Source organism: Podarcis pityusensis (genome assembly GCF_964106645.2).
Source record: "Podarcis pityusensis genome assembly, chromosome: 15".
In the NCBI taxonomy this organism is placed as follows: domain Eukaryota; kingdom Metazoa; phylum Chordata; class Lepidosauria; order Squamata; family Lacertidae; genus Podarcis; species Podarcis pityusensis.
In genome coordinates, this window is record NC_138040.1 from 4,339,315 (window position 1) to 4,910,301 (window position 570,987).

At 45.8% G+C, this 570,987-nt stretch overlaps 10 protein-coding genes and 5 long non-coding RNA genes across 38 annotated transcripts; 9 read left to right on the forward strand and 6 right to left on the reverse strand.

Annotated features, from left to right (window-relative positions):
- Positions 1 to 2,444: 2,444 nt before the first annotated feature.
- Positions 2,445 to 62,128, forward strand: YPEL2 (yippee like 2). Of its 2 annotated transcripts, none has more exons than XM_080983299.1 (5): positions 2,445 to 2,570; positions 39,435 to 39,749; positions 51,706 to 51,749; positions 52,109 to 52,217; positions 54,365 to 62,128. In XM_080983299.1, the coding sequence occupies exons 2-5, from the start codon at positions 39,633 to 39,635 to the stop codon at positions 54,452 to 54,454; spliced, it is 360 nt and encodes a 119-aa protein (XP_080839425.1). In that variant the 5' UTR covers positions 2,445 to 2,570; positions 39,435 to 39,632; the 3' UTR covers positions 54,455 to 62,128. The 2 variants fall into 2 exon arrangements, with proteins under 2 accessions (XP_080839425.1, XP_080839426.1); XM_080983300.1 differs by lacking the exon at positions 2,445 to 2,570 and adding an exon at positions 34,019 to 34,159.
- A 40,177-nt stretch (positions 62,129 to 102,305) lies between these two features.
- DHX40 (DEAH-box helicase 40) lies at positions 102,306 to 127,157 on the forward strand. Of its 3 annotated transcripts, XM_080982944.1 has the most exons (18): positions 102,306 to 102,415; positions 103,421 to 103,622; positions 103,923 to 104,068; positions 104,570 to 104,689; positions 105,771 to 106,001; positions 108,373 to 108,439; positions 109,630 to 109,761; positions 109,992 to 110,091; positions 111,160 to 111,246; positions 112,894 to 113,076; positions 113,216 to 113,296; positions 115,049 to 115,206; positions 117,246 to 117,360; positions 118,606 to 118,714; positions 120,619 to 120,713; positions 122,097 to 122,166; positions 124,187 to 124,415; positions 126,083 to 127,157. In XM_080982944.1, the coding sequence occupies exons 2-18, from the start codon at positions 103,439 to 103,441 to the stop codon at positions 126,217 to 126,219; spliced, it is 2,244 nt and encodes a 747-aa protein (XP_080839070.1). In that variant the 5' UTR covers positions 102,306 to 102,415; positions 103,421 to 103,438; the 3' UTR covers positions 126,220 to 127,157. The 3 variants fall into 3 exon arrangements, with proteins under 3 accessions (XP_080839070.1, XP_080839071.1, XP_080839072.1); XM_080982945.1 differs by lacking the exon at positions 104,570 to 104,689; XM_080982946.1 differs by lacking the exon at positions 124,187 to 124,415 and having other exon boundaries at positions 126,083 to 126,215.
- Positions 127,158 to 130,131: 2,974 nt separating this feature from the next.
- On the forward strand, positions 130,132 to 204,522 carry CLTC (clathrin heavy chain). 2 transcript variants are annotated; one of them, XM_080982753.1, is made up of 33 exons: positions 130,132 to 130,575; positions 155,539 to 155,746; positions 160,533 to 160,801; positions 162,698 to 162,859; positions 163,646 to 163,759; positions 164,644 to 164,817; positions 170,896 to 171,093; positions 172,365 to 172,565; positions 173,411 to 173,563; positions 175,280 to 175,402; positions 176,247 to 176,384; positions 177,207 to 177,371; positions 177,544 to 177,724; positions 178,819 to 178,982; positions 181,582 to 181,707; positions 182,629 to 182,771; positions 182,937 to 183,171; positions 183,853 to 183,975; positions 184,100 to 184,245; positions 184,872 to 185,055; positions 185,497 to 185,689; positions 188,480 to 188,637; positions 189,891 to 190,055; positions 190,730 to 190,837; positions 190,959 to 191,126; positions 193,821 to 193,970; positions 194,237 to 194,368; positions 194,571 to 194,681; positions 194,888 to 195,058; positions 196,068 to 196,289; positions 198,165 to 198,185; positions 201,666 to 201,741; positions 202,851 to 204,522. In XM_080982753.1, the coding sequence occupies exons 1-33, from the start codon at positions 130,534 to 130,536 to the stop codon at positions 202,973 to 202,975; spliced, it is 5,049 nt and encodes a 1,682-aa protein (XP_080838879.1). In that variant the 5' UTR covers positions 130,132 to 130,533; the 3' UTR covers positions 202,976 to 204,522. The 2 variants fall into 2 exon arrangements, with proteins under 2 accessions (XP_080838879.1, XP_080838880.1); XM_080982754.1 differs by lacking the exon at positions 198,165 to 198,185 and having other exon boundaries at positions 130,136 to 130,575.
- On the reverse strand, positions 203,204 to 210,828 carry PTRH2 (peptidyl-tRNA hydrolase 2). Of its 3 annotated transcripts, XM_080983265.1 has the most exons (3): positions 210,576 to 210,782; positions 209,937 to 210,024; positions 203,204 to 209,783 (listed from the first exon to the last, which is right to left on the reverse strand). In XM_080983265.1, exons 2-3 carry the CDS (start codon positions 209,984 to 209,986, stop codon positions 209,258 to 209,260), a joined length of 576 nt encoding a protein of 191 aa, XP_080839391.1. In that variant the 5' UTR covers positions 209,987 to 210,024; positions 210,576 to 210,782; the 3' UTR covers positions 203,204 to 209,257. The 3 variants fall into 3 exon arrangements, with proteins under 3 accessions (XP_080839391.1, XP_080839393.1, XP_080839392.1); XM_080983267.1 differs by lacking the exons at positions 209,937 to 210,024; positions 210,576 to 210,782 and adding an exon at positions 210,809 to 210,828; XM_080983266.1 differs by lacking the exon at positions 209,937 to 210,024 and having other exon boundaries at positions 210,576 to 210,781.
- Positions 210,829 to 211,262: 434 nt separating this feature from the next.
- Positions 211,263 to 314,567, forward strand: VMP1 (vacuole membrane protein 1). 5 transcript variants are annotated; one of them, XM_080983141.1, is made up of 12 exons: positions 211,263 to 211,412; positions 227,859 to 227,958; positions 229,398 to 229,533; positions 230,198 to 230,288; positions 231,597 to 231,707; positions 247,568 to 247,735; positions 257,298 to 257,429; positions 277,652 to 277,732; positions 287,933 to 288,049; positions 291,907 to 291,968; positions 310,563 to 310,662; positions 313,136 to 314,567. In XM_080983141.1, exons 2-12 carry the CDS (start codon positions 227,889 to 227,891, stop codon positions 313,274 to 313,276), a joined length of 1,209 nt encoding a protein of 402 aa, XP_080839267.1. In that variant the 5' UTR covers positions 211,263 to 211,412; positions 227,859 to 227,888; the 3' UTR covers positions 313,277 to 314,567. The 5 variants fall into 5 exon arrangements, with proteins under 5 accessions (XP_080839267.1, XP_080839270.1, XP_080839269.1 ...); XM_080983144.1 differs by lacking the exon at positions 211,263 to 211,412 and adding an exon at positions 211,929 to 211,947; XM_080983143.1 differs by lacking the exon at positions 211,263 to 211,412 and adding an exon at positions 219,543 to 219,756.
- LOC308464144 lies at positions 295,478 to 313,093 on the reverse strand. Of its 2 annotated transcripts, XR_013979882.1 has the most exons (3): positions 311,549 to 313,093; positions 307,791 to 307,895; positions 295,478 to 296,898 (listed from the first exon to the last, which is right to left on the reverse strand). It is a non-coding gene; the product is annotated as an uncharacterized lncRNA (long non-coding RNA). The 2 variants fall into 2 exon arrangements; XR_013979883.1 differs by lacking the exon at positions 295,478 to 296,898 and having other exon boundaries at positions 305,643 to 307,982.
- A 5,402-nt stretch (positions 314,568 to 319,969) lies between the features above and the next one.
- LOC308464149 lies at positions 319,970 to 385,661 on the forward strand. Of its 2 annotated transcripts, XR_013979890.1 has the most exons (4): positions 319,970 to 323,263; positions 323,355 to 323,534; positions 330,623 to 332,361; positions 384,675 to 385,661. It is a non-coding gene; the product is annotated as an uncharacterized lncRNA (long non-coding RNA). The 2 variants fall into 2 exon arrangements; XR_013979889.1 differs by having other exon boundaries at positions 319,970 to 323,534.
- On the reverse strand, positions 320,732 to 330,632 carry LOC308464150. The gene is made up of 2 exons (XR_013979891.1): positions 329,989 to 330,632; positions 320,732 to 324,408 (listed from the first exon to the last, which is right to left on the reverse strand). It is a non-coding gene; the product is annotated as an uncharacterized lncRNA (long non-coding RNA).
- TUBD1 (tubulin delta 1) lies at positions 333,435 to 340,321 on the reverse strand. 2 transcript variants are annotated; one of them, XM_080983120.1, is made up of 9 exons: positions 340,108 to 340,321; positions 338,601 to 338,795; positions 337,224 to 337,371; positions 336,884 to 337,100; positions 335,697 to 335,928; positions 335,246 to 335,410; positions 334,784 to 334,924; positions 334,377 to 334,560; positions 333,435 to 333,866 (listed from the first exon to the last, which is right to left on the reverse strand). In XM_080983120.1, the coding sequence occupies exons 2-9, from the start codon at positions 338,770 to 338,772 to the stop codon at positions 333,764 to 333,766; spliced, it is 1,362 nt and encodes a 453-aa protein (XP_080839246.1). In that variant the 5' UTR covers positions 338,773 to 338,795; positions 340,108 to 340,321; the 3' UTR covers positions 333,435 to 333,763. The 2 variants fall into 2 exon arrangements, with proteins under 2 accessions (XP_080839246.1, XP_080839247.1); XM_080983121.1 differs by lacking the exons at positions 336,884 to 337,100; positions 337,224 to 337,371 and having other exon boundaries at positions 340,108 to 340,318.
- On the forward strand, positions 340,705 to 366,282 carry RPS6KB1 (ribosomal protein S6 kinase B1). Its single transcript, XM_080983108.1, has 15 exons — positions 340,705 to 340,932; positions 346,899 to 346,948; positions 348,139 to 348,259; positions 348,502 to 348,570; positions 350,323 to 350,470; positions 350,623 to 350,680; positions 351,742 to 351,842; positions 353,035 to 353,125; positions 354,332 to 354,422; positions 355,769 to 355,876; positions 356,776 to 356,838; positions 357,406 to 357,483; positions 358,143 to 358,250; positions 359,311 to 359,423; positions 360,130 to 366,282. Exons 1-15 carry the CDS (start codon positions 340,861 to 340,863, stop codon positions 360,365 to 360,367), a joined length of 1,509 nt encoding a protein of 502 aa, XP_080839234.1. The 5' UTR covers positions 340,705 to 340,860; the 3' UTR covers positions 360,368 to 366,282.
- On the reverse strand, positions 367,041 to 389,237 carry RNFT1 (ring finger protein, transmembrane 1). Its single transcript, XM_080983135.1, has 9 exons — positions 389,100 to 389,237; positions 383,867 to 384,300; positions 381,037 to 381,113; positions 378,789 to 378,889; positions 377,716 to 377,869; positions 370,449 to 370,607; positions 369,220 to 369,285; positions 368,664 to 368,765; positions 367,041 to 368,018 (listed from the first exon to the last, which is right to left on the reverse strand). Exons 1-9 carry the CDS (start codon positions 389,126 to 389,128, stop codon positions 367,884 to 367,886), a joined length of 1,257 nt encoding a protein of 418 aa, XP_080839261.1. The 5' UTR covers positions 389,129 to 389,237; the 3' UTR covers positions 367,041 to 367,883.
- LOC308463941 (uncharacterized protein) lies at positions 388,474 to 450,421 on the forward strand. 11 transcript variants are annotated; one of them, XM_080982798.1, is made up of 30 exons: positions 388,474 to 388,783; positions 390,810 to 391,034; positions 392,190 to 392,336; positions 394,192 to 394,306; positions 398,341 to 398,453; positions 400,451 to 400,625; positions 403,102 to 403,330; positions 404,821 to 404,944; positions 406,220 to 406,388; positions 407,403 to 407,581; positions 408,493 to 408,636; positions 409,960 to 410,121; positions 412,561 to 412,676; positions 413,754 to 413,797; positions 414,863 to 414,966; positions 415,884 to 416,043; positions 418,778 to 418,879; positions 419,837 to 419,998; positions 422,200 to 422,293; positions 424,554 to 424,698; positions 425,432 to 425,636; positions 428,451 to 428,629; positions 429,015 to 429,180; positions 429,884 to 430,045; positions 431,340 to 431,503; positions 434,882 to 435,063; positions 442,373 to 442,430; positions 445,143 to 445,295; positions 447,883 to 448,083; positions 449,910 to 450,421. In XM_080982798.1, the coding sequence occupies exons 2-30, from the start codon at positions 390,903 to 390,905 to the stop codon at positions 449,946 to 449,948; spliced, it is 4,125 nt and encodes a 1,374-aa protein (XP_080838924.1). In that variant the 5' UTR covers positions 388,474 to 388,783; positions 390,810 to 390,902; the 3' UTR covers positions 449,949 to 450,421. The 11 variants fall into 11 exon arrangements, with proteins under 11 accessions (XP_080838924.1, XP_080838918.1, XP_080838927.1 ...); XM_080982792.1 differs by lacking the exon at positions 388,474 to 388,783 and adding an exon at positions 389,255 to 389,406; XM_080982799.1 differs by lacking the exon at positions 388,474 to 388,783 and adding an exon at positions 389,274 to 389,406 and having other exon boundaries at positions 418,811 to 418,879.
- LOC308464152 lies at positions 450,291 to 452,158 on the reverse strand. The gene is made up of 2 exons (XR_013979893.1): positions 452,036 to 452,158; positions 450,291 to 450,556 (listed from the first exon to the last, which is right to left on the reverse strand). It is a non-coding gene; the product is annotated as an uncharacterized lncRNA (long non-coding RNA).
- Positions 452,159 to 461,908: 9,750 nt separating this feature from the next.
- On the forward strand, positions 461,909 to 567,715 carry MED13 (mediator complex subunit 13). Its single transcript, XM_080982744.1, has 30 exons — positions 461,909 to 464,614; positions 466,515 to 466,749; positions 491,423 to 491,591; positions 515,981 to 516,126; positions 518,920 to 519,117; positions 521,813 to 521,995; positions 523,547 to 523,709; positions 526,287 to 526,397; positions 527,678 to 528,361; positions 535,351 to 535,558; positions 536,441 to 536,507; positions 537,036 to 537,163; positions 538,185 to 538,275; positions 539,597 to 539,811; positions 545,849 to 546,045; positions 546,324 to 547,237; positions 548,715 to 548,882; positions 550,258 to 550,481; positions 553,084 to 553,273; positions 554,461 to 554,911; positions 556,034 to 556,250; positions 556,754 to 556,945; positions 557,181 to 557,404; positions 557,840 to 557,982; positions 558,697 to 558,855; positions 558,948 to 559,136; positions 559,904 to 560,055; positions 560,758 to 560,931; positions 562,335 to 562,435; positions 564,493 to 567,715. Exons 1-30 carry the CDS (start codon positions 464,549 to 464,551, stop codon positions 564,623 to 564,625), a joined length of 6,492 nt encoding a protein of 2,163 aa, XP_080838870.1. The 5' UTR covers positions 461,909 to 464,548; the 3' UTR covers positions 564,626 to 567,715.
- LOC308464166 lies at positions 562,592 to 563,956 on the forward strand. Its single transcript, XR_013979911.1, has 2 exons — positions 562,592 to 562,699; positions 563,533 to 563,956. It is a non-coding gene; the product is annotated as an uncharacterized lncRNA (long non-coding RNA).
- Positions 567,716 to 570,987: the final 3,272 nt, after the last annotated feature.

The window sequence follows — 570,987 nt, forward strand, 5'->3', positions numbered from 1 at the left end:
CCCACACCCTTAACAAGTAAATTTAAATGATGCAATTCAAATTGTTCTAGGATTGGGGTTGGGCTGGGGGTCTCTTCCAATCCTGTGGTTTTTACAGCTGTGTAAGGTTTGAGTCTGCAGAAGAGGATAGTTTTACTTTATTATTTTATGGTCAAGCTAGTGTCTCACGTCAAACAGATAGTTTGGCACACAGATAGTCTGGGACATTCTCTTTTGTTTGAACCTTTGCATAACTAAAGAGTTGCTGGGCACAAGTGATTTGTTGCCATAGGAGCTAATAGCTGGAGACTCTTCTGGAAGGTGAGCTAGAGAGGGCCTGTTTTTCTTCCTTCCCTCTGCCCTGGAGGTGATGTTATTGCTGTGTGTGAAAGAGAACAGGGAGCCCAGAAATATAGGAAACTGCCTTCTCCTGAGTCAAACAACTGGTCCACAGAACTCAGTATTGTCTACACTGACTGGCAGCAGCTCTGCAGTGTTTCAGGCAGGGGGCATTCCCAGTCCTACCTGAAGGTGCCAGGGACTGAACTAGGCACTCTGCCCACCTGGGATTGCCAACAACTGGTCATAACCTGCATCAGCCCCAGTCAGCATGGCCAATGGTCAAGAATGATGGAGGCTGTAAGCCACAACATATGGAAGGTTTGGGAAAGCTGTCCTAAGCAAAAGAATAAAAGGACACAAATCTGACCTCAGAAATGGCAGCATTCAGAAAGGAGTAGGAGCACATTTCAAGGTGTCAGGGCATTCCCCACTGATGTTAGAATTGCCAGACTTGAAGGATGGAATTTAAAAGGAAGGCTCACGAGTGAAGCTGCTACACTGCAAATACTGGAGACATCCAATGCAATTCATTTGGGACTTAATAGAGACAATGGTTTGCAGTTGTAAATTCACTCAGCACTACCAAGTCGGTTTGTTTCATAGCCTATCAACTGCTTCCCTAAAGAGTCTCTGTGCTTATCCTGCCTGCATTGTAGCTCTAATCTGAATGGTCACTACCTGCGTTTCTGGCATTTCTGTTTTCCTCTGACCCCAATGCATACATCTCTCCTTCTACTGCTATGAACATGTGAGTGTGAGCGTGTGTATACACCCCTGTAACTGAGAATCACCGCCATATATGGGGATGAAGTAGACTCTAGTTCAGCACACCTTGGCCCGGAATAACAAATGTGTGCTCCTTCAATGTGCCACAAGACTCTTTGGGGTTTGTTGTTCTTGTTTTGCAGTAAACAACCGGCAAGCGGAATTCTCCTGATTCTTATCTTCTGGCCAAGCCTACAATCCTAAACCCAATTAACTGGGGTGGTGGTGGTGGTGGAAATAAGCACCATTTAATCCAATGCAATTTACTTCTGAGTAATAGACATCGCCTTGCCAACAAAGGTCCCTATAGTTAAAGCTATGGTCTTCCCAGTAGTGATGTATGGATGTGAGAGCTGGACCATAAAGAAGGCTGATTGCCAAAGAATGGATGCTTTTGAATTATGGTGCTGGAGGAGATTCTTGAGAGTCCCATGGACTGCAAGAAGATCAAACCTCTCCATTCTGAAGGAAATCAGCCCTGAGTGCTCACTGGAAGGACAGATCCTGAAGCTGAGACTCCAAGACTTTGGCCACCTCATGAGAAGAAAAGACTCCCTGGCAAAGACCCTGATGTTGGGAAAGATGGAGGGCACAAGGAGAAGGGGACAGCAGAGGACGAGATGGTTGGACAGTGTTCTCGAAGCTACCAGCATGAGTTTGACCAAACTGCGGGAGGCAGTGGAAGACAGGAGTGCCTGTCGTGCTCTGGTCCATGGAGTCATGAAGAGTCGGACACGACTAACGACTCAACAACAACAAATCCAATGCAATTTACTTCTGAGTAATAGCCATAGGGGTCCATGGGGTCACGAAGAGTCGGACACGACTAAACAACAATAGCCATAGGACTGCAGATCGGCAACTTGGGACACCCGCGCCTCGCACGATTCCAAGCCGTTACCTGGGAGCAAGCCCCATAGAGGTGAACGGGGCTTGCTCTCGAGGAAGCCCATTCCCCGTTCCTCCGCCTTGGCTCGGGATGCTGCACCTCGCGGCCCCTTTAAGGCGCGCTGCGTTCGGTTTGTTATCTTCCCTCCCACCTCCCATGCTGGCGGGGCCTCCGCGCTTGCCATTGGCTGCCTGGCCGCCCAGCTGTTGTCTGCGCCTCTCAGCTCCCTCTTCCTCCGAGCTGGGGGGGGGGGACAGCCCCGGGAATCCAACCCGCCGCCGCTTCCCATTGGCCCCTCGGAAAAAAGGGGGCTGCGGCCGCCGGCAGCCAACCGGCTGGGTGTTGCTAGGTGCCAGGGCGCGTCTATTGGCTGGCTGGGGTGGCCATCAGAGGAGCAGGGGGAGGGCCCTCTCCTGCCCTTTATAAAGGGGAGGGGGGTTCGCCGGCGGGGGTTGGAAATCAGGGGCGCCTTCGGGGAAAGGGGAGGGAGCTGCAGAGCTGGAGGAGGCTGGATCTCTCCAGGGGGGCCCTGCTCCTTCTGCGCGCCGCTTGCGTTGCGGGAGGCTGGAGAGGCTCCAGCGCCGGGCAGGTGCGGGTGAGTGCAGAATTGGTCCTGATCGATCTGTGTGCTGCTGCTTTTTTTTTTTATAAAATGTGTTTTTTTAAAAATATGTTGCGGGGATCCAACCTCCAGAAAGCGGGTTGATCTGGGAGTGGAGGCGCGCCAAGCACTTGGAAATCTAGGGATCCCGGAGTTCTTCGTTACGCACGCTGCGGGGCGCAGAAGGAAAACAACCGCCGCCGTGCGTAATGAAGAACAACTCCGGGATCCCGGGATTATTTTGGGAAAGCGGGTGGGGAGGGCGATCCTTCTGGCCAGATCCGACTCTTTCCCGCCGCCGCCGTCCTCCCCCCCCCCCCACTCCGCCACTCAGTCCAGGAGGGAGATCGGGGGCTGGATCGGCGCCCAGAGGCCAAATCGCCTGGGAAGCCGGGGATGGCGCGCGCCGAGCGAACCGCAGGAGACGTGACGGCCCTGTCTGGAGCTGTGTTCCAGCCTCGCCAGGGGTCACTACTTAATACCCGGCGTTATTACGCTTTTAATCTCCTGCCGCTCTCCTCCTCCTCCTCCTCCTCCTCCTCCTCCTCCTCCTCCTCCTCCTCCTCCTCTCTCTCTCTCTTTCTCTGTCCCGGCTCTCCCCCCCAAAAAGAGCATCTCTAGGGTTCCCTGGATTCCTGGCCATTTCTGATTGTTTTCATTTATTTCCTCTCCTGCCCACTTTTTGAATTGGGAAGCTGGGTTGGGGGGAAAATAACCTCCATTCTGTGGGCACAATGCAATGGCAGGCAAGCCTACTCGGAAGTAAGCCCCCCTGGACGCCGGTGGGGCTTGCACTCCCTTCGGTTGTGCCCCGCCTCAGGCGTACTGGGATGGACCCATTGAAATAAAACGAGCGTGGCTCTTAGACCTATTAACTCCAACGGGTCTACTCTCGAGTAGAACTTCGCTGGCTGCCATTCCTAGTAACTGCGTCTTGCAGCCAGTACTGGATCTGCTCAGAGTAGGTCCACTGACTACAATGGTCCGCGGCTGAACCTCTTCCGCTTGAGGCGCATGTGTTTGAGACCCAACTTATTTACGTGATAATAAGTTGCTGCAAACTGATTTTAGCGTTGTGCTTCGATTGGTGTAAAGACCTTTAGGGTGAAGGGTATAAACGGCCCCATTAATTTAAATAGGTCTACTCTGAGTAAAAGGTAGCTGACTGCAACCCTGTGTTTAGAGGTACAGCATTTTTACTGAAGGAAGCCTAGATCTAGCAGCCCCCCCCTCATTTTTTCCAGGTTTTGAAATGGTTTATTTGCTGCTGTTGAAGCTTTTCCACAGGTCAACGTGGAATCAATGCGGAGCCTGGGTAGAGGGCTGCCTTTCTCTGTTTTGATTCCGGTTTGCGTCAAACCCCAGGGCTTGATTTATCAATGGTACTGTGCAATTCAAAAAGGATTTGGAGAGGGTGTGATTGGGTGCCCCTTTTCACAGTATACCAGAGTCCTGAGGACCTTGAGTGAGGCTGCTTTTGAGAAAGTCTCTTTCTTTCTCTCTCTCTCTGTAGCTTGTGGGGTGAGCTGTTCACAATTATGTCTGGGTACCTATTTCCCCATTTATAATTTCCACAATTACAAAACTGTCTAGGGAATGCGTTTAGGGCGGAATAATCCATCGCAGCGTTAAGCCGCAACAGTGTTTTAAATACGTTTCCATCTCTGCAACATCTTGCAACATTTCGGCCCTTGCTTCCTTTCTCCTTTTGCCACAGACCCATCAAGTACATATCAGGTTGCTCTTATGCCCATTTTACACATGTGGAAGACTGAGCAGGGGAGCCAGTGTGTGGCGTGGCCAGTTTGGCCAGAACTCTCAGCTGTTTCCCAGATCCAAAAGCCTGGAACAGATCTCTGTGTTTGGATCAAAGTTTCTTGGCGGTGGATCGGCACCTGGTTTGTGTGTGTTTGGTTTCCGGAAGGACAGAGGTGCCTTTTGCAAGACGTGTGTCCTAATGTGTGGGGGCAGGAACTGACTGAAGACTTATTTACTTGGCAGGGCACTCTGCACAGACACAAAGGCACTACATTTCAGGGAAAGCCTCTTTTCAAGCTTGACCAGCATTGTAACCCTAGCATGCATTAAATAATAAAAGTGAGACTGTGACTGTATTGCAAATAGCCCACTCACCTGTGGCGAGTGAACGTTAGCTCAAGGTAACCAAGCTAGGAACATGGTTGGGGCAGGAGTCAGTACTTTTCCCCCTGCCCCCCAGGGACTGATGTACAGTGGTACCTCGGGTTAAGTACTTAATTTGTTCCGGAGGTCCGTTCTTAACCTGAAACTGTTCTTAACCTGAGGTACCACTTTAGCTAATGGGCCCTCCCGCACGATTTCTGTTCTCATCCTAAGGTAAAGTTCTTAACCTGAAGCACTATTTCTGGGTTAGTGGAGTCTGTAACCTGAAGCGTATGTAACCCGAGGTACCACTGTACTGCAAATGAATAACTTTGACCTGTGGGGGCAAAACAGGCCACTAAATGGATTTTGTGGAACAGAAACATTGTTTGTGAACTTTGCAAGGCTGAGATTGAAGTAGCAGTAAATTGTATCCACCCCCACCCCCACCTTGCATCTTCTCTCTCTCTCTCTCTCTCTCTCTCTCTCTGTGTGTGTGTGGATCTACTTGGATCACATGGGACTTAATAGCTCAGGATGAGATTTTCCTCCATGTAAGGCCAAGAAAAGCAATCAAGCCTTCAAGACTTTCTGCAATTCAGGAAAGTCTACCCAGGGATTTAGATGGAAGCTGTGGGGTGGGGTATTTAGCATCCTTCCTCACTGTGTAGTTCATGGGTAGGCAAACTAAGGCCTGGGGGCTGGATCTGGCCCAATCGCCTTCTAAATCCGGCCTGCAGACTGTCCGGGAATCAGCATGTATTTACATGAGTAGAATGTGTGCTTTTATTTAAAATGTATCTCTGGGTTATTTGTGGGGCATAGGAATTCGTTCATCACCCCCCCCCCAAATATAGTCCGGCCCCCCACAAGGTCTGAGGAACAATGGACCGGCCCCCTGCTGAAAAAGTTTGCTGACCCCTGTTGTTCACACCCTGCAGAAGTTAAGCTGCTAACTTCTGTCCTCCTCTCTTCCTCCTCTCCCCATCCGCACACCCACGTGATTCTGTTTCTATTTATTTACCAACGTTGCTGCTGCTGTTGCTCTCTGGTCTGGTGCTGCAAAGGGCTTAAGGGTGCTACGCAAAAGAGGGAGGTGCTATTTTTAAGTACAAAATTTCGTCTGCTGTGCAAGGAAAGGGGGATGTTCCCATGTTTTAACAGAATGGTGCCTTTCCTCTTGTGCATCTTGTCCTTAAAACAAGAGGGGGAAACACACACACCCCAATTTCACCCTGCAGAGGAGATAAGGATATAGGAAGCTGCCTTATATATCAGATCAGCCCTTTGCTCCATCTAGATCAGATGCTCATCCACTGAGCCCCAGCTCTTTCCCTAAAAATTAAAAATAAAAACCAAGATCCTAGCCCTCATGGCTTTGAATTCAGAACCGATTCAAATAGGAACATAGGAAGTTGCTTTGTACTGAGTCAGGTCTCTGATCCATCTCAGTATTGTCAACAGTGGGTGGCAAGGAGTCTCTCCCACCCAGGCTTGCCTGGCGAAGCAAAGGAATGAACCTGGGACCTTCTGCATGCAGGGCAGATGTTCTTCCACATAGTTATGGCCACTTCCATGCCTTGACCACAGTCTTCCAGTCCAAGGGGCAGGAGGAGAGAGGACCCCATTTTTATCAGAGCTGGGTATGAAGAGATCCTGCTCTTATAAAGACAAATGCTGTTCTTTCGGATTCAAATGTATGCCAAAAGTAGGGGGCAAAGGTGAGATGGGGGAAAATCAGAACCTTATGCCAAAAGAAGCTGGGTTTTTCAATGTCTGTACACCATACAACTTTTTCTTTTCATCATTCATTTTGCAGTGTTTGTTTTTTTGCATGCTTTTCCTTCTGTCCATCATGGGGGGGGGGCAGTGGGTTCCCCCTCCCCTTAGAAACTCTACTCTGCCATCGCTAGCTCCTGAGACTCCACCTACCGATCTGCTTCCAAGCATCCCTTTCCATGAGGACAATAAACTCACTTAAAAGTTCACAATTTTTAATCTTTTAAAAAAAATGTTATTGCCATAAAAGTTTGCTTCTCTTTGCCCTGTACTGCAAATAAATCCCCTTTGGCACAGAATCACAACAGTCATGTGCCCCCGCCCTCATTTCAGACTCTGCTTCCAGCAGGGCAGATGAAATTAAGAGCCTGCTGAAGCCCTAGGGATTTTATTTTATTTTTTAAAACATGCAGATGCAGTCGCTGGCTTTATCTCCCCCGTGGGGGCCGAGGGAGACAGCAAATGTTCTGTCTCTGAGTGCATGTCTTGAAGGCAGTGGTTTCTGAGATACAGACAGAAGGGGGAAATCCTCAGGCGGTGAAATAAAACAGCCAACAAACTCCTCTGATTTGCCGTCGGAAACAGGCCTTGCTGCAGTGACAAAGAGGATGGTTGCTTGATCATGCACTTTCATACATACAGTGCAACCACAGAAGGAGGCTTGGTTAGTGGAAACTCTGCTAGGATAAAAATAGCACCCTGATGGGGGTGGATTTGACTGGAGGGGCCCAGGTTCAAATTGTGTTGGGCAAGTTGCTGCATCTCCGCCTAGCCTACCTTGAAGGGTGGTTGTGAGTTTTGAACAAGCCTAAGTGTGCTACCAGGGACGCGGGTGGCGCTGTGGGTTAAACCACAGAGCCTAGGGCTTGCTGATCAGAAGGTCGGCAGTTCGAATCCCCGCGACGGGGTGAGCTCCCGTTGCTCGGTCCCTGCTCCTGCCAACCTAGCAGTTCGAAAGCACGTCAAAGTGCAAGTAGATAAATAGGTACCGCTCCGGCGGGAAGGTAAACGGCGTTTCCGTGCGCTGCTCTGGTTCGCCAGAAGCGGCTTAGTCATGCTGGCCACATGACCCAGAAGCTGTACGGCGGCTCCCTTGGCCAATAAAGCGTGATGAGCGCGGCTCCCCTAGACTCGGTCACAACTGGACCTAATGGTCAGGGGTCCCTTTACCTTTACCTTTTAAAGTGTGCTACCATAGCTTCTGTTTAAAGCAGCCTTTCTCAACCTGTTGGTCCCCAGATGTTGTTGAACTACAACTCCCATCACCCCTAGCTAGCAAGGCCAGAGCTCAGGGATGATGGGAGTTGTAGTCCAACAACATCTGAGGACCCACAGGTTGAGAACCGCTCGTTTAAAGCTATTTCTTTTTTAACGTAACAGCTTGCTCTGTTTAAAAAAACATCTTTTTTTTTTTTTTTTAGAATCTCAATGTGGTAATCAAACTGCACATCAAGGATCTGGGGCTCTTGGGGTTTGGAGCTCAAATACTAGGTTACTATTATAGAACGTTTTACATCAAGTTTGGGCTTACAGAAGCAGCAGGATGAAGTGGTGGCATCTGGAAGAGGAGTAGCTAATGAGACGCCCTGCAGAACCTTGTTGGACTACAACTCTCATCAGTCCCAGCTGGCTCGGCCAATGGTCAGGGATGATGGGAGTTGTAGTCCAGCAATTTCTGGACTGCATTGGAGGTCACTGCATTGGCTGCCCCTCATATGGACTGTACCACTTCAGACTTGGTGGGGGATTTGGTTTTTAAATAGGGAGTGGGGAAGCTTCTACAGTGGTACCTCGGGTTAAGTACTTAATTCGTTCCGGAGGTCCATTCTTAACCTGAAACTGTTCTTAACCTGAAGCACCACTTTAGCTAATGGGGCCTCCTGCTGCCGCCGCACCGCCGGAGCACGATTTCTGTTCTCATCCTGAAGCAAAGTTCTTAACCTGAAGCACTATTTCTGGGTTAGCAGAGTCTGTAACCTGAAGCGTATGTAACCTGAGGTACCACTGTATCTTGTGAACCTGAGATCTTGTGATGAAGGGTGGAAGAGTATATAATTTGTTGTTGTTGTAGTTGTTCCAGTTGATGGGCAGGGCCGAATTTGGAAGTGGATAAGGCCACACACAGACACACACTGTACCTTTGAAGCACATTCAAAGCACATTTCTCTCTCCCCTCAAAGAATTCTGGGCAATGTAGTTTGTCAAGGGGTACCCAGAATTCTTTGAGGGGAAAGAAAGTGCTTTTCAGGTATTGTGGCCCTAGACACACAGAGTCATGTTAGGGGTCCTCCACACTCTGCATTTAATGCATGTGGCTCCCCCCCCCCAATAATCCCGGGAACTGAAGATGCTGGGAATTATAGACCCATAATGAGGGATCTAAATTTCCCAGGATCCTCTGGGGGAAGCAGTGTCCTTCAAATAGATGTGCCCAGAGATACACGCAGGTGTCACAATACATAGAGGGTAGAGTTACCTCTTTCTAACTGCAACACCCCCACCCCGCCCCCTAGAACAGCTCCCTGCCTCCTGAAGTTAGGCTTGAGAACAAGTTCCTGTTTGTTTCACCGGAAGGTTTTTCCCAAGACTGGTTAGAGCCTAGGGGTGAAGAGGGGGGAGTCTGTGAGCCACATCTGGCCTGTGGGCTGGCATCTACTGGCCTCTGATTTAAATGATCCCGTGTGCAAAACCCCCCCAAATTATCATTGCAAGAAGTGAGGTGAGGGAACATCTCCTTAATGTTCAAGACCTGCCATTTCAAGATACTGCCACCTCCTCCTTGCTAATCTTCGGTAGTAGTAGTAATAATAATTTATTATTTATACCCCGCCCATCTGGCTGGGTTTCCCCAGCCACTCTGTGCGGCTTCCAGCAGAACACTAAAATACAATAAACTATTAAACATTAAAAGCTTCCCTAAACAGGGCTGCCTTCAGATGTCTTCTAAAAGTTTGGTAGTTATTTTTCTCTTTAACATCTGGTGGGAGGGTGTTCTACAGGGTGGGTGCCACTACCGAGAAGGCCCTCTGCCTGGTTCCCTGTAACTTGGCTTCTCGCAGTGAGGGAACTGCCAGAAGGCCCTCGGAGCTGGACCTCAGTGTCCGGGCAGAACGATGGAGGTGGAGACGCTCCTTCAGGACCGAGGACATTTAGGGCTTTAAAGGTCAGTACCAACACTTTGAATTGTGCTCGGAAACGTACTGGTAGGCCCGTGGTCACTGTTCTGAAGATTGTGGGGTGAGTGGTCTGGGCTTGCGGGAAAGATGTGCCTTGCCTCAGTCCCCCTAGTGCATTGGGGGCCTGACATGTGCTCTTGGGGGGGGGGGTGAGCTTCCTGGCTTGCAGTCTGGACTTGCAGGCAGGGGTGACATTTTTTTCCATACCCTGCATGTGATCTCTCGGGTAGCCTTGAGCTGTCCTCCGTTGGAAGCAGATTGCTGGGCTAGGTAGATTTAAAATCCTGACCTGACGCCGCCATTCTTACTTTCTTAAAAGAACAAAAGCCACGCTTGGAGAATCTCCCAGGCCTCTCTTTCTGGTTTTTGGCACCCTCGCCAGCCCCACAGCCCTCACCACCATTTGCTCCACGCCCCTTACGAGTGTCTCTGGCAGTCTGTCGTCTGTCCCTGACGTGTAATATTTAGTGATGCTCCACCTTTTGTCTGATGGAACTCAAGGCAGCTCTATGCTTATTGCATTTATATCTCACCTTCCCTACAGTTAGCTCAAGGTGGCTTACATGGTTCTCCCCCCTCCACCAGATTTGGTCCTCACAACAACCCTTTGAGGTAGATTTGGACTAGCTCAATGTCTTCTTCATATCTGAAGCTGGAATTTGAACCCTGGTTCTCCTAGGTCCTAGTCTGACACACTTATTACACACCAGATGTTGTCTTTCTTGCCTGAATGGCAATGTAGAATGTGGCCCCCAGAATATTAGATTGTGGCCCTCTGGCTGAAAACGATGGCCCACCCCTGGCTGAAAGTATCTTTCCTGTTCCTTATCCAGGTGTCATGTGTGCGAATCACTGTGCTCCTGAGTCTCTGTCAAGGTGGAGGTGTGTGTGTGTGTGTGTGTGTGTGTGGAATTAACTTGTCTAACAACCCCAGGGCAGCACTGGAGACGCTGGCTAGGGGCTGGGTTCCTCTTGCGTTGAGGCTGAGGCAGCAGTCTTCCTACCTGCAGATTCTGCGTCTCTCTTGGCTCCAGATTACTTTGCTCGCCATCCCTGGCAACCCATTTAATTAATTAGCTCATCAGGCTGATGAGGATCCTGGCCCAGGGTGGGTGGCGTCAGCAGCAGAAAAGGGATGGCAGCTGGTGGGAGGTTGACCCTGCAATCTTGTCATGTTTTGCACCCAAGACCCGGCAGCAGGGCGTCTTGCTTTGAGCCAGCGTACTGGCTAAACCACAGAGCCTAGGGCTTGCCGATCAGAAGGTCAGTGGTTCGAATCCCCACAACGGGGTGAGCTCCTGTTGCTCGGTCCCTTCTCCTGCCAACCTAGCAGTTCGAAAGCATATCAAGTGCAAGTAGATAAATAGGTACCGCTCCCGCAGGAAGGTAAACGGCGTTTCCGTGCGCTGCTCTGGTTCGCCAGAAGCGGCTTAGTCATGCTGGCCACATGACCCGGAAAAACTGTCTGCGGAAGCGGACAAACGCTGGTTCCCTTGGCCTTGTAGAAGAGTAACAAGAGCACATGCAAAGTGTTTTGTCACTTCATCCTAGCCTCATATATTTGGGGCTGGGGTTGACTGTGGGGTTTTGAGTCTCACTTGACATCCCCCCACGCCAGAAGTTTTCCATTTTAGAAAGTTAACGTCTGGTGGGATCTTATTCCGCGATATGATCTTATTTCTCTTAACTCTTTCTATAAAAAGCTCAGAAAAGTTTGCATTGGGGTTGGTCAGCGTCTCCCCGCCCCCCACCGCTGGAGGGTCTCCATTTCCTGGTGGGAGGTGAACTTTTTGGTAAAGGTAAAGGGACCTCTGACTCTGGGGTTGCGGCGCTCATCTCGCTTTATTGGCCGAGGGAGCCGGCGTACAGCTTCTGGGTCATGTGGCCAGCATGACTAAGCCGCTTCTGGCGAACCAGAGCAGCGCACGGAAACGCCGTTTACCTTCCCGCCGGAGCAGTACCTATTTATCTACTTGCACTTTGACGTGCTTTCAAATTGCTAGGTTGGCAGGAGCAGGGACCGAGCAACGGGAGCTCACCCTGTTGTGGGGATTCGAACCGCCGACCTTATGATTGGCAAGTCCTAGGCTCTGTGGACAGCGCCACCCGCGTCCCTGATCAGTATAATTTGACTTAATTCGACTTTTATGGCGGTGATTTCACTCTCCATTAAATCGCTTTCAAAGTATGATCTCCTCGTGACAAACGTTTCCCCCTGCCCCACGTGGTGTTAATGTTACGGTTCTTCCCCAAACCACCACAACCACCCTTCCTCCTGGCATATCTAGGATCAGGGAGTTCCACAGGTCAACGGCATCTATGCCAGCTGCGACTCAATGAATGATATACGACAGTGATTCTGCAGTGAGCGCAGAGATAAAAACTTGGTTGTGCTGCAGCCACGGGGGTGGGGTGGCCGGGAGAGGGAGGGAACCACCAGGCCCTGATCACTGTGATCACTTGATTTTAATCGGGATCTCTGCTGCAGAGGCTTAGTGAGCTATATGGGCTAATGAGGTTACAGTGTGGTTTACGTGTAATGCAGTCTGTCCCACTAACAGTGCATCGAAAAGTAATTTCGTCTCTTCCACACAAGCACCCTTTTTTTTGTTCTCTCATTCAGTAGTACTGTGGGTCTCCTACCCTCCCCCTCACAACCATTGCTGTGATTTGGGAGTTGCTAATAGCTGGTAAGTGGAATCATATAACTGCAGGGACCCACAATGGTCATCTAGTTCAACCCCCTGCAGGAAAGTTATGGATCAGAGTTGATATTCCCTTTTCTTGTTGTTTAGTCGTGTCTGACTCTTCGTGACCCCATGGACCAGAGCACGCCAGGCCCTCCTGTCTTCCACTGCCTCCCGCAGTTTGGTCAAACTCATGTTCGTAGCTTCGAGAACACTGTCCCACCATCTCGTCCTCCGTCGTCCCCTTCTCCTTGCGCCCTCCATCTTTCCCAACATCAGGGTCTTTTCCAGGGAGTCTTCTCTTCTCATGAGGTGGCCAAAGTCTTGGAGCCTCAGCTTCAGGATCTGTCCTTCCAGTGAGCACTCAGGGCTGATTTCCTTCAGAATGGAGAGGTTTGATTTTCTTGCAGTCCATGGGACTCTCAGCACCAGAATTCAAAAGCATCAATTCTTCGGAGATCAGCCTTCTTTATGGTCCAGCTCTCACTTCCATACATCACTACTGGGAAAACCATAGCTTTAACTATAGGGACCTTTGTTGGCAAGGTGATGTCTCTGCTTTTTAAGATGCTGTCTATATTCCCTTATTCTCACAAATAAAAGATTGGGTATGTTATCCAGTTCCTGGGCTGATCCATTCCAGATAGTAGATAAGGAATGGCAGCATTAAATGTTTCCTCCTCCCGGTCAATTAAAAAATAATCCCTGCACTTAGAAAGCTAGCATGTTGGAGAGAAGAGTTCTAGACACTGATGATTATTTCATGAATGATTGCTAAGGGTGGAGTTATTCTCCTTTTTGGGGGAGAATGCACACCCAGCAGCTTGCAAAGCTTGGAATGCGCAGTAAAACAGGAACCATAAAATATAAACACTTGATACAAAATGCTTGTAAAATAGCAGTGAAAGTTAAGTGGTTTTAAAGAGCACCCAGCATTAAAATCAGGGAACCGCAGGCTGGTAAATCCTAAAATCAAGCATATGTTAATAGATAGGTATTCATTCAGCAGCTGGCTGGAGACTAAAATAAAAGGGGCTTGGCGGATCTCCCTGGATAAGATAGCTCTGTGGTCTTGGTGCCAACACTAAGAAGGTCATGCCTTGGTCACCAACCTGTCTGATCTTGTGTAGGGGTACCAGGGCCTTTGATACTGATCTCAACCGGCAGACAGATTCATATTTTTATTTACTTCACAAAATGCTTACGACTGCTAAATTTGCTTAAGTGAGCTTGATGGCTGTTTTGTTGCAAGGGCTTTGCAAGCGTTTGTTATCTTGGTCTCTCCTCCTGGAAGCCCCTTCTTTACTTCTGAGTATCTGTGTATCAGTAACGTAATATCAGTAATACACAGCCTGTGACAGACTTGAATGGATTGAGCAGGTATCTGGAAAGTCCCGGTGATTGTGGGGTTCAGGTAACTGAAAGACTTAAATTTATCAGCCCTCTTAAGTTCATTATTATGCAGACAGTCTGCATAATAAGTAGCAAGGCATCCAGAATATTTTATATTGAACTTGACGCTGAACAGACTTGCTCTGTCTTTCTCTTTCCTGACAAAGTGATCTGCTTCAACTTGTGTTTTCTTTGGGGAGGGAGAATTCATGGTGCAGAAAGACTCCAGAATTTAAGTCTGCACAGAGACTGGGATTTTGAGCTCTTGCCTTCCCCCCCCCAAACCCCACCCCCCAAGCTGTTGAATTATTCTGTGGCAAGCAGGAAGTATTTTGTACATGCTCAGAGGTGTTTATGCTATGCTCTGTGCTGGGGCGTAGGGGTCAAATAAGGTGAATTATGTGGCCTCTGTGGATCATAGGAGCAAATTAGTTTAATTTGCATATGTGACTGTTCTTCCTAATGTGTTCTTTTGCCAGTCAAGGTGGAAAACTGTCTGTTTATCCCACCCCAGATCCTGCTCTGAATTCTGACAATCTTGAAAGTGCGTGGCTTACCTTGAAACCCCTTTGTCTATAGTCGCCACTGGTGAGAAGAGTTACGTGCAAGCGAGTGGAAAGAAAAATACCCCTTTTCTGTATATTGGACGAGAGTTGGCTTTCCTTTGCCCTTTCATGAAGTCAGTCACAAATGACCCGACAGCTTGTTGTATATGGCTAGGGTACTTTTAGGAAAACAGGATAACAAGAGCTATTACCTGACAGAAAGAAATCTTACCGTAGCAGATAAGGCATGTGAGTTTTCATTGATGGATCCACCAATTAAAATTTATGTATGGAGGGGGCGAAGGATAGCTATCAAGCAAGCAGAATAACTTGTTAGGTGTGTCTGTTTCTTCAAGTAGGCAGGGTTTTAGAGCAGGGGTTCCCAAAGTTTGGTCCACGGACTACCAATGGACCACAAGTTTCATTCAGCTGGTCCTCAGTGGATCTGCATTCAATATTAATATTTATTTTTTAAAAAAAATTGTGTTTGTCTAGTACTACAATTTGAATTCTGTGAACTTCAGAATCGTAATACTGTACAATGAAATGCAATATGTAAGAAGCAAGAAATAATGCAATTTTAAAAAACGTACAGCATCTAGCACAGTGTCTTACGATTGCTGCAACAGGCAGAAACATTACGTGGACTGTCTGTGATTTTCAAGTGGTCTGTAGAGAGGAAAGAAGCCCTAGGACCTAGAGGGATTTTCTTGAGCGAGAGTAAAGATATAATACTTTCTTTAAAAAAGTTTGTGCTTCCCATCCATCCTAAGTTTCTATATAGACATGCTCAAGAGGATGCCACCTACATTACTTTCCCCCCAGCAGTCAGGAGGACTAGACACTTTGCAACTTGTTTTTTCTTCTTCTTTTAACGGAGACAGGATTACTTTACCATTGACCCAGCGTTTAATACGTGAAAATATGTATTTTGAATCTGATGCTCAGATTAGTCAGGGGAACGGCTTGTACCAATCGGCTGACTTGCTTGAATACTGGAACCATATGATTAACCTCTGCAGACTTAACCTGTTAGGCTGCCTCCAAGGCCAGAAACCTGCTGTAAAAAAACAACAAAGCAGAATGATAGGTTCTGAGCCTGCATGTTGCCAATGCATAATATATCATGGATAATTATTGTTCTTTATATCATCATTTATTACTGGGGGGTGGGGGGGAATGTATGCACAGCACTTCCTAGGATAAACCCTGATTATACAGCCTTTTCCTGGGATCAGGCGTTCTGCACGCCAGCTATCCCAAACATAATTCTGGTGTTTTGTAAGTGGAAAGGAAAGGGCAGGTGTAACCTTGGCTGCCGTGTCACCAAAGCAGACAGGAAACAGGATGGTAATGATAATATTTAGCTCACCCACACCTTCCGCATGACAGTGTCCAAAGTCATTTAGCAAGCCTTAATTAGTCTCCTTTTTCCCATCCCAACTAAATTTGTGACTGCCGTTCTAGGCTCAACAAGTGGGCGATGTGTTTGTGTGTCCAAAACACCAGGACTTTGGGTGCACATTGGAGCACGCTGGATCAATGGTAAAGTAATCCTGTTAAAAGAATGAAAAGCAAGTTGCAAAGTGTCTAGTCCTCATGACTTTAGGGGGGAAAGTAATGCAGGTGGCATCCTCTTGAGCATGAAATCAAAGACGTTGAGTCAGCAGAGCTTCTTGAGGGCAAGGTTTGAAGAAAGAGGATAGAGGAGTTTCCTGGCAAGGCATCTTCCGATGTTATACAGGTGGGAAAAGGTTGCTAGACTAGACGATCCTTTGGTTCGGCCCATAACTTTCATCTATGTTGTTGATCAAAATATTGTACACTGCCATCCGTTATGAAAAAGTTGTTTATAACATTCATCCATGCCATACGCACTATAAAAACTGGGTAAAAAAATTAAAGCCAGAGGTCAACTAACCTACTGCAGAAAGGTAATAATGGTTACTTAGAGAAGGATCTGAAATATTTTCCTTGAAGCTTGAATTCGTTTTATTCCGGATTGTTTTATTTGATGTTTTAAAGTGTTGTCAACTGCTCTGAGATTTTTTTCTCTAAAATATAAAGCAGTATAGAAATGTAATGAATACTACTACTACATAAATTTCACTGGGGTGGGGGGAGGGAGGGCACCTAGACCTTCCATCATGGCAACTGCAACCTGGGTTTAAGGTACCGTTTGGCAATTAGCTTATACAGTGGCAGTGGCGTAGCGTGGGGGGTGCCAGGGGTGCCGGCCGCACCGGGCGCAACTTCTGGGGGGGCGCGCTCGCTGCCTCCGGAATCGCCCAGAGCCCCATGGCAGCGGCTCTCAGCGCTCGCTGCGGAAGGCGCGCCAGGCAGCCCCTCCTCACCGACGGGCAGCGTTCGCCTGCGGGGCTCGGCCAGCGCGCAGGGCTGGCCGCATGGAGTTGCCGGGGAGCCGCCGCCGCCTGCCATGCCGCCCTGGCTGCTTCAGCCGCGTCCGACAGCCGGCTCGAGGCTCCTTCCGGCCAGGTCTCCCGATGGGGTGCTGCGGGCAGAGGCTTCGGCACCAAGCGCCACGCCGCCCACCCGCCCCGACGGGGCCCGCCCACCCGCGCCGGAGGCTGGCCAACCCACTGGCCCCAGAGGCGCCCCCTCCCCGCGCCAGAAAGAAGCCGCGTCAGGGCTAGCCGGGCCGGGGAGGGAGACCGAGAAGGCTGCGCCGCAACGCCCAAAGACGCGCGTCTTGGCGCAAAGGGGCCCACGGCACCCAGACGCGGAAGGGACCCTCTCCCCCTGACCCGCCACTGAACTGCAATTCCCAGCTCCCTTGGCAAATCCCAGTGCCCAATCCCCATGCTTTATTTGAGGCAGGGGTCCTTTAATTGCAAAAACACCACCACGGAGGGCAGTAGTCACTACGAAATTTGCCCCAGAGTAGAGCCGTCAGTATTAATGACCATGGTTAGGGGTTAGGGGGCGCAAATTACTTGCCTTGCCCCGGGTTAGGGGGCGCAAATTACTTGCCTTGCCCCGGGTGCTGACTACCCACGCTACGCCGCTGTACAGTGGTACCTTGGTTTTCGAACGTAATCCGTTCCAGAAGACCGTTTGACTTCTGAAATGTTCGAAAACCCCGAGGTGCAAAGGGTGGTCTGCAAATTTACAGAGAAAGTTGAGAAAAATACAGTGGTACATCAGTGGATGCTGATCGACTTCTGAGGTGATTTCGAAAACGGAAGCATTTACTTCTGGGTTTATGGTGTTCGAGTTCCAAAACATTCGTCAATGGAGACGTTTGACAGCCGAGGTACCACTGTATATCTGAGTTTCTAACAATGACATTCAATTGATAGGTGATTTTTCTGCTCCCACCCCCGGCCTGCACTCCCAATGGAGGCCGGTTTCACCAACCTCTGGGTAAGACTCTGCTAACCCAGAAATAGTACCTTGGGTTAAGAACTTTGCTTCAGGATGAGAACAGAAATCGCGCGGCGGCAGTGGGAGGCCCCATTAGCTAAAGTGGTACCTCAGATTAAGAACAATTTCAGGTTAAGAACAGACCTCCAGAACGAATTAAGTACTTAACCCGAGGTACCACTGTAGTTTTGTCTCCATCCTGAGTTCTGCAGGGACAACACTGAGATTCAGGAGGAAGAGGAAGGGGGTCCAGAAGGTGCCCTGTGAACTGGTTGCAAGGCAGACAGGGACAGGCTGAAGTTGGTGGGTCCTTAATGTACCAGCTTTGCCAGGTATCAAACTCATCTTTCTAAGAACAGCAGAAGCAGCCACCTCCTTTCCTGGTTCTGGCATCCCAGGCAGGCGAGCAGAAAAATAAAAGCAAATCTGTGCTCCCAATGACACCAGAGCAGGGCAGCTGCCTCAGGTAGGCAGGTCAGTTTCCTGGCTCCTGGGCCCCCCACCGATCAGATAATGGTTGCAGACAGATGCAGACAGATACTGGAGTTGGGATGCCAGACTGGCAGGGCAGAGGTGGGGGAGTGGGAAACTGAGCAGGCAGGCAGGCAGGAAAATATAAACCAACCAGTGATTTGGTCTGCAGGGTGAGAAAAGAGAGAGAGGGAAAATTGCAAGCTGAACTGATTTAGAAGACAAAAGGGGATCTGTTTTCTCTTTACATTTAAATGAGGCGGGTGGGGGTGGAAAACGAGCTCAGCAGTCTCGGTTGGTAACATGATATGCCAAGCCTTAAACTGAATGGGCTAAATATATATCAAGCTCTCGTAGGGCAAAACATAAATTGGAAATGGAGTTGGAAATACAGAGTTGGTTCCCTGCGTATTCACCCCCCCCCACGCCCAATCCTAGGAAAGGTGATGTTTCACCTGTCTTTACAGGTGTCTGAAGGATGAAGGTCAATATCCTTCCATTTTTATATTTGGAGATCTGTTAAAGATCGCTGTCCTATTGTTGTTTATCTGAATCATAGGGGGCATTGCACCACCAACCTTGGCCTCCCTCCAGGGCTCTCTTAAGCATATGCGGTGCCGGGGTGCAAAGATCTGTCCGGCGGCCCCCCCCCCGGTGCCCTGTCCCAGGTGTGCAGGAGGGCGGAGCCAGCGGGCCGCCTCAGTGTCTCACTGGCTCGGTCGCCCCCGCGACACAGAGCCGCCTGCAGCAGAAGAGCCTGTTGTGGCGCTCCAACCGACGGGCGGGCTCTTCCCCGGACTCAACTCTCGGGTCCCAGACTCTTGGCCTGGCGCCCCTGAGAGCCCGGTGCCCAGGTGCCCCGCACCCCTAGCGCCTATGGGTAAGATGGCCCTGCCTCCCCCCCCCCAAAAAAAAACACTTGTTGGGTCTTAGTCATTGGCTCTGGCGCCACCTGCTGTTGGCCTCCTTGCCTTCTACCCTGCAAGTCCCAATAGGCACCAGGCACTGCTGCCAAGATGGTTGGGTTCCTCAGTTAAACACATGATCTACACACCTAGCTGAATTCTCTCTCTCTCTCTCTCTCTCTCTCTCTCTCTCTCTCTCTCCCCAATCTGAATGGGGATAGTCTGGCTTCAGTGGCCAATGCTCTGGTAACCTTGAGTTCACCTAGTCTTCCACCTCCTTGAGGCTGTCTGTTCCACTGTCACACAGCTTGTACCATTGGGAAGCTTCTCCTGATGCTTAGTCAGAATTGGAGAACAAGTCCCTCTTCTGTGTTACAGCCCGTCAGACATTTGAATACTGATTTGGTGCATTTATTTCAACTGTCTCTTCTCTGCAGGCCTCCAGCTCTGCCTAACATCTTCTGCCACTGCTATTCTGAGGTTTGCTTAACAAACCATGAGTTGTCCCACAGACAGTCCGACAAACCATGGCTTGTTTGCCATCTTTGTAATTTGGGGAGCATCTGGGCTGCTCCAAACAAACCATGGTTAAGGACGGGGTGGTGGGGTTCACAGAAAACTGCAAACCAGGGTTCATAAGCCAACAACAAACCCATGGTTCAGTCCCAGTGGGGCTTTTGAGAGTTGTAGGCCGAAACCTCTGGAGGTTGCCATGTTGGGGCAGGCTGTATTAGGAGTAAACAGAGGAGGTCCTCTGGTTGGTGGTTGAATAACAATTTGCTTTTCGTGGCTGTAAATGGATATATGCCACACCTCAGTGACTGCTTTTAAAACACTGTCAAGTAACTTTACAACCTTGTGTTAGACCTGTCTTTTGGTGACGTAATTTACTAGATGTGTGTGCGTATTTCAATATACATTGATCTAAGCTCTTGCAATTCACGTCGCCTTGTTTTTGTTTTTAAAAAGACAGGTTAATGAAGTAGTAATCAATTGTTAATCTCTACCAGATCAACAGGTTCTGAGCCTCTGTGGTTATAGACAACCTGCTCCTTGTAGCTGAAGGTTTACGGCCTACCTCAAAGAGTGACCTTCATTTAAAGAGTGGCCTCTTTAATCACTTAAGGTTGCCTTTCTTTGGATAGATAATGCAGTCCAAGTTTTTATGGCCAGCATATGTTGGATCAAAGCAAAAAGAGCTTTGAGAAATGCGAACCGTCAGGTTTAAGGGAAGGGAAATGGACTGTCTGTTCAATGGTGCAGAAAAGAGGCAGGGCGCACTTCTTCCTGGACTGATCCTTGGACTGCCACTTTGCCAGAGCAAAACCCTCCAGAGCAGCAGCAGCAGCAGCAGCCCAAACTAGCAAATTGCAGCTTTTCACAACACAGGATCATCTGCTGATGGGGGCTGTTAAAGTAGGGTTGCCATATATATTTTTTAGGGAACCCCCAAATTTGTGGGGCGTTTTTCTTAAGGAAACCTGGAAAACAAGTTGCAGAGTATCTTTTTTCAGACAAACCCCAAAAACCTAAAAAAAAACAACCCAAACACCCCATGATTTTTCAATTGACTTGCCTAAGATCTAGGACATGGGTAGGCAAACTAAGGCCCGGGGGCCGGATCTGGCCCAATCTCCTTCTCAATCCAGCCCACGGACGGTCCGGGAATCAGTGTGCTTTGACAGGAGTAGAATGTGTGCTTTTATTTAAAATGCATTTCTGGGTTATTTGTGGGGCATAGGAATTCGTTCATTTCCCCCCCTTCAAAATATAGTCCTGCCCCCCCCCCCCCCAACGTCTGAGGAGCAGTGGACTGGCCCCCTGCTGAAAAAGTTTGCTGACTCCTGATATAGGACAAACTGCTGTCTTTCGAAAATTCCCCCCATATATCACTTCCGTCAATACCAGGAAAATATGGGCGTATGGCATAGAAGCAGAAACAGTTTAAAAAGGTGGCAAAGCTTAACTGTACCAATGCCAGATTAGGGGTTGTGTATGTTATAATACTGGAACCCAATAGGCCCATCCAAGTTGACAGCCATCCCTACATCTTTGGGGGAGCAAACTATAATAAATAACAAATACATAATAAAACATTAAACATTAAAAAAGAGCCAATTATAATAAATAATAAATACATAATAAAAAATTAAACACTAAAAAAACACCTTACATATACAGTGGTGCCTCGCAAGACGAAATTAATTCGTTCCGCGAGTTTTGTCGTCTTGCGATTTTTTTCGTCTTGCGAAGCACGGTGTCGGGAAAGTTTTGGAAAAGCTTCAAAAATCACCAAAGTCTTTAAAAACCTCAAAAAAGGCTACCACACCGCGTTCTATGAGTTGCTCCTCGAAGTCAAGTCGCAACTGTATTAACGGTGTTAAGAAAAAGGAAACAAACTTGCAAGACGTTTCCGTCTTGCGAAGCAAGCCCATAGGGAAAATCGTCTTGCGAAGCAGCTCAAAAAAACAAAAAACCCTTTCGTCTAGCGAGTTTTTTTGTCTTGCGAGGCATTCGTCTTGCGAGGTACCACTGTACAGTGCTTCCTTTAGATGTATTCTAAAGGTTGTATAGTTACTTATCTCCTTGGCTCAGGGGTCGCATAATTCCATACCTTTTTCTGATGAAAATAGGGACGTCCTAAAGAAAACTGGGGACATTCTGGGATCAAATCAGAAACCATGATGGTTTCTGTGAATCCGGGACAGTCCCTGGAAAATAGGGACGCTTGGAGGGTCTTGTTACTACCTCCAAACGTGGAGGCAGAGCAATCATGGCTAGTACCCATTGATAGCCTTTCTCCTCCATGAACTTGTCCAATCCGCTTTTAAGGTGGTGGCCATCACTGGCTCCTGCAGGAATGAGTTCCACAGTTTAACTGTTCGTTGAGCACTTCCTTTTGTTCGTCCTCAACCTTCAAACATGCATCTCCATTGGATGGTCCTGTTTGGGTTCTAGTGTTTTTTGAGGGAGAGATTTCCCCCAGAACTTGTTGGGTTCCCAACTCCCATCAGCCCCCAGCCACCTCTGCCCAACGATCAGGAATGTAATGTAGTTAAGCAAAAACGGGGGGTCACCAGGTTGACGATCGTAGAATTAAAGACGGCCTTGTGAAATGGATAGATGTTTATTCTGATAAACGTCTCTGCGCGCAAAGCATCTATTTTGCCCTGCTGAGGAGCGTGATTAATCGCAAGGATTTCCTTTTTTTGTATTGATGAGTTCTTGGCAGAATAATGATCACTCGTCGTATTTCTCTGTGATTTGCCAGGGGATGACTTGGGACAACAGCAGGTACATATAATATACCTCGGTGCATTGGCTTGCCTCGATGCCTTTAATTGCTACTTCCCCAAATCCTGCAAAGCCAGCCAATGGTGCAAGCTCTCTCTTTCATTACGTGGAACACTCATTGGTTTGAACATATTTTATCGTATCTTTTTTTTTTAAGCGTTTATCATGTGGGAAAGAGAGAGAAATTGCTGTTATTGGCCATAGACACTCAACGCCTCTGGTGTAGGAGGCTATCCAAATCACGCCATGTCCTGGGAGGGTTGCACTGTGCTAATCACCATTTGGCTATTAGCTCTTATATCTGAGTTTCTGAGACTGCTAAACCTGTGCTTGGCTCAGCTGTTGTTGAACTTGATACCGGTCCCTGCCAGGGATCAGGGGTGGCGGGGATTGCATTTTGGCAACCTCTGGGGAACTGCGAGTCAGCCACCCCTTTAAGGGTCAACCTTTGGCCATCGGGTGCTCTTCCAGGTGTTTTGGAATAATAATAATAATAATAATAATAATAATAATTATTATTATTATTATTTATATCCCGCCCTCCCCAGCCAAAGCCGGGCTCAGAGTGGCTAACAACAATAAAAATAACACAATTTACATAAAATCACAATCAATTAATTGAAATGCATTCTAAAATCAATTCATGTTAAAATCAGTTCTAATTCAACCTGGTTGAATTGGCTGGGGAAGATGGGACTTATAGGTCAAGCTGCTGAAGGCTGCAGTCAACCTACACCTTTAGCAGTCCAAGACCTGCACACATCTCCATTTAAAAAAATAAAATAATAATTTTGGAATAGTTTTGGAAAGGTCTGGTCACCAGTCCAGAGGGTGAAGATGCGCACAAACATGTTCTGGAGATGCTGTGTTCTTGCGTTGCTGACCAGCTAAGCTCCAATTAGCTGTTTGAACTTGATCGTTTGGAAGAGAAGCACTGTGGCGGGGGGGGGGGGGGAGAGCAAGAGAATATATTTGTTCGAGCTGCTCTTGGCCGGCTGCCAAAATGTGCTCAGCAAAACATCTGTTGCTCCACATGGAGCAATGCCAGGAGGTGGCGATTATGTGGCACGATCCAGAAAAAGCAAGGGCAAATGGACATTTATTTTTATATGCATAGCACTGTAGGCTTGGAAGGGGCCCAAGGGGGGTCATCTAGTCCAGCCCCTCTGCAATGCAGGGGTAAGAAATAAATATCTCTCCTTTCGGAAAGGCACTCACTACTCTCTCAGTTCTGCGGGCTTGAGGGCCCCCCTGCCCTCTGCTTTGCCACCGTGGGATGGGTGCCAATCCTGATGGTGGGTGGGGAAGCTGGTTGCCACCCAAGACTGAAACTGCTGTTTGGCGAAGCAGGGAGAGAGATCCAGCCTGAAGCGGGTGGGTGGGGAATCTGATGGATCCGGCCAACTTTCGGGCACCATCTGCACCTTACATTTGAAGCAGTATTATACCACTTTATAAACAGTCAAGTATTCCTTCCCCCGCAAAAAGAAGAAGAGAGAATCTTGGGAACTCTAGTTTGTTAAGGGTGCTGAAAGGCATTAGGAGACACCTCACAGAGCTACAATTTCCAGAGCAATGAGTCCCGCTTCCCAGGGAAGCTACAGTTCCCAAGGTACTTTGGAGGAAACCATGACAGTTTGAAGTGGTATGTGGCTGCTTTAAAGTGTAAAGGTAAAGGGACCCCTGACCATTAGGTCCAGTCGTGACCGACTCTGGGGTTGTGGCGCTCATCTCGCTTTATTGGCTGAGGGAGCCGGCATACAGCTTATGGGTCATGTGGCCAGCATGACTAAGCCGCTTCCGGCGAACCAGAGCAGCGCACGGAAACGCCGTTTACCTTCCCACCGGAGCGTTACCTATTTATCTACTTGCACTTTGACGTGCTTTTGAACTGGTAGGTTGGCAGGAGCAGGGACCAAGCAACGGGAGCTCAGCCCGTCACGGGGATTCGAACCGCCGACCTTCTGATCGGCAAGTCCTAGGCTCTGTGGTTTAACCCACAGCGCCACCTGCGTCCCTGTCGCTTTAAAGTGTAGTTGGAACCTAAAAGTTGCTTTGCTACCCAGGAAATGGCAGGATAGAGTCTCAAAGTGGTGCTCTCCCAAGCCCACATTCCCAGCATGTTTGCAGTCCTGTCTCAGGGACGTCTACACTGGCTCGGTCATGTTCGCAGAATGGAAGATAGCAGGATCCCCAAGGACATGGTTCAGGCGCCAGGCCTGTTGGCAGACTAACTGAGCTACAAAAATGTCTGCAAACGTGGCATGAAGATTGGCAATATCAACCTTGCTGTGTGGGAATGGCTTCTGAGAGGAGCCTCAGCACAGTGCTTGAAGGATGGATAGTTAGTTTGTGCATCCAAAACAGTGACCAGAGGAGGGGTGCCCTCTGGGAGGAGCGCAGAGAGAAGAAACACCATAGTGTATCTGCTGCAGCAGCACAACTGGACGTCTTCCTCTGCCCCAACTGCAACAAAACATGTCTCTCCCATATCAGTCTCTACAGCCACAGCAGGCGCTGTAACTCTCCAACGGTTTGTCTTGCAAGAGAGATAGATGCCAACATCTAGGCAAACATGGGATTGTGGGTTCAATCTCTTACCTGGTTGTGTTACGGCAGGGCTCAGCCGGTGGGACAAATGCGGACCCCAAGCTTCTCTGTGTGGTCCTCTGGACTCTCACCAGCCCAGTTCTACACCTTCATTGTTTACCCCCGGCTGGAGTGCGTCTGTTCATTCTGATAATGCCCAAATATGTGACTAGCCAAAATTCACACCCGCCCACTTTTGCCTTTGGCCCCGCCCACCTGTGGCATGTGGCCCTTAGAAGGTTGCCCATCACTGAGCTGAAGAAATTTCCCAAGTACAGTGGTACCTCGGGTTAAGAACTTAATTCGTTCTGGAGTTCTGTTCTTAACCTGAAACTGTTCTTAACCTGAAGCACCACTCTAGCTAATGGGGCCTCCAGCTGCCGTCGCGCCGCAGAGCACAATTTCTGTTCTCATCCTGAAGCAAAGTTCTTAACCCGAGGTAATATTTCTGGGTTAGCAGAGTCTGTAACCTGAAGCGTATGTAACCCAAGGTACCACTGTATATGTCTCCAGCTTTCAAAAAGAGAAAAGTTGTGATGGCCTGGGATTCCGATTCGGAGGATGAAACAGAGGAATCCCAGCCTGCACAGGAGTCCCCGCCTCCAGGGCCGGCTGAACTGGGGCAAGGCCTAGATGCTGAAGAGCCTGCACCTGTGGCAGTGCATCAGGAGCTGGCCCCAGGTGAAGCCCTTCTGGCCCCAGAGGGGCTTGATGACTCAGTGGCCACAGGTGAGCCTCCTCCAGGGCCCAGTAACCCTTCGGCCTCTCCTGATCTGCAGAGGCTTAGGGCAGAGAGGCGAAGGGAACTGGTTGCCCCCAGGAGGAGTGCTCGCCTTAAGGCCAGAGGAGGCGGGGCTCCTGGGGACCGGGACCGCCCCTGGCCTTAGAAGAGGATAAAAGCCCAGTCAGCCCGGCCCCAGGTTGCGGGAGCAACGTCGTTGTTGGCTTCGGACCTTCCTGATCCCTGCTCGGCTTCCTGTTCCTGACTATCCGGTACTCCTGTTCCCTGCTCGGCCTTCTGTTCCAGCGTTCCTGTTCCCCGCCCGGCTCTCTGCATCGGACCTCACCCCTCTTCGTGTGGACTCTGCTACACTCACGGTACCTTACCCCCGGGACCAGCACAGTTTGCTCCCGCCACACCCGCACTCCCCCTTCGTAGGGGTGCGTTCGGGAAGAGCCAGAGGCCATGGCTGACCAGGCGGCTACACTGGTGGCTTTGGCCCAGGAGAACCAGGCCTTGACTCACACCGTGCAGCAGCTCAGTGACGCGGTTGTGGCACTTCAGCAACGCTTGGAAGCCCTACCGGCTCCTGGGGCCGACGCCCCGGCTCCTGGCAAGTACCCAGTGGCTTTGCCTGAGAAATTTGATGGAGCCCCGGCCAGCTTTCCCATGTTCCTGGCCCAGGCCAAGCTGTATATTCAGGGGCGAGCCCGGAACTTTCCTGACGACCGCACCAAGGTGCACTTTTTGATTAGTTTGTTAAAGGACCAGGCGGCCAAGTGGGCGTTGCCGCTACTCAGGCAAGACTCCCCCTTGCTGGCAGACTATACGGGGTTTTGCAATCGTTTGGAGGCCGCGTTCGGCAACCCCCAGAAAGGGAGTCAAGCCAACCGGGCGATTCGGCGTTTGAAACAGGGCAAGTCCACGGTGGCCGCATATACCACGGAGTTTCGGCTGTTGGCACAGGACTTGACCTGGAATGATTCGGCACTGCGGGACCAGTATCTCGAAGGGCTTTCGGACGAGGTACTGGACCAGTTGGCCACAATGGAACGCCCCACCACGCTAGACACTCTCATTCAACGGAGTCTACAAATAGACGACCGGTTGGAGGATCGTCGTCAGGCCCGGGGTCGCCGACACTTCCAGTTCACGGCACCAGCTTTTTCCGGCAGCCCCACGGTCACAACTGATTTAACGGAGGAGCCTATGCAGCTCGGGGCAGTGCGGCCACGCCTTTCCCCCGCAGAGAAGGCGCGGCGTCGGGAGGGAAATCTCTGTCTTTACTGTGGCGGAAGTGGACACTTCGCTCGGTCTTGCCCTGAGAAACGCCAGCCGCAGGGAAACCGCCAACCCCAGTAGCTGATGGCCCTAGCTACCGGGGGTCCCAAACCGCGCAGAATGGGCCTGCATCAATGGACTTGCAACATCTTATGGTCTCGGTACGTTTATACCCTCCAGGTGGGCCCTGGATCCTCACCCATGCTTTGGTAGATTCAGGGGCAACCCGCTCTTATATGGACGCTGCTTTTGCCGCCCATCATCAGGTGCCACTTCGGAACAAGCCAGTACCGGTCCAGGTGGAAGCGATTGACGGACGACTTCTGTGTTCAGGTGCCGTTACTCAGGAGACCCAGCCCCTGGTCCTGTGTTTCCAGCAGCACCGGGAGTTGCGAACTTTGGACATTGCCTCTATGCCCCGCTTCCCCCTGGTGCTCGGGATGGACTGGCTGGAAGCCCACAACGTTCAGATTCACTGGGTCAAACGGACCGTGCACTTCCCAGACCCATGTTCCCATGCTCAATCCGGGACGCTGGCGGCCGCGCCCTCAGAGGAGGCAGCACCCACGCTCCCAGCTGTGTATCAGGACTACCAGGACGTGTTCGAGGAACGGGGGGCAGACCAGCTGCCGCCGCATCGGCCTTTTGACTGCGGCATAGACCTCCAACCCGGAGCGCCTTTACCAGTGAGTCGCTTATATTCTCTAACAGAGCCAGAGCGCAAGGCTTTGCAGGACTTCTTGCGCAAGAACCTGGAGCGTGGGTTCATTAGGCCTTCCACCTCGCCTACCGCGGCACCAGTGCTTTTCGTTAAGAAGAAATGTGGGGAACTCCGCCCTTGCCATGATTACCGAGCCCTGAACAAAATTACCGTCCCAGACCGATACCCCTTGCCCCTTATCTCGGAGCTGCTGGAGCGGGTGCAAGGGGCACAGGTGTTCACCAAGCTGGACCTCCGGGGGGCCTACAACTTGATTCGGATCCGAGCCGGGGATGAGTGGAAGACAGCGTTTGGGACCCGGTACGGGCAGTTCGAATATTTGGTTATGCCTTTCGGGTTGTGCAACGCGCCTGCTGTGTTCCAACGCTACATCAACCACGTGTTTCAGGACTTGTTAGACAAGTACGTGGTGGTGTATTTGGATGACATACTGATTTACTCCCGTGACCCGGCTCGCCATGAGGGACATGTCCGGACCGTGCTGCAGCGCTTGCGTGAGCACCGTTTGTACGCAAAGCTCAGCAAGTGCGAGTTCCATCAGCGGACTGTGGACTTCCTTGGTCACCGGCTCTCTCCGGATGGGGTGCAAATGGACCCGGGGAAGGTGACAGCGGTTCAAGAATGGGCGGCACCCCGGAACCGCAAGGACCTACAACGTTTCCTGGGGTTCGCCAATTACTACCGGACCTTCATCGCTGATTATGCTCATCGCACCACCCCGTTGACCCGGCTACTGCGCCCAAAGACGCCGTTTTCCTGGGACAAGGAGGCAGAGGAGGCGTTTCAGGGGTTGAAGGCCTGTTTCCAGAGGGCACCAATCTTACAACATCCTGACCCCTCTCGACCCTTTGTGGTGGAGACCGACGCCTCCAGTACGGCTCTCGGTGCCGTCTTGTCTCAACAGATTGGTCCTGAAGCGCCACTCTTACCCTGTGCCTTCTATTCCCGCCAGCTCCTGCCAGCGGAGCGTAACTATACTGTGTGGGAGCGGGAACTACTGGCCATCAAGGTAGCCTTTGAGGTCTGGCGCCACCATCTTGAGGGGGCACGACATCCGGTGGAGGTGAGAACCGACCACCGGAACCTGGAGTACCTCCAGACCACCCGCAAGCTGAACCAAAGACAGATCCGGTGGGCGTTGTTCTTTTCCCGGTTCCAGTTTCGGATCCGCTACATCCCTAGCTCTCAGAATCTGAAGGCGGATGCCCTGTCCCGGAAACCTGAAGACAACGCAGACACGGTACAGCAAGCAGAACCCACCACGATCCTACCTCCGGCCGCATTCCTGGCCACCCAGGAGGCGCAGCCACTGCAGGTTCGGGTGCGGGAACAGCAGCGGGTCGACGCTTGGGCCCAGGAACGACTCCGGGAGCTGGCTGAAGGGTCCAGCCCACAGTATCCGGGGCTGGTCCTGCATCAGGGCCCCCTGCTGCACCACGGTCGTCTGTACATCCCGCCAGGGCCACTGCGGCTGGAGGTTCTCCGGATGGCCCATGATGCCCCAGCAGCGGGGCACTTTGGACGGTATCGGACCACCCATCTGGTCAGTCGTGAGTTTTGGTGGCCCCGCCTGAAGGCTGACGTGGCTCGCTACGTTGCTGGTTGTGATGTCTGCCGGCGCGCCAAGGGACCTACCGGGCGACCCCCCGGCCTACTTCAGCCATTGCCAGTTCCACCGCGCCCTTGGCACACAGTTTCGTTGGACTTTGTAGTGGACTTACCCTCGTCTCGTGGCTGTACCTGCCTTCTGGTTTTCTCCGACCATTTCACCAAGATGGTGCACTGCGCTCCCTGTCCATCTGTACCCACAGCCAAGGAAACTGCTCAGCTGTACCTTCAGCATGTCTTCCGCCTGCATGGACTACCTGAGCGCGTGGTGTCCGACCGGGGCGTTCAGTTCACATCCCGGTTCTGGCGAGCATTACACCAGACCCTCGGGACAGAGGTCTGCCTCTCGTCAGCCTACCACCCACAGACCGATGGCCAGACGGAACGGGCGAACGCGGTGCTGGAGCAGTACCTCCGGTGTTACTGCAGCTACCAGCAGGATGACTGGGTCGACCACCTGGCATTGGCGGAGTTCGCCTATAACAACGCGGTGAATGCGTCCACCCAGCAGACCCCGTTCCAGGCCAGTTATGGTTATCATCCACGGCTGTTTCCAGAGGTGCTGCCGGCATCCGCGGTCCCGGCGGTGACGGAGTGGCTTCAAGAGCTCCAGTCCCAGCAACAGCTTTTGGTGGAGCAACTGCACCAGGCCAAGGAAGCGTACAAAGCCCAGGCCGACCGCCACCGCCAGGTGGGGCCGGAACTTCGCGTCGGTGACCTGGTTTGGCTCTCCACTCGCCACCTCCACCCCTCTCGACCTTCGCGGAAGTTGGACGCCCGCTTCACCGGCCCGTTCCCTATCGTAGACCAAATCTCTCCTGTGGCATTCCGTCTCCGGTTACCCGCAACCCTGAAGGTTCACCCGGTCTTCCACAGGTCCCTTTTGAGTCCGGTGGCCCCACCCGACGAGTTCCACCCGAACCGTCCCCGACTGCAGCCAGTGTTGGTTCGGGGAGAGCCTGAGTACGAGGTGGAACGCATCCTGGACTCCCGATACCGCAGGGGAAAGCTGCAGTATCTCATTGACTGGAAGGGGTACGGACCGGAGGACCGTTCCTGGGAACCAGCGGCCAATGTCCACGCACCTGCCTGCCTCCGAGAGTTCCATGCGACGTACCCCGGCAAGCCGGGTCCGGACCCTCGGTTGAGGGGGGGGCCTGGGAGGGGGGATGGTGTGATGGCCTGGGATTCCGATTCGGAGGATGAAACAGAGGAATCCCAGCCTGCACAGGAGTCCCCGCCTCCAGGGCCGGCTGAACTGGGGCAAGGCCTAGATGCTGAAGAGCCTGCACCTGTGGCAGTGCATCAGGAGCTGGCCCCAGGTGAAGCCCTTCTGGCCCCAGAGGGGCTTGATGACTCAGTGGCCACAGGTGAGCCTCCTCCAGGGCCCAGTAACCCTTCGGCCTCTCCTGATCTGCAGAGGCTTAGGGCAGAGAGGCGAAGGGAACTGGTTGCCCCCAGGAGGAGTGCTCGCCTTAAGGCCAGAGGAGGCGGGGCTCCTGGGGACCGGGACCGCCCCTGGCCTTAGAAGAGGATAAAAGCCCAGTCAGCCCGGCCCCAGGTTGCGGGAGCAACGTCGTTGTTGGCTTCGGACCTTCCTGTGTTCCTGATCCCTGCTCGGCTTCCTGTTCCTGACTATCCGGTACTCCTGTTCCCTGCTCGGCCTTCTGTTCCAGCGTTCCTGTTCCCCGCCCGGCTCTCTGCATCGGACCTCACCCCTCTTCGTGTGGACTCTGCTACACTCACGGTACCTTACCCCCGGGACCAGCACAAAAGTGTTCTTATCAGCATCACTTCAGTTCTGGACTTCCAGTTTAAAGGATCTCTTATCTATTCCGTGGCCACGACTGAAGTTGAAGTTCTGTCGCTTATTTGGCGCATGGCTGCCCGACCATGCTGAAATAGAAAAATAAAGTTTATGTGTCCCTGCAACCCCAAATAATGTGATGCTTCCTAACCTACAACATGCTCTCCTTTCCAAAGCCCTAGCTTGGGTGTATGTGTGTAGAACATCTGCTTTGCATCTAGAAGGCCCAAGGTCCAATGTCAATGTCATCTCCTGGTAGGGCTGTGAAATACCCGCTTCCTGAAAATCTGGAGTGATGCTGTTGGTCAGTGTCAATGATACTGAGCTTGATGGACAGATGGGGTGACTCAGCATAAGGCAGCCTTCTGTGTTTGTGGAATATATATATTTTTAATGGGAAAGTAGGATACAGCTTCTGTCTCACCATAAAAAGGCACAGCAGAGTGATGTGCGACACTGGCGTGAGTCACGATTCTGCCAGTTTCTCTCACTGGGGTCCCTCGATGCACAAATGTGTGAAAAGTGTCTCATTTCTTCAAGAGAGGGGCTGGCAAAATGAAAACTGCAGTGAGGAAGCTCGGTGGAAGAGGTTTGTGGGATGTTAATTTTTTCTTCTAAGGACTGGGATTTTTAAATTCTGCTTTAGCAAGACTAGAACAGGGGCAGGGAACTTTTCTGCCCAGGAGGCTAGGTCCTTCCCTGCCCACCTGCCCTCACTGTGACTGCGCTTTGTAGCCCTGACTGTCAGGACGTCAAAGAGCAGCATGGGCCTGTTTGAAAGCCCTTTTGCAAAAAGTCCAGTGCTGTTTTTTAAAACCTCTGGGAAACTTGAGTTTTGAAGAGCAGCCCGGGGCTGGGTGGAAAGCAGCTTTCAGACAGCAGCGTGCTGCGTGCATCTGTTCTGCAGGTAGCACAGGATACAACCCTGAACCTGTATCCAGTAGCTGATGTGGCCCCCATCAGAGCGATGCCAGCTGAGTGGAAGGTGGATATGGGTTTTGAAACAACATCTTGCGGGCCTCGATTGGTCTGCAAGCCAGAGACTGCTCTTTGCCTGCCCACCCGCCCTCCATTGAGAGGTTGCTAACCCCCCACCCCCGGTCAAGTCTGGGTCAGGTACAGACAGCCGCTCCCTCTGAAAGTGGGGTAGGGGCTGCTGGCATTACCAAGCTGCTCATATCAAGGGAGAGAGGAGGACCTAGCAGGAAATGCAGGGAAAAAATAAGATCAAAAATAATTCTAAACAGGAAAAAAATGCATTGTTCTGCTCTGGCCTCCCTGCCAGACCTCAGGAGTACCAGTTTGGCCCTGTGCCCATGGCTGCCCTGGGTACCATGCAGTGTGCATGGCCCTGGCACAGAAATTTGTGGGTGCCCAGCCCTTTCATGGGGAATTTTGTGGGTGCTCAGACACCCAGGGCCCCAGGGAGTTGGCGCCTATGTCAGACCTTGTGAGATGAGTGTAGTCTAGATGTTTAAAATGCACATCAAGCAGTAGTAAGAGAGGAATTTGCCCCTGAGCATACGCAGAGTGCAGAATGTCCAACAAGAAGGCATAGCCGCTCCATACTTGGAAAAGAGTTGTGTATATATGGGGAAGAGACCATTGCTCAGTGAATAGAACATATGCTTTGCCTCAAATTTCATCTCCAGTTTGAAAGGACCCTAGGTAGCTGGCAAGGGATGCTGCCAGCCAGAGCAGACAATATTGGGCTAAGTGGGCAAATGATCTGGCCTATGATTTGTAGATTCTTACAGGATAAGGTAAGGTGGGGAAGTGTTTTCTGTTCAAGGGCCACGCTCCTTTCTGTTTGTGAATTTTGTGGCTTTTTCATACAGTAGGTAGGGTTGCCATAGCTGGGATTCTGTCATCATAAACAGCGTCCGGGCGGGAATCGCTGAAACGTCCAGGGAAATCCAGGCATATCAAAGCTCATGTCGGAAGTGTAGCTCCAACAACTTTGTTGTGTCCAGATTTTCACTTTTTGACAGGAGGCTACACACGCACTCACGCAAGCCTCTCTCCTCATCTAGACAAGCGAGAGACACTTATCAGAGTTCAAGGACACATTCCAGCTGGTCGCAATCATTCACACTTGTCAGCAAGTTTACACTTATCTACAGCTCAGTAGGGTTTGCCAACTGATCTCATACTGGCTGGCTCTTCTGCCCATAATAGCCAGCTGATTGGCCGAGAGTGGCAGGGGAAGCCTTTTCATGGGGGGGTGTGTGAGAGAATGAGAGGGAAAGGGCATGTGGGGCAGAGCAGACCTTGCCACCCAGGCAAAGGCTCCCTCAAAAAAAACCACAACTCATTCCCAACAAAGAGAGGGCGCAGCTTTAAACCGCTGGAGGGGGCGTTGATTTGAGGGAAGCCCCTATTTAAGGAGCAGGGAGTGGAAGTCAAACACTCCCTAATCTTGAAATACTCCAGCAGGAATGGAAACAGAAGGCTCTGGGCTTTAAATAGCTCGAAAAGGCCTTTTCCATCCAGCCAGAAGCTGGTCGAAGCATAAAAGAAGGGGCCGTGGGAGGCTGCAACTGGTTTTATTTATATATTTTTATGCGATCAACAATGGCTATGTGTGGGCATAGTCAAACCGGCTCTTTACACAGCTGGAAGCTGGATTAGGATCTGCAGGTTGGCAGCCCATTTTCTCTGGAAGTTACCTTAATCCTGAGTCAGGCTCTTGGCCCATCAAGTTCAATATTGCCTACACCATGGGTAGGCAAACTAAGGCCTGGGGGCCGCATCCAGCCCAATTGCCTTCTAAATCTGGCCCGCGGACGGTCCGGGAATCAGCATGTTTTTACACGAGTAGAATGTGTGCTTTTATTTAAAATTCATCTCTGGGTTATTTGTGGAGCATAAGAATTCATTCATATTTTCTTTTCAAAATCTAGTCCGGCCCCCCACAAGGTCTGAGGGAGAGTGGACTGGCCCCCTGCGAAAAAAGTTTGCTGACCCCTGGCTTACACTGACTGGCAGCAGCTCTCCAGCCAAGCCGGTCTTTGTCCACCCTGCTTGGATCTGCTGGGGCAAAGCTGAGGCTCTTCCACTGAAACGCAACAATCTCCCAGTCCTCACGATTCTGGATTAAGGGTCGGTTTCATTAGAACCCCTTGCTGATTTGGAGGTCTCTGAAGATAGCATCGCCCAATGTGTCACGAGGGTCCCTGAGGTGGAGGAAGCAGTCTTCATCTGTGTTTGGAAACCAGACACCATGTTGAATCAAGATGGCGGACCAGTGAACCTGAACCTTAATTGGACATTAGCACACAGGCACAAATGGATTTGGGGCTGGGTCAGGCAGGAGCCCTGGGTTGGTTGTGCCCTAGAACTCACAAAGGCACTATCAGTATAAAAAACACAATGTTTTTGGGTTTCCTTGGTGGTGCCGGGAACTCCCCGCTAGTAAACAAATAGACCAGATGCCCCAATACAAGGCCCAAAAAGCAGGACCTGAGCGCCACAAAAACGCTCCCTCCACTTCTGAGTGGAGGCTGAATTCGGCCATTGTGGCTGGTAGCCCACCTGCGTTCCAAGCCTGCCTCACCTTCCGTAATCCGGAATCAGAGAGGTTTGGCAAGCGGCAGGCAACCTCAGAGCATCTTGAGGGCTTCCCTCCCTTTTTCCCCCTGCTGAAAAGCCGATCTGCTCACTTGGCAGTTCTGCAAAGTGTTGCGTTCCCTTTCTCTCTCTTTTTTTAGGCTTAAAAGCGCTGAGTTTACTGTGATGGCAGAGGGCCCTTGCTCAGCAGTTTACGAGACAAGTGAGGCGTTCGTGCCTGTCATTGCCCTCCTGGGGCAGAGCGGAACAGGGATCCACGGTGGCTGGCTGGGGAGAAAACCTTCAGCTAGGGACATTTTGGAGCGTCTGACGTTAGAATCGCAAAGATGGCAGGGACTCCAAGGGTCATCTAGTTCAATCCCCCCCCACAACACTGGCCTTATGGTAAAGGTAAAGGTAAAGGGACCCCTGACCATTAGGTCCAGTCGTGGCCGACTCTGAGGTTGCGGTGCTCATCTCACTTTATTGGCCGAGGGAGCCAGCGTACAGCTTCCGGGTCATGTGGCCAGCATGACTAAGCCACTTCTAGCGAACCAGAGCAGTGCACGGAAACGTCGTTTACCTTCCCGCCAGAGCGGTACCTATTTATCTACTTGCACTTTGATGTGCTTTCAAACTGCTAGGTGGGCAGGAGCTGGGACCGAGCAACGGGAGCTCACACCGTTGCGGGGATTCAAACCACCGACTTTCTGATCAGCAAGTCCTAGGCTCTGTGGTTTAACCCACAGCGCCACCCGCGTCCCTGGCCTTATAGTAGCTGTGAGCTATTTCACTTAATACTCCACCTTCCCAGGGAACTCTGGGAATTGTAGCTCTGTGACGGGAATAGGGGCCTCCTCGCCACTCTCAGCACCCTGAACAAACTACAGCTCCCAGAATTCCTTGGTTTGATCCCACTTTTAATGTATGGTGCATATGGGGCCTGGGACCTTCTCATCCTGTGGGGCGATGGTACCCCATACCCTCCCAACATTTCTCCGATGAAAATAGCGATGTCCCATTCCACAATGATAATTTTACTCTTTATCCCACACAGATCTTACTGGGTTGCCCCAGCCACTCTGGGCAGCTTCCAACATATATGAAAACATAATAAAACATATATATTTTTAAAAAACACTTCCCTATACAGGATTGCCTTCAGACGGCTCAGGGGTCAGATAGCTCCATACCCTCCAATATTCCTCCAATGAAAATAGGGACATCCTAAGGGAAAACGCTGTGGTCTAGACCACTGAGCCTAGGGATTGCCGATCAGAAGATTGGCGGTTTGAATCCCCGTGACGGGGTGAGCTCCTGTTGCTCGGTCCCTGCTCCTGCCAACCTAGCAGTTCGAAAGCACATCAAAGTGCAAGTAGATAAATAGGTACCACTCCGGCGGGAAGGTAAACGGCGTTTCCGTGCGCTGCTCTGGTTCGCCAGAAGCGGCTTAGTCATGCTGGCCGCATGACCCAGAAGCTGTACGCCGGCTCCCTCGGCCAATAAAGCGAGATGAGCTCCGCAACCCCAGAGTTGGCTATGACTGGACCTAATGGTCAGGGGTCCCTTTACCTTTACCTTTAAGGAAAAGTGGGACTTTCTGGGATCAAATCAGAAACTGGGATGGCTTCTCTAAATCAGGGACGTCCATGGAAAATAGACACTTGTAGGGTTTGGTACCCCAGCACACAGTTTGGGGGTCTTTCTGCTTCACATCCTCTCAACGCCCCGGGGGTTTCTGTGGGGGACAAAGTCTGTGGTTGAAACTTCGCTTCTGTCTAGTGAGCCAGGCGGCTGGATCGATTGGGATCTCTTCTGCTCTCCTACTGCCTCCATCCACTGCAGTATCTCTCAAATCCCCCTGTGAGTGATCAGCAGTGCTGCCTCTGCCGAGCTGGGGGCATGGCGTTGTGTTGAGATTTGTGGTTTGGGGTCTTTTTGTTAGGGAGATGGTTTTCAGCCGGACAGAAATAGTTGCAGGTCACCTTTTGGGAGATCAGTTCTTCTGCTTTTGGCAAGTTACTTCAGCCAGCTTAGAGAAAACTTTTTCTGCTTTCCCCCTTTCATTTTGTCTGCTGGGGAGTTTCCCCCTCCAAGTTAACCAGATAATAAAGTGATGAAAACAAACAAACCTAGGTAATACAATGAATGCGGGAAGTGTTTTTACATCAAAAAGAATGAATACCTTATGGTTTTAGCAGAAAGGCTTTGTTACGCCATATATAGGTGAAATGTTTAATATGTGGAAGGATGTTTAAACTGGCCACTTCTAAATTGGAGGAAGAACAGCTGGGGCCATAATGCAGATCAGGGATTGTCCAGCAACAATGCTATCCATGTGCTTTTTGGCTCCCAAAGATGCTCTTTTCCAAAAACTTTTATCTTCAGCTGCCGGAGAGAGATGATTTTAGCAAGGGCCTGGTGTGTGGACCCCAATCTCGATCGGGGCACATTCTTAACCAAATGGGGGCTGCTGCTTTTTATCTCTTCAGAATAAAAACAGCCAGTTTCTGTGTATGAAAAATATTCTGTGTCATTTGGTCCTCAGTTGATCGATTGCCTGAATTTTTAATATATTTGAAACCTGCATCAAATCAGCATATGCCCCAAACTATATATCTATATCTATATGAAAATGGTGCATCTTGCTGCTTGAAGCTTATTTTTTTTAAAAAGGTACCTGTATATATATATTAAAGAATCTGCCGTGCCTAATGATAAGCACCGTTTAAGTCAATAAAAATAGCCCAATAACAGCACACCGTTGCTAAGTAGGTCCCGTAGAACACAGTAGGATTAACTTCCTACTTCTGAGTAAACATGCAAAGGATCTATTTCGTTCAATATTTTTTCAGCTGCTACCACCCCTAATTGCTGTCAGTATAGGGTTGTAAACCATAAACCCATGTTGACCAGCCTTGCACCTTCTAGATGTTTGGAACTACAATTCCCAGCAGCCCCAGGCAACTCTGGTGGGAGTTCTAGCCCCACAAATATATGGCAATTTATTCAATAAGTAAAAACAGTTCCTTGACAATTACCCCTTCCGTTGACAATCTCTATAAGTAAAAGGACTAGAGACATGATCAGGCTTCTCCAAACTCGGCTCTCCATACTACAACTCCCATCATCCCTAGCTAACAGGACCAGTGGTCAGGCATGATGGGAATTGTAGTCCCAGAACATCTGGAGGGCTGAGTTTGGGGATGCCTAGACATGATGATGAATATATTTTGAATTAGGGGAGGGCCTGTGACCCTAAGATAGGAACCTGTGACACCCCTCCCAATCATTATTTCTCAACTAGGAGGGTATGCCTCTCCCTGGGGGGTGCTTATGAAGATATGGGGAGGGGCGGTGATAAAATAATCAGGCGAGCCATGTTTGAAGTGTAGGATTTTTAGCTAAAAGGGGAGCTAAAAACGTTGAGAAACTCTGTCCCAGATGTTGTTGGATTCCCATCAACCCTGACCATGCTGCCTGAGGCTGGTGGGAGTTCACCAACATCTGGAAAACAACATCTGGAAAGCTGGAAAGTTCCCACCTGCCTGCCTGCCCTGGGTAAAGGAATATAGGCCTGTCTGGGAGGTGACCTGGGTCTCTATTGAGAACATAGGAACCAGCCTTCTACTGAATCAGACCTTTGGTCCATTTAGCCCAGTATTGTCTGCACTGACTGGCAGCCTCCAAGGTTTCAGGCAGGCGTGCCTCCCAGCCCTACCTGGAGATGCCAGAGATTAAACCCTGCGACCTTCTGCATGCAGAGCAAGTGCTCTCCTTGAGCTGCAGGCAGCCCTTCCTCATACTTGAAATACTTAGGTGCTAAAACTACAAATCCTGCAGACACTTTCCTGGGATTTAAGTCCCATTGAGCTTAATGGAGCTTATTTCTGAGTCAACATATAGATAAGATTGCACTGTAGAAACTGGCAGTTTTTAGCCCCACAAATGCACCCCTGGAGGCTTCGTTTTGTTGTTTTAAAAATAAAGAGACAGAGGGCTAGAAACTTGAAAACTGGTCAGGAAGCAAACAGGCCGAACCTGTTTTGTATTCTGTGTTGTGAAAGCACAACTGTGTTTCTGGAGAAGCTCTTTTCTCCACCCCTATTTTTTATCTCTTTTTTTAAAAAAGGAAATTTCTAGTGTTCACATCTCCACCGAAGACACCTTTCGAGAGATCTGGTGTTGGAGACGTCGGCATGCTTGCTAAATTTTTCATTGGCTTTGCCCGGACTAACTTCTGAGTAAACCCACCTAAGGTTGTGCTGTAAGGAAAGCCGTTTCTAGGAGCTGAGGGGAAAAACCCGGGCATATTTCAAATTGCATTTTCTTCTCGGCAAATAATTGGGGACTGGGAGTTGACAGATTCCAGGTGTGTGTTGATGTGTGAACCGGGACAGGTTTTTAATTTATTTGTTTCCCCATTGCAAAATGATTGGGGCTGCTCATGCAAGAAACAGACTTGAGAGGTTTTAGGTGTGTGTGCATCTGCAAACACAAGTTCGTCATTCACAACTGGAACTTGAGCTATTATAGATGTTTCTGTGTGTGTGTGTGTGTGTGTGTGTGTGCATTTTTGTGTGCGTGCGAAAGCATAGGCTTAAATTCAATTTTCTTACTGGAAAACCTGGTGTTTCTCATTTAGAACGGGAACTTTAGAGATTTCAGGGGTGTCTGCATGCAAATTCAACTTTCTGCTTGGAAAAATATCAGGGTTACTCCTTCAGAACTGGAACCTGGGAAATTTCAGGTGTCTGCCTGTGCGGCTTTTTATCTGTTTAAACCCTTTGTTTCACTTCCTTGTTTTTCCTTCTTCTGCCCTCCGCAGGTCCGAGCAGGTCGTCGACCGGCCCCTGCGCCAGGTTCTCTTCCCCCGAAGCCGTCGCCAGCGTGTGGAGCCTGCCCCACACCTGCCCCCTGCCAAGCCACGGCCTTCACCTGCGTGTTCCAGTGTTTCCCCTGCGACCCGTCTTGTGGGAGCGCCTCGTGGGCCACCCCAGAGTTCACCCAGCGCTCCGTGGCTCCAATGGTGAAGATGACACGGTCCAAGACGTTCCAAGCTTACCTGCCTTCCTGCCACAGAACCTACAGCTGCATCCATTGCAGAGCCCACCTGGCAAACCACGACGAACTCATTTCCAAGGTACGCCTTGGGAGCGCCGGACCCCAGGGCTTGCGAGCGGGGAGAAGGGGCAGTTGCCTCCCCGTCCCGCTTGTGGGCTTCCCAGAAGCCTCGGGGTTGGCCCCGGGATGCTGGGCTGAATCGGCCTTGGGCTTGTTCCAACAGAGCCCTTCTGCGCTGTTCCTGCGTGGACCGGGCATCTCTTATGGGGATTTTGGAACGCCTCGTTGCCTTGGATAATAAGGACCCATGTGGAAAGCTTTAGGCCGAGGAGCCGCCACCAGGTTTTATGGAATCGTGTTGCCCCCTCCTCCAAAGGCATATAAGGTTCTTCTTAGGTAAAGGTAAAGGGACCCCTGACCGTTAGGTCCAGTTGTGGCCGACTCTGGGGTTGCGGCGCTCATCTCGCTTTATTGGCCGAGGGAGCCGGCGTACAGCTTCCGGGTCATGTGGCCAGCATGACTAAGCCGCTTCTGGCAAACCAGAGCAGCACACAGAAATGCCGTTTACCTTCCTGCTGGAGCAGTACCTATTTATCTGCTTGCACTGGTGTGCTTTCGAACTGCTAGGTTGACAGGAAAGGTTCTTCTTAATCCTCACTAATAACCCTGCGAGGTAGGCAAGGCTGGAAGAGGCTGGCCCAGGGTCACCCAGCGAGCTTCATGGCTGAATGGAGATGTGGGAACTGTGGCTTCTTTCCTGCCCTCCCCCGCCACTGCCCTCCTAGTCTGAAACCTTAACCACTGCACCACACTGCCTCTTGGTTCCTATTCCTGTAGAATCATAGAATTGTAGAGTTGGAAGGGACCCCGAGGCCCATCTAGTCCAGCCCCCTCACCGCCCGCAATGCAGGACTCTCTGCTAAAGCAGCGATGACAGATGGCCATACAATCTTTTTTATATTTATTTATTCCTTTTCATTCATTACGTACATCTCAAATTCTTAGCATTTACTATATATTCCTCCCTCCCTCCCCTCCAACAATTCTCACAACTTGCGTTTCTGGTTTGTTTCTATTTTCACCCGCTTTGCTATCTCTCAACAGGAAAAGTTATTAATAACGTAACATAACATCAAACCTTAAAAACATAAAAATAAAATTAAAGACATCATCTTATTTCACTAGCTTCCAAACATTTTCTGATGCTAATAATGGGGATGTTTATTTAAATCCTGCCATCAAGTCTATTGTCTTTCTTTGTTTCTGCAAATATAATAGGAATGGTTCCCAGTCTTTTTCAAAGTCTCTGTTGTCTTTTTCTCTTAGACAGATGGCCAGATAATCTTAAAAACCTCCAAGGAAGGAGAGCGCACAACCTTCTGAGGGAGACCTTTCCACTTCCCAAACAGCTCTTGCTGTCAGAAAGTTCTTCTTGATGTTTAGCTGGACTCTCCTGTACGAAAGCACTGATGTAGTTTGCCTCTTTTACACTCCTTCGGAGAGGCATTCCTCATCTGCCTCCTTGACTTTTCAGATGACTGCAGGGTTAAGCTTGCGATCAAATGCAGTGCATTTATTTATCCCCTATCTATCTCCCTTCTTCTGTGTAGGTTTCCGCCACCCCTAGTTTTATCCTACCGACAAGCCTGCGGGGTAGGCCAGGCTGAGATACGTTTACAGTGGTACCTTGGGTTAAGTACTTAATTTGTTCCGGAGCTTAACCTGAAGCACCACTTTAGCTAATGGGGCCTCCTGCTGCTGCCGCGCTGCCGGAGCACGATTTCTGTTCTCATCCTGAAGCAAAGTTCTTAACCTGAAGCACTATTTCTGGGTTAGCGGAGTCTGTAACCTGAAGCGTATGTAACCTGAAGCGTATGTAACCTGAGGTACCACTGTATTGGCCTTCAAAGCGGCAGGGAAAGGACCATTCTCAGGAACCTGCCTTGAGCTCTTTTGCCAACTGCAGGCTTCTTGAAAAGTCACTTTGGCTGCCCAGAGAGGCTGGCTGTGGGTCAGAGAAGGGCACAGCTTTTCCTCTGACCATCCTTCCAAGGACCACATACTGTTGGTGGGCAGGACCAGAGGAAAAAGTGGGTGGATCAACGAATTAGCATTTTACCTTTGGACAGGAAGTTCATTTCTATAACCACTCTCGGCCCTCCATGCAGCCAAGCAAGAGGCATTATCAGAGTCCAAGAACACATTTCTGCCAGGCAAAACCATTCAAGGAGGTTGTGCAAGGAGTGAGGCTGGAGGAGGGGGTGTGGCCTGGGGGGAGTCCCGAGGGCCAGGTGGAGAGGTGCAAAGGGCCCATAAATGGCCCTCGGTCTGGAAGCCCCCCACCCTTTCCTTTCACTTTTTCCATTTCCACTTTTTATTTGTGTTCCACCTTTCTATATTACGCCATACACAAGGCTGTTTACAGACTGAAGAAACAACAAAATAGACAAATCACACGCCTAATAACAATCTGACCCCATACAAAAAAGTCACAATAAAAACATTACTTTACAACTAACAACATATTGAATAAAGCAACAGTCAGTAATCCGTTAGAACGTAATAGCAAAGCGTAAAATTAAATGTCATCAAATAATAATTAAACTGTTTAGTAATTATTTATTGTAATTCTTAAGTGTAAACGATAATCAATGAAAATAATGGAAAGTCACAATGCATAAAATACCACAAAACGTACAAACCCATGTAAAAGGATCAAATTGAAAAACAAGAACACTATGACCCTTTCTCTTGCCCCCCACCAAATCTCTCTCTTTCTCTCTCGGAAACTTTTCAACACATAGACGTGTTGCTTTCCAAAGGAAAATGTGGTCCTTAATCAGCAGATTCTATTTGGGGAGGCACATTGATCAACCAATGCTTTTAAGCAGGCCCCTTAAATCCATTCTGGGAAGTGAGCATATGGAAACTCATTTTTTGCTTTCTCATTGGGTGGTTTGGTGGTGTTCCCCCCCCCCCCCGCTGTCTTTGGCAGGTGTGATGGTGAAAGGGTTTTGTTTCAGCTGCATTGTATCTCATCTGTAAGAAGAGCTACATGGTGGCTTTGTAGTCCGGCCAAGAAAGTTCTTAGGAGGTTTAAGCGAAAGCAGAGTGGCGACGGGCAGATGCAGCTCGGTTTATTTCTGTGGATTCTTGTATCCCACTTGCTTTCACAAATGTCTTAACGTTGTGGGTGTGGTCAGTGGGTCTGGCAGCAACTAACTGCACCTTTGCCCTGCCCAGTGGGTTTCAGAACCCACAGCCTCCCGGCCTTTGGGCTGACTCAAAACAAAGCCACAGAGTATTTTTCCAGGTTTTGACCGTGCACGTATGCGCAGAAGTGGTCCTCTGGTTGCGAATTCCTCAGGATGTGCCTGGACCTCCGGAACGGATCTCGTTCGCACCCGGAAGTTTGCACTTAGTTGTTTATTTCCTTGACGACTGATGGGAGGGCGTTTCACAGGGTAGGTGCCACCACTAAGAAGGCCCTCTGCCTGGTTCCCTGAAACCTTACTTATCACAGGGAAGGAACCTCCAGAAGGCCCTCAGAGCTGGACCTCAGTGTCCAGGCTGAATGATGGGGGTGGAGACACTCCTTCAGGTATACTGGGCCATGTAGCGCTTGAAAGGTCAGCACCAACACTTTGAATTGTGCTCAGAAACGTACTGGGAGCCAATGTAGGTCTTTCAGGACCGGTGTTCTATGGCCTTTCTCCCACAATGACACCTAGAAACTTGGGTTGTCTCATATGAAAAGGAAAACAGGTGCTACTGAGGCAGCTCAGTTTGGGGCACTTTGGCGTGGCTGTAGCTGCGCAAGATTAAGTCCCCTTCCTTTGAGCCATGGAGTGGCTGTTTTTGTGTATAGCGTGGAAATTCAGGCAACTTTAGCGAGTCACTTTTTTCATCAGCTTTATCCTCAGAGCTGGCGCCAGGGGTATTCCTTGTCAGGCTCCTGCTAAAGCCCAGGCCCCACTGCTGTCAGTGGGGGCTGATCTGCCCCACCAACCTCTGATTCCTCCTTCTGGCGCTCTCCCTGTGGAGCGGGCCCAGAGAAAGAAAATGCAAGTGAATGGGTCTGAGGAAGGGCAGTGGTGGGGAAATTAACTCTTTATTTGACTACACCAAAACAGTGCAAGCCTAGTGATCCCAGCAGTGATACCTAGTAGGTCTTGCCCCCAATGAGGCAGTTGCAAGAACTGAAATTCCCCACCTTCCCACAGCTGCATAAATCCCTCTCCTCTGACCAAGCAATCAGAGACTATGTCTGCAGGCAACCCACCTCTGCTCTGCTCTTTTCATTTCTCTGCGTGTTCTGGGAGATCAGGGAGGAGGAAGATCAGGGGAAGATTCCCTGATCGTGGCCTCTCCCCCCCCCCAGCCTCCACTTCTGCCCCTGATTCTGGACTGCTCTCTGCCACAGCTTCTCCCTGCTCACTAAAGCCCGTTGCCACTTCCATCTTCCAGCATCTCCTCCTCCCAGGCCGCTCCCTCTTCTCCCTCTGACCTCTCATTGTCGTCCCACCACCACATCCTGGGCTCTGAGCGTTCATCTGTTGGGGGTTTCACAACTGGTGCCTCTGCGTCCAGTCAGTCCATGACAGAGAACAACTTCTGCATTTAGAAGCTACCACCGTTGGCTTCCAGTGCCCTCAGCCAGGGACACGGAACCTTTTCCTGCTAGAGGGCCACGTTCTCTTCTAAGCAGCCTTCCAAGGTCCACATGGTAGGTGGAGCCAGAGGCGAAGCTGGGTGGAGAAACAACAACAAAAACAACAACAACAACAACAATTTATTTGTACCCCACCCATCTTACTGGGTTTCCCCAGCCACTCTGGGCGGCTTCCACAAAGACCTCCCCAGCTACTCTGGGCGGCTTCCACAAAGACCAAAAATACACTAAGATGTCACACATTAAAAACTTCCCTGAACAGGACTGCCTCCAGATGTCTTCTGAATGTCTGGTAGTTGTTGTTCTCTTTGACATCTGATGGGAGGGCGTTCCACAGGGCGGGTGCCACCACCGAGAAGGCCCTCTGCCTGGTTCCCTGTAACCTCACTTCTCGCAGTGAGGGAACCGCCAGAAGGCCCTCAGCGCTGGACCTCAGTGTCCGGGTAGAACAATGGGGGTGGAGACGCTCCTTCAGGTCTACTGGGCTGAGGCCGTTTAGGGCTTTAAAGATCAGCACCAACACTTTGAATTGTGCTCGGAAACATACTGGGAGCCAGTGTAGGTCTTTCAAGACCGGTGTTATATGGTCTCGGCGGCCACCCCCACTCACCAGTCTAGCTGCCGCATTCTGGATTAGTTGTAGTTTCCGGGTCACCTTCAAAGGTAGCCCCACATAGAGCGCATTTCAGTAGTCCAAGCTGTACATAACTAGAGCATGCACCACTCTGGCAAGACAGTCCACAGGCAGGTAGGGTCTCAGCCTGCGTACCAGGTGGAGTTGGTAGACAGCTGCCCTGGATACAGAATTGATCTGTGCCTCCATGGGCAGCCGTGAGTTCAAAATGACTCCCAGGCTGCGCACAGTTACCCCATTCAGGATCAGGGAGTCCTCCACACCAGCCCACCCCCTGTCCCCCAAGAAACAAAGGTAAATGTACTGCAGGCTAATTTCTGCACCCACTCACGCAGGCCCCTCTGCCTGTCCTCCGTCCTGGCAAGCAAGGGGCATGAGCAGAGATCAAAAACACCTTTCAGCTAAGCCCAAACACCCTCACTTTGGATGTGCAGCAAGTCCAGTGAAGGGCGCGGCCTGGGGAAACAGGGTGTGGCCTCAAGAGAGTTCCAAGGGCCAGAGAGAGAGGCCTGGGGGCCACATCTGGCCCCCCGACTTGAGATTCTACCCAAGCCTGCCCTAAATGAGGGGAATTTGGCGTTTTTTGTGACACATTGTTGCTCTCTCAAACACATGCATGCTGTCCTAACAATAGGTTGCTTTTTCTGACTTGGATGCCTCCATCTGTCTCTCTTTTTTTAAAAAAAGGAGGAGAAATAACCCAACAGTGATGTCCTTGATTATGGAAATATGTAGGGAATGCTTTGCCGGCCTTCCCACACCTCCTTTTCCCTCCTTCTCTTCAAATGGGCTCTCCCAGTCCAAGTACTCAGACTGCTCTCTGGGAGACGTCTGCAGGGCTTTGAGCTGCCCTTTCAATAATTCCACCCCCCACCCCACCCATAAATCTCTTCCCTTTTAAGAATCCTTTTCTGGGCACAGCTGCAAACCTCCTGGAGGGAAATCAAAGCAAATTAAAAAAAAACAACACAGGACAGTAAAGCCCAAACTGTGTGGCATGGCCTGAGATTGCCTGCAGAGGAGGGTGCCCGGTGGGTCTCTGTGTGATCCATAGCTCTATCCTCTGAGCACTTTCCAGTTGGACTCCTTGCGGGGAAGCAAGTAATTCCGATTGAGTCATTCAATCCTTTCTGTGACCGAGACACATTCAGGTGGTTTGTGTTTTACTTGCCTGTAAAAATGCAATTGAAAACCATACAGCACCTAGCACAGCACGTTACAGTTCCTACGAAAGGAATAATAATAATAATAATAATAATAATAATAATAATAATAATAATTTTTTAAAAATGTAATTATACCTCATCCCTCTGGCTGGGTTTCCCCAGCCACTCTGGGTGGCTTCCAGCACATAATAAAACATCAAATATTACAAACTTCGCAATACAGGGCTGCCTTCAGATGTCTTCTAAAAGTTGTACAGTGGTACCTCAGGTTAAGTACTTAATTCGTTCTGGAGGTCCGTACTTAACCTGAAACTGTTCTTAACTTGAAGCACCACTTTAGCTAATGGGGCCTCCTGCTGCTGCCGCACCGCCGGAGCCCGATTTCTGTTCTCATCCTGAAGCAAAGTTCTTAACCTGAAGCACTATTTCTGAGTTAGGGGAGTCTGTAACCTGAAGCGTATGTAACCTGAGGTACCACTGTATAGTTATTTATCTCCTTGACATCTGATGGGAGGGCGTTCCGTTAAGTGGTCCACCAAGACCCTCAGCAGTTTTCAAATGGTCTGAGGTAGAGGGAGAAGTTGGAGGACCATTGCTCTACATTGTCTCTTTGCCCCTTCCCCTAATCCTCCCCTCACTCGGAGACAATATACTGGGAACCAGAAGTGTTTCTCTCAGTTCCTGCTTTCAGGCTTCCCATAAGCGTCTGGTTTGCCCCTGTGAGATCATGGCGCTGAACTGGTTTAGCCTGAACTAGCAGGTTATTCTTCCTGTTCCTGCCTCCAGGCTAAACATATTCTGCCTTTCCCAAACACGGCTTGGTCTCCAACCCCCCTCACCATTTTTATCTCCTTGCCCCGGGGAACATTCCAGAACATTGCCATTTCTTCTCATTATTTGGTCACTTCGCTTTTTTGTTTCTTTGTTATTGATGCTGCCTAGAATTGCATTAGCGCTTTTAGACGCTGCGTCACGCTTCCGGCTCATGTTTTCCTCGCACCCGCATTTCCGTTCATTTTCAGATTAATGTTTCAGATAAAAACCACACAGATCCCGTTTGTCATCTCATAATTCATGTCAGGGCCGTGAATCCTCTGGGCTTTTTATTGGGCCAAGACAGTCTACTTGATTAAATTATTACTTTTTCCCCCAGTAGTAAATCTGGATGATTTAACTTGTTGGGTTTGGGTTTCTCCACGACCTGTCAGTCTTGAGGGAATAAATTGCTGTTCTCCTGTTTTCTGATCGTTCAGAAGTAGGATTCTTTTGTTTGTAAGGCTGTTTCCCAACGAGATAAGAGAGAACTGTAAGGGTAGTATTATGTAAAAAGAATTAGCATTTATATAGAGCTCCGGATGTTCAGTGTTCCTTGTGAATATTAACACCGCAGTCTTCCCAAAAGGTATGTGAAAGAAAGCTGCGTTATTCTCTCCACATTGCATTATGGGTGGCTGCATGTTTACGTCGTACAGCAGCTGCATTAAGACGTTTGAGCAAGTACCGCAACTGCCAACACCTCCAGTGACATCTTTTCCCCCCTCCATCAAATCAGTCCCTCTCTTGACACCCAGGAAGACAAATCTGGGCAAAAATTGAGTCCAGCAGAATTAGTACATACAAGCACATACAGTCATACCTTGGAGTGCCAAACGCCTTGCGAGTCAAATGTGCTGGCTCCTGAACTCTGCAAACTTGGAATAATTAATAATTATTAATAATAGTAATAATAATTTATTATTTATACCACGCCCATCTGGCTGAGTTTCCCCAGCCACTCTGGGCGGCTCCCAATCGAGTGTTAAAAACAATACAGCATTAAATATTAAAAACTTCCCTGAACAGGGCTGCCTTCAGATGTCTTTTAAAAATAAGATAGCTGCTTATTTCCTTGACATCTGATGGGAGGGCGTTCCAAAGGGCGGGCGCCACCACCGAGAAGGCCCTTTGTCTGGTTCCCTGTAACCTCACTTCTCGCAATGAGGGAACCGCCAGAAGGCCCTCGGCACTGGATCTCAGTGTTCTGGTTTGTGAACGTTCTTTGGAACCTGAACGTCCGACACGGCTTCCGATTGGATGCATGTTATCAGCTTTGTATCTTCCAGAGGGAGCCTAGGATTCCTGAGGGGCAGATGAACTTACGCCCTGCCATAGCAGGACAGCCGGGGGGGGGGATGCACATATTTATATGCTAATCCAGTGCCCAATTTAGGGCTGTCCCCCCCCCAAAAAAGGGGGCACAAAATTGAGAAGATCCATTTGGGAGTGCCAGATTTGGGCCTTGCACAGGGCTCCGTAGTACGAAAGATCACCAAAGTCCGCCCCTATACTAATGTGTGTTAATCATAATTTGGGGGGACCAAAGTTACCTTTCCTCTTGATTAAAGGTAAAGGGTAAAGGGACCCCTACAATTAAGTCCAGTCACAAACGACTCTGGGGTTGCGGCACTCACCTCTCTTTAAAGGCCGGCGTTTGTCCGCTTCCGCAGACAGTTTTCCCGGGTCATGTGGCCAGTATGACTAAGCCGCTTCTGGCGAAACCAGAGCAGTGCACGGAAACGCCGTTTACCTTCCCGCCGTAGCGGTACCTATTTATCTAGTTGCACTGGCGTGCTTTCGAACTGCTAGGTTGGCAGGAGCAGGGACCAAGCAACGGGAGCTCACTCTGTCGCGGGGATTCGAACCGCTGACCTTTCGATCGGCAAGCCCAAGCAGCACGGTGGTTTAACCCACAGCGCCACCCGCGTCCTTTCCTCTTGATTTTGTTGTTGTTTAGTCGTGTCCGACTCTTTGTGACCCCCTGGACCAGAGCACGCCAGGCACTCCTGTCTTCCACTGCCGCCTGCAGTTTGGTCAAACTCATGCTGGTAGCTTTGAGAACACTGTCCAACCACCTCGTCCTCTGTCGTCCCCTTCTCCTTGTGCCCTCCATCTTTCCCAACATCTTCTCATGAGGTGGCCAAAGTATTGGAGCCTCAGCTTCAGGATCTGTCCTTCCAGTGAGCACTCAGGGCTGATTTCCTTCAGAATGGAGAGGTTTGTTCTGCTTGCAGTCCATGGGACTCTCAAGAGTCTCCTCCAGCACCATAATTCAAAAGCATCAATTCTTTGGCGATCGACCTTCTTTATGGTCCAGCTCTCACTTCCATACATCACTACTGGGAAAACCATGGCTTTAACTATACGGACCTTTGTTGGCAAGGTGATGTCTTTGCTTCCTCTTGATTACCTATCCCCATAGAAAGCTGCCGTATACAGAGTCAGACCATTGGTCCATATAGCTCAGTATTGTCCACAGTCCTCCAGGATTTCAGGTAAGGGAATCTTTTCCCAGCCTCTACCTAGAGATGCCATTGGGGCGTTCTGCACTTCAAGCAGATGTCCTACCACTCAGTTACGGCTCCTTCCCACTCTGTGGTTTGGCCTCCTTTCCCCCCTTCAACTAATTTAAAGTCCACCCCCCACTATCTGCCCCCTTACAAGATACAGAGGTATCTTGTGGCCTGCTTCTTTGGGGTATGTGTGAGGTGCTTTGTTTATTTTATTTTTAAGCCTCTGGTGGAGATTTCTGAACTGGTGGGCTGGAAGGGAAATGGAGTGGGTGTAGGAGCTGCGACTGCTGATTAAAAATAGATCTGAATCATTCCATCTGACCTGAGGGGGATCAACAGCTTCGGCGTTGACCTTTCGGATCTGAAATCTGCTAAGTGTTTCTATGGTAATTGGGTCCCTCTCTGGGGCTAATCAAAGATTTTTTTTAAGCCGGATGAAAACCCTGCAGAGAATGTGTGTGAGAGAAAGAATGAATTATTCCTGCAGTCCCTTGTTTACGATTCCTAATGTCTCTAGTGCAGAGACCTGAGCAAGGACCTTGTGTGAAGCAGCCATGAAATCAGGTGGATTTGGTTGAAAGACTGGGGTCAGTAGCTTTCAAATTAATTCATACCTATCTTGTGCATCTGGGTGGCTAAACAGTTCCAGTTTTATGCTAGGTAGCTCAGCCTTGCAGTTCTGGGGGAGGTGATTTATGCTTAGTCTCCTGTGGCGAGTCAGAGTTTTCCTCTAGGCGATCAGGCAGTCAAGGTTTCTTCTTCAAATCAGAGAGTAGTTGTTTCTTTTTTTTCGCCCTTGGCCGTGAAACAGCTCACCCATCCCTAGTTTATTAGAAATTCTGTCTGGGCAGGCAGGGTAGCAGGAATGTCTGTGGGCCAGAAACTTTGGTTGCTGCAAGGCAGAAGTAATATGCTGATGTGTCTTTCACTAGGCTTTGAAGAAAACAACTGTTCTGTTGGAAGATGAGAGTGTCTGCCTTACAGTTAGCAGTGCAGGAACTATTCTTGGCTGGTTTTGATGAGAAACTCAAAAACCAACCCTACCTATTTCTTTGACACACACACACACACACACACACAGAGTTTTTGTTTTGTTTTCCATAGTCTGGCTTACTGTGTTCTCTGTTATTCACAAAGGGTGTGTGGCTCTTTGAAACCTTTGCATGAGATGGAAAAGTTTCCTTGCCACATATTTAATTCAAACCAAATGGTGTTGTGTTTTTTGTTGTTGTGTGTGTGTTTTTTTGCAAACATCCCAAGAGGTTGGAGGGGAGGGGAAACAGTCTGTGTTCCACTCTGCAGAACTCAGATGGGGAGATGGGGTGGGGGGTAGCCCTTTAAATGGAGGTAGAGTCTGTTTATTCTTCTTGTGGGCAGGCCATTTCATGTGACTGAGCCAGTCTTCAGGGGACCAATCAAAAGGTGTCTGGTACATTTGTGTGTTTCAAGGGTGGGATGAAGCCAGAGGAGAGCTGGTTGCTAATGTCACTTGAGGACACTGAGTCAGAGGTGCCATAAACCTCTGGCTGGAGTGGGGAGGGGGCGGTCCTGCAATCTGGAGATCCGGCATTTGGTATGTCAACAGAGGACCCTGGGATCAGAAGGTCTGGGGTTTGTTATGCCAATTAACTATGTTCCAAAGTCTGAAAATATTGCAAGCCTTTTTTTTTTTTTTTTTGTAATCTAGATGCATTTTTGTAATCTAGATGCAATCCAGATTACATCTAGATGTAATCTGAAAGACCATTTCACTCTCTTAAAACAAGAACCTGAGCTTCTCTCTCTCTCCCTCTCCCCAGCCTACAACGTACACTATTCTCTCATCCTCTTAAACATCTCCTCCTACACTGTTAACTTTTCTGACCTGCAGACTGCAAGAATCCACCTTTCCTTGAACAGACACTTCTGGGTCTTTTCTTTCTCCCCATAACTGCTCCAGAGGGTGGTGTGGTCAGGGATTTGCACCAACAACCCACAGCAGGCTGTAGAGTTCGGGTGTTGTTATTTTTTGCTTTGCAGAGAGGATCCACAAGGATGGAGCGAATTAATCTCCACCAGCCTCTTCTGGGTTAAAGGGATGCTGTCTCCCCCACCCACCCAGGTGCAAAATTGTGCTGCTGCAACTGAGATCACTGCTAATAATTCATCAGGGACTGATTTTTATTTTTATTTTTTGGTTGTTGACAGGGTGTGACTTTCATCATGACAAACACTATTTTTATTTTGCCTTACAGTCTTTTCAAGGAAGCCAGGGCCGGGCCTATCTCTTCAATTCAGTGTAAGTGTCTGGGATCCACCCCCCACCCCCCTCTCCGTTGTCACTGTTGTCGTCAGAAAGGGAGAGGCGGAACCTTCCGCCCTCCAGATGTTGCTGGAATACAACACCCATCATCCCTTTGCGTTGGCCCATGCTGGTTGAGGATGATGGGAGTCCGAGTCCAGTAGTGTCTAGAGAGCCATGGGTTTCCCCATCCCTGCCCTTTCTGGTTAACAAGCCAATGACTGCTTGAAGTGGCATGATCCTGATTTATGCAAATAAGAGCAGAGGTGTGCTTAGTGAGGAGCACAGCTGCTGCAGCAAAATGGAACTGGATCTGCAAATCAAAACTTCTCTCTTCCTTCTTCCCACATTTGCAGAGTTAATGTGGGCTGTGGCCCTGCAGAAGAACGGGTTTTGCTAACAGGACTGCATGCGGTTGCTGACATTTACTGTGAAAACTGCAAAACCACGCTGGGCTGGAAATACGTGAGTGTTGTTGTTTCTTAAAATCTTGTCCCCTTTGGCCCTTCGCTCAATGCGCTCTACTGCAGTGCGCTCTGTGTGGGGCTACCTTTGAAGGTGACCCGGAAACTACAACTAATCCTGAATGCGGCAGCTAGACTGGCGACTGGGAGCCGCCGCCGAGACCACATAACACCGGTCTTGAAAGACCTACACTGGCTCCCAGTACGTTTCCGAGCACAATTCAAAGTGACGGTGCTGACCTTGAAAGCCCTAAACGGCGAGTAGACCTGAAGGAGCATCTCCACCTCCATCGTTCGGCCCAGACACTTGAGGTCCAGCGCCGAGGGCCTTCTGGTGGTTCCCTCGCTGCGAGAAGCCAAGTTACAGGGAACCAGGCAGAGGGCCTTCTCAGTAGTGGCACCGCCCTGTGGAACGCCCTCCCACCAGATGTCAAAGAGAAAAATAACTACCAGACTTTTAGAAGCCATCTAAAGGCAGCCCTGTTTAGGGAAGCTTTTAATGTTTAATAAAGGTAAAGGTAAAGGGACCCCTGACCATTAGGTCCAGTCGTGGCCGACTCTGGGGTTGCAGCGCTCATCTCGCTTTACTGGCCAAGGGAGCCGGCGTACAGCTTCCGGGTCATGTGGCCAGCATGACTAAGCCGCTTCTGGCGAACCAGAGCAGCGCACGGAAACGCCATTTACCTTCCCGCCGGAGCGGTACCTATTTATCTACTTGCACTTTGATGTGCTTTCGAACTGCTAGGTTGGCAGGAGCAGGGACCGAGCAACGGGAGCTCACCCTCTCGCGGGGATTCGAACCGCCGAGCTTCTGATCAGCAAGTCCTAGGCTCTGTGGTTTAACCCACAGCGCCACCCACATCCCTTTTAATGTTTAATAGGTTATTGTATTTTAGTGTTTTTTGTTGGAAGCCGCCCAGAGTGGCTGGGGAAACCCAGCCAGATGGGCAGGGTATAAATAAATTATTATTATTATTATTATTATTATTATTATTATGATAACTGGAATCTCCTTTTATTTTTAGAGGGCGAGCTGTAGCTCAGTGGCAAAGCCCTTGCTTTGTATACAGGAAAGTTCAATTCCCTGGCATCTCCAGATAGGGCTGGGAATGTCCCCTTCTTGCCCGAAACCTAGGGGAGAGCTGCTGCCGGCCAGTGTAGACAGTACTGAACTAGATGCACCAACGTTCTGATTCTGCATAAAACACATGCTTTATTCCTGAGACAAGGTCTTTTTCTGAATACCAGCTAGCTGATCCTTCTGGCAGTGTGGCGAAGCCTGCTCTGGCTTTGAGCTGTGCAAAAGACCCGAGAGAGGTGCACTCTTCCTCAGCGAGGCTGGAGTTGGGGTTGGCTGCTGAGCAGCCGGGGAAGTTAGCAACATTTCAGCCTCTGGGATAAATCCGTGAACTTGATCCTGTTGCAAAAGGGACCTTGGGAGTTCACGCCAGCCAGGCGCTAAAACCCTCAGTCCTTTGAACAATCGGATTATGTTTCCAAAACACGGTTGGGCAGTTCAGGAACAAAAAAGAAAAAGTGAGCCTCTGTAAATTTCCTTCCAAACCTCTGCTAATACACAATGTTTAGAAAAGACCCACAACTTTTGAACACTGGGTTTTCCATTTCGCACTGGAGCTGTACTGTCAGATGATGATCACAGTTACCATAGTAATGCAAGAGGGGTGGGAAATCTCCTGGGCCCACCTGACCTCCTTCCCTAACCTGGTGCTGTCCAGATTCCTTACTGAAGAGCTGTAGCTCAGTAGAGTTTGAGTTTGGACTTGATATCCCGCCTTTCACTACTCTTTAAGGAGTCTCAAAGCGGCTAACAATCTCCTTTTCCCTTCCTCCCCCACAACAAACACTCTGTGATGTGAGTGGGGCTGAGAGACTTCAGAGAAGTGTGACTAGCCCAAGGTCACCCAGCAGCTGCATGTGGAGGAGCGGGGAATCGAACCCAGTTCACCAGATTACGAGTCCACCGCTCTTAACCACTATACCACACTGGCTCTCAGTGTGTAGTACAGTATCTTCTTTGCATGCGGAAGGTATTCGATTCGGTTTCCGGACACCGCAGTCCCTGGACTGAGACCCAGGAGGAACTTCGTTCCTTTTCCTTGTTTTGATTCTGTCTCTTTCCCTTTCCAGGAACACGCTTTTGAAAGCAGTCAAAAGTATAAGGAAGGCAAATACATCATTGAATTAGCTCACATGATCAAGGACAATGGCTGGGATTGAATGGCGAGGAGACGCACGCCGAACACGGGCGAGAGAGAGAGGGAGTTTGTCATCCTACCAAACATTTTATCTCTCGGAAAACCCCACACATATATATATGAGCGAGTGACTGACAACCGTTTGGTTCCATGCGTTTGGGGGCTTGTCGTCGTCATCGTCGTGTTGAGATGCTTTCTCACAGAACCCTTCCTGCCATCCTTAGCGGTGACCGGCCTCGATAACTTCTGTCTCTCTTTGCTTTTGTCTCTTGTTTGTGAGTTGACTTCTGGTCCCCTTCCTCCTCCCCCACTCCCCTGCCCAGCTCCCTTACTCCTCTGTGTTCTGGCATTGGGGGTGCGTATAGATGTAAGGAGGACTCGAACTCGGTGCCCCTCAAAACCGTTTCCTAAGTGACATTGTCTCAGTACAAACTGAAGGTTGGTTTTGGGGTGGTGTGTGTGTGTGTGTTTTTTAATCCAAGGGTCCCGGCACGAGGGAAGGAGTGCTGGGTCTTCAGACGTCGGGCGCACGGGAGAGTTGCATCGCCCCTACCCCTTTCCCCGCTTGGCCTTTTAAAAAAATTCCTGGTCAACCATGGCTTGAAACTTGTGGACCGCAGAAAAAAAAATATATACCTCATGGCTGTATCCTGTCTGCATCTCAAAGACTGTAGCCTAAAAACTCGTCGCTAGTGGCATCCCCAGACTGGTCTGTGTTCCTCGTTTGATTGCTTGTTTCTTTTTAAGTGATCTCTTTGGATTTTTTGTCTTTTTTGTACTAATGTGTGATTTGAGAGGAGGGGGGTGTAAACACAGGTCGCGGGCCTAGCCCTCCCTGGCCTCCTGTTCCCCAGTGAGCAAGCCCACCCAAACACTGCGGTGCTGATGTTGGGAGATCGGAGACCCTTCGCCATTTTCTTCCTACGACGTTGACCCTTCAAGTGCAGGAAGCATGTCCCGCTTCAAAATTGAATGGAGCGAATACATTTAAGGCGGGCGGGGGAGCAAGGAGGTGGTGATCTATATCCTTAACAAAATTGCTGGCAGTTTTGCAGCCTCCTGACTGCTTGATTTTTTTTGCACGGAGGGGGATGACTGGTCTCACTAGGATGATGGAAACAAGCCTGGATCGCTTCTGCAGATGATAAGTTGGACGACCTGCACTTGTGCTGTTAAGTGTGACTCTTAAAACGAACAAAAACACAACAGGGGTGATGGACTCGAGCAGTAACAAATGTTTCAGAGCCTAAGTGTGTGTTAAGTTCTGGTTCAGCAGTTGGGGGGGGGGGTTCTGTGAGTGTTTTGAACAGAAGCAGCTCCGAAAGAAGCAGAGGCACTCTTAAAAACCTCCAGGTGGAGAACCCTGCAGCCTCCCCAGGTGTCGTTGGACTCCAGTTCCCAGCAGCCAGCATGGCCCAAGGGTCAAGGATGATGGGAGTTGTAGTCTAGTAGCATATGGAGGGCCACAGTTTTCCCCTACTCTGTTAAGTAGTGTTCTCGGTGCGAAAGATAGAGGAACGGCTCTGTATAGAAGAGGGGAGAGTTCACAAACGATGGTGGGCCATTTTAGCCTGCCCAAATCTGGGGCTACTGCCAAAATTGCCCTTCCCACTTGGGAAGGAGTGATGCTGTCTTACTCCTGATGTTGCACCAAGGTTCAGTGGCCATCAGAAAGCAGCCGGGCCTCAGTTTCCCAATGCAAGGCCTGTGAGAATCCTTGTCTGCCTCTCCCTACCCACTATACTAGAAGAAATTGCTGTCTCCATTGGATCTGGCTAAACGTGTTAACTGTCTGTTAAGATTTGCAGGGTGTGTGTGGAATATTACTTGCCAATGTTCTATGTCAGGCCAGGGTGGTGCATGGCAGAGGGGTAGCCTTCTTTTGAATCACTCCTGTTTTGCTTCAAGGCCTCCCTCTGGTCACGTTAAGGGGTCTTTTTTGTGGAGGGGACACAGGGGGGCCGCAAGGGGAATGCTTTGAGAGCCCCCCGTTTTTTGCATTTCAATGCATTGTCAATGACACTGTGAATTTGCATTCTGCATCAAAGCGACTCCGGTGTCTGACAAGTGAAGTCAGGCTGAATTTGTACACATCTAAATGAATTCCTTTCCATCCTCCCCCCCCCCCCCGGCCCTCGCTGCCTCTCTCTTTTTCTCATTCGCCCCCCCCCTTGCTTTATTGGTGGAAATCTTCTCATGTAGGTTAATCTGCTCTGCAAATCTGTCGCAATCTGCTAGCAAGAAAGAGATCTAGTATAGCCCATGGTGTGGATTTTTGTTTTTGTTTGTTTTGGTCAGGGCAAGCGTTGAGAACCATCCGGTTTTCATGGCCTTCTGTTGGGATTCCTTTTTCTGCGGCAGAAACTCAGGTTATCAGCAGGGGGGGGGGATGCCCGCTTGAGAGTGGTAAGCAAAGAGAAGATTTGGGGTGAGGAGGAGGGAATTAGGTTCAATCACTAATGTTTGCCGATTAATTGGCTCTGATGGTGCAAGAGAATCACCCCCATAATCTTTGTAGCAAAACGCTGCATTTCAGGGTACAGATCTGTCTGTAGGGCAAGATCCACGAATTGCTGACTTTGCAGATGAAAGGATAAGCAGGAGTCTTGATACATCTCCACACCACCTGTTTACATGCTAGTCCTAATAACAGTGCAATACCCAGTTTGGACTTGGGAAGTCCAGTCTCTCAAAATCCAAGCCTGTTCCACTACAAGCGTCTGTTGTTTACCTGACAGGACACCCCATTCTTATTAAGTGTGGCTGCAGCCCATGCCCCTCTCTAAACCATTTGATATTGGAAGCACCCTTTGGGCTGTCCCTTCTGAGATCTAGTTTCAGTCTTCCTGCTCTGCTAAAACATTAACCTCAAGTGCTTCTTAACGTTTGCTAGATTTTGCTGCTAAATCACCCATCACCTGCTCGTAGAGTACAGACTCGTGTGGCAGCGTTTTGTGTTTGGTAATGGAAGAGGGAAGCAAAAGTAGATGCCCAAAACTACTTGTGGGGAAACTGAGGCCTTCTTGGACGTTGTTGGACTCCCATCGTCCCTCACCATTGGCCATGCTGGCCGCTGGGGCTGCTGGGAGTTGGAAGCCCATCAGCATCCAGATGCCCTCCCCCCGGTGATTTTGAGTTTATGCTCAAAAACACTGTGTTCTGAATCAATGGCTTTTGGAAATCTGATTTCTCTCTCTTTACAGCATGACCAAAGAACTTGGCTATTTTTTTTTGTCCCCAAGTTAGTTGATAGGTACCATCCTTTCCTGATGGGTAACAGACTGCAGAGGTCAGCCGTTGTCTCCTGGGGGACGGGGATTAAAAACGAGCATTAAGCAATGAGAGTCGAAGTTATCTCCTGATCATGAGGACCAGGGCCATTTCCCCCCTGAATCCTACAGGTTGTAGGTGGAAACACCGTCCCTGTCTCATAGTGAGTTCCCCTTGGCTGATGGAAAGAATAGATCTTGCATTATATCCCTCTGACTTGCAGAATTTGATAGGGTTATTCCTCCCCTTGCCCATTCCACTTTGTTCTTCCTTTGGGTTCCTGGATCATATAAAAATGACACCCTGATAATAATATCTACATACCATACAAGGCAGTAGCATATGTACTTTTTATGTTAATAATGTTGAATTTAAAAAATAATATATATATGTGGTGCTTTTACACCCCTCCGGCCCCCCCACCAAACCACTTTTGCGTGTTACAGTTTTGAATTTTTCTAAACTTTTATTCTCTCTCCGTCTTGCAAACTATTATTTAAAGGGAAATAATGCGGATGTTAGGCAGATGTTTGTTAGCAGGGAGTTGCATTCAAATCAAACAAGACCTTAAGAAATGCAGGGCAGGGAAGAAACTAAAATACAGCCAGTTTCATGGTTAATGAGAAGCCCACTGGAACGTCTGGAGGCAAGGATTCATTTTTAAGTATATAAATAAATTCAGGGACGCGCGGTAATTCACACTCTTGAATGTAGACAGAGACAGATGTTGAAATAATTCCTTGTCTTGGGACTTCCATTTGAGTGTATATAGGTTGCTCCTGATAATCTCAGTGAGTGCCGTTCAATGGCTTACGCTATGCTGCTAACTTTTGCATGATGTTGTTTTAAATCTTGTGCCTTTTCGTCTTTCAAAGTCTCTGTCTTTGGAGCACCCTCATCGTTGTCCCAGAGAGAAGTGTGGAAAACATGTTTGTACGATGTAGCAATTGGCGTGTTCAGATTTGAATCTAGGGAACATGTTTTCAAATCAGACACTCGAGTGTCAAAAGAGCTCCCTGAATATCTTCAGGAAAGGCCATCTTTCAGTGCTGTTGTTAGGATAAAATGGGAGCAGACCCTCATATATATTTGTCAAGGCAGGGCCAAACGAGGTGTCAAAAGAAAGAGATTGAAGATATAATTCTAACTCCATTAACATAAGCTGGACTTTCATTGATTTCAGTTGGGATGTGACTTGTACCTACATCTGAAGGGGCAGGCATTTGTCACGGCTAAAGCGCAAGGTAGGCAAAAACAGATGTTGAGCTATACTTAGAAGCAAGGAAGTTTAGGTTGTGGTTTGGAAGGATTTAAATAGCACCAGGCTGTCTAGTCTTTTGTGTCCAGGGTTGATAACGGTGGGGTGTTAGAGGGAAGCCTCGGTTTGGGAAATCTCTCAAGACTCACTGGGATTGTCTGCTTCCTTAAAGTAGATTCCTGAGCCACTCTATGACTGCTTTCTAGTTTCTGAGCTGCCTGATCTTCTTGTCAAGGGACACCCTAGGAGCACCTCAGCCCCTGCAAACCTGTGGCCCGGGCCTTAGGCCATATCTGCACCATACATTTAAAGCTCTATGGTACCACTTGAGGCAGTCATGGCTTCCCCCAAAGAATTCTGGGAGCCTTAGTTTGTCATGGGTACTGAGAGCAGTTAGGAGACCCCCTATTCCCCACTCAGAACTACAGTTCCCAGAGTTCCCTGGGAAGAGGGATTGGTTGCCATATTTCAAAAGGTAAAATTCCTGACACCCGCAAAGTTGTCAGCTTTTTTTTGGGGGGGGGAACAAAAATCGCACAGCACATGTTTTGGGCAGCGCGTGAAATCGCAACCCCCCAAAAAACACATTTTACGGGAGAAATCATGCCGCGAGATCACAGCAACCCAAATGGCCACTGTTCTCTTGCGATAAGAAACAGGGAGTCCCTTCCTCCCCCCCCCCCGGGACACTTGAGGGGTATGTTAAAATGTTATAACACTGCTTTTAAATGCTGGGTGCGGATGTGGCCTTGGCCTAGCTGAGACCCTCATCTGGACCTGGGAAGAGTTCTTGAAAGACACTGTCTTCTTTCCTCCTTTCTGGCGTTGTAGGCTAACATGGACAGTTCTCTATCCAAAAAGGAGTGGATTACGGTAGTCTGTCATTCCCTTCGGCCTGACTGACAGCCTAGGGAACATCAATGGCTCTCTGGACACGGCTAGTGGTGTTGGGGGTGAAGGGAGTTTTTGTCCATCAACATCTCTCTCCCCTCTATCCCTGCCATCAGTGGGAGCAGCCACAACCAGTGAAACCACCCTCTCCACTGCCCCAGAGAAGCCCATCTCTTGTGTGTCTCTGCATGAGTCCGCGTTCAGCATGTGCCTCCCCTACTGCAAGAGAGGTGCAACAGGCACCCCAGTCATTGGACTCGCCGGGTCTTAATTTCTCGCACCGCCCCAGACTTTCCCTCTGGACGCATTAGCTAGGTTCCGCTGCACGATGCAGGAATGATTTCGTATCGAAACTTGTCTATGATTTATTTATTTCGTTATATGTTTACCGTGGAGGGGCGGGAGGGAGGTACCATGTAGATTTTCTTGCCTTAGGCACCACCAAATGTATTGGGCCACCTCTGTCTATATGTCTGTATGTAGAGACTTCCTCTGAACCAGACCAAAGAATCAATTTCAGAGCTTGTTCATTGCCTCCGGAGTCACTATAGCACTAGCAATGGCCGTGCTCTGTTCACAACAAGAAGTAGCTCATGAATCTCTGCTGCCGGATTTCCATAAATCTCTGTTTTACCAGGTGAACCATCTAATTCTGTAAGGCGAATACTATGGAAACTGTCTTCTAGAATGAGGCTTCAAGTGGCAGCCAGCATAGCAAGGCAAGTGAGTTGGCAACATAGATTGTCCTTTTTTAAAATAATAATATCTCCAAACAGCACAAGCTGCTTCCTGTCCTGTTCTTTAGTCACCGGTCTCTGTATTGTAAGCAGGCCTCCTGTTTTAGGTTTTTGGGGTGTGCGGCAGCAGATATTGTCTAGAGTTGCCACCTTTTTTTAACAGCACCCTCACACACACACACAAGTTTGCAAGCAGAGCAAAATTTCTCAGCATGGGGAGGAACTAGTGGGGGGGGGTCTTTTTCCTCCCCTCATGTGACATCTCAGTGGCTCTATTTAGCTGTCATTTAAAGGCACGGGAGCAGGGTCAGAAAGAAAAGGTGGCAACCTCTGATTCTATCCCTTTAGGCTCTCCAGCTGTTTTGGGACTACAACTCCCATCATCCCTAGCTAACAGGACCAGTGGTCAGGGATGATGGGAATTGTAGTCCCAAAACAGCTGGAGGGCCACGTTTGGCCATCACTGTTCTAGATTCTGGCGACATGTTTACATCTCTGGCGTTAATGGGTCTTTATTTTTTTCCGTCGCTGTTAAGTCTTTCCTTTTACCCCAGTTTTGATTGCTCTATAAATCTCCCAAGTGGACCAACAGCACAAATGATTGGATTGCGCTTTGGCAATATGACTCTTTGGCAGTATGCTTGATCAATGCTGCGTGTGCTTCATTTCTCCCCACGTCCTGCCCCTTCCCATAAAACTTTCTGGTGCACACCCATTTTAAATGACAAAACAAGCAGGTGAAATCTCTTGTTCCTCGTGTTCGCATATTGGTTTGTTTGTTTTTTATTCCTGTGTGTATGTCTGTGTTTTCGGACTGAGATAATTATGTATTAAATATACATTTCATGGTATCATTTCAAGGATGAGGAAGAATCGCACTTCCCACCACACATAAACCCCAGCTTTGCGTTGCTCATGATGAAAGAAATGAATGAGTAGCTGAAGAAATGCTTTACCTGTCTGAGAGAAAACCGGGGAGTGAAATGTTCTGGAATATTTGTTTGTGTGTTGACTTTCAGGAATCTTTTTTTAAAAGAAAAAAGAAAAAGGAAGTTGAATGCTGGAAAACGGTTGAAGGAGAAAACAAATGGTTTTTAACTTTAAATTTAAAAAAAAACCTGCACACTTAACTGTGAGCAGAATAGCATTATGGGTAAGATACAATGGGCACCTTAATGCTTTCTTCAAATGAAGCAAATATATTTCCAATACCAGCCTGTCGTGTTGACGCCCTTGTGTTTACAAACTGTGTACATATTTCTTGGGTTTTTGTTTTATTTGTATTTTATTTTTATTGTTTGGCATATTCTTCAGGTCGTTTTTTTGCTTCAGTAATAAATGTTTTTAATTGTTTTGGGGTTTTCTTTTTTGGTTTTTTTTTGGGGGGGGGTCTTCACCTCGTCATGTCCTTTGTATAATTGTACATAGTACTTCAGTATTAGAAGGAAGGAAGCATTTGTTGACCTATTTACGATATGTGTTGGTGCTCATTTGGAAGAGAAAAAAAATAAAATAAAAGTTTTCCAATATTAAAAAGCCACAGCTCTGTTGTAGTGGTGATTTTCAGCCTCCCTCTTATTTGTTGCTTAAAAAAAACAACACACCCTACAGTTTCTGAACGTATGCATTAAATCAAATGTCTCAAAGGGGGGGGGGGGAATCAAAAGAGATTCTAAGAAAGCATACCTGAGATTTGTAATGCTGATTGCTCCACCCATTTTTACTTCTGGCCCCGCCTACTCCCGGCATGTGGCTCCCAGAAAGTTACCTAGAAGTGAACATGGCCCTTGGTGAAAAATCCCTGCCCCTGAATTAGGAGGTGGTGATCTCTGTCTCCTTTGTGACAGGCATACGCACAGGTCCAGGACCTTTTTGAGCTCACCTGGCCAACCTCCCAAGTTCATAGCTGTCAACGTTTCCCCTTTTTTAAGGGAAATTCCCTTATTCCGAATAGGATTCCTCGCAAGAAAAGGTAAAAGTTGACAGCTATGCCCAGGTTCCAGGTTTTAAGGCTTGAAGAGGTGCCAGCCCTTCGTGGACCACAGGCTTAACATGAGTCCAGTGCATGACGCAGCAGCAAAAAAAGGTAATGCTATTCTAGGCTGCATCAACAGAAGTCTAGTGTCCAGATCAAGGGAAGGAATGGTACCGCTCTGAATCTGCTTTGGTCAGACCACACTTGGAAGACTGTGTCCAGTTCTGGGCACCCCAATTTAAGAAGGATGTTGACAAGCTGGAAGGTGTGCAGAGGAGGGGAGACCAAGATGATCAAGGGGTGGGAAACAAAGCCTTATGAGGAGTGGTTGAAGGAGCTGGGACTTGGCTGGCTTTGAATAAACATTCACAAACCTTTTTATTGATAATAATCAGCTAAATAGTTTGAGGATCTATACAACTGTGTAACATGCAGAAAACAGCAATTTTAGAGAAATCAAAGACGAACTGAGGGCAGTCGGGGGTGGGGGTGGGTGGGTTCTGTGGGGGGAGGGAGGAAAAATGGGGGATAAGGATGATATGTTTCTGGATAATAAGTTTTGTTTTAATTTTGAATAAAAAAGTTATTTAAAAAAAAGGAGCTAGGTATGTTTAGCCTGGAAAAGAGGAGACTAATAGGAGATATGATAGTCATCTTCAAATATCTGAAGGGCTGTCTCGTGGAAGATGGAGCAAGCTTGTTTTCGCCTGCTCTGGGGAGGGGGGGTTAGGACCCGAACCAATGGCTTCAAGTTACAAAAAAGGGGATTCCGAGACAACTTCAGGAAGACGGTAAGAGCTGTTTGACAGTGGAACGGTCTCCCTCAGGAAGTTGCGGACCTGCCTTCATTGCAGGTTTTCAAGCAGGGGTTGGTTGGCTGTTTGTCATGGATGCTTTAGTTGATATTCCTGCATCGTTGTGATTCTATGGTTCTATGATTCTACCTTTGCACAAAGTGAGGCAGGTGGAGGAGCATGTCATTAAAACAAGACTGAACAGCTGTTGGTGTCTACATCTCGTCATCGCCCTCACACAACAAAGTCCCTTTGGGCCTGGCTTATTTTGAAGTGGCCAGAAGTTATATCCCAAATCCAGACAGCTTGACCTTCCCCCCCACCTCTTTTATTCCTGCAGAGAATCTTCCTTCTCACTCATCCTGCTCTGTAGCTTTGTGTTTCCATGACAGCGGCATGGAGGAGCCCACTGTTTCCATGGTGACAGATGATACCCTGGTACTGGGTTTCACCTCCGCTAGCCTCTTGGTGTTGTGTTGCCGAAATGTGAAGATGGGTTTGGGCGGGTGGCAAAGAGAGCGCTCAAACGCTCCATTGTAACGTGAGCTGCTGCGTGGCTGAATGGAGATTTGAACCCGGGTCTTTCTCAGTCTTACTCCAAAATGAATGGCTACATCAGCTTTTAAATGTGTCCTCCATGCTACAACATCTACTTTTCAAGCAGATAGAGTAAGGCCCTTACTGAAGAGCTGCTGTAAGTCAGTGCGGGCAATACTAGCCTAGGTAGAATAACGATCTTCCTCAGTATTTGAAGGCAGCTCCCGCAGTTTCCAATTAAATTGCCCTTAATTCAGAACCATGAGCACTGGAATCTTGCTTCATTTTTAGGGGGAGGCCTCAGGCTCAATCCCCACCCTCTCCAGGCAGGGCTGGAAGAGTCATTGCTTGGCCGAGACCCTGAAAAGCTGCTGCCAACGTAGAAAATACTGAACTGAATGGACATATGGCAAGACACCATATAAGGCAAAACATAGCCTTTTGTTGCTGTCCTCCCCCTGGGCGATTTGCAACGGTCCTTCCGTGGGATTGTTGTGATCAGGGAGCAGATTTGCAGATAAAACACCCACCCTGTCTCTGAATCACCATTTCGTTTGCATCTTGGAACAGAAGCTCGGCTAATAGTCCGTAATGGCCGCATGGAACCGAGAGCAAGGCTTGGCATCTGTTCGTCTTGTCACAGCCAAGCTGCTAGCCGGGTCATTAAGGATGGGGGTGTTAATTGTTTTCTTCTGTGTATGAAACTGCTTGATACCGAATCAGACCCAGTTCTGGCTTACTCTGTCTGGCCACTGCTCTCCGGGCTATTATACGGCAGAGAGAAGAGGCTCTTTTCCCCATCCTTTGCTCTGCCTAATATCCTTTTAACAGGATGTAGCAATGGGAGAGAAATCAGGTTCAGCTCACATGAAAAGGTACAAGCCCGCCTAATCCTAGCCGAAACACGCCCGTCTTTTTCTGGATTTTGTAGGGCACTTACCCAGCCAAGTAATGGGTACAAAACAAATGCATACACTGGGGTAAAGTGTACATAAAAGTGCATATAATTGTGAAAATGACCTGCAAAAGTGCATTATAATATATTGTTACATTAACCGGTATATCCCACCTTTTGTCCAGGGAGCTCCAGGTGGCATGCATAGGTTCTCATCCTGTTTTACCCTCCTCACAACCCTGTGAGGTAGGCGGAGAGGCTGTGACTGGCCCGAGGCAACCCAGTGGACTGGCCAAGAGAGGATTTGAACCCTGCTGTCTCCCTAGTCCTAGTACATGACTCTAACCACTACACCATTATAGTAAGGGAAATTGCTTTGCAAGAGTTCCTATTAGGCAAAATTGCTTAGAGAAAAGTGTCTATTGCAGCATTAAAAATTTGATGAATTTTCGAGCAAATTTGCAAACTGACGTGGCAAGCCAAACTAAACGTATTGAATATGAACTAGGGGCCTTCTGCATTCCAAGCAGGTGTCCTGACCCTGAGCTTGTGGGGCCTTGTGGTTCTGGGAACCTCGATGACTGCTGAGTGGAGTGGTGCTTGTTTTCTTTGCTTCATCCCTGCCTGTGACATATTTAGGTAGCATTGTGGATGGTGTAGGTTTTCTGCTTCTGGTGACAGCAGATTTTCTAATGGGCCCTGAAGCTGGAGGGTGCGTTCTGACGCCCGGGGGGCTATTTCTGTTCAAGATGTACGCTTTGGGGTATAAATAGCACAGTGGGTTATTCTTTTCCTGGGACAGGGCATAGCTAGATTAAATGCCTTGCAGAAAGCAGCTGCAAGGCGGGGGAGAGAGGTCACCTAGAGGTCATCATCTCCCGCTGTTCACAGGATTGGTGCCAAAAGATCTCTAAGGAAATGGAGGAGGTTTGGCCACCGTTTTCAAGCACCTATCTGCTTCCTCTGCCTCCTCCCACATCACTCCAAATTCTGCACCAAGGTGCCTGGAGCTATGCATTTGTGAAGATGCCTACACCCTTTAATATTATTATTATTATTATTATTATTATTATTATTATTATTATTTATACCCCGCCCATCTGGCTGGGTCTCCCCAGCCACCCTGGGCGGCTTCCAACAAAGTATTAAAATAAAGTGGTCTGTTAAACATTAAAAGCTTCCCTAAACAGGGCTGCCTTCAGATGTCGTCTAAAAGTCTGGTAGTTGTTGTTCTCTTTGACATCTGGTGGGAGGGCGTTCCACAGGGCGGGTGCCACCACCGAGAAGGCCCTCTGCCTGGTTCCCTGTAACTTGGCTTCTCGCCCTACATTTCAAACTGATGGCAGGTCAGTTTCTAATTGTTGTTAAGGGTCAGAGCAGTAACTTGGGGTTCGGGGGAACCAGTGCAGACCCTCTAAGTGTCCCTATTTACAGAAGTCATTCCGGTTTCTGATTTGATCCTGGAATGTCCCGCTGTTCCTTAGGGTGTTCCTATTTTCATCAGATAAATGTTGGAGGGTATGGAGTTATCCGACCCCCAAGCCACCTGAAAATAGCCCTGTACAGTGGTATCTCAGGTTAAGTACTTAATTCGTTCTGGAGGTCCGTACTTAACCTGAAACTGTTCTTAACCTGAAGCACCACTTTAGCTAATGGGGCCTCCCGCTGCTGCCATGCCGCTGGAGCACGATTTCTGTTCTCATCCTGAAGCAAAGTTCTTAACCTGAGGTAATATTTCTGGGTTAGCGGAGTCTGTAACCTGAAGCGTATGTAACCTGAAGCACGTGTAACCTGAGGTACCACTGTATAAGGAGGTATTTTTTTTAATGCTTAATGTTTTCTTATTTTTAAAAATCTGCTGGAAGCTGCATGATAATAGTAAAACTGTTGTTGTTGTTGTTTATGGATGAAGATGTCCCTGTTTTCATTGGATAAATGTTGGAGAGTCTGCCAGTGGAGGTGTGTTTATTAGGGCAAATGGGGCACTGCCTCATCAACCTCTGTCTGCCCTCTCAGCCAGCCCCTACTCGCCTGTCCTTCTTACTTACAACCAGTTCAGGGCTTGTCCCTGCTGGCCTTCTCCTTGTTCCTTCTCCTCTTCATAAAGGTAAAGGGACCCCTGACCATTAGGTCCATTCGTGACTCTGGGGTTGCGGTGCTCATCTCGCTTTATTGGCCAAGGGAGCCAGGATACAGCTTCCGGGTCGTGGCTAGCATGACTAAGCTGCTTCTGGTGAACCAGAGCAGTGCACGAAAACGCCGTTTACCTTCCCGCCAGAGTGGTACCTATTTATCTACTTGCACTTTGACGTGCCTTCAAACTGCTAGGTTGGCAGGAGCAGGGACCAAACAACGGGAGCTCACCCCGTCATGGGGATTCAAACTGCTGACCTTCTGATCAGCAAGTCCTAGGCTCTGTGATTTAACCCACAGCGCCACCCGCATCCCTTCTTCTCTTCATAGTCCCAGCAGAATTTAGCAGAATCTGCCTCTCATTGACTCTGGCCTCCCCTACTGTTGGGCTCTCTTGCCTCCCAGTCACCACCAGCTTAGAGCAGCTGCTTTGCATGCAGAAGGTGACAGATGGAGGTCCTTGCATCCTCAGGTAGGCCTGGAGAAGACATCTGTTGGAAACAAAGTTTCCCAAACTTGGGTCTCCAGCTGTTTTCAGACCACAACTCCCACCATCCCTAGCTAGCAAGACCAGTGGTCAGTGATGATGCTCTGAAGGAGCGGCTCCACCCCCATCGTTCTGCCCGGACACTGAGGTCCAGTGCCGAGGGCCTTCTGGCAGTTCCCTCCCTGCGAGAAGCCAAGTTACAGGGAACCAGGCAGAGGGACTTCTCGGTGGTGGCACCCGCCCTGTGGAACGCCCCCCCACCAGATGTCAAAGAGAACAACAACTGCAGTGGTACCTTGGGTTAAGTACTCAATTCGTTCCGGAGGTCCATTCTTAACCTGAAACTGTTCTTAACCTGAAGCACCACTTTAGCTAATGGGGCCTCCTGCTGCCGCTGCGCTACCACTACACAATTTCTGTTCTCATCCTGAAGCAAAGTTCTTAACCCAAGGTACTATTTCAGGGTTAGCGGAGTCTGTAACCTGAAGCGTATGTAACCTGAAACGTATGTAACCCGAGGTACCACTGTACCAGACTTTTAGAAGACATCTGAAGACAGCCCTGGTTAAGGGAAGCTTTTAATGTTTGATGCATTACTGTATTTTAATATTTTGTTGGAAGCTGCCCAGAGTGGCTGGGGAAGCCCAGCCAGATGGGTGGGGTATAAATAAATTATTATTATTATTATTATTATTATATTTTATTATTTTATTATTATAGTTCAAAAGCAGCTAGAGCTCACCAAGTCAGCTTCATAGCCCAGAGGGGAATTGAACCCCGCTGTCTCTCAGTTCCTAGGCCAACACTCTAACCACTACACCACACTGCCTCCCCCCATGGGTGATAAATTAGCAGAGTATAGCTGAAGAACACTATTATTGCGACTTAGCTGTTGAAAACGGTCGCTACGCTTAACCTTTCATGCATTTCAGTTTTGCATCTTGTCTTTGACGACCTTTTTTTATTATCATTTTTATTAAATGTTCTGCTTTACAATTTTGAATACTCATTTAAACATCCTTAAAATATCAATGATTTCCCTTCTTCTCTTTACATGGTTCATTTTGCATACCATAAATGCCTGCATATTTTACATAAACTCAACCATTCAGTATTCCATTATTACATCCATCAAAACTTATTTACGCTGTTGAATTTATCTTAATGCTGCCAACGTTTTCAAGTGTACACAATTTCCCCCCATATATTCAATAAACATTTTCCAATCTTCTCTAAACATATGTTCTTCTTGTTCTCTTATTCTATATGTTAGGTCTGCAAGCTGCGCATATTCCATCAGTTTAACTGACCATTCTTCTTTAGCTGGGACCTCGCTCGTTTTCCATTTTCGGCTAACGAAACACGGGCCACAGTACAGTAGTTTGGATCTGCTCTTCATGCCTGACAAAGTGAAGCTGAGTCCACGAAAGCTTGTGCCCGCACTAAATCTGTTAGTCTTTAAAATGCCGCAAGTTTTTTTATTGAAGCAAGAGGCTTTTAAAAAATTAAGACATATACTTCTCTTCCTGTCAAGCAAATCTTCCTTGACACATGACCCTCTTCTTCCCAAAGAGCTGTGTATGACCCACGAGCAGCTTAGCCGGTCAATTTCTTGCACCTGTTCCAGTCACAAGGTGCTATTTCAGATCCAAAAGGGAGATAGTTTCCCATTCAGTGGCCCCGCTTCCCCAAAGGCTTTGCACAGGCTGTTGGCGCATTTTGAACCCTGCGTAGATTAGTACATATTTCCAAGAGCCTAAGTCCTCGGATCCTGTTACAGGCCCCTGCTGGCAGGAAGTTTATATTTTGGGGTCTGGCAGTCAGTGCAATCCTATATGCCTCCATTCAGAAGTAAGTCTCATTCAGTTCAACAAGACTCGCTCCTAGGCTATTTTACAGTCATGGGGGAAAGAAAGTGCACTGCCTTTGAATCATGTGGTTTTACATATCAGGACATAATAGCAATCATTTGTTCCTTAAAGGTAAAGGTAAAGGGACCCCTGACCATTAGGTCCAGTCGTGGCCGACTCTGGGGTTGCGGCGCTCATCTCGCTTTATTGGCCAAGGGAGCCGGCGTACAGCTTCCGGGTCACGTGGCCAGCATGACTAAGCCGCTTCTGGCAAACCAGAGCAGCGCACGGAAACGGCGTTTACCTTCCCGCCGGAGCGGTGCCTGTTTATCTACTTGCACTTTGACGTGCTTTCGAACTGCTAGGTGGGCAGGAGCAGAGACCGAGCAACGGGAACTCACCCCGTTGCGGGGGTTCGAACCGCCGACCTTCTGATCAGCAAGTCCTAGGCTCTGTGGTTTAACCCACAGCACCACCTGCGTCCCATTTGTTCCTTAGCAGGTCTTAAAATGAAGTACGTAAATGCAATCTCAGATGAACAACACATGACATATGACTCTGTGTCATGATTTATTTAACAGAAATAAAGACAGGATGGAGTAATCATGTGTGAAAAACTAAGTACACCTTAGGATTCAATAGCTTGTAGCAATCCCATGATAACACCCATACCGCTTCCACAGGAATTAAGAGGCTAAGTAACAGACAAGCAGTGCAAATCAAATCATCAGCAAGTATGCCTATCTCTAGAAAAGCCAAAGATTTAGCAGTTTGCTGGTCTGGAGCATTTGGGTGTGCTTTAACACAATGCCAAGGAGGAAGGTAAAGGTAAAGGACCCCTGGACGGTTAAGTCCAGTCAAAGGTGACTATGGGGTTGCGGCGCTCATCTTGCTTCCAGGCCAAGGGAGCCAGCATTTGTCCACAGACAGCTTTCCGGGTCATGTGACCAACATGACTAAACTGCTTCTGGCACAATGGGACACTGTGATGGGAACCAGAGCACACGGAAATGCTATTTACCTTCCTGCTGCAGTGGTACATATTTATCTACTTGCACTGGTGTGCTTTCGAACTGCTAGGTTGGCAGAAGGTTGGACAGAGCAATGGGAGCTCACTCCATCGCAGGGATTTGAACCGCCGACCTTCTGATCGGCAAGGCCAAGAGGCTCAGTGGTTTAGACCACAGCGCCACCCGCGTCCCTCAGTGAGGAAAGACGACACAATGCTCTCAGAGAAGCAAGTGCTGCTGCCTATGAAACTGGGAGGGGTTCTAAGGCCATCTCCAACCAATTTTAAGTCCATCATTCTACAGTGAGAAAGATTATTCAAAAGTGGAAAACATGCAAGACAGTTGCCAGTCTTCTCGGGAGTGGACGTCCCAGCAAATTCACCCCAAGTCAGACCGTGCAATGCTCACAAGAAATTGTAGGAAACCCAAGAGTTACATCTCAGGCTCTAGAGGCCTCAGTTAGCAGGTTAAATGTTAAAATTCATGACAGTATGATTAGAAAAAGACTAAACGAGTATGGTTTGTTCGGAAGGGTTTCCAGGAGAAAGCCTTGCCTCTCTAAAAAGAACATGGTAGCACGGTTTTGGTTTGAAGAGTTGCATCTGACCAAACCATGAGATTTCTGGAACAATGTCCTTTGGACAGATGAGACCAAAGTGGAGATGTTTGCCATAGTTTAGCAAAAACCCAACACAGCATATCAGCACAAGCACCTCATACTAACCGTCAAGCACAGTGGTGGAGGGGTGATGATTTGGGCTTGTTTTGCAGATGCAGGGCCTGGGGACCTTGCAGTCATTGAGTGGACCATGAACTCCTCTATATACCAAAATATTCTACAGTCAAATGTGTGGCCATATGCCCAGCAGCTCAAGTTTGGCTGAAATTGGGTCATGTTTAGGGAAGCTTTTAATGTTTAACAGACTATTGTATTTTAATATTTTGTTGAAAGCCGCCCAGAGTGGCTGGGGAAACCCAGCCAGATGGGCGGGGTATAAATAATAAATCATTATTATCATTATTATTATTATCATTATTATCATGCAACAGGAGAAGGATCCCAGGCACACCAGCAAATCTGCAACAGAATGCCTGGAAAAAAAGAACAGAATCAAGAGGTTGCAATGGCCCAGTCGAAATCCAGACGTCAGCCCAGTTGAAATGCCATGCGGGACCTTAAGAGAGCTGTTCATCAACAAATGCCAGCAAACCTCCAAGACCTGAAGGAACCTTGTAAAGAAGAATGGGCTAAAATTCTTCCACAACTGAGAGACTGATATCCTGCAGAAAACAATTGGTTCATGTTATTGCTGCCAAAGGTGGTTCTACAAGCTACTGTATCCTAAGGTGTGCTGTACTTAGTTTTTCACACACAGCTTTTCCATTTTGGCTTTAGTGTCATGATTGTTGTTCATCTGAGGTTGTATTTACCTAATTTGAAGACCTGCTAAGGAACAGATGATTATCATTATGTCTTCATATGCAAAACCACAGAATTCAAATTTATTTTCCCCATGACTGGATTTCATTTCATTATATATATCTCTACTGCTTGTTTCTTTCTTTCTTTGTTTTTCAAACCACACACAATCAAAGCTATTTGTTTTTGGCATCCGTCTGTCTTGAGAGACAATGGAGTGTGTCTCCAGGGGTGAAGTCAAACTGCATCAAAGTGAGCTCCCTGGGGCACAAGCCTGGGCAGTGTGTCGGGAGGTCCTGCGCTGCCGAGATAACAAGACACACACACACACCTTGGCCTCACTGATGTGGTCCAAAGGAAAGCAGAGCAAGACATTTGGCACCAGCTGGGCTGCAGGAGTTGCTGGAAGGAGGTGCACCAGGTGCCATCCAAATACCTTAGGGACTCCATTCCAGATTTGTGTAGGGTTTACTCTTTAGCGTTTTCTTCTGAAGATATCCTGCAGGGCAGAGGAGGTTTAGGACCAGAGTTTTTCTTCTAGATGAGCTACGTTCTCAGGTGGATTAGCCCCACCTGCCCCTCACAGCATGCGCAAAAACTCTCTTTCTTGACCCTTTGGATACACAATTAGTCTCATCTGTTCAATCCACCAGAGCCTATCTTTGCATGCAGGGGAAGTTTCCAAAGCTGTTTCCAAAACGATAACGTTAGAGGTTAAAAAGCAGTTAAAAACAGCTACTTAAAACATTTATTATTATTATTATTATTATTATTTATTACCTTCGTTCCGGAGGTCCGTTCTTAACCTGAAACTGTTCTTAACCTGAAGCACCATTTTAGCTAATGAGGCCGCCGCGCCGACGGAGCATGATTTCTGTTCTCATCCTGAAGCAAAGTTCTTAACCCGAGGTAATATTTCTGGGTTAGTAGAGTTTGTAACCTGAAGCACCTGTAACATGAAGTGTATGTAACCCGAGGTACCACTGTATTATTATTATTTAGTGATCACTTGTAGCCAAGTAAGATTGTCTTCCATAAACACGGTTTTAACAATGAGTCCGTAAGTGACTGTGGAGGCCAATTCTGGATCCACACGTCCTTCCACAGTGGGGATATTCGTTTCCAGGCGAGAGTTGATCATGGTGTGGATTTTGCCAAGCGTGCCTTCCTCTTAGCACGTTTCTCCCTTGCGTCCCGAGTTTGAGTGTCTTCAAAGCCCAACACACCTTTGGTAAAGGCTGTTCTTTACCAGTGTGGTGTAGTGGTTAAGAGCGGTAGTCTCGTAATCTGGGAAACCGGGTTCGCGTCTCCGCTCCTCCACATGCAGCTGCTGGGTGACCTTGGGCTAGTCACACTTCTCTGAAATCTCTCAGCCCCACTCACCTCACAGAGTGTTTGTTGTGGGGGAGGAAGGGAAAGGAGAATGTTAGCCGCTTTGAGACTCCTGAAGGGGAGTGAAAGGCGGGATATCAAATCCAAACTCTTCTTCTTCTTCTTCTTCTTCTCCAGTTGGAGCGCTCGCAGGCAAGTGTTTCCCAATTGTTGGCGTTTATACTACATGTTTTTAAATTTGCCTTGAGACAGTCTTTAAGCCTCTTTTCTTGACCACCAGCATTACGCTTCCCATTTTTAAGTTTGGAATAGAGTAGTTTCTTTGGAAGACGATAATGGGGCATCCGCACGACATGACCAGTCCAATGAAGTTGATGTTGACTAATCATTGCTTCGACACTGGTGATCTTTGCTTCTTCCAGTACACCAGTATTAAATAACCAATAAGCAAAAAGCCAGGTTAAAATGCATGCCAACATTTTACTTACCTGGATAAAGGTAAAGGTAAAGGGACCCCTGACTGTTAGGTCCCGTCGTGACCGACTCTGGGGTTGCGGCGCTCATCTTGCTTTATTGGCCGAGGGAGCCGGCATACAGCTGCCAGGTCATGTGGCCAGCAAGACTAAGCCACTTCTGGCGAACCAGAGCAGCGCACGGAAACGCCGTTTACCTTCCCACCGGAGTGGTACCTATTTATCTACTTGCACTTTGACGTGCTTTCGAACTGCTAGGTTGGCAGGAGCTGGGACCGAGCAATGGGAGCTCACCCCGTCGTGGGGATTTGAACCACCGACCTTCTGATCGGCAAGTCCTAGGCTCTGTGGTTTAACCCACAGTGCCACCCGCGTCCCACTTACCTGGATAGGTTTGCCTAAATAAAAATGTTTTTTAGCAGGCACAGAAAAGAAAAGACACCTCCCTGGTGTCAAGTGGCAGGGAGTTCCAAAGTGTAGGTGCTGCCACACTTAAATGTTAATACATAAAGCAGGGATAGGGGATAATGTGTGGCCTTCCCCAGGTTGCTGGACTACAGCTTCCATCATCTCTGGTTCTTGGTTTTTCTGGTGGGGGCTGATGGGAGATAGAGTCCAAGAGTATCTACAGGGCCAGAAATTTCATTCATTCATTAATTCATTCATTCAGAGCATGTGTACGCTGCTCTGAATGAATGAAAGGCTTCCAGTGTGGTGGATATACAGTGTTAAGCACTTCCTTTTGTCTGTTCTGAATCCTGCAACATGGGGTGCCCATGGAGTTCTACTGCTTTGGGAGAGGGAAGGGAACTTTTCTCTGCATGATTCTTGTTGCCTCTCGGTCGCCAGAGATAGCAAGAATGCCAAGTCGTTTTGAAAGAAGGATTGTCGCATCGAGGCTGGATCTGTGAAACAGCCAAACGCAGCAGACACAAACATCACCTGGGAGAAGAACAGCAAGTGAAGAGCCCCGAGGGATGCACAGGGCGGTTCTTTTGGGAGCAGAGCGCAGAGGTGAGCAGATGGAGTCCGTTTCTTGGTGCCTGTTCTCTGGTCTGAGCAGATGTCATTTCTTTTCTGTCTAGAAAGCGGGCCAGGACTGGCTAATGCTTTGCTGAGCTACTGGTGCATAAAGTGAGCTCTGGAGAGAAGATTGAATTGTGTATTTGTGCATATGTGTGTTTTCCTCCAGGGTTTCAGACAGAGTGTCTTTCGCAGCCCTACTTGGATATTTATTTATTTTTTATTTATTAAATTTGTGTACCGCCCTATACTTGTAGATCTTAGGGCAGTTCACAACATAAAATCACAATATTTATGGGACTGCCTTTCCTGGTACACCCCACAGAGGACCTTAAGGTCCATGAATAATCATAGTTTAGAGGTCCTGGGCCCTAAGGAAATCAGATTAGCCTCCACCAGGGCCAGGGCCTTCTCAGTGATGGCTCCAACCTGGTGGAATGCTCTGTTCACATGAGACCATGGCCCTGCATGATTTAACTTCCTTACGCAGGGCCTGTAAGACAGAGCTATTCTGACTGGCTTTCAATCTGAACTTAGCCTGATCTTTTATTACCTTTCCTTCCCTCCTTCTCCCCTTTTTATGAAGATTATGCACTCTGGGATCCCACAGTTAATTCTCCCCTGGTCTCCACGCTGGCCAAATAGGACTAATTTAGCCAGCTAGCCCTGGTGATCATCCAATGTTTATCGGATGGATTTCCCCCTTAAATTGATTTTTGAATTCTGAATTTATTGTTATTCATGTTTTATACTGTATTTTATGCTTTTTTTTGTTGCATCAATTAAATGTTTTAAATTTGTTGTTAGCCGCCCTGAGCCCGGTTTTCTGAACCGGGAAGGGCAGGGTATAAATAATAATTTTTTATTATTATTATTATTATTATTTATTTAATATAAAATGCCAGAGACTGGATCTGCGAGCTTCTACAATCCAAGGCAAGGCTGCTTTCCTACAAATATACCGAAGCTCCAGTCCTCATGATACTTAATTTAGGCTACAATGACTACTAGCCATGAAGGCTGTTCTCTGCCTCCAGAGTTAGAGGCAGTAATGTTTCTGAATACAGTGGTGCCCCGCAAGACGAATGCCTCGCAAGACGAAAAACTCGCTAGACGAAAGGGTTTTTCGTTTTTTGAGCTGCTTCGCAAGACGATTTTCCCTATGGGCTTGCTTCACAAGACGGAAACGTCTTGCAAGTTTGTTTCCTTTTTCTTAACACCGTTAATACAGTTGCGACTTGACTTCGAGGAGCAACTCATAGAACGCGGTGTGGTAGCCTTTTTTGAGGTTTTTAAAGACTTTGGTGATTTTTGAAGCTTTTCCAAAACTTTCCCGACACCGTGCTTCGCAAGACGAAAAAAATCTCAAGACGACAAAACTCGCGGAACGAATTAATTTCGTCTTGCGAGGCACCACTGTACCAGTTGTTGGTTATTGTGGGAGGGGAGAGTGCTCTTGGGTTCGAATCCTGCTTCCAGGTTTCCCACAGTCATCTGGGCAGCCAGTGTGAGACTGGGATGTTGGACTAGAGGAGCTATGGGCCTGATCCTAATTCCCAGAGTTCCTTAGGAAGAGGGATTAACTAATAAACCAACCTGGGAATTGTAGTTCTTTGAGGAGAACAAGTGCCTCGTAACTACTCCAGCGCAGCTACATTTCCCAGAATTCCCTGAGAAGAGGGACGGACTGTTAAACTACTCTGGGAATTGCAGCTTTGGGAAGAGAACCAGGTCTCCTCTAACAACAATCAGACCCTTTTGTTGTTGTTGTTGAGTCGTTTAGTCGTGTCCGACTCTTGGTGACCCCTTGGACCAAAGCACGCCAGGCACTCCTGTCTTCCACTGCCTCCCGCAGTTTGGTCAAACTCATGCTGGTAGCTTCAAGAATACTGTCCCACCATCTCGTCCTCTGTCGTCCCCTTCTCCTTGCGCCCTCCATCTTCCCCAACATCAGGGTCTTTTCCAGGGAGTCTTCTCTACTCATGAGGTGGCCAAAGTATTGGAGCCTCAGCTTCAGGATCTGTCCTTCCAGTGAGCACTCAGGGCTGATTTCCTTCAGAATGGATCGGTTGGATCTTCTTGCAGTCCATGGGACTCTCAAGAGTCTCCTCCAGCACCAGAATTCAAAAGCATCAATTCTTCGGCGATCAACCTTCTTGATGGTCCAGCTCTCACTTCCATACATCACTACTGGGAAAACCATGGCTTTAACTATACGGAGCTACATTTCCCATGGTTCTTGGGGCGGGGGGGAGGGAAGCCATGGCTGTTAAAAGTGGCACGATAGTGCTTTAAATATATAGTGAAGACGGGTCATTTGTTTCAGCTGAGACAAAGCTTGGCGTTTTTTGCAACCTTTGCTTTGCTGCCCCAACGGAAAATGTACACAGCACATCCTCTCGCCAGACTGTTCCATGCGGAGTCTTGAACCCTTTTCAAAAATAATACAATATAGGAGTGTGCGCGGCTGTGTATGTTTGAACAGCATTCCATGCTTCCTTTGGAAAGTTAGACTGATGTTTTCTTTTCCACTGGGTGACGGGAGTCGGGGGGGGGGGTTCTTTCCCCATCATGGAGCTATTTTTATTCAGCCTTTGTAAGTAAAACAGCAAATGCTTACAGTCAGGGAAGAAAGAGCCTTGGATTTATGGGCCTGCAAAGGGAGGTTTGAAGAGGATGGTGTTCCTTTTTAAAAAAAAAAAAAGTCTGTCATTCGCTGGGGCAGTAGCCAGCGCAGACAGAGAATCATAGACTGATGAGTTAAGCGCTGATAGAGCCAGATTTTTGCTGGATCAGAGTCCCAGACGGAATGCTGGCAGGAAACTTAGCAGAATGAGATACACTCTGAGAGAGAGAGAGAGAGAGAGAGAGAGAGAGAGAGAGAGTGTAAAATGCAATGCAAATCTGCTTCAATGCAGTGATGAGAGAAGTCTGACCTGTTGGATTTCTGCCGTCCAGGCAGCTACTCAAGCCAAAGAGCCCCTACCCTAGAGGGAACTACAATGACATGTTTATTGTGCATAAATGCTAGAACCTGTGGCCATGAAGCTGAATGCTGGACAGTTCAGGGCAGTCAAAAGGAAGTAAGTACCGTATTTTCTGGCATATAAGACGACTGGGCGTATAAGACGACCCCCAACTTTTCCAGTTAAAATATAGAGTTTGGGATATACTCGCCGTATAAGACCACCCCTCTTCCAACGCACACCAAATAAAAATTTAAAAAACCAGTCAAGCCGACCTGAGCCTATTCCATGGTGGCTAGCACTCCAAGAGAGCAGGTGATTGTGGGGGCTTCTGGGGCCAATTTTCAAGCGTATTTCTGCTTCATCTAGAGAGCTCGGTGTCCTCTGATTTAATTTGCTGTCGTTTTGTCCTTTGGTGGGGAGTTGCTGCAGGAGCTGCCGCTGTAGCCGATGTATAAGTCGACCCCCAATTTTTGAGAAGATTTCCCTGGGTTAAAAAGTAGTCTTATACGCCAGAAAATACAGTACTTCTCCACACATACAGCACATCGCTAAAACTTTGGAACTCCCTCCCACGAGAAAAGGGATGGCCACCAATTTGGACAACTTTAAGAGAGAATTAGTCAATTTGGCCACTGTGAGAGCAGGATACTGCCCTAGATGGGTCCCCCTCTAGCCTCATCCAGCAGCCAGGCTCTCATGTTCTTAAGAACATGTGTCCTGATTCATTTGCACAGAGTTTCCAGGAAGATATGACGTTAGCTGTTTAATGAGCATGTCTTTTGATTTGTCTGTGGGTCATTATGCGAGGTTGCGTCAAGCCATGGTGACGTTCCCCCACTTCCTGGGATGTTTTCCTGGCACTTTTCTCACTGCAGAGAGTGTCTGATTTGTGTGTGCAGAGGCGTGTTGGTTGCGCCGGGGCGGCAAAAGGCACTTTAGTTGTGCAAACCTAAATTTGTGCCGTTGTGCAATCGACTCCCTAGACACAGAGTAGCAGCGGCGTAGGAGCTCCCTGACTTTCAAAGCTTCTTGACCTATTTCCCCCGGGGCGGGGAGGGCGGACGGACAGATGAGGGAGTAACATTTAAGCTCTACATCCGTACTGAGAACATCTTTCAAAGGAGGTGTGTGTAAAAATAAATCTCAGCAGCTGGCCAGCAGAGGAGATGTTTCGCGCCACTTACAGCTGTGTTCTGTTGGGTGAGGAGGCGGAATTACAGTTTGACACACCAGACTCCTGAGCTGCCTTCTGCAACAATTCCTTCTGCTCCGAACAACTTCAGACCGTGTGGCTGAAAGCAGACTGGGGCCCTCTCCAGCTGTGCTCCAAAACATCAGGCCAGATTCACACAATAGCACTACCTTTAAGGCGCCAGGGGTGCCCAAACGTTTTCAAAGAGGGCCAGATTTGATGAACATGCATGAGGTTGAAGTCGCTGAGCTTTCTTTAGAATTTCCCCCCAGGACATATACTGCCACGGGGGCCGGATTAAATCGACTGGTGGGCCGGATTAGGCCCCCAAAATGGACTTTTGACATGCCTGGATTAAGCAGTCAGGGCTTCCCCTCCCAAAAAATTCTGGGAGATGTAGTTCATTAAGGGCGCTGAGGCATAGCTGTCAAGTTTCAGATTTGAAAATAAGGGATCAGCAGCCTCAAAAATAAGGGATCAGCAGTCTCACCTGTCCCGGGGACAGTCTACGGGATATCTAACAATCCGGGATAGCAGTGGGAAGCAGCAGGAAAAAGCACTGGAATAAGGAAATTTACCACAAAAAAAGTGAAGGTTGGCAGCTATGTGCTGAGGACTGCTAGGAGACCCCTAGGGACAGTCCTGGATTTACAAAAGCCATCCCAGTTTCTCCTTTGATCCCAGAATGCCCCTCTTTTCCTTAGGATGTCCCTATTTCCATCAGAGGGTATGGAGTTATATGACCCCTGAACTAAGGAGATAAGTAATTCTATAACCTTTAGAAGACAACATCTGAAAGCATCCCTGTTTAGGGAAGTTTAATGTTTTCTTATGTATTTATATATGTTGGAAGCTGCCTTGAGTGGCTAGGGCAACCCAGTCAGATGAGTGGGGTATAAATAATAATAATAATAATAATAATAATAATAATAATAATAGACTTCCCTACTTTCATCAGATAAACGTTGGAGGGGTGGTGGCGGGAACCAATGGCTAAGGCTCCCACAGGGCCAAGTTATGTGCTGCTGCAAATTCGAATCCTGGCCTGCTCCTGCCCTACTTCAAACTTCCAACGTCACCTCTCTCCCCTGCCCCCCACCCCCATTCTGAGAGCTTTGGGGTCATATCCCTCCTCTGTGGGAAATATATATAATGACATCAGTGTTCAAAATCCTGGCTTGAAGGTCTGGGGCCTTTACGATGCTTCGGGGAGCAGTAGTACTTCCACTCAAGTTGCATAAAGGTCGTCGAGCTCGCCTCCCCCCCCCCCGCCCCTCTTGCGGAGCTGAAAGGCACTCAGTTCAGGCGAAACAGAACAAGCCCACACAGATGGAATGATCCAGGGGGCGGGAGGGGGGGAACCAAAGCGGTTTGGCCGAGAGCATGGAAATGGATAATACGCTACAGAAAAGGCCTCTGTGCTTTCCCGATAGGGATGTAGATGGGGTGGGCAAGTGGCAAGGACTTTGCCCGCCCCCATCCTACCCTACATTTTCCCCAGCCTCCCCTGAATGCTTAGCTTTATATGTTAAAGTATTCTAAACGCTTCCGTAAAATATCCATATCTCATTTCTCTGGCTACACACACCCACACATCGATACATTCAATGCACATGTCTTCCCCCAAAGGGTTGTGGGAACTGTAGCTTGCTCCTCAAAGTGCTACAATTCCCAGCACCCCTAACACACTACAGTTTCCAGGATTCATTGGGGAAGCCATGTGTTTTAAATGTGTGGTGTGTGTGCAGCCCCTCTTTCTCTCTTTTGCTGTCTATATATCTGTTGAGATCGGATATAGATATATTGATTGACTGATTGATTGATTGATTGATTGACTGAGTGAACAATCCACACACATACTTGTGCATCATAGTTTCCATTTGATCTCCTCTTGTGTCTTTAAAATCAGCCTGGAACTTTTCCACCAGTGTGACCTAGTAGCTATTAGAACATCAGGCTAGGACTTGGGAGATCTGGGTTCGAATCCCTGCTCAGGCATGAGACCTACTGGGTGACCCTAGACCAATTACCATCTCTCTGTCTCTGTCTCTCTCTCTCTCTCTCTCTCTCAGCCTAACCTACCTCTCAGGGTTGTTGTGAGGCTGAAACAGGAAGGAGAGAACTTTATAAAACTTTATTAAAATCTTCTTCCATAGTTTCCTGGAGTATGCTAATATCTCCCCCGTTTGGTTTCTTAGTGGCCCTTTTGGTTTTTGTCCCAGTCAGCACCCACCATCTGAGTTCGCTATGAGCGCATAAGAGAGACGATCATCAACGCCGCGATTCTTTGCCGCATTTCTATCACACCTTTCCTTCCAGGAGCTCAAAACAAAGATATTAGCATACTCAAGGAAACTGGAAGAAGAGTTTTGAATAAAAAAATATACAGGGTGGGACAGTAAATGCTTAAGAATACACACAGATAGCCCATATGAGCATTAGGGGGGAAATAGCAAAGAAATAGAAAGTTGGGATAAAGGATGGAATGGAGTACTGAGAGGCCGAGCAAGGTTGGCTGGCTGGCATTCTGAACAGGAACAAGTATGTGCATGTTTGGTTGTCAATTTCCCCCTTATCTCTTTGTCTGTTATCTTAATAGTACATGTAGTCACATAGCCTGAACATAAGCTAGCAGGCGTCCGATCAGCCTCACGACATTTCTTCCGCTGTTTAAATTACGCAACTGGATATGTTGATGCTGCTCTTGAGAGACAATCCAACAGACCTTTCCCCCCCCCCAATATCTCCTAATTTCTCCAACGAACTTGCACTTTTTTCTCCAAGCTTAGTCAGATGTGTCAATTTTGACAGTGCTATGATCGTCCAGAGATTTTGTTTGACCGTGAGTCGCATTTCGGTAAGCTTCACTGATTCCATTTGGGAACCACTTTTAAAGAAAAGTACAGTGGTACCTCGGGTTACAAACACTTCGGGTTAAGAACTTTACCTCAGGATGAGAACAGAAATCGTGCGGCAGTGGTGGCGGGAGACCCCATTAGCTAAAGTGGTACCTTGGGTTAAGAACAGTTTCAGGTTAAGAACGGACCTCCGGAACGAATAAAGTGGGGTGCCTCAGGGTTCCGTCCTTTCCCCCATGCTTTTAAATATCTACATGAAGCCGCTGGGAGAGATCATCAGGGGGTTTGGGCTGGGTGTCCATCAATATGCAGATGATACCCAGCTCTACCTCTCTTTCAAATCAGAACCAGTGAAGGCAGTGAAGGTCCTGGAGGCCTGGAGGCGGTTGGAGGATGGATGGCGGCTAACAGATTGAGGTTGAATCCTGACAAGACAGAAGTACTGTTTTTGGGGGACAGGGGGCGGGTGGGTGTGGGGGGACTCCCTGGTCCTGAATGGGGTAACTGTGCCCCTGAAGGACCAGGTGTGCAGCCTGGGAGTCATTTTGGACTCGCAGCTGTCCACGGAGGCGCAGGTTAATTCTGTGTCCAGGGTGGCTGTCTACGATCTCCACCTGGTACGCAGGCTGAGACCCTCCCTGCCCATGGACTGTCTCGCCAGAGTGGTGCATGTTCTGGTTATCTCCCGCTTGGACTACTGCAATGCGCTCTACATGGGGCTACCTTTGAAGGTGACCCGGAAACTGAAATTAATCCAGAATGCGGCAGCTACACTGGTGACTGGGAGAGGCCGCCGAAACCACATAACACCGGTCCTGAGAGATCTGCATTGGCTCCCAGTACGTTTCCAAGCACAATTCAAAGTGTTGGTGCTGACCTTTAAAACGGCCTCGGTCCAGTATATCTGAAGGAGCGTCTCCACCCCCATCGTTCAGCCCGGACACTGAGATCCAGTGCCGAGGGCCTTCTGGTGGTTCCCTCATTGCGAGAAGTGAGGCTACAGGGAACCAGACAGAGGGCCTTCTCGGTAGTGGTGCCCACCCTGTGGAACACCCCCCTTTCAGATGTGAAGGAAATAAGCATCTATCTTATTTTTAAAAGACATCTGAAGGCAGCCCTGCTTAGGGAAGTTTTTAATATTTAATGCTGTATTGTTTTTAACACTTGATTGGGAGCCACCCAGAGTTGCTGGGGAATCTCAGCCAGAGGGGTGGGGTATAAATAATAAATTATTATTATTATTATTATTATTATTATTATTATTATTATTACCAGAGGTACAACTGTACACAGAAGAAGTGCACTATGCAAATCTGCAGCCATGGCTTTAAGCAGCCATGGCTTCCCCCAAAGAATTCTGGGAGCTGTAGTTTGTTAAGGGTACGGAGAGCTGTTACCAGGCACTCTATTCCCCTCCCAGAACTACAACCCCCAGCGCTCTCCAGGAAGAGGGACTGATTGCAAAACCACTCTGGAAATTGTAGTTCTGTGAGGGAACAGGGGTCTCTTACCAAGAGTTTCAGCACCCTTGACAAACTACAGCTCCCAGAATTCTTTGGGGAAGCCATGGCTGTTTAAAGTGGTATGATAGAGAGAGAGAATAAGTCCACTCAGTCCAGAGACTAAAATTACCTAACTGTTGGTGGTGCCAGCTTTTAGATAGAGCTGGGCCCTATGTGGGGGGCTGGAAGGGTTCCAGGCCCCCTACCCACTTCTGGAGAACACAGCTGGTTCTTGAGAATAGAGGAGTGAGCCATCCACAGTTAGCGCTTCCAGCCAAACATCGCCCCATCTCCCCTTCACCCCCCACTCCAGCCTCTTCTGTTTTCTTAAGGAACTGCTAAAATAATGTATTGATAAAGACAGCTGAACTTTGCTCCTCAGCTGAGTAAATATTAGGAAGGAGGAAATTCGGTCCTGTCTAGTTTCTTTTGCGAGGAGCTGAGAGGTAAACACAATATAAATTTCCTTTTGGGTAAAAAATAATATTGACTTACCTCTCTGGTCCCTCTTGGCCCTGAAAGCATCTCAAACAGTATTTGGCTTTGACTGGGCAAAAGTGGATTTTTAGGAAGGCAACTTTTTATTTATTTTTGCAAGGAACTATCTAGCAGAAGAAGACCACAGAAAGTCTTGGACTAACACATTTTATTTATTTATTGCATTCATATCCCCCCTTTTTCCCTCCTAGGAGCTCAAGGTAGCTTACATGGTTTTCCTTACTGAATCCCCACAACAACCCTGTGAGGTAAGTTAGGCCGAAAGGCGGAGACTGGCCCAAGGTCACCCACTGAGCTTCATGGCCGAGTGTTGATTTGAACCCTGCCATTGCAAATTTGGAAGAAGAGTGGATTTTGAAACTGTATTTCAGTTTATGGATTGTTTCACAAAGTGTGAATCTGGTAGGCTCACCTATACAGTACAGTCATACCTCATGTTACGTTTGCTTCAGGTTGTGTTCCATGCGACTCAGAAGTACTGGAAAGGGTTACTTCCGGGTTTCGCCGCTCGCGCATGCACAGACACGCAAAAATGATGTCATGCGCATGCGCAGAAGCGGCGAGTTGCCACCTGCGCATACGTGGGTTGCGTTCCTTTCAGGTTGTGAACAGGCCTCCGGAACGGATCCCGTTCACAACCAGAAGTACCACTGTAAAGGCAAAGGGAATCAAATTAATCCCTCATTGGCATCTGTCTATCACGGGAGACCATGGAGGAGTGAAGCCTTTGGGGGTGAAATCAGACCATTGGAGAGTTACAGCACCTGCTGTGGCTGTAGAGACTGATGTGGGAGAGACATGTTTTGCTGCAGCCGGAGCAGAGGAAGGCGTCCGGTTGTGCTGATGCAGATGCGCCATGGCATTTCTCCTCTCTGCGCTCCTCCCAGAGGTAAGTCCTCCTCTGGTCACTGCTGTGGATACACAACCTGACTGTCTGTCTGCAGGCAAGGCAGTCGTCTGCAAGGGATTCCCACACAGCAGGGTTGACGTTGCCAGCCTTCGTGTCACGTTTGCAGACACACTTGTATAGAATCATTGAACTGTAGAGTTGGCAGGGGCCCAACGCGCCTGGCGCCTGAAGCCAGCTCCCCATAGAGCACATCCTTGGGGATCCTGCCATCTTCCATCTACCAAGCCAGCGCAGATGTCCTTGAGACGGGACTGCAGCCATGCTGGGAATGTGTGTTTTAAGTTAACACAGCAGGGCAGGGAGTATTTCCCAGCCTTGCTCACAGAAGCTGGGGAAGGAGACCTTTTTCATGCAAGGCAGATGTTCTATCACTGAGCTACAGTCCTCCACTTAAAAACAAAGCAAGATTCTAGTCCTCATGGGTTCTCCATGCCCATGATAGCAGCGGTGTGTCTCAGAAGAAGTGGAGGACTGTGTCTTTTGGGGTGAAGGGCTGATTGAATAGGAACTCAGGAAGTTGCCTTATTTGGAGGCAGACAATTTGTGCATTTAGCTTAGTATTGTTTACAGTACACTGACAGACAGCAGCTCTCCAGGGCTTTACGCTGGGAAATTTCCCCCCTTCCTACCTGGAGATACCAGGGACTGCACCTATGACCTTTTCACATAAAAACTATGTGTTGCACCACTAGGCTACGTAGCCCATGCAAAACATGTTTTAAAAACAAAAATCCAGCCTGCTTTGTGTCATTCTTGCCCCGTGGGTCTGAACAAAGTGAGCTATAAGCAACTTCTTTCCTCCCCCACTTCCAGATTTAGATTCCAGGCTGCCTCTATGAAAAACGAAACTAAAGCTGATTCCTCAGCAGCCGGTGTCTGCCCTGGGAATTGAGCAGAGTTTATTTAAGGCCTTCTGGAAAAAGAAAAGAAAAAGAAAAGAAGAAAACCTTAAGGCTGCCTGCACACGACTGCAATCGAGTAAATGTTTTTGCAATAATTCTCCCGGGGAACCGAAAACTCACCCTCCTGACTCAGGCTATGGAAATAGCAACATGGAAAAAGTAGCTATGGAAATAGCAATAGCATACGGACATTCATTTTGTGCCTATGTTTATGGGCAGTGCTGTGGGGGACATCCAAGGAAGTCACATTCAGGGAGGGAACAATGGCCCAATTCAACATATGGTGGGCGTCCGTTTTGTGGTGCGTTCATGGTGATTGGTGCTCATTACATAGTGGAAGGCTCAGTTGGTTAGAGCGTGGCGCTGATAACGCCAAGGTTGCAGGTTCGATTCCCGTATGGGGCAGCAGCATATTCCTGCATCGCAGGGGGTTGGACTGGATGATCCTCAGGGTCCCTACGATTCTATGATGGATATTTATAAGGGGGAAATCCTATGGCAAGACCTGCCAGGGTGAGCAGCTTAGGATTCAGTGGGTCTCCAGCTCAGCTGGCCTTAAGTCCCCAACCCCGGTTCTGCCAAAGATCCATTGTCATAACTTTATTTATATATTTATTGAGTTTGAGTTTGTGTCTCGCCTTTCCCCCCACCAAAGAGCTCAAGGTGGTGTATATAGTTCTCCCCCTCCTCATTTAATGTCCACAGCAACCCTGTGAGGTACATTAGGCTCTGAGCTGAGGCTGATTTAAGTCCCCCAAAATGGGGCGTTTTGGGGGCAGGGGTACCAACTTGGATAAAATATTGGGGGGGGGGGAGAGGCTTACACATATAATTGATCACATGGCACAGTGCATGCACACCATTTGAATGGGAATGCCCATCAACTTTGGAGGTCCCGGCCTCCTCAAATATTTTATTGGGGGGCCAAAGCCCCCTTGGTCTTAGGCCTTGACTCCTATGTCTGGGCGCTGGGAAGGAGGGTGTGCTGGAAAGAAAATGAATTGATGTTGATTTACAGTGGTACCTCAGGTTACATACGCTTGAGGTTACATATGCTTCAGGTTACAGACTCCGCTAACCCAGAAATAGTACCTTGGGTTAAGAACTTTGCTTCAGGATGAGAATAGAAATTGTGCAGTGGCGACAGCGGGAGGCCCCATTAGCTAAAGTGGTACCTCAGGTTAAGAACGGTTTCAGGTTAAGAATGGACCTCCAGAACAAATTAAGTTCTTAACCTGAGGTACCACTGTATATATATGTATGTTAGTAACTCTGTATTAATGTAACATTTTAATATGTAACTGTGTATTGCCGCAATGTTTTGTTTAAGCTGGCACTATGAACTTGCTTCGAGCTGCTTTTATAGCATCACTTGTGATATATTGTTGAGGACCGACATGTCTTATTGCTGTTGCTTATTTCCTTTATGAATCATTTCCGATCAAGCATATCAAAGTGATTTCACAGTACAATATTGGATGCAAACTGCTATTAGCTATAGATAGATAGCAGATAGATAGCTGGATAGATGGAAAGAGTGGTATATAAATAAGTTAACTTTGACAATGATAATATATTTGCTAATTCAACCATGGCCAATAAATGACCTTTAGACAATCCCTCCTGCAAAATGTCTCCAGCCAATTCTGCCTGTTCCAGCACTGAATATTGCAAGAGCTCAGTCATCATTCTCCCTTGGCTGCCTTCGGACCAATAAATGAAACAACGGATGAAGCGCTATATTTAAAAAAGGGAAAGGGGGGGGGGGACCACTTAAAAGAAACAAAATCAATTTAAGGCAACCCCTCTCACGGATTCATAAATAATTTTATTTTAAATATGATTCCCGACTTTTGGAAGATCAAAGAGGATGGGAAATGGAATACTTCACAGTTGGTAAGATCAAAGGAGGAAATACTTTGCTTACTTAATGTAATTATACCACAATACTGTAGGAGTCAAATATTTGTGTGCCTACTGATGACCTACTTTCATCTTGCTTAGGATAGCGGCCTTTATATACAAACTACCTCAGTCGAGTAAAATGAGGGGGTGCAGGAACTCTCCTCCAAAACGGAGGCTCTCTTGGCAAGACAAAAATAATAACTTCATTTACGAATCACTTCCTGTGAAGCATATCAAACTGATTTCACAACAGAATTGAAAACACATGGAACATTTGCATGCACAACAATTCCCATGCAACCATTTTAACTGTTTATATGATTACTGGTAATGAAGGCAGTTAAACAATTGCACACCTAATTTTATTTATCTAATTTATACTCTGCTCTTCCTCGCCACAAGGAGCCCAGGGCAGCAAAGAGATATATAATGTAAAAAACCCCAAAACAAAGCAAAAACATTTTAAAACAGATTTAAACAGCCTCAAAGCAATTACAATGAAAAACGACTGAAAGCAGTTAAAAAGATTATTCCACTCAATGATCGTGGGGTTGCCAGGAATAGTGTCCTTCGGCCACCAAATGCCTGGGTAAGCAGCAATGTTTTCAAATTCCTCCTGAAAGTTAATAATGATCCAGACAGGTGCACTCACTAGGTAGGGCATTCCACAGCTGCGGAGCCACCACTAGAAAGGCCCTGGCGTGAGTCAGCACAACCGGGGCAACCACCAACAAGACCTCTCAACTGCTGATTGTCGAGTCTCAGACCTGACACACCAGCTTCTCCAGACGATTGAGGGGGTCTGATGTGATGTCCTGACGTCATGCACGCAACGTCGAGAGGAGCCGGGGGGGCAGAGCCAAATGCCCTCTGAACAATGAGGGGTCCTGGCCCCTAAAAAAGCAACAACAGGGATTGGGGGGCAAAGTGCCTTGGCTTCCAGGAGCCCGTCCAAGATGGTTAGCATTGAGGAAGGCGCACTTTAGAAAGCCATTTCAAATCCAATACATATACTAAATGGGATTTGTTTTTGTTTTTTTATCTCCACTTTGAATACTTGTTGAAAGAGGAAAGTCCAACAGGTGATGGAAAGACATTAGTAGCATGGCAGGTAGTGAATTCTATAAAGTAATAATATAACAGTCCTAGTTGTTGTTGTTTAGTTGTTTAGTCGTGTCCGACTCTTCATGACCCCCTGGACCAGAGCACGCCAGGCACTCCTGTCTTCCACTGCCTCCTGCAGTTTGGTCAAACTCATGCTGGTAGCTTCGAGAACACTGTCCAACCATCTCGTCCTCTGTCGTCCCCTTCTCCTTGTGCCCTCCATCTTTCCCAGCATCAGGGTCTTTTCCAGGGAGATTTCTCTTCTCATAAGGTGGCCAAAGTATTGGAGCCTCAGCTTCAGGATATGTCCTTCCAGTGAGCACTCAGGGCTGATTTCCTTCAGAATGGAGAGGTTTGATCTTCTTGCAGTCCATGGGACTTAAGAGTCTCCTCCAGCACCATAATTCAAAAGCATCAATTCTTCGGTGATCAGCCTTCTTTATGGTCCAGCTCTCACTTCCACACATCACTACTGGGAAAACCATAGCTTTAACTATAGGGACCTTTGTTGGCAAGGTGATGTCTCTGCTTTTTAAGATGCTGTATAGGTTTGCCATTGCCTTTCTCCCAAGAAGCAGGGGTCTTTTAATTTTGTGGCTGCTGTCACCATCTGCAGTGATAATGGAGCCCAAGAAAGTAAAATCTCTCACTGCCTCCATTTCTTCCCCTTCTATTTGCCAGGAGGTGATGGGCCCAGTGGCCATGATCTTCGTTTTTTTGATGTTGAGCTTCAGAACATATTTTGCACTCTCCTCTTTCACCCTCAATAAAAGGTTCTTTAATTCCTCCTCACTTGCTGCCATCAAGGTTGTGTCATCTGCATATCTGAGGTTGTTGATATTTCAGTCCTAGTAAAAACGGTCAAATGATTCCAGTGGAAAACCATCAGACCAGTGGCCATAGCCTCTGCTACTCCTTCTTTCTACAGAGCAGGTGTGGGGTAGCTTTGTCCCTCCAGATGTTGCTGTACTACAACTCCCATCCTCAGCTTTTGGTCACGCTTGCAACATCCTGGGGACCAACGGATCCCAACACGAACTATAGGGAGGCAGTGAGGTGTAGTTCAGTGGCAGATCACCTGTTTTGGGTGCAGAAGGCCTCATGTTACAGTGTCAGGGTTGGACCGGGGAGATCTGGGTTCAAATCCCCCACTCAGCTATGCAGCTCTCACTAGGTCAGTGATGGCCAAACTTGGCCCTCCAGCTGTTTTGGGACTACAATTCCCATCATCCCTGACCACTGGTCCTGCTAGCTAGGGATGATGGGAGTTGTAATCCCGAAACAGCTGGAGGGCCACGTTTGGCCATCACTGCACTAGGTGATTGTGAGCCAGATGTTCTCTCTCAGCCTAGCCTACCTCACAGGGTCATTGTGAGAAGATGGGAGGAGGGGAAGATGTCACATCAGCACCATACATTTAAAGCACACCCCCCCCCGAATTATGGGAACTGTAGTTTGTTAGGAGTGCCTTGTAAATACACGAGGGGGAAACTACAGTTCCCAGTAATTTTGTGGGGGCAGGGGAGCAAGGTAGTTTAAACGTGACCTGAGTCATGTCTGCTACCTTGAGCTCCTAGGGTGAGATATAAATAAAATAAAATGGATATATTTGGCCTCTTAACAGCAGCTGGCTGGGGAACAAATAACAAGCAAACCTCTCCCTTCCCTTCTCTCTCCCGACTTTTGATTTAAATGCTTTTAACAGGGTTTTCTAAAGCAGGAACAAAAAGCAAAGGTTAATATTTAATTAGGCGGCTTTTTAATACATATATATTTCCTGCCTGCTTTCTTTGCCTGAGAGAAAACCTGACAAGGAGGTTGTTCTAAAAGCAGATCAGAGAGAGATATTTATACATCCCGGCGTGTCGAGTCAGGGAGGCTTCAGCTTTTTGTAGTCGTTGTGACAGATGAACACAGAGAGAGTGCTTTTGTGTTGTGTACAAGGTTGTAAGTGTGTCAATCCTTCACACGCACACACACACACCCTGTCAGAAAAGGGGCATCGCTCACTGACAGAACATCTGCTCTGGGTTCAATTACCTGGTAGGCCTGGCAAAGGCTCAGTGTAGGGCAGAGACTCTCAGGATCAGGGGCCTGATTTACATCTTTGTCTGGCCCTCAGGACTCTCTCCTTGCCATATCCTTCCTCTCCCCAAGTCACACCCCTCACCTGTCCTGCTCAGTACCCTGAACATAGCATTAAACTCTTGCTCCCCAGGATGCAGGAATCGGAGGATGTGTGAAGGCAGCCCTGTATAGGGACATTTTAAATGTTCAGTGTTTTACTGTGGTTTTATCCATTGTTGGAAGCGGTCCAGCGTGGCTGGGGCAACCTAGGAAGATGGACAGCATATTATTATTATTATTATTATTATTATTATTATTATTATTATTCCTGCTGCACAAAGGTGACATTTACTTATTTTGCTCTGGCATGTTTGACCCTGGAAGGGAACATGACCCCCCAGGCTACAAAAGGTCCCCCTTCCTAGGCAGGGTTCCCAGACCTCCAGGTGATCTCTGAAATCTTGCCTGGCCCCCTCCTGGTGGCAGGTTTGGGCCCGAGTCTGCAGGCAAGTGAGAGTGCCTTGAATAATAAAAATAAAAATATTAAGACTGTACAGTGGTACCTCATATTAACAACTGATTCGTTCTGGAGGTCCATTCTTAACCTGAAACTGTTCTTAACCTGAGGTACCACTTTAGCTAATGCGACCTCCCGCTGCTGCCGCCGTGCGATTTCTGTTCTCATCCTGAAGCAAAGTTCTTAACCAGAGGTACTATTTCTGGGTTAGCAGAGTCTGTAACCTGAAGCGTCTGTAACCCGAGGTACCACTATATATGCAGCTGGCAAGCTTTAGCCCAGCAGGAGCTAGCTGGAAATTACAGCATAAGACATTCTGCAGTGTCTGTCCTCCTGTGCTCTCCTCTCCCAATTAACCTCCATCTCCAGGGCTCAGCCGTCCCCATGGCATCACCAGAGGCAGCCCCTAGGTCTCAGCTTTGGACCCTGAAATTGCAGGGTGCTCCTGGTCTGGCAACACTATTCCCAAAGGTAGACAACACCAATCTGCATGGGCTGAGAATCTGACTCAGATCAAGGCATCTTCCTATGGACCATATTAGGGGAGGGGCTGTAGTTCATTGGTAGAGCACCCAATTTGCACGCAGAAGGTCCCCAGCATCTCACAAGTGGGGCTGGAGAAGATTTCCTCTCCGAAACCCTGAAGAGTCACTGCCACTCAGCACAGAAGACTATACTGAGCTAGGTGATACAATAGCCTGACTGCTATAAGCCAGCTTCTTGTGTTCCTGTTAAAACCAGCCCTTAATTCAAAGCTAGCATCCTGCTTTGCTTGTAGGGAAAGGGCCATTGCTCAGCAGCAGAGCACCTGGTTTGCATGCAGATGTCCCAGGCTCAATCCCTGGTTTTCCCAGGTAGGGCTGCAATGGGCCATCTGAAACACAGGACAGTCTCTGCCGGTCAGTGTAGACAGTATGGACTTAGTGTAAGTCAGCTTCTGAAGTATTCTAATTCCATGTTTGTTGCTGACGCAGGACCTCAGCCCTGCCCCTCTCACAAATTCAAGGTGGGCCTTCAAGACAACTAAGACTTTAGAGAAAACATTATGAAAATGATGTATAGGTGGTACATGACCCCAGTCAAGCTTGCAAAAATTTATCATTTGCCCAATAACAAATGTTGGAAATGTAATGAGTCTGAAGGTACTTTTTATCACCTTTGGTGGACCTGCCCGAGGATAAAAGCTTTTTGGGAAATGATCTATAATGAAATTAAGAAGGTTCTTAAATGGACCTTCCCTAAAAAACCTGAGGCTTTTCTCCTGGGCATCGTCGGCCAATTGGTGAGAAGGAAGGACAGGACGTTTTTTATGTATGCGACCACAGCAGCAAGGATTCTTCTAGCAAAGTATTGGAAGACACAACAACTACCCACACTGGAAGAATGGCAGACGAAGGTGATCGACTACATGGGACTGGCGGAGTTGACTGGCAGAATCCGTGACCAGGGGAAAGAGACAGTGGAAGAAGATTGGAAGAAATTCAAAGTTTATCTTAGAACTTGTTGTAAAATTCAGGAATGTTAAAATGTCAAGGGGTTGGGAAACAGAGAATTGCAGCTGTAATTAACAATATTAGAAGAACTTAAAAGAAATTGAATTGAATATTTAGTTGTGAGGAGTTGCTGAAGAAATATAAAACAAGGATGCAGAAAAGGGGAGGTATGGGGAAGTCCGGAAAGTAAGGTTTATGAAAAAATGGCTATGAAATTATACATGTTTATATGTTTGTATGTTGGTGTATTGTGTATTGTTTGTTTGTTTTTTTTATTTTGTGTTTGGAAAATTAATAAAAATTTATTTAAAAAAAAAACTAAAAAAAAAAAACTAAGACTTTAGTAGGTGTTTTAGGACATACAGCTCCATATCTCAGCTTCCTGTTCCTTGCTCCCTTTTTGAAACAAGCCCTCTGCCCAAATGTGGTTGCTGACTAGGATTTCATGAGTTTAAAAGCAAATACAGGAACAGCTGTGAATGGAAGACGGGAATGACTTCGTGCCAACTCCAGTAACTTCTCAGACGGGTTCCCCACCCTCCTGGGCCCCAGCACGGTATTTTGATTAAACTCTTAATGGGCACGGTAATTAAGAAAATCCATTAGAGTTAAGGAAAGTCATTTGGAAACCGTTAATTGAACTTGTTGGTTGGGAGGGTTTGGATCCGCCGGCGAGCAAAACGAGAACGACTGTGTCAGCTGCTTCTAAATTGCGGCTAGTTGGTTTGTTTGTTCTCAGCAGATCCTTGATCAGAGAGTTGGAGGGGGCACCTCAGAGGCCATCTAGTGCAACCCGCTGCTTGATGCGGGAAGAGGGGTGGCCAGTGGGTAGAGCTGCCCAGGAAAGCACCTGGCCTCCTGTCAGCCATGTTGCTATGCTTACTGGGAGGTGGAGAGGTGGGGTGGCAGTGCTGGTGTCAGCGTGGTGCAGACAGTGATGGAAGCATCGCTGCACTGACATCCTCATTGCTTCACTCCTCCCTCTCTTGGAGAGAACATAGGAATGGCCGGCTGGATCAGGCCAGAAGGGGCCCATCTAGTCCAGCATCCTGTTCTCACAGTGGCCAGCCAGATGGCCCCATAGAAAAGCCCTCAAGCACAACAACTCTCCTCACTTGTGATTCCCAGCAATTGGGATTCGGAGGCATTTCCTGCCTGTGACAGTGGAGGGAGAACACATCCCCTGTGGCTAGTAGCCTGGTCCTTTGTGAATGTGTCTAATCCTCTTTTAAGGCCATCCAAGTTTGTGTCTACCGCTGCCTCTTTTGGTATCGCATTTTGTTGTTTAACCATGTGCTGTCAGGAATGTCCAGAGGGGAGGAATCAACATTATTAAAAGTACACTTACAAGTTACGAAAAGGCATGTCCATCAGTCCTTTTTTTAAAATATTTTTTTTAATTAGTTTTTCAACATATCATTTTCAACAATAATAAAACATACTTTCATATCTTATACCATTTTTTTTACTTCCATCAATCACATCTGAAAATTTTCCAATCTATTCACTAAATATACATTTCTTACTTCCACAATTACATTTAACTCATAACTAATATCTCTATTCTTTCTCTACTTTGCAATGCTTCATACATTTCTCCATCAGTCCTACGTCTCTCAGCTACCTCGATGAGGCAGTTGCCGCAACAAAGCCTCCAAACTCAGCTTATGTATCTCCCCCACCCGAGCTGCAGACGAAGACTACGCCTATGTAGTCTGCTTCTGCTCCTCCCTCTTCGGCCCTCTTCTGGTCCTGGGAGACAGTGGAGCAGGAGAGGTGGGGGCAGGAGGAGGTGGAAGCCCTTGACTCTCCACCAGCTTGACCCATCTCTCTCCCTCTTCCTGCCCCTGTTCTTCCCTCTCCAATCCTGTACCTTCTCCTGACTCTCATCTCCCAGCTATTACTAGCTCCCCCAGATCCCCTTCTTCCATGTCAGTCCCCAACCCTCTTTCTTCCGGTGCCCCCTCATCTGTATTCAGGCAGTCCCTGACCTCTGCATAGCTAGCTGTAAACCAGAAGCAGCCAACATGGCTCCCTCCAGATGACATGGACTACAACTTCCCTTGGTTATGATGGCTGGAGCTGATGGGAATTGTAGTCCAAAACATCTAGAAGGCATTGTGTTGGAAATCCCTGCTGTAAGCAGAGGGCCAAAAACACCATGAAATGAACAGCAGATTCATCTGCATTACTCCCTATCCTGTTCTCATTAACTCATTTATAAGAATGGCAGTCAAAATGACCAAGGAAACATTCATGTAGGTCAGCCTACAATACGACCCATTGTTTACTCTAAAGTGCCCGTTGTGGGATGAGGGCGGTGCTGTGGGTTAAACCACAGTGCCTAGGGCTTGCCGATCAGAAGGTCGGCGGTTCGAATCCCCATGATGGTGTGAGCTCCCGTTACTTGGTCCCTGCTCCTGCCAACCTAGCAGTTCGAAAGCACATCAAAGTGCAAGTAGATAAATAGGTACCGCTCCGGCAGGAAGGTAAACGGTGTTTCCGTGCGCTGCTCTGGTTCGCCAGAAGCGGCTTAGTCATGCTGGCCACATGACCCGGAAGCTGTACACCGGCTCCTTCGGCCAATAAAGCGAGATGAGCGCCGCAACCCCAGAGTCGTCCGCAACGGAACCTAATGGTCAGGGGTCCCTTTACCTTAAGTGCCCGTTGAGTAAATGAGACCATAACATTTGGCTTCTTTATATATATATATATATATATATATATATATATATATTATTTGCTTTCTGAGTCTGAGCAATGAGGCCTAGTAGCATGTTTTCTGTTCCTCGACCAAAACGGAGCTTTCCCCATTTTTATTCAAAATACCCGGGGATGACGCAGAATGAGTCACAGGTGGACAGAAGGCTGCCCAATTTGTTCTGATTTGTAATAGTGAGGCACTGAAGAGAGGCAATTGCTCATCTTCGCCACTTCAAATCTCCTCCATCTCTTTGACTAGCCCACATATTATCGAACACAGGAATGATTCATGAGCACATCGCACACTCTTTGCAAACATGTTTGTGAACCTCCTGTTGCTTCCACCTATTGCTTCCGCCTACAGTTGGAAGGCAAACACAATAAAAAGTCTTACAGCACCTTAGAAACAGAGACCTCTATCTGCACTGTATGTTTAAAGCAGTATGATAACACTTTTACTGCTACAATTTCTCCCAAAGTATCCTGGGAGCTGTTCTTTGTTACGGCGACTGAGAGTGGTTAGAAGATCCCTATCACCTTGCCAACAAAGGTCCGTATAGTTAAAGCTCTGGTTTTCCCAGTAGTGATGTATGGAAGTGAGAGCTGGACCATCAAGAAGGCTGATCACCGAAGAATTGATGTTTTTGAATTCTGGTGCTGGAGGAGACTCTTGAGAGTCCCATGGACTGCAAGAAGATCAAACCTCTCCATTCTGAAGGAAATCAGCCCTGAGTGCTCACTGGAAGGACAGATCCTGAAGCTGAGGCTCCAATACTTTGGCCACCTCATGAGAAGAGAAGACTCTCTGGAAAAGACCCTGATGTTGGGAAAGACTGAGGGCACAAGGAGAAGGGGACAACAGAGGACAAGATGGTTGGACAGTGTTCTCGAAGCTACCAGCATGAGTTTGACCAAATTGCGAGAGGCAGTGGAAGACAGGAGTGCCTGGCGTGCTCTGGTCCAGGGGGTCACGAAGAGGCGGACACGACTAAACAACAACATTCCCTTCCCTGAGCTACAATTCTCAGTGGCTTTAACAATCGATACTTCTTCCCAGGGAACTCTGGGAAATGTAGTTCTGGGAGGCGAACAGGGGCCTGTTTCCGAAGAACTCTCAGCAAACCCAGAGCCTCAGCTCCCAAGATTCTTTGGAGGAATCCCAGTGCATCCCGGCGCTCTAAATGTTTGGTGCTGATGCAGCTTAATACATTCATCACGGGAAAATTTAGTAAACTAACGAGCCTGCTTCATCAGATGCATTAAGTCTCTCGGGCAGCATAGCCTAGTGGTTAGAGCACACACATGCAAAACACTCCTGGCTTGACCCCCAACATCTCCAAGCAGGGCTGGGATACAAGCCTGTCTGAAACCTTGGAGAGCCACTGCGAGTCAATATTAAACAGGGATAGTCAAGGCGGTGGACTCGTCATGCTGCTCCAACTCCCATCATTAGGACATCAGGCAGCTCACCTAAAATCAGAATCACAGGAAATGCCTGCATTCACCTTTCAGAGTTGCAATTATTATTATTTCAGGTGCCAGCCGGCATGAGTTATCTGGGCTTCGATCCCACTGGTTTTTTTTTTTTAGCAAGATAAAAGCCCCACATAACCATGCTGAATAGCAGCCTTGATTCATCCACATCTTGCAAAGAATAGCTAATTGTACGAGTTTATTTTCATGTGATAATTAAACTCCCACAGCAGATGCTCCCGTTCAGGCTTCAGGTTATTTCTCCAGTGTGTTTGTGCCACCTTAAAATATGCATGATTTGATGAATCTGGGCATTAAACAATTTCGTCTAATTAATGAGAGAATCAGACGCGCAGCTGTTTCCAAAGCCCTCCTGTGCAAAAGGAACCAGGTGCAAACTGCGAAGGGAAAGGTCGCTGGGTGGCAATGTGGACTCAGCTTTTTCCTGCCTCTGCCTGCGCCTCTCTCCCTTCTGCTAAAACTGCAGAATTCTAGTGGGAAGTTCTGGTGATTTGGTACAGATGATTAAACACACACACCCATACATATGTCACAGAGGTGGAGTTTGAAACCCAAGAGCCTTCTGGAACAGGCCAATGGCCTATCTATTCGAGCATCCTTTTCTCACAGAGACCAACCAGGTGATTGTAGGAAACCCACCACAAATGCACTATTATTGTATCAGCGAGTTGTTGCAGAATCCATACACCAAAAAGTCTCCGAAAGGGCCCTATTTGTCAAATGCCATGCAGACATTGCCACCAGGGGTTTTTTCTACCTGCCTGGGCCTGTAACCACAGCAAGCACCCAGAGATTTGGGCAGGCTACACTACCGCAGATCCTGATGTTGTGCAGCCCCGAGATGAGTTCACCAATTCAGTGAGGACTAGGGACCTGGATCTTCTTGCTAAAACCCAGTCCTATGATCTCAGGCAGAGATGTTATGTATTCCCAAGTGCCCACATTTACTAAGGACCCTGGATTAGAAGACATACAGGTATATAAACACACACACATGTGAGAGGCAGTGTGGTGCAGTGGTTAGTGTGTTGGACCAGGACCTGCGAGACCAGGGTTCAAATCCCCCACTCAGCTACAAAGCTCACTGGGTGACCTTGGGCCAGTCACTGCATCTCAGCAAAACCTGTTCAGGGAAGTTTTTAATATTTAACGCTGTACTGTTTTTAACACTTGATTGGGAGCCGCCCAGAGTGGCTGGGGAAACTCAGCCAGATGGGCGGGGTATAAATAATAAATTATTATTATTATTATAAACCTGTCTTGCAGGGTTGTTGTGAGGATAAAATGGGAAGGAGGAGAACCTTATCGCATTTATAAATTTTAAATTTATTGTTGTACATTGTTTTAATGGTTTGTTTTCCTTCTGGGACTGTACCCCCAAGCGTGTTTTATAAGCTGGTCTCCGACCGTAATAAATTATCTATCTATCTATCTATATCTATCTATCTATCTATCTATCTATCTATCTATCTATCTATTTACATCCGTGATACATTGGTACCTCGGGTTAAGTACTTAATTCGTTCCGGAGGTCCGTTCTTAACCTGAAACTGTTCTTAACCTGAAGCACCACTTTAGCTAATGGGGCCTCCCGCTGCCACCGCGCCGCCGGAGCACGATTTCTGTTCTCATGCAGAAGCAAAGTTCTTAACCCGAGGTACTATTTCTGGGTTAGCGGAGTCTGTAACCTGAAGTGTATGTAACCTGAAGCGTCTGTAACCAGAGGTACCACTGTATATATATTTGTGGCAGCACAAATGAGACAACATGCATTTTGGTGGTGCTCCTCCCCACCCCTGTGTGTGTGTGTGTGGCTTATGTTATTCTGCAAAAGACCCCATATGCCGACAGAGCTTTGAACAAGCCCTTCTTTTCCCTGCCACCGAAGCCACTGTGTTTTCTGGCATGCCATCCTCTGCTTCCTAAACTGGCTTGACAGCTCAGATTGTGCTGATGTTAACGGGGCCCTCTGTCAACTTCATGCTTCCCTGCTCGGGGCTCTCTGTATTTTATTGAGACAGAAAACATCCTTCTCCTTTAGGCCTTCTCAAAATAGCAGCAGCAGCAGTCTAGGGAGGCAACGATTTGTGAAGCAAAGTGCTCTTGTTTTCTTTCTTTTTTAGGGGGGGGGAGGGTTTATGTTGTTTTTGTTCTCTCCGAGTTGAGTTGAAAACCACCCCTCCTTCAATCTGGTCCTCCAAGGTATGGCCCACGGATCTCCTGTGCCTTTAAGATCAGCTTGATAAACATAAATCTTCCGCAGGTGGAGGGTAAACGAGGACCTGCTCCTGCTAACATCTGCAGACCAAGGACGCCTCCAGAACATCTGCGCTCTGAAGGAGTGATTCAGCCGCAGACCTGAACGTCAGCTTTGCCTGCTTACAGTGCATTAAGGCCTAGGGTGCCCTTAGACACCCACCTTGGCACCCTCCAAGGCCTAGTAGTTTTTTATTTTAAATTTTCATACAACCAGAGAATTGTACAGTTGGAAGGAATCACCAGGGTCATCTATTCCAACCCCCTGTAATGCAGGAATCTTTTGCCCAGCCCAGGTTTCAAACCCATGACCCCGAGATTAAGTCTCATGCTTTGCCAACTGAGTTATCCCATCAATATCTGAGCTTTGCCAGTTTTCCTCTTGTGTGATGGGCATTTTGTGTGGTGCCAACAATACTTTCTTAGATTTCCCAAATGTGCCCCTGGGCCCAAGGAGGTTGGAATTCCTTGATCTAATCCAGTGTTATGCTCAATGTAGGATCACAGGATAGAAAGTAACTACAGGCTCCCTGATAGGTGGCTCTCCGGCTTCTAGGATCATTGGAAGCTGCCTTAAACTGAGTCCCACCATTGGTCCATCTAGTTCAGTATTCTCTACACTGAGTGGCCGCAGCAGCAGCTGTGCAGAGTTTCAAGCAGGGTTCTCTCCCAGCGGCCAGGGATTAAACCTGGGACCTTCTGCACGCGAAGCAGGTGCTCTGCTGCTGAGCTATCGCTGTTCCCCTAAGAATAAAGCAAGATTCCAGTCCTCATGGTTTGGATTTAAACAAGAACAGAAGATGCACCTTCCTCTTTCGTTCGAACGAGCCTGCCCAGTCCTGACCTAAAGGAGTGAGATCTGTTAGGGGCAGGGGTGGCTCCTGGGGAGAGGTCCCACTGCGCACCTGAGGATCCCCCTTCAGCTATGTGACTGCGCTTACCTTTGTGCTTTACAGACACAAAAAAGTGGGGGGTGGGGTAGGGCGTGCACTGCTTAACAGCGTGCATAGTTAAACTACATCCATCGTTCTGCCTGGACACTGAGGTCCAGTGCCGAGGGCCTTCTGGTGGTTCCCTCGCTACGAGAAGCCAAGTTGCAGGGAACCAGGCAGAGGGGCTTCTTGGTGGTGGCACCCGCCCTGTGGAACGCCCTCCCTCCAGATGTCAAAGAGAAAAACAACTACAGTGGTACCTCAGGTTACATATGCTTCAGGTTACATACGCTTCAGGTTACAGACTCTGCTAACCCAGAAATATTACCTCGGGTTAAGTACTTTGCTTCAGAATGAGAACAGAAATTGTGCTCCAGCGGCACGGCAGCAGCAGGAGGCCCCATTAGCTAAAGTGGTGCTTCAGGTTAAGAACAGTTTCAGGTTAAGTACAGACCTCTGGAACGAATTAAGTACTTAACCTGAGGTACCACTGTACCAGACTTTTAGAAGACATCTGAAGGCAGCCCTGTTTTGCTGTTGTTGTTGTTTAGTCGTTTAGTCGTGTCCTCCTCTTTGTGACCCCCTGGAGCAGAGCACGCCAGGCACTTCTGTCTTCCACTGCCTCCCGCAGTTTAGTCAAGCCCTTTTTAGGGAAGCTTTTAATGTTTAATAGGTTATTGTATTTTGGTGTTCTGTTGGAAGCCACCCAGAGTGGCTGGGGAAACCCAGCCAGATTTGCGGGGTATAAATAATAAATTATTATTATTATTATTACTACTACTACAGAACTCATCCCCAAAGGAGGCAATGATGGCTACCAAGTTAGCAGGCTTTAAAAGAGGATTAAACAAATTCATGGAGTTGCTGGGAACTTCAATTGGGGCGAGTGCTGTTTTGGGCTTCCCAACGTGGCACCTGGTGGGCTATTGCGGGCAGAGGACGCTGTGCTAATTGGGTCACAGGCCTGATCCAGCTGCAGGTCTCTTGTGATGCTCTGTCCTGTTACCTCACCCCCCTCTGTGTTTCATATTGTTAGTCTGCCACCTTCGGGTAATCCCTGGAATCGCTGCACAGCAATAACTGCATGGCAATCTCCTACCTGCAGGTGCTGGGATTGATCCCAGGACCTTCTGCATACAAAAGGCTGCACACTTCCTCTCCCTTAGAAATAAAAGAGGGTTCCAGTCTTTATAGGATCATAGTATTTAAGGGGCCACAAAGGTCGTCTAGACCAAACCCCTTCAAATGCAGGAATCTGTTGCCCAACGGTGGGGCTCGAAACCACAACCCTGAAATTCAGAGTCTCATGCTCTACCGACTGAGTGGTTCTGCATTAAAAGCTGATTTAAACAGGAACACAGGAAGCTACTTTAAACCGAGTTACATCATCATTACATCTGTCTAGCTCAATATTAGACAATATTGACACATTAATGTAGACACATTAGCTGGCAGCACCTCTCTCCAGGCAGCCCAGGATTAAGGCAGCTTGGAGACCTTGGGAGGACCAAATTTAATAGCATCATAATAAGTAAGACCTCGTCCTCATCTTTACCTATTCAACGGAAGTAGAACCTCGCTGAAATTTTAGCATTGATGAAAATATTGTTGATAAATTTACAACTTTTAATAAGTTTACAAAAGTAAACAGAGCATTCAGAGGGGAATAATAATATGGAAGTGAGAGCTGGACCGTAAAGAAGGCTGATCGCCGAAGAATTGATGCTTTTGAATTCTGGTGCTGGAGGAGACTCTTGAGAGTCCCATGGGCTGCAAGAAAATCAAACCTCTCCATTCTGAAGGAAATCAGCCCTGAGTGCTCACTGGAAGGACAGATTCTGAAGCTGAGGCTCCAATACTTTGGCCACCTCATGAGAAGAGAAGACTCCCTGGAGAAAACCCTTATGTTGGGAAAGATGGAAGGCACAAGGAGAAGGGGACGACAGAGGACGAGATGGTGGGACAGTGTTCTCGAAGCTACCAGCATGAGTTTGACCAAACTGCGGGAGGCAGTGGAAGACAGGAGTGCCTGGCGTGCTCTGGTCCATGGGGTCACGAAGAGTCGGACACGACTAAATGACTAAACAACAACAACAACAAAATAGTCTGTTTTCTAAAAAATAATAATTTGGCAAGAGATTATAATGAGGCCCTGGGATGCAGCCCACTCGGGCCGTATGTAAATCCGGCACAGTCTCCAGATTGTTGGCATCCCAATGATGATGCCGGTGGGGTTGAACCGGGCATCTTCTGCGTGCAAAGCAGATCCTAGTAAGGGCAGAGGATTTTCAAAATCCCAATAGGATATTATGGGTTGCCTGGCCATTCTTGCAAAGCAAGTGCAATTGCCGAGCACGCAAGAGCCGCTGCATCGCTAATGTCCCAGCAGCAAGATCCAAGAAAATGAAGTGGTGGGCGTGGCTTGGTGCGGTGGGCGTGGCTTGTGAAGGGAGGCCGCCAACGTCATAGGCGCGCGCCGCTTCCCTGCTGCTTTTGAGTTGGGAGAGTTGAGCTGAGATTCCTGCATCGGAGGGGGTTGGACTAGGGGGGGAAGAGTCGCCTCCAGCCGGGCCACGTGGTTTTCTACCTGCAGAAGGTGTGTGTGCTCAGGGAGGGAGAAGGTGGGGGGGCTCCTGTTTCGCCCCCCTTTAATGGTATGGGAAGGGGGGCTTTTGCTAAATATAGAACACTGGAGGTGTTCTGTATTTAGGAGCCACCTTTTGTGATTTAAAAGTGTTGTCAATATTGTGTAATCCGCCCTGGGACCTTAGGGTGAAGGGCGGGTTATTGCAATTATGAAAAGTCCCAGGTTCAATATTTGGCTTTTTAAAAAATCGGATCAGGTCGGACGTGGCTGGGACAGACTTTCTCGATCTGAGACTCTTAAGGCAACGGCTGCCAGTCAGAGCAGGCGTGAGGAAGCTGCGGTGCTCCAGGTGTTGCTGGACTCCAGCTCCCATCAGCCTCAGCCAGCATGGTCAGTGGCCGAGGGGAAAAGGAATTGTAGCCCAGTAAGATCTGGAGGGTTGTCAGTTCCTCATTGCTTCTGGTGAACTATTTGTATCAGGCCAGTTCCTGCTAGAGGTTGTGTGTAGGGCTGCCTCCCTTTTTTCTTTTTTACTGAGCTGATTCTGAGCTTGTTGACAAACACATCTAGCAGGTGCCACTTCCCCACTCAGCATGCTTGAGCTCTGTGGAGGACAGGTGGGATATAAATGTAATAAACAACAAACAAACAGCTCTCAGTACTCCTGTGCTCAATGGAACTTACTCCCAAATAAGTCTACAGTGGTACCTCAGGTTACATATGCTTCAGGTTACATACGCTTCAGGTTACAGACTCCACTAACCCAGAAATATTACCTCGGGTTCAGAACTTTGCTTCAGGATGAGAACAGAAATCATGCTCCAGTGGCGTGGCGGCAGCAGGAGGCCCCATTAGCTAAAGTGGTGCTTCAGGTTAAGAACAGTTTCAGGTTAAGAACAGACCTCCAGAACGAATTTTCTTAACCCAAGGTACCACTGTGTTTAGAATTGTGGCCTTCAGATGACATCTGGAGTTGCATCATTGATCATGGCGTGTTTATATCTCTCTCTTTAGCCCTGCTGTGTTGTACAGATGAAACGAAAATCCAAATTGCACCAACGAGAAAGGAGAGATGATCTGGGCTTTGCCTCTCTGCCAATCTGCAGATACCGGAAGAAATTAGTTGAGGCTGTTCGAGATAACTCATTTATTGTAGTGACGGGCGAAACAGGCAGTGGTAAAACCACCCAGCTTCCAAAATACTTATTTGAAGAAGGTAACCATATATTTTTCTATATGGTAAAAGCAGTGTCTATATTTTCCTTTATTGCATTTTGGAATATGAATCCCATTAGCCCCAGGCAGCATGGCTCTGCCTCCTGGAACCAACGGGAGTTATAGAGCAAAATATATGGATTACACATGTCTCTCTGTCCAGAGGGGTCTGTGTCCTTTATCCTGACAATTCCACATAAATAATGAATTGCTGCTTTTTCTTTTTTTAAGGGTTGTTAGTCCAGTCAGTCTCTTTCCTCTTCCTGTGCAACTTCACAAGTCCTTCTGCTCCCTTTTGTAGGTTTTGCCAAGCACGGGACGATTGGCGTGACACAACCACGGCGAGTGGCTGCCACGTCCGTGGCTCAGAGGGTGGCGGAGGAGATGGACTGCCCTTTAGGGAGCATCGTGGGGTATCAGGTTCGCTTTGATGAATGTGTCTCGGAGGTACGAGTCGGAATCAGTCTTATCAAACTTTATCTTGTATCCCCCGCCGCCTCTGAGTCAAAGGGGGAGGGGAGCTCAAGGCAGAGGGATCAGGAAGCTGTTGTGAAGCTGTCGCAGCGTCTGTCCACTTCTTCAGATTCTGAGCTCCAAGTGTGTCCCTCTGCACCCTGTCTTGTCCTTGGAGGACTCCCTGTGTCTGGCTCTTCTTCAAGCCTTCTGTGTCTTCCACCCCCCAGTTTTCTCCCTCTTCTGATCTTTCTTCTGTGTCCCACCACCAATCTTCTGGGTCCAAGCCTTCTTCCTCTGCGGCTTCGCTAGGGGATCCCTATGCTTCGGCATCCAGCCAGCCCTGACAACCGTGTACATTTGTTGCTCCACCCACTTTTGCCTCTGGCCCTGCCCTCCACTGGCATGCGGTGCCCCGGAAGGGATGCGGCTCTCGGGTTGAGAAAGGTTCTCCACATGTGCGCTAACCAAATGCCTGATCTTGAAACCACACAGGATACTTCTATCCGATACATGACGGACGGCTGCTTCTTACGGCAGATACTGGCAGATCCACACCTCACCAAATACAGCATCGTCATTCTTGACGAAGCTCACGAGCGGAGTCTGAGCACGGTGGGTAACTAAGCCAGAATGGGCTTATAAAGAGATGCTCGCTTGGTTGCCTAGAAATCGCCTGCAGGAGACTAGGCAGGGGAAGCAAGTGTACAGTTTGGGACACTGTGTACAGTTCTGGATGCTTCACCTCCAAAAAAAGGACGTTGTAGAGTTGGGAAAGGGCCTGAAAATGGCACCCAAAATGATCCAAGGGTGGGAGCAACTCCCCTAGGGAGAAAGGTGAAAGCATTTGGGGCTTTTTAGATTGGGGAAAAGGCGAGCATGATAGGCGTTTGCAAAATTATGCATGGAGAGTGTGGCTAGAGAAAAGTTTTTCTCCCTAACAGTAGTAGTAGTAGTAGTAATAATAATAATAATAATAATAATAATAATAATAATAATTTATTATTCCCCAGCCACTCTGGGCGGCTTCCAACAAAATATTAAAATACAGTAATGCATCAGACATTTAAAGCTTCCCTAAACAGGGCTGTCTTCAGATGTCTTCTAAAAGTCTGGTAGTTGTTGTTCTCGTTGACATCTGGTGGGAGGGCGTTCCACAGGGAGGGCGCCACCACCGAGAAGGCCCTCTGCCTGGTTCCCTGTAGAACTCGTGGACATCCAATGCAGATGAAAGATTCAGGATAGAGGAAAATAAATTGCTTCTTCATGTAGTGCCCAGTTAAACTGTGGAACTTGCTTACCCAGGAGACGGTGATGTCCACCAACTTGGATGGTTTTAAAGGACGACTGGACAAATTCACAGAGGCAAAAGCTATCGGTGGCTACTAGCCACAATAGCTATGTTCTGCCTCTACGGCAGGAGGCAGCAGTGCTTCCAAATGCCGCTTACTGGAGCCCACAGGAAGGGAGAGAGTGCTGTTGTGCTCGAATCATTCTTGAGGGTTCCCTGTGGGCAAATGGTTGGCCACTGTGAGAACAGGATGGTGGACTAGATGGGCCATTGGCCTGATGTGCAGCAGGCTGTGGGTTTTTTGTGTGTGTGTCCGGGTGGAAGGCTTGTAAGAGTGAAGACCCTCTTATTTTATCCCTGGGAATTTAACGATGACTAGATGCTTGGATCCCCTCCCGCTTCCAGGATATCCTGTTTGGCCTGTTGAAGCAAATGTTTCAAGGGAAGAAGCCGCCGGAGAGAAAAAGGCCCTTGAAAGTGGTGGTGATGTCGGCCACTCTGGACACGGACAAGTTCTCTGAATTCTTCAATCACTGCCCGGTGGTGGACATCCCTGGAAGGAACTATCCGGTGGAGGAGAGGTTCTGTGGTCTGGTGGGCCCGAGGGATGCTGACGGCTCTGCGTATGTTACAGAGGTAACGTATTTTTCGCTTTATAGGACGCACCTGACCATAGGACGCACCTTGTTTTAGAGGGGGAGAACAAGAAAAAAAATTCTCCCCCTCTCTGCTCAGCCCCCCTTCAGCGAAGCAGCAGGAGAAACAGAGCCCCTTCCATTTCTCCTTTCGCTTTGCTGAAGGGGCGATGCAGTTCTCCCTCTCTGCTGAAGCCAGGAGAGTCTTGCTCTCCCGGCTTCAGTAAAAGGAACCCGAAGCCTTTGGAGCGCAGCGCGAGGTCCCGCTGCGCTCCAAAGGCTTCAGGCAGCTATCCCTGAAGCCTGGAGAGCGAGAGGGGTTGGTGCGCACCGACCCCTCTCACTCTCCAGGCTTCAGCGAAAGCAACGCTTAGCCTCCGGAGCGCGGAGGGAGCGCTCCCTCTGCGCTTTGGAGGCTTCGCGTTGCTATCGCTGAAGGCAAGGAGCCTGCATTCGCTCCATAGGACGGACACACATTTCCCCTTAATTTTTGGAGGGGGAAAGGTTCGTCCTATAGAGCGAAAAATACGGTACTTGCTGGTAGCATTGGGAAGGGCTGTGGCTTAGCGGTAAGCAACGCCGGCCTCACTTGCAGAAAGGTCCCAAGTTCAACCCCAGCATCTCCAGGTAGGGGCTGGGAACGTCCTGCTGTCTGAAAGCCTGGAGGGCTGCTGGCAGGCAGTGTAGACAACCTTGAGCAAAATGGAGAAGTTTTCCGACCTGGTCCGGCTGTTTCCTGTGTTCTGTTCTGGTGAGGAAAGCACCTTTCCAATGCCTTAACAACCTCTGGCTGTTCCCACCTTGCCTGTTAATCTTTTCTGGAAGTGGATTAAAATCACATCTAATCATCATTTCTTCATTATGGGCCTCTGGACTTTCCAGCCAAGGTGGCGTCGAGAAAGGTCGTTCTTGGCTGAGCTCCGCAGGCTCTTTTAATGGTTTGACTGGGGTTTGTTTGTTTTTCTTTCTGTGTGATAGTGGTGGTATTGGTTCAGCAGCTATCTAATTTATCAGGGGGCAAGGCCCTTTTTAGTGTTGTTTTATTCTCTGGGGACCCAAGAATTGTAAATCAGTTTCAAAGGGAACTCAACAGCCGTTCTCAGTGTTTACCTATACAGGTTTTAATCTTTATGCTAAGGATTTTTAAAACCTTCTTTTTAACCTTTTAAACTTTTCAGTGCTTTACCACTGCATTATGGTCCTCCACGGGGTCACCAAGGAAAATGGCTAGACCTACAAAGGCTTTTTGCCATTTCCTGCACTGTCTTGGTATATCTAAAACACTATGATACCACTTTAAAGAGTCATGGCTTCTCCTAAAGAATTCTGGGAGCTGTAGTTTGCTAAGGGTGCTGGGAGTTGTTAGGAGGTTCTTTATGCCCCTCACAGAGCTACAATTCTCAGACTTCTTGTGAAGAGGGATTGGTTGTTAAACCACCCTGGGAACTTAATAAATAATGATAATAAATAAAATTGTAGCTCTATGCGGGGAATAGGGGTTTCCTAACAACTTTCAGCACCCTTAACAAATTACAGCTCCCAAAATTATTTGGGGCAAGCTATGACGCTTGGGACACAGGTGGTGCTGTGAGTTAAACCACTGAGCCTTGGGCTTGCCAATCGGAAGTTCGGCAGTTCGAATCCCCACGATGGGGTGAGCTCCCGTTGCTCCTGCCAACCTAGCAGTTCGAAAGCACGTTAAAGTGGAAGTAGATAAATAGGTACCGCTCCGGTGGGAAGGTAAACGGCGTTTCCGTGCGCTGCTCTGGTTCACCAGAAGTGGCTTAGTCATGCTGGCCACATGACCCGGAAGCTGTACGCCGGCTCCCTCAACCAGTAAAGCGAGATGAGCGCCGCAACCCCAGAGTCGTCTGCGACTGGACCTAACAATCAGGGGTCCCTTTACCTTGACCTTTTTAAAGTGATACTATAGAGCTGTAGATGTGTGAATGTGGCCTTGGTGAATGCAGTATGCATCCCAGGACTTCTGAAGTGTCAATGAATGCATTATTTCTCCTCTTCTAAGTTATGATGGGCTGTGGCTGAAAAATAGAATTTGGGGGTGGGGCTATGCAGATCAAGGGGTGGAGCTTATATGGCTAGGAACAGGTTTTGAATTCTCAGCAGCTCCTGTTGGGTCTGTGGGCTCCCCCAGGCTGCTGGAGAGCATTTCTGAGCCTGTGAAGGAAGCGTGGGTTGCCCACAGCCCAAAGCCTCAGGTGGCAAAGTGTAGCTTTCCCCACATTGGTTTTTACAGCAGAGGAAGGCCGTGAGTACATGTGTGTGTGAAGGGAAACGGCTTCCAACGCTTTGCATGAAAAGGGGGATCTATTTTCAGCCAGTCCTAATCTTATTAATGTTGCTTGTTTCAGACTGTAAAAGTCACCTTGGATATCCACTTGAGCGGCTCAGCCGGAGACATCCTGGTTTTTCTAACAGGTGAGAATTTCCCATGCAAAATAACCACTTTTGATGGTGAAATTACAATATTAATAAAAACTCACCTGGGTGCTAGCAGGCTCTCGTCAGACGATGAGTGTGTTGGATTCTCTTGAGTGACCTGGGTTTTGCACTGTGCAGCAGAGTATTATAATTTTATTATTTATATTATTGCGTTGTAGCCGACTAATTTTTTCTCGGAGTAGACTCATGGAAGCAGATTTTCCTCCATTAGTCAATTGATTTCAATGGGTCTCCTCTTGAGATTGATTAGTGTGGAATACAGCTCATTATTTATTAACATGCACAGCTTAATGCAAATAAAGACTAAAAATAAGCAGCTTGCAACATGCAAAAAAACCCCCAAACAAACCCCATTACACAGGCATTCATATATAAACATCCATATTTAAAATACACAATAAAATTATCCTGTAAAAAACAGTGCAGCAATTAAAACAGGTGACTCCAGGTTAGGGGATCAAGGGGAGTGTCTGCTTAAACAAGTGCATCTTCAGAAGCCGGTGGGGTGTCAATGCATATGGAGCCCCTTGCGTTTCAGCAGTGAGTGTATATAATAGTAATAATAATAATTTATTTATACCCCATCCATCTGGCTGGGTTTTCCCAGCCACTCTGGGTAGCTCCCAATCAAATATTAAAAACACAATACGGAATTAAACATTAAAAACTTCCCTAAACAGGGCTGCTTTCAGATGTATTTTAAAAGTAGGATACAGTGTTACCTCGGGTTACATACGCTTCAGGTTACAGACGCTTCAGGCTACAGACTCCGTTAACCCAGAAATAGTGCCTTGGGTTAAGAACTTTGCTTCAGGATAAGAACAGAAATCGTGCTCCGGCGGCACGGCAGCAGCGGGAGGCCCCATTAGCTAAAGTGGTACCTCAGGTTAAGAACAGTTTCCGGTTAAGAACAGACCTCCGGAACGAATTAAGTACTTAACCCGAGGTACTACTGTAGTTGCTTATTTCCTTGACATCTGACAGGGCGTTCCACAGGGCGGGCACCACTACCGAGAAGGCCCTCTGCCTGGTTCCCTGTAGTTCCAAATGCAGAGCAGAATCTGGCTAAAGCTAGACATTTTTTTAAAAAAACAGGCTTGCAATTTGGGAGCCTTCCCTCTGCCCCCCCCCATAAAAGACCTCCTTGTTTCTCTTTTTGTTTTTAGGCCAGTCCGAGATTGAGAAAACCTGCGAGTTGCTTTTCCAAAAAGCAGAGTCTATCGATTACCAATTCGATGTAAGGGATCGCTCTGTTGAAGGCTTGCTCATATTGCCATTATATGGCTCCATGCCAACAGGTGAGTCTGAGTTCTGCTTTGTGAGAACCTCAACTTTCATTACAAACCAGCCAGCCAACCAACCAAGTTGCTAGTCCTTAGGACTCGGAGCTGTCCAGGCAGTGCCTTTCTGAAACTCAGGTGACTGGGCAAAAAGGTACAGCCTCATTTCTCCTCCCCATGACCCCATTTGAAGAACCAATGACAGACATCTGTTTCAAGGTCTCTCCAACTCTTTTTTAACCCCCCAGATCAACAAAGGAGAATATTCCTCCCTCCTCCTCCAGGAATCCGAAAGTGTGTGGTGGCCACAAATATTGCCGCAACTTCTCTGACAATTGATGGAATCAGGTTAGCTGTTTGGGGTATTTTTTGACCAGGAGAATGAGGCAGAGGCCTGAAAACAGCGGGATGGGTAACTTGGATGGCAGGCCAAAATTGATACCGCCCCCTTACGAGCTCACATGATTCTTCCTTCACCATTTTATTCGCATAACAACCCTGTGAGGTAGATTATGTTGAGAGACCATGACTGGCCCAAGTTCTCTCAGTGAACTTCATGGCTAAGTGGGGATTCAGACCCCTAGCCCAATACTCTTAACAACTGTACCACACTGGCTGTCGCATTTTACGAAAGCATGGGTTATAAATTTAAAGGTAAAGGTAAAGGAACCCCTGACCATTAGGTCCAGTTGTGACCGACTCTGGGGTTGCAGTACTCATCTCGCTTTACTGGCCAAGGGAGCCGGCGTACAGCTTCCGGGTCATGTGGCCAGCATGACTAAGCCGCTTCTGGCGAACCAGAGCAGCGCACGGAAATGCCGTTTACCTTCCCACCGGAGCGATACCTATTTATCTACTTGCACTTTGACGTGCTTTCGAACTGCTAGGTTGGCAGGAGCAGGGACCGAGCAACGGGAGCTCACCCCGTTGTGGGGTTTCGAACTGCCGACCTTCTGGTATGCAAGTCCTAGGCTCTGTGGTTTAACCCACAGCACCACCCATGTCCCTGGTTATAAATTTGCAAGTAAATAAATAAAGAGTTCCCAGGGAAGAGGGATTGATTGTTAAACCACCCTGGGATGGGGTCTCCTAACAATTCTTGATGCCCTCAACAAACTACAGCTCCCAGGATTCTTTGGGGGAAGAAGCCATGGCAGTTTAAAGTGGCAGGATACCGCTTTAGATGTATATGGTACAGATAGGTCCCTGCCGCACAGAATTAAGAGTCGCTTCTGTTTCTCCGCTCACCTCTGACCCCACCCACTAGTGACATGTGGCTCCACCCCCAAAAGCAGGCCCACGGAATGCGGGCTTCAGGCAGCAAAAGGTGCCCCACTGCTGGTTTAAGGGGCCGATGTGAAATTAGGCCTGCTGTGATGGTTGAATGCATGGATCACATTTGAGCTTCTCTTTAAGGTACGTGGTGGACAGCGGGTTTGTGAAGCAGTTAAACCACAACCCGAGAGTGGGCTTGGACACACTGGAAGTTGTCCCCATTTCCAAGTAAGTTTGAGGTACTGTGGGGTTTGTTTCTCACCATTTTAGAGGAAACAGCCTTTCTTATGGAACCTGTAATTTCTCCACAGGCTGCTGCAGCTAATTTATTTGTTATAATTCTGCTCCTCAGCCAAAAGGAAGGCACCCAGAGCCATCTTTTTTAAGATCGCCCCTGCCAGCAGGCTTACAATCTAAAAAGGCACAACACAAAAGGAAAATGGGCTGGGAGGGCGGAGGAAATAAGCAAATTCAGGTTCAGGTTTTTGGTTGGTAGTAACTATTATTATTATTACAAATATTATTATATATTTGTGTCTGTTATATATTTTGGAAAGTTGTGGGTCTGCTAAATATGCATTTAGACACACCTCTTAAGGTACCATGATCAAAATTTTCATGCGGCGGTAAAACTGCCAGCACGGTTGCAAAGCTAAGCAGGGGGCACGTGGTTTCAAACTGGATGGGAACCTCTTGAAACCGTGCTGATCTTAACCCCTGATTTTACAACTGCCTTGATTTTTTAAAATGAGTTTTTTAGACTTCTCGAGCAATGCTGGATACGTTGCTTCTAGTTACTAATATAACATCACACATATAACTCTGTTCATTTGACTGCATTCCATTTTATCCTGGCCTTGTAGAATTTCGGAAGGAATCTCAGAGGTCATGCAATCCAACCCTCTGGTCAGTGGCAGGAATCTTGCAACTGCTGAGCCCCTCTCAGACAGCTGCCCACCCTTTGCTTAAAACCCCCAGCCAAGGAGAGGACCCTTTTGTTTTACACCAAGGGTCAGCAAACTTTTTCAGCAGGGGGCTGGTCCACTGTCCCTCAGACCTTGTGGGGGTCCGGACTATATATATTTTTTTGGGGGGGGGAGAATGAACGGATTCCTATGCCCACAAATAACCCAGAGACGCATTCTAAATAAAAGCACACATTCTACTCATGTAAAAACATTCTGATTCCTGGACGTCCGTGGGCCGGATTTAGAAGGCGATTGGGCAGGATCTGGCCCCGGGGCCTTATTTTGCCTACCCATGTTTTACACGGAAAGGGAACGCTGTTGTTTTCTCTCTTTCCAAATTCTGTTCTTTGAAGTAGTGTGGAGCTGTGCATTAAAGGTAAAGGGACCCCTGACCATTTGGTCCAGTCGTGGCCGACTCTGGGGTTGCGGCGCTCATCTCCCTTTATTGGCCGAGGGAGCTGGCATACAGCTTCCAGGTCATGTGGCCAGCATGACTAAGCTGCTTCTGGCGAACCAGAGCAGCGCATGGAAACGCCTTTTACCTTCCCGCCAGAGCGGTACCTATTTATCTACTTGCACTTTGAGGTGCTTTCGAACTGCTAGGTTGGCAGGAGCAGGGACCGAGCAATGGGAGCTCACCCCGTTGCGGGGATTCAAACTGCCAACCTTCTGATCGGCTAGTCCTAGGCTCTGTGGTTTAACCCACAGCACCACCCGTGTCCCTCGGCTGTGCGTTAACTGTAGTCGAAACAATAATTTTCTGTTGCTCCCAAGAGGCCCCCTCTGCTGAGCTTAACACTTGAGAGGGCCTGTGGGGAAGGAGGCAGTCTTTCACATATTTGAAGCCTAAGTTATTTAGTTATCCGCCGATATACTGATAATCATTAGTTAATGATCCTCTTTTCAGGAGCGAAGCATTGCAGCGAGCTGGCCGAGCCGGACGGACATCTTCTGGGAAGTGCTACCGGGTGTACAGCAAGGAATTCTGGGAGCAGTGTATGCCCGACCACATGGTTCCAGAGATCAGGCGAACCAGCTTGACGTCTGTCATCCTGACCTTGAAGTGCCTTGCTATCCACGATGTCATCAGGTAGCCCATCCTGCCCAACGAGCTGAACGGGGAGTCGCGGGGGTGGGGAAGGGAAGAGGATTGGCGATCTTGTTGCTTCACTTCTTTTTAAGGAATCCCACAACCTTTGGTGACTCGATTCCCCCCATTTTCTGTTTAGGTTTCCTTATTTGGATCGCCCAGAAGAGAGACGTATTCTGGAAGCTCTCAAGGAGCTTTATCAATGCAGTGCTATTGACCGGTAAGTTTAAGCACCTGTGTACACACTGTACATTTATTTTCCCTGTAATTTTCTTAAATTATGTTTACCTCCCATGCACAAGATATTGTCGTTTTTCACTCTCCATTGACACATGGAACTTTTACTGGAACATCTCATATTACAGCTATCTGCTGATATTTTCTTCTTTTTGAAAAAAACTACTAAGCTCTTATTCCCTGTGTTGCTTGAAATTAAAAATCAATAAAAATATTTATCTGTTGGGAGCTGCCCAGAGTGGCTGGGGAAACCCAGCCAGATAGGTGGGGTATAAATAATAAATTATTATTATTATTATTATTATTATTATTATTATTATTATTTTATAGAAACAACAATAGCAGATTAAAATAGAGCATATTTTGTACAGGGGCCACCTGGATGGTGCAATAGCACCTGTGAAGTCTTCCTCTGCCACCCAGGAAGCCTCTGGGCACCCCCACCCTGCTCAGGTGTCCCTTTAGTTGTGGGGTGGTGAGTGTGGTTACTTTTCTCTCTCTCTTGAATAGTTCATAGAGCTGAAGGAGGAAGTTGAAGAGTGACTCTCTTTCCCACTTCCTCTTTCAGCTCCAATGCACTTTTCACAGCTCGGTTTCATTTTGCTGAATCTGACTGTTACCCAGATCTCTCGGTGAAGCAAATTGTGTGTGTGTTGGGATGCGGGTGGGTTGTGTGTGGATTGGGATTGGGATCTGGAGGAGTGGGGGGCGGGTGAGAAATGACCAGAGGGAGTGGTGCACTTGCTCAAAAATGTTGGGAATCATTCTCCATAGAAGCAGTAAATATGTTTGTACCTTTAAGAACTGTTTATGGGAGCTTTGGGCAGATTGGTTGCAGCTGGTCCTTACTACAAAAGGAGAAAAGCTGCAGTTTGAACTCTGCCTGCAGAAAAAACACCCACAAGCTTTGCTGTTTTTGGACGCGGGTGGCGCTGTGGGTTAAACCACAGAGCCTAGGACTTGCCAATCAGAAGGTTGGTGGTTCAAATCCCCGCGACGGGGTGAGCTCCCGTTGCTCGGTCCCAGCTCCTGCCAACCTAGCAGTTCGAAAGCACGTCAAAGTGCAAGTAGATAAATAGGTACCGCTCTGGCAGGAAGGTAAACGGTGTTTCCGTGCACTGCTCTGGTTCGCCAGAAGCGGCTTAGTCCTGCTGGCCACATGACCCGGAAGCTGTACGCTGGCTCTCTCAGCCAATAAAGCGAGATGAGCGCTGCAACCCCAGAGTCGGCCACGACTGGACCTAATAGTCAGGGGTCCCTTTACCTTTACCTTAATAAACCTTTTTTTAATTTGGTTTTACACCGGTCTCATGGTGTCACAGTCTCTGTTATCTGCCACCAGTGGAAATTCCCCCTCTTAACAAAAAATACAAATGTGCTGTCAGGCGTAAAAAGGTAGGAGGCCCCGATATACAGTATGTGTCTGCTTCCAGACTTAAAAGTTCTTTCTGCTACTAATTTTTTCTGCTCCCAAGAATATGGTGGGAGGGGGTTGCAACTCATTAGTAGAGTAAATAAATAAAATTACGATTGGGGCAGAAGTGGGCGGAGCCTTGACTTCTCTGATGTCATTTTGCTACTTTATGCAGTGGGTCACGTGACGCCTCTGATGTCACTTTGTGGAATGGGATCACATGCCTAGGGCTTAATGTTTGGCTAACGGAAGGATAATTTCCAGATTAACCCTCATTCCTTTTCCCCCGCCACCCATCTTCTCTCTCTTCCCAAAATTTAGGAGAGGCTACGTGACCAAACTGGGGGAGTTCATGGTGCGGTTCCCCCTGCCTCCGAACCTGACTTGTGCTGTCATAAAGGCTGCCTCTCTAGGCTGCGAAGACTTGATGCTTCCAATCGCAGCCATGCTGTCAGTGGAAAAAGTGTTCATTCGACCAGGTAGGATGAGAGAAAGGGTGGCCGCTGTTGGCAGCTGTGGAGCCAGAGAACACACATTTCCTCCCCTGAAGACTGTCCTTTTAGGGTAGGATCATTCCTTGCGGAGGCCTTAGCCGAGGTTGTTATACTCTGGATCATGATGATAATGATAAGTTTGTGCATCTAGGTAGCCCACATTTTTTGCATCAAGAAAACGTGACTTCTGTCTAGCCTTGCAAATTAAAAAATTTAAAAAGGCACCCTCCTAATAGCGAACTTGTGTGTTGAGTGCCAACAGCAGCTGAGAGCAAGAGGGTTTCTCAAGAGAACATATAGCACTGGTCCTGAAAGACCTACATTGGATCCCAATACGTTTCTGAACACAAGTGTTGGTGCTGGCCTCTGAAGCCCTAAACGACCTCGGCTCAGTATACCTGAAGGAGCGTCTCCTCCCCCCATCGTCCAGCCCGGACACTGAGGTCCAGCTCCGAGGGCCTTCTGGCGGTTCCCTCACTGCGAGAAGTGAAGCCACAGGGAACCAAGCAGAGGGCCTTCTCAGTGGTGGCGCCTGCCCTGTGGAATGCCCTCCCATCAGATGTCAAGGAAATAAACAACTATCTGACTTTTAGAAGACACCTGAAGGCAGCCCTGTTTAGGAAAGCTTTTAATGTTTGATGTTTGATTGCTTTAGTATTATTATTATTATTATTATTATTATTAATTATCATCATTAATATTCTGTTGGGAGCCACTCAGATGGCTGGGGTATAAATAAATTATTATTTAACTAATAATAGTGTGCTCAGGGAAATTCTTGGGATTATGGAAGTCCAAAAGGCTATTATTAAAACAAAAGACAAGGAGCCCACACCCCACCCCAAAATCCCAGCCCAATCTGAGTATGTTTAGTAGGCATGGAATGTTAAGTATCAGATGGAGAAAGAAAACAGAAAAGGGCTGTGTCTGTGAGAGTGGAAGGTCCTACTTGAGTCAACAACACCTGATAGCTCAAGGTGGCATCCGTGTTTCCCTACTTATTTAGTCCCCACAACAACCCTGCGAGGTAGGTTAGACTGAGAAGCACTGAGGGAAATATCTGTTTTCTGTGCTATGGCAGAGGCCTGTAACGGCTGTGGAAACGAAAAAAATAGGCAAAGGGCTGGGCTGGGGAGTGATGCTTGAATAGGAATGATTGTTGTTAGAGGACAAAGGTCCTTTGATGGTCCTCCCCACATTCGCTGGTGGTGCCGGGTAATCTCTGTAACACATTAACTTTGGGTTTCTTTGGCTCAGCAGTCAAAAGCAGTGCATGCTAGCGGTGCCTTTGAAAGGGAGCTGCTGCGGGTGGGGGGCTACTTAATCATTTATCTGTGCCCACTTTAAAAAACCAAACTTGAAAACCTGCCCTGTGCCTCCACAGCTAGCCCCTTTCCCTTGCCACAAGCTGGGCTGTAGCAACTGAACAGTGACTGGGAAAACACTCTGCCTATGCCCAGAGGCACAGTTTTCCCCACTGCTAATTCTCGTGACAGGTTCTGCTAAGCTTTTGTCTCGGACTTTTTAAGGATGTCTAATAATAATAATAATAATACTATATACAGTGGTACCTCAGGTTACATACGCTTCAGGTTACAGACTCTGCTAACCCAGAAATATTACCTCGGGTTAAGAACTTTGCTCCAGGATGAGAACAGAAATCGTGCTCCGGCGGAGCACGGAGGAGGCCCCATTAGCTAAAGTGGTGCTTCAGGTTAAGAACAGTTTCAGGTTAAGTACGGACCTCCAGAACGAATTAAGTACTTAACCTGAAAATTTGGAATAAAAGGAATTGATGCCCAACTTCATCCAACTTCTCAAATTCCCAAAGCTTTATTGGCATATAAACAAGATTACAATAAGGTTCTGCATGAAATCACTCAGCAAAATCTGCATCTAACACTCGTGTAACACTCAGGAATCCTCACTGCGTGCTGCAGAAACCTGGCTACTATCTCCATCTTATTCCCATCCTGGATAAACATAAGAAAGACTACCTTACATTCATCACCGTATTTCCTTAGGTGATCCTGAGGCTCAGAAAGAAGCTGAGCTCCGACACCAAGAGCTGTCTTTGCAAGCGGGAGGATGCAACGACTTTGCGACACTCCTGAATGTCTTCGAACAGTGCAAAGCAAGGTACCCAGTGCTGTAAACAAAAAATTGCCCTTTCCCCTTATGGGGTATCCAAAAGCCCATATAGAGTCCTTCCATAGGTTCCCTATTGGTAGGAGAAAATAACAGAGGCCAACCAGAGAATACTGAGAAGCAAAGCAGCTCGTAAGCTTGATCTTTATTGATCTGTTGCAACAGGGTGCTCCCCTCACCCGCAGGAGAGGAGGAGGAACCCAGAACAATGGTGCGCAAGGCCTTATAAAGACTTTTGAATTTGCCACCCTGTAGATCAAGACCACCCCAAGAAACATCATACATACATCACAGAGGGGTGTAACCTAAGACCACCCCTCAGATACATCACACCTACATCACAGAAAAGGCGGTCTAAAACAGAAATTTGAATATTGTTTTTCTCCTGTTCTTTATCTCCTGTCTGGCAGGTTACTTGATTGGATTGCCTGGGGAGCCCGGCCATTCTTTTGTAGTGATAAATACTTAGTTCCTGGGCCAGGTCACAGGCTCACACCCTGTTCAAACACAGACATACCCTCAAGACAGGATTTGTGAGGAAAGAGACAATGGGAGAGTTCCCACTTTGACCTTGCAGAGAAAACATTGGCTCAGTTTAGGAATCAAAATGGTTCCAGGTTGGTCTTCCTGTGCTGATCTGTGTACGTGCGGTTATGAACATTACCATATATCTAAGACCTCAAAATTCCTATCACACCTTCCAGGTGTTGTCAGACTACAACTCCCATCAGCCCCTGTCAGTGCAACTATTGGGTCCAGGACGATGGGTGTTGTAGTCCAGCAATATCCGGAAGAATTGACCTCTTGTGCTTCAGTGCCAGAATAGCAGATGGTCAGAGGGTTGTAAGTAGGGTTGAATTCAAGGTTTTGGGGGGTAGATATTAGGGGTGCGGGGCCTTTGCCCAACCTGGGGGCCACATTCCCTTCTGGGCAACATTGCAGGGGCCAGATGTCAGCAGTGGGCAGGGCCAGAAGGAAAAGAGGGTGAAGGAACACATGTCAATTTCCTCGCACTTGTTACTACATCTTCTATCCAGGAAAACATCCTGGCACCTGGTAGGGAAGAGGCTGCCAGTCAGTGTAGACAGTACTGAGCTAGATAAACTTTGTGTAAGGTGGCTTCCTTTCTTATTAAACCAGCCTTTAAATCAGAACCTTGAGGACTAGAATCTTGCTTCGCATGTTCCATTTAAAACAGCAGCTTTTGTTGATCTCGCTTATTTCCCTCTGGCTTAGCAAGTCCCCATCTGCTTGGTGCCGGGATAACTGGGTCCACTGGAGAGCACTGAAGCTGGCGTTCAGTGTGGAAGGGCAGCTCTGGGAGATCACCAGCAAGTTGAAGCAGGTGGGTCTACCTTGGGCGGTGGGGGGTCTTGGGATGGGGGGGCAGTGTCACGCAGGGGTCCTTGGGAGGTTTCCCCAAGGAGCTGTGCACAGTTAGCCCTGTGGAAGTCGCTCCCACAATAGGCAGCGATGGCCCCCAACTTGGATGGCTTTAAGAGGGTTAGACGAATTCATGGAAGCTCTCAGCGGCCACTGTCAGGATTCCTGCTTGCAGATTTCCCCTTGGCACAGTGAGAAGAGTGCGTTGGACAAGATGGGCATTTGGCCTGATCCTGCAAGACTCTTACGCTTCTTAAAGCATTAATAAATGAAAATCTGCCCTTATTCCCTTATGGGGGACACAAGAGTCCTTATGGGGGACACAAGGTTCTCCATCGGTCGGAGATAAGAACAGAGGCCAACCAGAGAATATTGAGAAGCAAAGCAGCTAGTAAGCCTGATCTTTATTGAACTGTTGCAACAGGGTGCCCCCTTCGCATGCAGGAGAAGGAGGAGGACCCCGAACCAAGGTGTGCCCGCCCTTATATAGACATTTTAAATTGCCCGCCCTGGAGTCCAAGACCACCCCCAGAAACATCATACCTATATCACAGAAAGGGTGGTCTGCAACAGAAATCTGAGCGCATTCTTTACCTCCTGTCTGGCAGGGTACTTGTTAATGCTTACTTGATTGGATACCCTGGGGAGCCTGGCCAGTCTTTTGTAATGATAAATAGTTAGTTCCTGAGCCAGGTCACAGACTCACCCTATTCATACACAGACATACCCTTAAGACAGGATTTGTGAAGGAAAAGACAATGGGGAGGTTTTTCCATTTTCCTTGACCTTGCAGAGAAATCATTTGGTCAGTTTGGGAGTCAAAATGGTTTCAGGGCTGTTTTCCTGTGCTGCTTCAGACATGTGGTATATATATTTATGTACGTGTTTGCTTGGTACATTTATGAACGTTTTATATATATATATATATATTTATATGACCTTAAATTTTTTATTTCAAAGCTCATGCTTGGCACCCTTCCCTGACATAATAAACTCCTGATTGCCTTTGGTTTTGCCTGCTAAAACAGTCATTCCAAAATACAAATTTAGTGTTTCACACACCAGAGATTTCACAGCTGTTGTTTAGGTTCCCCGCTCCTGAATTTTCAAGAGCTGCTAATGCAAGCCTCATTGAACTTAGACCTTTTTTTTTATTATTTTACTATCTCTTGCACTCTTTACTTACTGTCAAAATTGGCCCGTGGAGAGCAGACTGAGGAATCTGGCTGGCACTAGCTTGCAGTTACCTGGTTTGGGTATACTAAGCCCTGCACAGCTTGAGGTCAGGATACCTGCAAGATTGTCTTGTCCCCTTATATGCCCAGTCGATGACTGCGCTCCGCAGGTGAGGGCCTCCTGAAAATACCATCCCATCAGGAGATTCACTCTGCACAAAATATGAAGCAGGCCTTTGGTGTTCTTTTAGAGTTTCCTCCCCTTTAAATATTAGACAGACGCCATCTCTGTTGTCTTTTTGGTGCCAGCTGAAGACTTTCCTCTTCCAACACGGCTTTTAAGCAGAGATCTTTCCCAGTCTGCATGTGCCTAGGAATTGTTTGGGGGATGTTTTAAAGATGGCTTAGCTTTCTTGTGGGTTTGCCACCTGGGATGCTTTTGGGTGGAAGGGGGGGGGAATATAAACTTCATAAATAAATAAAAATAAATAATAGAGGATTGACCTGGAACAAGCGTAGCAAACATGGCACCCTCTAGCTGCTGATGGACTACAGCTCCCATGATCCCTGGTGGTTGACCAGGCTGGCTGGGGCTGATGGGAGTTGGAGGACTCATGTTGACTCACCATGGAGTAGAAAGACCTTCCATCAGATTGAGTAAGGCAGTTTTTGGTTCTCTCTCTCTCTTTAGCTGCCAGACTTTCCAAGAGAGCATTTTGACGGCTCCAGGAATGAGATCCTGAGAAGATGTCTCTGTGCAGGTTATTTTGCCAATATTGCCAGGAGGTAAGGAATTCAACAATCAATCTCCTTATTACGGTCAATTACCAATATCCAGAAATAAATTATGTATAATTGCAGAAAATAATGGCAAGCAGAACTATAGCCATAAAATTACTAATAACTGTATAGTACTATAGGACGCCAGGCATGGAAAACGAGATTTTAAGTTTGCTGAAATTAGTTGAATTTTGCTCGCAGCTGCACAATGTTTCACTCCCCCTGGGTACGTTCTTATCCGAAAGGAGCAAAAATGTAGAAAATGCTCATGATGATCCTGGGAATTTCCATAAAAGGATTTTCAGTAAAAATCTTACCTGTGTCATGGTAAAAAGAACGACACACAAGGACATGAGTTACCATTTCTACTTCTCTAGATTCACAAGGACATTTACATTAATGGGGAAAAGGAGTGGTGCTGTGGTCTAAACCACTGAGCCTCTTGGGCTTGCCGATCAGAAGGTCGGCATTTTGAATCCGTGCAATGGGGTGAATTCCTGTTGCTTTGTCCCAGCTCCTGAAGTTCGAAAGCATACCAGCGTAGGTAGATAAATAGGTGTCGCTGCGGCAGGAAGGTAAACGGCATTTCTGTGTGCTCTGGCACTCCTCACGGTGTTCCATGCGCCAGAAGTGGTTTCGTCATGCTGGCCACACGACTCATAAAAGCTGTCTGTCAGCGGAGATGAGCGCTGCACCCCATAGTCAAACTCAACTGGACTTTAACCGTCTAGGGGTCCTTTACTTTTACCTTTACCTTACGTTGACGACAGGGAAGTTCTTTTGGAACCTCCCCTCCAGAACTGCTGATGGAAGGACATTTAAACATACCAGAGTAAAGGCTCTCTGATGTTTTTGAGTGGAGACTGTGTAAAGGGAGTTCACTGGCTTATAGGGCTGCGGTACTCTGCCAATAAGCATGTTATTGGAGGTTAAGACTATAAGCTCATAGAGTCGTAGAATTGTAGAGTTGGAAGGGACGATTCTATGAGCTTATAGAATATGCCGCTGTCCCATACGGGGATCAAACCGGCAACCTTGGCATTATCAGCACCACGCTCTAACCAGCTGAGCATTGCAGGGGTTGGACTAGATGATCCTCAGGGTCCCTTCCAACTCTGTGATTCATTTTGTAGTGTAAATAAAACAGATAGGACAATTATAACAGCAGATGGAAAATTAAAAGAGGGGGAAACAAAGCTACATAAAACTTGTAGAATGAGTACAGTTGCGCAGGGGTTAAAATGACCAGAGTCCCAAGTCAAAGACTATCGGTGTTATCGGATTGTCAAATAGTCAAGGAAATGCGGTCGTCCCTTTCAGTGGGTGGTGCGGTACGGGCTGGTTTTTGGAAAGTCTGCGTCAACCTCTTCTTGTGTTTTTTGCCCTTAGATCCATAGGCAAGTCGTTCTGTACCATGGACGGCCACGGGAGCACCGTCTACATTCACCCTTCGTCCACCGTAAGATCCCCCCTTCTGTTAATAATTGCTGGGGAGTGGGGGGATGGAATGGTTGAACCTTTCTTTAGATAAAGAAGAAAGCCCAGCCAAGCAGATTCTCTGCATTCCTGGCTTTACTTGATGGTATAGGTAAATAGTCTTTTTAAGAAAAAGGTCCAGGTTCAGTCCCCAATTGCATCCCTGGGCAGGGCTGGGAATGTTTTCCTGCCTGAAACCCCTGGAGAGCCATTGCCAGTCAAGGGAGACAATGCTGAGCCGGGTGGAACAGTGGTCTGATGTGGCACGAGGCAACTTACACCTTATAACCTGTATTTTAAATTGGGTTTTTTTTCCTTTTTCTTTTCCCCTATTATGTTTTTACTGTAATTTTACTGTTGTTAGCTGCCCTGAGCCTGGCTCTGGCCGGGGAGGGCGGGGTATAAATAAATTTATTATTATTATTATTATTATTATTATTAAGCTTTCCACTGAGTCAGACCTGACCGGCAGCAAACTCTCCAGGATTTCAGACAAGGGGTCTCTTGCCCACCTAGCTTGGGGGCACCAGGGATTGAACCTGGCACCTTCTGCAGGCAAAGCAGGTGTTCTTCCACTGAGCTATGGCAGTGTCGTTCATCATGCAGGCCGGGGTCCTGTAGCCAGACACACAGGGGTTACTTGATAGCTAGATGGATATAACAAGGATTTCCCTTAAGACAGGAAGTCGGGAAGCTGCCAGTGCAGTACATGCTTCTCTGCAGTTTTTACCGGGGTGTACCTTTCTTTAAAGAGGGACGTGGGTGGCGCTGTGGGTTAAACCACGGAGCCTAGGACTTGCCGATCAGAAGGTCGGTGGTTTCAATCCCCGCAACGGGGTGAACTCCCGTTGCTCGGTTCCTGCTCCTGCCAACCTAGCAGTTTGAAAGCACCAAGTGCAAGTAGATAAATAGGTACTGCTCCGGCGGGAAGGTAAACTGTGTTTCCGTGTGCTGCTCTGGTTTGCCAGAAGCGGCTTAGTCATGCTGGCCACATGACCCGGAAGCTGTACGCCGGCTCCCTCGGTCTATAGAGCGAGATGAGCGCTGCAACCCCAGAGTCGGCCACGATTGGACCTAATGGTCAGGGGTCCCTTTACCTTTACCTTTCTTTAAGAACATGAGATGAGCCTGCAGGATCAGGCCAGTGGCCTATCTGTGCCAGCATCCTGTTCTCACAGTGGCCAACCAGATGCCTTTGGGAAGGCCACAGGCAGGATCTGAGCAAAAGAGCAACTCTAACCCTCCTGCTTTTTCCATTGATAGCCTTGTCCTCGATGAATTTGTACAATCCTCTTCTAAAGCCATCCAAATCGGTGCCATCCCTGCCCTCCTGCGGGAGCCAATTCTACTGTTTTAGTTTAATAATAATAATAATAATAATAATAATAATTTATTATTTATATCCTGCCCATCTGGCTGGGTTTCCCCAGCCACTCTGGGTGGCTCTCAACAAAATATTAAAATACAGTAGTCCATCAAACATTAAAAGCTTCCCTAAACAGGGCCGCCTTCAGATGTCTTCCAAAAGTCTGGTAGTAGTTGTTCTCTTTGACATCTGACGGGAAGGCGTTCCACAGGGCGGGTGCCACTACCAAGAAGGCCCTCTGCCTGTTCCCTGTAACTTGGCTTCTCGCCAGAAGGCCCTCGGCGCTGGACCTCAGTGTCCAGGTAGAACGATGGGGGTGGAGACGCTCCTTCAGGTATGTGAAGAACTGCTTCCTTTTGCCTTCCTGAAACTTCAGGAATTCAGATGGCCCTGTTTGGGTTCTGTTATTTTGAGAGGGGGAGAAAGGCTTCCCCCAGAACTTGCTGCATTCCAGCTCCCATCAGCCCCAGCCAGCTGCGTCAGGGATCAGGAATGACGGACAATGTAGCTCAGGAATAACTGGAGGCAGAGCATAGCCATCATAGCTAGTGGCCATCGATAGCTGTCTCCTTCCTGAAAGGAAGCTAATCTTTTACGAAGCATTTCTGATAACTTGCAAAGCACACGTCTCCCACAGCTCCGTGATCAGGAAGCCCAGCTGGAATGGATCCTCTTCCATGATGTCCTCGTGACCTCCAAGGTTTACGTCAGGATGGTGTGTCCGGTCCGCTACGAGTGGGTTCAAGACCTGCTGCCCCGGCTGCACAAGATCGACGCTTACGAGCTGAGCAGCATGGCCCGGGAGGAGGTGACGGAGGAGGAGATGGCCAAATGGAGGAACAAGGAGGACCTCCAGAAGAGGAAGGGTGAGCTGAAACAAGGCCTCCTCTGTGGTGGCCCCAGCTGGTGGAGTGGAATGGCATCCTCTCCAAAGTTGCATCTGGTGCAATCGGTATCAGAGTATCTGGATTGCAAGCAGAAGGCATGAGGTGGGGCCAGGGAGAGGCCTCTGATTGAAACTGCAGAGAGCAACTGCTAGTCAGTGTAGACATTAATGAGCTGGATGGACCAGGGTCTGACTCGGTATAAGTTCGCTTCTTGTTTTCCTGTGCCTTTGGTTATCTCCTCCTTGGACTACTGCAACGCGCTCTACGTGGGGCTACCTTTGAAGGTGACCCGGAAACTGCAATTAATCCAGAATGCGGCAGCTAGACTGGTGACTGGGAGTGGCCGCCGGGACCACATAACACTGGTCCTGAGAGATCTGCATTGGCTCCCAGTACGTTTCTGAGCACAATTCAAAGTGTTGGTGCTGACCTTTAAAGCCCTGAACGGCCTCGGTCCTGTATACCTGAAGGAGCGTCTCAACCCCCATCGTCCAGCCCCAGACACGGAGGTCCAGCACAGAGGGCCTTCTGGCAGTTCCCTCATTGAGGTTATTGGGAACCAGACAGAGGGCCTTCTCAGTAGTGGCGCCCACCCTTTGGAGCACCCTCCCTTCAGATGTAAAGGAAATAAGCAGCTATCCTATCTTTAAAAGACATCTGAAGGCAGCCCTGTTTAGGGAAGTTTTTAATATTTAATGCTGTATTGTTTTTAACACTCAATTGGGAGCTGCCCAGAGTGGCTGGGGAAACTCAGCCAGATGGGAGGGGTATAAATAAATTATTATTATTATTATTATTATTATTATTATTATTATTATTATTATATTGGTTACAATGCACCCCTTTAGCCTGACGTTTGGCTGAGTGGCTATTCTCCCTCCCGTTGCAATGATGTTCTGTGCTGATGTTAATCTTATTGACTACTTCATATATTTATTAGATAAATACCCCTTCCTTCCAAAGGAGCCCAGGGCTGGCATTTTGGATTTTGAAACCGGACTGGATAAACAATCTTTCATCTGTGCCTGTAGTTTGTTGCATGGTTCACGGTAACCAAAGCTGGAGAGAAAGTTGTCCCCAGGCAGAAATAACCAATCACCCCTTTGAGTTGGTAGTTTTATTTTATGATTTTAATTTGGGAAAGGCTGAAGTGCATGGGCAGAGCATCTCCCAAAAGGGAATGTGCCTCTTGGGCTGAGAAATGTTCTCTATCCCTGTTAGTTTTGCCTTGGCCTTATGATTATCAGCTTGTAGTAACAGAGAGGCGTTTCCCCCCCCCCCCCAACCAGTGTTGTGAAATGCCCACCCTGCTGGAATATGAGTGGCCCTATCATTATTGGCATTCCGCCGGATCCTCAAAACACACCTGTTTAAGTGAGCTGGTGATTTTGTTGTTTTCATTTTTACTTTTTTTTAACATATACAGTGAAAAGAATCGTTTTTTAATTCAGGATGTTTTAATGTTATTGTGCAGTTTAATTATGGATTGAGTTTATAGTGGTAAACAGCACAAAAGCCATATTGGCACATAATCAGTATATAAATTTATAAATGATAGTAGTAGTAGCAATAATAATAATAATAATAGAAACCCTGCATTTTGCAATATTGATTTCTAGTGTGTGGTTTCCCCCTTTCTCTTTTAGAAAAAGTGACAGACAAGTCTGCAAAGAACATGGTGAAGAGGAATGATAACCAATCCATAAGTGATGCTCGGGCACGGTTCTTAGAAAGGAAGCAGCAGAGAATGCAGGAATTAAATACTTCTTCCAAGGAAACTTGAACCGGCAGCACTCCTCCATCCCTGCCACCCACAATGTACACTTGTTTTACCTGAATTTACACAGCTAGAGCTGGGGGAATGGAGATGGTGGGAAGGAAGGACCCAGGGGAGCCCAAGCTGTCACCTGATACCTCGGGTGGGTGGAGCTACATCACTGTACTGTGTATATAAGGACCAGCTGCAAAGGGACAGCTCTAGTTAGAGAGTCCCAGTGAGTTTCCTTGGAGGCTGAGAGGTTGCCATGTCTGCTCGTAGCTCAGAAATACTTGCAAACGCCTGCAAGTGTGCTGTGGTGGTTGCCGTGTCATGGGCGAGACCCCTCTGAAGGTGTTGAGGCCAAATCAGTTATCTTTTAAGGAGGCAACTACATTACAAGCTACACTTCAAACAAGCCCCCGACTTCTCTTGTCTCTCCTACACCACACACAAACCTTCCTCTCTCATACAGAGACTCTCACACTTCCCTCTCTCATATGCCCTCCTCCTCTTTGTCTCTTTTGCAAGGACTTTCCCCCTGCAAAAGCTGCTTTACAGTTTTCCATGTCAAAATTGATCAAACTGTTGGCGTTGTTTTGCGATCAGAAGAGAAAGCCACTTGACAAAACCCTGGCGGGGAGCCACCTTTTAAAAACGAGTGCATTAGAAATATTTATGGTTCTTACCTATGCTGCTTCCAAGCACTGTTCATCTATTGGTATTTGGCTTGGAAAGTGGCCTATGACATTGCAACCTTTTCCTAAAAACGCACACTCACATTGGGTGAACTGTTCAAGCAAGAAGTTATAAAGCTTTTATTAAGCCTTTTAAAGAATATATTCATTGCGATATTGTATATACTGGTGTATGTGTGTATTCTTGGTTGTAAAATATCCACCCCTTTTGTTGAGTAAGAAAGGTTTTTTGTACCTTTGTTATAAAGCTCTGACAGCTTAAACTGAGCTTTTTGAGTGTATGTGTGTGTGCAATGAATCTTCAGAGTGGATATCAATCTTGGATGGATCTGCTATTCCTCTTTTTGGAGATGAGACCTTCAATATGAGTTAAAGATACTGGTCTCCATTGTCTTCAATTTTTCTGCAGGATTACCTATAGCAAGGGTGTGTGTTTGTGCGACCCACCATTGTGGTTAGTCTGTGCCATTCCTTTGTGTGGCCTTTTTAAGAACATAAGGAGAGGCTCTGCTGGATGAGCCCAGCAGCCTTGGGGAAATGACGGGCTGTATTCCTTGCTGCACCATCTTCCGAGGGCCAGATGCCATGGTTCTGCAGGGCCAGAAGCAAAAGTGGGTGGAGCAACAAATGCAAACTTTTGTACAATAGCAGGCCAGTTTCTTCAATCCTCCAGGCAAGCAAGAGCCATTGTCACAGTTCAGAAACATTCTAGCCAGGCAAGAACACTCAAGGAGGATGAAAAGCAGGGACTGGCCAGGAATGTGGCTTGGGGAGTCTCCCAAGGGCCAGAAAGAGAGATGTGGAGGACCACATTTGGCCCCCAGGCCCAGGGTTCTTCATCCCTGCTGCTCTATACTACCGTATATACGATGCACTAGGACGCGGGTGGTGCTGTGGGTTAAACCACAGAGCCTAGGGCTTGCTGATCAGAAGGTCGGCGGTTCGAATCCCCGCAACGGGGTGAGCTCCTGTTGCTCGGTCCCTGCTCCTGCCCACCTAGCAGTTCGAAAGCACGTCAAAGTGCAAGTAGATAAATAGGTACCACTCCGGCGGGAAGGTAAACGGCGTTTCCGTGTGCTGCTCTGGTCCGCCAGAAGTGGCTTCGTCATGCTGGCCACATGACCTGGAAGCTGTACGCCGGCTCCCTCGGCCAATAAAGCGAGATGAGCGCCGCAACCTCAGAGTTGGTCATGACTGGACCTAATGGTCAGGGGTCCCTTTACCTTTACCTTTATGGACTAGGCTCCTGCAGGGGGCGGGGTGTGTGCGTGCTGCATTGGATAGGAGGGATTTGCAGAAATCAACACTGACCTCCTTTGCACCTGCAGAGCAGCTTCCATTAGCCCAAAGCTACCATTGGACAAACACACCTGGAGGAGACTGGTTCATAAAGCTGCTGCCCAAATAAATTTATTTTTAAAAAATCCAGGCTGTAATGTTATTTATTTACTGAATTTGTACCTGCTGCCTAGCTCTGGCATGTTCTCATTCAGTAGGAAACGTCAGATGGGGGAGCCTTGAACCAAAGTGCCCCACATTGCAGCAGTTTGTTACAGCACAGGTCCACACTTGTAATGCTTAAACATTTGCAGCTTAGTAGTCGTGGTTCAATGTATCTATCTAATTACACCCCCCCCCAAAAAAATCCCTGGTAAGTTCTTTGAAGGGGTTCATACAGTTTAGGAGATCTATGCTGACTTTGCGCGGGGGGGGGGGGGGCGAGAACAGAGCAATTCCACCTCCTGGTTAATCTATTTTCATCCAGAGTTTTCTATTTTTACAATGGCATGCCATTGGATTAAAGTAGATAAGGCTATCATGGAAGTCTTTTGAGAAATGGCTCCCCTCTCACATTGCTTGTTTAGGAGCAATTCCTTGGAAGGCAACAGGCAGCCTCAAAAACATCCTAGGCCCAACCATGGGTGGGCAAAACCTTGAGGATTGCAATAGTCATTTCCTGATTGCCTGGAGTCAAGGTGTATCTCTTTCAGCTAATTGGGTGGCTGACATTTACAAAATGGGACAAATCCTAGGGAAGGGAGAAATTTGTTTGCTTCACACTGTAACACCTACCCACCTGATTTCCATTCCCTGAACCAAAGACGTGAACAGGAATGTGTGTTTACTTCTAGATCCCCTCTTCTTTGAATTTTGCAATTCATTTTTGTCCAAATCCTACATATATTAGGGGGAAAGTGCACCCTCAAATGCTTCATGTTGGTGAAAAAACTCCCTAAAATGCATTATATTAGGGAAAATTCATTGCAAAGTAATGTATGTAGTAGGGGTTTTTTCCGCAAGTTTAAGAAGAATACAGCCCAAAGTGGGATAGCAATGGGGTGAACTTAATTCACAGCTGGAAAAATTTGAAAAACCGAAAGTAAAATTGGTAGAACTTCGAGGTGCAGGTAGGTCAGAGCTTGTGTAGGATACATATACAAAAAGGTCAATTTGCATTTGTTGCTCCACCCATTAGTGCCATGTGGCCCCCACAAGAAAATGTGGCCCTCAGGGTGAATATTCTCCCTTTGTTTCATACATGATATATTTACTTACATTGTTCATTTTTTTTAAGATTAATTTTTATTTACATTTTTACAACGTAGCCTGCCAAAGAGACCTATTCTGATATAGCTGACAGTTGATTTTATTAAGTATTTGCACAGCCTCAAGCCTCTTTCTCCCGCTCTCTATGCATTAACCTGTGGAACAAGGTTACCAGTCCAAGGTCATCTCACTCTGCGTGCCAAGGCCGGGATTCGAACTCGCGGAAAACCGTAAGCAGCTCTTGTCCGCGCAGGCGCCGTAACCACCTACTCCATGGAGCGTTCTGAGCATCTCCTCTCACCAGGGACTATTTTAATACCCGAGAAAGAGAACGCGGTGGGGAACAAGGTGAACTTCCTCCTCCTCCTCCTCTGCCTAGAAAGTCTACCGAGAGAGAGAGAGAGAAGCACCTTCCTCCCCCCAATCATGTGATCACGGGGCAAGAATCCCAGGTGGTAATGACTGTGGGGCGCGAGAACGGAAGTGACGTCACCCCTCCGCCCAGGTCGCATGATGTGGCAAAAAAAGGGGGGAGAGACGTAGCGCCGAAGTAGGCGGGGCTCAGGAGAGAGCGAGAGGGGAGGGGGGGCGAAAGCTTGGCTAGAGAAAGACACATCGAGAGAGAGGGGAAGAAAAAAGTCCCTTCCGGTTTCTCGTATCCTTCCGCGCTTCTCATTGATTCCTTTGCGTGGGCGGCGTTCTGATCCTTCCGCCGCTGCGCTAATTGGCGGCAGGTGAGGAGGAGGATAAGGCGGAGGGAGCCGCCGCCGCCGCCGTGACTGTTCCTGCGCCGCCCGGCCGTTGCTCTCCCTTCCCTTGAGGAGGAAAGTGGTGTGTCCTTCCGCCGAGCGAGCGGCGGCTGTTTCCGGATCGCTCAGGGCGGCCTCCCACCGTCTTCTCCCTCTCTGCTTTCCCCGCCATTGAGAGCCGCCCTTGCCCCCTTCCCGGGTCCTTGGCTCGCCTCGCCGTCGGCTTCTTTTTTCTCACCCCCCTCCTCCTCCTCCTCCCGTGTTTCTCTTTTTTCCTGTGGAGAGACTAGGTCCCCCGCCCAAACGCCGGGCTGGAGCCCCAAAACCCCAACAACGCCTCGGGCGCCATGGCTCAAATCCTGCCCATCCGCTTCCAGGAGCACCTGCAGGTGAGTCTCAAGAAAAAACCCCCGTGGGGGGGGTGCGGAAGGGGGTCGTGTCTGTGGGGAATGGCTGAGGGAGGGTCAGGAAGGCCTGGGGTTGGAAGCGGGGCCGAGAGAGAGAGAGAGGAGGGGGCTGTCCGTGTGTGACAGTTTTAGGCCTTGGGGGGCAGGGGAAAGGGGGCAGCTGGAGGAATGGGGGCGAAGGGAGGTGCGTCCTGGGTTATGAGCTGGGGCAGGTGGGAAAGGGGTCAGGTGGAGGACTTGGGGAAAGGGAGGGAGCTCCTGGGCTTGAGGAGAAGGGGGGGGGGAGAGAAGAGAGATTTGTGCGTTTGATTATTTAATTTCTATACAGCTTAACATATTAAAAACGCCTCTTAAGTGGGGCGCAGAAACTGGAAGCAACATCAGGCAACTTGAACAAAATATTACAAAAATGCACAGTTGCATATTTTTAAAAAACGCTACATTAATGCAGCGTTAACTGGTATGTGTAAATCAACATGCTTCCAAATACCAGTTGAGAGAGAGAGAGAGACAGGGCTGCTGGGAGGTGAGTGTGGGGGAAGTTAGGATTAAAGGACATTTCTGGAAGGGGTGGTGAGATAGTTGTTTGTATTATATATGTAATTCATTTATATATATATATGGGGGAGGCGTCTGTGTGATAGTGGAAGGGGGTGGAAGTGGGGGTGAAGCTAGAGTTAAAGGGGGTTCATTGGAGCCATGGGGAGGGGAGACAAGAGTCTTTTTGTGTGTCTGATATGAATGAAGGCTGGTCTTTGGTATAAAGGTAGGGAGAGGTAGCTGAGGAAATAGGTCTAAAGGAAGTTCATTGAAGGTATTTGGGGTGGGTGTAAAGCAGGAGTTGTACTGGCAAGGTGTGTTTATGTATGAAGGAGGGAGGGGACATCTGTCTGATAGCTGAGAGGGAGGACTGGTAGGAGGAGGCAGGAGAAGCTATGGTTAAACTGGGTTTCCTGGATAATGGCTGGGTGGAGGGGCAGAGGCCAGAGCTGCCTGATTGTCTGAGATAAATATGAAGGGGGGATATGAAGGGGGGAGTCGTCTGTGATGGTTGAGAGAGGGCTGGTAGAAGTAGGCAGGGGAAACTATGGTTAAAGGGGTTCCTTGGGGGAGGGGAGGCATGTGTGTACATAATACATGTATGAAGGAAGGTTTTAACTCTTCCCTCTCTAGAGTACCCATCTGTGTGATAGCTGAGATGAGTGGAAGGGAGGCCCTGACTGAGATTAAAAGGGAGTATTTGAAGAATTTGAGGGAAAGCAAGTGAGGTGGGTGTTACACTGAAGGTCAGGATCATCAATAGGGGAAAGAATATGTGTGTGAAAGGGCTGCTGGAAGTGGGGAGGGGCTGAGATTAAAGGGGGTATTTGGAAGAGTGGAGGAAATACGTGTGAGTTTGTGCAATGTATGCACACATGTGTGTTGTAGGGTCTTAGGTCTTGGGGACTCTGATGCTAGGAAGCCACCTGGCAGGCTGCTGGGAGTGAGGAGCTGAGAAGGCAGGTGACTGAGCATTAGAGGAGGGGTGGAAGCAAGAGGGGTTTGTGCCTAACTTTGCACAGGGAAGGAAGGTCATGGGGTTATCTGGAAGTGTGTGTAGGAAGCAATTTGTGTGGTAGTTTCGTCCTGTAAAGGGGGGGGTGTGCTGAGAGTGAGGCAGTGGTAAAATGGCTCGGTTTAAAAGGATAGGGGTGCTCCAGAGAAGGTTAGGGAAAAACAAGTGTCAATATGTAGAGAGTAAGGAAAAGAGGAAGCGATTCTGTGATCTTCCAGGAGGAGGAGGAGGGAGGGATGCCATCTGTATGACAGTGTGGGGTAGGAAGTGTTGGGAGTGATTCCTTTGGGAGAGGAGGAAAGCCAGTTCTGCTAAATGAATGAAGGGAGTGAGTGAGGAGTTGAGGTGGTGAATGAGACCGAGATGGGGGCAGGGGCTTTATAGGAGCTGGGAGGCAGGATGGGGGCCTGAGGCATTTAAGTGGAGAACTGGAAGTGACTGGGAGTTTAGAGGTTTGCAGGTAGGGAGGAGAGAAGGCGGTCCTCAGATAATGAAGGTTTGTACCCAACAGGAGAGAGGGAAATGAGTGAAGGTGGCTGGGGCTGTTTGTGCAGCATTTGGAGGAATTGTGGGGTGGGACAAAACCTTTTGGAGTAACAGGTGTTTCTGTATGGCGTGGCAGGAAGGAAGATGATCCTGGAGTAACTTTGAAAGGGAGGGGAGGCCTGACTGTGAGTGGGATTATAAAGGCATTCTAGGTAATGTGGAGGAGATGGGGCTCCAGAGTAGCAACAGTAAGGTTTAAATAATGGAGGAGAAAAGAAGTAAAGGTGATTGAGATTAAAGTGTTTGTGTGTGGAGAGGGGCAGTCCTGTTTGGAGACTAAGAGGGTGGGGTGGGTGAAACTTAGGGAGGTTCTTCAAAGTGGCTGGCATTAATGTTTGGGCATATAGTGTGGGTGGAAGTAGCCCTGGACTAATTTGAAGGGGTAGATGCACCTGTGTGAGAGGGAGGTGGCTGTTTCTCCATGTGATGGATTTGGCAGGGTTAGAAAAAAGAAAAAGCCAAGAGGAATTATTCTGATGCTTAATTGGGTGTGGTATACTTGCCTTAATATAGATTAACTTGTTAGGCTAATGCAGGGGCTTGATGGGAGCAAGAACCTGACCTGTAGTGGTAGGTCAGGGGGTTGATTGGTTTCTGGTTAATGATTTGTGTGACTGCTGACTGCAGAGTTGTTCTGGAAGAATTATGTGACTAGAGCTAGACAGGAGATGATGGGAGTGATTGATGTAGATTTCAGGGGGAGAGAGATCTGTATAGTGGGTCAAGATTTGGTAATGTTGCAAATAACTCTGCAGGGGAAGCCCAAAAGGAATGTTGGGTATGCATGGACAGTTGAAGTGAGAGTGAGCCGATAATTCAACTGGCACATGTTTCTTACGTTTTTCAAGCTCTATCCCGTGTTTCCCTTAGGGATCATGTCCCAGCTGATAGTGAGAAACTGTAAGGAGTTTAAAACAGGAGGGAGCAGGAAGAAATGATGTGATGTTGTTCTAGGGAGGTCAAATAACATCAGTGCTAGGGCAGTTGGGTTTGGTTGACTTCCGGGGGTGGGTGTTAAGTTAGGCTGAACTTAATGACAAAGTATTTGGAACTAAAGGAATTCTGTGGTATAATGTGATGGGTAATCCAAGGTCAGAGGTCATAGTGGAACCAGGTGTGCAATATCCAGTCACTTTGAGGTGTGCATAAAAGGTAGAGACAAATGTTGGTGCGGCTTGTGGCAGGTATATAGAGTGCAGGAGTGGAATCCAGGCGATTGGAGCTAAATCGGTCAGATGCATTTGAGGATTCCTTCTCTTTGTGATGAAGGTTGAGAAAGGCAGTACTCATCTTTCTGTGGGTGGAGCTGAAGGTTGTAGTAGTGACTGTGCAGGTATCTGCCTACAAAGTACACCCCAGTCACCCCAGGAAATGGCCCTTTGAGTTCCTGAAGTGGAAGGAACAAACACACACACTGCTACTCTTGAATCACAGCTTTCCTAACTGTTGAAATAGCATTGCCTGTTAGGGGAAAGGTTATCCACTTCTACAGCAACATTCCCTAGCTTTACTCAAGGAATCTGCTGCCTTCAGTTTCTGTAGAGAAGTTGGGTGTGTGTGAGCAAGTAAGAGTTGCATTCCCTTGATGTGTAGATGCTGTCGTCCTACACATTCTTACATGTGCAAAGATGGCTCAGTGATGGTGAATTTTCCCCTGTACCTTGGTCGTTCACTTCCCTCCAAGCAGGCACTTCAAATTGCTTGAGCTCAATGCTCAATTATCTTAAAATCAGAACTTCCTGTATTCACACTATTGCTTTATTGGGCTGGTTTCCCTCTGCCTTCTTGCCTGCCATTCAGATGTCAGCCTGACCCAGGATCTGACACATGCAAACTTTGCATTGTGAAGGGGGAGCTTAGCTAAGTGGTTTCTGCTGCAGTTCCTACTGTTGCCACTTCACAAGAATAATATAATCCTTATTGTGTGGGCGGCACTGGATCTCTGCCTCCAGTAGTGCCTACTGGGAAGTATGTGTGGCTTTGTAGGAGGGGGGGTGAGAGGGAGGAAGGTGTTTCTGCCATGCTTTGTTCCTTGTTTGCCTGCAAATAATTTGGTTGAACAAAATGGGGTGGGGGGGGGAATCACCTTGAAAAAGAAAGAAAATAAGAAAAGAAATTTGACAAGTGTTACTCATAGTACAGTGGTACCTTGGTTCTCAGACTTAATCCGTTCTGGAAGTCTGTTCCAAAACCAAAGTGTTCCTAAACCAAGGCACACTTTCCCATAGAAAGTACTGTAATGCAAAATGGATTAATCCGTTCCAGACTTTTAAAAACAACATCTAAAACAGCAATTTAACATGAATTTTACTATCTAACGAGACTATTGATCCATAAAATGAAAGCAATAATCAATGTACTGTACTATAAAATAAATAGTATTGTAGATGATAAAAATTAAATTTTCTTTTCTTACCTGCACTGATGATAGTCATTGTTTGAATGGGGGGCTTTTATCCATCGCCACAGTCACACAATCAGTCAATCAGTCAGTTGCTGAACTGAGATCCACAAAGTCACAAAAACAAATTAACTGAAAAAGCCTCAAAACAGGAAACACAGGGGGACTCAAAACGGAGCACGTTTGGCTTCTGAAAAAAAGTTCGAAAACCAGAACACCTACTTCCGGTTTTGCAGTGTTCAGGTTCCAAGTTGTTCGTGAACTAAGCTGTTCGAAAACCGAGGTACCACTGTACTTGCAACTGGTTTTCAGATGTTGCATGTCTATTGAGAACATGTCTCTGAACTTAGTGGCAGCAAGAACAGATCTCTGATGTGAGTAGCTGTTCTGTAAAAAGAAAAAATCCTAATCCTGCTTCCTGCTTCCTGTTGAGCATTGGCTTCTAGCCTCTTGTGTCAGGAAGAACCAGGCAAAGAAGCGATCGCAAGTCACGCTCCTGCGGGCTTCCTTGCTGCACAGACTTTTGGCAGCACAACCTCGGAGAGAGCCTTTGCACTGTTCCTCTTTGGATTTTTTGCCGAAAATGTGCACACTGCAGATTTCTGTGACTCTTGCTTATATTGTACTGATAGATTGCTTGATTTGCAATTTGGCATCTTTAGAAAATCTGCGCTTGCAGCACAGGGCAGAATAGACTCTTGGGCATTCTCCCAAGAATATTCATCCGGCCTCTATGCAAGTTTCCCAGTATTTTCTGTCCCGCTGTGATGGGATCCTGAAACGAGCTGCTGTGCAGCAGAGGAGAGTAATTCTTAATGGGTGGCACAACACCAGAGGCAACCTTCGTCTCACCTCTTTACTGTTCTCCTGTACATAAATGGTTACCATCCACTCCTTTGGGGAAAAGATAGAAGTATGACACTTAAAGAGAAGGATGCAGCAAGGGCAAAACCTGCCTTCCTGCATCATTTTTGATCATGCTAGTGCTTTCTGATTGGGATCCTGCCAGGTTCCTTGTCATTTACTTTGCAGGCATTCCTTCTGTCATAATGAGGAGCTCTTGGTACTCTTGGGGGCTAGACCACCCTGGTCCCCGATGAATTTTGGAGACCTGGTTGAAAACTCCCTTGGTTTGACCTGGAGTTTGTACATAAAAGTTTTGCCTGAAAATTCACCTTGTTGATAGGCTTTAAGCTGCAGTGCTTTGATGCCATCATGGCTGTGGGAGAAAGCCGCTGGGTATTTCTCTCTTCAGGGCTGCCTCCTTTTGAACCTGGCCGGTCGTAGTTAATGTATGCAAGCAACTGTTTCTGGAAAATGCTTTTTGTGTGGTGCCAAAGTTCTTGCCAAGGAGACTGCATAGGATGATAAGGCAAAATGTAGATGAAGTTGGCGAGAGGCAGTGCTCTTGCTCTGCTCAAAGTTATCGCACCTGTTTTCTTTTGTTTGGAGGCCCTTCAGAAACCTGAGGTGGGGTTCCCCTTCAGGGGGATTTCCCTGAAATAGGGTGTAACTTTGCTTCAATCCTTTGAATGCTAAAAAGATGATAGAGAAGGAAGCTTGGTATATGCCCTCCTTTTTCCCCAAGACTTCAACTTGTAATAATTTAATTTGTTTGGCATTGACAAAAAAGTGGAGGGGCGCAATTTTTCAACCATTTCTTTAGGAGTGGTCAAAAGGGTGTAAAATGTTATTGGGGCACCACATACTGTGGAGGCTCCTTTGCTTGTACAGTGGTACCTCGGGTTACATACGCTTCAGGTTACATACGCTTCAGGATACAGACTCCGCTAACCCAGAAATATTGCTTCAGGTTAAGAACTTTGCTTCAGGATGAGAACAGAAATTGTTCTCCGGCGGCAGCAGGAGGCCCCATTAGCTAAAGTGGTGCTTCAGGTTAAGAACCGTTTCAGGTTAAGAACGGACCTCCAGAACGAATTAAGTACTTAACCCGAGGTACCACTGTACTGCATGCCTCTTGCTATGCTGAGCTTGATGCAGCACAACAAACTGGTATGGTTTTATTCCTCCATTTCCACCCCACTTTTCTTCCAAGGAACTCCTAGATGGGGTGCATGGTGTTTTAGGGTGCATGGTCTTCCCATCCAGGCATTGCCTAGAATGGACTTGGTTGGCTAAAACAATGCTGCCTTGTCTTCCATCAACCATGCAATGGGGAAGTGTTCTTCTCCCTCACCTGTTCAGAGTGGGGCAAAGTGGTTGGTTATGCGTGCTGTGATGTCACATCCACTATGTGATCTCTGATAGGCTGGGAGCTAAAATAGAAAGTGACACTGAAACAGCAGCAAAGAAGGGGAAACATGGATGTTCAGACACTTCCGAACATCCATGAAAAAGAGATGTGATTCAAGGGCTTTGTGTTGCTTTGCACGTTTGGAAGGCATTTCTGATGAAATTAAACTTTATGGCACAGAATTTAGGCTTAGTTCCTAGTATGTGGAAATGCTAACTTGGAAGGATGATGGGGTTTGAGGAAAAGGAATAGAAGCCGTCAAGTAACATTTAGTGTCCTTAGGTGGGTGGAAATTTGCATTAATGGTTGTTTTTTTTAAAAAAATACATTACACGACAACTCAGTGCAAGTTCATTAGTTGAACCTCAAGAAAAACAATGATGGCTCTGAATTCTTAACATGCTAAGATTTCAGTTCTGTTCACACTTACCTGGAAGTAGATCTCAAGTAAGTTGAGCTTCATTTTGAATAGATTTCCATAGAAGTGCACTATAATTTTAGCATGTCCAAAGCTCTGTGCATTAAATACATAGGCATTGCCTAAGTTTAATAATATTGGGGGGGGGGGATTGCACACCACAGCTTCTAAAACTACCCAGTTTTATAGGATGTTCATTGTTGTTAATGTGGAATGATTCATTTTTGGAAATAAAACATTTCTACTGGAAAACATAGGTTGGAAATCTTTCTGCCCCACGTCACTGAACAGCACTGGTATCTGGCAGTAACACAGTTTAGCTCAGCTTGGTGTATGATCTCGAACTTATTAGCTTAGTGGAAGCCTTTGAGCACCAGTTTGTTTGCTGAGATTGTACAGCATGTCTTCTGCGGAACACCCATAGGCTGCAGAGGATTCTGGGCCATATTCTAGCTATGCACTTGGTTTGTATTGGCCAGTCTTGTTGAGCCTCACTGTTGCTCTGTATGGAAGGGGTGGGAAAAACTGTGGCCCTCTGGATATGTTGTACTAAAATTCCCATTGGACCTGACCAGTCTGCTCCAGCAAAGGCCGCAGGTTCCCCAACCCTCTTGTACAGGCTGCAAGCCCTCCAAACACTTATTTGTTGTTACACATTGCAGAAGAAAGCTACAGTGGTACCTCGGGTTACAAACACCTTGGGTTACAAACTCCGCTAACCCGGAAGTAGTACCTCGGGTTCTGAGCTTTGCCCCAGGATGAGTGGCGGCAGCGGGAGGCCCCATTAGCGAAAGCACACCTCAGGTTAAGAATGGTTTCAGGTTAAGAACGGACCTCCGGAACGAATTAAATTCTTAACCTGAGGTACCACTGTAGTTTGTTGTGAATCTTGTCCACCATCATTAATCTTTTCCCAGAAGAATCCCGGGAATATTGGAGTTCTCTGGAAACAAAAATACTTCTTCATGTGGGAGAGCAGTCCGTAAACCCCTCTGTATTTAAATTCTGCCCTCTGTTGTTTTGAATTAAATGTTTTTGGATTCCCACAGACAGAGATGCCAGCATTGGTATCTGGGTTATTTCAAGCAAGGTATTGTCAGGTGCTGCAGGTAGGGTCTCCTCCATTTGCTGGATATCTTGGCCTCCGTTAGCCGACTGGTGATGCATTATTCAAGATGCAGGCTATGCGTGTCTGCCTCCTTTGAGCCTCAAAGTGACAAATGAAACCTGCATCCCTGCTCACTTTCAGCATGGGCAGTTGGCTTTGGTAACCGTCTGTTGCTCTGGCAATGAAACGGTCTGTGTAAAAGAAAACTGGCCTCTTTTCCGCAGTGTACCTGCTGTGGAAAAACCTCTCCATCTGCATGTATACTTGGTACCTTCCTGTACATCTGCCTCCTTGTGTGGAGGAATATGTTGTTCCATGTTCTGTAGAGTCTGTCCAGAATGGTTGTAGAAGTGGTTTGGAGATTATCGTGTTGAACTTTAAGCTGTTTTCACTTTGCAACTAGAAATCTGAGAAGACAAGCTATTTATCTGGTTGCCTCTGACAAATTACCCCAAAAAACCTACCCACAGGTGGATCAGGCAGAAAGCTCTTTTAATTTGTTTCCAGAGGATCCAATAAAATATTATAATGTTCCATCCAAGTCTCAGTCCAGTAGTAGCCTCTTTTTAGCCACATTCATTACATAATTTCTCACACATCAAGTTATGAGGTAGAAAATTGTCTCTAAATGGGAAGAGGGTTTTATGCTCACAGACTTCCTGTGTGCTGCAAATGACTGACACTGACATGTGCAAGCAGGTAAACTAGATAAAAATTTAGTAGTTCAGTAGGTGACTGAATACTGTAACCTTAACTGAGTTGGTTTATGCAGCAGGGAGCTTTAGGCTTATGTTAATACACTGGAGAGTTAATAATGACTCTTGAAACATAAGCAGTTATGGATTAAAGATATAAAAAACTAGGCTTCTAGAATGTATTTTTGTTTTCAGCATATGCAAACAACTCTGCACATCAGCAGAACAAAACATAACATATCAAGGAAAACAATATCCAGGGTTAATATTTGAGTTAATGATGAGTTAATATTTGAACTTCTATTCTTTGACAGTCTTGCAAGGCTGTTATGAGTAAAGAATCATGACAATGTCTAAATGTCCAGTCAAATATAAAACACATTACCGCTCTTGATCCATTTCCCAAGACTTGAAGTCCTTTTCTTTGGTGTGAGTCTTTAAGAACACTGCCTACCTTTGCCCTCTCCCAAAGCCTTTGAAAGGCGGGTTCAAGTACCATGTCCAATCTAGGCTCTTTGAAGCCATGGGAGGGGAAAGCTAAAATACCTGCAGTACTTCATTAAACTGTGTTGTTTTAAATTGTTTAAATATTTTATATTGTCCTTTGGTAAATACTCTGAGGGGGCCTTAGATGTATTTCATGCTTCAAGAACATGAAATACAACTTACTGTTTATTATTTTTATGCAAACCATATGTCAAACCAAATACACCCAGTACTGGAAGGAAAGCTACCAGTTCCTGCCCCCTTTAGATTCCAAATTATAGCCACTTAGAATTTTGTTTACTATTTTTATATTTATATACTGGCATTAAGCAGTATATAAATAACTAATATAGTGATACCTCGGGTTACATACACTTCAGGTTACAGACTCTGCTAACCCAGAAATACTACCTCGGGTTAAGAACTTTGCTTCAGGATGAGAACAGAAATCGTTCAGCAGCGGCCACAGGAGGCCCCATTAGCTAAAGTGGTGCTTCAGGTTTAAGAACAGTTTCAGGTTAAGAACGGACCTCCAAAATGAATTAAGTTCTTAACCCGAGGTACCACTGTAATGGCTTTGCAGTAGTGTGAATTTATTGTAACAATATTTTTAAAACAATACTTCTAACATAACTGTGATTATTCTAAAACTTCATGAGTTTTTGTCTGTTTTACAAGCCCTCACCCTTTCCCCATTCATCCCTCAGTAAAAACCAGGGTTCGAAATTAGCGGGCACCCTTCGCAATTTGCAACTGGCAACCAGCCTTTTGTAACTGGTGGAGATATCCAGGCACCACTTGCCTGGCTGGGTCATTCAGGGGGGTCTTCAGGGTAGTGCAACAGCAAAATACCCAGGTCCCAGGAATCACATGGCTCCTGGCATTCCTATCCCAGTTTCTGACACTGGTGAAAACCTCCCACCCCATGGATTTTTCCAGTTTTCCTTCCCATATTTCTTAAAATATGGGCTTATGTGCAGCAGATTGCAACCTAGCTGTTCCAGAACCTGTCTTTAAAATGTGGGTGAAGTCTTGTCTGTGGAACTATTTGGGGTCAAAGGCTTTATGGGTCGCAGCCTTTATATTACAGAGGAGGGCTGTTGGATGGTCTTACCCTAGCTAGCCAAGGCCATTCTTGACAGTATAGAGACAAATCTCTATTCTGTCACTTGGCACAGAAAAGTTCACATTTTATTCACTTGATCTCGTCGTTCATCCCCCAAGTAATTCACAATGACATATGTCTTATTTTATGAGATCCTTTTATCCAAAAAGGCGCTCGCAAGAAGAGCTATGGAAAGTGAAAGGTACTAGCAGCAGGATCATCTGCCATCTAAGATTGCTGGCTGTGCTCTTCATGCCACCCACTTGTTGTGTGGTGGAACACATACAGGCATGTTCAGCGCCTTTTTTACTTCTGGAGATCATCTAAACTCTTCCTGACTATTCTCTTACCTTCATATTATGACTCCCTATATTAATGACAGTCTTGTGGCACCTTAAATGACCAACAGATACTGTAGTATAAGCCTCCCTGGTCTACTTCATCAGATGCATCACTTAACATCCTCTATTGGTGGGAATGAAAATATACACGTATGGGCATAAAGTGCAGAGATGTTATTCATCTGAAGTGAGTTTCAGTACAGGAAAGCTTATTTTACATAAAGTGTGTCCTCTAGAGCCACATTTCCTAACTTGGGATGGCCTTTAGATGCTGTTGGACTACAACAGCCTTTTCCAACCTACTGTTATCCAGATATTTTGGACTCCAACTCTCATCAGCCGCAGCCAGCATGCTGTGCTGACTGAGGCGGATGGGAGTTGGGAGTACAAAATATCTGGAGGGTAGCAGGTGGACAGAGGCTGGACTTTCAGCTCTCACCTGCCCTGATCATTGGAGGTTATGGGAGTCCACCAACTTCTGGAGATTTCCAGGTTGGGGAAGGGTGGCTTGCAGAATTAGGGCTACGAAGTGAATTAAGTAAACCTTGTTAGCTTCCAAAATGCTGCAGCACTCTTTGTATCTGCTCTTCCAATAGCTATCTCTGCAGAAGCTATCAACTACAGTGGACGCTTGGGTTGCGAACGTGATCCCTGCGGGAGGCACGTTTGCAATCCACAGTGTTCGCAACCCACAGTGGCGCATCAGCATTCGCGACCCGCATCTGCACATGTGAGGGTTGCGATTTGGCGCTTCTGTGCACGCGCAAAGTGCGATTTAGTGCTTCTGCACATGTGCAAGCACCGAAACCTGAAAGTAACCCGTTCCAGGACTTCCGGGTTTCGGTGCATCTGTAACCCGAAAACGCGCAACCTGAAGCGTCTGTAACCCAAGGTATGACTGTATATTAATGGTGCAAGTTGTTCACTGGGTCCAGTAATGCTCTTCTGAAGGCAAGTTGCTGGAAGCTACAGGAGAGGAGTGTGCTCTTGCGCTTGGGTCCTGTTTGCAAGCTGGTGGCCCCTGTGAGAACAGGATCCTGGACTGGATGGGCCATTGGCCTGATCCAGCAAGCGCTTCTGGTGTTCTTATGCAAGCTACAGAAGTTAACAGTTACACGAAGCCAAAACGCATGTTGAGCTTTCCTAACGAAACAGAAGGTGAAGAGGAAGTGTGAAGTCAGGTGAGACCTGAACGCAGGCCAAAGTGGGGGCAGGCAGAACAGCAGGTGTGCAGAAAGGAGCAGAAGCAGGAATGAGAATGGGCAAAGAGAGAGGTTCAGAAAGAGACTCTTTTGAAAGGCAAGGAAGGTAGGAGCCCTTGTATGGTTTGGAAATCTATACCTTTGCCTGCAGAAGGTGAATTGAGTATTAAAAGAACTATGTAGGCAGTGCCATCCTCTTTCAGGAGGAAGTTAAAATGCATTTGTTGCAGCTTACACACAGAAGGGAATACAGGAATGCTTACACAATGTACCTTATATGGCGCAGTGTCAAACAAACAAACAAAAAATCCCTGCTCCACCTCTCTGACAGCGGCCAAGAGGAGGGTGGGGCATTGATGGGGCCCGTCCTGCAGTTAGGAGGTTCCTGCTTGTTCTGAGAATGGAGTTAAAAAATCTGGATTTTAACTGCTTTGTTCTCATCCAGGAAGAAAGTGCCCCAGGTTCCAAAAGTATGGAACATAGTAGGTTAGGGGAAACTTTCAGCGTGCAAAAAAATGTGTCTACTGTGCAGTCTTTGGAAGATAAACATGTGGCAGGAGGACGGGGCCCAGTTTTCTCTCCAGTAACAGAACAATGGCCAGCATCCGGTTGTGTGCTATGAAATCTGGCAAAAATGCTGAGAATGCAGCACTGTCACTTCCTCCTGGAAGGTGACAGCTCAGAGGCTCTTCTAGCAAAATATGCCAACTTTTCTCCTGGAAGAAACCCAGTGGCTTGCTGTTGTCAGCATCTTTTGTTCCTTAATTGTCATCTGCGGGGGTTAATTGATAGAAATGCCTTCCTTACACATTGGTCTTCATAATTCACTCTTGCCACAGCACTTCTAATGGCGTTTGAGGGAAATGGTCCTGGGCTTTTCAGCTTACATTATAGCAGGTAAAAAGCTTGGTGCTCCCAGGCTGGTTACGTAGTGTTAAGCAAGGTGTTGCTCAAGAGTAAAGGTAAATGGAATGTAATTATCCAAATAGCAGAGTAGGTACAAAATGGCCTCCTGGGAGGTTAGGGAAACCTTTCTGGCTTTTAATGCATACTTACAGCAAAACAAGCGAGCGTGTGTGTGTGTGTGTGTGTATCACACACATTTGTACAGAACTTGCATCCTTCACCTTCTATAAAATACATATCCACAAGCATTAAGAACAAAAACCTTGATGCATCACTAGAATGAAGAACCATAAAATCATTTTTGTTACATAGTGAACACTAAACACATTTTGGCCATGCTGCCTGCCATAACAGAACTATAGGACAGATCCACACCATAAATTTAGACCACAGGGCTTTCTCCTAAATAATCCTAGGAACGGTAGTTTGTTCAGGGTGCTGGGAATTATAGCTTTGTAAGGAGAAAATGTAATTTCCGGGATTCTTTTGGAGGGGGAGGCATGTGGTTTAAATGTACATGTATGGTATAGACCTGCCCATGGTATGGAAGTGGTGTCACCACTTGAAAGCCTGACACTTGAGTGCTGGTGGAATGCTGTCTTTGTTATCTTCTAGCATGGGACTGTCGTCATACAAATACCTCTATTTTTGCCCTCTATATGAATATGGTAATACCAGGCTTAAGTGATGACAGCCACTGATTCACCAGGCGGAATAGGCTTATTCTTATTCTACTTCTGTGGGAAGTAGTAATTGTGATAAAGGTAAAGGACCCATGATAGTTAAGTCCAGTCGCAGATGACTCTGGGGTTGCAGCACTCATCTCGCTTTACAGGCCGAGGCAGCTGGCGTTTGTCTGCAGACAATTTTTCAGCGCACTGAAACGTTGTTTACCTTCCCACCGGAGCGTTACCTATTTATCTACTTGCACTTTGATGTGCTTTTGAACTGCTAGGTTGGCAGGAGCAGGGACCGAGCAATGGGAGCTCACCCCATCACGGGGATTCAAACTGCCGACCTCCTGATCAGCAAGCCGAAGAGGCTCAGTGGTTTAGACCGCAGCTAAAGACAAATTCATGGTCACAACCTGTTTGGTGTATGTTAATGTGCAAAATACCATGTTTTTTTAAAAAAAAAGTATATTAAGGAACAAGGTAGCCAGATTGGTATTAGCCTGCAGTTTGTAATTACGGGTGCAGTTAATAGCATTTTTCAAAAACACTTTATGGTTAAAAGAAATAAATGGTTTGAGATTTTCAGGGAGCTGAAGAGACAGATGAGGAAAATGCTTGGGTGCTGTAATAATAGCAGCTGTCCTTCAGTTCCCCTTTGTTATGAGATGTGTGGAGGGGGGTGGGGACAGTACAGTACAGTGGTACCTTGGTTCCCGAATGGCTTGGCTCCTGAACAAATGGGCTCCTGAATGCTGCAATCCCAGAAATGAGTGTTCTGGTTTGCAAACGTTCTTCGGAAGCCATATGTCCGACATGGCTTCCGCGGTTTCCGACTGAGTGCAGGAAGCTTCTGCAGCCAATCGGAAGCTGCCATTTATGTTTTTGAACCGTTTTGGGAGTCGAATGCATTAAGTTCAAGAACCAAGGTACCACTGTACTGAGCTAGATGGACCAGCATGATTTGGTATAAAGCAGTATCCTATGTTCCTAAAAGGAAAAAAAGAACCAGGGAGCATTTGGGACATAGTCTCTTAAGATGGTGAGATCAGCAGCTGCTCTTGATAGACATACTGCTGTGACCAAATGAGAAAGCCATGAGGCATATAGTCAGTTATCTTGATCACCAAGGATATTGTTTCCCTGGCTTGGGACCCATGATTCTTAAGATATGCTTGTGCAGAGCTTGCGGGCATTTGATAGAATCCTGAGCATTTTTTGTTTCTCACCCTTAATTTGGAGGAAAAGTGTTTTTATTGATGGAACTTCAGCTTGCTCAGCTCACCTGTGTGATGGATTGCAGTCACTGCCTGCAGCTGTTTGTCCCAACACCATTGACCAAGGGTGTTTCTTGACATTGGTTCTGCAAAAAAATGACAGGATTGTTTATTCTAGCAGATGGCTATAATTAAGGTAAATCTGCCTTGCTTTGTTGCTTAAGTGCTGTGGCTAAGCGAGGTCTTTGCTCAGATAACTGTTACCATCTGCCACACTTTGGCCTGTTATAAGTAGCCAATGAGATTAATAAAACATGGATTTCCATAAATTTGTGTAGCCAGTTCAGCCTTTAAAAGGCTGGGAAAGAGAATAGAAGAAATGGGAGACAGGTGCAGATGAGATCTCTTTAATAATGTGATTTGTATTCCACACTTGCAACAAACCCCAGATAAATTGACTTGTGTGAAGCTAACAAAGTGGATACACCAAACTTTTTTTAAAAAAGGTGGTGCAGGAATCATACTCTTTTCCTTCAGAACAAGTACAGGGAACATTTATCCTTCTAGATGTTGCTGAACTACAACTCCCATCATTCCTGTCCATTGATTGTGCCCTGTTAGGGCTGATGGGAGTTAAAGTTCAGCAACCTCTGGGAAGACCAAATGCTCCCCACACACCTGTTTCAGCCTAAAGAACTATTGTGTGCATCTAAAGAAAGAAGTACTCCTGGCAGATATTGTACCCCGCCCTGTGAGCCAAAATGGCTCTTAGAGCAGTTTACAAAAAAGAAAAAAACAAAACAGTTCTGAGATGGTCCCTGTCCTAAGGTCTCAGGCACACAAGGAAAAAAGGAACAGGAGGGAGAAGGGAAAAGCAAGTTCAGGCAACAGTTCAAGTTACATTCACAGCCTGTGTGAGTGGCGGTTCTGGCTGCTTTGCCCTTGTAAAGAGCAGTCCTACACCAGAAGCACTTCTGCCACCAGACTAGATTCAGCAGCAGATCTGATGAACCCCAGGACAGGGCAGTTTCTGCAACACAGTACTTTCCTCAGACAAGTCCTTGGCCAAGTGGAGTCAGTCAGTCAATGAAGCACGTTGAAAGTATGAGCGAGAATATAAAAAAGCGAAAGACGGTTAAGGCAGTGTTGCATTTCAAGGCAGCATATTTCATTTGAGCCCGGATAGCAATGCTGGTTTGGCACAGTCGATTTAGCGAAGGGAGTGGTGCATTACTAATAGCTTGTGAATGGTTACTCGCAGAGGTGTGGCTTTACAACAGAACTTGACGGCGCAGTTGTAGACAAGACGCTTGTGGGGAGCTGAAATGGAAGATAAGGCGTAGCAGTGCATGAATTAGTTTCCCTTCTCTCTGTGTTATATCAAAGTGGGCAGCCTACCCTACTACTCCTGAGGCATGATCTTTGAGGCTGCTCTCAGATTCTTAAGAAGCCTAGCTTTAAAAAAAAATAAAAATCAACATGCTTCTAGTTCAGGGGTAGGCAACCTAAGGCCCATGGGCCACAAGCGGCCCACAGGGATTGTTTAACCAGCCCACGAGCCGTCCCCAAAATGAGCCGCCTGCTTGGTGAGTCCCTGCGTGCTGTGCTAAAGTGGCGCAGTGCAGTGCTGGGACTCGCTTCCATGGCGCTGAAAATCGTGTCTGTGCATGTGCGGACGCCAGAAATCGTGTCAACGCAAATGCCGGAAATCGCGTGTGTACACACACGCACTCACACTCCAGCCCACGGAGGGAATCTCCGCTGGAGTGAACCGGCCCAGGCGAGGTAAACCCTGTGGACCTCTGTTCTAGTTGATGTGGTGATGTCGTGACTCGTATTGGCTCTGCTTAGGTCCGGTAGACCCATGTTTGAGCTGGTGCAAGACTATGTATGAAGTTCACTGATGTGGCCCTCCAGGGCTGGCAAGGATAAAACTAATTCTCAGCGGAATAGAAAGTATAATTGTTTAGCCTTTTAGCTACTGTAGTGTCTGACAATGTGGTGGTGTTTTATTAAACACTTAATCTTTCAGTTGGTTTTATTATTGTTTTGCAGTCAGCTTTTGTTTGTTTGTGAATCCACCTCAGTATATATATATTCTTGAAGTGAAAGGCGGTGTATAAATTGCTGTAATAACAGAACAATCTAAACCTCTAAACCGGTTTACATAAAGACGTGAAAGGAGCAATCTGAATGAAACTGTGTTTAAAATGTCTTAATTTGGGGGCTTACGAGAATTGCTGCGTGAACTGAGGAAAAGGTGGTGTAGAGTTAGAGGCTGGGAAGGAGTCTTCTGGTTGGGCGTTGGACTGGGGGCACGGAAAACCTGGGAGGCTCACTGGATGGCTTGGTGTCTTCTGTCTGTCAGCCTCGCCTACCTTACAGGTTGTGAGACTTGGCTGGAGGGAGACACACCATGTGTGCTGCCTTGACCATGGGAGACGAACACTATATCAATGCAGTAAATCTGCCCTTCATCTTTCAACCTGGCAGATCCAAAACCACAGCAAATGTGGCATGTAAGTCGCATTCACTTTGACCTTCCCTCTCACTCGGATGTGTTTTCTGATGCAGCTTTTAGCGCCTGCCCCTGCTATAGGTGACCTGCTTCAGAGATATGGTGCTCCTGCGGAAACACCCCGACTATTAAAAAGCTGATAATGGGCTTGATATCCTTGAAGCACAGCAGATGATTATCCCTGTGATGCAGATCCGAGATGGGTTTGTCTTATCATTGCCGTATATTTGCTCCCCCCCCCCCCCGACGATAGTCCTTGTTCTATATAAAAACCATACTTCCACGCCAGAGGCAATGAATGTTCTTGAATTTCTCCCCCAGATAGCAGAACAAATACAGCTCTTGTTTTGTTAAACAGCTATTTGTACTGCAGTATAAACCCATCAGAGTTTTATGTGGTGTAGCTTTGAATAGAACAGTCACCATTGGACAGAATTGAGCTATTGCCATTTCTGTGCTAGGGTTTACCCACTTACATCTAGGGAGAAATTTCAACCCAGTAAGCCTTAGAAATGTGTGCATTGTGGTAGAGCAGAGGTTGGGGGACCTTTTACAGTTTGGGGGCCCCAATTCTCCTTAGAAAATCTTCTAAAGGGTAGAAGTGGCACTGGAGACAAAATGGATGGCGCTAGAAGTAATTGGGGCTCTTACCTTTGCACAGTGGGTAACATTCCAGCTAGGCAAAAGCCAGAGATGTTGACACCCCCTACACACAGACGCACACTGCTCCCTGTCCTCCATACAGGCAAGCAGGAAGCATTGCCACAGTTCAAGGACACATTCAAGCCACAGAACTGTAGTCATCCTAGAGGATGCCGATGCAGAGTACGACTGGGGTGGTGTTGGCCTGATGAGGGGATGTGACATAGGGAGAGTCCTTGAGGGCCACATAGAGAAGCATAGAGGGCCAAATTCGGCCCCCTGGCCCTGAGGTTCCCTGTATCTGTTGTAAGGAGGAAAGTAACAGGACGGCTTTGTGGGGTGTGGGGATCTTCGGTGTGTAGCCTCGCATGGGACTCCTACGGCTCCACAACGTAACTCTGCAGCCATTACAGAAGAGAAGCACAGGAGTGGCACACCCTGTCTTTATCGGAGGCTACAAGGAAGGACACAGTTGAATTGGGAAGGTGGAGCCTTTATTGTGGCGGATGAAATGCCACTGATAATAAGGGAGGGCGGCACACAAGGAATTCACACCCTCTTGATGTTCCATGAGGTTTTCACAGGAACGATTGTGAAAAGCATCTGCTCCCCCCCCCCCGCCCCCAAGAGCTAACCTTAAGGAGCAGAATAGAGAACTTTTATACTTCTGAAGGTGTCTGTGAAAATGGCTGGCTCTTGCAAAACTCTTGCTTCCAGTCTTTGCCCCCCCTTATCTGGCTTGTGAATGAATCATTCTTTCTTGGTAGTTTACTACACTGTTGCACAAGTGAGGAACTGAAAGTGCACAGAGTCCTTGGGAAGAGCTCTGCAGAAGAGCTGTCCTTTCAAAAAAAAAAGAGGAGCTAACCGTTCTAGGCTCTCTTGCTGGTTAAACATGGCTGTCTCTCATTTCCCCCCAAGGAGCTCAGAATGGTCTTCATTCGCTTTTGCCATACCCAGCTGCACTCCAGCTGCTGTAGGGCTCCTCCAGCTCTTGTCACCCCTGATCATTGGCCATGCTGGCTGGAGCTTATGAGAGTTGAAGTCCAACAGCACCTAGAGGACATCAGGCTGGGGCAGTCTGATCCACTGCTCAAGAGCTAGCCTGCTGTAGTGTCTAAGACTGAAGTACAAATCTGGTTTGAATTACCGCCTCTACCATAGGGTAGGTACCTAGGCAGAAATTGAGATATGAATGCTAGGAGCTGTTGCACCTTAACCTAGGTTATGGGTGCAACAAGAATACATAGCTGAAAATGAACCAACTGCAGCTAAAATATTATGTTCCTTTTTCACATGGTCTAGTCCCTAGCCCTAATATTCTTAAGAGGGTCTCGTCTCTTCAGTCTTCAGAGAGTAGCTGGAAGTGGGGAGGCAGAAAAAGGTCCTCCTTTCCTTCCACTCTACAGTTTTAATCTGAAATCTTAGGTGCAGTACTGCGCCCAGAGCTCAGAAACCGTTCACGCTAATGAAATTCCCTGTCGCAAAATGCGCCTATAACAATGGGAGTTTCAAACGCTGTACCTAGGTGGCCTTAGCGCAGGTGTGTGGATCCTTTGGCCCATCAGAAGTTGCTGGGCTGCAGCTCCCATCATTCCTGGCCACTGGCCATGCTTGTGAGGGCTGATAGGAGTAGAAGTTCAGCAGCATCTGGAGGACCAAGAGTTCCCCATTCCTGCCTTCAGGGCTCTGAGGCCAAGAGTATGGCTTCCTGTCTAAGAACATAAGAGCCTTCTGGATCAAGCCAAAAGCAATCTCATCCACCACCCCGGTCTCACAGTGGTCAGATAGGTGCCCTAATGAGAAGTGCACAAGCTTGTGTTTCCCAGCAGCTGGCATTCAGAGGGGTTGCACATCTGTATTGGGATAATACTAACTTACCTTGCAGGGCTCTTGAAGCATTTTTAATTCTTTGGATCCTTGTGAGTGCTATACAAATGTTAAGCATATATGCATCCTCTCTAGAACTCCTGAGGTGGAGAGGGCAGAGAGTGACTTGCGCAGGGTTACCCATGAGCTTCCCAGCTGGTTAAACAGGGATTTGACTCAGTCCCTCCATTATAAGACATAACAGTGCGACTCAAACATGTTGCTTTTGAAAACGAAGCGTAGTTGTGTGTGACACACACACAGCCTCCTTAAATTTCCCTGTAACACTCTGCAGAAGTGAAAATCAAGTTGAAACAGGAAAATGCGGTTTGCTTAGTAATTGCTGCTTAAATGGCTTTGCTTGAGCTCTGCCCATCCCTTGTGCAATGTTGTTAGTGTTAACTTGGTCTCTTCAGCTTGGAGTAGTGGTTAGAGTGCTGGACCAGGACTTGGGAAACCAGGGTTCAAATGCCCACTCAGCCATAGAACTGAGTGGATGGCCATGGGCCAGTCACTCCCTCTCAACTAACATACCTCAAAGAATTGTTGTGAGGATTAAATGAGGAGAACCATGTATGTCACTTTGAGCTCCTTGGAGAAAAAGTTGGGGTATAAATGCATTCCTACTTTCAGGGGAGGGACACGGGTGGCGCTGTGGGTTAAACTGCAGAGCCTAGGACTTGCCGATCAGAAGGTCGGCGATTCAAATCCCCGTGACGGGGTGAGCTCCTGTTGCTCGGTCCCTGCTCCTGCCAACCTAGCAGTTCGAAAGCATGTCAGAGTGCAAGTAGATAAATAGGTACCACTCCGGCGGGAAGGTAAACGGCGTTTCCGTGCACTGCTCTGGTTCGCCAGAAGCGGCTTAGTCATGCTGGCCACATGACCTGGAAGCTGTACGCTGGCTCCCTTGGCCAATAAAGCGAGATGAGCGCCGCAACCCCAGAGTTGGTCACGGCTGGACCTAATGGTCAGGGGCCCCTTTACCTTTACCTTTACTTTCAGGGGACCATTTCCACATGGACTTACCTGTTGGGGAAGCAGTCCATGTTAGAGAGTATGTGTTTGTGTTAGGTTACACATTCATTGTATGCAGTGGGAAAACTTGTTTTTATTGTCTGGGAGTGGCCGCCGATACCATATAACACTGGTCCTGAAAGATCTTCATTGGCTCCCAGTACATTTCCGAGCACAATTCATAGTGTTAGTGCTGACCTTTAAAGCCCTAAACGGCCTCAGTCCTGTATACCTGAAGGAGCGTCTCCACCCCCATCGTCCAGCCTGGACACTGAGGTCCAGCACCCAGGGCCTTCTGGCAGTTCCCTCGCTGCGAGAAGTGAGCTTACAGGGAACCAGGCAGAGGGCCTTCTCGGTCGTGGCGCCTGCCCTGTGGAATGCCCTCCCAGCAGATGTCAAGGCAATAAGCAACTATTTTACTTTTAAAAGACAACTGAAGGCGGTTCTGTTTAGGGAAGTTTTTAATGTTTGATGCTGTATTGTTTTTAATATTCAGTTGGAAGCCACCCAGAGTGGCTGGGGAAACCCAGCCAGATGGGCGGGGTATAAAAATTATTATTATCATTATTATTATCCAGAGTTTAAGGGTGGCATTCGACTAAGTTTTGCCCATTGAAATTAATGCACGTGACCAAGAGTCAGTGTGGCATAGTGGATAGAATGTTGGATTAGGACCTGGGAGCCCGGGGTTCAAATCCCTGCTCCGCCATAAAACTCACTGGGTGACCTTGGGCTAATCACAGCCTCTCAGCCTAACCCACATCTCAGAATTGTTGTGAGAAGAAAATGGGGAGGAAGAGAACCATGTATGCCCTCTTAAGCTCCTCGAAGGAAAGGTGAGATAAATGCAATAAGTAATATGCAAGTTAGTTATATTGATTTTAGTAATCACCCGAAGCCTTTGTGCTTAGTTCCTGTTGTTGCAGAGGCGATTTAATTACGTTTGAATAACATTGTGTCAGTGCTGCCACTTTTTACACCCTGGAGCAGAAGGCCTTTTGGGACTCGCCATTTACTTTCCCAGGTACCTTGGGCTCTCAACACTCTGCAAACAGGACCAGCAATTATATTTCCTATCCTGGTTTTGTTCCACAGCAACCATGCTTCACTGAATGATTGTGCCCCATCCCCCAATTCCAAAACCATGCAGGAGAAACATTTACCCGCAGGAATGAAAAACTAGGAAGGAAGCTTCTGTAGAACTTTCTTTTGCAATCTTGCTGGCCTTGAACTACAACACATTTATTGGGCTCCAAGACTTTTTTTTTAAAAAAAGATTCCTACAGTTCAGTGCTGACCTTGAAACTTGTTCACGTGCATAATGCTCTGTTTCTCTATCTAATTGGAGACCCTGGATTCTTTGTAGATGGGACCTGGGCAAATAAAAAGCAACAAACTATTTGGCCAGGGTGGTTGCCCAGTTTGCATTAGGCACATGAGGCTTCTGTTGCGCAACCCTTTTTAGCTCTCCCTGCAAATCCCACTTGCCAGTTGCTGGTGCAACACACTAGTGCAAACATCATGGCCAAATGCATCCCTCAAAGAATCGGTTAGTACATGCTGAAGAAGAGGCCTTAGTGTCGTAACCCCTGCAGCGTTTCCTTCGGCTGTTCAACAAGTGTTGCTGCAATGCCCACTTCTGCATCCAGCCTTCTCTTAAAACCCTTCCATGTTGGCCTAGCTTTCTAGGCACTAATTTGCATGCTTTGTTCATGCCTTTGAAGAAAAACTGGCTTGCTGTCATCTTAAGACCTTGGGACCTGGCAGCTGTTTTCATGAGCTGAATAGAAATGGCTATTTGGTCATATTCTGGTGTGTGGAAGTGGAGCACTATGGTCTAGACCAGGCATAGGCAGATGTTTTGGACTACAGTTTCCATCATCCCTGACCACTGGTCCTGTTAGCTAAGGATCATGGGAGTTGTAGGCCAAAACATCTGGAGGGCCGAAGGTTGTCTATGCCTGGTCTAGACCAGCCTTCTCCCAACCTGGTGCCTTCCTAATGCTGTTGGTTTCCAACAACTCCCATCAGCCCCAGCCAGCAACGGCCCGTACTCAGGGAGGATGAGAGTTTGAAGTTCAAAACATCTGGGCAGCACTAGGGCTGGGAGGAAACTGTTTTAGATGCCGTTGCACTATAAAACCCTCTTCATCTTCGTGTTCATTGGAGGTTGCTCCTGACCAGGTGTGCACTGGATTACAGGTTTACCTGCACAGTACATCAGGGATGCAATTTGAACTGGGGAATGTGCCCTGGAGCACAGCAAAGCCTCTTTTGTGGCTGTGTATTTAGAAGGGGAGATAGGATTATTTTATTTTTAGTGTTGCTTATTAAATTTGTATCCAGCCCTACCTCCAAAGGGGCCATGGGCAGATTAGATTTATATTCTGCCTAGTGATGTGGGCTTTCTGGGAATTCCCCCCCCCCCCCCGCTCCATCCCCAGTGTCCTAGATCTGGGGTGTGTTTGACCACCTTAGGGTGATGCACATTAAAAACACAAATAAGCAGCAGATACATTAAAACTAAAACAAAACAAAATAAACTCTCATGGCAAAGACCCTTTTATCCAGCTGGGAAAGCGTGCTGGAATATCTGTTTCTGGAAAGTGCAGCATTGGGCACCTTGGATCTTGAAAGGAATGCTATTCTGCATAACAGGAGCAGACAGTCTAAGAGTTACTACATAGTGGGCTTCTGAGATTTTTGGAACTTACCAGAGACTACAGCATCTTCCATGGGGATTAGGTTCTTGGCTGTCACACGCTATAAGCAAATTTGTGTAAAGCCAGGAACTCCCTGGAACTGCCCCCTCCAAAAATGGAGAGCTGCTTGTCCAGCTTCAAGAAGGAGGTGCAAGGACTCTGACAGGGTCCTAGAGTTCTCCTTCCTCCTTTACAAAACCAGGCAAGCACATGGTGCGGGTGGGAAATAAATGGAGAGTGGGTTTCCTGTGCTCTTTATTTATTTATTTATTTATTCATTCATTCATTCATTCATTCATTCCTGCCTGCCTGCCTGCCTGCGCAAAGCAGTAATCACAGAAGTTAAAAGTGCTTAAGTTTCGAGTTACCTGTACAGAAATCTACTGGGTGCATAAGCAATAAGGTGGTCTCTTAAGTAGCTTGGTCTTCAGCTGTAAAATAGGGACTTACCGTATTTTTTGCACCATAACACTCACTTTTTTCCCCCTAGAAAGTAAGGGGAAATGTCTGTGCGTGTTATGGAGGGAATGCCTACGGGTGGCATGCCTACGGATTTTCCTCCTCTAAAAACTACGTGCGTGTTATGGTCGGGTGCGTGTTACAGAGCGAAAAATACGGTAATATGTTTGTATCCCTGATCTGTAATAGGGACTTATACGTTAGTACCAACATAGCTGAATTTGCAGATGGCAGCCAGTGAAATCCTGCAAGCAGGGTGTTTCTTATATGCTGGTGGTAGTCAGCCTCTGGAAGCGACCTGGTATCTTCATTCTGTGGGTGATGCAAATTGTGGTCCAGCATCTTGCAGGTACCGTACTGGCTACCCCTGCAGTAGCTTGTGCTTGTTTTGACCAAAGCTCCTTTTGATAGAAACAGGTGTACAGTGTAGTAAGCAAAAGAGTTAGGGAGTGGTACCCATGACTTTAACTTAAATTGTGAGTTCCATTGATGGCTTTAGGTTTTATAGTGTTGAGGCATTTCTGTGCCTGCATACTGGGACGGGTGGCAATTGGATTAACAATGGAATGCTGTCTGAAAGAGCCCTACGTATTGCTATGGACTATTCATTGCCATAGGTGGCTTTGTGGTACATTCCATAAATGTCTGAAGTTCTTGCCAACATCTGAAGGGAATACAGGATGGAGCTCTTAGTGGCTCCCTGTAATGGGCCAAATGGAAGTGCTTGGAATCTAATCCCAGAGCATTATAAACCCTATTGAGTTTTTATGAGATGTTGGCTATGGGACTATGAATAATTGAATGACTTTGAACTCTCTTGTGTGTTTGCCTTCCAGCTCCAGAACCTGGGCATTAACCCGGCTAACATTGGCTTCAGCACTCTGACCATGGAGTCTGACAAGTTCATCTGCATACGAGAGAAAGTTGGAGAGCAGGCCCAGGTGGTCATCATTGACATGAATGACCCCAGCAATCCCATTCGCCGGCCGATTTCAGCTGACAGTGCAATCATGAACCCCGCCAGCAAGGTCATTGCCCTGAAAGGTACAGGAAATCTTTCTCAACGTATTTCTCAATTGGAGTTGAGCTTTTTAGAAATGTGTTTTAAGTTTCAAAAGGTGTACTGATTTTTGTTGCCCTTACTATTTTGTCATTACTACTTTTTCTATTCTTACAACTATGAGAAGCTGTGGGTTACCAAACATACACAGTATTTATTGAAAGCTAGCAGGGTTGATGAGCTAGTGAAATCCTTGATGGCTTTTTCCAATATAAGGCTGGTTTGTGGTATGGCTTCCATCAAAAGCTCTGTTTAAAGTAAATGAGCCTTGTTACTAAGCCCCCAAAGTTTCTAGCCAATAAAAAAGGGAAAAAAAGAGTTGCATGCTTCTTAGTTTACTTGGTTTACTTAGCTTGCTTTTTAACAAAAAAAGGGCTCCCAGAACAACTTAGAGAGATAAGTAATAGAACAGCCCTGGAACTCATTTATGATTTAAACAACAGTGGCTAACCCATGGGCTGTACCCAGCTCCCTGAAAGTTTTTTGTTTGATTCATGAACCCCCCCAGTTTGTCATTAAAAAAAGAGGGTTTAAATTACTGCCACTTCTGCAGTTCCCCTGCTAAGCTGCCATTGTTCCAAAAGGGTTTTAAGCCCCCCCTTAAACTTTTTTTTTTAAATGCTGAGTTGAATAATGAACTTATAAAATTTAAAATTGAGTAGAATAGCTAGTGGGTAGTCTTTTGGAAGGCAGCCTTGAGAGCTGCATTTCTCACCACACCTTTGATCGCACCTAATTGGAGGTATGGCTGCCAGAAGGTCCACCATGGGTCAGTGTTGGGGAAAGGGGCTTCACTTACAGCCAGAATAGACACTGGGAAGGTTAACAAAGGGAGGAACAGACTGCCGTTTGCTCCAGCCTGCTCATTCTCCTGGAAAGGAATTTCATGTGCTCGCCTGTCTGGAATTCCTGATCTCCCATGGTGCCTATGCTAGTGGTCATGTGGAAAACTGGCATGATCGGTGCTTGTGTTCATTTCCAGAGCACTGGAAGACCAAAGTTTTGAAGAGAGCTTATAATAATTAGCAACTGGGAAATAAGAGAGAAGAGAATAGCATAGTTAAACTGCATCCCACCTCATTATCGGTGGTGATTACCCCTGTGATTTCATCCAGGGTCCAGTTGTTACCATCACTGACTTGGCTTGCATGACACGGTAAGCCAGACTACCGCTCACCAGGAATGTGCAGATGTGAGCTCCTGGAGAGGAGCTCGCAGCTGATTTGCGCTTCCTTGGCCCATTTGATCTTGTGATGGGCAGATCTAAGCCAAGGTTTGGCTTAGTGTGTCTTTCAAACCAGGAGTCACTATCACTTTTTATTTTTTAAAGAAAACCTTGCTATCATTAAAAAAAAAAAATCAGAGTAAGAATATTAGCAATATCATAATTGGCAAAGGGACCCCATTTGTTCTCTTAAGCAAGTTAATAAGGAACATAGGAAGCTACCTTCTGTCAAGTCAGACCATTGGTCTGTCTAGGTCAGTATCCTCAATGCTGACTTACTGCCAGTTTTCCAAGGTTTCAGGCAGAGAGCCTTTTCCAGCCTAGCTGTAGATGCTGGGGATAAAGCCTGGGACCTTCTGCAGGCAAAGCTGATGACTTACCACTCAGCTGTGGCCCTTCACCTCCTCCTTCTAACGGGGTGCACCAATTTCCTTGCCCTTTTTCCACGTTCCATCTCTCCTGAGGCATAGTTTTCAAAGACAGGGCAAAACAATGTTATAGTATCCCCCTTGTTACACAAGAAATTGATAAATAAAACTTACCTAGGTTTACAAGTCCCAACTTGAACAAGCCTTTGTGCCGGATGCGAACTGCCTAGTCACCTTTGCTCAAAACGGTCAAAGTTTTTTTAATTTTATTTTTAAAAAGCACTGCTCATCTGCCCTCCCCAAAAGACAGCATATTGCCTCATTTCTTTTATTTGCTGGAGAAACGTAAGCTCTCAACTGTCTCATTACAATAGCTTCCTCTTTCTTTCTTCTGATGGCTTTAATGTTGTATCACTATTTTTGTCACACTTTCTAATGCTTTCTTGTGTGTGCAGATGGTGAGTTACCTCCGTTTCAGATTGTATTTGTGTTTGTCCTGTTTTATGAAAAGAGAATGCAAAAGGCTTACCAGCTTAAAGGCTTAACGGGGGCACATCTCTGAATAATTAAGGTGGAGGAGTAGACAAGGACCTATATATTCTGTCTGCTGTGGAGTCTTGTTCTCAAAGCTCCTCTTTCTTTCTTTGAAAAAACCAAAAAAACAAAACCCTATTCCCGAAATGCTTGTACCTGCAGCATCTTTACTTGGAGCTGTAGAGATGCACTTGCTTGGAAGCAGTAAACTTGGATATGCATAAAGCTTTTTATAAACAGGACTGAGACTCTTACAATTCCATATCTGGCTGTATTATTTTTTGCTTTTCATGTGCTCCGTGTGGGGCGAAACTGAAGCCGTAGCCTGGCTGTCAAATAGATGTTATCTTGGATTACCAACCCCAGCCTCTAAATCCAAGTTTGCATAGTGAAAGGAATACTGATTGAACTAGTCCTCTTTCTGTCCCCTCACCCATCCTTGCCACTTTTTTTTTTTTACCCCGAGGAAACAAACCTAACCTGTTGTCTTGAAGACTAACCATCAACCCAAGCCCAGCTCAGAGCAGATGGGTGACCCTTGGTGGATGGTTGACTCATATCCTTCAGCCCCGAAACGTAGTTCTTTAATGGCTTTGAAAGTCTGGCCTGCATAGCTTCTGTGCTTTTGTATTCATCTGGATTGTGTAAAAAAAACAAACCACACACAACCGTAGGAGGGAAATACACACAGCTTTCTCCCCATGCTGTTTAAATGGAATAACGCCCCCCTCCAATGTCTTTGCTTCTAATGACACCCATGAATCTTTTCTGCCTGTGCAATTCTAGTTCTCAGAGCGGGAGGTGCAGAGTTGTCATGGCTGGGCTGGGAGATAATGCTACACTAGCTTCTCCTCTCTACTTCCCAACCTTGGTCAACGTCTTGATAGTAAGCTGTACTCCTGGCAGTGGTTAGTATCCAAAGGAAAGTTGTATTGGCTTCCTTCCACAGTGTCCCACAGGCTTCTTGGCTTGGCCCTCTCTAGAGCTTGCTCTGTGGCTCTTTGCCTGCTCTCCTCCCCTTTCCTGACACATTAGGGACGTAGGAAGCTGCCTCCTACCAAGGCAGCCCATTGGTCAGTTTTTTGTCCAACACTAACTGGCAGTGGCTCTCCAGGGTTTCAGGCAGGAGTCTCTCCCAACCCTACCTAGAGATTCCAAGGATTGAACCTGGGACCTTTTGACATGCAATGTGGGTGTTCTATCCCTAAGCTGTTGGACATTTACAACAGCACTAGTCTGAGAGCCACATGTATGGAAGCTATTCCATGGTATACTGCTTATTTTTATGCACAGTACAAAAGTATTTATATGCCACCTGTTTCAAGCCATCTCAGAACTTGGGACAGGTCCATTTCATACAACCAGTGTGCCTGGGAAACCCAGCCACTTGGGCGGAGTATAAATAATAAAATTATTATTATTAACCAGTAAAACCACTTGCTGTAAATAACTGCAACCGATAACCCAAAGGGCACAGTTAAGAATTAACATTAAAACACCAGAAAGGCCCAGGTATGTCAAGTGTGCCAAAAGCATCATGGGCACTGTGCGCTTTCCAGAGCTCTTAGGGGAGGCAATTCCATAGGGAAGGTGCCGCCACAGAGAAGGCCCTTCCCCCTTGGTTTCCACTACCTGAGGTTGCAGCTAAGTGTGTTGCTGGGAACTGAAGGCATTGCTGCTTCATTCCCATCCGCCCCAAGGAACTCAGGCCAGTGTCCATGTGGTAGTTCCCAATGTTGCCCTCCCAACAGCCTTGCGAGGAGGGTGTGGGAAAGACCACGCAGAGAGCTTGGTGGCCTAAGCCGCCTTGCTCCAGATTACCAGCACTTAAGTCAGCTGTGCCGCACTGATTCCTTACTCGTGGTAAGAATGCCGGAGGTGGTGGCATGATCCAGCGTTGACATGTGAACATTCACCCCCCTTTTCCACTCCTCCTGAGACTTGAAGCACCCCCTCCGCCAAAGCCTGCCTGGTTGTCATTGTGTGAGCTCATCTTCTCCCACCCACCCCTGTGTGTAGTGCACGTATCTTCCCCCATACCCAAATAATCTGCAGTACACAACAGTAAAGAAACTTTGTTAAGGGTTTTGGTTCGGTCAAAACCAAACTTGCAGCTGACCTAACAAAGTGTCCGCTTTGTGACTGCCTATTCACGTGGAAAACCTGTCTTGTGTTCCTCCTGTACTTGTCCTCGATGCGGACATAAATGTGTGTGTAGCACTGCCCGTTGTATGCCGTGGTGTACTTCTATCTCTCAAGTGAGAAGTCTTTTTTAAAAATCCGCCTCTTGGGTTAAGGATGAGTTTAACCTAGCATGAGAATCAAAACATCTCGACTTCGGTATGAACGAGACTCATGTTTGCAATACCCGGCTGTGAAGCCATAACCAATTAATTCAACAATTGGTTCTGTAATAATAACTTGTGTGTAAGAGTAGTAGATGTGGCTTTAGAAATGTTGGTGTCTGTTTTTTATTTTAAAAAGCAGCAGCCCACGGAGAATTATTATTATTTTTCACAACTAAATGCAGTGCATGAAACTTCCTGATGGGTCAGGTGGTGTGTGCAGACGTTTTAAGCTCTCACCTTGGCCCTCCAGCTCTGCTTCTGCTTCAGCTAATTTCCCTGTAAATTGTGTCCCTAGCTGGGAAGACCCTCCAGATCTTTAATATTGAAATGAAAAGCAAAATGAAAGCTCACACCATGACGGACGACGTCACCTTTTGGAAGTGGATTTCTCTGAACACGGTTGCGCTGGTCACCGACAGCGCTGTGTACCACTGGAGCATGGAAGGGGAGTCTCAGCCGGTCAAGATGTTTGATCGCCATTCTAGCCTCGCCGGCTGCCAGATCATCAACTACCGTACAGATGCAAAGCAGAAATGGTTGCTTTTGACTGGTATATCTGCACAGGTAATGCATCGGTATAAGTGGATGTATGCATATCCAAATATGTGGAAATTGTGGCTTTAGCTAGAATCTGTGCTAAACTGCATGGGCAGAGTGGTTCCCGCACTCTAGGGAACATCAGAAGAGTCCTGTTGGATCAGGACAAATGCCCATCTAGTCCTGTGCTCTGTTCTCACAGTGGCCATCCAGATGTTCATGGGAAGCCCGCAGGTACGACCTGAGCGCAACAGCAGTGCTCTCCCTACCTGCAATACCCAACAGCTGGTATACAGAGGCATTGCCTCAACCACAGGTTGCCACCCTCTCCATTTTACTAATGGGCAAGCACACGACCTTTGAATTTTTTCATGGCTATACGGGGACTCTGTGTGTCTGCATTCTGTGGAGAGCTTGCACCCTTTCCTTCCACCCCCAATGCATACCACGTCGATATTCTGGTCATTGTCCCAGCATAAAGTCACAGCATTTAATCTACCCCGATGAAATAGTGTGACTAGATGCCACTCTGCAGAGACGTATTGATAAAATGTGACAAAATCCAGACCACAAGCCTGAACCCTGACGAGAGCCAATGAGATGAGGGGAGTATTCCTAATGGCTGTAGCATACTGCATTCTCATTAAAAATAACCTTGGTGTTCCTGGGTTTTGTTTTTTGTAAGCTATTGTCCCTTTCAGTGGTGCCTGTAGAGTTTGTTAAATAGAAACTTGTTATAATGCAGTTCAGCTGAAGTCTGTTATCCTGTGGCTAAAATAATACTTCAGCTTTTCCTGGGCAAATTCTTGCCTCCATAGCCTGGTGAAAAGGAGGCTGTGGGTGACAGTGACTTGTAGGAGTGTAATGAAGGGGGTGGGAGATTCATCACTGCTGCTCAAGTATTGGGCTTGCCAGGCCTCCCCTTTTGGCCTGCTGTTTTGACTAGGCACACCCACCTGCTCTGCGTCTGACTTCATATGTCAGGTGTAAGGCAGGTAAAGATGCCACAGGGCTAAAAGGGGGTGTGTAGGCACTGTTGAACTGATAGATGACACCTACCAAATTTCTTGCACAGTGCTCTGCAAACCCCAGCGATCAGCAAAGGGCAGTCTTTTTATCTTCAAATTGTGTGTGCAGAAATAGGTCACCTGATGTCAGGTAATTGACAGGTTGGCACTCCACCCACCTGCCAAATATTGCCAGTGGGAGGTGGAGGAAATCAGGGTCCAGCCCTCCAGCCAGATCCAATTCTTCATCCCCATGCTACAGGAGGAAACTAGAGGAGCCAAATGCAAGTTTTCATTTTGTTTAACTCAGTGCCCCTTTTCTACCAAAGCAACCTGGGCAATTTGCAGTTTAGAATAATGCCTTAGATAGAAAGCATTTTACAAAAAGGGGGGGGGGGAGAAGCAAATCTAGGTCCTGGATACCAGCTCTTCTCATACTGTTGAGTAGTGGGCAGTTAGAATGATCACTGCAGGAAACAGTTCTTCAGAGAAAAGGGTTTAACTGCAGTTCATTCCATTCAGACCAACGGCCTCACTTTCTCCTCTCAAGCTGGTCAGGTGGAGTGAGAGTTCTGTGAAGTCACCAGTGGGCAACCTGTAGCCCTCCTGATGTTGCTGGCCTGCAACTCCTGTCATCCCTGACATTTGGCCTGGATGTTGCAAGTGTAACAGAATCCAAGGGACCACCACTACCCCTGCTGTAGATTATACCGTCAACCAAACTTTTAAACCAGACTTTCTGCCCCTCTACAAATGTACAAGTAAAAAAACTTCCTGTGTCTATAAAGGCTATGCATAGGCTTGCATAAATATGCCTAGCTGGTGTGTTAAGCCAGTTAATTAGAGTTTATGGTTATCGTAATGTTAGAGTTGAATATTCATGTGTGTGCTCTTCTCTTTTCTTTTTTTAATAAAGCAAAACCGTGTAGTAGGAGCTATGCAGCTTTATTCCGTAGATAGGAAAGTGTCACAGCCCATTGAGGGTCACGCGGCCAGCTTTGCGCAGTTCAAGATGGAAGGCAATGCGGAAGAATCCACCCTTTTCTGTTTTGCAGTGAGAGGACAAGCAGGAGGCAAGGTAAAAGGGAGGGGACACAAATACAGGGTTCTGGGTATGGCGTGTAATGAGCCTAATTGGCAGATATGAGAAAAAGGGAAGCAATAGTGGAACAGTAGGGAGCCTCAGGCCTTGAGGCTGTGGCCCTCCAGACTTCCCTATCTGGCCCTCAGGTCTCTTCCTAGGTTACAGCTCATGCTCAGTCCAGCCCTAAACCCATCTTGATTGTATTTCCCTGGCTGAAATGTTTCTTTCAACTGCGATGGTGCCTCTTGCTTCCTTGGGGGGAGGGGGTAGTGTAGAAACCTCTTGACATTTGCACAACCAGGGTGTAGCTACTGTGCATACTTAAGAGTTGCATTCCTTTCCATTCCTACTTTTGCCTCTGGACCTGATATGCGGCCCCTGCAAGATTACTCACAAGAGAAAATGTGGCCTGAAAAATTTCCTGTTGCCTGCTGCAGTCATTTTCAGAAGGACACTTCCAGAGAACATTGGATGGACGCTGGAGCAAGGAGACTTCCAGCAAAAGACACACACCACATTGGCCTTGCTGTAACAAGCATATCTTGGCTGATCTTTCGCACAGTTCAGTGGCCTCAGTCTAGTGTCAACGGGGCTATAGCCTGGTCCCTTTTAAATTAGAGTGTTCACCCTTTATTTGATAAAGGAAGAGAGTATTGAAAAGTATTTGCGCCCACCGTGGCTGCTGCCATGTAAGATAGCAGGCCTGAATGGTGAAAATGCTTGAGGAACTTTCCAAGGAAGCTTGGAGATGCAATTCAATCCTCTTTCTCTCCCGTGCAGTTGCATATCATTGAAGTTGGCACCCCTCCCACAGGAAACCAGCCTTTCCCCAAGAAAGCTGTGGATGTCTTCTTCCCACCTGAAGCACAGAATGACTTCCCAGTAGCAATGCAGGTATTACCAAGGGACAATTTTTGCTTTCTTACTCCTCATACCTTTTTTTTGGGGGGGGGGGGGGAAATCATCTGTAAATAAGTCATTTCAAAATGCTGATGAATGGCGAAGCTTAATACTGCCAACTTCCAAGCCTTGGATTTAACTGTGTAAGCTGCCTTTAATTGCTGCTTAGCCTTGCCTTTTATAGAACGAAAGTTCAGGTATTTTTGGCTTTTGTAAGTGCCTGTCAGGCAGCTCGTTACTTAGCGAAGCTCGCTCTGCTCTTTGGCACTTGGACAGTTCATACTTGATGGATTCAACTTATTTCGTAGCCAGTACTAAACTACAGCCAGGTCTGTGTTTGTGTACCATGGATATGTGGGAGAACAATATGGGTGAATATGGCTGCAGAGTTCAGTATCCCGAGAATCTCAGCTTTCAGGAAAAAGTATGGAGTAGACCAGGAGTAGACCCATTGAAATTAATTGACATGACTAACTTAGACTTAACCTTGACATATAACTTAGTTGAATACAAGCCTAATCTTACAGTCTATATTGCTGCAAAGAAGCACTTGAACCCCTCTAGGCAATTCCTGCTAAAATCTGGGAAACCAGAGGGTGGGTGAATATATCTCATTGTTGGGCTAGAGGACATTGTGTATCTGCTCTCACCACGACTAGTGGAAGGCTTTGAATTCTATGCAAAAGGGGTCAGTTTGCTAACTTGCTCAATTTGCATTATGTATATCTTCAAATTCCCTTATCACATAGCTTTAATTTCGCTTCCTACTGAAGCTCTGTGCCTTGGTGGAGAGTGTATACAATTGATCAAAACACATGGTGGAGCACCTTAAAAGGACTGTCTCTGTTCATTTTTGCCCCCCACCTTTCTCCCTGTAGATAAGCGAAAAGCACGATGTGGTTTTCTTGATCACAAAATACGGCTACATCCATCTGTATGACCTCGAAACGGGCACCTGCATCTACATGAACAGAATCAGTGGGGAGACCATCTTTGTCACCGCACCCCATGAAGCTACCGCTGGAATCATTGGCGTCAACAGAAAAGGACAAGTAATGAAATCTTAATTCTCTTTATTTATTTGTATTGTGTTCACATCCTGCCCTTCCTCTAAAAAGGAGCTCAGGTCAGACTCAGGTTGTAGGGATAAGGAGAACCTGCAGCCCTTCAGATGCTGTTGGATTTCAACTCCCACCAACCAGGGATGATGGGCGTTGTAGTCCGTGAACATCTGGATGACCATGGTTTTCATTAAGCCCATTGCACAGACTTTGAAGCTGGCTTTACTATGAGGTTAAGGCCAGGTGGGTAAATGTAATGTGGATGCTGTGCTTGCTTCTCTCTCTCTCTCTCTCTCTTTCTCTCTTTCTTTCTCTCTCTCTCCAACCTTCATATGCTCTTCAATGTCTGAGTCTTGGTGCAGTATTCTGAATGTGTGCAGGCATTCAAAACTCCCACCTGCCATCCCTTCCATAAAGCAGGTCAAAGTGTTGCATTTGAGCGTTAGTAGGTGAAAGTTCAGAGTTTGCCGCCTGAGCAGTCTCTTGGAAACGTTTAACGCTGCTGACCTTAAAGATCTTTGGCATACCACTGATATTTGCTTTGAGTTCCCTACGTGCTGTCTGCAGCGGGATGTCACTTTTCAGCCAGCAACCGTGACTTCCCAGTCAGTCCTATATCAGGTGCTTGAGGATCTAGTGCAGGGAGAATTGACCCCCCCCCAGGTCAAGCATGGGAGGACCAGTGACCCTCCAGATGTTATTGGACCACATCTCCCATCATCCCTGACCATTGACCATGCTGGCTGGGACTGATGGGAGTCTGGAGGTCCACAGATTTCCCACCTCTGGCCCTGGACTTAAAGGGTCTTGTCCCACTAAAGACCTGCTGAAATGAATGGGGACCAAGTCAGTTGCGCCCATTATTTTGAATGGCTTTTCTCTGAGTAGGACTAGCATTTGCTACAAACCAAAGAAGTGTAGCCTGGGGCTCCACACCCCTCTGATCCAGAAGCCACACCTTTTCCTCTGGTTGTCCTTCTGGAAGCGCGTGCACACACACACCGGCATTCTCTTTGTTGTGTTAATCTGTTGCCACTCTGTGATTGTAATGGCGGAGGCAGGCTACCCTACCCTAGCATTCCTCGGCTTCATTTCGATGGCAAACCTTGTGATCAGGGTACAGACCCCATTTTTAAGCAGCCAGGAGTTAATAAAAGCACAGGGAAGCAAGAGATCTGGGCGTCCTTTGGGAACTCCATTGATTGTACTCCTGCAAGGGATCTGGGAGGACTTCAAAGTGCTAAAATGTGAACGGTACTATCTTACGTATCGTTGTTCCTCTTTTCCTCCCGTTCCCATGCTTCTCTGCCTTTTAATTCTGCTTCTTAACCCAATAGAGGGTTCCAGTCTTTAATTGCCCTAGACGGATTAGCCTACCCAAGTTTTAATTGGGCTTTGAACAAATGGGACACTGTAGGAGCCGCATGACTTCTGGGGTGTTCATGTAGTAGTCATCCATCTCCACTTTCATTCCCTTACAATGAGTGGTAGACCTTCTTTGCTGAAATGCCGTGGTTTCTCTGAAGATAATCCTACACACAGCTTTTTGGCACCGCGCAAATTCTAAATGGATTGGGAAGCCACATCGCAATCCTCTACCTAATTGGACGGCTCTGTCGAAAGCTCTAAAGTGTGGCCACCCTGCTAGCTCTTGGCCCACCAACACAGTTCTGGTTTGAAAGTATGGAGAGCAAAAGGAACGTAGGAAGCTGCCTTGTGCTGAGTCAGACCATTGGTCCACCTGGCTCAGTGTTGTCTACACTGACTGGCAGTGGCTGTCCAGGATTTCAGACAGGGGAACATTCCCAGCCTTACCTGGAGATGCCATTGAGGATTGAACCAGGGACCTTCCGCATGCAAGGCAGGTGCTCTACTACTGCCCTTTATTTAAAACTTAATTCCTTTTATCTCTAGAGCCTCTGCTGGTTTTTTGGTTTCTCTCTCCCTGTCTTCCCCTCCTCCCCTCTCTCTTCTCCTCCCCCCTCTCCGGAAATTAAACTGCTTGCCTTTTGGCCTAGGTAGCAGTGAGCTGTCCTTCAGCCTTCTCCCCTCTTTTGTCTTTAATAGTCAAGTCTATCTGGCTTGAATCATTTCTTGCAACCTTGGGGAAGGTTGTGGCTAGTGGGGAGCCAGGGTGTGCGGTAGTAGCAATTAATAAATGCAAGTAGATGGCACTTAACACAAGGATTTGTTCATGCATTTAACGCTTTCTTGAAAAAAACAACACCCCTCCATATATGTACCAAATGACAGTGTTAAGGTGAAACTCGTCTTAAGTTCCTTCTTGGGTATGGTTCGAATGGCAAAGGCTACTTGGACTGGTTTGCTGTCGGGGTTGCTTTAATCTTAGAATTCCAGCAGCTTTCTCAAAGAGCTAGCATCCCCCTTCTCCTCGGATTGCGTTAATCTGCCACTAAGCTGCTATGGCCCTGAAAAAGCCTTTCCCTGGCAGCTGGGAAGCAGCAGCTTTGCCATTTCCTCTGTGTATTAGATCCTGAGTTGCATCGGAATCTGCCTTCCACTGGGCTACGTGCCCATCCCCCTCAGTATTCCCCCACTGACTGGCAGTGGCTCTCTAGGGCAGAATCCTACCTGTCACCAGCCACTGATTGTCCTGGTGCCAGGAATTCAAACTGGGGCCACCTGCCTGCAGCGCAGGACTTCTGTTGTTGGACTATGGGCCCTGTTAAGTTGATTCAGGTAATGTTAAGTTTCCCGGCTTCTTAACTGTGCGCTCTCTGTCTCTCTCTCACACACACATAACCTAGACCAGGATGTAAAGGACCACCCAGCTAGTTCAGCACATGTAACGAAAACAGCAGTTTGCCATGCCAAAATGCTGCTTTGAAGCAGAAGATACTTGTCCAAAGCAGCCTGATGGGGTTCTGCTGTCTAGCCACCCCACTTGGGAGTTCTTGAGCTGTTGTATTAAGTATTAAGGGTCCTCACAAATTGTGCCTTGGTGGTTAAAAACTTGTGAACTAAGTCTAGGGGCCCTTCTCTCGCTTGGGGGATGTTGGTTCCAGCCCCTCTGTGGGGAGGAGAGCAAGTAGATGGTGAGGAACCGTGGCTCCCACCAACTTCTCCTTTTCTCCCAGTTGGGCTGGGCCCTTTCTGGGAATTTTTGAGAATTTTTCAAATCCAGCTGCCCTGTGAGGAAGAGGAACTGGACAACTTGCTCTGGTGCTGATGGTTTTGGCTTGGCTCCTGTGAGCCTCCCTGCCTGGGCAGGAGGGACAGGTTCCAGCTAGGCCCTGCCTTGTAAGGTCAACAGATACTGGTTGCATTGCAGCCACTTTAGGAAGGTTGGGTTGCCAGGCTATCTCTAAGGGGCCACCGCTTCCTGTTTTTCTAACTGAACAGCCTTTTTTCATCCAAATGGGTTGTTGTAAGAACTTAGTAACATTGAGATTTTAGTTCCTAGTTTAGTTCTAGTTTGCTCCCTACCCCCACTTCCTCCCCATTCCCCTTTCCTTTTGTGTTGCTTCTTTGTAAGCCATAGGGCAGGGACTGTCTTTATTAAAAAAAATAAAGCTGTAAGCTGCTCTGGGAGTTTTTTGGCTGAAAAGTGAGGTATAAATGTTTCAGGCAAATGACGAAATCTAGTCTGGGGATGTTCCTGGTACACTGTCCCTTGGAAGCAAGTTCTGAAAGATCAGTGTTTTTTCAGTGGTGGCACTTTTCTATCTTAACTAAAGTGAACGGGTAGTCAGCAAGGCTGCATCCCCATACCTTTTCTTTTAAAAAAAAGAATCTTGCAGGGAGATGCCAGACCTAGGCTCTAGGGGCTATGCACTCCTGAGTCTTTCTGCTTGTTTTTCTCCGTGAGGGTGGGCGGGGGACGGCCCTTAGGAAGCTTGTCGGAATTCAAATCTTAAAATACGAGGTTTCCCAAGTTGGTTGAAATTAAAGGTTGATTCAACCCAGTGCTCATTCTCCCACAGCAAAGGGATATACCTGCAGGAACTTCATGAAATTTTCCTGTATCGTCTCTTCGGTGGGATACTAAATGCAATCCCCATATTTGACTGCTGTGGCTAAGTAGCTATTGATGGAGAAATTTGGAAACAATCTGTATTTTTTAAATGGCAATCCCCATACCAGCTTGCATAACATTAGCAAACTGTGCTGCCTGTGCACTGGCTCTGGGGGCAGCCGGGAGTGCTGAGTTGCAGCCCTGACCAGCTGTCACATTGTGAATGCTGTAGTCTGCAGAGTGCGTTTTTTGCATGCTTACTGAGGTTTGGAAGGCTATGCAAATCTGATCTGACCCGGATGTCAGGCCTCCATCTGGGATCCCAATGCCCCTTGGTAAACCATGTAAATAAATGCATGTATATATATATAAATAATGGCGTCCAGATTTGTGGCATGATGTCCTTCTGAGCTGACTGGGAGTATATGATTCATTGCTGTTGGCAGAAGAGTCTTTGCTCTTCTCTTCTTCCCTTTGGGCCTCGAAAGCCTAAAAGGCCAGTGACTCATTCCCTTCACACAGGGGAAGAAGGAGCCCTTCCCCAACTCAGAGCAGCTCTATATATATGCACAGAAGAAGCAGTGCAATTCTGAACTGCACCATTTCAGAGAGCAAGTGAAGAAGGCATTGGTTTGAATGCTTCCTGTATGAAGTGAAATACCTATCAGGGAGAGAGATTCTTCTCCCCACCCTTGCCTCTCCTTTCTGCTAGCTTTCTGGGCTTGCCGATCAGAAGGTCGGCAGTTCGAATCCACGTGACGGGGTGAGCTCCCATTGCTCTGTCCCAGCTTCTGCCAACCTAGCAGTTCAAAAGCATAGCAGTGCAAGTAGATAAATAGGTACCCCTGTGACAGGAAGGTAAACAGTGTTTCCATGCGCTCTGGCTTCCTTCATGGTGTCCTGTTATGCCAGAAGTGGCTTAGTCATGTTGGCCGCATGACCTGGAAAGCTGTCTGCGGACAAACACCAGCTCCCTTGGCTTGAAGCGAGATGAGCTCCGCACCCCATAGTCACCTTTGACTTAACCGTCCAGAGGTCCTTTACCTTTACCTTTTACCATGTTAAAGGGTCTAGAAATCAAGTAGTTGAGGGAGCTGGGAATGTTTAGCCTAGAGAAGAGGGAACTCAGAGGGGGTAAGAGAGCCATCTTCAAATACCTTAAATGCTGCAACATGGAAGATTGAGCAAGGGTGTTATCTCCTGCTCCGGAGGGTAGGACCTGAAACAATGACTTCAAGTTCCAAGAAAGGAGATGGTGGAATAACTTCCAGGCGGCAGTTGGATAGTGGAACAGACTTCCTTGGAAGATGGTGGGATCTTCTTTATTGGAAGTTTTTAAGCACGTGTTGGATGGCTACCTGTCAGGGATTCTTTAGCTGCAATTCCTGCATTGCTTGTCAATATCCTACTTAAAATTGGTGCCCAGAACTGGACACAGTACCCCAGGTATGCTCTAACCAAGGCAGAATGGAGTGGTTCTATTACTTCCCTTGATCCGGACGCTATACTTCTGTTGATGCAGCCTAGAATAGCATTAACTTTTTTTGCTGCTGCATCACACTGTTGACTCGTGCTAAGCTTGTGGTCTGTTAAGACCCTCATATACCTTTTGCATGTAGCTGTCAATCCTGGTGTCCCATATCTTATATTTGTGCAGCTGGTTATTCTTGCCTATGTGTAGGACCTTAACATTTGTCCATATTGAAATTAATTTTGTTAGTTTGGGCCCAGTTCTCCAAAAGGTGGTCTTGAATCCTGATTCTGTCTTCTGAAGTATTAGCTACCCTTTCCAGTTTGGTGCCATCTGCAAATTTGATGAGCATCCCCTCAATTCCTTCATCAAAGTCATTTTTAAAGATGTTTAACAACAGTGGGTCCAGGACAGAACCCTGTGGCACCACACTTGTCACTTTTCCCCCCTGGATAAGAAACCGTTAGTGAGCACTCTTTGGGCTTGGTCAGTCAACCAGCTACAAACTCACCTAGCAGTAACATCCTCCAGCCCATATTTTACCAGCTTCTGTGCGAAATTGTCATGGGGGACTTTGTCGAAAGCCTTACTGAAATCTCTCTATCTTATATTTCCAACGCAGGTTCTGTCTGTGTGCGTGGAAGAAGAGAACATCATCCCGTATATCACCAACGTGCTGCAGAACCCTGACCTGGCTCTCCGAATGGCCGTTCGTAACAACCTTGCTGGTGCTGAAGAGCTCTTTGCCCGGAAATTCAATGCGCTTTTTGCCCAGGGGAGCTACTCAGAAGCAGCGAAGGTGGCGGCAAACGCCCCAAAGGTATAGAGAAATGGCTTTTAAGCCACCCAGGCTTTGGTGCCCCTTGAGCACAGAAACACACACACACAGGGTGTGATGCTGCGGTCACTGCTGGCTGCATGCTTGCTTCACATTGGCTTGTCTCCCAACCCATGGAGGTGCTCTATTAGATATCAGCTTGAGTTATTCCGGGCTGCCGCTTGGGGATTTAGGATGACAGACTACACCCTTTCTATTATACACCAGCAGGTAGGAGTCACACTCCTCTAGCAATTGGGGCTAAATGTGTGCAGCTGAATGAAGTTGCAGAGGAACATGGGTAGCCCATCCTAAACAGAATCACAATAGTCCAGATGTCTTCAGTTTACAACTCCCATCATGCATCTCTGTTGGCAGATGCAGGGGCTGATGGGAGTTGAGGTCCAGCAAAATCCAAAAAAAACCTGTCTACAACCTTGGGCTACTGAGTCCACCTGCATGAATGCCACCTCTTCCTTTGCTCTTGAAAGCCCACCTTTTCTGTGAATCCTTTGGCAAAACTCTCCCATTCACTTGCTGTACTGTAACCTGAAGCAACCACACACAGCATTCCTGTCCCCACTGTCTCCACACCCTTCCCCATCCTCTTGTTTCCCTAGTGGATGCTCTTCGGGGCAGAGATCTGTCCTCTTGTTCTTTTAAAAGTGCTGTGAAAATAGTAACTTTTTAAAAAAAACAAAAACCTTATGTACTCTGCCTATTTTTCAGAAGAAATTAAAGGTGGAGAACAATCAAAAGCAGTAAACAATATTTTTTGTAAAAAACAAAACAAAAACCCAACCACAGTTCATCTGAACCATAAATGGAAAGTTACTATAAACAGATGTGTGTTTTTTCCTTTTTGTTCTAACTGGAGAAAGTTATAAGCATGGGGTCTGCTCAATCTGTAAAGAGCTAGCTATATAACTACCTTTGTGTTCATAATCTAAATGCCCAGTTGGGGGAACTGGGACTGAGGTAGTATGAATTTGTGTGGCAATAACTCACTGTTTGTGGGATTTTATGAACAGCGCGTTTTCTGGGAACGATTCCCATTTACCATTGCAAAAACCCAAAATGAAAAGTTAGCTGGAATAGCAAGTTCCACTAACTTGATTGTACCTGGTTCACCAGAGCAGTTCTGTGTCTGCTGATAGGTGGGAAAATGAGGGCACATGTGCATAACTTTAATCTTAAGGTCGGGTAAAATAGTGAAAAATTACGCCCCCTAAAGGACAGGTGATGTATCTTATTTACCCCTCTCTCTTCCAAAGGGGATCTTGCGTACCCCAGACACCATCCGCCGCTTCCAGAGTGTCCCAGCACAGGCAGGTCAGACCTCTCCGCTGCTCCAGTATTTTGGTATCCTGCTAGACCAAGGCCAGCTGAACAAGTACGAGTCGCTCGAACTCTGCCGGCCGGTGCTCCAGCAAGGACGCAAGCAGCTCCTGGAGAAATGGCTGAAGGAAGACAAGGTAAATCACGTCTTTTTGAAGGGCTTTGTGGGGGGCGGTGTGACTTAGGAGGTTACCAGTCACCAAATCCATCATTTCTGCAGACTGAATTCAGTGGCTCTGTTGTGCATTGAGCCCAAATAGCAGCTGTCCGCAAACAAGGGCGTTGAGGTTGCTCTTAAGGGGCTGGTGAGCTACAGATACATGCTATGGCAAATATCAAAATTAAAAGTGCCACCTTGCATATAAAGCAACCTTGTCTTCAGATTGCTGGTTACAGAAAACAGTGTTCATTTGCCAGGACCGTCCCAGATAAACTCAGGGCACTGGATTCTCTACCTGTTCATTTCCCCAATGCCTTCTGGATCTGTGCCCTATAGAACTGTTTGACCTCTGCCAGCTCTGTTGTCTCTAGTTATAAGCTGTGCATTTTGGTTTGCCTCCTTTAGAAGGAGGTGTGGAGCCTGCTTCGCTCATTATTTTAAATACTTATAAACTGCTTACTAAAAAAAAATATCCTGTTAATATCTAGTTGTTTTGATTTATTACCTGCCCTTCACCCTAAGTTCCCCAGGCAGGCCACAACAATTTAAAATGCGATATCCTTTTCTCACAATTGTAATTTGGAGTCGGGAACCCCAATTGGTCCCACTCTACCCTTTACCCACCCCTGTTTGGTATGACACACAGGACCCAAGGTGGCTGGCAGGCAGTGGGGTGTGTGTGTGGTCATAGGTGCGCAAGAGACCCTCTGAATTTCTTCACCGGCCATTCCATCTTGCACATTTCGCAGCTCTGCCCTTGTCATTTTGCTTCTCTTTTCTAATCTGTTTAAATCTTCGTTTTTGTTTCTGCGGGGGAAACAGCTGGAATGCTCCGAAGAACTGGGGGATCTGGTGAAATCTGTGGACCCAACATTGGCTCTGAGCGTCTACCTCAGGGCTAACGTTCCCAGCAAAGTGATCCAGTGTTTTGCCGAAACGGGACAAGTTCAGAAGATTGTGCTGTATGCAAAGAAGGTGATTTGCTGTTGGGCTGGAGCAGGGGGGCACTGGAGTTCATGTTGGGGCGCTTGCTTTGCCAACCCTGCTTGGGCTCTGCTGACTGGCAGCAGCAACCGAAGGGATGAGGTTCCCTGGTGATGTCCTTTGGCCATTCCCTGCACCCTCAGAGCTTAGGTGGATTTCCACCTTGGATAGGACTACTTCAGTGTCGCCCCAGTAATAGGATGCTGTCCTCAGGGTGGCCTATCTAGCAGAGAAATTATTTATCCTTGCCCCAGGCAGTTTAGTCTTGTGAGCCTTTTATTTCAACACCTCTTTATTTTATGGCATGGTGCTGCTGGTTAATTTTGTATTTCAACTACCGTGAACTGCTTCAAAGCGTCTGTGTCCATTTTTTAATAGCTAAAAACTGAATAACTTTTATTGCCTTGGAAAGAGAGAAGGGGTGGGTTCTGATACAGTGGGGGTGCCCAAACATTTTTCCAACAGGGCCAGATTTGATTAAGTGAACATTCATGAGAGCTTTTTTTAGGGCTTAACCCAAAAGTTGTTGAACTTTTTACCCCAGGACATATACTTCTGACTTTGGACATACCTGTGATACAGCATGCACGAGAGATCAGAAGCTAGCTATGGAAGTCAGAAGCACAGGATGAACTGGCAACACCAGCAGAGCTTGCCTGTTTGGGTGGCTGTAGTGATTTAAGCGGGTGGTTTAACCCACAGCGGGTGGCGCTGTGGGTTAAAGCACAGAGCCTAGGGCTTGCCGATCAGAAGGCGGTTCGAATCCCCATGACTGGGTGCGCTCCCGTTGCTCGGTCCCTGCTCCTGCCACCCTAGCAGTTCAAAAGCACGTCAAAGTACAAGTAGATAAATAGGTACCACTCTGGCGGGAAGGTAAACGGCGTTTCCGTGTGCTGTTCTGGTTCGCCAGAAGCGGCTTAGTCCTGCTGGCCACATGACCCGGAAGCTGTACACCGGCTCCCTCGGCCAATAAAGCGAGGTGAGCACCGCAACCCCAGAGTCGGCCACAACTGGACCTAATGGTCAGGGGTCCCTTTACCTTTACCTAGTGATTTAATAGAGGAGGCTACCTTATACCAAATCAGATTACTGGTCCAGCTAATTCAGTATTGTCTATGCTGACTTGGCAGTGGCTCTCCAGGGTTTCAGGCAGAGTACCGGGAGAGGCCACTGGGGTTTGAGCCCAGGGATCTACTGCATGTAGAGCACCCCTGAGCTACGGACCTTCCCCGTGGAACTTGGCTGAAGCCCTTTCCAGGAGGTGCCCCAGAGGAGATGAGCCCTTCTGATGTAGAAGCTTAGGCTGAGTGGCTTGCTTTCTAGTTTATGTATCAAATATATTAGGCCATTTCCTCTCTTTTGGAAAAAAGCAGAAAACACATCTTGCAAAAAAGAAAGAAGCAAACAGTAATGAACAAAGCAGCATGCGGAATCAACAAGACCTTTAAAGCCTAAAATGGGATTGGTGAGATTCCTATAAAAGACCAACTGTGCCGGAAATAGTCCTTGGCAAATCAGAAAATAGCAGTAGGAAGCTGGTCTAGAGAGTCTTCCCTGCACCTCTGAGGCTCAGTTTTGGGGTAGCATTTCAGGGGTATGTAATAGTACTTGAGCTTCCAGCAACAGATCTTAAGAACTGGTTGGAAGTTGCCAGGATAGCTGGCTCTTTAAAAAGTTCACGAAATACCTCTCTGTACATGTGTGTAGGTTGGCTACACTCCTGACTGGATCTTCCTCCTGAGGAATGTGATGCGCATTAGCCCAGACCAAGGACAGCAGTTTGCCCAAATGCTGGTTCAGGATGAGGAACCTCTTGCAGATATCACCCAAGTAAGTAAAACTTGAACACGAATTAAAAAGGAGATGCCTTTTTTTTTTTTTTTTTTTTTTTTGCTTCTGGAGACCTGAAAATACTGATTGCCCCTCCGGAAAGGTGATTGTGTCAATTTTCAAATGAAAGGTATTGGAGTAAGAAATTCAAGGAATAACTTGGTTTGTCATTTTAAGAAGTGATTCTATGGCCAAAGCTTGTTTTCCACAAGCATAATTCTAGTTAAATCAAGGCTGTTGCGAAGATACCAAAGGCTGCATCTACAAATGAACACTGGAAACTGGGTGGTTCTCCAGGACTGATTGCAGCAATAGTTTATATACTTGGTGCAATAGTGTATATTAGCTCTTGTGGGAAAGTGGTCTTTAAACATGCGAAAGGTTAAAAAAAATTGAACAAGTTCCTCAGTCCCTCCGGAACATTTTTTTTTTTTTTTTTTTTTTTGCAATGACTTTAAGAGGCGGTATTTGTGGTTTCTAGGATCAGGTAAGAGACCTTGCCACAACCTATGTGGCTTTCCCAATGCTGCTGGCCTTCAAACCCCATCATGCCCAGCCAGCATGGTTGATGGTCAGGGATGATGGGAATTGTAGTCCCAACAGCTGGAGAACCACTCATTCCATCCCACCCTTTGCAAGTGAGTAAGAGCAGATTTGTGCTACATCAGTGTTAATGAAGCAGCTCCTTGAGAGCCTTGGGATATGGACGGCTTCTTCTGATTGAGATAACTCAAATAGTTAGCTAGGATTTTGCGGGGAACAAATTGTACGGTGCTTTATTCCCTACCTCAGGGCAGTTTTAAGTAGTGTGAGCTCTACAGCGAACCTTCTCTTTCCCCTCCAGATAGTGGATGTGTTCATGGAGTACAACCTGATTCAGCAGTGCACAGCCTTTTTATTGGATGCCCTGAAAAACAACCGCCCATCTGAGGGACCTTTGCAAACCCGCTTGCTTGAAATGAACCTCATGCATGCCCCTCAGGTAGGTACTTTTTTTTGGGTATGGAAACTTTTCAACCAGGTGGGTGTTCTGGACAAAAGCTCAGTAGCTCTGGGACCTACACCCTTGATTCCGTGATTATATTCCCCATGTTGCGATTCTGAAATCAGCAGGAACAACCCAAACGGGGATTGAACTTGCACTTTATCCAGTAGTTGGTGGGTTGCTTCAAAGCAACCACACCGTCTAGATCAGGTGGGGGGAACTGTAGAGCCTCTGAGTGTTCCTGAACTACAACTCCCAACAGCAAGCATGGTCAGTGGCAAGGGATGAAGAGAGTTAAGGCTCCAGAAACCTTGTCTAAATACTCATCCCTTTCTTGATTTGTGGAATGAATATTTCTGCACCATGTATACCATTCTTGAGCCTCAACATGTGTTAACAGTAGAAACTCAAAACAGTTCTTCAGTCCGGGGCTCTGATTTGTAAACAAAACATTAAGAAATATCAGAGGTGGCTGCATCAGTCTGGTAAGACACAAAACAAAGAGTCCTCTGAAAATGGGGGCTGTGGTTGTGGTGTTGTTCTAAAGCTGTGAATGGGCAGCCCTGGTGAGCCTTCTTAAGTAAGAAATTCAGAGCAGGCGCCACATAGAAATGCCTGGGATATCCCTACTTCTCCAAGCAGGCTGCTTTTACGCCTGACGATGGATGCTCTGAGCACATGGGAGGAAATATATTTGAGGCTTGCCGTACCACGTCACTGGCTTTCTTTATAGCCTCTTAAAAGTTTACACCTGGTGGCAAAGCCGTAGGCGTAGAATGAAGCCTCCCTTTTGACTGCCAAATCTCCCTTTCCTTCCAGGTTGCTGATGCTATCCTAGGAAACCAGATGTTCACCCACTACGACCGTGCCCACATTGCCCAGCTGTGCGAGAAAGCTGGCCTCCTCCAGAGAGCCCTGGAACACTTCACCGACTTGTATGACATCAAGCGGGCTGTCGTCCACACTCACCTTCTCAACCCCGAGGTACTGTGTCCCAAACCAGCTGTATTTTGAAATGTGTCTTTCCATCACTGATTCCTAATTCCTCCAGTTCAAGTCCTCTGCTTTGGGTGCTTGCTGTGTGCAAATGGGACTTAGAACATCACCATGGGTTAGATTTTTTTTTTTTTTTTGACTGCCTGCTTTTAACCTTCAGTGGTTGGTGAACTACTTTGGCTCCCTCTCGGTGGAAGACTCCCTCGAATGCCTCCGGGCGATGCTCTCGGCCAACATCCGCCAGAACTTGCAGATATGCGTCCAGGTTGCTTCAAAGTACCACGAGCAGCTTTCGACCCAGTCCCTCATTGAACTCTTCGAATCTTTCAAGAGTTTTGAAGGTAAGGCAACTGGGCCACCTCAGGCTCTTCAACCACAGGGATGAGGAACCTGTTTCAGCCTGGGGGGCTGCATCCCCTCCTGGGGGGCCACTTGCTTAGTGGTGTCCAGGGCCAGAGGCAAAAGTGCATGGAGGAATGAATGTAAAGGTTTCCTTTAGTACAGTAAGGTGTGCCAATGTGGTGCTGTGATCGGGGTGTCTGACTAGGACCTGGGAGAGGAGGCTTCGTGTCCCTGCTCAGCCATGAAACTCACCAGGCGATGGGCCAGTCACTCCATCTCACCCTAACTAACTTCCCTCACAGGGTTGTTATGAGCATAAAATTGGGAGAAAGAGAATCGGGTATACCACCTTGAGCTGCTTGGAGGAAAAGTTGGGATATGAATGTAATAAATAAAACAAAACAACACATACACGCACCTCTATCCTCCAACTGACTGAATAATAATAATAATAAAAATTATTTATACCCCGCCCTCCCCAGCCAAGACCGAGCTCAGGGCGTGTTGAGAAGGCCCTGCTCTGGTTGAGGCTAATCTGACTTCCTTAGGGCCCGGGACCTCTAGTGTGTTGCTATTTATGGACCTTAAGGTCCTCCGTGGGGCATACTGTGAGAGGCGGTCCTGTAGGTACGAGGGTCCTAGGCCATGAAGGGCTTTATAGGTCAAAACCAGCACCAGTAAGAGGCACTATCAGAGTTCAAGGGCAGGCTAAATTCACTTGAGGAGGGTGCAAAGCAGAGCTGGTGCAGAATGTGAGGGGGTGTGGCTGGAGTGAAATGGGGCTTGGAGCCTAAGGACAGACGGGGCGTGTGGGTCTGCAGAAATGAGCCTAGTGCACAAAGGTAAAACTTAAGATGCTTGCTCTGCCCACCCCTGGCATGTGGCCCAGATGAGAATGTGGTGCTCAGTCTGAAAGGTTCCTTCTCTCTTACCCTACACGGAAGTCTGCAAGAACTTTCCTTGTACACAGAGACTAGTCTTCCCACAGTCCTGCAAGAACTTGTATTACACAGACTGGTCGTACAATTGCTCCACTTGATTCCCAGGTATTGACATTTAATTTTAAAGTGTCTTCTTCACTTCCCCCACTTAGGTCTCTTTTATTTCCTGGGCTCCATCGTCAACTTCAGCCAGGACCCAGACGTGCACTTCAAATACATCCAGGCTGCTTGCAAGACAGGCCAGATTAAAGAGGTGGAAAGAATTTGCAGGGAAAGCAACTGCTATGACCCAGAGCGGGTGAAGAACTTCCTCAAGGTAAAAAAAGGATAGGAGAATCCTCTGCGCTCCCACCTCAGCTCCCCATAGCAAGGCCAGCTTATCATCGGCTTGTGGTTTTTAATTCTAATTTTGGTGGTGGAGGCCATTGGAAATAACAGCACAGCTCAGGCCATTGATAAATCTCTTGGAATATAAGCGGTCTTTGATTCCTTAAATGAACATGTGCATTTTGTTAAAAACATTCCTGCATTGCAGGGGGTTGGACTGGGTAACCCTCGGGGGTCCCTTCTAGCCACAGTTCTGTGATTCTACGATATTGCCACCACCTGAAGGTACAGCTAAGTATTGATTTTGGCAATTTGGCAGAGCAAAGGGCTAAATCACAGGCGAAGGAGCTGTTGAACAGTGGAACAGTCTCAGGAGGTTGTGGACTCCCTCCTTGAAGGTTTTTAAGCAGAGCTTGGCTGGCCATCTGTCAGATACTTGAGTTCATTGCAGCGGGTTGGACTAGATGACACTTGGGGTCCCTTCCAGCTCTGCAATTCTGTGGTTCCATGACCTGTGGCCCTCCAGTTGTTGCTGGTGCAGAACTCCCATCAGCTCCTGCCAGTAGGGTCATTGATCCAGGGTGATGGGAGTTGGGAGCCCAGTAACACCTGGAGGGCCAGAGGTTCCCCGCTCCTGGCCCTGAACCAAAGTTGCTCAACACTTTTGGCAGCTCTGGTTAGCCATATCCATCCGCTTCAATAGGTCTCCTGTGAATAGAGCTAACATGGGGGACAGCCCTTAGGGAGGAATAGATCTTGTTAGTGGGGATGGTGTGGGGAGCTAGAGCAAAGCAAGAGGCTTTGGGACCCTTGTAATCTAGCAGTTGTCTTTGGAGTCAGCTTATAAGCAGCGGTTTTGAGTTGCGTGTATGTGTTTGTGAGTCAACCATTTCCTGATCAGTCTGTTGTCTTTTGTGCTGATCCTTGTGTCTGTGGGATGTTCAGGACATGTACCAGGTAAACCTTCCAGTATAGAAGTCTCCCCGATCTGTTAACTCCTTCAGTGTCCACTTTTAGTGTAGAGGCTTGTATCCTGGGATTAGCAGCCTTGGAAAAACTGTGTGTGTGGTGGCTTAATTTTCCTTTTAGAACACAATCCTTTCTTGTGCGTGCGTGTGTGACCTTGACACCTTGCTTTCAAATGTCATTCACAGAGAAGAACGCTACCTATCATTTCATTACTAGGAGTCAGAGAGTTGGATTCAACGAAATCCTGCACAGGGTGGACCCATTGAAATTAACGAATCAAGCTAGTCATTCCTATTAATGTCAGTGGGTCTACTCCCATGATTTCCAATGTGGGGCATACGGCCCACAGGGGGGCAATTTAATTTTTAAGGGGGGCATTTTAGAAGCTTGTTTAGACCAAGTTAATGGCCTTTTAGGCTTCCTCCACGTGAATAGGAGTTCACTTTTTGAATAATAAGAATTATATGTCACTGGGTGGGGGGGGGTGGCAATCAGGATTTTAGAGATGCTTAGGTGAGGCATGGCCAAAAAAAAAAAAAAGGTTGGGAACCACTGGTCTACTCTGAGGAGGGGTAGCATTTCATACCCACACATAACAAATTGCAACAGCTGCGTAGGGTTTCTTGAGCTGGGGCGATAGCGACTCTTGTAAGTTGGCCACTTTTTCCAAGTTGCTTCTGCTGTGTATTTGGGTTGCATGTTGTCCTTGGATTGCTTCCCTCATCCTCAGCTGGGGAAGAGTTGCTAAGGTCCCCACAATGGGTCTAGTTCAAGAGGATTGTTGCCCTTGTAAAACTTGGCAAGGAAGAGGATGGGGACAAAACTAGAACGAGGTGGCTGTTGTTGGCTCTGGCGCCACCTGCTGTTAGTCTTCCCACCAGTCCCAATGGGCACCAACCAGCTCTGTAAGCAGATCCTGTTTTAAGAGACTGGATTAGAAGACACTGCATTCAGATCAAGGTGTTCTTGCAATACATGCTGATGGCCCCAAACAGGAGGATGGCGGCAAGAATGAATCCAGTCTCTCCAATTTGCAAGAGCTTCCTCCATTTGGCTACCCGGAAATTGTTCACTTGCCTGAGGGGATCAGGCAGGCATGACTAGGAAGTGCAAGGTGAAAGTGCTCAAGTACTCTCAGCACGCCACCCTTCGGTATTAACGCAAGCCTCAATCTGTATTAGCAGCCGCAATCTCAGAGTTGATCCTGCACACTGTGTAACTTGTAGCAGTTGGCAAATGCTGAGGCCTAGTCTAGGCTTGTAATCCTTTTGGCGTCTTGTGCTTTTTGTAAAACTGTGCAAAGCGTGAAGCTGTGGCTGTAAATTTGATGACTGATTTTTTTAAAAAAAACAAAACAATAAACCACAAAAATAATAAATAGGGAGCTTGGAACAGGATAAGACCTTGGGACATGCATGGTTGTAAAGAAGAACCAAGTCTGCAAATAAGCTCATTAGATTAAATTTGGATAGAAACTGTCTGTCCCTAGGGTGTATAGACGCCTTCATCTCGCCAAACTTGCTTTTCACAGCACAGTTACAGCCCTCTTCAGGAAAGCAGTGGGGAAAGGAGTTGATTTAAACCTTGATTTCTCTCCCATCCACCCCCTTTTTTTGCAGGAAGCAAAACTGACAGACCAGCTCCCACTGATCATCGTTTGCGACCGCTTTGACTTTGTGCACGATCTAGTTCTGTACTTGTACAGGAACAACCTCCAAAAATACATTGAGATCTATGTGCAGAAGGTAAGAAGCAGGTGGTTATAAGTCCTGAAGAGGGGAACCATCAGACCTTCCGTGATAAGCCAGCTTATCCCCGATTTGATGAGGCTCATCTGATTAAAAACAAGAAATGGAGCCTTTAGTGTCATCAGCGCAGTTCTATGGAATACTATGCCAATAGAAATTCAACAGGCGCATTCTCTGATTCTTTCAGCTTCTAAGCACCTGCTGAAAACTTTCCCATCCAACCACACATATGCAGACAATTAAGAATATTATTTATTTCATTCATTACATTGATACCCCACTTTTCCTCCGAAGAGCTCAAGGTGGCATGCGTAGTTCTCCCCCGCCCCATTTTATCCCCCCAGCAACCAGGCCATAGTCCAGATGATAACCATGCCAGTGCATGCATCTTTCCAGAATAATTAACTGATGTCTTAAAACGGCTTTTATTGTGTGTTTTTAATGTATCATTGCCATAGGCCGCTTTGATACATATTTTTTAAACGAAATAACAGTATATATTTCTTTAAATAAATAAACAGCACTCTGGCTTTAAATCTCATTGGGCTGCTGTCTTGGATTTCTAGTCTGTACAGAATCTAACCTTGAAAACGTGTAGTTAACTGGCTTCAAACCCCTCTTATATAGCGACCCGCATTGTCAAAAGTGGTTGGGGGTATCTCAAAGGTTGGGGGTGGTCTCCCTGTTGGCTTCGTACACTGATAGAGCCAAATCACCCCAGAACAAGGGGGCACCTTCTGGCAGGGTCTGGGGGGATGGTTGCTTAACTGCCCTTCAGGGTTGCAGCCTTCACTGTCCCGCTACAGGAGCTGAAGCTTGTTTTGGCCAGTAATGTGACGGTGGAGTGTGAGGTTTGGAGCCTGTTGTGTCTAATTGCGGTTTTGCTGCTTTAATGACATCTTGGTGCTGCTGCTGCAGGTGAACCCGAGTCGCCTCCCTGTGGTCATCGGGGGCTTGCTTGACGTGGACTGCTCCGAAGACGTCATAAAGAGCCTGATCCTGGTTGTGAGAGGGCAGTTCTCCACGGATGAGCTTGTTGCTGAAGTAGAAAAAAGAAATAGGTAAACCTCACGCGGCTTGTGGGAATAGTGTTCTCTTTTGTGGGGGCATCAACATTCCCTGGAATTGCTAACCAGGAATGTTGAACCTGTTTTTTGAGTTGTGGCTCTGTTCTGTTGTGTTGTTAGTTTATTACCAATTGACTTTTTTCCCCTTCCTTTTTAAAGGTTGAAACTCCTCCTGCCCTGGCTGGAAGCCCGAATTCATGAGGGCTGCGAGGAACCAGCCACTCACAACGCACTGGCTAAAATCTACATTGACAGTAACAACAACCCCGAGAGGTTCCTTCGCGAGAACCCCTACTATGACAGCCGGGTGGTGGGGAAGTATTGCGAGAAGAGAGACCCGCATCTGGCCTGCGTCGCTTACGAGCGTGGGCAGTGCGACCAGGAGCTCATTAATGTGAGTATCCAACCCACTGAGTCTCTCTTCGCTAGAAAGATGCTCTTGTAGTGTCTTTCAGAGTCAGGAAATGATGCTGGATATGATTTTAATGAAAAAGTAGGTTGCTTGGCTTAGTTCTGATCAACAGGACACGTATCAAAGCAGTTCTCAAGATTGTATTACTCAGAAGCAGCAGAACTTAAATTGGCTGGCTAATTGGAAAAATGGAACACTTGATTTGAAGAGACTGTTAAAATTCCTACATCCCAGGGGGTTTGTCTCCATGACCCTTGGAGACCCTTTCAACTCTCTGATTCTGTTATTCCTCCATCCACCCATGGAGACCTACGGAGAGACTGCTTAAGTTAATCTACCAAACTTCACAGTGAACACTATTGCAGCTGATATGATGCTTGTTGTTTGTATGTTCAGAAATCCATTCAATAAAAACACACGAACAAAAAAAGAGTAAAGAGTGGTAGCCAGAAACTGACATCCCCAGGCAGGACTGCTCTGTTCCAACCCATGTTCTACTCCAGACCCTCCCAAATGACTAAAGGCTGTGCACTGGCTGAACTTTTTACCTCTGTAAAATCCAGGCTCAGAACGCTTGACGCTTTCTCTCTCTTCCTCTACCACCTCCTCACAAAAGAACACCTCGGTTTCCCTGCCTGAATATATTCTTCTCTCGCATTCCAGGTTTGCAACGAGAACTCCCTCTTCAAGAGCCTTTCGCGTTACTTGGTTCGCCGCAAGGACCCTGAGCTGTGGGCCAGTGTGCTGCTGGAGAGCAACCCTTACCGGAGACCCCTGATTGACCAGGTACTTTGCACTCCCCTCTGTTCCCCTTTGCTTGTGCTTTGTGTACACTTAAGAAAGTGAGCAGTAGGCAAGCAAGTTGCCAGCTGTGGGTACCCATCACTCAGATCCCTCCCTCTCTCATCAGGTCGTCCAGACAGCTCTCTCTGAAACTCAGGACCCTGAAGAAGTATCTGTCACAGTCAAGGCTTTCATGACCGCCGACCTCCCCAATGAACTCATTGAGTTGCTGGAGAAAATTGTTCTTGATAATTCTGTGTTCAGTGAACACAGGTCAGTACTCCTGTGTTTGTCTGTCTTACATCTTACCCTCACTCTTCAAATAATATTTGGGGGAGATGCTTGGAAATTTGTGAGTAAAACCTCAAAAATGCAGGCAGCTTGCTGGATAAGATTTTTAGCAGTTGTAAGGGGTTTGTTTAGCAGGTGCCAGAATAGAGTACGTTGAAGACATCTGCCTAATCTCAATGGACAGGGAGTTCCAGAGTGGAAGACTTGATTCCTTATAATTGCTGAATGAATATTAAGTGGCACTTCATTTTTATACCAAGTCACACTATTTGTCTATGTAGCCCAGGTTTGGAAGCCTTTGTGCTCCCAGATGATGCAGAACTACAACTCCCACCAGCCCTAGCAAGCATGACCAGAGATGATGGGAGTTGTAGTTCAGCAACATCTGGAGGCGCAAAGGCTCCTCACACCTGCTTGAGCCCCTTACTGTTAGCAACTGCTAAAGACATTTCTAAGGTCCTCAGCAGAGGGCCAAAAACCCTTCTCAGCTACAGAGATCTGGGACTGAACCTCTGAACTCACTCTAAACCTTTATTATGTCGTTTTGAATGATGGCTGCTGATGCCTTAATTCCTTGCCTTTACTATTGCTTGCTTTTTCCTGTAAAGGAATCTGCAGAACCTCCTCATTCTGACGGCTATCAAGGCCGACCGGACCCGAGTCATGGAATACATCAACCGCCTGGACAACTATGATGCTCCCGATATTGCCAACATCGCGATCAGCAACGAACTCTTTGAAGAGGCCTTCTCCATCTTCAGGAAGTTTGATGTCAACACCTCTGCTGTGCAGGTAATGCTGGGTGTCCATGTATCTGAATTCTGAGTATGGTTCTCTTCACGGAGCCGAGTGTTGGTCTGTATCCCCAAACTGCTCCATGTATTTGTGCTGAAGACTCCGCTTCCGTGTCAAGGGAATCCAGCCCAAGTTTCAAGTGTTCCAGTTCACCACAGTCTGCATGGGTTTTAGCCCAGGTTTTACATACAGCTCAGGTGCCCTAGATACTAATTAGACCCTTGGGGGGAAACTACAAAGATTTATAGTGGGCTTTTCTCATGTTTAGAGTTCCTGATAAAGTGGCTTGGTCATCCTTTGTGTGAAGGCTTTTGGAGGCCTAACTAGGCACATGCTAGGTTTAATTCTGGCCAAACTACTCTTGCACTGGCAAATTCCTACCACAAGCACGCTATTAGTTTTCGTTTTTTAAATGGCAGCCATCTCCCCACTTTCTAGGTTTTGATCGAACACATTGGCAACTTGGACCGTGCCTACGAGTTCGCTGAGCGCTGCAATGAGCCAGCCGTGTGGAGCCAGCTTGCCAAAGCTCAGCTTCAGAAAGGGATGGTTAAGGAAGCGATAGACTCCTACATCAAAGCGGATGATCCTTCTTCATACATGGAAGTGGTTCAGGCTGCGAATGCCAGCGGTAAGGCTTGGGAACCCCCATATAAAGTTTTGTTTTCAGTAGCCTGGGAGCTTTCAGAACAGGCAGCACCCAGGTGGGATTGCAGTAACTTAAGCTCTTCTGTGGCTGTAAAAAGCTTGACGCATCCCGGAAGTCGTAATTTAAATGCATTGGGTGACCTTCCTTTCTTCCAAGAATTCATTCATTCCTTCTGCTTCTCATCTCACATTCTCAGTCCAGCATTGCTCTTAACGTGGCTTGCAGTAAACACAGTTATAATTATGGAAGCTGGAAGAAAACGGACAAGGATGGCAGTGCCATGATGGGAAAACTGTGGCTCCCATCACCGCTTTGGCCTGCTGGCTGGGACTAGTGGGAACTGGAATCCAACACCTAGAGGGCTACCGGTTCCTCAACCTTGTTGCAAAATGTTGCCAAGGTTTGATTCCCTCTTCCCTTTCAAATCAACTCTCCACTGCTCCTGCTCCAACACAGGGTGGGGAGCCTCTGACCTGTGGGCCTAATTAAGTCTGCCACACCATTTTGGCTTAGTCAAGCCCTTTTGCCCTATACCCAGTACTACTTTTTCTAGGAAAAGAGGTGCCAGAACTCACCATGAACGCCTTCCTTTTTCTCTCATAATGACAATGGTGCCCGCCTGAGAGGTGCTGGAACTGAGTTCCAGTAAGTTCCAGCTGGAAAAGAAAGCCCTGCCCATACCTCATCTCACCTCACAATGTCAGATGAGGGGCAGGTAAAGCTGCAGCTGGGCCCAGAAGAGGTCTACAGGCACATCCAGTCAGCTGACAGTTGGTGGCTACAAGACGCTTTGAAGTCCCATCAGCTGGTTGTTGGGGCTTCAAAGCGCAGGGCAGGTCTCTGCAGGCACAGTCCTTAAAGAGAGCCCTGCATTGCCAAAGTCCCGCCACTCGGCTGGTATTGACTGCCTTAGGGAGTTCCACTTTTGGAACTCCCTAGCTCAGCTCAGTGGGCTGGAGGAAGCCACTTGGGTTCAATGCACTTTGAATACAAACTGCTTGCTCAGGACAGGGGGAGCACTTCCTTAACTGAAGCATTTTTTTTCTCTTTCCAAAGGAAGCAGCTTATCTCTAACAAAGCTTTACTCAAGAGTTGAAATAAATGGACCCAAGTTAGTCATGTCCATTATTTTCATTGGTTCTATTCTGAGTAGCATTGGCTACAACACTTTGCATTCAAAGCACTGAAAGAAGCGCTTTAAATGCAATCAGTTTTCTGGATGGAGGGGAAATGCTCTTTTTCTTTTTTTAAAAAAGGAGTGCTTCTCCCTCCAGACTTGAAAGGGGCTCCCTGTGACAAATTCTCAGCTGGTTGTCCCAGGGGGAGCCTCTTTGAAGGGGCACCCCCAGCCTTCAGAGGAGGCTGCTGTAACCACTGATCCTCTGGTGGTTACCAAAACCTCCTTTGGGCTTTGACAGGTTTCAGTCACCTGCCACATGCGGTCCTTCCCACATGCAGAGTCACCCTGTGGGTAGTTAGAAGATCAAGACCTGTCCTGGCAGCTATATCTGGTTCCACACACCCTGCTCCACCATGACAACCCAGAAACACAAGAGAGTGATTAAAGAGGTGGCTATTGCACATGGGAATCTGATCTGACTATTTCACTTTGTTCCACAGCATAGGGCCCTTGAGAGACGGGTCTGTTTTTGCTTTCCTTCAAGTTTCTCTAGAATGGCAGGATCAGGCAGGGTTTCCATTGCAGCCAGTCGCACATGAAACTTTCCCTCTCAGCCCTCCTCTTCCTTTCTGAAAATTATTTTAAGCTGAACTTTATTGGATGAGGAATTCCTAGTTATGAGGCAGTGGCCTTGGCTCATACATCACGTTACACCAATTTCTTTGCCTTTTTATTTTTTGAGTTTTAAAGATTTTTGACAATTTAACTTCAAATTTAAAATAATTATAAGGTGCCTTCCTCCTGGGTGTTCCCATTCCCAACCCCTCTGGCTGCATTAAGCCTCCCTCTTCCTTGTTGCAGGAAGCTGCTATTTGAAGCATAGTTGTCCTGCAACACTGACTTCCTTTTTGTTAAAGGAGCCTCTTTGCTTTCTTCTTTCTGTTCCCCAGTTTTTGTCACCTTCCTTCAGGGTGACCAGGCCGAGGGGTAAAAGAGCCCCTCTCCAGGATTCTAGCAATCACACGAAGACTTCTTTGTACCAACATAACAATTGGTTGTCCCCCATTTGACTCCCCTCCCATAACTGCAAAAGGGGTCTATTCCCCCCACCCTTTCGGGTCCCACTTTTTGAAACCCGTAGCAGAGGAAAAGATGAGGATCTGCCTCCCTCCCTAATGGCAAGATACCCAAGTGGTTGGCAAAGTACATTTATCCTCTACCAGATGCGTTGAACAGACTTGCTCAGTATAAGGGGCGGATGACAAAGAAGTGGATTGTTTGGCTGACCCGATTTTTTTTTTCCTCCCCTCTTCCCTAGTTTTGGGAAGCTTGTGTTCTGTCCAGCAAGAATGAGCGACTGTGTTTTGCTCTAATAGCTCAGCACGCAGCTCAAGTCTAAGTACGAATTAATCAGTGTTCTGGGGGGGCTCATCCTGTTTTTGCTTTTTGCCAGTGTCGCACATGCCGTGATGTTGTCCACCCCTCCCTTTCCTAAAAAGTGACGTTCCTCGTCGAGTGAGACTGTGCGGTCGAGTAATAAGTACGGAGTGAAGGATCTCTGTCTTTCAGCCTAACTGGGCAACGCTGCCGATTGTCAGCATGATGTGACCTTGAACTTTTCTTTCTTTCTCTCCCTCCGCCCCCCAACCTAGGAAACTGGGAGGAGCTGGTGAAATACTTGCAGATGGCCCGCAGGAAGGCCCGGGAATCCTATGTGGAGACGGAACTCATTTTCGCACTTGCTAAAACAAACCGTTTGGCCGAGCTGGAAGAATTCATCAACGGGCCAAACAATGCCCACATTCAACAAGTGAGTCCTTCCGTCAGCCTTTTAAATGCGAATTTCAAGTGTGGGGTGTTTTGTTTTAGTTTGGTTAGTTCAGCTCCTCCTGTCTCTTTGCAAGGTTTGGGTGGGCCTTTTGGAGGTTTCTTTTCCCCCCACACATACCCCCCAAAATATTCTTTACAACTTTAGATACAAAGATTTTGGGGGGGAGGGGATCTCAGGTATCAAAATGATTTTTATATGGGATCTGAGAAGTTTTCTTTGGAGTGGTTAGCGTGTTGAAGGCTGGGAGGACCTGGTTTGAATCCCCACGCAGCCCTAAAACTGCCCTGGGGTGGCCTTAAGACAGTCACCACCTCTCAGCCCGCCCTACTTCAAAGGGCATAGCTGTCAACGTTTCCGTTTTTTTAAGGGAAATTCCATTATTCCAAACAGGATTCTTTGCAAGAAGAGGGAAAAGTTGACAGCTATGTCAAAGGGCTGTTGTGGGGATAAAGCATGTAGGAGCCATGTAAACTGCTCTGAGCCCCTTTGGAGAAAGAATGGAACAAAAACAGAACAAATGGGCTTCTTAAATAACGGAACTAAACTTGTGCATGTGCTTTTGTAAAAAGAAAGCCAGGCTTTTTGGTTAAACTGGTCCAGTAGCGGGGTTTTTTTGCTTTGTTATTATACAGTTTTATTGGCGTTAAGTCACAAATGAACAAAAGTGTACAATGACCTATGTGTGGAGCAGTGAAAGCTTATACAGGCAATCACGAGTTTCCAAATTTCCAGAACTCGTGAAATGTAATTCAAACTGTGATATGTGTGAGGGCATATCACTGCGATCAAGCCAGTGAGAATGTAGCTGTGCCATACCATTGTGTGGGTCAAATCTCTATTCCCATTCACAAAACTGGCACTGCACTTTGTCAAATTGATCAGTCCAGCACTCATATTTCATTGGAACTGTTCATTCCACTCAGAAAGCTTAGATAAATGCTTTCGTATGGTCAAATGATTCAGATAGTTTAGCCTTGTCTTGTCATTGCTTTGCGGGGTCAGGCGGGGAGGACGGATGGTGCCTAAATAATGAGAAGTTGAAAATAAACAGAGAAAATTGAGTCATTTCATGGGGGGGGGGGTGTAATCAGAGAAAAGGTATTCAGATAATTGAAAACAAGTAGTAAGGGGAAATGTGACCTCAATTTTAAGAGAGGACGCTTGAGTACGGAATGAGCATGGTTGGATGGATGAAATCAAGCACTTTTTCTCTTCACCATCTTCTTCTCTAGGTTGGCGACCGTTGCTATGATGAGAAGATGTATGACGCAGCCAAGCTTCTCTATAACAATGTCTCCAACTTTGGGCGCTTGGCTTCCACGTTGGTCCACCTCGGCGAATATCAGGCAGCCGTGGACGGGGCCCGGAAAGCAAACAGCACTCGGACTTGGAAGGAGGTGAGCCCTTTACTTCATGCAATATGCAGAGCTTGTTCCTGCTGGCTTTGATAGGTAGCTTTAAAAGAGGGCGGGGGCGAGTAGAGAGATTCATGGAAGAGGAGAGGCCTGATCAGACGTGATAGTGTCAGGGAAGAGACCCCAGCTCCAATCCCTGGCATCTCCAGGTAGGGCTGGGAATGTCCTCTGTCTGAAACACTGGCGAACTGCTGCCAGTCAGTGTAGGCAGTACTGAACTAGATGGACCAATGCTCAGGTTCTGTATAAAGCAGCTTCCTCTGTTCCTGTTTAAATCAGCCTTTGATTCAGAACCATGAGGACTGGAACCTTGCTTTGGTTTTAAAGGAAGAGCTGTAGCTCAGTAGTAGAGCACCTGCTTTGCATACAGAAAGGTTCAAGTCTTGCTATCTCCAGGTAGGACTGGGAAGGCCTGAAAAAGGCCTGGAGAGCTGCTGCCAGTCAATACAGTCAGTGTTGAGCTAGATGGGTCCATCATCCTTGGCCTTGCCAGCTTGAGCTAATGGGAATTCGAGTCTAGCATCATCTAGAGAACGATGCTGGCTCAGTGCAACAGTGGAGAAAGGGGTTCCTAGAGGAGGACTTTGCTGCTCCCCCCAGTTCCTCTGAGAGAGAAGGTAACTGAAGCTCGGTCTTTGACGTTTTCCCCCCTCCAGGTCTGCTTTGCGTGCGTAGATGGGAAAGAGTTCCGCCTGGCCCAGATGTGCGGCCTTCACATTGTTGTGCATGCGGATGAACTGGAGGAGCTCATCAACTATTACCAGGTAATGGGGAGGTGGGGAAGAAAAAGCAGTGCTGATGGGGCTGCAGAGCTTTGCCTCCGTAAAGGGGTGCTCAAGGAGGCGGCCGTTGCTGAGCATTAACTCGTTACTCTTTCACCCCCAGGACCGTGGCTACTTTGAGGAGCTGATCACCATGTTGGAATCTGCTCTGGGGCTGGAGCGGGCCCATATGGGAATGTTCACGGAGCTGGCCATCCTCTACTCCAAATTCAAGCCACAGAAAATGAGGGAACACCTGGAGCTCTTTTGGTCGCGAGTCAACATTCCTAAGGTAACTCCGTCCCTAAGATTGCAAATTATATGAGGAATAGAAAACAGGTGGGGGTGGCCGTGTAAGAGGAAGAACACTGGTTAAAAGCAAAAACCCAGAACCTTGCAGAACCTGAGCATTTTGGTGAGTTAATAATAATAATTTTTTTTTTATTTATACCACACCCTTCCTGGTTTAAAAACTGGGCTCAGCGCGGCTAACAGCAAATATAAAACATTGATTAAAATGCAACTTAAAAACAGCAAAAAACAGCATAAAATGCAGCATCAATATCAATAAAATTCAAAAATTCAGGGGTCATTTTTTGGGGGGGCGGAACTATGTTAAACTAGGAACAGGGAGGCCCTGGCTCCAATTTGGGGAGGGACCCCTCCTTGCTTAGAGCCCATGGGGAGCGGCTACAAATTGAGCAAAAGATCTTGTCTGAAGCGGTGGTAGTGCAGCTTCGTAATATGTCCCCATTCAGCCATAAGGTGGCCCCCCACAGGGTGGCCTTGGGCCAGTTGCTGCCTGCTAGACTAACCTACCTCACGGGCATCAAGGTGGAGGATAATCCGCTCATACGCTTCCTCTTTCTAAGGAGGATTTGGGTGGCACTGCAGCATGTGGTCAAGGAGCAAATGCTGCCACCGTTGTGACTCAGACAATGGAGTTCAGTAGCACCAGAGGCAACAGTGGCTCCAACAGTGCACACTTGTGGCAGGACAGTGCTCTCCATGGTTTTTTCGGTTTCCGTCCTGGTTTTGGGACCGAGACGGCTCTGGTTGCCCTAACAGATGATCTCCGTAGACAACTGAATCGAGGCGGTCAGGGCTGCTGATCCTTTTAGATTTGTCAGCAGCCTTTGACATGGTCGATCATGATCTTCTGGACCACCGCCTCGCAGACATGGGGATACAGGGCATAGCCCGTAACTGGTTGTGCTCTTTTATCTCTGGTCGGGGACAGAGGGTGGCACTAGGGAGGGAAATGTTGTCGCGCCATTCCTTGGTGTGTGGAGTGCCGCAGGGCGCAATTCTCTCCCCGATGCTTTTTAACATCTTTATGCGCCCCCTTGCCCAGATTATCCGGAGCTTTGGGCTGGGTTGTCACCAATATGCTGATGACACTCAGCTCTATCTGCTGATGGATGGCCACACCGACTCGGCCCCGAACACACTGACCAGATGCTTGGAAGCTGTGGCTGGATGGTTTCGTGGGAGCCGATTGAAACTAAATCCTTTGAAGACAGAGGTCCTATGGCTGGGTCGGGATGGCATGGGGATGAGGGACCAACTCCCTTCTCTTGCGGGGGCCCAATTAGTGCCATTGCCTTCCGTTAAGAGTTTGGGTGTAATCCTTGACGCCTCCCTTTCCATGGAGGCGCAAGTTACAGCAACAGCCAAGGCGACATTTTTCCACCTTCGCCTCATCAAGCAGTTGGTCCCTTACCTTTCCCGCCCCGACCTGGCCACAGTGATCCATGCGACGGTCATCTCCAGGCTTGACTACTGTAATTCGCTCTACGCGGGGCTGCCCTTGAAGCTGACCCAGAAACTCCAGAGGGTGCAGAATACTGCAGCGAGGCTCCTCACGGGGTCTCTGCCATGGGAGCATATTCACCCAGTGCTTTTCAAACTGCACTGGCTCCCAGTGGAGTACAGGGTCAGATTTAAGGTGCTGCTTTTGACCTTTAAAGCCCTTCACGGCCTAGGACCCTCGTACCTACGGGACCGCCTCTCCCGGTATGCCCCACGGAGAGCCTCAAGGTACATAAATAGCAACACCCTAGTGGTCCCGGTCCCTAAGGAAGTTAGATTGGCTTCAACCAGAGCCAGGGCCTTTTCAACTCTGGCTCCGGCCTGGTGGAACGCTCTGCCTCATGAGACCAGGGCCCTGAAGGATCTGATTTCTTTCTGCAGGGCCTGTAAGACAGAGTTGTTCTGCCTGGCCTTTGGCTTGCAGCCAATTTGATTCCCTCCATCTCTTTCTTTTTTCCTTTCCTTCTCCTCATGCGATGAGGCTACATTTTAATATTTTAATGTTTCAATATTTTAATGTTGTATTTTAATGTTGTTTTTAAGTTGTAATCATTCAACTTGTTTTTATTATTGCTTGTAAGCCACTCTGAGCCCGGCCTTGGCTGGGGAGGGCGGGGTATAAATAAAAAATTATTATTATTATTATTATTATTATTATTATTTATTATGGGCCTGTCAGACAAACTGAGTGGGCGGTAGACCTGTTGATGGCTATTAGACATGATAATGGCCAAGTAGCTCTGGGCATTGGGAGGCGGGGTTTGCTTTCCTGTGAATTCCCATTGGTCAGTACCAACTGAGGAAGGCTGCCATTGGAGCTTCCCAGAGGCATCTGGTTGGTTATTGTTGAACACAGATGCTGTGCTAGTCTAAGCTAGGAAGGCTCTCAGTCTGTACTAGACTGGTTCTAATACTCTAAACCAGTGGTCCACCCTCCATGGATCACCTGAAAGTTGTTCAGGGTCCTGGTGGACCACTTAATGATTTTTCTGCCTTTTGTAGCAATTGTGATGCACTGCTCTAGATGCTGTGTGATTTCTAGATTGTATTACAATTAGAATTCCATACAATTCAAGGCTCTAAGTGTTCTTCACAGACGCTGCGGTTGACCTTAGAGACTCCTGCAGACCATAGTTTGTGAGCACCTATTCTAAACCATTTTCATTTCTTGAAGGTGTTGAGGGCAGCTGAACAAGCCCATCTTTGGGCCGAGTTAGTCTTCCTGTACGACAAATACGAAGAATACGATAACGCCATCATTACCATGATGAACCACCCGACAGATGCTTGGAAGGAAGGGCAGTTCAAAGACATCATCACTAAGGTACTGTCCTGTTTCTGAGTGAATTCCCCTTGGTAGGTTTTATATCTGTGTTGGTGTTTTGATTTGGCCGTTGGAACAGGAAGCGCCTGCATGATCCTGCACCACTGATGCGGTGGATGAGCAAGTGGCTTTCTGTTGGGAACTGTGCCAAAACGAAGGAGGGGTTGTGCCGGGGATAGCCAGAATTGCGCCTTCGTTCCCTTAAGCTTTCCCTGCCACCCTTGCAAATGTTTGGGAGCCAGTTAACCCGCCTTTTCTTCCCTCAGGTGGCCAATGTGGAGCTGTATTACAAAGCGATCCAGTTTTACTTGGAGTTCAAACCTCTGCTGCTCAACGACTTGCTGATGGTTCTGTCTCCCCGACTGGACCACACGCGTGCGGTCACCTTCTTCAGCAAGGTAGGGTCATCCCTCTCTGGAGGAAACTTCCATCTGCATCCCCTCCTTAATTTGGAAGTGGCCTTGCCACAGATCAGAGCACAGCCACTTGTGTATTGGCCAAGATCCCCCCCCCCCCAACTTTAAGGCAGTTAAAAAAATGATTAAATAGCCCCTGGCTGCTTGGTTGGGTCGTGCAGTAACCTCCTATCCCTGTTCACAGGTTAAACAGCTTCCACTGGTGAAGCCCTACTTGCGCTCCGTTCAGAACCACAATAACAAATCGGTGAACGAATCTCTGAACAACCTCTTCATTATAGAAGAAGACTATCAGGTAGGAATGGTTTCAGGGTGTCACATGTTCTCAGGATGCTAAAACTCATCTTCCATTCTGTCTCTGTGCATCAGAAATTCCATACCATCTTTGCTTAGAAACCACACCCTCTGTTTCTCTGAGATATTATTTTATTATATTTATGCCTATACCCTGCCTTCATTGGCCCGAAAGCGCCATTTAAAAACCTTCTCCCCCCCGTCCAGGCTCTCAGGACCTCGATAGATGCCTATGACAACTTTGACAACATCTCCCTTGCTCAGCGCCTGGAGAAGCATGAGCTGATTGAGTTCAGGAGAATCGCTGCGTATCTCTTCAAAGGCAACAACCGCTGGAAACAGAGTGTGGAGCTGTGCAAGAAAGACAGGCTATACAAGGTGACAGGGCTGGTGGGGTGAGCGCTGCCTGTCTGTATTGGGAGGGTGCCCAGCATGGTACCCAGGAGGCAGTGATGAGGGCAAAGCAGCTTTGCTTGCAGAAGAGCTTTTGAGGCCCTTCGATCTGTGCTTGCAACCCTCCATGCCATGGTGTTTGTCCTCTTCTTCTTGCCTTTGAGATTGTATGGTTTATTCAGATTCAGCTGTTGGAAAACAAGTGTTCTTAAAGAAGCAGACTACACATCCATGTGAAATACGTCTGTTCAAGCGCTTTATACACTACCCTTCACCAATAGGCTCCAGAGCAGCTTCACGTCATTAAACATCTAAATTGGACACAATAGAGTTAAGATATGATAGGTTCCGCAACTGCAATGCGCGAAGAAACGGGGCATCATCAAACAACACATCAGTCCCATATTCATGTAAAAGTAGCTCAAGTTTGGAATACATAAAGCTGATAGCCGTCTAAAACCGCATGTAACATGAAACAAATGTAGGCTTCTGAACCTCTCTGGGAAATCACAGCATTCTACTTTGGGGTAGGAATAAAAAAAAAGCGCTTCCTGTCCTTAACATTTAAAAAGGCATTTTTCATAAACGTGGATATATTTAAAAAGAGCCCGAGTAAAAGAAAAGTGTGAAGAACATTCTGAAGATCCCTAGTAACATCATTCCTTTTGAAAATGTTGCCCTGGTAGCAGCTACTGCAGATGGAAAACACACAGTGGAGAGGCCAGCCTTTCCCCAACTCTGATATTTTGGATTACAGCTCCCATCAGATGTAGCCAACACAGCTGATGGGATTTGTAGTCCCAAACATTGCTGGGGCTGATAGGATTTGTAGTCCCAAACATGAAGTTGGGGTAGGTGGGCAACAGCTAGGCCGCTCTTGAGCAGTAGCGCAGTTACACATCTTTGCTTCACACATTCTTCTCTTTCCCCCCCCCTTTTTTTTTTTTGGCACATTTTCTGACACCCCCCCCCCCCCGCCTGCTTCCCCTCCCAGGATGCCATGCAGTACGCTTCGGAGTCCAAAGACACTGAGCTGGCGGAAGAGTTGTTGCAGTGGTTCCTGCAGGAGGGCAAGAGGGAGTGTTTTGGGGCCTGCCTCTTCACCTGCTATGACCTCCTCCGGCCAGATGTTGTCCTGGAGACAGCCTGGAGGCACAATATCATGGATTTTGCCATGCCTTACTTCATCCAGGTCATGAAGGAGTATTTGAGCAAGGTAAGGAGGGCCTCAGAGCCCGCCCACCCCAATAAATCAGAGGCCTCCCTGCTGGTTGCTTGCCGTGCTGTTTCCCCATGAACACAATCAGTTGTGTGTTATGTGTGCGACTAACCCCTGCGTTGTGCTTCTTGGAGCGTCAGTCTCTGTCCTCGTTGGCACTTGTTCTTCTTGAGACTTTTCCCCCCGATCAGTAAGACATGGCACAAGAGGAAAAGGGAATGGGAGGGAGGAGGGGAAAGCAAGCTCGAGCACAAGTTTTTCAAGTCACCCTTTTCATAACATAGTTAAATAGGTTCTGCCTGTCTTGATAAAGAGCAGTCCCTTCCAGGAAGCAGCCCCAGATCAGGTCCAGGACCAGAGCAGGTGATACGGTGTAATCAGCCACAACTTCTACCATTGCTTAGCTTGGAGGATGGGCCTGGAATTGGAGCCCCCTGATCAGTCTAGCATTGGTCTCGCAAGACCAATTCCTGCAGGTTGGAAGCCACTTTTGGGGGTAATCAAGAGTAGTTCATCCGTAAGACTTCAATCCACGAAGGATTGAACGCCGTGTTTCCCGCATATGCTGGCATTTGCAATTACTGTGATGCAACCAGATCTTTGCAATTCCTCCTTACACGAGCTGACATCCCAGTGCAGAAGTATGTACCAAGCCAGAAAGGGTCTGTTTCTATCATCCACTGTGAAGCTTCTTCAGGGGTGGTCGGAAGCTTTGCCCACTCGGGAACAAATCTGTCCAGCAACCAGTTCTGCAGTCCCTGCTAGGTGATTTGCTCTTTGCCATACTGACCACCTCCCTTGTTGGTCAAGCTATGAAAAGGGGTTTCTGGTCTCCTCGACTGAGCCCAAGTGATGCTTTCAAAGAGGTATCTCTTGAGCGGCTGGCTTTCCACTTGCTTGTTGCAGCACCAGCTTAAAACTTGAGTGTTTCAGGGGTTCCAAAAGGTTTTGGGCGATCTCAGCAATCCTTTCGCTGAAAGAATGGTGCCTTGATGACCCCAGCCAGCTCATGTTCCCAGCAGTTGCCCTTCCTAGTTCTAGGCAGTCTGCATTCTCTCTCCATCCCCCAACCCCCCAAGCAGCCCTCCTGTGTTTATGGAAAGGTGCATTTGAGTGATCGCTCTGCACAAAAGATTTATCCAGAAGCTTGTAGTGCTTGCCGCAATAGCTCTCGATAAAAACAGCGAAAGTTGCTCAGTAGCTGTATAATCATTTAAATGGGAGTATTTTATTTTAGTTATTGATTTTATATCCCACACTTTCCTCCAAAGGAGTCCAGGGCGGCAAATGTATCAATGCTATAAAAATAAACCTCTTTAAAAACGGTTTAGAATAACCTTCTGAAAACAGTCAAAACTCCTAAAAGCATACTCCTGCTGCTCCTGAAAGTGTGAGAAAACTGGGTGACCAAGGCTGAGATTAGGTGGTTCTGTGTATGCTAGGATGTGAACTATTTAGACTGGCTCCCAGCTCTACCCCACAAGGATCTGTTCCTTTCAGAAACACAGGGTCACAGGTCAAAAAAGGACTTGAACCCAGCATGCATGACTTAAGGAAGAAATAATTTTGGTGGCGGCAGCAGTAACCTTGTTCCTTTAACCTGGGGGCAGCGATCTCAGCATAGCGACATCCTAGTCCTGCACTCAGTTGCATTATGTACATTGTGTATAACCTGGCCTGGCCTTGGAATCGGAAGCCCGACTTGGCTTTCAGCAGCAGATAACTTCCAATATGTTTTTGGGGTTTTTTAAGGTTTTAACTCCCCCCCCCCTTCTTTGCTCTTTGCTTAATCTACCTTTAAAAGAAAAAGAAATGCTCTATTATGGAGTGAGTTTTTTTCCTCTAAGCTGCACCTTCTGAATTCCTTTGCAGGTTGATACAATAAAGGAAAAGGTGAAAGTTGATTCTTTTCAATCTTTAAGTCTGGAGGCCTGAGTCTAAGGATATATATCTGCATGAGTTTTCCCCCTCTTCCCCTCCTTCCTACCTTTACTACACTGCTGCTACTGCTTTCTGCCCGCCAGCCCCTTGAACAGAAATCTCACTAAAGCCTCTGCAAATTAAAACCATAGTCATTAGCTGTAGGACCAACCAGTAGACACTAATTGGCTAATAGACTCTCCCAGGAAGGTTGGATGCAATCAGTTGGATCACAGTTTGAAGAGAAACCACAAGGCCCTGGGAACCTGGTCCCCTAGAAACATTTTAAAATAAATTGCCCTGCAGGTGGCTGCAAATCATTTTAGTGGTGCCACCCCCACCCCCACCCCCCGGAGAGTCTCAGGGTGGCAATCTGGGTTCCTCTCCCTCATTTAATGCAGTATCTTTTTTGCCTCCTTGGAAAGGACTGTGATCCAACACCTGATCCTCGAGTCTTACTAATGTGTCTCGCTGAAAGTAGGCAAAACCAAAGAATGCTCCAGCTAGCTGCTTAAAGACTGGGTTTTTTTTTTCTCACCTCCAACTCAGCGTCCAGTTTTCCCACTTCCAGCAGGCTCTCCTTCCAGCCCAAGGCTCGTTCCCTGAGCCAAAGCCCTCTTGGTTTAAACCCTTCTCACCTTTACAAAAATAAAAACCCCTCCCAGATGTTCTCAGCATTTCCTTTAAACCAGAATTGATGCTCAAAGAACTTCCTTTCCCAGAAGTTAAACCCCTTTCTGTTTGGCTGGTGGGTTCTAGGGGATGCTAAAAAGCCATCTTCCAAAAAGTCTGCAAATCGGACGTTGATTTAAAGCTGCCGCCTCTTCCTTTTTTGATCGCCCCCCCCTGCGGCAGCTTCTGGAACCTGTTGCAGATCTGTGCCTTAGAACGCTCTCCCTAAAAGTCCTTCAGCAGCTAGCAAGTTGAGTCGGTTGAAAAAAAAGAAAAGAAAAGTGTGGTGTGAAAAAAGGTTAATGAACTGCAGTGTTTTGCTTTCTTGAACTGAGCATGTTCAACAGTCATTGTGATGTTACATCTCACTTTCCCCTGAAGCTGCAAAGCGCATTGCTGTGGGTGATGGGGAGGGGCGGGGTGGGGTGCTGCGTGCCGTGAACTTTTTTGGGGAGGTGGGGGTGGGAAAGGGAGCCTTGTCTGGCCGCCATCTTTCCAACCTCACTCCCCTGCTTCAGTTCTTTTGCCTTTTTTCCATGATCACACACATGGCACCAAAAATATATAGATAAATATATATATACATATATATAAAACATTGACCGCATGTGATTTCTTTTTTTATTTTTTACTCTTTCTCCCCCCTCTGCAGCTTTATCGCAGTCTCCGTGGAAAAGCCTTTCTTTTTTAAAAAAATGCAGTTCTGTGCACTTAACGAAATCTATCAGCAGGGAGTGTCCAATAGTTTGGTTTTTGTGTAAAGAGCAGCTTCTCTCCCCCTTCCCTCTTTTTTTAACAAGCTTGCAGAATATATTCTAAACACTTGTGTTTAGTAAGAGCCACCTGAGTAGAGTTTAAAATTTATTTTTAATAGACAGGTTTTTTTGTGTTGTTGTTTTTTTAATGGTCTGGTCCGGAAACTGACCTGGGCCCTGTGGAGACTCTGCCTCTTCTGCTTAGCTTGCATTTCTCTGTCTGGATCTTTGCTTCGGTAACCTCACACAATCCCAAGCTTATTCTGGTTCTTCCTCATCGCCGCAGGCTTCCCAGCAGGAGCAGTGTTGACTTTTGTAGGGGTAACACGATCCGCCCAGAGAGCAGGCTATGAAGCTTGAGAAAGGTTGACTGGATGCTCTCGTTTGCCTCTCTTCCCCCCCCCCTCCACATTTGTTCCCCCCGCCCCCTTGTGTGTTCTCCTAATCTCCCTTGTGTTTCGTGGGGAAGCCAACCAGGGGGTGTGGGGGAAACTGCATACCTGACCCTATTACTCTAGAGATGGATTCCAGCCCAGTGATAGTGGCTCTGCTCTGCCTCCACGGCTGGAGGTAGCCGTGCTTCTGAATATCACTTGCTGGGAACCGCAGGATGGTAGAGGGCTCTTGTGCTTGAATCCTGCTTGCAGCTTTCCCACTGGCATCTGGTCGGCCGCAGTGAGAACAAGATGCTGGACTAGGTGGGCCATTAACTTGACCCAGTAGGGCCTAAGTTCTTAGCAGTCTTACTAAACAGTAAGGAGAGAGCCGTAGCTCAGTAGCAAATCACTTGCTTGGCATGTAGAACCTGTTCCCAGCATTCCCCGTTAAAAAGGGAAACCAGAAAGGATCAGGTAGTGACAGGTGAGGATAAGCTCTCTCCGGCTAAGGCCTTCGAAAGCGTCTGCCAGTCAGAGGAGGCAGTGTGTGCTCAGATGGACATTCAGTTTGACCTGACAGAAGGCATCTTCCTCAGGTCCAAGAGTAACTTCCAGATCATAGAAGTTAGTCTTGTAATTTGTGGCATTGGAGTTAGGACTCACCCGTTATCATCCTTCTGCGATCCACCTATAACACACCGATTAGTGGGAGGTTCTGCTGTGATCCTTTGGATGCTGAACAAAAAATGTCTCCATCCTGGGCACCTCATTCAGACTGGGGTGAGGTGGGAGGGCGCTGAACCATCCTCCAACCTGGCACAGTTCCAGTGCTCTGCTGCGTCTCCCCCCACACTTCATAAAGGTTGTTTTCTCCTGTATATGATCAGCCTCTGCCAACCTGAGTGTCCACCAGGTGTTTTGAACTCCAACTCGCATCCTGCTGGCCGGGGCTGGTAGGAGTTGTAGTCCCTTAGAACCCAAGGGGCATCAGGTTGTCAAAGGCAGCCATAGGTTATGGAGAAGCAAGAAGCTTGGGTGGCAGATGGACTTTTGCTTTTTAACAAATGGTTGCAACCCTGTTCTTTTTAAAGAGACGCGCCTGTGCTCCTCAGGTCACCCAAACCTGTGTCTCAGTAGTAGAGTCCAGGTGGGGCCTGTAGAGGCTCAATAGACAGGTATTGCAGGTCACGTTGCAAGCTGGGGATGTGGCAAATCGGTTGGATGGCAGTGTGACAAATTGCCTAGAAACCTATTACTGGATGTGGTCATTTGATCCCCCAAGTGCAGCCTCTAGAGACAATGAGCCTGACAGGTCCAGGCTAGGCTTGGGGAATGAATAACTGGAAAAACCACTTGGCGGTAGGTGTCAGGCTTTCCCCTCCATTCTGAAGGTTTATCGGCAGAACCTCCTTGACGTCTTTTCTCCAAACGGCTGTCCAATGTAGTTGAGGCGGTCTTTGTAACAGTCCCAACGTTAACTCCACGCCCCCCCAGCCCCCGAAACCTCATTTTGGGAGCGACCTCGTTTCTCTGACTGCGTTCCACGCCCCTTGAAGGCTTTTCCACTTCTCTGCCAGAAAACAAAACGGGAGTTGAGATTCTGCAGCGCAGCCTTGCCTGATTTCTTTGGGGTTCTTCTGTCTTCCTAGGTGGACAAGCTGGACGCCTCAGAGTCTCTGAGGAAAGAGGAAGAGCAGGCAACGGAAACACAGCCCATTGTTTATGGTAACGACCTGTGGCTTAATGTGCAGTTGGGTGGATGAAATGGGCACACTTTGCAGCAGCTAGTTCTAAAACGGGACTTAAGGAAGTTCGGCAGCTGGCAGCCAGAGACCATATTTTTTTGGCCCCTGGGCCTGAGGTTCCCTGCCCTGGTACAGTGCGCTTCTGGAAGATACCTAGAGCTGCCATGTTGCGTTTATTCTAATCAAATAAACTTATTTGTAGGGTACTGAGCAGATTTAAATTTAAAACTTTGCTATTAATGAAGCAGTCTTACAAGATTGCAGGAAAGAGGAGCAATTTTCAGGAGACACATTTCCTCTCTGAAGGTGCTAGGGCTGGGCGATACTTGGTTTTCAACACTGTGATACATCAGCAGCTAAATACCGGTACAGTGGTACCTCGGTTTTTGAATGCAATCCGTTCCAGAAGACGGTTCGACTTCCAAAACTTTCAAAAACCAAGGCACAAAGGGTGGTTTGCCAATTCAGTAGAGAAAATTGTGAAAAACAACATATACACACAGCGGAAGCCGTTCCAACTTCCGAGGTGTGTTTGAAAACGGAAGCATTTATTCCTGGGTTTCCGCCGTTCGAAAACTGAAGCGTTCAGCAACGGAGACGTCCGAAAGCCAAGGTTTCACTGTATATGCTGATAATTCACAATAGCTGGAATTGATGGCAGTTTCCTTGAAGGGCTGCCTTGCCCCAAATATGCCCACTCAGCCCTTTCACAAGCGCCACTTTGAGCGCTTTCCACACTTGTGAGAGAAAAACCCCTTTCCGTCTGGCAGCATCTCTGTTGTGGAACTCCTTGCCTGTCTACATTAGGCAAGACGCCCTCACTAGGCATAATACACAATACTGTATATAAAGCCTTCTATTTCAGCAAGTCTACACAGACATATAATTTAGAAGCCAGGAATGCTGCTTCTTCATAACAGTGCTTGCTTGCTTTTTGTAAACTGTTTTGAGTTGGTAGTTCTGATTAAACAAATGAAATAAAAATTAATTGTAGGGGTTCTCATGCTGTCCCTTTATGAACATGGATTGAATGGAGCGCCGACTCCTTCACTAACCGTTCTTCCTCTTCCCGCTTCCTTTCCCCCCTAGGTCAGCCCCAGCTGATGTTGACGGCTGGGCCCAGCGTCGCAGTCCCCCCACAAGCACCTTTTGGCTACGGCTACACTGCCCCTCCCTATGGGCAGCCTCAGCCCGGTTTCGGATACACCATGTAAGAAAAGCAAGTCTGTTTGGAGCTAGCATCGATTTGCTGTTGAAACTCCACCGTCCCACTTCAGCTCGACAGGGAAAAAGCTTTGTGCCCCTTATAACCTTTACTTTATGAAGGACTGTATTTTTGTTTCTCTCCCCGTCCCCAGCACAAACCTTTTCAGTCCCACTTAAGCATAATCCTTCTTTTTTCCACATTCCATGTCACTTAGAAAGGACTTTTTTTTCTTCCCCCAAATGGGAATATTTGAGTGGGCTCCCCCCCCCCCTTTTTGGTTTCTTTTTTTTTGCAAGACTTGCTTCTTGACATTAAACCCCGGTCTCTTTGTGACTCTTCCAATTTGCACTCTGTAAACGTTTAAACTCTACTATCGAATCTCAAGTTCAGTGTATGTGAGCAGCTTTACAAATATGTACCGTCTTATCTAAGGAAAAAAAATGCATTTAAAAGTCTCGTCGTATATTCTGAAGAGGGGGGGTGGCGGCAGAAAAAGCTTAAACCAAGAGAAGGATTTGTATTTGGGAGTTGGAACACTAAACCGGCATCTCCTACCCCGCTTGGATTGCTTAGCTCTTTAAAAATAAAAGACATGAGTACAGACAACCTTTCCTGAATTTAAAAAACAGCGGCAAACCTAGTAGAGTTCCCCCCCTTTTTAACCTATGCAGGTTTCCAGTTTAGTCTTAGAGAAAATGCTAGTGTGTGTTCACTCCATACGTAAACGGATGATGACCCTTCTGTCGTGCTACTGTATACCCTGTGCTTTTCTTGTGGGGACCATTTTTTTATTATTTTCCATTGAGGAACAAGGAGGGAGCACCATGAATCCAAGTGTGCGTGTACTTGACCTAACCCTGCCCTGCGGTTCGTGTATGTTGGATATTGTGGTGTTCAAGATCAATATTTTTTTCCTGAGTGTACAGAAGAGAGAAGGGGGGAAAAGAGAGAGAGAATTCAAACAGAAGAGCAGGAGGGGGGAAAAGAAAACCAATTGCTGTTCAATTTTTTTGTTTGTGCAATTTAAAAATGACTCGAATTGGAAAAATAATAATAAATTACTGGACTGTGGACATGCTCTATGGTAGTTTTTCAGTATGCATCTCTCTTCAAGCTCCTTTTTACAATGTATGTGCTCGGTTGAAAAGCAAAACACGGAAAGGTTGGTGCTTTTCAAGGTCAGACGGGAGAGGGGACCAGCAACTTAGCAAAAATACCAAATTGTTACTATGGAGACCAGACTATATTGGCAGGTGACTTTGCACTGAAGAGATTATGTGTGAGAGAGAGACAGAGATGTGTGTGAGGCAGATGTTTGGGGACTATATACTGGAATAAGGGGAGAGATGATAGCACTTTTCAACAGGTGGCTGCAGCTGGGCCAACGACAGCGTCTTTTAACCAGGTGATGAAAACCTCTTTAGGGTTGTAGTTTTTGAGTGTTTCCAGTTAAATCTGACAAAAAATTAAAAAAAATAAAAAGATCATGTTATAGGTATGTTAAGTTGCCTTAATATATTTAGCTTCAAAATAAAATTGACTTCAATGTTCAAACACTCTTCGAATTACTGTCATGTTTGCATGTACAAAATGATGAACCTAGCCGCTGGAGGAAGACCAGACTTGCTTGGCAAGGCTGGCTGGCTTGGAAGAGTCCAGTTTCTGCCTGCACATGGTGGGGTGGTGCATGTGACCAAACCACCTAGCAACTCGCTGGGCTGTCCTGGATTGGGTCTTCGTTAGGTCCTGGAGCAGATATTTAGGAGGAGTGGGTGCTGACGAGAATCAAAGCAACACGTGTCTTGGTTTACTGCAATATAGGTAACGATCTGGCTTTTGCCATTTTAAAGGCGGCAAGAGTAAATAAAGCCTGATATAGCCACTTACAAAATGCCTACAGGGTTCTCAGTGCAGAGGCTACAAGAACAGACTACGAAAAATAAGCTGCCTGTATCACATATTTTCCCTGCAACAAATCCATTTTGGTGGTCTTAACCAGTATCAGTCCACCCAAACTCCTGTCTGTACCAGAGCTGCAAGCCTGCCTTTTTGTTGTAAAGGTCACTTGAGTGTGCCTTGATTACTCTTCAAAAACACCACCTTGCCATAGGTATGTTTTCAAATAAGTTCTCAGACCCATTAAAGTTAACAGGCATGGTTAACTTCCCTCCATTACTTTCTATGGCTCTACTCAGCAGAACTTAAGGCAGATGCAACTGGCCATATCCATTTCCTCACCCTGCTCTACTCAAAAGTAGACATATCTTAAGATTATTTGCTGGTTGGCAACTGTGCTACACAACAACCATGTTGCTGTTGTCATTTTAATACAGCTTCCCTCCAAGAAGTGGCTGAAGTAGACAATCCTTTGCACGCACACACACTGCAATTCTCAGGTTCTCCAGCAAGCAAAGATTAAGTCAGTCTCTGTTCTGTATGAATAGAACCACACATAATTTTTGGAAGCATGTTTTGCTGAGCGTCTCCTATATTAAAATGTACAATACAAAGCAGCAACGTCCCCCCTCAAAAGAACAATTGCCCACCACCTTGAAATCCACCATAAACAATACGAATCCATCATATCCTTAATAGATTTTATGCTTAAAATAAGACACTTCTCCCATACTGTGCCATAAGAGTGGTGTCTGAGCTTCCCCAGAGCCTCACTTGAAGCTTTGAGTGTGCCTTGGCTGATTTAAGTATTAAGACTAGCAGTTTTTGGACTCTAGGTCCCATTAACCCGAACTAGAGTGACCAATGGTTAGAAAAAGTGGGAGTTGAGAATCCAACATCTGGTGAACCACAAGTTCCCCACCTCTGCTAGACCAGTGATGGTAGGAATCTACCATCTTTGTCTATCTCTGCTTTAAGCAACCCACATAAAATATGCATCAGATAGCACTAAAAACAGACATAAAATTATGAAAATATATTTGACATAACATAACAGTTGCACATAATTATGCAACTTGCATACCGCTCTGCAAATAAAGTATGCTGGGGTATTTTTAACAAGGAATGAAATTAAAATTCTGCAACACACACAAACAGTTGTTTTGGGCTGTTGGATGAAATGTCCACCAGAGGGCAGCACCTGCTCAGGTTTCTCCATCATTTTATAAACGGGCATTGATCACAGGCTGCGAAGGTGCAATCACAACATGCCACTTACATGCTGTTGCATCACTTGCGCTCTTGCATAGATATTTCAAGGAGCGGCAGTTGCTAACAGAACAGCTCTTTGTTTTTGAAGTTGATCTGCTTATTCCCCCATGTGCACCTGAAAGGCTGCAACCTAGAAGCATGTAAATGCAGGTAGTCTATATCACAGACCTGCGGCCTTTCCCTTAGAAACAAAGCAAGATTCTAGTCCTCATGGTACCATATAAAAAGGCTTGAATTCTGAACCTGCGTCAGATCATTGGCCCTCTAGCCATGGATGTCCACGAGAGAGCAGGGGTGGAGAAGGGGGCTGTGTCCGCTCCCCAAGCATAGACCACAATCCCAAGATTTCCAGCTTTTTCTTTAAAAAAGCAAGTTTATAGCATTTGTAGAACTTGAGATATGAGGCAAAATGTATAGACACTATTCTCATTTGGGAATGGAGAAGGGTTAGGGTTAGAAGCTACCCTCTCCATCCTTCCAGGGCTCTACTTTATACACACACACATATACGGGGGGAAAGTTCTGTGACACACACACACATGGCAGTACTGTCTAGTATGCTGAGATGTAGTGACTCTCCATGATTTCAAACTGATTGATGGTGAAACTGTCTACCCTCGAGCTGCTGCCATCCAATGGAAGTGGCAAGATGGAATAATTAAGAGTTTGACTTTTGTGGGTACTTTTTAAATCAAAGGCTAACAAACTTATTTTGGCTCAAATTTCATCATGGACTAAATCCCATTTTGGCAGAGGCATGAAGTGAAATCTCAGTTGGAAGGTATTATAAAAGGGGGCAATTGTAAGGTGGAACTTCAGTAGCAACAAAACGCAAACATTGCAGTTAGTGATAATCAGAGCTAAGTGTACGTGAAATTGGTGCAGCGTTCTTACACCAGCACATTGATCTTGTACTCAGCACTGCTGAGATGGTGTTTTGTTTTGTTTTAAAAAAGGAGAACTTTAATTGATTTCCAATAATACAATGAGGCAGAGTCACTTGCAAGAAACTATCATAGCAAAGTTATCCTGGCCTTTGTGGCTAATTAACTCGTTAGGGTGTCCCTGGAGATAATACAGATAGTTTTGGATTCATAGTCACAGTATTAGTATTTTCCCAAGTAACAGCTGTACATTTAACTGCGGGGGGGGGGGGGGGAGTTGCACTGCTACATCCTACCCTACTGCCAGTTCAAAGCCTAACTCCACCCTTGATTCAGCTCTTTGCCTGCATGGTTGAATAAATCCTCTTTCATGCCAAAAAGCAACTTGCTTTTCTGGCTTGAGCACATGAGCCAGGCAAGTGCAGTGACTTAATGTGCTTTATGTGTTAACTCTTAATGTTCCTCTTCTGGGCATAGATTAGCAGAGATGTGTCTGACAAGGCCTTTTCTAGAGTGACACCCCATATCTGAAACACTGTTTCCCACTAATTCTAGCTGACACTATATTAGCCATTGAAAACCTGCCTGTTTGTCCATATGTTTGCGTGTTCCTGCTTGATCTCTGTATTTATATATATATAAATTTTGGTTTTAGGTTAAGATGGTTTTTACTGTATTGTATACCAGATAGTGATTGCTTGGGTGTCAGAGAAAGAACTAAGCTGAAATCCCCTTGTGGGAAAGCATGTGGCCCCTAGGCTGGAAAAGCCCCCACCACCATTGCCTTAGAGCTGCCAGTTCCCAAATCATGCCACAATGGGATCAGCCAGGCCTTGAAAACTTATTCCACCATGTTGTTTGGGTCTACTGCTCTGGCAGAGTACACACTATGGATTTAAAGTACACAGCTTCCTCCAAAGAATCTTGGGAACTGTAGCTTACCCCTCTCAGAGCTACAGTTCCCAGCATCATCAACAGTCCCCAGGATTTGGAGGTAGGCCCAGCTGGGCATCATTGAGGTTTCTTCCATGAAAATATGCAAAGGTTTGCTCTGTTACTATATGAAGAGCCCGCAGCTGTGGAGGAGGAAGTGTGCTTCATTTCTTCCAGGAGAAGATGAAGACAAGTGTAGAAATGACTGTAGAAATGTGCCTCCGGTTTACTTCCAGGGAAATTAGGGCCCTCCTAGCAGTCGGGGAACAACAGTCCTGGCCTATGGCTCTGGTTGCTCTTCATGCTCTGTTGCTAAAGATCCACTCACAAGTCACTTAACACAGCATCACTGCTAAGCCCCCAAAGGTTAAGAACCTGCAGTTTTTCCTTGCCTGCATTTTACTAATTCAGAGGGCTGTTCTAATGGGTGATAAAAGGCAAGTTAAAAATCTTGTCCGGCTACAAGCAGCAGAGGTGCTGCTACTGCTTCATTGCTGCCCTAGTCATTGAAATCGAAGACTGAGCTAACAGATGGATTTTGTTTTGTCATGAAGGCAAGATACGCTGCTGCAAATATCAGGATGCTGCTGCTAGACAGCAACAATAAATGCGGCCCTTCAGGGCTCTCCATCTGACCCTTGGAACTCTCCCCAGGCCACAGACAAAGTCTTTGCTCGGCTGGAATATCCTTTAACTCTTTTCAGATCATACTTAGGCATATGTGAATGACAACTAAAGAACTCTGTAGGATGGCCACCTTCTACATTCCTCACCTCAGATTTGAGTCTTTAAAACAAGGGTGGTCTGGCTAACTGTGGCTGACCAGAGGCTACAACTCCCATCATCCCAAACCACTGGTTGTGCTGGATGAGGCAGATGGGAGTTTGAGTCCAGAAAAACCTAAGGAGTGACAAGTTCCTCATCCCAGGAACAATGTCCATATTCATAAGAACTGTCCCTTCAGACCGACCATTTTCAAAGAGCCAATTCTCTATTTAAAAAATAAATAAATCCACAGACTGCCCCAGAGAAGCAGGTTTCACCCTGTACTTACTATACATGTCCTTAATTTTTTTCCTCCTATCAACAATTTCCTGGGACAGTAAGTTCAAGGATCATGTTTAACCAGCTGACAAGAAAGAAGCAGAGCGTGGACAGATAACCTGTTGCATTTTTATGTATTCCAAATACTGAAAGGCAATGAAAAATAAACCATGATCCTGCTCAATAATCATTGTTTTTAAGGGGTTGTTTGCTTTAAATCTATAGTTGATATCATTATCTCTGGGCTAGATGCTCCGTATTCAGTAAAGTTTTAAATGGCCAGAGACTTTGTCCACAACCTCCACTGGTCCCGGTCCGATGCCGAGGACAGTCCGGGAACCCGGGGCTATCTGCGTACGGCCCGCATCTTGGATTAAGCTCACTGTCAGGCCCAGCGTTTTGGCCTCGCCCAGGAGCTGAAGCAGCGTTTCCTCGTCAGGGGCTTTGAGGACCACCTTGGGCTGTCCGCAATACTCCCACTGCTTCAGGAGTTCAGGGTTTCGGCGCTGGATTTGTTTGTAGGCTGAGACAGCTGCATGGGAGCACTGGGCTGCCACTTTGCCCTTCTGCATCTTCAGGTCGTTCCGGACGACAATCACCATCTTGAATTCGCCGCTTTCGCCCATGACAGTGGCTTCATTGCCCAGTTCATTGGCAAGCTGGGTCATTCTGGCTTTGGATGGTCGCAAGAACCGGGCTCGAATGCTCCAGCCCAGGCATACCCCACAGGCAACACCAGCAATTATACTGAAGAGACCGGGCTTGGAAAGGTAATCCATAGTACATCTAGCGATCAAAGACAAGAGGAATGTTAGGAGTGCTCAGGAAAATAGAAATTGCAGCCTTCACGACAACAAAGCCATGCAGAAGGTACCAAGTTCAAAGCAGTTGCATCTGGGAAAGACTGAAAGCTTAGGGAGTAAACCAGCCTTCACCTACCTGGTGCCTTTTAGATGATGCAAGCTCCCACTGCCACCATCCCTTGCCATGGGTCAGGTGGGGTGCTGGGAGTTGTAGTCCAAAGCATCTGGAGCACAGAATATTTTCAGGCGGGGGGTGGGGAGGCGATGGGTTTGTAGGCCAAGGGTCCTCAACTCATATAGGTTAACTCTTATATGAAGTATTGATATCGTGCCAAATGATACTTAATTCTGTATTTTTGTGTTGTTGTGAACTACCCTGGCACCTTATAGGGGACAAAGGGGTGGAAGAAATCAAATGGGTTGTACCTAACTAGGAGGCTGAACCCACTGAAATGAATGGATCCAAGTTAATAATTTCCATTCCTTTACAATGGGTCTGCGTTTTCATTTGTTCCTATGAATCCGCAACCTGATTGGCCTACAGGAGAATCCCGGAATTAGCCAATTACTTGGGGCCCATTGTGTAAATAATGTATATAAAGCAGACATTCTGGGGGAACTTCCATTCCTCCTCCCCACTATGAGCTGAATAAAGAGCATGAAATCCACTCTCGACTCTGAGTATATTTCAGTTGTAAACCGCCCTTTTGTCTTTGGGTGAAGGGCGATATAGAAAATTAATTAAAAATAGTAAAAATGAGACTAATAAATATACCATCGGCTAGAGTTTTCATTCAAGGACCCCATCTTTCTCGGTCAGCATCAAAGTAAATTTGCAGATGCAAATGAGTTTTCTTTTTTTTAAGTCGGAGAGGCCTAGCAGTCCCAACTGACTTCTTTGGCTTCCCCACTCTATTTGCATAAATCTCCACCTGAGTCACAGGCGCGCTCCTTGGGACCCTCCCCGCCCTTTCTCTCCCCCTTCCCGCCGCCTCCGCGTCTCCTCACCAGCCACTCGCGCCGCCGACCAGCCTCAGAGCAGGAGCCACGATGCGGGCCGGCAGTCGACGTCACAAACACGGCTAGCCAATCGCAACACCGCGCGTGCCTTTATCGAAGGCTGCCCCGCCCCCTCTTCCCAACGGCCTGTGGGCGACGTCAAAAGACAGCCGGCCAATCGCTTCGCCCCTTTGCGTGACGCCACACATACACCGACCAATCGGAAAGCGCGCTTGCCAACTGAAATAGATGTATATATTTCTCTCTTCCCAGCCCCCTCCCGTCTTTTTTTTTAAAAAATCTTTCCTTTCCCTGTAATGAAGCTGAGAAGAGAAAGACGAGATCCGAAAAAGGAAGGCGCGTGAGGAGACGCCGCCAACCGGCGCCGCGCAGGAAATGACGTCACCGCGCCCGGAAGCGACGGGGAAGAGACCGGCTTTCCGGCCGGTGGGCGGGGCCGAGCGGAGAGCCCTCCCCCGACTTCCGGGTTGGCCCGAAGCCCGGAGGTAACATCAAGAGCGGCAGGAGGAGGAGGAGGCGGAGACGGAGGAGGAGAGGAAGAAGCCGGACGGAGCTGGGGCTGCCGCGCGCCTGTGGGAAGAGAGCGAGCGAAGTAAGCGGCGGGGGTCTGAGGGGGGGCGGCCTACGCTGCCTACGGGTCCCCCGGAGGGACACGGGGCAGGCAAGGCGAGCGCGGAGTCTCTCCCCCCCCCCCGCCCCCGTTCCTGCGCTTTTATTATCCTGTCAGGAAAGGCAGGGAGAGACCCCGGCGGTGGTCTCGGGGTGGGGAGGTTGCCCCTCGCAAACGGTTCTCCTTCAGTTTCAGAGCTGCCTGTGGGCTGTGCCTAACCCAAGTTCTCCTCAGAGTAGACCCATTGGAACCAGCAGGGTCTCAGCCCGCCCTCTCCCCTTGATTTCAATGGGTCTACCCTGAGAAAGGTCAGCGCCGGATACAACCCAATGGACCTGAGTTAGTGATAGAATTGTGTAGTTGGAAGGGACCACCAGGGTCATCTAGTCCAACCCCCTGCAAGGCAGGGCTCTTTGTCCCAAAGCGAGGCTCGAACCCACGACCCTGAGATTAAGAGCCTCATGCTCGACCGACTGAGCTAGTCGTGTCCTTTGATTTCAGTGGGTCTTCTCTGAAGGTAGGTGGGAGCTGGGCAGCGTCTGTTGTTTGTGGAGTGGGCTTCTCTTTCTTCATCTAGCTCTCTTCTTCAGTTTGAGGCAAGGACCCTTCTTGTGGCTCCAGTGTGGAGGGCACTGGTTGGGTGGTTGGGTGAGAGAAAGAAATAAAGAGCTGGGTTCAAATTCTGCCTTGAAACCCAACTAGCTCTGTCTGTTAGTTGTGCTCAGAGTAGACACAGTGAAATGAAAGGATGCACGTTAGGCATGTCCATTGATCTCAGTGTGCTTGATCCAAGCATGGCTAAGATTGGATGCAGTCTTCTTATATAAATAAATATAAATAAAGACCAGCTTTCTATTAACTTGTCTTTGAAATCTGAGTAACTACTTAGGCTTGTATCTGACTTAAGTCTGCAATCTTATACACACTTGGCAGCAAGTCTCATTGAGGACAGTGGAACTTCTTAGTGTACAGGCATAGATTTGTACTGCAAGTCATCTCCTTGAAAACGAATGGGTCTGTCCTGGGTATGATTCATAGTACAAACCTATGCCTGCTTACTCAGGAGTATGTCCTATAGAGTTGAGTGGGACTTACTCCTGGGTAGCCGAGTCTCTACTCAGTTAAAGCATCAGTTTTTTCTTTAATTTGGTTTATTTCATATACATTTGATTATCTTCTCAATGTCCATGGGCTCTTCATAGAAGCTCTTATTTATTTAATCTTCTGTATTTTGCAGTATGTAGATATTTTAAAGGGGACGGGTCTTTGCCCCAAGGAGCTTACAGACTATACATTGAGAATGTTAGAGACACATTAACAGCAGGGAATGAAATATTGGCACATGTGTTTGTGTATACTGAGACATAGTTTCTGTTTGGTATGAAGAATTGAGTGTGGAGCGGGAAGGATTTCAATTATTGATTACTTAACGGAAATGAATGTTTTGGACTTGCGTGTTAGTAGGGCAGCCAAACCCAGTTGCAGTTGTCACCTAACACTTGGTAAGAGGAGCTTTTCGTTGATGCAACTTGTGTCAGGGTGTCATCAAGGAGAGAACAGCCTTTCCAATTATTAAAGATCTAAAAATTTGGACAACTGGTTTTCTTGTATGCTGAAAGTATGAATGCACTTTGGGAGACAATTCCACTTATTTTCCCATCACACCGGGGGGGGGGGAGCCACAAGGCCATGGGGTGCTAGTGGGACAAGAGGGGCAGCAATCCTCCTTCCATGAACCAGGCTCGCTGCTTTCATTTCTATCCCCAGGCTCACCACTTTCTTTAAAAAAGAGTAAGCTTCTGGCATTCATAGAACCTGAGATGCAAGGCAAAATATACAGATACCGTGTGTAGGAGAGGCTAGCCCGCTCCCTGGGTTTCAGTGTTTTACTCCCCACAACCTCCAAAAATTCCTGCAGACACTCGTACATAGGCTGTGGGTCATGAGGCACAGGGAGAGAGCAGCTGGATAGCTGCTGTGTTGTTATTTTTAAGTAAGTATTTCTGCTGCCTTGGCTTGTCATGCCACAATACTGTAAGGATTAGAAAATGTGCACCTGCTGAAATTCCCTCTTTTGGCCATCTGAGATCTCTTGTGAAGTTGAAACATGGTAATGGCAGTCTCCTCTTAGGAGTCTTACAAAGGTGAATCGTAGAATTGTAGAGTTGGATGGGACCAATAGGGTCATTTGGCTAACCCCCTGAAATGCAGGAATCCTGGGTGGGCTCAAACCAGCAACCTTCTGGATAACAGCTAGATGGGATAGTGATGATGCTACTACCCTCTCTATCTTCTTCTTTGCCCCCAGTTTACAGTGGTACCTCGGGTTACATACGCTTCAGGTTACACACACTCCACTAACCTAGAAATAGTGCTTCAGGTTAAGAACTTTGCTTCAGGATGAGAACAGAAATCAGGCTCTGGCGGTGCGGCAGCAGCAGGAGGCCCCTTTATCTAAAGTGGTGCTTCAGGTTAAGAACAGTTTCAGGTTAAGTACGGACCTCCGGAACGAATTAAGTACTTAACCCGAGGTACCACTGTACTGAACAAAATATTCAACTTGTTTCTGGGGTGTGTCACACACATGCTCGCACGCACACATTCCCATTGCCACAACATTCCCACAGGAATGTTGATTTCCTCACTTCACTGAGGTGGCAACAGCTTATTGCCCTGTTAAGAGCAGCCAGGCTAATGCCCCTTCTACCCACTCACCTTAGATAATACTTTGGGTGCCTCCTCATGACCTCATGTCATTTTGACTTGCTTGCAGGGAGGCTAGACAATGTTGTTTCAAAGCAAGCATTACCCCCACCCTTTCCCATCACTTTCCTTATTGCAAAAAGCCCCGTATTTTTGGGAAGCGGATTTGTTGCTCAAGACCTCCCGGTCGCCTTCAGTTGCGCAACCTGGACTTGCCTGTTTGCACTTGAACCCCAACCAAAAATAGCAACAGGCCAGAAGTGCCCTTCAGACTCAGTTTCTGGTAGTAATAAAAGAGATCAGTTTTCTTTCTGGCTTTCCCCTGATCCCAGCCCTGGCTGACAGTGTTTGGGTAGTGTCTCGCAAGCTAGCAGTGAAACTTTAGAACAAGGAAATCGGTGGTTAGATTCTTTTTTTATTGTTGTTTTCAAATTGAGGCTCGACTGCAGCCCAAAAGGTCAGTTTGAGGTAGAATCTCTCTTCAAGACCTTCACACCAGAACAGCCCCTCTCCTCGTTCCTGTTGCTCCCTCTGGTGTCTGAATCTAGCATCGTTCTCATCTAGCCTCTGGATTTAGCCTGCTTTCGAAGAAAGGAGTCCTGTGAACTTAACACAGTTAAGATCAGGCTGTAATGCTGATTTATGGAAGATGTTTCTGATGGGTATTGTAGAGGCAGGAAGCTGGCACACTTTCGCAGAAAAGCTGTGAGGGTTTTGGCATTGATGATTGAGCAACTTAGCATTCGTGTATAGGTTCAGTCAAGATGCTAGCTGGGCTCATCCTATATCAGCCAACCTGGTCCCTTCCAGATGCTTTGGACTACAACTCCCATCAGCCCCAGCCAGCACATGGAGTTGTCGTCCAAAATTGGCGAAGTCTGTCTTATACAGTGGTACCTCGGGTTAAGTACTTAATTCGTTCCGGAGGTCCGTACTTAACCTGAAACTGTTCTTAACCTGAAGCACCACTTTAGCTAATGGGGCCTCCTGCTGCTGCCGCGCCGCCGGAGCATGATTTCTGTTCTCATCCTGAAGCAAAGTTCTTAACCCGAGGTACTATTTCTGGGTTAGCAGAGTCTGTAACCTGAAATGTATGTAACCTGAAGCGTATGTATCCCGAGGTACCACTGTACTGTAATTTTTTTAGGTATAATATCCAAGTTTATCTCAGTGCTTTCTCTACACTTGGGAAACTGAGATGAACTCTGTTATTGATTGTCAGGCTCCAACCCTGAAGTCACAGAAAATATAGCCGAGTTCCTCACTTTAGCCATCAAAACAGGGTCAAAATTATTGAAAGGAAGATAAGTTCAAAGTCAAAATCTCCTGTATTTTTAAACTGTTTCCAGCTGTTTAATTTGTTTCACAAGATTTATATGCAGCTTAACTGTAATAAAGCCTCAAAGCGGTTTACAAAATGAAGAAAGCAATAAAATTATCAGTATAAAGCAGTTAAAACCTACGTTATTTAAATTATTTTAAAAGTAATTAAAACAAACTGTAACCTGATTAACACACACACCAACATTCCATATGTCTGGAAAGGCTTGCCTAATCAGAAATATTTTTGTAGACACTAGAAGAAGTACAGTGAAGTCTGCCTGTTTCAATAGGCAAGGAATTCCAAGATCACTTTCTGTTTATGAGTTTTGTTGTCTATTTATTTTAAAAGGTACAATTTGTGGGTGTATACCCTGTTTCCAGACCCCCTGCTGCAGTTGTCTCAATATCCCTGTAGTGCCATTATTTCAGTCTTTGATCAGTTTGTAAAATCTAAAAAGCAGCCCTGAAAGTTAGTTAGCTTTCTTCTTCCCAGTATGTGGATGAAGAATTGGAGCTGAGAGTGTTCTGTTAGTCACCTGGCAAAGGCAAGATTTGAATGGGACAGACCTCTGCTTTTGTGGCTATGTGCTTCTGTCCACAACATTGACCTCTTAATGCTTTGCACATTATACTTCTGTGAATGTGTGTATAAGTGGAAAAACGCTTTGGGAGTTTTGCCAGGAAGTGGCGTTTAAAAATGTGAGAAATCGACTATAAGCCACTGCTTACGTTTGTGTGTGCTGTGGATCTCTCTCATTGATCTTGTTATCTTTGTTAATTGACAGGCTGGCTTTGTCCATCTGAAATACACTGCCACCGGTGAGAGGATATAATTGTAAAAAGCAATTGCTCAAAGTTGGTACAAAGTCTCTCTCAAGACAGAGTCCAAAAGGCTTACTATTGGATCTTTGTGTGGTTTTTCACAGAGAACAAGGTTCACTTTGAATCCTTTAAGACTCAAAGGTTTCAAAGATAACCTGGTTCTGTCTGTTCTTTCTCGACAACTAGGCCTTTGGCTGAGTGAATATTCTGTGGCCTTTTAAATGTGTTTGTGGGTAGGTGAGGATTATTGCTTTTATTGTTATTATTATTAATTTTGTGTTCTCGTTTGATATTTTTATGCTGTGAGCTTCAGATGAAATGTGGTATGCAAGTTTAATTAATACCACTACTACTAATGATGTATCTTGCTATCTGTTAACTCCTTCATCCTTGCCATTTCCCTCCTGCGCGCTTTCTGTGTTTATTAAAAATATTGTAGTGATGGGTGTGAGCTAAGAGCCGGTTCAGATCTCTCCTCAGGTAGGAACTTGCCAATGTCACCAAGAGCTGATTCACACTGTATAGTCAAAGCACATTCAACACACATTTAAAGCATGTGACTTCAACAAAAGTATACTGGGAGCTGTAGTAGGTGAAGGGTGCTGGGAATTGTAGTTTGTGAGGTGGAGCTGCATTTTCCACAATTCTTTGGAGGAAGTAATGTGCTTTAAACGTGCGTTGGGTGTGCTTTAAATATATGATGTGGATCTGTTCTGGGTGTTTTGGGGCAAGGGAGCCTCTATGTTCCTGCACTTTCACTATAAGTGTGTGTTGTCCGGAGGCTAACAAATCACTTACAGAACAGTAATCCTGCTCCAGTAGGCCTCTTATGTTATTCTTCCTGCTTTTTGTAAGATTCGGAAATGGTGTCCCAAACTTTGTCATTTATACTCTTTTTAATAATAATTTTTATTAAATTTTCTACTTTACAATTTCAAATAAATATTTTGCAAACTTTAAAATATCCAGTGACTTCTTCTCTTTCCGTGGTTCATTTTACCATGGTTCATCCCTGCATATTTTACAATAGCCAGTCAAATCAATTTTCCACTATTACATTCATCAAGAGTTATTTACTCTGCTGAATGTTGAATTTATCTTAATGCTGCCAGCATTTTCAGCTGTACAGTTATTTTCCATATACTCAATAAACATTTTCCATTCTTCTTTAAAGACATGTTCTTCTTGCTCTCTTATTCTATATGTCAACTTGAGTTGCCAATTCTCTTTAGTTGGGACCTTGCTCACTTTCCATTTTTGGGCTAACAAAACATGGGCCGCAGTTGTTGCATACATGAATAACCTTTTCTGATACCTGGGGATTTCAGTCTGGGTTATCCCCAGCAGAAAGGACTATGGGTTTTTTGGGGGGAAAGTAATTTAAACATTTTTTTCAGTTCATTATAAATCATTTCCCAATACTCTTACCTTTTTGCATGTCCACCATATGTGAAAGAACATTCCCTCCACATCTTTACACTTCCAACACTTACCGTATTTTTCGCCCTATAGGACGCACCTTTTCCCCTCCAAAAATGAAGGGGAAATGTGTGTGCGTCCTATGGGGCGAATGCAGGTTTTCGCTGAAGCCTGGAGAGTGAGAGGAGTCGGTGTGCACCGACCCCTCTCACTCTCCAGGCTTCAGGAAGCTATCCGCAAGCCTTCCCGCCTTGCTCCCAAGGCTTGTGGACAGCAGCCTGCAGCCCGAAACCCGGGGAGCGCAGCGGAGTGCACCCCGGGCTTCGGGCAGCTCTCCGCAAGCCTGGGAAGACCGGCGGGAGTTGCCGTCGGACTCCCCAGGCTTGCAGTTAGCAGCCTGCATCCCGAAGCCTGGGGCGCGCTGAGTAACGCGCCCTGGGCTTCGGGCAGAGTTCCCGCCGGGCTCCCAAGGCTTGCAGATGGCAGCCTGTTCTGGGGGCTGGGGTCGGGGGAAGCTCGGGCTTCCCCCGCCCCAGCCCCGCTCCTGGGGGGGGAAATAATTTTTTTTCTTTATTCCCCCCCCCAAAAAAAAAACTAGGTGTGCCCTATAGGGTGAAAAATACGGTATCTGATTCTGTCTTGTAAATCTTAGCCAACCTACTCAGAATTAAATACCATCTATGAATCATTTTCAAATAGTTCCCTTTCAAAGAATAACATGCTATAAATTTCAAGTCGCTTTTCCAAAGTTCCTCCCAGAGGTTAAGATCTATATTGTGTCCTATATCTATTCCCCAGTGCGTCACTGAAGCTTTAACTAGGTCGTCTTTTGTTTCCCATTCTAATAATATCTTTGTCATTTATACACTTATTCCAGTTCCTCCCACCCCCAAACACCCCCCCCCCAATCCATTCATAATAAGGGGAAAGCTTATTCAGTCAGTCTTTAAAGTTGATTGATGTAGTGAGGATTTCTCCACTTCATTTCAAACTCATTTATGAGAGTGAGAATCAAAGCTGGAGGAGACCTTGCATTTCCTAACACTGGTTGGTGTGTGTGTGTGTGTGTGTGTGTGTGTTCTTTCTCCCTTTGCTGAGGCACCATGTTCATTCATGAGCAGCTGTGTTGCCATAGGATTGGCGGGGAGAATTGCTGGGGGTTGAAGAAGGGGAAAGTGTGATGGATTTTAAAGCTTCTGACTTGCGAGGAGCAGAATTCGTGATCTAAATATAGCCTCCTCTGAGTTGGAGGGTTAGAGATGAAGCGAGAGACTAGCCCCTTGGTTTTGAAGCTGGGTTTCACTGGCTTTCGATCGCTGAGGCCCTCATTTTTCCTTCTGTGGTTTAAAACTGGGGGCTGCGTTTAGAGTATTGATTGGAAAGAGTTAAGCACAAAACAGTGAGATCTTGGGTGCATTTGCACCTTGCGCTAAGCCACGGTTAATGGCTTCCTCTGAACGTGCTGATCAATTCTACATCGCTTCCCCTTCCTCCCCTTACAACATGAGAGCAGCAAACCAAAATCCTCGGCCTCACATTAGGTCCAAACCATGAGTTGTGGTTTCTTTTACAAACCACCATTGGTAAGCCATGACTTTTCGTCCTAGTTTGGAGCAAAGCAAATCAGATTTGATGTCATGCTGGACTAAGGATTCTAAGAATTGGGGTTTGTTGCTCTGAGTCACTAGCAAGGAGGAGCAGAACAGAAGCAATTGGCACGTTCCCAGTAAATCATTAGCCATAGCTTTCATAACCCACAACTGTAGCAGATAGGGATAACAGCAGGCATTCTCTTCAGGGTTGGCTATATTTCTCTATCAGAAGTGATTGAATGATCTGATCACAGGCAGTGCAGGGGCAGAATGGAATTGGGCAGCACCCTCACCCCAGTTGAGTCCAATTGCTCATGCATTGCCTCCTTCCCATGACTCATGCAGAGACACAATGGACAGCCTCCTGCTCACGGCTGGCAGTTCTGCAGCCCTTCTGCATTGAGAACAGTTGTCAAATCCAGTTGATGTAGAGATGGTGCAGAATTTTCCACTACGAATGGAAGGAGGTAAGGCCAGGGCAGAAAGTCATTTGGAGCTTAGCGATATCTTGGTGCGTGCTTGTGAGTCCTGGGACATGATTTAAGTGTGACTCATTTGGACCATGGCCCCATCAGGTGGACATCTCAGCATGGAAAAGAGCCATTCTTACTGATAGATCATCTGCTTGCATATAGTAGGTCTCGAATCCAGTTTCTGGCGTTTCCAAAGAGGGGGTTGGGAAAATATTTCTGCCTGAAACCCTGCCTGCCAACCAGTCATACCTAGGAATAGAGGAAGTTGCCTTAGACACATTTGTCCATCGAGCCCAGTATTGTCCACATGGGCTGGCAGTCTCTCTCAGCCTTATGTGGAAGTGCCAAAAGACCTAGGCGTGTAGAGCAGTGCTGCTTCATGACTTCCTTGAGTGTTTTTCTTTGGCTAGAATGTGTCTGTGATCCTTCCTCTTGCTTGCCTGGAAAGGAGTGTGTGTGCTGAAACTAGCTTACTGGACAAAAGGTAAAGCTTATGCTTCTGGCATGTGGCCCCGAGGAGGTTCCCCAGAAAGGAATGTGGCCCTTGGCCTGAAGAAGGTTCTCTACCCCCCTGGGGTAGACAGTGTTGAGCTAGGTGGAACAATGGTCTGACTACAAATGATGCATCACTGGCTGTTGAATGAAGCATTTGCTGTGTAATCTTCTAACAGCCTCTGGAACGGAGGAATCTCACCACTATTGAGTCTGGAAGGGAAAATAAATCCATGAAAGAGAGTGTCTCTGCTTTAGCCGTCACTGATAATGATACAGCAGGCCATTATTTTTTCACCCCTTGTTAGTTTTCCAGGTCATTCTTGTTCAGCCAAGTAAGGACAGAGTATAATAGTCAGGCCGGTAGTGTCCCTGGTTTCATATTCTATTTTTTGACAGCAGCTGGTTCCAAACTGGGATTTCCCAAAGCTTGGGAGTGGAGGCGGGGAAAGAAGGGGAGGGGGAACAGGTTGGGAGGATTGATGGGACGGCTTGGCAACCCCCCAAGCCCACGGGGGGGGGGGGAGAGAGACGTATCTGTTGACCCTTTGCTAAGTCATAGGAGGCTTGTCAATGGGCAGCCAGGCAGCTGGGAAGGGGCATCGTAGCTGTGCTATGCTATGCATGCAGAAGAGCCTTGGCATTTCCAGCTGAAAGGAGCTCAGGAGGAAGTGGAACCTGGAAATAAGTTCTTCCTGGGACCTTAAGGAGACTCTGCCACAGAGAATAGACAGGCGTCCCCACCCCCACATGCTTTGAACCAGGCATCCCCCAACTCGGCCCTCCAGTTCTTTTGGGACTACAACTCCCATCATCCCTAGCTAACCAGAGCAGTAGTCAGGGATGATGGGAATTGTAATTTTTTTGGGGGGGGATTTTTTCCCCCTAAAAAGCTGGAGGGCCGTTTGGGGATGCCTGCTTTGGACTATGTCAGCTTTGGCTAGCATGCCCAGCAAGCAGGGATGATGGGAGTTGTATTTCCAGCAACACTTGTGGAGGGCATCAGATTGGGTGTGAAAGACTGGACAAGGTGAACTTTCGGTCTGATCTGGCTGAGCTTTTCAACACAATCCTGAAAGCTAAGCTGAGAGCCAGTGTTTTTTAAAAAAAGGAGTTAGACCAGGTGTGGGCATGAATCCGCCCTTGAGGCCGTTTCTCCGTTGTCTCCGTCTCCAGCCTGATGCCATGTGCAGTGTTAGATGGGGGGGCATGTAAGTTGTTCCTTTGCAAGCAGGGCTTGCTGATTGGCGCAGAAGGCGAGCCCTTCTCAGATCAGCTGCACCAGTGGAGCTGGGGCAGCTCGCTGTCAGCACGGACCAGCTGATCGGCTTTATCATCCCTTTTGAAGGTGTGTGAGCCCTGCTTTGCCCACTCACAGGTCCAGTCTGAACCCAAACCGCACCTGCAAACAAACATCCAAGGAGCTAACTGCTTGGTGGCTTTGGCAAACAGCTTTGGAATTGTCACCTGATGTCGTAATGATGCCTGATTTGGCCCACGGGAAGTTGGTCAAGGGTAGGATCTGGTCAGCCTTGTGGATCTGGGTCATAATGCTTGGGGGGTTATGTCCATCAACAGGTGTGTTACATGACAGCTCAATGGACTTCCCATAAGCATCTTTCTGGCCACTGTAGGAACTACAAGGCCCGTTGGCCTAATCTGGAAAGATCTTCTCGAGGTCTTAAACATGGTTTCTTGAGAGAACTGGGGAAAGTGAACTTCTGAGTTGGAGATGAGCTGAAGAAAACCATCTGTGACACCAACAACCTGAAGAATAATGTGAGGTCAAAGGGTCTGTCAAATCTAACATGTTGTTCCTTTGCCAGGCTTAAAGTTATATCCCGTTTCCCTGAGACAGGGGACGTGTCGTCCTCCAGTTGACTATAACTCCTCTCATTCCTGATAGTTGGCCTTGTGGGGAATGGAATGGAATATCTTGGGAAAGGGTGTGACTGGCTTGCTGGAAGGCCGAACAGGAGCACTCCATGGCACAACATTTTGTTTGGGTTCATCTTTAAAGTCCAGTTCAAGTTTCCTAGCCTGCCAGTCCCCATATATCTACGTAACATTGGTCACAGCAAAAGGCCCAAAGTGGGAAGGAAGCGGCCCTCTTCAGTTTTACAAAAGCTTGCTTACCTGGTCACCTGAGGTGAACTTTATTTCATCCCAGGCGAATAGCTTTTGCCGAATCCCTTTGGAAACAAACTAACCTTTCCTTCTCTTTCTGACCTCCTTGTCTCCTGCCAGAGCTGGATCCCATTCTCTCAGCCCCACCCATGCAACCGCCAGCTTCAGACCTGATAAAAAACAAAAACAAAAATTAGGACACCCCATTTGGGCCAGATTAAGCAGGCGCCGCCCAGGGAATGTGTCCTGTTGTGCAATCGGTGTTTGTACAATGAGCTAATGATTGTGGGTCCTCCTGCTTTTCCAGTAACTAAAATGTAATGTTTAAACTATGTTGCCGTGTCTCTTGGTTGTGTTACAGTTCGGGGGGGAAATGAACATAGCAGGACATGAGCCCGTCAGTTGCTAAACATCTCTGCCAGTTGATCTTGGGCCCAGACGACCACCTGTTCTCTCTCCCTAAAGGTCCCCTAAGGACTTCTGACATCCCTGAGGCCCTTTCAAAGTGTTACTTAGCATAAGGGGATTGGATTTTACATTCTTCAAGGGAGATGGCTCTGTCACTATTTTCAAGAGGACTCTCTGGGTGTTCGGGGAGAATTCCTCCCCCCTTCTCTCTCCCCCCAGACCTGCCTTAAGGAAGCGCATAGACTTGTTTACAGCAGGGGGCATTAACCTCTGGCGTTTCTGGGACTACCAGAAGACCCACGTCACACACTTAAAAGCACAGCCTGGATAGCTCGGCTGGTTAGAGCGCGGTGCCGATGAAGGCAATATTGCAGGTTCGATCCCTGTGTGGGACAGCTGCATAGTCCTGCTATTGCAGGGGGTTGGACTAGATGATCCCCGGGGTCCCTTCCAACTCTACAGTTGTGTGATCCAGTGCACATTCAAAGCACATAGCTTCTCCCCTCCCCCCAAAAAAACCCAAGAATACTGGGAACTGTAATTTGTTCAGGATGCTGGGAATTGCATTCTATGAGGGGGAATCCCAGAATTCTTCGAGGGGTGTCACACACTTTAAATGGGGATTGTATGTGCTTTAAGTACATGGTGCGGCTCCTTGACCATTGGGCTGATGGGATTTGGAGTCCAAAATCATCTGAGAAGCATTACAATTCTCACTTTTGTTCGATGGGTTCAGCCATTCAGCCATACCTGAGAGAGAGAGAGAGAGAGCCCTTCCGCTCCCTTTGCTGCCAAAGTAACTTCTTTGTTAAGTTGTGCTGTGCCAATTTTTGGATGCCTTTCAAGGATGTCCTAATTTTTTGTCCCAATTTTTTTGTTCTAATTGAATGTTTCCTTTTGGGTGTTCATAGTGCTAAAAATATACAAGGATTTTTAAAAAATAAATTAAAAAAAACCTTTCCACACCACCCTAATAGTTTGTCTGAAGAAACTTATTGTCTCAACCTTGTAAAACTGGTGTTCATTCTACACTGCGTCCTGGGTGGGCTCTCGTTTCCCTCTCTGGAACTCGTAGAACTTTCCTTCAGCACTTAACAGACCCTGGGCTGTTGCGTTCCTTTGAGAGCAAGGCGGCAAAGGCACAAAGAGGTATATTAAAGCTCAGTTGGGAAAATTGGTTTATTCGGTTTTGGGTTGAATTTATCTGGTGTTATATTTATAATGCAGCAATTATATTTTTAAAAAGTCTGCCTGTTTACTCCAGGGCAGAAAGGATGGGAGGAGATCCCAATTGCCTGGTCAGCCAAGCACCTAAAAACATGCCTAGGAATTTTAAGGGTTAGGGCTCGATCTGCTTGGGTCTTGCCGCTGAAAGTGCTGAAATGTTCCTCCGGTTTGCTGGGAGTGTGGGGGAGAAGGGAGTACGTTGTTGGGGTGTTGGTGGTTTGTTTGTTTGTTTGTTTGCTTGCTTGCTTGGTTTGTTTGGTTTGTTTCTCTTAATAAACTTGTATTTCAGCTTGTTTTAAAGTGTGGCTTTGGTGATAAACATGGATTTAGTGATAAGACGGTTTGTTTCCTAAGAAAATCCTGCTTTTTAAGTTGCTATAAACCACTTGTTTCTTTCAACTTTGCTTTGATAAGCTTGCTATAAAAGAAGATCAATGTTGGTGGAACAGATGGCATGGGAGATAACGTGCTTGCTGGTGGTGGTCTGTGCAGAGCCAAAGGGAAGAACTAGTGGAGCCTGTTCTACTCCTGGGAGGGGGGACCTGTGGACTCCATTAGCCCCAGCCAGCAGGCATGATGGGAGTTGTAGTCCAGCAACATCTGGAGGACCACAGGTCCCCCACACCTCCCCTGGAATTTCCCCTGTAACCCCCTGCAGTGTGGAAAACTGGTGGATCTCATCCCTGGTGGATGAGTCCATGCATATTCCCTGAAAGACAGGGCATTAATTTTTTTAAAAAAAATGCTATAGAATTAAATACAGACGGTCATTTACCCTCGCTAGATTCAACGTGCTGCCATCTGCCTTATTGCAGGGCAGATTCGAGAGTAAACCATACGTGGAACGAGTCTGCCCCTGTGGCTTGATGGAGGTAGAAACTGTCTCTCATGTCTTGTTACGCTGCTGTTTCTACGCAGCAGTATTTATCACTCCTGTTATACAAAAATCTCCAAATGGGTCCGAATTTCAATGTCTAAAACTCATGGTAGAGGACAAGGATCTAGAGATCACGTTAAGGGTGGCCAAATTCTGTGCGACTGCCATAAAACTTAGGGAACAAGCTGTACTACCAAAATCATTAAGGTTTTAAATGATAATTTCAGGTTATATTTTGCCGCTATATCTGAATTGTCTCTGTTATACCCAATTGCAATTCAATGTATTCCTGTTGTGTTTTATGATTTTCCTGATATTGTAAGTGAGCCGGAACTGGTCTGTGACTGTAATAATAAAATTCTATTCTATGCTATAGAATTATGCTTACAAGTAAGGTTCCCCCCGCCCCGAGTCTTTGCCCTGAATATGGGTTACTCATGGAAAGCTATTCTCCTCTTGCCGCTCTCTGTTTTTAGTGGTTTCCGTTGGTAGCAAGTAACTCTCGAAGCACCAGAAGGGATTTGGAAGGCAAAGCTGAAAAGTCAGGAGATGTTTGATGCAGAAAGGGATTCATGTTTGCCTGTCGTTGAGGTCAGGAAATGAGACTCTCCTCTGGGTGTCCTCATCACCCGAGAAACTCTTTCAGGGCAGCCTCGTTTGTGGAACTACCCACCACCACCCAACAGGTCCACGGTGGGGATTTCAACCTGGGATTCCCTGCACATCTTGGCTGTTGAATAAAGCCAGCTGTCCGTGTACCAGAAAGTTGCACGGCAATTGGCACCCGCAAAATTAGGACTTTGATTTAGAGAGTCCTGAGGTCGTGGTTGGAGTAAGACGTTCGATTTGGGAAGTTTGATCCGGAGGTGTTTTCTGGTGTATATGATCAGATTTTGCAGAAAGTAGTTGGTTCGTGTGACTTTCTGCTCTCAGCCTTAGTTCAGCCTCCACCAGCTTCTGCACTCCTTCGGGTGCAACTCCCATCAGAGTGCATGAGCTGGGGAATTTGAAGTTTAGACCAGGGGTCAGCAACCTTTTTCAGCCATGGGCCAGTCCACAATCCCTCAGACCATGTGGTGGGCCGGACTATATATTTTTTTTGGGGGGGGGGGGTGAATGAATTCCTATGCCCCACAAATAACCCAGAGATGCATTTTAAATAAAAGGACACATTCTACTCATGTCAAAACACACTGATTCCCGGATCGTCTGTGGGCCGGATTGAGAAGTCGATTGGGCCAGATCCGGCCCCCAGGCCTTAGTTTGCCTACCCATGTATTAGATCTTAGGCAATCAATAGAAAAATCATGGGGTGTTTGGGGGGGGTTGCGTTTTTGGAGTTTGTCTGAAAAAAGATACTCTGCAACTTGTTTTCTGGGTTTCCCTAAGAAAAACGCTCCACAATTTTGGGGGATCTCTAAAAAGAATACAGTGGTGCCCCGCAAGACGAATGCCTCGCAAGACGAAAAACTCGCTAGACGAAAGGGTTTTGCGGTTTTTGAGCTGCTTCGCAAGACGAATTTCCCTATGGGCTTGCTTCACAAGACGAAAACGTCTTGCGTTTTTTGCAAGTTTGTTTCCTTTTTCTTAACACCATTAATACAGTTGCGACTTGACTTCGAGGAGCAACTCGTAGAACGCGGTGTGGTAGCCTTTTTTGAGGTTTTTGGTGATTTTTGAAGCTTTTCCAAAACTTTTCCAACACCGTGCTTCGCAAGATGAAAAATTCGCTAGACGAAAAAACTCGCGGAACGAATTAATTTCGTCTTGCGAGGCACCACTGTACATGGCAACCCTACTTTAAGAGCCCCCATCAGCAAATGATTCTGTTTTGTGAAAAGCTGCAGTTTGCTAGTTTGGAACACTCTGTCACAAGAGACCAGGGCCCTGCGGGACTTGACATCTTTCCGCAGGGCCTGCAAGACAGAGCTGTTCCACCAGGCCTTTGGCCAGGGCACGGCCTGACTCCCTCCCTCGGCAATCTTCGCGGAGCTCTGGCCCAATGGTTGCCAGTGGCCTGAATTAATTAATTTTATAATGAATGATTTTAGAGTGTTGTTTATGCTATACTTTTATACTGTTTTATTGTTGTTAGCCGCCCTGAGCCCGGCTTTGGCTGGGGAGGGCGGGATATAAATAAAATTTATTATCATTATTATTATTATTGGGCTGCTGCTGCTGCTGCTGCTGCTGCTGCTGCTGCTGCTGCTGCTCTGGAGGGTTTTGCTCTGGCAAAGTGGCAGTCCAAGGATCAGTCCAGGAAGAAATGCACCCTGCCTCTTTTCTGCACCATTGAACAGACAGTCCATTTCCCTTCCCTTAAACCTGACGGTTCGCATTTCTCAAAGCTCTTTTTGCTTTGATCCAACCTAAACCAGGTTGCCTACCCCTGGTTTAGACACTGCATGAGTTGGGGAAACATAGTGAACTTTGGCCTTACATTTACTTCTCCAGGTGGCCTTGTGCTGTCATGAGGACTAGTGTATCTCACCTTTACACTGACCCTTTTTAGATGAGACTTGGGATATTTGATCATACAATATATGGATAAGGGCTCCCTCTGGTGGTTACCATGTATAACATGTAGCCCAATTGAACTTGCAGAAGATGCTGGTCCTCATGGATCTGAATTAAGGGCTGATTTAAATCAGAACATAGGAAGTCATCTTATACAGGCCACTGATCCACCGACCCCAGTATTGTCTACACTGACTGGCAGTGTCTCTCCAGGGTTTCAAGCTGGGGAAATTCCCGGTCCTGTATGGAGATTTTGGATATTGAATCAGAGACCTTTTGAACGCAGTGCAAATGCTCCCCCACTGAGCTACATTCCTTGCTCTGGAGAGGGTGTCAAGTGGAAATGTGGACTCCTGGCCGAATCATCTCACGCTAGAGTCTTGTTTTTGCTGTCGGGCAACTTTTGGCTTAACAGCTTTGTGAGTTTTGCGTCTTGTCTCTTTTGAAGGTAGGTCCCCATAAGTGACTGATCTATGAAATGGCAGAGAATGGAACAGACCTGAGGCGCATGGCAATGAGCAAAGAGCAGCACAATGGAAACTTCACAGGTGAGACAGTGAACTGGGATAATGCCTCTTGCTTGCTTGCTTGCTTGCTTGCTTGCATGTATATTGAGGGATGGGGTATAGAAACCATAGTTTAGTTTTGTTTTTGCATGGTTGGATTGTAGCCTACTGTGCAAATATAAGAGTCTCATCTGCTGTTCTGCCCTGGTTTTGTTTTGTTTTGTTTGTTTTGCTTCTGGCCCCACCCACCACGGTCATGACACTAAAGGAAATTGGGATGTGGCAGGAGGAGGAAATTTCTCAGATCTTAAACTTCAGTAAATATCTGTATTAGCTTCGATACTTTTAGTTGAGAGGATCTGAACACTATTGAGGTGACAGTTGAGTTACTTCATTCTGATTGCTTGTGTTAGACCTACTTTTACTTATTTAGGTAATTGATGTACTGCTTAACTATAAAGATGCAAGAAATCAGTTAAAACTATAAAATCAAACTTCAGGTAGATTCCCCACCCCTGATTTATCTCAGCACTGTCCTGCTGTACTTGATAGCAGTTTTTGGGGTCTTTGATGCTATCTCATCCTCTGAGGCTGATGTGAGCTGGAGTCCAGCAACATGGCAAACTGACTGACACAGATTCAGGCCATTGGGTTGATTCTAGCTCAGTTCTGTCAACACTGGCTGGCAGTGGCTCTCCCAAGATGTCAAGCAGAGGTCTTTCCAGCCCTACCTGGAGATGCCGGCAATTGAACCTGCATGCAAAGCAGATGCTCCTCCACTGAGCTAAAGCGCCCCCCCTTCCTTACCCATTTTGCAATAAAATGCAAATCGAGCCACAAGCCCATTTTGAAAACGCATTTGAAAAGGCTTTCAGGACCAGGCTGTGTCTACTTGGTGCTACAGGCTATGAAGTCACATAACACTTTGTGCCCAAAAAAGCTGAACACTGCAACCTGTTTTCATTATATAAGCTGAAGAAGTGCTGCTTAGCCAGTCTTATTTTGCGCAATGCGTTCTCTTCTTGCTTTTCTATACCCACCTGCTCCCACAAACACCTCTCTCTGTGGCCCATGCTATGCAGGCAGACAAGAAGCATGATCAGAGTCCAAGGGCACATTCCAGCCAGGCAAAAACATTCAAGGAGGGCTGAGAGCAAGACCATTTGGGGGTGTGCTTTTGAGAGAGTTCCAAGGGGCCAGGCAGAATGATCTGGAGGTTAGCATTTGACCCCCAAGACCTGCACTTCTCCGCCCCTGTATTAGCCCTTTTGCTTTTTGGAACAAGCAACCAGCTGAGCAACCATCTGGTGGGTGATGAAGCCCCCAGGGCTGTCGATGGCCTCACATTGGGTTCATACCCAGAAGGGAATTTCCTCGTTTCACTCGGAGGGTGAAATCTTTCACAGGGCTGACAATGCTTGCCGTTTCTCATAGCTCTTCCCTCTCCCCTTTTCCTCCACCCCCCTCCTTCCTCTTTGCAGAGCCTTCTCCGTCAAGCGAACAGAAGAAGAGAGAACGAGAAGAGCGCCTGGATATCGTCCTCTGGAAGAAGCCACTCATTACCTTGCAGTATTTTTTCCTGGAAACATTATTAAACTTGAAAGAATTGACCATAAAGTAAAGGCCTACTTCTCCTTAACTTTTTACTCTTGAACCACGGGGTCCCAAAATCGGGTCTCTCCTCCCCTCCCAAATGGGGCTGGGTCCAGTTGAAAGGCACTCACTAGCCCCCCCCCCAGCTCCCCTCCCCTCTGCCTCTACTTCCTTTATCAAAGCCTAGATTTTATTGTGTCAAGATTTAGTCCAAGAGGTGGGAGATTTTTTTCTCTCCCTTCCCCTGATGCTAGAATGTGGTGCACCTAATGGAATGGGGTAGGATCTGACCCACGGCAAAGGAACTGCACCTTTGCCATGGTACATAATTATTGGGGGGGGGGTGTCTCCTGCAAATTCCAAAGATCTCAGGAGCCTGTTCTGGAATCTTGTGTTACAATTCTTAGGAAGAGCTTGTCTGGATCAATACAAGGCCGCTTCCTATATTCCTATGGGCTCGCTAGAGCGGGGGGGGGGTTATCTGGTTCAGCCGCCCAGAGTGGCTGGGGCAACCCAGTCAGATGGATGGAGTATTAATAATAATAATAATAAATAATAATTGTTGTTGTTGTTGTGGCTGAAATATGAATGTGAATGGGGCAAGGAGGGAGGTACCAGTGCGTGTCAGTGTGGTCCTTCTCTGGATTTTTGATTCTAACAGCAGTTTATTTATTTTCCCCCTCCCAAGATTGTGGCATCGCCGAAGGATCGTGGTGTCTCTCTTACTGCTGCTGGCACTGCTTACATCCGCGTATTATATCGAAGGTGCACATCAACAGGTAACGCTACATATCAAACAGGGCCTAGCGCTTTCAGGACGTGCAGAGGGCTTGCATGCGTTCTCTCGGTAGGGCAGCAGGCTAAAAAAAGAAAGAAAAAATGCCCGAAATTGAACGGCGGGCATCAGTGGAAGAGACGGTCGCTTCGTACCCTCCAGATGAGGAATTTCTTCTCTTTCTGAGTGATGGTGCTCACAGTTAAAGCTATGGAATCTGCTCCCACCAAATTCACAATGGCTGTGTTCTACTTCTCCCAAAGGCCACTTTCTAGGAATCACGAGTAGGGAGAAGGTTGTTGGGCTCAAGTCCTGTTTGCGGGTTTCCCTTAGGCATGGCTGGCCACTGTGAGAGCAGGATTCTGGACTAGGTAGTTGACTGGCCTGATCCAGCAGCCAGACTCCTGACAATAACAATAATTTTATTATTTATACCCTGCTCATCTGACTGGGTTTCCCCAGCCATTCTGGGTGGCTTCCAACACCTATGAAAACATAATAAAACATCAAACTTTGAAAAACGTCCCATCAGGGTCTTAGATAAGTGACAGTTGCATTCTGTTTATATGTATGCTGAAATGGAAACCTGTTGGGCAATTGGAATTTTTGATACAGAAATAAGGTAAAATAATTGCTTTTCCAAGCACCCATGTGAGGTTCACCTCTCTGTGTGCTGGTCTTTGGCTTTTTGGTTCTTCCTCCAGATCTGGCTTTCTAGGAGCAGATGTCAACACCTGAAATGGGGGTTAGGGGAACTGTGGCTCTCCAGATGTCACCAGACTGCAATCTCTATCATCCCTGACCTTTCGCCACATTGGGAATGATGGGAATTGGAGCCAACAATGTCTGGAGGGGGCCCCCACCCCTCCCCACCCCTGCCTTAAGAGGTTCTCCGCCCAGGCAGGACTCAAATTCTGCATCAGCACCAAATGGCAAAACATTGTGCACTGCAGGTTTTTAAATTTGCCGCTGCCCTCCTTTTCTCTGAACTGCACTGATTTCTGTTTTATTTTTGATGTGTGCTATTGTCTCACAATAAGAGCTCCCCATCCCCTTTAAGGTGTGCTCTCCCCAGGGAGACCCACCTAGCACCAACCTTTTGGCGCCATGGAAATGGTTGTCTTTCTCAGGTGTTCAGGCATCACCAGTCATATGACACACCCTTAAAACTGGTTTTAAAGTAATTTTTCGAAACGTCTGTGTGTTTTTACTTGCTTTTCAGTGGCATGCTGTAGAAGGATTTGATAAGCATTGCACCTTCTTGTGAAAGTGTAACCTTTTATTCTCTCTCCCCCACCCTCTTTTATCTTAGTATGTGCATTATTTGGAGAAGAAGCTCTTATGGTGTGCCTACTGGGTAGGCTTAGGCATTCTGTCCTCAGTGGGACTTGGAACGGGTCTTCACACCTTTCTGCTCTACTTGGTAAGCGAGAGAGAGAGAGAGAGAGAGAGAGAGAACACGTGTGACGTATGAGTGACTCCATGGGTGGGTATAGTAGTAGTAATAATAATAATAATAATAATAATAATAATAATAATTTATTATATATACCCCGCCCATCTGGCTGAGTTTCCCCAGCCACTCTGGGCAGCTCCCAATCGAGTGTTAAAAACAATACAGCATTAAATATTAAAAGCTTCCCTAAACAGGGCTGCCTTCAGATGTCTTTTAAAAATAAGATAGCTGCTAATTTCCTTGACATCTGATGGGAGGGCATTCTACAGGGCGGGTGCCACTACCGAGAAGGCCCTCCGTCTGGTTCCCTGTAACTTCACTTCTCGCAGTGAGGGAACCGCCAGAAGACCCTCGGCGCTGGATCTCAGTGTCTGGGCTGAACAATGGGGGTGGAGACGCTCCTTCAGGTATACAGGACCGAGGCTGTTTAGGGCTTTCAAGGTCAGCACCAACACTTTGAATTGTGCTCGGAAACGTACTGGGAGCCAATGCAGATCTCTCAGGACCGGTGTTATGTGGTCCCGGCAGCCACTCCCAGTGTACTCTCAGGTTTGTTTTTATCTCTATGTCAGTGATTTTCAACCAGTGTGCCATGGCACTCTGGGGTGCCTTGAATGATGGTCAGGGGTTCTGCAAGCAGCCCTGGCCTCTGTCCCTCTTTCCTCCCCTCCCTCCTCGGATGCCCTCTCACATCTCTGCCTCCTCAGGGCTTGTGAAGCTGTTTGCCTCACGTTCACCTTTGGCCAGTCTCCATTGGGCCACCAAGGCTGGGGGCATCCTCTTCCCAGGCCGCTGTGGGGTGACCTGAGGAGGCACCTCTCTTTGGAGCAGGGGGGAGCAGTTCAGAGACCGGTGGCGGCAGCTACCCAGAGAACTCCCAAGGAGAAGGGGAGAGGAGGCTGAGGGATCACTCCACAAGGGAGGGCATTTGAAAAAGGATGAGGGGCTGTCAGCTCTGCAGGCAAGGAGGGACATAACTCGGCTCCTGAGCCCCACAGGGGTGCCGCAGAAAGAATGTAGTTGGTCAAGGGACTCAAAAGGGTTGCAAACCTCTGCTGCATGTAATAAAAATGTAAGAATGTCACCGCACGGCCATTGGAGGATTTGTAGTGCCTCATCTCGGTGGTAGATATGGATGAAGTCAGGGCAGGATAAGGGAGCAAAAGTGAAGATTTATTGCACAATAGCAGGGCTGTGGCATGGAAGCGAGAAGAGAAGGGCAGACACTGAGGGAGGGAGGGCAGTGGTTTGAAACAAAAGTTTGAGCAAAGATGCAAAAAAGTGAAGGGGAAATGGTGGTTTTAAACAACAACAGAAGTTTGACTGAAATACTAGGGAATAGTTGAGGACTCCACGTCCTTTGGAATATTTGAGAGCTCTGCACCTCTCTCACATGAGGCAGCCGAGGAATGGAAAAGTAAGAGTATATTAAGAAGGGGGAGACACTGAAGGGGGGAAAGTTTGAGTAAAACAGGGATGGAGAGAGAGTGAGAGGGAAAAGGAGGCTGTTTGAAACAGCAGCAGAGGTTTGAATAAAGCCGGGATGGAGAAACAGGCTGAGATCAGACAGGCCTCCACCTCTGCGTTGAACTTTGTTTTCTCCCCCACAGAAGGCATATTAAGTCATATTGTGCCTATTTTGTTTTTTACGTGTGGTTTTTATTGTTTTACATATCATGTTATTGGACTGATGGAATGGTTTTGTTGACAGTTCTGTCAACAGCTTTGGGACCCATTTATGCTGAACAGCGGTCTTAGGAATAAATGAAATAAATAAATTCTGCAACTGCAGTTAGGCTCATCGAAATCAACAGACCTCTTATCCATGCCTGGCTGGGCTGAGCGATGTCTGGTTTTCAACATCATGATATATCGCCTTCTAAACCTCGCGATATACCAATATATCACGATGTCTAAAATAAGGCTGGAACTATGTAGAGGCGAATGGCTTAATGTTCCGGGAACTGCTACTACTTAGGGGTCTAAAACTTACAAGATTTTATTTACCTTTAACATACTGTTACAACTGTTATTTTGTAGTACAGAGCAACAGGGGCGGCAGGAATCATGAGAGAAGCAATGACTGGCTTCACAGTTTCCCCCACAAATCTCGATATTTTTTTTACATAGCACACACGAACACATTGTGATTTGCGATATATTGCCATGTCAAATACTATGAAACCATTAGCACAATGTGGACTTCAAAGCGATTTTGGACGATGTCTTGATACATTGTCCTACCCTAATGCCAAGTGATTACAATGGGTCTTCTCTGAGTGTATCTTGTATCAAGTCAACACATTGGTCCACATAGTACATTGCTGTCTGCACTGACTTGCAGTAGCTCTCCAGGGTCCCAGCCCTCCTTGGAAATGCTGAGGATTATACAAGGGACCTTCTGCCTGCAGAGCCTGTGGCCTTCCCCTAAGCTACGGAATCCTTATTCCATAATAGTTGCTAGATACTACATGTGGAAGAAAATCCAGCATTCACATTGTGATTAAAGTAAAGGTCTGTCCAATACTCTGCTTATTAAGGCAAGGCAATGGCACTGGAAAAGACCCCATCAACCAGAACCTGTTCTGAACTGATCAACGTGGTGTTCCAATTATACATGGCGCTAGCAGCTTTTTATTGCGATCAGGAAGTTGTTGCAACCTGGTTAATAAGAAACCACAAGGAAGTGACTGCACAGGAGAAAACACGGTAAAAGCAACATTGCTGAAATCAAAACCTCCAACATTCCATGCTCCCTTAATTCTTCCACCTTCCTACTAGCTTTATTTTTTACGCTCTAAGAGAGACGTGGCCTTATGAATAAACTCAGGTCTGCTGTAGGCTGAGGTCCTTACAGGTCCCAAATTCTGCTTCCATGTACAGTGGTACCACGGGTTAAGAACTTAATTCGTTCCGGAGGTCCGTTCGTAACCTGAAACTGTTCTTAACCTGAAGCACCACTTTAGCTAATGGGGCCTCCTGCTGCCACCACGCCGCCGGAGCACGATTTCTGTTCGTATCCTGAAGCAAAGTTCTTAACCTGAAGCACTATTTCTGGGTTAGCAGAGTCTGTAACCTGAAGCATATGTAACCCGAGGTACCACTGTACAGGAGACAAAGTGGCTTTGTGGGCTGCTAGCTGTTCATCCCCCACCCTGAAGTTTCACGTCGCCTTTCATTCTTGCTGTTCCACTTAACAGAGATGGTTTTCTGGGATAGCTCAGTCGGTAAAGCATGAGACTCTTAATCTCAGAGTTTCAGAGTTGTGGGTTCAAGCCCTAATGGGGGGGGGGATTCCTGCATTGCAAGGTGTTGGGCTAGCTGACCCTCATGGTCCCTGCCAACTTTGACTTTCAAATACAGGGATGTCCCCCCAGTTTGCAATCAAATTTCCTGCGTTTTTTCTGAACATCATCTCTTTATTTTGTATACCACCCTTCATCTGTAGATCTCGGGGCCCTTCACAACATAAGAATACAAGTCCTTCTCTACTCCCAGGAACTGAATTATCAAAATGAGGTGAAACAATAACCTCCTTTGGGGCTTCTCTTTTGGGTGGAAGTGGACTGCTAGCTTCAGACACGTAGGGGGGGAAATGGTTGGAAATGAAGAGTTCTGTGTTGGGCAAAAAATACCCAAACCAGCTGCTTACTGATTGTGGTTCAGTAAAACCGCTCCTCTTAGCCTGTTAGTTGCTTTCGTGGCTTTTGGTTCTGCATGGAAGAGTTCTGCCCAAATCCACCGCTTGGGGGCTCTGTGAGCACACCAAGATTTGAAAGAGTCGTCCTTTAAAAGAAAAAAAAACCATATGAAGTTGGATTACAATTTTCCAACAAATTTTTGTTCTTGCTGTGTTGTTTAAAGCAGACACTAGATGGCACCGTTGTCCTGGTCATTGGTGACAAAAAACCCTCACGCTTTGCTCTCGTAGTTTTGCTTTTGATTTGCTTCTTAGCATACGAACTCCGCAAGCAACATGTTGAATCATAGACTCATGGAAGTTGATTTTCCCTGAAACGGACAACTCATGGCCTGTGAACGAGGAAGGCGAGACTTGCCTCTTTCCCCTGGTATGTGGGGGGGGGGCACTGTTCACACTTAACGGTGCTGGAAGTGCACTCTGCATGTGCTCAGGGGCACTTTCACCTTCTCTTGCTTCTAGAGAGGAGGCCCAGACATTGAAAACATAAGAACAAAGGAAGCTGCTTTATACTGAACCAGAACACTGGTCCATCTAGCTCAATATTGTCCATGCAGACTTGCAGCGAGTTTCCAGATATTCAGACAGGGGCTTCTTCAGTCCCACCTGGTGATACAGGGGATTGTACCTGGAGCCTTTTGCATGCAAAGCAGGCGCTCTATGGCTGATCCAGGTCTCTTGCTCAGCCTTGGTCCGCTCACCCACATTTCGGGTTTAATACTTCTGTGCCTTAACATGACTGGGCTAGTGTAAGGAATTACTGAGATGAACTATGAGAAATATTCCAAGTCAATAGTACTGTACTGAACTGCTGAATGGGATTTTATGCATCATTATAATATATAACAAGCGCTCCTGCATTTCCCTTTGCGGCCTGCTTTTGTTGGCTTGGAGTAAGAGGCTACAGCAATCACAAAAAACCCTCCAGCTTTATGCCAGCCTCCTTTGTACCACGAGCCCCTTTCGTATCACATTCCCTGTTTGAAACGTGCGGGGGAGCCCTCCGTTTCCTGCCTGTTCCAGGTGGCTTCCGGCATATCAAAAACCAAAAAAAGTAGCAGCTTTCTGGAGAGCATGCTTTTTAAGATGCACATCTGCAACTGTGCGTCTTGGCTGTGACAACCAACAGCACAGATTGTGCCTGCCCTAATACCACGCTGGTAAATCCCCACGTCTTAGCAGCTGCAGCCCAGCAGAATCAAACCTCGCCTTTGCCAAATTCGTGACACCCGGGCCTCCGTCACGGGCGCCATCCTCGAGTGATCACCAGCTCCACCCCTTGGCTGCCCAACTCCCCAGCCTTGCCCAGAAGCCTCTTGCGAGAGATTCTGCTGGCATTGCAACCATTTGAAATCAGATTGCCTGGCTGAATTAAGCTGTGGCTTTGCTACTTTTCCTAGAGTTCGGTCTTCTTGATGTGTTTATTTTTAGTTTTTGGTCGTGATGTGCAGCAGCACTGGCCGAGGGAGGTAGGCTCCCGAGCCACTGCTAATTCACAACTGATATGACCGCTGAGCCATTGTGGTACCCAGATGATTTTAATAATAATAATAATAATAATAATAATAATTTATTATTTATACCCTGCCCATCTGGCTAGGTCCCCCCAGCCACTCTGGGCGGCTTCCAACAAAACACTAAAATAAATAACCTAAAATAAATAACCTATTAAACATTAAAAGCTTCCCTAAACAAGGCTGCCTTTAGATGTCTTCTAAAAGTTTGGTAGTTATTTTTCTCTTTGACATCTGGTGGGAGGGCGTTCCACAGAGCGGGCGCCACTACCGAGAAGGCCCTCTGCCTGGTTCCCAGGGTGCAAGCAGAGCTGCCACTGCCTTGTTTTTAGAAATCAAAGTACTTCAGAGCTAGGGACAACTGAACATGTGCAGAGGGACATTCCCTAGGAGTAACAATGGGGAGACAGTATGATTGTTGGTTTTTTTAAAAAAAGGTCCATGTGCAAAGTGCTTTTCTCATCTTGGAGTCAAAAGTAGAGGTGATGAGTTTCTGATGGGGACAGGGATGTAGCTCAGTGGTAAAGAGCAAGACATGCCTCTTTCCCTTGGTATGTGCAGGCCAAAGGTCCCAGGTTCAATCCCCAGCATCTCCACGTAGGGCTGGGATTGTCCCCTGCCTGAAACCCTGGAGAGACACTGCCAGTCAGTGTAGACAGTACTGAGCTAGATGGACCAATAGCCTGACTCGGTAGAAGGCAGGTTCTTGTGTGTTGGATAGGGTCCCCCGTCAAAGCGCACCAGCCCGTTTCATGCTCTGTATTCTGCCAAACTTCTTTCAGGGTTTGTGCCAATCGAGTTGCGCAATTGTTTTGCGGGCCGTTTCCTCTTTTCTCAGGAATCGGTTTTGCTTTCCTAATTCTTTGGAAGAGGAGTCAGGAGGGGCGGCAGAAAGCCCCGGAGGACACGGTGACCTTGGGAGTGCTGCTCTTGGTTTCGTGAAACAATGTGCTTCTCTCTTCCAAGTGTCCCATCGCACCTTACTGAACCTACTATAAAATTCCCTACTGTAAAAAATAAAAATAAATCTCGAAGCAAAGCAGGTGCAATCCATAGCATTGTTGTTGTTTTTAAAAAAATAAGGATGTGGCTTGCACCCAATAACAAAAAAATATAAAGTGTAACAAAACGTAATTCTAAAAGCTGAGGTTGTGTGTTTACCAGACATCTGCATTGAGTTGCACGTCTGTGCCTCTATCGTGGGTGTTGCCTGCACCTCCTAAAGCATTCCTCCTGTTAATAAGGGCTAGGAGAAGGGCCAGGGCAGCGCCCCAAAATATCATGTGGAAGAGCACAGCTGTGAGGGTGTAACACCAATTCCTCCCCTCTTAAAAAATAATAATAATAATAGAATAAACCCCATAATGTTCTGTCAGCTGAGTGGGAAATCTAGAGGAGTTGGATTGAATTATTTTGCTAACCTATTTAACAAAATGCTTAGGAAGAGAACGTGGCTAACTCAGATCTGTCCATTTCAAAGGGTTGACTCTGGGTAAAAATTAGGTAAAGGTAAAGGGACCCCTGACCATTAGGTCTAGTCGTGGCCGACTCTGGGGTTGCGGCGCTCATCTCGGAGTACAGCTTCCGGGTCATGGGGCCAGCATGACTAAGCCGCTTCTGGCGAACCAGAGCAGCGCACGGAAATGCCGTTTACCTTCCCGCCGGAGCGGTACCTATTTATCTACTTGCACTTTGACGTGCTTTCGAACTGCTAGGTTGGCAGGAGCAGGGACCGAGCAACGGGAGCTCACCCCGTCGCGGGGATTCGAACCGCCGACCTTCTGATCGGCAAGCACTACAATTCTAAGCTTTAGCCCGTATTAAGCATTAGGGACACATCTTTCATTCTCGCTGTCTCTCTGTGTGTGCTTTTCCTCTCTTTTCTCAAGCAAGTTCTGCAGTGACTTAGAGTTACTCTCCTGCATGCCGGATCTTGTTCTTAACTTCGCACATCTGCGTTGCAAAACTGGCTTGTGCTAATCGCTGGCGTTGTCCGTTGCTGAGGTCGGGTTACTGACGAGAGGGGTTGGAGTGAGAATGGCTTGGACTGAGAGAGAGGATCCGGAACATGATTTAAAAGTCTTGAAACCTAGCCTGTCCCCCTCTCCCTCTCTCTCTCTCTCTCTCTCTCTCTCTCGGTATGTGAATTGTTTTTGCGACTTCCATCTGTCTCGTGGGCTTCCTCCGTGATTTTTCAGCCACTTCCTCTCTCTAGTTGTCGCGCTGTTCACAATAGGCTGAGGCTTCCTGGAGCGCTCCACGCCGGCATGGAAAGCTCGGAAATCACTTCCGCCCCGTCTGTGATAGTGACCTAGTGCCCGCGGGGTCTCTTGTTCCCAGAAGTGCTGGCGGTGCTTAGACGGAACCTCTGGGGGCTGTGCAAACAGGAACTCTGGGGAGGCGCTGAATTCAGCCAGATTTTGCTCCAGGGAGATCTCTGCAGAAGCCGAAATATTGTGCCAATTATTATTATTATTATTTAATGCATGTTTGCTTTCGTCCCATAAGTCATTCCGACTTTTTACCCAAGCAATCATGCACATCTGCTTCCCGTGCATAATTTTAAATACAGTGGTACCTCGGGTTACATACGCTTCAGGTTACAGACTCTGCTAACCCAGAAATAGTACCTCGGGTTAAGAACTTTGCTTCAGGATAAGAACAGAAATTGCGTGGCAGCAGCAGGAGACCCCATTAACTAAAGTGGTGCTTCAGGTTAAGAACAGTTTCAGCTTAAGAACGGAACTCCGGAACGAATTAAGTACGTAACCAGAGGTACCACTGTAGTCAGGATAAATGATCCAAAGATAACAAACATGCAAAAATTTCGAGGGGGAAGTAATTCTGCTGTCCAGGGGAGAAAGATGGTGTCACTATCATTAATATCACAGTTATAATTACAATGGCAAGTTATTAATAATTAGCCATAACGATAGCCAAGAGTCCCCACACCCTCAGTAGCTCTACCAGTGGCAGCCTGAGAGAGGGAACTCTCTGGGGCAGCCCCTAAGTTGTGGAATTTCCTACCCACCAAGGTCCCTCTGGCACCTTCATTGGGATGTTTCCATCATACAATGGCAGAAGCACCTCTTTCCCCTGGTCTTTGACACCTGAGAGAGATGTTTTTAAGACCCACCCTAGCCTTTCCGCTGTCGTTTCTTTTAAACCGAGTTTCATGCTGTGTACAGTGGTACCTTGGGTTACATACGCTTCAGGTTACCTATGCTTCAGGTTAAGAACTTTGCTTCAGGATAAGAACAGAAATCGTGCTCTGGCGGTGCGGCAGCAGCAGGAGGCCCCATTAGCTAAACTGGTGCTTCAGGTTAAGAACAGTTTCAGGTTAAGAACGGACCTCCGGAACGAATTAAGTACTTAACCCGAGGTACCACTGTATTTAAACAGCTGCAACCTGCCCCAAGCAGCTAAGAACATCAGAAGAGGCCGGCTTAGACCAGTGGTCCACCTAATTCAGCATCCTGTTCTTACAGGTGCCCCTAGGTGAAGCCCGCAAGCTGGACCTGAGCACATGAGCAACTCTCCCCACTTGGGGTTTCTAGCAACTGGCATTCAGAGGCTTACTTTTACTATTTTAGTGTATTTTTTGTGTTTGTTGGAAGCCGCCCAGAGTGGCTGGGGAAACTCAGCCAGATGGGCGGGGTACAAATAATAATAATAATAATAATAATAATAATAATTATTATTATTATTATTATTATTATTACTTCCACCAGGTAGAACATAGCCGCTTGGGCTAGTAGCCATGGGCAGTTTTGTCCTCTAATCTTGACCTGCTAATTTTGACCTGCTAATTGGCAGCCACTGAGGTTACATTGGTTCGGTGAGGCCTGCCTCTGAGAAATTTCGGCTTAGGCCTGCAGGGTGTGGGTGGGCAGTGTGACAGGATCCGATCCGCACCCCCCCTTTCCTCACATCTCAACAGTTGCCTGTGTGTCGACTCCTTGCCCATCCTATATTTAAAATGCTCCGTCACGGTCTCGGTCGGCTTTTGAGTAAGGACGGTGATGAGCAAGGGGGACGGGATGAGTCGCTGTTTGTGGTGAGGCAAGCAGGCCGATTTTCCCATGAGAAAATAGCTCTTGTTTCTCTTCATCAAAATGGAATGACACATTCTCTCCCCCCCCCCCCCCGGCCCCGAGAACTTGTACTGAAAGTTTTAAAATCCCACATTGCTGAAAGGAAACACCATATTTCAAGAATGCTTGATGGCAAGCAGAGAGGAGGGATCTTTTTTCTCCCATCGCCACCATCACACTTGTCTCCAGCTGCTTCGCTTTTCCATCCTCTTGGTATTTGAAATCTTTTTTAGAAACTGCATAACCATTTTTGAATCCCCTGTTACGGTAACTCGTCAGAATGGGGGGGAGGGAGGAAACCTTAACGAGCAAAGGAATGTTGCCCTTCGATTAACACCACCCAGGCCAGAATTTTGCCCCTCCCCACCCAGATTAAATTCTGGGTTAAATGAACTCATTCTTTAGCCAATTCTTTGGATGATTGATCTTGTGGTTGAACCGATTAAAACTTAAAAGAGACCATTTCAATCTTGGGCACCTTTTATTTTTTCCTGTCTGCCTCTTAGGAAACTAGTATTCAAATATTTTAATGTTGTTAGTCAGCACTTTTGAGAGCTCGCTCCCACTAACTCTGTCCAAGGGATGCAGACTCACAATAAAGTTGGAAAGAGTGGTGTGTGGGTTCCTCTCCCCCATCTTTTTGAAATGAAAAAAAGCTTTGCCAAAGCCTTTGAATGAACCTCATTCGAAAGCTTTAACCCATCAGAGTTTTGATTTATTTTTTTTAAAGATAGCATGTTCCTTTAAGTTTAAGATACATTAAAAAAAACCCCACAACAGGTCTTTCGTAGAGAGAGGGGTTACCATATTACCTCTTTAAAAAATGGCTGAGGGGAAATTGGGATGTGGGGTGAACGGGGGGGCAAGAAACTTCATCTTCTGATGACCAGCCTCTCATGTCATTTTGATTTATCGTTCACCCTCCGATTCCCAACAACTTGAATTCCAGTCCCTAACCACAGGCTCCTGAGGGTCCCTCTGTCAAAATTGTGTGGCAGCCAAATGCTTTGCACCCAAGTCATCAAAGGAGATTCCTAATAGGGTTTTTCTCCCCTCTCCCTCTCTTGTCGGAACCCGCCCTGGCAATTAATAACACACACACACACACACCCAAGTTAGCTGAGGCGGGGAGAAAAATTAATGATTAGGCTGTGGCTCATCTCTTAAGCACCTTTTCAACCCTCCTCCTACAATTCCCTTCTTGCTGTTTGTCTTCCCTGAACGTACAAAGGAATTATCTGTACAAAGGAATTGACTGTGAATCCAGGGCAGCGTCCAAAATCTTATCTTTCATCTTAATCCTTAAACTTTTTTATACTTTTTTTTAAGTTCCTCCTCCTTATGGTCACATCTCATTTATCTGTTTTTTGTTATTTAAACTCTGCCAATGGCAATAAATGATCAGGGCCACTTCCACAGTTCAGAACGCCGTTAGCAGTTAGGGTGTGTGACTTGAAAGTTTGAGAGGCAGAAGCTGGACGAAATTTCCAGTGCAGGATTTTAGTGTCATGCTTTGCTCCCTCCCTCCCGCCTCTGGCCAAAATAAATGGCAAAACCAAAGTCATCGCAAATATTCTGATTATTAGCAGTGATAACTCTATGGTGCTCCCACTTATAGAGGTAGGATCAATCATTCCCCCCCCCCCCCGACACTCAGTTTGTGAAGCTTAGCTACATATCTCAGGGTGAACCCAAGGGCATTTGGGGAAGGGTAATAAAATTTAAAAAGAAGAAACTCCAGGTGTGCAGGAAAGAACCAGACCAAGGTCTAAGAATGGAAAACTGACATATTCTGTTGAAGGGGCCACCAGCCTTTTTTGAACCCGTGGGACCGTTGGATTTTTAGAGTGTGGAGGGGGCGGGGTGCCCATCGCAAAACAGCTGAGGAGGTGGAAAATAGCACAGAATGGCAGTCATGGGGAGGAAGGCCTGGCACAAAAGCCACCCCCAACAAACTAGAGTCATAGACCGGTACGGTGGAAATCAAAAGTCATTTGATTCAACCCCCTGCAATGCAGGAATCACATCTAAAGAATACCTGACAAAGGAGAGTTCTTATGCTTGCCATGCAAAGGCAGCGATGTCCTGCTTCTCCTGATTGTGGAGATCATACAATATTGATTTTATACACGTGCACAGGGAGTGAGGGAGAGATGCTGTAATGGCCTAATAGCACCAGGCAGCTATTCCTCAGGACCAGGAAAAACATGCAAGATGGCCACACCACATTCATTCTCATTTCACAAAAGTTGCTCAGTTACTTGCACATTTTGTCCCGTAGCTTCCTAGGAGGACTAAGAGACTTTTTCCTTCTAGGGTTGCCATGTGCCCTCTTTTTCCAGGACACGTCCTCTCTTTCAGGGGTAAAATTTCTGTCGGGGTGGATTTTTTAAAATGTGCCATAGTGTATCTCACTATGCTTTCTGGAAGAGACGTAGAAATAACTGGTGGCCGAAGACTTGCTTTCCTCTTCTTTTCTCCTGCCCCCCTCAGCAATATATCAGCTTCTATAGCTGACAGATTGTAGAGGTGTTTAAGATGAGAGTCATTAAAGCGCTCTCTCTTTTTTTTGCTCTTTGAAATATGGCAACCCTAAAAAAGCTCAGAACCTGGGTACCTGCCCAGAGGCAGCACTGAAGACTTTGCAACCGCCAGGCTGGTACTCCCTGCTCTATGGGGTTTTTAACCATAGAGATACATCTAGCCCTGAGTTGTCCCATTTAGGGAGCCCTACCTGTGCATTATAGTTCTGCATACTTTAATGTGCATGCAGTTGCCCACAGTGGAATATTTTTGGACCTGGATAATTGTTAATCTTCTTTGCTTCAGAGCACACGAGCCCCAAGGTTTGGTCACGTTAACACCGAGCCCATTGTTTGGGGGCTGCGTCTGAACCAAAAAGTATATTTATACTTTTTGAACCACTGGAATATCAAAGAGGGGACTGTCCACTAGGTACCATGGAAATAGTCACGGCAGCCTAATTTCCCATTGCCTGTGCATATAACATGAACATCATAAATTTGAGCTCACAGAGGAATCTTGTGCGCTTGGGCCAAACCATGATCCAGGGCCCAGTTGTCTTTGGAAGAGATCGATCCATAAGAGAGAAGGATGCAGACCCCAGATTCCTTCCCTCTGAGCACTCCATACTTCAATTATCTTTATAAATGCCCTTTTTACATCTTACTTTTCATTCCCATCACCGTGTGGTTTCTGTGGGTTCCCGAGCGCCAGCCTTCCCCCAAATTCCCATTATAAAATTGTTTGTATTTCAGGCTAACAGCGTTCCTAAATAGAGCCAGTCTTCAGGTGCGTTGACGGATATTTACAGCAGCTCAGTGCATTGCGACCTTGTTTCCTCCCTCCTTGTTAGAAGGTTCAGAGGGAATGGCAGTGGGACAACAATGAGTTGTCAGAGGGAGAAGAGAGAACAGACTGGGAGGAGAAAGTGTCGGAAGCTGAAGAGGGTTAGTGAGCAGGAAGAAGCTGTGGCCGAGAGAAGCCCAGAATCAGAGGCAGAAGTGGAGGGTGGAGAGGAGGGGGCCAAGACACAGAGTGGAGGCAGGCTTCTGAAGAAGGCAGGGGGTCTCCCCCTCCTGCTGTGACCAGCTCCCCTGTCCCCTGGTCTCCCAGGACCAGAAGAGGTAGGAAGAGGGCGGAGCAATGAGAGGCAAGAAGGAGCCTTAGGCTGCTGGGAAGGAACAGGGGGGAAAGAACCTTAGAGAGTGGTGGGAAGGCGGGGACCTTCAGTCCTCACAACTGCCTCATTGGGGCAAGAGCTACTGGGAAGAGTTGCTGTGATCCCAAGGCCTGCCTTGTTCTGTCAGGGAACTGCCATCAGTTCAGAGACGAGAGATGGAAGGGCAGTTGTGTTATTGGGAGCCTCCGAAAATCTTGCAAAGCAGTTACTCTTCCGGTGAGGAGGAAAGCCCCACCTCCAGTGGAGAAGAAGCGCAGGGGCAAGGGGATGCTAGGGAGAGCCTTAAGACTGAGCCTGAGCAAGCCAGAGAGGCAGGAAGTGCGTCCTTGCCAGTGCCCATTCGGTGCAGTAGTCTTCGGCGCAGGGAGGGGTGGAAAAGGCTGGGGGCGACTTTTATGCTGGGGGAGGTACAAAAACCGACCGCTCCCAGATTCTGCTAGCAATTGAGACAGACATGAACCTACGACGCTCTTCACTGTAAATAGTTTGCATCAAGAATAAAGCCTGTAAAAGACAGGTCGGAGTCCTGCCTGGTTTCTCTCGAGCAACCACCACAGCCATCTGACAAGTTCCTTTGAATAAAGAGTTAACCCCAGTGACACCGGGTGGCCTGACTCCTGCTGCTAACACCCACTGACAGCCCATCCTCTCTGGAGCTGGGCACCCAGTCTGGATCAGAATCTTGAAGGCATCCTTGCTCACCCTCTACCAAGAGTCCATATGGCAAACAAAGTTTGAAACAGAGGGTCCTTTTAAGAAGTCTTGGAGAAGGAGGATGTGGGAGCCTGTTCTCTGGAAGAGGAAGTCGTTACTTGGAGCTGCGCTTCCTTGGCTTGAATATTTTCACTGGCGCTAACGGCGACAATCCGTTAGCAGTTCTGTTTGATGCGCTAATCAGTTCCACATACAGCCCTTTCTTTGGCGTTTGGTTTTGTCTGCGTTCTCCTGTGTGCACGCCAACGAATAGATCTGGTGTGGAGGGGCCATGGCTTCCCAGATATTGCCAGGCTCTCAGCGGCCCCTGCTGGCAGCATGGCCCGGGGGGCTAGGTGCTGGGGCCCAGCACCCCCACGCTTGAAAGCTGTGGAATTCCCCGTCCACGGTCAGCCTTGGCCACCAACTTGGGTGGTTTTAAAAGAGGACGTGACAAATTCATGGAGGATATATGGCTGCCAGTGGCTACTAGCAATGATGGCGAGGCTCAGTGCTGGGAAGTTGGCTACTGTGAGAACAAGATGCTGGGAAAGATGGGTCTCTGGCCTGATCCAGCATAGGCCCTTCTTACATTCCTAGTGTATAGTTTTCATCGTATGCTGACAACACGCCCCCTTTACCCTGGCCTTTGGACACCTGAAATTTATTTTTTAGGTCTCACCCTTGGGGCTGTGTGGCCCCCAACACATTACTCTTGTGGCTATGTGGCCCTTGGTGGAAGAAAAGGCTTTCTCACCATTGGTCCCCCTAGCTTGGCACCATCTACACCAGTCGTCTGACTTGCTGTAAGGCAAACTTCCTTGCCCAGAAAGCTGGAGGTGTGAGTCACTCAGCTCCTTTATCTTCCGACCCTTTCTCCATACAGAAGGCCTTGGCTTTGGCCATTTGCCAGGACCCCCTGCTGTCCATGAATCATTCTCAAGGGAGACCGGGGAGTTGCGGGTGGGGAGGAAACATCACTGTGAAAATTTGTTCTCCAGAGGTAATGACCGAATTGCACATTGATAACTGAGGGGTGGAGCTGCAAAATCTGTCATTCTGCGCTGTGGTCGGGATCCAGCAAATTCTGCCTTTGCATATGGCTTTGGTTTCTTAGCTAGTTGCTCCCCACACCGCACTACTGCTCTTGAAACCGAAAATGGTCTCAGAAGCAGTCTCTTTCCTTTGAAGGGTAAAAATTCCAGAGGAAATGGTGATAGGGGTGTTTGAGCCCACAGCCCCCCCCCCCCAAATTTACAATTGCTGTATTACACCACGCTGGCCAGATTCATTCGTAGACTCAAAGAATTGGAAGGGACTGTGGGGGTCATTTGGTCCAACCCCTTGCGATTCAGGAATCTTTTGCCCCATGTGGGACTCAGACTCACGACCCTGAGATTAAGGGCCTCATGCTCTACTGTCTGAGCTATTCAGACACACTGTTAGCTGGGTTGCAGCCGTTTCATGTGTACACGCTGCCAGTCAGTGCAGACAGCACTGAGCTAGATGGACTAACGGCCTGACTTGGCATGGCAGCTTACTGTGTCCTTCCCCCTACTCTTGCTACACTCCTGGTTAGCTTCTCCCAGCTTCTTCTCCTTGCAGAGGTGCTTTCCTTGCCTCTTTGATTAACTATAATGGGGGCTGACATGGGTCAACAAATGGGACTTCCTTCCTGGTCATAGAGCGCCTGTGTCCGGAATTCTTGAGGGGCCCAAAGGTAAATACTGGAATATAAAATAAGCCAACAAATGTTGTACAGTCATACCTCGGATCCCAAATGCCTTGCAAGTCGAACATTTTGGCTCCTGAATGCCCCAAACCCGGAAGTGAGTGTTCCGGTTTGCGAACATTCTTTTGGAACCGGAATGTCCGTCGCGGGTTCCGTGGTTTCTGATTGGTTGCCGGATCTTCCTGCAGCCAATCGGAAGCCGTGCCTTGGTTTCCGGACATTTTGGAAGTCGAATGGACTTCCGGAACGGATTCCCTTCGACTTCTAGGGTACGACTGTATTAGAATCATGACCCTGTTTTGTTTCGGAAGCATCATCACATGCTGATTATTCACTGCAGTCCTTGCATATTTGCCGCCACCACTAACCTGCTTCTCTTTCCCCTCTCCAGGGTCCACACATAGCATCGGTGACGCTTGCTGCTTACGAATGTAACTCTGTCAATTTCCCTGAGCCGCCCTATCCTGACCAGATTATCTGCCCTGATGTAGAAGGGGTTGAAGGATCAATTTCTTTATGGACCATCATCTCAAAAGTCAGGCTGGAGGCCTGCATGTGGGTAAGAAACTGATCAAGCCTAGCAATATATGTTTTTCAAAATTTAGTAGGTTAGAGAGCAGCCTTGTAAATAAAGCTCAAAACAGATACTAATCACAAGTTTTTAGCAGCTCACCCAAGCCAAAAGTAGGCAGGACACCCCCTTTCTCTCTTTCTGCCACCTCTCTCTCTCTCTCTCTCTCTCTCTCTCTCTCTCTCCTTCTTGCTTGCAGTGATTTGCACCCCCTCTAGAAATTTTGATTTTATATGCAAGCGTGTGCAGATTAAGATGTTTAAAAAATCAGTTCAGGTCTCCTTTGTATCAGCGCACTGATGTCCTGCTAACTTGCCTTATTTACAATTCTAAAGTGTATTCCTTGTTGTTGTTTTATTCTTCTTTATAGAGATAATCCACCTGCATTACACATAACAGCTTTGACAGTTCCCTGCCCCAGTGTGCTTCCTTGCAGTTTTAAAATAGGCACAGGGAAAGAAAAGAAAATGGGAAATAGTGAAATTATTTCACCCACATCTAGGATTGACTTAGTGACAATAAAGCAGCCTTCCCCAGGCAGGTACTTTCCAGAGGCTGACGGCCTCTCAGCTCCCCTCAGCCCCAGGCAGGATGGCCAGGGGTCAGGTTTATGAGGGGAGCTGAGAAGGCTGCAGTAAGAGCATGTGTTTATATGTGTGTGTAGCATAACAATGAACAAGAATTAGATGGGAGAGTGAGTGTGTGGCACGATGTTTGAAACAGGAGTCTCGGGCAGAACCAAGAGCCCACGCACGTTGCTAATTCAATTTCCTTTATGAATCACTTTCTACGTTGCATCTTGAAGGAATCTAACAACAGAAACATCAGCTGGAAAAACACATGTAGAACAACTTAGTATGTAAAACCAATTAAAAGGATTCCCCGCCCCCCCATATATATATTTATACAGTTTCAAATCCATTGGCAGATAAATAACTGGACATCAGGCCTGTCAAGTTGGTTGGTGGTGTTTATGGTCTTGAAAAACCAAAAAGAAAGAAAGAAAGAGAATAATCCAGCGCAGATACAGACTGGGTTAAGACCTCCACTTGTTGAGAACAGGAGGTCTTCATAGGTCTTCATTAGAGACGGGGACCTGTTTTGGTACATAATGGGAGGAGGTCCACAGGGTGAATACTGCCACACTCAAGGCCCAATTCATCACATGGAACAGATCTCCTAATGAGAGATTACGCAGGAGGCCCTTTCCTGCAGAGCACAGTGATCCCGTTGGGTAGATAAGGGGTGAGCCAGTTGTCTCGTAGCGACAGGAAGAGCCACAGACACATTAAACCAGAGAAAGGGCACTGCTTTACTGATAGAGAGCCACTGCCATGATGGGTGTGATGCCTGTAACAGCTGACATGCTTTGCGGCATCCTTGCCTGCATCCTCTTCCAAGGCCTCCTGGCTAAAGGATGCTCCCGAGAAAAAGCGGCTGCAGGGTGTCCTGGCAGTTGTTGCTGCTGCTGCTGCCGACGACGCAGGGTGTCGTGTGACTTTTTGTCTTCCCCTGAAGGGGAGGCTTGCTGTTAGCTGATTTCACAAGTTTTCCCCTCCCCTTGCCCTCGCTTGCGTGAGTGTGCAGGCACTGCCTTTTGATTTCCTGTAAACTAAATGATGCTGGCAGCTGTATGTGTGTATGGGCATCTCAAAATGCACCCCTCCTTTGTCCCAATTGGAAGGAGGACCAGAGCAGAGGCCAGCAGGCACGTGCTCACAGAGTGCAGCGGCTTCTGTTTCTTTCCGATCGCTAAGTCAGACTGTACCTGCTCTTCCCGTAACACATTGCTGGTTAATGCTTCCACGTGTTTTTATAACAAGAGTGGGGGGAATTGGGGAAGGTCTGAACTCTCACTGTCACCTAACACTACCCGCCCGTCTCCCATCTCCCACTGTTAAGAACCCCTTCCTTTAAAACAGTCAGTCCCCCCAATCCTGCCTGAATAAAACAGCTTTCACCTACCAAAGGAAAGGCAACAAGGAGGGAGGGAGTCTAGCCTCTCAGGAAGGAAGTTCCAGAACCTGGGAGCCACCACCAAGAAGGCCGTGCCCTGCATCCCTGCCAAATGTGACTTTGAGGGTGGCAGGGCTGAGAGAAGGGCCTCCCCTCAAGATCTCAGAGCCTGGGCAGGTTCATAAGGGAGAATACAGTCCTTCAGATAGATAGCCTGGGCCGAAGCCCTATAAAGCCCTGAGAATCATGCCCAGAAAGAGACCAGTAGCCAGTGAGCTGTTGTAAGAAGGGTGCTATATGCTCCTTATAACCAGCCCTGGTCAACAGTGAAGAAACCAGCACAGCTGAGGTGCAACCCCAAAGGAGACTTGGGATTGTGATGAGGGAGGTGCCCTGCTTCAAGTTGTGGGTTTGGGGAGAAGAGAGTTACGAAGAGTCCCTCGTGTGGGTTGAGGGGCACTCCTTGGTGAGAGGTAGGTGCGCCGGGGTGGGAGACAGCAATCCCAATTGCAGTCAGGAACCGTGTATCTGTGTGATTGATGGGTGACCATTCGTTCTGGTATTTTTATGCGGCTCTGTCAGCGAATGGCCTCCTTTTGTCGCAGAGGGGAGGGAGTGATGGCTGACGCATTTGGAGATGGAGAAGGGATATGTTGGAGTGGCTGAGGGGATAATATGTGTGCGTTCGTGCGTTTGTGGATGTGTGGGAGGTGTGGGAGTAGAATGGGATGGGCGATATTGGATGAGTAGTAGAAAGCGCTTGATTTATGTACATGTAAGACAGAATTTTGGTGTGATGCATACGTTTTAGTGGGACGAAGGTTGCCTGTTGTGTGTCAGGCTCTGCCTTGGCAAGAGGCAAGAGGGAAGGAGCTCCTGACTCTAGAGCTGTTTTCAAAATATGCTCCTGCATATTTGATTTTGTGTGGTGGGAGGATTTTATTATTTTGTATTTTATTTTACTTTTTTCCTAGTTTTTCAGTTTCACTGTTCAGTGGTACCTTGGGTTAAGTACTTAATTCGTTCCGGAGGTCCGTTCTTAACCTGAAACTGTTCTTAACCTGAAGCACCACTTTAGCTAATGGGGTTTCCTGCTGCCGCTGCACCTCCAGAGCACAATTTCTGTTCTCATCCTGAAGCAAAGTTCTTAACCCGAGGTTCTATTTCTGGGTTAGTGGAGTCTGTAACGTGAAGTGCATGTAACCTGAAGCGTATGTAACCCGAGGTACCACTGTATTTATTTTGTAAATCACTTATTATTATTATTATTATTATTATTATTATTATTATTTATTGCATTTATATCACTCCTTCTCCTCCAAGGAGCTCAAAGTGGTGTATATATTTCTCCCCCTCATTTAATCCCCTCTGTGAGGTAGGTTAGGCCGAGAGGCAGCGACTGGTCACCCAGCGAGAGCTTCATGGCTGAGTGAGGACTGGAACCCTGGTCTCCCGGGCCAGCACCACTTAGAGAATGTCCTAGTATTAAGCAGTATAGAAACAGATAAAAGAATAAAATAAAGAAATGAACTATAAGGAAAAATAAAGCGATAATGCCCCCACCCTGGAAAAAAACCAAACCCATCCTCTTTTCTTCCATTGAGAAACACAAATCAACCCACTGACTTCTCAGTAGAGACTGTTAGGATTGCACCGTAAGGCCGGTGCTATTTTGCTTTTGTGAAATTCCTGGGATTCTTTTTTAATATTTGCCCACATGCCCAGAACAGAAGGAGATAGCAGAGGGCAGAAGAAGAGAGATGGGGACAGACAGAAACATCCCTGAGATCTGTCCCATCAATCTCTGCCCACTGGCGTGGACGTCAAGGGACAGAACATCATTGAGCACCCATGTCTAGAAAAAATAAAATAAGGGAAGGTGTAGAAGCCAGTGTGCCAGACCTGCACAATCTGGCCTTTATGATCCGTTTGCGATATACTGTACAACCCCTTTCTGGAAGCACTCTCTGCATGAGTTTCTTAGAAAGTTTCTCGTGAAACGGTTGGGATTGAGGCCAGGTCTAAAAATGTAGCGGAAGTAAGTAAAAACAAAATCCGCTTGCAAGCAGAATATTAGCACATTATATTCCCCCATAGAGCTGAAGGAGGAAGTGGGAAAGAGTGTCACTCTTCCCACTTCCTCCATCGTCTTTTTGAAGGAGAAGAAGGGAAGTCACTTTCGCCACCTTGTGGTGATGGCGGCAGCGAGTGAAGGACTCGTGGTTCCTGGACACCCATTTGGCAACCCCTCGATTAGGGTTTCAGGGTGCCAGTTTTAACAAATGGTTTGATCTTACAGATATTTTTGTCTACCGCCTTGGAGGCACTGAAACTCAAAAGACAAGTTAGCAATCTTTTAACTAGAATAATAAAAAATAATTGACATTGGAGAGGCATAACACTATGCACCCCTCAGTCCTTCCACCTCATTCTGCTGCTTTTTGCAGAAACAGATGAAATTTCCAAGTAAACAGGCTTTCGGTCAGGATGTTTGGTGTAAGAGGGGAAAGCTGGCATGGGGAATAGATATACAAGGGCAGCCATTCCCATGGACCATGGAGGAGGCTGCCCACTGCATCTCTGCGTGAGTCCATGCTCTTGGCATCCCAATCAGCCTCTGGGAACAAGCAATTTGCTCCTATGTTTCTTCCACGGGGAGTGACTGGACTGCGCAGATTGCAGAGATGCAACAGAGATGCCTATCCTCCAGGGGCCAGAGTGGTTATTTGTACAGGTGGGTTCGGGGGGGGGGCTCACTCTTAAAAGTAGGAGTGAGAAGGGTCTTCAGTTTAAGATGGGGAGGGAGTGCTTAAGCTCTCAGAAGTTTGGGAAATGCTGTAATAGGGGGATCTGTTCTATGGGCTCATATGATCGCTGTGCTCATCTGAGTTGTTTTGCAACTCTCGGCATGTGACCCAGCTAATTCAGGGAAAGTTCACTTCCAGTACGTGCAAGGCAATCTTTTTTTTATTATTCCCCCCCCCCCTTTCGGTTAGCAACACAAAGCCCAAACAAAGTGGCATGCTTTCTTTCTTTTTCAGTGGAGCAACATGGTTTATATTTTTTATTTTTTGCCGTTTGCATCATCACCCCGAGAGAATTTAAAAAACTTTTTTCCCAAACGGATTGTTTGGATGGGGAGGGAGTGGAAATAGCTGCCACTTGTTTTCAGGCTCACGCTTTGATTCGGCAGCAGCGAACTGGAAGATTACAGCATTGTCCACAGCGAACCCGTTTAACGGCTCCTTTTGTTCTCCCCAAAGGGCGGAATGAAAAGTTATTCTTCCCACTCGGGAACAGCTCTTTCCTCTCTCTGTGGGCACACTTCCCCGGGGTGTGGGGATGCGATAAATAAGAAGGTGTGTAAGGGGGGTTGTGGGGCACAGGGCTGCAGGTTTTGATAGTAGCCTTCTGTAATTTGCATTGTCCAGATCTGTAGTTAGAGAGAGGAGTTAAATAGAGGAAGCCGTTAGGATGGTGTTTATAATTTTCTTTGCACAGTTAAAGCTGCATGCCTGTCTGTTCTCAGTTGGAGTTTTCACTAGGGCTCACCCCACCCTGGCAGCTGAGTATTATTCCATCTGCATCGGTTACTGATTTACAAACACTGGAAGCTGCCTCTATGTCTGTTCTAGGATTGGGGAACCTCAGGCCCTCCAGACCTCTCTCTTTGGGCCTCAGAACTTTCCCCAAGCCACAAGCCTCACTGGTTCTGCTTGACCCCCCCCCCCCGTGGTTTCCCCCTCCCTTACCTTTGCTTCTGGTCCACCCACTCGTGGCATGTGGCCCTCAGAAGGTTGAGCAGAAGGAAATGTGGCCCTCGGGCTGGAAAAAGGTTCCTCTCCCCTGATCTAGTGAAGAGTATGTGCATGCCTAGGCTAGTATTGTTTACTCTGACTGGCAGAGGATAGCGGTTTTTATTTTGGCTCAACAGGTCCAAACTACCATCATATAGGCACCTCTGAAGATACTGTTGCCCCATTGAGAAGAACGTTGCCCAATTTGGCACAATGGATCCGACCTGTGCCATTTTAGATGCCTCTCAAGATACTGCCCCCAAACTTGGAACAAGGTTTCCTGAGGCGGAGGCAGCAGTCTTCGTCTACATTTGGACACCGGGCGCCATTTTGAATCAGTGGCAGACCGAATTAACCCTAATTAAACATTAGCTGCCCCCTCATAAAAACTGATTTGGGACCAGGTCATGTCAGAGCCCTGGGTTTTGTGCCGCCCCAAAACTCGCAATTACACTGTCCATTCAAACATCACAAATTTGGGGTGTTTCTTTGAATTTCCAGGCATTCCTAGGCACTCCATGCTAGCTTATTTTATATAAATATTTATATACTGCTATACTTTATATATATATATATATATATATATATATATATATATATATATATTGGAGTAGTTTACTGCAGTTATCTGGGCGGAATAACCCCCCCCCTTGTGAAAGTGGTGGGTCATTTTGTGTGTGTGTGTGTGTGTGTGTGTGTGTGTGTGTGTTAGTGTTGGTTTCTCTTTTGTCACCTCCTTGGTGTGTAACCTGGCTGGCTGGCTTTGAGTCATTTGCAGCCAGCTTCCTCTAAGGTGGGGAGCTGGGGGTTTTCTGTGGTTCATCTGCTCCCTGCCTGTGGGTTGTGTGGCTGAACCTAAGAAGGTCTCCTTGAACAAATAGTGTTGCGTTTGGAGGCAGGTGGTGTTTTGCCCCTCCCTTGATCTCTTAATTCATGTAGATTGTGAGTATGTAATCTGTACTTCCCATACACATTTCTTGTGCAAGGTTTTATTTAGAAATTCATTTAGGGCTGGTTCACACATTGCCCAGTTATCAGAGTCATGTCAACACCTCTCACTTCCTCATTCAAAGGATGATGGTGATGTTTGGCCTAAGGTCCAAATCCGACCCTCCAGAACTTTCTATCTGGCCCTTGAAATTCTCTTCAGCCACCTGGCCCAGCCCCACTTTGCAACCTGAGTTCTTTTTTTTCCTGACTAGACTGTGCCTTTCAACTCTGATAACACCTCATGCTGGTCTGGATAGAGCATAGAAAGGGATCTGTAAGAAACTAACCAACAGAAATCCACATTCATTTCTCTGGATTCATTTCTCATTGCATAACCTCCAACACTTTGAAGGCAGTATCCAGGACTCCATCTTCCTGGATGCCATCTTCTCATTTTTTTAATTGTGAGAGAATGGCGGCCATTTTGGTTACCATGATCTCATGCAATTTCATGCTGCAATTTCCTCCCCACAAAAGCAGGGGTGTTTTCCAGGCGCTGTGCCAAAGTGGGTGCCATTTTCTAGCGGTAAAAAACGGGGTGTCCCAGTTTTTCGGGACATTTGTGGCCTATGTCATTTCCCTTTTGCTTCTAGCTCCACTCACTTTTAGCATGTGGCCCTTGGAAGATTGCCCTGAATAGAAGGTGGCCCTTTGGTTGTAACAAAATTCCCGTTTCTGATATTCATCCCATATTTATGGGAATGAATACACACAAACACACGTATGAATGAATCATGGATTATATGGTTCAAGAGTGTACATGTTGACCACATTGCTTGCTACGTATATATTCTGATGAGGGTCCCTCACCCCTAAAAAAAACCCATTGCGGGATCATCAGCTAGTAGGCAATCTAGAACCATTCTCCTCGGCATGTATAGTGTCCAAAATTAACCCCGAAACCCTGTCCTGCGGGCCTAAGAGACAGATTGGAATATCGGACGGCCCACGAAACCTGCTCCCCTCCGCTCTGCCCGCAATGCAAATGATCTGCATCTGGATAATAATGGGGAAATTAAAATAAAACAAACCAAACCACAAGAGCCATGTGGGTGGGTGGGTGGTGTATTGCTTTGTGTGTGTTTTCCTTCCTTAACAGGACACAGGCTTTAGACTTAACTGCCAAGGTTTTAAAAAGTAGAATTCTTTTTTGAAAATGTTTTTCTTTCAAACCAACCTGATGATATTTTGCTAAGGGTACACAAAGCAGCTGCGACTCAGTCTCTGTGTCCCCACCACCACCGCCACCAGCAGCAGCAGCAGCTGCCTGTGGGAGGGGAACAAAGGAGGCCAAACAACTATAGAGTTTTGCTTGAAAAGGAGCCCTATAAAAGCGTTTGTCACTCAGCGGCGGCTCCGAGCAGAGACATCTGCCTCTGTGGCCGAGGCGGACCCCTCCTCCCGCCAGCTGTCCAATTCTTCTCCTCCCTACCTTCCCTGCCTTTCTGAGCCACTGCTTGAATCGGATCCAAGCTTCCTCTTCCGTTAACCTTTGATTAGCCAGATGGCCCGTGAGGGGCTCTTGTGTGCGTGGAAACCCACCTCTCCCCCCCCAACACACACACACACACACAAACACAACCACAAAGAGAGAGAGGTGTGCTTTTTAACCGCCAGGGTGAAGCAATCTGTTTGCTGTTGGGTGCTTTTGTCCTGAGAAAACAAATTACCTGCTTCTCCTTTGTGGCAGAACTTTTAAAAAGTCAGCCGTGGTTATTTCCTGTTAATGGCTGCGAGGACAATAAAATGTGTGTGCGGTGGGAGATGTAAAGTCTTGAGGGATTCTCCAGTTCATTGGATGGTGTGCTTCTGGCCTTCCATTCGTTGTTGGACTACAACTCCCATCAGCCCCTGCCAGCTTGCCCCAATGGTCAGAATGATGGGAGTTGTAGTTATAGAATCATGGAATTGTAGAGTTGGAAAGTACCCTCAACTAGCCTCCCGTCCACACATCCCACCAAATGGAGTGCTTGTCATGTGTACTTTTGTGCATGGAGAAAGTAGACAGATATAAGTTTTCCTCCCTCTGTCGTAACGCTAGAACTCACAGGTCTCCAGTGAAGCTGAATGTTAGACCGGGAAAGGAAAATCCACCACCCAGAGCATAGTTAACCTATGGAACTCACTCCCTCAGGAGGAAGTGATGGCCACAAACTTTCACGGGTTTAAAAGACAACTGGATGAATTCACGGAGGATGAGGCTGTCAGTGGTTACTAACTGTGGTGGCTCTGCTCTGCCTCCATGGTCAGGAACAGTAATGTTCCTGAAAACCAGCTGCTGGAAAACGCGGGAGGGGAGAGGGCTCTTGTGCTCAGGTGCTGCTTGCAGGTTTGCCACAGTCACCTGGGTGGCCGATGTGGGAACAGGATGCTGGACTAGCTGAACCTAATCCATCAGGCTTGTCTTACGTTCTTATATTCTTTTGTGTGTGTTGCATTTGATGGTGGAATGGAGAATGTGCAATGGCCCCATTGTTTTGGGACTTTGGGGCAGAAGCCTAGGGTACCACTCAGCAGAATGCACAAGCCCTCTCCCTTAAGACAAGTGTTGTTGTTGTTAATATCCTGCCCATCTAAAGAGAGTCCCCCATAAATCCATTAAAGCCAGAGTCTAAAGTGACTTAACGGCACCACTGAGGATGTGCTGAAATAGGAAGATACAGGGTTGGGTTCCCCATGAAATCTGCTGGATGGCATTGTACAAATTGTGCCACCTTCCAGCATAATTTGCTTGAGTGGAGGGAAATGCTCATTCCTTTGTTGCTGTTGTTTTCTCCCCCTCCTCCATCCCCCCCCCCCCAATCCAGGGTGCCGGCACAGCCATTGGGGAGCTGCCTCCGTACTTCATGGCCAGAGCGGCCCGTCTCTCTGGAGAGGAGCCTGACGATGAGGAGTATCAGGAATTTGAGGAGATGCTGGAACATGCTCAGACCGCACAGGTAGGGTCAGGGGCGGAGAGAAAGACAACCCAGCTTGCGTCTAAAGGTGAACCTACCTAATTCACATGCTCCAAAAACGGTAACAGGAACCAAAGCACAGCCACCTTTGGAAATTTGCCCTTCTCTGACCTTTTCACGGAAGCTGTCCAGTCAAGTGATGTTTGCAAGAATGCATATACTGGGGTAAAGGGTGCATTTAAAAGGCATATGTCAGTAAAAATAACATACAAAACTGCATTGGGTTGGGGAAAATTGCTTTGCAAAAAGTTCCATATTGGGCAAAATCGCAGACAAATGTGTCTGTTAGGATAAATTTGTACTAAAGTGCTGGTGCTGGGCGCATTTTTATTATCACCAACTGATGTAGAAGACTTAATATTGGAAAAATGAGAAACTGCTAAAGACCAAAACGGGCAGGTACACACACAGGTAAAGGCACACAAGAGCATCATTTTGCCACAGGCAAGGTGTTGCAACTGTCTTAAGTCCTACTCACAGTAGACCCACTGAAGTCATCACTAACTAAAGCTGGATGCAGGTAGGTAGCCGTGTTGGTCTGACACAGTTGAAATAAAAATAAAAATAAACTGTCCAGTAGCGCCTTATAGATCAACTAAGTTTGTTCTGGTATAAGCTTTCATGTGCATGCACACTTCTGGATGCGGGATGCTGACTGTTAACTTCTTTGCATAAGGTGAGAAGCATGGGGCACACACTCAAGTGTACAGTCTAGAAATGGCTGTCTTTAGAGAAGTTACTGTGGAACAAAGAGGTAGGCCAAGGCTACCTCCAGGGGTTGTTGGACTCCCATCAGCCACAGCCAGTCAGGGGATGATGGGATCAGGAGTCCAGCGATGTCTACAAAGCCGCAGGTTTTCCCCATCCCTGATCTTAGCGCCAGCATTTCCTGCCTCTTGCATTTGAGAGATGGAAGAATGCCTCTGTTTAGAAGACACATCCCACCTGAGAGAGGCAAACACTGCTCCTTAGATCAGTGGTGGGGAACCAGATGCTGCTAGGCTCCAGTTCTCAGCAGCCCCAGCACGGCCAGCAGTCAGGGATGATAGGAGTTGTAGTCCAGCAACACCCAATCCTTGACGTAGAAGAATGGAGGAAGAGTCATAGAATCATAGATTTGGAAGAGGAGGTGTTGGCATTGATTTAGCAGGATGAGTTGAGATGTGAGGACTGGAGTGAGGGGAGAGAGAGAGAGAAGGGTAGTTTAATTTGCTTGTCTGGGTTGCTAGTGTAGAAATGTGTTCACAAGGTAACTTTGGAACAGACCAGGCCAATGTGCTTTTTAGGCCCGAATCACTGAAAAATTGTTACTTTCTCCCCTCCCACCTCCAATTTTTACAATGGTGCATTAGTGGAATGAGAATGAGGCGCAATGGAGCAGGAGGAAGAGCCTAGGAAGATTCGTGCTGGCTGAAGGCCGGCCAACACAGGTTGGAAGGCCCCACCAGACCTTCAGGGTCCTTAGCTCTAAAACCTGTCCATCCTCAGGAAGTTCATGTTCTGCATCTCAATCCCTGACCTCAATCCCTCGCATGCCCATTTAAAACCTGGTGATGTGAACGGGTCCTTATCTCCTTGATAGTCAGGGAGAGCCGCTGCCATTCAGAGTAGACAACACAGGGCTGGGTGGACAAATAGTCCAACATGATATGAGGTCAGCCTGTTTTCCATGTGGCCCCATGTCCCTGTGACTTCATAGCAGAAGCAGTCGCTGGACTCCCCTCATATCCTGACTGATGCTGGATGAGATCAGCCTTCAGTCTAATCCACTTAGGGCAGCAGTGAGCTTTCTTCCTTTGCCCCTGCGAGCTACACACACAGTATCACAAGACATCGTAAGAACAGCAGAAGGGCGCCTGCTGGATCAGGCCAAAGGCCTGGATCTAGCCCCTCATCCTGTTCTCACAGTGACCAAGCAGATGCCCCATGAGAAGGCTGCAGGCAGGACCTGAGCGCAGCAGCTCTCCTCTCCCTGCTTGGCATTCAGAGACATGCTGCCTCTAACAATGGAGGGAAGATCACAGCCATCATGGCTGGTAACCATAGATAGCCTTGTCCTACAGGAATTTGTCTTTTAAGGCCATCCAGATTATTTGTACCCAACTAGGTTTTACCCAGTGGGACGCAGGTGGCGCTGTGGGTTAAACCACAGAGCCTAGGGCTTGCCAATCAGAAGGTCAGCAGTTTGAATCCCCGCGACGGGGTGAGCTCCCATTGCTCGGTCCCAGCTCCTGCCAACCTAGCAGTTCAAAAGCACGTCAGAGTGCAAGTAGATAAATAGGTACCGCTCCGGCGGGAGGGTAAACGGCGTTTCCGTGTGCTGCTCTGGTTCGCCAGAAGCGGCTTAGTCATGCTGGCCACATGACCCGGAAGCTGTACGCCGGCTCCCTTGGCCAATAAAGCGAGATGAGCGCCGCAACCCCAGAGTCGGTCACGACTGGACCTAATGGTCAGGGGTCCCTTTACCTTAAGTTTTACCCAGAGTCAATCCTTTGAAATGGACAGATCTGAGTTAGCCATGTCCATCTCTGAGTAAGACTTAATGCTGGATACAAACAATGCATTTATTTATTTATTGAATAGGATTATTCCTTTGTCACCTCTGGGCAACCCTGCACCTACCTGGCTGCCTCAAGGGGGCTTGGGAACGAAAATGATCTTGGCACCCGCCTTGCGCCTGACAGGTCTGTTAGGCAACCAGCCCACATGCCTTAAATCACCCATTCACTGAACAAGCTTTTGCTTATCTGCTCGGGTTTTTGATGCATACAAAAAGCTCGCAGCTCTTTCCTCGAGGCTGCAAAACGTAGCGTGAGAAGCCACCCCAGAGTGACCGAGTAGCTTTTGGGCTTGCCAGTTACGCACGCAGCCGTTCCAGCTCTTCCTCCTGTTCCATTTACTGCCTCCCATCCCGTAAAATTAAAAAAAAATTGGCAGTTGCCTTGTGCTACTATCAGTGGCCTGCTGTTTTGTTTACTCTCCCCAACCCCTTTTTCCCTCTCTCTCTCTCTCTCTCTCTCTCTCAATAACAAACTTAAGAGAGGGATTTTGGCAACATAAACCTCAGAGAGTTTAAGGCAGGGCTGGGTGGTTAGGGATTATGGAGTGTCAGTTGTTACTAGGACTCAGGGCTGAGTTTTTCTTTTCTTTTTTTCCCTTTTCTTCCTTTGACTCCTCTGAACCTTTTGCTGGTTGTGGTTTGTCTGGCCCATCACATGATTTCTCAGCAAATTCCCCCTCCCCTCCATTTCCAGTAAACTGTTTGAGCAGGGATGAGTCAGGGTGAAACCAGTTTCCCTGTAACCACAGGACTTGTTTAAAGAATTTGTCAACGTGGACTCCAGAGGGCTGGGGTGGGGGGGGTATCTCTTTCATTTTATTTTTCGTGCTTAGGTTTGTCACTCTTTGGGTTAATGTTGCGTCACGAGTCTCCCACCCCGGGACGGGCGACTTCCTGTCCTGGGGGGAACGAGATGGACTGAGCCTTTGCAAGGAGTTAAAAATGATGAACTCGGGAGCTCAGTAGGACCATCATGGAGGCCCTCCCTTCTAAGCTCTCGAAGCATTTGTTAGAGCTCCTGTGGGAACTGGCTTCCCTCCTCCATCTTTCTGCGGGGAGTTCCTCTTCTCCTCTTTGTTTCCTGCGACAGAAAGTACAAAGTGCGCTTGCCTCGCCCTTGCACCTTCGCTTTTGAGAACTTGGAAGGGTGCAGTAGGTGAACGGGCACAAAGGTATTTTATAATTGCCTATCAGCAGGTGTAGCTGAAGCAGACTTAGTTTTCTGGCTACCTTGTTTATGAATTTGCTTTTAAAAAAAAAGTTCCATTCATTAGATCTTAGCAGTGTCAATAGCAAACCCCCAACACAGCTTATGATTTGTTCATTCATTGCATTCATGTCCAGCCTTTTCCTCCAGGGAGCTCAGGGCCAGTGTGTCCATGGTTCTCTCCTTTTCGTCTCCCACAACAACCCTGTGAGGTAGGTGAGGCTGGGAGGCCGTGATTGGCCCACGGTCACCCAATGAAGAGCTTCGCAGCTAGGTTGGGGTTTGAACCCTGGTTATCCCAGCCTGACCCTCCAGCCACTGCACCACACTAGCTTATAGCCATGAGGTTCATTGGGAGACCACAGTCCAATCACCGTCTTTCTCAGCCTAACCTACCTCGCAGGGATGTTGTGGGGATAAAATGGAAAGGGAGAGAACCACGTATGCTGTTCTGAGCACTTTGGAGGACAAGGCGGGGTTTAAATAACAAATGAATGAATAATAGTGGGAAAAGGAAAGTTAGGTTAAGGCTTTCCCTTTTCCAGCACACTTTCTGACGTCCCTAGAAGGCACTCGCTTCCTCTGAGACTGGGACCAAGGAGCTAGTTAGAATAGTCTTTTGCATATACTCAGATTCTTTCTTTCTTTCTTTCTTTCAAACTTCTGTTTTCTTTGCAGAGTTAAAGTTCCCATCCTGCGCTGCTTCGCAAACCGCCTTGGAAACTCCCTTTGGTTTCCAAAGTGGTTTACTGTGTAGCTTTGCGTGTGTGTATCTGTGTACTGTTCAACAAAATACACATTCAGAGCCCACAAAACTAGTAACATGATTTTTGAATCTTGGCTCGAGAATTTCCTTGTCTCTACTCCCCCCCCCCCCAAAAAAAAAATGCTGGCCGTTTCTCTTGCTCTACGTAATTTCACCCCGTAGCCAAGCTTCTGTTTATTAGCTAGCATACGAGTCTGCTCCAGTTGGCTTCTGAATTCTGTTCTCTCCCTCTTTCTTAAAAGGATCCTCCAGTTGCCAGACAAGGATGACTGTCGCTGCGACTTCTTCATTATCGCCCAGCAAATGGGCATGCTTAAAAATAGTTCATGAGCTGGTTTCACAAAAGAGGGAATTTGGGAAGACGATGGGAGGCTACCATGTTTGAGACAGAGGAAATATTGATCCCCCCCCCCCCCCGCTTCTGTTCCTCCAGGGGTTTGGATCCAACTCCAAAAGCCAGCCCTTTTCTGCCTCTTGGATCTTTCCCATCAGCCCTCTTTCCCACCCTCCTCCTCAAATCAGCTTCCTTCCTTTATTAATTGTTCTTTTGCATCTGGCCTGTATTTCCTCAATGGGTGGCCACCGCGAGATCTGTCTGTGTGTTGCACATTCCAGGACCTTGAGGCATTCGTTTTGCTAAGGCACGCAGGAGTGGGTCTGTCTTAACCCTTTTCGCCCTTTGGGCCAAAGCTCTGCACGAGACAAGCAGGCCTAACTCTTGCTCAGCGCCTCACATTCAAAGCCCACTTGCCCCTTTAGACATGTTCAATCTTACTGGGGTGGCGTCTCATGCGCCTGCTTTTCATGTATCAAGTACCAACAACTTGAGGAGTTTTTGGGGTCTACTCCAGGACCAGCCAGGGGCTGGTCCACTGTCCCTCAGACCTTGTGGGGGGCCGGACTATATATTTTTTGGGGGGAGAGAAATGAACGAATTCCTATTCCCCACAAATAACCCAGAGATGCATTTTAAATAAAAGCACACATTCTACTCATGTAAAAACACCAGGCAGGCCCCACAAATAACCCAGAGATGCATTTTAAATAAAAGGATACGTTCCACTCATGTAAAAACATGCTGATTCTTGGACCTTCCACGGGCCGGATTGAGAAGGTGATTGGGCCAGATCCGGCCCCCGGACCTTAGTTTGCCTACCCATGGTCTACTCCCAGTCTCCAAAACACCTTGCTGTTGGCATTCTGAGCACCACCATCACCTTCCAGAAACGATGCAAAATGATTTTTATTTCTGCAGGAGCATAGGGGCTAAGCATATATAATGTTGCTTTTGCTAGGGAAGAGTTTTGGCTTGCTGGTTCCCCCACCCCCTACATATTTGCCTCCTCCACCCCCTCACTGGTTAACTTAACGCACTTCACTTTGAACCCACCTTGAGCTACTTGCTCTGTGAATCACTAGTATTGGAAAGTTGGCGTGAAACACATCTTAAAGCCACTGTTTTAATAATCGACTCCTTCCCTCAAACTGAAGGATAGGATGTTGTGGGAGGTGACCTCCTGTGGGGCGGCTGGCAGGGGAGGGGGGCTTGAAGACTTTGTGGAGCAGGAAGGTCAGTGCAGTGGCAGAATATGATGAATACAAGGCAGGGAAGAAAGAAGATCGTGATTGAAATGGCCGGACTGTTGGCCACATTCACACTGTACATTTAAAGCACTGTGATGCCACTTTAAACAGTCATGGTTTCTCCCTAAAAAATCCCAGGAGCCGTAGTTTACAAAGGTTGCTGACAGGAGACAAGGCCCAGGGCCTTCTTGGTAGTGACACCCGCCCTGTGGAACACCCTCCCATCAAATGTCAGGGAGATAAGTAACTATCCATCCTTTAGAAGACATCTGAAGGCAGCCGTGTATTGGGAAGTTTTTAATGTTTTATTATGTTTTTGTATATGTTAGCAGCCACCCAGAGTGACTGGGGAAAACCAGTCAAGTGGGCAGGGTAGAATAATAATAATAATAATAATAATAATAATAATAATAATAATAGCTTTAAAAGTATATAGCAGAGGGGGCCTAAGTCAGAACAGGCCTGAAGTTGGAAAGTTATAGCCATGTGCTCAAGTCTTAGGGAGTGGAGAGGGAGAGAGAGAGAGAGAGAGAGAGAGAGAAATGCAGATGGCAATTAAAAGTTAAGAAAACCCATCATGTGCTCAGCAAGGATTTTCCACGTCATTCTTTTTTTATAAATATATTTAAAAAAAACCCAGCCCAACAAAGGTAACCTAACACCAGCTGGCCGTTTTATCTTTCCTTTCTCTCGCTCAAGACTGGTCAACAGGTGTGCGAGAGTTAACTGAACACGACCAGCTCAGGAACACTCCGTTCTTTTGCAGATTAGCCAAAGGAGTCTAGGAAGGAAAGGGGGGAAGGGGGGGTTACACACTCATTACTCAGCAGTTCTGCCGACAGCCGTCTCGCCTGTTAACTCGTCACTTGCCTGTTTAAACTTGGGAGAGCAGGGTAGGGTGGGTTGGGTGGGTGGGGGAAACAGCTGCTAGCGTCTAAATGCGACTCATCCACAAAAAATAATAAATCAAGGTCACAGCCTCGCACCTCCTAAAATGGCCCTTTCAAAACGGAAAAAAAGGAATGAAGATGTGAGTGGGGGGGTGTTTCAAGAGCAAAATGAGAACTAGTTTAGGGTAGTGGCAACAGAGAATTTTGAGTAGTTGAGCCGTGAAGTCCATGCATGGAATCTCATGCTTCCCACTACCCCGGCCACTGCCCATGCGAACGCTCAGTAAGGCAAGGCAGCTAATGGTGGTCCGATAAGTTTAGGAAAAGAAGAAGCTGCCTTAGATCTAGACTCAGATCAACAAGTCCACCTCACTCTGTATTTTTTAAACCTGTGTTTCTCAAACTTTTAAAACCATTGCATCTTTTTAACTAACATGGAAATCGTACGCATCCCTTCAAACCCTGATTATTTGAATTTTCAAACGGATTGAAATTTCGTGACCTTGAATTATATTGCACATATTTTTTGGAAACACTCAACCCCAGCCGCACCCCTGTTGAGAAACACTGATTGGCCACAGCTCTCCAGGTTTGTAGACAGTGGCTATCTCCCAGCCCTGCCTGGAGAGGCCAGGGATTGAACCTGGGTCTGCAAAGCAAGCTTCCTATCATAGCAGAGGTCTGGTTTAAATATTCAGATCTAATGGGACCTTTGTTGCCACATTGCACCAGATCTCACCAGCTGCCTGTTACCTGGTGGCGTTGCCTGCATACTGACTGGCCGATGTGTTCTATGCTGTGGCAAGTATCTTAAAGAACCAGGTGCCTCACTCCTTCCACCCAGGGTGGCCTGAAGTTTGTGCTTTGCAACCAGCAGCCTCTATTTGATACTGGGCGAGTAGAGCTCCAAGAGCAATTCTTAGCAAGGAGGTGGTGGGATAGCTTACTGTCTAATTTCCAGGAATGAGAGCGGGAGTCTGTCCATATATGCCAGTCCTTGGGCATAGCCAAAGTCACTCTTTGGTTGCACATGCCAGTTTTAAGCAGGGAGGGCGCACAGGACCTGAACCAGGGGGTGGCAGAGAGCTGGAAAATGTGGGGTGGGATAGTCACACCCACAGATGCAGCCCCGATAAAAAGGCTGGGTCCAGAAAACCCTTTTCCTCTCTCCTTTGCCCCACGCTTCCTTTCATTGTCTCTCAGTTTGGTCTGCGTGAGTCGTAATTTTTGTCAATCAAACCCTTTTTTTGACTCGCCTCGAGTGCCAGGCCTTGTGGCCCTGGGCGGGACGGGGCACCAGGCAGGCATCAGTTGAAGGGGGAGTGGGCGTTGCTTGTTGGTTCCATCGTTTTTTGAGGAGTTGAGGGGAAGCTCCTTTTTGACTCTGGCCATCACTGCTGCAATTGCTGCCGTAGGAACATAGGAATCTGCTAACTAATCCTGGGTCAGACTGTTCACCCCTTTAGCTCAGTATTTGCCTGCACGGACTGGCAGCTGCCCTCCTGGGTTTCAAGCAGGGCTCTCTCCTTACTTGGCAATGCTGGGGATTGAACCCGGGACCTTCTGCACTCAAAGCAGGTGCTCTGCCATTGAGCCACAGTCCTTCCCCATCAGACACCCCCATCAGCTGCCTTTTTCTCCATCTCTAGTGCTTCCCTGGAAAGCCCACCCCCCATGCATAGTTGAAATAATATTTTCACAGTCTTTCTTTCTTTCTTTCTTTCTTTCTTTCTTTCTTTCTTTCTTATTCCCTACTTCTATCCTTGAATCTGTTTTGGTGGAACCGTTTCCAAAATAAAAAGATCCAATGAGGGAGGAATCGTGCTTGGAAAATTTAAACAGACTTTTATTACACCCCTTTATTCATACGTTGGGAATTGACATTTCTGTTTGAAATACTGTAACCCATTCATTATAATCCTCATTGCAATCTAAGAGCCAGTTTATACAATGGGGGCACAATGACACCCATAGCAGGGGATGGGAGCTGAGAACTATATTGGGTTGTTTCCCTGCCCTTAAAGGAAAGAGAACGAGATTGCAATCCTCTGTTAGCCTTACTTGGGAGTAAGCCTCACTGAAATCAGAGGAGGGGTTACTTCTGGAGAAGGCGTGTATGTGACACAGCACACATACATATGAAACAGCTGTAAACCAGCGTGTCCAAATAGCTCAGTTGGTAAAGCATTAGACCCTTAATCTCAAGGTCGTGAGTTCGAGCCCCACGTGGGGCAAAAGGTTCCTGCATCTTAAATTCTATGATTCGAGACAATGCCCAACTGCGTTTCTCACCATGTGGATGGAGAGATTTAGATGGCTTTGAGTGGACAAATTCAGGGAGGAGAAGGCTATCCGCGGCCGCCAGCCATACTGCCTGCGTTCTCCACTGCCTCTGAATGGCGTCTGCTGGGAATTGCATGTGGGGAGAGCGCTGTTGCGCTCAAGTCGCGCTTGCAGGCTTCTGACAGGCATCCAGGTGTCTATTGTGAGGCCAGGATGCTGGACTAGACGGGCCGTTAGCTCGATCCATCAGGCTGTTCTTACATTCCTGTCCTAGAGCCATGTGATTCAGGTATTCGTGGGTAAAACCAGAAGATGCTTCTTCGGCTGGGTCAATCATGGAGCATCCTTTTGTTATTTCCATTATCACAATCATCACCGTGCAGAGGGGTTCTTCTTGTTCTTTTAATGAAGCAACATGTTCTGTTTATAGAGTTGGGCTGGGTGTGTTAACTCTGTGGGCAAAACATTTGCCAGCAGCTGCTGCCTTCGCCTCCCAATCTATGCCCACATGAACGGGCTTGCCTTGAATGGCAGGCCTGTTTGCACCCGGTCCAGGTGATATAGCTGGGGGGTGCGAAGGCAGACAGGAAGTCAAAAGCAAACCTTTAAAATGCTGCCACTGGAAAGTTGGGTGTTGTGCAGAGCATGTTACATAAGGGATCAGGATCCAGTCCCTAGCATGGCTGCCGTGGAACTCCTGTCCGTACGGTCGGTTCACATGGGCTGGGCTACTGGATTGGCTGTGTGTGCCCCATAATGTCCCCCACCCACCTCAAGTTCCACTGCCGATTTCACGAAAAGCACAGGTTGCAGGAAGGCAAAGCTCTCTCTTTGGCGGAAAGAGGACATTGTTCAGCGGGAGACCACCTGCTTTTCATTCAGACGGGTTCCCCTGTTGGATCACTGGCTTCCCCAGTTTAAAAGGATCAGAAAAACAAGGTCCTTCTTTATCTGCACATTAACGGGGTAGGCTGGATCCTTGGCTCAACTTGGCACAAAATAACTCCTATGCTCCTGGTTTTTGTTGGGCGGGGGTCTTTATAAGCCACTCTTCCTCCGAAGGAATTCCAGGTTATGTACAACAAACATCCAAACATTCTAACACAAACACCATAGCTCAGGGAGTAGAGCATGTGCTTTGTGTGTAGAAGGTCCCGGGTTTAATCCCTAATGGCATTTCCAGGCGGGGCTGGGAATGTCCTTCTGAATCCCTGGGGAGCTGCTGCCAGGGATGGACCAATGGTGTAACTCGGAGTAAAGGCAACTTCGTATGTCGTCTTATTGAGAAATCCCCTGGTAAGGTTCTGAGGAGCACCAGTTTTTTCATAGAACACCATTCAGAGATCCCCAACTCAGCTCTTTGCAGGGTAAGCAAGCTGGTATGTTTAGCAGCACGCCCCTCTTTTCCCCTATTTGTTCAAAGCACCTTAACAGGTGGGGGGGGGGTTTAAGGCTTCAAATACTCACTAAATAAATGGAAACACAACATAATCATTTCACGCTGATTTTTGTTTTTTTAAGACCACATTTCGAGAACCACGATGCGGAGGAGAAAATGCATCACTGTGGTTCTGTGAAGTCTTGCTCAAGAGCTAGCAGAGGAGCTCTTGTTGTCTACGCAGGAACGAAAAGTGGTGAATAAGAAAAAATACAGGCTGTAGCATATAAATTCCACTCGGCTGTGCAAAGGTCTTAAGGGGGGGGGCTTGTGGGAATGGAAGAACCTTCTCTGGCTGGCGGGAGGGTGGGGTGTCGTTTTTCTTGCATGACGCTCTTGTCAGTCGGCAGCACCCGCACCTGTGAACAAAAAGCTTCTTGCATAGCAGCACTGCTGACTCTGACCCCCATAGTACACAGTGCCCAGGTAGAAGTAAGAACTGGGACTCCTGAATCCAGACTCAGTAGCTCCTTCTCCTGCAAATCTGCTTCCACCTATTCTTCTCTCCAACTCTGCCACTCTTTTACTCATACCCAGCTTTTTCCTCAACTGTCCGGGATGGGGAGCCTATAGCCCTCCAGATGTTGTTGGACTACAACTCCCATTATCCCTGAGCATTGTCCGTGCTGGCTAGAGCTGATAGGATTGGGAGTCCCTATGTCATATGGCCAGCATGGTGTAGTGGTTAAGAGCGGTGGACTCGTAATCTGGGGAACCGGGTTCGCTTCCCCGCTCCTCCACCTGCAGCTGCTGGGTGACCTTGGGCCAGTCACACTTCTCTGAAGTCTCTCAGCCCCACTCACCTCACAGAGTGTTTGTTGTTGGGGAGGAAGGGAAAGGAGATTGTTAGCCGCGTTGAGACTCCTTAGGGTAGTGATAAAGCGGGATATCAAGTCCAAACTCTTCTTGTTGTTCTTCTTCCACTTCTTTTTTCCCCTTTTGAGATAGATCAGGCATCCCCAAACTCTGCCCTCCATATGTTTTTAGACTACAGTTCCCATCATCCCTGACCACTGGTCCTGTTAGCTAGGGATGATGAGAGTTGTAGTCCCAAAACATCTGGAGGGCCAAGTTTGGGGATGCTTGAGATAGATAGATAGATAGATAGATAGGCAGTGTTGAGCTCCGTGGACCTGATGGTCTGACTTAATTTAAGCCAGCATCCTTTATTCCTACCGAAGGATCCTTCCTCCTCTTCAAAGACAGCACTTTTAGAAACTACATTTTGTTAAGGAATTAATGTGATTGTTCCACCACAGTCCCCGATTTTTGAGCACTTGATGATTTAGTTTTGATCCCGCTAATTCAAAGCCTTCATGTGGGAAACAGCTAGACTAGGGAAGAAGAGAAGCTTTTCATACATTGTAAATGTGAGCTTGTGAATCGGTCCTTATTTCAACATCCTATTTTTTTTTTTTATTTTGAGGGTGCCTATTCCCAGCACAGCTCTTGTGATCTGATGATTAATCCAATGAAGTAATAACTAATCATTTAACTATTCCCGGCCGGTTCATGCTTAGTGGCAGGAAGCCCTTTTCTAAGCCGACGAACAGTCATCCTTTTGCTAGGAATAAGGTTGAGCAAATAAGTTTATTTTTAAAAAATCATTACAATAGAGAAAATTAATCGCAGTAATCAGGAGGAAAGGAGAAGAAAGTCTAAATTCTTTAAAATGGGGGAAATAATGTTTTGCCCGTAAGTAACTTTAAAATCTCATATATAGATATATTTATGTCTCTTAAAATCTGTCAGGGATTACTAAAGTGTTACTGGATTGTTGCTTTCTTAAAAAAAAAAAACTTTCCCAAAGTGAATCTTCTTTTAACCTCTTTGCCTTTTTTTGAAAATGGGATAAAAGTTGTGAAACTGACTGTTTATAGCATCTGAGAAATGAAACTGTGAAAGCTCTTTTTGATTACTGCAGGTGGGATTTTGGCTTGTGTCTTTAAGCCAAGTAAAATTTTCTCATTAAGGAAATCAAAGCTAGAAAATCCAAAAAAAACAATGTTCCAAATAATTTCAAAAGGTCTTTACTTCTGAAGCTCTATTTATTCACCTAATGTTTTCTACTCTAGTACTAATTAGAATCTCTGAATATTCAGACCATAACATGTTAGTAGTACTGCAGTATTCTTCTTTGATTATATATATGTTTAAAGTTCATAAACAAAAAAATGCAGAATGAAATAGAGACAATCTCTGAGTGTTTGATAAATGAAATAATTACTATTAATGCATAACCATTTGATTTATTTGATTTTAGCCCACTTGTTCACAGACTTTAAAAACTCCTAGCTGTTGCTTAGAATTTGATATAGGTTATGTACTCTTCCTAGAATATCTGAAAACTTTAAAGAAGTAATACTAACGAAACAAAACATAGAAAACAGTTTAAATTTTGCTAAGAACTGGTGTTCAGATTCACTAGGGCAAACTTGATTTTCTTTTTAACCAAGCGTTTTTGATCCCTTTTATAAATGAGGAACTTGGAAATAAAACTCATGTGCCCCTTTAATTCACTCTTTGATGTATAGATAGCTGTCCATTACCTTTATCTTGAACATGTTTCTGTGGGGCTAATTCACCTTAAAATCCATGGTTCTTAGCACCTTAGAGAATGCTTTTAGGATTGAGGTACCCTTTATCATAGGCTTTTCTCCAAATGTGGAAAACTTAGAAGTGCAGTTCTTCTTTTTTAAACAATCTCCTTTCTTTTGCACATCCTCAGACTATTTTTTTTTTTAGGTCTTTTCAGTGTTGTTCCCCAAATTGCTTTCTCCTCTTTGCCAAAAAGGTTATAACATGAGTTGTGTGGAAGTCAAACAGAAATCCAGCCTGATTTTACTGCACTGTAGCTCATACCTATTTGGGTTTAATATCCAATAAATGTGGCGTTTTACTGTACAACCAAACTGGGGGGAAACTCTTCAGAAACCACCTCCCCTCAAAAAAATTATTATTATTTTGCAAATGTTTCAGTAACGCAGTGTGCTTTGTGCAATCGTTGGGGCGAAATGGGAACTGAAAACTTAATGCTCAGATCTACCATGGTAGCAACAAACAGAATAGGGAGACTTCTTATGAAATCGCAGTGCAGATGGACATACTCTTCTTAGTTCACTTCTCCTTTCTTTTCTTTTTTTTTTCCTTCCCCCACCCCACCTCCCCTTCCTTTATATATATATAAATATATATGTTTCCAAGTCAGCAAAGGGGTAATAATACGCATGGAAGCCCCTCTCTCCCCAGTCGCACATAACCTGTGTGTGAAAAGAAAGACAAACTGCAGTTTCCCACATCTAGCAGCTATGGTGGTGGCCCGAATCCAGAAGATTCAGATCTCCTAAATGCAGAAATATTCCACCTTCCAGCTAGGAAGGGGCTTTCCCTGTCTTCGTTCCCAGCGATTTAATAATGGGGAGCTGTGTCTGCTGCTATGTGCCTTAATTATAAACTGGGGTTTAAAACATATTTTTTTTAGAGGGCACCAAATAGAGTATCTCCCTTTGAATCATGGATCTCTACCCGTCCCCAAAACTGGCATTTTTTGGGCAATAAGTGGCTTTCCCTCTCCCAAGACACACTCTGGATCTTTGCTTCCCCCAGCTAATTTATATATTATCAATTAATCACTCTCAGCAATGGCTGTTTGAGTGGTCCCTTCTAAATGGTACCAAGCTTTTGCCAAAAGGAGTTGCATATTCTCCTCTTTTTTGGGATACGTAAACACTCACACACCTTATAATTTTTAGCCAGAAGGGCAGAACACGTAATTAAACTTCGTTGTTGCTGCTGCTGCTCAAAATAATTCATAACTTCGAGCTAAATTTGGTTGACAGCTAATTCTTTTAAAGCATGCAATTAATTTCCCCCTTCTTTAGCTCGTTTTCACAATGCGTTATGAAATCAACAAATCATCTCCCCACCCCCACCCCTTGAAAATTTCTTGCCAGCAAAATCTAGCCGTTGAAAACCATTAATATAAATGCACAACTTGAGGGATGAATGCACCATTCATGCACAAAATGCTAAAAGTCTTTGTCCTCAGATTGCACCGATGCAAGTATATTCCATATTGGCATCTGTAGATAATAGACACTGAAAATGCCTTCCTGGAACAAACCGGAATTTTATCAGCACCCAGGTCTTTTCTGTTAAAAAATAATAAATTAAAATGTACTGTGTAATAAAACTGCTAATTCCTGAAAGTTTTCCAGCTGTTTTGGGGGAAGAGTGATTTGCTGACAAGGCTGTCTTTCAAACCTAATAAACACATTTTATTTTATTTTATTTTATAATACTTGCCCTTATCTATATCTTTATATCTAGGACCCTCAAAATTTCTGTGAATTTAAGTTGTTTTACACAGTTTTCATATTGGGTTTTAATTGTTGTAACCATGGGATCTTAGGATGAAGGGCAGATAATAAATTATAATCACTATATATCTATAATCTTAAACCAAGCACTCACAAAGACTAGGTAAGTTGAAGCAAGATTTACATCTATGGTTCATTTAATAAGAAATTCCCATATTTTAGAGTCAACTTACAACGAACGTATGACAGCTGGTTTATCTTCAATCTAAAGCTGATGGAAATGGTAGTATGTATATGTAACATATTCCCTTTAGTTCTAGTGAGCTGTAAATAAGCTTTGAATAGGCAGAAATGTTTGAGCTTTGTGCAAAAACTCCTTTTTCTTTTTATTAGGACCTATTTTTGCTTTTGAATTTTTATGTTAAAAAATCCAGGCATTTGAACTGCACTGAATTATATATGAAACAGGGGAAAGGCTGTTGTTTTCTGTATATATTATTTTTCTTATTTATTCACTGTATTTACAATAATATTTATAAACTGCCAACTCATATTTTTTATGTTCAGAATAATCATTAAATTATAATTCATAAAATAGATCTCAGTATGGGTGAATATATATATTTTTAAGGAGTTAAATGTGTTCTCATAATTACCTTCCTTATAAAGTTTGTCTTATCAGGCCTTTAAAAAAATAATTAAAAAGTCTTTAAATTAGCAGGCAAAACCTCTTTTTTAAACCATTTTAGAGAATGCATTTTAAATGTCGCCTAAAAGTAATAATTTAAACTGCTGTTTAATTAGCTAAAAAACCTGCAATCTAATATTTTTTATATTGCATTTTTCAAGCCAAGGTGAAACTTTGAAACTGGTTTTTGTCCAACCGACTTTCTAATCAGAGTCAAATGATGTGTATATTTTCTGGGACGAGTGCATTTTGTAAAAGCAGTTTTGCCACCCTAGAGTATAACATCTGTGGAAAATCTTTATTACCAGATTTATTTAAAAGAAGACTCACTCATAATTTTTATATTTGCACCAGCCTTTAACATAAAATATTGTATTATAACTATCTTTGTTCGAAACTAACATGATCCATTCAGACTCATTTTCATACTTTGTCATATTTCTGTACCTCTATATAAAATTCATATGTTTGGGAATGTCCATACTTTTAACGTAAGATGGTTTGGAAAATTTTGCCACAGGACATTTCCATGAACGTGCTCCTTTCTTTTGCATTGTATACAATATATTATTGTATTGCAGTACTAGATATTTGTAAGAATATAGTTGGGAACTTGGGGTGGGGGTGTAGGTTAAAAAATAAATAAAGTAAAACATGAGTCCTGTAACCATTGGTTGCTTCAGAAGTTCCCCAAAGCTCAGCTTCTATAAAGGCAAATGAGATGTAGGATCGCTGAGTGGCATGCCTTTTGTAACTCGGATAGAAGGTTTAAGGGCTGCTGCCTTATTAATTGGTCAGCAGATAGATAAATCTTCCCATAACCTGAATTTAAAGTCCGGTCCTACTCTTGGGATTAAGCTACTTTAGGTTTCCATTTAGCAGAGGTCACCAACCTTCCTGAACCAATGGGCACGTCAGGAATTTTGAGAGGATGCTGTGGTCTCCATTCACAAAATGGCTGCTTTGGGTGGCATATCACAAAACGGCCGCCGTCAGAGCATGGCGCGACGCAATATGGCTCCCACCCCAGAACGAGCAGAGAAAAAGGCAGGATCACAAAACGATCGTCCAACCCAACGATGGGAGAAACAGCACCTCCGTCTGCGACTGCCATGTTGGCTTTGCAGAGAGACCCCTTTTGCACCTCTCCTCTGTTCAGCATGGATGGAGTAAGGTGTCCAGTCTTGGCACCCATTGAAAAGCAGGCGTGAGGGTGGGTTCAGTGTTAGAAGAGGCTGAATCCTGTGCAAACAGGAACTGAGCAGGAATGGCAGTCATTGGGGCACGCCGGATTTTGGGGAGGTGGCTGCTGAGAGCTTTTGCAGGCTCCATAGACATTGTATTGGCAACCATACTGGTGGGCGCCATACGCATTGTATGGGCAACCCATGCCATATACCTTAGAAGCTGCCTCTTTTTTGATGTCCCAACACCCATTTGAGGATGTTTTCCTCCTCTTGCGATCAGTGTTCCATCTCTGAACAGCAAGGGTGTTCCTGGTACAGGTTTTGCTACTCTGAAGTGCTCAGCCTTTTGGGGTAAGCTCTCCCCATCAAGGATAACGTCCATCGCTTAAGGAGTTGGAGGGCTGATGATGACCTGATGACATCCGGTGGCTAAACATGCCTTTCACTAGCTTAGATTGCCTTAACAAATGGTGGTTCCCTGGCCATCCTGAGACCAGGTCTGCCCTTGGGTCTGGCTCAGGAGCGTCATTGGGTGGGGACATCCGGCCGGCAACATGTGGCGCCATTGTTAAAACATCTGCCCTGGCTCCCCACCCGTGACTGAGTCAGACTCTGAAAGTGCTTGTATAAATCTACAAAGCCCCTGAACAACTTGGGCCCAGGGTACCTCAGGGACCAGCTGAGCCCTTATATCTCAGCTTGATCACTGAGAGCCTCTGCAGGCGTGTCATTGGCTGTCCCCAGAGCTGACGTGTAGCTCATTTGACATCAGCATGAAATAGAGATTTTGGTATCATCGACCCAGGCCTGCCAACAGAGACTCAGCAGGTGCCTTCTGTTTCAGCTATGAAATGCCTACTGAAAACTTTCCTATTCTGCCAGGCTTATTCAGGAAATTAAGAGTACAGTGGTACCTCGGGTTAAGTACTTAATTTGTTCCGGAGGTCCGTACTTAACCTGAAACTGTTCTTAACCTGAAGCACCACTTTAGCTAATGGGGCCGCCTGCTGCTGCCGCGCCACCGGAGCACAATTTCTGTTCTCATCCTGAAGCAAAGTTCTTAACCTGAAGCAATATTTCTGGGTTAACGGAGTGTGTAACCTGAAGCGTATGTAACCTGAAGTGTATGTAACCCGAGGTACCACTGTACATCTTTCCATAATTGTAAACCTGGGTTGCGAATACAGTGGATACTTGGGTTGCGAATGTGATCCATGCGGGAGACACGCGCGGGTTGTGATTTGGCGCTTCTGTGCATGCGCGACCGCCGAAACCTGGAAGTAACCCATTCCGGTACTTCTGGGTTTCGGCACGTCCATAACCCGAAAAAATGCAACCTGAAGCGTCTGTAACCCAAGGTATGACTGTACATACACACACACGCATAATATATATATATATATATATATATATATATATATATATATACACACACACACACAGTAAAGGAGTGTGCGTTAACATGGCTTTCTTGGCTATGCTCCCTCTTCTAAGGAATTACCTCCCCGGTGAAGCCCCTCAGGCTGACTCTTTCCTCATTGAAAAATGAGTTTAAACCTCTTTCTGTATCACCAGTCGTTAGTTACCCTTCTGCTGCTGTGTTGCTGGCTGGTTGTAGTTTTTAGTGGGTTTTATTTGCTTGTTTAAACATGAAGTTGTTTTATCCAAATTTATGACCGTTCTAATTGCTTTTAGTGACTTGATGACTTTAAGCGACTTGCGCTCTTGTCAGCTGCCCTTCCATTGGTTATAAATACAATAACATAAGTTACACATTTGCATCTTCCAGAGGCCATGTTTAAAAAAAAATGTTCTGTTTGGGATTAATAAGGGTTTCTTTTTATCCCACATTTGTTAAAAATTGTGTGTGTGTGTTACATATTTATTTAATATCATGGCAAAAATACAGCTTACATAAGTTCTTTTTTATTGTCATGTCATTTGCAGTAATGTGATGTCTTCAGCCCAGATCTTGAGCCCTTTTATTTGAATCAGGTGGCGTTTCTTTCTTGCTCTGTTAAATCTGCCAACATGAGATTCCACGTTCCGCGTTTGTAAGAAATCAGTCTTTTAGTGTGGCAGCCCCAACACTGTGGAACTCACTGCCTATTGACATCAGGCAGGATCTCATCTTCACCTTCTAAAAACAGTAACCTATCCAGACATGTAGGCACATGTTTCAATCTCGTGGTTAGCTTATCGTTGATTTAAATTATTTTAGTTACATGTAGGTAGCCGTGTGGGTCTGCCATAGTCGAAACAAAATAAAAAAATCTTTCCAGTAGCACCTTAGAGACCAGTTACCGTAAGTTTGTTAAAGCTCATACCAATAACAAACTTAGTTGGTCTCTAAGGTGCTACTGGAAGGATTTTTTTTATTATTTTGTTTAAATTATTTTGTGTGTGCTTTAAATAGCTGTGTTTAACTTTTTCCCTGATGGTTGCATTGTTTTATTCTTTCTGTAAACTGCTTCAAGGTTTTGTTTACCATTAAATGGTATATACATTTTATGATTATTATTTTTTAAAGGGTGGGGGGAAACCAGCTCATTGCTATTTCCTCTGACAATGGCTCCCCAATATTTTGGGCAGGTCCATTTTTTTCCTGTCCTTGGTACTTAACATTCCTTTAACCAGAAAGTGCCAAGGCTGGTCCTTTCTGCGTGCCAAGCATATGTCCTGCCACCAAACCACAGCCAGGAGCTATTCGCATTTTGAGTGGGGCTCAATGCCTACGGTGGGGCTGTGGAGGGCTTTTTTATGGAAAAACCCTAGCTTGTAACCCTTCCCTTCCGGAAAAGAAAGCCATGTTCACACCTTTGCTAATTGCAGTTAATTGTGTTTTTATGATTCTCTAAAGACTTAATGGCAGTGATGCCAACTCCAGCTCAGGTGTGGGGGAGAGAGAGATCCCGAGGGAGGTGTCCCCCCCCCTTGAGTGATGAACGTTACCTGTCTGTGTCACAAAAGTTCGAAAGGGTCACTCTAGCAGGAAGAGCTGCAAATGAGCATCTGGGATTGTTCAGCGTTTTCAATCTGAATCAGCCCGCCGGATGTCTGGTTCACCAGTGTGTCAGTTTTATGTCCTCTTTCTCGCTTCATAAAGGCTTTTTTTTTTTTAATTATTAAACACACTTGCACAATGCAGGGTGGGAAGGGAGATGTGAGAAAGGCTGTGCAATCCTGTGGGCTTGGAAAAATAAACTCCCCAGCCCTGGTTGATTATTTCCTCCCTCTTTCCCCATCTCTAGTTAATTAATTTGTTCTTTTCTTCGTTCACAGGACTTTGCCTCCCGTGCTAAGCTGGCAGTCCAGAACCTTGTGCAGAAAGTTGGCTTTTTTGGAATCCTGGCATGTGCTTCAGTAAGTCCTTATTCCTTCTATCCAATAAATGTATGGATGGGTTTAAATTGTCCCGTTCCACCTTCCACGCCCAGCTTTCACTACCCGTTCCACCTTTCCCAGCAAGGAACTCACAGCTGTCTTATGTGCTTTTCTTTGATATTCATCACATCATCATATTCTAATCCTTCTTTTCAGACAAAGATTGCCCTTCAAAGTGGGTCTTAACAATTTTAAAAAATCAAAATAAGGAGATGAAGGGCAGAATCTGAGATTTTAAAACTTAATAAAAAGAGAACACACACTTACGAGGAGTGAAGGATCAAGGCAGAGAAGGGTGGTTGGTTTGATGATGCCCAAGCAATAGGCCAAGCTGAAAGCAAGCATTTTATATTAAACCCCTGAGGTTGCACAGGGATGTGCAGGCAGTGGATAAAGACCATGGGCTTGAAAGGACTTGCAGATGGAAAATGTGCTTACAAGGTGGAAAAAAAAATAATTAGGAAATATGAGCCTCAGTAATAATGAGCATGTACAGAGTGCACCTCCCCTGCCAGTGAGGAACTGCTGTATTTAATGAGATGTTATTTTTACATTTTATACTTCCTGGTCATGGTGATTGATGGGGAATAAATGTTGGTTACATTTTGATATTTCTTGACTCTTGTTTTCATTTACGTTCCAAAGAGTTTGGATTGGGGTCGATGACAGCTCATGGAGGGACCAGTGAACTCGGGAGTTTGGGGAACCCTGAGTTAAGGCCATTGCTGGTGCGTCTTAGACAGAGGTGTTGCAATGGGCCCTGAAGCCCTTGTCCCTCAGCCAGGCGTCAAAGGCTAGATTGTGCCTCCCTTCCTTTCCTTTCCAGAGCCTGGTGGCAATTGCTAGTTGGAATCAGAGCATCCTTTTTCCCTGGGAAGGGCCTCCTCTATTTCTTTTCGACAATTATTCCCTTTTCTCATAGGCTATCATTGGCTGCTTACCACAACGGCTATATTCTGCCTCTTCGGTTGGAAGCAACCTACTGCTGAGAGTCACAAATGGGAATAAATGTCACAGCCTGCAAGCTTCTCTGAAGAAGCATTTGGTTGGCCACCGTGAGAACAGGAAGCGAGACTAGATGGGCCACCTGACCTGGTCCAGCAGCCAGAACATATTCTGATGTTCTTACATTTTTCATGCTCTAGCAGGTTGCTCCTGGGGGCCAGTCTGGCCTTGTTAGCCAAGGCTTCCCTTCCCCGCTTTGTTGGGTCGGGTACCGCAATCAAGGAATGCCCCGTGTGATTTGTTTAGTTGCGAGTTTTGGTCCAAGTCCGAACAGACGTGTTGTGTTGTCGGACTTGACTGTGAACAGCCAGTAGATTTTGTGGTGGTCTGGACTGACAGTGCGGAGAAAGTTATGAAAGTCCTGGTGGGACGTCACGTCCTGTCTAGGAGTCCAGATGAAAAAGAGGTGTCAACAGTGTTATCTCAGATAAAAAGAGAAGCTTTTGGGAAGCGTTGTAGTTGAGAAAGCTTCATTCTAAGTGAGCCATGATGATGTTGGCATAATTTGCAGCCCATAGCAGTACACCGATCTGAACGTCCATGCTCTTCCCCAAAACTAAAGTAATTGTGGTTAGTTTTGAGGTTCTTATATTAATTTACTAGGTGCTGAACAGCTTGAGTCCAGGATAACTTAAGGATTGCTTATATCCCTGCCCAGTCACTGGGGTCTTCAGGGAAGTGACTGTTAGTGGTCTCTTGCGGCTCAGAAAACACGTTTCATATTTGCTGTTGTTGTTACTCAGACACACATTTCTGTTTATTTATATTGAATGTGTATACGGCCCAGCTGAGATCAGATGTTAAGTAGTTTTCTCAGAACTTCTGTGGTGTCCTGTAGGTAACTTGGTTTGGGAAATGGAGTCTATATAGCCAAATGTGTTAAAAACAATACCTCATACCTTCACACAGCAGACAATGCCGTTAAATTAGAAGTAAAATGGCACCACCCATGCTTAGTATTTTGTCAAAAGAACCAGAGTTATTTGTCCTTAATTGCTCTATTCCCAAGATGGTCTTTAGAGTGGTTTACAGCTTTCTTGGTTATGGATACATACGGTATCATGTTAACCGAATTAGTTGCAAAGTTTGTGTTCCGAGCTATAAAAGAGACATAAGCAACTTTTACAGAATTGTTAAAAGTGTACTGGTTTTGATTTTGTCCTAACCGTGTTTAAATTCTTAACAATTAAGCCTGTACTGTTGGTGAACTGCCTTGTATTTCTGAATTTCTTTCCCCAACATTGTTTGGAGTTACATATTTATTTAATTTTTTTGAAAAAATTGGGATGCCTGTGGATTGTCAATAAGCAAGGACTTCATCTCGGTCCCGGTCCTGAAATCATCCCCAAAGGGCACAGTCTTGCAGGTCCAGTTGGCAATTGCTTGCTGTGTGTATATCTTGTTAGCGCACTGCATTGCAACATCTACCCAACCAGAAGGTTTTTTGTTTTTTTTATGACAGCCTTACGTTACAGAAGTGCATGAAACGACCAGTGGTGAGGAATAATAATAATAATAATAATAATAATAATAATAATAGTAATAATTTTTTATTTATACCCTGCCCATCTGGCTGGGCTTCCCCAGCCACTCTGGGCGGCTTCCAAAAAAATATTAAAATACTGAAATACATCAAACATTAAAAGCTTCCCTAAACAGGGCTGCTTTCAGATGTATTCTAAAAGTCTGGTAGTTGTTGTTCTCTTTGACATCTGGTGGGAGGGTGTTCCACAGGGAGGGCGCCACTACCGAGAAGGCCCTCTGCCTGGTTCCCTGTAACTTGACTTCTCGCAGTGAGGGAACCGCCAGAAGGCTCTCGGTGCTGGACCTCAGTGTCCGGGCAGAATGATGGGGGTGGAGGCACTCCTTCAGATATACTGGATACTTCAGATATACTGGATACTTCAGATATCTGGATACAGATATACTGGAACTTGTGTCTCTCTAGATGTTACTAAACTATGACTCCCATCATCCCTGACCATGGGCCATTCTTGCTAGGGCTGGGGGGAGTTGCAGTTCTGCAACCCTCTAAAGGACCAAAGCTCCCCCAAAAAAACCCTGACTTAAATAAACTTGTCCCAAGACATAGAGGACTTTGTATATCATTAGTAACACCTTGAATCAGTACACCCCGAGCGTAAATTCTTGATTTCCTAATAAAACAGCAGTATGAGGAAGTCGATTCATTTGTAAATTAACCTTACGACTTTTTATAACATTGGGTTGTGATAGAATAATCTCTGTTCAGGGTTATGATAGAAATAGTTGGAGGGCAAAAAATAGAAACCTTTCTGTGCTTGTTTTGGTCTTTCAGCTGGCTAAACCCGTTTTATTTTGATTTTACTTAATTTATGTTTCTGTGTTTTCTGTTTCGTTTTAAGATCTCTTTGTTTTATTTTTGGGGAACCGTGCCATTCAGATTCCCAGGATGACACCGACTTAACAGCATTTTGGAGCAGATTTGGAAGCATACACATTAAAGCCTACAGAAATGTACTTTAGAAAGCTTTTCGGCCTGATCCATGTCTAGCAGCTCATTTGAGTCACTCAGTTCAAGCCTTCATTGCATTAGAGATGCTGGATCTGACTCACCAGCTTTCAGTCACCCTCACATGAGGCATCTTTGAATAAGCTGACTTGAGCTGAAGTAAGCTCAATATAACTGGAAATCATGGGGTGGGAGGGAGAGAAAGAGATTTAAACTGCCCTTGTCTGCCTCCATTTTTACTTTTTTTCTGTGTGCTTGTTAAATTATCTGCTAACTCATGGCCTGCTTTGGTAAAAAATTTCCCCCCTTCATTATGACATTATGTTGCCCCTGTGGGCTTTTAAAAGTTTAATGTGCCGTAAGATGTTTTATAGGAAGCTATTAATAGTTGGAACGAAATAAATAAATGTAGTAATTAAGCAGCAGCCATTTTCTCCCTCTTTTTTTGTGAGATGCCTTTGGTGTGGAAGGGCACCTAAGCAGCTCAGTTGTGTTGTTTTGCTTTTTTGTGAACGAAAGTGCGTCAGACTTTGCGCTTTCGTGAAGTTCTCATTTTCAAAATATTATTATTTCTCATTATTGTTATTGCTGCGTTAGTTTATATCCCCTTCTTCCTCTGAGGGCCTCAGCGGTAGCCTTCTCTCTCTCCTCATCATTTTATCCTAACAGCAACCCTGTGAGGTAGGTTAGTCTGAAAGATAGCTGTGGGCATAAGTTCACCCAGAGAGACAAGAGTGGGGATTTATTTAATTGTGCATTTGAAATAAACATTCTTCATCTGTTTCAAAGCAAATGCAGCGTAAAACACTGGTTCTAGCAAAATTTAGTTAATTTCCATCGAGGCGACTTATATGGGGGTTTCTGGCCTGGATCCCGTTAAAACTCTGGGCAGGCCTCAGCTTCATCAAGCAAGTTCACTAGATGTGCCCTCAGACCAGCAAATATCAAAAATGTTACAATTTAGGGCAAAACTATAATAACATTTTTAAAATGCATGCTTTCTCATACTCTTGTCCTCATTGTAAGCAATCACGCATTAATAAACTTGAACTGAACAGGGAACAAAATTAAAACAGATGTAGGTGAGGGGGAAAATTATGACGTCCCCCATCACACATAGGCCCAGACCACATCCACATTGTACGGTTAAAGCACTCTTATTTCACTTTTAAAATCATGGCTCCCTAAATGCTCGAGGAAACCCGGGAACTGCAGTTTGTTAAGGGTCTCCTGATGCCGCTTAGCTCTTTTAACAAACTACAGTTCCCAGGATGCTTTGCGTGTAATCCATGACTCTAAAAGTGGAAAAGGAGTGCTTTAAATGTACTGCCCACTCAGAGCTTTAACCAGCTCACCTGAAATTTGGCAGTCGGGTAAAGTTGAGCCCAGGTTAGCTCTAGGCTCACCCCTCTCCAGCTATAGGGTGAAGTTTTCCGTTCATGACGACCGCTCTGCAAGGCGGGACCGAGGTTTACCTGGAAAAGGATGCACACCATTTCTGGTGAATGTGATGGGTTTTCCCCCTCCCCCTTCGTAGGTTGTGCAATGTTGGTGCACGTTTTAATTTGGAAAAATGTGATTTGTCTTTTGAATCCGCCTTCCTCCTTACTCTGTACATTACGACATCCACAGCTTAATCTCCAGAACATTTTGTCCTCTTTTTCTTACCGAGACAAGTAAACACATCTCCTCTGGGTTCTGCTCGTAGTAGCAGTGAATCAGTCACCAGATTCTTCCCTGCCAGTGGCACCAGGGCCATTGCGTTAATCGCACAGATAAATAGAAGGAAATCGGATATTTAAAGGGTTCTGAAAGGGACGACGTCTTCCCCAGGGTCTCAAGAGTTTTAATTGGTTTACTCTGCAACACTCTTCTATAGCCAAACTTAACTCTGCCTTTGGTAACAAGTTTATATGATACACCGCCGTGCTGAGGACCGCAGGAGGGTTGGAACCAGAACTCCAGCAAAACGAACACAGAAACATTTGTTCTTATAACTCAATATGGGGATAGCCAACATGGTTTCCCCTCCCCCTGTCGTTTTGGACTACAACTCCCATCACCCCCAGCCAACGACCAGGGATAATAGGAGTTGTAGTCCAACTCACCTGTAGGGTGCCACGTTGGCTAACTTTGGCCTGGATTGCCTGACCCCAGCTGTCTGGGACCTTATTAGGGACTGGGGATTGTATTGGCTATTTAAAATGTTTTCATTTTATTCTCATTTTAACACATACAGCGCCTTTATTGATTTTGAAAGACAAGTATAATATATCCCAAAGGAAAAGTTGCAACCCACCCACCCTGTTTCACTGTCCAGTTTGCAAGACAAAAGTAGAGAGATACATTTGCCAACTTTGAAAAAACTGCATTGTTATAATTTATTATTATTATTATTATTATTGAAATTATATCTGTTGTGATCTCACTGTGAGTGCAATAATTGCAGAAAAGAAGGATAAATGAACCAGACTCGAGTTTTCTTATTTGCTCATACCCCTCTCTCCTTTTAAAAAAGGGAGTGGGAGGGAGGAAGCCCCTTTTAGCCAGAGTAGGTACTGACAGGACTCTGGATGAATTTATCTTCTTCAAGGAGAGCTGTGTTAATCTGGGCCAAATCCAGACTGTTGCATTTCTCTTGCATACCTTGTCTAGACTGGGGATAAAGAGTCACATTTTAAATGTGCTGTATAATGCGTCTGAACACTTAGCACATCAGCGTGGCAGGTCGGATATTTTTACGATCCTTTTAAGCAAAGGTTGACCATTTAGCTGGGGCAATAACAGCAATAATACTTAGAATGAGCATTTTAGATGGCTCAAAGCTATCACAGGTACATTCTCTCTCAGTAGGCCTTACGCTACAACAACCTAGTAAGGTAGTCCATTGCTCTTATTTCCATGTTTGGACATCCATCACGGGGGTTGGGTGGAGACATTTAGGCCTCCAGGTACATTTGCTGGACTATTTTTTATTCATTATACTTATTGAACTAAGCTCCTATACTTCTTGATTGTAGTAAGTAAAACTTCTAAGTGGTCTAAGTGGTTGACAAATATTAAAACTACCAATAAAAGCCAGCTAGGTTTTTTTTAATAATTAAAATTAACAGTAAAAAAAGAGATTAAAACACAGCAGCAGCTACGTGTCTGGGTAGGGTTGCCCAAACTACCTGTTTCAAGCAGTTGCTTAAATAAGCACTGCCTGATGTCAATAAGCAGGGAGTTCCAAAGGGCAGATGCTGCCACATCCATAAGATTGATTTCTTACAACTGTGGAGCAGGTATTTTGTGGAACCTGTAACAATGCCAGTGGTTGGACTACAGCTCCCATCATCCCTTGCCCTTGTCCATGCTGATTGGGGCTGATGAGGGTTGGGAGTCCTGCAACATCTGGAGGGCCACAGGTTTGTCAGCCCTGATACATCACCTCCCACCCCAGCAACCTTCAAATGGACAAGGCCCTGTTCCGTGTTTAAACTATGCGTGAGGTGCTGTACTATTATGGGCTGCCACAGCAATTGTCCCGAAGCTGTGGAATGTCCGCGACTGCCCCCCCAAAAAATACACAGTACCCCTCTGCAGGGGCGATTGCAAAGACGCAAGATCAGGGCAATAGATTTTTCAGAGACTAGCAGGAAGCCTGCGATGTAGATTTTGGCACGTTGGGTTTCTTTACTCACTTACTCCACAGAATCAGTGAGCCTTGCCCAGGAACCATGCATGGTGGGGGTTTTGTGCACCCGAGGGATTTGTGGGGTTTTCCTGAAGGAGCATCTCCACCCCCATCATTCACTGGGGTCCAGCTCTGAGGAGGGCCTTCTGGCGGTTCCCTCCCTGCAAGAAGTGAAGTTATAGGGAACCAGGCAGAGGGCCTTTTCGGTGGTGGCGCCCGTCCTGTGGAACACCCTCCCACCAGATGTCAAGGAAATAAACAGCTACCTGACTTTTAAAAGACATCTGAAGGCAGCCCTGTTTAGGGAAGTTTTTTAATGTCTGATGTTTTATTGTGCTTTTAATTTTGTCGGGAGCTGCCCAGAGCGGCTGGGGAAACCCAGCCAGATGGGCAGGGTATAAATAATAAATTCTTCTTCTTCTTCTTCTTCTTCTTCTAAGAAGTTACAGGGAACCAGGCAGAGGGCCTTCTTGGTAGTGGCACCCTCCCTGTGGAATGCCCTCCCACCAGATGTCAAAGAGAACAGCAACTACCAGACTTTTAAAAGACATCTGAAGGCAGCCCTGTTTAGGGAAGCTTTTAATGTTTGATGTATTACAGTATTTTAATATTTTTTGGCAGCCGCCCAGAGTGGCTGGGGAAGCCTGGCCAGATGGGCGGGGTATAAATTATAAATTATTTTTATATTATTATTATTATTACCATGCATGCATAAGGTTCCTGGTATCTCCAGGTAGGACTGGGAATATATCCTGCCTGAAGCGTGACTGCTAGTCAGTGTAGACAGTGCCAAGCAAAATGGACCAGTAGGTCCAACTCCATATCAGCCTGTGTCCCTGACACAAATAGAAATTAATAAAAAATCCCAAGAGGGTGGTGTGCACCCGGCGCTGCTAGCAAAATGTTACAATCATTTACAGTTGCATGATAGGCTTCCTATCCTAACCTACCACACAGGGTTGTTGTGGGGATAAAATGGAGAAACAGAAGCCTGGAGCTCTGTGGAAGAAAGATGGCGTGTACAATAATAATATACCCCACAAGCGTCCCAGGGAAAAATGAGACATCCTGTTTTCTTGCACAAGAGCACGGCGGCCATTTTGGGCGCCATGATTTCCCCCCAAATCTCACCCTGAAAAAGCTCTTCCTATACCCCGAAAAGCACTTTTGGGGGGCCGCAATCTCACGCAGCACCCCAAAAAGCGTGTGCAAGCATGGCCCCCAAAATTACACGTATTTGGGGCTCTGTGATCTCATGCAGATCACATGATTAATGTAGGAGCAAGGCGAGAAGACGCACATTCCGGTTTTGGTGGAACAAACCTTTTTTTGGCTTCATCTTTCTCTCAGCAGCACACACGCACAGCAGTAAATACCAAGGTTGATTTTATTTTGTTTTTCCTCCTTCTGTCTTTTGTTTCAGATGCAATTCATGAGGGATCAGTCTCAGAGACTGACTCACCGGGCCAAGTACACTTGTTTGGGGGGTGGGGGCTGATAGGGGAGCCTTCTTTTTAATGTATGGCTTTAAAATGGCTGGCTGTGGTTTTGTGCATTTCTTACGAAAGACGTCTGCAAGCTGTTTCTAATCTGGGGCTAGCAAGAGAGAATCGGGGCAGGGTCTGTTGTTTGTCTGGGACATTGTCTAGCTGAGGTCTCCCCAGTTTTTTGGAAATTTATGTGCTGTAACACTAACATTCTTGGGCACGAGCCTTTTTTAAATTAGGAGAAAATGAGAGTTCGCATATTTTGTGTTTTTTTTCCAAAGGATTAAGGACTTCATAAGAAGACGTGAGGCTCATCTACTGCAGTAGTCTTCAAGCTTTCCAGGCCCTGGACCCACCATTAACTCAAACATGCATTTAAAGGCTTTTAGGGTGGTGGTGCTGTGTTTACAACCCACCTTGGTCTCCTAGTGGGTCGTGACCAACCACTGGAAGATGAAGGATCCAGTTCAGCCTTCCTCAACATGGTATCTTCCAGATATTATTGGAGTGCAGCTCCCATCACCCTCAGCCATTGGTCAAGCTGGCTGGGGGTTGATGGGAATTGGAGGCTAAAACATCTGGAGGGCCCCAGGTAACAGAAGGTTGATCTAAAACCCAACATCCCTGTTTTCCACAGTGGCTATCCACATACCACTGGGAACATAGGAGCCTTCTGGATTAGGCCACTGGCCTGTCTAGTCCAGAGTCTTGTTCTTCTCATGGTGGACTCCCAGAAGCCCACAAGCACAGCATCACAGCAAAAACCCTCCTCCACTATCCCCCCCCCAAACCGTCAGCAACTAATCTTCCTAATACTGTTTGCTGTATTTTCTTCCCTTTGTTGCTTGGTTTTTAACTGATCTTCGGCTGCTTTCTAGTTTGAGTAGTTTAAGTTGCTTTGAGGTACTTTTTGTAGAACATGGCGAATAAATGCCAAAGTTAATGATGATGAAAGATGTATAGACTGCCCCGAAACATGGAGGTTCTGTTTACGGCTGAGAACTGTTGCTAGGCCTGTGATTCTCCATGGACATGTCCAGTTTCCCAGTGGCTGTTTGGCATTACAGTGGCACCTCGGGTTAAGTACTTAATTCGTTCCAGAGGTCCGTTTCATATGCAGTACACAGCTTCCATCTTCCCTTAAGTCACAGGGATATATTGAAAGATACTTTGGGATGAACAATCTGAATCTCCTTTAAAGCGATATCCTTGTACAGTGATACCTCAGGTTAAGAACTTAATTCGTTCCGGAGGTCCGTTCTTAACCTGAAACTGTTCTTAACCTGAAGCACCACTTTAGCTTATGGGGCCTCCCGCTGCCGCCGTGCCGCCGGAGCACAATTTCTGTTCTCATCCTGAAGCAAAGTTCTTAACCCGAGGTAATATTTCTGGGTTAGTGGAGTCTGTAACCTGAAGCGTGTGTAACCTGAAGCTTATGTAACCCGAGGTACCACTGTAATCAAGTTATGGGGAAATTCTCCCTCTTATCTTACTCCTTTTCCTCTCTCTTAACTTTACAGATTCCAAACCCTCTTTTCGACCTGGCCGGGATAACGTGTGGACATTTCCTCGTTCCCTTTTGGACGTTCTTCGGCGCCACCCTGATTGGAAAAGCAATAATCAAGATGCACATTCAGGTAATGGCGCTGGCCTCTCTTGCAGAAACACTGTGCTTCCATCCGGGCCTTTTCACGCACTTCCATTCTCAATCGTAATTGCTGTTTCCAGGCAGTCTCTGACACTGGCTGTGTTAATGTTGAGTACTGATTGGAATGTGCCAGTGACGTCACTATCAGACCTACCGTTATTCTCTTCCCACCCACCACCCACCCCTCCTCCTGGGGCAGCCTAACGACTGAAAGCACAAAATATGTGAACCTGCTTTGCATTTTGCATCAGCCGTGAAAGCATTAAGTGGCTCAACCTTCTTCTCACCACCCCACTTCCCCATCTGCAATAAAGGAAACAATAATATTAGTCATAGTCAGTTTATTTATATGCCACATTTTCCACAAATACCTTGTGCCCTGAATGGTTTGCAGAAAACGAACAATTGAAAGTCTAATAATTAGCACAGCACCCATAGCTTTTAATAAAAAGTATTAAGTCCTGTGGACCTGTGTCTTGTAGGGAGACAGTCCTCTCTTTACTACATGCAGTACATATAAATATTGATTGTAAATTGGAGTAAAACATGAGTCCCCTAATTTGTAGTACTGGCTGGCCAAAGTTTGGGATATAGCCTGTAGGGTTAAACTGACTAATATAATCCAGGTCAGAGAGGGTAGGCAAAATGATAACCTTTGAAAAATAACCTTTTGAAAATCATGTTCTGGTATAACAAGGTACAAGAAAATTTGAATGCTTATCATCTATTGAGATTACTTTAAGACCTTTAATTATGTACTCCGTGAATATTAGCTGCTGTTTTTTCGCTTAATTAAAAGAAACATGATTTGATAACATTTAGCTGCCGTATGCATGTTGCATCCTGTTAAAGGAAAAGTTCATATTGGGGGATTATAATATCTCTACAATGATAGTTCAACCCTTTCATAACATCAAAAGTGTGAAAATGACAGAGGTGGCCAACATCTTGCCTTCCAGATGTTAGGCTACATGTGCCATCAATCCCGGCCCACACTGCCCAGACATTCGGGGAGAATGAGTTCACTATTAGTCAGTAGGATAACTAAACATCTATAGGCTTCCCTGAGGATAAATAGTCTGGGAGCTGGGGGGGAAAACCTTGCTCTGGTGAGATAAGTTTTAGAGGACGTGCTGTTCCATAGTTGTTGTTTCAGAATGTCATTTATAATGATCTACACCCACATGTGGTTTTGGGGTGATGGCGTGAGTGGATTTCCCAGACTATTCAACATTGGGTAAACCCTGCATCTGTCATAAAAGTGTGTGATCTCCCCCTCCTTGCTCCCAGCTTTCAGCCAGCGTGGAACTATTATCTCGTTGTGTCTGTTTATCCACACGCATTGTGGTACAGAGCCCTAAACCTTTCTTGTGTGTGTGTTTATTTTTTTCTGATGTAGCTGAGGATTTTAGGAAATGTCGCTGTCACAGAAGATTTACGGTGTAATCCCCTGCCCTCCATGCCAAACAGGAAGCTTCTGGGCTCGGCCCAGCAGCTCGTTTTACTGTTGCGTTTAATTGGCCTTTAAATCCGCACCGCAAAATCGAGTATACTAATGGTGAGCTGATTCTCAGAGTGCGGGTCCTTTATGGGGCCAAATTGGATCCCCTCACATGCGTGAGGCAGGTGGCTCAGGGATGCCAAAAGGTTTGGAGAGCCAGCGGCCTTTGCGGTTTTGATGGGCTCCCATTAGCCCTATCTAGCGAGGCCGATGGGACAGGAGTAACAAAATATGTGGAGAGGGCCACATTTAATGGATGCTTTGCACCTGAACGGGCTTTGAACTTAAACTTGTGACTTGTGAGACCCTCCTAATTTCTTGACTTTTAGCCACACCGCTCTCCTTATGGGGCGTGGACTACGCCCAAGTATGTGTGCATACAAGTGATCTGTAGTAGAAAGAGCCACTCACCCCCAATTTAGTGAAAGGGAGGCAGGGGTGGGGAGATCTGGAGGTGGCCCAAACCACAAAATGCTCCCTTCATCCTTGATTTATGGAGTCTAGTGCCCTTGCGGTTGTATCTGTCACTGACACACAATTTCCCCATTATTTTGTTTTATTTTTAAAGTTGTTTTTCTCTGAATTCCTTGAGCAAACAATCCGTTTAGAAACAAAACAAAACTTGGATACCTATTTTAAGAGGACAGATACCTCGTCAAGTGATAAGCTTGCTTCTGGATGGCACCAGTCCTGTCTGCTAGTTGGGTTAAAGTATTTTAAATTCTCCATTTTGGGGGGGAAATATACTCTGCACTTTAAAAGAAACACACGCACAAATTCCTTGTCTTTATGGATTTGTTATTGATATGTAGGGATAATTTTCCCACAGTCGCTTTCCCATGGTCTGATATGGTACAGTCCAAGCATACTTTTACCACGTAATGAGCTTTTAGTGCAAAGAGCATCTTATTTTCCTGACCATGGCAGATTTTGATCCGTCCAATGGCCAATAAATTAAAGGCTTTAAAGCATGAAAGGGAACAACCTGTGACCCTGCAGGTGTGTGTTTTGACGCCAGCTCTGTTCAGGCCCAGCCAGCATGATGATCCGGTCAGGAATGATGAGAGTTGTGGTCCTGATATATTACAGGTTCCCCATCCCTGCTTGAAAAGCTGCTTACATTTCATTCGCACAGTCTTGAATTTTCCTTCTATATTTTGCAAAACAGCGGTTTTTGCATCCTTTGCCATTGGCCATGCTGGCTGAAGCTGATAGTAGTTCAGCAACATTGGGGGGGGGGGTCATAGGTTAGCAACTCCTTGTACAAGAGGGGGCAGCGTTGGAAATACTTCACAGTCTCCCGGTGGCCCATTTCACACACTACGCAGGCCTGAGGGATACGCACAGTAAAAGTCACAGCCATTTTGCTTCTCCCTTGGTCATCCTGCTGCTGCACTAACCCATGGTTTGGCTTAGCACTGAGTTCATGGTTTGTATCAAGCAAGGCAAAGCACAAAGGGTAGCCAAGGTTTGTTCTTAGATTACTGCTTGGGGTTTGTCTGGAGATAAGGCAAACCTTGGACCCCCCAGGTTCAGACGTAATGCTAAACCAAATCATCATTTAAAAGGTAAAGGGACCCCTGACCATTAGGTCCAGTCGTGACCGACTCTGGGGTTGCGGCGCTCATCTTGCTTTATTGGACGAGGGAGCCAGTGTACAGCTTCCGGGTCATGTGGCCAGCATGACTAAGCCGCTTCTGGCGAACCAGAGCAGCGCACGGAAACGCCGTTTACCTTCCTGCCAGAGCAGTATCTATTTATCTACTTGCACTTTGATGTGCTTTCGAACTGCTAGGTTGGCAGGAGCAGGGACCGAGCAATGGGAGCTCACCCCGTCGCGGGGATTCGAACCGCCGACCTTCTGATCGAAAACTCCTAGGCTCTGTGGTTTAACCCACAGAGCCACCCACGTCCCTCCAAATCATCATTTAGCTGCAGGTATTTAGCTCCAGGTATGTAGCAGCCGTGACTTTTACTGTGTGTACCTGCCCACTTTCTCCTTTGTGCTTGGCTACGGTTTGGCTTAGCATTGCCTATCAACCAGGCCATTGTGTAACAAATGTATCTGGTCCCCACTTTATAGTGATGAGGACATTGAGACACAATGGGTAAAACATTATGGGATCTGGGGAGAAGAGAGACACAAAGCTGCCTTTTCCAGCCAAAGTTGTGTGCCTAGTTTAATGCTTAGATGACCTTCACACTGGAAGAAATGTCAAGGCAAATGGGTAACAAAATAACAGGAGAGGATGATTAATTGCACTGGAAGACGGGCTGTAATCTTGAATTGTTTTGGCTTCCCCTTCAGTTGAATATGCCTCTGACGGATGTTTTCCCTCTTTCAGAAACTTTTTGTCATTATCACATTCAGCAAACATATAGTGGAACAGATGGTGGCCTTAATTGGGTGAGTAACTTTATAGCTGCCTACTGCCTCACCTTGTTGGGAAGTATTGCTGTTTTGAACCCTTTACAGCCTTGGGGACAGACATCAGGTTGCCCTCTCAGATGAGGTTTGGCTACGCCATTGCCCATGCTGGCCGCAAGGGCTGATGGGAGTTGGAGTCTGGCAACAGATGGAGGGCGCCTTATGGACTTAACCCCTGCTCTGCTGCCCAAGAAGGAACAGAGGAGGGAGTCTGGGAAGAGAACGGAATTACTGCTCTTGGTTTGTTAACATTATATCCTGGGCAATGACGAACCTAAGTTAGTTGTGTCCGTTAATTTCCATAGGTCTTCTCTAAGCAGGAAAAGCATTGGAGAGAATTTACAGCCCAGTTTAGGACTGTAGCCATAGTCTGCTTGTTTCGTTGTCCAGTTGTGGGGCCCTCCAGATGTTGCTGGACTACAACTCCCATTACCCCTGATAATTGGCTATGTTGTGTGGGGCTCATTGGAGTCGGAGTCCTGGCATGCCTGGTCCAGCTCAACAAGATGCTTTTCATGTGTCCTGGGTACTTTATCAGCCTAAATGCCTGGCAGTGTGCTTGGTTGTATTGATATATATATATATATGCTAAATACACACCCACACCGCTTAACACCTTAGATTCTGAGTGGTGTACGATAAGGTTAAAAATGATACAATAAAGAGAGAACCAACCATAAAATCAGTAAGCTTACTTAAAGTGCTTGCAAAAATGAGGATATTCAACAACCTTCAATGTAAACAGTATATTTCTGAAGTACAAAGCTCCTCTTCAGAAGTGCCTTGGTACTAGAATGTGGAGTATGTTTCGAAATGTCAAAGGAGAAAACAATGATTCTGGGGGTATTAGCAGCATGTTGTTTCATTAGAAAAGCTTGCTCACTTTTCACAGACAAGCTATTCCTATTTTAGAAAATACATGAATTCCCTATGTTTCCACACACCCCTTCCCAAATGAGTGTCCATCTGTCTTAGGAAGTGATTCAGACTTGTTTTAAAACGAAGAATTTATTGACTCTTATGGGCAGGAAATAGAGCAAGGCTGCAGATAACAAGCATGCAATTATTTTATATTTTTAAATATCTGTTGGCTTGTATCCTGTCTGCCCTGTCCCTGTGTTAAAAGGGACAATAGCAGAGTTTTTAAAAAGAAAAAAATGAATGCCCATTTATAAAGGCATTGACGAATTGATGTTGTGCCCATTCCCTTCCTTGCTGTTCCACATAACCAGCAACTGCTGAATAAATTTGGTATTGCACACATTTTTAATACAGATTCCACAAATACATGCAAAGGTATTGAAATCTCCACTCCCCGTGAATGCAATTTGCAGAAATCACTTGAAAGTCACACAGAAATTGAGTTAACCCTGGTACAGAATCCTGATGTCTTGTTTTTTTGTGTGTGGGGTTTTTTTGGAAGCTACAGAGAATACCCAGTGCGCGCGCGCGCTCTCTCTCTCTCTATATATATATACGGTATGTAAAAAAAGGTAAAGGACCCCCCGGACAATTATAGTCTGTGCCCCATCTCCCCAATTTTATTGGCCAATTGTCAGGGCACAGTTGTAGTTCAGAATATCTGGTGGGCATCTGGTTGAGGAAAGCTTATTATACTTGGTCTTCAGCCTTTTCATTTTGGGGCCCAGCATTAACCCCCCCCCCCCATGCTATGTGGGACCCACTTTTATTTTGTACTGTTTTCTTTCTTTCTTTCTTTCTTTCTTTCTTTCTTTCTTTCTTTCTTTCTTTGCTTTCTCTCCCTCCTCGCATTTCCTCCTGATTTCACGATATCTCTACCCCTTCCCCATCCTAGGTTGAGATTTGACCCATGTGTGTGTGTGTGTTGTGTTGTGTTGTGTTGTGTTGTGTTGTGTGTACAGTTGATAGAGCTAATATCCATAATCCTTAGTATTTTCTTGCGTGTATTTTGCTGGGTGTGTGTGGATTTGTCTTGAAGATACTTTTCAGAATCGCAATGTCTTGAAGTAATTGCTCTGGAAGTATGTAAACTAGACATGGGTAGCATTATGCAGAGGGGCTGGAGCATCCAAAGTTACATTCTTGAAGAATTCAGTGCTGGAACAAATCTGTTTTTTATAACTTCCGGAGCTTCCAAATGCATTGTCGTTGTTTACAAAATAAGTCTATTAGTGCACATTTATCATTGTAATGACCATTCTCAAAGGCAATCTGAAAGGTGGTGCAGTACAAATTTTCACTGTGAATTAGGATTCCCCCCCCCCCCAATCTCCTAAACTACTGGAACACTTAATCATACAAAGAGATTCAGGGAAGATCTGTATGCTAGTTCAGTTATTATTGTAAGCCACTTTGTGAAAGCTTTTTGCCTTGAAAAACAGGGTATAAATAGCTTTTTAAGAAACCTGCTCTGCATGCAGACAGATCCAGGTTTTTATTATTATTTATTACATGTACCGTATATTTCCATTATAAAAAGACACCCCCATGTATAAGACGCCCCCTACTTTTGGGGACCCCAAATTTAGAAAATGGGCATATGCACTATCCGTGTATAAGACGCCCCCAGATTTTTAACGTTATTTTAAAGAAAAGAAACCTAATCTTATACATGGAAAAGTACGGTATACAGTATGAAAGCTGATGTTCTGAAGTGAGGTCTCTTCAAAAACACCCATAAATCTTCAGACCAAAACTAGTAGCGTTTTTCGTCCTCGCTCATCAACTTTCAAGAGAGTTTCTATCTCTTTCCCCCTTACATTGCTTAATATCTTTGCAAAAGCTTCTATCAGATTCCGAACTTTGTTGGGTGGTTCACCTCAGACTTCAAAAATGTTCTCTGTAGATGGGAAGACTTCTGGAATGTCCTGATATCGTTTGGCTTTTACTATTATTATTATTTCTATCTCTCAAACATGACCTCATCTGTGTCTCCCCAGAGTAGCGTATATAAAACCATGTGCAAAAACCACGGGAGGAACCAGAATTTCTTAATCATTATCGGACGCAAAGTGTAGCTCACCCTTTTGCGGTGCACAATGTAAACTTGCTAGGCATGTTCTTCTTCCTGGTGGATTTAATTGAAGACAGCCGGAGTCAAATCTAGGCTGCAGATTTTGTTACACCGTTACCTGGGAGCAAATCCCATCTGAACCAGCGAGGTTTGCTTTCTATGTAAACAGATCCCATTGGGCTTCTTGAATATCCCCACCCACTTCCAGGCATGGGCTGCAAAAATTTCCTATTATCGCCAGACGCTGTGCTTGTGGCAACCTATATTTATAAAATCAAATGCATGCACACAATATTTTTCTTTATATTTTGGGCAGGGGTGTGTGCAGTGAGAGATTTCCATAGCCGTTGTGTGCTGTATATATTCTTTGAAAGATACACAGTCAAGTGTATTTATTTCCAGCCACTTAAAAACTAAATGTTGCAACCTTCCTTGTTTTCTGGCTGCCTTCCCTACCCCACCCACTCGAAGTAAGAAGAACTCTGTCACACGATTATGATGTATAGCATATTTATTTATTTGCTCTGTGGTGTTTTTCTTTTATCCAAGCAGATTTAATTAATTTCACTGCAAGGAATATTATTTTTGTTTGGGGGTTTTTTGGTATCTTTTTCTTGCTTTTTCTTTTTGAGACTGTCAGCTAAATGAGTATGTATGAAATCATAAAGACCCTTTCAGTGTGGGTTGAGGGATTCCCAGCCATTTATTTCTTTTAAGAGCTGTTTCTGCAAACTGAACGTGGGACTAAGGTTTGGCAGACCATACCCCTGTCAAAGGAAGCCAGCCCCCATCCTCCTTTTCACTCCCTCCTGCCATTTAATAAATTGCTTTGCTATCAAGAGGGAGAGCACTCCCCTCTTTGCAGCCGTTTTAAGCTGCCCGATGGGGAATTTCCAAGCCGTTCCCAACTTCTGCAAAGTGTTACGTGACGCTAGGCAGGAGAGCGGGGTAGTGCCACAGAAAGTAGCTCTGCACTGGAACGTTAAAAATAAAAATAAATTACGACAATGCTTTGCGGTGCATTTCTGTGTAGTTGTCATGGATACGGGCAAGCATGACCCACCTGTCCCCAAAGCAGACCACAAAAGTACTGGCCTCCTCATGAACAGCAGACGACTAGAAATTCATCAATAAAACCATTTGGTAAAGCTGCAGGTACGAAACCTGAAACCGGGTTGCCAGATGGGTCTGTAGGTACCTTTATATATTTCCCTACTGAACACGATGCTGTTTAATCCGAGTATCCAATGTGCTTCAGCTTAAACAGCATTGCACCAGTGGGTCAAAATTGCGGGGTGGGGGGGGAGAGCATGTGGCCCTCCAAATGTCACTGGACTCCAACTCCCATCATCCCCACCCCAGCCGTGGGCTGATGGGAGCTGGAGTCCTGCAACAAGCCTTGCAAGTTCAGAACTTTCCCCATCTGCTTGTGTATTGGAATTGCCTTTCCATATGTTTTCAGTCGCTTGCCGTTTGCTGCCCCGGGCTCCTTCTGGGATGTAAATTGAATGAATGAAAAGCAAATAAACACCTTGAGGGCCACAGGCTCCCCACCACCACCTCTGCTGCGGCTTTTCTGAAGCTTTTGTGGCAACCAACTGGACACAGAGAACATCCAAACCCCTCCTCCAGGTGGGAAGAACCCAAGCTCAGTATCTAATAAGGAACAAGTCGGAGTTTCCAAGCTCTTCAAAGCAAAGAAATCGAAGAGTTGCACTGGCTTTGTCTTAATGCTTTTGGTTAGGAAAAGATGCTGAAGCCAAGAAGATGTGTAACTGTCTCGGAAGTTTGTCAGTCATGGCATTGGGATCTCTCGTTTTCTCTGCGTGTGCTGTAAGCGACCTCTTCCAACCAAATTCATCCAATTGGGTTGAAAACATTCTTTACTCAGCCCAGTACACAAGTTGGTCAACTCTGAAACAGAAGGGGGAAGGGAGAAAGTTCCATTTATTATTTTGAAAAGGAGGCACAGATGTGAAGGAAATTCTAGACACGTAAGGTCTTTAAACCCTTTTTAAATGGATCGCAGCAGCAGCACAGTAATTGTGGGGTTGAGAGGAGGGTGTGTGTGTGTGTGTGTGTGTGTGTGTGTGTGTGTGTGAAAAAAGAGCTACAGGGATTTAACCCAGCAGCCGAAAGACAGTTAAGTGTGCGATCAGGAGCTGTGGTCAGTAGGATTGTATTCGAATCTGCAAAGGTCATTGGCCCCAGCCAGCCAGGATTTCTCCTGCAGTGAAATGAATGCAGCGCCTACTGAGAAAAAAGCTCTCACCTGCAGCTATTAATCAAAATATACGCCCAGCAGATGTGCACAAAAACACATGCCCTCGCACACGTTTTCAGGAACCAGTGTGGTGTAGTGGATCAGATTAAGATCTGGGAGACCAAGGTTCCAATCCACGCATGGTCATGAAGCTCACTCGGTGAGTGATTTAGGGCCAGTTGCGGTCTGAGCCTATCCCCACCTCGCAGGGTTGTTGTGAGAATAAAATGGGGCTAGGGAAGAACCACATAACTCACCTCAAGCTCCTTGGAGGAAAACGTGTCGTGCTGGTGGTGCTTAATGGAGTAACAATAAGCAACAGGCCCCTGCCCCAAAGAGATTACTATCTGTGTTTTATGAGCGCCTAGGGAAAGAGGCAGAGCAAATTGTACTATCTGGTCCTGGGTTTTCTTTCAGTCCAGGGCAATGAACGCAAGAGTATTCGAAAACGGTGATTTGGGCCTCCGGGTATACCATACTAAAACCTGGAATTATTGGGGAAGGAAGGTATTAAGATGACATATGAATGTTCACCATGAATGGAAAGAGGAAGAGTGGGTTTCAGCCCTTAACATCCTTCCCGTTCACTCAGAGGGAAGGTCCACTGTGGGACTTATCCCCGAATAAGTATGTGTAGGATTGGAGGCTTAAAACTAATATAAAGCCAACAAGATCTGCTTGAACTGAACTTCAGAAATCTCATCACTTCCTTTTGCCAGTGCTGCTGGCAACTATATATACAAGTATGTGTGTGTGTGTGTGTGTGTGTGTGTGTACACACACACACACACACACATATACATATATATATATACGCACACACTTTTTAATGCTGAAATGAAAGCATATCTCCAGAAAGCAGACTCTCCAAGTCTGTTTGTAAGCGACCTTGGTTTGGAGTGGCAAGCTCCCTTCTGGAGCTGATCCAGAATTTCTGCTGCAGTGTGATCTTTTACAACTGAGTCAAGCTCCTCGAAGTTCTGGGTTTGTTCTGAATCGCCTTGCATCTTGCCTTGGTATTGGCTGAGCGTGGGGGAAAACGGATGGCTTTTTTTTTTTTTTAAAGGCTGTGAGAACCTTTTATCATTACAGGAAATGACAAATCATTAAAAAAAATATCTAACCGTTAAAAGCCGTTTATATCACCGTCTGGAGGTGGGGGAGTGTCTGTGTGTGGAATTAAATGAGCCATTTCAAGGTTCAGATAAACCAGGTGGAAGGAGTCTGGGTGCGGCAGGGAGCGGGGAATGAGATGCGGATCTTGGAGAACGGATTAGCCACCCCTGCAACAGAGAATGCTTTACCAGGGTCTCCTATTCCCCCCCCCCCAAAAAAAAAATCCTCTTTTGCTTCTCTGCATTTACATAAGCATCTTGTCCCAGATTATTTTTCTTCTTTAAAACGGGAACTTAGCAAGGTTCCTTACGGATCCTTGCCCACCCCCCCCAGTTCAGTACTGTCTGCACTGACAGGCAGCAGCTCTTCAAGATTGCAGGAGGGAGAGGTTCTTCTTGTAGCCCTGCCTGAAGATGCCAAAGGAGGGGTTAAACTAGAACCCTTCTGCATGAAAAGTAGGTGCTCTAAAACTGGAACTACAGCCTTCCATTTCATATTAAGAGTTGGGAACACAGGAAGCTGCCATAAAGGTAAAGGGACCCCTGACTGTTAGGTCCAGTCGGGACAACTCTGGGGTTGCGGCGCTCATCTCGCTTTATTGGCCGAGGGAGCCGGCGTACAGCTTCCGGGTCATGTGGCCAGCATGACAAAGCCGCTTCTGGCAAACCAGAGCAGCACACGCAAACGCCGTTTACCCTCCCACCGGAGCGGTACCTATTTATCTACTTGCACTTTGACGTGCTTTCGAACTGCTAGGTTGGCAGGAGCAGGGCAGAGCAACAGGAGCTCACCCTGTCACAGGGATTCGAACCAACGACCTTCTGATCAGCAAGTCCTAGGCTCTGTGGTTTAACCCACAGCGCCACCCGCGTCCCAGGAAGCTGCCTTAGGCTGCATCAAACCATTGGCATGTCTAGCTCAGTATTGCCTGCACTGTCTAGATGCTTCGGTTGAGCATCCTGCATTGCAGGGGGGTTGGACTAGATGACCCTGGGGTCCTTTGCGACTCTCTGAGTCTGTGACTAGCAGCAGCTCTCCAGGGATTCAGGCTGGGGTCTCTCCTAAAAGATGCTCTTCTACTGAGCAACGGCCCTTGCCTAAAAAACGAGTGCCAAAGGTTCTTGCGTGGCAATTTGGTGGCAAGGGGTGATCTGCAGACTCTTCCACGGGAGGGAATTACCTATGGTAAAGAGAAGCAGTGTGGTATAACAGTGCTTAGAGTGTTGGGCTCGGACATGAGAGACCAGGGTTCGAATCCCGACTCAGGACTCAGCCATGAAGCCCACTGGGTGACCTTGGGCCAGTCGCTACCTCTCAGCCTGGCCTACCTCACAGGGGTTGTCATGAGGAGAAGATGTGGAAGGGCGGGAAACCGTGTACACTACTTTGAGCTTCTGGGTGGAAAGTTGAGCTATATAACTGCAACACATAATAAACAAACAGCTCCTCTTTTTTAAAAATAAAAACTCCAGCCACCACTCCCCCAAGAAAGTACAAAGCCACAAAGAAATGTTGTTCAGCGGTTCGGCCTTGAACAGCTGTTTTTATTCCGGACCCTCCTCTTTCTTTTTTTTAATAGAGTCTGGTGCAGAGTTATTAAAACAGTACCCGTACAGTCATTTGGAACAACTTTGGCCCCAAACATAGAGACCCTGGAAACTTTTAAGCAAAACGTTAGGCTCTGTTTCCTATGATGCAAGTTGGGCTGGAAGCAGAAGTTACGGCAGGCGCGAGGTTGCCGCCCCAAAATCACCCCTGTGCGTGTCTCTCCCTCCCTCTCTCCATCGTCATGTCCTAGCGATCTCAGAGTACAGTGGTACCTCAGGTTAAGTACTTAATTTGTTCCGGAGGTCTGTTCTTAACCTGAAACTGTTCTTAACCTGAAGCACCACTTTAGCTAATGGGGCCTCCTGCTGCCGCCGCACCGCCGGAGCCCGATTTCTGTTCTTATCCTGAAGCAAAGTTCTTAACCTTAAGCACTATTTCTGGGTTAGCAGAGTCTGTAACCTGAAGCATATGTAACCTGAAGCATATGTAACCCAAGGTACCACTGTAACTGCATTGAGCATGGGCAGTGGAGGCTGGGCCATTTAGGGCAAATGGGGCACTGACCTACCAGCCTCAGCCAGCCCCTTCTGCATGCTGTCCTACTTGGGTGGGGTATGGATGGTCGCTGCTTCCCCTATGGGGGGGGGCAGCGGCAGCAGAAAATGCCAGTTTTGGGATCACCACCCTAAGACATTCTGCAGGGTGCTGCTCCCCAAGCATAATTTCTCCAGGCGAGCCAAGTGATCTTTGCAGAGCCAGATTATGTGGCCCCATGGGGAAGTAGAAAGCTTTCCAATCAACTCCTTAGTTTTTAACTGGAGGTGCCGGGGATTGAACCGGGGTCCTTCTGCGTTGCAATGCAGGTGCTCTGCACCGAGCTGCGTTCCGTCCCCTAAAAATAAATTGTGATTCTAGTCCTCATGGTTCTAAGTGAAAAGGTGGAACATGCCTTCAGCCGAGTCAGGTCATTGGTCCATCCAGCTCATTTATCATTTACAGTGGGTGGGGAAACCTGTGAGCCTGATGCAGCCAATGGGTCTCCCCCCCCCCCCCCCCCGCACAGTCTCACTTACAGGCGACAGATTTCTGGGATCAGTCAGAGAGTCTTTCCTACTCTTACCTGAAGATACTAGGGATTGGATCTTCCGCTTGCAAAACAGGCTTGCCATTTTCAGCGAGAATGTCCCCTCCGGCATTCCCATCACGGTGAATCTAAGCAAAGGATGTGTACCCACCATATGCTTAAAACCCATGGCTTTCCCCCACCAAAAAATAACACTGGGAACTGTAGTGTAAGGGTGCTTGGAATCGTAGCTCTGTAAGGCGTGAACTACGGTTCCCAGGAAGCCATGTACCAATTGCTGGAAACCACAGGAGGGGAGAGTGCACTTGTGGTCGAATCCTGCTTGCTGATTTCCCACAGGCATCCGGCTGACTAATGTGAGATCAAGATGCTGGACTAGATGCTTTAAATGTAGATGTAAATGTACACAGCCAAGAGCATCACTAGGGCATTTAGCAAGCCTGCACAGACAACCCCTTCTTACTCCTCACGTCTTTGTTTCTCCTTCCAGAGCAGGGTTGTGAGATGAGATGGAGATGTGACTCATTCTTAAGTCACCCATCAATGTGCATCTTGCTGCGTATAGTTTGCATGATGTACATCACCTTACGGCGCCTTCCTTCCTTCCTTCGAGGTAACATGTTTCAACGATCTGCTTCTGCGATACAATTTCAAAGGGAGCAGAGTCAGTTGGCCACATCTGACGCCTGCAGTCCTGACTCACTCAGCTTGTCAAAGGGAGAGCCAGGAAGAAGCCTCAGGGTTGCGAGGTCAAATTCCGCGGCACCACCATGGCAAAAACTAATAGGCCTGGGGCCGGGAATATGATACCTGCTTTCTGCTGCCCACTGGCACTCAGGTTTCTAGTCCTCGTGGTTTTGCAGAATTAAGTGGGGAACTGCTGGCTAAAAGAGGTATTGGGAGGAATGGCAGAGCTGGGTGTTGACTACATATCGTATTTTTCATTCTATAAGATGCACCAGACCACAAGACGCACCTAGTTTTTGGAGGAGAAAAACAAGAAAAAAAATATTCTGAATCTCAGAAGCCAGAACAGCAAGAGGGATCGCTGCGCAGTGAAAGCAGCAATCCTTCTTGCTGTTCTGGCTTCTAGGATAGCTGCGCAGCCTGCATTCGCTCCATAAGACGCACACAATTTCCCCTTAGTTTTTAGGAGGGAAAAAGTGAGTCTTATAGAGCAAAAAATATGGTACTTTGTATGCATATCTTCAGGCAATCTTTAAAAGTACCTCATTGGATGAGACCAAGGTCTAGGGGTGAGGAACCTGTGGAGGTCTGAGCCCAGGGTCTTTTGCAGTGTGCCCCCAATCATCTTCCTCTCTTTATTTTAAAAAATAGCTTGCAGGCACCTTTTCCCTTTGGTTCCCTAAATTTGCATTGATGCACATGCAAACCATATGCAAACGTGTGCCTTGAAAGACCCTGCCTGGGAGTAAAAAACACTGCCAAGTAGAGTCGGCTGTTCCGTGCCCGATGGGCCAGCGGTCTGCTTAAGAGTGAGGTATTTCCTTTTGTATCAGAAACAAAGGGGCAAGCAAAGAGCCAAGATGCCAATCTAACTCCCTTTCACACACACCTCCCTTCTCTGTGGTTGTATGGGAGGAGGGTGATAATCCATTTGTGGCTGATGTGCTGCTAGATTTCATGCTTTCACCCATCTCTAGCCTCGCCACTGCCCTGACCTGTCCAGGTAAGCTGGTTTCAGGAGGGTGGCTTTGCAGCTCTGCCTTATCACATCAGCCACTACTGGAAAGGAGACCCTTCATTCATCATCTCCAGCCCCTGCCATCATTCTGTTCACTTTCAAAACTGTTCTGTGTGAACAGAGGGGAAAGCAGGTACAGTAGTACCTCGGGTTAAGTACTTAATTCGTTCCAGAGGTCCGTTCTTAACCTGAAACTGTTCTTAACCTGAAGCACCACTTTAGCTAACGGGGCCTCCTGCTGCCGCCGTGCCGCTGGAGCACAATTTCTGTTTTCATCCTGAAGCAAGATTCTTAACCTGAAGCACTATTTCTGGGTTAGCGGAGTCTGTAACCTGAAGCGTATGTAACCTGAAGCGTATGTAACCCGAGGTACCACTGTACTAATCACCTACTTAACTCCCCTAGTTAAAATCTTCTAGCACCTCTTTCCCAATGGATATGGGGACAGGGGCTCAATATTTGACTGCTGTAGGTTAGTTACCTTCTTTTAAAACTTTCAGAATTGGTAGATGAACTGTTGTTTGAACAGAATGCTTTTCAGTGCACACTTTTGTCAGTGGTTTTAGGAACTGTGAACCACGGCTGATGGAGAAGGAGAGGAGACTAGAGAGTGTTAGGTTGATGGATAGAGGCAGCCAAGGTGAGGGAGAGGGGAGGATGGAACAGAGAGGAGAAAATGGAGAGAAATTGTCAGAACAGGAGAGGAAACAATAGACAGAAGAGAGAGGGAGAGAGTCAGTCCTGTGTTGCTGCGTGGAGTTTAAAAAACTGATCCAGAGTCTGCAGAAGTTGACAACCACTGCTTTAGAGCATGAGAATTTTCTGAAGTAGGAGCGCAAGGGCTTGCGGTGCCCGAGACAGAATGCCACAGAAAAATCCCACCCAATTACTGGAATGGCAAACCAACCACTGCTTTTTACTCTGAGGCTTTCAAATATGCCATCGCCATCTCCTTAAGCTTTCCGTCCTCATGAGGGCTAGTTACTTTCCCTTTTTTAAAACAACAACCAAAAACAACAGCAACCTGCAGCTCTCAGAAGTGCATTTGGCCGGCTGCTTGAAGGATGTTCAGCATCCTTAAATGCAACATGTGCTTCCTTGTCGGTGAAAGCTGGCAAGAAATGTCCAGAAGCGTTAGTCCGGAGTACAATGAATTCTGGACAGGACAGGCCATCTGGCTTGTAAAAGAAAAGACCGAGGAGCTTAACTATATTTAGCACTTAGGACTGCGCTATTAAACAATTTGGAACCGGTTTCTGTCTGTTGCTTATTAAGAAAAGGGACACCGGGCAATGTAAGATCGTTGACCCATTTGGCTGTTAGAATAAAGAACAGGGTCCAATTTCTAGCCAAACAGTGACCAGTTCCAAATTCTTAATAGAGAAGCGTTCGTTGTTCCCAAAGAACAGCAGAGATTTGTAATCCACATAATTGGCTGTTTAAAAGTTACCTTGTGTACTTCTGCAGTTGAAATTTTGATGATGCTTCCATATTCCTGCAATACCGTGTACTATGCAAACTTTAAGGGACGCAGATGGCGCTGTGGTCTAAACCACAGAGCCTAGGGCTTGCCGATCGGAAGGTCAGTGTTTCGAATCGCAACGATGGGGTGAGCTCCCGTTGCTCGGTCCCTGCTCCTGCCAACCTAGCAGTTCGAAAGCACTTCAAAGTGCAAGTAGATGAATAGGTACCGCTCCTAGGAAGGTAAACGGCGTTTCCATTTGCTGCTCTGGTTTCGCCAGAAGTGGCTTAGTCATGCTGGCCACATGACCCGGAAGCTGTGGACAAACGCCGGCTCCCTCGGCCTATAAAGCGAGATGAGCTCGCAACCCCAGAGTCGTCCACGACTGGACCTAACGGTCAGGGATCCCTTTACCTTTTTGCAAACTTTGGAACTTGGGGCACAGGGTTCCCCAAAGCAGATGGGATTTTGATTTTATAAGTGCAAGGGGAGAAATGGCCAGAGGGGATTGCCTTGGGACGTTGTCAAAATTTGGAATATCGAGCCAGCAAGCAAAGGGGTGTTGATCCCACTGGGGTGGGGTGTCAGTTGTAATAGTGCTTCATTCGTTCAGACGAGGGTTTGATGGAAGGGCACATTTCACTGTACAGTGTGTGGCTAGAAACCTGGGCTGTGGGATATCTGGATTAGGATCTCTGCTCAGCCATGAAGTTTCTGTGCCACTGCCAGAGTGACTCTCTCAGCCTAACCTACCTTGCAGGGTTATTGTGAGATTAATGAAGAGATGATGTATGCTTTCTTGAGCTCCTTGGGAGAAGGGTGGATATCAATGTAATAAAGGCAATAATGATTATGGCATGATTCCGCCAAGTTTCAATCCCACTGATTTTAATGGAATAAAGCATGTTTTTAACTGTCACACTGAAATCCATGCATCATGCAAAATGTTCAACTTTCAGCATAGTGGCTTTTTAGTTTTAATGTCTGTGAAGGTGATATTAACAAATCGTCTTCAAAGAGTGGAGACTATAAATAATATTTTTCCACTTCTGATCTGCCCAGCTATTTATGAAACTGTTTTAATTGCATGCAAAATTAGATACTTAGTGCCAAAAGGCAGTACAGTATAAGCAATTCCAAATAAAATTTGTTGCAATGACGGACAAAACAGTTTTTAGATACTAAATACACTACCAATGTTTTCAGCCTTTTTGATAGAAATGTATCCTTTTGTTCAGATGACAGTAATCAGAACAGATTCCCCCCCCCCTCAAAGGGCACATTTTGGGTGATGGTAGCTATCCTGAAAACAGATTATAATTTAAAATCATAACCACCATCACTGGCACATTGTTATGTTTCACAATATGAAATGTTTTGTAAGCCAAAATATACATTTCCCATTTTTTTTATTTGGTCATTTAACTGGATTTAGTACTTGTAGTAGCCTTGAAACACAAACACAAAAAAGTACAAGAAATTAAACTGCAAATTGTATTTTATTTATATTCCCATATGTCTTCATAAAATCAGGGTCGCTAAAGGTATTTTTAAAATCTAGGTTTTATTAAGCCTTTAGCAAACAGTGGCCATGATCCAGTACCTTCAGACATGCCAATTGATTTCAGAGGTTTCGGCATTGAGTGGTGACTAGGTATCTCGTATCACTTGAGTGTAACAGAAATAAATTAAGCTGAGGTACAATCCAGTTAAGTTCCATCAAATTAAAAGGTAAAATTAGGGTTGCCCACTCTGTTCCGTGGGGATCAGAAGTACTTAGATGAATCACACACTCTTGGTTTTCTTAGAAAAAGGAAATCGAGGCTGTAATCCTTAACTTCCTTTTTCTAAGAAAGTGTTGCATGTAGAATTAGTCCCGTTGGCCTCAATTTACGTACAGGATTGCATTGTAAAACAGTTAACAGTCATTGTAGTACTTCATTTAATTGCATAAATTTTATTCCAATTCATCATTCAAAATTAAAAAAAAGTCCAGTGAGGAGCATACTTTACAAACACTTATTGTAGTAAAGAAGAATACTTTTTTAAAAATCTACTATAGGAATACCTTACACATTTATAGCCAGTTGTCACTCAGTTTCTTCTAAAGTGAAATTTAAGGTGAGTTTGGAACATCCTTCTCAAGGAACACCATAATTTTTACTTCCTTTTTTTCTCCTTTTTGCTTTTTAGAGATAATTTTGCCTTTGTTGTTAGTAGCTGACCTGGGTCATTCTTTATATATAAATCCAGTAACTGACTGCTACCTAATTCATTAATAATTCTAGGGATGTTTAAAATTTTGATCATAAGAATTTCTCAGGGCTTGTGGCTGTTCATATCCACCATCAGGGTTGTAATAACACATCAGCTTCTCTGACAGTATGACCTTACTACTCAGAAATAAGTCCCATTGAATTAAATCGGGCTCATTCCCAGGGAAGTAGGTATAGGATTGGCACTTCAGTAACCTATATGGACAACACCCCCCAATTTTTATTTTTATTTTGCTTTTAAGATAAGCTACTATTTTAAAAGTAAAATCTGTAGAAGTTGAGATTTATTTATTTTTACACTGCATGGATAGTAGCCCTGGGTAGTAAGCCTTGCTGTACAGTATTTATTTTTATTTTTATCTTTTGAATCTAGAAAGCCAGAACTATGTTACTACTCTGCAGTTTTGCCCAACGAAAGGCACTGTGTAGTAACACATTGACACTGCTGCGGTCATTGTCTGTGCCAGGCAAAGGCAGATTTCTTGAAATAATACCTGAAATATCTGCCACTGACTGAAGCAGTAGCTGAAGCAAGGACCTATGTTCTTCCACTCTATAAAGCGTAATGCACATGGATGGTGGAATAATGGTAATAATAGTAAGGGCATCAGTTTGACATATATATTGGTCAAATGCACATTTTGGAGGACACATCTTTCAGATCCTCTGTTGACTGACTTTAATAAAACCCATGCCATCTAGAAAGTTTTTACTCAAATTCCATAATGTGTTGTTTTGTTCCCTTTTAATTGGATAATGGGAAAATCATTTCAGCTGTTCTCAGTTTCGGTTTCTAACCCTTTTGGCATTCTGAAAGAGTCTTACGTAAATGAAGAATAAGTATGCAAAATGCTAATTAATAAACCAAACTTAATTGCTGAGTTTTTTTTTAAATCAAACTGAGTGAGCAGAAGCTACAGCCTTTTGACATTTAAAATAAATAAAAATTCTCCTGTATTAAAAACGCATGGTGTACATTTCCTGGACAAGCTGTAAATTTTCAGTAGATAACACTCAGTTGTGTAATTTCATAAACAGCTCCCGAAAGACCACAGAATAACTTAATAAAATTTATACTGTGCAATGGATTTACAAGGTTGTCATTCTGCACCGTTTTCTGTTACGGGAAAAGGGATATAAAAAAGAGAGAGAATAAAACTGAGCATCAGGAAGAAAATGTACCCACCCAATCCTGAACAATGCGAACTTTGTTCAGCAATTAACTTTTGATGGCAAATGGATATCGGCTCTTGCAATTAAAAAGACCTGAATAATTTCTTTTGTCAGTCATTCAACTCTCACCATCTAAGTATTTCCTACCTAATGCAGGTTTGTTCAAGCAAAAGCATTACCTTTTCAAAAGCTCTTTTCTCTGTTGGACTTCTGTGTCATCTGAAATCTTAACCCGAGTGTGATTTTTGAGAATACGGTGACTCGTTTTTGCTGGACGAGTCATTCTGCACAATCGTAGTGGGGAGATGAGTCTTCACTTTGGTTTTGCAAACTTTCCTAAGCTGACATAATTTTTACCTTAATCACATTACCTTGGGTAGAAAATGTTTTTTAATTATAAAGGAAAATATACCACTACCAAACCTGGTTCCCAATTTGAACTGTGTTCACTGTCCAATCCTTGAAAATATATATATATATTTAAACCAAGTACTTTACTGTATGGTAAAATTTAAAAATCATAGGTTGCATCCAATTTTGCTTTGAATGTGATTAACATGGACATAGCCATAGCTAGATTTTTAAGGACTGATGAAGAATGCAGTATAAATTCAGGGGAACAGAAGCTTTGGCAAGGATAATTTTTATTTAAAACACATTTAACCCCTAAAGGAAATACATCTATGTGCATTAAGATAAGAGTTGCTTGAAACTTTCCAAAAGGATCAGTAGATCCAAACTGGAGAAATGTACATAAATTATATAGGTGATATCAAATTATGTCAGAATACATCAGTTGAAATTAATGGAACTTGAGATGCTGTTAGATCTACCGAGTATGACTAGCATAGTCTTATCGCTTTTCATATTTCCCGTGAAAAGATCAATGAAAAAAAATTAAAATTTTAGTTGGCTTTTAAAAGGGGCTTTTTTCCTTTGATTTTTTTTGGGTTTCGCTTTTCAAGAGTGGGGGGAGATTGCTTTAGCATGGCCAGTGAGACACAGTGAGGAATGTGGGAGGGAGGCAGCTGTGCCCCCACAACTAGACTTCTGCCCTCAGCTATGATGGAGCATGCTATCCTGTGGCCAGTGTTGAAGCAAGTTTTAACTACTAGCCCAGCTGGCTTTTGTATGCGGAGTTATGGTCATTGTGCCTAATGGCAGAGCCAGCCCTCTTAAAGCACTGTGCTGCCTTTAGTGTCTTAATTGCATTCAAAAGAGCAAAGCGACAGAGCTTCTCCTTTCATTTCCTGATTACATTTTTACATCCTGCCACTTTTCCAGGAGGCTCAGTTAGTTGCCTGGGTGCAGGGGCTCCTGCCTTCTGCTCCCCCCTCGGTTTCATCCTCCTCGACAGCCCTATGAGGTAGGATAAGCTTGAGAGACTGAGCATTGCGGCCGAGTCAGGATTTGAACCTGCCTCCCCCCCCCCCCCCGCCTAAACCCACCTGCTCTCAGCTGGGATCTTAGCATCCTAATCCTAAACAACACATGCAAGCCCTTCTGATTTCAGTGGCACATACAGTACTTGCGGGGGGGGGGGGAGAGGCTGGAGAATTTATCTAATCATATGGAACTTATCAGCCTCTGAGGGCATCTCCTTCTTCTGGCAAAACTGTCCTTGGCTGACTTCCTTTCTCCCCACCTTTCAAGCTATTCTTTATCACTCTCTACTCATGTGATGGAGGGACACCTTTCCCCTCCATTCACACGTATATCCCTGTAAACATATTGCCTCGATGGTCTTCAGTTGCCACTTTCAGAAGCAAAAAGCCATTTCTGCGCTGAGAGCTAGGCTTTCCACCACGCCGTACCCTGTTGGGAAACCAGAGATATCTGGGAAAGCGCGTGTTTTTTTAATCAGTTTTCCTTATTCCTCCCAAGGTAAGGTGTGTTCCGTAACTATCATTTGCCTGCAGAGTCAGTGGCCATAAAGTATGAAATGATTCAGAAGAAGGAAAAGTTCACAGCTTTTCCTTTGTTCCTTGTTAATCAGCCACTTTTTTTTTCTTCTCCTTTTATTGCCTGGCTTCTTTCTCTCCCCCCCCCCCTTTTTTTTTTTTTTTTGGTGGGAGGTGCCTTTTGGAATTGGCTAATACATTTATTTTATTTTTTTGGACCAGGGAGTGTGTGACGGGGGGTGGAGTAAGTGGGGGGAGAGAATGGATGGATAGATGGATGGATGACGCAGGAATTGTCCTAATAAGGACTTGGTTGGAGCAAAGGCCCGCCTCCTTTTGAGCCGATGGGGGCAAGTCACAGAGGTGGGAGGAGGGGGGGCGGGCAGTTTCTTTTTTAAACTGGGGCGAATGACACAAGCCCAAGTCATTTCCTTGCTAATCGGTTCAAACCAGTTCTTACAGGAACCCTTGGTGATAAATGGTTGGGACTTCTCAGAAGTCACTCCATTTGAACTCCTGGCACTTCGCTGATGCATTGAGCTCGCTCTCAGGCTTGGCTTTCAGGAAGAACAGTTAGCAATATAACCTCAGACCTCCTGCTTCTCTCTGCTGCCTCCGATCTAGCTAACCGGCATTTGGCTACCAAAAAACATTTGCTATTTGGGCTTTTTTCCCTTCCTCTTTCCTTTCTCTTTCTCTGTCTCTTCCTTCCTCTCTCTATCTTTAATTTTATTTTTTTTGCGAGGGGAGAGTTTTCTATGCTTCCAAACCATCAGGAAAGCCGATAACCACGTGCTATTTCTTTTATAAAAAAACCCCAAAAGACCCGTGGTTCTTCCACGTGCCTCCGGTTTGATCGCCCCCACTTCCTTAAGCTGTGATTTTGAATTTTGGCGGTAAGTTTTTCCCCACCCCAGCTAAATAATATTTTTTTCTTCCTCTTGTGCTCTTTTCTTCCATCCTCTCTTTCCCACCCCCACCCCCCTAAACCCGGCTTTACCCTTTCCGAATGTTCTGCCTGAATTGCTCTTTTTGGGGTACCCGACCTAGCGCCGTCCCCAGCGTAGGCCCTTCTCTCCAAAAGCCCTTTCAGCAATATTTGGAAACTCAGCGGCTGAAGCTTCACCACAAAGCGGAAGGAGCACCCCAGGTAAGAAATCTCCAGCCTTGTTATTTCTGTTTTCCTGACTTCACCCCCCCCACACACACACCTTCTCCCGGGCCCGCTTCCTGTATTCTGGGATTAGCTTCAGGGTTTGAATTTAAAGATCCTCTTAGGGACAGCAGCCTAGTCTGTCACATTGCAGCTTAAAAAAAAAAATCGCCTGAATGATGGGTCTTAGCACTGTTGAGGAGAGTTGCTGTAGCAGTCAGGTCCTGGGGGGGCGGCTTCCCACTGGAGCGCCTGGGTGTCCCCTGTGATGACCAGATCCAGTTCTTTTGATGTTCTTACAATTGGCTTTTAAAAAGAGAGAGGGTGGGGTGAAGAGCTGGTCAGCAGTCCTTAAAACTGAACCTTTTTAAATGATGGTTAGAATGACTGTCGCAGAGGTCTGTTTTAGGAAGCAAGCCAAGCCCGAGGAGGGAGGGAGCACTATTATATGACCTTAAATGAGTTGTCGCCAACTCATTTTGACTCAGGGTAGACCCATTAAAGCGAATGAGTCTCTTTTTTTGTCATGTGCATGGTTTTCAGTGGGTCTACTCTTGAGCCAGGACTACCACGGGTTAATTTTGTGCCCTTCCGTGTTGGAATACTCCAAAAGCAAACAAACGTAGGAGGGCTATGATCCGGCAAGATCAAGATTCCTCCCAACAGGAATACCTTGATGATTAGTATTTTCTCTGCCGGAACCTAAAACGAGCCTGGGGGCTGCAACTCCCCATCAGCCCCAGGTAGTGCTGCCCAATGGTCGGAGGTGATGGGAGCAGTGGCCCAACAACGCTGGTCTGGCGGGGGGCGGGGAGGTTGCCACAAGCTCGCCATCCCTCCCCTAACCCTAAACCGAGTGTGTCACAGAGCATCCAGCACTCACGGGCATCCGGAGTCTTGTCCCACCTGGGAAAGTCAGGCAGCCTTCAGGTACCAGGAAGCCGACATCAGGGGGAATTATGTGAATGACCCATTCTGAAAATGCTGCTGCTCGCTGCTGCCCTCTCTTGACCCCGAAGGGGAACGCCCAGGCTTCTCCCCTCTCCAGCCCTCTTTCCGGCAAATGTTTTAATAGCAGTTCTTTTCTGCTGCGTCAGTCGCGGGTTGCACAACCCCGATGCCAACCGGAACAGGCTGCAAACAAAACAGAAGCGAGGGGTGGCCTTTCGCGGAACTCCGCTGCCAGCCAATGGCTGCACTGCGCACGGGGCGCGGCGGATTCTTTCTATTTCTTTATTGTCCCGAGTGTGAACTCTCGGGATCCAGGCAGGGAGAGGGGCGGGGGACGCGCCAGGAGGGCAGATCGCCCTTAGTTAACCCCTTGGAGGCGCCTGCGCTCGAGCACCCAAAAAGCAGGGGCAAAGAGCAGCCGGGGAGGTCCGTAGCTCTGTGCGGTAGGCGATCTGCCTTGCATGCAGAAGAGATCCCAGGTTCCAAGTACCCCTCCCCAAACCCCAGAGAGCTGCTGCCGGTCAGTGTAGCCAATCCTGAGCTTAGATGGGCCATTGGTCTGTTTTGATGGAAGGTTGCCCTGGGTGGTTTTGCATTAGCTTCTGTTACAGCTTGTTTCTCATTCATTGTGCCAGTAGCTTTCGAACAGACTTGGCATTTGCATGCAGTAAAGTCCAGGGTCCCCACCCAATTCAAAGCATGGAGTGATGGGCAATGCGATTGCCTTCCCCCTGCAGACAATGCTCAGCTAGATAGATTAAAAATCGTCTGAGCCAGCATCGGGCTGCTTTAAACCAGAGTTGGATCTTTGTTCCACCTAGCTCAGTATTATCTACACTGGCCCACAACAGCGACTCACTAGAGGCTTTCAGGCAGGAGTGTTTCTGAGCCTTACCTGGAGGCACCAGGAATTGAATCTGGGTCCTTCTGTGTGCAAAGCAGATTCTCTGCCCTGGAGCCCTTCCTCAGAAGCTCTTTGGGCCTTCTTCAGTTAGCTTTCCCTGAAGGACTCACTCCTTTTGCTGATCTACCCCTGCATTGTGGGACTCAAGTCTTGTAGGGAACTTAGGAAGCAGCCTTGGACCAGGTCAGGCTTTTTAACTACCCTACCTGGCAGTGACTTGCCCTCCTTCCCTGAGCCCTTTTGACCAGAGATGCAGAGAATTTGAAACTTCTACTGGCAAAACAGGTCCTCCGCCCCTGAGCTATATAGGGCCATTTCTGGATTTCCCCTGGGGCAATAGAGAAGGCCCAGCAAATTTGGCCTATGTCTGCATGTAGTATCCCCCAGAACTCTTCTCGGGCTCTATGGCAAATAAGTCAGAAACTTGAAAGCCCTTAAGTGAGCTAGGTGGGCATTTTTGGAAGTAGGGGAGAAGTTAACCATTCCCTGTCAGTCCAAGCAAATTTTTTATCTGTGTATTCTAACCTGGATTCTCTCCTGCCTTTCTCTCTCTCTCTCTCTCTCTCTCTCTCTCTCTCTCTCTCTCTCCCTCTCTCCTTTTTTCTTCATCTGCAGAGCGAAAACTGGCTGTCGTGGATGTTTGAAAAGTTGGTTATCGTCATGGTGTGCTATTTCATCCTGTCCATTATAAACTCGATGGCTCAGAGCTATGCTAAGCGTCTCCAGCAGATGTCCTCTGAGGAGAAAACCAAATGAGCTCCGGGGAAGAGGGAGACGGACCCCAAATTTAATTGGGACGACCAGCCTCGCATTTAAAAAAAAATAAAATCAAAATCGGCATTTGAAATTGGAGGGTGGGTGAGAGGGTTGTGGGGTGTTTTTTATTATTATTTTTCAAAGTAACTCTGCCGATTAGTAAACATTTCTCATTGATTGCCATTTGTAAAGGTAATGTACATGCTTCTGTTTATTTCATCCAAGTTGGAATATAAGGGGAGAACATTGCCTCCTATTTTAAATTTATATTTCCAGTGGATTATATCTAACATTCATCCTCAGAGTAGACCCACTGGGTGGTATTCCATCCTAGTCCTACTCAGACTCAGTGAAACTAATGACCAGGACTTTGGACTTGGTTGAATACAGTCCATTGAACTTATTAACATGGATCCATTAACCTTCAATGGACCTAACTGAGTAAAAATTCCTTGAATACAGCCCAATATCACAGATTTTTCTTTTTTTAACAGGCAGCACAACTCCGGACTGTAACTTATAGACCCAGCTTGCCACTACGTTTTTTCTAAAAAAAATATTAAAAAGTCCAAAGTTGGTAGCTCCATCTTCTCCCCTGAGATGGTCACATGTCCATCCCAGTCTTAACATTGAATAAATAGTCTTAGATTGGCTAGCAGACTTGCATGACCCTCGTGCTAACATCTGGGTTCTTCAAAGGTTCTCCATTACATGTTGGGTGGGGTGGGTGGAATCTCAGATTTTTTTAACTTCATAATGGTTCTGAGCAGAGACACTGGTGCCATCTGCTGCTGGAGTTCTCTTTTCTTTTTTCCATTAAAAAGAAAAAAAATCTGTATATTTAGAATGACGTTAAGATGATAACAGAAGAAATATATATAAAATCACCTTGGATCATTCCAGACCTTCTTGTCTTGGTCTTTTAAAGCTATTCCTCCCCCTCCTCCTCCTCTTTACCCTTTTGTATTCCTGTTTTCACCTTCATTTTATTTTGCAAAGTTTTATCTCCCTCCAGAGTCTCTCTGATCCTCTGGAGCTCTTTGTTCTTTGATTTCTCCCCTCCCGCAAGAACTTCTCACTCAAGGAAATAGAAAAGTGTTGGGACCTTGACACGGTTTGGTTAATTTTATTTATTTAACTGACAAGTAGCCCGTTGTGTTGGGTTTGTTTGTGTTTCTTTTTTAAAAACGGTTAACTTGCGATGTTTTGCATAGCATCGTTAGGAAATGCACAGGAGGGTGTCTTGCAAGGTGCAAGAAGGGTGACTGGAATAAACAACCATTCAAATATCTTTTTAAATGCCTTTTTCTTAAACAGAAGTTACAAGTGTGTATATTGTGTTTTGCTTTTGCTTTAACGCCTGCAGAAAATGCAACACTTTTTGCCACAACCCAATAAATCGCCTCTGCTCCCTTTGCGTAAGTAGGCACTGTTGCTTAGAGGCTGAGTACATCATCTCCAGCTAGCACTTGGGAAAAGCCCTTGCCTGAATATCCTGGGGAGCTCCTGCCAATCTGCATGGACAAGGGAACTTGTGACTCTCCATAAGTTATTGGACTCCAGCTCCCATCGTCCCCAGCCAACATGGCTCAAGGGTCAGGAATGATGGGAGTTGCTAGTTCAGCAGAATCTGGAGGGCCACAGGTCTCCTGTCCCCGTTTTAGACAGTCCTAAGCTAGGTGGGCCAAGGGTCTTGGGCAATATCAGGCAGCTTCCTCAGTTTCCTATAAAGCAGGAGACATTGATAGTTCCCCTAAATATCAGGTAGGGCCCCTTAAAGAGGTACCCCCCTCCTAGATGACTGCCCACCCTATTTTGGCTTGCATGCAGAGGTAATTCTGCGCCTCCCCTTTCCCAACATTGCAAGGCAGAGACAGGCCTCTGATTGTTCCATGTGCCTTCAGTTTCGTTTATTTTTCAAGCTTCCCCAGGGCCCTTAATTCACACATTTTCTCTTCTCTTGGAGGAAGGACCATATAGCTCCGTGGTAGAACATGCTTTTGGCATGCAGAAGGCCCTGGGTTCAATCCCTGGCATTTCCAGGAGGAAAATATCCATGTAAAATGCTGGAGAACCAGTAGACAATACGACTCTAAATTGACCCAATGGTCTAGCTCGGTAGAAAGCAGCTTCCTGAATTCCTGTGATGTAGAATAAGACAGAAAAGCCTATCACTGGTTTGCCTTAACAATTAAGAGGGTTTTCTGGGACAAAATATAAGACCTTGTACGTTATTTCTCAAACCATGCCAGGAAACCTGTTTTCCCTTTTCAGGGTGTCATCGCTAGGTTTCAGAGTGACTGTCCTATTATGGTTGACTTTAGTTGGCTCTCTTTGGGACAAAGGCCGTACCTGTGCAATCACCTTTGAATACCAGCTCGTTCTTCTTGCACATCTGCGTTTAACCGTTTTTGTCAAGGTGTGGATTGTGCTTGGTGTATGTGTGTCATGTGTCGTGATCACTCCCGCTCGTCTGCCTACCGTCGTGATACCTCCATGGCCTTGTACCTTTCTGTTGGATAGCTTATCAGACTGATGTTGACTGTTGGATGTCATGGCAACAACAGTCGGTAGGCTGTCTGACATTTTGGTATCTTTCATCTTGACTGTATTCATCCATCTCCAAGCTCTTTGTCAAACAAATACCCACCGGTGTCTTTTTGTCTTTCCTTATTGAAGTGTCTGAGGTTTTCTAAAGGATAGGTTTAAATGAAAGGTGTACTTTGAATCTGCCAAATGTTTTGGAGAGTACTTTGTTCACTCTGCATTTGGATCCCTCTTAAGATACTGTGAACAAATTTTACATGATGGTTCCTAAGATCAAGGAGCAGGTTTTTGTGTGCTTTGATACAACTGAACACCATTTTGAATCAAGGTGGCAGGCTGAACCTTTCTAAACTTCACTGATGTTAACCACTGGTTTCAAAACTTCACTGGGTTTTTGTTTTTTTGCTTTCGTCAAGTTCCCAAGCAACACCAAGCTTCTAGTAATGAATAAAAACCTTCCTCCTTCAAGGTAGTCACCGGTATCCTGGGACATGTTTGGGACAAGGTGGGTTTTTTGCAGGTATGTTTTCAGAGTAGTCAAAGAGCTGGGATGACTGGAGGGTGTGGTACGATTTCCCAAAGGCTTTTTAGCAAAGTGGGAGGGAGGGAAAGAAACCCTTTCTCCGCTCAAAGGCATGGGAGGCATTTCATGCTCAATTGAATTCAGCCAGAAGGCTTACCGACCTGACTTCCGCTTCGTGAATGAAATGGAGCTCTGCTAACATAACAAGATCCCTCCTCAGGAATTGTAAATATTGTTTAAGTAAACATGTGAGATTGAGGCAGTGGATATCACGCTAGCTCTCCTCCACGTCACTGTTCTTTTTGCCTTCCAACTCCTTGGAGAGCTAACTTCTGAAGCAAGGAACCTCCCAAACTTGAAGAGCCATTCAGAAATCAAAATGTTAAAAAGCACAGGAGCCTCTGATGAGTAAAGGAGGCTCCATTCCCTCCAAAATAAAGAGGTTGCATGTTTGCTTAATTAATATTTAGAATGCTTGAAGAGGGCTCAGGACTCCCCCCCCCCCAATTGTCTTCCCAATTACAGTCCCACCACACTCCCTGAAAAATGCAGACATGAGGATCCAGAACAGATCATGACATGGGGAAGTGTGCATTTCTGCGTGCCACCACATTTTGGATCTAAGCCGCTGGTTTTAAGGTTTGTTTGCAAAGAGATGCAGCTCTCTGTATCCCTCTGGGGGGTTGGCTGTTGAGAACTATGCAATCAGTGCTGCAGAAATGGCATTGGCTACAAGGATGGCCTCATCTACCACCAGGCTCATGAGGAAACACTCTGGCTTTCCACCTTGTCTTGGTCGAAATGCCACCCAGCCTCCCCCCTGTTCTAAGACCACCAACCAAAATCCAGCAGTCATTTTCTTTAAGAAACACCATTCAATCCATTTGGCCTATGTTCAACGTGCTAGTAATAGTTAACAGCATGTAGCGATATTATTTTCATACCATGCCTATTTTGAAGGAAATCTTAATATGGTAATTTTGATGTGTTGGTTTTTATCTGTCTTATTTCATGCCTTGGTTCTTTCAATAAACCAGACTTTAAAACCAAAACAAAAGGACAATGAATACCTTTTAACGCCTCGTTGCTTTAATGCATTTTGTTTTACGTCTTTGGTACTTTTGAGGCCAGAACTAGATGTTATGCCAAAACACACAGAATCTCAGCCTCATATATGCCAAATAACAGCAGGGGGAAAGCGATAGATTTAAAGCTTCCTAGAGCACACACACACACCAGTCTGATTTCTGCCCACCTCAGGGAGGGAAAAGGCCTGGGTAGGAGGAATTTGCATGAGAGGAAAACAGCTAACAGCAGATACATGAATCTTGTCCCTTCCTGCTCTGCTGCCAATCCAGAGATTGGGGTCCTGTGACCCTACAGACATTGCTGGACTTCAGCTTCCAGCAGACAGCATGGTTCTGGGGTCAGGAATGATGGGAGATGTAGTCTCCCACATGGAGGGCCACAGACTCTCCCCATCTGTGCCATTGTTCAGGAAGACATTGTTTGCTTGGTATAAATTGCCATTCTGGCCTGGGTCAGGAAATCACAGCGGGTTGAATAGTTTTTACGTGGTCATTTTACACCATCTTGCATTTCCCACATGTCCTATTCTCAGGTTTGCTTACTCTTTGAGTTTATTATACCTGGATTGCCTTGAGCTGTCAGTTTTGATCACGTAGCAGGATTTCCCCCCCCTTATTTAAAGAGTGAAACCACATGTAGCTCAGGAATCACATAGGATCAGCTAACTCTAGAGGAGGAACAGCACCTTGGCTCATGGTCTCATGAAGCAGGGGTTGATGGCACAGAACAAAGCAGTGAAATCATGGGACTAAGATAATTAACTCAGATAAGCCATTTCAAATTTAAGGCTTCACTTACATTGTTAGCAACAATAAATACCTTCCCTTCCCCTTTTACAGCTCATAATATAGCAAGCCTCCAGGAAGATTCTTGTATACCATTCTTTATCGAAGCTCTTTAGAGTCCAGCACCTTCTAGAATAGTCAGTATAACATTTGTATATTTGTGTGCAGATAAGATAGATAGTTCTGCTAGATTCTGCAAAATGTTTAGATCTTATTTGATGCTATATTGGGTTATTGTGCCTCTTTCTGATTGAGGGTTGGGTGGGCGAAGGATGCTTCTCTGATACTTAATGACCAAGTAAAAAGATGAAAGATTTTCAAAACTTCTTAAATGCAAATAAATGCTTTGCTGGTTGGTCAAATAAAAAAAGAGAGAAAATTAATTTTTGGTGGTAAGATTGATTCATTTCAAGCACATTTAGATTGTGGCTCTGTAAATTGAGAATCTTTGTGTGTCTGCCTTATGCTTGTTTATTCAGGCTGCTACCCAACACTTACTACATTTATAGCATATCCCTATCCTAGGTGGTCAAGGGGTAAGAATGTATGAATACCAAATTAGTGTGTGTGTGTATGAGAGAGTGATCTGCTTTTTGTGCATAAATTGAGGGTTCCAGGTAATTGTGAATCATAAGGAAACTTGTATTTGGCACCAGCTTGACTTTTACTAGATAATACGTTGAAATCCACAAGACTCAAAGCTAGTGTAACGTGGATTGGATTGAACTGTGTGACTGGTTGTTTTTTTAAGCAATTACCATTTTGTTCAAGGCTTATATCGGGGTAGGCAACCTAAGGCCTGTGGGCCATATGTGATCCAATCGCCTTCTCAATCCGGCCCGTGGACTGTCCGGGAATCAGCGTGTTTTTACATGAGTAGATTGTGTCCTTTTATTTAAAATGCATCTCTGAGTTATTTATAGGGCCTGCCTGGTGTTTTTACACGAGTAGAATGTGTGCTTTTATTTTAAATGTATCTCTGGGTTATTTGTGGGGCATAGGAATTCGTTCATTTTTATTTATTTTTTTCCAAAATATAGTCCGGCCCAGTACATGGTCTGAGGGACGGTGGACCGGCCCACAGCTGATAAAGGTTGCTGCCCCCTGGCTTAAATGGTACCACAATGGCAAAGCTTATTCCTGAAACTATGTGGAATTTTAGAAGATAATGAAAATGCTCCAGGGCATGTCAAAAATACATTTCCTTCACTGTGTAAGTGCAGATTGCCATCCTCCATGACTGGGGTCTAAGGGCTTCCAAAGGAAATGTAAAGCACCCCATTTTTAACAGCTCACTCTGGTACAATATGAACCTGTGGGGTAAGCTGAAATTGATTCAAACAACTGATGGTCCCACACCTGAGGTTTCTCCTGCAGACACTTGTGTCCCCTCCTACAAGAGCCCTGAAGGCAATAGCTGTGTTCAGTCTGTCCTAATTTATTTTCTTGGTCACATTTCCCTCTTTATATGCTGGCAGGGGCTTGCTTCCAGATATATATAGGTATATTTCCAGATATAGGTTTAAGGCTATCTGGGCAGATATTATGAGCTTTAAAACAGCAAAATTAAGCAGCAGAGATAAAGTCCTCATCCTAGGTCCACCATACTGTGGAAGATGACTCCAGTTGGATATCTGCATCCATGTGCATGTGATTTTTTATTTCAAGAAAGAAAGAAAGAAAGAAAGAAATATATATATATATAATGTTTGTATGTGGAGCATTGCAGAATTTGTTTTGCCCCAACAAGCAATCAAAAAATCCATGTATTGAACAGACGGGTAGGTCCCTGTCTGCAAGCAGCTTACAATCTAAATCGGGGCAGCAGAAGAAAGGGTAAAAGAGAAATAATTGAATTAAGCAAGACTTAAATCTGAGTAAATACATGCAGGTTTGCACTGCTAGTCAGAAGTTGGTGATTGAGTTTTTGAGGATTCTAGAAGGGAAGGGCTTTTCTTCAGACTGTTTTGAAACCGCTACTGATAAGAACTAGAAGCACAGTTTTACCTCAGAAATTTCCCCTCCTGCTGGCTAAATTTCCCTCCATCTATGAATGTGTTTAGGACTTGGTCACCTGTGGGCTTGAGAAAGACATCATTATCGCCTGCATTTACGCTCATTTGTGGCAAACCATGTGGCTTATGTCTAGAAAAGTTCACATTTTGGTGCTGGTCTTTCGAACTGCTTGAATGTGTGTGAAATATATCCCATATTTTCTCCTCAACAAGGGTCATAAAGTGACTCCTGCCCCCCACCAGAATCCCTTGCGAGCCATGAAGCCAGTGTGGCCTTTGTGTTAGCACATAAAATCACCTCAGATTTCCTTCTTATAAAAGTTCTGTGGTGAAAAGAAGCACCATGGTGTACAAACTGATGTGCTCAGTTCTGGAGTAAAGGCATATATTTCTTTAAACACAAATGTTCATTAATTTATCCATTTATAACATTTACATGCACTTTCCTCTGAGGAACTTAAAGTCATATCTGAAGGGTGTGTTTTTAAAAAATAAATAAGCAGGTTGTAAATGATTTTAAAAAGATAGACAGGTACCTTTTCCACACACTCAGATATAGATAAGGTTTAAAAAAACCCAAGGTGCCGGTCCTCATATTTTACTCAAAAGTGTCATGGGTTCCAGAACAAAATGGCTGCCATTGACTACTCCATATTGGCGAGTATGGTCACACAAAAAGCACTGTATATACATAAAGTACATACACACATTTTATCCTCAGAGCAATCTTTTGTGTGTGGATTTTGCTTTTCCCAAACCTTTTTTAAAAATGAGAATGGAGTTAGATATTGATGGAAACAAGGGCCCTCATTCAAGATCTCGTAACCTTACAGTACCCAACTTTATAGATATTTACTGTTATAAGGACTGTCAAGAGACCACTCCTCAATTTGAAGATCTGTGGATTCGAATGAGTAGATGTACTTAAAAAAAAAAAAAAATCCTCTCCACACTTGACTGACAACTTTCAACTGAGGCAAAAAAAAATTAATGATGCTGTGGCAGGAGGAGAATGTTGTTTCCAATAGGCACACACTTGCACAACATTCCCCTTCGGTCGTAGCTGACATTGCCTGGTGGTCACTGTTTTTGGAGCTCTCTGGGGCACCAAACACATGTATAAACTGGGAATGCTCCCAAACACTTGAACACAAGGGGTTTGGTGAGAGGGTGGGCTAACAGTGTAAGCAAATTTGTAGGGATCGAGATAACAAAAACGGTCAGGCAGGCCATGTCTTTCAACGCAAACAGTGACCTTTGCACGAATCGATGGCCCATTTCTAAATGCCTTGAGTTACGTTCTTTGCTCTGCTCCAAAGGTCACCATCCCTCTTCCGATAACGTCACTTTCCCGCCCTGTTTAGACGTTAAGAGCCCGTTCCCTTGCGTAAGAGATCTGGCTTTTCTCGCTCTCCCTCCCCCCCGCCCCCAATCTCTTGAGGAATATAAATGTGTGCTTTCCCCCCTCTTTCCCCAACAACCCACTATCTCTAGGGTGATAAACTGAGAATGCTCCCTTTGGGGCTGAAAGGAGACAAAGGTGAAACTTGTTCACTACATGATGCTTTCGTAATTGCCCTCAGGAGACACACCTCAGAGTTGGGGAATTGTCAGGTGAGAAGGAATTTTTTATGCCGCCCCAGGGCGTTGCTGAAAGAACAGGCTTTGATCACAAAATATAGGGCCTGGCATCAATTAAAGTGTTGCACCCAGCACGCCTAATTTCTAAGCAACAAAAGCCTGAACTCTATGACCTGTATAATTCAAGCAAATTTGCGTCAATTTTCTTATTTTTCCAATAATTTTGCCTGTTTGGTTGTTTTTAAAGCAATTTGCTTGCCATTTATTATTATTTTTTCCGATTACTTTGGAGCCTGGGAGCAATTATATCATGGAGAAGAGGCAACTACTTGAACCTCTGTTGCACTTAATCTGTGCGGATCTTGTTTAGCCACCTTTCTGGCTTTTGATATATTGAGCGATAACGGGCATGTCGTGTCCCATACATTTCCAAGCATATCTTTGCAGCCAATGAAGACTTCGGAACTTGCTGTTGTAAAGTTGGGAAATATTCAGAAAATGGCAACCAACATTATCGTGAGTATGGAGCAACTCCACAATGAGGAAAGCTTCAAGCAACTGGGATCTTTTTAGTTTAAGAAAAGGCACGTAAGAGGTGATCTGATAGAAGTTTATAAAATTATGCATGGCGTGCCATGGAGAGGGTAGAGAAAAGCTCTCCCTCTCCAAGGCTCAGTTCCAGCACCTCTCAGCTGGGCGCCATTGCCATTGTAAGAGAAGGAGGGAGGTGTTCCTGGTGAGTTCTGGCACCTCTTTTTCTAGAAAAATAGCACTGTCTCTCATAACACTCATGAAAATCCAATGGAGCTGAAGATTTAGGACAGTTAAAAGAAAGTCTTCATGCTTGATGGCATCCATCTTTCTCTGAAGACAATGGATGAGTGTTCCTTTGGAGGTGAAGAAAATAATTGGAGAGTTACAGCGCCTGCTGTGGCTGTAGCGACTGATACGGGAACACATGCGCTCCACCAGGAAGTTTTTGGGTATCACATGGCAGGACAGAGTCTCAAACAAATATGCGCCCTCCCAAACTCACATACCCAGCATGGACTGTGCAGTTCCGTCTCCGACATCTGCACTGCCTTGGAGATGTCTACGTGTATTGGCAGACCAACTCTGTGTTACAAGGAAGTTTGCAAATGTGACTCAAAGGCTGGTGCCATTGACCCTTACGGGAATCCCTTGCAGATGACTGCAGTGCCTGGAGACCATCAAACAGGTTGCATATCCACAGCTGTGACCAGAGGAGGAAGAGCTGCTGGGAGGAGAGCAGAAAGAGGAAACGTGCATAGTTAAACAATGGAAGTCACTTCTGCAGAAGGATTGGACAAATTCGTGGAGGATAAGCTCTCAGTGCCTACCAGCCAAGATGGTCATGCTCTGCCTCTATGGTCAGAGGCAGTGAGGCATCTGGTTGCTCACTGTGAGAAACAGGATGCTGGACTAGGTGAGCCATTGACCCAATCACTTCTTATGCATCCTTGGTTGTTTGCATATGAACCAGTTTCTCTCTCTCTCTCTCTCTCTTCTTCCTTTAGCTTCCTTCATCAGCCCAGGCCTGTGCCCCCCTCATGTAGAAAGAACTGGGGAGAGGCAGCCATGAGCAGGAGAAACTCTAGGTGGGGAATGAGTCACAGGAAGAGATAATTCACAGAGAGAAAACAGAGGCCGGTTTTTATGCAAATTTCTGAGCAATAAAAAAAGCAACAAAACTCCAGGTCAGTGCTAATCTGAGGCAAGGCTGTTTTTTCCCTTTTGAGTAACAGGTGCTGATTTGGAATGGTTCACAGTGACCTTGCAGGTGTTTTTATAGGCCTCTCTAGTGACAACAGGAGTATTGCTTGAGGCAGAAAAGTGGCCTACCAGCTTAAATTTTTCGTGTGGGTGGGCATGCAGGTTTCCTGCACCCACCTGCCATGGGGCAGGTGGGTGTTAAACGGGGGTAGCTTTTTATGGCCTTGCAGTTAAGATAAATATTTTTTTAAAAAAATTGTGGCTGTTTAAAAACCGTTAATCTGTGGAGTCTTGATTGTTTTTACTGCTAGTTTAAATTGTTGGATTTCAACGTGTTTTATTTGTTTAATGGCAGGAGGGGTATACCCCCTCAAAAGGTAGGCTAGGAGTCCATTAAATAAATAAAAATGTGTGGCTTTATGGAGCTGCAGTATAACTATAATCAGCTACATGAGGAGGGCCGCAGGTACCCCATCCATGCCTGGGATGAAGGGCTGTAGCTCGGTGGTAGAGCATCTGCTTTGCATGCAGAAGGTCCCAGGTTCCATCCCATGCATCTCCTGGAGAGCCACTGCCATTGTTGACCAGGTGTGGGGAACCTTTGGCCCTCCCAATATACAGAATCATAGAATTCTAGAGTTGGGAGGGACCCCAGGGGTCATCTAGTCCAACCACCTGCTTGGTGTGCAGAACATCTCATTTTCAATCCCTAGTATAACCAAGTAGGGCTGGGAGTGTCCCCTGCCTTGAAACCCTGAAAAGCCACATTGCATCTCAGTGTAAATAGTAATGAATTAGATGCCCCAAGAGTCTGACTCAGTAAAAGGGTCACTGCATGGTTCTGTGGAGCTCACATATCTTCCCTGTGATGTGTATGGGTTGCTCGTGCGTAAGTTGCCGCCTCTCCAGGCTTTGTTGCCTTGCTAAACCTTTCTGTCTGGGCAGCCCTTCACTTCGTGGCTGCCTCAGTCGCTAGCAGAATCCGTCAGTGGGCGTTTCTTAAATCTTTTCCAACATAAAAGTTGTTTGACACCCAGTCTCCTCCTACTCTCTCTGCGCGGAAGTCTTCTGCGCAGGGTGGGCGTGGGTAGCGGGGGACCCGTGCTCTCCCCGCTGGTGTCCGGTGAAGAGTCCTGGAGCCCTCTCGCCGATTCCCCCATCAGCCCCTCCTTATCCCTGGTGTAGCGCTGATTTGCTTCCCCATCTTCGGAGCTGCCTCTCTCCTTGCTGGGCCCTTCTCCAGCATCATTTGAGAGCCTTCCCTCCGCCTCTAGCTCCGATGTCAGTTCCCTGACATCCACCTCCCCCCCAGGACCCCCTCCACCCCCGGCCCGACCTGTTGACCCAACTTCGTCCCTTTCTTCGGCCGACGATGCGGGGAACCCCCGGAAGGAGCTGTCGCCATCATCTGAGGATTCAAAACCCGCTTCCCACCCGTTCTGATCCCTTCCCGCGGGGTGGGCCTCCCAGTCTGATTCTTCGTCCTCCGAAGCCTCTTCTCCCTCCCCTTCGGAGACAGAAAAACCCACAAAATCCTCTTCATCGTCTGTGGTTCCAAATTGCTTCTCCCAGAATCTCGCTAGTGGTTTGGGTTTGTCCGGGAACAGGCGGTGGAATTCCTCCACCAGATACCCGTCAGTGATTGCCTCCGCGGGAACCCACGTGTTTTCCGACCCGGGTTCTCCCTCCCAAGCCACCAAGTACTCTACCTGGCGCCCTCGCCACCTTGAATCAAGTATTTCCGTGGCCAAGTTGTGGTGCTCCCTCTCTTCTACCTGCGGGTGTGTGGTGACTTCTCCCTCTCGCCCCGGGAATCCCCTTCCTTCCCTGTACGGTGAGAGTAGGGACCTATGGAACACCGGGTGTATCTTCATGCTGTCAGGCAATTTGAGCTTGAATGCCATGGGGTTCACCTGCTGTGTTACCTCAAACGGTCCCCACCGCCTGGGTTGCAACTTCTTGCATCCCCCCTTAAAAGGTAACCCTTGGGTTGACAACCACACCCGATCTCCCACCCGTATGGTCTCCCCTTCCCTACGGCGCTTGTCTGCCTGCCTCTTGTAAATTTCCTTGGCCCGCTCCAAGTTCATCTTGAGTTGCTGGTGCAGGGCTTCCATTTCTTCCACAAACTGCTCTGCTGCCTGTACACTCCAACCTTCCTCCCCACTCCCCGGGAAGGCCCTGGGGTGACACCCATAATTGGCCATGAACGGGCTCATTCCCGTTGACACACGTTCAGCGTTATTGTACGCAAATTCAGCCAGCGCTGAATTTTTTCTACCCAATCGTTCTGCCTCTCGCTGACGTAGCAGCGTAGGTATTGCTGGAGAATACTGTTCGCTCTTTCTGCTTGCCCGTTGGTTTCTGGGTGTCTCGCCGTTGAGAAGCCCACTTCGACCTGCAGCAAGCTCATGAGCTTCCTCCAGAAACGGGAAGTAAATTGTTTCCCGCGGTCGGAGATGACCCTCGAAGGAGCTCCATGCAACCGGAAGATGTGATCTACAAACAACCTAGCTGTTTCCTCTGCCGTGACCGCATGTGAGCAAGCTATAAAATGGCACATTTTTGTTAGTAGGTCGACCACTACCATGACCGCTGTCTTCCCCCGGGGCTTGGGCAAATCGGTCATAAAATCAATGGATACCACCTCCCAAGGTTTCCCCGGCGTGGGTAAGGGTTCCAGTAATCCTGCGGGGGCAGCCCGCTCCCCCTTTGCCCTTTGGCAGCGGTCACAACCCCGTACATATTCCCGTACATCCTCCCTCACCCTGGGCCACCAGAACTGCCTGGTGACGAGCATCATGGTTTTGTGCTGTCCAAAGTGCCCCGCTGTGGGGTTGTCGTGGAGTTGTTTGAGTACCTTTCCCCGTAGGGTCTCCCCCGGTACATACAGCGCCCCCTTATAGTACAGCACCCCTTCCTTCTCCTCAAACCCTCCTTGGGTTTCTCTTCCGTCTCAGTGTTCCCGGATTTTAGTTTGTGCGAACACGTCATTTCTAGTAAGTCCAGCCAGTTTTCGTTGCCCCACCAATGTTCCCCCCCACACCCATCGGTCCTCGGGGATCATGTGTCGTATCTCCGGTGGCCCCTCTCCTTCCAAGTACTCCGGTTTCCGGGAGAGAGCATCTGCTCTCACGTTTTCCTCTCCTGGCACATATCGGATTTTGAAGGAAAACTTGGAGAACTCCTGTGCCCATCGAGTCTGTCTCTGGTTGAGCACTCATGCGGTCCTCCAGTATTCCAAGTTCTTGTGATCTGTACAAACCTGGATCTTGTGCTGCACCCCTATTAGTAGATGTCGCCATCGACGAAACGCCGCATAGATCGCAAGCAGTTCGCGGTCATACACCATATAGTTTTGCTCCGACTTGTTCAGCTTTCTTGAGAAGAAGGCACACGGTCTCCATTCCTGCTTGCTCCTCCCTGGCTGCAAAAGAACCGCCCCAATGGCTCTGTCGGACGCGTCGGTCTCTAGCCTCATGGGTTTCTCCAGATCCACGTGCAGGAGCTGCTCTTCCGATGCGAACGCTTTCTTCAGTTTTTCAAAGGATTGTTGGGCCTCCTCTGTCCAGGCGAACTTCCTTTTGCTACTGAGACAGTCTGTGATGGGTGCTGTCAAGTGGGCGAAGTTCTTGATGAACTTCCTGTAGAAGTTGCTGAACCCTAGGAACCTCTGCACGTCCTTCCGGGTTGTGGGAGTCTTCCACTCCAGCACTGCCTGCACCTTGCTTGGGTCCATCGCTAAGCCTTTGTCTGACAGCTTGTACCCCCAAAACTCGACTTCTCTGGCGTGAAACTGACATTTCTCCAGCTTGACCCACAACTGGTGCTTCTGCAGTCTCTTCAGCACTTCCCTGACGTCTCTGACATGTTGCTTCTCGTTGTCCGAATAGATTAAGACGTCGTCCAAGAAGGCTACGCAGTTCTTGTACGGCAGGGACCCCAACACGTGGTGCATGAAAGCTTGAAAACAGGCGGAGCCTGACTGTAATCCAAAGGGCATAACTAAGTACTCAAAGGCCCCCAAGGGGGTGAAAATTGTGGTCTTCCATTCGTCCCCTTCCCTCATCCTAATCAAATTGTAGGCTCCCCTGAGGTCCAGCTTGGTAAAAATCTTTCCCTGCCTCACCCGTGTTAAAATGTCGTCAATCCTGGGCATTGGGAAGGTCACAGGTTCTGATACCAAATTTAACGCCCTGAAATCTACGACCAATCTGGGCTGGTTAGTCCCTTTTTTGTCCACAAAGAACTGCCCCCCACACCTTTGATTCCCTTATGAACCCCCTCTTCAGGTTCTTGTCAATAAACTCCCGCAACTCCTTCATCTCCCTGTCCGACATGGCATACAGTTTACCCACCGGTAGCTGCGCCCCAGGGAGCAAGTTGATTTGGCAGTCAAAGGGCCTATGTGGGGGTAGTCTATCTGCCTCCTTCTCGCTGAAGACTTCCTGCAGGTCAGCATATTGTGGTGGCACCTCCCCTTTCGGCTCCACAGCTATCCCAGCCACCCTGGCCACGGTCATCCTTGGGGTTTCTCCCCCTAGACAGTGTTCCAAGCAGTAAGCGGACCCAAAGGTGACCGTTCTCTGATGCCATGCCACCACTGGATCATGTTGTGCTAGCCAGCTCATCCCTAATATTATTGGGGGCCCTGCCAGTGAGGCTACGTGAAAGGCGATAGTCTCCGTGTGCCTGGAAGCCCTCATTCTCATTGGTGGGGTCTGGTGCGTCACTTCCCCTCCCAGAAGCTCCCTGCCATCAATGGTGGTTACTTGCAAGGGGAAATCCAGGGGCAGCAGGTGGAGCTGGTGCTCTAGTGCAAAGTCCTTGCTGAAGAAATTGCAGGAACTGCCTGAATCCAACAGCCCTTTCACCTTGACTGGGTGCCCATTTGGGAGTTCTAGCACCACTTCTATGGCTATAGCCGCCCTGGGGGGGTCTGGTTTGGGCACTTCTATTGGTTGCTGGCCTGGCTGCTGTGCCCGCTGAGTGGCAGCCAAGCTTTGGCATTTCCCTGCTCCTGTACCATCTCCTCCTCACCCCCTGCAGCTCCCACCATCCCTTGCCAGGCCTTTCTTTGCGGGCAGACCCTGGCAAAATGTCCTGGCCGCTGGCAGAGAAAACACTTCTTGGTGGTTTTCCCATCCTTTCCCTCTCTCTTGCGACCTTCACTGGAGTTTGAAATCTCCTGCGCGCGCGCCCCATCTATTTCCATGGGCTCCACCGGCGGGGAAGGCTGCCTTGGTATTTCAGGAATGCGGTAGTCATGGTAATGTTGCTCTCTCCCTTCCCGCTTCTCCTGGGCCCGCGCTTCCTGCCTTACACCAATCGCAAGCACAGCCTTGGTCAGCTGATCCATCGACTGCGGGCGGAGTGCGCGGGAAAGCTCGTCCTTCACCGTTGGGGACAACCCCTCCTCGAACAGCATTTGAATAGGTTCAGAGTCCAAATCCCACCCGAGCCGGTGGACTAACATGGCAAAGCGTGACCAGTAGTCTCTAACTGACTGGTTCCCCTGTTTGCAACCCATCAGTTCCCGCCGAGTCACACTTTGCTGCACATCACTGGAAGACATCGCATCCATCGCCTGGAAGAATTTCCTCAGGTCTTTCAAGGCGGCATTCTGCGTTGCCATTAGGGGCCTGATCCAATCTCTGGCCCCATCCTGCAGATGTCCGACAATATAGGCAACCCTTTTCCCATCGTCTGCAAAATCATTCTGTTGCAGTTCCAAAGCGTACTCTATTTCCGTTCGGAACGCACTGTAGTCCTGGGGTTTCCCTCCAAACTTGTGTACCAGTCCCGGTACCTTCCTTGCTACGGGGGTGGGTCTGACCTGAGCATCCTGAGACCGCCTTTCGTCCAGCCGCGCCATCAGCAGAGCCACATGCTGTTCCAAATCTCGGTTCCTCTCCACCAGATTTTGCCCTCCAGCTGCTACCTCCGTGGCGCCAGCTTCTCCGGTTTTGCTCATGATGCTGCCTGCCAGTCGCCGTGCACGAGCGACGTCAGGGACTGACGGATTGCTGTGATGTGTATGGGTTGCTCGTGCGTAAGTTGCTGCCTCTCCAGGCTTTGTTGCCTTGCTAAACCTTTCTGTCTGGGCAGCCCTTCACTTCGTGGCTGCCTCAGTCGCTAGCAGAATCCATCAGTGGGCGTTTCTTAAATCTTTTCCAACATAAAAGTTGTTTGACACCCAGTCTCCTCCTACTCTCTCTGCGCGGAAGTGGGTAGCGGGGGACCCGTGCTCTCCCCGCTGGTTTCCGGTGAAGAGTCCTGGAGCCCTCTCGCCGATTCCCCCATCAGCCCCTCCTTATCCCTGGTGTAGCGCTGATTTGCTTCCCCATCTGCGGAGCTGCCTCTCTCCCTGCTGGGCCCTTCTCCTGCATCATTTGAGAGCCTTCCCTCCGCCTCTAGCTCCGATGTCAGTTCCCTGACATTCCCTATAGTGATTCCACCATGCTATCCCAAAGGCTCTGTGTCACAGTTCCACCAAAGATGTTACTATCTTGCATTCATCTCTTAAGAGATTTTTGCTTCCCATCCCATATTTTTTGCTTTAAATTCAGGTACTGCTGCCTATCCAGCTCCCCTCCCTTCCTCCCTCAGGTCATTTTCCTAATGGCATAATAAGTTCGTCATTTGGATCTGTGACTCAGCAGAATGGAGGTACCCTTTCCCCCAGAAGAGTAAACAGCTGCTCCCAGGGCGCGGCTTTCATCAGTCAAAGTGCCAGGCTACTTGGAAAAGAGACGGAAGAGAACACGAAACAGCGGTTCTTAACCACACACACTTTTACCCCTTGGTCGCTGTCCTGTGTAGATTGGAAGTAGATTGGGATGGTCTACCAATACATCTCTGGGTGCTTTGGGGGCAGATCCACACCCTACATTTAAAGTGCATTCAATGCATGTTTAACTCATATGGCTTCCCCAAAGACTCCTGGAAGCTGTAGTCCCCACTATAGGGCTTCTACTCCAAACTACAGTTCCCAGGGTTGTTTGGGAGAAGCCATGTGCTTTCAATGTGTGTTGAACAATAGCCACAACATTATTTTTCCCACCTAATTTAGGCTACTGAAATGAAGAGAGAGGACTTTTCGTTGCGTGAAAAAATCTGGAGGACTTCCACCATTTAAACAAACGAAAAAGGTCTGGTCTTTCCTGATGTATACACAACTATAGCAGTGGTGAGGAACTTGTGGACCTCCAGACTACAACTCTCACCATCCCTCAGCATTAGCAATGTTGGCTGAGGCTGCTGGGAGTTGGAGTTCAACAGCACCTGGAGGGCCACAGGACACCCCTCCCCAAGCTCTGTAGCCACATTGAAGTATACAGATGGTTGATTCCCTTTAAGAAATGTTTAAAATCCTTAAAGTGCTAAATGATCTTTAGGTTTGTTCGCAAGGATAATTAACTGGAGGTGAGAACAGAACTACAAAGTTATTTTCCTAAAGCAAGCACAAAACTTCATTCCTTAGCTGTAAGGTAAAGGGGCCCCTGACCATTAGGTCCAGTCGTGACCGACTCTGGGGTTGCGGTGCTCATCTCGCATTATTGGCCGAGGGAGCCGGGGTACAGCTTCCGAATCATGTGGCCAGCATGACTAAGCCGCTTCTGGTGAAGCAGAGCAGCGCACGGAAACGCTGTTTACCTTCCTGCCGGAGCGGTACCTATTTATCTACTTGCACTTTGATGTGCTTTCGAACTGCTAGGTTGGCAGGAGCAGGAGCCGAGCAATATGAGCTCACCCCGTCGCGGGGATCTGAACTACCGACCTTCTGATCGGCAAGTCCTAGTTAAACCACAGAGCCACCCACGTCCCCTATACATTTAAAGTGCTATGTTTCAACTTGGAACGTTGTAGCTCAAATGAAGATGCACAATTTTCAGAGTTCCCTGTGAAGGACTGATTCTTAAACAGCTCTGGGGGTGAATAAAAATCTCCTAACAACTCTCAGCACCCTTAAGAAACTGCAGCTCCCAGAATTCTTTGGGGGAAGCCATGGCAGTTTAAGGTGGTATCATAGTTCTTTAAAAATATGGTGTGTTAATGTGGCCTAAGACCCACCTCTTCCTTCAAATCCCTCCTAAAAATCCTTATTTTTCCCAAAGCTTTCACCTTAAGTCCTCAGTCCACCCACCACTCCCCATTAACACCCAACTGCATTTGTGCACATTAACACCCTTTTCCGCCAGCCTTTTTTCTTCTTGCACCCTCCTGCTGCCTTTACCTCCTCCTGATTGAAATGTGTATTGTAAACTCCTCAGGGCAAGGACCTTTTACAAGGCATTGCTCTTCAAAGTGCCAGAAAAATACTGATGGGTATGTACTGTATCAGCATTCAGCAACATCTGGAGGGCACCAGGTTGGCAAACTACCACTCCCGTCAGCGTGGTCAATGATCAGGGATGATTTGGAGTTGCAGTCCAGAACACCTGGAGCACCGCATAGTAGAGAAGGCGCTGCTGTGCAAATATTTAGCAGGCACCAAATGTAGCATCAGGGTGGAATCACTTCCTTCAGCGGCCAGGAACCTGCAACCCGTCAGATACTGCAGGACACCACTACAGAGGCTGATGGGAGTTGTAGTCCTGACAGCACCTGGAGGACCAATTTCCCCACCCAGACTTCTAGGGTTGCCATGTGTCCTCTTTTTCCAGGATACGCCCTTTTTCATGGGTTTGTAAAATGAGTGTTGTCATAGTGATCCATAGTTAAAAGTAGAAGTTGGCAAATGTGTCCTCTTTTTTTGCTCTTCAAAATATGACAACCCTAACTTGCACCGTTGGAGGATACTCTTGAGAAGTCCCATGGACTGCAAGAAGATCAAACCTATCCATTCTGAAGGAAATCAGCCCTGACTGCTCACTGGAAGGACAGATCCTGAAGCTGAGGCTCCAATACTTTGGCCACCTCATGAGAAGACTCCCTGGAAAAGACCCTGATGTTAGGAAAGATGGAGGGTACAAGGAGAAGGGGACAACAGAGGACGAGATGGTTGGATAGTGTTCTCGAAGCTACCAGCATGAGTTTGACCAAACTGCGGGAGGCAGTGGAAGACAGGAGTGCCTGGCGTGCTCTGGTCCATGGGGTCACTAAGAGTCGGACACGACTAAACAACAACAAACTTGCACCATGTAATTCGGGGTGGGCAAGTTCTGACCCTTCAGGTGTTGGCCTTCCAAGTCCCATCAGCCTAAGTCAGTAGGCCAACGGTTACCCAAGATGGGAGTTGGGACTCCAATGTCACCTGGACAGCCACAGCTTGCTTGCTTCCTGTATGAGTTGGGAAATGTGGAGATTCCTTGGTGTCAGGTAGACCCAGCCTGGTGTCAGGCTGAACAACAGCACCATCTTGTGGTTTATTTTTAAACGCATAGCCTACAAACTTTTCTGCATACAGATGAGTTATTGCACACTTCTGATCAGGTAAGGACAAGGTAATTAATGTACCACTGTGGACACCACTTGTAGTGCTGTGTGTTCAAATGTTGCAAACTCTTTAAAGAGTGCATGTGTGAAAACATCCACAAGTGTGTATGAAGGTCCTTTTAACCGCAGAAGTCAGCAGGATCTCCTTATCCCCAACCTGTCTCTCTATCAGAACTAGTAACTTAAACAAACAGACGCACAAACCAAAATCTGGCCCTCGCACATCTTGAGATCTAATGCGGGTGTAGTGGAGGTGTTAAAACTTGCACAGGGGACAAGCGTTAAGATTCCAACTTCAGCCACAAAGCAAGGTCAGTCATCATCTCTCAACCTAACCTACCCCATGTGGCTGCTGGAGGGATAAAATGACACAGCCTCTTGTAAGGTGCCAGAGCAACTTACAGAATGTGAGGTACAAAGAATGAGTACATGACATATAGACAATATCATCAGAAAATAAAATTACTTTATATACAAAACACATGCAATTTAGATTGTACAAAGTCTTTATGCTGGTAAAGGGATGAAATGAATGTGCGTTATCAATCTACATCCCCCACTGAATGCTAGAACTCCCTCAGAAGCAACTGTTTACATGGAAAGCTCCCTTCTTTGAAAGATGGCTGGAGTGATGCACTTGCCTGGGACGGCATGTAAAGAGTCCTCCTGCTACATTCAATTCTTCACAAGATTTCCCAGTTTTAAGGGCTCTTGCCAGGATTTTAGATCCGCACAGCTAATGCTGTCCCCTCCTGGCCAAGGATGAATTTGAAAATCAAAGGTTGGTGTAGCTAGCAATGACTTGTTCCAGAGTTGTGAAACAGTCCATAAAGTCTTCCTCTTCAATCCCAAACTTTGTGTACTGGTGCACGTAAGCCCTGTGTGTGGAATGAACAAGAGGTTTTGGTGAGCAAGGGGACCAATTCAGCTTAAATCAGCTGCGACAAAATTGCACTGAAAGCAGAAGATGTTCAGTTAGTCAAGACTAACTTTGCTCCACAGATTTCAATTATCTATAGCATTTTTACCAAACTCTTCAGCCGAATGTACACCTAGAGCAGCATATGAATCACTTAAAAAGTAATTACAAATCAATAAAAAAGTACTTACTTTAAGCTTACTATCTAAAAAACTTAACACAAAAGGAAAAAAGAGAAGGAGAGGGAAGAGAAAAACAAGAACTTTCCAAGTTCTTATAATGGCCAGTTGGGATGGAAACAGTTCAGGGAGAGAAGGAACCAAAATAAGTTCCTTTCTCAAACAGAACTGAAGGAGGAAGTACTCCTGCTTCCCATCTCTCCCTCTGGTTTAGTTTATTTACTTCCACTTACTCCATGCCCTGTGCACACGGCAAAGTCTGAGATGACAACCTGTCTTCTCCCACTTACTTTGAAGCAAACATTTTCCAGGCCTTCCCCACTACGCTGTCCACAGGCTTCAGCAAAAACTGGCTGTTGCTGACCAAAGAAGCAGACTTCTCGTATTTATTAAAAGCTCTTGGTGTCTTCCAGATGGTCAAGGCATCTTGAGCGTTTAGCCAGGAAGTATACAAGGCAGGCTCTTGGAATCCTCCTACAATAATCAACAAGGTGTTAAAAAAAAAATCAGTCACTAACTTATTCCACTTCTGTCCCATCCCAGTCAAGAAGCTCAAGAGCAGTGATGCACTATACACTGTGCATTCAGGCAAGTGTAAGAGATAGGACATTCTTTGTGGTTATCGTAAAACTCCCTCCCAGTGTCATTACCTAAAAGAGGAATCTTCTATTGCAGCCATCCTGCAACTATTTCTCACCTAGATCCGTGCTTTGTACGTCTTTTCCTCGCAAGGTAACCAGGTTGGCGATGGAGGTGTTAAAATGAGCTGTCCTGTTTAGAGAGAGTTTTTCTGATGCAGGGAGTCCAGGCACTGGAGGCCTCACTTGCCAATCAATCCCTGCAAACAGAAAAGTGAACAGGAATGTCTCAACACTTGGGAGTCCAGCCAGACGGCACACAGCAGGGCTGATGAGGAATGTGCCCTGTGCAAAGGAGTACGATCCTGCAGTCCTGAGATTTCCTACTCCAGTTTATAGCAGGGGAGGCAATTTTAGGCCAGAACCCCCCCCCCCAAAAAAAACCCCAATTCTATTTAATTCCTGGCAGCCCTACTGAATTTTAGTCAAGACCTGGTCTTAAGGACCACCTCCTGCCCATATGCGACTCTGGGTATACATTGTTTAACCTGCTTCAGCTGCAGTTCACCTGCAGTTCTTACCTTCCTCCATTTTGGCATTTGCAATGAGCATCTGCCTCAGGTGCTTCAGAAGCCCGGGCCACGCAAAGGTGCTGTAGGCAAGGGAGTTTTCGGACATCTGAGGAATGTTCCGGAGACCTAGCATCTTGAACTCAGGGTGGGGGACTAGAGCTTCCATTAGATCTCCTGAGGAGAAGACAAGACAGAAATGAAGGTTTAACGTGTGTCTGAGAGAGAACTGCATTTGCTCATGTTGAACATCTACTTTGTTTTTCTCTGGAAAGATAAGGTCTCTGGTCTGATGAGTTTACAAAATGGCCTTTTCATTTATCTTAGCATGTATACATGGATGGATACTTGACAGACTAATGAGAATGTTTGTAGGCTAGTAACTTATATGGACTACTTTGCAATCCAGTGAAAACCTCAAGAGCAGGAGGACAGCTCTAGAACTTCAGTTAACACCAGATACCTAGGGGGCTTCTGCTGTAGTGAGCGGCACTTTCAGAGGAGTAAGCCGGCTGGAAGACGCTCCCCAGCTGATGGGCGATGACTCGATTTACATCCTGAAAAGATATCTGCTTTATGTTCATTAGCTGAGCACAGATCTTGTGGATGGCATCGTTCTCATGAACCAGGAGGGCATCCGAAGACTGATACAAGTGTGAGAGGGTCAGGACAGAGTTGTAGTTTTGAACAATAACCTGGAAATGCAGGGGAAAAACAGGGCGTGGATGTTACAGTTTTCCACATGGAGATGATCTCACCAGAGGGGATTTGCTGTCCGTGGGGCAACTGAGGTTGGTCTATTACGGCAAATGGGGCGCTGCCCCACAAACCTGAGTCTGAACTCAGCCAGTTCCCACCTGCTTGCCTTCTTACTTGCCTCCAGCCCAGGAAGTGGCACTGGCTGCCATCTTCCTCCTCCCTAGTCTCATTATTGCCTTTGTAGAGCTCAGCAGTGAAGTCAAAACTAGAGTGGAAACTTGGTTCTCGAACGCTTTGGTACTCGAACATTTTGGCTCCCAAATGCCGAAAACCCAGAAGTGTTCCAGTTTTTAAATGCTTTTCAGAAGCCGAACATCCGATGCGGCTGTGGGCTATTGTTTCTGGGGCACCTGCATCAATTGGAAGCTGCACCTTGGTTTTCAAACATTTTGGAAGTCAAACGGACTTCCAGAACAGATTATGTTCGAGAACCAAGGTACCACTGTAGTTGGCATTGGCTCTGGCTCCATCTACTGTTGGCTTCTCTGCCTTTTGCCCTACCAGTCCAATGGGCACCAACCACCACTGCTTTGTGGAGGGTAAGCAGAGCGCATGACATGCATACAGGAGGTTGCAGAAAACTGCAGTGAATAGTGCTCCTAGGATGCCAACACCCTACTTTCCTCTTCATCAACAGTTTCTCCATCTATATAGCTCAATGGTAGAGCAATTGATTTGCATTAAGATGGTCGCAAGTTCAATCTCCAGCACCATTCTACAGGAAGGAATGGGAGAGGCCCCTTATTTGAAACCTTAGGGAGCTGCTGCCAGTCAATGCACACAATACTGAGCCAGATGACACAGCATAAGGCAGCATCTGATATTCCTATGAAAGAGCACATGCTTCAAATCCAGGTTCAACCCCCACCATCACAGAGTTACGGCATTCACCTCTCCAGTTCTGTAGGGCCAGATAACGTGGTTTAACAGGAATGAGGTGGGATAGGTGTCTTTCAGGCTTTCTGTCACAAACGTCCCCAGACCCGATCCTGTCCCACCCGCCATGCTCATAACCGTCAGGAATCCACTTAGCCGGTCACATTTCTCAGCTTCCTTCTGTACCAAGTTCATGATTGTTTCTTTGTGCTTGGGCCCATGAACGCAGTAGCTGTGGCACAAATTGGGGTGGGGAAGAGAACAAAAAGGAGCTTGGAGCGTTTTGTAGCTGGATTATAAATGTTAGCAATCCAGAGATACATTTCTTTGGCACCACTGATAAAACCAAACATACCCATTTGCCCAGTTGTTTCCCGACCCTTGCTTTTGACAAAAGTGGGACCGATGGTCATAGTTCCAGGTACCAGACCTTGAAGCCGTTGATAAAGTCTGACCAATCACTTTAGGTTCCATGTCAACCAGGACAGCCCGGGCAGCCAGCACTAATAAGGAATAAAATAAAAGTCAAATGATGTAGACTTGGGATCCATCAAGGTGGCACCCAAATAATGTACCCATTGTTATTGATGGAAGGCGGCTGTGTGAATGCCACTGACACCTACTGGACAACTTCAGCGATGCCAAGGACAAGCAGCACAATTCCTCAGGTGCTAATTTGTGACTTAAAAAAAAGAACACAGGAAGCTGCCTTTTATCAAATCAGAATGCTGGTCCATCTTGTTCAGTATTGCCTACACTTACTGGCAACAGTTCTCTAGGTTTTCAGGCTAGGGTCTCTCCCTGCCAGAAGAAGCCAGGGATTCAACCTGACTCTTTCCACAATCAAAGCTGTTGCTCTGCTATTAAGCTATGGCCCTTCCCAATGTTATTCATTTTTGCAATACAGTGGTAGCTCTGGATACGCACACCTCTGGTTGCGTATCCTTCGGGTTACGCACGCGGCAAACCTGGAAGTATTTTTCTGGGTTTTGCTGCATGTGCAGAAGCGCTCTACCGCACCACGCAGACCAGGCACCTCCAGTTGTGAATTCCTCAGGATCCGACCGGAGCTCCAGAACGGATCCTGTGCACAACCAGAGGTACCACTGTAGTACAGAGGCTAGCTTTTGCCCCTGTTGGTCCACCCTTTACCAAAATTGCTTTTCCAGGCTTCTTCGTTTTTTGTTTTAAGTGTGGAATGGCAACAAGGGTGCAACCTTTCACCTGGAGCAACACCCTGAGATATTACAATATCCAATCATATGCAGAATTCCACACACCCAAAGTGGGTGCATTTCTGGTTGTTGATTTGCCCTCTTGATTGGTGTGGGGCGAGAAGGATTTGCATATTCTCGGTGTCAAACAGTCTTGGCTGAGAGTCCTGGAAGACCTGCTCCCTACCTTGAAGGCCTTTTCCACCTGGCCTGGGAGGGTGGGGCCCGGACTGACTCCAGCTACAAAAAAAGCTGAGGTTGCTGAACAGACTCTTGGGCTAGGGCTTTTTGCTGGTGTGGAAAGTTGTTGCTGTTGATTTTTGTATCTTTATTTCAGACACTTGGACATTTATGTGGAAACTGTTCAGTTTGGTTGTGTATTTTTTAATGTTTTGTTTTATTGTTTATGACTATTTCTGCTATGTTGTGGTTATGTATTATTTTCATGCTGTAAGCTGCCTTGAACATTGTTTGAACATACAAATAAAGTTACGTATGTATGTATGTATGTGTCATACCACTGGGTTTCTCCTCGCTGAAGAACCGCTCTTTGCAGGCTGCCTGGAAGGACTCATTTTCCTTTTTGGAGCACAAGCCATGTGTACTGCGGAAGTCTGTGCAGATGGTATCAAACACCTCGCGACCGATCTGGTTGCCGCACTGACCAAGTTGTATTGTGATGATAGACATTCTCCTCTAGTTTAGCCTCAATCCTACAAACAAATCATGTCCAGCTGTTAAGACTGTGATCCTATGTTCACGTCCCTGGGAGGAAGCCCCATTAAACTCAGTAGGACTGACATTTGAGTAGCCATGTTTGGAAGTGCACTGCTAGGCTGCAATTCAATGTACACTCGCTCGTGCGTTAACTCCCACTGAAATCAAGGATGCGCAGCACAAGAGTAGCCTTGCCATAAGTCTACCAAAGTTAAAAAGTATTCAAATATTGTAGCCTATTATCGAAGGCTGCATACACAACCATACATGTAAAGAACAGCTTCTCCAAAAGAATACTAGGGACTATAGTATGTTAATAATGCTGAAATTTATTGCTCTGTGGGGGTGCAGAACTAGTTTCCATGATTTGTTGGGGAAAGCCATATGCTTGAAAGGCATGGTGTATACCAGGGGTCTGCAACCTTTAAGACAAAAAGAGCCACTTGGACCCGTTTCCGAAGAAAAAAAAACCTGGGAGCCACAAAACCATTGCGACATTTAAAACAAATATATCTCCGGAGCTGTGATCTGACAGCGGGCGGGAAGGTGACGTTGGGACGGTGCGTGACTAACACACGCACCGCCCCCATGCGACGTCACAGCCAGTACAGCGCCCGCCACAGTGGGGAGTGTCGGGGCGCACAATGCGCCTCCTCCCCTCGCTAGTATCCGCCCCGGAGCCGCGGCAAAGGTGTAAAAGAGCCACATGCGGCTCCAGAGCCGCAGGTTGCAGACCCCTGGTGTATACCATGCAAATATTAAGGCTGCAATCCTAAAGATACCTACAATAGGGAATGCCCTGCTGCAGGCATAGGCAAACTCGGCCCTTCAAATGTTTTGAGGCTACAACTCCCATGATCCCTAGCTAACAGGACCAGTGGTCAGGGATGATGGGAGTTGTAGTCCCAAAACATCTATGCCTCCCTTACTGAGTTCAGTGGCACCTACTTCTGAGTAAAGATGCGTCAGATTGTGCTGTGCCACATAGAGGCTAAATATTGAAACTAGTAATATTAATAGATCAAGGTACTGCTATATTAAAAACACCTTCAGGATGTTTCATAGGGACAGATTAATAATAAATAAAACTAAAAATATATAATATTTTTAAAACAGCGAATTAATGAACATGGTTTTATACATATGTAGTTACAGGCAAATACACACAAGCATTATTATTTTTTTTAAAAAACCTATAAATTAAATCTGTGTGCGCGTTTCACCTCATAATTTCCCGCCTTTCCCCATTTATCCCCCTCCCCCATTTAACACCCTTCTCTCCCTCAAGGCGCACGCGCGTAGCCTCACCCTTCCACAGCTGCACCTCTTCCATTGACCACCTGTACCAACTGTCACAGCACCTTCGACCCCGTCCTGCCAGCATTTCTGCGCATGCTCCCCTTCCGTCGCTGGCTTAGGCGGGAAAATTGGTGGTGAAAAGGGGACAACCGGTAAAGGAGGGCACAGCAGCTGCGCCAGCGCGCGTGCGCCGGCTGCCGGACCGTACGCATGCGCGGCGTCCGCGTGGTGTGGAGCACGACGTGCTGTGCGCATGCTCGCTACAAAGAAAAAAGGGGGGGGAAATAGCAACGACGTAGAGAACTGTCGAGATATATCTAGCCTGAGAATAGAAGTAAAATTTCTACCACGGCGCGTGCGGGCCGACAGATGGCGCTACGCCGCTTGCGCCGTTTTACGTGTGGCGAGTGACGTCAGCGCGCGCGCGAGAGAGCAACGGCCCCTTTCGGAAAGCGCCGCCGCGTGCTCTTTGCGCTTGCGCACTAGCCCCGCGGGCCCAGGTGCCCCTGGCCGCCCACCTCCCCGGCGCCGCCCCACGCTTGCGCAGTCCCTCCGGAGGGGAAGAGCCGCGCAGGCGCGCTGAGCGGGCGGGGGAAGGTCTCCGGCTAGCCTGGGCGATGGCGGCCGTCATGGCGGCGCTCGGGGTTGCCGCTGCGGGCCCATGAGGCGGCCCTCCGGCCCTCACCCGCGCGCTCTCGCCACTAGGCAGCGAAGGGCGGCTCCGGCTGTGCCGCCGCCGCCGCCGCTCGCGTTTCCCAGGCCATGGCGGGCGTCTTCGACATCGACCTGGACCAGCCTGAAGAGGCGGCCTCGGACGAGGAGCTGGAGGAGGGGGTGAGGCAGGCCCGGCCCATGTGCGGCCCGGCCGGGAGGAGGCGCCTCGGGGGAGCCCAGCTCAGGCCTCGGGGGCGGGGAGGGCGAGGCGGCGGAGCCCCGGTCGGAGGGAGGGAGGGAGGCGGGCCGGGCGAGGCCGCCTTCGGGGAAGGACGTGGCCGAGGGTGGGAGGCGGACGGGCGGCTCTTGGGGGCTGCGAGGATGGTTCCGTTATAACTGACTTGCTATTCCTGCATTGTACTAAGGGCGTTTGCTGCTGTTATTACGGCCTTCCCGCATTGTGCCTTTGGCATGAGCAGTAGAAAGAATAGCGAGAGTAGTAATAAATGCATACAAATCCGTGGTCGTGTTTTTGCATTGGGTTTGACACGTGTTCTTACTATTTTTTAGGTTCCTGCATTGTGCATTTTATTGTGATTATTATTACTACACTTAAGATCTAGTAATAATACAATATTAAATGATTGTTTCTGCATTGCGTCCGACAGGTTATTATTATTATTATTATTATTATTATTATTATTATTTTTAAATTCAGGATTATGATGATCCAGAGGTAATAAATTAATGATTATGTCACAGGTTATTCTCATTATTATTAGGCAGTTACTGAGCTAGGTGAACCAACAGCTTGACTCGGTATAGGACAGCTTCCTATGTTCCTGGTGGCCATTAATACATTTTGTGGTAGCAAAAGACACTGATTCCCTGTCTTTTTTTACAGAAAGTGCAAAAGCAGCTTGCATTAAGAACTCAGTAGTGATAAAGGTCCTGTGGCACCTTTCAAAACTTAACTGGTTTATTGCAGCATCCACTTTGGTGGGGCTGCAGCTCACTTTGTCAGGTAATAGTTGCATTTCAATGAATCTGAGTGAGATGTAGTGGGCACAATTCCATGAAAGCTGATGCTGCAATAAATCTGATGCAGTTCGATCTTTTCCACATCTCCTCAGAAGAAAGTCCTTTTGAGGTCAGTGGGGTTTACTCTTAGATAGGCTAAAATCCTATAAGCACTTTATGGCACCATCCTAATCATGTCTATTCAGAAGTAAGTTCTGCTGAATTTAATGGGGCTTATTCCCAGGTAGGTGTGGTTAGAATTGTAGCCTTGGTCTTTAAAGTATCACAAGACTTTCTACTGTTCTTGCTGCAACAACACATCTTCTCCTGTGGAATTTATTACTAATGATAACAGTGCTTTAATAAGTGAACTAGTGCACTTATTGTTAATGACCCAGTTAATCTTAATAGATGCTGCTTAGTCATGGGAGTGAGGAAATACGGGTTGGTATTCAGCTAAGTTATTCCGAGTAGACTTATTTAAATTAATGAATGTGACTAAGCTAGGGTCATTAATTTCAGTTGGTCTGGTAGTTGACTACCCATTATTTTGCCTTTTGCTTATAATCATTTTTGTGGAGTGAATTTTCAGAAACTGCTCTATTTTGACTTAATGTATTAAGGGGAGGCAAAAGATAGTATGTGGTGATAAGAACATGCAGATACTGCTATATGCGGGGAAAGGGTTGTTTAGGAAATGAATGTGGCTCTGCCTGATTAGAGCAGCCTTGTAACTTTTGAGGGGCACACTTAATATCTTGTAATAATTTTACCCGTAAGAGGGATTGTTGAAGACAAGCAGAGCACTGCCTGCCCCTCTTTTATGAGTTAAAAGCAGGTAAGTAAAAACATTTTGCAGGCTAGAAATCAGTGTTCCTTGTGCCTCTTCTTCTTAGCCTGTTTGGTTGTACAGGAAGAAACTTTGTCTCCTGTTCATCCAGTGAGGCAGTGCAGCGGATTGGCAGTGGAGGGATGAAGTTATATATGCTGCCAGCTCACATGGTTTCTATGCTGGAGTAATAGAATGGGGCTTCCTGTGTGTCAACTCAGCAGGCTTGTGACAGAGACCTATATCCCTTTGCAGTGTTTCTCTGTTAGGCACACAGGAGCTAAAGTTCTGTCATGCACATCCAGCATAGAAAGGAAGTGGTGAGTGGCAGAAAGCATGTCTTGATCTGTCCATTGCCCATCAGCATACAGTGGTACCTCGGGTTACATATGCTTCAGGTTACATACTCCACTAACCCAGAAATAGTACCTCGGGTTAAGAACTTTGCTTCAGGATGAGAACAGAAATCGCGTGGTGGCGGCGCAGCAGCAGCGGGAGGCCCCATTAGCTAAAGTGGTCTTCAGGTTAAGAACAGTTTCAGGTTAAGAACGGACCTCTGGAACGAATTAAGTACTTAACCCAAGGTACCACTGTACTGGGTTGGTGTGCTGAATGTGCTAAAGGTTGACCTGCTGCTTGTCTACCGTAGATACATAGCTGGCTGACAGCAAGAGGGAAGGAGAGCTTTGTCATTCGTCTTCTTGGTTACTATGCTGAATGCATTAGAAGGCACATCACCTCTTGCACGTACAGTATGGAAATGCTTGAGGAGTGACAAAGCACTCTTAAGCTTCCACAGCCTGCTTGGTTTCAGCACTGGGCAGGAAGGAAGCAAAAGTGCTCTGGAAAGGAGGCGGAGCCCAGGTTAGCATTCCTTGTTGCCTGTGGTAAGCCAAGTGAGTGGGTTACAAGCAAGGCTGGGCTTGGGGGTCCCCTTGCTCCAACGGGGCTACTGATTTTGTGTTTGATAACTGGGTGCTGAAGCACAAGCGAGCACAAAATAATATTCAGGTGTATTCGTTCCCTGCAATACACTCTGGATAAGGGCAAAGAATACTTGCTATGTCCCATTTGGGTTTTTAAAAACTTTTTCTTTTAAATTTTAAGCCTTAAAGAACAAAAAAGTTGTCCCGCTAAAAGCTTACAAGTCATTAAAAGAATACAAAGGATTACAAAAGCACAAATCACAAAAAATGCCAGAAATTTCAACCTAGTCTCTCCAGAGTCCTCCATGTGTTTGGGGTTAAATGGGTCCAATTTCTCTTAGCAGCACATAGTTGACACATCAGTTTTTCTGCTAGTGCAACTGCCTAAACATGAGTGTGCCAAGAGACAGACTCCCTCCAGAATGCCAGTTTATTAGATAATTCTGTTATTTGCCAAGTCTTGTTTAGAGTGCTTGGGACTGTAGTCTAATGCATACATACATTGGGGATATGTTCCATTGGACTTAGTTCTGCATAAACGTGCCTAGGATCAGGCGGTGAGTGTTCTAGGCCTGTGGAATGGTGTTGCTGCTAGTTTGCTGGCTGCAAGTAGTTGTCTTAGGAGACTTGTTGAGCCAGTGCATGAGTACTGGCTGTAGTTGAGGACAGCTTCCCTGGTAAAGATCCAGCTTCCTTGAAACCTGACAAATATTGCAAGTTCCTAGAGTTAGGAGAAGGCTGTAGCTCATTGGCAGAGCATTGGCATCTCCAGGTAGGGCTGGAAGAGGGACTCATCTGAAATCCCAAACAGCTGCTATCTATTCATGTAGAGTAGAGCTAGACAGAGGTCTACTCTAGACAGAACAGTGGTGTGATCCAGTACAGTGGTACTTCGAGTTAAGAACTTAATTTGTTCTGGAGGTCCGTTCTTAACCTGAAACTGTTCTTATCCTGAGGTACCACTTTAGCTAATGGAGCCTCCTGCTGCCACCGCATGATTTCTGTTCTCATCCTGAAGCAAAGTTCTTAACCCAAGGTAATATTTCTGGGTTAGCGGAGTCTGTAACCTGAAGCGTCTGTATCCTGAGGTACCACTGTATAAGGTAGCTTCCAGTTTTTCTAGGGTTATTCTGCAGAAGAAAACTGCATCAATACAGTGAGGGGTGACCTCATTTAACCTTCTTGTGAAGGTCTGCAAATATTGATGCTGTTTTGTGGTGCTGCAAGCTAGCGTCCAAATTGAAGGTAAATGTTCTTCAAAAGAAAATGCTTATATAACACATCTTATATAAAGGCATGTATACACACACACACACACTGACTAGGCTTTTAATTAGTGTTTTACCTGAAAATAAAGAATATCTGCTGTTACTTGTGCCACTATACACTCAAAATGGTATTTTAAAGCTTTTAAGTAGCGTTTTGATTTTGTAGATCAAAACCCATGTGCTCTGAGGTTGCTTTTGATCCTGCCATTGTTGCATGACAGGTGGTTTTATGCTCAGCCTGTCCCATTTTTGTGTGTGTGTGTGTGTGCACGCTATTGTAGAATCATCTGTTCTGTCTGTGCATGGTGGTATATCTTTTCAAACTTGCCTGGATGAAATAGTCTTTTCATCTCCTAGGTCTTCATATCCACAACCAGTTTGTTATTATGCCACCAATGCTGTACACAAGTAATTTATTCCTATCTGGGGTGGATACAGGACCAATGTTCTACTTACTAACAGTAGTCTTAGGTGCAAATTGTATTGCAAAACATTGGGCCCAGCAAGGTTTTGCTAGAAACCTGCTTCCTGACCCCTCCCTTTATCCAGGAGTCGATCACCAGTCCACACACACCCTCCCTTAAGTGCTTGGATTTTTGTACTCCTGACATTAGTTGTAACTGCTGGTGATAAGGCAGTAGAATGATGCGAAGAAAGACAGTCGTACCCTGGTTCTCGAACAGAATCTGTTCCGGAAGTCAGTTCAACTTTCGAAAACCACGGTGTGGCTTCTGATTGGCTGCAGGAGCTTCCTGCACTCAATTGGAAGCCGCATCGGACGTTCGGCTTCCAAAAAAAGTTCGCAAACTGAAGCACTCACTTTCAGGTTTGCAGCTTTCGGGAGCCAAAACGTTCAAGTCACAAGGCGTTCAAAACCAAGGTACGACTGTATTTTAATTTTTGAGAGGACTGGAAACAGTCCTGTTACCCTTGGTGAAGTGGTGGTGATGTCTAGCTTCAGACTCTGTAAATGAATAAAATCAATCCCATGTGAGCTACGCCAAGCATGGATTGTGGTGGTGGTGGGCAAATAATATTAGTAGCTTTTTAAGGCTAACTTTTCCTATGGTCTGTCCTTCATATGTGACACAGGTTTAGTTTTCACAAACCGCAGATTATAAACTTGTTTGGAGTATAGAACGTCAGGCTGAAAAGATGCTTCTCCATGCAGTTTAAAAGAAAAATAGGCTGCAGTCATAGAAACAGAGAATTGTATAGTTGCAAAGGATCCTGAGGGTCATTTAGTCCAACCCCTGCTATGTGGGGATCTCAGCAAAAGCATCCATAACAGATGGCCTTCCAACCTCTGCTTAAAATCCTCTAATGAAGGCCAGCCCACCACCGTACAAGGGAGTCTGTTCCACTGTTGAACTGCTCTTACCATCAGGATCCAGTTCATCCTGATGTATAGTTGGAACCTCCTTCCTTGTAACTTGAAGCCATTGGTTTGGGTCCTACCCTCTGGGGCCAGAGAAAATAAGTATGCTCCATCCTCCATGCAATATTTCTATAAACTCTCTAAGCTGAGCTTCAGGGAGCCGAACAAGTGGAAGTTTTGAGGGGAGAGGGCTGCAGTGGGGATGAGACGGCAGTTGCCTGGTTAGAGTTCTGTTTGCATAACTCTGGCTCCAACCCATTAAGTCTCCAGCAGACCAGGTGTCGGGGACCTAGGTGTTGTCTTCATTTTGTATAGTAAAGCAGATCCTGCTTTTCCCCAATGCAGTAAGTTCTCAGTGGTAAAAACAGTTCTGATCTGTAGTGTCCAGAAAAGACCCATGTTTTAAGAGCTAAATTAGTGACTGTCAGGGTTGTACGAAATTGGGTAGCAGTGTAATTGGGTAAAGAGTGCTGAGTCCCTGTGCTGTGCTTCGGAGGATTTGGCAGCGCTCCTGTCGAACTCTGTGGATGTTCCACAAAAACCCAGCATAGGAATTACCATACCCTGCTGCTGACTGTGCTTATGTAAGAGCTGAATGCAGTCTTGCAGTGCTGTCAGTCCTAAATCCTGGGTTAATGTTTAAGCAAAAATTCATAGTTCTTTCTAAACATACACTGTTTACTTTTCTGATTCTCTCTCTCTCCTCCCCGCTTATCTTGTTTTAGGGTCACTTAAGTGAAAGCATGGACCATGGGGGAGTCGTCCCATATGAGCTGTAAGTTTTTAACTGGAAATGGATCCTTGTCAATGGAAGAGTTGGGGAGGAAACAGTCCTGTCCTAAGTCAGTGCTAGAGTCCAGGTAGCAATGCCATCATGTTTAATTAGCTGTTCCTGCCTATGAAATTGCTCCTTGTGCAGGCAGGCAGCTCGAGAGTGAACCATGCAATATTCTGAGGGGCCTTGAAACAGCTTTTGGTCTCAGTCTGCTTGTTTCTGTGCCTATATTCGGTTTCAACAGTTATATCTCCCAGCTGGTAACTACCTCTGTGTTCGGATTGCTTGTTGGAAGGAGATCTCCCCCTCCAAGAGACAGAATGAGAAAAAGCACACACACACACAGATTTTCCAAGGAATCTGGTTAAAAGTTGAACCCGGTAGTATTAAACTAAACCTTGAAAAAGGAAGTTGGAAAGAGTGTCATTCTGTCAATTTCCTCCTTCAGCTCTATTTACTTTTTAAGAGAGCAAATGTTGCCCACTCTCACTACTTAATGATCAGGGAGACTCAAAGGCTTTGTGGGCACAGGGGAAGACCTTAGGGCTGCCTTGCAGCCACAGACACCACATTGTCAATCCCTGGAGTAGGCTGTAAACCTAAACAGGCCAGTATCAATAATTTATTGTCTTAATCCAGCAAGAGCTGTTTCAGATGCAAAAAGAGGTTTCCTGTATTGTGTCCTACTTGCCGCAATTGCAATGAGGAAACAACCTTTGTGGGCAGGGGGCTGTGGGGGTCTCCCTTCCCTTGTATATGAAGGTATTCTATCCTCTGCAGTTGGCATTGGCCTCTAGTAGTTTGCTTCTCTCTCCCCTTTAAAACTAGTGCTTTCAGAGCACTATGCTTAGGTCCATGTATGCATCCTGTTCAAGCATATAAGGAAGTCTGGATTGATGCACATGTGTTAGAATGGTTTCATTTGCCTGACTTCAGAAACGTTTCATGTTGTTTTTAAAAAAAATTTACTGTGCTTTGAAAAAATGTATTTCTTAAATTAAACATTTCAAATTATTTAGAACTCATATTTGCAGTAGTCAGAGTTTGTATTCCAGTTTGTATTCTAAATAATACTTTCTCCCCCATCCCTTCCTGGTCACCTCACAGGGAGGCTTTTAGTTATATACAGAATAGTTAATGTACTTAGTATTGTTTTGAAGGTTACCCTAATTAACTTTTTTGTTTGTTAGTGGCATGGAGCATTGTGAAAAATTTGAGATTTCGGAAACTAGTGTGAACAGAGGCCCTGAAAAGATCCGCCCAGAGTGCTTTGAGCTGCTACGTGTCCTTGGAAAAGGTGGCTATGGAAAGGTAAGAAGTATGAGATGCGTGAGCTTGGTGAGAGATGCTGTAAATATTGGAAAAAATAACAAATAAATATATGCATGTTATCTATAAGATGATCTAAAACAGAAGTTTTCTGGCTGGTTTGAAGTCAAAAGACTTCTCTCTACCGCTCCCTGGTAGTGGAAGAGCTTCAAACAGCAGACCTTGCAGTGTCTGCTAACTCTCTTTTAAAAAGGCATCTAATTAATCTCCATTGTCTTGGACAGGTTTTCCAAGTTCGAAAAGTAACGGGAGCCAATACTGGTAAGATATTTGCCATGAAGGTGCTTAAAAAGGTGAGTTGGCTTTTGACATTTAGCTATTAAATAAGAGGGGCTGTCTTGAGGGGAAGAGATCATAGTTCAGCAACAAGAGCTCATGTCACTGGCAGAGAGTTCTGGTTTTAATCCCTGGCATCTCCAGGTTTTGTTCTGTTTTTCTTTTTTAAAAAAAACAGACCAGAGAGAGGCTGATGAGATGGAAGAAGAGCCTGCTGGACCAGGCCAGTGGCCCTTCTAGTCCAGCATCCTGTTCTCACTTAATGCCTGTGGGAAACCCACAAGGAGGACCTGACCACAAGAGCACTCTCCCCTCCTGTGGTTTCCAGCAACTGTTATTCACAAGCATTGCTGCCTCAGTGTGGAGGCAGAGCATAGCCGTTCTTTCTTAGTCCGAAATTCTGAGACCAGAGAGCCTCCACTGGTCAGAGTAGACAATATCAACAACTAGTCCGAAATGGTGTAAGGCAGCTTCCTATAATCAAAACTGCTGCACTCGCTTCTAGAATAGAAACCAGTAACTAGTGTGCCAGTTCCTGGGAACTGCAGGGGTGTGGGGAGTTCTTTTGTTCTCAGGTCACGCTTGTGGGAACATGGACCACTGTGAGAAGAGGATGTTGGCCATGTCCTGATCCAGCAGGCTCTTCTTATGTTCTTACTTGTTAATGCCAAGGTTGGCAAAATGGTGCGTCTGGGTATCTACCTGTCTATTTTTGCTGGCCAACAATTCCCATCATTCCTGACTATTGGCCATATTGTTTGGGAATGATGGCAGTTGTAGTCCAAAATGTCTCGAGGCCACCACATTGGCTACCACTTGTTTTATGAATTGGAATCGACTGTTTCTTTAATGACTCCGAAATTCTTAAAAGGTTTGCGCATAAACTTTTGGAACTCTGTTTTGTTTTGAGAGCAAGTTATGCAGGGGGAGGTCTGTTTTGCAAGCCAGTATTCTTATTTATGGCTTATCACAGTATATTGGCATAGCATACTTTGCAGAGCCCTTTGACTTACATTTTTTAAAAGGTTGCCGAGTGCATATTGGTCTGTTGAAACCTAAATTACTCTGGACATGATCCAACTGAGGCATACCACTTAGTCCCATTTATTTGACATAGAAGAAATTCAGATGCACTTTTAACTGTGTGAGGAATCATTGATCTCTTCACAACATGTTTCTTGTAACAGTGAATGCAAAGTCCAGCTAAATGAGAGAACAATTGGAAGAGCAAGAAGAGGTGTCCAGTGTGTTGTCAAGTACCAGTGAGAAGACTCTAGAACTTTTTATTAAGAGCTGACATTGACTTGCTGGTGGCAACCCTTGGCCCAGAAGTTTACTCTCTTGGCTCAACTCAAGCGTTATACCCAAGCCAAGACTCCTGATGACACACTTGCATTTATTTGTATAAGTCTACGGTTTACTGTTAACCCCATGTAAACAAGAACCGGAAACCCACTTCAAACCATGATTTGAAGGCACATTTGTTAGTGCTTATGGTAGCTTGCTTGATTGGTTTGAATATAGTGGGAAACTTCGGCTTGTAGTGAAGCAGGGATTGAATCAAAGCCAGGGGGCAGGGGCAGAGTGTGTGAGCCCAAGGCTTGCTCTCCCCTCTTCAAACCATGGTTTGAGAGTTATGTGTGAATAAGTCCTTCATGTTCCATCATGATGCCAGCAATCGGTGGCTGTGTATCATGGGATTGCTGACAGTTGGTTTCTGGTGTAGTCTTTAGAACATTGTCTTTACTGTTGAAGTCTCTGTTCTCTAGGCAATGATTGTGCGAAATGCAAAAGATACAGCTCACACGAAAGCAGAGCGGAACATCTTGGAGGAAGTCAAGCATTCGTTCATTGTAGACTTGATTTATGCCTTTCAGACTGGTGGAAAACTCTACCTCATCCTTGAGTATCTTAGTGGTAAGGATGCAACTGATGGTCAGAATGTGAATTCTGGTATTGTAGCCAGCCAGCAGTGTGGGATGGAAGCTTTTTCACGTACCGTATATAGCAGAAAGATGACTTATTGTTTCTTACCTTTCTCCCTCCACCCCATGCCCATTTCATTGCAGGAGGAGAACTGTTCATGCAGTTGGAGAGAGAGGGGATATTTATGGAAGACACAGCTTGGTAAGACAAACAAGTTCCAATTTCCAAGCCTCAACAACCAGGCAGCTTCCTGTGTTCCTGCATAAGGAAGTTTCTGGGAAAGTGTTAACCTTTTCAGAGTTGAGTAATTGTTGCCCATTTTGAACAAACTGGCAAGTTTGGGTATTTTATATGAACCTATGTTCCTGTGGAAAATACCCAGATTTAACAAAACAGTGCATGGATCCCCTGTTTGGAACTGTGGAATAGTAAGTATCGTATTTTTCACGCTATAAGATGCACCAGACCATAAGACACACCTAGTTTTTGGAGGAGGAAAACAAGAAAAAAGATATTCTGAATCCCAGAAGCCAGAACAGCAAGAGGGATCGCTGCGCAGTGAAAGCAGCAATCCCTCTTGCTGTTCTGGCTTCTGGGATAGCTGTGCAGCCTGCATTCGCTCCATAAGACGCACACACATTTCCCCTTACTTTTTAGGAGGGGAAAGGTGTGTTTTATAGAGCAAAAAATGCGGTATTTTCTGTGTACACTCTGGGATGCTGAGAGAATCTGCCAGAATGCACTTGATTCGGCCAGGAGGGAAGTGAAGTAAAGAGATTCAATTCTTCAGCTTAGTAGCTTGAGTACTCACCCTCCAGCTCCTGAGGAGCAGAACTAACTTACACTGGCAGTGAAATTGCAGGCTTATCTCAAAACTATGGTTTGGTGTGACGTCTGAATTGAAAAACCATTGTTTGTCACATCTGACAAGGCAGAACTGGAAATGGTGTTTGAATCGAGTGTGCAGGCTGTGGTTTGTACTGAGTGTGATTTGGTGTGATGTCTGAATTGACGAACCATATGGCTGTTTCTCCCCCTCTGAAGGCTGTCCCACCTAGGGCCTGGGGTAGGAAGTGGATGGAGAAATAAACCATTTAGGTATCTTGGCTAGCCTGATCTTGGATTGGTTCACATTCTAAAATTATTATTAGTGCAAACCACAGTTTGGTGCGGTATCTTAATATTCAGCCACAGAATTTTTGTAATCAGATATGACGTGTTGCTATTGGCATTTATTTGTTAATGAAATTCTTGCATTTCAGCTTCTACTTGGCTGAAATTTCAATGGCTTTGGGGCACCTGCATCAGAAGGGGATCATCTATCGAGATCTAAAGCCAGAAAACATCATGCTCAACCACCAAGGTTAGTGGTACGACAGTGAGCTCGTGTGTTGGCTCGTGCCATAGCTTTATAGTTCTGAAAGAAGGGTGGGAAACCCTCAGGCCCAGTGGCCAAACGCTGGTCTCTCTGCCTGGCCTTTGGGATTCTCCCCCATCATACACCTTTCCCAGCCACATCCCTCCCTGGCCCTCCTCTGCAGCCTCACTGAGTGTTTTTGGCAGGCTGGGGTGTGTCCTTGAACTTTTATAATGCCTCTTGGTTGCCTGAATCAAGGATAGAGAGGGGTCACAATTGGTGCTCTGCCCACTTTTGCCTACCAAAGGCATGTGACCCTCAAAGGTTGCCGCCTTTCCCCATCAGCCCTAGCTAGGCTGGCAGTTGCAGTCCAAAATCATCTGAAGGGTGGCAGGTTGGTGAGGATGATTTAAAGCATTTCTCTCCAGCCAGAAAAAGCTTGCATCTCTGCGCTAAGACCGTTCCTGCCTCCAGGCTTCAAATCTTAAAAAAAACCGCAGAAGAGAAATGGAAAAGGGATTGGGTGTCTTTGACGCGCTTCTCTTGTTTGAGCTGTCCCTCCCTGCCCCATTTTCTTAGACTGAATCCAGCCATTTGTGAAGTCTGTTTTGTTTATTTAGAACATGTTACCCTGCTGCTCAGCCAGAAAGGCTCCCAGAGTGGCTTAATGCTTCCCCTATGTTCTCCTGAGGCAGTCGGAAATCTAGATTATCTGTTAGGGCAAAAAAGGACACTGCTCTTCACGCCACCCTCAAGATACTGCATGGTTATATATGTTATTTCAATTTTTTGAAAGCAAGCTGTATGCCACCAAGCATTTGAAGTCTCCAGAGTAATACCCTGTTAAGTCTTTCTCTGAGAAAGTCTGCTGATTTCAGTGGTCTTAACATTTCTTAGTCCATTGATTTTAGTGAGTACGTTTTGTGTTATGACTAACATTGGATCTCAACCTGTGGGGCATATGGAGTGGGGCTTGTGTGTTTTTCCTGTTGGGAATCAGTATAGTTCTAAGGTTACAGCTTTTTAGTTGACTTACTTTATCTGCCTTGAGGGGCTTTTGCTGAAAAACAGTTTATAAATTAAGTACTGTATGTTAAAATTTAAAAATGCCCAAGTTGGGGTTTTGGTCTTAGATACGACTTGTTAGAATGACACGTTAGTGTTTCATTCCCACTTTTCCCCCCCTGTTTCCTTTTAGGTCATGTTAAGCTGACAGATTTTGGACTGTGTAAAGAATCCATTCATGATGGAACTGTCACGCATACATTCTGTGGAACAATAGAATACATGTGAGCCCGCATGATGAAACAGAAAAGTATTTCTCTGGTCTGGGGGTAATGGCTAAATTTTACCTTTTAAAAACTTAGCTCAATATATGATGGGCTTTTCTTGGGTGAGGGGCAAGGAGCTAGGCTGTCTATAGAGCTCAGGACTACTTCCATAAATATTTGAGACACTGTATGTAGAGAAGTCTCCCTGCCAGCCTGCAGTCCCCTTCATCCCTGACGAGTGAATTTTGTTGGTGTGGCTGATGGGAGCTGGAGTCCAGTAGCATGCAGAGGGACACAGGTTCCCCACCACAGCCAAAGGCTTTACCTAACCACGTATATTTGAAAGGAGCTAGATTTTATACGTAACTTTGTAAATCAAACTAAAACTTTTTTGCCCTTAAAACTCGTTTCTAGCTTAGCCACCTGCATATTCTTAAGTTAATAAAATTATGCTGCTTTGGTGGTGTGATAACTTGCAGCTGAGCTCAGATCATTGACAGTTGCTTGTTAGGAATCATGAATTTTGGAATCTGGAATCGCTGGGGATTCATGTACCATTGTAAGGTTGTACCATTGTAAGGCTGAACCAGGTTTATGAGCATTACACTCTTCATGCCCAGTGGAGCAAAAGATGGCTGATAAACATTTTATGACCCACAGAACAAAGCTCCGCATATTTTAGAAACTTCCCTTGATCTGATTTTGTGATATGAGGTACGTACATCCCACTATACTACACAGCCATGCTGTAACAGCTATCTTTTAATTTATGGGGCACAAAGCATGTAGCAGCTATGTGCTGATCCACGTCATGAAATTCATCTATCTGCTACAAGCTTACAATGATAGGGTGACTCCAAATCCCTAGATTCAAGCCAAGTACCTGATTTTCATTTCCTTGAAGTCAGTTGCAGGTTATTTTAGCAACAGGTCAGTTCTATATTGTAGGAGAGGCTTGTAGTAAATGTGGATCCATACACAGCAGTGAAAAAGAACTTTCTTGTCTGGTTGCCTGGAGGCTGTTTTTACTCACCACAGGTGAGTGGCTATTTACAAGCCTTTCTGGATAGGGTTTGGGGAGGCAGGGTGTGTAAGAATTGTACAGCAATACAACTTAAGCCATATATGGGGCATCTTTGCATCTTCATTATGTTTCTTTGAGGGCAGGCTAGTGCTATCTGCCTGCTCAAAACTTTTTTGCTTTGATTTTTCTTGTCTTTCTAGGGCTCCTGAAATCTTGATGCGGAGTGGGCACAACCGTGCTGTGGACTGGTGGAGTTTGGGGGCATTAATGTATGACATGCTGACTGGAGCAGTAGGTGCACATTTATAAACTGCATGCATTTTTTTCATTTCATAGAGCAGGGTTTTCCAAACCTCTGAGTTCACTAGCCTCTCTTGATGAGCTTATAAGCAGCATTTATCAATCACCGTTGCTAAGAATCAGAAAACGTAAAGAAAGAAGTAATGCAAATGAAAACAATGATACCATCTCTAATGAGTTGGATGGGCTTTTAAGTGTTCATAGAATTGTAGAATTGTAAAACTGGAAGGGATCCCAAGGATCATCTAGTCCAATGCAGGAATCGCAGTGTTGCATGGTGGAATCATCGTATTAAATACAGAGGTTCTTCACTCACTGGCAATGCTTTTATGTCTGAAACTCCCACTGAGCAATGATGCTGTCACATCTTTGCAGGATGGAATGATGGGTCAATTTATGCTTGGATTTGGAGGCAAGCAGGCCCATTGCTCACTTGTGGTATCTCATAAAAGTGATGGAAGTGGCAAGAGGAAAAGGGAAGGCCGTATAGCTCAATGACCGAACATTGCAGAGGGTGCCAGGTTCAGACCCCAGTGGCATCTCCTGGGAGAGGCTGCCTTCCTGAAACCCAGGAGTGCCACTGCTGCCAAGTCAGCTAGATGGACTAGGGGCTGGCCAGCTTCCTTACGGGCTGTATCCAGCCCTAGTCATACTCGGAATAGACCCGCTGACATTAGCAAACATTAATTAGGTCCATTAATTCAGTGGGGCTGCTCTGAGTAGGACTTACTTGGATATGGCCTTGTGTTCCTATGATAATCTTTTTATTCGCTGGGAGGGGGTTGGACTGTAGATCTTTCACTTTTACAGCCTTATAAAAATTCCAGAGCTAGCTTTAATAGTGAGGTTAGATCTTTAGTGGTTATTTGCTTGCAAACTGCTTCATGCCCTCCTTACTGAATACTTCAGCCCGGTGTGTGTTGTCTGCTCATCCCAGCCATTTTGTTAAATAGCATATGTGACATCATCACTCCTGGTTCTCCCCTGCCCCAATTCCCCTTCATTGGCTGCTTCACCTTGACATGTAAATGATCCACCCAGAGCTACCATTTAGCCTTGGGTTGCCTATGTTAAAAACCAAACCCAGTGCTCTTCCCATTGTTTTTGCAGTCCAGGAATTGGGACTGGTTTTCTTGCTGTACTTCCAAAGCTTTCTTCAGAATAGCATTGTGTGGAAATGGCTTTAATTGGGACTGTGTGTTTGCTTTTCAAAATAAAAATATGTTAAAGCAGGAGTATCTATTTTTATATGAAATTGCATAATTGTGGTGCATAGTTCCTTATGGCCTCCTCTCTCTCTTTTCTACCTCCTCTCCTCTGTCTCCCACATTCCATAGCCCCCATTCACTGGCGAGAATCGAAAGAAAACCATTGACAAGATTCTCAAGTGTAAACTCAACTTGCCTCCCTACCTCACGCAAGAAGCCAGAGATCTGCTTAAAAAGGTGGGGATCTTAATAGGGAAATTTGGGGTTTTTATCTTAAAGCGAGTCACAGACCAGCGCTTCCCCAATTAAATGACTTTGGGTTGCGTCCAGCTAAAACCTTACTTAAGTAGACCCATTGCAATTAATGGCTCTAAGTTAGTCATGTACTTGTGAATACAGAGGGCCTGCCACTTACGCGAGGATTTGGTTCTGAGGGTCTGCGTGCAAAGCCAGGAACCCCTGGAACCACACCCTGCAAGGCAGAGGGCTGCTTACCTGCATCTGGGAACATTGCAGGAGGGCCATGGGCAACCTTCCCAGACCCTGATAAGCGAAGCACTAAGAAGAAGCACTTTCTTTACTGGCTTCTGGGATGCTCCCAGAACCCTCACACCTTATCAGGAAGGAAGGCGTCACCATACCTGCTGCGCCTCCTTCCCAAAGCTAGTCACCTTGGTTACCTGGCCATGTGAGGCTTCTGGGACGCTGTCAGAGCCCTCCCACTCCCTCCTCAAAGCCCTGTAAGTGAGGTGGGGGTAAATAAATGGAGAGTGGAAAGCAGTGCGTTTCCTTGGCTTTCCATTTATCTGCTTATTTTACTCCCACCCACGTAAGGTTGCAATCAGGTAAAGCAAACACAAGTTGTGGTTTTCCTGTATGACTAACCCTGGATGCTGCTCGTTGCATTTAAGTCACAATTCCTTTAAAAGAAAGGGTAGCTGAAGGAAATGCTTGCAGTCTATTTTCTTAGGAAGGAGGTACTTCAGTAAGGAGCTGGAATGTTGCGGGTGAGTTTGGTCCGTAGATGATCCAATGTTCTGCCTTTGGCATCTTTAGTTCCAGCAGTCTGCTTCAGTATGCAACCCAGGCTTTCAGGGTCCCTCATTTTTTCTTAAACATATTTCCCCTTTCCTAAGCTGCTAAAGAGAAATGCTGCCTCACGTCTAGGAGCTGGTCCTGGAGATGCTGGAGAAGTTCAGGTAATTTTTGCTTAATGCTTTTGCTCAACTGGAACACAAGGCTAGACTTTCTCCTGGTTTCTTTCTTTTTTTCTTTCTTTCTTTCTTTTTTGAAGGACATCTGTGTTGTGATCTGGAGCATGTTCCATAGAGACAGTGTTTGTATACTTTTTGAAAGAAACGGTGGGCATCTCTTACTTTTTAAATTACAATCCAAATTGTTTTGAACTGGTTTGCCATCCTGGCTTCCTTCAAGGAGTTTGGGAAACTAGTGGTTTAGGGCTATGTGTGAGAGGGGGAGAGGGAGAAAATGCTGGCTGCCTCTCAGAGCAATTCAAGGGTCAGTGGGATGTATAACAGCTAAAGAGAGCCCTATTATTTCATTACCAGTTGTAAGCATGACTTGAATCCAAACTGAGGAAAGAAACGAACATGGCTTTCCTCCTTGCCTGTATTCATTCTCATCACCTTCAGCACACCAGACAAGTTGTCCCCTTTTAGGTTTGTGTATAGCTTAGGAAGCTTCCACTTTGAGATCTTTTTCTCTTCCGGGTTGGATTCTGACTGTTGTCTAATAATGGTCCTTAGGCTCATCCTTTCTTCAGACACATCAACTGGGAAGAGCTATTGGCTCGGAAGGTGGAACCCCCATTTAAACCGTTATTGGTATGTATTGGTAATGTTTCCTTTGGTGCTGGATAATATTTCACATATAAACTTAGTATTTGCTTTGTGGATCCCAAAGTGCCCAGGCTTTCCCCCTAAATAATTGTTCGGAGGCACACCCCATTTCTCCTCTAAGTATTTATACCTAGCTCTTCATTGAATATTTCAAGAGCAGGGAATGGTGACATAAAAATAAAATGAAAAATGCACAGGGGGAAAGTATAGTATACAAAAAATTCAGACTCAGTAGAAACGAGTCTGGAAAAAAAAAAGGGCCATCACTAATCAAAGCAAAGGTAAGCTGTAGTGAGCACAACAATTATAATTTCCATTTAAACCAAATTCCTGGGTAAAGAAAACAGGACACATGACAACTGAAACAACCAAATGGTCTAGCAGCAGTTCCCACTCCATCTCTCCCCTGGGGCTGCTCACTCCAGGCCTTTGGAGACACTGAAGTAGTGACCCCAAAGGGGTGAAAAGAGTGCTGTCAATGGACTGCCCCAAAAGGGGTGACCTCTTCAAACAGTGATTTGTCATCAGGGAGTTTTCCTGCAGATTCTTTTATCTGCCATTCTGACGATTTCAGTCATCTGCTATTAAAGGAGTTTTGCTTGATAATCTGTTGACCTTCATCCATATATATATATTTTGCAAAGCAATCCGAAGAGGATGTGAGCCAGTTTGATGCAAAATTTACCCGTCAGACTCCTGTCGATAGCCCCGACGACTCGACTCTCAGTGAAAGTGCCAACCAGGTCTTTGTGGTAAGTAGGAGTGGGGCTAAGTACTGAATTGTTGAAAACCAGCAGAATCCTGGTCTTCAGGCTGCAGGGAATGTCAGAAGGCCTGCTGAGGGTGCAGACATTCTGGAAGATGCTCTCTGCCACTGCCAGGCCTCCTTTCTGAAGCTTGGGCACGCTCTGCATCTCCCTTGACTACTTAGTAGGCTCAGTTTCCCAATATCCATTGCTTCTTGTACCTTATTCTGGTCTGCAGCTGGTTTTATGTAGTGGCATAGGCCAGGGATAAGGAGCCTGTTGATGGTGTTGGACTCCTTCCATCATTCTTGACCATTGGCCATGTTGGCTGCAGGAGCTGATGGGAGTTGAAATTAATACAGGGATTTGGGCAACAGCTGTCTGAGAGCTTCTGAAAGTACACATAGGCACAATGGAGCAAATTCAGAGTTTATAGCCAGGGCTGCTGCAATAAACAGCTGTGCAAGCCTTTGGGAGGCAGAGACATGAGAGAGCATCAGAGAAGGGAGGGAGGGAAGGAAAGAGGGACAGAGACCAGTGTTGCCCATGGCACCCCTGAGCATCCTTCAAGGCACCTCTGGGGGCCATGGCACACTGGTTGAAAACTGCTCTGACCAAAGGCAGTTTTGATGTTCATGCATGTTCCTGTTAACAACCCACATATTGGCTCTATCTAGATGGCTAGGTCCTGCCAACCTAGCAGTTCAAAAGCACGTCAAAGTGCAAGTAGACAAATAGGTACCGCTCTGGTGGGAAGGTAAACGGCGTTTCCGTGCACTGCTCTGGTTCGCCAGAAGCGGCTTAGTCATGCTGGCCACATGACCCGGAAGCTGTACGCCGGCTCCCTCAGCCAATAAAGCGAGATGAGCGCCGCAACCCCAGAGTCGGCCACGACTGGACCTAATGGTCAGGGGTCCATTTACCTTTACCTTTAGATGGCTAGGATTTTTTGTGTGTCGGGGGGGGGGTACTGGTTCTTTCACGTTCTGCTCCTGTCATAACACAACATTCATTCAAATTCTTTGGGGGGGGGTGTACTTGGCAACAATTATTTCTCACCATCTAGGGTTTCACATACGTGGCTCCATCTGTACTTGAAAGTGTGAAGGAGAAGTTTTCCTTTGAACCAAAAATCCGATCACCTCGCAGATTCATTGGCAGCCCACGGACACCAGTCAGGTATTTCTCTTTCCCTTCCCCCACCCCTAGTTTTGGTGAGTAGCAGCAAGAGGGTCATTGAGGTGTTGAGGGTCTGGGCCTTTCCAGGGTGGTGAGAGAGAATATAAATGGTTAATTTTACCATTTATAGTGCTCTGTCTCACTAGGGAAGGGGCATAGCTCAGTGGCAGAGCTTTTGTTTTGCATGCAGAAGGTCCAGAATTCAGTTTTCGATGCCTCCATGTAAGGGTTGGAAAGGTTCCCTGCCTGGAACCCAGGAGAGCTGCTGCCAAACGGCTAAAATGGTGCCCTCTAGATGTTGTGGACTGCATTTCTCTCTGAGAATTGGCTGTGCAGCTCATGGCTCTCTTCTGCCGCCACTGTCGGAGGCCTCTGAATGCCCGTTGCTGAGAATAGCAAGTGTGGTGGGTGCTGTTGCATTCTGGTTCTCGCTGGCTTCCTAGGGGCACCTACCTCTGAGAACAGGATGCTTTCTTGGCCTTTGTCCTGACCCAGCAGGGTTCTCGCATGATCTGAAAGGCACAAGGCTCGGAAATCCCTTGAAGTTTCCTGGATGTTGCTGTGGAGTTCCAAAGTCAGAAACAGTAGCCCAATTAAACCTGTTGAATCAGGTGCTTCTGCTAGGTGTAGTGCAACAGCTAGCATGTTTCTGTGTGTTTTTTCCGCAAAACTTCTTTCAACCAACGTTTCTTCTCTCTCTTTAAAGCCCTATCAAGTTCTCTCCTGGGGACTACTGGGGGCGAGGTACTTCCTCTGGCGTGGGAAACGCTCAGGCGCCCGTGGAGTACCCAATGCAGACGGGTGGGATAGAGCAAATGGACGTGTCGGTCTGTGGGGAGGCCTCAGCTCCACTCCCTATCCGACAGCCAAACACCGGGCCCTACAAGAAACAAGCCTTCCCTATGATCTCCAAGCGGCCAGAGCACTTGCGCATGAATCTATGATGAAATCAGCGGCAATCATTTCCAAAAACTTGCTTCTGGGTAGCAGCAACCGAACGCGAAGGATGAACCTCCTGCTCCTCCTCCTCTGAGGGGCGTCCGCTCTCATCACGCTGTAAACGAGGGCTCCTGCGGCTTCTTTCTCAGCGACAGTATCAAAGTCAGCCATCGCACGGAATGAACTGGGAAAGAAGAGGGCAAAAAAACCCGTGGATCCTTCTCTCCTCCTCCTCCTCCTCGCCCCCTTTTGCCTCTCCTCCGAATCAATGGTGCATTAAGAGAGGACTTGAGCAAAATAGTATTGTGTGACTCTTAAAGCACAGCCGTGCAGCGTGTCCTGTGGGCACGTGCCATTCTTTCAGCTCTCTTATCAAGGATTTTTCAGGTCGATAGCTTCAGGCCGGACAGTATTGAGGGTAGGGTGTGGCTTCTGCGCCATACAGTCTGAAGGGTTAGCCTGGGTCACTGAGCCAAACGTGTGCAGAGTGTCACCTCTCGGGCTTGACCTCCCTCCCCGCCCCCACGGATTTGTTCGCCTGTAGGCGTATTTCATGTGGCTTCCTGCGGTTGTGTGAAATTGGGGATCCGAAGCAAATTCCAACCCTTGGTCGTTCCATCTGCAAAAAAACAAACTTTTTTTTAAAAGTATAAATATATATATATATATTTTTCAAATAGAGTCCCTCCCCCACTTTTTTTTCCAAGATGGTTCATTATGGAAAGTATCCCGGACTTTGAATTATATGCAGAATTATTGGTTAGATGGAGCTGAAGTCGGAGGGGGAAGAAGGCTTAAGAATTTGTTTGCTCTCCTAGTGAAATAATGGAACTGGTTTGGGGTTTTTTTTATATAAAAAAGATGAAATTGAAATCACTGTTGTTATTGGAATGGGGTGGGTGAGAGAGTTCACCCTGCCTTGTCTTATTTAAAATGCCTCTTTCTACAGGATCAGATCAGGTGTCGCCCCCCCCCCCCGCGTAAAACCCTAGCGGGCATGGAAGGCGTGACCTCCAACTCAGCCCCTCCGTTTGCATTGGGTTGTCTCCAGTGCTAAGCCTACCCTAGAGTAGCTTCATTGACATTAAAGGGCGTGACAGACTTGGGTCTCTTCGTTTCAGTGGTTCTGCTCTTAACTGAATTTAGTTTGGTACAACCCATACAGCTCCAAGCAAGTGTGGAGGGGGGGGGTCTCTCCCTGCCAGTACAGAGAGCTCTACACATCCATCAAAGTTGTCACCCACCCACCCCCTTCTTTGCCGTGGGTTTATAGTACTGTCCTCCATCATTCTAAGCAGGAACCTGCTGGCTAAAGTTTCACCTCTATAATTTGTTTTAAGAGATACCAGGAATATGTTAAGATCGTTTAAGCCATCAAAAAAAGAGAGAAAAGTAAAGGATGTTAGAAAGGAATACAACCACAGTATCTTTTTATTTTTTTTATTTTTTTACAATTTACATTTATGCTGGTCTTGCAGCTTAAGTGGTAATGCTTTGGAGAGATGGTTTTCTGCCATCTTTGCTCCATTTCTATTATGAATTACAAAAAAAACCCTTGTTTTTTTTCCTTTGTGCTGAGGCGATCTATCTACTGATTGTATTGAAGAAAACCACACACAGACACAAAGCAAAACACAACAAGTATTATTAAGATGGCCTTCAACGAATGTCTTCCAGAGAACTTTTGCAACTTAATTTTAGGAAACGTTCAAAAGGTTTACTATTTATGTTTTCTGCAATTGTTGTTGAAAAAATAAAATCTGTACAAAAGTGACTTTACAGGTACAAAGAATTAAATAAAGGTATCTTCACCTTAACTTAATACTTCCTGCCTTAAATAAAACATTTCCATGTACGTAGCTGGCGAAAGGGGGTGAATAATGGTCTGCAGAGCTTTACGCTAGTGTAGAGAGTGGGTGGGTATGCGTGAGTAGGTGTGTGTGGATCTTTGTGTAATGGTGCGGTTTCTAACTCTTTCTGTGCAAATTCTGCCATTGTAGGAAATAGATCTCTCTTTTTTGCTTTATTTTGATTCTTCTCTTGAGCCATAGGATCCAAGCCATAACTCTTCCAAAAAAGAAAAATAACTGAATCCGGTCAGAGGATCCACCTTTTGCAGTACAGTATAGCATGGAGCGAAACAATGGCTGCTCCTAAGCCCTAGTGGATTAGATCCTGCTTTGGATCTCCACCATCTGTGGATTCCGCACACCCTGCCAGCTTACAGCCCCTGCTCTCTCTCTCCGGTGCTATTCCAGAGGGTCCTCCGATGGTTTCACAGGGTGCAGGATACATGTGGCTGCAATGGGAACAGCGGGGGAAGTCTGTGTGTGGGTGCTGCCTGCAGTTGTCTGGCTTCAAGCCATCACCAGTGGTGGGGTATTGGTGGCCCTCTGGACATTGCTCCCATGAGCCCCTACAGCCAACATGGCAGTGGTCAGGAATGTTGGGGGCTGTAGTCCCTGTTCTTTGGAGCAGCAAAATTCAAGTAGTAGAGTAGCATTGAACAGTGGTTTAAAAACCCCTACTAATTTCAGTGGGACTTTGGGGGGGGAGAGACGGACAAATTAAGTCTTGAGGGGCGTAGCATCCTCCCAGGGCCCAGAGTCACTCCATTCCACTAAATGTTCACATCTCTGAAGCATGGAGGTGGGGAGATGGAATTGCTTTGGGTTGAGCCCACTGCCTTTCCACTCCTGGACACACTTTTAACTCCATGTCTTGCGGAAGTACAGGTATTAACTTCAAAGCAGAGTTGAGCCCGGCTTAAGGTTAGACGACATTTTTCTGTGGTGAATGCAGGTTGCCCAGGAAACGCATGATTCTAGCAACGCCATGCTGCCAGAAGTGCGAGAGCTTCGGTTATGTAATCTTCGTATCGGGGAAACTAATTGCACGTTTGAGAGCGGTAGCGGGGAGGGTCCTATGTGGTGCCTGCGTCACAGGTAACTGGTGGAAGGTGGGAAGTGCTTGGCTTTTTGTCAAGACGTTCTCTACCTGCATAAATGTCTCAACCAGGCCTTGGGCACGACTTGGCAGTTCCTGGGTGCTTTTGCTGGCTTTGAAGAGCTATTAGGGCTGACCTGTTTTTCCACATTTTGGTTTTACAAGGGCAATCCGGCTAAGGCAGGGGGTGGTGGCCCTCCAGTTGTTTTTGGATTCCCAACTTCCATCAGCCAAAGCCAGCGTGGCCAGTCAGGGATGATGGGAGTTGGAGTGTAGACTCTGAAGGGCCAGAGTTGCCCCACTTCTGCGTCAAGGCAACTTCCGTGACTCTATAGCCAACCGAATGTTTATCGCTTCTCTAGTATGCAGTAAAGCTGACTTTGCCGTTCACTCACGTTTTATGTATTGGAGGCAGTATAGTTGTGGATGATGGCTTGTGCTTTGTGAAAGCCAGAAATCAGTTGTGCTAGAATCCCGTGTGCCATTGCCTCAGGGTATGTCCTGTTAACTCATTGGACTTACTTCTGAGTAGTAGGAGTGTTCTGTTAGGCACAATTCCCTGGGGTGTGACAGATTATGTTGAGTAGCCAAACATGGTTCCACCCAGATGTTGTGTACCATAGCTTTCATTGCCCTTTGGCCATTCTGGCTTAAGGCTGATGGAAATTTAGCCCCACAACATCTGGAAACCATGACATTGGCAGGCCCCACGGAAATGGCCAGGAGTCATACGAGAGCCGAATTTAGAATGAGCCCCATTTGGTAGTGGGTTAGCCCTACCTCTTCTCTAAAATGAGAGATCTCTGGTGATCTTGTGTGTGGTCCTGCTCTGGGTAAATATAACCATCGGGTTGGCTAATAGGGTCAGCAGAAGGTGGCAAAAGTGTTTTGAATCTGTTTTCCAGTTTAATCATTTCACTTCCTAAACTGTGTTCATCATCTTTGAACTGTGAAACTCTTGAATCTTGACTTGGGACAGCAAGCACACACTATGCAATATGGGGTTATCCTGTATTTATTTGTATAAATAGATATCCAAACCTTGATTTCTCTCTCTGTCTCTCTCTTTGTATATAGCTGTTATAGTATCAATATTATATTAGTCACAAGACTTTGAAAAGGAGTGGGATTCTTACTCCTGTATGACTTCAGAAAGAATGCTAGTGTGTGAAATGCCGTGACTGTCAGAGAACTTAAGTGCTTTCTTTTTTAAAAAAAAGTCTTAAAAGTTTTCATTGAGGTATAGGAATTAAGATTTATTTTGTACAAGATGTGCTTTTTTAATTATAATCTTGGGATTTTGCTATAATTTGATTTTTATAGATTTTTGTACCATTATATTATTAAAAAAAATGGGATTAATAACTGCTGAGGCTAACCACATATTTAAGCATTAAACTTGAACCATGTATTATTTCCACTAGAGATCCATGATAGTGAAATGTAAGCAGTGCTCGTTGTATTCCACTGTTCACTTTGAGGAACAGAGAAGTGAATAGGTCAGCTGGCCTGAGAGCCCTCCCATCCCAAGAGATCTATGGGTGGGTGTGTTAAAATCTCAACTATTGCCATTCCCTGTTGAATACGTGGTGCATTTGAATTTTTGCAACCCATGGGAATTTGGGGTGAGATTAGACAGCATTCGAGTGTTTGACTCTCATTACAACCCCTGTGCTCTAACCTACTTGATGGAAGGACATCTTTTCTAGAGCCTGTGTGGGTAACCTTTAGCTCTCCAGGTGTTGCTGGACTACAACTCCCATCAGCCTTAGCAAACACAGCCAAAGGCCAAGCATGATGCAACTTGTGGCGCAGCAACATCTGGAGGGCCAACAGTTGCCCACACCGGATCTACAGTGTTGCTGTGTCCAGTGGAGCCACCCCTTCCCATTTACTGCTCTTGTTCTTGTTTATGAAAGTGAAGGTTCCCAGAATTGCCAAGAAATAGTAGCTAGTTGGGATCCGTATGCCGTTTAATGGGCAACAGGGTTTGCATTCTCCTAATTGCATAAGGCCCGCATTGATAACACTCAGCCGGCCAAAGTGGGCTTGTGTGGCTTATCACCTCCCCCCCCCCCATCACGTAGATGGTCTGGGTGCTATGCACCGTCAGCCCAATTTTATGTGTAGCTCCTATTATCACGGAAGGGAAGTGTGTTAAGAATCCTTGCCCAGGTTTATGCATGAACTGGTTCCTCTTTTCGTCCTGTTTTGGGAGTCTTAAGACAGGGTTGGCGACACTTGTGGCTCTCCACATGCTGGCTGAGATTGCTGGGAGACCAGCAGCCTTTGGAGTGCCACTGCTTCCCCACTCTTGGGTATGTATATCGGAAGAGGAAAGGTGGTCTGAACCTGGAAGGGAAAAAGAGAACCCCAGCTGCCATATTATTACCTTGTCCTCTCTGGCAAGAGGATGCTAATCAACCCACCAAACATTGCTGAGCCACACACATCTGCTCAGCAAACCCTTCTGAGCCCTACTGATATGAATCAAATCTGGGCAGCAGCAGTGCTAGAGTGATCCCTGGTCTCTTCTCAAAGACAGCTTAGTATATTTGAGGGTGTGAGCAGCTGTCCCTAAGCTCTTGGAAGAGGAGCAAATGGGGATCTAGGTTTCATCACCTCTGGTGTCTCGAACTGTGCAGGCATCTTCAGAAATTAACATGTTTACATCATGGTGTCTATGAGCCTTTGGGGAAGGAAAGGAAGCGGGAGAAAGCTGCATAAGGGCTTCAAGGTTTGGTGGTTTTGAATTTTCATCTGTATGCTTTAAGGAAGTGTTCATTCTGCTAGACGTTAGCTGGCTTTGTAAACCATCTGTTAAGAATCAGATTCTACAGCTGCCTTACTAAGAATGGTATGAGGGGTCGAACCTCCCTCCCTGCATTTCATTCTGTATTATTTACTGTAATAATATATACTTTATTTCAAAACAAATGGATGTAAATAGCAATTAAATGCAACTTTGAATGAATGTATGAATATTGATTATTTATTTATTGTGCACCCTCTTTGAGAATCTCGGCTTGCAGTTCCTGTTGCTACGAAGTTTGCAGATCAAGGGGCAGTTGATGGGCTTTTCAAACCAAATGTAGACTTAATTTGGAGTTTGGTTTTTTAAAAGAAACAACATACACACCGCTTCTACAGCATAACTTCACTATACAGTGAAATTAACTGCTCAATGACACAGAAGTCAGTCACAACTCTTCAATCAACAGGGATAGTCATGACTTGGATCTAGTTCCAAGTTAACAGACTTGTTTTTCAGAAAACATGTATTGATGTGCTGTCCAGCCAAGTGTTGTGCTTATACCTTAATTTCTTAACTTAAGATAGATGGGCAACTTGTGGCCTGCTAGTGGCTGAGAATGATGACAGTTGGGAATCCAGCATCTAGTGCCATGTTTCCACCTTGGCTTGTAGGCCTTTATGTTATAGACACGGTGACCATTTTGCACACATCCAATTGATGTGTGACCACTGACGCACTGGTCCTTTTGGACCCGGACAAGGGCAGAATGGGGGTGGAATGTGCTTCTGCAGACTCCGCAGATGCATGTGGGGGCCAGGAACAGAACCCCCGGGCAAAATGGTCACCGTCTGAGAAATGAAGTGGGTTTTTTTTTAATTTTTGCAAGCTTTACTGGTTACTTTTATAAGCCGTTTTACTGATGATATGTTGGAAAACGTATACGTGCAGAAGAGGTAGTAAGAGAAATCCCAGACCAATAGATTAAAACTGCTTTTATTCTCACCAATCTTTAGGTATACCACAGGTTGTTGTCTTAAGTATCACTAAAATAGATCTCTTCCCCTTTGTAATAAAATGTAGTTGTTTATGACAAAATATAGTATAAGATTTTGCTTTTTAAAAATCCAGGCTTACAAAAGTAGAAAAATTATGTGTGCATAATTGAAGCAAAAAATTCATTCCTGACTTTCTTGCATGAATATAAGTAGCTACTGCTGTAATGGCAGGAGGGATAAGGAACCAGCAGCTTCTACAGGAGCCAAGTGGCATAAAAGTGGTAACTCTCATAGAATCTCAAGATTTGTGCAAACTGGATTTTTAGCATATCACGTGCAATACTGATCCTATTCGTGCTCTGGTAACAGGCTGGTTTAGACATCTGCATGGAACTGAATTTGAGGCTATTGCTCCTACAGCATTGCCAAAAGTTTTGAGCACGTCTCAACCAATGTTATTCAGCCTTGGTTCCCCTCATGAAATTGGACTACAAGACTACAACTCTCAGCAGCCCCTGCCAGTAATGGTCAGGGATGATGGGCGTTCTGGTGCAACAGCACCAGGGGGAACCAAGGTTGAAGAACAGAGCTCTGGCGTGTTTTACACACAACCAGCAACTGAAGGGTGACTTCAACATGAAAAAGCAGCTTTCAAGCAAGTTGCTTTGTGTCTGAATGGACTCAAGTCCTGCAGCAGCTGAGAGATGGACGTATGTAGACTTAACCCCCTGAGTACCCTTTTCTTCTAACACCTCCTTTCCACCCAACCCCCTTAAACGGTAAAGACCAGCATTCAAACTGTAGTTCTTGTGTCCGACAGGGTTTTTAATAGACCTGTAGTTGTGCGGAAGTTGCCCCATCTTTCCACTTGTTGATGTGGTCCGAGATGATGGTTCTGCACAGGGGGCACGTTCTCTCTCTGTTGAACCACAGAGCTATGCATTCTTCACAAAATATGTGCTGAAACAAGAAAGGCTGCTTTGAGCACAATGGGGTGCAAAGGAGCTCAGCAACTCAATAACATTCAGCATACTTTTAAATCCCTTAACTGGTGTAGGGCTCGGCTCAAGGGCAGCAATCCCTCTCTTGTGCTTTTATTCTGTATTTTTATCTTGTGAACCACTCTGAGATCTTCAGATGAAGGGCGGTATATAAATTTAATAATAATAATGAGGCCAGAGGCAAAAGTGGGTGGAGCAACGAATGTAAAGTACACCTTTGCACACAAACACACCCCTCCATCCTGGATCCAGGCAAGCTAAAGGCATGATCAGAGTTTAAGGATGCATCCCAGCAAGGCAAAAACACTCAAGCGCCAAGCAGGGCTGGTGAGGGGTGTCCGAAGGGTCAAACAGTTTTGGAGGGTTCCATTTGACCTCCAGACCTGAAACTCCCCATCCCTGGTGGAGGGCAATGAGTTGCAGACTTTCTTCACTCCAGGAAAGAGCAGCGAAGGTGGGTGGTAGGTTGGCTTGTCAAAGAACCTTGTCCACCATTGATTGCTGAACATATGCACTGAGGAACTCTGGGTAAGCGTCTAAGGAATTCTTTGGCTGTTCAGAACAATGTTGGGACAGCGGGAGGAGAATAACACTGGTGAGTTACCTGGCAGATGAGAAGAACAGGCTTCTGAAATTCAGCTTGGCAGATGGAGCAAATGTCTTCCGCTTCCGCACACTGCCTCTTGCTGGCTGCGACGCCGAAGTTCTGCAAAGAGAGAGAAGGTACAGAACAGGCTCAAATACTTGGTTTCTAGCAAGGAAGGTAGTGGCACCAGATACACAGGTATGTACAATTTAAATAATCATTGCAGCAGTCCCCTCTGGTAGAGTAGTAGTGTTATCCATATATTGCAGACAAGGTGTCTGGTGTATTTATGACACCGGTGTGGACTTCCTGGTTCACAGGCTGCTTCTATATGAAAGTACATCAGCCTTCACCCTAGTGTTCTCCAGATGTCCAACTACAGCTCCTGCCATCCCTCACCATTGGCCATGCCAGCTGTGACTGATGGGAGCTGTAGTCCAACTACAGCAGCATGGCCAGACCTTTGCCTCCCGTTTTGTTTTTTAAACCACAGCTCCAAATTTGAATGTCACAGGGAACTGTGGTTTGTTTAAACAGAAAAGACAAATGTTCTTAAGAGGGTACAAATACTCACTGGTCGTGCATAAAATATCCGCAAGACTCGTCTGAAATTTTTCAGATGTCCAAAGAAGCTCAAAAGCTGAAAAGTTAAGATAACATGAGAGGAAATAGATGTAAACTAGCTTTTAACAGTAAAGTAGCTTGAGCGCGGCAACCCCAGAGTTGGCCACGACTGGACCTAATGGTCAGTGGTCCCTTTACCTTTACTTTAGCTTTAAAAAAACAACACTGAAGGGGTCTTAAGTGTCATGTAACAACAATTAAAAGTTGTGGGCTTTTTCCTATAAGCCTAGAGCAGATAGAATGGAGCTAAAGTCAAAATAAGAGATGCTCACAAAAAAGACAAAAAGTTAAAACACTAGAGGCTGAGAAAACAAATCCCAAAAGACTGCTGCTATCCTAAGCATGCTTACTCAGAAGTAAGCCTTCCTGAAATTCAGTGAGGCTTCCTCTCAGCCAAGTGAGGTTAGAACTGCAAGCTAACACAATCAAGACTTGTTTTATTTCAAAAGATTTCTACCCTGATTTTCTGTCAAGGGGTAGTCAGGTCAGTTTACAGTAAATACAATGTATTAAGACAGACACAACAGCATACCACCCACCATATATCTAGGGGGTGATGGGGCAGAGAGGAGGGTCTCCCTTGAATAACAATCTTGGAAATTTGATAGGTTCTTAAGGTGTGCTGGTCCCAGAATTGCCATCTTGTTCAGTGATTTACAACCTATATCTTAGTCAAAGGCTGTTCTTGCTCTGTGTGCCGGCCAGCTATGCCCCCCACATCCTGGCTTTTCATTCATCTTTTCCAAGTTACACTCAGCATTCAACAGCTACTAAGCTGGATGTGGGTATGTGGGTGGGTGTGCGCGCACACACACAAACAAAACGGTTCCCCAGAGCATGCCAACACTCCTGCTTGGCGGCTCCACACTGGCTGTTTGTCACGACTTACCATCCACATTCTCTATTAGAGGGAGAGATGGGAGGTTCCCGTGCAGGGAAAACTGATATTAAGGAACCCAGCTGGGCACCTTGCCCCAGCCAAGCATGGCTCTAGCTGCTCAAGGTTAACACAGAAAAATAGTTTTTGCCATTTGTTAGCTGAAGAAACCGAGGCCTAGAAAGACAAGGTGCATGCAATCTCACACACACAGCAATGTGTTGCTGCTGTGTTTACACCTAGGCTGCCTCTTGCCACGCTGTTTTTAAGAAAAGAGGGTTTAGCAGCAGATCAGAGTTTACCTTTAGGATGAGGTAGAGCAGGGCCATCAAGACTCCGAGACTCCACCCCAATGCGCTGTCCAGCTCCCTCAAGCCAACAAAGTACCGGAACCAGACTGGCACAGGGACGATCTTGCGGTAAAACTGGCAGAGCTCTTCCAAGAGCATGTACCAATAACCCTGGTTTACAACATACAAAGAAGATCGTTGTTACTTATTTCTTACCCGCCCATCACTGCAAGCTTCCATAAACTGCTACCATGCCATTCTCCAAGGAGCTTGTGATGGCATACATGAATTCATCCCTCCTCAATCCCCCATTTTATCCTCACAACAGCCCTTTGAGGTAGGCTAGGTAGTGACTACACCAAGGTCACCCAGTGAGCTTTGTTTTCATTCTCACTGGGGTTCTTACCCATGCCAAAAGCAAGTCCTATTTTGGGCAGAGAAGCCATGTCTTTAACCTGCCACCTGATGTCAGGGGCAGGGCGGGTAGGCATGGCTCGTGAGCCAAATGGGGTAGGGCCCGGCAGCTCAGATTAAACCCGGGGTCCAGAGCTTCCCCACTGTTGCTCTTGCAGATCATGCTTAATGCCAGAAGCCTGGACCAAATATAAGGTTGTAGCCAGCTAAGTTCTACTCAAGAGTGGACCCACTGAAATCAACAGACCTATGTAAATCATATCCATTTATTTCCATGGGCCTACACTGAGCATGACTAACACTGGACACAACCCATGGGGTTAACAGCTGTTGAAGCCCGTGAAGAGGTATATCTATTTTTTTGTAATTAAAAAAAAAACCATCATACAAATGGACACAGGCAGCTCTTAGGAGTTCAGCTTTCTAGCATAATAAATAAAATTGCAGCAGTGCCAGGAATCTCTGCTTGGCAAAGCTTCCCAGACATTCTTTTTACCAAATTAATAACTCAGATCTCTGCTGAACTGGCAGGATTTTCATTATTCACCTCTAACAAGATAATATTTAATGATTTATTTTTGTCCAGTTGCCCATGTCTGAAAGCAAACCAGATTTTATTCAGTCATTAAGCCCTTCTCCTCTCACCTAAACAGTTTAAGCCAGATGAAGGGCCCGCTGTTCTTTCATCGTACATCAATGTGTTACGAGAAGTCAGCATTAATGTTGAGACATCATTACTTTGTCAAGTACCTTCCACCACTAATTACTATATATATATATGCATCTTAGGGTGTGCATTTTTCTTTTTAAAGGGTAACGCTTAACTTCTTGCTAGTGACAGTTCAAGACCACTTCGGCCATTGCAAGCTGCCATTCATTAATCAGATAGGTGTTAGCCCCACTTCACTTCAATGTTTTTATTCTCATGCTATGAAAACTATTTAAGCAGAGCTGACTCAAGACTTCTTCACCCTACATTCCTTCGTGGCTGTTCACAGCCACTGCTTTCCCCACCTCTGCTGATGGCTCAAACTTCACTCCCCTTGAGTGATCCCAGTCGGATTTGGCTATGTGCTAAGGGCACTAAGGGAAAAGGAAGCCTCTCTAGCACAAGTGGAACGGCTTGCTGAACTAGTCACATAGGCGCTTAAGCAATCGGGGACCTCTATTTTTTTTTTTTTTACGCAATTGGGGACCTCTAAACACCCAACACTTTTTGCAGCAATCCCTGAAATGTGTGAAAAAGGAGGCGTTTTTTCCTGACCCTGCCCTGTGGAAACTTTCCTGACCCTCCACCCCGGAAACTTGACTATGGAACTCACTGCCACAGGAGCCAGTGATGGCTGCCAACCTGGATGGCTTTAAAAGAGGATTAAGCTTACCCTCCATGAATTTGCCCATCAGTGGTTACTAGCCAGGATAGCTAAGCTCCGCCTCCACAATTGGAGGCAGGGTTGCTTCTGAATACTAGTTACTGGAAGCCACAGGAGGGGAGAGGGCTATTGTGTCTTACGGGTTTCCCACATGTTGGTTTCTGCTTTCCTTCACTGTGCAGCGAAAGGGCTTGTCACGAGACAGGTGTTTACATTCCACAGTCTGTACTGTTGGAGTTTCTCACGGGAAAGGGAGGCTGGATGTGACGTACACTGGTTTCCTGTTTTTCACTGTGTGATTCTCTCCGAGCTGTCGAGGAGAGAGGATGCATTTTCTGCTCCGGCAGAGGCAAGATGTCTTTCTGTAATATACCAGCTTTGAACTGTAAATAAAGCAATATAGAGTATGCAGCACGTACTCCTCATCCTTCCGCTGGGCACGAGACTCTGCTTTAAATCAACACGTGGTTATGGGCCCAGAAGTCGAATCGGAGTGCCGGCAAAGGATCGGAATGCAGAGGGACAGATCGGAACGGAATCTGCTCTGCGCGTAAAAGTGATTGATGAGGTATGTGCTACTGCTCCGGGCAGCCTGCCAGCTTCTAGTTAATGGCTTTATGGCTGGACTTTGAACTTTTAAAGCCGTTTTGCCGGGAATAGGCAAAAGGCTCCCAGGCACAAGTTACTATGCTGGGGAAATCGAAAGTAACTTTTAAGTGCGCTTTTGGAATAAGGCAGCTGCAGCAGTGACGCAGCAAGATTTAAAGCAGCATATATGACGCTGAAGGCTAATGCCAGAGTCATGATGGCCCTTCAGGATGCTTGTGGGATTCCTAAGCTCAACAAGAAAAATTATGCCAACTGGGTTCTGTATGCAGAGGCAATTCTGCGGAAAGAGGGTTTGTTTGAGGTGATTACAGAAACCCCCCCAGCTCCAGTTACAGATGCATGGGAAGCTAAGGATTCCAAAGCAAGGGGAACTCTTACATTGATAGTATCCCCAGAAGAGCTCTGTCTATTGCGTGATAAGACCTCAACCAGAGAAATTTGGGACGCTTTGAGAGAAGCTCACTTAAGGACAGAAGCTGGGTCCACTATGTTTTACTTTAACAAGCTGCATAATATGGCTCTTGCTGAAGGTGGAGATGTGCGTTTACATCTGATGGAGATGCAAAATCTGAGACATGAGCTGCAACAGAGAGGACTCAACTTTCCAGAGGCTGTGTATTCTTTCATGATACTACAATCTTTGGGTTCAGGTTGGGAGTCTGTTGCAACCCAGATTGCTGTGCAACCAACCGCTCAGCTAACAGTGGACTATGTAACTGCCGTGATTTTAAATGAAGCAGATCGCCGGGGTGCTAGCTGCATGGGCAAGGGGGAGTCTTCACAGACGTCGTCCCATAGTGCAGTGGAACCACCAGATGGCGCCAAAGCTTTGAAGGCAGTGAAATGCTACTCGTGTGGACGTCTAGGCCATATGAAGAGGGAATGCAGATATCCCAGGGCCAAGACAGAACAGCGCAGCGAAAGCTCATCGCGCGGAAAAGGCCGAGGCAAAGGCAAAGGTCCGGTGTCTAGGACAACGCAGCACAAGGCTATGGTTTCACGCTTCACTCCAAAGGTTGCAGAGGTCCAGAAGACGTCTAGATCTTTCTTCGTTGTTGATTCAGCGGCGACCCACCACATGTGCAATGATAAGAGACTGTTTGTGTCTTTTACACCGCAGGAAGGTGCGATTCACCAGGCGGATGACCACACTATTCCCAGTAAAGGCTACGGAACTGTTGTTCTTCACAGTTTGGACTTATCGATACAGAATGTGCTTTACGTGCCAGACGCCAAACATAATCTACTCAGCGTTGGACAGCTGAATGAGCGGAACATTGACGTTTCCTTCAAGAACAAGAAGTGCATCATCACAAAGAAAAATGATTATGTATTGCATGCTGAATATGTTGATCGTTTGTTTGTTTTGTATTATGATGATGTTGAAAAGGATGACACTTGTTGCATTGCAGGTTCTAACAAAAGTTTGCATGCAGAATGTATTCATGATTTTCACCGAAAATTTGGTCATTTGCATTTTGAGGCAGTATCTAAAATGCCTGCCTTGGTTGAAGGTATGACTATTAAACCCTGCAGGTACCACATGAAGTGCAAAGCATGCGCAGCAAACAAGGTGAAAATGGCTGCGAAAGGTAAGGTGTCTAGTAGGCAAGCTACAGAACCATACCAGGTTGTTCATGCTGATTTGGTTGGACCACTAGCGCCCTCTTTGGGTGGCAATAGGTACTTCATGGTTCTCATTGATGCATTTTCCAGGTATATTTATGTGTATAATCTCAAGCAGAAATCAGAGGCTTTTCCTAGGTTCAAGGAATTCTGTGCTTGGTTGGAAAATGTGCACGGTAAGAAGATAAAGACTCTTTTCACTGATCGCGGGGGAGAATTCACTTCTCAGCAGTTTGAAACTTTTCTGACTGAGAAAGGAATTCAACACGATTTGTCTAGTCCTCGCTCGCCATGGCAGAATGGACTTGCGGAACGGGCAAATCAGACATTGCTTCAAGGGTTAAAAACCTTGCTGCATGATGCCAATCTTCCAGAGAGTTATTGGGCCGAATCTCTCTCGTGTTTTGTTTACAGTTACAATCGCAGGTTATCTTCAGCGATTGGTTGTACCCCCTATGAGAAGATGTTTGGCAAGAAGCCATACATCAAACACATGAAGATTTTTGGTTCTGACATGTGGATTCGCTCACCACAAAATTCCAAGTTAGACAAGCGTGGATTGCATGGTATCTTTCTAGGTTATCAGAAAGGGTCTTACAGAATAATGATGACTGACTCTAAGACAATTAAGCTCACGAGAAGTGTTGAGTACAATGCAAAGTGGGGGGAGAATGTGGGAATTTTCCAATGTTATCCTGATGACGGTGATGAGACTGAGGATAGTCAAAAGCAACCACAACAACCCACACCCACTGATGAAGGTTCTGAGTCTGAATCTGAAACTGAATCGGGTGATTCAGAGGATTTCAAGAGTGCGAAAGCCTCTATGCGACCCTCTGAAAGCTCTGATCAAGAATTGGAGGAACCATTGTTCACAGTAGGTCGTTTTTCTCCTAAGAAGGAAGAGGAGAGTGTTGAAGACTTAAGGCTAATTCGTAGGTCACAGAGAGCCACAAAAGGCAGACCTCCAAAGAGATTTGCTGATGAGTTTGCTACGATAGCAGTAACAGCTGTTAAAAGCTCCAAGAAGGTATTTGAACCTTCAAGTTTCCAAGAAATCCAGGGTTTGGATTCAAAGGAAGCTGAGCCATGGTTAAATGCCATGAAGGCTGAGCTTGATTCCTTAGAAAGGAACAAAACATGGGAGCTAGTTCCAGTAGTTCCAGGAATGAAACTGCTTGGAAGCAAATGGGTCTTCAAAGCGAAGACAGATCAAAATGGCAAGGTAGTCAGACACAAAGCCAGATTGGTAGCCAGAGGTTTTGCACAGGTACCAGGTGAAGACTATCACGAGACCTATTCACCGACAGTGAGATATGAAAGCATTAGGCTTATGCTCAAGCTAGCTGCAGAAGAAAATCTACACATTAGTCACCATGATATTAATACAGCTTTTCTGTACGGATCTCTAGATGAATCACTTTATATGCTTCCACCTGATGGCGTACAGGTAAAACAGGGATTTGTTTGTGCTCTGAAGAAATCCCTTTATGGTCTCAAACAAAGTGCACGGTGTTGGCACACAAAACTCACTGAAGTATTGTTTTCTCTAGGTTTTCAGCAAGGGAAAGCTGATCCATGTGTATTTGTCAAAGAGGAGGGGCAAAAGAAACTGTACTGTTTGTTTTATGTTGATGATTTATTATTCTTTTGGAAAGATGTCGCAATGTACAATAACGCCCTAGCTCAACTGAAAGAGCACTTTGACATGAAAGATCTTGGTGAGGTAAACAACTACCTATCTCTGGAAATAGAGAGAGATCAAGATGGTAACATTCTAGTACACCAGTCACGGAAAATTGCTGATGTGTTAAGCAAACTAAATCTGATGGATGCTAACCCTGTAGACACACCGATGACAACAGGTTATCAGGTAGATGACACTGAAGAAGCATTTTCTGACACTACACTGTACAGAAGTGTGCTAGGCAAGCTAAACTTCATTGCCAGATGTTCAAGACCAGACATTGCTGTTAGCTGTAATTTGCTAAGCAGACAAGTCAACAATCCTAGTGTCAAGGATTGGAAAGCTCTGAAACGCATAGCGCGGTATTTGAAAGGCACTATGCATTACAGACTGAGATTTAACAATCAGAAGTCTGGTGGTCTTGAGATGTTTGCAGATGCAAGTTTTGGAAGTGACACTACAGACAGGAAAAGTACGTCTGGAGTTTGCTACATGTACAATCAGGGTCTGTTTGATTGGTCATGCAAGAAGCAAACAACAGTTAGCTTAAGTACTTGTGAAGCCGAACTGAATGCACTGTCTTATTCACTTAAGGATTGTGAATGGTTAGTACAATTGTGCAAAGATATGAAAATTCCTGTCAAATGTCCAATCCAGGTTTACCAGGACAACAAAGCATGTTTGGCTTTGCTGAAGTCTGAAGGTTGTAAGCAAAGCACGAAGCACTTGCAATTAAAGTTGCAGCATGCTAGGGAATGTATTCAGAAGGGACTCGTAACGGTGTCCTATATGCCAGGTAATGAAATTCCTGCTGATGTATTGTCCAAGATTGTATCAAGGGATCAACACTGTACCTATGTGCAGAAGTTGGGTTTGTACTGATATTGTACGAACACGCTGCCCAGTGATGTTCACAGAAAGGGGGAGGATGTTGGTTTCTGCTTTCCTTCACTGTGCAGCGAAAGGGCTTGTCACGAGACAGGTGTTTACATTCCACAGTCTGTACTGTTGGAGTTTCTCACGGGAAAGGGAGGCTGGATGTGACGTACACTGGTTTCCTGTTTTTCACTGTGTGATTCTCTCCGAGCTGTCGAGGAGAGAGGATGCATTTTCTGCTCCGGCAGAGGCAAGATGTCTTTCTGTAATATACCAGCTTTGAACTGTAAATAAAGCAATATAGAGTATGCAGCACGTACTCCTCATCCTTCCGCTGGGCACGAGACTCTGCTTTAAATCAACACCACAGGCATCTGATTGGCCACTGTGAGAAAAGGATGATGGACTAGATGGGCCACCGGCCTGGTCCAGCAGGGCTCTGCTCATGTTCTTACGACAAATGCCTTCCCTTCCACTTCAGCCCTTCTGAAAGCTCAGCCTTCTTGCTCTGATGGGAAGGAAGCCTTTCCTAGGAATTAGCAAACCTAAGTGCTTCTCTCGTTGCAATGAAATACGGTAAGTTTTACCATCACAAGCTGAAGTTAAGCGTGTGACAGTGATACAACTGGGTATTTCTAACTCATATTAAAAATAAGTTTTTTAAAAAACAGCAACGACAACAAAGTTTTCTTACCTTGGACTTAAAAGACATGATAAAAGAAGGCAGCAAGAGAACGATGCATTTGAAGCCCATGAAGAGAAACTTCAGAATGAAGTCTGTGATCCCCACAATCCAAAGTACCTCCCAGAAGTTTGTGTAATCCACAGCAGGACTTAAAAGGATCAAGCTTTTAAAAAACAAAGGCAAAAGAGACTGTAAGTTGAAGACATTTGTTCACAGAAAGTATTTTAGCACCCTTGAAATGGAAATGCAAAAACACTTTCTCGTTTCAAGCAGAATGCTACAGCCAAGAAATCACCTTTTACAAATTTATTTTTCCTATGGGGCGTTCACAGTAGCAAGCAAAAACCAAGCCAGTCGTTCACTTTTTATATGACCAATTCTTCAATAGGACTTTTCAAGACTGGATTATAATTCCCTTCCTTCCATCCATCCAAGTATGTAATCCAACATATAAAAAGCCCTCCTGGAATGAACCACCCAGACCAGTATCCTGTTTCCAACCATGAACAGAAAAATGCTCTGAAGAAGCCCAGAAACAAGACGTAAAGGGATGTTAACACCTGCAGTTTGGTCCCCTGGTAACTGGTTCACCACAGCCGGTAACAACTTAAATCTGGAATTCTGAGTAAGCTTTTCCGATTTTATAGTTCATTTTAACCCATTTTATCTCAGTTGTATCTTTTTTTGGGGGGGGGGGGTAACATTATACACTGCTTAGAAGCAACAGTGTTAAGCAGGATACAAGCTGTTGAAATGAACAGTAGTGAAATAAAGAAATTACCCACCCATTTTTTAAAGGCACCTTGTGTCCATTATCAGCACATTTGGGGAGTAAGGTCACACCCACACCATGCATTTAAAAGCATCGTCCCCCCAAAAAAGAATCCTGGGAACTGTAGTTTACCCTTCATAGAGCTATAATTCCCAGCACCCTTAACAAAAAACTGTTCCCATTATTCTTTGCGGGGAAGTCATGTGCTGTAAATGTATGGTATAGATGTGGTCTGGATGTATTACACATCAAGGAAGACTGTTTTTACTGCCGTTCAGAAGGGAAAAAATTCTAACCTGCACTGAATTACCTGTAATGAAGAGACTGAGGGTAGAACGTATAATACAGAAGGAGAGAGGATCCTGTTAGGAATGTCAGTAACCAGACACACTCCAGTCTGGAACACCTTTCCTGAAACAATAAGAGTTTTCAAATGGTTAATTCAAATGACTGCATTTTCTAGTTACAAGATGCTAGGCTGCTGTGATTTTGCCATTCATTCTCCATTTAAGAGGCTGCTGAGCTCAGAGGGCTTTGTAAGCGAGTTTTCGGAGTACAGGCCTGGGGATGGGACTCCAAATCAACCAGACCCAGACAGTAGGGCCATTGATTAGGGGTGATGGGAGATGGAAGTTCAACAAGTGGCAGATGCAATGTGCCCTCCACTTAATTGGCCGGACTGCTACTTCTACAATCTAAGGCTGCAGTCCTAATACCATTTACCTGGGATTAAGCCCCACTGAATTCAATGGGAAGGTTTTTAAAGATTCTTGGTAGCACCACTGGGAGCCATATCCTTATGGACCTGTGGGCATGACATTCCTCCTAATGTTCCTGCCAAACACCTTTAGAAGCTGCAGGAAAGCAGAGAAATTCCACATTTCTTTTCAGGGGGGATTTCGTATGCAAAATGCAAATGTACATATTTGTATGTGATGCTACGCTGGAGCCTATGTTACTAAGAAGCCCCTACTGGGAATTGGCCCCAACTTGATTACAAAGCTGACAGCCCACCCTGAACCACCTTTGGAATGAGACAGTGAGCAGTCCCCCTCGCCCCCCCCCCAAAAAAAGAGGATAAAGAACAGCTGTAGACAAATACACAAAAAGACAGCCACATGGGTAGTTATTACCCCAACACTTTGAGCAGTTTATCCCACTGAACCAGGTGTGGGGAACGTCTGTCTCTTCAGATGCTGTTGAACTACAATTCCCATCATCTCTTGGCATTGGCCATGCTTGCTGAGGCTGTTGGGGGTTGTAGTTCAACAACATCTGGAGGGCCAAAGACTCCCCACACCTGCTTTAAACAACAGATTTTCAGTGCTAGGCGAGTAGTGAGAGAAGATGCCACATTCAATCTTTCAAACAAACAAAAAATTCTGCAGGAAATCCCTTGCTAAAGGGACCGATTTTTCAAAACATTTTGCGATCATAACTACTTGGTTTATGGTTCTCAAGAGCCTTAAGGGAAACTGCCTCTTCAGAACAACCATACTCAGGATTCTTGTTTTCAACCTCTATTCAAAGATGGAAAGATGACTACTTTTATTACAACATGACAAGCTGTTTGCACACAGTATTTATACTTTGCCTTTCAAACAAGTAGGATGAGGTATGGCTTATAACCCAAATCAAAGCAATGCCAATAAAATATAATGGGAGAAAAGTAATGCCACATGAGATACAAATAGCAGCAAGGCAAGATGTAAAGACCTATATACTAAGAGCGGACCCATTATCTGACTGTGTGGATTGCTGTGTAACCAGAACAGTGCCATCCATGCACCAAATGGGATGTCTCAGAAGGCTTAGGAAGATCTCACAATTTGCACAAGTACAAACCTGCCCCTGCAAACAGGCAGGGAGCCCAAAAGAGCTTAGTGAGAACTGAGCATGCTCGGTGGATATGGAATGCTGACTGACTGCAGGGAATGGCGGAGTAGGGGAAACAAGAGGGGAATGGAATGGAGTATCCTGTGAAAGGGCATGACTGGCTGGCATTCAGAAAAGGAGCATTTCACACTGCAATATTTTTGTTGCAAGCTCTGATGGTCAATCACTTCATTCCCCCCCAAAAGCCCTAGTTTAAGAGAAAGACCTTTGCTAGCTGGCAAAAATATTAAGATAGCTGAGCCAGACTGAAGACAATTATCTATAATGGCAGCTACAATGAGATCAGCACAGCCACAAAGTAGCAAGCTAGTTTGCGAGTTTCACAGAATTTTTCCCCAGGCTACACTTGGAGGGAGGGAGGGAAAAGTATGGCGGAGGCCTGTGTGCAACTTTAAGTAGTGAGTCAGTTTGTGCTGAGCGCAGCAGAAATGTTCAGGTTGCATCAAAGTAGGCGGGAAAAAATATTATGTAAATGGTTCATTATAACTATATTCTATTTTGGCAGCTGTTCTTAAATCAACCTTTTTATTTTAAGCGACGGAATGTTTGTGTTGTCAAATTAACACTCTGTTCCACTTTTCTGTCAAGAACGCATCTATCTCCTGGGTAAAGTGAAGCTTTAAAAAAATACTTACAACCTCGCCGGAGAGGTCAATACTTACTCTTAGGAAAACCTGATTTACAATGCTTTTGTTTGCATACATATAAGTTGTTAGCAGCCCAACTCCCAGAGAAATGCCTATTAGGAAAAAAGGGTAAATTACAAAACGGAAAAAAAGAAAAAGAAAAAGAACCAAAAAATGCATCAAACTAATTTTTGTTTTTTAAAACAAAGCAGCAAAATCAAAAAGGGCATTGCATAGTATATCTTGTAACTGTTTTAGACAACAGAACAAAAATAATTCGTCACTATATACTCAGGGGCACTGCTGTACTGCACGGCTCTGACTGTACCCGATACAAATCATCAGATTAGTGAGAATTCCAGTGAATTAAATAGTAATGAGCATGCTTCTAGCTCTCATCGCTAAAGGGAGAGGTCTAAACACGGCACAGCAGTACCTGCTAAAGGCCAAAATTTGAGGGGCTTCTACTAGCTGGAAAAAATGTTCTTGCAGTAGACCTTCTCTCACCTTTACTGCCATCTCTCCCGTTTCCCTGCTCATCGATATTCCACCCCATCCTCCTCGCTATTATGCAATTAGGGCATAGTGCTGGCTGGCTGGAAAAAATCTCAAGCTATTTACCACACTGGGGAGAGTTTGCATCTAATAAATCAAGCTGGAATAAATTAGATCAAACAAACAACACTTGCATCGTTGTTTACATTTGCATTAACTCAGCAGCGCCTTGAGGTCTTTTTATATATGTTTGCACCAGGCCGATAAATACCCACTCACCTGGTCACTTGTTGCAGTGGCAGCTGGCCTATTAGTACAAATGGGGCACAGCCCCATAAACCTCAGTCTAACTTCAACCAGCCACCACCCGTCTGCCTCTTACAACCAGTCCAGCAGGTGGCCTTGGCTGTCAGCTTTGTCTTCCTTAGTCTCAATGTTGCCCCTTGCATAACTCAGCAAGGAGAAGAATGGGGGCGAAGCTAGTCATTGGCTGTAGATGGGCCAGACATTTGCTCTAGCTCCACCTACTGTTGGGCTCCCTGCCTTACTCCCTATCAGTCCCAATGGGAAACAGCCACACCCATGGTGAATAAAAATCGCTTCCAAATGACTAAGGCAGGAGGATTATGTCAACTGGGTCTTTTATTCAGGAAAAATTCCAAGGACTGCATCCTGTGTGCAACAGATGGCTAGCCCAGATCTGTTGGCTAGTCATTTTGATGGGCCAGTAACGTTTCAGGACTTGTAAGACAAGTTGGCAATTTTAAAACCATTCTGTTGCTTAGAAATCTTTAGCCATCGTGGAACCTTTCTCCAGTGATGGAAAAAAGAATGGGTACATTTCAGGAATATTTTTAATCTGTCTGAAGGGAGCTGCAGATTTTGACACCTGGTGTTTCAAAATTTTAGTTTTGCAGTAAGCCAAGGGTCCCCGAGTATATGACCACAAAAGAATAAACTGAAAAAGCTAAAATGAATTTTAGCAGCTTCTCAGAAGCGGAATTTCAGAAAGCAGGAAAGGAGAATGGAAAGCCCCAAGAGAAGAGGAGGGAGAAGGACTCTCAGGAAGACCTTGGGAATGGTACAGTGATAACTAACTCTGTACATAAGGCCATAGTAGTACAGGGGCTTATGATCAGGGATTCTCAATTTTTGCCAAGCCTTGGTAGCCAAGCTAAGAAGGGCTGCATCCTACCTACTCAGAATAGTCCCAGTGAAATTAATAAAACCATGAACATACAAATATAAATAAGATATTGTGTTTCATAAGCATGTTGTGCTTGCAAGCTTTTAGACAGCTGTTGGTCTTAAGTTCTGAATTGCAATTTGTTATATTGTTATCTTGATTGTGTTCCTTAAAAGTGTCATAAAGATTTGTTGAATAAATAAATAATTTTAATCAGTTCTTTCATTTACAGGAGGGATGAGGAAGCTGTGGCCCTGCGGATGTTCTTGGACTACAGATCCCATCAGCCTCAGCCAGCATGGTCAATGATTAGGGATGATGGGAGTCGTAGTCCAACAGCATCTGCAGGGCCACAAGTTCCCTAGCCCCAGTTTAAACCAACTGGTGTAATGCTGTTGAATCTGAAGCACATTGGACACTCCTTGTGTCGTTGCTGTTTTTGTTTTACAGTGGACCTGAAGAAGGCAAGGCAATGAAATGCACAGGGCAACTGTAATTTTTCCAACAAACTTTTCAATTTCAAGCAGCATCCTGAGGTTCTTCCTCCCCCTTTTTGGGCCTGAAACTTAAAAGCACATGATAGATCTGCAGGACCCTGTGAGCAGGGTGCGATTGCCTGGAGGGCCACATTTGGCCCCTAAGCTTGAGGTTCCCCACTCCTAATTTCAACCTGTAAAAAGGATAAGGAGGAATAAAGCTGCCCGTTTTCAATTTAAAATCCCAAAGGAGAGGCAGAAATAAGTCTTAATCCTGGGTATTGTGGGTAGTAAAAGCAGCAACAGGTTTAAAGCCAGCCTGAATTGTGTTTCAGTTCCAGAAGCACAGATAACGCACATAATATGTGGCACTGAGGGCAAAATTCTACCACCCTTTGAAAATTTCAGCTTTAACTGTTTTTCTTTTTTTAAAAAAAAAACACCACCACCACCTTCTAGTCCTTATTATTGCAAATCATGGAATCATACGGGTGGTGTCTGGTGAAATCTCAGAAGCCAGAAACTGGCCAAGAAAGTTTTCCAGTGATCAAGGCTAAGAGGGAAACCAGAAATAGGCAAACTAGTTTTCAAGATGGCGCTAAAACTGTTTCAATCCCCTGGCCTGGAAGCACAACCTGCTGCTTCTCTTTCAACCTCAAACCCAAATAAATGCAGTTGTCTCCGGAGCGCGCAATGTCTTGTACTCTACCCATTATGTGCTGCATGAGGAGTTTGAGGGACAGGATCAAGATGTACGGGAGACTCTTGTGTAGCCAGTGGAGGAGGTATCTGAGCTCGGAAAGGGAGCTGCCGCTCTGCTCCTCCAAATCCGAGCCGCCATCTTGAGGCCGTCGAGCTTCGCCGTGGGAGTGGGAGCGAGAATGGCTCTGAGTCCCGGACTGCAGGTGCTGCCTGGAGCCAGCGTCTTCGCCTGCCTCTCCCAGAGCAGAGCTCAGCTGGATGTGGACGTCCCCTCCATGCTGGCAAGATCCTTCTCCTGGTGACCTTGCTCCGTGAGTGCACTGAGAGGCTGAGGTACCGTTGCTGTTTCCTGCCGCGCCGTGGCGATTATTTGAGTGGGGCTGCATGGCAGCACGTTGGAGGTGATCTGCTCCAAATTGCTCGGTTTTGACGAGATGATTCCTAAGGAGGAACAAAGAAGCAATTTTAAAATGGTTTCTAATTGAATCAGCCCTTGTTTTAGAACCATGAGGACCGGAATCTTCATCTGTTATTAGGGGAAGTGCTGTAGCTTAGCAGTAGAGCATACGCTTTGCATGAAGAAGGTTCCAGATTTAACCCCAAGTAGGGCTTGGGAGAAAGGCGATGACAAACCTAGACAGCATCTTAAAAAGCAGAGACATCACCTTGCCAACAAACGTCCGTATAGTTAAAGCCATGGTTTTCCCAGTAGTGATGTATGGAAGTGAGAGCTGGACCATAAAGCATCCACTCTTCGGCTGATCACCGAAGAATGGATGCTTTTGAATTATGGTGCTGGAGGAGACTCTTGAGAGTCCCGTGGGCTGCAAGAAGATCAAACCTCTCCATTCTGAAGGAAATCAGCCCTGAGTGCTCACTGGAAGGACAGATCGTGAAGCTGAGGCTCCAATACTTTGGCCACCTCATGAGAAGAGAAGACTCCCTGGAAAAGACCCTGATGTTGGGAAAGATGGAGGGCACAAGGAGAAGGGGACGACAGAGGACGAGATGGCTAGATAGTGTTCTCGAAGCTACAAACATGAGTCTGACCAAACTGCGGGAGGCAGTGGAAGACAGAAGGGCCTGGCGTGCTCTGGTCCAGGGGGTCACGAAGAGTCAGACACGACTAAACGACTCAACAACAACAAGGGCTGGGTTAGACCTCTATCTGAAACCCTGGAAAGCCCCTGCCAGTCAACGTAGACCATGGGTCATAGTCCCTCTGCTACTGCCACCAGCCTCTGCCACTTGCAAGGCACAGGTAAGCAGCCACTGGGGCTCGTCTGGTGCTGTGGAGAAGGGAGGGGAGAGTCGTGGGGGGGGTCAAAATATAGTCCAGCCCCCCACAAGGTATGAGGGACAGTGGACCGGCCCCCTGAGGAAAAAGTTTGTTGACCCCCTGACATAGACAATACAGACCTAGATGGACTACTAGCCTGTATACAGCAGCTTCTGATAGATCTTCAGCTATCTGCTGAGTCTGGGCATATAGGGGTCCATTAGAACCTTAGCCAGCCAGAAGCTGGCCCTGTGTGGTTCTCAAACACAGATTAAATGACTCTGTCTGTGGTATGTTCAGCCTTCAAAAGAATTATGAGGCAGGTGTAGGTTTGTGAAAGCTGAAGGAACTGCATGGAGGTGGTTAAAATTTTACACTTATTCAGGAACATTTGCACAGAATAGCCCTTAAAAGTCCCCAGCCCAAGCGCTGCAAATATCTGTTATTAAAGTCATCTCACAAAGTACACAGGAAATGACAGATGGCAACTCTGTCAGCAAGAGAATCCTTGTAATTCTCCAATTTGAATGGTCACAAGGGATCGTCCTCTTAGATCCCTTGAATCATAACTATTCATTTGGAGATCAAATTCTGGAAACTAACTCAAAAAAACTTAAAATTGCAGTTAAATAATATTTAGGCAGGGGCGCGGGTGGCGCTGTGGGTAAAACCTCAGCGCCTAGGACTTGTCGATCGCATGGTTGGCGGTTCGAATCCCCGCGGCGGGGTGCGCTCCCGGCGTTCGGTCCCAGTGCCTGCCAACCTAGCAGTTCGAAAGCACCCCCGGATGCAAGTAGATAAATAGGGACCGCTTACCAGCGAGAAGGTAAACGGCGTTCCGTGTGCTGTGCTGGCTCACCAGATGCAGCTTGTCACGCTGGCCACGTGACCCGGAAGTGTCTGCGGACAGCGCTGGCTCCCGGCCTCTAGAGTGAGATGAGTGCACAACCCTAGAGTCTGTCAAGACTGGCCAGTACGGGCAGGGGTACCTTTACCTTTACCATACACCATACATTTAAAGCACATGGCTTCTCTCCCAGGATCCTGGAGCTGTGGTTCAGAGTTATAACTCCCAACACCCTTGCCAAAATACAGTTAATGATGCTTTGGGGAAATCAAGTATGGCATGTATCCAACCTTAAGTCTCCTATCACCCTGCTCCTAGTGCAAGGGTGGGGAACCTTTAGCCCGTCAGGTGTTGCTGTACTATAGCTCCCAGCAAGCATGATCAATGGTCAGGGATGATGGGAGCTGTAGTTCAGCATCATCTGGAGGGCCAAAGGTTCTCCACACCTGTCCAAAAGTAACAGGGTCTTCCTGTTTCATAGACAGAAATCCATATCTCAACAAGCAGAGGTGGCAAACTAGTGTGGTGTGGTGGTTGGAGCGTGAGGGAGACCTGGGTTCGAATCTCCACTCAGTCATAAGGCCTTTTAGAAGTTACACCACTTTCGAACATATGATGGTGTGGGGGTGCAGTGGCCAAGAAAGGGCATTCACTGTGGCAGCCCCAAATCTGTAGAATTACCTCCCCAGGGAGGTTTGACCTTCACTCTGTAACTTTCATTGAATGTGGCAAATGCACCTCTTTAGCGTGGCATTTGATGTCCAAGATATATATATTTTAGAACCCACCATATTCTCTTGATTGCAAATAGTTCCAACTGATTTTAATCTTGTCTTTTAAAATTGTTTCAACCAACCCTGAGACCTTATGATGAAGGCTGGTTAAGAAATCCAATTAAAAATAATAACAACCTGGGTAACCTTGGGCCAGTCACTACTTGTCGGCCTAGCCCTGTCGCAAGGATAAAATGGGGGTGCAAAAGGGGGGGGGGGAATACAACAGTGGTTCCCAATTAGTCATGTATAGCAGACCCCCTGTTTTTCAAAAGCCAAGCCATGAACTCCATACTTTTGAAAATCTTGATATTTCTATGGTAGTTTTTTGTTGTGTGAGTTGTGCTGACTCCCTGGGGTCTGCGGACCACCCATTGGGAATCACTGATGTATATGACATTGTAAGCTCCTTGGAGGAAGGGAGGGATAACAGAGTGTCAGATAAAAAATAGAGGCCAGTAGTAAAGGAATGGGTTCCTTGACCCCAGACTGTTTTCTGGTGGATAGCAGAAAGCCCTCAAGTTGGTCGACTGCGTCAGACCAACACAGCTACCTACCTGAATCTAGAGCCCTCAAGCAGTGGCACCTGGTTCACTCAGGTGATCAAGGCACGACCCCACCTACCTCAGTCTACCCTCAACCACCTGTTAGCCTGACTCTGGCTGCCATTGCTTCCAGACACCACCTGCAGTTGGTTTCCCCACCTTTTCCCCCTACCAGTTGCAGTGGGCCCCAGGTACAACTGCCCCTCCGGGTGGAGAGGAGGGAGTCGTCTAAATGGTCTCTGCCCTTGTTCACTGCCCATCCAAATGGGTCCCAGAACCCATTCTAAACCACAGCATATTTGAAGGGAGGAGCATTTGGGACCTGCTTGCGAGCACCATTCAGTACTGTAGGATTTGCTTCTTAAGCAAACACGCACAGGGGTTTGCCAAAATGGCAAAAATGACTGGAAGAATTAAGAATTGGGAAGGCCAAAATTTTAATAAGGAATGGGGAAAACACGTTTCCGAGCACAATTCAAAGTATTGGTGCTGACCTTTAAAGCCCTCAACGGCCTCGGCCTAGTACATCTGAAGGAGCGTCTCCACCCCCATCATTCTGGCAGGACACTGAGGTCCAGCGCCGAGGGCCTTCTGGCGGTTCCCCTCACTGCGGGAAGTCAAGTTACAGGGAACCAGGCAGAGGGCCTTCTCAGTGGTGGCGCCCGCCCTATGGAACGCCCTCCCACCAGATGTCAAAGAGAACAACAACTACCAGACTTTTAGAAGACATCTGAAGGCAGCCCTGTTTAGGGAAGCTTTTAATGTTTGATGCATTACGGTATTTTAATATTTTGTTGGAAGCCGCCCAGAGTGGCTGGGGAAGCCCAGCCAGATGGGCGGGATATAAATAATATATTATTATTATTATTATTATTATTATTATTATTATTATTATTAATATATATAAAAACATATATAAAATCATTGTAAACAATTAAAATTATTCGTAGGATTGGAACGATACTTGTAGTTGGACTATGGTTGTAATGGAGATTTAATAGAATTGGACTAAGAGAAGATGCGGGAGGAAAAAAATGTTAACATAAGGACCCACAAAAGGGAGAAGGAAAGTCCATGGGAATTTATGGAATTCTCTTTTTATTTTGATCATTTGTAAATTTCAAAATTTGGAAAATTAAATAATAATAATTAAAAAACACACCTGTTAAGAGGATATCAAACTGAGCCTCCTGTTCCTTCCAGTCCCGGAAAATGTTGTTATCAGCATCAACAGAAGGGCAACAAAATGATCCTGGAGCCCAGCCCAGCTCTGCCCCCGTGTGAAGCTATTATAACCCCAAGTTCTCTGAGCAGCTACAGAGGGCATGGGGGGGGGGGCTTACAACCAAACCTCTTATTTCCAACCCCCACCTGCAGCCTGAGTGAAGGGGCCTTGCAGGAAAGCTGAAACCACCACAACTTCTTACAAGAAGTTAAAGTGAAAGCTGGGGGAGGGAAGGTGTCCCAGAAAATAAAAAAGGTAGCTTCGTCGGCCTGTAGGGAAAAAACAAACAAACCCCAAACCCGTAACGTTAGGGCAATACTTGGGTCAAGGGACACGGAAACGACACGGAAAACAGCTTTCAAAGCCAACATTAAGTCTCCCCCCTTCGCTCTGCTTTGGTTGGCCTAATAAATGATATTATATAGAGGGGGGAAGCGGCGAAAGAGTTTATATACCGTGGGGTTATAGTAAAAGGAAGGAAGGGGGAAAGGGAGCGAGAGGCGGCGAGTCAAGGGGAAGGGTTTCTTCGGGGTCCGCGGCAGCGTCTCTCTCTGCCTCCTCACCCACCTACCTCTCATAGCGCGGCGGCCGGTGCTTCATGGCGAGCGCCGCTCTTGAGGCCGCGGCCTCCCGTCAGCCTCCATCCCCGCCGGCGAGTAAACAGGCAGGCTCCGAAGGGGGCGGGGGGGCCGGCCGGGCAGGTTCCAACTACCGGCCCGGGGAGGAAGAGGAGTGGCCGGAGGAGGAGGGAGGAGGAGAGCTAGGCCCGGAGGGCCCGGTCGCCATGGCAACGGGAGAGCCGGGCCTGCGCGGCGGAGGAGAAGCTGAGCGCGCGGCTTCCTTGAGCTACGGGGGGCTATTCAGCAATAAGGATAATAGTAATAATAGCAATAAGAGTAATAATTCTATTTTGTTGTCCGCAGCTAGGTTCCTCTCAGAGTAAGCCCACTGAAATCAGTAAACCTAAGTTCCGTGGGTCTGCTCTTGAGTAAGGCTAACACCATTATTCGCCCTTTATTGTTAATTATAATGCCCATTATTTTGCTGTTTTTATTCCTGTTGCACATTTCTATTATCACTTGTTGCCTTTCGTTGCTGTTATCGTAGCTGCTGATCTATTACTGTATTGTCATTGTCCGCTTCATTATATTTTTTGTTGTATTACCATCGTCAACATTGTTATTGTTTTGTTTGTATTAATTATTGTTCTTACTGCCATTATTGATTTAGGATTGCATCCGACTAAGTTTTAACTCAAGAGCGTACCCATTTAAATGAATGGGACCAACTTGGTCATGTCCGCTTATTTCAGTGGGTCTACTCTGAGCTTGACTGATGTTGGACACTAAACCTTATTGATTATTCTACACCCCTGGCATACATTTAAAGTACTGTACTCTTTACCGATTCAACAGCCATGGAGAGTGCTGGGAAGTGTAGTTTGCTAAGGGTGCTGGGAATTGTAGCTCTGGTAGGTCAGCACCCTGAACAAACTACACTTCCCAGCATTCTTTGTGGGATGATCTATGGCTGTTGGAAGTGCTATAAGAGTGCTTTCCATGTATGGTGTAGATGTGAAATTAGTTACAGTACAGTATTGGGGTATTGCAGTCAACATCCTGTAAAAAACAAGTCAGGTTGAATGCACATCTCTGGTGATGGTTCCTAGATTTGCTGTATGCGCCTCTGCTTATGCACATGGACCCTCTTAGTTGCATTGGTGTCCATCTTCATAACATACAACAAGGGTTCCCCCCCCCACACACCTTTTTGGAGCCCAAAAGGCACATTTGGAAGACTAAGAAACTGGCCTAGGTGCCACCAAACACCCATTTAATGGAAGAAAAACTGCTGGTGTTCAGAACCCCCTTCCAAACAGGTTGTTGTTGTTTAGTCGTGTCTGACTCTTCGTGATCCCATGGACCAGAGCACGCCAGGCAAACAGGTACCTCCCCCAAATAACCCAGATACCTCCAAACAGGTACCTCCTCCAAATAACCCAGATGAAAGTAAGCAGACATCCCTCCCAAAAAAATAAACAGGCAACACTCCTAATGAAACAATATAGCCAAAATCTCAATTTAAAGTTTTTTAAAATTGGTGCGGGTGCTATGAATGTGTCTGAGGCACCATGGTGTCTGTAGGTGCTACGTTGAAAGTCTTCAAATGCATCTTTACACCTGTGTGTTAACTTTTTTTCACCTGGCAAAGTCCTTTTTATCCAGTGCTTGGGATTGTGCTTGTAATAATTTGGACCTCAGCTCTTTTGTCTGTTTTGCAGCTTTCCCCCTCCGGTGTCATGTCATGAAGACCTTCTAACTGGAAAACTAGAAGTGATTGTATATCACTTGGGGGGGGGGGAATACTACATGAAATGGAGAAAGAAACTGGAGAAATATCTGGACACCCAAGAACAAAATTAGACAACCATAACCAGACTTGCAGCATCTCTTGGTTCAGTGCCTGTCTACAGGAAACGCTATTGCCTGGAAAGCCATGGCATAAGGTACTAATCTTTGCTGTAAAGCTTGCACCCTCTTACAGTGGTGCCTCGCAAGACGAAATTAATTCGTTCCGCGAGTTTTGTCGTCTTGCGATTTTTTTCGTCTTGCGAAGCACGGTGTCGGGAAAGTTTTGGAAAAGCTTCAAAAATACCAAAGTCTTTAAAAACCTCAAAAAAGGCTACCACACCGCGTTCTATGAGTTGCTCCTTGAAGTCAAGTCGCAACTGTATTAACGGTGTTAAGAAAAAGGAAACAAACTTGCAAGACGTTTCCGTCTTGCGAAGCAAGCCCATAGGGAAAATCATCTTGCGAAGCAGCTCAAAAAACAAAAAACCCTTTCGTCTAGCGAGTTTTTTGTCTTGCGAGGCATTCGTCTTGCGAGGTACCACTGTATTTTTCTTCCTTTGCTCCTCCTTTCCTCCTCCAACAACTGCAACACCACTTACCATTTATATGGCACCTAGGATGTTCCAAAATACGTTTCTTAGCCTTTATTTTAGGTCCAGTTTCAAATTTCTGCAGGGGCCTCATTATTATAATTGTTATTATTATTGTTACATTTATATTCTAGCTTTCCTCCAAGAAGCTCAAGGAACACGGTTCTCCCCATCCTTATGAGGTTCATTAGGCTGTAAGAAAGTAACTGGCCCAAAGTCACCTAGTGAACTTCATGGGTGAGTGAGGTTTTGAATGCTGGTCACCCAAGTCTTAGTCCAACACTCACCACAACATCACACACTGAAGCTCGCTGGGTCTTCACCCCTCAGCCAAACTTAATTTGCTAGGCCCAATCACTGTCTCTCAGCCAAACTAACCTCACAGGGTTGTTGTGACAACTGCATGGACTATCCTTAGCTTCAGAGTTTGTTAATTAGTGACATTTTTTCCTCTTGCCCTTCCTTTCAAGGAATATATGCTCATAACAGCCCCTAGTGAAGGGGGAGACTAGCCCAAGGTCATTCAGTCGGCTTTACCACTGAATGAGGGTTGGGATGGGAGCAGGGAGAGAGCTGGCCCTTGTTTGACAATTGAACCACTAAACTGCATTGGAGCTCAATATAGGCAAATGGAAATAATAAATTGGATTGCAAGTAATTCCTAACTATTGTGTGTGTGTGCTGTCAGTGCACATGCAAAATAACTGATGATTCTTCTAGGTTTTAGAGAGATTGGAAACTGCCTTCGCCGATGAAATAAAGGACAAGATAAGAGACCCAAAGCAAAGAAAAATGGTTTTCAATCTCCTTGGCCAGAGCTTTGTCAAAAGATATTTTAGTGACTGCCCTGTTCAGCCTGATTCACTCGTAAGTGTGTTATAAAAACTAAAGGCTAATAAGGTCACATTAAAACAATGACTTGTTGGTAGAGATTCTAGTCGTGGCTAGTGTGCTGGGGCAGAACTCCAGAGCTGCCCTCCTGATACCAGTGTTGCCACAGCTTACCAATTGCTGGCCAATGCAAGGCAGTGACAAGGTCAGGACTGTGCAGTCACACCAGCAAAGCCACTGTGGGCATCTGCACAGCCACAACTTCGCTGCTGCTTTACCAAACCCAGCCCCGTCCAGGTGAACTATAGTGGTACCAGGGTCAGAAGGGCAGCTCTGCATCTCTGCCCCACCACACCAAGAGCCAGAATGAGAGCCTCCAGGGCTCCAGAGCCTACCCAGGGTTTGTTTTCCTTGGAATGAAAGTCCCTGGAATCTCTGGTGTCTTGAGGATATTTGGTTATATTTACACATATAAGTAAACAGCATTTACATTCCAACATAGTTTGCTTCCCCATTACTGTAGGTTTTTAGAGGAGGGTTCCCCAACACATCTGTACTTGGTCAACTCCTTAGACATGTAAATAGGGTGCTTAACAGGCCCAGCTGTGGCCATTGAGTTCTGACAGTAAGATCTGTTCTACAGTGGAACTGTCTCCCTTGGGAGGTTGTGGACTCTCTCTTCTTGTAGGTTTTTAAGCAGAGGTTGGATGGCCCATCCTTCAATTCCTGCATTGCAGGGCTTGGGTCTTTCCAACTCTAGATTCTAGGTTTGGCCACTTCTACAATCCCTTCTACTACCAACTCCCATCTTACAAATACAAAACCACACAGTTGGAGGGGACCCACAAACATCCAGACCAACCCATCAATCCAATAACATTACATTTGTTGCCTCTGGCCACACCCACCACTGGCATGTGACCCTTGCAATTTTGTCCAGAAGGGAATGCAGTCCTTGGGCTGAAAAAAGTTCTTCAACCCTGGTTTAATGGAACACATGAAACTGCTTTATACCAGGACAGACACCATTAGTCTGTCTGGCAGCTTCCTTCTAAGACAGGCATAGGCAAACACGGCTCTCCAGATGTTTTGAGACTACAATTCCCATCATCCCTGACTACTGGTCCTGTTAGCTAGGGATATTCATAATAATAATTTATTATCTATACCCCACCCATCTGGCTGGGTTTCCCCAGCCGCTCTGGGCAGCTTCCAGCAAAATATAAAAATGCAGTAGTCTATTAAACATTAAAAGCTTCCCTAAACAGGGCTGCCTTCAGATGTCTTCTAAAAGTCTCATGGGATCATGGGAGTTGTAGGTCAAAAACATCTGGAGGGCCAGGTTTGCCTATGCCTGTTCTAAGATCTGAAATGGAGGTCTTCCCCATCACATGCCAATTTCTCCTTTTAACCAGAGGTGCTGGTGACTGAATTTCTGCATGTAAAGCAGGGTCTACACTACTGAGCTGTGCCCCCTCCCCTGGTGACCAAATGGCTAAATTGAGCCCAAATCTATTTAACTAGAAAGAGCTGGCATTTTACTATTGAGAAAACTTGGGTATTTACTGCATCTATGCTGAAAAAACTCAAGTTTTCTGGGAAACACCTCTTGATAATTAAGCGAATTATTCCTTTGGTTCCACTCTATAGAGTGGAGCATAGCTCAGTGACACAACATCTGCTTTGCATGCAGGATGTCCTGGCTTCAGTCCCTGACAACTCCAAGTAGGGATGGAGAGATCCTTCTCTGAACCACTGGAGAGCTGCCGCCAAATGTTGACAGTTCTGAGCTAGATGGATCCAGTGGTCTGACATGGTTTTAAGGCAGTTTCCTTTGTTCCTGTGAGTTACAACAGAAAGCTAATTGTTAAAAATGACTTTCTCCACGTAGTCCTCCACAGCCATAAGTGAGATCAACAACACAAAGCTGGAAGAAGCTACAAGAGTCTGGCTACAGAATCAGTGTTTGAAAGCGGCAGAAAGTATTCACTGTCATTTTCATTCAGGTGAGTCAAGATGTTCTTTCAGAGCCTGCACACAAACTAAGGCAATAGAAACAATCACCAAGAGAATAGATAAAACTCAGTCTTTTCCAAGCCCACTTAAGGTTCTCCTTTCAAAATGTAAAACAAAGCCATGTTATCTACTGTTTGGTTCTAGGCAGAAACCTACCTTTACTTTCTTGCCATTCTTTTTTTTCTACGGGCTCTGGCCTTCCATGAACCTCATGACTTTATAAGAAATGTTAAAAAAGTTGGCTTAACAATCATTGTGACCCTTGGTCCCACCTAGCTCAGTATTGTCTGCATTGACTGACAGCAGCTATCCAAGGATTCAGGACAGGGGTTTCTCCCCGCCCTACCTGGAGATGCTGAGGATTGAACCCAGGGCCTTCTGTGTGCAAGACAGATGCTCTACTACTGAGCTACACCCCCCCCCCGAAAGAGCATAGGAACCTAGGGAGCTATCTTACACAGAGCCAGACCATTGATTCACATGGCTCTCCTGGGTTTCAGACAGGGAGTCCTTTACCTTGCCCATTTTGCAGTGATAAGACATGGCACTTGTGAGAAACAACTAAACCGTTATCTTGTTTGTTTCCTGAATCCTGAGTTTACTGTCAAAGGACAATTCGGTTTTCTTTGCAGAACCCCTACAGGAGGTGATAGTTTAAGCTTGCTGAAAGCGTCGTATTATTGTGTTCATCTTTACATCAAGGCGGGGTTAAAATAGTTAATTGTGGGGGTACACTGCATATCAAGTAAGGCCAACTTTACTGATGCCGTGATCTACAGAAATAAAACATAGAAAAAGTCCAGATTGGCAAACACTTCCACAGTGGGGCTTCATCCATATTCAGTGTCACTTAGTAGAGACCGTGGCCTTGATTTTCCCACCCCTATACACAGCACACCAGGGCTGCATGCCGCCTGGCCAGAGAATTGTCAGTCATCCTGATCAGCTGTTTGGTGGGAGAGAAGTGAAGAGGGAATTAAATCTAGCCCATTGCTCCCCTTCTGAAACAGCTGATTAGCATGATTGCCTATTATGTGGCGTGGGCTTTTCATGCACTTCCTAATCCAGCTAGGTGATTGTGAGTGGAATCTTGATTTAGAGTGCCATCCTATCCATGTCTATTCCAAAATTAGTCCCCCACATCGAGCTCAATGTGGCATACTCCCAAATAAGTAGGTGTGTCGGACCGCAGCCGTAGGCATTGAACTCAGCATGGTTAGGATTGTGCTGTGAGTGTCTGTATACTTCCTGCCTGGATTATTGCAACTGGGTGTGTGTGGGTGTGTGTGGGTGTGCGCACATATTATTTCCCACTCTATATCTAGGGCTCAGGATGAGTTATAAATGCACCTTACTCAGAGAGCCATCAAGCCAATATCCTTTATGAGGAGTGATTTTGAACCCAGTCTGTTATGACTGCTGTCTTCCCGCAAATTCTTTTCCCTCGTGGCGATGTTATTGTGTGGTTTAATTTTTAAAAATGAGTCAATGAAAGGCGGCGGGGGGGGGCGGGAAATGGACAGGGAAACCTATTTGACTTGCAATATCTTTGCTGCGTGAGCTTTGAAGTAATTACAGTTTGTACTGGAAGAAGTCCCGCTGCTTCCAAATTGACTTTGCATTGTGGGAAACCTGAAAAATATTGCGCCGTCTAGTTCTGCCAGAGAGCAAAAAAATAGAATAAAAAAATTAGATGATTGCACAGCCCGTCGTTCTTTTTTTATTATTATTTTTTCAGCGTATCGCCTCAGATTAGTTTGCATGTGAAAAAGACATCTGTTTCCTTTCATGTTAATAATATCGCTGTTTTCAAAGGAGTTGGGGGGGATGCTTTAAAAAAAGTCGAAAGATCAGTTCTGTATTCTTGACACACTGAAAACTTCCCATTTGCTTTACTGAGAGTTCCAAAGGGAGGCTTGGAAGGATTTAAAAGGCAGAGTGGGTCAATACTAGTATTGTAAATGTATTTTTTTTCCTCCTTGAGCAATTGGAAGGTATGCAGTCAGTGTCTTTTGAAAGAGAGAGAACAGGAGACTTGTGACATGTGTGTTTCGTTATGGTTCTTGATTTACAGCAAGACTGGGAAACCTCTTTTCAGTCCAGGGTGAAAACTTTTTTTTTTTAATAAGATATTTTTTAAGGTTTTCAAAATATTATAAAATAAAAAGAAAAAAAGAAAAAAAAGAAAAATACAAAATAAAAATAATTAAAAACAACACAATCTTTCCATTACTTATTTTTCATTAGCTTGTTTCCCGGACCTCCTCACGCCTCCCTTTTTTGTATTCCAGTTCAGTTTGTTGGTTCAGCAAATCCTTCCCCTCTTTGTTTATCCTAATCTTTAATCTTAAAATATTGTAACATTAAATTTTTACCTATTAATAATCCATTTTTCATATTCCCTTATAGTATTGCAGCTAAAAACCACTTAATTTCTATCCAACATCATTCTAACATTCATTAATTTTACAATATTTCTGTAAATAGTCTTTAAATTTCTTCCAATCTTCTTCCACCAACTCTTCTCCCTGGTCTCGGATTCTGCCAGTCATTTCCGCCAGTTCCATATAGTCGATCACCTTCATCTGCCATTCTTCCAGAGTGGGTAGATCTTGTGTCTTCCAATACTTCGCAATGAGTATTCTTGCTGCTGTTGTGGCATACATGAAAAAAGTTCTATCCTTCTTTGGCACCAATTGGCCAACTATGCCCAGGAGAAAGGCCTCTGGTTTCTTCAAGAAAGTATATTTAAATACTTTTTTCAATTCATTATAGATCATCTCCCAGAAAGCCTTAATCCTTGGGCACGTCCACCAAAGGTGGAAGAATGTACCTTCAGTTTCTTTACATTTCCAACATTTATTATCGGGCAAATGATAGATTTTTGCAAGCTTGACTGGGTTCATGTACCACCTGTATACCATTTTCATAATATTCTCTCTTAAGGCATTACATGCCGTAAACTTCATACCTGTGGTCCATAACTGTTCCCAGTCAGCCATCATTATATTGTGTCCAACGTCTTGTGCCCATTTAATCATAGCAGATTTCACCGTTTCATCCTGAGTATTCCATTTCAACAGCAAGTTATACATCTTTGACAAAATCTTAGTTTTGGGTTCTAACAGTTCTGTTTCTAATTTTGATTTTTCCACCTGGAAGCCAATTTTCTTGTCCGAATTATATGCCTCCATTATCTGCAGTCCAGGGTGAAAACTACAGGGGCCCAGTGGGAACATTCCATCAGTGGGTGGAGCCCAAAAGTGGGCAGGGCCAGACCCCAAAGTAAGTGTGGCCCAACAAGCTATTGGGCTCCATGCTTTCCATTCTACTAGCCAACCATATCTGAGGGAGAGGGTATCACATAGTCAGGATGCTGGAATGAAGAATACCCTCTCCTGAGTAGCTGCAATTACACACCCTTAACACACAAACACACAATGACACAAAAAACTTAACATCCCTGTAACACACAGTCCCAAGTATGCAGTCATTTGCAAATGCCACAAATTGCAACAGGATGAGGAATGGAGAGCAAGTGGACATGCAGGTGGTGCAAGCGAAATCAGCATCAAGTCAGCTAAAAAGCAAGCCATTTGCTCTTGGAGCAGGCTCCTTGATGGCTTCTCGTTCTTGGCCACCTGCCGAACCCAAGCAGTTCTGCTTTATTCACTTGCCTGCATTCAGATCAGCCAGCCTGTTCCTGTCAAATTGTGCCCAAGCAGCTGAGGTGTGTCACTGTCCCAGATTTCCACAGCTAGTAGCCACCAGCCATGAAAGGCAAGTGCTTCCACTTCTTTCTAGAGCAGGGGGTAGGGAATCTGTGGTTGTCTAGATGTTTGGGTGCTCCAGTTCCCATCAGCCCCCGACAGCATGGCCCAATGGTCAGGGGTAATGGGAGTTGAAGCCACAGGTTGCCCCACTTGTGTTCCACAACAAGCAGGTAAGCTGGATGGAAGGAGGTTATCACAGTCACACCCCCTGTTTCATAAATGAGTAGAGATTTTAACTTTCTGTGGAGCAGGTGCTGAGGCAGCCAGTCTGGCTCCTGAGATGGTTCATTTTCTTGACGACGTCTACAGTGTTGTAATAGCCGAGATGGAGTTGCTGTTGGCCACCTGTGGAGCCCGTCGCAAGGTAATAAATGCATTTTCCCTGTTCTGCTGATGATACTGCTTTTAAAATGTATGAAGCATTGCTAAAATCCCAGAGTTATGACAAGTGGGGTATTTGTGAAAGGAGGGGCTTGTATCTCACGAGAAAATTACAATGTTCTCCACCACCCAGGGCTGTTTATCAGTGAGGGCTGGGCCACCCTGGGTCAGTGCTGGGGGGGGCAGGTTTGCCCCCTATTGCCCTGTGGTCTCCAATTGCTGCATCCCTCCACTTCTGTGGAAGAAAGTAAGCCCCAATGGAACCTAAATAGAAATAGATATATCTGACTGATTCCTCTGCTCTCAGCTTCTCATTTCTCCAAGCTTCTGTTCATTGTTATTATTATAAGACCTTGCAAAAAATCATTTGTATTGTAGCGCAAATTTATCCTGTATGAAATGTTGCCCAACACACACGTTTTTCTTGGCAAGCAACTTCCCTTGATGTAACACATTTTATTCATTACTTTCACTAATATATGCATTCTTATTCTTTCCCCTCATGCAGCCTTTTTTTTTTTTTTTTTTTTTTTGTACACATTGGTTGCAGAATTGAATCACAAAATTCAGGAAAATGTGAATTTTGAAAGATAGCTCGCTTTTGGTCCTCATATTGTTTTGGAGAGTGAGAATTATTTTTGATTGATTGAATTTACATCCCGCCCTTCTTCTCCAAGGAGGAAGAGATATAGAAATAAAAAACAATAAGCAGAAAGATTCTAAAGCAGGTTAAGATGATCCAAAAACGATTACAATTGAAAGCATTATTCCATCCAGTGATCTTGAGGTTGCTGGGAACAATATTCTCTAGCCACCAAATGCCTGGTTAAACAGGAATGCTTTCAAACTCCTCCTGAAAGTTAATAGAGATGGAGATAAGTGTACCTCCTTAAGGAAGGCGTTCCACAACCAATGAACCACCACTGAAAAGGCCCTGCCATGCGTCAGCATCAACTGGGCAGCCTCTGATGGTGGCAGCATCAACTAGGCCTCACCTGCCAGTCGTACTGTCCAAAACATTTGGTATTGAGGAAGGCACTCTTTTGGGTACTTGTGTCTCAAGCCATTTAGGGCTTTATATGCTAGTACTAATTTAGCCCAGGAGCATAGCCAGGCCAGTGCTTTCAGGACCGGTGTCACATGGTCCCATGGGATTGCCCCATTTATCCCAAGGTAGGTTCTCATTAAAATCCTAACTGAGCTTATTCCCACCCCCACCCCCCAAAAACCCCCTAGCTCCCTTTACCTAGCTTTAAGTGTGTTTAATGATCCTATGAAAACAAAGAAATAATAGTAACCTTGGCCTGTTAATAAACATTCTTTCCATAATGGTGCAGTTCATTTTTATCCCAGTTTTCTAATAAAAGAATAAAGTGGCTTGCGATAAAAATAAATGATGATGAGCTATAAAGCAATAGATCATTAAAAGTAAAAGTAAAACATTAATACACAGAGCAGATGAAAGAAGTTGGCTTGACTCATCACAATGACAGTGTGTGTCATCAGTGATACTTGGTGGGGGGAAATCTGTTTTTTGGAAAATTTCCAATTTTTTCTGTGGAAAATATTCTGTTTTATAAGTTATTTAATAACAATGAATGGGTGTCAACTGCAAATACAGTGGTACCTCGGGTTACATACGCTTCAGGTTACATACGCTTCAGGTTACAGACTCCGCTAACCCAGAAATAGTGCTTCAGGTTAAGAACTTTGCTTCAGGATGAGAACAGAAATCGTGCTGTGGTGGCGCGGCAGCAGCAGGAGGCCCCATTAGCTAAAGTGGTGCTTCAGGTTAAGAACAGTTTCAGGTTAAGAATGGACCTCCGGAACGAATTGAGTACTTAACCCCAGGTATCACTGTAAATACTAGGCATGTTTGACAGTTTTTAAAAAGTCTGCTTTAACTGTTTGGCATGGCTACAGCCTTAGTTAGTAGCCTCACCAAACTACAATGATTGACAGCAAATTCTATCTTCATAGGCACATCTCGAAGGAAGTGCGCAAGGAGGTGAAGCTTTTTGGAAACTGCCCCAGTCATCAAGGGTCTCGGGAGAAACTTCCGTGGTTCTGCAGAGGCCTAAATCCATTGAGAGTAAAGACATTTGTCTAGTCTTATCTAAAAGACCAGCTTCTCAAGTCAATGGAAATGGAAAAGGTACCAGCTTTGCATTCGAAATTCTAAAAGTGAGGCTTAAACCTGTGTATGAAAAATTTGTTCAGCCCAACATGCTTCATTAAAAATCTCTGGAAGCTGCCTTGTATCAAGTCATATCAACATCAGTCCATCTAACTGACAAGCAATAACACTCCAGTATTTCCATTTCCTCCCAGGAGATGCCAGGGATTGAATTTGGGACATTTCACGTAGTATAAAGAATGGTCGCATCCATACCATACATTTAAAGCACACTGCCCCCCCCCCCATTTAATCCTGGCAACTGTGGTTTCTTAAGGGTAACTGGGAGTTGTAGTTTATGCCTCACACAGCTACATTTCCCAGGATTCTCTGGGGGAAGCTATGAGCCTTAAATCCAATTTAGACGTATGGTGTAGATGGGATCATAATGTGAAAACAAGGGCCAGATCAGGTGAGAAGATGGAGATCTGCGATTTGATCTCCTTTTTAAAAAAATGTAGGTGGGGAACAGCCACCACCAGTGACTTGGGCTATATAGCAGGGGTTAACCCTTTCTCCACTGGTGCTATTTTCCTGATGAAAATTCCCCCTCCAGCTCCATGGTCCCCATCCAAATCGGGGGCAGGGAGAGGTCACTAGTGCTTTCCCCACAAAATGTAGATGAATGGGAGAGCCGGGCATTATGGGTCCCTATCATTTTTAGTAGTTTGGTCATTGTACACACGTTACATGTGTTAACTTCAAAACCATTAGGTGTACACACCTAAAAACTCTGAATGAGCGAGTCATCTCCAAATCGGATATCATTGATTAATTCACACAACATCTGCTGTGTGTGCGCGTTTGTTTGTCTTCCCTTCCACTGAAAGAAAGAAGCCAGATCCGCTTTGAAAGGTTTGTTTCCCCCCCCCCTTTACAGAAACATAAGAAACATAAAAAGCCCTCCACTTCAAAGGCACCCACAAGTGTTTGCTTTCATAGCACTAAGAGCTAATAGAGGTTATTCCCCTCCTCCCTTCAGCTGATACAGAGTGTCTTCATCTTTTATCCATTCAGACTAAAAGCAATTCGGTACACTAGTGCACCCACCCAAGCGCGCTGTAAGCGAGGCTTAATTTACTGTGGCGTATGTGTCACTTTCCAAAATAATGCCACTCTGCCAGCTTGTTTTCAGCATAGTCCCATGAGCCTTTTTAGCTCCGCAGCGCTGGAGTATTTTAAATATTTTGAATCGGAAGCCGGATAGTTCAGTTGTGAAGTATGCACAAGTTGTATTAAAAACTGGGAGAAAGCGGCTGAGCAGGGTGGCTGGGTTGGTGGGAGAACAGGTAACAAATAAGCACCTAAGAAAACAGAAAGCTCTCCAAAGTCTCTTGCATTGGAAAAATAATTTCAACATCCTAATGGAATGCCTGCAATTCAGAGAGCCACTTCTGATGTGCTAGCAGCCAGTGGGCATTTTGACTTTCTTCTTCCCTCTCTTGACGCTCCTTCTCTCCAACATGTTCCAAACCACTTTTGATACTTCATGCAGTTTCAGAAGTGGTTTGCTGTGTGGTATCATGCGGCTGCTCTGACTCGGTTCTTTAGATCCTGGCTGACACACAGATATACGGGTATACAGCTATCAGAGCAAAACATAAGAACATATTCAGAGCCTGGCTGCTGGATCAGGCCAAGGGTATTCTCCCTACTTGTGATTCCCAGCAACTGGTTCTCAGAAGCACACAGCCCCCAACACTGGAGGCGTTACATAGAGTCATGTGACACATTAAATAACAGTCATGTGACACTTTAAAGACGGACGCATTTTTAGAATCCTGGACTCGCGACAAAATTTAGTCCATCATTTGTATGTGCGATCTTGGTGGATCCAAATAAATAAGGCTCATGGGTCCTTATTGGCATGCATTGATTTCCAGCCATGTTTAAACTGTAGGTCCAAAATCAATGCCTTTTTTTGTTCAGTTTATCTCTTTGGTTTTGTGTTTATTATTTATTTATAGCAGTTGTAACCCTGCTCTTCAGCCAAAAGCAGTCTTGGAGCGACTTGCATACCAGCCAAACAAGACAGTCCCTACAGTCAATAGAGAGATAGATACACAAGGGAGAAGGGACAGGGAAGTGGAAAACCAGAACCAAAACTCAGGCACCATTTTGTAAACCGTTTGTTTCTATAATGACCAGCTGGCCCAGATCAGGGGCAGGAGGTGTCTGACGGAGCTGGGCTTCCAGCAGACCTGATGGAATGTGTCCTATGGCTTCCCATCTCTCCCACGGAGGCAGCCTGATGGAATAGCTGCCCCTGGGTGACAGCTGAGAGGAGAGGAGGCCTGGTGGGGCAGGCCTACCACAGTAGAGCAGATCTCTGCCTCCCCGCTCCCCGACTTGCTGGAGTGGCTGCTCCCAAATGATGAGCTGGGGTGGAAGGTTTCCTTTCCTTTCCTTGACAGCTTAGGAGTCACTTTTTAAAAATTACGTCTGTTCTTTTCAGACTTGCAGTTGCATATCAGACCTGAGCTACACCCCCCTGTTCTTAGCTGCCCAGAGAGCGATTTATTAGGCGATTTGCTCTGTGCCATAGTCTCTCGAGGTTCCGAGAACATGTCAGTGGCGTGTGAAAGTCTTAGTGGGAAACTGCTTCCAAGGACACTCCGGCAGTTCATTTGGATTGATAAACTCCTGAGAGCCAGCTCTGGAAGCCCGCAAACCAAAGAACTCATGTAAGTATCTCCGGGAGTGCAGCTGAAGAGGGGGAAGACAAGTTCCTGACCGCTCCCCTCCCTATGTTGATGAAGCAGGGGCCGTAATTCAGCAGCGGAGCACGTGCTTAGCGTGTAGAAGGCCCCAGACCCAATCCTCACCAAAGGAGCCTGAGTATTACGCTAGGAAAGACATCTGTGTCCCGGAATGGCTCCTGGCTGCAAACGCTCTCAGCAGGGGCTGTGAGAAGAGTCATCCATGGCGGTGACCAAACCTGTGAGACAAGGCTTGTCACAGCAGTAGAGTCGGCCATTGCTGGTGCTGTGAAGGCATAGATGTGTTCTGGTTTGATGCGAGATCCCATGGGGGGAAAGCAGGAAGTCTGGTTGAATTCTGCAGAACCATGGACAGCTCTGAGTGACCAACTTGCTCCAACAGAGACAGGCAGCAGGCTTAGGCCTTTTGTGCCTCTACCTCCCCAGACTGCCTCTTCCAGTCTCCACACCCTTGAGAGAGTGTCATCTTAAAGAGCCAATCCTCTAGCCTGAAGGTGGGCACCCCTTCTTTCCACAGCCTTCCTCCTGGTGCTCCGCTGCCCCTGTCAGACTGGTGATGTGCAAGGGGAAGCGCCTAGTTCTTTATGTTCAGGGTAAGGTGTCCATGAGGGCCCAGACTCTGGCCCTATAAGCCCTAGTGGTCAGGGAGGTTCCTCTGGGAGTTGGAAGAATCATAGAGTTGGAAGGGACCTCGAGGGTCATTTAGTCCAACCCCCTGCAACGCAGGAATCTCAGCTAAAGTTTCTGTCAGGTATGCGTGCAGGAGCCAGGCCCTGTGACCAATAGGACTTTGCAGGACTGGGACCTTCCTAAGTTAGTTCTGAAGAGGCAAGTCGCAGCCTCACAGGAGAGGCTGATTGGTAACTCACAGCACCTGGTGGCAAGAGCTGGGAAGGGTTATAAGGTCAGCATTTCCCTTCAGCTCTTTGCCACAGCAACACATTACCTGCCTTGCTGCATTTGGCTTCTTGCTTCCTGATCCTTGAACCTCGGCTTCTTGACTCCCTGCTTCTTGATCCTCGGACCCTTGGCTTCTTGACTCCTGGCTCTATGACCCTTGGACTCTTGGCTTCCTGACTCCTGGCTTCTGGACCCCCGTTCCTCCTTCCACCCCGCCATCTTGTCCCAGGTCCTGACGTCCCCTGCCGGGACTTTGATTGCCCGTGAACCGGACTGTTAGTTTCCATGACAGATGGTCACCCAACCTCTTCAACTTAAAGGCCTCCAAGGAAGAAGCGCCCACAACCTCCTGAGGGAGTCCATTCCACTGTCAAACAGCTCTAACTGTCAGAAAGTTCTTCCTGTTGGTAGGGTTGAATAATCTGTCTTGAAGATTTGATCATTGCTTCTGCTTTCTGGCACTTTGAACTCCGCTTCTGGCTCCTTTCAATTAAAAAGAAATTAGTCCTGAGACCTATTTTTAAAAGCCCTCAAAACTATAAAATCCATCCTAGGGCTACTGAGAGAGAGGCCAGAGAAGACTTTGGGCAAACTGTAGCATGGCGGATGGCGGAACTGAATCTCCGAAGTGCCACAAGGTCACCTCTTTCAGGTCTTATTGAAAATGCAGTTGTTGAGGTGAGTTGAAGGACCCCGACAGTTACAGGCAAGCACTCCCTAATATTTCAAAAAACGTGGGGTTGTGGTGAGGAGGAAGAGGGTACGGAGCAGCAACCCAGTTCCCTCAACTTCCATGACTCAATGGGAAGCTGTGGGGTGGGGGTGGGGGAGGAAGCAGACAGAGAGAGATGCAGGCAGAATAAAAAGGCCGGAATGGACTTGCAGTTTCTGCCTACACCTGTCTCTGGAAGTAGAAGTGTTTCCAGCAGTAGCCCGACCTGGTGCTACTATTCGTATATAGAGCTCATAATGGCTTGGGACCAGTTTACCTGCAAGATCACCGTACCCCATATGTGTCCATTTAACCACTTCAGTCTGCTGACCAGCACTGTTACAGATGCCATGATACTCATTCTGCATTTGTTAAGAAGTCAGTCTTTTAGTGTGGCAGGACACTCACTTTGGAACCCCCTGCCTATCAGGCAGGCAGCCTCACCATAGTGCTTTTGATGCCGGCTTAAGGCTTTTTTTGTTTAGGCAAAGCCTATCCAGACATGTAGAATGTTGGGGTTTTTTTTTAATCTGGTTGTTGTTTACTGTTGATTTTAAATATTATTTTTGGGAATGTTTCAAATACAGTGGTACCTCAGGTTACATACGCTTCAGGTTACATACGCTCCAGGTTACGGACTCATTAGCTAAAGTGGTGCTTCAGGTTAAGAACAGTTTCAGGTTAAGAACGGACCTCCGGAACAAATTAAGTACTTAACCCGAGGTACCACTATAGCTGGTTTAAACTGTTTATACTGATAATTTTATTGTTCTTTTTGCTTTGATGCTTTTTTTTTTTTAATCGGCAAGTGGCATATAAATTTTGTAATTTAAGTAAATACCTTGACTTGCTGGGGATAAATAATTGATTTAAAAACATTGAAAAACCACTTTAAAATATATATATATAAGTTGTGTATAACCTGGGATAATTGAACCTGGCATCTTCTGCATATGAAATCTACGCTCTACCGTGGAGTTGCTGTCGTTATTATTATATTTACTCAAAGTGGCTTACATATAAAGCGACAACTGCTAAAATCCTAGTTATGGCCCCTTAGTTCCTGCTATGGGCTTATTTAGAAGGACTGTGTTACAACCCCAAACACACTTTCAGCTGTTAAAACTGAGAAGTTTTGTCCCATATTAACTTGAGTATTTTCACTCCCATGCTGTTCTCACTGCTACATGCCAAAAATACAGCATTTCCCCCCCTGCCACCCACCTAATTTCTTCCAACAGAAATACAGAAGCGTTCCCTGCATGTGTTCCTTTGCTACAAACGAGCAGGTGATTTTGGAGACCAGCAAAAGCTTAAACGTCTTGTATGTTTTCAACGGCACCTATGACCCCTACCTCATCTACTGGCTTTTCCCTCTGCAAATGGCATTTAAGCAAATAGCACCAAGAGGTAAATCATTTACCGCCCAAAATGACTGCAGGATTTCTGTTGTTTCTCTGTGTGCAGGTGTTATGCCTGCATCTGTTGGTAGGTCTCTTGGGTGATTTGAAGTGTTACATTATTAATTAAATTTATATCCCACTCTTCCTCCCAAGGAAGTCCAGGGTGGCAAACAACAAGAGAGAAAATGATAAACAAAAAAATCTTAAATAGAATGCAGACTTGGAAAGATCCCCAAAAGGCCTGTTGAAAGAGGAAGGTCTTCAGTAGGTGCCAGAAGGACAACAGGGATGTTGCCTGTCTCCTATTCAAGGGGAGGGATTTAAGTAGATCAGGGAGGATCCCAAAAGTTTAGCAATGGCAACAACAACATGAATGTACTCTAAAATTATACTTCTGAAATAAAGAAAGCCATGGCGTTGGAATCTGGGAGGTGGAGTATTTCTGGGGTAGGTTTTCGTATGGAAGGATTGTGATCTCAGTTCAGTTTGGGTACTCAAAACTAATTCCTGGGCTTGGAAGTATTTAATTCTAATTGAATACTTTTAGCACCTAGGTTAGGCTGACATAGAATGGCTAGGTAATACAAGAATTACAGAAACCTGCTAGAGCAGGAATTGGGGAATATTTTTCCTGTTGGCAGGTGGGGGGGGGGGTTAGAATTGGTGGTAGTTGGGACACAAGCCAAAAGTGAGAGCATCTTTCCTTTTCTCTCTCTTTGTGCCACTCCTTTTTCCACACACTTTTTTGACAGTCCCTCTCTCTTCCTTTCTCTTGTTCTCTCTTTCTCTTTGTGCCACCCCTTTTTCATACTTTTTGACACCCATTTTCTGTCTGTCTGTCTGTCTGTCTGTCTCTCTCTCTCAACCCCCTTTTCACATTATCTTTTCTGCCACCCCTTTTCTCTGTCTGCAACAGCCTTTTCGCTCCCACCCAACTTGGTGATTGAAATGAGCTACCATGGGGGGGGGAGTATCTTATAATATATAAAGGTTAACATGATTGCTTTGATTTTAATTGTAGCAGAACACCCCTATGAATTAGCCATGTACCTGCATTCTCTACACCAGAACCTATTCCCAACTTGGGGGGAACTCTTTGTAACAGCGGAGTCAGTGATGAGCCTTCTGGAGAGAGAAGATGCTGAATTCTTTGCTCACCTTCATCGCGCTTTCAAAAAGAATGTCACAGTTGACCCTAAAGTACCTATTTATTTATTTATTTATTTAAGATATTTGTTTGCTGCTCTTCACCAGAAGATTCTGGAGGAGTGTACAAAAGCATGAATAAAATTAGATAAAAATACAGTTTTGAAGTAAGGGACGCAGGTGGCTCTGTAGTCTAAACCACTGAGCCTAGGGTTTGCCGATGGGAAGGGCAGAGGTTCGAATCCCCGCAACAGAGTGAGCTGCCGTTGCTCAGACCCAGCTCCTGCCAACCTAGCAGTTCGAAAGCATGTCAAAGTGCAAGTAGATAAAGAGGTACCGCTCCGGCGGGAAGGTAAACGGTGTTTCTGTGCACTGCTCTGATTTCACCAGAGCGGTTTAGTCATGCTGGCCACATGACCCGGAAGCTGTACGCCGGCTCCCTCGGCCAATAAAGCGAGATGAGCGCCGCAACCCCAGAGTCGGTCGCGACTGGACCTAATGGTCAGGGGTCCCTTAAAATGACATAGCTAAAAAATAACAGCAATTTAAAACAAAAAAAAACACAACAAAAAACGGAGCCCTCTCTGCCCAGCAGCAGTGGCAGCAGTTCTTTATGGAGCCTGCCAGGCCCTGTCCTAGGCCAGGTGGTGAGTGGCAGGACTGGGGCCCCCAGGCACTCAGCAGGGGAGTCCTGGGTCCATCAGGTAAGAAAGGGGTTGGGTATCACAGTTCAAGGACACATCCTACTGAAGAAGAACAAAAGAAGGAACAGGCCTAGTGTGGTCTAGGGAGGGCCAGACAGGGAATCCCAGAGGGCCTTAAGTTCCCCACTCCTATATTATGCCTCAGATTCAAGAGGCAAATTGGAATGGAAAGTGCCCCATGCTTGTAGGAAGTAAAGAATGGTGAGGACCCTCTATTATTCCCCTACAAATGCTATGGTTCCTCCCCCCCCTTTTTTTAAGGATTTCCTGGTGGAATTGATACTTCAAGAAAGAGGGAGAGCTCAAGGGATCTGTGCGTTTGAAAATGGATTCCCATCAAGACAAAATGGAACCAAAGAAATACTGGCAAGCCCCGTGGTTTTCCTTAGGAAGTGGATGGGAGAGGTAAAAACGAAGAAGCCAGCAAATCCTTTTTTTGGTAGAGTGGGGAGCTTGTCAAATAAATTGTTTGCCTGGCCACCCTTTACAACTGAAAACTTTACTGAGGTGGTCAGAATATGTCACAGAATCCTGTTAGCCGCCAGATTTTAGACCCCGTGGAGGAGATTTCTCCTAAGAGTGAAGTTGTGTAATGTTTCTGGAGTGTGTCTGCAGCACCAGCTTGCAGCCACAAGGGGGCTGTCCTGCAGCTACAACCACACTGCTGTGTCCAATGTGATCTGGCTCAGTGGATTCCAAATTCCCGTTCTTCAGCTAGTGTTATGGAAGAAGAGGGGAGAAACTCCTTCCCACCTTGACCAGCTTGTCAAGGAGCCCCACCTGCAGAAAGGACACATTCTATGGCAGCAATATCCATTGTGCTTACAGAAAGTGGCTAATGTGTCATGAAAAATGAAATAAATCATTAAAGGCTCCTGTGAGGCCCCTCCACTAGAGGGAGGCTGCTCGCTGTGTCTCTGCATGATTCACTGCTCTGGCAAGGTAAGATGTTCAAGCTGGAGCCTCACAGGGGCAGGGTTCAAATGTTGCTTCAGCACCAGACTCTGCTTTAAATAGAACCGCAGCTCAGTTTGGGTGGCTCTTTCTATCTGCAGTGAGATAAGCCTCTCTTGTTTAAGCCTCGCTTGCCTCAGCAGCTGTTGACTCATGCTAGTGGCCACTGCTGAGGAACGGCTAATCCTGCTACCTCTCAGCATTTTGTGTGATTGGATCAGCGAGTCACTCCTCATACACAAACACAGAAGAAATTACCCAGCTGCAGAGGGGTCTTCCCAGTGCATCTCTGCGTGATTCATTCCTCTAGCCTCCCCTTCTTCCAATTTGCCTTTGTTAGGTGAAGGTAACTGTGCCCTGACTTTGCATCAGTTGTGATTGGATCACAGGACAGCAGAATTGCTTGCCTTTTGAAGAAGCTGCCTGTTGTGTCTCTGTAAGAATCACCGCTCTGGTTCCCAATCAGCTTCCCCTGGAATTATGTGATTCCATCCTATCTTAACATCATATGCAACTTGGAGCGTTAATGTCCATCTTGCTCTTGCAGAGAAGCAGGGGAGTTAATTGCCTTTGGAGGAGGCAGATCCTGAAGAATGACTTACGCAGAGTGGGATTACGCAGAGTGGGTCATTTTTGTGCTCTCACATTCTGAAAAGAAACCTCTTTTGCAATGCCCTCTTCCAATGTAGCTTTAGAAAGAAAATGGTGCCTTGGCTATCACGCATTGGGGAGACACTGGCACCAACATAAAACTGGCTTTCCTGTCTCACATAGGGGTTTGTCGGTGTTCTGAACTTGCCTGCTGTCTTGTTGATCTGGGACCAGTTATTCATGAAAGACTGGAGTCTAGATGTGATGCAGAATTTCTGTGTCTCCATCCTTCTGTTATTAAAGGAGTCGTTCATGGCAGCTGATGACTACCCAGCAGTTCAGCAAGTGTGTATTAGCTTGCTTTCTATTTGGGGGCTGCAGTTGGATGGGGCAGGGGGAGGGAAAGAATCTGGAATTTTGATTTCTTCCTCATATTCTTCCTCTTACTGGCTTCACTTCTCCCTGCCCTCCCCTTCCTTTCTTCTCTCTATATATTGCAATAATAAAAAACAAAAGAACAGCCAATGGACCACCTAGTCCAGCCTCCTGCTCTCACAGTGGCCCCCCAGATGCCTGTGGGAAACCCACAAACAGGATCTGAGCGCAAGAGCACTGTCCTCTCTTGAGGCTTCCAGCAACTGGTATTCAGAAGCATCATAGAACATAGCCATCATGGCCCGTAGCCACTGATAGGTGCTGCATGGAGAAGTATTCTCTTTTATCCATGTGCCACAACCTCAAGCATCAGCCAGGACTCGGGTCTGACACAGAGGCGGTGCACCATCCAGGCAGGTCTTTGGAGCAGAAGTCTTGTGCTCAGGTCCTACTTGCATTTGGGGCTTCTGGTTGGCCACTGTGAGTACAAGGATGCTGGACTAGATGGACCACAGGCTCTTCCTATGTTATTAAGCTACAGAGGTGCTGAGTACAGGCCCCCAAATTGGGAGCCCTTGGAGACAGAGACCTCAAACTAGGATGCCATGAGGCAGCAGCACTTCATGAGCCAGGTTTTTTTACGGGACCGCCTCTCCTGGTCTGCCCCGCAGAGGACCTTAAGGACAATTAATAACCATATTTTAGAGGTCCCGGGCCCTAAGGAAGTCAGACTATCCTCCACCAGGGCCAGGGCCTTTTCAGTGATGGCTCCGACCTGGTGGAATGCTCTGTCCCATGAGACTAAGGCCCTTCAGGATTTAACCTCCTTCCGCCGGGCCTGTAAGACAGAGCTATTCCGCCTGGCCTTTAATTTGAATTCAGCCTGATCTTTTATTTCCCTTCTCTTCCCTCCCCCTCCCCTTTTATGAAGGGGACACCACAGCTAATTCTCCCCTGGCCTCCTCGCTGGCCCAAGTAGGACTAATTCAGCCAGCTAGCCTGGGTGACCATCTAATGTTTATTGGATGGATTTCCCCCAAATTGATTTTTGAACTTTGAATTTTATTGTTATTCATGCTTTTATACTGTATTTTATGCTGCTTTTACAATTAAGTGTTTTAAATTTGTTGTTAGCCACCCTGAGCCTGGTTTTTGAACCGGGAAGGGCGGGGTATAAATAAAAATTTATTATTATTATTATTATACCTCCAAAGAGCTACCCCCTCTACACCAGGGGTCTTGGGCTCCCCAGTGCCTGCTCCTCATTGCTGACAATGCACAAAGTGGAAATGGATGGGGAGGCAAGGGGGTGCTAAGTTTTGGGCCAGAGACACTTCCTCAAGGAGAGTGGAGCTTAAGAAGGGTAGTCTGGCTCAAAGGAGACAAAAGATCTTCCTTGGAGCCAGTTGCCAACTTGGAGCTGTCTGAGGTCCTGAAGGCTCCAGTGCGATTCGGCTGGATCTGCCAGCCTCGTGGGCTCCTGCTGGAGTTACAGCCCTGGGGAAGGGCTGTCACCCATAGAATCATAGAACTGTAGAGTTAGAAAGGACCAAGGCAATGATTGGACGAACTCCCTGCAATTCGCGAATATTTCACCCCATGTGGGGCTTGAACCCACAACCCTGAGATTTAAGTGTCTCATGCTCTACCGACTGAGCTGTCGCTCAATAGCAGATCATCTGCTTTGCATGCAGAAGGTCGCAAGTTCAATTCCTGACATCTCCAGGTAAGGCTGGCTGAAACCCCAGAAAACTGCTGCCTGTCTGTGTAGGCAGTACTGGTCTAGGTGAACCCAATGGTCTGACTTATTATAAGACAGTTTCCTATGTTTCTGTGTTGTTCCTGTGTCAGATGAGGATTTGGGAGACCTGGGTTCAAATCACAGTTTGGACTGGAAGCTCACTGGATAGCCTTGGGCCAGTCTCTCTCCCCTCCCCCCCTCTCTCTGGCTAACTTACCTTCACAGAGCATTTGTGGATAAAATGAGGTTTATTTCATTTAATTTTTAATTTAAGCAGCTGCCTTTTTATACACAAAGCAGTTTAGAATCCATAGAAATGACAAAATATACAACAAGTATCACACCTATTATAACAATCCGATCCAGCGATGATAATGTCATCATGAGCTTGATAGCGTCATTTATGTTAAAAAGAATAAGAAATAAACCTGTTAGGAAATAAACCCATAGACAAAAACAATTCAGCCTTTCATAATGAATATTGCGGGGGGGAGGGCGGAACAATAAGGTGAGTTTGCAGAAACAAATCATATTTTTCAGGTGTCCTTTTAAGGGAGAGGGGAAATGCCTTTATTTCCAGCAGCAAGTGGCCTTGATGTCTATGAAATACTGATGACCCAATCTGTATCATGCAGAGTGTTGAATTCCTCCCTCCTTCTCCCTCTCAGGTGTTTCTGTCTTCAGCCTCCCAGCTTCTCACAGCTGACATTCAAAGGGCTTGGATTCACTTACAGCAAGGGGGCTTGCCTGCTGATGTTCCTGGGCTTAATAGACTGAATCAAAGGTAGAGGACCACACCCTGGCTCAAAAATACCTACAAGGCCAGTTGGTAACTAAATAACAGTTGTACCTTGGATCCCAAATGCCTTGCGAGTCGAACGGTTTGGCTCCCGAAAACCGCAAACCCGGAAGTGAGTGTTCCGGTTTGCGAACGTTCTTTGGAACCCGAACGTCCGACATGACTTCCGCAGCTTCTGATTGGCCGCAGGAGCTTCCTGCGGCCAATCGGAAGCCGCGCCTTGGTTTCTGAATGTTTTGGAAGTCGAACGGACTTCCGGAACGGATTCCGTTTGACTTTCGAGGTACCACTGTACACCAGGGATGGGGAACAACCCTAGCCATGATAGTTGCTGCTGCTGTTGTTGTTATAGTTTCTTCTACTCAGAGTAGACCCGCAGAAATTAATCGACTTCTGTTAGTCATGTCTATTAATTTCAGTGGGTCTACTCTGAGTAGGGCAAAAATAAAGTGAACCCATAGGCATTTAGCGACTTCCACCTACAAAAATGGATGCAATGGATACCGCCCATCATAGTCACAGGTGGCTCTTCCTGTGTTAAAGGACACTGGCTTGGACTAGATGACTTCTGGAGTTGCACACTCCTAATTTTGGCATTCCATTTTTTGTGCTGGCCGCAGCACTCTTAAGCCACACTTTCTGCCCACTCGATCTTCCTCCTCTTGCTGAGAAAACACTGCGGTGCAGCCATTCTCTCATTTGACTTATAAATTAAGGAGAGCAATTCTAAATCCTTCAGCCACAATGAATATTTTATACTGGGAAATTATGCATGCCTGTCTGTGCTGTGTGCAGAAATAGTTTTGCGATGCTCATGTGTGTAGTTGTGGTTTTTGGTGGTTGTTTTCAAGTACAAATGCTGGACTCTGTTGTTCCTGCTTTTGTTTTTCTGGGATGTGTGTGTTTTTCACAGCAGACTGCAGAATAACTTTAATGAGCAAAAGTAATTAAAATGAGAATTTAGCTCTGATTGTTGCCTACTGCTCCCTCCTCTTCCTCTGTGTACTGAGAGGAGGAACTAAATTATGAAAACCCACTAATTAGCACTATTTGCATGTGCAGGCCGCTTGTGGATCTGCCTCCTCCGAGGCATGGCTCAGCAGAAGGTACGTAACTCCCCCCGCAACCCGCCCTGTTCTAGGTTGATGCTAATACTGAAGAACACAAAAGAGAGAGCGTAAAGGTTAAAAGTCCCTGCAGATCACAATAGCTGGCATGTCTTAGCAGAGATCTCAGCTACCACAACAATCATGACTTACTCTACTGTGTATTGAGCCTTTCTAAAGCACTCCGCAATCATTATTAGATTTCCTCTGAAAAAAGGGTTTTAGACTCATTCAAGAAACTGCAGTGCCTGGTAGAATAAGCCATGCTTTTTGTGACAGTGGGTGCCTGCTTCTTCTCACCCCCTCCAGGCCTGGTATTCTGCAATTACTGGGCCAAGCTGGTGGGCTGTGGTTGTTGCTTATGGGTCACGGGTGCAACAGTTGTCTTGTCTTGTGAATCACCTTGAGATCTTTTGACGAAGGGCCACAAAAGTGGGAGAACCATCCCTGCCGCCCCAGAGCATGCATGTTATAAAAAGTTACAGGATTTCAGCAGGAATAATAATAATAATTTATTATCTGTACCCCGCCCATCTGGCTGGGTTTCCCCAGCCACTCTGGGCGGCTTCCAACAAAGATGAAAAATACACTAAAATGTCACATATTAAAAACTTCCCTGAACAGGGCTGCCTTCAGATGTCTTCTGAATGTCAGGTAGTTGTTTATCGCTTTGACATCTGATGGGAGGGCGTTCCACAGGGCGGGCGCCACTACCGAGAAGGCCCTCTGCCTGGTTCCCTGTAACTTGGCCTCTCGCAGTGAGGGAACCACCAGAAGGCCCTTGGAGCTGGACCTCAGTGTCCGGGTAGAATGATGGGGGTGTTATGCAACATGCACCAATTGGAAACAGAGCAATATATCTGCCCCAGGACACAAACAGCGTCTCAAGCGGGATTGCAGATAACCACCCCGATACCCTCATGAACGCAAATCATCATGAATGGACAATGAAAAGGACATGGGGGGAAGGGCTTTTGTTTTTAAGGTGCCAAAACACACTTTATTGCTTTTGCTGCCCCTCTGGAAATTGGTTAATGATGATCTTTTGACAATTTGTTTTCACAGCTGGAAAAATGTGTCTGGACCCGGGGGAAATCTCGCCAACTGGCGTGAAGGATATTTTATTGACGGTAGTTTTACCAGTTCCTCGGGCTGAGACTCACCACAGTGTAAGTAGTAAATTAATTATATGGGCATGGCAATAATCTTTAATTTACCAAAGAGAGAAGTCAAGTGAAGAGAGTTGTGGGTGTAGATAACTTGTTTTGAGCAAAACCCATGGCAGGGGTGAGGGACCTGGGGCCCACCTTGATGTTGTTGAACTCCAAATCTCATCAGCCCCAGTCAGGGATGATGGGAGATGGAGTCCCACCACATCTGGAGCCCCACCCGGATGAAATCACATTACTCTGCAATTGCTATCTTTTAATGTTTCTAATTCATTCAATTATTTTTTCTTTCAATTTTTATTCATTTTAATATAAACCAAAACAATAGCACCATGACTCAATATAAAGCATAAAATGCAGAACTGAAAAAGGGAGTACACAAAAGCAGTACCATGATACAGATTAAGAAATACATTTATATCCAGTATCAAAGGACTATCATTCTTAAATCGTGTCCTCAATCCCCTAGGGGAAGGGATAGAAAACACAGCATGATTTTGCTAAATGCTACACCTGTTGTCTCAACCAGATCCATTTGTAGTGCAAGTGGAAGAGAGAGCCCATAGGTTGTATGCTGCCACCCCGGAGCCCCTCCCTGCTAACCTTGCCCCATATCACCATTCCACCCTCCCATATGCCACTGAAACAGGGTTTGAAAGCCACTGCTCTATTGTAATGGATCACGCCAGTTACGACCCGTGATATATTTTCCTTTGTTTGCTGACTGTATCATACGTTATAGCAGGGTGGACTGAAGACTTGTGCCCTTTCAGTAATACAATCACAGGTAGGCATTGGAAAAGTAATGTTTTCCCCCTGCGATTAATTAAATTGATCTGCACAGTGACCCATTCGCCGTAATGTAGAATAATATGTCTTGTTCCTTTTTTTCACCCCCCCCCGCTCCCTTCTCATAGGAGTCTCTCTTTAAAAAAATTGATCCTTCTGCTGTGAAGTTAACAGTTTCGGTGTTTTGTGGCCCTGAAATGCTGCGTTCCAAGACAAGCTCTTTCAGCTCCGCCCTTCTGCGGAAAACCCAAGAAAAAACAGAAACAGGATTTACTCTTCAGTTCAGTGGTATGAAAACAAACCAGTTGGTTGCTGAGTATTTTTAATGATGGAAGGCCATTATCAGCTGAAACACAATAAATAGCTTGCCCTTCCCCAAGCTGGTGCTCAGCCAGGGAACATCAGCTCTCCAGTGGATGGTGGTCCACAGGTTGAGAATGAACCTGTTTCTGGGAGAGCAGCCAGGTGTGAGGGATCCCCTGGTCCTGAACCAGGTAACCGTGCCCATAAAAGACCAGGTGCGCAGTCCGGGAGTCATTTTGGACTCTCAGCTGTCCATGGAAGCATATGCAGGTCAAATCTGTGTCCAGGGCGGCTGTCTACCAGCTCCATCTGGTATGCCAGCTGAGACCGTACCTGTCCGCACACTGCCTCACCAGAATGGTACATGCTCTGGTTATCTCCCGCTTGGAGAGGAGGTTATTGTTTTGTTTTTGTTTTATTATGTATTTTGTGTTCTCATTCTGTTGTGAACCGCCCTGTGGTCTTCGGATGGAGGTCAGCATACAAATTTAATAAATAATAAAAAACCACTAATGATGATGGGAGTTGCAGTCTGTCATTCCTGGCAGCAGTCCCGTGTTCTTTCTGACATGTAGGTTCGCCCCAAAAGAATTAAGTTATCCCCAGAAAATCTGTCTGCTGAATAAATTATGAGCTAATTTCTCCCTGCTTTTTGTAATATACTGTGCAGAACAATAAGTTGCTGCTGAGATTGACTAATGGCTGGAAACAAATTGAGAGGTTTAATTAAAGCTCAAAAGCTATTTATTGTGAGAATACTGCAAATCAATAGAGAGTACTGCTGTTATACAACCAGGCAGTACATAAAATATCTTTTTCCCCTCCTTCCCCCTTCCCTCCCAAACTAGTCCTGCTGAGGAATTGGAAATGTTACGCCGTTTGCAGTTTTTGTCGGTAGGAAGTACTTAAGATGAGAAACTGACTAAAGGAAGGTCACAGCCAACTTAGAACTGAAGCCCAATGTGGGAGCTAAGCTGTAGGCCAGGGATGCAGACATTGTTGGACTACAACTCCCATCATCCCTGACTGTTAGCCATGCTGACTTGGTCTAATGGGAGCTGGAGTCCAGCCAAAATCTGGAGGGCCACTGGTTCCCCAGTTTCTGGAGTGGGAAGCTTTTATCCCTGAAGTATGTTTTTGACCAAGCAAAGGTTCTTAGTATTTATATAACAGGCTAATCCAGAACGTAGGGAGCTGCCTTTATGCTATCTCAAGCCATTGCTTTACCTAGTCCAGTCTTGTCTACTTTGAGAGGCAGTAGCTCTTCAAGGTCTCAAGCAGAGGGGTCTTTCAAATCACTTGCTGCCTTCTAACTTGAAATGCCAGAAACAGAGACTTTCTGCATGCAAAGCAGCTCACAAAGCAGGCTGACTTTGGTCCCCATCATTCTTCACAGAATTGTAGAGTTGGGAGGGATGTCAAGGATCATCTGGTCCAACCCCTGCAATGCAGGAATTCTGCCCTCTTCCTCTGCTTAATTTATTTATTGCCTTCCGGGAGACATCTCAAGGCAATGTACAATAAGAGCAACTTAAAAACAACAGCAAAACCCAGGAGATATATATATTTTTTAAAAAAGCAAAATAGACACTGATGGCAGAGACCCATTCATCCAACTGGGAAAGCTGAATATCAATGTCTTCAGTTTTTCCTGGAAAGTGCAGGTAGTGGGTGCCTGTCGTATCTCAAACAGCGGCTACTACATAAGGAAAGCCCTGCTCCTGGTTCTGGTGGGGCAAGCAGTCTTCTGATATCTTTGGATTTTTCAGGAGAAGCCTTCTCATGGGCCTCAGTGATATATGCCCTTATATCACCTATATAAGGGCAAAGGTTGTTTCTCAAGTTACAAATAAGCTATAAACAATCAGAAATTGGCAAGAAGCTTCATTGCTTTCCAAGTGTTTCCTTGCTCAGCACAGTACCAGGGAGAGCCCTTTCTGCTCTCCTGTGCTTCTGAAGTCACTGTGGCCTTGGGGAGAATCCATGAATTTCTGTAGGTACTGGATGAGGATTAGGAGAGGTCTAGGGCCCCACCCAGCAGCTCCCCACACCAACCCCAGAAATCCAGCAGGGTTGGCTTACCATTAAATAATGCATATGACCATCTAAAGACGTGGGGGTTAGTAAAACCATTAAGTCCGGCTTCTGAAACAGGGGTGACTAACCTGCGGCCCTCCATATGTTGTTGAACTACAATTCCCACAGGTTCCAGGTTCAATTCCTTGCATCTCCAGGTAGGGCTGGAGGAATTTTTATTTATTTATTTTATTCAAAATTAAAACAAAACATATTATCCAGAAACATATCATCCTTATTCCCCCCCCCCCATTTTTCCTCCCTCCCCCCACCCCCCGACTTCCCTCAGTTCCAGTCTTTGGTTTCTCTGAGACTGCTGTTTTCTGCATGTTACAAAGTTGTATAGATCCTCAAACTATTTAGCTGATTATTATCAATAAAAAGTTTGTGAATGTTTATTCAAGGGGGGGGGGGATTTTGTTGCCTGAAACCCTAGAGAGCTGCTGCCAGCCAGTGTTGGCAATACTGTGCTAGATGGTCTGACTTGGTATATATTCCAGTGAATTCTGTCCCTTCAAAATTAGCCACCATAATCCCTGGACTGAAAAACAAAAATCTCTATTTGCTACGAAAATCGTTTCTAAAACAAAGTAACACAATGATCAAATACTGTCCCTTGTCTTTTGTTGTTCTTGTTGTCAAGAATCGTTTGCATTTGATTCCCTGGACCCAACAGCATTCGTAGGCGTGCAAGACGCAAAACCTTACATCTTGTTGAAGGTCACGTACAGTCCTAAAGGAACAGGTAACGTCTTCTTTGGTGGGCGCAGTTCGCATTCTCTCCACACATGATATCTGAACAGAGGGTTGTTTGGGGCAGCTCCTGAGCAGTGGAACTCCCTCCCCACAGTGGTGCATCTGGCCCCTTCATTGTCTAGCCTTCATAGAATCTTCAAGTTGGAAGGGAACCCAGGGGTCATCTAGTCCAACCCCCTGCAATGCAGAAATCTCAGCTAAAGCATCCATGGCTGATGGCTATCCAATCTCTGCTTAAAAACCTCCAAGGAAGGAGAGTGCACCACTGAATACAAAACTCCTTTGCAGTGGTACCCTGGGTTACAGACGCTTCAGGTTACAGACTCCGCTAACCCAGAAATAGTACCTTGGGTTAAGAACTTTGCTTCAGGATGAGAACAGAAATCGTGTGGCGGCGGCAGCGGGAGGCCCCATTAGCTAAAGTGGTGCTTCAGGCTAAGAACAGTTTCAGGTTAAGAATGGACCTCCAGAACGAATTAAGTTCTGTACTCTCATCATTGATATCTAAATTTTAGGACCCACCTTATTTCTGTGATTTTATCTTGTTTTGGACTGTTGCATTTTAACAGTTGTAACCCTGGGATGTTAGTGTGAAGGGCAAGTTTATTGTTGTTGCTGTTGTTGTTAATTCTTAGTAGTTGTGAGTATCAGCAGTGCCACCTCCTCTGTTGGCTGTAAGTAAGGAGACAGGTAAGGTGGGGTCTGGCTGAGGGCAGAGTGAGGCTGGTAGGTTAGCACCCCATTCCCCCTAGTGCAGCAGTCTTAACTATCATCACACTTGCACACAAAATAGCCCACAAAATAATTGCATTTAGCCCTTGGTTGAGAAAAAGCCACTTGCCCTCTCTGGTACTCCCGTCTTCAGAGCTGCTGCTGCTGCTGCCTGGTTTGGTTACCCCCAAAAGAGATGCCAACCGACTAAGAACCTCGTTTTCCTGCTTTACAGATTCACTGGCTCTTGGGTGGCAGAAAGTGGATGTGTTCCAGCAAGAAACTACAGGTTCTGGAATGATCTGGGCCCCTAGGGAATTCTCACCGTGCGTGCCTCTGAATCCTGGGGAAGTGCCTGATGCTATAATGGAGTGTCCTTTCAGAGAGCTTCCCAAAGGTAACAGAGTCGTGGGTAATGGGTGAAGCTATGGTTTATAAACCACACTTTTTAGCTGCTGTTGTTGTTTAGTCGTTTAGTCGTGTCCGACTCTTCGTGACCCCCTGGACCAGAGCACGCCAGGCCCTTCTGTCTTCCACTGCCTCCCGCAGTTTGGTCAAACTCACGCTGGTAGCTTCGAGAACACTATCCAACCATCTCATCCGCTGTCGTCCCCTTCTCCTTGTGCCCTCCATCTTTCCCAACATCAGGGTCTTTTCCAGGGAGTCTTCTCTTCTCATGAGGTGGCCAAAGTATTGGAGCCTCAGCTTCACGATCTGTCCTTCCAGTGAGCACTCAGGGCTGATTTCCTTCAGAATGGATAGGTTTGATCTTCTTGCAGTCCATGGGACTCTCAAGAGTTTCCTCCAGCACCAGAATTCAAAAGCATCAATTCTTCGGCGATCAGCCTTCTTTATGGTCCAACTTTCACTTCCATACATCACTACTGGGAAAACCATAGCTTTTCCTATACGGACCTTTGTTGGCAGCTAACCACTTTTTAGCTAACCATAGTTAAAACTGATCATACAAACCTGGCCTCATGGCAACCAATAATGTTGGTGCTGCGGCTGCAACCATAAATCCAAAACATCCAAATGTGGGGCTCCAGGTGGGGGCCCTGTTCCCTACCACTTCTTTTATTCCTCCTTATATGGGCAATGACATCATTCTGGCATCAGAGCTGAGGACGTGTAGGAACTTGCCCAGCAACAGACAGGTCTGGGGGATTCCCTGTGGCCATACTTCTGCCTCTAGCCACTATTGGCCTGGACAACTAGTGTTGGGATTGTGGAAATGAATGAAAGGGCCGGGGGGGGGTGGACAGTTGCAGAGCACTGGTTTGGTTGACCTGACCAGCACAGTCCATCACACTACAGAGAGATGTTGCTAAGAAGGTGCTATTTGAGAGAAAACCTGGTGGGACCTAACTTCTGAGTGGACCTATAGGATTGGGAATTCTAATCTGATGGGAGCAAAGTAAACATTGAAGCAGGGTAGTCTTATTCTGATTATTTAATCCAGAACTTTTTTGTATCTGGCTCCAGTATGTGGCCCCTAGCAGATTACCTCTAAGGGAATGTGGTGCTTGGGGCTAGCCCTGTCATTGGGCAGAGTGAAGCAGTTGCCTCAGGTGGCATATGCTTGGGGCACAGGAAATGATGAGGTGTTTGTGCTAACAGCCTCCCCTGTACCTCCTAAAATAACCTGCTACGGGTGCAGTGGAGGGTGTTGTTCTCATGCCAGTATCAAAGCGCGGTCATTTCCCGACTGTCAATATTTACAGGTAAGATTCAGTCATATACTGGAAAATCCAGGTTGCACAATTGCAGCTGGTTGGGAGTTCTTGTGCAATAAATTCACTTCTCTCCAAAGGTCAAACCTTTTTTGCAAATGCATGGGGAAGTGTGGGACAACACTTGCCCTGACACAATGGTCATCTGACCTCCCCTCAAACAAATCAAAATGAATGCTCATTCAATAGCCGCCTGATCTCCCTGAAAGCAAATCAGGTTCAACGCTAAATAAAAACAGGTTGTCCAGGTGCGATCTAAGATTTGGCTGCCGGTCTAGTTGGCTTCTGCATGTGGAATAGAAGCACGGGGAAGGCATATATTGAACTTGACTTCAGGCAACAAAATGTCTTGGGCTGGCCCTGGGTGCCCTCAAGACGGGGCAGAAGTTTGCCCAGCCTTGCAGTGTAGTGTTCTACGCCTGACACCCAGAGGACACCTATACTGCAGAGTGTTCCCACGCTTTTAAATCTGGGATTGAACCCACCTAGGTAGAGCCCCTTGTAGCATGCTAGATCTGAGTCTCAGTACAATCATGACGGCCACACACTTTGCTCTGGAGTCTCAGCCAATAAATGCCCCTCTGGGTCTCTTTCCAGAGAACGGATAATTCCTTTGAGGCAGCTGCCAAAGGGTCTGTAAAGGGGGAGCCAATTTCTCACTTAGAGAAGAATAGGTTTTCATTTAATTTTCTTAATTGATCTTGTGCTGCTGCCGTCTATTTAAATTTGCCTGAGTGATAACTGTAGCTGTGCCGGACTTGACCTTCTGACAATAATTCTTTTTCTGTGTGAAGAGTACAGTGTGTGTGTGTTTAATTGTACTAGAAAGTAGAGGTGCATTGCAGTAAATCACATATGTTTCCAGATTTTGCAGAGGGCCGTTCAACGATCCAGCTGACAGTGTATGATCTTGCCAACGAAAGGCGGAGACTGCAAAGCCACCGCTTGGGGGAAGAAAGGTAACCACTGAAACTTGGGGGGAACATGGCTTGGATGGGAAAATACTGGCTGCATTTTATTTTTCTAGAAGGCTCCTACCCAGTGTTGCTCTGGAATTCTAAGAAACCAAAAAATCAGTGCAGTTTTGAAATCAGTGGTTCAAATCTGTGCAGTTTTTAAAAGTTCCGTCTGCCATCTTGATTCAAAACTATTGTATCCACACGTAGATGAAAACCTGCACCTTGATCTCACGAACCAGCCTGCAAAATTTGATTGTGTATGGTATCTCAAGAGCTGTCAAAATGCAAAGCGAGCAAACAAATTTCCAAAATATTTAATATGTTATTTTTCATGCGAGACAGTACTGCTTTTTATTTGGCAAGCTTCTGTGCTGCAAGCAGCAATCCCTTTTTAAAGCCACCTTCTGGTTTCTAAAAAGCAAAAGAACCCAAAACTAGTTCCCTGTCTCTGCCCTAAGATCCTTGTTCTTTCCTACCGAAACCATATCTTGCCATGCATTGTTATATTTATGACTCATCTTGGGATTTACGGGGCCTCTCTTGATATATTTCTCATCTAACTAGCTAAATAGCTCACAGCCGACACACACAACTCTCCCTCGTTGAACATTTTCTCTCCTGTCATTTCTGCCAATTTATCTGCAGATTTACGGCCCCCCTGACTTTTGCAGGTTTGAAAATTAACGCCAAAATCAATACGGCGTATAAAACGTAAGATGATTTTACTGTAAATTATTTTGCAAGACGTTGCGTCTGGCACGGGGCCTGCCTTGAAAAGGGGCGCTAACGTGTATAAATGAAAACACAAAAGTGAGTGTTTAATGCGCAGAAACCGCCTCGTTCTCCAAAACCCCGGCAGCTTTGAAGTGGGAAGCCAAGGCGATGCTTTTACGGCACATACCAGCAAGGGGGGTGGGACTGTGCAGCTTGGGAACCTCAAAAGTGAAGCCGGCAGCTGCACGAAGTTTTATTTTTATTTTATTTGCCGGTGTCAGTAAGTCGTCTGCAAGCAAAACAGATTGGCAGGAGGAAATGGTTCCTGCCGCACCACATGCTATAAATGGAAAAGTTGGTAAAGTTTAACGGCTGAGAAAATTAGCAAGTTTCCTATCTCTTGGGCCCCAACTGGAAACTGCACCTCTGCACCAGGGGAAGGGTAGTGGCTCAGTGGTGGAGAGCACACCCCTTTCATCAATGGGGGTGACAGATGTCACAGCCAGATAGCCCTCACATCCCACCCCTTTCATGCAGGAGGTCCCAGGTTCAATCCAGTTGCAGGATTCTGGGGAGTGGTGCCAGAAAATACCTTGTATAATTATTATTATTATTTTTATTTATTTATTTATTTATACCCTACCCATCTGGCTGGGTTTCCCTAGCCACTCTGGGCGGCTCCCAACAGAATTAAACAGGGCTGCCTTCCTATGTCTTCTGAAAGTCAGATAGTTGTTTACAGTGGTACCTCGGGTTACAGACGCTTCAGGTTGCAGACGCTTCAGGTTACAGACTCCGCTAACCCAGAAATAGTACCTCGGATTAAGAACTTTGCTTCAGGATGAGAACAGAAATCGCGCAGCGGCAGCAGGAGGCCCCATTAGCTAAAGTGGTACCTCAGGTTAAGAACAGTTTCAGGTTAAGAACAGACCTCCAGAATGAATTAAGTTCTTAACCCGAGGTACCACTGTATTTCCTTGGCATCTGATGGGAGGGCGTTCCACAGGGGTGGCTTGGATGATGGTCAGGGGTGCCACGAGCAACACTGGCCTCTGTTGCTCTTTCCTTCCCTCCCTCCTCTGGTATCTGCTCGTGTCTCTGCCTCCCAAAGGCTTGCAGAGCTGTTTGTTGCAGCAGCCCTGGCTATAAGCTCCCCAGGCGAATGGTGCCTCTGGGGCTGGCCAGGGTGTGCTTTCAGGCCCCTGTGGGGCAATGGGAGGAGGCACCTCTCTTTGGGGCAGGAGGGCAGCTAATAGACCAGGGGTGGCAGCTGCAGCTGCCCAGAGGACTCCCAAGGAGAGGGGAGAGGGGAGAAGAGAGGAGGCTCAGGGAAAACTCTACAGGGAGGGCGTTTGAAAAGGGGTGAGGGGCTGCCAGCTCTGCAGGCAAGGGGATGACATAACTGGGCTCCTGAGCCCCACAGGGGTGCTGCAGAAAGAATGTAGTTGGTCAAGGGAGCCGTGGACTCAAAAAGGTTGAAAACCTCTGATTTAAACCATTTAAACCTGTTTGATTGATATTTCCTGTGCTTGTTTGTATTGATCAGGCTCCAAGGACCCTCTTTTCTCTATGCTCCTTGGGTCCCGCATGATCCCAGCATCATGCTACCGAATCCTCCGAGGATCAGCCAGCCATTTGATCTGTATATAGATGCCCTTCATTATATACCTGATAATGCAACCATCACAAAGGTAAGCTTCAGAATACTCCTGCGGCTCCCCGTTTCAGTCAATGCGCCCTTATTAGCATTCCATATTGCGTAGCTCCTGGGGTGGTCTGGGAAAAGGGCAGTGGGCTGCTATGCCCGGCAGGGAGGCTTCTGCTGTGAGCTGCTTGCTTTACATAAAGAGAGAAGCTGCCATATACAGATTCACCCATCCTTGTTTTTGTCTGAGTCTCTCTTTTCAGAAAGGGAACTCTGCGCTGGCCCTTAAATCTGCTTTCCGAGACCAGTTTTGCTGGAAATTATTTATCCCAGTAGGTCATGTTGGGTGATGTAAAAACAACAACAACAACAACCCCATATACAAGAATCCAGTTGGACTCCATTTTTTCTCATGGTGCCTTCTGCATACAGAAAAACACACTTACCTGTAAATCATATGTGGCTGAAATTTGGGTATATTATTTATTATCGAGCGTGTGATGCTGTTCTACCTTCGTGACAACTTTGCATTGAAACGTGAGAGTGGGGAGGAAAGGGCGATTGGACTCCCCTCAGTGTCTGATTTAGGCTAGAAGGAAGCATAAATCAATGGGAAATTCATGGAGGTCTAGGAAGGCGTAGTCAATATTGCTTTTTGCCCCAAGAACACAGAACGAAAAAGGTCTGGAACAGAGATGAATAAATCTCTACAACTCTGTAGAGATTGTATGTGTGCATATGTAAAATAATATATAAATTAATGTTCTCTACCTCATTAGGTTACAGGTCATTTCAAGAATACGGGCTTCAGAAATCTGCACCCTTTTGTAGCATTTCCTGTTCTCGAGAGCCCGTCTCGAAATCCAGAATTCCAGTACCGAGCAGCAATAGATGGAGGCATTTCAAGTGGGATGGATATCAACACTTGGCTTCTGTTTCAAGTTCATACAGTTGACATGGATTCTGGAGACCTCGTTCTACTAGGTAACGGGACCTAGAAGCCATTCCGTCCCTTTAGAAAAATTTATCCTTTTCCAAAACATTGCATTTCCTCCTGACAGCGTTTGCTTGAAGATGGAGTGTTGTAGCTAAGTCACTTCTTTACAGATCTAGCTCATGTGTAGACAGTACCAGGAGAAAAATCTTAGGCGCTGAGGCCAGCGAGTAAGCAAAATCCGCAAGCTTTTATTGAGAGCAGAGAGTATCACCTGACTTGCCGTAGCCTATTGCTGTTAAGAAGCTTCCTTATTGGTGGGCTGAAATCCCTGGCACTCCCTCTTTTGGCAAGAGCTCAGTAGCAGCACAGAATGCCCACCTGATGTCCCGTGGACCAGTGGTGGCGAACCTATGGCACACATGCCAGAGTGGACACTCCAAGCCCTCTCTGCGGGCACGCGCAGCTGACAAAGTTTCCAGCCACCCCACCCCACCCTGCCAGCGCATGTGGGAAACTCTCCCTAGAGCGCGCTCCGCCCACAGTGGTGTTTGGGGGAGTTGCGTGCCCGCCAAGCAGCTGGCAGTCTGCTGTTGGTGAGCTGGCAAGCGCATGTTGGTTGCAGTGACGCAAGCGATTTTCAGCGTTTCTCAGTGGGGTTAGTGATTTTCTGTAGGCTGTGCATAGAAGCTGAACAACTTTGCTCTACCCTCTCCTCTGGGCCATCTCTCCCCATTCTCTTAAATTTGAGTCCCCCAAAATAGGAGGCGTCTTATACACGGGGGCACAAATTGCCATGTTGGCACTTTGCGATAAATAGGCGGGTTTTGGGTTGCAGTTTGGGCACTCCGTCTCTAAAAGGTTCGCCACCACTGCCTTAGACCACTTTGCTTGAAGAATAACCTTATCCCACATTTGATCACTCAGCCACTTCAGTCTGCTGAACTGGCATTTCTTCAAGCACTGTATAATGTTCTGCATTTGTGAGGAATCAGCCTCTTAGTGTGGCAACCCGTTAGTGCAGAACTCCCTGCCTATTGATATTAGGCCGGTACCACCATTGTACTGTTTTTCAACGCCTGATAAAAACCTCTTTTGCTTAGGCAAGGCTGCCCACACATTTAATTTAATCATGTATGTTTTTAAAGCTATTGATTTGATCTCTTCTCATATTTTTATTATGCCTGCTTGTTTAGGAAGTCTGTTGATTTTTATCGGCGTTTTCTAGCAAATATGAACCGTTTAGGCAACTTTATATTTTTAAGTGATGTATAAGCGCTGTTAGTTAAATAAATAATTACGTAATAGATTCCGTATTCGGCAGCTGCCGAGATCTTAGAGGAGTCCAGTTTGCCTCACACATGGGAGAACATTACATTGCGTTGTTGTTGGTATTTTTAAGCCATTCATCTGCAACAGGCTCAGCCCAAACGTCCTGGGCACCGAACTGCAGATGAACATTTGAATGTGAAAGCGTCGCAGATCTGCGATTCTACATTTTTACTTTGCCATTGGATGGGGTGGGGGGAAGGAGTTGGAATCGTTTTAGACACAAATTGGACTGGCAGATGGCAAATGCAGTTTTAACTTAGGCGCATAAACAAGGCACTCCGGCTAGGGAATACGTGATAGAGGGAGTCATCATCCAGTTTACTGATCAAGAAGAGAAGCATTTTTCAAGGCCGTTGTGTGGAAGAAGTAATTGAAACCATCAGTCTAGGATACAGCAGCAGGTTTCTTTGGGGGTTTTTTAAAAAAGGAAGAATGAGCAAGACACAAAATACTAGAATGCCAACAAGATGGAGCACACCGATCCTCACAAGAGTGGACCCGCCGATTCTGGGGACCGAGAGATGACTCAGGCCAGCCTGCTTCCTGAATCTGGGACCTTCCAGATGTTGTTGAGCTACAACCCCTGTCACCTTAACACCCATATATGCCCTCTCATCCACTTTGATCTGTGGACCTGGCACTGCTAAGGGTGCTACACAATACTTGTTCCCCGTTTGCAAGAAATTTATTTTTGTGTGTGGCAGCAATGGTTCTTTGGGACTCCCTGCCTATTGACATCAGGCTGTTCTCTTTTTGGAACCTCCTAAAAACATTTTTGATTAGGCAGGCAAATCCAGACATGTAGGTTGTCATGTGTTTCAATCTGGTCTTTTTACCCTATCATTGGTTTTAATTTGTTAAAGAAATATGTTAAATAGTTGTTTTTAACTGGTCTCACTGATTACCGTATTTTTCGCCCCATAGGGCGCACCGCCCCATAGGACGCACCTAGTTTTTTTGGGGGGGGGGAAATAAAGAAAAAAAATTATTTCCCCCCCCCAGGCACGGGGCTGGCGCGGGGGAAGCCCGAGCTTCCCCTGACCCCAGCCCCCAGAACAGCCTGCTATCCGCAAGCCTAGGGAGCCGCGCCGGTCTCCCCAGGCTTGTGGAGAGCTGCGCGAAGCCCGGGCGCACTCTTCAGCGCGCCCCAGGCTTCGGAATGCAGGCACCGACCCCTCTCGCTCTCCAGGCGCACCGACCCCTCTTGCACACCAACCCCTCTCGCTCTCCAGGCTTCAGCGAAAGCCTGCATTCGCCCCATAGGACGCACACACATTTCCTCTTCATTTTTGGAGGGGGAAAAGTGCGTCCTATAGGGCGAAAAATACGGTAATTTATTGTGTTGTTCTTTTTGTGAACCGCTTTGAGGTTTGCTTGTTTGTTTACAATCAGGTGGTATATGAAATTTAATAAATAAATGAATAAATTAGGCATGCCAGCTAAGGCAGATGGGAATCCAGCAAGGTCTGGATTAGGAGACATTTGTGTTTTTAAAATCAAATAATAACTTGCCCCTTTGTGGATGACTGTAGGAAGCTGTGTCATCCACATCTTTAATGCTGAAGGAGAATTAAATGTGGGAGGGTTTCAACTGAAACTGAGAGCTGGCTTGCTGGAAGACGGACCCTCACCTCTTACCCCGTCTTTGCTGAATCACCATACAGTTATTCCTTGCTGTACTCTCCTTATTCGACTCTTACCACATGCTCAGGCAAGTCACTTTGTTATTTTTTGTATAAATATTTGCAATTCTTCTATTCAAGTTCAGCCCTTCTCCAGACCTTGCCTTGTTCAATTTCATCGCAGATAACAATTCTGAGGAATTTTCAATAGAGAAAATATCAATCCTTTGCAGCATTATCAATAACATCGACCAGAGCTCCTTAAAGACAGCTCTGTGCTGAGAGATCAACTTCATTTGGCCTTCTTGTTTCCATGAACTGTCTCAGTTCAAGCTGACTATTTATAATAACCTTGTAATCTTAAGAAGTTGAGGCTGGAGTTGGTTTGTTTTCCTCTGCCCTCCTCATCCCTTTTCCCTTTTGTGTCCTGTCTTCTAGATTGTAGGCCTGTGTTCTTATTTTTCTTCCCTTTAGGTTCCAGTACCTCCCCCAAATTACTTGGCAGGATACTATTTCACCGACGGAGCAAAACCCAGCGGTTCAGAGCTGGAGATCATCTCAAGCTTTCAGAAGGACAGCGGCTTCCCAAACCTTGTGCTGGACATGGCACTGCAGTTAATGAACAAGGAGCAAAGCAGAGGTATGGAAATGGTTGGCTAGATCACAAAAGCTTCCTCTTCGTACACTAAAGCTTATTTCAGTCACTTGTTGTCTTGAGAGACATTGGAGTGTGCCTTGAATAACACTAGTGCATTTGAAACACAGCAGACACTAGTGCAAGGAACCTGGTTTGCTCCACATGCTGTGGACTCACTCCCAACTCCCATATTTGCTGGCCATTGGCGATGCTAGTGGGATCTGATGGGAGTTGTAGTCCAGCATTGTCGGAGGTCCACAGTGCTTTCCCACTCTTGGGGTATTCTAAGTTGGGATGTGAGAGGAGGGAGGAGGCTGTTTCCACCCTGTGTTCATCGCAGTCAGCGCTGTTTTCATTCTGCTACAGTTCGGCTTCTGCAAAAACCCATGTTGTTCATCTTGCTATCTGCTGTGGCCAAAAGCAGTTTCATAATTCACTCCAGTGCATTTCAGTGCAAGGTAAACATAAAAAAAATCCATGCAGAAGATAACCTAGTGATTTCCATGATGTTTGCAGGATAAAAAAGCAATACCAAATACCATTCACATTCTCTTGTGTGGTTTGCGCATTGTGGGAATTTCTGCTCCCATTTCTGTTTCTGGCAGAATTCTCCGAGATCCTAATCTTAAGGATTGCCAAGTGGTGCTCATCCCCCTGGTGCGGTGCTGCTACTGCTTCCCATATCCTAATTCCTTGTTTCATGCAGTACTGCCTGATCAGCTGAAAGCCTGGTGTGTAGAAAAGTTAAACGAGAGAGGACATTTGTCACCACAGCATCCTCTGAAGTGCATCGACATACATCGTGCGGTCCGTTATCGGCAGGAAGCTGGAGTCCGTGTCCGAATCAAGCAAGCGTTTGGGCTTAAAGGTAGCTGAAAGAACATTATTTGTGTTTCCCTCACTGAAGTATACTAAGCAGTTTCAGAGTTTGGCTTGAAGATATGTGATGCAGCAATCCAGTTGAAGCTAAGCAGGCCAGTTCGCTATCTATGCCCAGCTTGAGTCCCATGGCAGAAAGACAGGATGCAAGCATAATAAGCAAATAAAATAAATAAATACTAGTGGACCCTGCAGCAAAATTTTGCAGTGTTGAGTGTTCCTGCTCACTGTTCTGCCTCCTTGATATTCCATTCCATTTGATTCCCCTTCTATTCTGGTTTTCTCATTTTTCTTCCTTCAATAGCATTCATTATCCACTGAGCATACTCAGTGGGCTGTTTCTCCCCCCACCCGACATTTTAAGGGTGTTACTCTAATTCTTTTTTCATACTTTTGCCAATTGTGGGGTTCCTTCAAGCCTGGGTGGTGTTTTTATTGGTCTACAGCAGTAATAAACAGCAGCAGCGGCATGGGTGGTGCTGTTTTGGCTACATAAGCAGCGGCACTCATGCCTGAACTAAATAGATGGATTTGTTGCTTCTTCTTTACAGTCTCTGACAATGATAGAAATTAGGTTGATTATTTCAGGCGTTTCTTGCAGCTTAGCCCATATAAGACATGTGTCAGCCAAACTCTTGGCTGCTTAGATAAAGACATACACAGTCTCTATGGGGAGAAGGAAGTTGTGAAGAAGGCTCTAGTTGTTGGGAGAAAGATGATTATCTTTGTTTTATGAGCGAGAGAAATCTTGCTCATACATTTGTTTTTATTTATTCATTTAGATCATTTCTATGCCACTTAGTACACCATATTATTTTTTTATATATATCTATATATATCTATATCTATATCTATCTATCTATCTATCTATCTAAATGGTGAACAGAAAACTAAAACAACTGAAACAAATGTTACAGAAATACAGAATATATATACACAAATGTGTCAATAAAAATGATTGCTGTAATGATGACAATAGACAGGCATCAGTTCTTTCTTTAGCACATAGAAGAGACTGTCCATCAACAGGGAAAGCAGTGGCCTCTCTCTGAACTGGGGATGGGGGAGAAATTCCATTCAGCTCACACTTGCACTTGCACTTAGGGAAGCATAAGAGGTAACCAAGATCCCAAAGGAGTAAGGTGAGCAGCACATATTCATTCCCCTTTCCCTGCTCTGTACAATGTATAGTTGTAGGTAGAAAGGCCTTTCCCAGTTATTTTTGTGAGCAAACCCTTAAATATGTATAATTTTTACTGATTTGTGTTTTCTTCCCCTTTCAGCTAATGGTTGCTATGTGAATGCACTGGCCAGAATCCTTAAAGGGGCTGCAAGCATGCAGTTGCCTGAGCTGCCTCAACGCTGGGGAGGAGAAGAAACATTCCTGGTGCAACAACTTGATTTTTCAAGCCTGCAGAGATCGCCCAAGTGGATTGATCCATCTGTGGTACGCAGTCGCCGATCTGCCATCTTGCAGTAGTGGCAGATGCCCATTGGGACTGGTAGGGTGGAAGGCAGGGAGCTGAACAGTAGGTGGCGCCAGAGCCAATGACAGGCAAAACTAACTAATTCTAGTTTCGTCCCCACCCTCTTCCTCCCTGCTGAGTTATACAAAGACAGGGCTGTCATTAAGGAGGAGGAAGCTGACAGACAGTGGAATGGACTTCCACAGAAGGTGATGGACTCTCCTTCCCTGGAGACTTTTAAACAAAGGTTAAGTGGCCACCTGTTAGGGGTTCTATAGCTGTTCTATTGCAGTCTACATGACTCTTGGGGTACCTTCCAACTCTACAGTTCTAGTATCCTAATTGCTGCCCTTCTTCCTGCAGGTTGCTTCCACAATTTACAAGGCAGGTGTCCATCCCCTTTCCCACAGTGCCCAGGAGTCACTTTGCAGATATAGTGCAAAAATACCCTAAACCAGTTGTAGAAATCTAGACAAGATTCAAAAAGTAAAAAATTGTTGCCCAGTGATAGATCAGAGGTGGGGAGCCTGTTCTGTTGAGGGCTGCAATCTCTTGGGGTGCTTAGAGGCCAGGAAGTCTGTTGGGTAGCATATTTTGACAGTGAACAGAGCCAGAAGTGAGCAAGGCACCTCTCTGTGTGTGTGTGTGTGTGTGTGTGTGTGTGTGTGCGCGTGTGCGCGCGCGCGCGCGCTCTCTCTCTCTCTCTCCGACTCCCCCAAGCCCTTTCCCTGTTTTCCCCATCCTTGCAGCCCATAGGAAAAATTAACCAAGGGCCACATGAAACATTAGCAAGGACCACATATTCCCAAACTCATTATAATACAGATTTGTCCCCCCCACTCCCCGAAAATCACATGAAAGGGACATCAGGTATGTCCTGGGCAGGAAAAGTTAGTGGATTTGAAAGGAAAGGCTTGGTCTGGTCTGGACTGTGGATTTACATTGGTTCTATTTCTGCAGTGTTTACTGATCATCCCAGCTGCCGTTCCTTACTGTTCCCAACTAAGGAACCTTTTAAAAACCGAAGATTCCACTAGATTTCAATGAAAACAGATCTTGCAAAGTCTAGAACTTCTTCCCAGCTAGAGAAGGAAATGTATGGCAGGACATGATTTCCCCCTGTGACTGCCTTGTGACAGGGTAATGTCCCATAAATGCCTGGGCAAAGGGATTGGACTTTGCCTGGCACCATTATCACAGAAGGATTGGTGCCAGCCTACTTTTCATTGTAGCCTAGCAAACATGTGCCATTAGCCCTACCTTGCTCATTTGGTTTGTACTACATGAATTCTTTTCCATTTTTTGTCCATTGTGCCACAAAGCAGCCACAGGTTCAACCATCAGCCTGGCTTGTTAATAGGGCAGCAAGTCTTTATGTGTTCCATTCCGTTCCATTTCCATGTATTAGTTACACACAACATTGTTTCCATTCTGCTGCAGTTCATTTTCTTCCCAAAACGATGTTCATTTCGCTGTCCACTGTGGCCAAATGGCATATTTTACATAATTTACATAACTAATTACATAAAACACATCATTAAGTTGTCATTACATTGTTTCACCCAATCAGTTTCATTGCAAAGGAAACACATTGCAAATGGAAGGAGAACATAACGAATTACATAATGTTTGTGGAATGACAGCAACAACAACAACAACAACTGCGAATCCTGATCACATTTGATGGATTCATTTCTGTTCCGGATGTGGGATGAGAAAGCGAACATGGGCAGTTTTCGGTTTCGTTAGAATTCCCTGACATCCCTCTTTGTTAGGTAGTCCTTTTAGTCTGCGCACTTCGGAAGCCTAGCATTTTTATATGAACTCGTGGCCAAGGAAAAGTTCCTCCAGACATTTTCCCACAGGAACCCAAAAAAAACCCCCACGTTCGCAAAATGAGCGTTTAAACTGAGATCAGCTTTCTGAAATGTACTGCACAGTTCCTGCTATTTACGATTCTCCTGAAACATCCAAACATCTGTTGTGCACAGAAATGAAATCTTGGTTAACTGCTGAGAACTGCTCCCTTCAATGCAGGAGAATCAAATTGCCCATCAGTTGCCTTACACAGATTTAGCTGTGAAGTGATGATATGAAGAGGCGGTTTAAAGTATCTCTTTGTGCATTTAGCAACTCTGGAAATGTGCTGTCTCAGTCAGATCCCTCCTCTCCCCTCTCTTCACCTCAAAATGAAAATAAAATATTGCACCATAACCCAATCATAATCTTCAGCTGATGTTCTTATGCTGCAAGGATGCTGATCTTCTTAAGTCTCACTATTTCCCCAGGACAGGGAATATTTTATGTTTGCTTTTCAGAATTGTTAATATTTTTTTTCCTTTTGACTTGAGATTCATTTTCCCTATTCAAGACATGCCTCAACATCCAGCTATGGAGCTTAGAATTAGAGGATCATGACATTCTTAGAGCGGTGGGGCTGGTTTGGAAGTGGCGTCATCTTGCTCATTCCAAACGTAACTATTCTTCTCTAGGGGCCAGTTCTGAAGAAAAACAGTTCTGCAGATTTGAAAGTCAGCTGCTGAAAGTCAAGGGTGCCACTTGGCTGGGATTGACTGCAGAAGGTGCTGATTGGCTAGTACTGGCTAAGGGTGCTGATTGGCTAGTGCCTGTGACAGCCACCTGACATGTCATTAGAGCAATGTAATTGTTTTTGAAAAATTAATGCAGGCTTTTCTTACTATTATTCTGCCTCCAGAGGCTCTTTTTTAAACCACGAGAAGGATAGCTGAATGTATAATCCAATCAGCACACACCTGCTGTCAAAAAAGCAAAATAATAATAATAATAATAATAATAATAATAATAATGCCCTGCCCATCTGACTGGGTTTCCCCAGCCACTCTGAGTGGCTTCCAGCAAAATATTAAAATACCGTAATGCATCAAACATTAAAAGAGGGCTGCCTTCAGATGTCTTCTAAAAGTCAGATAGTTGTTTATTTCTTTGACATATGATGGGAAGGTGTTCCACAGGGCGGGCGCCACTACCAAGAAGGCCCTGTTTACAGGAGACGGCCTGCCTGACAGGGGGGAAGAGGCAACATTTATTGCTGATCCGGTGCAAAGTGAGTTACAAAGCTGGAATGGCAACCAGGCTGAAGAATCTGCTGCAAACATTGTTTAATTGCTTATGCCTATCTTCAACCTTTCGGTTAAGAAGCCTGTTAAATATTTCTTCCTGGAGGGGGGAAATGAAATGAGATGCTTGGAATTGTATATTTCTGAAACCCCTCTTGGCTTCCCACATTCTCATGCCATTGTGTTCAGTCTTTTAAAACATTCCTTGGATCTTGTATCAGCTCTTTGCCGTGCGTCTAAGTTTCCTCTGCCTTATTGTAGGTTTTGCATCCTTATCTTGATGATCACAGCGTTCTACTAGTCCAGATCTACGGCTTGGATGCTATTTACACCCCAGATCCAAGTGGACAAAGAGCAGGCACAGTAGCGCCACGTTCTGGACAGGCCATCGAGCTCAACGAACAATCCCAGCTGGGGTGGACGGTTCTTCCGCTCTTTGACAGGTGACTCTAAAAGTAGATGCTTCTGTGTTTGGCTCTTTAGACTTACAGCAAAGCCTTGAGCACATTTACTGGAATGTAAGCCCCGTTGTGTTGTATCAAATGTTATTCATACTCTGAGTAGACCCATTGAAATTGATGCACCTGACTCTGATCACAGCCACCTAATAGGTTGAAAGTGTATTTAAGGCACATGGCTTTCCCCAGAGAATCCTGGGAAGTGTAGTTTAGTGTCGCTGTGACCCGAGACATGGGTTCCAGTCATGGCAGTGGCTGTTTTGGGAATGCTTGGTACCATCCTGATCAGTGAGAGGCGGCCTTAAAGCCATAAACCCTGCTGTTATAGGAACCAAACCATCGGTAGTAAAAACGACTGGTGGCTCCAAATCCCATTTAAAGCGGGAGAAAGGGAGATGAATTCTAGATCAGTGCCAAATTCTGGATGGGTTATCACCGCATCTGCAACTGAAGGATAAGCAAGCTATCTTGGGAGAGAAGGGAGGTATATTTACTGTTCAGCTTCCCGGTTTTCGGAGCGCAAAATGCCAGTGTTTATATCCGGAGCGGATCCCTTAACTGCCCTCCCAGAGACAGAATTACCCCCCAGATGAAATGGAAGCAGAGAACGTGGAAGGCAGCTGCAAAAGCTGCTGCTTGCCTTGAGAATGGACAAGGTGATGAGATGCCACCTGCCCATTCCTTCAATATACTTGCGAGGAGAATGGACTCCACTGGTTCTGTTCACACCATAGCAACAAGACCATAGCTTGCTAGAAGAGCATCTGTCCAGCAGATCCTGGGTTCTGTCCACAGGTCCTGGATTCTGTCCACAGCATCTCCTGGTAGGGCTGGGAATGTCTCCTATCTGGAGAGCTGCTGCCAGTCATTGTAGACAATACAATGGACCAATAGTCTGACTCGGTATAAGGTAACTCCTTGTGCTCCTACAAATGAACTCTCAGCTGGGAGGTCCCTAGCTGAAATCTCAGCTCAGTTAGCATTGCCCTGGCAGGCTTTAAACAAACCATTTTACTCTGTGCCAACCACAGACACCCCTTCCCCAGTCTGTAGCATGGGGATGACAGTGCAGGCCTATCTTCTCAAGGCTGTTGTAGGAATAGCAGCTAAAACACATTCGAGGACTTAGGAAAAGTGCTTTAGAAATATGAAGTGCGGCTATTTTCAAGGGTGGAATCATTACTGCTCCCTTTCAGTGGCATGGCCAAGTGGAGGTGGTCTGTAGAACAGGGCTAGGGAACCTGCGGCCCTCCAGCTGTGGTTGGACTCCAGCTTGCATCAGCTCCAGCTGGAGGGCTACAGGTTCCTCCAAACCTGCTGCAGCATCTCTGCAAGTCTCCCTTATCAGCATCCATGGAGGAGCAACTGCTGTATTCCCACGCTCTGGACCAAATGGAAGGGATGTGAAGCAACTTGTACAGGCTCTAGCACTGCCCCCCCTGCAAAGCAGTCATCAGACCTTGATCTGGGACTATCTGCATGACTATCCAGTCAGCTGGATGCCAGATCAGATAGCAGTCGTCTAAGGTACTGGTCAGTCCTTCCAAATCTTGAGATCTGAGCAGAGTTTCAGGCTAGGTCAGGTGCAGGTTGGAGGTTCTCTTGAGTTTTGAGGGCTAAATACCACCCTACATAAATGGAATGAGCTAGAGGCAAGATTTTAACAATGGGTAATCTTTTTTAAAAAATCTCTTAAATATTGGTTAGGTTAGGAAAAATCCACTTATCTCCAACAGCCTTTGTAAATTATACCTGTTGTGTTTTTTTCCTATTGTGATAAAAAAAACAAGAAATGAAATAATTGGCTGAAGCTTTTAAATGTAGTCTGAGAATCCCTTCATTTTCTGCCTCTCAAATATTCTGTAGCTTTTTATTTTATTTTGAAAAGTTTTTGCCTTTTTTTTGGTTGGGGGGGCTGGATCTTTTCAAGCATTCAAAAAAGAATAGTAAATTCGTATGCATGAAACTGACTGCAAAGAGCAATTAGTCCTTCATTAATATGCAAATTTGGTCCAATGCAAATTCATCTATGTATGCGGTTTTAAATATGCAAGCCGGTCTTGCTGTGCTAGAAAACCCAGATGCTTTTATTAACTTTGAAATTGAGGGATTTGGTTAATGATATTGTTGACAAGAAAAACTTGAATAAATTTGACGACTTGCAGTCTTCCATATTAGCAGAGGCTCATAGGAAGGGGGAAAAAATCCAAGCCAAATGCCAATTTTATCTGGTAATTTTCCCATTACCAAACTAGGAATAAATGTCAGATATGAAGTAATAAGAGCTGGATATCCTAATGTAGCTGTCCCAAGACCTGAAAACACTCCCCAAAGATCCAGCCGTTTTATACCCAGAGGGTAAAGCCATCTGTATCGGCTCTGTGAACAATATTCCGCTTGGAGGTTTAATATTGGGGAGTTAGATTGTTTTTGTTTGGGAGGAAATAGATGCGCCATGGAATTTTAAAAAGCTAACACTTTCACAGGTGGCTGTTATCACCAGTTGCTTCCACACTTGGCCCTTGTTCTGGAATTGCTATCCTTTCTCCTCTACTTTAAAGGAGAATCCCAGCGATGTTGATAAATGGGTGCAGCCTAGGTTCCTCTGTGCTGTCCTGCCTCAAGGATGGAGAACCTGTTGCCCTCTAGATGTTGCTGGACTCCCATCATCCCTAACCATTGTGCCTGCTGGTCTGTGCCAAGCTCCAGGAGGGGTGCCCTCAGGGAGCTGGGGTCTCAGTCCAAGCACTATAAAGCTTTTACCAGAACACTTACCCAAGAAAGCAAGGTTCAAAGGTGCAGTATTGTCCCTAGAAGCCAAGGTCAAGGTCAAGGGAAATGTAGGGAATGTAGGAAAGCGCCTTATACCAAGTGAAACCATTGGTCCTTCAAGTCCAGGGTTGTCTACACTGATGAGCAGCAACAGCTTTTGGGGGTTTTCGGCAGGAGTCTTCTGCATGCAGAGCAGGTGCTCTGCCACTGAGCTACAGCCCTTCAGATGTCTGGACTGCAAGTCCTATCGTCCCTAACTATTGGCCATGCTGGTTGGCGCAGATGGGAGCTGGAGTTCAACAAAATCTGGAGGGCCATGGCTTCTCTGTTGCTCGTTTTTGTTTTTAGTACCAGCCTGTTCAGTGGAAAACATGCCACCTTGTACCAGGTCTGACCATCTTGCCCAGCTACTCTGACTGGCAGCAGATCTTCATGGTGTCGAGTCTTTCCCACCACTCGCTTCCTGGTCTTTCAATCTGGAGATGCTGGGGACTGAACAGGGCACCTTCTGTGTGCAAACATACACTGAGCTAGAGGTCAGCGTTAAAGCTCTGGTTTTCCCAGTAGTGATGTATGGAGGTGAGAGCTGGACCATAAAGAAGGCTGATCGCCGAAGAATTGGTGCTTTTGAATTATGGTGCTGGAGGAGACTCTTGAGAGTCCCATGGACTGCAAGAAGATCAAACCTCTCCATTCTGAAGGAAATTAGCCCTGAGTGCTCACTGGAAGGACAGATCGTGAAGCTGAGGCTCCAATACTTTGGCCACCTCATGAGAAGAGAAGACTCCCTGGAAAAGACCCTGATGTTGGGAAAGATGGAGGGCACAAGGAGAAGGGGACGACAGAGGACGAGATGGTTGGATAGTGTTCTCAAAGCTACCAGCATGAGTTTGACCAAACTGCGGGAGGCAGTGGAAGACAGGAGTGCCTGGTGTGCTCTGGTCCAGGGGGTCACGAAGAGTCGGACACGACTAAACGACTAAACAACAACAACAGAGGTCAGCAGGTACCCCCTGATACAGCACCCAAAGTAATGTCTATACAAGACCACATAGAAAGCTGCCTTATATTGAGTCAGACTATTGGTCCATCTTGCTCAGTACTGCCTACACTGACAGGCAGCTGCTCTCCTGGGTTTCAGACAGAAATCCCTCCCAGTTCTACCTGGCGTGGGGAACTGAACAGGGGACCTTCTGACTGCAGAGCACACGCTCTGTCCCTGAGCTGTGGCCCTTCCCCAAAACTCTTGGGACAACTTCACAATTTGGACCTGACGCTCCTTTGCCTGAGAACACAATAGCCCAAGTGTTGCCTCTGAAGTGGTGCGTTTGAGTGCACCGTGCCGTTATTTGCAAAGCTGCTGAAATCAAAACGACCTGAGAAGTTAATAGATTATGGTGCTCCCCAAATAGCTGTTTGATTCCCATGGCTTTCCTGGCACAGCTGTTTGGGATATAAATCCTGACAGTCAGAAATGGTTAGTTTCTAAATCCTTGATGTGCTACGCTCGGCAAAGAACCGTTGGAACAGTTAAGGCAGCCCGGGTGGCAAAGGCAGTGAGAGTGGGGGCGGAATATGTAACAGGGTCTGCAGCAGGCTTGGCTCTCGGTGCTACGGTATTTAAAGTTGCAGATGTCAGCGGCATTGTGGGCCAGAGCTGTGCATGCTCCAAACTTGGAAGTTAAAAAGGGACATCTGCAGCAAAAGAAATGTGAATTCTGCAAAGGGGGTGACCCAAGTACACAAGTCACTTGGGGGGCAGCAGGAGTTTTTGTGGTGCCAATGGAGCAGTGTTAGGCATCATCAGCTGCAATTTTTTTGAGTCTGTCATGTCCCCCGCAACTCAGAGGTTTCGCAAAAGAGGGTGTTTGCGTTGCCATGCCCAAGGAGGACTCTCCGGGGTCTACCTTTGGGCCCTGCCAGCTGGAGGACATAGACTTATGCCTCTCCCTCGGTTTGCATACCCAGAGGATGAGGACCCCAATCACAGAGCCCTGTCCTCAGCATTGCAAATAGTCACAAATATGAAATCGGACAAGATCCCTCTAAGGAGGACTGCCAGCTCTTCTCAGAGGGTGGGGCCAATCACAGAACACACTTGCCTTTATAATGGTATCAGTTGACTTCCGCTCCTTTCTAGTTTGGAGACTGCCAGGGCTGTCTTAAGCATATGCGGCGCTGGGGTGCAAAGATCCGCTCGGCGCACCCCCCCAGGTTGCCCCATCCCAGGCACGCAGGAGGGCGGAGCCAGCCAGCTGCCTCAGCATCTCGCTGGCTCGGTCGCCCCCGAACTCGCGGCACAGAGCTGCCCACAGCAGAAGAGCCCGCTGCGGCGCTCCAACCAACGGGCGGGTTCTTCCCCAGACTCAACTCTCGGGCCCCAGACTCTCGGCCTGGCTCCCAGGTGCCCCGCACCCCTTGCGCCTATGGGTAAGACGGCCCTGGGGACTGCTCTCCGGGTTAAGACTCTCTGGGAGAGTTTGTGAAGAATTTGAGACTCTATGAAAGGCTGTAGCTGCAACATGATTGCATTGTCACCAGTAGGTGGTAGTAATGGGGTCTTTCCTTGGTCTTTCTATACGCCATTAAACCCAGAGAAGGAGAAGGAGCTCCTTGCTGTGGCAACATCTCCCCGTGTTGCCTGGTTAAAGAAAGAAACCCCAGTCTATGGAGACTTCCTGGAAGCTTTCAAAGCTGCTGATCCGGCTACCCAAAATCGTACACCCTGTGATTTAGCCCTGAGGAGCCTCTGCCTACTGAAACAACCCCTAATGTGATGCCAAAAGCCAAGCTTTCCCCAAAGCAAGTACCAGACACGTGCAAAAGAGGAGGTGCCTGAGGTGGAGAGTCTCAATGGCATTGCTCCTCTCTGCTGTTTTTTTTGTTGGCATCCGTCTGTCTCAGGAAAGAATGGAGGATTTCGCCTTTGGGGGTGAGGTCAAACTGTTGGAAGGTTACAGCGCCTGCTGTGGCTGTAGAGACCAAAGTGGGAGAGACATGTTTTGTTGCAGTCGGGGCAGAGGAAGGCTGCTCAAATGTGCCATGGCGTTTCTTCTCTTTGCGCTCCTCCCAGTGGTCATTATCACAGGGGGAAAGGGAGAGCCACTGGTGTTGTGCAGACCCCATTCGTTTTGGTGAGGGTTGTGCAGGAGTGTGGTCAGATCAGCCTGACCTTCAGCCAAAACTGAATTCTCCAGGCAAAATGCCACCTGGGTGGGAAGCTCTTAATGACTTCCCTGTTGAGAAGAGCCAATGGTCAGCCTGAGTGGGCAGAAGGCACTTTCACTACCATGGACCAGAGCTGGTCCAAACCCCAGCAGCATCTGTCGGTCTCCCTCAATGATGCTTGAAAACCTTTGGCTGCCGCTGGGGCGCCAGCAACCTCTGCGATGCACTAAAGAATCCTGGGGGTTGAACTGAATTGGATTATGTGGTGCAGCCATGTTGGAGTGGCAAAATGCCACGGCTTGGCCTTGACTATGCACACTGAAATGCATTATGCAAGGGCTTTTTAAAAAAAGAAACAATATATGCTTGCTTTTCATTATGCGGTTCTTGAAGCCCGTGGGAGAGAGATGAGCCTGACAGCAATGTGTGGTCATATAACAAATGCAACATAACTCTCCCCCCCCTCCTGAGCCCAATCTAGTACACATTGTTAAACTATGGAACTCACTGCCACAGGAGGCAGGAATGCCCACCATCTTGAATGGCTTTAAAAGCAGATTGGACATGTCTATAACTCTGCCTCCATCTCTCAAAGTTCTTACAGTGTGTCCAGTTTTGTGTCTGCCTGACTTTGAGCCTGCAGTGCTAAGCCTTTCCCCACCCAAGGGGTGGGGCCAAGTTTGATAAGTGGGCGGGGCCACCCCTTTGTCAGTCACCTGACACCGGGTGTCCCCTTTTCCTTTCCCGCGTGGTTTGAAATCAAACTCTGCAGACCAATGCTTGATATACTTTAGTCATTTAAGTACTGGTTTATCATTACCGTTTCTAAGCAGCAGTATGATGTACAGAAATGAGATTCGCACTGAAATGGTGAAGAATTTCCATAAGGACCTTAAAAACAAACCAACAAGCTGGTGTGGAAATATGGGCATGAATTTAAGATGGGGAAACTGAGAGAAACTGAAGCTGACAGATTTTTCCCATTTCTACCCCAAATCCAGCTCCCTGCAGACCTTTCGTTCACCTGGGCCTGAGGAAAAACATTCAATGTTTCACCCATGTTATTGAATCAATAGTTGTCCACGTATAGCAGTAATAACTTGAGGGGCTCTTCTTGCTAAGTTTGTGTGTGTGTGTTTTTTCAGGAGATTAATAACCACTCCTTCTGCCTTGGAGTTTATTAGCTCGAGGAGTATTTATTACCTCATAAGCACAAAACCCCTCTGGTTAGCATCTAATTAAACTCCAATTCAGTGCATGCAGTATTAGGGGGAATTGTATTAATAGTAAATTTCAGAGGAAAAGACAGGGAACAGAGATTACCTGTTGGATTAATCTGCCCTCTCTTTTGCAGAAACTGTGTAGGAAGTGGGGTGCACAACACGCCTTTATTTCAAGGGGTGCCAAGTCCTGTGAGTACTGAACAAAATGACCTTATTGTTTTAGATGAGGAACTGGATGGAAAATATACACTGGGGGGAAGCTTCTGAGTGACATCATTTTTGAGAATGGCCCGTGTTTAGGTGGGAGAGGGGGGTTCTTGTTAGAAGCTCTCTTGGGAAGGGGAGGTTGGTCAAAGTCCTAGCCTGAGGATCTTCATTAAAGGCAAAATACAGATGTGACAAATAAGTACTGAGCTAGACAAGTGGGACTTTAGGCTCTGGTGGTTAATCAACCAAAGCTTTTGTTGATTGACCTCCAGGACCAAAAGCCTAGAGGCGTGGGGGATCTTTTTCAGCCTGAGGGCCACATTCTTTTGTGGGCAACCTTTCAGGGGCCACATGCCAGTTGTGGGCAGAACAACAAATGTAAACTTTGCACATCAGGCCAGTCACACACTCCTCTCTTGAAGGTCACATCTCTGGGATAGCTCAGTAGGTAGAGCATGAGGCTCTTCGTCTGAGGGTTGTGGGTCCGAGTCCCATGCAGGCCAAAAGATTCCTGCATGGCTGGGGGTTGGACTAGATGGCCTTCGTGGTTCCTTCCCACTCTATAAGTCCATGATTCTATGATTCTGTCCTTCATCCAGGCAAGCATAGAGGCGTTGCCAGAATTCAAGGGCACATTCTAGCCAGGCAAAAACACTTGAGGGTGTGAAGGAGGGCGTGGCCTGGGCGTGGCCTGGGCAGAGAGGGTGTGGCTGGGGAGGGTGTGTGATGGGGGTGGGGAGTCCTGAGAGCCAGATAGAGAGGATTTGCATTTGGCCTGAAGTACCAGTGGAGCCAGAATCTTTAACTGGTTGATCTAGCCATGGAACTAATTAAAACTTGGAGCCGTTAGTTACTAGGTCAGTTTTTAATGTGATTTGCAGAATTAATTTGGTGCTTCTGTTTCTTTGGCTTGGAGGCAGACCAGCATCCCTGTCCGAACCCTTTTTGTTAAAATCTCCCCACACCATTTATTTGGGGCAGGGGAGAGAGAGAGAGAGAGAGAGAGAGAGAGAGAGAGAGAGAGAGATGTCCTCTCTGCCTCTTTTGGCACTGGTTCCTCGTAGAGCTGACAGAACTAATTTTATTCTCTTTTGTCCTTTTCTCCGTGATGTAATCCTGCAGTTGGCATTTGCAGGATCCATATGTCAAATTGTGGAATGCTCCTATCCGCGATTGGCTTGCTTTGTTTTTTTCTCTTCCTTTTTTGTGTGTGTGTGTGTGTGCACGACCTCCTGGCTGTTGATGGCACAAACAGGATATTGTAACTGCAATATTGCAGTTTTTCAGTTGTCTGCTTTTAAACCTCCCTGGGTTCATGTTAGCCTTTTATTATTATTTTTTTCACGGACAAAGAGAGCAGAGAGAGGTGGTTCTTTTACACAACCAAAATGACTGTCGTTATGACAGCGGCTGTGTGGGGAGGTGAGAGAGCCTGCACACTTCAGGGATCCCTGTGTGGACTGAGTCTCTGTGTCTGTGAAATGGGCACATTGCCATGCTACCTGTCATTAGTAATAGGTGGGATTTGGCCGTGGTCACCCTTTAATAGTGCTTTGCTTTCCACCAATAGAAGTGAATATCAATTACTCACCTAGGCTGCACTCCTAACTGTACAGCAGATTCATGCCATTCATTTCAAGCACATTCAACGCACATGTAAAGCACAGAGTTTCTCCACAAGCCATCCTGGGAAGTGTAGTTAGTTAAGGGTGCTGGAAGTTGTAGCTCTGGGAGGGGGAGATGACAGTTCACAGAATTCTTTGGCGGTGGGGAGTCATCTGCTTTAAATGTGTATTGAATACGTTGGTTGGCAAGAAGAAATAGGGATATAAAAGGAGAATTCCCTGGATGCCAAGATCCAGGTTTGGGGCAAGAATGTGCTTGAAATGTATGGATCTGCCCCTTGTGTGGGGTTTAAAAACAAAACAAAAGCACACAGTATCAGCAAAGCAGCTTTTTTAAAAAATTGTTCTTGTCGTTGTCGTATTTATTCATTTATTCATAAAAATCTAAATACCACTTGATTGTAAAAAAGATGCTTCAAGGCAGTTTACAAAAGATAAAACAGTAAAATCAAGAAAAACTTGCAGCCATACCTCAAAACATACAATTACTAACATTGATTAACATTACCTCAACTTTCGAAGTTTCTGGGTAGGTTTGTCTAAACAAGAACGTTTTTAGCAGGTGCCGAAAAGAGTACAGTGGAGAAGACACCTACTTGATATCACCCAAAATGGAAGCGATCTGGCCTGAAATCAGTGCCAATGGTGGCAGCACTTCGCCGCCGCTGGTGGAAGCAGCAGGGCAGGCGGGGTGCCCACAGAGACGCCACCACAGGGGCTTCTGCTGCCTGAGGCAGCAGCCTCACTTTGCCTAATAACTGGGCTGGATCTCTTTCTCTCTCTTTCTCTCTCTCTCTCTCTCTCTCTCTGTGTGTGTGTGTGTGTGTGTGTGTGTGTCTTAAAGAATAGAATAGAAACTAGGGAAGAAAGGACAGGAATGGTGTAGCTGGAGAAGCCCTGATGTAAATACATCTCTTGGTGGGAATGGTGATGTTGATGTACAATCTGGTCATCAAGGCCTGTGAGTCATAACAATGGAGATTATCTCAAAATACCCCCCCCCTTCTTAATGAGTGTTTGGGTTGTGCTTCTGGAAGACATAATGTTTTTGATACGATGTGTTCGCAAGGAATTTCTACAGGGCATAACCACCCGACCTGTGAAGGATGTCATGTCTGAAGGTTTGCAGAAAAAGAGGCTCCGGCTTCTAGCCACGTACGGCAGTCTTGTTACCGAGGTGTGGGATGGCCATTACTTTGACGATGACCGGCAGGAGTTGCCGGTAAGTTGAACACTCATGTAATTATAAATCCATAACAGACATTCCTTTCACTGTGTAGCTTCTCACAGATCCTCCATCTATCCCTTATGTGTAGGTATTTATTTACTTTCCATTGTTTTAGAGCGATTTTCAGTCCCAACCTTCAGCAAGACTTCGTGTTGTTGGTATTGTTTGTTTGTTTGTGATCCATCTTTCTCCCTAAGATCCCAGTGCAGATAACAACATTAAAGCATAATATTAAAAACAGTTGCTCTCGGGGTGACTAAGAAGCCTTTATCCTCACAACAGCTATGTGAGGTAGGTTAAGCTGAGAGGTAACAGTTTGTCCCAAGGTCACCCAGTGAGCTTTGTGGCTAAATGGAGACCACAGTTTTCATCTCTGGGGTCCTAGTCCAACACCCTAACCCAGCCTGTCCCATTCTGGTGTGCTCCAGAGATTTGGGACTCCATCTTCCATCAGCCCAAGAGGTTTTTGCATTGCAACTCTTATCATTCCCAACCAGCATGCCCAATAGTCAGGGATGATGGGAACTGAATGAAAAGGAGACGCATTGCCTTGTTAAGCAGGGCTGTGTGAAGGGGGCAAGATTTGGACCAATCCGTCAAACAAAGTCATCTGCCTCATAGGTATTGCCAAATAGTCATGCTTCCCTGGGGCTGCATCCGTACCATACATTAAAAGCTCTGTTATACCACCTTAACAGACATGGCTTTCTCCATTGTGTGAACTGTGGTTTGTTAAGGGTGCTGAGTTAGGAGACCCCCCTATTCCCGCCAAGCTACAATTCCCAAAGGTCCCTGGGAAGAAGAGGAAATGATTCTTAAACTAGTCTGAGAATTGTAGCTCTGTAAGGGGGAAGAGGGACCTCCTAACAACTCTTAGCACCCTTAACAAACTACAACTCCCAGGATTCTTTGGGGAAAGAAGCCATGACTGTTTAAAGTGGTATGATGCTACTTTCAATTTGTAGTGCAGCTGAGGGGAAATGAGTGGCTTGATGCAATGTTTATTCATGTATCACAAACGTACTCTAAATGGCAACAATGGCAACAAAATCCATTGGTTTAAGCAGTCCCCTTAGTGCTTAAGAGCATCCTGTTGGATATTTTTAATGCAACACTCTTCAGATCTGGCCCCAACAGCCCCAGCCATTAGGCCCAATGGTCAGGGACACTGGGAACTGTAGTCCAAAAAATCTGGAGGGCACCAAGTTGAGGAAGGTGGCTCTGACCACTACCCTTTTCTGGTTTGCAGAGAAGAGATGTGTAGAGGTTCTTACAAGCCAAGCTTAATTACACAAGAAGTTCAGGACACGGCTGGGAATGGAGTGGAGTGGTGGATTTTAAAAAAAGACAAACCCTTATTGGGCTCAAGGGTCTAAGAAAGCGGCTTTTGGATTAGAGAAAATCTAGGCTACTTAGTATGTAAGAGTTCGATTTCTTTTTGTAGATGGTGCTTTTGGGTGTCTTAAAAAGGATGCTTAAATCGAGCGGCTTCTGGCATCCGGCAAGGGTTGTTTGACTGCACCAGCAGCCAGCAAACCCTCACACTTTGGTACTTAACTTATTGCCAGTCCACAGAGGATAGAGGGGGAGTTGTTGGGGTCGTTGTTTTGCCTCTCCCCACCCACCCACTCAGGCACCCCAGCTTCAAATTAAAGCCTATGAATTACTATAACAAAACGGTGTGCGGCAACAGTTAAGTGTTTGCCAGTTAAACTGGAGGTCTATGAAAACTCCTCCTTTATAATATATGGGGCACTGAGACCCTGGACAAATTAACTGCAGTTGCACGCAGCAGGAAAAACAAATGCTATTAAAGAATTGCTTAAGGAGCGGGATCTTTTTGTTCCCTATTGGAATAACAAAAATAAACATAAGAATCTTAGGAAGCTGCCATATACTGAGATGCTTGGTCCATTGAGCTCAGCATTGCCTATTGCAGACGATTAAGGGCTTCCTGCCCACCTCCCTGTTTCTGCAGGAATCAGTGGTCCAGCCGTGCTTCCTCTGAGGTGCGGTAATTCTGCCGACTCTCTAGATCCAGTCTCTAGATCCGATTGATCCAGTCGCAGTCTGTGTAGACATATGGCATGAGCAGCTGCCCTCAGCAGAGGCTGAATGGAAGGAGGCAAGCTGAAGGCAGTGACTCATGAAGAAATTCAGCAGTCAGCCTCCTCTGAGGTCAGGTAAACCTACCGAGTCGTGAATGATTCACACACACACACCTGGTATAGAGACTCAGCAGGATTATGCACCCTTGGCAGAGGTGTTTGAAGGAGGCAAGGTCAGAGCAGTGACTCAGGCAGGGACACGACAGGTAGCCCCCTTTGAGATGAGGTCCTTCCTTTCCATCACTTGGGAGTGACCAAATGGTCCAAAGGCACCAGGTGCAATACTGCCTGTCTTCAGTGGAGGCTGATTGAAAGAAGATGTAAGCTCAGAGCTCTGAAGATCAGTTAATCATACAGATATTTGGAAAGCATCCTCCCCTGGGGGTTGGTTATTTGGGCTTCAGGGCCTTTTGAATTTAGTTTCTCGCAACCCTCTCATGAAGTTTTGTCTTTGAAAAATCGCTTTAATGTAGGTTCTCAATGACCTCCTATCTGTCGACAAAACAAGGAAATTTTTGGCAGCTCGAGCCAGCAAGAGGGGCAAGGAAATGTCACAGCTTGTTCTGAAAACCCTGGATAAAAAAACAAAAAAACTGGGTTGCACCAGCCTTGAATATCTGCAGCAAGAGCATTTTTACAAGCAAACAATGGGGGCCCTTTTTTACAATGTTGTGGTAAGTGCAGAAATGGAAAATGTAAAAAGCATATAATACAGTGCAAAGCATTCAACACTTATTTTATATATAGCATATGGAGGTGTTTCAGCAGCTCTGAAGGTCTTAGGGGTTCAAACAACAAAATAAATATTTGGACTCATCCACAACAAACATTCAAAGGACATTTCATGCACGTGGTTTCTCCCAAAGATTCCTGGGAACTGTCCTGCATTGGGGTGCTGGGAGTTCCCATGATCCTTTGGGGGAAGCCATGTGCTGTAAATATGGAAGTGATGTGTGGTGTGTGTCATGCAAATAGGGCTGATCATTATCTGGATCACTGCTGAAAAGGTGACAGAGCTTAACACTTTCCTCTGTTGCAGTCTTCTGGGAACATCGGCCCACTCAGGAAGCTGTAGTTTGCATTTGAAGGAGGAACCCCCCCCCCCATTCGTGCCAGTGGAGGATTTTCCTCTTAACACAGTTCCAGAGTTAGGATTTTATTTGGGACTGCATGGGGATGGAAAGACTTAACTCCCCCCTCCCCACAATGCCTTGCCTTCAGCCAAAGTGAGCCTATATTCTGCAGTTATTTGGGGCTGCTGCATCACAGTTCTGCTCCCAAATGCTTACCCACATTTTGAGGAGCCTTTCCCCCCCTCACCCCCATTTCTTTGGGGGTTGCAGTTATTTAGTAGCTCCCAGGGATGACTGTGTGGATGTGTAAAGCGTTGGCTTTTACGTGGCTGTGTTATAAGAATTTTAAGGTCATATATAAAAAAAATAAATGTTCATAACTGTATATATAAACTACATGTCTGAAACCCCATAGAAAAGGTCCTGAACAAATTTACCTCAAATATTTCTCTGCAAGGTTAAAGTGGGAAACCTCCCCATTGTCTCTTTCCTCACAAATCCTGTTCTCACAAATCCTGTCTTTAGGGCACATTCAAAATATGAACTTGGTCTAAGCCTGTGACCAGTGACCTAGATTCAGGAATTAAGTAGTTATAATAACAAAAGAGTGGCCAAAACCCAAATAATGCAATCAGGTAACTTGCCAGACAGGAGATAGACAATGCACTCAGATTTCTGTTGTAAACCGCCTTTTCAGTGATGTAGGTATGATGTATCTGGGGGGTGGTCTTGGGCTACACCCCTTCTGTGATGTATGTATGATGTTTCTGGGGTGGTCTTGGACTCCAGGGCGGGCAATTTAAAATGTCTATATAAGGGCGGGCACACCTTTGTTCTGGGTCCTCCTCCTCTCTCCTGTGTTTGGGGGAGCACCATGTTACAACAGTTAATAAAGATCAGGCTTACTAGCTGCTTTGCTTCTCAATATTCTCTGGTTGGTCTCTGTTATTTTCTCCTACCAATAGAGAACCTACAAAAGGACTCTATATGGGCTCTTGGGTACCCTATAAGGGAAAAGGAGTGGATTTTTTCTTATATCAGCTGGAATGTAGCCGGCTGCCTAAAGGTCACACATGGACCCACATTTGCCTCTTGCCCCACCCACCTTTGGAATTCGGCCCCCATAAGGTTTCCCATGATGGCATGGGGCTCAGTAAGCTTCCCTGGCCTTGCCTTAGGTGCCCTTTCAATGCATCTGGTTCTGATCCCCTGGGCTAGGGTTGCCTAATCCTGATGCTTCCATCATTTCTTCTGGTGGTAGCCAATATGTGCTCCCTTCTAGATGTTTGCTGGGCTCCAGCCCCCGACATCTCTGACCGTTGGCCACGCTGACTGGGGCCGATGGGAGTTTTAAGCCCAGCAACTTCTGGAGGGCTGCTGGTTCTGCATCTCTGGACGAAATGAACACGGTGTCCATTGCATTGCAGGAAACAGCACTCATGAATGCAGGATATGGCCCACTGTGACTCATCATCTTCAACAGCATCCATGAAGGAAAGAGGAGTATGGGAAGCTTAATTCTGTGCGGCAGAACTGTGAATCCAGGAATGTGAGGAAGAAGAGAAAATTTCCATAGCAGTAGTTCGCCCTCACATTTCCAGCACCCTTAAACTACAGTCCCCAAGATTATTTGGTGGGGAAGAGTTATGTGCTTTAAATGCGCATTGAACATGCTTTACATGTAATGTGTGGCTCTGTGTATACACACACACACACAAATCTCAGACTGTGCAATTTGTAAAAGATTGCAAGATGCAACAGAATTCTTTGCATGTCTGCCCATAAATAAGTCCCAACAAGTCCACTGGAACTGACTCCCATATATAAGTGTGTATGGGATTGTGGCTTTAATGTAGCAGTAATGGTCTCCAGCGGCAAAAGCAATTCTTTCTGCCTCCTTAACTCCCCGTACTTAAAATCAGCGTGCTTCATTTACTAATAGTTCAGCGTGTTCCTTTGTTACATTTCTGATGATAAATGGGAGGTCTCCGGTTTCAGCAGGGGTGGTGGGAGAAGCTATCTCATTTAATCAATTGAAGTCAATCTTGTAACCACGTTCTATCCATTGGGAAATCTTAAAGCGGGGGGGGGGGGGGAGGGAGAGAGAGAGAGAGAGAGAGAGAGAGAGAGAGAAGTAGGTTATTCAGACAAGAAGGCTTGTGTCACAGTTTTGCTTCTGCACCTCCTGAAGTGATCAGAGGAAGGAGTGATAGACTGTGTGAGGGGGAGAAATCCAGTCTGCTGCAGCTATTTATCTGAATACAGTGGTACCTCGGGTTAAGTACTTAATTCATTCCGGAGGTCCGTTCTTAACCTGAAACTGTTCTTAACCTGAAGCACCACTTTAGCTAATGGGGCCTCCTGCTGCTGCTACTGCGGCGCGATTTCTGTTCTCATCCTGAAGCAAAGTTCTTAATCCAAGTTACTATTTCTGGGTTAGCGGAGTCTGTAACCTGAAGCGTATGTAACCCGAGGTACAGTCATACCTCGGGTTGAATGCGCTTTGGGTTGAGCGAGTTCGAGTCGCGCTCCGCGGCAACCCGGAAGTAACGGAGCGTGTTACTTCCGGGTTTCGCCGCTTGCACATGCGCAAACACTCAAAATGACGTCACTCGCATGCGCAGAAGCAGTGAAAAGCGACGCGCATGTGTGCGCGCAGACATGCCGTCGCTAGTTACGTTTGCTTCTAGATGCGAGCAGGGCTCTGGAACAGATCCCATTCGTATCCAGAGGTACCACTGTATGTTTAATCCAGGCATTTCCATCCTTTTGGGGGTTTGTGACTCTTACCCCTTCCGGTCACTTCTATCTTCCCCCCTCCATATTAGACCCCCCCCGTGCCCCCCGCACAAGAGAGAGAGCGAGATAGCGCATATTTCACTTTCCCAACGTGGTTGAGTATAAGTAGGAATTGGACGAATTAATCTGAGCTCTGAAAGAGCTGAAAAAACCAGGAGGGAGAGTCACACTTCCAGCTTTCTCTTTTAGCTCTGCATACTTTTCAAGGGAGAAAAAGGTATCCACTCTCCCCCCCCCCCACAGGGCAGGCAAGGCAGTGAGTCCATTCCTCACTTTGCTTCCCTGCCTTTGTGCTTCCCACAGTCTACTTCTGCCACACATGCCCCTCATATTCCTACCAGTGGCAGGGTGGTAGCAGAGATCAAAGGCTTTGTGAGCACCAGGAGAACACCTGAAGGGCGCCATGTTGGCAACCCCTGGTCTAATCTTATCTGCCATAAGCAGGGCCTGAGCATGGAACAGCAGGGGAGGCAGTGCTTTATCTGGGTCTGGAGGCTGACCTACTTTACAAGGCTGTTGTGAAAGGTGTCTGATAACACGTATTTGTGTTTAGCACTTTGCGCACTGAAAGAGTCCTCCTTGTCCCCTGAAATCATCTGGGGAGAGACCCTCCGTTAGGCATCCCTTATTTATGTACTACCATTTTCACCACGGTAACTAAGCCAAGTTCTACTGCCTGTGTTTTCTGAGCGATGTATGGAAGCACATGAACCTGACCTTTGGAGGGTTTGTAAGTAAACTATTTTTAACTTACCAAATGTGTGCTCTTTTCTATGCTAAGGGAAGAGGGAAGTTTTGAAACTCATAAGGATAAAGGTCCGTGCTGTGTATTTTGTGATTTTAAATCTCTGCTGGGGTTCTCTCTCCAAATAGCCCCAAACCTGGATCTTGGCATCCAGGAATCCTCCTTTTTATATAGCTTTTATTCCCCCTTGCCACCAAGGAAATGTCCATAGGCTTTTTTCTATCCACTTTCTCCATGCCATACATTTTGTGCACTTCTATCATGTCGCCTCAAACCCGCCTTTCCTCTAAACAAAAAAGTCCCAAACGCTGCAACCTTTCCTTTCATCTGCTCGATCATTTGGGTTGCCCTTTTCTGAACCCTTTGAAGTGATGTAGAAATGTGGGGAACTGAACTGAAGACTGAAAAATAAAAGAGAAGCTAAAGACAAACCAAAACTGTCAGGTTTTCCCATCCTTACAGGCAGCTAGAGCAGCAGGGATCTCTCGTGGAATCTTTCCCTCAGGGCAGTTGGTAGTAGAATGGCCAGGGGTGGGAATGGCAGTTGGATCCAGCCCTCAGGTGTTCACCTTCACCTGCCTGCCAGGCCCTCCTTCAGTCCTCCGCCGCAGGGCCGTTGGTGACAAGGATTTCCCTGTGGTGGTCAGAAACTCAGCTGGGATTTATGGAGGTGAGGCGATGATTGGGTCTTCTTCATGAAGTCTGGCCTCGACTCTGGAATGGCCTCTGAGCACGGACACACCTGCCAGTGACCTTTAGCCCTCAGGTAAAGAAACAGGCTCAAATGGAGTTTTTCTTAAATTTATGGTTTTTAGAGTTTTCAGTGGATTGTTATTTTAACTTCCTCTGGCTACTATGTTTTTCTTTTCTTTTCATTCCTTTGGATTCCCCCCCCCCCTTTGGTTTTAAAGGTAAAGGGACCCCTGACCATTAGTTCCAGTTGTGACCGACTCTGGGATTGCGGTGCTCATCTCGCTTTACTGGCCGAGGGAGCCGGCGTACAGCTTCCAGATTATGTGGCCAGCATGACTAAGCAGCTTCTGGCAAACCAGAGCAGCACACGGAAACGCTGTTTACCTTTCCGCCGGAGCGGTACCTATTTTTCTACTTGCACTTTGACGTGCTTTTGAACTGCTAGGTTGGCAGGAGCAGGGACTGAGCAGTTTGCCTGTGGTTCATTGTTTTTATTGGTGGTGTTGATGTGTAAACTTCCCTTGATTTTTTAATAAGATGGGGTATAAATATATTACATGAATATGTTGCTGTACGAATTGGGGATGGGGAAATCTATCCCTTTTGGTTCCTCTCATTTTTCCGTCAGTTTATTTTTCTAGGACCCCCTAAAGCACTGTTATGGGACCTTGTATGTGTGGCAGGGTTTTCTGGGATATTCCATATTAGTTACTATGGAAGAGGACCATCTCTTCCATATTAACTAATTTCATCACCCTCATTTCTTCGTTATTGTCCCCCCCAAAAAAGATGTCTAATTACATCTCTTATTTATTTCATTTCATTTCTATCCTACCTTTCAGCCAAGAAGCAAATGTGGTATACATCTAAAGTTTATTGGATGGATTTTCCCCCTAAATTGATTTTTGAATTCTGAATTTATTGTTGTTCACATTTTATATTGTATTTTATGCTGTTTTTTGTTGCATCAATTAAGTGTTTTAAATTTGTTGTTAGCTGCCCTGAGCCTGGTTTTCTGAACCCGGAAGGGCGGGGTAGAAATAAAAATATATTATTATTACATAGTTCTCTTCCCATTTTTTCCTCACAACAACCCTGTTGTGGTAGGTTTGGCTGAGAGATTGAGACTGGCCCAAGTATTATGGCCGAGTGGGGATTTGAACCTGCATATCCCAGGTCCTAGTCCAACACTCTAACCACTACACCACAGTGGCTGTCATTCAGTGACAGTCTTTGGGAGAGACTACTGTGCTTTGAGCCAGACGTACTGATGTTGCTTTCTACTGTAGTGATGTGGTGGCTTGGAATAATATTTTAAAGTCATTATTAAGGTTTATTTTAAGAGGAAATATACATAGAAAGTATTGTTTTCACTGTATTTTTGTAAACTGACCCAGGATGCTAACTAAGGAAAGGCATATTAAAAGTTGAACAAATGAATGAATTCTAAATGCCCTGACCAGCAGCCATGCCAACAACATCTGGAGGGAAAACAATTTGGGAAAGGCTGTTCTTTGAAACCTGCCTGCCATCATCCTTCAGAACCAACATCAGAGGTGGGGAGGGGGTGAGGAGAACATTTGTCTTCATATAACAGATCAGCGCTGCCAATTGTTTAATCCCCCCCCCCAACCTTTCCTCCTGCTACTAGAACATTTGACTCACCGGAGACATTCCAGGCTTGCAGAATCACAAATGTATTGTCTGCCAGTCTGCATTCCCTTCCTACAAGGCCATCTGCTGCACCTCAAATATTAAATGTGTGTTGTTGTCTTTTCTGAAAAAAGGAAAAATCTTTTGCGTCAAACAAATCAACATTGTTGTCTGATGGTGGGGCAAGGAAGACGCTGGTATATGAGCTTGTAGGTAATTCTCTGGTTGCCTGGAAGGACATATTTGGACAGCAATATCTTGGGGGCCACAGGTCCCCAGCCCTAGTGTAAGCACTGCTTCCTCTTCCTGAGAGGATGACTGGGTAGCTCAGTTGGATAGAGTGTGGTGCTGGTGACACCAAGGTTGCAGGTTCGATCCCCGTATGGGGACAGCTGCATATTGCCGCATTGCAGGGGGGTGGATTAGATGATCCTCAGGGTCCCTTCCAAAACTCTACCATTATATTATTCTACTATTCTACATGAAGTGCATGTTGGGGTGTGATGGAGTTATAAACAAAAAAATCCATTGTGATGTGGGCATGTGTTCCAGTTTTCAGTACTCTCTCTGTGTGAGAGAGTGAACATGGGTTGATTTTTCAGTTGGACAGAAATCTTCACCAGGCAGATCAGAAAAGTAAGCAACAAAAATGCAAACTTTTGAGTAATATGCCTGGCTCTCCTCCTCCTCCTCCTCCTCCTTCTGAGGACATGTGAAACTTGAAAGGTTATATACCTTTATGCAAATAGGAACCACCCCTATATAATGACCTCATCAGTTCTGAATATAGTAGGTTATCTGCCTCAGAGTTAATGGATTCGCTTGCCATTATTTCGTGCCGTGTCCAAAGTTATCAAACACAGGGTCCCTCTGAGTGCTGGCTGCTGGGAGTCACAAATGGGAAGAGTGCTGCTGTTCTCGTGTCCTGCTGTGGGGCACCCCTTTGGGGCATCTGGGGGGCTACTGTGTAAATAGGATGCTAGACTAGATGGATCCCCTTTAGCCTGACCCAGCCATGTTCTTCTGATGTCCTTACCTCTGCTACAATCTCAGTTAATTAATAATAATTAATAATAATAATGAGTTTCCCCAGCCACTCTGGGCGGCTCCCAATCAAATGTTAAAAACAGTACAGCATTAAATATAAAAAACTTCCCTGAACAGGGCTACCTTCAGATGTCTTTTAAAGATAGGACAGCTGCTTATTTCCTTCACATCTGAAGGGAGGGTGTTCCACAGGGCGGGCGCCACTACCGAGAAGGCCCTCTGCCTGGTTCCCTGTAACCTCACTTCTCGCAATGAGGGAACCGCCAGAAGGCCCTCAGCACTGGATCTCAGTGTCCGGGCTGAACAATGGGGGTGGAGACGCTCCTTCAGGTCTACTGGACCGAGGCTGTTTAGGGCTTTAAAGGTCAGCACCAGCACTTTTAATTGTGCTCGGAAACATACTGGGAGCCAATGCAGATCTCTCAGGACCGGGGTTATGTGGTCCCGGCAGCCAGTCCCAGTCACCAGTCTAGCTGCCGCATTCTGGATTAATTGAAGTTTCTGGGTCACCTTCAAAGGTAGCCCCACGTAGAGCGCGTTGCAGTAGTCCAAGCGGGAGGTAACTAGAGCATGCACCACTCTGGCAAGACAGTCTGCGGGCAGGTAGGGTCTTAGCCTGCGTACCAGGTGGAGCTGGTAGACAGCCGCCCTGGACACAGAATTAACCGGCGCCTCCATGGACAGCTGTGAGTCCGAAATGACTCCCAGGCTCCAAGGCTAATTGATCTGTGTCAAGCGGAGCACTCAGTATGTGAATACTTTTCTGTACCTTGCAGACGCTCCTGCAATACAGGAAACATTTTGCAAATTTTGCACAGCTTATAGTAGCACGGGGAACCTTTTTCAGCCTGAGAGCCAGATAAAGAACTGGCCCATCCTCTGTGGGCCATCCTTGACAGTTGGTGCAGGTGCTTACCTGTCAGCGATCGGACATCATTATGATGTCAGGTAACAACTTCAGAGGGACTTGCTGTTGTCACTGATCATAAGAAAATAAGACGATATGCTCATGGATATGTTAAAACGAGTGGCTAATCTGTGGCCTTCCACATGCTGTCACAACTATAACTCCCATAATCTTTGACCGCTGGCCAAGCAAACTGGGGCAGATGAGAGCTATAGTTAGACAAAAATATCCACAGGGGCACAGGTTCACCATTCCTGCATTAAATATTAAATTGCAATAGAGCTGTGCATTGTAAGAACAGTTGATAGATTTATGCATGTATTTATTTGCTGTGTTTATTAGTTAGTCAATAACTAACATCCTCTGGTGACGTAAAGCATAGAATAAATAAAACAACAACAAAATAATTCTAAATAGCGTTGAAGCCATAAATATAAAACAGAACAAACCCTATCCAAGGCATATACAGTGGTACCTCGGGTTAAGAATTTAATTCGTTCTGGAGGTCTGTTCTTAACCTGAAACTGTTCTTAACCTGAGGTACCACTTTAGTTAATGGGGCCTCCCGCTGCTGCTGCACGATTTCTGTTCTCATCCTGAAGCAAAGTTCTTAACCCAAGGTACTATTTCTGGTTTAGCGGAGTCTGTAACCTGAAGTGTCGGTAACCTGAAGCATCTGTAACCCAAGGTACCACTGTAATCATGGCTCAGAAACAGGGATGGGGAACCTGCATGCCTTCAGAAGTTGCTGGACTCCAACTCCCATCAACTTTGACTGTGGGCAATGCTGGCTGGGGCCGATGGGAGCTGTAGTTCAGGGGGCCACAGGTTCCCCATGCTGGGCACAAAACATTTCAGGTTCAAAAGGATCAGATTTGAAAGACCTGTGAGAATTAAAAAGGGGTTTGCTTGGCGTGGAAATTTTGTAATAGGGGTGTGTGTATCTACATCTACATCTACATCTATTTGTTGTTGTTTAGTCATGTCCGACACTTCGTGACCCCATGGACCAGAGCACATCAGGCTTCCCTGTCTTCATCTATATCTATATCTATATCTATATATCTATATCTATATATCTATATCTATATCTATATCTATATCTATATCTATATCTATATCTATATCTATATCTATCTTAATAGTTATAATGGTCATAGGCAGGTGACTAGCCATTAGGGTAAGTGGGGCATTGCCCCATCAACCTCAGTCTGCCTCAGCCAGCCCCACATCGCTTTGTCTTTCTGCTTGCAGCTAATGGGGGGGGGGTATGGATCTGCCTACTTTGACCTCTGGCTCCATCTGCTCTTGGTCTCCCTGCCTTTCGCCCTACCAGTCCCAATGGGCATCAGTCACGTTGTTTATCAGACAAGTACTCCCCCCCCCCTTTATAGAAGAAGGATTTGTGCCTCAAGAAGGCATGCCCAGGGCCCTTTCTGACTGTAGTCACGACATGTTAATTGCTCAGAAATATAGGTGCATGTGAGGAATAAAAGAAACACGTGTCTGTTTGTGGATTATACTCCGGTTTATTTCGTTGCATCAGCAGGCAAAGGATACCACTGCTTTTTTGCCTGTAGTATCATAATGTCATTGCCAGCCTGAATACAACCAAAATCGTTGGCATGAAAGAACTCTTGCGACGAAAATTCGCCCATCCAGATTTTTGGGCCTGCGGGTTTGTTTCAGCTCCACCATCTTTCCAAGTGCTATGCTCTGTGACTTTTTTTTTTTGGTAATAGAAAAATCATCCCACCGGCATTCTCGCTGAAGTCGGCTGCTTTCGGCGATCTCTTTGCAAAAGTGTTGAATTTCTCCTCTGGGACGTGGGACTTAATAACACTGCAAACAAGTCTTTATCTCAGTGCAGGGAGATAATTACTCTTAACGACCAAAGTGCCACAATGGAAACTTTGGGATGCCTTGTGTGAGTGCGTGTGCGGCCGCCCGCGCTTGCGCATCAGAGTCCTCAAAGCCGTCGCTCTGGAGGACTGGCTGCTGCAGAATATCCCCTGCTAGCTGTGTGTCCTCATTTCGGTCACCATGGAGAAAACCATCTGCTTCAAGTTTCTTGGAAAGGAGATTGTGTTCCAAACCCCCTCCCCCTTCCACAACACCCTGTCTCCATCCCCAGCTGCCATACATAGACAAGCAATTAAGGAATCCATCTCTCAGGTTAAAAATAAAATAAAACAAAAACACCATGCTCTAAATTCATTTCTAATTAGGACACACATGGATTATTTTTTTTTTACTTGTGTGTATATATCAGGGCAGGCCCTACCGTTAGACAGAGTGAGATAGTGGCCTCAGGAACATAGGAAGCTGCCTTGCACCAAGCCAGACCTTTGGTGGTCAATTTAGCTCAGTATTGGCTGCATTGATTAGCAGCAGCTCTCCAGAATTTCAGGCAGGGAGCATTTCCAAGCCATACCTGGAGATGCCAGGGACTGGACCTGCATGCAAAGCAGGTGCTCTACCAGGGAGCTAGAGTTCCCAAATCATATGTGATCTGAAACACAGGGTGGGGTGTGTGTGGTTGCACGTGAAAAATGTATACAAATCAACATAATGGGCCTGTGCTCTGAGTTCTAATCATATCCCTGTCCTCAGGAAGCTGTTATCCAGGAGCCACCTTGAAACCACTTGGAATTTTGCCAGTCTGTCTTGCTCTCACCTTTTCAAAGTCGTGTGTTGTAAGCTGTTCTGGAAATCCTCCCTCGAAGATCAGGGTCCCAAATATCTAAATAAGTAAATATTTTGGGTTGTATTCAACTAAGGGCTCGTCCACACTTCTGCTTGTCCCTAGCTTCAGACTGGTCTGAGCATTTTCTGTTTTACCCAGGAAAACCCACTGTTTAGTGCTGAGTCGGAGCAGAGAAAATCCAATTGACATCTGTTCCGATTCAGCGGTAAGGATCAGGGGGAAGCTGGGGGACAAGTGGAAGTTTGCTTACACCAAGTTATGCTGTAAGTAAGAGCCATTGGAATTAGTGGGCCTAACTTTGTCATGCCCATTCATTCAAATGGGTCTCCTCCGAGTAGGAATAGCATTGGTTACAACCTCCTTATGCCCTCTTTATGTTGACATTATGACATACTCACAGGGTTGAGTAAAGATTATGAAAATAAGTCCTAGTCTAACTTTCTAACCACTGCACCACACTGGCTGTCTAAATGGGATTTAAGTGGAACTAAATGGGCCCTGATCCACAGAAGTCATTGACACAATACAGCAATTGTATGCCCGTCTGCTCAGATGTAAGACCTTTAGAGAGCTATGAAACTTACTCTCAGGCAAACATGGATAGGATCGCAGCTGAAATATGCTTTTGATCGTGCCACACAATTCTTTGCTGTGTTTGCTACAACAGATTTAACAGGGCTGCCCCTTATGGAATAGAGTGAAATGATTATTAAAAATATCCATAATTAACTTTATTTAATGGGCTCGCGGGGGTGGCAGGGAACAGCAATGAGCAAAATATCCAGCAGACATGATCTAAATAAAAACCCTAACAGCCAGCTTTTTTTATTAGGGCTCCTGTGCCTTCCATAGTTCAGTAGATGAGGAAAGGTTGGTAGGTGCAACTTTTAACACCCCACCACCACCACCACCACCGTGCTGAAATTTATTTTAGACAAGTTAATGATACATAAACCCAAACAGTCAGAGCAACTGTTTCCTTTCCTAAGCTCCACTGGACACTGTTTCTTTTAAAATATTACCACTAATGATTCCTTCTAATAGCAAACTTGGGTGATGGAGTGTCACCAGCATTGTTGCTAAAACTGAGAAACAAGAGGGAACTAGCTGCATGCTTGCTACATTTAATGTTACACTTCTGTTGGAGGTGAGGGGATAGAATGGAATGGAACGGAAACATGAGAAAGGGCATGCGTGGCTGGCTGGCTGAAACCTCAAACGGGAATATTCCACACATTTGTTGCAGGTCCTGTTTGAAATATTAAAATACCACCACCACCACCACCAAATAATAATAGCAACAATAAAATCCAGTGAAGATTTTCCATCAGAGCAGGTTAGCAGGAATGATGATCAAATGAGAGCTTATTAAACATGATTATTTTTATTGAAAGCTGGTTCCCACTTCATATTATTATTATTTATTACTAAATTTGTATGCCACCCTTCATCTGCACATCTCAGGTTCACAACATAAGTTGATGTCAGTGGGGGGACATCAACATAAATCTGATGCACTCACCTGAGCAGTTGGGAATGGGTCACAATTCAAGGTGTTAAATACTAGCAGGCAAAGCCCTAAATGGCTAGGGGCCCAAATGCCTAAAATATAACCTCCCTCAATATCAACCATGTTGGGTTCTGTTGCCCCCCTCTTCCTGTTTAGCTGCAACTGTGTCCCTCACAACTGCTGTTTTGTTGCCCCTGGACCAGCTTGGAAGTACAGGATAAAAATAAAATAAACAACAAGATTGTCAGCCACAGAAAACGAGTCACCTGTGGTGGGCTATGCCCCGAAAGGTGGGATATAAATGATAGAATTATTTAAAAAATGGTTACTTGTGCTTATTTAGATAAAATGCATAATTGGTGAAGTCTGGATTGCTCAGTGTTTACTGTTAACACGTAAGCAAATTTAGTTATATGATGTTGGTGTGGATGACAATAATATAAGAAAGTGTTTATCATGCTGACGACACTAATGATGGGAGGAGCAGGGGAAATGTAAAAGTAGTAATACTATTGCTGCTGCTAATAAGAGCAGGCTCGCTCAATTCCTGTCTGTAATAATGATGATTATACCATTATGACAATAATGTTGATAATAATAATAATGGACAGTGCAGGGGACGTGCAGTAGTAATAACAGCAACAGAGGGGGCCAAACGGCATCCGATCAGTTTTTACACGATATGGTTTCCATTTCCAACTTTTCCTAAAGACTTCTCTTTGACATTTCACGACCTCCACCTTCCCACACTGGGTTTGGGAGGGGCGGGAGCGGACAGTTGCCTGACTTAATTTGCTTATCTGATCTTAATGCTTACCGCTTCTTTGCAGTCATATGCTGCGACAATTACGCGTGGGAGACCTGTAACTGTTTGTTTTGCTGTGCGATTTGAAAAGCCAAAAAAACCCAAATCCCCGAAACGCCAATATTCCCAGCCGCTTTGCTCGAGCCTCCCCTTGCAGTGTCTCCACCGCATCACTAGGTGGCGCCTGCTCAACAGCCACCCTCCGCCTGAAACTTTTCGGTTCCCCTCCGCTTCTCCCCCCGCCGCGTCTTCCCTACCCCGCCTCCGTCTCTCTGGCGCCTCTAGCGGCCGGACGCCGCCTCGTCTCTTCTTTTTCTCTCACTCCGCTTCCGACCAATCCCCTTCCTCCTCTTCCTCCGGCTCCTTCCACCGCCCGGGGTTTCTCGCCCAGGAGCCAGTGGCTGCTGGGCCGCAGCCGGGGAGCCCCTCCACGTGACGCGCTGGCGGCCAATCAGCGGCGGCGGACTGGGGTTGAAAAAAGAAAAAGGAAAAGTGGGCGGCCAATGGCGGCGGGAGCCAGAGGAGGAGGAGGAGGAGGAGAGCGAGAGGGGCAGGTTCCTACCCTCCCGACGCTGCTCGTCTGCTGCGGCCGCCATTAGAGAAGCGAGGGAAGAGGGAGGGAGGGAGAATAGAACCCAAAGGCGCCGAGGGGAAGGAGAAGCGGCGGCGCGCCTCGGTTTCTGGAGCGGCGGCAGAGGCGTCATGGGCTCCGAGAGCAGCTGAGGAGGCGAGCGGAGACGGAGGAGGAAGAGGAGGAGGAAGGCGGCGGCGCGGGGACTCCAGCCCTCAGGATGCCGCGGCTGGGCAGCCGCCGACAGAGACACCGCTGAGGGAAGGGAGACCAGGGCGAGGAGGAGGAGGAGAGAGGCCGGCATCGCCGAGGGGGCTGCTCGTGGCGCGCCGACCCCGTGAAGCAGCAGCCCGACCCCGCCGCCGCCTCCAGCCCTTCTTCGGCCGCCTTCACCTGTCACCGTCTCCTGAGGGGAGGTGGGGGCCCCAAGAAGAAAAGAAGCGGAAATTCCCTCACGGCGAAAATTGGAAGGGGGGGAGAAGAAAAAGAAAAGGAAGGGAAGGAAGAGAGTTTTGGTTTCTCTCCACCTAACGTGGCGACGCTATATATTTATATTTAAAAGGGTTTTGGGGTTTTTTTTAAAAAAAGAAAGTTTCGCCTCCCTCCAGACACTTCGTTCTATATATATATATATTCTGAGAGGAAAGTCATTTCTTCTCCTCTCTCCAGTTTCTTCGAAGACGTGGAAGAAGAAGAGACTCGTTTCTTTATGAGGGAGGGAAAACATATTTCAGTTCACTTCTCATCCCATAGACACTTTTTACTACCTTTTTTTTAAAAAGGAAAAGCTCTTCCGTCAACTTCATCATCTCGTTTCTCCAGTGTCTGAAGAAGGAAAAGGGGACGCTCTTTCTTCTTGCCCAAAGGAAAGAAGGGAGAAAAAGCCTTTTCAGTTGCTGCTTACCATAAAGAAAAAAAACCTATCCTCTCTGCAAATATTTGTGGCCTAGAAGATTAACCTGAGGAATAACTCTCCCTTCATTTTTTTGGAAAGGGGACTTTTCAGTTCTTAATACCTTCAACCCTTCACAGATAATTCAATTGTTTATAAAAAAAAATCATAATTACTTTTGGAGGAATAGCCCTGGTTTTTCTCTGCCCTTTCCCCTTTCAGTGGCTGAAAAAGAGGTTCCTTATACCTGTTTGAAGGTGGGGAAAAGGTTTGCTACTTTACTCCCTTAAAAACCAACAAACCAACCACCATCCGCAAATACGAAGGATTGACCTGAGGAATTAATTTTGTTTTTTTAAAGGGCTTTTTGGAGGGGGGCACAAGGAGGTCATCCATTCCTTTCCCTCTCTTTTTACCCATCAGCAGCAAAAAGGACACTTCAGTGCACTTGAGTGCTTGGATGAAGATGTTTTCTTTTTGGAGGCAGGCAGTTTGGAAAAGGGTTTTTTTGCTCACTCAGCTCTAAGTGGTTCCTGCTTGGAACCTCTCTGTGCCTAAGAAAGAAAAGGGTGTTTGGGAGAGGGCTTTTTGGGGTGTGTGTGTGGATGAGTTCATCTTGAAGTTCATCTCCTCACCTCCTAAAGTGTGCTTGTTTTTCACCCATCTGTTTGGGGAAGAAAAAAAAAACAGGGAAGAAGATCTATACATATCCACCCTCCATTATCAACATCACTCCTGGCCTCTTCCAAAAAAAAATCAAATTTAGCAACTGGAAATCACATCTGGAAGAAAATACGCGTCTGGGTTTCCCTCCACTTCGATGCCGAGGATTTTAAAGGAGGATCCTTGGAGCTCTTGAGGGAACTTGGAAGACTCCGCTTAAACTCTTTCCCCCCTCCCTTTCCCCCCACCTCCAGCAGGAAGAAGGGAAAATTTGTATTTGGGGAAGGGGAGGTTGGCCAGTCAAGGATAACACCACCTTCTTGGGACAAACCACCACCTCCTGGAGACCAGAAAGTTTCCCTTCCTCCTCCCCTTCCAATGGCTTGATTTTTTATTCTTATTTCTGGAGTGGAAATAGAAGCAAAAACGACCTTTTTGCATCTCCAACTCTTGAGAAGAAACGAGGAAAGGACTTCGCACCGTCTCTTCTCTATCTCCGCCCCCCCCCCCCGGGTCTTTTCTTCACTCTATAAATCCGGTGTGACGAGGCGGGGGGGACAAGGCGCAAGAGAAATTCCTGGATTATTTCCCACACACCCTACAGCCACTGGATTATTTGTGTATCTTCCTTCTGCCCCCACCCCACCCGCGTTTGCAGATTGAAGATCGTAAATCTTTCTATTTTTGCAATCCCTTTGGATCAAGTACCCCCAATCTTTCTCCCCCGCCGCCGCCTTTTGCCCAGGAGGCTGTGAAAACTGATCCCTCTCCACGAAGATTTTTCTTTTGCACTTTTTTTTTTAAATTGCCTCTTCCTTCCTTTTAACCTCCCCGGGTTATTTATTCCTTTGCCTTACTTGTGCGCTCTCCCTCCCCTTGATATCTCCTCTCCCCGCAATGTGTGTGTGATTCTTTTTTTTAAAGGGGGGAGGGAAAGGGCCGTTTTCCCTCGGTTGTGTTTCTCCCTCCCCTCTCGGTCGGCGTGTGTGTGTCTCTCGCTCGCTCGCTCTGTCTGTCTCTTTTCTTTCTTGTCGGAGGCTGTGGGATAATGGCGTGTGGGTTGTGGCTGTGAGGATGAGTTCCTGCTTCGTGCCGAACGGGGCCAGCCTTGAGGATTGCCATTCCAACCTATTCTGTTTGGTAAGTGGCTACTTTTTTTTTTAGGGGGGGCGGTGTGCAGATCGCCGGAGATAATCATGCAAGGAAAGGTTGGAGGGGGGAGGGAGACGAGATCGCCAGGAGAGGGGAGGGAAGAGGAAAGGAAAGTGGGGGGGGGGGAGGAAGAAGAGAGAGGAATGGAAGCAAAGCAGCCATTTTTAGCATTGCATCTGCTAGAGGAGTCTTCTGGAGCAGGCCTTGCCAGGAATTAACTAGCTCTCCTGTATATATATTCCCCTCTCTGTCTCCCTCCCTTCCTCCAAAGACTTTATGCCTACGGCTCCCCTGCTCCAGCTTGCTTTTTCTCCAAATCATTCTTCACCCTCTTTTGTTTTTCTTCCTCCGATTCTCCACTAACTTTCGATTTCTCTCTAATCTGTTGTTGTAGGTGACATGATTACTTACGCCTATTTTATTGCAGTTCAATTTCAGCCTAGTTTTAGCTTATCTCTTCTCTCTCCCACCGTCCTTTTTCTGCTTCCCAAGCTAACTTTGGTGAAACCCTCCCCTCACTCTCCCCCCAGTTCTCTAAAAGTGTCACCCTACTAAAACTGGCAACAAAAGTCCTGGTGGAGGAGGCTCCACTGTATTGCTATTCGCAGGTTACACATTATTTGTTTATTTTTTAAAGTGTGTGTGTGTGTGTGTGTGTGTAAACGGATCCCTCCACTGTTTTGTAACCTTGCCTTATTTAATTGCTGCCGTGGAATTCAGTTAAACCTTCATTCAGTTAAGATCCCAGCGTGGGTTTTGCTGACCACTTTCTCACTCTGGATTTATTTCAATGCAAATTGGCAGCAGACTCGACCAGCTGGTGTTATTTAATCCTGAAAGTTAAAAAAAAAAATCTATGCCAAAGCTATTGTGCTGATGCGTAGTTGGGTGTAAGGAATCCAAGCAGTCTATCTCTGCAGGATCACAGGTTACTGGCTGAGCTGGCCTGCTGCTCATGAGTGCCAGTGTCTCTTTAAAGCATGTCTTCCCTCTTCTCCATTTCTCTTTCCAAGATCACCAACTGTTGCAAATTCTGTCACTTGACAGAGGTGCTGGAACCTTCCTTGTTGGAATTAAATAGGCCAGGAGAACCTTTATTGTATCCATATACTGGGGAAGCAAGTGAATTTTGTGTTGAGTGGAAAGAGCACCCTCTTTATCAACAGCTGGAAAGTGAACCCTGTGTCAGTGCCTACCATTTCTCTTAGCCCCCCCCCCCAGCTGCTGTTGAAACACTGGTCATTAAAAAAAACCTCTTTCTGGGAAAAGGAGTGGAGAAAGAACTGTTGAAAGTTTCCTTGAATTGTACTGGAATCCATTAAAAGTTTGGAATGGTTTTTTTCTTTGTTGGTTCCCCCCCCCTCCCCATTTGTCTACCCATGGGGATAGTCAGTATTTTCAGTAAAGCCTCTGCCTTTCAAAATGATTAGGTTGTTTTGTTGCAGTGCTTCTAGTGCTAAGTAGCTAAGGAGAGGGTTATTAGTGAGGTGTTTATTTGCATTTGTAACAGATGTAGATTCTCTCTCAGGAAATGGGAGTTCTCTATATTTGGAGATTCAGCAGGATTTGCAAAAGTGATGGTATAGTTCAAAACAAGCACTTGATTTTATGATATTCTAACATCCTAGGATGCTCTGTTTGAATAACAAAACTCCCACTGATTTGAAGGGATTGAAGTCATTGCCACTGGCTTATTGACCGAAAGTTGTCATAAGGAGGTGGTAGGGAAAATGCATTTTTTAAGTCCAAAATGCATATGTGCTTAGTGAAATGGGAGAAAGACCTGCTGGGAAGTGAACAGAAATATCTGTCTTCGGTAACTGCCGCAATTTTACAATGAAACCTTCCGGTTCCCTCTAGTCTAATTCCTGTTACAATTTTCTTTCAGGCCGATTTAACAGGAATTAAATGGAAACGCTACGTATGGCAGGGTCCAACATCTGCACCAATCCTGTTCCCAGTGACCGAAGAAGACCCTATCCTAAGCAGCTACAGTCGTTGCCTCAAAGCTGACGTCTTGAGTGTGTGGCGGCGAGACCAGAGGCCTGGGCGCAGAGAATTGTGGATATTCTGGTGGGGCGATGACCCCAATTTTACTGACCTAATTCATCATGACCTAACAGGTATGGCAGAGAAGTCTTGGACACTTTATGTGGTGGTATCATTCTTCAGATATACAATTTTATTTTGCTAGTTTGCTGCTCTAATAAGCTTGGATTTATTGAGAATTGAGAGATGAAGTACACCTTATTGCAATTATTCACCTTTTTTTACTCTGCTGTTAAGAAATAATTTTTATATTGGAACCTCCTTTGGTCAGGGACTTCTCCAGCTAATGTTATTCCATAAAATGTCATGTGCCCTTGTGGTGCCAAATAAATAGCAAATACACAGAAGTGCAAACTGGTCTTCTGATTGTGTGGGAGAAATCTTGGAGGACATCTTGTGGGATTGCTTTGTTTCTCTCTCTCTAAAGATATGTTAACACATTTGGAAAAGTGGGTGGAATATAAGTTTGAATGTATAGAACACAAGTATTTGTGTTGAATGTGAGGCAGGTGTGGAGTCATGTGCTTCTGTAAGTCATGCTGTGTTTAGGTAATTTTGTTCTGTAGGGTATATTTTTTGTTAGGTATGTTGCTAAAGCCAGAGGTACAGCTGGCTTTTGTTAGGAAAAGGAGGGTTAGATGTGGAGGCCGCATTGGCTGTTTTAAACCACCATCTTGAAGTATAGGTGATGGGGAGGGGCTATAGTTCAGCGGCAGAACACATGCTTTGCATGTAGAAGGTCCCAGGTTGAATCCTTGGCATCTCCAGTTAAAATATCAAGTTGTAGTCGAGGACTTCTAGAGATTCTGGAGAACCACTTCCAGTCAAGATACACTGTATTGGGCTAGATGGGCCTGACCTGATATAAGGCAGCATGTTATAAGGCAGTTGTGTATAATTAAACTGGTGGTTTCAGAATCGGCAGCATTTGATAGACCCCACAGGTGTCACTTAGGCTGTGTACACACTATACATTTAAAGCAACTTCCCCCCCCCCCTTAAAGAATTATGGGCACTATCCTCACAGAGTTAAAATTCCCAGCAACCATTCACAAGTGAAAAAATGTGTTTCAAATGTGCTTTAAAGATATGGTGTGTGTGCAGCCTTATTCTTGCGCTTTGGCTGCTGTGTGGTGCTTATTTGTCAGCTGTTTTGAGTGTTCATGCAGAGCATGGCGAGAGATGCTGCTCCAAGCTGGGGGGGGGGGTGTTGTATGTAAAATGACAGCAGTTTTGTGGGTTGGTTTTTTTTTGAAAGTTGAGACTGAGGTAGCTTTGTAGAAGTAGATCTTGAGGAAAGGTTTAAAGTGGGGGAGGAAGCTGGCAAATCTGAATTACCTGCTACATGCTGTTATTGACTCTGACCCATATTGTCTTCTCATCAGTTATGACCTGCTATTGTGACTTAGCTGTATAAAGCAGCCTGATGCTTTTTTAGTATGAATTGACACTTGAAATTTGAGTGCATGTTGATTGCAGTAGGATCATCTATATAAAACTATTCCTAGTTTGGACTGTTTTCTCTCTCCGCTCTGCCTTGGCAGCAATCTGGTTTTATGAGCCTGAAGATGCACTTAAATCTTTAAATGTCCTATTTAAACACTATAATCTCTTACTCTTATGTACACCTAGCACACTCTCTGTGCTATATTGAAAATTCCTAAATGCTTAATAGTCATTCAGGTAGATTAAGCAGCCTTTCTGTCACACTACTACTTCCTGTTTAAATTCTGTGTAGTGTGGTTTCTAGGACATTTGAGCTGTGAATCAGAAGTCCCCGATCATGACTCAGCCATGAACTCACTAGGTGGCCTCAGACAAGCTTCTTTCTCAAGTCTGTGAACATCTGAGTAGTATAAAAATACAGTTGTTTTTCTTAAATCAGATCATGGGAATAATAGCAGTGTCCTTCCTGAAAGGGCTGTTGTAAAGATAACTGTGAGAGTACACATGAGGCCATTTTGAACGCTTGAAATATGTGAGATCGCATGGCAGGTCATGTTTAAACTGTCTGCAGGCAGAGATAGTCACTAAATATAGACATGGTACTGTTGTAGTCTTGGCAATAACTGTTCAGTAGGTAGTTGCCCATATTACTCCTTTTCCTCCTAGCTTCATGGTGATGCTTCTGACAGTTTGCTCTCCCATATTTCTGGCATTCTTGTCCCAACTCACGACTGGCATCGAGGGTGAAGCTGCAGGAGCGGCCTCAATGTAGTGCTGTGTGATTTCCTCCATGCTAGATGGGGAGGAAGGAGAGCTTTATGATTGCAGCTGATCTATATGAAACTGTGTCACTAACAATGCTTAATGGGTGGTGTTGTCTTCAAATGCCAGTGATCTCTATGGCAGCAGTGGGACTTTTGGGTCATCTGGGAGCCATTGTCTTACCTGTTGCAGGTAACCAGGCAAGTGCCAAATTATAAAGCCGTGTTGGCAATTTCTTTTTTATTATGTATTTTTATCCTAAGCTTGCTTTTGAGCTCTAAAGCATAACCCAGATGAAACTACAGTACCTCTGGGACACTGAAGATGTAGATTGGAGCGTTTTTGTGGTTATGGCACCCATTGTGGAACTTGGTGCCCAGAAAAAAGTGCCCATTTCCTTCCTTATGCTCGTAATTTGCCTGTTTGTGTATTGGGGAATGGAGAGTGTTTTTATTAAGGAATGCCTCTTAAGACTGTAGTGCTTGGTGGCTGCACTGAGGCTGATTTTTAATATTTGATATTAAACATACAAAATTGGAAAAATACTAAACATGTGATATAAATAATGATAGAACAACGTAATCGTGTACTGTACTGTTCTATTACAAGACATATAGAAAATATGCTATGAAAGGGGTAATTGCTTCTGGTTCTAAATTGCACCTAGTCTAAAATATTTTGCTTGTTTATGGAGTGTTCTATAGAGAACTAGCAACCATGACAAATATTTTAAAGCCCCATTGATTCAGTGGGTTCATTCAAGATGCACTTGAGAAGCCTCAACTTTGGCTGGATCATGTTGGCAGTAAAGAGTTACAGTCCTCTCTGTTCTAAAAAGAATGCAGACCTCAAGCTCTAGCCTATATCCACTTTCACAAATATCTTATTTATTTCAGGTGATTATGGTAATTAACACTTGCTTAAAGCACTTCGTGTACAGCATTTCAGTCATCTTTGCAGCAGCCCTGCAATGTAGTTAATCTCTTCATGTGGCTGAGTCTGAGTGTGTGTGTCAGAATGCAAGAAGCTGCTGTATACCAGTTCATGTTCTTTTTACCTAGTGTCACCTACTCTGGCTAGCAGCAGCTCTCCAGCTTCTCATGCAGAAGGTCTTTACCATCCCTTGTTCCCTGCTCCTTTTTAAATTGAGGTACCAGGAATTGGTCCTGGCACCTCCTGGGTGCAAACAGATGGTTCATTTGAGATAACTCAGTTGGTAGAGCATGAGACTCTTAATCTCAGGGTTGTGGGTTTGAGCCTCACGTTGGGCAAAAGATTCCTGCATTGCAGGGGGTTGGAGTAGATGACCCTCGTGGTCATTTCCAACTCTACAATTCTATGTGTATCATCTGTATGATTAACTCTAAAGTGGCTTGCCTAAGGCAAAGAGGAGATCTGAAGAGGGAGATTCCTCATTTGTACCTCTGTTTGCTAGCATTTACACTACATATAGTTTTCTGTGTACATTATAAAGAGGGGAAGCAGTTATCGTTGCCATGGTGCCAGTCGACTTGAAACAATTGCACTAGTTTTATTAGCATAATCTTATTGAATCTCCATATGTACCACTCTTCTATAGGAAAACTTAACCCAACAGTGGCATATTATATACTAGAGAAGGGTTTTATTGTTAAAATCGCAGATGTGTTTTAAGTACTTGAGTTAGTGGGAGCAGGACGTGGTTAAAGCCAGTAGTCCTAGAATGGAGAGGCTTTTGCAAAAAAGGGGTCACTTGCAGATCAGATACTTGGGCATTCTGGTAGTACATCTATAGCTTCCTTATTTTGCCCTGTGAGTTACCTCAGTCATAACTTGCACAGACTGTCTTCTGTAAAGCTGAGCTGTAACTTAGACCATAAACCTATTTTTGTCCTGGGCTGCTTCCGAGCAAAGGCCAGTAGATTTGCAGGAGTATCTGTTTAAGCTTGGTGCATTAAGGCATTCAAGATGGGAAAGGGAGATGTCTTTCTTACTGGGACACTTTTTGTATTTTGGGGATATTCAAATTTTCATTTTACTCAGAACACCATCTGAAAGAATGGAAAGGCAGCAAAACAAACAAATCTGATTTAATATATTTATGTGATAGATGTACGCACACAAGAGGCTGTTTGCAAGGTTGTATAGGAATGCAAATACTGATAGTAATCTAAGCTTTTAGCATTCAGTTGTAGGAAAGTGTGACTGTATCAGCCTGTTTTGTCCATCTAACTATTCATGCTAGGGATTTTGGTTTGGGACCTTTTGCATATGAAGCCTGTCCTCTACCACCAACCCACAACCCTTCACTGATTTGGAATGAGTGACACAGACATGAGCTTGCATCCCTGGCTGAGGAATCTACGGTAATTTCCTTCCTGGGAGCAGCAGCTTAGCCCTCATGGAATGCTGTTGCAGAGGGTCCAGCTTCCTGCTGGAATTGGCCCTTCAAAAAGGGGAATGTGGTAAAAACTGAAAAACCATCCCCGCATGCATGTATGCATGCATGCGTGGTAGGTAGTGCACAGTCCTTTGGATACTGGTCATAACATCTCATTGAGCCAGAAATCTATTTCAGCCTTTTGAAACAAAGCTTGTAAATTGTCCTATTCCTAGAATCACAGTGGAACCATTGTTGTGTGTATCCACGAGTTATGGGAGCTTTTAATAAAAATGGAGCAATAGCTTTCAAGTTTGATTGACTGCAGGGGTGAATGTAGCCTTGCAAATGTACCTTCGAAAGTGTGGTACATTTTAAGTTGAAATAGGACATTATTGCCAGAGAATAATGACCGTAGTCTTGCTTGCAATATCTTGCAGCAATATTCTAAATCAGGGGTCAGCAAACTTTTTCAGCAGGGGGCCGGTCCACTGTCCCTCAGACCTTGTGGGGGTTGGACTATATTTTGAAAAATATAGATACCCTGCAAGCTGGTCCTGCAGCTGCCTCTGAACATGGAGGAGGAACACACTCTGCACACACTCAGGAGTGCGTCTCGGTGGCGCCCGCTCACCGGTGTTGACGAGCAGCAGCCGTTCCATTGGCCTGTCCCTGCAGAGCTCACAGGCGGTGTGCACCACGCACTGCGGTCCATTGTCCAAGGCTGGCGGGCAGGCCGCGCACGCAGAACGCCCATGGTGCAGCCCAGACCCGCTGCCCGCCTGCCGGCTTCTCCGTCCATGGCCACACCGGTTTTACCTCAGCTGCAGGTGGCAAGGCTTCCTGCAACCAATCTGAAGCCCCGCCAGCGTTGCTGCCCACCCAGAAACTGTGCCAGCATCACGGAAGTCAGTCCCCATATGGTGAAGTGTCCATAGCACGTGGGGACTGACCGAGTGGGCGGCAGGGTCTGCTGGCCGGATTTACAAGCCTGGGGGGCCGCATCCGGCCCCCGGGCCATAGTTTGCCTATCCCTGGCCTAAATGCTTTCTTTTGATATTTTGTTCTTTTTACATAAATGTTCCATCTTGTCAGTGCATTCCATTGCAGAGATACAATGCACTTATTTGTACTGGTTTCCCCACATTGTCCACAACTCTTAAATCTTTTGACTTTTGACTTTGTGTTCAGGAATACCTGACCTGCAGCCTAGTGAAAAGTTGCTGTTGGCTGTTAGCTTCAATGGGCTTTTTCATAGTTTTCTATATTAATGCATTCAGAAGGAGTTATGCAACACCATTTTCTAAGAAGGCACCTGGGATACATCTGAAAGAGAGAAGCTGCTTTCAGACCCTTATGTATGCTTGTTTTTCTTGGAAGGCTACTTTTAAGAGTGGAGTAAAGAGTGAGGTCCAAGGTTCTGTAGCCTCAGATTTGTTGTTCCCAGTAGGTACTGTAGAGGGGAAAAGTTGGGCTGGGTTGCTCATGTAGCTGACCCCTCTTATAGCTGAACATGCAATTATATGGGATTTAACTGAGCTTATGCTTCAGATATAGTTCAACAGCGCATACTGTGGTTTAGCCTTTGTTACATGTTTTGCACACTTGATAAGCCATAAGAGAATTTTTCTGCTGATCCTTTTTTCTTGTGCCACCTTGGTAGTATGAGCCTTTGCTGTTTATTAAGGCTTAGTTAACTTGCTGAATGTTTTGATTTACATGTTCATTTAAAAAAAAAAAAAAGTTCGCTACCAATTCTGTTATTTCGCTGGCCCGTTTTTATTATCACATTTCCCTTTATGTGTAATATACTGAAACTTCCTAAAATTAATTGACTAGGTTTTGTGCTTCATTAGCTGGAAAGCTTTGACTGTGGATAATGCAATTTTTCTGAATTCTGAAACTTCTGTGCTATGTCTCTCTGGCTGAAAACAACTGTGGCCAATATAATGTAGTATTGGGCATCTTAGCACGAGAGGGAGGAGAATGATTTGAGTGAAAATTCTTAGAAAGTTGTGCAATGATATTGGGCAAGCTTATGAAAAGGAATGATTATACGTTCTCAGACCTTCTTGGACACTTACTGGGTTCTGGCTTTGCTTCGGAGCATGAAATGGTGTTTCTGCGGCTGCAGGTCCTTGGATGCATTAGGAGTTTTTGGCAGTGGCCCTTTGTGCAAGTCTATTGGCTGGAGCTTTTTAGTAATTGATTTAAAGCAGCAGTTTTCAAGCTTTCTACCTCCAGGGAACCATTTCCACATTGGCTTTTCTGCCACAGAACACCTTTGTGTTATGCAGAAGATCCTGAGGGTACATAGCCAGTTTGCATGTAGTGCTAGGTAGCCAGTCCATTTGGGCCTTGTTGTTGTTCTGTGGGAACTGAAAGTGCACCCAAAAATATACCTGGCATTTGTTTGTGGTTGCATGTAGCAGAACATTGCACTAGTGGACAGGTTGTCTTTCACAGAAGCTTGTCTACTGCAACTTATTTTTCTCTTCGATAAACCACTGAAAAACAGGGTTTGATGGAGCATAGTTTAAAAATCACCAGATTGAAGGATACTACTTGGATCTGGAAGTGTTCTGCCTTGCATAGTGTCGCTGAAGGAACTGAATGCAGGCTCCTTCAAGAGGCTTCTCATCATTTTGTTGGTTTTCTTGGATCTTCCTTAAACCAAACAGTACAGAATTGGTGATGTTTTCTGCCATCTAGCTGTATGCTTCCTTGTTCTTCAGGCCCTGGACCTTGTTATTTTGCCTGGAAGGGAATGCTTGGATGACTCTGCCAGCTGGCTGCATTGGCTATCGGCATCAAGCCTGGGATAACTGCTGCTCTTTTTTCTCTTTTTTTCCTGCTCTCCACAGAGCCTTCTTCCTGCATTGGCTTGAAGGGATTTGTTTCTGAAGCCAGGGTATTGGGTGAAGAATCTTGATACCATTTACCAGATGTAATATGAAAATTACCCCTTCAGCTGTGCAGCCAGCTCTTGGCTGTGGTATTATTTTTATCTTATGACAGCCTCACAACAGTGACACATGTCCCCAGTGACAATAGAAGCTCGATTATTGTAATTCCTCCCCTGCAGGGCTTAAAGTAGGACATCTCCATTGCTTGCAGCTTGCTAGGAAAGCAACAGTCTGTCCTGATAGGAGCAATAGTGGTTGTGTCTGCCTCTCTCTTTCTCTCTCCCCCACCCCAACAGATAAACAGGACTGTGCATATTCTGTGCTAGTGATAAACCATGCAAATAGAATTGTGTGTGCATGTATAATGTAGTTGAATTCCTGGATTTTGGAAATGGTTTAGGCCAGGGGTCAACAAACTTTTTCATCAGGGGGGCAGTCCACTGTCCCTCAGACCTTGTTGGGGGGGCAGATTATATTTTGGAAAAAATAATAATGAATGAATTCCTATGCCCCACAAATAACCCAGAGATGCATTTTAAATAAAAGGACACATTCTACTCATGTAAAAACATGCTGATTCCCGGACTGTCCTTGGGCCAGATTTAGAAGGTGATTGGACTGGATCCAGCCCCCGGGCCTTAGTTTGCCTACCCATGGTTTAGGCATTCTTTCAATGGGTGGAATAGCAAGTGATGAAGGACAGGGAGAAGTGGAAGCCTATGCTGTTTATTAGGATTGGGCGATATCTTGTTACCTGCGTTGTGTTATATCATCAGCTAAATATCACAATATACAGATTAGGGCTGGGCGATATTAGGTTTTGAGCATCGCAGTATATCACCAGCCAGACACGGCAGTTTGGCGATATACAAAGAGCTGCATTGGCCCCAGCCTGCGAAGCCCTGGGTGAGACTGCTTCAGCTCTCACTGCGTGGGAACTGAGGTGCTTTCACCCCAGCGCCTCACAGGTCGTGGCCAATGCAGCAGGCCCCAGCCTGCTGCTCAGACGGAGGGAGCCCTGTGACGAAGTGTGACAGGCTCCGTTTGCACGGCTCCCTTCTCTGGCAAGGTAGAAGGGGTGGGCAAGTGGCCTCCTTTTCTTGGGAGAAAGATGTTGCTTGCTTGTCTCCCCACCACCACCAGTGGAGACGGAGGGATTCCTGAGAATGGAGACTGACAGCTGCAATCACAGGGATCCTTCACCTTCCCTGTCAAGGGGTGAGGGGCGAGGAAATAGCCTCCTTTTCCTAGAAGAAAGAGGTTACTTGCTCCCCCAACCCCTTGCTGGTAAAGACGGAGGGATCCCTGCAAACAGAGCCTGACAGGTTCTTTTGCTGGCATGGCCCTCTCAGCCGGGGAGCGCAAAGCCTCCCGCTCCCTACCTGAGGGAGCCCAAATCCTTTTCCTGCTAGCAGGAGAAAGATCGGGGCTGCTCAGCTGGGAGTGCGAAGCCTTATTTCTCAGCCTCTTGAATCTGTTTAGAAAAAAACAAAAAGTTCATGGTATTGTGTTCTTTGGCAACGTTTTGGATACATGTGGAGACATGTTCTGTTCATCGGAATGGTTCCTTTTCAAAGCAATTGCCTCAGTGCCTTTTGCGCAACCCCTCAGTGTGTTTCTTCATTTGCAGTTTTTATCTTGGTACTTGATATGCGTAAAAGCTGGAAAGGTTTAATCAACAGCACCTTCCAGGCCTTTGCTGTGCCAGCAATAACTTGTCCGTGGTTCATATCTCCACAGAAGGGGGCAGTGAATGGGTGCAAGATGGCAAACATGGACTTCGGGCTTGATAATCTTGTTGCCAATGCAAGCTGGCTTAATAAGGATTGTGTGTGTGTGTTTTTTTCCTCGAGCCTCTTCCCTAAGTACTGGTACATGTGAACAGTGTTACATGGGTGTATGTAAATGGAGGCTTTGGCTGACAAAATATTCTGTTAAGATTTTACTCTGCTCATGTATAATTTGCTAGACAAAAATGCATGTTAGGCTGGAACCCTAAGCCCCTTTACAACTCTTTTTTTTATTTCAATGGGGGCTTGCTTCTGAGCAGTGTTAGAAACTGAGATAGAAAAGCTAGGAGCCAAATGGCTCCTGGGACGCCTGGGTTGTGAGCATCAAAACAGAATGTCTAGTCACCTTTTGGGGGGTGGTGTCAGCAACACTTTTTATTTATTAATAAGAATGAACTAATACACAATTCACATAAATGACACATTGTTAATATCGTATTTTTAGCAGAAATTATTAATACATGTTTCATTTGGTGTTTACAATAATAATATTGGTACCATACTTCCGTTTTCAAAGCACTCAACCCTTTATTGTTAAACTTCTTAACATATAGTCTATCCTTAATATATACTTTGAGGCTTCAAAGCACATACATTTCAGTAATCCTTGAATGTCAGCCAGGTGGAAAAATGGAACCCGACTCCAGCTCACAAATGGATAATCTTTAGGCACAAAATACACCTTGCATCCCGCTAATTTCAAACCCTGCTTCTGAGTAAACATACTTAAGACTGCAGTGGCTGGCATGTGCCCCTTTGGGCCGCCTCTTTTGGAATTATTTTCCTATGGGAAGCCCCCAAAGCTTGAGCCTGTGTGTCTTTTGGGAGCAGCATGAGGCACGATTTCCTCCCCCATCCCGCAAACTCGCTTTTGATGACTAGGAATATGGTACCGTATTTTTCGCACCATAGGACGCACCGGACAATAGGACGCACTTTGTTTTAGAGGGGGGAGAACAAGAAAAAAAAATTCTCCCCCTCTCTGCCCAGCGCCCCTTCAGCGAAGTGGCAGGAGGCGCTGTGCAGAGAGGGGGAGAACTTTCCCCCTCTTGTTTTCCCGCTCTAAAACAAGGTGCCGTTTAAGGTGCGTTCAGGCAGCTACCTTGGAAGCCTGGAGAGCGAGAGGGGTCGGTGTGCACTGACCCCTCTCGCTCTCCAGGCTTCAGGTTCCTTTCGACCTGCTCTTTGGGGCTGACGGGGGGAAGCCCACCACCAGCCCCAAAGGGCAGGTCAGGGAACAGCGGAAAGGCGCAGCGGAGAGGCTCCTGCCATAGCCGTGCGTCACCTCTCCAGCCGGGAGAGGGTCGCGAGGCTATGGCTTCTTTAGCCCCGCCCGCGCTCTCCCGGCTGGAGAGGTGACGCGCGGCTATGGCAGGAGCCTCTATAGTCGCGCGTCACCTCTCCAGCCGGGAGAGGGTTGCGGGGGGCTTCTTTAGCCCCGCGCGCGCTCTCCCGGCTGGAGAGGTGACGCGGGGCTGTAGAGGCTCCTGCCATAGCCGTGCGTCACCTCTCCAGCCGGGAGAGCGTGCGCGGGGCTAAAGCAGCCCCCCGCGAGTGCTCTCCCGGCTGGAGAGGTGATGCGCGGCTATAGAGGCTCCTGCCATAGCCGCGCGTCACCTCTCCAGCCAGGAGAGGGTCGCGGGGCTATGGCGTCTTCGCTCCATAGGACGCACACACATTTTCCTTTCATTTTTGAAGGGGGAAAAGTGCGTCCTATAGAGTGAAAAATACGATAAGTTAGACACACTGCTTGCCATATCCTAAAGGCTCAAGGGATGAGACAAGTCCAGTAAAGTGTAATGGATTTATTTTCTCCCCAGGAACTTGTCCTGAGATCCCTTGGTTATTTATGTGCAATTTAATTTTCTAGATCACTTTTTTAAAAAAGAAAATTTAACTATGCACAAATCCTGAGGCTAGATGAGGTTAAATGCACACTGCTTTTTGCCGTTCATGGCAAGAATAGGGTCAGTGCAATGCTGGAGCTTGAGAAGTGAGGCTTGATCCTCTCCGTCATGAAACTGAAGCACTCTTAATGCCTGTTTTCACTGCCATAACTTTAACTTGGTCGCTTTCCAACAGCTTTGCATTTAACACTTTCAAAACTGCCTTTGGAAAGTAAGTGGTAGCTGCTGTAGTGTCAGGATCGCAGAACAGGTTCCTTCCTGGAATAATATTTTGTATATAGGCTCATTCTTAGGGTGGGAGTTACAACATCTGAATATTCAGCAAGGAGATGGTTTAAGGAACCCTTTTCCACACACCACCTCTTCACATAACAGTAAAAATATTAGTTAATGTTAATTATTTCCAAATAGACGTTTTGGCTCAAGACTCACTGTTACACAGATTTTCCTACATCATGTGGCTTGGTTAATAATTACCATTTTCCACAATAAACAAATGGCATTCTTCTATCATTTCTCTAATCAAAAGTGTCTTTCAGTTTCTAGGCTTCAGAAATCTTAACACTCCCCCCCCCCTCCCCAAGGTAAACTAATTTTGCTACCTCAATAAGCTAATCACACTACCTCAGGAGGTACATGTCTTTAAATTAATGTGTCTTTAATGAAAGGAAAGAATTTATACTACACACTCTTAGGACATGGTTTTTAACTGATGCACTTAGTGTCTGCATCATGTCACAGCCTTTGCTCTATTTCAACAATGTTTAAGAGATTGGAAGCACCTTCCAAGCTTGTATTCTACTTCTCTCTTCATGTTCTCCCAGGAGTTCAACTTTGCCTTTTGTTCTTTAAAGTAGTCAGTGTCTGCACTGGTGTGTGTGCTTAGCCTGGTTAATTGTAAACTGTAGTTTGCTGTTATGGCTAGATTGAATTCAGTTTGCAAAGTATAGTCTTGAGCTAGCAATGGTCTGTGAGAATGACAGTGCAGATGTGCAGCCTCTGGAAACAAAAGCACAGGGGTGTTTTTTTTTGGGGGGGGATACAGTAAGCTAGGGAGATGGAGCACTCAAGCTTCTGAGTTGTTCTTTATTTCCCAATGGTGGTTTGGAAATGGAGCAACTTTTATATGTATACCAGGTTTGTGTTATACACAACGGCAACTGCATAGCCATTATGCTGGAACAGTTTATCAATCCACCCTTCCAAAAAGGGAAGGTTCCAGTTCATAAACAATAAAAGTGATGAAATAAGAACCTGGATTTATATCTAATTCTTGATTTGTTATCAAATGAGAGTTTCCAGCTGTGTAAGTTTGGAGAAGCTGATAGGTTTAAATCTCTTCAGAGATAACTCCGTGTGCTGTTGTAGGATGTGGAAGTTAGAGTACAAAGTGCAGTTTGGACTTTGCCATCTTTTAATGTGTGTGTTTGCTGTTGCTCAAAACACTTGGACTATGTTTGGAAGTCTGTTGAAAATGGCATAATTTCCCTCCCCACCCCCGAACATTTATTTGTTTATTACTCCTTTCTAGGTTAATCATACAGCTATGGTTTTTATGCTTTTTCTGATGTTAAAGAAAATTGAAGGAAAGAAATTGTCATATTTCTTGGAAACGTTTCCTTGTTTGATGCCATCTTCTATGAAGTAATAAGTTTGGAGCTCAATATTTGACTTGAGCTTGTTAAGCAGAGTTTTTTGTTTTTGATAGTTTACATTTAAGCTTGTCAGCTACTCTAGTTTTGTAATTTTTCTTGTAATGCTTAGCAAGGTGCTGCTACAAGCAAGTGGCTTGTAGCATTTATAGTTGTCAGGGGTTCAGGGACAGAGGCACAGGGTAGGCAGGAGATGGAGAGCGATGGGGATGAATCCCAGGACAGCGAGGAAGAGGATGACAATGACTCAAGAGATTCCATGAGTCTTTCCAGCGAATCAGAGGATTCCCAGAAGGGGGCGCCGGTGGTCAAGGCCAGGGGAGCCCCAGGGGGGACGTGTCAGGAGCAGGGGGCCAGCGGGGGATCCCAAAGTGGCAGCTGGGCGTCAGGACCAGCCTCCCCGCCAGAGTGCAGCGAAGGGGGTGGAGGTTCCAGTGTATCAGGGGAAGCAGCTCCGGCAGCAGAGAAGGGAGGGAGGTCGGAGCAAGCCACCCTCCCGGAAGGGGAGGGGAGTAGTGAAGGGAGTAGTGTAACTGTCAAAAGGAAGGTTAGAGGTTGGGCGCGCGCGCCAAGTTCAAATGTGGAGGCGCGCGGAAGTACAGGGAGCCCGGAGGAGGAGCCAGGTCCCAAAGCCCGCAGGAGGGGGGAAGAGCAATCTGGGGATTCAGCGTCAGGGGAATCCAGGAGGGGCGAAACCCCAGCGGGCAGGAAGACCCTGCGGAAAAGGAAAGAGAGGAAGAGGTGGAGCAGCGCAAGCCTCTTAAACTGGTGCAGGGGAGGGACTGACTCAGAGGGGACTTCAACGGTCTAAGCGTAACAGACGTGGGGCTGCGCGCCTCGGATGTGAAGCAAACAATGAACTCCAATAAACACTTTTGTATATAAGAAGAACTTGGCGTTGGTCTTTTGTGAGCTGAGACCTGAGGCAGCCCTGACAATAGTAATTTTCAAACTATTTAAAAGGCATGTTTCACTTGGTTTCAATCATATTCCTTTTGTCTTCACCCAAATAACAAAACCACCACTGCAACTTTCCCCTGCTTTGGCAGCCACAAGCAAATGGTGAGTACATTCTAGGTATACCCTGAATTCATGAAGCCTCAGTAGGCCTGGTCAGTGCACTGACTGCAGCCTGCCTAGGACATTTGCTGCCTAAGGTTAAGAAGATTCAAAGCATGGAAGATGAATGACAATACTGCCAGTGGGATGATTTCATCCACTGGAACTCAGAGCAGCAGGTTAGCTTTGGGGGTGCAGGAGTCAGACCACATGGCATTGGTAACTTCATTCTCCATATAAGGCTAGGGTACTCAGGAAGAGCAGCTGTGGAGCTCTCACTACTGCCCCCCCCCAAGTACCTACCATCTAAGGCAGTTGTCTCACTCTGTCTCATATTTGGACTGGCCCTGTTTTTAAAACATGGAACTTCTGGGCCAACAGGTCATTGTGGAATGGGTTCAATCAAGTTAGAAAGTTTGAATGCCACTGCTTTAACTCCTAAGTAAATTACAGTATACATGGTGTAAAGAATAATGAGAAGGAGATTGCAAAAAAGCAAAAAACACAAACAAGTGAGTGCATAACCTTGTTAGGTTGTGGTGTGTGGTTTATAGTGTGTGTGGGGGGATACGGTATGTGTGCCTATATGTCAGGTAGTGCTAACTATTCACAGGGCTGGAGGGCTGTGTGGGAAATTGGGCACCAGGGTTTTCGGCATCAAAATTTTAAGACATCTGGGATTTTCCTAGCCCTAACTTTTAAAACCTTTCTTGTCAGTCCAGTTCGATCACATGAAACCATGTGGTCTGCCTAGGATAGGATGACCTACTCTGACAGGCAGCAATTTTTCAGGAATGTCAGGCTGACATTGTTCTATTTTTGTTACCTGAGGTCCTTTTGAGTGGAGAATTGAGTCTTAAACCTTTTATCCATAAATCATCCACTGAACTGCAGTATTGATACTGTACATCTTGTAAGTTACCACATTTCCCCTCTCTATGATCTAGTGAAGAAAGCACTCAACAGTCCTTGCAGCAATTTGAGTACTGTGGGATGCTGTTGGAGCATTTGAAGTGAGATCTTTATGTAATTCTCCTTGGTTATTATAATAAGCTGTATGTCTGTTATTTGTCGGAGTTACATACGTTGAGTATTTGCAGGAGCCATAATAGGAAGGCAGGAAAAAATGTTACCTCCTCCTCTTCCCTATTAAGAGTTTACAGCATTTTTTAAAAAAACAGCAACCTCTATACTGTACGTTTTACTGCTGCAAATTCTCCTGTAGAATCAGTTTTCTTCACATTCAGCAGAAAAATCAGATCGTTGGCTGCAGAATGTCTGGAATACTGAAGCAGGTATTAGCATGCTAGAAGTGTGTCTATGTATGTGGGCAATAATAAACATCAAGAGGCTCCTTTTTAAACACACATTTCACTCTCTCCTTTATCAAATGTTCTTTGCTTGTGCTTGGTACTGTACCTGCTGCTGCTAAACAAAACAATGGACAATATTACATTTGGTAATAAAATGTTTTCATCTCTTTTCTGCCATCCCATTTTACTGGAATATTAGTAAAATATCTGTCTGGCATTATGATAGATGCCGGTAGAAGGAAGAACCCTTGAATGGTCTCTTGGAACAGCTGTGTTTGTGTGTGTGTGTGTGTGTGTGTGTGTGTGTGTGTGTGTATACACACACTGCATTTCCTCATCAGCCTCATATTGGTATAGGCTACATTACTCAAGAAAGTGAGGTTCAGTGGGCAGGTTTTGCCTGCCTCATAATGGCATTCTCAAGTTTTTCTCATTAGGGTGAATATATTAGCAAAATACTCTTATGAGAAAAAGTAGAAGACAAACTTTTGCCTTATAAGCCCAAGGTCTGGCATAGCAGTTAAGTTTCTTACCCTTCAGCTTCATCCCAGCTTTTCCTTGTATTTCTCTCAGATGGATTCATTAAGGGATGAGGCTTCATTCAGTTTCTTGGTCACACAAATACGTTTCAAAGAGAAGCCAGGAACAGGCTTATATTCATTATTTATTTAAGCAAAACCTTCCCAAGATCAGGAATATTCTCAGTTTATCATGCTGCAACCTTAGCTAGCGTTTGGACAACCAATATGTCAATCACTGTGTCATGAGATCCACATGGAACTGAGTTGCATGAAGGGATCTGGCAGGCTATTGCCTGCTGGGCTCTTTGCCAGTAACTCTTGATGCAAAACATGTTGTCTCTTATTCTGAGCTCTGTTGGCCCCTTTCTTTTAGACACTAGTTTATGATGGAGTACCAGGGGCTTCTATTTACTTAAGAGCTTGTCCAACTGCCATAAGCCTTCCCTAAGCTGAGGAGAATGGTTTGAGCCTTCCTGGGTTGTAGCTAAAAATGTTGACTGGCAAGTTGTATCACTGTCAACCAACCCTACTAAGGAACTGAGCACTCCCTGATGCAGTGATCTTGGTCCCAGTTACTTGATTGGTTGTTGCCAGCCCAGCAAAGATATCAGCAAGATCTGGTTGGGGATAAGTGAAACGGGAGAAAAATGTGTGCTTCTCTCTCCAAGGGACTTGTTGCACCTGTCTATGGTAAGCTAAGAATCTTGGATATATAGTTCTCTATTCTTTTTGCAGCTTAAAGGAGCTGCATTTAAGGCTTCCTATTTACTTCCACCCACCCCTGTATATTTCTTCGGGATCTGATTTCCAGGAACTGTTGCCTGCCATATTTTGACTAGACATTGCTGCAGACACATCTTAACAGAATTTGTGTCTGCACCTGTAACCCAACAGAGAGAGGAGATGGAGATAGAGCTGGGTATAAAATAGGCCACAGCTTTATTCCATTGAAACTTCTGACTGTTAGTGTAAAGAAGGCAGGATGAAGTGGTTGATGTTGACAAGATGAGCTGCCAGGCCAACTCCTGAGTAACCATTGGAGAAAAGATGGGCTTGTGGCTACAGGTTATGTGGACTGATCCTACAACCGTATTCTTCACCCCCCCAAAAAAAGAAACCCCAAATTTGAATGCAGAGGTAACTAATCATATCTGCAGTGGAATTGGCTGTTGCCCAAAGTTCTGACTCCCTTGTGTGGAAGTGTTGTGAGGAGCCCCACTCTGTGCCACCATGGCACAGCCTCAGCCCATTGTCAAAACACCACTGAAGGCGAGCAGTTCCTTCTGCTTGCCCAGTGCAGTTTTGGGCAGCTGTGTAATGTTGAAATAGATGGCCCTACTACCCAAGGTGAGCACAAAGCATATGCCATGTTCATGGGAGTCCACCACATACCGTATTTTTCCATGGTTAAGACACCCCCTACTTTTGGGGACCCCAAATTTAGAAAATGGGCATATGTACTATCCATGTATAAGATGCCCCCAGATTTTTAACCTTATTTTAAAGTTAAAAAACCCTAGTCTTATACATGGAAAAGTACGGTACCTTGAATGAAGTCAGCACTCCATGCCATTCTTGCTAGTTGAGTGGTTCCAGCCAACTGAGCTTGACACCCAGAACTGCTACATATGCTTCTTCAAGGCCTCTCATGCTGCACAGACTAGGTCAGTCTTCTTGTTATCCTTGCAGAGCTGGATTGCAATAACTGCGGACCATTCAGGCATTTATCAAGTAGCAGGTTCCTTGCCACTGTCACAGCTTATTGGCCCACCAAGTGTCTAGAATCCTTTGCAAATATATCTGAATTGAATGGGATTGTAGCATATTAACAGTTTAAAAAAGCATGCCATGTCATTGTGGCTTGCTGCGTTTCCAAAAGTGGTCTGAAAGGGTGAGTTCAGAAAATAAAAATGCTTGTGTGAATTTCTCCTTATTGGACTGTTCTTGATAGTGTGTGAGTGTGTGCACATGCATAAACACACAAGAGCAGCTGTTGAACTCTAGTTTTGTAGCAAATTTGTGTGTGGCTTGGTTTTTTAATGAAATGTAAGCTTTTAAGGGGTACAACACCCCTTGTGTGTGTTAGTGAGCTTTCACGTGTATGTGCCCATGTGGAGCTCTGAGCTGTTGCTATTTTGACATCTTTAGAATTTTTTCTCCCCTGTGTGATCCCAGGCAATTGAGATCCTGAGGATGAGATTGTCTGTGTGTTGACATCGCCAAGGGCAAGCACGTTAAGTCCTCCCACTGCTCTCATTTTCAGTGGGTTTTTAGGGAAGGAAATAGGTTTCTGTTGTTTGGTCAAATGGGCAGTATTCCTTGTCTTGCTTTGTTGTGCTTGATGTGATACAATCGTCAAAAACAGTGTGTTAAACACTAAAGAATTTGTAACAGTATCAATAGTACTGACTTCTTTTTTTTAATTAGAAAAAAGTAATCTATTGGCAACAGGAATTCAATATTCTGCCACCTATTGAAAAAAATATGATTATGAACAAGTTGTCACTTGATTTCCATTTAGCAACCCTTGTCTTTATCCAGAATCTCAAGGTACTCTGTTAAATACTATTTTATAGCATGTCCTGACAACCAATCTGGACAGTAATAAATAAATGTTGTAACTTCTAAGAACAGGTATGTGTGTATGTGTTTCATTCTTCTGGATTAGGGAGTGGAGAAAAAGCCTTCTGGAACATAACTAAAACCTCTGCAATTGCTTGTCCAGAAAACATATATTAAATGTTCTAATCTCTTTCCAGAAAACATGAGTTTTGCAAAGCTATGTTCTCATATACACATGTGTGCACCACAAGGGAACTTGGCACAATTTTTTCAAACATGTGACATCCCCTCTTCCCAACTAATGGTGTATTAAATCATTCCTGAAGGCGCTTCTGAAGGTTCATTTCAACTTAATCTCATTAGATCTATTCTGTGCCTTGAAGGTGAAGTAATTCTCTTTTTTTATTTTGCAAGATGGGTACTTCTTCCATCTGATCATTATCTTGTAGTTACGTTTTGAGTCTGTCTCCTGATTCTTTAATGGCGAGGAGTTTGTGTTTCCTTTGTGTATGTTGCTCTCTGTTATTATGGAGAGCTGTGTACTCATCAGGGGCTGAATAGACCCCCACAGAAAGCATCAAGTTTTGCTTGTGTCCTCCAGATAATTATAGTTGTGCAGTGGTTTGCTGAAAAGCATGTTCCTATGGACAGCTAGTTAGGGCAAATAAAGAGCTTATGTAGGGCTGACTGCACTGCTTTCTCATGAAGGACGCCTTTCTCTTGAAGACTAACTGAACCCTTTTTAGGGTGAATGGTGGTCAAAGACAGCAACTGGATTAATGATTTAGTACTCCAGGATATGGTTTCATGATTTCAGGTTGACACATTTTAAACTTGTGGTGTCACAATCATGTTTATCCCTGTGATGTCCCTGCTTGGTAGGTTGCAATTATCACCAGGGAGTGTCTTGCCTAGTAAGTCCACTTGAATTGCTCAAGTCCACATTCTAAACATGAATTCTAAATAGGAAGCATCTCCCGCTGAGTTCAGTGCAATTTACTTTCTGCTAAATATTTTACGTAGAATTGATCCCTTAATCCAACTTGTGTTTTGAATCGTTACAAATTTTGCTGTTAATCTCATGCATTCCTTTTATTTTATTTTATTTTATTTTTTTTTGGTGGGGGGCTGCTAGTTCTGCTTTATCTCTCTATGCAGTGAGAAGTCTGCAGTGTAAACTTCCTGGCTGTGTGTAAGAAGTGAATATGTGATTTTACCTTTTACTTGAATGCAGAGTCTCCCTTGACAACAAATCTCTTGTTTGGCACAGAAGCCATACATTATTTGTTATCTCTGTTGACTCTGACTCTGAAGATGCCTGATGACTTGGGTGTGTGTGTGTGTGTGTGTGTGAGAGAGAGAGAGAGAGAGAGAGAGAGGAGGGGGGGGGGGAGGTTGAGCTCCAGAATAGGCAGTATTAGTTTAGTTCTCTTCTTCTTTGGCCTGCTGCAGAACTCAGCGCTACAGAAAGTAGATTCTGTTGCTCTGTTCAAAAAAAGCAGAACCTGTGCCTGCTCTGAAGCTTGATATGAGATGAGGATCTCATTTTGTTTTCTGCTTTCTTTCTTTTTTGGAGAAGGAGCATCTGTGTGCTGTTTGGTGTTTTGCATCACTGGGGTATTTGTCCTCACATTTGGATGCACAAGGGTCTTTGACCCTGAATGCTGAATGGTCAAATGGCCTCTTGATGCCCTATGGCTGAGGTTGTCTTAGAGGTCTACTATGATAAGTTTTAAGGCATTGTTATAATAATAATAATAATAAAATTTATTTATATCCCGCCCTCCCCAGCCGAAGCCGGGCTCAGGGCGGCTAACAACACTAATAGTGCAACATTCTAAAAACATTATAAAAATTAATTAAAATCAAAATTGATGGCAACCATAAACTAAAGTTCTGTAAAGATTGCCAAAAGAGGGGATCAGGCTGCGCCCTGACCAAAGGCCTGGTGGAACAGCTCTGTCTTGCAGGCCCTGCGGAAAGATGTCAAGTCCTGCAGGGCCCTAGTCTCTTGTGACAGAGCGTTGCACCAGATTGGAGCCGCAGCCGAAAAAGCCCTGGCTCTAGTTGAGGCCAGCCTAACCTCTCTGTGGCCTGGGACCTTCAAGATGTTTTTATTTGAAGACCGTAAGTTCCTCTGTGGGACATACCAGGAGAGGCAGTCCCGTAGGTATGAGGGTCCTAGGCCGTATAGGGCTTTGAGGGTTAAAACCAGCACCTTAAACCTGATCCTGTACTCCACCGGGAGCCAGTACAGCTGGTATAGCACGAGGTGAATGTGATCTCGCAGCGAGGACCCCGTAAGGAGTCTCGCCGCGGCATTCTGCACCCACTGGAGTTTCTGGGTCAGTCTCAAGGGCAGCCCCACGTAGAGCGAGTTACAATAATCCAGTCTGGAGGTGACCGTCGCGTGATCACAGTGGCTAGGTCAGGGCGAGAGAGGTAAGGAGCCAACTGCTTAGCTTGGCAGAGGTGAAAAAATGCCGCCTTTGTTATAGCTGCAATCTACGCCTCCATGGAGAGGGAGGTATCGAAGATTGTGGATCTTTGAATCATTTGCAGCTGTTCTTGAAGGAAGAAGACAAAACAGGTGTCTTAAGTATCAATGGAAAACAAACAGTTAAGACAGGAGGAACATCTCCAGGGATCCTGCCCATATTGTACATCTCTTTCATCCTTGGAAAGTTAAGTCTGTATTATAATTGGGCTTTGTGAGTTCATGGGTTTTTTTGTTTGTTGTCTGGTTTATAGTACTGCCCCATAATCAAATGGAACCACTGTAGCTGCAAAAATCCTAGGACACAGTATCTGTTGGTTTGCATGCCTTTATTATTTGAGCCTTAATGATGTTGCAGAGGCACACCACTTTAGCTCTTTGTGGTCACTTCCTGAACATACTTAAAACGTGAGTCAGAACAGAGACAAGTCAGGAGTAGCCCTATTATAAAAATGGACTATGCTGGCAGGTGACTGGGCTGTACAACCTGCATTGAAAATTATATGAAAGCAGAATCTTGTGCAAGAAGAGCTCTGTTGGGTCAGACCGATAGTCATGTGTCAGGGATGGAAATCCTTTTTCAGCCCGAGGGCCACATAGCAGTAGTTGACAGGACCAGAGGCAAAAGTGGGTGGAGCAATGGATATGACTCTTTCCTTTGTACTGTAGGCTACATTCCAGCCACACCCACATTCTGCTTCATTTTCCATCCAGGCAAGGAAGAGGCATTATCATAATTTAAAAACACATTCCAGTCAAGCAAAAGCACTCAAAGAAGTTGCAGAGCATGGCTGCTGAGGGGTGTGGGCTGGGGAGGAGGCATGGTCGAGGAAGAATCTGGAGAGCAAGAAAGACCTGGAGGGCTGCATTTGGTTCCTGGGCCTGAGGTTCCCCACCTCCAGCCTATCTAGTCCAGCATCTTGTGTCTTTGTAGTGGTGAACAGATTCTCATTAGTAAGGCTTGAAGGCAGTATACCTCTTCCATTAGTGATCCCCAGGAGCTGCCTTCTTGTATTCTTTTCTATGCACCTTCTGAATTGGGGCATGCAACCTTGCATGGGACTGAGTGATGAATCAGGATTTTATTCTGAAGAAGCTTTTTGAAAACTGGCTGACATTTTTTGTGAGTGTGTGTTTAGGTGTTTGTATGATGATCCGTGCTCTCTTAATAACCTCATGTGAGCTTACCCCCATATAAATCCGACAGGCTTCATTACTGGATTCTGGTAGTACTTATCAGTGTTGCCAAGTTCATCCCACTCCTTGGTACATCGATAAGTGTTGATCAACATGGATAGAAAAATTTGAAGCTTCGGTATCTTTTCCCAAAGAAGTGCAAGACCCTTTTTTGAGGTGAGAGCTTGGAAACTGATTAAACAAGCACTGTCTTTAGTGACCTTTATTATCCAACCTGGAGGCAATAAAATGGGTAGAAAAAAATCCTGATTGACTTATTGGTTGCCTTTTCAGCCAGACATCCGCCTTCTAAAGTTGGTGCTGGTAAATTCATGTAATAGACATTGAGCTCAAAATTCTTCAGATGGCAGCCAGCCACTTTTTTAAAGTGCTTATGTGGAAAAGGAACAAGGCATTTAACTGTAGTGCTGCAATCTGACTGAAAGAAGTCTGTTAACATGGAAACAATATCTGATGTGCATGATAAAAACACATTGTGGAAGTTTCTGTCAGGTTAAACTTTTTTTTTTTGGTCTGGGGAATACATCAAATGGATTCAAAATTGGCATTATGTGTTCTGGGGAAATGCAAGTTTTGCTTCTGTCTAGAGATTCTAGAAAGTCCATGCCATTTGCTCCTAAATGTAGATCTTGATGTGGGCACCTGTACTCCTGGAAACCTTAGGACAGACACTTCTTCCCTGTTGTCTGAGTGGACATGTGCAAACATTACAGAGACTTTAGCTGATGTCATTGTCTACTCTTGGTGAAAGCTGAGTTTGTGTAGGTATATTGGAATGAACTGGACAGTAATGACAGGCGACAACTCTCAAACCTCTAGTGTTTTGATGCCTATCTCATTTGTATTTCTGGCTGTAGCAAAGGTTCACCATGCTTGTGTGTCATGCCCTACAATTCTCTATAATTCCTGCAATTCCTGAGTTGCTTGGTGTTGAGGTGGGTCAGGTTGTGACCTCTCCTCACCACTGTTCCCCAGCCCAGTAGTTTTTCTCCCCAAGGCTGACATTTATGTGTTTCTGGATACAGACTTGTAGGCTTAACTGGGTCAGAACCACATTCTGTCTAGTCATCTTCTTTATTACTGTAAATTATTGGGAGTGGAAGAAGAAGAAGAAGAGTTTGGATTTGATATCCCGCCTTTCTCTCCCTTTAAGGAGTCTCAAAGCGGCTAACATTCTCCTTTCCCTTCCTCCCCCACAACAAACACTCTGTAAGGTGAGTGGGGCTGAGAGACTTCAAAGAAGTGTGACTGGCCCAAGGTCACCCAGCAGCTGCATGTGGAGGAGCGGAGACGCGAACCCGGTTCCCCAGATTACGAGACTACTGCTCTTAACCACTACACCACACTGGCTCGCATATCAGATGGACTGTTGGAGTGGGTGGGGGGAGCACAACTCCTGCTTCAGCAGTGCAGTCAGTTCAGTGAGGATCAAGTCAGGGTGTGTTAGGTTGTGACCTCACCTCAAAACTACTCCCAAGGGCAGTACTTTTACTCATAAGAGTGTATAGCAACCATTCATTCCTATGAAAGAAAGCCAAACAGGCATTATTGGAAGTATTATGGCAAGGATGTGCTATCAAACTCTGTCCCCCAATTGTATTTCTTGGTCATCGTGGCAGAAGAGTGAATGGAATAGAATGATTGTCAATAGGGGAGTGGAGTAGAATGTGAGGAAGTGAGTGTTGGAAATTATCACTGAAGAAGAGAGTGGTTGAAAGGATGGAAAGAAAGAAGGAATTAGATGAGCAGGATAATAAAAACATATGTAAAATAGTATGCATATTTATTAAGAGGTATTAGGATAGAACTCTTGTAAGACGCGCAGAGTGGCTGGGGAAACCCAGCCAGATGGACTGGATGATGATGATGATAATGATGATAATAATAATAATAATAATAATAATATGAAATGGCTTCTTGGTCTTCATGTAATGTTCCTTAATTAAATATGGGCTAATGTTTCAACTGCCTGTGTTCTGATCTGGGTAGATTCTAAGAGTTAATTTTCCACCCCCCCGCTCCTACCTACCTTGTGTGAATGAATATATGAAGAGAGCTTTGTTCCTCTTAAGTAAGTTGCTACCAGTAGCAGGTATTTTAAGGGAAGTCAGGCTTCAGTGAAGTATCTGAGGAAGTGACCTAGTGACTCCCGGGGCCAGGCCTTTTTAAGGGATTCCTGGAATATCACAGTCATGTTCTAGTGTGACAGGACCCACTTGTTTGGTTTATATGGGGCCTGAGCCTGTGTGTGGCAAATACGTCTAAGCCTCTGGTTGAGTTTAATGGGAGTGTCGCGTATGTTCCATTAAAACCAAAGTGCCCAGCTTAGGCTAGATGGTGCCTGTAATAATAAAAATTAAGAAGACAGGTCCTTTTCCCAAAGATAATGCATACTAAACTTTGACAGCAGGAGCGCTCTTATAGTTCATTGACAGAGCATATGACTGGCATGCCGAAAAAGCCAGGTCCTGTCCCTGGCATCTGTGGTTAAATAGAAAGGTCTTTTAAGAGCAGCATGAGGCCTCTGTCTGAGACAACAGAGAGCTCCTAATTGGGTGGCCTGTATTTGGCTTGATGGGCCATTTTCTGTCTTTCTGTAAGACTCTTCAATATGTTTATGTTGAAGAGGCCTATGGGGTACTCTTAAATGTAATGTATGAAGTGACCTTTTAGTCAGCACTAATGTTATTGCTGTTATTGTTGGTGGCGTTCTTTTTTCTTTGCACCTCCACTGAAAGCTGGCTGTTAACTTTTTCCCCCCCTCCCATGCTTGCAGATGAGGAAGACGGTGTATGGGAGAATGGGCTTTCCTACGAATGTCGCACTCTGCTATTCAAAGCAATTCACAACCTGGTGGAAAGATGTCTAATGAACCGGAACTTTGTGCGCATCGGGAAATGGTTTGTGAAGCCTTACGAGAAAGATGAGAAACCTATAAATAAAAGGTAGGATACCTTGTGCATTTTCCTCCCCCTTTTCCTTCCCAGTGTGTTTTTTACTTGCAGCTTCAGGATAATGGTTATTTGTTTTGTACTACAAATAGAGAACGGTGAACTGATTCTTCATGCAAGTGCAGATCTCATGTGGTGATGGAATAGACTTCCATATGTTTGTAATTTTCTAAAATAGAATCTTCTTCTACAACTATCCTTGTGCTTCTATCATTCCTTTTTATATTTGCTTGTTCTGATACTGATGGAGCCAGGATTTTACTTCAGTTGTTTCTTGTCCAGGCTGCTGTTGGCAGTATAAAAATACAAGGTAAAACCCCATGTAGAAGAGCTACAAAGCTATTTGGTAAATTACTCTTTCAGAATATAGACAACGATGGAGTAGCCATTAAAAATATCCCCAAACGACAGTGGTATAAAACACTTCATTAAGATCAACTAAAAGTCACAAAATTGGAAGCTTTAGAGTTCTACAGCACTCTTAAAACTAGATATTAATGCCTTGAAACATCCCTCGTCTTCTCCAGAAGACAATTTTGAAGGAACATGGGGGAAAGAACTGGAAAGCTTATTGGCTGCTTTGTGATGATTTAGTTCACTCTAATAAAAGGTGATATATCACCTTTTTAGGAATGCACGACAGTGTTGTCCTCTTCTGCAGCATATTGTGTGAATTTTGTTGTTGACTGACAAAATGGTGAGCTGCAGCGAGGCTTGAAGAATGCATATTGGAAATACTTCATTACTTTTTTTTTTGTTTCCAGAGACATATTATTTCAAAACTGTAGTTGTTTTGCATCCCTACACCATTCTTCTTGTAGAATCCCTTCGAGGGTTGCTTTATGTATTTCCTATAGGAAACCATGGCAGGCGCATGTTTCTAAAGATGCAGGGTATGCTTCCCAAGGAATCCCATTTGGCCATGGGTCCTTGGCCCATCTGCATTGTTTAGAAACAGCACCTGTCATTCACACCATATGCTTGCTAGCGGGAGAATTTAAGTAGCTGCAATGAACATGGTTGCTTCTGCAATGCCCTCTTCATGGAGATCCACCTGGCATTCTCTCATAATTTAGGCACCAAGCAAAATCACTTCTGTTTCCCCATGCTTTTAAGGACCGCTAATTTTAGCTCATTTTAACTTGGAGCAGTTTTATTTTAGCGCTTAGTTTAACCATTTGTTGCTGTTTTAGTTCATGTTGCTTTGTATACTTTATTTTCTTATTTATTTCTGTTGCACTTTTATTCTTATCCTCCCAGGGAGTACAGTCGTATTTTGGTTTTTGAACAGCTTAGTTCACAAACAACTTGGAACGAATGTCAGAAACCTAGAAGTAGGTGTTCCAGTTTGCGAACTTTGCCTTGGAAGCCGAACGTCCCGCGCAGCTTCTGATTGGCTGCAGGATGTTCCTGCAGCCAATCGGAAGCCACGCCTTCGTTTCTGAATGTTTCAGAAGTCGAATGGACTTCTGGAATGCATTCTGTTTGAAAACCAAGGTACGACTGTATAAATTTGCTGAAGGTGTGGGATGTAAGTACAATAAGTTTGAAGCAGCTTTCATTTGTATGTGTTCAAGCTCCTTTTTAACCCCTGAATATTATTTTAATCCCCGTATTCTGTTCTGGTGAATGTTCTACTGTAGCCTGTGCCAGTTTTAGTCTGACAAAGAACAACCCAAACAATAATGTGTTTCTTTACTAATAAATTCATGGAGGATTAGGCTGTCAATGTCTACTAGTCGTGATGGTTATTTTACTCAGTGTTGGTAGCACTGTGCCTCTGAATATCAGTTGCTGAGGATCACAAGCCGGAGCGAGCTATTGTGTTTATGTCCACTTGTGGACTTACAAAGCCCACTGTGAGAAATGACTGCTGGACAAGTATTCTCAGTTTGGTTTAAGTTGGCAGTGTGGTGTGCTGCTTGCAGCCAGAACTCTTGGTCATGATTTTGTCTGGTTGTTAACTGTGCGATTCGTTTCAAATATGTGTGGCTTTTTTAGTTGATGAAGCAGAATCTATGCATTTAAGAAGCAAATAGAGTTTTAATACTGAAATCAAATGTGGTTCTTACAGCTGCTACAATATGTTATAGTCCCAGCATTTTGAACTATTCAAATTATCTTTAAAAATGACATTGCCATCTAAATTTTGATAGACATCTTTAGAATTGCTAGTGCTTGAAGGATGGCACCTGTTAGCAGCTCTTCAGAAATGCTTTGTCAAATTTGTGTCTTAGAAGTTTGTGAAAAGCAAATTTGTTTTGTCACAACCAGCCAGATACGGTACAAATTATAAATGTACAGCTCTGTTGGAAAATACTGAGTAATATTTATTTCAAAATAAGTGCTAATTCTTATGAATACTGTTATAACTACTCTTTGCCCCAGATATTCAGCTAATGATTAATAAATGTCTGGAATTTTCACTTTTCAAAGACACCTAAGCAACTTGTGTTAGATTCAGATATCTTAACATAGGACACCAGTTGGTTTTGAGTTTGGGGTTCATAATTCCTGCATTGCAGGGGTTTGGACTATATGACACTTTGGGTCCCTTCTGACTCTACAATTCTGTGATTTTAATTTTCCCCTCAAGTAGCTGTAGTATCTGGAGCATTGGTGCTTGGATGGGATATAATTTTCTAATAAGCTTATTGGGCATAACTAGCACCATCATAGTGAGATGTGCAAGACCAAGGCACGCTCTTGCCAAACATATTGACTAGAATTCTCAAAGGCTGACATAGGAAAGGGGAAAAATCAGTTCAGATCTGGGACCAATCCCCCACTCCAGAACACCAGACCGCACAGGAGAGATATCCCCATAATGTTCTCTGAAAGTGAAGCATGTTTAATTGGAACAGTACAAGAGGAGGAACTGCCTTAAACCACAGTGCAGATTCCACTTCTCATCAGTGCTAGCAGTGAGCTCAGTTCCATCTCTCATCTCTCAAATGGAAGATGTAAGAGTGGCAACAAGGTCAAACAAGGCACAGGAAGACTTCCCCAATGTGGACCTTCTGTTATTGATTTTATGGACCTCACTTTCCCTTTTATCCACCAGATCCTCATCAAATGTGCACTGGTGCTACCGAAGTAATTTTTTTAAAAATAGCAATTCCAGCAGCTCCCCTCGCAGCATAGGGATACTTCCAATGCTGAGAACAGAAGAAAAGCTATTTTGATTATTCTGCTCCTTTTGCCAGTCAGCCTTTCTCTCCTGGACTGAGGCCATTTGTTATGAAACCAAATACTTCAAATGTGTATGCAAGTACTTATCTGAACACGCACCTTTTTATTCTGGATTCCTCTGTCATAATTATAGTTAACTAGTATAGGCTATTTATTTTTAAAACATTTATATCCTGCCTTTTCACCATATAGACCTTCAAGGTGGCTTACAACCATTAAAAAAAATAAATCGTAGTTTAACATCCAACAGCAGTGAAGGGCATATTGATTGCTATTATAGGCTTGAGTGAATAGGACACACATAGCATGGTGCCTAAAAGATAATGATAGCATCAGCCAAATGTGTTTGGGAAGGGGTTTCTATATCTGGGACGCTATAACTGGAGAGCGCTATTTCTAGTAGCCGCCCATCTAAACTTTGAAGGTGGGAGCATCTAAGGAAAAGGCTGTGGTCACTGGTTGGGCAAGAGATTCTTTGGATACTCTGGTTCCAGACTGTTTAGGATTTTGTAAGTTAATAGTCCCCACACTGTAAGCTTCCTTTGAAAAAACTGGGGCAGGGGGGTGTAAGAAGCTGCCTTAAGTGAGACTCTCTGCCCATCTAGCCAATTGTTGTATACCTAGACATGCAGTGACACTCCAGGGTCTCTGGGAAAGGCTTTTTACAACCATCTGCTGCCTGAATCTTTTTGAACTGGGGGTGCTAGGGATTTAACTAGGGACCCTCAGCATGCAAAGCAGGTGCTTAACCACTGAGTTGTTTTTGTAGTTACTGCTCTTAGTTTTCTCTAGAACTGGGTGGTCCAACGTGCAGCCTGAGGGCCATATGCGGCCCTCAGTGCCTTTTTTGGCAGCCATCACACTGCCTTCCCAAAGTGGGGTAAGTGAGACTGGGCTTTGGGAAGGGGAAGTGATGGCTCTGACAGGGTCCTAGAGTAAGGTTACCAGACGTCCCCGTTTCCCGGGGACAGTCCCCAGATTTACAAGGTAGTCCCCATACAAAGTCCATTGAAGTTGAAAAGTGTCCCCGAATTCATTGAAAAAAATCTGGTAACCTTATCCTAGAGCCCATCTATCCCCTTCTCAAACCCTTATTAGCGCTTTGCTAGCTTCAGGAAGGAGGTGAGAGGGCTTCAGGACCCTTCCAGCAGTGGCAGACCTTGGGGTCTCAAATTTCAGCAGTGCCCTGTGTGACACCCAAATTTGGCGCCCCCCATCTTTCTTCTCTCATTCTACATAATGGTTTCAGATCCCTCTGCGGTGCCCCTTAGGCTCCGCACTCAGTGCGACTGAACTGGTCATGCTCCCCTAAATCCATCTCTGCCTCCTTCCCAAAACCCAGTGCCTCGCTTAGCTAACTTTTGGAAGGCAGCATGAGGTCTCTCTCTCTCTCTCTCTCTCTCTCTCTCTCTGTGTGTGTGTGTGTCAAATTTTGGCCTCACTCCCTACCCCCTGCAACAAGCAGCGTGCGGGCTGCAGGTTCTGTGTTGAAGTACTCTTGCAGCCCACTTGGTATGAAAAGTTGGCCTCCCCTGCTCTAGAAGTATGAGTGTGTGTTTAACATGAAATTGCTTTCCATTGAGTGGTCTTTGCTTCAAGTGGTGGCCTTTGGCTTTCAGCTAGATTTACACCTCTTGAGGATATGAACACGCAACTGTCTCTTCCTCCTTCTACACTTGGTGCAGGAGTTTGGAGACCCGAAAGCTTCAGGTACTTGCAAGTACATAGAACACTAAAACACACACACACAACAACAACAACCCACAGACCTCTATAGCTGTTCTTGTATGAATATATGTTTTTAGAGTACATGAGGGTTTTGTGTGTGCATTTTGCTCTCACTCTGTGGTTTAATACCGTTAGCTGTCACTTTTTTTTTTTTATTAAGGCCTTTCTTAAAAGGCAGAATCAGCTTTATATGTGTCAGCCCCTTAAGGTCAAATGGTTATAATTTCACCAATTCCGATGAGCACCTGATAAAGGAAATAACAATTGCCAGCACCTACGCTCCCTGTGTGAAATGATAGAATATGATGACCTGACCTCTAAAATGAATAAATGTATTGAAGGCTGCAAAGACTGCTTTCTTTCTTTTTTTATTAGGTAAAACTTTTAATGAATAATTCACTTATCACTGAAAGGGCAGAAATAATTAGCCTTTTAAGTATCTCTGCACTTAGTCTGCACCCTTCACATTTTCCCATTGACATGGCCTGAGGACATTCTTGAAGGAAATTCCATAGTGGGAGTCAGACAGCTTTTCTTAAGTGTTTCGCTTGTGGTTTAATTTCAGCCACTTCTTTCTTGCAACAGCTCCAGCTGAGGAATACTGTACTTCTGCTGCTTGCAGGCAGGCCTGTGTGTGTGTGTGTGTGTGTGTGTGTGTGTGTGTGTTTTGTTTCCCAGGAAAAAACAGCCATATGAAGGCTTTTTTTTTAAAGGGGAAAAATGTAAAATGTGTGCAGACTCGTTTTATGAAAAAAAATACTTAGCAGAGGGGAGAGATCAAGACATGTCTATTTATTTAGTACTTAATTAGATATTAAATCCACCCCACCCTGGGGGGAAACTACAGCTGCCTTTCCGGACTGAGCTGCTGTGCGCCACCTTATGGGCTTTCCCCATAAGGAAATTATTTCAGTACTCTTTTATTCCATTAATGTGAACCTGTTAATTTATTTTAGTGCAGTTTACTGTGTACAGAACAATCACTTTGCATGGAAGGAAAAGCAAAGAGTCTTGTGGTACCTTAGAGACTAAGAAATTTATTAAGGCATAAGCTTTGTGGGCTACAGTCCACTTCATCATATGCTTGAAGCGTTATCCTGATTCACAAGTGTTTGTGTTTGTGTGTCTGTGTGTGGAGTGCACACACAGAGCCACCCCCCCCCCCAATATATCAAGCTCCAGCACATATATTGGGGGGGGGGGTTAGTAAAGAGATTAGAGGGAAATGAAATGCTGTTCACACTGTTCACATTCACTCTCTCAACTATGTACATATATCTGTAACTCAGATTAATGCTTCATACATTGTAGACTGTAGTGCACAAAAGCTTATGCCCTGATAAATTTCTCAGTCTGCCACAATACTTGTTGTTTTTGCTGTAAATGAGAGTTGCAACTTCATGGCTCTCTTATTAATTTGAAAGAGTTTGTTAGAATAAACATTCATGTGGTAGGGATAAATACAAATAAAATGTAGAGAACACAAGATGTTGTATCTCAGCGAAGTTTTCGGGGCACCCTACACACTGCCCCATTGAAAGTAATGGAGGTTGCTTCTTTTTGATCCTGAAGTTAAATATTAGATTAGAAAACTCAAGTCCAATTGTATTGCATGTGCTATACTTGGAGAGAATTTAGTAGCTATTTTGTATGGATACGGAGGAATAATGTTCTTGCTTATTCTTTGTTCTGGCTTTAGTTTGAGGGTGGGGCTCCTTAGTTCTTACAGGTTAAGTGATCTCTGGCAAAAAAAAAATTTCTTGTGCAGGCTTTCCATAGCAAAAGAATAGTATCTAGTGTACCCTGGAATATTTAGGGATAGTTTGTGATTTGTTTGTAGATTACAGAAGGAGAGTCTCTTTGATTAGAAAATGAAAGTTAAATCAGATGTTTATCATGGCCAATGGAGTAGGTGTCAAGAATGGGTCATCTGCAGATCACCCTAGCTCTTCCCTCCCTGCTTCGTAAAATGCATATTTCCATGGAACTGCAACAGTAATAGGAGATATATATATATGTATATAAATTACTATATTTTTCTGCAAATTATTTTCTTTTAGAAATGTCTTGTTGCATAAAATTAAATAGTAACATAATGAATGAACACAGCATGTGTTATGCATTTATAATTGATACAATACTAGCCTAGTCAAACGTTAAAAACTTTTTTTCTGCTAACTCTCCCTAATCAGCGCGGTGTTTATGGGCAGATCATTTTGGGCATTATAAAATTATAAAACAATTCCTCCTTCCCAGTGTCTTAATACTGCCTCCCAAAAATGATCTAATGTAAGGAAAAAGTGTGCTATTGAGTTGTCATGCCTTTCAAGCAGCAAGTAAAGCTTTGTGTTTGTTTGAACGTAACCTTTTAAGCCACAATGACAGAACAATCCTACTCTAGGTGAGTGTGTGTAGGATTGCACCTGAGTGGATTTCATTATGCCTCCCCCACCATAATTTCAGCTTCTTTTGGCTATAGGAAAAACCTTTTCAGCTATTTGCACACTAAATAAAATTAACATGCAGTTAGTCAACAAAAGGGGGAAAAAGACATGTTTAAGCATGCTGAATCCGCCTGGGAAATGTCAAATTGACAATATGGTACATTGACATTTTGCTTTTATTCTGTATGATTCTCAAATTGATGCCTTACAACATGACATTCTGTGGTTGGTCCCTTGAATTTTTTTTTGATGTGACTTTAAAGTCCATACAGTAGTTGAAAGTAGTGAATTTGTATGAATCACAATCATTTTAGCACCAAATTCTTGAGGTTTTCTGCAGTCAGGAGATTTAGAAACAACAACAACAACCGCAAGCTATAGCCTTGAGGTCTGCACATTGCTCATCTCTTTGTTTAAAATTCTTTTGACCCCAGGACGGGACCCCAAACACATTTTCCCTTCATGACTTCAAAATATTATTTTTAGTTGCAAAGAATCATTCACCAGGGAGTTCAAAAGTCAATTTTATTTGAAACTTATTGTTGTCACCCCAACCCCCCACAAAGGGATCCTAAATCTAGGATTGTTTCATAATTGCATGGTAGAAAATTGAGATGCCAGGGGCTAAGCTTGTGACTTTATGGAGGAAAAGATATTGAAGGTCCTCCCCAAAACTTTTTGCATATCTTTCTTATTGAAACTGTGGTCCCAAACACACCCTCTGCTGTAGATGAAGTTGCAGGTTGCTGCACCCTAGGGCACCCAAGTTAGGTTTTGTTTGCTTACTTACAGTGTTTATCCGAGTCAATGTTTATCTGAGTCACCCAATTACATTGTTCTCCAGAGAACATGAAATAATAAAATACTATATTAATATAGCATATCATATAACAATTGTAGCATACAACCTGGGGAGAAAGATAAAAACAGTTTTGCAGCATGGCTAAAAATATGTTGCGTAAACAGTGGGTTGCCATTCAGAACTGTTAAGATCATAGATTTTTAAATGCCTGGGAGAATCAGAAAGCATTGGGGGAGAGCGAAGCTTTGTCAATTTGAGGGAAATGGGAGCAAAAGTTGAAAGTAGAAACCAACATTTGTAGTAAACAAAAGGAAAGTTTATTACCTGGGCTTGGAAACAACATATAGGCCTTGGCGTTATGATCCAGAAATGGAAACTAAACACCCCACCATCATCAACATGTCATAGTAACTGCAGATATAGACATGCATATTTATTAGATTTCTCTTCTTCATTCTAGTTAATAATATAAAACCTGCAAGTTCCATTTTCTCTAACAGGTGTTGTTAAGAACAGCAGTCCCCTGCTCCAGTGCCTACCTGGTAAAGTAACTCACTTGCAATGGATGACCTCCTACACTTCTCTTGTCTAGCCTCCCCCACTTATTTGTCACCTTCCAGGGCTAGGGATGTGGCATTCCCACTGTTTTAAGGTGATCTATTCTGTAGCAAGGGGATTGCCCCCTAAATTCAAAGGCTGCTTCCTGACAACTTCAGCCATCACCCCCTGATAACTCCCAGGCTTGTTAAATAGGCAGCATAGCCCAGGCTGTCTAAGCATTGTGGACAAACAGCCTTTGAGTGTGTCCAAAAACCAATACACACCAGAAATCCAATTAAGCAGTTTATTTGATATTAAAGAAAAGAGGAAAGTGTGAAAAATGATGCAGGTGCAATCAAAAGGAAAATAAAATACTACACCAGAATATTGATCTATCTAATCCTATATGAGGCAAACTGTAATGGAGAAAAAATCTCGCTTGGTAATCTCTGCTGTTGGTAATCTCTGGAATTGGTTGTAGGATGAAGAACAAAAGAATGCAGGGAACATGTTGATATTTATGGTTTCGATGATGATGATGATGATTTAAATGTGTATATCACCCTTCATCCAAAGTTCACAGTTCAAGACATACAAATGTAAAATGAAAACACAGAATACATAATAAAACAAAAGCAAAACTAACCAATAAACCTGTCTCCCACAGACATATTTAAATGTTAATCAATGCCTGGTTGAAGGGGAAAATTTTCATCTGGTGCCTAAAGATAGTAACAAAGGCACCAGGCGAGGCTTCTTTGCTTGAGCAATTCCACAAATGGGGAGCCACCACAGAAAAGGCCTGTTCCCGTGTTGACACCCTCTAGACCTCTCATGGGGGAGGCACCCGAAGATCTTTAACTGAGCTTCATGGACTCCAGAAATGGGAATTTTTGTGCAAATTGAAAAAGCTACTCAACTCTTTCATGTGCCAGTTCGTTACTTCATTTATACTCACTTGTGTTCAACTGTCATCAGTTTCTCTCTCTTGACGCAAAAGATAGAGAGAGAGAGCAAATGGCTCAGAATATTGATCCTGCCACATTTCTTCTCGCCTTCTTCAGAAAAAGGGCTTGACACTGTGTTACAGGAGCAGTGTGTTTGGCAAGCTCCCAGAGTGAGTATCTTCAGGTATTTGGTGTGGGAGAGAATTCTGGGAGTTTGCCAGGCATTTGCTCTTGCAACACAGTGTCAAGGCCCTTATCTGAAGCAAGGCTGCGTAAAAGCCTTATTACTGCCATGTTGCAGGAGCAATACTTCTGGCCATCTCCCAGATTGCTCTCCTACGCCAAATATCTGAGGATACAAAAATGTCAAACACAGCAGTGGTACTGTAATCACCTTTTAAATCTTAGTTCTAAAGTTAACCGTAATGTGTATCGGCTCTGTAATTATGATTTTAATGTTGTCTTGAAACGAAATTTATTTTCTTTCAGAATGATAACCTAAGTTTTTATCTCGGTATACTGCACATTTCCCACCTTCCCCATTCCACCTGACCTGGATGTTTTAAGGCTTTGATAGAGGGAGGCAGCAAGCATTGCCCATTTCTTCCCTCCCCCAGACTTTCACACCTCTGGAACATATGTCTAGAGGGGTGAAAGCCTGAAAGAAGGCCTGCTAAATTGAGGAGGGTATATAAAGTCCATTCTGTACCTTCTGTAGTTCATAAAATATAGTTAACCGTGACTCTCTGAGCATAGTAGTAATTTAATGTTTGTCAGTTTCGTTTCTTTTCCTACATGTCAAAATTTGCCTTTAAATATAATGTGTCTCGCTTACACACAATGATAAAAATAAATAAATCCTAGTTTACTTACATATTGTATGACAGGACCCTCCAGAGCTGGGTCTGAGTTAGAAAAAAATATGTATTTAAAATTCCAAAGAACCAGCATCAAATATTTAGGAAGCAGTCATGCTCAAACGGCTCAGTTTTAGGAGTGTGGCTTACTTGTTACCTAATATTTTTCTGTCTCTGGGAACTATACAATATGGTTTACATGGAGGCCATAGTTTAGCATTATGTGCAGAAAAAGCCTTTGTCAACCTTATATAGGGGAGGTTAGGTTAGTTAGGGCTTAGGTTAATTGCTTCCAGCCTCACAGAAATGTGACTTGAAGGAAAAGTCGACAGTTAAGCCAGAGTGTTTGAATTTAAGTTCATGTTCGTGTGAGTTCATTGATTTAATTCTGTGGACTTTATGCTAACCTGTTTGATTCCTGTCTTGCTAACTTGTAAATAGCTCCATCAGGACTGAGTGTTGATCACTTAATGCTAAGATAGTTCACCCTATAGTTTCACTAGTTGGTTGAGCCTGTGTTTCTAGTTAATTCAAATGGTGCTTTTTCTCTCTCATTTTTAAACTTGCAGTTTTCCTTTTTTTCTCCCTGCTTTAGTAATGCCAAGATATTTTTTTTTAAAAAATACCAATTCAGATGAGCCTGAAGTGGGACCATGTACTGCAGGAGGCCAGGTGATGATTTTTCTTTTCTGCTGTAGACAGCTGGAATTGAAAGCTGCTGTAAGTAGGACAGTGCAGGATAAACAGCAGGAGCTAAGAGCATTGATCACATGATTGTCTCTTTGGAATATTGGGTTGCTACAGAGACCACTAAGAGACAAATTTAGCACTTTACATCAGGATGACGTTTTCCCTTGTCTGTCTGATTAGAATGTGCAGTGATTGTGGATTTGCCTGGAAAGCTTGAGAATGAGAGAGAGCTTTAGTGATCTGGGTCCCTCCCACCAGGCTTTGGTGTATACTTTCAAAGAAAAGTGTGCTCATTTCTAGCTTCAAATGAAATCACTATAGACTGACTGGGAAGATTTTACTCGAGGAAAGATTTGAGTGGAAGACTGTTACTTAGATCATTTGTATGTATGCATCTCATTTTATATTCTGCAAGGAGCTCATGGTGGCATTTGCAGTTATCCCATTTTATCCCCAGCAGTCCTGTTTGGTAGACTAAAGGTAATTTGCCAAAGGCCTCCTTATGAGTTCCTTGACTGAGCAAGGATTGGGTCTCCCTGGTCCAAGACCAACACTTTCTGTTTCACTTACAATGCAGTGGCTCTTACTGTTTAGCATTTAATTTTATTTAGAATTTTTCCACATAAAAATTAACAATCTGGTAATGTAGGATAGGAAGCTGGCTTATACTAGGTCAGACCATTAGTCTATCTAGCTCAGTATTTTCTACACTGACTAGCAGTGGCTCTCCAGGGTTTCTTGCAGGCGTGTCTCTCAGCCCACCTGGAGATGCTGGGAATTGAATCTGGACCTTCTGCGTGCAAGCAGATGTTCTACTGCTGAGCTATGGCCCTTTCCCAAATGATTTCAGAGTGAGGTTGGAGAATAAACAATTGTGTGTTTGTCATTCTGTAGTTGAATAATAATCAGTGACTATCACTTGCAGAAACAGGATAGGAAGCCATAGCAGAAGCAAAAGTTAGCCCAAGATACCATTTTTAAATATTTCATCTATGTTATATATGAAAAATGGTCTATCAAGATTACTAATGACACTTCATTGTTTTTTAAAAGTACTTTCACAGACAAAAGCATGCTTTCTTTGTGCTACAGCTTGCAGCTGCTACAATTTTAAGTCTTGTATTAGAGGACAGAGGGCAGAAGCTTTGCTTTCAGTCTCTCTTTCTCTCTCTCTCCCCCCCCCCAACCCACCACATTGAGATGGACACTTTGGATGGCATTGTGAATGTTTTACGTTACTGAATATGAGAATTCTCTGCTTATGGTGAGTTGTCTGTGTTTGCACTTATTGCTAAACCACAGACTGGTGCTATGAGGATGAACTCTTCCCACTACAGTACAGCAGTGAGAAGGAGCTTGAAAGCTTTCCCATCCATTTTAGATGAACCACAGCTTGTTGTGATGTCTGAACCTGGCCAAACTATAGTTTCATGAACCTCAAACTGTAATTTATGAAACAGCCTTGTTTCAACAACCATATATAAGATTAAGTAAAGTTAAGTTAAAATGGAAGTGGAAGCTTCCAATCTCCTGGCTATGCTAGAGGATAAGAGAAGGTGGAAGCTTGTGAATGATACTTTTATACTATTAATATTAAAATAATGCAGCCTTTGTGCAGTCGCTAAGTGTAAAGTGGATTGGAAGTCCCTGGTTCAAACAGCACCTCTGCCATGGGCTCATTTGGGTGGACATGAATAAATCAGTGCTCTCTCTATATTTCTACAAGGGAAATATTTTATTATTTGTAGCTTTATCATCAGAAGCTCTAAATTCTCTTCTTTAGTAAGTGAGGACTTTGTCATGGGAGGCAGATACCTCAGCAAGGGCAAATGCATGGTGATGAAATGAGTATTGTGCTGTGACACATAATTGTAGCTGGTGATGCTCAGTTATTTTGAAGGGTAACTGTGTTATCCAGCATGGTATGATTACAGAGGTGAAACACTTGTGCAAAGTTCAGTTTTCTTATCATGATTTCCTAGTGAATCCCCCCCCCCTGTGAAAGCATGGCCTTGTGAGATCAGTACATTGTCTGCTGTTTCTCTCTCTCTCTCCCTACCTGAAATGATAAACCCCTGCATCTGACACTATAACTGTTTAGAACTATGAAGTCTCACCACCACCACCAGCAACTGCTTGTAGGAAGTAATGTCGTAGAGCGTGGGTAGGCAAACTAAGGCCCGGGGGCCGAATCCGGCCCAATCGCCTTCTAAATCCGGCCCGCAGACGGTCTGGGAATCAGTGTATTTTTACATGAGTAGAATGTGTCTTTTTATTTAAAATGCATCTCTGGGTTATTTGTGGGCCATAGGAATTAGTTCATTCCCCCCCCTCCAAAATATAGTCTGCCCCCCCGGGGTCTGAGGGACAGTGGACTGGCCCCCTGCTGAAAAAGTTTGCTGACCCCTGTTGTAGAGAGCCATGTGCTGGGCTTGGCCAGTGCACTGTGTTACCCCCATGCCCCTATAAAGTTGGAGATCATACCCTTCCTGCAAGAAGGTGAAGGGAGAGTAGTGGAAGAATAAAGAATTTCTTTTATCATGGCTGTCTCTGCCACATGATTACTGCAGGAGTCATGTGACTGGAAAGGCTATTATGAGAATCTACCATACTGATGATGTCACTGTTATTAGGGGCAGGGGTGGGAGGAATCCTTCAGCAGGCAACCTCTGAGAGATGCATATTTTGACATAAATACATTCCAGTGGAAAGAAGAAGGGCTACATCTAGAGTTTTATTAGAAATACAGCAAGTAGCTCGTCTCTCCGTGTTGAAATACACCCCTTTTTATATCCTGCAGTTGACAAATTGATAATTCATGAGGCTTCTAAGTGTGCTGTTCAAGAGTATTGGGTAATCCTTAAAATTACGGCATTTAATCTGAGAATAGAGCTGTTGACTGCAGACTGTCAAATTAAGCTAAGCTAGTTAAAGCCACTCAAACTGTTTAACAAGTATTTGAATAAATACCCAATCACAAGTGGAAAACTATGTTTGGATATCAGCAGAATGGATTTTTTAAAAAAAGAAAATGTGCATTTAGCCTATGGAATATAAATCTGTTTAAAGTAGCAAGGTTACACGAAGGCTATCTGATCCATAAGAGTAGAGATGATAAGTGTTCTGTAACACTTTGCAGTTTGTTTGTTTTTTAAACTGATATTTTCTCCATTATAGAAACAAAATGCCATTGTAATGCCATTGCAAATTACTGTGTGTGTTTTAAAGAAAACTGCCCAGGAATTGCTTTCAAAACACCATGGAGTCAGCAATGGTTCTGAAAGTGTTCTCCCTCACTTTTGAAACAGGGATGGGGATTCTGTAGTCCTCCAGATACACTTAACTGTAACTTTCATCATCCCTCAGTGTTGGCTATCAAACATTTAAATTTATTATCCAGATTTTTCCCAGTATATATTAAAGCCAAATTAATTTTCTTAGGTCTGACATCTTTTGAAGTTTCAATTTGTAGCCCACCAAAAAATCAAAAGCATTTAGAAGTATTGAATCTTCTAACTTGCTTATTTTATTTGTCCAAATCAATTTAACCATGGAACATATCTGCCAGCAACACATAAATACAGCATTTACAGTACCACATTTCCAGCAACCTAGATTAAAATTATTAATATTGTTCAGCCTTGAGGGTGTAAAGTACCTTATGTAAAATACTTTGAAAGACCATGCTGTGAAGTGGTATCAATCATGACTAGGAGACATGGCGGGCTTCTCCACATGATCAGTTATCTGGCTGGTGTGTAACGCCCAGAGTATAATCTTGTTTCCATCTTTTTAAAAAGTAAACAAAAGAACAATTTGTTAAAGGCCGTTACATATGTTTTGGAACTTTTTTATAATGGTAAGATTAGTTAAAATCTTTTTCTTTGGTGATCACTTGTAGCTGGGCAAGATTGTCTACCATTAACACGGTCTTAGTGGCGTGTCCGTAGGTGACTGTGGAGGCCAATTCTGGATCCACACATCCTTCCACAGTGGGGACATAGGTTTCTGGGCAGGAGTTGATCATGGTGAGGGTTTGCCAAATGTGTCTTCCTTTTAGCTCGTTTCTCCCTTTCATCCTGAGTGTTTTCAAAGTTCATGACACTATGGTAAAGGCTGTTCTCTAATTGGAGTACTTGCAGGCCGGTGTTTCCCAATTGGTGGTATTTATCCTACATTTTTTTTAGATTTGCCTTGACAGATTCTTTAAACCTCTTTTGTTGACCACCAGCATTACACTTTCCATTTTTAAGTTTGGAATAGAGTAGTTGCTTTGGAAGACAATAATCAGGCATCCGAACAACATGACCAGTCCAATGAAGTTGATGTTGAAGAATCATTGCTTCAACACTGATGTCCTTTGCTTCTTCTAGTACACTGGCATTAGTTTGCCCCCTCATTTTTCTTGACTCTGTTTAGGGCACCTTTTCTAGCCCCTAAATATTAGCTAATTATTTCTTCTTCTTCTTCTTCTTCTACTACTACTACTACTACTATTACTACTACTACTGTATTTCAATTGTCTAGAAGATTACATATTATATCTTGCTTATTCCAATAATAAAAGCATTCTAAAATAGTATGAATACCCCCCTCCAAATATCTGTAATGGTTATATTGTGATAACTCAGACATAAAATATGAAATAGGTTAGGATGCAGATTCCTTTGTAATGATCTATAATTGCTCTTGAGTGTCCCCCATAAATTCCCAATAACTCAACTAATGTTATTGCCTTGTAATAAAACTTGCATCCCTATTGTTTCTGTAAGATTTTGTGAAATTCTTAATTACTTCCCCAAGCACCATGAAATTTATTATCGGTTTTCTGCCAACTGGATAATATTGATTGCTTACTAAAAGTAGTTAACTATTTAGTAGGGCGGATGGAACACATTTAATGTGGCTTAAATGTTATAAAATTCCAATTTTTACTTTGAAATGATTTTTATTGAAATTATTTTGAATATTTTAAGGCATGGCAGTTGAAAAGCATGCATTTCCATTTCATAGTTTGAGGCACTGAGAATCTACTAAATGTTTAACATGCTCAAAGAGGTATGCATGATATATATCTTGTCATACTTCCTAGGTATAGTCATTTGAAAGAAGTGAATTACAACATTGAAACTGTTTTATTTAGCTCTTATGATACCCATTATGTCACTTGAGTTATGCAACAATGCATTTTAGAAATTGAGCTCTGTTGGGAGCATTTGGTTGTGATGGAATTAGAGGTGAGCTGTGTGAGTACATTTAGCACAAGACTTTTGCTTGCTTGTTTTGTAAATGAAGCTTGTTAGCACAACTTGCCTATGCATACCTAGAGTATACGTTTTATGCAGATAGGACAATACTTCTGCACATTCATGTAATGTCTATTTATCTTATGAAATGAAGCTGCAAATTATAAATTGAAGGAAGCATATATAATATTGTGGTAGTGGGGTTAACTAAGGCACGCCAGATTCCATACTTCTCCCAGCTTCCATTATATCTTAACATTATTACCCTATTGTTGAATAAGCTGTGGTCCCCAGCCCTGCACCCTGCTCTCACTTGTGACTCCTGGAAGCTGTCACCATGTGACTGTGCCACACCATGGTAAATGACTTTGACTAGCTGACTAAACTAGGGTTTCCATATTTTTAAAAGTGATAAAGTTGTGTAGCTTTTCCCCCCTGGGGTGCTAGAAAATTCCACCCAGACGCAGCAGCATAGCGTGGGTTGTCAGCACCCGGGGCAAGGCAAGTAATTTGCGCCCCCTAACCCCTAACCTGCCGCCGCTGCCAGCTTCTTCTTGCTGCTGCCTGGGCTGGTCTGGTGTGGTTCTCTCCCGCGCTCAGCGCTGCGCTGGGCGGCCGCTGCACTGTCCCTCCCCCAGATAGTCCCTTGCTCTCTCTCTGCACCGCACGCCTGGCACCCACCCCCTCCACAGTGGGCAGCGACCCAGCGGCTCGGATCGGATTCGCACAGCCAGCACTGCAGTGAGAGAGAGTGAGTGAGCCAGGTAGGGGCAGAGAGCTGCAAGTGCGAGCACGCCCCCCCCAGATGTTGCGCCCGGTGCGGCCGGCCCCCCCTGCCCCCCCACGCTACGCCACTGCCCAGACGCCATTGTTGGAGGGCAAATCCTGCCTATGTCCAGGAATTTCAGGAGAGCCCTAACTAAACAATTTAGGAACATCTACTGCATGTGAAGGCAGGCTCTGGCAGATTGAGGTCAATCATGGGTCCAGCGGTCAAGAAGGCTGTTTCTGTATGTGATGTAGAGGGAAGTCAGGGGCAGATGGGGCTTATCAAGCTAGGAAGGTAGCCCATCTAGGAGAAGGAAAACTCATCCTAAACCTCCCCTGTCTTTTGGATATCTTCAGGAGAAGCAAATGCTAAGGAGTAAACCCTGCACAAATCCAGAGTGGAGTCCCGAAGATGGTTGAATGATGCCTTGTACACCTCCTTCCTCCCACAACTACTGCAGCCAAGCAGGTGCTCTGCTTTCCTTTGGACCAGTGAGGCCAAGAGGGAGGTCTGGTTGTCCGGGCAGCCCTGGACCGCCATACATACTGTGTATGACTTGTGCACTGGGAAAGTCACTTAGGTGCTGCTAATGCAGTAGTTTGACTTTACCCCCAGAGGTGTGCCCCATTGCCTCTCAAGGCAGACAAATGCAAAGAACAACATATGGCTCCTTTTAGTTTGTCATATTCTATGTGGTTGGCCTTTGAGATTGCAAGGAGATAACAGAGTCTATTGTGAAATTAATAGGATCACAGGTCAAAGAAATAATTTAGGTTTCTAGAATGGCTTTATTGAGTGTGTTTAAAAAGATCCAGCAGTAGAACTCCATGCTGTTTTCTGGAAAAATTCTGAGAATGGAAAGTTCCAGTCTATGGTCTGCTGGTACCAGTGTGTTAAGGAAGATGTGCATATGAAATCATTAGTATATCAGATAAAGTTAGCAAGTGGTCTTGTGAAAACAAACTTTTAATACAATGTTGTATTTTTTCTTGTCTGTCAACAAGGAGTTTTCCACAATCATCAAAGCATGTGTATCCTTTAAGATTTGCTTAATTACTACAAGTTAGAGAAAATTCCTCTGTTTTATATCTGTGAACCCCTACAGATTGTCCTGTGCAGATCTTAATACTGCTACAATAACAATGCAGTCCTATACAAGTCCTGTAAACGCCTATACAATAATACTGTAATCCTATACAGGTCTGCTCAGCCATAAGCCACTTTATGTTCCATAGGACTTGTATAGGACAGCAACTTTAGTGACCATTTCTAGTACTAGTTTGTTTGCTTTTCGTCTTTCGCTACATTCCTTAAAATAATTCCTGTCAAACATATAAAAACTATACGTTATGAAAAAAATCATGCACACTTGTCTCTGTTAACTATTTCCTAGGTAACATTTTAATATTTTGTGTAGAAGGACATGCTTCTCCTTAAGCTTTGTTTCCATGTTGCAGTTTGGATATGTTGTGTATACCAAATCAGACTACTGGTATGTCTTGCTCAGTGCACGTAAAAATTACCGCGGGTCTCAGCAAACCACTTGATAAACCATTTTTTCCTCCAGTACTGGCATCATAATCACAACCAGTACTGTATTATGAAAGTCATGAGCCTCAGGCCAGGTGAGGTCATGGAGAAGGGCTCCTTTAACTGGCAATTTTTGAGGGGAAAATGAGCAGACTGCACTGGTCTATATTACGAAAATTGCAGTCTTAGGCTAGTGTTAGCCTGTTTGCTAAATCCAGCCCTGGTTAAAATGCCCTTGATTTTTGCAGGGGGAAAAATGAATCAAGTGCAGTCCAAGCACATATGTTATTCACTGCTCTGCAGCTGGTCTGTCGGCTGCCTGTGGATTGCTAGGTTTGTACTGACTGGCACCAGTAAAGCTAGTGGAGGTGCTAGGGATTGAACATCGGAACCTCCCGCATGCAAGGCAGGAGCTCATTTCTGGAACTTCTTCAATAAATCTACAGTCACCTCTCTTTTTTAATTTAAGAAAATATAAGAACTTTTATGCTTTTTTTCCCCTGGTGGCAACTGTGTATTTCTCATTGTTCTTTATTTTGTTAAGCAAACCGGTTTCAGAATTGAAACAGGCAACCTGAAACAGGTCACCAAAATTCAGCTTCTTGATTGCAGAAATATGTGATAGCTACTGAGTGATATTTCTTCTCTTAACATGACACACTGCTTGGATTTTTTTTAATAAAAAAATTAAAGATATTGAAGACCCAATTAAAGAATTTGCTGCAATGCTAATAAGACAGTTCAGTTACTGCACACACCTGCTCAAAAGTACTTCTGTGCTCCATTGCCGTCAGTAGAAGTATTTAGCAGCTGCTTTAATCTCTCCCATTGAAATTATTGGGACTTCAAAGTACTTTAATTTGGATTATACCCATTAGGTGATATCCAGCTACGTAATACAGAGAGCAGACCATTGATTTCAATGAGTATGACTAACATTGAGTGCCACCCATGGTGAATAAGCTAAGCCTGCTAAACTGTGAACCTCGTCTTGTGTGTGTGATTCTGCCCTCGCTTAGATGTAGAAAATATCGGTAAATATAGTACACTTGATGGGAGTTGCTGGCACACTAATAACTGAATACCTGCTACTGAGATTACAAGCAGGAGAATACTGCTGTGCTCTGCTTGGCCACAGTGAGAACAGTATGCTGAACTTGATAGGCATTTTTTCCTTCTGATCCAGCAGGGCTCGTATATTCTTATGATCTTGTTTTCATTCTGATGATCTCCTGTGAATGCCTGTCTGGTAGCACAGAGTGCATTCCTTTGGGGCTATGCTTCCCACTTTTAATTATTTTTTAGGCTGTTTCTCTTCAAAAACAGATCTATCATGCCTTACCGAGGTAGCACCTGCCTCTTAGATTTGCAGCTTTCTCAAAAGAGCTAGGTAACCTCCCCAATTATTCGAATGCAGCAGCTTCATTGCTCATAATTTGAATTGTGACTTTGGGTCTTGCCAGGTTTGCTGGGGTTTTTGCTCGTTTGTTTGCTTTTTTTTTTTTTTAGTGGTGATAAATCTGCTCAGTTTTTATTTTCAGTTGTCTGAGCTAAACTGTGAAAGTTGTTTGATGCAGCTGCATAAGAACTGGCACACGCCCAGCTGAAAATGAGTGCTGGAAGTGTTCTGAGCTAGTGCTGGAAGATCCAGCACAGACTGCCCCTGACGTAAGGACAACATCTTGACTATGCAGTGATTTCTCTGCTTTTGTCAGTGTTTGGGGTATCCCTGCCCCCCCCCCCGGAGTTTAATACTATAAGGGATAATGATAAATCATTATTGACATGACAGTTGAGAGCTGTAGCTTGTGAATGGCACAGAAGGGAAGTACCCAACACAAAACATAAAACGGTAGATTTTATGTTTGACTGGTGATTTGAACACACTCCTATTTTCTGATGTCTTTGATTTAGAGGTGGGGTTTCATGTGATATCTCTTTCTATGACAGATGGGAAACCACTTCCCCAGTGTGTGTGTGTGCGCTTGAGGAACTAGCATGGCTTTTAGAATTTTGGTCAAATAGGCATCATTGCAACCCAAACACAAATTAGGTACATTACCTGCTGCAATTGCAAGGAAATGGGTGCTGTTGAATCTTAGCACTTTCCTACTGAGCTTAATTTCCTAATTAAATATGCCATCTTCTCCTGCCTTTGCTAGGTGAGAGAGAGGAGAAATCAAAGTTTCAGTTTCAAGCTGTCATTGGATGGAGCAATAGCTCCAGGGTCTGAGCTGTGTGGGTGAAAGTGATTTGGGACTGACTAAAATTCAGCTCTCCCATATAGCTTTGATTTTTCTTCTATTTTCTGTGTGGTAGTTCTATAAATATAGGATTTGTACCATTTACTGAGATGCTTTATTGAGAGGGTATGGAAATGCCATTTTTTTATCTCTCTGTTTTTAGATCTCTGAATGCTAATTGTAAATCACCAAAATCCTTCCTTTGTAGTACTTGTGGTCCCTCTGCCCTGCCACCAAGCAAGAAGGATGTGTGTGAGAGAAAGAAATTAATGTTTTCTCTGTCTCTCTATGTATAAATGTGTAGTTTCATCACTTGTTAGGAGAACCCTTGACATAGGTAAAGAAGGAGAGTGAGTTCTGGTCATAGCACTCACACAAAACTTTTTTTCTGTGAAAACGAGTAAAGATCTGGAACAAAAATAGTGTTACTTTTTTAAAGTTGTAAGTCTTTAAGACACACTGGCTGGTAATTCCCCCTCCCCTCCATTCAGGATGTTTTTAATTCCACTTTCAAAAACAAAACATTTCCCCTAGTTCTTGTATGCACATTTCCATTTCCAGGGCATTACATTTCAGATTTGAGAACAAAGCTCTTTTGTTTTGACTTTCTGATCAACACACTTGGTGTACACAGTGATTTATGATCCTCACTTTCTGATGCTTCTCATTTACCTCTGTAGAGAAGTCCCTATTGCCATTTTATAGATTGGGAACTGATACCAAGAGCACATGTATGTAACAAGCGGTAGTCCTATGCATGCATAAAAAGGTAAAGGTACCCCTGCCCGTAGGGGCCAGTCTTGACAGACTCTAGGGTTGTGCGCTCATCTCACTCTAGAGGTCGGGAGCCAGCGCTGTCCGCAGACACTTCCGGGTCACGTGGCCAGCGTGACGAAGCTACTCTGGCGAGCCAGAGCCGCACACGGAAACGCCGTTTACCTTCCCGCTAGTAAGCGGTCCCTATTTATCTACTTGCACCCGGGGGTGCTTTCGAACTGCTAGGTTGGCAGGCGCTGGGACTGAGCAACGGGAGCGCACCCCGCCGCGGGGATTCAAACCGCCGACCATGCGATCGGCAAGTCCTAGGTGCTGAGGTTTAACCCACAGCGCCACCCGCGTCCCTATGCATGCATACTTGAGAATAAATGTTCTGTTACATAGAAGCACAGGGAGTTGTTTTGTATGAGATCAGACCATTTGCCTATTTAGTATATATATATAGAGTATATAATGTATATAGAGTATATAATGTATACTCTGTTTGGGAGCAGCTCTCCAGGGTCTTAGCCAAAGATGAGTCTTTCCCCTCATATGCTATTTGTTCCTTTTTAACTGGCTTGAACCTGGGACCTTCTATATCCAAAGCATGTGCTCAGTCATTGTGCTGTAGTCCCTCCCCATTGAATTCAATGTAGCTGTCTTCTAGGTAAGCATATATAGAATTGCACCATTAAATTGATATAATAATCATTATATTAATACGATAATCATTCCTGCTCCCTTGGGAATGTTACTTGTACAAGGCCAGAAGTAGGGTGAGGAGGTCTAATGAATAAGTCTCAGCATCCTCTGTTAATTGCAATCCACAGGATTCTTTGTGGGAAGCCATGTTAGCCATATTAACAGAGCATCAATTAAGTTTCTACTCTATGTATGTCCACAGATAGGGGCTTGCTCCAGTTTGGTTATGTTTTTAGGTGCCTACTGAATGTGATTTGTTATTATTGATGACTATTTTAATTTACTTCAAAAACATAATGTGTAAAGCTTCCCCCAGCCATATAAAGTGTGAAGCATCTAAAATGAACTGTGTACTTGCTCTGTAGTTGTGAATGTCTGCTGCCCCTTGGCAGAGAGTATCTTTGGTAACCAACATCTTTGTAATATGTGAAATGGTCTTGAGAAGATAGTTAAACCTTTGTCTCTGATATATCTAGGTTTCCCATGTTAAGTCTATTTATCATGTAGGCAGTACCAACATGATCTTTCTTTATTAAATTGTTCCTTTCAGTCAACGATACAAGTGTGTATGTGGAGGTGGTGGCAGCTGTACAAGTGCATTTAAAGTTCCTGATGCATGTGCTGAATTTTCCAGGCTTTTGTTTACTTAAGGATAGCTAAGAATGAGTTACTTTGCAGGTTTTTGTTTGAAGATTGCCAAGGATGCCTTGGAGCATATGCATTAAGTCTCTTACAACTTAATTGAAGAGAAGAGTGTCTGAATCCTTAGTCAAGACCTTTTGTTTTCTGAAATGCTTATTAGTCATTGAAGATAATGGAGTGTAAACAAATAGATTCATTTTAAACAGCCTGGTTAAATATACCTTTCCCCAAAGTGTTGTAGTTTATATTCTTCCACTTTCTGAGGTGCTGTTGCACTAATTTTCTTGTTAGCTCTGAAATTTTTAAGACTAAAGACACAATTGGTGGTCTTAAACAACTTAATCCCTTTTTAAATCTTGAAAGAAATTTATCTCAAATGTTTCGGCAAAGTCTATTGGCTAAGGACACAAGGTACCAGCTGCACTTAGTCCTTTCTGTGCTAGCTTGTGGTGATAATGTATCACGCTGCATGAACAAGTGTGTTGCATAGCCTCAGTCAGTAACTAACTAACTAACTAACTAACTAACTAACTAACTGTGCTCAGCTGGTGCCTATAAAATGGACCCAGCAAAGTCTGGTTGCTGTAGCCACTGGTAAACGGCTTCTCCACACATTCCTCTGGTCTGTGATTTTTTAAACTGGGAAGTGGGGACTGGTATTAAGAGGGCTTGATTTGGTCCTAGGGCTTCCAGTTTCTGCTCTGTGCAGTAGAGGATGGGAATGTCTACATCAGGGATGGGGAACCTGTGATCCTCCAGATGTTGTTGGATTCCAGCAACCAGCAATCCCAGCTGGTGTGACCAGTGGCTAGGGATGATGGGAATTGTAGGCCAACAACAGCTGGAGAACAATAGGTTCTTTATCTCTGGTCTGCATCAAAAGGTGTGATCTTGCTCATCACTTGATGTGCATGGTGTGGGTGTGGAATGCCGATGATACTGGTTTGACTAAGGGATTCCTGACTACCTGCTTGGGGCAGGACAAAAATAAAGATAGTCCCCCATTTTGAGTTGGGAATGTACCCCCCCCCCCAAATTCCTTTCTTTTCTACATTCAAACAATCTTTTGAAGGGCCTCTCAATTTTTATATCTGTATTTTAACTTCATTGATGTGAATGAGGGATTCTTTTTATACTGTATTTATGTGTTAAGGTTTATGTCTTTTTCTTACTTACTGTAAGCTGCACAGAGAACTTACTTAGACAGTTCATAAAGAAATATTGCGCTTTTTATTTTCTTGGGATGCCTGCTTGGACTAATCACCTTGATTTCCTTCTGCTTGCTTTCTCAGCGAACATTTGTCCTGCTCCTTTACCTTCTTCTTGCACGGGGACAGCAATGTTTGTACCAGCGTGGAAATCAACCAGCACCAACCTGTGTACTTTGTTAGTGAAGAACATCTCACCCTGGCCCAGCAGTCTAACAGCCCTTTTCAAGGTAGGTTTCTTTGATTGACTCCAGAGATTAATTGTGTCCTTTTTGGACAGACTGTTTTCTGTTATCTAAATGAAGGCTTTGTAGCAAGAGGGAGTTGAGCAAGGGTAGGCAGCCTAAGGCCCGGGGGCCGGATGCGGCCCAGTCGCCTTTCCTATCCGGCCCACGGACAGTCTGGGAATCAGCGTGTTTTTACATGAGTAGAACGTGTACTTTTATTTAAAATGCATCTCTGGGTTATTTGTGAGGAATAGGAATTCGTTCACCCCCCCCCCCCCAAATAGTCCGGCCCCCAACAAGGTCTGAGGGATGGAGGACCGGCCCGCCGCTGAAAAAGGTTGCTGACCCCTGGAGTAGAGGTTAATCACAAAACTGATTAAAATGTCTTAATAAGTTTGCAGATTCTCTCCTGGATTTCAGTTTTCTTTTTTATTAGTTATTCTAAACACTCAGCTTTGTCAGCAATAGCTGTCTTGAAAGATCCATTTTGAACTTCCATCAAAACATGAGAATCTTCAATTCAGTATTCCCTAACCTGGTCCCCTCTCGATGTTTTAGATTCCAACTCTCATCATTTCCAACCAGCATGGCCACATATCTGAGAGGATGGGAGTTGTAGTCCAGAACATCAGGAAGGCATGAGGTTGGGGGAGGCTGCTGTAAACAATAGGCAAAATGTGGTTTTTAATCTACGTGTCATTTCACATAGTACATTAATGTCAGCTGCAGCAAATATGTATTGTACGGGTACTCTTGCCAAAAAACACTGATTGGCTATAGCTTTTGGGATGTACACCTGATGGCCTTGCCTGTGGTTGCCTCTTATCAATGTGTGAAATGGCACTGGAGCTTCCTGTAATGCACCCTAATAAGCTATTCTTGTTAAGGATGCGTCGAGATTCTTGAGTGTTGATGCCTATATGTTGCACTAAAACCCAAAACTTCTCGATGGCAGTAAATGGATCTCATATGTTTTATTCCTGGAATGACCCTGAACTTATTTTTTGACTGGTTCCTCTACATGCAAGTTTAAAAACACACTCATGTTCAGCAGTTTTTCAGCTGTCTGTCAGCTGCTGCCAACTGTTGAAGGGTAACTTTCCTAACATAGACCAGTTTATGACGCTTTTAGAGATCATCCTCCTCTTGTTACCAGGTTTTCCCTATTATTAAAAAAAGAAAAGAAAATAATTTGAGCCTAACCTGTACGTAGTAGCTTGCAATCTGTGTTTCAGTGGATGTTACTGGTGTTTCTTTAAAAAAAAAAAAATCCATTCACCTCTCCTGTATTAGAGAAAATTGTTCCCTACTGCTGATCTCTTACAATGCGTTTCTATATCAGACGTTTGGATGAATTTCTGTCTGCTGTTATGGTACACTGATTCTTACATAACTCACCCTGTTTCAGTACACATACATTTTAATGAGGGACAATAAGTCCTTGTCCTGAGATCGTCAGGTGAGGATGGCTCCTTGCTGCCATGCAGCACAGTAGAGCACAGTCTACCCTGCTAATTAAAGCACAGAATTGTTTCTGAGATTTAAAATGGTGCTTTTAAGTGGAGATTTCAAACTTCGTCAGAGTTAAGAGGCTATTCATAATGCTGAACTATGTGTTGAGATTAGAAGCCTCCTGCTCCGTTGTCATTCTTTCTGAACCCTGAAAAATGATTTGTGCAAACTGGTTTGTTCACAAATTGTGATTTCAAGCTGTAGTCTGAAGATGATTGACATTCCTTGTTTCCCAGGAAACTATGGTTTACACTTACTACAAACCAAGATGGAAAGCCTTAAACTCTGTGTGCAGGAGAAGGGGGAAAGGAGCAAAAAAGCACACTTGTGGCCCAAGGACTTTAGGTTGCCTACCCCTGCTTTAGTATCAGTCCAGTATTATGGAATACTCTGCCAATAGGGATTGAGCAGGAACCTTCTGTTCGAACTTTTAAACACCTGCTGAAAACTTACATTCTTTCTGTCCTATCCAGGCAAATAAGACTATACCTTTCCATAAAACTTAGCTGATTTCTGGTTTTAACTTTATAAATATATATATATTTGCATTGCATTATATATAATTTTTGTAAACCATTCTGATATTCTCTTATTAATAGTGTTATATAAACATTTTTATAAAAAATAAAAAGGAAAGATAGTGGAACTTCCCTTAATACGAAGCAATATTCAGCTTTTAGCCTTAGTTGGAAATTTCCAAAGAAAAATGAGCATAGAACAGTGCTGGGGAACCTCAGACCCAGGTGTGTGGGTGAATCTGGCCCCTGGAATTTGCTCAAGGCCACACCCCTACTAGTCTAGTCCTTCTTCATACCCTTCTTGAATGTTTTTGCCTGACTGGAATGTGTCCTTGAATTGCCCTTGGATTAAATCAGCGAGAGGGTTGGAGCTACCCATGGCATCCCATGCTATTGACTAATTACATTGGCTATTTTTTATTCTGCCCTGCCTTGCAGGCTTTGGTAATGATTCTTGTAAATATTCTGAACTGGAATGTTCACCCTAAAGCTTCTAATAGCTACTTAACTTTAGCCACTGAAACTGATCTCAAATAAGAGTCTTTGCAGCCCTTCATGGGGGCAGTGATGGTAGCCAGGCTTTGGCAAGCCATCCAGCAAAACAGATTTTGTACTGGAATCCTTGAAAAGATTTAACTTCCCTTGCAAATTTACTGCACATGGAAGCTTAGCCCCTTGACACACCAACCGCCCTTGGGTATACATTGCAGATCTTTTTGGGGTGGTGCTGGTGAATGACAAATGTCCTTGTTCTTTGTATTTGTAGTTATTCTAAGTCCCTTTGGATTAAATGGTACACTCACTGGACAGTCGTTCAAGTTGTCTGATTCAGCTACGAAAAAACTGATTGGGGAATGGAAACAGTTCTATCCTATCACATCCAGCCTGAAGGAGGGATTGGAGGAAAAGCAAGAAGAAATGGATTGGGAGGATGACTCTCTCGCTGCTGTGGAAGTCCTTGTTGGTACGAAAGCTTTTTAAATCCCTAAACCAGTGGTGGGAGGGACTGTAGCCCTCCAGATACTGTTGGATTCCCAGCTCCAATAAGCCTCAGCCAGCATGGCCATTGGTGATGAGTAGTCTAGTCCAGCAACACCTGGAGGGTCCCACCTGCCTCCAGCAAATGAAATTGCTTTATTTAATTACTATTTCTGAAGTGCCTAATGCAGCTCTCTGGTCTTTGATGAAATGCATTGTCACCAGACAGTCAAGATGGTCTTCACTTGTGAAAACTTACTTAGTTCATATGTAGTGTGGATTTAGTAGTAACAATCCCCCCCCCAAAAAAAATCTTATTGGTCACCTTTGTGTAAATTGCAAATGTAAAAAATTTGTGCTGTTGCCTTGTTTAAAAAAAACATTCTTTTAATCAGACTATGTCTTTAAATCAACTAAATGATTCTATAAGTGTTGCAGTGTTATTAAAAATATTGCTGATGAGCTATCTTTATCAGGAATGGGACAGGAGAGCACCAATTTAGGAGCTGTTAATTGCCTGTTTTAAAAAAGGCCTTGCTGCTAAAGTTAAAATTGGTGACTCCTGTTTCTTCCTTCTAAGCAAGAGCTAGGCACAACGGTAATGTCTAATAAATAATTGTCATAGTTATGATATCCCACTAGTTTTTGTCTAAATGGGAACTAGTATAGTTTGTTTGAGATAATCTTGAGGTTAAAAGGATTCAAAAGCTTTGCTGAAAAACTGAACACTAAAACTATGAGCAAGTTATTACATAGAATGTCAAGGTAAACTAGAGCAAATGGAGAAAAAGAAGGTGTAAAAACAAGAAACACCAGGAGCGTGGATTGTAGTGGGGGCACAACATGTCAGACAGATCTGATCATGGAACATTTTTAAAACAAAGGAAACAGTTTATGGTTGGTAATGCAAAGGGAAAGGAAGGCTTAGAGGAAGGTAGGTGCATCATTTATACACCCACATCCCTATATATTTCGTGCCCGCCAAAGTTTCTATAATCTCTGACCATTGGCTATGGGGCTGGTGGGAGTTGGGAGTCCTACAAGGCTGTAATACATTGGCTACCCAAGTCCTCTTGCATAGCAGTCACCTATTGTGCTGGTCACTATATCTCTTGGCCTGATAAACTTCACAATGTCATTACAAGGATAAAATGATGGATGAGAACCATGTATACTATCTTGAGATTCTTAGATGAAGGAAAGGGAAATATTGTAAGCAGTCAGAAGAAATTGTGCTTCTTTTAGCACTAAGGTTAGTTGCCAAAATTTACAAAACTGACCTCCTAGAGTGAAAACAATTGAGAATTGGATTTGCTTTAAGAGTGTCAGAGGAATTATAAGTCACAATGAAGCGTATGTTGTTATTTAACTTTAAAAAAAAGAAGAATGGCGGTAGACTGGATTGAAATTTAAAGCATTTTCACTGAGAAGAGTGGCACTATTATAAGACAAACTAGAGTAGGATTTATGAGGAAGATGACAAGGAGTCTTACTGCTTTTAGTGGAGAAAAAGAAAAGGTAGATAAATTATATTGCATCACTGACAAGTAACATGCTTTTAGCCCAGCACTGGGCAGAAGAATAATTGAGGCATGGGCAAAATGATTGGGGCCATCAAGGATTTATATGCAACAGCGGAAATAGTTTCAGATTTCATAGTTGAAGAGAACCGTAAGCCATGTGTTACAGGGCTTAGTGGAGATGCTAGTAATTTTCTGAGTCATTCATTGGGATGTCTGTGAAAGGGGAGATGTTGGCAATTTTCAGGTTATATTAAACAGTTTTCCTGCAGCTTGTCATAAACCAGGGGTGGGCCACTTGCACCCCAACCTAATTTCAAAAGCCTTCTGCAGGCTCTTGGTTCAGATATTGGCCAAGAGCAATCTTTTCGCTCCTCTCCTCCCACCCCTACTCCCAAGTCTGCCCGTTGAAGCCTTTGGGGTGAGGAGGGAGACAAGGAGGTGGCAGAAAATGAAGGCAGTTGCAGAGGTGGGGGGGGGGGCGAATAGAAAATGGGATGTTCCTTCCCATTCTTGGCTCTGGCCACATCCACTGATAACACTCCCTGACAGATTTGCCCCTTAAGGAATGTTGACCCTCTTGTAAACAGTTACTTACTGCATCATATGTTATTATTAATAAGCAGTTGCTGAAATTGATACTGCTTAGTGTAGTGGAGTGTGGTGGCTTTCAAACTTTGCTAAGGAGCCCCCATATGTGATGTAAAAAAAAACTGCACATTTTCAAAAATTCTGGGTCAAGTCCCAAGTGCATTTAGTTCACTCTCCAGGTTTGTTTGGCCCTTATTTCGCTCTGCTTGAACCAAGAATATACTCCAAACTCTCTCCTACAGCTGCCTTTCAGAGAAGGTACTTCTGGGTTTCCTTGATGAGAGGATCAGTCATGATGTAAACCACTTGTGTAGTGGGAAGACCTTTTCCCTGCCAGGAAACTCATTGGGTGATGCTGATCCAATTTGTGGCCGTTCAACCCAACCTCTCTCGCATATGAGGATAAAATGAGGGTGGAGAATTCAAATTGTCTGCCTGTCAGATTTTTTGTTTGTTTGTTTGTTTGTTTCAAGCAAGGCTTAAAAAGCAGTTTGTGTTACAGTGGGTAGTGATGTACTTTGTGCCTGGGTTGGACTGTGTAATAAACTTTTTTTGTTTATTTATTTTTAGCTGGTGTACGGATGGTCTACCCGGCATGCTTTGTTTTAGTTCCTCAGACAGACATTCCTGTTCCTAGCACTGCTGGGTCAAGCAACTGCTTGGGTGTCCATCAAGTGCCTGCTTCCACAAGAGATCCTGCCATGTCCTCGGTCACTCTGACTCCACCTACGTCCCCAGAAGAGGTTCAAACAGGTATAGTAAAACTCCTTCCCCATCCACCAGCTTTGTCATACTTAAAATCTACAAAGCGGAGGTACTGTTTTGACATGTTCTCCCTGCCCAACTGGCCTCTCATCAGCATGACATAAAGCATGAGCAGGCAAACTAAGGCCCAGGGGTCGGATCTGGCCCAATTGCCTTCTAAATCCATCCTGCGGACAGTCTGGGAATCATCGTGTTTTTACATGAGTAGAATGTGTCCTTTTATTTAAAATGCATCTCTGGGTTATTTGTGGGGCATAGGAATTCGTTCATTTTTATTTTTATTTTTCAAAATATAGTCTGGCCCCCCACAAGGTCTGAGGGACAGTGGACCGGCCCCCTGCTGAAAAAGTTTGCTGACCCCTGACATAAAGTAATGGTTAATACCATGATTATTTTTTGACGTTTATATCCTGCCTTTCTTCCATCATGGAACCAAAGGGGCAGCTGATGTGATTCCCAAGGCACTGACTAAACCCAGGTCTGCTCATCTTGAGCAAGGTGTGCTTTCAAACCCCTACCCTTAGACAATGAAATCCAAAGGATACCTTCTGAGTGCATGCTGCTGTCCATTCTCAGTCCCTGGTGCTTTGATGAGGTTTTCCATGGTAAATTGGAGAGTAGAAAGCAGGAATGTGCGGGAGAGATAGATGAGATTGCACTCCATGCAATCTGTCATGATAAAAACTACAGACTTCTGAGCACAAGTGTCTGTAGGTTTGACCATTCACGGTGGGTGTGCATGCTTCAAAACTGGATAGAACCTAGTTACCGTCTCTTACTTTTGTTCCATACTTTGAAACTTGTGTTTGTTCAGTGTACTTCAAAATACTTCAGTATTCGAAGTATTACTTCAATTTTTTTCTATTTTTAACTATATTGCATGATCTTGTGTTTTTATTGCCATAAAATTCTTTGAGAGAGAGATGAATGAAACTGTTGTTGTTTAGTTGTCTTAGTCGTGTTTGACTCTCCGTGACCCCACGAACCAGAGCATGCCTTGGAAACTCTCACTTTCTTCTCAAAGCTTCTCCTTTTTTATGCCCATGGAGTTTTCTTGGCAAAATACTGGAGTGGTTTGCCAGTTCCTTCTCCAGGTGGATCACATTTAGTCTAAACTCTCGGCTATGACCTGTCTGTCTTGGGTGGCCCTGCATGGCATAGCTCAGAGCTTTTTGGAGTTATTCAAGCCCCTTCGCCATGACAAGGCAGTGATCCCTGAAGGGGATGAATGAAATAGTGGTATACAAACAAACAAATAACTTGAGCATAATTTGTGTAATGCTCTGTAATTTGTATATGAGAAATAGACAAAGCCTAATTTAATGTGACACTTTTAGTGCCTTTTTATCTGCTATGTCCTAGAGTAAGTAATTCAAAGGAAGACAATGTTGTTGTTGTTTAAAAAAACAACTATTTGGTGCCTGCAAAATGCTGTGGCTGCCTCTGCTTTTGCGCTCTGATTTTTTTTTAAAGCAGATAGGATGGATAAAGTCTAACAGTCTAGTTAACTCTTGTGTTGCCTTCCCTCTTTCTCTTCAGTTGATACTCGTTCAGCCCAGAAGTGGGTGAAGCTCCCTTCTATTTCTGACATATTCAGCTCCGAAAGCATTAGTCACCATGGGGGCAAAATCCCTCGGAAGCTGGCCAATCAAGTGGTTGACAGAGTCTGGCAAGAATGCAATATGAACAGAGCGCTGACCAAGTATGTATGAGGTTTTTGTGTGCATATGGAGACATTGTAAAATCTGTACTTAAAAGTGGAACACAGTTGCTTTCAAATGGGTTCAACCAAAGCTGCACATGTTCCTTAATTGCTTGGTACATTTTAGTGTTTTTAATTTGTTGCTCACCCAAGTCTGAAGACATCAGAGGGATGTAAAGGAGATGGATGGGGATGTGTAAAACACTTTTATCGATTGCTGTATTGGCCAGCTTTCTCTCCCTTCCCATCTCTCCCTTGGCTATGACCCAAGAAAGTGCCACCTCCCATCCTAGAGAAACTAATGTATGTTCCCTAACCTATACTTCCTTTACCCTTCTGTCCTAGAAGAAAGTGTGTCAACTTGCTACTCACTAGTAAGAAACTACTTAGGCCCTGGGCAGCAACATGTTTGGAAACTCTCTGTCCAGAGAGTTTTACCCTGAATCTATCTTTGCCCAGCCTATCTCCTCAATTTCCTTCTCCAAATAGCAGGCATACTCTAGATAAATTAATTTATTCCAGCATTTTTAGGAATAATATTTGATCAAGGCACTAAGAAAGAATACTTCCTTGCTTTCCCCCCCCTCCATGCTGCCAGGTTAGTCTATTGGATTTGGACTTTGTGTCCTGGCTTAGGAGTTAGATTGGGAAGACTAGGCAGCAAGTGGGAGCAATAGGAAAGCCAGAACAGGTGGTGTATTTAGGTTTTTATTTTATTTTTTAAAGCTATTTTTATTAAAGCTTGAGTAGCAAACAAAGACAAAACAATATACAAAAGTCAACATCAAATGCCAAGCAGATAACAGGGTGTATTTAGTGGGCAGATAAATCACTCTTTAATGAGAACTGGCAGGCTCTTGGGAAAGGGAGGGAGGAAGATAATGGCCTGTAATGAAGGCTATTTTCTTTGTATCTGGAGCAGCAGCAAACCTGCACACATGGTGTGGGGACCTGTGGAAGGAGCCATTTCTCTGTTGAGATTCCTAGTTCTAGGTGGTGTAGTTAAGCTGTTAAGCTGTGCAGTTAAGCCATTCCCTTGCTGGAATTTGGACCAGCATTTTGGTTTCCAGCATTGGCCACCCAGATGCTTTGGGGTACGCACAAGGAAGGTCTTATGGTAGTGGTTGCCCCTCCTTATCTAGAAGTCAAAAGCAGATTGCCTTTCAATGTGGGAGACTGCCGTGGGCTAACGGTTGCTGATAGGCCTACCCCCTTTGTGCTAATCTAATATTGCACAAAGTTGTGGGTATTGCCACACATCTTGTGGCACTGAATTTCTTAAGTTCGTTATGCATAGTGTTAAAAGCTCCTTCTTTTTTCTTTCTTTTTTGTAAATCCTGAAGCAGCTGCCAGTCAACCTCATTTGTGTGAGACTTATATGAGAGGGAGGGAAACTTCACGTGAATCATAATTTTATAGATAGCTATGAAGTCCCCCTCATAGTCACACTTTTTCCTAATTAGTTAGTGTCAACATTAAAAACTGAAACAATATATAGAAATGGCCCTCTCAATTGTAGCAGTTTAAATACAGTACAGTGGACGCTCGGGTTGCGAACGTGATCCGTGCAGGAGGCCATTTTGCAACCCGCAGCGTTTGCAACCTGCAGCGCCGCATCTGTGCACGTGTGGGTCGTGATTCAGCACTTCTGCGCATGCACAAAGCGTGATTTAGCCCTTCTGTGCATGCGCAAGCGCCGAAACCCGGAAGTAATCTGTTCCGGTACTTCCGGGTTCGGCGTGGTGTGCAACCCAAAATCGTGCAAACTGAAGTGTCTGTAACCCAAGGTATGACTCTACTACATTGGATTGATAACGGTAAATGTTGTCTGCGTTTCCCTGAAAGTTTTCATCTGTGTGTGTACACACACATGTTGTAAGTCCACAAAAGGTACTAACTTGAAAGGTATTTTGCTGCCTGGCAAAACACATGTTGTTGTTTAGTCGTTTAGTCATTTCCGACTCTTCGTGACCCCATGGACCAGAGCACGCCAGGAACTTCTGTCTTCCACTGTCTCCTGCAGTTTGGTCAGACTCATGTTTGTAGCTTCAAGAACACTGTCCAACCATCTCGTCCTCTGTCGACCCCTTCTCCTTGTGCCCTCAATCTTTCCCAACATCAGGGTCTTTTCCAGGGAGTTTTCTCTTCTCATGAGGTGGCCAAAGTATTGGAGCCTCAGCTTCACGATCTGTCCTTCCAGTGAGCACTCAGGGCTAATTTCCTTAAGAATGGATGCGTTTGATCTTCTTGCAGTCCATGGGACTCTCAAGAGTCTCCTCCAGCACCATAATTCAAAAGCATCAATTCTTCGGCGATCAGCCTTCTTTATGGTCCAGCTCTCACTTCTATACATCACTACTGGGAAAGCAAAACACATACCTGTTAGTCATTTGTGGTACAACATCAGCTTCAAAGAGAGAAAAATCCAGCTTGTCCAAATATGATTCTTTCTAGACACAGGTGAACCAGGAAAGTATATAGATTCAGTAATTATATGATCCACCACAGATTCATGTTTTCTCCACAATTTTCATCAGTTTACTTAAAAGAAGAATTTCTCTCCCAAATGCAATGCAGGAGGAAGTATTCTGCTACATCAAATGGCGTATGTGAAGATGAGACAGTTGACAAAATGTCATTTTGGGAGTTTGTTGAAGCCACGCAGAGGACAAATTGCACTTGCTCAAGGTAAAGTTTGCAGAACATTCAGTTGTAGAGTGTAAAACTATGCAGGAATCTTTCAGGATCCATTTTATAAAAATTATAAAACAGTAAGAAGGTAACATGTTGGTCAATACGGTAAGCTAACAGACTAGGTGTATAGGCTCTTTGGAACTTTATTTTATTTAGTGCATTGGTCTTTAACTGGTGAGCTGGGATCCACTAACAGGGTTTTGAACTAAGATGAGGCACAACAGCACTACCACCATACAAATATATGGTAAAAAGATAGAAAGAAATTGTTCTCCAAATGCATTAAAGATGGATTAAATGCACTGGATTAAAGATGGGTCTTGGGTCTAAAAGAGTTGAAGATGACTGATTTAGTGGATTTGTAGCCTGCTTTTTGACTGCAAGTCAAATGGGTAATGGGTATATTAAATGGGCAATGGGTACAATAAAAACCATATGCTTAAGACAAAGGAAATCTAGCCCAGCTAGAGCAAGCATAGGTAGCTGGTGTTTTCTCTGACTGCTTGTCTTTCCTTCTTTTGGGACTTTCCCTGAGGGCAGTTGGTAATAGGTGGGCCAGAGGACAGTCTAGGTCAGGCATAGGCAAGCTCGGCCCTCCAGATGTTTTGGGACTACAACTCCCATCATCCCTAGCTAACAGGACCAGTGGTCAGGGATGATGGGTATTGTAGTCCCAAAACATCTGGAGTGCCGAGTTTGCCTATGCCTGGTCTAGGTGGAACAGCAGCAGCATCTTGATATGTTATCCTGCCTCCTTCTCTGTCCTCTCTTTTTACTTGGTTGTAAATGCTTCATTAAGGGATATACATTTGCCAATAGCTGTAGGAGGAATGTGTTCCCCTGTGGCAACATAATGCTTAACCATTATTAAGCATTGCATCTGAATGCCTAAACCACAGTTAAGGACTGATGGAAATCAGGATGGGAAGCCACAGTTGGAAGTGGGTTTGCAAACAATGACTTCCGCTAACTGTGGGTAAGCATCGCGTGTGCACTGAGAAAACTGTGGTTAAGGCAGTTTTGCCGCCTCTTCATGCCCTCTGCTACTAAGGTGACTAGTTGGTGTCTCCGTGTTCATAAGCTGCAAAGGTAAGGCTTAACTCACTGAGCTAAACCACAAAGCAGTATAGTAATCATGGACAAGTGTTACGTCTGCATATCAACATATTTAGCTGAATTCACTTTTGTGTAATGGTTGCCGAAATGTGAAATGCTACTGGCAGTTAACAGTACAGATGATTCCCACCCCAATTCTCTCTCCTGTCCCTCTTTAGGTACAAAAGTCTCAAGCCAAGACTTGCAATTCAGCAGGGGCCAGTGCCGCCTGTGGGCCAGCAACAGCAAGCAGCTCCAAAGCACAAGGCAAATGAGAAGCAAGAGAAAGGAGATAAGCCCCAGAAACGTCCTTTGACCCCATTTCACCATCGTGTTTCCATCACTGATGACATTGCCATGGAGGCGGACTCGGCCAATCAGAGGCTTGTGATTACCACGTCCGATAACCAAGTGAGGTTTTCAAATCTCAGAACTAATGATGTAGCAAAGACTCCTCAGATGCATGGCACTGAAATGGCAAATTCTCCCCAGCCACCTCCCCTTAGTCCTCACCCGTGTGATGTTGCTGATGAAGGGGCAACTAAAACTCCTTCCACTCCCCAGAGCCAGCATTTCTATCAGATGCCAACTCCAGATCCTTTAGTTCCTTCAAAAACAATGGAAGACAGGATAGAGGGCTTGTCTCAGACTTTCCCAGCTCAATTCCCAGAAGTTATAGAGCCCACAATGTATGTTGGTGCAGCGGTGAACTTGGAAGAAGAAGATGCAGATTCCACATGGAAGTATTACAAGGTTCCAAAGAAAAAGGACGTGAATTTCTTGCCACCACAGCTCCCAAGTGAAAAGTTCAAGGATGACCCTATGGGATTTGCAGGGTCAGACAACTTACCTTCAGCTACAGAGTAAGCATACCTTATGTTTTAACTTCTAAAAGCAGAATTTGCATCTAATCCAAAAACCTTTTAGTTCTTATGAGAAGGTAATTTTGTTTTCCTTTGTATTATCATGGTTCAGAAAGAGCGGAACTTGTGGTTCTGCTGTGGGCATTTTAATTGTGAATGTCCAGGATAAAAATGCAGAAGTATTCACTCAATTGTGTATATGTGTCTGCGGAAGTGTCTGCGGACAGCGCTGGCTTCCGGCCTCTAGAGTGAGATGAGCACACAACCCTAGAGTCTGTCAAGACTGGCCCGTACGGGCAGGGGTACCTTTACCTTTACCTTTATGAGTACTAGAAAATTCAAATTCTCATTCAGAGTGTGAGAGGTCCTGTATTCAAATCCTAGAGGGATTGGATGATTGTACCATTTGAATTTGGTGGGAGGGGCACAGCATGGGGCTGGAGTATGTGGTTTGCATGCAGAAGTTCATAGGTTTTATTCCCTGGCATTTCCAAGTTCAAAGGATCTCAAGTAACAAGTGCTGGGAAAGAAATCTGAGACCTTGGAAGTTACTGCTTGTCAAAAGATAATACTGGGCTAGATGGCTTAAATTATATGTTCAACTAATTTTTGCAGTTTTCCGCTGCTTGGAGATTTTTATTCTCTTTATAAAAAGCCACTTGAGTGATAGCCCAGGTCTGCTATAGAGCCAGCCTGGTCCAAGAACTCCACTGATGCTATTAAGATTTGGGAGCTTTTGTATTTCCTTCAGAGAGGACTGTGTAACTAGGAGTGTGTCAAATTCTTGAAAGTGGACCTACCATTTAATTGAATACCTCTCGGTGTTCGCTGCTAAAAGAGCTATTATTTATAAATGAAATACCAGTTTTAAAATGCAGCTTATGCTGTGGACTTAAAACCACAAAATATTTGAATTGGTCTGCCTTTGTTTCCCTCTTTCTCTGTGGCTGATGAATCTCCTTTATGTGTTATGAATAAAAAGCTCTGTTTCAGCTAGATGATTTATCATAGTTTCCATTCTAGATTTTTGTTTTCACTTCAGTCAAAAGCAAAATCCCTTTGTGGGTTTCCCAGCTTCTAAGCTTGTAACTAACTCTGCAATACATTGGAATCTGTGGAATGAAAAGGGAAATCATGTCCTCTGTTTTTTAAAGGGAACATGACTGAAGTTAACTTCTTTTTGAGCTTTCTCACTTATCTCTTGCCCCATGTCTGTTGGATCTGTTGGAGAGTGTTTTCTTTGATATCAGAGTATCAGCAAGATTTATATCTTGTTCCTATCCTGTGTGCTCAGAGCAGCTAACTTGAGTTTGAAATTATAGAAATGGCTCCTTAATTGACTTGCAATAGAAACTAATCACAGAAATGGAACCTGGAAAGGGGAGTGGGAAAAGAAGGGGATGGGGTGGGGGTGCAGTCTTAAGACTTGGCTTTGAAAGACTAGCTTTCAAAGCTGCTTTTAAAAAGTGTCTTTGTGAGGAATCAGTTTTGAATGGGGTTGGGTTGCAGGAGGGATGGTTCTGTGCTGTTCTGGTGTCTTTGTTTGGCTCTCCTCTAGCCCCTGTTCTCAGGGCAGTTGCTCAACATCACCATTTCTTACCTTTCACAGTTGGAACCAGAGGTCTGTGGCCTGTGCAAAGATGGCACCTTTCACTTGCCCTTATCTCTTGTCACTTTTTGACTCCCTTCTCATCTCATGTTTGCTTAATGCTAGGCCAGCGGTCAGCAACCTTTTTCAGCCGTGGTCCCACCGTCCCTCAGACCTTGTGGGGGGCCAGACTATATTTTGAAAAAAATATGAACAAATTCCTCTACCCCACAAATAACCCAGACATGCATCATTTTAAATAAAAGCACACATTCTACTCATGTAAAAACACCAGGCAGGCCCCATAAATAACCCAGAGATACATTTTAAATAAAAGGACACATTCTACTCATGTAAAAGCATGCTGATCCCTGGACCGCCCGCAGGCAGGATTGAGAAGGCGATTGGGCCGCATGCGGCCCACTGGCCTTAGGTTGCCTACCCCTGTTCTAGGCTTTGTCACATATAACCTGGCAGCAAACCTTGGGTTTATCCCTAAAAGTACATTGGCTATAGCTACCTACTGAAACTTGGCACAGTAATGAGTTTATCTGCATGAGACACGTGCTTATCAACTCATGTTTGTCCACACTTTTGAAGTTTTCAAGTATGTGCTTAAAACATCTTAGTTGTATACTTGTAAACATCAGTGCCCAACATCCTATGAGTGCTAGTTAAGTGGCAGCAGGGAGAGTTTTTTGAGGGGTCGTATTCTGGTTCCTGTATGTCTAGAAGGGGATCATTTCTTTCTTTCTTTCTTTCTTTCTTTCTTTCTTTCTTTCTTTCTTTCTTTCTTTCTTGTTTTTCAATTGTGCAAAGGCTTCATAGCAACCTTTTTTGTAATTCATCCTCCTTTCTAACCAACAGTGAACTTAATTGTCCTTGATTACTGCTGAATCTCAAAAGAGCTGTTATGTTCCTGAAATAATCCTGGCATAAGGAACTTGCAACTCGTGTGTCTGAAGTATTCTAAGACAATCATAGGAGATGTGTACAGCTGCTGTTGAGACATGAAAATAGAGGGAGATGAAAGGGGCACAAAGCTGGATTGCCTCTGAATGAGCTAATGAAAATAAAGGCAGAGCCCACCTGTAATTGTTGGATTTAAGTGGGCATCTAAATCTAGAACTAGAAGTTTGAAAATACATTCATTGATTTTATCCTGAGACTGGAAGCAGCCCACCAACACTTAATAGTTCCTTTTCCCTCCATATTGGTAGAGGAAAAATTAGTAAGCCTCTCATTTATTTATTTTTTATTTATTAAATTTGTATACCTCCCTTAATCCATAAATCTCAAGGATTTTCAACATAAAAATACAAGATAAAAAACACTAAATACATAATAAAAACAAAAAATCCCACACAAACCAATAAGCTCTACAGTTTTGTAAAAGCTGAGTGTGCTGCTTGCAACTGTCGCTCATCCTTTGTGCATCAGCTGTTAGCTGCTTGGTAACATTTTCAAACTCTGAATAATATTCAGCTGTTCTTTTGCTCTTGTTCAAGGGTAAGGAAACATGCATTTCCTTTTCGATCTCGTTTTGGTTTAGTTTGTGAGCTTATTCTGAAGGCAGGTGCCAATTTAACAAAACAATGCTGTCAGCAGGTTTCCTGTGCTGTCGTCTTTCCAAAAAGTCTTTTGCTTCTGGAGAAGATAGTTTTTAAAAATAGAAATAAATCTGAATAGTGCCTTACAAATGGTGTTCCGAGGAACTTTGTTGTACATGAATGAGAAGATCAGTAAAATTGTCTGTTACTGTTCTTTCCCTCTTGAGTATATTCTGTGGCCTGATCTCTGCACAAGAAATGGCTTAGGATCAGGATATCGAAAGAATTGCGTCCTACCTTATGAGCCTTCCACACAGCTCAGATCAGGGGAAGAGCCATAGCTCAGTGGTAGGCCATCTGCCTTGCATGCAGAAAGTTCCATGTTTGATCCCTGGTGTCCAAGTAGGACTGGGAAAAGCTCCTGCTGGAGACCTAGAAGAGTCACTGCCTAACAATATATATATAGGCAGTGCTGAGCTAGAGATGGGCCAACGGTCTGTTTTTGGTATATCCTATATTCCTGTCTGGGCAGAAGATGTTTCATGTCTCACTGCTCCCTGAAGTGCAGTTGGTGGGAATACACATGACAGGACCTTGTCTGTTGCCTCACCTAGGCTGTAGAACATCCTGCCTTGGGAAATCCATTTTGTTCCCTCCTGGTAGCAGTTTGCTTGAAGCTGATGGTTCTGAGCCAGGAGGCCTTTGACGCACTGCTTATTTGAATTAGATACTGGTTTTTCTCCTCTCCACTGTGAAGTCGTGTTATCTGCAGCCCGTTAAGTATTTTTTTACTGTTGCAAATTCCAGTGTTCATAGACGGCTTTTTTTTTTTTAATATGTAAGCCACCTTGGCTGTCTCTATTTGGGGCAGAGATGCAGGATATAAATATCTAGAATAACAGTGAAGGCCAGCATCCCTGCAACAGCAAACAACTTGACATGGGAAGGTAAAAAGTATTGAAATCGCTGGTGTGTGGTGTTGCCAAGGGTCATGAGAGCATCCCAGCTGCTTCCAGATAGAAATGCCAGCTGTCTTTAATGCTCAGTTGCAGCCAGTTTGTTGCCCACCTGAGAGGCGGTTTAGGAAAAGACCTACTACAGGACTTGATCAAATGTGTCTCTGTGGCCAGGGAGAGCAGGCTGAAGCTCCTGTTAGTTGGAAAATCCACTGTGCAAAGTTATTCTCAAGTTACTTGAGGCCTGGGAAGAGTATGCTCCAAATGGTCATACTTGAAACAGATTGATTATATTTTCATCTACTACAGTAGTTTGAGGATGTGTAAAGCACCGAAAAGTGTGTTCTTATTTTCACTTCCTGGCCTTGAGGTTGTTTATCTCTTTTAACGTGCCTGTGGCCTAGTTCTCACAGTAGTGGTAAACCTTTGTCTGCTGTAGCATTGCAAGTCTGCAGGTGGGGGCTTGCATGACTGAGTTAAGAGGAGCATTCACTCATGGAGGCCCCCAGCCCAGACAGAGGGTTACCACCACCATGAGAAACAGGCTTAGTTTGCAGAGAAGCCTCTGGTTCTTTTTAAGCTCTTGCTCAGAAGCTTGCTTTTCTGGAGGGCCACTTTGAGGTGGCAGGGGAGGCGATGGGCTAGCACTTCAACCATCCTCCTCCTGTTCTGGTGTGCAGGTTGGGTCAGCTGACGGTGCCTTTCCCTCCACACCTCCTTTGCCTCTCACTCTGCAATGGGAGGACCTGGTTTGCAGCTCTTAGGAGAAGATTTGGCCAGGGCCCCCTGGGTGCTGACCCATATATTAGACCTTGGGTTCCAGTTCAACCTGCTGACAGCCTTTCAATTCAGAGACTACTTCTTATAAGAGTCTTGCAAGTACTTTCATGAAGCAACAGTGCTTTTTAAAATTATTATTAGCCTGCTAGATGCCTGCATTAGCCAGTTATGGCTTAACTGAACTACCTAATGTAAAGTTTCTTTGTCTGAATAGCCTTCCAGTGGTCTTACTGGCTATAAGCGACTGCAAAACTTTGAGCCTTTAAAAAAAAAAAAAAAAGTTTGCTAATGTGTTTCTAAATGGATACCACTGGTTATTATTCAGATTGCAAATGTTTAACCCAAGGATGGGTTGACTTCACTTGCTGTGTTTAAATTTTATGAAACCCCATTCAGCTGCTCAAGCTCCTCACATGTAAAAAACACTCAAGAGGAAGTGAAGATGTGCTGCCAAGACCTGCCCCATTGCTGTGGAATCACTACACAAGTGCTTCCCGAACTCCGTCCTCCCTCTGACCACTTGAAATTTGCTGGTTGTCTTGGCAGGCCACTTAACTGTTTTTCCATCGGTTATAACAATTGCAATGTGCTGTGATAGATGCTCTATATTTTAAATTGTATTTTTTACTGTTTCCTTTGTTTGTTACATTGTATTTTATTGCGTTCCAATTTGTACTCCATATAATTCAAATTGCAACACAGAAACATAAAGCGTAAGAAATAAAAGCAGCAGTAAAAACACAGTTAAAAAATAAAATGAATATTTAATGTGGGCTTGCCTTGAACCACCTGAATGAAGCTTTGGTGGTCCACTGAGCTCAGTTTGGGAACCTCAGCTCTACAGAATGAAACCCTCCATGAGTTTGAGGATGACAGTCTGAAGCAGAGAGTCTCTTCTGCACATGGAGGCCTGCATTTTCAACCCTAAGGGGATTGAATAGATTGAATGGAGACGATCACAGTTAAGGCATGGTCCCAGTGCATGATCTGAAGACACCTGATGCAGCTAGCTAACTGAAGCTAATAAATCTAGGTCTGATCTTCAAAACTGCCTTGCTAGATCAGATCAAGTTTCCCTAACTCCTACAAACTTTGCAGAGAGTCCCAGCTGATTTAGTAGAGGCTGGTCAGTGGTCCCCCAGGATACCACAGCCTCTCTCTCCTGCTCTAGTCTAAACCATCCATTATCTACAACTGTACTGCTGTATGTTCCTATGAAGCATATTTCTCCGGTCTTAGTGCACAAAAGGCCTTCATTGCAGAGAATAATGTAAACTCTGGGCAATGAGAGAAGTGGTTTTTGCTTCATTCATTAGCAAAATATGAATTTTAAGAGAAGAAATCCCTCCTGGAATAATGTCCAGAATAAAATTATGGCATAAGCTTTTGTGAGCTAAAGGCTCTTCATCATGTATCTGATTGTATATTATTTTAACTGATTTTAATACTGTATTTTGTGTTGTTCAAACTCACCCAGGGACCTTGTGGTGAAAGGCATGTAAGAAAATAATAGTAATAATAAACTGTACTGTACCAGTATGGCAGTTACTGAAGTGCTAATTGGTTTGATACTGATAAACATAAGCAAAAGCTGAGATGTGAATAGTGCTGTCCTTTTTAAAGACCTCATTGTAAGGTGCTGGGAAAGAAGAGCTGACATAAGCCATGTACTAATTAGGAATGGACATAAAGACTTTTAAAATACCAAATTGATAATAACTCATATGAAAAACTTAGGAAGAAGAAATCCACTGTTGTCTAGAGTAGTTGCGGGACTCGAGTGAAATTTATAATTTTGTGTGCGTGGGGCGGGGGTTGGATTCCACTATGTGTGTGGTGTTGGGGGAAAACTTGTAAGGTATGGTGCTTAAATGTGTTAAGATTTGGACAGCAGACAGCTGAGCTCCCTGCACAGCCATGAAACTCACTGGGTGATCTTTGCTTTGGTTGAACTCTGCTGACCAGCCCACCTCTCCCGGGGTAATAAATGCTGTCTTGAGCACATTGGAGGAAAGATGGGTTACAATTTGAGAAGCAATTAAAGGTTTTAATCACTGGAAGGGTTTTGGCATATGGTTTCTATTCATTGTAACCTCGTCTTTTTCCTGTGTACAGGTTAATGGTGCAATGTAGAAAACCTTTAAAAGTCTCTGATGAATTGGTGCAGCAGTACCAGAGCAAGAACCAGTATCTAGCAGCAATAGTAGCTGACCAGGAACCTGAAATGGATCCGTATGCATTTGTTGATGGAGATGAAGAATTCCCTTTTCCTGATAAAAAGGACAGGCAGAACAGCGAGCGAGAAGCTGGGAAAAAGCACAAGGTGAGTGAAAAGGTCTGGGTGAAGCCCAGCACAGGGAATGAGGGACCAGGAGCATATGCAGAAACAGTAAGTGAGGAGCACACATGAGCCAAGAGGATGTAGAGCCTTGCAACTAGTTCTGTGGCCCCAAAGGGATTGCAGAGTAATAGAATTGTAGAGTTGGAAGGTACCCCAAGGGTCATATAGTCCAACCCCTGCACTGCAGAAATCTCAGCTAAAGCATCCATGTGTGTCCTTGTGTTTCTCAAAAAGCAGTCTCAGTGCCTTGCCCCATGTCACATGGTCACCTGTTTATGATAAATGATAGGGCATAGGGAAGAAGAAGAGGAGTTTGGATTTGATATCCCGCTTTATCACTACCCGAAGGAGTCTCAAAGCGGCTAACATTCTCCTTTCCCTTCCTCCCCCACAACAAACACTCTGTGAGGTGAGTGGGGCTGAGAGACTTCAGAGAAGTGTGACTAGTCCAAGGTCACCCAGCAGCTGCATGTGGAGGAGCGGAGATGCGAACCCAGTTCACCAGATTGCGAGTCTACCGCTCTTAACCACTACACCACACTGGCTCTGGTAGCAAGCGATGGGGAAGAACTTTGCCCAAGAGCAAGTGCCAGGCAGAAGGGACAACTAATACTCTTGTATCTGAAAGGCTCTTGGATTTCCACTTGAAGAGCTACTGCCAGTTGAAATTGACCAATTTTCACTAACCTGGTGCCTTTGAACTGTTTTGGACAACAATTCTCATTAGCCCCCGACTGGCACATCTGAAAGGTGCCTGGTTGGTGAAAACTGCCTGACTCTGTATAAGGCAGCTTATATGTTAAATAACTCGTGTGGTGCAGTCACATACTCATGCGGCCTGCTGCCCCCTTTTGTTGTTTGCAGGCTGAAGATGGGACACCTAATGTTGGAGAGGATGCGATGTCACTTTTTAGCCCCTCTGTCAAACAAGGTAACACTGCTGTTTTGAAACACATGCTGTTCGTTTTAAAAACTGGATAGAACAAGAAGTATGCATTGGTTTATTTGATAGTAAAGGTAAAGGTAAAGGGACCCTTGACCTTAGCTCCAGTTGTAAACGACTGGGGTTGTGGCGCTCATCTCGCTTTATTGGCCGAGGGAGCTGGCGTACAGCTTCTGGGTCATGTGGCCAGCATGACTAAGCCGCTTCTGGCGAACCAGAGCAGCGCATGGAAACGCCGTTTACCTTCCCACCGGAGTGGTACCTATTTATCTACTTGCACTTTGATGTGCTTTCGAACTGCTAGGTGGGCAGGAGCAGGGACCAAGCAACAGAAGCTCACCCCATTGCGGGGATTTGAACCGCTGACCTTCTGATCGGCAAGCCCTAGGCTCTGTGGTTTAACCCACAGCGCCACCCGCGTCCCTCTATTTGATAGTAGGTTCTGTAATTAAACGATTATCGTCTAAACTGCTAGAACAGAGTCCATTGGTGAGCCTTTGATCTCTCTCCTTTCAGCAATAGATGCCCAGCGTATTCCCCCTCACAATCGCACGGCGTCAACTAGTTTGTTTCATGAAAATGACCTGGTTGTCTCTTACACTGACCTTGACAATCTCTTCAACTCTGATGAAGATGATCTAACAGTAAGTGGCTTGATAAGATATGTTTCATAGCTTCATATTGTAGTGGGGGTCAAGATACACCACGTGACAGCGAAGGCAGTGTAGAACTAAAAACAAGAAAAAATTGAACGAGTTTTCCTATTTGCAGTTTCTGAGCCATTCTGATAACTCTCCAGTTGAGCTGGATCTGTTTGTATAATCTTAAGCCTTGCCCTATAACTGTTGTCTGTAAAGTGAGTTATGCGTTTTTGGGTTATTTGTTGACTTGAATGTGCAAAGCAGCTGAAGCAGAGTCAGTACCTTAGTAAGGGAACTGCTCAAATAGTATAGATTGAAGGAGGCAGTTTGCATAATAAGTCTTAGCCGAGAGTTGCTGAATGACAGACATGCATTGTGCAAATGGGCTCTTGCTTCACACTTCATCTTTATCAGCCTCCTAAGTGAGGTCAGTGAGGCTGCTGACGGAAACAGCTTGCTTAGATGATCCATTGCCTGGATGATATGGGGCCCAGAGTTGCGTAGGAAAGTCTTCTAAATAAGTGCAGTGTTTGTTTCTGTGTGCAACATTTCCTCAAATTTCAGTGGCCATGTTGAAATTTTAACTTAGATCCCCCTCTTTTTAACTCTGCAAATAATGTTTATCCTCCAGCATGATTTGGAGCAGATTCTGTTTATTTACTTGGCTGTTTGGTTGTAAAATTTGCCAAAGTTGTTATTGTCTGGTGCTGTGATTTGGATGTTTAAAGTTGCTTCACATATACATTTTCTGGAAAAGTGAAGTAAAATGGCTGGCATCCTAAGAGGTAATTTAGGCACACCCAAGGGCTTGAGCAGGCATTGTGAGCTTTCTGCCTGCTTTGAATCACAGGGCACATCCAATATAAACTGCTTTTGAAACTCCTGCCTGTTTCTGAATTTACCTATGACATAGCATGGTTTTTAAAGCTGCAAAGTCATTGCTATTGATGAAGCTGTGCAAGACCTTATTTTTATCCAGCGATACCTGTGGAGTCAGTTTCTTTTATTCCTCTTCCCTCCCTAGCCTGGATCTAAAAGAATGCTGAATGGAGCAGATGACAAATCCAACTGCAAAGAGTCAAAAGCAGGAAACTTGGACCCTTTGTCATGCATAAGTAAGCTGCTTTCTTTTTCCTCTCCTTCCATGGCCCCCGAAACACACATACTTTTGGGGGAACTTCCGGCTAGCCGCCCACGCCTGTTGTCATATTTGGGATGTGGCTGGATTGGTTGCTTGTGCAGTTGATCCCTTCAGAAAACAGGATTGAACTCCTGACATGTTGGCAAATGCCCAGGGAGTTTAATCCTGCTTGGTTCAGGTGCACAGGAGATTTCCCTGCAGAGAATCTGCTCTCATTTACTCGATCCCTGCAGAAAGGTCACCATCTCTCACTGCCTCCCTGGCCAACTTTGATAGTTGGGCAGGACCACCCACCAATCAAATTACCTTATGACATTATGATATCAGATGATTGACAGGCAGGTGTGTCCAAGCCTGTCCACATGGTAGGGAGAGAGAAAGATCTGGCCTGCTGGACCAAAAACGGTTCCCTACTCCCTGCCCCTACTCTTAGCCCCAGCTAGTTCAAATTGACATGTCTGAGTGTACTACTTCACAAACTAGCTTTTTTTTATTGTGTGGCTGCTCTGCTGCTGCCACAGTTAGCAAGCACCAGTAACATAGAAATGTGCTTTTTAAAAAATATTATTATTACGGTCAACGATCAGTTCAAGACATTGGAATGCTTTATTTGCATTCTGTGACAAAATTGTAAAATAGTAACATTCATAAGCCATGGGGAAGCAGTTTGGCTGTCTTGGGTTGTTGAAAATCTCTAGAAAATTTACTGTTGTGGAATTCAAACTTGGTAGAAGCTGGGTGTGCCTAGCTCACTCCAGAAAACAAGTATCACATTTCAGGTGTTGGTTGATAACTGTCCATCTTCCTATGCTCATTTAGCCCCACTGGCTGCTTGTTGATAGTGAGTCACACACAAGTTGGGTTGTATCTTTACCTATGATGCACCTACAGCTATCTTTCGCATCTCTTGGTCTTCTGTTCCTGCTGCACAGATATCCCCCCCTCCCCGCAATTCTGTACCCTTGTATGTAAACTACCTACTTGGGAGACCACTTCATGCAATATATTTTGAAGGGCCAAGCTTACATCAAACAGGTAGGATGAATCACATGGGAACTTCCCACACTAGAGTTCACAGTCCCAGTTTGGGGATTGGGGCACAGGGAAAGAGAACACTAGCGAGGGAAAAATTAATGGAGTGTACATTTTTATGCTAATGGTGTAGTTTGGGAATGTGCTGCAGGCAAGCATTTGAAGACATGATAAACTTGCGATAAATGAGAGTAGCTGCGATGTGTGAGCATCCTAACATCTCTCTCTTTCTCTCTCTCAAAATCCTTTTAAATCTAAACCAGGCACTGCAGATCTTCATAAAATGTACCCAACACCACCATCCTTGGAGCAACACATTATGGGGTTTTCTCCCATGAATATGAACAACAAGGAATATGGCAGCATGGACACCACGCCTGGAGGGACTGTCTTAGAAGGAAATGGCGCTACTGCTGGTGTTCAGTTCAGGATTGAAGTAGATGAGGGATTCTGTAGCCCCAAACCCTCAGAAATAAAGGTACATTAAGTTGTCTTTATTACTGTTATTGCTATTATTTAATAGATTCTTAATTTCAGGTAACAAAACATACCCATACAAAGAAAACAGGGCTCAGTAGTTGTACAGTTGTACAGAAAAATAGCAGCTGATGTCTGTAGTTTTAGACATTCTAAGAAAGGGAACCAAAGAAAGTGTCTCCTAATGTTGATAAAGGTATACCATGTCTTATAGAACGCCCAGTGAGAATGTTAACTTTGACCATTTTTTGAGCTTAGTTGTTAAATCTATCAGGAAAGTTTTTTTTCTAGTTTAGATAGATTCTTATGTGTGTACAGAGTTTCAGTCCACTTGTTTTGTGCCAATGAAGTTGTAGGTTTGGCAGGGTGTGTATACACATCAGCTCAGATTTGGTGAAATTAACAGTGAACCCAGATATTTTGCCATTTGTAGCAAGTTGGTGCATAACAGGAGGTAATTAGATTTCAGGATCAGAAAGGAATATGTTCATCATCTGTGAGCATATTGATAATATCAGGGAAGAGTTAGAGTTAGAAGTTTCCAGTTTCTCAGAGGGAGAAAGCTTTCCCCAAGGGGGGGAGGAGAGCAGTGAATCTAATAGAAGAGAGCAACAGGAACAACAGGGAGGGATCGGCTGTTCACAGGAAAGGCAAGGGTTATGTTATAGCTCAGATTTGGAGGAGGGGAGATACAAGCCAGCTTTAGTGAGGAGAGCTCAGAAGGTATCTGAAATAAGTGACTCTGAGGAATAATAGTTAAAGATAAGAACCGTTTATAAGATTGTTTTGTTAATACACAATAAAAAGTTATAAAAGAACAAGAAGCGTTTGCGTGGTGATCTGAAGAGGACAACGACCAGTCCTGACAGATAAGATCCTTTCCCCCAAAATAATTCAAAATCTTTACAACATCATATGTTTTCAATGCCAAAGCTAAGGGGTTCCATGTTGTCTGTTCTCCTATATAATTAATCTTTTTTTAAAAACCAGGAATCGCTTTAAGGAGTTTCTCAATAATAATAAAAAAGTTTATATCCAGGGGTCTAATTTCCATTAGAAAGGTTTAGGTTTGAGTATTCCTCATTGTATTCTGGTGATAACAGGGGCATGGTCTAAGATATTAAGAAGCTGAGAGATAAGGCCTTCTGTGATTAATAAATAATCCAATCTGGCACAATTTTTGCACCTTGCTGACATGTGTATAGTTTCTTAGTTCTGCATTGGCTATGCACCAAGCATCAAAGTAGCTGTGTTTATGTAAAATGTTGTAGAGGGATGTTTTAAACGAAGGCAGTTTCCATGGGTTTTGTGATAGGTGAAAAGTTCTGCTATTATCAAAATAATCATTAAGTACAAGATTTAAGTCACCACCTATTAGCACTTCATCTTGTATAAATGAGTCAGTATTGGAAAAGTTACATCCAGAAATTGTTATTGTTGGGTATCAGGTACATAAATAGAGCATAATGTCAGCCAGGAGTTCTCTAACAGACCCTTGAGGAAAATAAATCTTCCAGTGGGATCACTTAGTATATCTTTTAAATGAAAATCAAGTTTGGGAGAAATCCAGATTGCTGACCCCCTACTTTTGGAAGAACCTTTTGAGGGGTACCAATTTCCACCTCCACTTGGGAGGAAGGATTTTATACCAGTATTGTGTTTCTTTTTTTATGTGTCTCTTGTAATAATAATAATTAATTTATTATTTATACCCCACCCATCTGGCTGGGCTTCCCCAGCCACTCTGGGCGGCTTCCAAAAGAATATTAAAATACATCAAACATTAAAAGCTTCCCTAAACAGGGCTGCCTTCAGATGTCTTCTAAAAGCCTGGTAGTTGTTGTTCTCTTTGACATCTGGTGGGAGGGTGTTCCACAGGGAAGGCGCCACTACCGAGAAGGCCCTTTGCCCCGTTCCCTGTAACTTGGCTTCTTGCAGTGAGGGAACCGCCAGAAGGCCCCCGGTGCTGGACCTCAGTGTCCGGGTAGAACGATGGGGGTGGAGACGCTCCTTCAGATATACTGGACCGAGGCCGTTTAGAGCTTTAAAGGTCAGCACCAACACTTTGAATTGTGCTCGGAAACGTACTGGGAGCCAATGTAGGTCTTTCAAGACCGGTGTTATGTGGTCTCTGCGGCCACTCCCAGTCACCAGTCTAGCTGCCGCGTTCTGGATTAGTTGTAGTTTCCGGGTCACCTTCAAAGGTAGCCCCACGTAGAGCGCATTGCAGTAATCCAAGCGGGAGATAACCAGAGCATGCACCACTCTGGTGATAGGGTCTCAGCCTGCGTACCAGATGGAGCTGGTAAACAGCTGCCCTGGACACAGATTTGACCTGTGCCTCCATGGACAGCTGTGAGTCCAAAATGACTCCCAGGCTGCGCACCTGGTCCTTCAGGGGTACAGTTACCCCATTCAGGACCAGGAAATCCTCCACACCTGCCCGCCTCCTGTCCCCCAGAAACAGTATTTCTGTCTTGTCAGGATTCAACCTCAATCTGTTAGCCGCCATCCAACCTCCAACCGCCTCCAGGCACTCATACAGGACCTTCACTGCCTTCACTGGTTCTGATTTGAAAGATAGGTAGAGCTGGGTATCATCCGCATACTGATGAACACCCAGCCCAAATCGCCTGATGATCTCTCCCAGCGGCTTCATTTAGATGTTGAAAAGCATGGGGGAGAGGACAGGACTGTGAGGCACCCCACAAGTGAGAGCCCAGGGGTCTGAACACTCATCCCCCACCACCACTTTCTGAACACGGCCCAGGAGGAAGGAGCGGAACCACTGTATGACAGTGCCCCCAGCTCCCAGCCCCTCAAGACGGTCCAGAAGGATGTTATGGTCGATAGTATCAAACGCCGCTGAGAGATCCAGCAGAACTAGGAAACAGCTCTCACCTTTGTCCCTATCCCGCCGGAGATCATCAACCAGTGCGACCAAGGCAGTTTCAGTCCCATGATGAGGCCTGAATCCTGACTGGAAGGGATCCAAATGGTCCGCTTCTTCCAGGCGTGCCTGGAGTTGTTCAGCAACCACTCGCTCAATCACCTTGCCCAAGAATGGAAGATTTGAGACTGGGCGATAGTTGGCCATCGTGGCCGCATCTAAAGATGGTTTTTTAAGAAGCGGTTTAATAACCGTCTCTTTCAGCGGGTCTGGGAAGGCTCCCTCACGGAGGGAAGCATTCACCACTCCACAAAGCCCATCGCCCAGTCCTTCCCGGCTACCTTTTATAAGCCAGGATGGGCAAGGATCAAGGAGACAAGTGGTTGGTTTCACTCGTCCAAGCAGCCTGTCCACATCCTCAGATTGGAATTGATCCCACACAACTTGACTAGACAGGACTCTAGCTCTCCCGCCCCGGCCCTGCTCCCACGGTGGAGTCTACCTCTTCTCGAATCTGAGCGACTTTATCTGCAAAAAACTTTGCAAAGTCATTGCAGGAGATCATGTGGCCCGTACTGGGCCCTGATGGAGCAGGTGGTTCCGCTAAATTGCGAACCACCTGAAAGAGTCTCCTGCTGCTGTTTTCCGCAGATGCAATAAGAGGCGGTGAAGAAAGTCTTCTTCGCCGTCGCTATCGCCACTTGGTAGGCTCGATATTGAGCTCTAACCCATGTCCGGTCAGATTCAGAAAGGGTTATCTGCCACCGGCGCTCTAGCCGTCTCAACGATTGTTTCATTGCCCTCAGATCCGTGGAAAACCACGGGGCTCTCCGGGCTCCATGCAATCGGAGAGGGCGCTTTGGAGCCAAACAGTCAATAGCCCTGGTTAACTCCACATTCCAGCGGGCCACCAGGGAATCAGCTGAAAGGCCATCAACATGGGATAAAACATCCCCTACCACTCTCTGGAAACCATTTGGATCCATTAAGTGGCGGGGGCGGACCATCTGAATCGGTCCCACCTCCAGAGGGGAAGGGTCGCGGAGATGTCCAGTTGCACCAGGAAGTGATCTGACCATGGCACTTCTTTGGTTTCGCTTTTACTTAGTGTCAGATCACCAACATCCATAGAGGTGAACACCAGGTCTAAGGCATGCCCATGGCTATGAATTGGGCCAGACTTATTCAGGGACAGCCCCATGGAGGCCATGCTTTCCACGAAGTCCTGAGCGGCCCCTTGTAAGGTCGTGTCGGCATGGATGTTAAAATCCCCTAGGACAACCAAACCAGGTGTCTCCAGGAGGACATCCGCCACGACCTGAAGCAGCTCGGGCAGGGAATCCTTGGTGCAGCGGGGAGGTCGGTACACCAATAGGAATCCTGTACTGCCCCTATTGCCCAACTTACAGAACATGCACTCAGAGAACTGGGTCTTTCCAATAGGACGCCTATTGTAAAAAAATTAAGGTCTGGGTTATCTCACTTTAAAGCAGACTTTACCCTTCATTTAATTGGTGTACCCAGGTCATTTACATTCAAAGTTATTGCTAAGTGTGGCATTATAAGGTTAATTTAAAATTATGCAGCATATACCAGGGATGATACTACTGAAACTGCCAAGATTGTTTCAGGGTACTTAGCCAAGATCTTTAAAGCTAAATCTAAAGTTGCCTGATTTATTCAATGGTGGCTATCTATTTTATATATTGTATGTGTTTGGATTATCAATGTATTTGGATGGCTTTGTATGATTTTATGGTTTTACTGTTTTAACTTAATGCCACTAAAGCAGGGGTAGTCAACCTTTTTATACCTACTGCCCACTAATGCATCTTTCTTGATGGTAAAATTTCCTTACTGCCCACCAGTGCTTGATCGAAGGAGGATTCAACTTGTGCCGTAGAACCCCCTACCACCCACCTACAATCCTGAAACGCCCACTAGTGGGCAGTAGGGACCAGGTTGACAGCCCCTAAACTAAAGGCTAGTTAAAAAACCAACCAACCAGGCAATAGATGTATTGTGCATCATAGTAATTTCAGTGTTATTACCATATTCCATCAGCAAAAAATACAGATGCTCTGAATTTCAAAAGGAATTAAATTCAACATTCAGACTCCCGCCTCCCCCTCCCTAATCCCTCCAACCTTCCCAACATAATAATCCCTACATCTGTGGTTGGGAACAGAATAGTCCCTCTTTCGTTCATGAGCCAAATGCTTAGGTGAAATTGGGGAAACGTAAACATTAGCCCCCTCCCCCCAGAAACAGAACATGTTTTACATGGTTATATTACAGACAAAAATAAAAGAATAATAGCCCAATTCGTGCCCATTTTGGTAATAGAGCTCATGACTCTTGGTCAAACTTAGGTGAAACAAAGTTGATTGTTTCAGTGGGACCCCAGGCATAGAAGAAGCCCTCGGTATATTGTTTTTGCTTTTTTTGCGGGGTTCTTTTTTAAAAACTTGTTTCTCCCCCCCCTTTTTTTTTTAATCTGCTGCCAGCCTCCTCCTTTGAGTTCTGTGTCTTCCTCTCCACTGCCTACTTTTCTCAGTTGTTTGTCTTCATTTAGTTGCAGTCCTGGTTGATTTAATACTTTTTTAGCTTGCAGTTGTGTGAAGGTAGCTTTAGTTACACCTTCATAAGTTATTAGATGCTTGAATGGGTAACCCCACCAGTACCTTATGCCTGCTTCACAGAGTGCTGTACTGTAAATTTTAAATAGCTAACCAGGATAATTCTGTCCTGAACCCCAGCTGATAAGAAGCTGCAATACCTGTATCAAACCTTTCAGATCATGGTTTGTTTGGAGCAAAGGAAAAACCAATCCACATTCTGGATATAATGCTAAGCCAAGGATCGTAGTTTGTTTTTCCTGCTAGCAAGGGAGAGGAACAAAGTGGGAACAATCTGCACGTTCACGGCTAAACCATTAACTGTGCCATATTGTGATGTGCAAACACACCCAGTATAGACTCAAAATGAGCTTCTAAGCCCAGATTTGGCCCATGTATTATTCTACTTGAACTCAAGCCATCTCCCCTGATTCATAGCCCAGAGGCAGCAAACCAAAGGGACAACTGGCTTTTCTTTTTCCGACTATGCGTGTTAGCTCTTCATTTATGCCTTTTCTTTTTGCTTCTAGGATTATTCCTACGTTTATAAGCCTGAGAACAGCCAAGCTTTTGTGGGGTGTTCCATGTTTGCACCACTGAAGACTCTACCAAGCCAGTGTCTCCAGCCCATCAAGCTGCCGGAGGAGTGTGTTTACCGGCAGAGCTGGACAGTTGGCAAGCTGGAATTGCTTCCTCCGGGGCCTGCAATGCCATTCATCAAAGAAGGGTATGTGCTTGTGTGCGATGTTTTGTACTGCAACTCCCATCATCCCTGGCAGCTGGTGGCTTTGGAAGGGGCTGATGGGAGTTGGAGTCCAGCAGCATCTGTTGTCCTGTGTTACCTCTCTAAACTTGTTGCCATGTGCTGCTGTATCTTGATTGTTTTGTCCTGTTACTGGCAGTGATTCCCACTGTTTGTCTGCTCAGATCCTTTAAAAAAAAAAGATATTCTAGAGAACGCACTACTTAAATGCTTGGGTAAAGATATTTCTCTTTTTCCCCTAGTGATGGGAGCACTATTGATCAAGAATATGGCCCCGCCTACACTCCACAAACACATACGCCCTTTGGAATGCCACCCAGCAGTGCCCCACCCAGTAACAGTGGGCCTGGCATTCTCCCTTCACCTTCCACCCCCCGTTTCCCAACTCCTCGGACACCAAGGACTCCAAGGACTCCCCGTGGGGCTGGTGGGCCAGCCAGTGCTCAAGGCTCAGTCAAATATGAGAATTCGGACTTGTATTCACCAGCCTCAACGCCATCAACCTGCAGACCGCTAAATTCTGTTGAGCCTCCCACTGTCCCTTCTATCCCTGAGGCCCACAGTCTCTACGTCAACCTCATCCTCTCTGAATCGGTGATGAACCTCTTCAAAGACTGTAACTTTGACAGCTGTTGCATCTGCGTCTGCAACACAAACATCAAAGGTGCCGATGTTGGAGTTTACATTCCAGATCCAACACAAGAAGCCCAGTACAGGTGTACCTGTGGCTTCAGTGCAGTGATGAACAGGAAGTTTGGCAACAACTCTGGATTATTCCTAGAGGATGAGTTGGACATCCTAGGCCGCAGCTCGGAATGTGGCAAAGATGTGGAGAAGCGTTTTGAGGCCCTCCGCATGGGCTCCACCGAGCATGGCGGGGGATCGAAGGAGGCTGACAGGCTGCCTGATGAGCTGATACTCTTGCTGCAAGACCAGTGCACCAACCTGTTCTCGCCATTTGGAGCGGCTGACTACGACCCCTTGCCAAAAGCTGGAGCCATCGGCAACCGGGTACGCGCTGAGGAAAGGGATTGTTGCAATGACTGCTACCTTGCGTTGGAACACGGGCGCCAGTTTATGGACAACATGTCGGGAGGGAAAGTTGATGAAGCACTTGTGAAGAGTACTTGCTTGCACCATTGGTCAAAACAAAATGGTAAGTGTTTGCAGTTGTCCCCCTGCCCATAATGTTTTAAATTTCTCACCCTATATAAAAAGCGGACTTAAAAGGGATCACTTAGTTGATTTACCATAAATTGCAAAGAATGGGTAGCTTGCTTGGGTGCACTAATTATACCTAAAATATACCTAAAATGTCAATTATTTATTATTCTCTGGAACAGGGGTGGAAAACCTGTGGCTCTCCAGAAGTTGCTGGACTACAGTTCCCATTGTAGCTGACCACCTGACCATGCTGGCTGGAACTGATGGGAGGTGTAGTCCAGCAGCATCTGGAAGCCACAGTTCCCCATGCCTACCCTGGAAGATTCAAAGTTTTGGCTGTTTGAGAAATGTCTGTCTATCTCTTTGATGTAGGCCGCTAAACATACACATGATTGCTTGGCAGTATGTTGTATTGCAGTTGCGATCAATTAGGGCCTCTTCATGGTGAATGCGAGGGAATTCTGGATACTCAGATTTTTAAGGAAACTGAGAAATACTTTCTAAATTAGAGCAGGGAGAGATCTGCCCCTGGGCTGCAGGAATAACTTTTCCAGGATGGTAGAAAAGATTATCATTCAGAGATCAACCATCCATCAGAACATGCCTTCAGAACCTATTTATGTGTCTGTCCAAACATATCACATAAAAGGCCCATACCAGACCTAATTGAACCATCCATATCTTTTAAGTTATACTCATGTGAAGCATATTGATTTGTAATTAGAAAAAGAGGTATATAAAGGTGCAAAATAAAAATATGAATTAGGTGGGACATTTCAAGTTGACCTAGCTATGGCTGTGCTATATTATCTGCCTACTTTGCAAGTTTAGTGAGCATAGGATGTATTTACTTTGCTATATAGCATATTTTAAGGAATCTTTCTGTGCAGGTTTCTGTTCAGGATGTTGGGTAACAAACACTCTGAAGCAAGCATATACTCCTTAGTTTTAGGGGAAATTCCAAATATTTTGAAAGTTAAGCACCCCATGTGCTTTACTTGTCTTTTGGAAGACTGAAATTGAATATTTCAGTGACAAGCCATATGCTGCTTTTAAGTAGAGTTGTCAACCAGTTGAAGAATTTTTAATCTGTTAATCATTTTCTTTGAATGGGTTGGTTGATTTAAAAATTAAATGCAAATGGTGTTTTTACTAAGATGCCTTTAGAGGTGGATAAGTGAATGCACCTAAAAAATAAATAAATTGTGCCCTTAACTTGTAGTTTCCCAGTGTTCATCAACCAAAACTGCTTAAAGTTTGCATCCCTCATTTTAAACTAAACTAACCAAAGCAGTGTACAATAAAATAGAAAATTTCATAGCAGCGATGTGGGTTGTGTTCTCTGAGCACAGATAACTTCATGCATTTAATGTACAACACCTGAAGCTTAGAAATGCGTTGTTGATATGTATAGATTGTGACTAGGACACTACTTTGCAACCTCTTTGAACTAACTTTGGTTGTTTCAGTTGGAGACGTGAGCATGCAGTGTTCTCAGGACATCCTTCGCATGCTGCTCTCACTTCAGCCTGTCCTCCAGGATGCAATTCAGAAAAAACGAACCGTTCGCTCTTGGGGAGTGCAGGGTCCTCTCACGTGGCAGCAGTTTCACAAAATGGCTGGCCGAGGCACTTACGGTAAATGTTGTCCACAGATCAGTTTCTTTCATTTATTTCTGTGTGGAGAGGGGATCATTTTTAAACTTTCCTACCCTTTCCTAGTGCATGGGTGGAGGGAATTCAGGAAGTAGTAGTATGTTGAAATCTCAGATTATGCTCTGTGGTTTTGGGAGGTTATGATGCACTCTTCTTTGGGTTGAATTTTGGTCATGAGTTGTTTATTTTGGAACTCATGATAGGCTGGAAGGATAGGAGAGTATGAAGGAACATTTATAGAGATGCTAGACATCAAGACCAGAGAACTTTAAAATTGTATCCTATCCTTTCGGTACAATATAATCAACCATACAGCCACAATCCAGATGTTGTACAGTGGTACCTCTAGTTACGAACTTACTTCGTTCCGGAGGTCCGTTCTTAACCTGAAACTGTTCTTAACTAGAGGCGTGCTTTTGCCAATGGGGCCTCTTGCTGCCGCTGCACCGCCGGCACACAATTTCCGTTCTCATCCTGGGGCAAAGTTCTCAACTCGAGGTAACTCTTCCAGGTTAGTGGAGTTTGTAACCTGAAGCGTTTGTAACCTGAGGCGTCCGTAACTCGAGGTACCGCTGTATTCTGTCCCCCCTTCAGTGTTTCCAAATAAGAGAAACTCCTAGGTAGAAGTGGATTTCCATTTCAGATTTGGAAGAAAAGTATGGTTACACCCAGTTTGCCCAGGTAGGGCAAAATGGGCAACTATGATTAAGGAAAGCTTCTAAGTAAAGGAGGGAATTGGTGTATAGAAGGGAAGGATGTGGGGTGTGTGAGCCCACAGTGTATTTCTGATGGTGATATGGCAGTGATGTCTGAATTGAGCTATGGAGTCCTACTGTGAATCTTCGTTTGTGAGTCCCTCATTAGATCCTTTTGTTCCTACCGAGGCCTTCATGAGTTCTCCCAAGATGTAGGAAGCAAACTTTCGTCCTTCAGCCCAGTACTTTGGATTTCTTTGTATGAGGGAAGCCACACTTGCTGCTTGATTTGTTTACATGCCAGCCCCCAATTTTGCACTAGAAATGTTTGGAGAGTATTTTACAGATCACTACTTAAGACCTCCGGCTTTAGACTAATTTGCAGGATTTTGCATATTGGTATCTTTGTTTAACTCTGTGGACTTCCAGCTTTTGTTTTCAGGGAACAGAGTAGTAAAAAAGGTAGATCAGATGGGACAGAATGGACCAATTCTGTTTTGATGGCAGTACTAGTAGTGGCTTGAGAATTAACTTGCTCCAGAAGACATCTGGCATCTCATTTTTCTCTCGGCAGTTGCTTCCCTTGAATCTGGAAGGGGGTACACTGTTGCACTCCAGTTCCATTCTAATATATGGGAAAAAATGTCCCTTTCCTTGTCCAGGAACTGATGAGTCTCCAGAACCACTGCCCATTCCAACTTTTTTGTTGGGATACGATTACGACTTCCTGGTGCTGTCCCCATTTGCCTTACCGTACTGGGAGAGGCTGATGTTGGAACCCTATGGATCTCAGAGAGACATTGCTTACGTTGTGGTGTGTCCAGAGAACGAAGCGCTGCTGAACGGAGCAAAGACCTTCTTTCGGGATCTCACTGCAATATATGAGGTAAGGGAATATGAGAAGGAGGCCCTTCTGGAGAAGTGCTCCAGAAGGAATCCTAACCCCCCCCCCCCTTAATGGTGCCATTTATCAACTTTGCATTCCAGCTGACACTTAAAACCTCCTGCAGACCTCATCTCAACAAATCAGCTAAAATGGATGGTAGAAGAGATAAAAGGCTCATCTCCTTTTAGCAGGGCTTCATTTAAGTAGCAGTTTCCTTATCATGCAGATGCCATCAAGTGGTTAAATTATGTACTGCCCTCCTGCATTTAAGGCTACAAACATTGTTAACTCCGGGTTACTGAATCTTCCCTGTGCTCCTGCAAGGTGCTGTCTGGCTATTATTCCAAGGCATTGCCAGTCTTACCCTGCATTTAACAGAAGCCAAAGAAAAGAGGATGTTGGTATATTTGAATCTCCTGATTAGCAACTAGCTTTATGGCAAGGCTGCTCTGAATACTCTGGCAAGCCACAATTACTTTATTTGAGCGCACACACATGACCCCCCCCCCCCGGCCCAGCTCAAGGATTTATAATGTTTTTAAAAAGAGCTTACTTAATGTAACAGGGTGGTAGCCACGCTGTACTTCTGGACTAAATCTTGTTAAGGTAAGAGGGTGGCCTTTTGACACCCAAAATGAGTGTTTCCAGAGCCAACCCTATTCCGGCGATTGTAATACTTTTTAGCTGTTTTTAATTTTAAGTTGTTGTAACCCACCCTGAGGCCTGCTGGTGAAGGGCAGGCAATAAATGTAATAATAGCAATAATATTGTTAAAATTAGTATGTGTTGCCACATTGATGCTTTCAGGAAAGAAGAATAGTACTAGTCTGTCTCTCCTCATCCCAGAGTATTATTAAGGCGTTTGCAAAGACCAGGCCATTACTTTGCAGAGCAGAAAAAAAAAGAAATAAAAATTCCATTATAAAAGCAAAAAAGATCCAGTCAGAGTCGGTGTGAGTAGTTCTCTCTTTCACTGGCGTTCAGTAGCAGATTTGAAACATTTGCTGAAAGTATGGCCCACTTTCAAAAGGAGACTCCAGGGTCAAGCCTGCTGAGTTGAAATACATTGGCAGATTTCACACCATCCAACTCGGGCTCAGTAGAGGGTAGGAGTAGCTCAATCACTTCTTTCGGTGTGTGTTTTCATCTTCGATTGCCAACTCCTTATCAGTTGGGACTTAGTCACACCTGCACTGATTGGATCTTTTCATTCTTTTGAATGAAAGGATTCTTGCTTTTTTTTTTTAATACTAGGTCTTCTGACTTAATTTTGTCTCCCCTCCTTCTATCTATAGTTGGGGGAAACTTGGTATCCATCAGGCAAAGTGTGCTTTGGCCCACTAATTTGCTGTTGTTTGGGTGCCATGAGGCTACTTTAAAAAACCCCGTAATCCACTGTTTTTGTGGGTTAACCGGCAACCAAAATGCTTGAGATTATTAAACTTTATGGATACTGTTGAATAAACTGTAGGGCAAACATATAAGGGTACTGAATCATGTCTTTTATAAGAAAAATGTCCAAAACAACAGTTTTTGATTTTGCTGCAGCCTTCTAACATGGCAGCCTCCCTGGAAGAACAGTATAGGCATCTTTTTGTGGCAAGCTTCATGACGTTATGCCTTGTAGCTTAATTTATACCATGGGTTGCTAATCTGCAGCACAGGCAGCAGCAGGGAGCTGTGGTACTTACTCCTCAGGTCCAAGTTTATTTGCCTTGGCTGCGAGCCAGAACAAAACTCAAGATGATAAAAAGACATTAAAATAACCTCAATGTGTACAGATTGCAGATTCACACAAGAAACTGGGAAACAATTTTCTCTGTTACGATCATAACAGAAAACGATGACTGACCTCAGGGGGTCAACTCTGCAGTCTCTTGCTTGAGGATCATAGAATTGTAGAGTTGGAGGGAACCCCAAAGACCATTTAGTCCAACCCCCTGCAATGCAGGAATCGCAACTATAGGTGTAGCGGGGGGGCAGGGAGACCCCCCTAAATCAAGTAAGTAAATAGAAATACTTAACTAACTGACCAGTCATGTCACAAACAGCTGTTTTGCCCCCCCCCCCAAATCCTGGCTGCGCCCATTATCTCAACTAAAGCATCCATGACATATGACCATCCAGCCTCTGCTTAAAAACCTCCAAGGAAGGAGAGTCCACAACCTCCGGAGGGAGACTGCTCCACTGTTGAACAGCTTGAAAGTTCTGGGGGAGATTCGACAGCTGCATCAAAGCAAAAAGCTGCAATGTTTAGTTGAAGCTCTTTGCTGCTATTTGTCAACAAAGATTCCAGATTTGGGCACTTTTGGGACAGGAGCAGTGAATGCCATGGATCTGGAAAAGGCATACCGATCTGGGTACTCTTGCCTGCTTTCTGGAGGCAAAACTACATTGAGATTTCTTGTCTTCTAAACTATGTGCAAAATTAATAAAGAGCATTTAAAAACCAAAACCAAAAAAAATGCATTGAGGGGCTGTGGGCTTCGTGGTTTTCTGCCCAGTGCATTAAAGCGACACTGTCCCATATGTTAGACTTGCGGTCCACTTGTCAAAATATTTGTCCACTCACCATGTTTGGTTCCTGCTTCTTCTTTTGCAGTCCTGCAGGCTTGGCCAGCATCGACCCATCTGTAAACTGTTGCCTGACGGGATCATGAGAGTCGGATCTGCTGCTTCAACCAAACTTTCTGAGAAGTCTGTCGCTGAGTGGTTCTCCCAGGCAGCTCACGCCAACAGCGAATCATTTTCTAGACTCAAACTGTATGCTCAAGTCTGCAGATATGATTTGGGTTACGTTCCCCCCACTTTCTTCCCTTAATGCAAGGATAGCCGACATCGTGCCATCCAGGTGTTGTTGGACTCACCCCCCATCAATTGTAGTCCACATAGCCCCTGGTCCAGGATATTGGAAGTTATAGTCCAGCGACATCTGGAGAGCCCTAGGTTGGCTATCCCTGCCCTAAAGCCGTCACTTGTAAAAATATTTCACTGTGGTTATACAATACATAAGTGGTTGGAACAGAGTTGCTGATGAGATGCTGGCATGCAAAAAATGCAGCTCCCATACTTGAAGTTACCCATACTGTAATTCCGATCTGGTACAGTGCAAGTTGTCCATGTTCCTTGACCCATATAATTTGCATATTAGTGGTGGGTTGCTAAATCAGACAGAGGAAGCTATGTTTTCTTCTAGGGTTCAGAATGTTCTGTCCAGCTACAGGGATTGGAAATCTAATTTGATCTTGTTAGTGCAAAGTTACATTAAGTGAACCATAAGTAGTTGTTGGGGGTTTCAGTCAATCATATTTCAGGAGCCAAAAACATGAAGCAGTCGCCTTGGCCTCTGACTCTAACTTTCTACTCTTGGGGAACTCTTTCCACATCTATTTCTTTACTTACTCCACCCCCAAACCCTCCAGCCCCCAGACCTATGCCAAGCATTTGTGGTCATGTTCAGTGCTATTTTTCTAGAAAAAGAGGTGCCAGAACTCACCATGAATCTTGTTCTCACATAATGGCAATGGCGCCCACCTGAGAGGTGCTGGAACTGAGTTCTGGCTGAAAAAAAACCCTGGTCATGTTTATGGATGCAAAGTCAGTTTGTGGGCACTGCTGAGTTTGACAGGTGTTCTGTGTGAACTGAGAATTCAACCTAGAAAACCTTTGACGCTCTGGTGCACTTTCGTGTTTTAAAGGAAGATTGGTAGACTGCCTTTGGTTTGGTTGTAAATCATTTCGGCTTATCCTGGACAAGATAAAGCGACTCAACAAATTAAATAAATAATAATAATAATAATTTCAGGGAAGGTTATCATCCCCCAGGAAATAGGTATCTCTTCTCTTTCCCCTGTGTAGTAAACTGTGAAGGACCTAGAGTTTGGCGGGTTCTCTATCTAAATGAATATGATGCTCTGTCAAGTTTCATTAATGCAGAAGCAGAAGGTTTGGTTAATTTCTTTTCCTTTTCTGTTTTAAGGTCCTTACCTTGCTACACAGCCATTGGACAATTCCTTGCTTTCTCAGTCCAGCCTAGTTCCTCCCACCAGCCATCCTACATCTGTCCCGCCTCAGGTTGGAGGCAGCTCTACTCCATCATCCACCCCTTCGTCTGCTCCCAGTAATGCTGTCCCAATGAACTCAAACAGTGCCATCACCTCTGCCACTACCACGGCCAGTTCCACCATGACCACGACTGCCACTTCATCCTCCTCTTCCAGTTCAGGCGGTGGGATTTCCGCGAACAAACCTTCATCCTTTCCACCTTTTGGCAGCATGAACAACACTACTACTCCTTCCTCCCTCTCCACGCAGTCTGCAACAGTCCAGAATGGGCAGGCGGGGACACAGCAGCAACAGCCGCCATCCGCAGCGATACCGGGGGAAGCCCCATCAGTCCCGCCGCAGCCGCACTCAGAAGTTTCAGAGAGGTAACACGGCAAAGAATGAATTATCAGTTAATGTACTCACTTCCATTTGTATCCTGCCTTTCTTCCAAGTTGTTCAAGGTGGCACACATGGTTCTCCCCCTCATTTTTTTTTTTTAAATCCTCACAACTATCCTGTGAGGTAGGTTTAGGCTGGGAAATGGTGACTGTCCCAAAGTAACCCGGGTGAGCTTCATAGTTGGATAGATATTTGAACTTGGGTCTCTGAAGTCTCATTCTGACACTCTTGACCTCTGCACCATGCTGGGTTCTTATCCTTAAAGCAAAATGGGGTGATTGGGGACTTTGCTGGAACTTCCCTTCCAAGTAAGATGAGAGAAAATATGCCACCAGTTTGGCATCCCTTTTGCAGGAATCTGATTTCTTGAACAGGTGTCCTTGCTGTCATTAAAACCACACTATAGAAGTAAGGCAGTTGTCTGAGCTCCAACTTGTAGCTAGCAGCATTTTGGCCCAAACAGATCAAAGTGTATCCTTCTGTGCTATGACAGTCTCCGATATCAACCAAGGACTGTACGTGAGCTGCTAAATTTTGAAAGTATTCCAGTGCCTTAGATTGTAAGCCCCTTGGGACAAGGCCTGTTCTCTTCTGCTTTGCAAAGTACCACACATACAAATTTTTGTGGAATTTGCAAAGATTGAATTCCCTAGGCTTCCTTCTACTTCCACGTCAAGTGTTCCAACTCTTGTTAAATCCAGCAAACTTCTGATCAAAATTGAGGAACCACAGTGTGAGTAATTGTACCAATGGTTACTCATCTCTGAAGGATGCCTGCATTAATTTTTTACCCTTTGGTGCCAGGAGTGCCTAATACCTTTGTGCCCCTTTTGTTAGTGAGTAATGTGTTTGCTGTGCTCTGATAAGCCTGAGATAATTGATGGGGAAGGTATATTAGCTGCAGATGCCGCAAAGATACTGATGGCTCCCAAAAGCCGCAAAGACTGCTTCCCCTTAAAATACTGCATAGGGGAGATGGGAGTCTTTCTCTGCTGGGTGAAAAGAAGTCAGATAATTTGTGAACACATAACACAGTCTTAACACTTAACGGCCCATACAAGGAAGAAGCTTTCTGTTTCTTATGTCTGCTTGCTTTCTGCTTCCAGCACTATGGACCGCGACAAAGTGGGAGTCCCCACTGACGGCGATTCCCACGCAGTCACCTACCCACCTGCCATCGTAGTTTACATTGTTGACCCTTTCTCGTATGAGAAGAAAGAGGAGGGCAACTCCTCCAGCGTGTGGACTCTGGGTCTTCTCCGTTGCTTTCTTGAAATGATCCAAAATCTCCCTACTAACATCAGAAACATTGTTTCTGTTCAGGTAAGCTGATGCTGTGATGTGGGAAGCCAAAGGCAGCCTGTTGCTTAAGGTGTTTGCCCACAGTAGTCCTTGGAAGAAGCCTTGTTCCCTTCCGATGGCTGGACTTACAACCTGCCCTAGCTCTACAGTGGCTTTGTGTGGTTTGTGTGATGCTTTAATGTTCCTAACTCAAATGCTGTTCAGGTCAGAACAAGAGAATTAAATAAATTGCTTTGGCTGCTTAGTTCTTTTTGAAAGTACCAACATGTCATTGATGTTGACCTCATCTTGTGAGCTATACTCTGTGATACTATGATTCCACGCACATGGCTGTGTCCTGGTTTATTATATTGATTTATTATTGGTTGCACAGGATATTGTGATAGGATGTTGCCCAGAGTCAAAACTGGTGCAAATGCTACTTTTTTTTGGCATGAAGGCTGTTCCTGTCTTAATGCTTCACTATACTAGTATCAGATTGGGCAGTGTATACTTACCTTTTCCTCCCTCTCTGACCTTCTTAGCTTGTTCCTTGTCAATATCTGTTACAACCAGTCAAGAATGAAGACAGGCAGATCTACACTCAGCATCTAAAATCGCTGGCATTCTCCGCCTTCACGCAATGCCGGAGGCCACTCCCAACGTCGACCAATGTGAAAACATTAACTGGGTTTGGCCCAGGTTTGGCAATGGAGATGGCGCTCAGGAGTCCAGAAGTAAGTGAGAACCATGAGTTGGTTGGCATGAAATCTGGTAAACCTCTGAGAAACCCTGGCAGAATGAGATACGTATCAATAGTGTGAGTGTGTGAGTGAGTGCCTATCCCTCAGGCAAAACTGATGCTGTGCGCATGCGCACAATTCTGTTTCATTTGTTTATATGGGGATCTGCTACTCTGTGGGACAAGTAATCCTGTGGTTTTAAGTGTTCTGTTTTGTGTGTGTTTTGCAGAGACCAGAGTGTATTAAGCTGTATGCCCCTCCTTTCATATTGGCTCCTGTCAAAGATAAACAGACAGAGCTGGGAGAAACCTTTGGAGAGGCTGGGCAGAAATACAATGTGCTTTTCGTGGGCTACTGTCTCTCTCATGATCAAAGGTGGCTTCTTGCATCGTGCACAGATTTATATGGAGAACTATTGGAAACCTGCATTATCAACATTGATGTACCTAACAGGTAAGGGCTGTGGAATTCATAAAGTCATTTCCTGTATTTAGATAAGTTTATAGAAACTTTCTTTCCTGGAAACCTTTTTATGATTCACTTAATGGTTCATGGATTTTTATGCTGATAATGTTTTTACTGCATGTTTGAAGGGTGTTTGATTTTACACACACACACTTGTGCCTAATCTTACTTTTTAAAGCTTTTTTAGAAGCATCTCATTTTCAAAAACAGGATATAACTAATTAAATAACAAGGGAGTAGATGCATTGATTTACTGCTTGTATCTTGCACCTTTTGAACATGTACAGAATCTTTCCCCTGTCTTGACCCTGGCTGCCCAAATATTGAAGTGTAACAGTGTCTAAATGTTCTTTTGGAGCAGTCAAAACAGCTGGAAGGTATGTTCACGGATTTGTTTACTAGTGAATATTTATTTCCCACCAGGGCTCGTAGGAAAAAGGGGTCTGCTCGCAGACTTGGTCTTCAGAAACTCTGGGAATGGTGCCTGGGGCTTGTGCAGATGAGTTCGTTGCCTTGGAGAGTTGTAATAGGACGTCTTGGAAGAATAGGCCATGGGGAGCTAAAAGGTAATATGGAAGCATCTCTAAAGATATTTGTCACCCATGGAGATGCAGCGTTCTGTGCAAGTTTGTCCCCTCTCTTGCCAAAATGCTTGATATGGGACAAAAATGGTACATTTAATAATGTACATAATGCACACACTCATTTTGGATAGAATATATAAATGTGAATAGGCATGCATGCTCTAGAACTGTGAAGCCCTTAATGCCACAAAAAATTATTGCAAGCAATGCAGGGGTCACAAAATGAATTTTTGGGGAGTCTACTCCTTACTCCAGGATTATTGGTCTGGAGAACAGAGTGGCCCCTGAGATCAAAGAATTATATACATATGGAAGCAATCTCCTTTTGGGGTGGGGTGTTTATGCTATGGGGAAAAGGGGCTTTCTGTCACCTAAGCTGCAACCTATTCAGTTTCAGCAGAGAATTTGGATTTAGCCCCTGCTGGCAATTTTAACACCTGAAATACTTGTGAACAGTCACTAACTGATGGAAGAAAATAATTTCCAAAGCAGTTTGCTTGCTAGGTAGTTTAGCTTTCTTTTCCTTTCTGTTCCACTTGGAAAAGAGGTCAGAATAGCTTAAGAAAGAAGCTTGCATACAGTGGTCCATCCAGTTTTTAATGTACCCATTTTGTGGTCTAAACATGACAGCAGCTAGCCACCATTTACATTTAAAATCATTTCCTTGGTAGCCAATCTCTCTGGTTTCATCTTTAGATTGGAGTTGTTTGCTGAGTCGCCGAAATCTGCAGTCACTTAGCAAGAGACTGAAAGACATGTGCAGGATGTGTGGCATCTCCACTGCCGATTCTCCCAGCATTCTCAGCGCCTGCTTAGTGGCAGTAGAACCGCAGGGATCCTTTGTCATCATGCCAGGTATTTGTGAAATGCTTCTCACTTGTTGCTTCTATGAAAGCAAACATATTGGCTGTACTATTTAGCGAAATCTCTCTCTCTCTTTCTTTAAGATTCTGTATCAACTGGCTCAGTGTTTGGGCGCAGCACCACCCTAAATATGCAGACGTCCCAACTAAACACCCCACAGGATACGTCGTGCACTCATATACTTGTGTTTCCCACGTCTGCATCTGTGCAAGTAGCATCATCAACTTATACCACTGAAACTGGTTTGGATCTGGCCTTTAATACAAACAATGGTGTGTGTTTGTGTGTATGTGTTTGTGTGTCTTCAAATACTTTCATATAAAAATGTTTCCTTGATAGATATGAAAAATGAGGGCTGTAGATGATAGAAATTCAGCCCTCCCAACAAAACACAGATTTCTCTGTCTCTAGACCCCAAGTGGGGCTTTCCCCATCCTCCTTGGCACCTGTGGCTTCCTTAGCTGACCCCAATTTCTTAAGTACACTGATCCCAATTTCTTAAGCACCCTCCCCCCAGAACACACAAGTCTGTCTTTTCCTAGGCATAAGGTTTTTCACTGCAGCCACACCAGTCTTTTGCTTCCTTTCCAGTATCTGCAATGCTGGTCCCCCCCCCCTCAACTTGGGCCTTCACCGTCCTCTGTTAGAGTGCTCATGAGCAGCCTATTAGATCTCAAACCCATGATTACAGGGAACAGGCAAAATGGGCAGCAGCCAATTGTTTGTGTGCATGTGTGTCTTGGCATGCATATGCAGTATCAGTCAAAGCAAAGCAACATAACTGTGTATAAAATAGATTGAAGCAAGAGCTGTCTGGGACCAGCCAAATTTACAATGTCACTGAGTGTATTTCATGGGTGCCCAGGGATTTGAATGCAGCCCTCTGTTTCAAGCCCAGTATTCCAACCACAATGTCATGCTAGCTGTGGGTAAAGAATTTCTTCATACATTGTGTACTCTCCTTTTTTTATATAAATCATAACGATAGCAACTCTCTGTTAACAGACTCTTTGTTGTTGTATTTGTTGCTTTTCTCAAGATGGAGCAGATGGAATGGGGCTCTTTGATTTGTTAGACACTGGAGATCCTGATATTGATCCTGATATTATAAACATCCTCCCTGCATCCCCTACCGGGTCCCCTGTGCACTCACCAAGTTCCCACTTCACCCATGGAGGTGACATGGGCAAGGTAAGGTTTTATGGCAAGAAACCGTATTTAAGAAATCAACCATGTGTTTGCCTCAGTGCTGATCTGGATGGCCAGGGGTTGTCAAGTACCCCCATTTCAATATTGTGGCAACCAAATATAAAAGGAATCCATCCTTGGGATACGGTGCTGCCTTCTGCATTCCTCATAGCAAAAAGGATATTGTAGAGTTGGAAAAGGGCTAGAAAAGGACAACCAAAATGATTAGAATGAAGCAACTCCCTTATGAGGAAGAGTTGCAATGTTTTGGGCTTTTTTGTTTTCAATGGGGGGGAGATAGAGAGGTTTACAGCATTAAGTATGGTGAGAAGAGAGAGAAGATTTTCTCTCTCTTTTAACATTAGAATGTGTTAACCAGTGTAGCTGAATGGTAGCTAATCTGTTCAATTCACTGTTTGAAGATGTGGTGGTGGTCACCAGCAGACGGCTTTAAAAAGGGATTTGGCAAATGTCTGAGGGATTAAGGCTCCTTCCTCCAGGACCAGAGGCAGCCACCCTCTGATTGCCAGTTGTTGAGGACCATGAGCTGCTGTGGCCTACTCTACTCCAGCCCTGCTTGTGTAGGCATGCGGTTGGCTGTGGCAGGAAACAGGATTCTGGGCTAGATGGGCCTTTGGTCTGATCCAGCAAGGCTTTCCTTGTGAACTCTTTACCAATTCCCCACCTTCTGTTTTGTCGCACCAGGGTCAAGGTACAGATCGCTTGCTCTCAACGGAGTCTCACGACGAAGTCACCAACATCCTACAGCAACCTCTGGCCCTTGGTTACTTTGTCTCAACTGCCAAAGCAGGTCCGTTGCCTGACTGGTTTTGGTCGGCGTGTCCTCAAGCACAAAATCAGTGTCCCCTGTTTCTTAAGGTAACAAACCTTCAGCAAAGTCTGGGAGGTGTGGGGATTGGTGTTGTTGAGAGAGTGCTTCAAAAGACATATGCTGCGTATCATTATGTAAGTTTCAGGAGAGCTTTTCGGGGTGAGGGGGGCAGTAGCGGCAACGTGGGCTTGTAGGCGGGCATTCGGTATATACCAAGTCAGCTGGAAAGACTTATGTCTGCACTTAACAGCCAACTACTTCGTTCAAAGCAGCAGGGTCTCCTGCCTGCCTGATCAAGGAAGTGGCAGGTACAGCATCGAGGAGTCACTGGTGGACAAAAACTTTCAGAGATGCATCCCACTAAGGTGTGAGCTGCAGCGGTGGCGTAGGAAGGGGGATGCGGTGGGTACGGGCTGCTCCGGGTGTCATCACTGAGGGGGGGGTGACTGCAGGGCCTGGCCTGCAGGGTGCCCAAGCCACATGGCTCTCCTGGGGAGTGACGCGGTGACTTGGGCACCTGCAGGCTCTGTGCTGCCCAAAATGACAACGTAGGGCTTGCGGACTCAGTGGAGGTTCTGCGCAAGGTGCTCTGCCCTGGCTTGCCCCGCCCCTGGGTGCAGGTCATTTGCGCTGCCCTGGGCGCCCGAGCAGCTAGCTACGCTGCTGAGCTGTAGAGAGGGAAAGATGCTCTTTCTCCTTTCAGCCAAGCATTCCGGCACTGCGCTTTCGAACCCAAATTCAGGATTTGCTCGAGACTTCTTCTGATCCCTGGCTCTGAACGCAGCAATGAGCAGGTGCTTCTCTAGTCAATTCTGGGGACCAGCAGAAGGCTGTTCCCCGGCTCCAAACTGAGTAGTGGGTGGCTTTGCTAAAACTAGAGAGAGCACCCAACTTCTGCCCCAGGAGACAAGGATGAGCAACTACACGTTGCCCTCTCCTGGGGGGGGGGGATTGCCTGGAAGCAGGGGGAAGTTGTTGTGTTCAAGAATGTGGAGGAGTTACTTTCCCACAAGTTATTCACTGGCTCATTTCTTTGTCCTCTGCCTTCCCTGGCTAATTGTTTGTGGCCATCCATCCCATTTTGTAAATGTAGTGAGTGATAGTATAAACTTGGTTACAATTGCATTCCTTGTTTTATACCTTGTTTTTTTGAGAATTTGGGGACGGGGGGTTGTTTGGATTCCTCTGCATTTGGTTGAAGAGGATGAGATTGAAACAAAACCCAGAAAAGACTCTGTGTGTGTGTGTGTGTGTGTGTGTGTGTGTTCAGGGTTTATAGAGATTGGGGGACTTTTACTGTGGGGACAGTCGCTGGTGGGAGGGTCTCCCACAGAGCTATGCTCTAAACTTTGTCCCTATAGAGGAATTCTTGTTTGATTATTAGCTCTCTCTCCCTCTCTTTTAAAGCATTGTAATAAACACTTACTGTATGTTCTGACTTCTTTTAAAGGCTTCTCTGCACCTCCATGTGCCTTCAGTGCAATCGGACGAGCTACTTCACAGTAAACACTCCCACCCTCTTGACTCGAATCAAACTTCCGATGTCCTCAGGTATGATCATCAGTTGTGTGTGAGAGCATGCAAAATACAGGATTTGTTGTTTTAAAGGTGCGGTTCTGCTATTGTAGCCATTCAGTTTGCTACAATCTGCCGGTGCTTTTCTCTTGCTTATACGCTCATTTACACGGCACAGTACGTTGAATTTATTTTAATACAGTGGTGCCCCGCAAGACGAACGCCTCGCAAGACGGAAAACCCGCTAGACGAAAGGGTTTTCCGTTTTGGAGGCGCTTCGCAAAACGAATTTCCCTATGGGCTTGCTTCGCAAGACGACAGCCCATAGGGAAATCTCAGGGACAGCGGGGAAGCGCAGCGCGTCTTCCCCACTGTCCTCGGACCTCCTCCGAAGCCTGGCGGCTGGGCGGGGACACCTCCTCCCGCCGCCGCCGGGCTTCGGAAGGCTCCTCCGAAGCCGGGCGGGGGGGGGGACCTGCCGCCGCCGCCCGGCTTCCGAACGGTGCTCCGAAGCCGGGCGGGGGGGAGGGAAGACCTGCCGCCGCCGCCCGGCTTCGGAACGGTGCTCCGAAGCCGGGTGGGGGGGAGGGAAGACCTCCCCCCGCCGCCCGGCTTCGGAACGGTGCTCCGAAGCCGGGCGGGGGGGAGGGAAGACCTGCCGCCGCCGCCCGGCTTCGGAACGGTGCTCCGAAGCCGGGCGGGGGGAGGGAAGACCTCCCCCCGCCGCCCGGCTTCGGAACGGTGCTCCGAAGCCGGGCGGGGGGGAGGGAAGACCTGCCGCCGCCGCCCGGCTTCGGAACGGTGCTCCGAAGCCAGGCGGGGGGGAGGGAAGACCTGCCGCCGCCGCCCGGCTTCGGAACGGTGCTCCGAAGCCGGGCGGGGGGAGGGAAGACCTGCCGCCGCCGCCCGGCTTCGGAACGGTGCTCCGAAGCCGGGCGGGGGGGAGGGAAGACCTGCCGCCGCCGCCCGGCTTCGGAACGGTGCTCCGAAGCCGGGCGGGGGGGGGGGGAGGGAACACCTTCTGAAGGCGGGCGGGGGCAAAAGTCTTTGCTCCCCCCTGCCTGCCTGTCCCGGACGGCTTTTGAAGGCAGGAGGGAGCAAAGACTTTCGCCCCCCGCCCGCCTTCAGAAGAGGTCCAGGACCTCTTCTGAAGGCTGGCGGGGGGCAAAAGTCTTTGTCCCCCCTGCCTGCCTTCCCAGGGGCTTTTAAATCGCCCCGGACAGCGGAGAAGTCCTCCGCTGTCCCGGGGCGATTTTAAAATGCCGCCCGCCAGCATTTTAAGATCGCCCGGACAGCGGAGAAGTCCTCCGCTGTCCCGGGGTTTTTTAAAATGCTGGGGGTGGGAAGAAAAGCCCTTGCCCCCCCCCCCCAGCCTTCAGAAGAGGTCCGGGGACAGACTGTCCCCGGACCTGGTCTGAAGGCGGTTTCCCTAGGAACGCATTAATTGATTTTCAATGCATTCCTATGGGAAACCGTGCATCGCAAGACGAAAAACTCGCAAGACGAAGAGACTTGCGGAACGAATTAATTTCGTCTTGCGAGGCACCACTGTATATCTTTCAGCACTGAGAAATTCTCAGGTTGTCTTATGAAGCTGTTCTCATAATTTATCTTACTAATGGACTAAGACCAATAGGGCAGGTAATGTGTGTGTGTGTGTGTGTGTGTGTGTGTGTATTGTGCAGACACATATATCTTTATATCTCAAAACATTAAAGACCCCCACATTCATTCATTTCACTGGGTCTATTTCTGAATAGGATTTAGCTGAATAAAACCTACAGCTGTGCACACTTCTTGTGAGTAGGCCCCTTTAGCTCAAGAAGGCTTCCTTGCACCAAGGGTTGAGTGAGGTTGTGTCTACTCTATCCCCTGGCCGACTTCCAACCTTCCCATACATGCAGCTCCTCCCTGCTATATACACCTGGTAGCTGGAAGTGAAGCATTTTGATCCTGCCTCTTACTATAAGCTCCTTTGCTAACAGAAATGCGGGTTAATAAATTATATCCTTGTGACCTGTGCTGAAAAACGGCAAAGCCTTCCCAATAATGACTTCCTGGCTGGTCCTTGTTCCCTTCTTTCCTTCTCCCAGGTTTGTGTTGGAACAGTACAACGCACTTTCCTGGCTAACCTGTGATCCTGCGACCCAGGACCGGCGGTCGTGTCTCCCAGTTCACTTTGTGGTGCTGAATCAGTTGTATAACTTTATCATGAATATGCTGTGATCTTTATCTGAACTGGGCAAGGAGAAGAAAAACACAACAACCAGAGCAACAACAAAAAGGGAAAGGATTATTTCGCTGCAGGACTAAGTTAATTATTCTCTGTGCAAGTCATTTTTTTGTGATTTGAGGGAGAGGAATGTCATTTTTGGTCACTTCCAGCAACTATTTGGTTTTGACTTGCGGTGGGGACTGCATAACCCAGGTGTTTAATTCTCCACCTGCCCCCTGCTTTTGTTGGTGTTTTGCCTATACCAGACTGATTGGAGTGATGAATTGATCAGTCGAAATGTATTATAACACATCTTTTTAGTAGCAAAGTAACCATTCTCTCTCTCCCCCAACCCCATCCCGTCACAGTATTTGTGAAGAGTATATGAGCCATAGGCCCCAGCCATGTTTAATGAATATTTTAAAAAGTATGAGCATGGAGACAATAAGAAGACAAATGAGGAAGGAAAAAAACCAGAATTTGTCAAATGCTTTTGGAACACTGCAATGTTCTTGTATCGGATTATAGTACCTAGTATTCAAAAAAAAAAAAATGCCTGCATCTCTTATTTATTGTAAGTTTTTAAATGTATAAATTGTCTTATATTTCTTAACCTCTTTTATAAAAAAAATTTTTCCTAGAAGGTTTATACCGCCTTCTTGCTTTAAAGCAATTGGTCTAAAAATATATATGTAATCGTCTTAATTGAAAGTTGCGGTAGGTTTGCTTTTAGAGTATTATTTTTTTGTAAGGGGGGGTTTGAGGGTATGGGGACAGTAAAATTTGTATTTGGTCTTGATGTACAGTTTAATGGGGGAATATAGGAGTTGGGGCGGGAGGGATATAAATGTCCATGCCATTGTGTGTGGGAGATTTACAGCTAAGCTGTAGTTGCAGATTATACGTGTACAGTAATGAAGTTCACTGTGTTTATATAAAATCGAAGAGAAAAAAAAAGGTACCGGGTCTTACAGCAATTTTATATCACACCTTTGCAGAGTTAACATAATGGCAATATATTAAAAGAAGTGATATTGTTAGGTGGTTTAACTTGTAGTGAGAATTTAAAAAAAGAAGAATAATAATATTAATAATAATAATAATAAATTGTTTTAAAATTTTTTTGTATTTTTGTTGAGGGCCGAGACTAGTTTTTTCAGGCCTCTTCCCATTTTTCAAGCAAGGAGGGTGTGCTTGCTGCAAGGACCTCCTGCTCTTCCACCTGTGCATTTTAGCCAAGAGAGAATCTGTGTCACCCGATGAAATCGCGACACTTTCTTCTTCTTCTTCTTCCTTTTAAAAATGCCCTTCCCTTCAGTGACGCTGTGTCACTTTCATCTTCCAAGTATTTTGGGGTTCATCACTAGGATCCCATTCAACCTTCTCCGTGTTTGGATTAAATTACCATGAAACTGCAGCCACTGCTACCCTTGCTGTCCTCCTTTTATGGTTTGGAATTTTAGCCCAACTTTAGCTACTTTATACATACTACTTTAAAAAAACCCAACACAATAAGGAAAACCCAATCAGTTTTGATTCTAAGCTTTGATATGCATATGAATTGGAATATGGTGTAAATAGGTTCTCAGTGAATTCTGGCGTTTGAACTTGATTCCACTAATGAGAGAACAACCTCCTTTCTTTTGCTCTCGCTCCTCTTTCCCACTACCCCTTTCTCAGGCCTCTTGATCTAATCTTCTTCTTGGTTTTGACACTCTGTAATGGAAGTTTCAGGCTCCCCTTTTGAAATAAACATCCAGGTTCCAGCATGGTAAAACGCCAAGGGAACGGGCATGAACTGCGCCACTCCCACCTCTTCCTCCCTTCTGCCTGTGAACCCGATGGCTTCGTCTTCCTCCTCCACCCATGTATCCAGTCTTGAGTTGCTTTCTTGCCTTCCTGGAGGCAACACTTTGATCCCTCCCCTTTTCATATCTGCACGCTGCCGCTTTCAGAATTACTGTGCCCATCCAATTGAAGGTCTTCCGCCATGCAAGGTTGGCCCTGAGGCTGTGTTTCCATCCACAAATATTGAATCTGGACATTATTTTGCAGGTTGTGGTAGGGCACCATATTCCACCCGAGTGGAAGCACTCCTGGAAACAGCAGTGGCAGCCACGTCGGCGGGTAAGTGGGACCCTTAGGAAAGTTGTTCCCACCACCAGCCACCTGCTGCTGTTCAGCTTCGCTTTTTGAGGTTTGGTGAGCAGTGGTGCAGACTTGTTGAGGAAGCCTTGTTAATAGCAAAGGTCACCAACTTGTCAGGCAAAATGGCTCACGGACCCTGTTTTATAGTGCAGGCCTAACCATGTCTACTCAGAAGTAAGTCCTATTGAATTCAGTGAGGCTTACTCCCAGGTAAGGGGGTTAGGATTGCAGCCCTAGTATCCCAAGTCTTCAACCCCCCTCGTAATACCCAGTTTCTTTCTTTCCAAAGTACTGCAATTACCAGTATTCAGGATATTTTTGAAATCATGTGAAGTATGTACAACCTATTTAGACCTGAAAGCATTTCTTTTTCTCTGAAAAAACAAAATTTTGAAATTAGAGTATATCAGTGGTGACCGCAGCAAGCACTAGTAGCAACTTTTCTTGGTGTGCAACTTAAGTAGAATTGATGAAGATTTCCTGTTCCTCTTAAAATTTTACAGAGTGCTGACTGAAAAACCACCTGTTTTGTTGCAAGATGAGAGTGATTAACATTTCGATGTGCTCATAATACTATATGATGATGTAAGTGCAGGTATTAAAATGATCTGCATCTCTTTTATCCCTGGGGTGAGCTTTTTGAAGTAAAACTTGGCCTCCTAAATTAGGGATTGATGTTTAAAGTAAGTGCAACATAGTCACATACAAATTTTAAATATTTGGGGTTGCATTTTACATTTCTGCTGTTTATTGCATTGCATTTTCTCTCTGTGTACACCTGTATTTGATATTCAAGTATCTGTTAACGGCAGATACTCTCCAGATGTTTCCACCTCCCTAAAGAGTGGTGCTAAAATTATTTGCCTAGAGCAGAATATGAGTCAGCCAGCATTAAGTACTTTCCAAGCCTCGTGGGAGTTCAGTCGGAGAGCTTTAAATGTGTGCTTAAACTTCCCCACTTAAACCAGTGGAACTTAAATGCACTTTGGCTGGACCATGACTTTGGGTGTAGCACTGAGATTGCACAGAAGTCCTCAAAACTCCAGAATGGACGGTGTGTTGTTGACTAGGGAGCCAAGTTCATGGTAGGTCCATTTCAGGAAGATCAGGTTGCCCAGAGATTCTGCCATTTATCTGTTTAAATGATCATCGCACGGTGGTGGGACAATTGGCCTTAGGGAATAAGATGCCAGTAGAAATCAGATTTAAATTAATTGCCATGGAAGCATCCAAGGGATGTTGGGGTTAGGGTTAGCTGTTGATGGACCTGTCTGGACTCAAGTAAATGGCAGAGGAAAGAAGTTTGAACAGCTGGAAACAGTTTATCGTGAAGAAATCCCCAGCACATTTCAGGTTAAAACTATCAAAGCACAGCCCCACGTGGCATTATCTTGTACCTATGGAAAGGTTATTTAACTTTATTCTCATTGAGCTATAGTATTGCTTCGTAATAAATAGTTCTTCCTTATAAGCCATCCAAAGGCTTCTGCCTCAATTTTCTGTTTGTCCCATACAGACTACACAATGCTTTGAGGATTTCTGTGTGAATCCACAACTGGTGTTCCGGCTTGCAAAACACTAAATAGCAGAATTGCCAAATCACCTTGGTGTAGGGCTACCCCGATTTTGGATGCTGCTCAGAGTAGGATGTCTTGTCTTATCTTGCAAATGAAAGTAATGCTTGGGTCAGAGTGCCACCTGCCAGAGCTAGCCAAGATCTAAAACTCACAGTTTCTATCTCTTTCTGTGTCTCTGTCTCTCCCCCTCCCTAGACAGAAAAGAGAAAATTCATTTTGAGCTAAAACATAGAAAGGATTGGAATGTTTTTAAAAAAGGCTAGGAAGTTGAAACATGGGCATCTATCTTTCGATTTGTGGACAGCTTTAAACTAATGAAATGGCCAAGGTTGGGAAAGCCTTGCAGGCCTCATTAACTTCTTAATTCATTAGTAGTGCTGATTTATCAGTTCACAGGGCATGTGCATACTTCACAGGAATGGTCAGAAGGCAGCTGAGGTGGTAGCATTTCTGCAAATACCTAGCCAGCGTGAGCTATAACTTATGTTCAAACTGCTTGGTTTCCACAGTAGTGGCCTTAGATGCACACCCTTTTCTGCAAGTGTTTCTTAAACCTCTCATCTTACACATCCATCTGTATGGCACAGTTAACTTACTCCTTTTTTTTGTATTTGCCTGCTCTTGGTAACTTATTTTTCAAAGCCCTGCATTATTACAGAAAGCTCAAAGGTGTGTTTAATGAAGCATATTTTGTCTTTTCTGCAATATCAGAATGTGTTACTGGAAAACACTCGGATTTTGATCCTATTCAAACTGCCCTTGTGCCCTACAAGCTAGCTTTGGCACAGACTATTATTTTGTTAATTCTTAGCCATGTATGCTTTGGGCTGGGTTTTCCTTCTTGTCAGCTTGCTTTGTCAATTAGGCCAATTCTGCTATTAGCTGTCCTGACACTAAATAGATATATAATAATAAATTTCTCAAGATGACAAAATGTTATCACCTTTGAAAATAATTTCAAAGGATCCCAAATCACATATAGAAAATACCCTTTTCTTTGCATCTGTTTCTAAAGGAGTAAAATTTCACTTTGAAAAAGTTAATCCTCAGGGTCAAACTTTTCAGGAAAGTTTTAATGTATAATTAGTAGGTTTTCCAAATAAACTGGATTTGAGAACCTTGGAAACACTTACTTGCGTTTTAAAAGTTGTGGCATCGTTACTGGACATGTTGGTTTCATAAATGTTCTTTTAAAAAGCTGGGTCACTTTAACAGGGGGAGGAAGAGGAGATTTCTTAAGTTCGTATTCAGCAGTGACATTTAATGGTCCAAGTCTCTCTCTCTCGCTCTCTCTCTTTATTTAACATTATGATAACAAAAAATACAATAAAAATAAGGAACAAACACTATTGTTGCAGAATGCCATGAACACTGAGTTGTACAAATTGTGATTGAGGAAATGGAAAAAGGTTTATACTTTTTAAAAAAAAATCAAATGGAATAAATTATTCATGAAGCCTTCCTTCATTGTGACGTCTCTTTGTTTTTTTAAACAACAACTCCACATGACTGGCTTATAAAAGCTAGCCGGGAAGGGCTGGGCAATGGGCTTTGTGGGGTGGTGAATGCTTCCCTCCGTGAGGGAGCCTTCCCAGACCCGCTGAAAGAGGCGGTTATTAAACCGCTTCTTAAAAAACCATCTTTAGATGCGGCCACGATGGCCAACTATCGCCCAGTCTCAAATCTTCCATTCTTGGGCAAGGTGATTGAGCGAGTGGTTGCTGAACAACTCCAGGCACGCCTGGAAGAAGCGGACCATTTGGATTCCTTCCAGTCGGGATTCAGGCCTCATCATGGGACTGAAACTGCCTTGGTCGCACTGGTTGATGATCTCCGGCGGGCTAGGGACAAAGGTGAGAGTTGTTTCCTAGTTCTGTTGGATCTCTCAGCGGCGTTTGATACCATCGACCATAACATCCTTCTGGACTGTCTTGAGGGGCTGGGAACTGGGGGCACTGTCATACAGTGGTTTCGCTCCTTCCTCCTGGGCCGTGTTCAGAAAGTGGTGGTGGGGGATGAGTGTTCAGACCCCTGGGCTCTCACTTGTGGGGTGCCTCAGGGTTCTGTCCTCTCCCCCATGCTTTTCAACATCTACATGCAGCCGCTGGGAGAGATCATCAGGGGATTTGGGCTGGGTGTTCATCAGTATGCGGATGATACCCAGCTCTACCTCTCTTTCAAATCAGAACCAGTGAAGGCGGTGACGGTCCTGTGTGAGTGTCTGGAGGCGGTTGGAGGATGGATGGCGGCTAACAGATTGAGATGGAATCCTGACAAGACAGAAGTACTATTTTTGGGGGACAGGAGGCGGGCAGGTGTGGAGGATTTCCTGGTCCTGAATGGGGTAACTGTGCCCCTGAAGGACCAGGTGCGCAGCCTGGGAGTCATTTTGGACTCACAGCTGTCCATGGAGGCACAGGTTAAATCCGTGTCCAGGGCAGCTGTGTACCAGCTCCATCTGCTACGCAGGCTGAGACCCTATCTGCCTGCGGACTGCCTCGCCAGAGTGGTGCATGCTCTGGTTATCTCCCGCTTGGATTACTGCAATGCGCTCTACGTGGGGCTACCTTTGAAGGTGACCCGGAAACTACAACTAATCCAGAACGCAGCAGCCAGACTGGTGACTGGGAGCGGCTGCCGAGACCATA

What these genes read in the sequence shown, in the direction of transcription:
- YPEL2 (XM_080983299.1), top strand. Translation starts at nt 39,633, where the DNA reads ATGGTGAAGATGACACGGTCCAAGACGTTCCAAGCTTACCTGCCTTCC. An exon ending in ACGACGAACTCATTTCCAAG is followed by an intron (nt 39,750 to 51,705) that starts GTACGCCTTGGG and finishes TTTGCCTTACAG; the next exon opens with TCTTTTCAAGGAAGCCAGGG. An exon ending in CCACGCTGGGCTGGAAATAC is followed by an intron (nt 52,218 to 54,364) that starts GTGAGTGTTGTT and finishes TTCCCTTTCCAG; the next exon opens with GAACACGCTTTTGAAAGCAG.
- RNFT1 (XM_080983135.1), bottom strand. Translation starts at nt 389,128, where the DNA reads ATGAAGCACCGGCCGCCGCGCTATGAGAG. An exon ending in TAAATCAGGTTTTCCTAAGA is followed by an intron (nt 378,890 to 381,036) that starts GTAAGTATTGAC and finishes TTATTGTTTCAG; the next exon opens with GAAAGGTGTTCCAGACTGGA. An exon ending in CTGTTCTTCTCATCTGCCAG is followed by an intron (nt 368,019 to 368,663) that starts GTAACTCACCAG and finishes TTCTTGTTTCAG; the next exon opens with CACATATTTTGTGAAGAATG.
- RPS6KB1 (XM_080983108.1), top strand. Translation starts at nt 340,861, where the DNA reads ATGGCGGGCGTCTTCGACATCGACCTGGACCAGCCTGAAGAGGCGGCC. An exon ending in GGAGTCGTCCCATATGAGCT is followed by an intron (nt 346,949 to 348,138) that starts GTAAGTTTTTAA and finishes TTTGTTTGTTAG; the next exon opens with TGGCATGGAGCATTGTGAAA. An exon ending in GTGCCAACCAGGTCTTTGTG is followed by an intron (nt 358,251 to 359,310) that starts GTAAGTAGGAGT and finishes CTCACCATCTAG; the next exon opens with GGTTTCACATACGTGGCTCC.
- CLTC (XM_080982753.1), top strand. Translation starts at nt 130,534, where the DNA reads ATGGCTCAAATCCTGCCCATCCGCTTCCAGGAGCACCTGCAG. An exon ending in TCAACACCTCTGCTGTGCAG is followed by an intron (nt 185,056 to 185,496) that starts GTAATGCTGGGT and finishes CCCACTTTCTAG; the next exon opens with GTTTTGATCGAACACATTGG. An exon ending in TTGATACAATAAAGGAAAAG is followed by an intron (nt 198,186 to 201,665) that starts GTGAAAGTTGAT and finishes CTGTCTTCCTAG; the next exon opens with GTGGACAAGCTGGACGCCTC.
- PTRH2 (XM_080983265.1), bottom strand. Translation starts at nt 209,986, where the DNA reads ATGGCAAGGGATGGTGGCAGTGGGAGCTTGCATCATCTAAAAGGCACC. An exon ending in CATCATCTAAAAGGCACCAG is followed by an intron (nt 209,784 to 209,936) that starts GTAGGTGAAGGC and finishes TTTGATCGCTAG; the next exon opens with ATGTACTATGGATTACCTTT.
- DHX40 (XM_080982944.1), top strand. Translation starts at nt 103,439, where the DNA reads ATGAAACGAAAATCCAAATTGCACCAACGAGAAAGGAGAGATGATCTG. An exon ending in AAAATACTTATTTGAAGAAG is followed by an intron (nt 103,623 to 103,922) that starts GTAACCATATAT and finishes TCCCTTTTGTAG; the next exon opens with GTTTTGCCAAGCACGGGACG. An exon ending in GCTCTGCGTATGTTACAGAG is followed by an intron (nt 106,002 to 108,372) that starts GTAACGTATTTT and finishes TGCTTGTTTCAG; the next exon opens with ACTGTAAAAGTCACCTTGGA.
- VMP1 (XM_080983141.1), top strand. Translation starts at nt 227,889, where the DNA reads ATGGCAGAGAATGGAACAGACCTGAGGCGCATGGCAATGAGCAAAGAG. An exon ending in TCGAAGGTGCACATCAACAG is followed by an intron (nt 230,289 to 231,596) that starts GTAACGCTACAT and finishes CTTTTATCTTAG; the next exon opens with TATGTGCATTATTTGGAGAA. An exon ending in ACACCTTTCTGCTCTACTTG is followed by an intron (nt 231,708 to 247,567) that starts GTAAGCGAGAGA and finishes TCCCCTCTCCAG; the next exon opens with GGTCCACACATAGCATCGGT.
- MED13 (XM_080982744.1), top strand. Translation starts at nt 464,549, where the DNA reads ATGAGTTCCTGCTTCGTGCCGAACGGGGCCAGCCTTGAGGATTGCCAT. An exon ending in CCATTGGTCAAAACAAAATG is followed by an intron (nt 547,238 to 548,714) that starts GTAAGTGTTTGC and finishes TGGTTGTTTCAG; the next exon opens with TTGGAGACGTGAGCATGCAG. An exon ending in ATCCTTTGTCATCATGCCAG is followed by an intron (nt 558,856 to 558,947) that starts GTATTTGTGAAA and finishes TCTTTCTTTAAG; the next exon opens with ATTCTGTATCAACTGGCTCA.
- TUBD1 (XM_080983120.1), bottom strand. Translation starts at nt 338,772, where the DNA reads ATGTCTATCATCACAATACAACTTGGTCAGTGCGGCAACCAGATCGGT. An exon ending in CAGCGAGGAGAAACCCAGTG is followed by an intron (nt 337,372 to 338,600) that starts GTATGACACATA and finishes ATTCCTTATTAG; the next exon opens with TGCTGGCTGCCCGGGCTGTC. An exon ending in GGAAACAACTGGGCAAATGG is followed by an intron (nt 337,101 to 337,223) that starts GTATGTTTGGTT and finishes TTTGTGCCACAG; the next exon opens with CTACTGCGTTCATGGGCCCA.
- LOC308463941 (XM_080982798.1), top strand. Translation starts at nt 390,903, where the DNA reads ATGGAGAAAGAAACTGGAGAAATATCTGGACACCCAAGAACAAAATTA. An exon ending in CTGTTCAGCCTGATTCACTC is followed by an intron (nt 392,337 to 394,191) that starts GTAAGTGTGTTA and finishes TTCTCCACGTAG; the next exon opens with TCCTCCACAGCCATAAGTGA. An exon ending in ATGTCACAGTTGACCCTAAA is followed by an intron (nt 407,582 to 408,492) that starts GTACCTATTTAT and finishes CCTTTTTTTAAG; the next exon opens with GATTTCCTGGTGGAATTGAT.